Source organism: Panthera leo, chromosome D1, assembly GCF_018350215.1.
Source record: "Panthera leo isolate Ple1 chromosome D1, P.leo_Ple1_pat1.1, whole genome shotgun sequence".
In the NCBI taxonomy this organism is placed as follows: Eukaryota; Metazoa; Chordata; class Mammalia; order Carnivora; family Felidae; genus Panthera; species Panthera leo.
The window spans coordinates 75,232,115-75,808,830 of NC_056688.1; the positions used below are offsets into that span (position 1 = coordinate 75,232,115).

General features: G+C 46.5%; 2 protein-coding genes, 1 non-coding gene and 1 pseudogene across 4 annotated transcripts; 2 read left to right on the top strand and 2 right to left on the bottom strand.

Moving 5' to 3' along the window:
- Nucleotides 1-95,643: 95,643 nt before the first annotated feature.
- LOC122201533 lies at nucleotides 95,644-95,715 on the top strand. The gene has a single exon (XR_006194230.1). It is a non-coding gene; the product is annotated as a small nucleolar RNA SNORD45 (small nucleolar RNA).
- Nucleotides 95,716-112,301: 16,586 nt separating this feature from the next.
- NAV2 (neuron navigator 2) lies at nucleotides 112,302-436,350 on the top strand. Of its 2 annotated transcripts, XM_042904228.1 has the most exons (38): nucleotides 112,302-112,355; nucleotides 170,461-170,578; nucleotides 181,564-181,616; nucleotides 203,557-203,629; nucleotides 213,549-213,807; nucleotides 226,875-227,041; nucleotides 268,546-269,647; nucleotides 274,651-274,763; nucleotides 279,769-279,877; nucleotides 281,787-282,176; nucleotides 314,309-314,431; nucleotides 363,279-363,417; nucleotides 371,196-371,487; nucleotides 372,235-372,937; nucleotides 375,594-376,061; nucleotides 376,733-376,798; nucleotides 378,178-378,222; nucleotides 380,703-380,863; nucleotides 382,680-382,868; nucleotides 388,841-388,893; nucleotides 394,184-394,207; nucleotides 394,322-394,396; nucleotides 398,938-399,021; nucleotides 399,408-399,519; nucleotides 400,843-400,988; nucleotides 404,003-404,175; nucleotides 411,836-411,989; nucleotides 413,371-413,533; nucleotides 414,257-414,357; nucleotides 416,456-416,551; nucleotides 418,351-418,519; nucleotides 421,924-422,159; nucleotides 423,911-424,065; nucleotides 424,281-424,352; nucleotides 425,869-426,065; nucleotides 427,000-427,118; nucleotides 433,231-433,434; nucleotides 436,120-436,350. In XM_042904228.1, exons 1-38 carry the CDS (start codon nucleotides 112,305-112,307, stop codon nucleotides 436,243-436,245), a joined length of 7,080 nt encoding a protein of 2,359 aa, XP_042760162.1. In that variant the 5' UTR covers nucleotides 112,302-112,304; the 3' UTR covers nucleotides 436,246-436,350. The 2 variants fall into 2 exon arrangements, with proteins under 2 accessions (XP_042760162.1, XP_042760161.1); XM_042904227.1 differs by lacking the exons at nucleotides 376,733-376,798; nucleotides 378,178-378,222.
- A 26,675-nt stretch (nucleotides 436,351-463,025) lies between these two features.
- Nucleotides 463,026-463,753, bottom strand: LOC122201012 (annotated as a pseudogene).
- A 3,178-nt stretch (nucleotides 463,754-466,931) lies between these two features.
- Nucleotides 466,932-471,034, bottom strand: DBX1 (developing brain homeobox 1). The gene is made up of 4 exons (XM_042907242.1): nucleotides 470,668-471,034; nucleotides 469,900-470,001; nucleotides 467,752-467,954; nucleotides 466,932-467,291 (listed from the first exon to the last, which is right to left on the bottom strand). Exons 1-4 carry the CDS (start codon nucleotides 471,032-471,034, stop codon nucleotides 466,932-466,934), a joined length of 1,032 nt encoding a protein of 343 aa, XP_042763176.1.
- Between the last annotated feature and the right edge of the window lie 105,682 nt (nucleotides 471,035-576,716).

The window sequence follows — 576,716 nt, forward strand, 5'->3', positions numbered from 1 at the left end:
ACACTATGTTCTATATAAGTGCTACCTGTATAGAACCTACTAAATGCTGGGCAGCTCACAGCATTCCTCCTCTTCCTTCACTGGTGATATCCTGCCTCTGATGTAGTTCAGTACTTGTGAGCAGGGGCTTTGAGCCAGAAGCACCTGGCTGAGGGGTTTGAGCTTGGTTAGAGGGTCCTGCCCTACCCTCTTCCCGTTTCTCTGAGGAAATTCCAGATCATTTAACACCCCTCTTTTTTTTTTTTTTCTATTTCACTGGGCATTATACCCTCTGCGTCCATCCATGTTGTTTCAAATGGCGAGATCGCCTTCATTTTTATGGTTGAGTAATAGTCCATTATGTGGAATACATACACATCACATCTTTATCCATTTATGTATGGATGGACTTGAGTTGCTTCCATATCTTCGTATTGTAAACAATGCTGCAATAAGTTTGGGGTGTGTGTATCTTTTCAAATGAGTGTTTTGGTTTTCTCTGGGTAAATACCCAGTAGTGGAATTACTGAATCAGATTGTGATTCTATTCTTAATTTTTGAGGAAGCCCCATGCTGTTTTCCACATTGGCTGTACCAATTTCCACTCCCACCAACAATACATGAGGGGGGTTCCCTTTTCTCCACATCCTCTCCGACAACTTGTTATTTCTTGTGTTTTTGACTTTAGCCTTTCTGACAGGTGCAAAGTGATATCTCCTTGTGGTTTTCATTGGCACTTCCCTGATGATTAGTGTTGCAGAACATCTTTTCATGTGTCTGTTGGCCTTGTGTAAGTCTTCTTTGGAAAAATGTCTGTTCAGGTCCTCTGCACATTTTTTTAAGTAGGCTCTGTGCCCAACATGGGGCTCTAACTCACAACCCCAAGATCAAGAGTCACATGCTCTACCAACTAAGCAAGCTAGGTGCCCCTTATAATTGTAACTTTTTATGGTTGCATACCATTCTTTTTTTTCCTCTGCCCATTTTTAATCAGATTATTCATTGTTTTGGTCTTGAGTTGTATAAGTTCTTTGTGTAATTTTGATATTAACCCCTTATTAGATACATGATTTGCAAATATCTTCTCCCATTCAGTAGATTGCCTTTTTGTTTTGATGATGGTTTTCCTCACTGTGCAAAAGCTTTTATTTTGATGTAGTCCCCGTAGTGTAATTTTGTTTTTTATTTCTCTTGCCTGAGGAGATGTATCTAGAAAATTTTTTCTACACCTAATGTCAAAGAAATTATTGCCTTTCTTCTAGAGGTTTTATGGTTTGAGGTCTCACATTTAGGTCTTGTTTTATCCCTTTTGAGTTTATTTTTGTGTGTGGTGTTCAAAAATGATCCACTTTCATTCTTTTGCATGTAGCTGTCCAGTTTTCCCAGCACCATTCATCAAAGTGACTTTTTCCCATTGTATATTCTTGCCTCCTTTATTATAGATTAATTGACATATAAACATGGGTTTGTTTCTGGGCTCTTTGATCTATGTGCCTACTTTTGTGCCAGTACCATACTGTTTTCATTACTACAGCTTTATAGTATGTCTTTAAATCTGGGATTGTAATACTTCCAGCTTTGTTCTTCTTTCTCGAGATTGCTTTGTTTATTCAGGGCCTTTGTGGTTCCAAACAAATTTTAGGATTATCTGTTCTAGTTCTTTGAAAAATATTGTTGGTACTTTGACAAGGATTGCATTAAATCTGTAGATTTCTTTGGGTAGTATAGACATTTTAACAATATTATTTCCTCCAATCCACGAGCATGAAATTCCTTTCCATTTGTTTGTGTCACCTTCAATTTCTTTCATCAGTGTTTTATAGATTTTGGAGTACAGAGTCTTTTACCTCCTTGGTTAAGTTTATTCTTAAGTACTTTATTCTTTTTGGTGCATTTGTAAATTGAATTGTTTTCTTAATTTTTCTTTCTGCTACTTCATTATTAGCATATAGAAATACAACAGATTTCTGTATGTTAATTTTGTATCCTGTGACTTTGCTGAATTCATTTAGTTCTGGTAGGGGTTTTTGGTGGAGTTTTTAGAGTTTTCTATATATAGTATTATTTCATCTGCAAATAGTGGAAGTTTTACTTTTGTCTTACCAATTTGGATGGCTTTTATTTCTTTTCCTTGTCTGATTGCTGTGGCAAGGACTTCTAGTATGTTGAATAAAAGTGGTGAGAGTGAACATTTTTGTCTCTTTCCTGAATTTAGGGGGAAAAAGCTCTCAATTTTTACCATTGAGTATGATGTTGGCTATGAGTTTTTCATATATGGACTTTATTATATTGAGGTATTTTCCCTCTAAACCTACTTTGCTGAGAATTTTATCATGAATGGATGTTGTACTTTGTCAAAGGCTTTTTCTGTATCTATTAATATGATCATATGGTTTTTATCCTTTCTCTTATTTTTGTGATGTATCATGTTGATTGATTTGGGAATACTGAACCACTCTTGCATCCCCAGAATAAATCCCACTTGATTGTGATGAATGATTTTTTTAATGTATTGCTGGATTTGGTTTGCTAATATTTTGTTGAGGATATTTGCATCTATATACATCCGAGATAGTGGCCTGTAATTTTTCCTTGTTTGTTTGCTTGTTTATTTTTTGTAATGTCTTTATCTGGTTTTGATATCAGGGTAATGCTGGCCTTGTAGAAGGAATTTGGAAGCTTTCCTTCCTCTTCTATTTTTTGGAATAGTTTGAGAAGAGTAGATATTAACTCCTCTTTAAATGTTTGGTAGAAGTCACCTTTGAAGCTGTCTGGGTCCTGGACTTCTCTTTGTTGGGAGTTCTTTGATTACTGACTCAATTTCATTACTGTTCAGATTGGTCTGTCCAGATTTTCTATTTTTTCCTGATTCAGTTTTGAAACGTATATATTTCTAGGAAGCTATCCATTCCTCTAGTTTGTTCCATTTGGTGACATATTATTTTTCATGATATTCTCTTATAATCCTTTATATTTTTGTGGTGTTGGTTGTTATGTTTCCTACTTTATTTCTGATTTTATTTATTTAAGTACTCTCTCTGTTTTTCTTGATGAGTCTAACTAAAGATTTATCAATTTTTCTTGTCAAGCAACCAGCTCCTGGTTTTATTGATCTGTTCTATTGTTCTTTTGAGTCTATATGAACCTGGCTGAGTGCTTGGAGCTTGGTTAGAGGGTCCTATCACATCCTGTTCTTTTTGTTTTAGTGAATTCTAGGTCATTCAACATCCTGTTAAGGTCAAGTGCCCACAAGTGGACTTGGGCTGCCCATGATGGCCCACAGTGGGTGGGATTCCTTCCTCCCTTGTCCTGGATGATGCCCAGTGGGTCAGACATGGAATCCCACTTGGCATCCAGATTTTAAGTTCCTCTAAAATATTAATCTAATCACATCACTTCCCTGATGTGATTCACTGATCATATCACTGATACACTCAGGAAAAAGTCCTAATGCTATCAGCTTGCCACAAGGTTCCATGTGATTCAGCTCCCACCCATGTAGATTAGGGACTCCAGTTCCTCCTCATCATGCCCATGTTGCACTCGATGACCCAGTATCTCTGAACCTCAGCCCCTTAGATGTGCACACACGCTTTGTCTGGCTTTTGCTTACACGCATGCTCCCTCTGTCTGGAGTACCATACACCCACACCTCCATATTTACCACCAGTAACCTCCCTTGCTGTGCTATATGTCTGCTTGGGCCTCACCTCCTCCAGGAAGTCTCAACCCTCAAAGTCTGAGTGTGTTGCCTCCTTGCCTAACCCTGAACTCACTGGGCAGTCTCAGCCTTGCTGAGCTCCAAGAGGAAGGGCGCAGGCCTCTCCTCTTCATTGCTGTGTCCCTGGTGTCTCTCTTGGAACTCTATAGAGTGTAGGCTCAGTAAGTGCCCATAGAATGAGGTGCCCGCTTTTGCATTGCTCAGGGAGCTCTGCGGAGAGGGAACAGTGTGCACGCTTCCATGGCATTCTAAGGAGACAGCTGTAGCCATGCTGTGGCTCCTCACCCCATGCTGCCCACAGCCCCACACTCAGGATGTATGGAGTCCTCAGGGGCCAGGCCAGCAGAAAGGGGCTGCTGACCAAGCATCTCTCTGACTCACTGGGCAGAGAAGGGAGGAGGCGGGTGCTAATTGCCTGATCCCTCCACACCCAAAGAAAGGCCCAGCCTTTGAAGCTGCAGCTGGGCCATGGAGGGGGTGGAAGCAGCCAATGAGGAGATGCCTTGGCTGTGGGCACCTCTGAGCCCACAGGAAATTATTAATAAAGAAATAACAACCGCGGAGCACTTTGTGTGGATAAATAATGACACCCTGTCTTCCCTGACAGCCTGGCCTAAGCACTTTCCAGCCACAATCTGGTTCATCCGGCCCCCTTGGAATGCCAGGGCAGATAATGGAGGAGCCCTGCGCGTCCTCCCAGCCCCCCTCCACCCTAGTGTAGCCTACCTGGCTAGGCCAGCCCTCCTGACTCCTGTCCTCAAAGCCCTTGCTGGGCCAAGATCTGGGGACTCCATCTAGTCTAAAGATGGCAAGTAGGTTACATCTCGCGCCTCAACTCCAAATGGGAACGGGGGGCTGGAACTTGGGTTGCAAGGTGTTTTGAAGCTGCATGCAAGCCTATCATAAAAGAGGGTGGTGGTCAGTTAGCACCCTTCACTATGCGTCTCTGATCTCGTTCTTGCGACCTGCCTTGTTTGGCATCGTTTGCTCTGTTCTTGTTTCACCAACAGCTTGTATATGCTTTACAAACTCATTACACATACTGAACGATCTCTAGCCCACGTGCGCACACATGCGCAGATCCATCCCTCCATGGCTCTGACGGTGTGAGCCCTTGGGTATCGTGTCCTTCATACAGGGCCCCTTACTTCGTTTTGTCTTTATGTCCCGTCCTTCAGCTGGGGATACCTCTTATTCGTGGTGATTCTGGAAATTGTGTTCACCCTTTGAACTTAGCTCCTCCTTGAAATCTTCCTGACACTCTCTGCTCCAGCCTCGTGCTGGCATTGTTCACTCTCTGCTCTGTTCCTCCTTCTGCCTCCTGTCTTCTCCTGCGGCCAGATAAGCTCCTGGGGGTCGGACTGAACCCACTCATCCTAGTAGCTCCGTTGCCCCATCTGCCCCTCAACACTGAGTTTCAACAGTTTAGAGCAGGAGTTGGCAATTTTTTTTCCGTAAAGGGCCAGATAGTAAATATTTTGGGCTTTTGCAGGGCCACATGTGGTGTCTGTTGTATGTTTGCATTTTCGTTTGTTTACAGCCCTGTAAAAATGTAGAAATCGTTCTTAGCTCAGAGGTCATACAAAAACCGGCCAAAGGCCACGGGCCGTAGTTTGCCAACTACTGATTTAGGTCAACAAATTTTCAGGTGCCGCTGCTGTGTGCTTGGCATGATTCTGTGTGTGGGAAACCCAAGGATGTCCAAAGCACAGCCCGTGTCCGCAGGGAACGCCCTGACTGGAGGGAGAGACCCTCACCAATAGGCCACAGCGTGATGGTTGCCGCAAGACGACGGCGGGAATGCAGACTTTCCGGGGAGATTTTTGAGCTGAGCCTGAATGTCTAGGAATGAGATGGAACGCAGGAGGAATGAGACAAGGCAGAGGGACCAGCAGGGTGAGGGCACGGAGGGGTGAGCCAGCCTTGCGTGTTCTGGGAACTCCGAGTGGAGGTGCTGGCCCAGTACCTGGCACACATTAAGTGCCCACTGAGAGTGCAACGCGCCGAGCGGCTCTGTCACGTCAGCCAGCTCCACGCCAGGTCCTGAGCCTGTGCTCAAGGAACAGTCAGGATTTACGGGCGCCCGGGTGGCTCAGTCGGTTAAGTGTCTGACTCTGGACTTCAGCTCAGGTCACGATCTCACCGTTTGTAAGAATGAGCCTTGTGTGGGGCTCTGTGCTGACAGCATGGAGCCCGCCTGCGATGCTCTCTCTCCTTTCTCTGCCCCACCTCACTAGTGTACTTTCTCTCTCTCTCTCTCTCTCTCTCAAAATAAATAGATATTTTAAAAAAGAGAGAGATAGGATTTGGGTGGTTGCTTTTCTTCTCAGGATACTTTATTTTCATAAAGGCAGAGGGTGGGTCTACATCTGACCCTTGGCTGTGGGGCAGCCCACCGGGGTGCGAGTCAGTGCGAGTAAGAGGGGCACTGTCGGCCCTGGGTTCTATTCCCGGCTCTGTCACTAACTGACCTTGAGTGACCAAGCTATTCTGCTTCTCTAACTCCTGACCTTCTACCTGCAAAGCGGGCATGATGATGAGGCCTGCCTCTTGGCAGTGTTTTTGGGAATTAGTGAGTGTCTGGTAAATATCCTGCAAATGGTGACCAGCGTTTGGGACCAGCATTTGGGCAGGAGGGATGCACTGAGGATTATTGGCACAGACCGGGTAGGAGCACATGGGGAAGGAGCCTAACAGAAGCTCAGAGCTGGCATATCCCGCACGAGCCAGGCCCAGGAGGGGCCTGCAGCCCGGCAGAGTGCCCTCCGTCTCAGAGTCAGGGACCAGGGGACCATGTGGCTCTAGGCCAGCAGGCATCTTCCAAGCAAGAAGATGTGTCTTAGCAAGGCAGACGGAGAGACAGGAGAAGTTTCTTATGGTGCAGAATGTGGATTTGTGAGTGTTTATATGTTTATTTGCCCTTGGCCTTTCCCAAAAAGGAGTTTGAGACAGGTTGCGACAAACTACATGTCTACAATATGATTGATGGAGAAGTCAGAAGCAGCCATAGCCCAAGAGCTGGATTAAACATTGGATTTAGCTTGGAACCTGTGAGCAGTTGAGGCATTAGCGGAGACGAGGGAGAGAAAGAACAAGGGACGAATACTGAGGACATAGCGAGCACCATTATCGTGGAGGGCATTTGCACGCAGCAACCCCGTGGCGATAAATACTATGATCTCCATTTACAGGACGAAGAAGTTAGAGAGACTATGTTGTGTTTTAAAAATATATTCCCGTATGCCTGTGTTTTTATTAAGCATCTACTACATAGCGGGCAGTGTGCTAAATGTCTCACACACAGGATTCTAATTCTTTTAATAATTCTCAGAAGTAAATATTATCGTTATCATCACTTAACAGACAAGGAACCATCCAAGATCAGAGAGGCGAAGTGATTTCCTCAACATCACACAGCCAGTAAGTGCCCAAGCCAAGATTCACACCCAGAGGAGTTTGGTTCTAAACCTCTTTCTTTCACCACCTTGTTAACCCAGCTTCTCCGAGAATAGCTTCCTCGGCACTAAATTCTATAAGAAATTTCTCACATAGACTCTTAACTAGGGGGAGAAGGGGACATTGAGTGACACAATAGGCAACTTTCCAGAAATCTCAGAATTGGTTTTAGATGGCGGGTTGAAAGTGTTTGTTCTTTGTCTTCGGTTTTGATAAACAGCATATATGGACCAAAGCCCTTGGCCCATGTCTTTTTCCTCCTAGGAACTGTTACCTTCCTTCCATGAGCAGCTAGGCCTGGGCACAGCAGGGCTCAGGGACACGGACCCGGCATGCTTTCAGACAGGGGTGGGCAGCAGCTGTTCCAACAGTGCACCAGGACGATTTGAATTTACTAACCTGCCCTCCCCTTTCCCCTTCTTGGGCCTGTGTTTTTATGACCCTTCAGTTTGCTGCTTCTCGGGCCCCGGGTGCCTCCTCTGAGCGGACCCAGCCTTTTATGGCCATGGAGCTAATTAAGTAACAGCGACGCAGGAGTGCTTGGAGAGCAGCTCTGGTCCTCATCAGGCCTGGGCCAGGGAGCCAAGTGCCTCTGGCCTGGGCTGTGGAAGGAGCTCCCGGCTGAGTGTCCAGCTCTCCCTCGGCCCTGTCTCCTGCCGGTCCTGACTCACCTTCCCTGTTCCCTGTGATCAGGAACCCTTGAAGCCCCTTCTTCCGTGAGCTACCTAGAAACCTTCTGAGACTGGCTTGAGGATCACTGAGCCCCAAATGTCATTTCCTTTTCCATGCTGGAGTAATTTTGGCACAAGAGGGATGTGAGGACAGGATCTCAGGGGGAACACATGCACGTGTCTTCTTCCCAGGAAGACATCCCTTCTCAGGGCCAGCCTTTGGGCCAAGGGCTGCCCTTGACAGGCAGGAATGGTGCAGCCCCCAGCCAGCAGTTTTCCTCAGTGGAATGTTCTAAGCAACCAGCCCTGAAGGTGGAATTCCTCTGCTCCCTTCCTGCAGCTTTGGAGTGGCGAGTTTGTTCTCAGAGGTGTGGTCCCAGGCCAGGCTTACCTTCTCCAAGGGAAAAGTGGGGGCAGGCCCGGAAAGGAGCCTAAGTGGATATGTGGGGACAGCCGGAAGTTTCTGCTAGTGAGGTCACACAGACAAGCAGGCTTTCCTGAGTGTCAGGCTTCCTGGGTATTCCTTCAGTTCTCGGCCTGGAACCTCAGGCTTTCTACTCTCGGCCTCTGCCATCACCACGTCCCCCTCAGTCTCTCCTCTCCCAGCCCCAGGCCTACTGCCCTCCATCCGATGTCACACTTCTCTCCTGGCTTCTTTGAAATGTGCTCCCTGTCCATAGTAGGATGCAGAAGCCCCTATAAGGGGAAGAGCCAGCCTGCCGAGGTTCAAATCTGGTGTAGACATTTGCCAAGCCTCAGTTTCCTCATCTACAAAATAGGGAAATAGTTGGACCACCTTTGGAGGTGAGGATTAAGTAGGGAATCCTTGGAAAGAGCTCGGCAGGGTGCCTTGCAGAGAATAAGAACCTGAGATAAAGTGTGGCTCTTCCATTAGCCTCGGGCTTCTATCCCATCCCCCACGAGCCTGGCAGACCTCCCCATCACATCAGCACCCAGCTGCCTCCTTCCCTTGACTCAGCAGCAAAGCACAAAAGGCCCTATACCACTTGGCCATGGCCCTCTTTCACATTTCGTCTCTCACCCTTGCCACTCCTCTGGACTTCCCCAACTCTCTGCCATGCATATACACAGGAAACTGATCACTCGTTCCCCAAATGCCCTGATACCCTTGTAGGATATCTGTTCCTCCTTCCTGGTGTGCCCTCTCCTATTTCTTACTTGATAAACTCCTACAGATCTTGCAAGACTTACTTTAAATGCCCCCTTCTCAGAGAAGTCTTCCCTGCCCACCATTACACACACACACATACATTCCCTCACATTCCCTCACACACATATGCTCACATTCCCTGTAGGACATGCCTCCCCGTCTTTGGACCCCCACTGCACATCCCCCCTATATGAGGCATCACTGTAAATGAGTAGTCGGTGCGTGTGCCTTTTCTGTCTCTTGGAGAATGGGGCCATGCCCTATTCCTGTATTCCTCCTGGCACAGGATATGGCACATTCTAGGTGTTCCATAAATACCTGTGGGACTAATGCATGCGTCACCTTTCTCACTGAGGGATGCATGGTAGGAAGCTTTCTCCTATCCTCCAAATAAATATCATCCAGGGCCTCTCTGGATGGTCAGCATACCACCGGCGTGGCCATTCCCAGAATCCCTCCCCAAAGTTGCCCAAGACCCCCCTAAATTAATTGATGTTTGCACAGCAGTTCATAATTTATAAGTTTTTGCAAATAGTGTAATTAACAGTGGTAACAATACTCAGAATGCTAACATCTACCGAGTGCTTACTCTGTGCCATGCATTTGACATGCATTATTTCGCTTAATTCTTACCACCCTGTGAGGCAGATTGGGCTGTTACACCCATTTGACAGAGGTAGGAACTGAGACTCAGACTGAGAGTAGGGAAAATGGACCTTATCCTCAGGACCTTTGAGGCCAAACCCTGTGATCCTTCCATCTACCCTGAGGACCTGCTGCTAAGCCATCAGAGGCTACCAGGGTCCTCATTCCTCGGCTCACATTTCTGACTGAGCTCCTTTCCCGTGCTTTAGCTCCCCTATCCACTCCCTGCTCCAGGGCCTGGCCTCATGATAAGAACAATGTGGGTTGCAGGATCTCCTGAACCCCAGTATATGATTAGAAAGAGAGCAGGCACTGGAGTATGACAATATTGAGTTCACAACTGGCTCTGGCACCTTCCATCTGTATGTCTGTGAGCAGGTGTCTTAGCCTCTCTGTGCGTCTATATTTTCATTTGAAAAATGGGGAGAATATTACTAAGCCTAGTGGTTTGCTATAAAGATTTAGAACCTAGCCCAATGCCTGGCTTACTGTAAATACTGAAATAAATGTTTCCCTCCCCACCTCTCCCTGAAAAAAAGCAACAAAAATCTTAAAAAAAAATTTTTTTTTTGAAAGCAATTTCTATGGCATTACACTCAAGGAAACCATAGCAACCAGTTTCCTGCAGCTTGGTTTCCGGCCTTCCCCAGCTGTACAACAGTGCTGGGACATAGCCTTTGTTATCCCAGTACCCCAGGGAAGATATGGAAGTCATAGCCCAAGCTGATGCTGGTGTCATTGTTATTGGCACCTTGGCTCCCAGTTGAACTGAGGCTATCCCAGTCCTGTCCCTTAGCGATCAGGCCACAAGGATGACTTGTGGTCAGGCCCCACTGGTGACTCTATTCATCTTCTAAGGCCTGTTTCGTTGTGGGTCAGGCCAGAGCAGCTGGCTGGCTTTTTTTATGGGGATAAAAGCAGCATTTGGTTGGGTCTGGAGAGCTTCCTGACTCCTCTTAGATCTTTAAAACATAGGATGTAAAGACCACAAGATTACCCTGTGATCGTGTGTGTGTGTGTGTGTGTGTGTGTGTGTGTGTGTGAGTGTGTGAGCGTTGCATGCGTATTAACCAAGCCAGGAGTGAAGACATTGACTCTGAAGGGCACAACAAAGCCTGCCAGCGACAGAGGCACTAAGGTTGGCCTTGTAGAGCAGGAATCTCCACATCCCTGTAGCCACTGTGGTCCGGTCCAGGCCACGGTGGCACCGCACCCAGCCTGCCTACCACCTTGCTCTCCGCAGAGGAGTTGTCTCGGGTGCCTGGCATAATCAGATGTGAATCGTGGATGATTAGTCACTATCTATAGTAGAAATTGGCAGCATCAAAAGAGAAGAACAAGTAGGATGTTGGGGAAATCCAGGCATGTCATATTCTGGAATACCAAATAGCCACGTAAGTATTCAGGATCAGGGCCCTGAATGCCAATGCCTGGATCAGCCGGGCAGGTGATGTAAACAGAGAAGCCCATCTCATTTGTATAGGACAGCAAGGAAAGGCGGGGTCTGCGGAGAACTGGCTAGCACATTCCCCAATGGTAGGTGTTCACGTGCACGATTTTCCAGCACCCCCAGGGGCCAAACAAAACCTCCATCAGGCCAGATAAGTTGTGGCTAATATTTATTGACATGAAAAGTTTCCATAATATATTGTTAACTGTAAAAAGGAGGTTATGAAACAGTCACATTACTATATTCTGGGGTTTTCTTTTTAAATATATCTGTCTATACACATAAAACTATGCCAAGGAAGAAGGAATTACTCCAAAAATTTAAATAGGATTTCTGGGGGCTATTATTTTGCTTCTCTGTGTTTTCCTCCATTTTCCCCTTTTTTTGTACAATAAACATATTATTTGCCTATGTCTATTTCTTTCTTTCTTTCCTTCTTTCTTTCTTTCTTTCTTTCTTTCTCTTTCTTTCTTTCTTTTTTTTGAAAATGATTGTATTCTTTTCCAATCCACCATCTCTGAATTCCCACTCTTCAAGATTCAACTCAAACATCGCTCCTCCAGGGAACCTCACTGGTTCCTAGAGTAGCTTAGGGGCCCCCAGAAGGGCTCTGTGCTCCCTCCATCAGAGCCCTTCTTTGGGAGAGGTCATTGTCCAGTTACCTGTGGGTATCTGTTCCCTGCTCAAATGGACACTAGGGTGGGGACGGGGGCTAACCCATCTGTGTGTACCTCCAGCAGGTGCACTGAAATTAATACACGGGATGTGCTCCATAAACATTTGAGGAGTGGGGGACCGGATTTGGAGCTGAAGGCAGGAGGTAGGGCCCCTGTGGAGGCCCAAGGGTGGGGGGCTGAAGCACCTGGAACAAGGGGCAAGGACATTCCAGGAAGGAAAGAGAACCGGGATGCATCCCTGGCATAGTGGATCACCCCATCTCTCTGGATGGGGGTGTTTGAATGAGAATGGAGGGAAATGTGGTTGAAAAAGATGAGGGGGGCTATAGATGGGGGCTGGCCCGTCGAACATGGGAGTCGGATATTGTTTCAGGAACCAGGGTAAGCCTGACCCCTCACTTACAGAATCTACTCTGGCCCCAGTTCATCTTTCCTTTGATTTCCCTCCCCCCTCACCAGAGCTTGTTCCTGCCCTTTTGGCACTAAAAACAGTGCTGGCTTCAGTCCTGAGCAGCGTGGCCTCCTGCCCATGACTCAGGGGCTCAGCCATTCCTAAGTGACTAAGGCTATCACTTCCCGCCAGTTTCCCGTAACTGCCTGAGTAAAGACTCAGTCTGAATCACCGTTTATTGTTTTTAGGGTTTTTTTTTTTTCCCCTACCGTCCAGTTTTTAAATATCAACCACCTCAGCCAGGCCGGCAGAGCTGCTGGACGCACCCACACACACGAGGGACACAAAGCCCCGTTCTGTTCAGGGAAGCAAGCCAGCCATGGAGATGGGTCCAGATAGACTGACGTTCGAATCCTGCTTTTATACCTGCCTACTGTGCTCCCTTGAGCAAGTCACTACACCTCTCTGAACCCCGGCTTCCTTATCTGTAAAATGAGAAGAATGCCTATTTTGGAGGGTTATTATGAGGATTGGAGGCAGTCTGTCAAGCAACTGGCACTTGGCAAGCATTCTAGAAATGGTAATTATGATCCAAAAGGCGGACTCCTCTGCTGAGGAAGGAGCTCATGCAGGTGTGGGTCTCAGGCCTTCTGCTCACCTATCATTTCAGGAAGACAGAACAGTAATGAGCTTCGTGAAACTCATACTTTTGGAGTTTATTGCAGGCTGCTGGTAATTCATTGAGCTCTACTGGTAATAACAACCTTCACTGAGCACTTACGGTGGACCAGGTACTGTGCTCAGCATTTTATGTTGGGAAGTTAATCATCATAAGCCCGTTTGAAGTAGGTGTTTTTATTATCCCCAAGTACATATAGAGAAGCCGAGGCACAGAAAGGCTCACTCGCTTGCTAGAGAGAGACAGAGCCAGGGTTTGAATAGAAATGAGTGGGTTTTAGGAGACGATGCATGCATGGCAGGAAGAATCTCTCAGGGACGTCCCTGGCCTGGCTGTCCTTATACTTTGGCCTAACTGGGTCATCATTAATAAGGACAGTCTGTTGGGGCTCCTGGGTGGCTCAGTCCATTGAGTGTCTAACTTCGACTCAGGTCATGATCTCACAGTTCATGAGTTCAAGCCCCGCGTCGGGCTCTCTGCTGTCAGTGCAGAGCCTGCTTCGGATCCTCTCTCTCCCTCCTGCTCTCTGGCCCTCCCCCGCCTGCACTCTCTCAAAAAAAATTAACATTTTAAATAAAAAAATAAATGACAGTGTGGCAGGCAACGTCCTGAGCACCATCAACCTTCGGCTTAATTTTTGCAGCATTTATAAAAGACAGTTTCGATTGTCCTCCTTTTACAGATGAGAACGTTGAGGGTTTGAGTGGTGAAGAAACACCCAGCGTCACTTAGTGCCAGAGTCAGCCCCGAACCCAAGTGTGTCGAAAAGTCTGGCTTATTTCCGCCACTTTGTGTGAAGTGACTGGCCATGTGGAGAGCAGGTCCACTTGGTGTTTTTGAAGCTTACTGACCTGACCATTTGTCATCAGTGACCCACTGGGCTGCCTAAATCCCCCTGAACAGGAGACCAGTTTGATGGGATCCAGCAACAGCTTCCCCCCTTGCTCCTTCGGGCCAATGGTCTCAGAGGATCTGGCCAGTCTCTGGCAAGGGAGGGTGTGAGGTCCAGGGATACCCTTTGTGCAGCACATGTCTACAGTGTTCAGAGCCTCTCGCCAATGCCTAGTGAGCATTTCCTCCAGACCAGATGGTCAGGAAGCCACTTGGGGAATCTGCCGAGACACCAAGGGCACATGTGAATGGAATTTCGTGGAATGGAATGTGTCAGGTGGCTGACAGTCTTGGAGGCTGCCTCATGGTTCCACACAGGATTTAGGACACCGGACGGAATACGCTGACCTGGGAACTAGATGTCCAGATCCTTGAGGAAGCTAGTGTTGGCCACCTGACCCTGATTAAGCACCACAGGGAGGGACAAGCCAATGGAGTAGACTTCACCCTGTGGGGCTCCGGGCTGCTGACCACCGCCAGAGCCTCAGGCTGAACAGTAAACCCACCTGACAGCCCCTGGCTCACCATAGGATGTACTTACTCATGGTACACCTTACTTGTTGCGTTTTTCACTTATCTGCATCAAGGCGTGGAGGCGAGGGGGAAGAAAGGAAGAGACAAAGAAAGAGCTGATAATGATAATATGCTAATAATAGTTGTTTCCATGGGCTTCTTATATGCTGAGCACTGGGCTAAACCTTTTACATACATCCATTAGCTCCTATAATCCAATCATTATCCCCACTTAACAGGCAGGAATATTGAGCCTTAGAGATGTTAGCAAAGTGCCCAGAAGGAAGTATATACTGATTGCTGTGTGTGGGTCCACAATAGAAGTGTATCAAAATATCAACATTATTTTGATCGATTGTCTCTAGATTCTTGACATTAAAATATCCTTTCCTTTACCAACGAGTGATGATGAATATAAATATAGCAGTTTTGGGTTTTTTGTAATTTCTTAGGAAAATTACAGTCAGCAACCGATGTATACTCCACAGAGTTGTTTTTTTCTAAGTAGGCTCCACCCCCAGCGTAAAGTCCAACACAGGGCTTGAACTCACACCCCTGCAAGACCTGAGCTGAGATCAAGAGTCAGATGCTTAACTGACTGAACCACCCAGGTGCCCCTACTCCCCAAAGTTTTTTAACTTGCTCATTTGTGAACTCTAAAAACTGGAAATCACTGGGGCACCTGGGTGGCTTCCTTGGTTAAGCTTCTGACTCTTGATTTCAGCTCAGGTCATGATCTCACAGTTGTGATATGGAGCCCCACGTTGGACTCTGCACTGGGCGTGGAGCCTACTTTGGATGCTCTCTCTCCCTCTCTCTCTGCCCCTCCCCCTCAAAACAAACAAACAAACAAACAAACAAACTGGAAATCACTGACATAGCCTCTCTGAATACTAGCTTCTTTGTCTGTAAAATGGGGATAATAAGTGATGCCATTTCCTTTGAAAAGTGAGGTCATATATAATCTGTACGCTCCTGAATTCAGTTGAAGTGGAATTATACTTCCTTTTCATGCCCACAGTTGCAGCCCTTGTTGCCATGTTCCCCCCACCACCACCATTTTTGAGGAGTTTCCCAGGGCATTGGCTCACATGTGCTGCAGAGACAGTCCTGAGGCCTTTCTCTTCCATGGTATCCCTCTTGTCCCCACAGCACAGTCTGGGTTTTTAATGTCCATGTGGGGTCACCACTTGCCTGGCCCAGGTGTCACCACCCCTGGCTGTCTCTGAGACCGCAGAGGCGATCCAAGGGACAGTGGGGGCTGCTCTCTCCTCTCAGAAGAGGGGCAGGCACTCAGATATGCCCTGGAGCATTGCTGAAATGCTGATTATCACCAAAACACCAAAGAAGTGTTGCTTCTTTGAGCTGCTGCTGCTTCCACCGTGGTGAACAGTGGCGGAGGCCAGGGGCTGCCCGGCCCCTGGACGGCCTCCACGTAGCCACTTCCCACACCCCCCACTGCTCACGGCCTCTCCACACTTCAGGTCCCACAGGCACCCTAGTGAGGAGTTCCTGTCTCCCTCCTCCAGTCCCGAAAGTTCATCGCATTTCCTGCTCCTTTCAGGAAGAGCAAATATGGGAGCACCCATTCCCTTCTGGGGGAGAGCCCTCCCCTGCATTTCAGGGCTGCTCTTGCCAGGGCAGGCTGAAGAGCCACAATTTAGGTCATTATAACCCATGCACCACCCCCCAGCACAGTGCCTGGCACATCGCAGGTGTTGATGAGCCTTGATTTCCCATCCTGAGTCCGTCACTCCACAAGAGCACATCTTCAGGCGGGCCTGGGACCTGGAAGTCTCTCTGGGAAAGAGACAAAGATTCTACCTGTGGTTAACATGGATTTGGGGTGGAATGGGAGGAAAGCCCAAATGCTGACCCCAGTCCTGACCTTCAGAGGAGGGCCCGGTGGTGAAGCCCCTGCCCCGCCATGCCAGGCCCTGCCTCCACCACAACCCCAACACCTTCCTTCCAGAAAGCCCAGCCAGCTTCCAGCTTGGGGCGTTTGGATGACTTGTCCTACCCTCTCTGTTCAGAAGCTGTGCCACCTGGCTCTACATCACCTTAACCTGCAGCCTAGCAGATTTCCTCTTATTTCAAAGGTCCTTGATCTCATCTGTCAGTGGGGGCCCGTTGATGAAGAAGCCTTGGGAAATTCCAGATGCCAGCAGTGGGGTGGAGGGAAGCAGGCTTCGGGCAGCCGTCGACTAGGAAAGGTCTGCAGATGTGGCCAGGTGGGGGCATCAAGCTCTGCAGACTCCAGGATACTGTGAAGAAGAAGAGGATGGGAGAATGGAAGGCAGGGGAGAAGATCCAGGGTCCCCACTTACATTCCTTTATTCTGCAAAGATGTATTTAATGCCTCTAGACAAGCCGTGTTCCTGCCCATTAAGAGCCTATTGGTGTATTTGGGGCCGAAAGATTTTCACACAAACTAGTGAGGCAACCATGCAAGGCAGGTGCAGCAGGGACTGTGCCTGGAGACCTGGGGACCAGACCTAGCCCTGCCTGTCAGGTACTGAGTGATCCTGGGTAAGTCACCCTCCCTCGCCGGTCCTCAGTTTCCCTATCTGTCTAATGCAGATGCATCAGTCCCTCGGGGCCCCTACTGCTGTGGCCCTGGAAACTGTGTGCAGCTGTGGGACCCCTCTGACTTGCTGCACCAGCTGGTGTCTTTGGACCGGACTAGCTCTCAGGGCTCGGGGATTTGCTGAAAGGCAAATCTCATCAGGTCACTTCCCAACTTAAAACCCTGTGGAGGCTTCTCACAACCCACAGGATAAAGTCCAGAATTCCCAGGGTGGCTCTTGCACACCCCCTGGCTTCCTGAGCTCAGGCTCCAATTCTTCATGCCCACACCTGCCATGCCCAGTGCCTTCCCACACGTCCTCCTCTGCCCTCTTCATTTCTCTTAGGCACCCCACCCACGTGCTATGTTCCCCCTTGCTTTTCCCTTAAATAACCAGCCCATCTCTTGGCATCACCATGGTCTGACATCTCTCCACCCATGCCCTCCCATATTGTGAGCTCCAGGAGGGCAGGGCCCTTCTTGTCCTGCGTGTCATCCCCAGCACCTGGCCTGGCCACCATGCAGACCCTCCTTGTTTACTGGAAGAGTCTCTCTTTCCCGCCGAGCTGTCTTACTGCTTGGTCTCAGGTTGTGATTCACAGCAAAGCGCTCCTGCCATGGTGCTCACCGCCCATCCCCCCCCCACCCCCAACCTGGGGATCAGCCCACCAGCAAAACTGCACTCACCCCAGACCCTTGTCTAAAAGTTGCATGATCCACAATAGAAACCACACGGCTTGAATGAGTCAGGTATGGCAGCACGGTCATGCCCTGTGTCCCCAGTGTGGGGGAAGGGCAGCATACTGGTCCTTGTCATTGTAACATCCTGGCTCTGTGATCTTCACCAAGATAGTCCCTTCTCTGGGTCTTGGTTTCCTCATACAAACTGAGGGGGTTGCACTCGATTATAACATTTAGTCTTTAATGGCTACTTATATTTTTGCCAGGCCCTGGGCTAAACTCTTTATATGCAGTGCAGGTAATTCCCACAGCAACCATGTAAGACAGGCACTGTTATTAGCCCCATTTTACAGATGAGAAAGCTGAAGATTAGAAAGCTTCTATAACTTTCCCAAGGTCACATGGCTAGAAAGTGGCAGAGCCAGGGTTTGAACACAGGTTCACCTGCCAGACTCCAGCCGCTCATCTCTTGCCCATTTTGCCTCTCCTCTAACGACCTCCTGATTTGTTCTCCTAGGAGTATGAATCTGCCCAGAGCCTTAGAAAGGGCATTGTGAAACCTAAGACCAATATACTCTCTTTTTAAAATTTTTTTAAATGTTTTAAAATGTTTATTTATTTGAGAGAGAGAGAGAGAGAGAGAGAGAGAGAGAGAGCAAGTGTAGGGGAGGGGCCGAGAGCAAAGGAGAGAGGGATTCCCAAGCAGAGGGATCTCACAAACTGTGAGATCATGACCTGAGCAGAAATCAAGAGTCAGACCCTTAACTGACTGAGCCCCCCAGGCGACCCCCGTATGCTCTCCCTACAGCTTTCTCCCTGGAAGCAGGGAGACAGTGCCGGCCTTCAGCCCACATCTTCGAAACATGAGCGGCCCTGGTAGTGCTACAACAGTTGTGAGCTGCACAGAAAAGAGCTGGAAGTATTTCTTACCCAAACAGCAGGTCTCCCAGTTACAGCCTTCTTTCTCAGCCACAACCAGGTCCTGTCCTTGTTTTTCAATTTAAATTTTCATTGAGTATCACATGCATTCAGAAGAGCACATACTACACATATACAGCTGAATGAATCATCTTAAAACGAACACACCCGTGCCGCTACCACCCAGGTCAAGGCAGAGAACATTACCAGCAACCCAGAGTCTCCATCCTGCCCCCTCCTAATCATTACCTTCCAGCCCCTGTGTGTTTTGATCTGAGAATATTCTCTGGAGCTGTGGAGAAAGGCTGAAATAAGTGAATTTTCAAATTATCCTTTCATCTCCAGGGAACTTGTAAGTCTGCAGGAATGAGGTGGAGGAAGGGAGGAATTCAACCTAAGATGTACTAAACCTTCAGATATGGCAAAGGGCTGCAGGTGCCAGAAAAAAAGGAAGAAAGACTTGATGTTCTTGGACCGGACTCCGTGTGTGTGTGTGTGTGTGTGTGTGTGTGTGTGGTGTAGGACATTACTTGGTGGGAAGGGTGCACAGGGAGATTGTGATATCACAGAGGATGAGTACTTCATTCTATCTGCAGAGTTAGGTCAGGCCTCACAAAGGGGGGCACGCTTAGCTGAGTTTAGAAGATTTGACCTGGGCCTCTGTGCCCAGCCTGCCTTCCATCCTCCATCCAGAAGACATTGTTGCAGACTCCAGTAGGTATGCCTGCTGGGGGAATTGTCCTTGGGTTTCTTCAGAAACTGTGGAATGGGGTGAAGAAGGGATGGCGCCCCCAAAAACACCTCCCATTTGGAGAGGGTCTCCTACAGAGTTGGCCTGTTGTCAAGCTCAAGAATCTACATGAAGGATGAAGAATCCCATCTGGGGCCTTGAGTGCATGATCAGGAAGCCCCTTAAGACTCTTGAATGGGGGGCTGTTGGCCTTATATTTGCTGTACGTGGTGGAACAGAGACTCAGTAGAGGGGAAAGTCAAATGCTGAGGCAAGTCCAGACTCTGAGCTAGACCCTGAGCTGTGGGATTCTTATTCATTCCAACAAATGCTGCAGAAGTGGTGAGTGTGAGCTGTGTTTACCCCCCACCCACCCCCGTCTGGTGAGAGGCTGTTGTCATGTCGTGTTTTTCAGATGACAGCGTAGAGTCAGGAGGTACATACACAAAACCACGGGGAAGCCTCTTCCTGGACATCGATTTCACTTTAACTTTTGAGACCAAAAAAAAAAAAAAAAAAAAAAAAAAAAATGTAGTAGGTAGTTGTTTTAAGAAAGAAAACAAGAATATGTTATTAAGTAGAGTGACAAAATTCACATGTCCTTTTGAGACTTCAAAGAAAAGTTCTGCTGTCAAGAAGCTTTAGGTGTCCCTTTGTACTGTGAACCTGTCACCCGGGGGTACACACGTGAGCTCTCCTCTGCATTGGGGTACTTTGGCGGACCGGTCTGAGTGATACAAAACAGAATCGGTATGTATTATACAACAGAGGAGTACAGTTATTATCAGGCTTTATCGCTGAGAAGAAAGTTGGGCTGTTGAGTAAGGGTACTTTATACCCCAGTCAGCCTGGGGCAGTCTCAGTTTGTGCCTGTTGTCCAGACATCATTATTAAAAGCATCCTCTTCCACTGCCAAAAGAGCTCAATTTGAATGAAAAATCATATAGTCATTCTAGCTATGAAAACCCAGGATGATTAGGGGAGGAGGCCTGGACGCACATTCCCTGGCTGGAAGTAACTCAATAAAGGGAGAGCCTTGTATATCCCCCCCCCCCCACCCACCCAGAGAACTCTCAGAGACTTTGGGGATCTATAAGAAGGGAGAATCCTGATGTGGCCACTATCAGTGGTCCATTCTCGGCCCCCTTGGTCAAGGCAAACTTGCTGTGGGCCAGGGTCATGTGACAATGCCAGGACAGAGTCAAGGAGGGCAGCCTGACTCAGCCTCAGCCAGTCTCTGGAGCAGCCAAAGAGGCATAGTGTCCGGGAACAAGTCAGGGAGGTTGGCATTAAAGTCAAAATAATGGGTCAGTTCCAAGGGATAAGTACAAAGACATCATCAGATGAGGCAAGAAACCTGCAACCAGGAACGGGAGGAAAAGTTTGGGAAGAGGAGTACAGGGTGATGGGAAAAGGGAGTGTTGGGAACAGGGCTCAGACAAAGTTGGCCAAGGCTATGGCAACTTCAGTGGCTGGAGGCTGGCATCAGAATGGGTACACCAGGGCTGGGGAGGAGCCATCGACTGGCCAGGACAAGCCCACCCCCAAGTGCATTCACAGCCAGCCAACCAAATTGCCTTTTGATTTCTGGCTCTGGTGCATTGCTATGATTAACTTATATGTAGTTATTTTTATAGAAGAAATTATTCATGAGAGAAGAGAGGGAGCTTAAAAAAAGAAAGGGGCTATTTTAGCATGAACCCTTTTCAGATCATTTCCTTGGGGACAAGTTAATCAGCCTGGCCCGTCTATTAAAACCAACCTTGCCATAGTGTGTGTGTACTGGGTATTGATGTCAAGTGCAGCAACAGGACAGAGTGTCTTCCCCATGAGGCTTCTGTCTTGTGGGTGCTGAGTTGAAATAGAGAGATCACCATGGCTATCAGATGCACGATATTGACACTCGTATGACAATCCAACCAATTGTACAGAAAGAACCGAGGGTTTGTTCTTGTGCACTGATCTGATTCGTGAGTATCTATTTTAATACTGCCTTTTTTCATGCCTATTTTTGCCACCTCGGCCTGCCCATCTAGACCACTCCTCTCTTCACCAGTCATGACCACATAGCCAGAGGCTGGGAACCCTGGTCAGCAGTCAGGGTTTAGTGCTTGCTCCCTGGACAGAGGGATGGGCTTATCCAGTGATGGGCCAGGAGGCAGGGGACAACTAACAAAGGTGATGTTCTCTGGGGTTTCGATTTCAGCAATGTCAGGGGGAAATTTTGGATCCTGGAAACAAAAAGCAAATGTGGCAAGTTGAGAATAGGCATCCCTGGCAGATTGGGGGCTGAGAACACGTATAAGGAGTTTCAGAACAGCCCAGAGGGAGTTCCTTATTTTGGTCAAGAACAAAGAGTTGAGCTTACCTGGAATAAAATCCAGATTTGACCACCTACCAGCTGTGTGATCTTGGGCAACTTAATTGATCTCTCTGTTTTTTTAATTGCCTCAGATATAAAGAAGTTATACTGAGCGTTACTTCTTGAGGTCATTGCAAGTATTAAAGGAGATACTCCATGTCAAACATTTACATATAATCAGTCCTAACACACAGTAAGTGCTCAATATACTGTAATCAAAATATTAATTCATTAACTAAAGTTCTCAGGACCCAAAGAAGGACTTAGTAGAACATACATATTGGTTCCCCACCGTATGTGGCCACTCTGAATGGGATGGATACAAAGCCAAGGTGAAAACAAAACCATCCCAGGGATTTGTCTTGGATGCTTGGTAAAAGGAGGAAGTTCCAGTCACACCAGCTGATGTGAGGGAGAGCTCTTGCAGGAGCTTTGAAGGTCTTCGACTCCAGGTTCTACAATTGCAGCATGACTAACTGGCCCCTCAGGGGCAGTGACTCACCCAAAATCATATAGCAATTTCGAGGCAGACCCAAGAATAGAAGCAAGATCCCATGACTTCCAAACAAGTCCATAACACCGCGCAGACCAGATGTTTTTCTCTTGGGGTCTGTTCTGCCATAGCCCTCAAAGCTGGCCCAATCACCTACGGTGAGGTCAGATATCCAGGGAAAGACTTAAGCCAGGGCTTCTCAAACTTTAATGTGCAAATGAACCACCTGGGGCATTTTGTTAAAAATGTAAATTCTATTTCAGTAGGTGTAAGGTGCAGCCTGAAAACCTGCATTTCTGACAAGCTGGGGGGGGCGGGAAGGATACTGCTACTGCTCCCCAGAATCACTCTTAGAATTAACAAGGCTCTAGGGGCACGTGGCTGGCTCAGTCGGTAGAACATGCAACTCTCAATCTCTGGGGCGGGGGGTGGTGTTTAGGTTCAAGCCCTATGTTGGGTGTAGAGGTTACTTGAAAAAAAAATCTTGGGGCGCCTGAGTGGCTCAGTTGGTTAAGCATCTGACTCTTGGTTTTGGCTCAGGTCATGATCTCACAGTTCATGGGTTTGAGCCCCACGTCAGGTTCCACGCAGACAGCGTGGGGGTGTGGGGGGGTGGTGGTCTGCTTAGGATTCTCTCTCCTTTCTCTGCCCTTCCCCTGCTCATGCTCGCATTCTCGTGCACGCTCTCTGTCTCTCAAAATAAATAAATAAACTGAAAAAAAAGAGAGAGAAAGAAAGAAAGAAAGAAAATCTTAAAAAACAAGCAAACAAAAAAGAATAAGTGCTGTCCAGTAGAAATAGTGGAGGAGGCACATAGTTTAAAATTGCATGGTGCATAGTAGCGGGGCGCCTGGGTGGCTCAGTTGGTTAAGCGTCAGACTTCCGCCTAGGTCACCATCGCGCCGTTCCTGAGTTCCGCTCCTCATGGGCTCTGTGCTCATGGCTCAGAGCCTGGAGCCTGCTTCGGATTCTGTGTCTCCCTCTCTCTCTGCCCCTTGCCAACTCGTGCGCTCTCTCTCTCTCTCTCTCAAAAGTAAATAAACATTGAAAAAAATTAAAATTGTGCAGTAGCAACATGAAAAAAGAAACAGATGGCATTCACTTTAACGTACTTCATTTCATCCAATATATCTAAAATATTCTCATTTTGACATATAGCCAAGATAAAAATTATTAGTGAGATATTTTGCATTCTTTACTTTCGTACAAAAATCTGCAGAATTCAATGTGCATTTAACACTTAGAAGGCATCTCCATTCTGACTTGCCACGTTTCGGTTGTGAAGTTGCCACATGTGGCTAGTGGCTACAGGGCAGTTCTAGACAATCCCTGAGGGGATTCTAGCCCCACGCCCCATCCTCCGCACCAGTCACATGTGGCCTTCTTGGGTCGTCCTCTGGCTTTTCCCACCTTGGCAGACCCGCCTAGCCCACCCTTGCACCCTTGTCATGGGTGAGGTCTGCTCCAGCCCTCAGCCATGAGGAATAACAGCCCTGACTCCCACCCATCCCTGGCTTCCTGGGAATATAACAGCCTGGATAGGAAGGCCAAGACCCACCTTCCCTCCTTCATTTTTGGGTAACACTCAGTTTATCTGAGCCAAAAGGCCTCAGTCTGACTGGCTCCGTGGTGTTGGAATATACCATTAAATGCTGGAAGGCCTGTGCACTCTGCTCTCAATTGAAAAGGGGGACTGAGAACACTTTCCACATGACTCAGCCCCTGCCACTGTCGGGCCTGGTAATTTGAAGGGTTTTGCGTGGGGCCAACCACGATGGTGAGAGACGTAGGCCGTGATTCCGTGGCGGAGCGCCAGTGTGACATCCGCTGGCCCTCTGTGACTTCGGGTGAGGCTCTTCTCCTGCCGGAGAGGCATCAATGGGAACATCCCACAGCTCTAGCTGAGCTCGCAGACTCACCGGGAGAAATCCCCGCACCTACTCAGGGCCTCACCCTGGGGGTCTGGGTCCTCTGAGCCGGAAGGAAAGCTACAGGATTTTCCCCAGTCTGTGACTTGCGGGTAACTCACCAGGCACTTCTGTTCCCTTGTACCCCTCGAAACCCATGTCTGAGAAGCTGGTCATTTGTCTCCTCAATCAAATGTTTGCTTTTTGTCTAAGAAAACACGTAGCGTGGTGCTACCTGATGCTAAACATATGGATATCTGGAAACATCTAAATATGCTGCACGCTATAGACAAAACATCTACATAGCGGTGGTCTCATGAATGGCATTTTCTGCTAAAGCAGAAGCTGTTTCTCTTTCGCTGGCTATTGTTGCAAATCCTTCTAAACTTGGATGGAGTCTTTCCTGCCTTAATAAGTAGAGTATAATGAGCAAAATCAAATGTTATCTAATGCTTCAGTATCATTAGCTGCCTCCGCTGGCATTTTTGTATATTGACCGTATAGGCAATTATAGTTCGTTCATTCAATCAACAGATATGTATTGAGTACCTGTCATGTACCAGGTGTAGTTCTAGGCTCTGGGGAATGCATCAGAAAAAAAAAAAAAAAAAAAAAACCAAACCTGATCCTGAGGAGCTTATATGCAAATGTGCTCATGTGTGTCGCTATGGTGGGGGGGGGGGGACAGAGATGGACAAGAAACAAATGAGCAGCATACGGATTGTACCGGGGCGGGGGTGGGGGGAGTATTCTGTGCACCGTGTGCACTTGATAGGCTCCAAACGGAGGTCACAGGGCAGACAAGGCTCCCAGACAGCGGGCCGCACCCCCCCCCCCCGCCCCCACCAAACAGAACAGGTTTTGCTACCCTGCCAAGACCTTCTCTTCATGTTCAATAGCTCCCTGTTTATTAATGGCTGGGACGTGCCAATTAGGCAGGTCATTCGGTGCCCTCCTGCCCCCGTATTTTCAGATTCATGTTCTGTCTTTCACTTACGGGCCACCTGCCTGTCTCTGCCTGGCTCTCGGTTTCCTCTGTGTTTGAAGCCATGACTGAACATGACTCTCGCCTCCACAGAGTCCTCTCCTGATGGGAAGGGAGGGGACGCTGTGTTTGGGGTGAGATAGCAGATGGGTTGTTTGTGTGGCCGTAAACTTTCCCCAGCGTCATGAGGTTGGAGCAGTGATAGCGAGAGGAAATATAAACAACAACCTTCCATGCACTTTTTACGTCTCTGGCAGCCAGGAGTGCCATGCCCACGTGAACACAGTCTTCATTTGTCCAGTGTTGGGAGCTAAAATGGGCCACAAATACAAATGGCCCTTCAAAGCGTTGGTCCACGATGTTGGCTTGCTTTAAGAAGCCACCAAAGTCATCTTCTCAAGGAGATTAAATAAAAATATGCTTACAGAACACTGCCCTCGGGGGCAGTTGAAAACATTTTTCTTGTTTACGATCTGTTCTTTTCCACTTCACAAATATTGATCACTCTCCCCCACCCACACCCCTGCCCTTTCTCCTGTTTTGGCTGAATTAGGTGGGGCTCCAGTTCACATGGTCTTCTGATAAAATAACAAGTGCCTCTGTGCCCAGCCCCAGCCCAGTAAACCGGGGAGATAGTTGAGGCCAGCACCATTCTGGGAAGGATGGAACAGGTAGAGAACGCACTGACTTGGGAACCCACCAGGGCAGGCCCTGATCCTCGTCAGAAAAATATTCTCAGTGTAGCTGGTGGGAGACTGGATCATTAGGTTGATCCATATCAAATTACCATTTTTTTTTAATGTTTATTTATTTTTGAGACAGAGAGAGACACAGCATGAACGGGGGAGGGGCAGAGAGAGAGGGAGACACAGAATCGGAAGCAGGCATCCAGGCTCTGAGCCGTCAGCCCAGAGCCCGACGTGGGGCTCGAACTCACGGACCGCAAGATCGTGACCTGAGCCGAAGTCGGACGCTCAACCGACTGAGCCACCCAGGCGCCCCAAATTACCATTTTTTAATTACAAATTGTCCTTACTGGCAACTTCATCTGGTCCCATCTAAAACTAAAGGGCAGTGACCATTTATTGATTACTGTCTGTGGACCAGGCACTGAGCTGAGCACTTTACGGGAATTATATCATTTAATGTTCACAATGACCCAGAGGAATGGCATCTTAGGTTGAGTGCCCCAGAAGTGGACTGTAAGATGTGGATCCGTGATTTGTTAAAGAAATGCTCGGGGACAGAAGCAGGACAGGGACATTTCAGGCATGTTCTCAGCCTCAGCCTGATCCTGCCGGGGGATCTGGAGCTTCAGTGACACCTCCGCGTTTGTCCCACCTCGAGACAAGCAAGCCGGGCTCTCGTGTGCCCGCAGTCCCTCACTGGCTGTGAGCTGCCCCCAGGGAGTAAACACTGAGACGTGTGCACTGTCTGTACGCGTGGGTGAAGCGCTCTCGTAGCCCAAAGGCAGGCCTCTGAGCAACAGCACAGGCACTGGCCACGGGAGGCAAAGCACACAGCGGCTGTGGGAGGGAGGCCAGTGGCAATGCTAAGAGATGGCCATGGGCCTTGGCAGAGCATCTTTGGAGACCGCTGGAGACAGGTGTTCATTTTATCACCGTTTTTGCGTACAGAGCAACTGAGATTCAGAAAGGTCCAGGTAGCTCCGCTCTGATCACAAAGAGGCAGGGCCAGAACTGGCCACAGGCTTATACTCTCAATGTCACCTCCAGCGTCCTTGGTCACTGGGGTCCAGCTGGTGGTACCTGGCTCCTCCCTCCCTTAGAATGAGATTTTAGAACCAAGTTGGCTCGTGCAGATGGATTTGGAGGGGCCCAACCCAGCGGCCAGCAACCAGAGTTTGTCCGAGTCGATTTGACAACAAGCTCGTCACTAGCTTCTCCCTCGTACCTCTGTACTGGAAAGGGGATCTTCCCTGCTCCCCGCTCTGTGGGATCTGCTGTGTTCCTCTACTGTCCCTGGAGTCTGTCCTCCCACTCAAGGGTCCCCCTGCATAGGCAGCTGTGACCTACTGCTCTCCATGGCTGTGGCCAAAGAGCTATCCAATGCCGGTGCCTGAGAGGCCTCTTGCTTCTTGGGTGAGGAGCTCACTCCCGCCTGAACAAGACCAAGGGACACATGAATAGCAGAACACCTGGTGAGGGATCACCACCAACCGTGGCACTCCCCCGGCCAAGTGCCATCACTTGCCCTTATTTGGCAGAGAAGGTGGCCTTCCTGAGGGCGCTGAGTCAGAACTTGCTGGCTCAACACATACCACAGTGGGAAGGATAGAGACTCCAGAGGCTGGGATCTAAGTTCACAGCCCAGTTCAGCCATGTACCAACGGAGTTGGTGAATTTCTTTGTATCTCAACCTTGTTAGCTATGAACAGGAAAGAACAATACCCTACGAAGATTAAACGAGACGTTATCTGTAAGTGCCTACCGCAGAGTGAGCATTAGAAATGTTTGGTCCCAGCCTTTTTTTTCTAGGCTTTGCTGGCATTGTTTTCTGTCACATTACCTGTCTTAACCTTGGGTCGCTATGTGCATTTAATACAGCCTCGCTGCCCTGGTCTTGATTGGGTGCAGGGTGAAGGCTAGGGAAATGTGTCCTTTATTGTCATGTGTTTTAAAAGGTTTTGTCCCTTCTTGGTTACTGTTCTGTCAAAGAACACCGGATGGCCTGCTTCCCCGCCCCCCCGCCATCGATCTTGACTAATGCAAAGCTAGCACCTGGCCTTCTTCATTGAATTCCATTATACTCCGTATGCTAACAGCTCCTCACACGAGGCCCTCTTGGATGGCATACCACAAGAAAAGAAGCAAAATGGTACATGACACTGAGATGCTGGGTCATGCCCCGCTCCACCCATATCCCCCATACATAGAAATGCTGTCCCAGTTTCCAGCAGCCTAATTGAACATCAGTCGTATAAGAAAAGAACCTCGTTTGCCACCCACACCATTGTGCTAAGAATAACTTCTATCCCAGCAGCGGGGCTGGTCAGAACCACTTCCCCGTGTTTCCATCTGGAATCAGGTGTGAGGATTCAGAAAGCGTATTTGTCCAGTTTCGAGTCGGAGGCTGACACGGTCCCTAAAGCTTGGAAGCCTGTCACAAAAACAAGAAATATGCAGTAAATGTCCAAACGATGACTTACCTAGACTCTGTCTCATGTTGAAAGTCTTCTTTTTCTCTTTTGTGTGTTACATGCATCTCATTTAGTCTGTACTTCCTGATGTGTCCAGGACCCAGGTTTACATCTCTATTGACTCAGACGGGACCCAGTTCAGCTCAGCGTCTCATAGCAGAGCCCTCAACCAGAAGGACCTTTTCATGACCAGGATCATGGTCTGGTGGTTTCAGGCTGAAATTGGGTTTTGGTAGTGATTGGACGTCTGGCTTTGGGGCCAGGATCGTTTACCCTTTAATCTTCCAAATAAATAGAATCATCCATGCATTCAAAATTTATTTCCAGAATGCCAGCCTTGTGCCAGGCACTGTGCGCCGAAGCATGTCGGCCTTGAAGTACACACAGTAAGATGCCTTCTCCCCTCTCTTGGACATTAGTCTGATACCAGAGGTTCCCTGACCCTCGCTACACATTAGAATCATCCTGGAGCTTTTTAAAAGTACTCTTTACATGTATTTTTGTTTTAGTCCTCGCAATAATCCTACAAAATAGATGCTGCCATTGTACTCATTTTTTAGATGAGGAAACTGAGGCATGGATTGGTAGAGCGGCTTGCTCAAGGTTATACAGCATCACAGAAGCAGAACAGGACCATGGGCCGTCTGCCTTCCGAGAAATGTGCGTTCCTCTGAAACGTTCGGCCTCTTCATGTGTGGCAGCACAAGTGGGACAGCGTGTCTGGAAACGGCTGAGCATGTGGCAAAAGAAAAACTAGGAGAAACAGATGGAGAAGTGGGCAAGAGCAGGGCAGGGAGGGCCGTAGGAACCCACCCTCAAAGGCTGGGTTCTATCCAGTAGACATCGGGATAGCTCTGACCTCTATCAACTAGGGTAAGAAGGCAGTAGCTGGGGGACTCGGGATACATGTCTACACAAGAGAAAAGTAGGTCAGTGTCTTCGGAAGAGAGCTGTGAGGTGCAGGCTCTCTGTGATGGCAATTGGTTTTGACAGTGGCTTCGTGCTGAGGAGGGAGGGATACAAGAAAGGCCTCCCGCCCCTTGCCCCACTGAACTCTTGCTTCCACACATCACCAGGACCTCTGGGGGCAGCTCCAGAGCAGCTGGCCCGTGCCTTCCTTCTGCACAAGCTGCACTGCCTACCCAGCATCTGGGCCCGCACTGCTCATCAAGCCCACCAGAACCTTCCATGCCATTGTCCAGGACTGGCTCTTCACAGGGCACAGGCCTGAGTGCCGAGGGGGCGGCCGTGCAAAAGCCGGAAACCCACGTCCCTGCCCATGGTCTAAGCCAGGAGAGAGGCTACCCCCTTGGAAGCAGTAGGTGGTAATCATTTCACAAGTGAGCCAGGGTTCAAATTCCACTCTACTGCTCACGATGCAATTTTGCGCAAATCACTGACCTCTAGGAAGATCAGTTTTTTCACGTATAAAATGGGGTGGCCATTCCTACCTTACAGGTTTGTTTTAAGAATTGGGGGTATTCATAAAATATCTAATAAATGTCTCTGAGGCCCTCAACAAAGGCAGCTATTATTATGCCTGGTTAATTGCCATTGCCATATTCGAAGACCCTGCAGGTCCAAAGAGCCCAGATGGACCCCTTATTTGCAGCTGAGATGACTGAGGCCTGAAAGGGACCAGTGGCTTTTCCAAAATCACCTGGAATTTGAACAGCAGAACCAGGGACAAGAAGTACCTGTGAGAGGCCTCACTGAGCAGGGGTGAGAAGTTCAATTCCAGCTTGGCCGCAGCCACTGACAGCCTTTGCTCTGATTTCCTCCCTCCATGATGGCACAGATACAACCTTTCTGGAAGGGTTGTGTGGACGAATAAGCTGTCATTCCAGGGTGCTGAAAAGTACTCCGCAGGTGCCAAATCATGACTCTCTGTGGATTTCAACACCTCGGCTGGCATGCCTTCCTGTCAGATGCAACTGCCTAAGGACAGCATGCGCGTGCATGTGTGCGTGTGCATGTGTGTGCAAGAAGTAAGGAAAGGGAGGAGTAGGGAGAGGAGCACATAGAAGCCTCAGATTTTCCAGAGACTATTTCTGTACCTGAACTCACACCATGGCTTAGTCCCCTGCCCTATGATGCTTCTCGGGTCCTCTGCATCCCCATTCACCCCATGGTGAATCGGGGTCACATTGCTGAGGGGCAGTGATTTGCCTCAACTTGAGCAAACAAGGAGCAGAGTCGGGGACTCAGGGCAGGTTGCTAGTGTCAAACTGGGTGTCACGGAGAAAGCGTGGATTTGGAATTAGTTCAGGATTTGAATCCCAGTTCTACTGCTCCCGAGCTGTGTGATCATAGGAGAAGGACTCCTTTACCTGTCTGCACCTCTGTTCCTTCATCTGTAAAAGGAAGATCTATTACTTACTTCCAAGCACCATTTAGAGACAGAGATGGAGACTTGGACACGTAACTGTTTCATTCCCACTCCAAGCCCCGTCACCATCCCAGTGGCTTTCTGCATCGGGTTATCACAGTGCCCGGCCCATGATGTGTTGATATTGATGGCGGATTTGGATAAGTCCAAGAGAACACCAGGATGATGAGGAGGTTGTTGAAAACAAAGCCTGTCTCCCCAGGCATCTCCCCTGGAGATGATGGCCTCAGGCCGTTGGTGGTGATGGGGAGACGCCTGCATTTGGTACCCCATGGCAGAAGAACGGCACAGCACCCTGAAGAAATGTCTTAGAGGAAACAGACGTGCTCTTGGCCTGACCTTGTACCCCTTCACTGGGTCTGGCGGGAGGCCAGGTGAGGAGTGGGCAGGTGTGAGCTCAGGCTGCAAGGAGAGAGGCTAGGCCTTGCCGTGCATCTAGCGGCCTATAGAGCTGCAAGGAGACTGTTTACAGAGAGGTTCCAGCCCCTTCTCTCTAGCTCCTCGTTCCTGCCTGGCCCATTCTGGATGCTCAGGTCTGGGGATACAGATCCCTCTCCCAGAGCGCTGGGTGGTGCCTTAGCCCCTATCAGAGAGGCACTGCTCCCCATCGGGCTCATAGCCTCAGGTTCTGGGTCTTCACTTGACGTCTTAGCAACAGAAATTTCCACACACAGCTACACCCACCACAAGGGGTCATGTGGTGACTCCAGGGTGGGTGGGAAAGGAACTATGGCTTGAGCACTTACTGTATGCCAGGAAAAATGATAATCATAGTGGCGGTACCAGTGACCATGTATCAAGCACTGATTTAGTGCTTTGTACATATTAACTCATTTAATCCCTCCTTCAACCCTGTGAGGGAGGGACTGTCATGAACCCCATTTTACAGAGGAGAAACCTGAAGTACCGAGAGGTTGAGTAATGTGTCCAAGGTCACACTGCTAGTAAGTGGCAGAGCACAAGCCCATGTGGTCACATTCATGCAAACTCCAAAGTCACCATCCTTTTAACCGCTCTGTCCTACTTAACTGCCTCTCGTTTAATTTTCCCCGAAAGTCCCAGGAGGCAGGTCTCATTAATGACATAGGTGGGGAAACTGAGGCTCAGAGAGTTTAAATGACTCAGCCAAGACCACGCAACCAGTTAAGTGACTGTGGACATGTGTCAGACTCTTCCCACTGCACTAAGGGGCTTCCAAAGGAGCGACGGAAACCTTGACATTGTCTCTTACGAGGGTATGCCAAGGGTAAAAGGGAGGAGGTTGTTGGGGGGACCCAGTCCAAACCTCTACCCCAAGCACACTGGTGTAACCAAACTAATGTGAATTTGCTCCTTGGGGAGTCACAGATAGGTGAGCTGTAGCACAAAGGAAACTATTTGCAGCAAATAAGGAGATCCCAGGGGATAATTTGCAAACTTGTGACTCCCTGAACAAGGGTGAAAGGGTGTCTTTTACTTAGGGTTATGATGAATATTTAGATGGGGAGCCATGTCACCTGTATGTAGAGGCAAGTATAAGGTCACACACGCTCCTTAAGGAAACATGCCTATACGTACCTTGTATGTTATGTCAAGGAGGTTTGTGCTCCTCTGTGGGTGGAGATTTTAGTATTCTAATGAGGTAAAGGTAACTGTCCTAATCCCCTTCGTCACTCCTCGGTCCATCTGCATAGGCATGAGTCAGGGGTTAAGCTCAAACTGGTCTGGGCGACCTGGGCCAATAGAGCTCTTGTCCAGGCAGTTGTTACTGCTTGAGGGGTAGTTTCAGTTTCCATCACGAGATGTTATGCCCCTCGGGTCTTTTGCCTGAGTTAAGAAATAAACCGGGAAGAAGAGTTTGAGGAAAACTGTGGGACAAAATTTCAGTGGGTACAAGCAGGTGAGGAGTAAAGGTCAGCTCTTGGGGTCTAGCTGATGACACTGGCAGGTGGGCATGAAAACCCCATTGCCTGGCTGCCCTCTTTACCTTTCAGACCTCACCCCGACATCACCCCAAACATCACTTCTCCAGAGAAGCCTTGAAGCTTTGACAGTCTAAAGGGGTCTAAGTTCTTTATCTGAGAACGTAGCACTTGCCTCACTTAGTAATTACACATTCACTGATGTGAGTACGTAATTATTATCAATTTCCCTGATTACATTGTAAGCTCCATGAGAAATGAACTTTGGTTCTTACTAATATCACCGGTGATTAGCATGTTGTCTGGCATTCAGTAGCATTAAAATACTATTTCAATCAATGAATGAGTGTAACACCTGTAAGGTTCTAGACTCACACCAGGCCCTCTGCCTCCATTATCTCAAATCCTCCCAACAATCCTGTGAAATAGTTATGATCATGCCCATTTTACTGATGAACAAACTGAGAGTCAGAGAAGCAAAGTGATCCTGGCTCAGTCAATCTCAGGTGAAGTCAGGATTCACACTCAGGTCCGCCTGCCTGCACCCCCACTGTTTTCTTGCCTTTGCTCCACTCTGTCAAAAAGGAACCTGGAAACAAGGGGTATTGATAAAGGGGCTCTGCTCAAGTTCCTCCACTGGGGAGAACAGAAGAAAAGGGGTTGTGGAGGCCAGCCAGGATTGAAAGTCAAGAATAAAGGATCAAAGGCAAGGAAAGAGCTAAAATGGTCATGGGAGGGGATTCTAGAAACCTGTCTTTGATAACTCAGCAGGAAGTCAGCTTTGCAGGCCAGATGCCTTTGAACACTGGATTCTCCATCTTCAGCCCCAACCCCATCATGGTCCCCTCCCTCCCCCCCACAACGGGAGGGATAAAACCCTAACAAGCAAATGATTCTGAATGCGAGTTCATTCAACATCCCGAAGTTTGAAAAGATGGTTTTTGTGGAAACAAGGAAGCCAGGATGACAATTCTTGACAATCTCAGATGCAGTCTTTAGAGAGACTGATTTTGTCAGATTCACATTTGAAGCATGTCCAGACTGCCTTGAGGAGAACATTCTGATATATTTATCAGTGAATGTCTAAAATTCTTGCATAACGTGGAGTTTCAAGAAAGTTGTCAAGCCAAAAAAAAAAAAATGTTTTTAAGATTCAATGGTGTCTTGCCCCACTGTTTGTAAAACAACATCTTCCTAAGCCAGAAAATAAAAGAAAATCCCTGTATATTTTGCTGTTTTCCACCCATTTCGCTTTGAGGTTTTATTTGCCTCGGGTTTGGAGAGTGAGCGGAAATCAACACAGCTGTTTATGTTTAGTGGCTTCGAATGATCTCAGGGCGCAAAAGATCCTCATGGGTGTCTCTGCTTTGTTGATGGTTTTTAGACCAGCTTTAAGCTCAGCCAAGGGTAGCGTGAACTAGAATTCCCTTTTACAAGTGCCTGGCAGAGTTCATTTCAGCCATACGGGGGCCCGTTTTCTTCCTCTCTCTTTCTGCAGAAGGGTTGTCTGCAGCATTGTTGGTTATAGAAACAGCATGGTAGATCAGTCAAAAAAGAATTGATTTCCTAGCCCCTCTGCACAGGGGTGGTCTTGGCAGTTCTGTAGAGAATGATTCCGTTAGGAGCTGCTTCCTTGGAAGGAAGGGAAACTGGGCAGGTTCTCCGGAGTAACAGGTCCTGATTGTCTTATAAGGAGAGAACCCTATGTTCAGTGACTTTGTTACATATACATAGATAGCTTTTTCGTTAAGACTGGATCTTTAATCTTTGACAGCTAACAAAGTGTTTGTTTCCTGTTTGTTTGGGAGAAGGCTTATCTCTCCTGCCTGCAAAGACAGAGGGCAGAGTTGGAGATATGCTAGCTAACTTCCATATCATGGACATTTGGCACGGTTCTTGGTTCACCATAAGGCTTACTAAATGCTTCCTGAGTGGATAGAAGATTAAAACAAGTTCAGACATTTATTTGAAATATACAGAAAATGCCATGGAAAAGTAAGCTAAGATCACTCATAATTCCAACCCTTTAGAACAATGATATAAAATAAGAAGAAATTATCAGTCTCCTAACTTACCCCTCAGAAATAACTGCTGTTGGGGTGCCTGGGAGGCTTAGTTGGTTGAGCGTCCGACTTCGGCTCAGGTCGTGATCTCACGGTTCGTGAGTTTGAGCCCTGCATCGGGCTCTGTGCTGATGGCTCGGAGACTGGAGCCTGCTTCAGATTCTATGTCTCCCTCTCTCTCTGCCCCTCCACCGCTCACACTCTGACTCTCTCTCTCAAAAATAAATAAACGTTAAAAGAAATTTAAGCAATAACTGCTGTTGACATATGTTTCATATGATTCCTTCCTTCCTTTTCCTTCTTTGTAAACGTACTTATTTATACATACGTAAACACACAAATATATGAGTAAATTTTAATAGTAATGAAACATACATGTAAATAAGATAAATACCCCCGCTAAGAATACATTTAAATAAAGCAAAAAGAGTCACAAAATGGATACCGAAGCCCTAAGTGATTTATTTTTTAAGTTATCCACTGCCAGGATTTTTCACGCCGGCGCATTCTTTTATGAGCACACGACCTCCAAGAGTTAACTGTGCTCTAAGCTCTCCTTTGACAGCCCTGAACCCTGGGCACCACACGCCTTCCCTGTGGGTCAGACATTGGCCAGGAGCGCCTCTCCTAGCCTCTCCCAGCGGATGCTCACCAGGCTCTGTGCCTGGGGCAGAGTCAGAGGGTAGGCATGAAGGCTCCCAGGATGATCACAGTAACCAAAAGAGGAAATGCGGCCGAGGGAGCAGCGGGGAAGCATCGCCGCTCCTTCCCTGGAGGCCCACACCCAGCAACTGTCAGGCTGCTTGATGTCATCCGCAGAACGGACTGGAGGCAGCGTTTAGGCACTTACCCAGCTGTGTTCAGGCTACAGGGACAGCTGAGCTGGCTGAGGGTGTCTCTCAAAGAGAAAATCCTGCTCAGAAAGTAGTAGAAGGCCTGAGTTTTTCCAGATTGGCTGTTATTGATTGGAACTATCCAGGTTTTTGCCATAATAATCCTCCCCTCTAAAGCGTTGATTTGTAGTGTTTCTCAAAGCCCATGTTTTCCCATTTGCCTACACGCGGAGAGCTTTACTACCATGCAAGTGTCTGGGCCCCATTTCCAGAGAGTCTGCTTTAGCTGGTCCAGGGTTGGGCCTGGGCAGCCTTAGTTTATTAATTCCCCAGGTGACTGTCATGGACAGCCAAGGCTGCAAAGCAAAGAGTGAGGACTAGCTGATTCAGACTCCCCCTTTAAGATGCAGATTCACAGATTCAGCATTCTAGGGTGTTTTTGGAGGAAGAGGGTGCTTAGGGATCTGTTTCTTTAACCGGCACCCTTGGTGATGCTTAGGTTTCTTATCTGAGGCCACTGGTCCAGGCGTCTTTGCCTCCCGGTGGTCACCAGCAGGCAGCTCTGTCTCAGAACCTGAGCATCACCCAAAAAGACTCTCCATAACCTGTGTGGTGCTCATCCTTTGCCTCGCTATTAACACCACTATCATTCACAGCCTGGGCCGTTACCAAACCTTTTTCCTGTTTCTGCAACTGCAAAATGCAGTAATTGTGCCTCCCTACAGGGACGCTCTACTGTTATTGTTATGAAGACTAGTCTGTGGCTAGGAGTATTCAGAGTCCAGGCTCTTGAGTCTGAGTGCCTGGGTTCGAATCCAACTTTTCTGCTTAATTAGCTGTAGGGACTTAGGTAAAACACTGAGCCCTCTCTGGACCTCAGTTTTCTTTTCTGTGTAATGGAAATGACCATTAATGATCCACCTCGTGGGATTGTTGTGAGAATGCTTACCACAGACCCTGGCACACATTAAGAATAACTTCATGCGACGCCTAAGTGGCTCATTGGGTTAAGCGTCTGACTTCGGCTCAGGTTATGATCTCGCAGTTCGTGGGTTCAAGCCCCACGTCAGGCTCTGTGCTGATAGCTCAGAGCTGGAGCCTGCTTCAGATTCTGTGTCTCCCTCTCTCTCTGCCCCTCCCCCCCAATAAATAAACATTAAAAGCATTTTTTTAATTAAAAAAAAAAACAACAAGCAAACACAAGAGCTTGAAGGTAGGATCCAGCTATAATCTGGACATATTCAGCTCAGTCCCCTTAACCCTTACTACCTGCAGGTATAGTCCTAGGTGGTGCTCACTCTACAACATAGGAAGGTTTGAACGAAGCCACTCGTGCTGACTGGGTGATAGCCAAAGGCATGGACTAGAGAGTCCAGACATTTTATTTTCCTCTCCCCCTGCTTCCCCTTTTTGCCCACACCTATAACCTCAATATTCATGTTTTATTTACATTTTCCCTGGTACTGTCTATTGGTTGGGAGACATTCTTATTTAGATTTGCTTGGCAATCCCCCCCGCCCCAAGTGTTCTGCAAATCATGGAGTGGGGTAAGGATGTGAGGCAGGGAGGCAGTTTCCATTCCCTTGGCATTCCTGACTCTGAAATTTCTGCTTCAATTAAACTCAGAACCTCACTATTCTCTTTCTTCTGCTTTGAAAGGAACCCAGATTCAAAACTCAGCTCTTTTTAAAAATAATTCTCTCCCATCAAAAGAAAAATCTTGGCACTCAAGCGTTTCGTAGCACAGTGGGCTTTACTGCTATTTTGGGGAAAGGAAAGGGTTCTCCTATGCCACTATGCTCTGCTTTTTCGGTTCCTGTCATGGGTCTCTTTACAGTGCTCTGGCCACTCTGTTTTAGGGGGCCCTTTACATGAAACCCTCCCCAGGAAACTGAATCTCTCTTATTTGTCATAGACAACCGTATAGCTTGACTCCTGAGCTCTGGGCTGGCCTTCAGAGATCTCGGTGATCACTAATGTTATCTCTAAGACCACATACTCAGAGGCTCTTTCTTCAGTAGCCCTGCACTGGCTGATTTGGGATTCTAGACTTGTCTATTTAATACACTGTCTGAAGAGGGTGCCTGGATGGCTCAGTTGAGCGACTGACTTCAGCTCAGATCATGATCTCACGGTTTGTGAGTTCAAGCCCGCATCAACCTGGCTGCTGTCAGCATGGAGCCCCCTCTGGATCCTCTGTTCCCCTCTCTCCCTGCTCTCCCCCACTGGCACTCTCTCTCTCAAAACCAAATAAACATTTAAAATATATATTATATTATATATATATATATATATATATATATATATATATATATATATATATAATAAAAATATATATAATGTATATAGATAGATAGAGAGATAGTCTGAATATGGAAGGGATGTATGATTTGTATTCCCACTGCTATGGCTTATTTACACATCCTACCCCACCTTCAGAAGGCAAAAGTAATCACAGTCTACGTTTTAAATAAGAATGTTTCCTCTACCACATTTATCCTTTATTTTTTTAGTTGAAAAAATTGTATTCTTTTTCGAGAGAGAGAGAGACCATGAATTGTAGAGAGGGGAGAGAGAAGAGATAGAGAGATAGAGAGAGAGAGAATCTTAAGCATGCTCAGGGCAGAGCCCAATGTGGGGCTCCATCCCATGACCCTGGGATCGTGACCTGAGCTGAAATCAAGAGTTGGATGCTCAACTGACTGAGCCACCCAGGCGCCCATGTTGCATTTATTGCTACTAATATTTAGACATTATTTTATTGAATATAGGCTTTTCTCAAATCCTTTGTGGAATGAGGGAAGATGTCAACAGAAGAATATTTACTAGGGGCGCCTGGGTGGCTCAGTCGGTTAAGCGTCCGACTTTGGCTCAGGTCATGATCTTGCGGTTCGTGAGTTCGGGCACCGCATCGGGCTCTGTGCTGACAGCTCAGAACCTGGAGCCTGTTTCCGATTCTGTGTCTCCCTCTCTCTCTCTGACCCTCCCCCGTTCATGCTCTGTCTCTCTCTGTCTCAAAAATAAATGAACGTTAAAAAAAATTTTTTTTTAAAGAATATTTACTAGACTTAACTTACAAAGATGGGAGAATGGACCATTGTCACTTAGAGTTTCAACACTAATGGTGGAGAAAGGAGATTTCTCTCCATTACCCTTCAGTGTTTTATTGGTCAGAAAGTTGCTTTACAGCTACAGGAAAAAAAAAACCTAATTCCATTATTAGCAGATCAATGTTCTTTTATTTTTTTATTTTTATTTTTTAATGTTTATTTATTTTTGAGAGAAACAGAGACAGAATGCGAGTGGGTTAGGGGCAGAGAGAGAGGGAGACACAGAAGCAGAAGCAGGCTCCAGGCTTTGAGCTGTCCGCACAGAGCCCGACGTGGGGCTCGAACTTACAAGCTGTGAGATCATGACCTGAGCTGAAGTCGGACGCTCAACCGACTGAGCCACCCAGACGCCCCTCGATGTTCTTGAGAGTTTTCTGAAATTCTTAAGTATAAGGGGTCATAACAATTGTGAGGAATTGGCTGTGTATATTTTGTTTTATCAACATTTTCCTACAACTTTTAATAATAATGAATGGAATTCATTGGAAAAAAAAGAAAGTTTCATTAATCAATGTAGCTGCTAACCTCACAGAGAGTGGATTCTCCTTTGTGCCTCATTTATCGCAGTATATTTTGCACTACTCTAAAACTATTAGCGTATTAGTTTTCCTACTTGTCATTTATTTCCCGGTTTGCTCCCCTTCCTAAATTGCATAAACTAAGAGCCATCCTCACATCAGGATGCTCCAACTGCATTGCTCTCTGATCCTCAGTATCAGCCACTGGTGATTAGGTGGGTGTGAATTAGGCTTCAGAGCTGACCTGCATCGCTTTCAGATTTCCATTTTTTAATTGTGTAAAAGGGCAATCCTCTGACTGGGAAACAGCAGGTGCATCGTTCTTTGGACCTTGAAAGCAGGGAACAAGAGTTTACTCTTGCTTACTCTCTATCATAATGCCCAAAGTCTGGCACACAAATGACTCTCAACAATTTATTCATTGAATTAATGATTGAGCCCCTCCCTATTTGAGTGAACGCAAGCATACACGCATGCGCACGTGCACACACACAAACACACTCCCCACAATCCACCCTCCACAGGTAGGCAAACCCACAGTCTCCCAGAGGTCACCATTATGCATATTGCTCTGCACACAGAGCCATCTGGAAGAAGGTAGGTTAGAAGTGAGCGAGGAGCAGGGTGAGTGGGCTTTCTAAAGAGCTGGGCTAAGATTCTTAGCCTGGCTTCTCTGCAGTCTGAGATAGGTACGCTTTCGATTTGGGCCCTAGCAAAATGTGGGTATTTGTACCACCTCTGAGATATGTGTCATAAGTTGCCAACCCATGCCCATAGAAAATTAAGGAAAAGTGTGTTTTCAAAAATAAGCTGGTGTGACTTTTTTTTTACTCCCGTATAAACTCATGAATGCTTTTTATATTATTCCAGAGACGTGCAACCTTTCCCTTCATCATTTATAGTCAAGGGTTTCCAAGAGACTGCTGACTTTTTCTCAAGACCCTTCCATTTTTCTGTGACAGGCTGGGGTTTAGATGTCTCAGGTTCTTCGCAGGACTGTCTTCTTGGGAGGTCAGGCACAGCGAGGGGTCTTTCACTCAGATGAAGGATGGGTTGATGGGGCTGGTCAACTGCAGGTCAGCTCTGAAGCCTAATTCACACCCACCTAATCACCAGTGGCTGATATTGAGGATCAGAAAGCAATGCATTTGGAGCATCCGGATGTGAGGATGGCTCTTAGAACCTGGGAACTGTCGGAGCTCTTAGGATGATTCAGTGATCCTGAGAGCTTTGGTGGCAAGTTTCACATTAGGCCATCACTGACACGTGGGTGAGTTGGAAAGTTCAGAGTGAGAGAAAAGGAGACTTGTCAAAGTTGAGATTTAAAATGGTAGGCTATCCATAGTGAAAACAATTAAAAATATTTTTGGGGGGGCACCTGGGTGGCTCATTCACTTAGGCGTCCAACTTCAGCTCAGGTCATGGTCTTGCAGTTTGTGAGTTTGAGCCCCACATGGGGCTCTGTGCCGACAGCTCAGAGCCTGGAGCCTGCTTCAGATTCTGTGTCTCCCTCTCTCTCTGCCCCTCCCCCACTCACACTCTGTCTCTCCTTCAAAAATAAATAAATATTAAAAGAATTAAAAAATAGATAGATAGATAGATAGATAGATAGATAGTTTGTTCTTTCCAAAGCAGTTTGCTATTCTCTGAACCAGTACCTTCTTTAGCTGCCAATGTCAAACATATTGATTTAAAATGACTTCTTACGTGTTAACATAGCATACATATGAAAGGAGTAACTTTATAGGACATTTTTATAATTTGCAATGATCTTATTTAAGGAGGAATCTTGTAACTACCTTTTTTGCCCCAGGGGAAAAGTAGATTTACTCTCATTTTGTCTGGTTATGATGATAAATTATTTTGCTTTAAATAAGGAAAATGAAGGTTAATAGGAAAGATATAAAGGGAAATGAAAAATGTTCCGGGAAAGAGCAAATAACATTATTAAAGGATGAAGAGGTGGGCAAAGAAGTTGGAAATAGACTAAAAGATTCACTCAGCTTCTGTCAAGAAAGATGAGAAATTAGCAGTCTTTAGTTATAAACTCACAAAGGGTTAAGGTGCATGCTCAATGTTTACCAAATTCTAGAGGATTAGGAAGAAGTCCAAAAAGAATGTACTGTTTTTCATATTAGCATATAGTTGAGGGTCTAAGAACCCAAAAAATGACCTTGGCAGCAAATATGATTTAAACAGGAGATCAAAGATGGCAAATACTTAGCACGTCTGTCACTATTTCTATTTCTGCATCCATGACAGACATTATTAATTGATTAGGCTGCTGTTTCCAACTAAACTAGGTAGATGCACCCTCAATTCTTTTCAGCACAGTGTGACAGAAAGTCACTTAAGTACAGATGGTCCTTGAGATGAAACCCTTTTGTTAAATACAGTTTAGCCTTACTACTCAAAGTGTGATCTCCAAGCCACCAGTAGGGGCATCGCATGGGAGCATATTCTGAAAGCAGAACCTCAGCCCTATTCCAGAACTTCTGAATCAGAATCTGTATTTTAGCAAGATCTCCAGTACTTCCTATGTACATTAAGGTTTAGGCAGCCCTGGAAGAGCACTGAGTGCCTGGTATATTCATTAGGGTGTAAGCTGTCAAACTTTAATATGCATCAGAATCACTGACTTAAGCACTTGTTGAACCTAGATTGCTAGGCCCCACCTCCAGATCTTTTGGTTGAGTTGCTCAGGGGTGGGGTTTTCAAACAAGTTTTCAGGTGCTGCTGCTGCAGCTGGTCTGGTAACCATACTTTGAGAAGCACTGCCATGGAATTACTTTGGAATATCTCTGTGAACTTTATTGAAGACTGCAATATCTTCCCATGACTCTTGGTATATCTGTATGAAGCAGAATTCTGGGGAGAGAGTCCTAAGGTTTAATATAGTATAACGTGTCTTATGACATTATATACCTAAATCTAAAAGGCTCCCTTCCTGGAGAATTGCTGCTATCATCCCTTACTCATTTATTCGATCACACTCTGGGTAGCTGTTGGGTCCACCGCATACTTGATGCCGAGAGACTCTAATGAAAGTTCAAAACACAGTTCCTAACTTCATGAGGCTTACTCTCAAAGAAAATAAAAATGAAATGATAAATAACGGTGGCATCAGATGGCGAAGAGCTGAGGTTAAGTAAGTGGCACAGACCACGTATGATTTAATTTCAGAGAGAGGGGGAATACCTGAAACTATATACAAGACTATGTACTTCAGCCTAGCTAGAGTAGAAAGTCGCCGTATAGAATTTGTGGAAGATAAGGTTGGGGAGGGAGCAGGCCAGGGTGAGAAAGCACCTTCTCATTTCTTAATGCCTTTTCAAGAGGTTGTTTTAAAACTTTGAGGTTTCCTCTGGTCTGGATAATGATAAATCAATGCTATCAGCATTGTAAATCATGCTACAGGGTGGACATACTGGGAAAACCTGTATCTAGAGACAGAGAGAAAAGACAACTTATAAGCAGAGATGACTGGGGGGGGGGGGCGGCGGGAAGTAGCAGTAGTAATTTAATAACAGGGATAATAATGCCCAACTTGTACTGACCCCTTTACACTGCCAGGTACTTGTGCTTAACAACTGTCATGCACTATTCATTTAATCCAGACAACAGCGCATGATATAAATGTACTCAAACCTCCTTGCTCCAAGTGAAAACCGAAGCTTTTTAAGGATGCATTACGATTTAAGGTCTCGCCCAGTTTAAATCCAGGCAGTTCTCCAGGGTGTGGGGTCCCAGTCCATGAATCGAGAGGGCTCGGGCCTGTCTGGATCATACGTTCCAGTTCTCATAAACTCTGCGTCAGCGAGGAACCCAAAGAGCAATTGAGAGGAGAGAAATCCTCGGACGCATTAAAGTCGAGGAACCTGTGGGGCCAGTGCATCCAAGGCGCGGACAGGGAGGGGCTGCTACATGAAATGCAACAGGGGTTAGCCTGAGCCAGCCGGGGTCATGGAACCTCTCCTGGCTTCCTCCGGCCACTCTGATGACAGAATCTGTAGTAGGTTGCACGGGGGAGCTGACTCGGGGCGGGAGGCTTCCCTGGGTAGTGTATTTGCCTATGAATACTTCAAATAGTTAAGTGAAAACTGAAGGCTTTGAAAGCGGGAGAGGAAGCTCTTGGGAGGGCCCCCGGCCCGCCTGGAAGTGAGGCAGAAAGAGGAGAAATGGCTGGCGAGTCTTTAACGCCGGAGACGAGGAACAGCCCTGCCCAGTCCAGATGGGGGGCCGCAGGGCGGCGGGCGCGATTCCGGAAGATTCAAACCGTTAAGGTGACCAGAACAATTTGAAAAAGGAAACAAACTTCCCCCCGAGCCTCGCCCGCGGGGCCCCGAGGCGGGCCTTTGCATTCGAAAGGGCATTTTTCAAAAGAGGGTTTCAGGGACGCGGGAGTGTCGGCCCGCTGGGAAGCGCGCAGCAGGAGCAGTGCCGCAGAGCGGCCACCAGCCGGCTTTGTACTTGGCGGCCAAGCGCGGCCCGGGAGTTTCGGCCACGGCCCGGGAGTTGAGGCCACGCCCCCTTTGCAGAGCGAGCTGCAGTCGCTGATTGGCGCGCCACGGACCAATGGGCGCGCCGGGGCGGCCCGGGCTGTCAGCGCGCGCTGCAGCAGTGCCGGCCGCAGCCTGTCCTCCCCTGCTCGGAGCCCCGCAGCCAGCGCAGCCTTCCCGGGAAGCGGGACCGCCGCTCGCGAGCGCAGCCCTGCCCAGCCCGCCAGCCGCGCGTCCGGGTGCCCGCGCCCCACGGCCACAGCCTAGCTTCGCTATAGCTCACGGAGCATGTGCAGACCTACAGGCGCTAAGGTGCTATCCGTCCGGGGGACTTATGAGCAGTCGTGACTGTCACGCCTAGAGAGACCTTTCGGGGGCTGTCGCCGCGCCTCTGCGTCGCGGGTGACACTGCGGTGCTCGCGGTTAGGGCAGCAGCTGCCTCTTGGTGGAGGCGTCCTGGGCTCCGTGCGTCCTCCCTCTCCTTCCTCCTCTGCTCGCGCCTTCCTCCCCCCGCTGCTCGCTGCTTCCCTCACCCTCTCACACCCGCAGCCTCCCGGAGTGGGAAGCCGCGCGGCCCCGCCGTTCCTCTCCCTAAGGGGCCTCCTCACTTCAGAGATGCAGTGACAAGTTAATATGGGCGTCCAAGCCTCGGTTTCCCAGGAGGAGAATCGAAAGAGGGAACAGCCCCTGAGCGCCCAGATCCCTTGAACAGGCCGCCTAGGACGCGCGAGAAACCCGCCTTCAGCATCCGTCCAGGTGGAACCAGCTGAGCGCAGCGACCAGTCCTCTGCCCCATCCTACAACCCGAAGGCGCGCTCGCCGGTTTGCTCTGACTCCCAGACCCGGGGTTTTCTTTTCTTTTCTTTCTTTTTTTTTTTTTTTTCCTCCGCTGGTGGTGGGCGCCTCGCGGGCCGAGGCCCGGCGCCTGCTCTGCTGCCCGCGCTGCCTTTAGCGGTCGCCTCCGCCGCCGCTGCCAGGGACGTGCTGGGAAAGCCGAAGCCCCGGGAGAAGATGCCGGCCATCCTGGTCGCCTCCAAAATGAAGTCGGGACTGCCCAAACCCGTGCACAGCGCCGCGCCCATCCTGCACGTGCCCCCAGCCCGGGCCGGCCCCCAGCCCTGCTACCTCAAGCTGGGAAGCAAGGTGGAGGTGAGCAAGACTACCTACCCTAGCCAGATCCCCCTGAAATCCCAGGGGCTGCAGGAGCCGGCGGGGGAGGGGCTCCCGCTGCGGAAGAGCGGCTCGGTGGAAAACGGGTTCGATACCCAGGTGAGAGGCGATGTGTGCCGGGGCACTGTTCTGGGAGGGTGGGCGGGCGAATACTTCTTGGGGGGAAGGTGGCACGGCTGGAGGAGTGAAAGGGCTACCCGGTGGGCGGAGAAGGGAGCCGTTCTACTTAGGCTGGTAGATCTGGGGATGCGCTAGGAGAGTGGGCTGGCCGGTGGGTGTGGCCCGGGTGCCAGAGGTTTGCCTTCAGGAGCTTTGAGAGACCGGGGTGGGGGTATGCCAGCAGCTTCCTTCTGGGGGGTACGGGTGGTGTGTCCATACACACACACACGCACGCACACACACAACCGTGCGGCTCTGGAAATGTCAGTTCCTGCATGTTGAGAGCTTGGCCTCAAGAAGGCAGTGTCTTCTGCAGCGGCTGGTTGGCTGTCGGTTCTGCAGAGATTTTGTGTCTGCCAAGCAATGGTCTGAAAGTCTCTTGGGCTCGATGCCCCCTGGTCTGGCTGCAAGATCCAGGAAAAGGTGTCTGGGGGGTGCAATCAACCTGTTCCCCTCGGTTTGAAGATGACCGGCCCCTGCCCGTCCCTTGGGCCGACAGGATTCCAGGCACTGTGCTGGGATTGCCCTAGGAGTGCCCGCTGCACCAGCGGGAAGCAGGCAGCTGCAGACTCCTGGCGTCTTGACTGGCTGTTGCAGTGGGGGGTGAGGATGGCGGTGGGGGTGGGGGTGGCTGTTTCCAAATGGCTGCCTGAAGTTAAGCCCCTCCTTCCTGGGTAGTAAATCCTGGCGCTGGTAGCCTGGGTGACTGGGTGTGGGGATGGCTGGTGGCTTGGGCTTGAAGAGAATTGGTGACTTCTACCTTTCCAGACAGAGCCTGCATCACCCAGTCGGGCTGGGTGACAGGCCTTGGCCATGCAATCTCTTTTAAGGAAATCAGCAAGGGCCAATCAGTTTCTCTTGGCCTTCTGCCCTCCCTGCTCCCTTTTTTTTTTTTTTTTTTTTTTTTTTTTCCTCATCTGGTAGGAGGGAGCAGGGGCATGCTGTATTTTCTTGGCAGTCATTCAGCAGGGACTTTTGGGGACAGGCTGACCTGACGGATGTGACTGTCCCAGTCAGGAGAGGCAGGAAGCCAGAGGGGGAGGTGGTTTGGGGCTGGTGTCAGGGAAGTGGCAACAGACCAGCTGACCTTTTTGGCACTTTCTTTTCTGCTGACACTGTCTCCACCTTCTCCTGGAGCTTTCTCTGATCAGAGGCTAGAACTCAACACATTGCTAACCTTTTCGATGGAGGAACTGGAGCTGGGAGCTAATTGTAAGCAGACTTTTGGAACTCTGGGCTGGAGAAGGCTCTCGAAGCAGATTAAGCTCCCAGGCCAGGCTGATAAGCATGCCCCTTGCTGCTGCACTTGCTAAACATTTTTGGAAGCTGACAGGTTTGAGTGATGGCGTGTGGGAGGAAAACAAGATTTCACCCTGTGCTCCAGAGGGCCTGTCTCTGCTAGGAGTTTGTGCTGTGTTCTCTTTTTCTGCTGTTAGCCACAGGATTTGTCCAGTGGGCTCCCAAATGGGAATGAGCTCAGGGATTCACTCTTGGGAGGTTTTCCTATCCATCCTTGGAGACGGGGTTTATGAGGTATGGTGGGTGGTATGTGGGAGGCCAGAACAGTGACTCTGGGATGTGACACACACCCTCCAGCCTGATGAGAAGGAACTGAGGAATGAGAGGGAAAGTAGACACAGGGATTGTTTCCACCCAGGCAGCTGTTCTGCCTTTGCCCATTTGACCCTATATTTAACAAACATGGTTGGAGGACTTGCAGAGGGCAGGTTCTGGAAAGGTGATTCATCACCTTCTTTCCTGAAAAAATATTCTCCAGCTGTTCATGGAGGGGCTGGCAGGGGCCCGGTCCCTCGGCTTTGCTCTCCTCCCTCACTCTTGGCCCACCATACCCAAATGCCCCCATTGCACCTGTCTTGCCCTCAGGGGAGGAGGCCAATCCTTCTGATCATGAGGATGGTTTGGATGGACAATTTCCTTGGCAGGAAATTGACTCCTTCCTGGTGGGCTATCCGATTTTTTACCAGCCTGCTTTCCTTATCCATGTTTGGGCTTCCTGAGGGCTCTTCCCTGCGGCAAGCAGCAGATCCTTGTCCTTACTTACTGCCCCACACTGGCATCAAAGTGACTTTGGCAAAGGCAGTTTTGCCTTCTTTGGACAGGGCCTTCTTTCACTCTACCTAACATAGTAGCCCATTCGCCCTCCAGGAAAGCCTCTCTATTATAGCTTAAGGACTGTGTCTGGCTGGACTTCTGCGGTCTCGAATACAAAACCTGGTATTTATCACTAGAAGATACTCAGGAAATGTCGAGTTATAGGGCAGATGATATCTTGGGGCCTCTGACTCTCCCTTTTATTCAGGGAGTTTCTCTCAGGAGGATGAGTTGTGCAGGGGTCAGTACACAGATTTTAAAGTCAGGTGGATATCCGTGGTGTCCTGTTTCTGCCATGCACCAGCTGAGTGACCTGGTCAGTTAACCTCTCTGGGCCTCAGTGTTCCCCTCTGTACAAATGGGCAGAAACAACCACACAAATTGTAAGGACTGAGAAAAATAACCTAGGAAGTATTTAGCCCGGTGTCTGGCAAGTAAGCAACACTTAATATAATTAGCTATTTATATTGCCAAACCAAGAGATAAGGCTATTAGAACCTAGATCTAATAGCCTCTAAGTGAGAAAAGGCATAGCTTATCTCTCTAGCCCTTGAAAAGGTATTCATCATCAGTTCACAAGAATTTACAGAGCATCTCTCAGTACCGGGCATGGTGGGAAGGTGAGGGAAGGGCATGACTACTTGTTTAGTGCTCACGGTACCCGGCTTTTTATATATGATATCATTTCACCCATAGTAACATTTAAAGCAGTTGGGACCTTTTGTATAACAATAATGTTCTATAACAATAATAATACAATAATGGCAATCCGATAATATAATAATGGCAAGTCCAATGATATAATAATGACAAATCAATAATGATATAATAATGACAAATCAAACAGTACAATTACTTCCTACATGCCAGGAATTGTTCTAAAGACTGGTACGTAAAAGACCTCATTTGATTGTTATGACAATGCAATGACATAAATGTTAGTATTCTCATTTTACACACAAGGAAACTGAGGCAAAGACCGGGTTAGTAACCTGGGGAGTAGCAGAAGTAGAATTAAAACTTGGACGGTCTGGCTCTGGAGTCCATGCCCTTAACCACTATACACAGGTAAGCACAGAGACTTTCGGCTTACTGGCAGGCCCTAGTGAGACCACTGCTCTAACCCTTGAGCTAGAAGAGCGAGTGAGACTCTGCAAGTCTGGGGGAACTTGCTCCAAGTCATCGTGCTCCAGTGTGATGGAACAGAGAGTCCGACTCAGGTTGGTGTAGCTTCAACACTGGTGGTCCCGCACCCTTCATAGCTGCCTACCTCCATCATTTACCCTGGCGGGTGGATGGGGTACATAGACATGGCCTGGGCCTTGGGGATTTCCTAGTCTAGTTGGGAGATGTAACCGATGTGCCTAGCAACAGGACACAACACAGAGAGGGCTGGAAGGGATGCTTGGGGCTCAAAGGAAGGGAAGGGCCATGATGGCTGGAGAAATCCAGAGGGCCTCCTGGAGGAGACTGGGCTTCAGAGATGGGCAGCCCTGGTTGGGTGGGGAGAAGAGGAAGTGACACGCTCATGAGAGGGAAGGATGAGGAGCAGGGCCATGTGTTGGTGCAGAGCAGAAGATGATGTCACTGCAGAGAAGCCGCACTTTCATACAACAGGTAATTGTTCTGTATCTAGTATCTTCCTTTTTAAGAAAAAAATTTTTTTAACGTTTATTTATTTTTGAGACAGAGAGAGACAGAGCATGAACGGGGGAGGGGCAGAGAGAGAGGGAGACACAGAATCGGAAGCAGGCTCCAGGCTCTGAGCCATCAGCCACGGACCACAAGATCGTGACCTGAGCTGAAGTCGGACGCTTAACCGACTGAGCCACCCAGGCGCCCCTGGTATCTTCCTTTTAAAACATGGTGATGAGGGAACAACAAAAGCATCTGGCAGTTGAAGGATTGGCTCTTTCTAAAGTTTGTTTGTTTTGAGAAGGAGAGCACGCATGTGCGCGAGCAGGGGAGGCACAGAGAAAGAGAATCCCAAGCAGGCTCCGCACTATCAGTGCAGAGGCAGAGCCCGCCGTGGGGCTCGAACTCACGAACCGTGACATTATGACCTGAGTCGGACACTTAAGCAGACACTTAACCGACTGAGCCACCCAGGTGCCCCTGAAGGATGGGCTTTGCATGCTGGCTGGTGAATGAGAATTCTGCGCATGCAGGCTCCTTAGGAGAAGGTGGGAGGTGGTGTCCATAAAGACCTGGTTCATAATAGACCTTTGGGAAATGACAGTGATTATCGTTATTAGCTTGGGGTTCGGAATATTCAACATGGTAGTTACAGGGGAAGAGAGGCAGTTCTCATGGCTCCTTTTATTATGCAGCAACTCTCTTCGGCCAGTGACAGCCCTCTCCTCCCAAGCTGGCTCTCCATGTCCAATAAGTGTGAGAAGACCTAAGGTAGCCAGCAGACAGCCTTAGGTGCGGCCCCTCTGTCAACTGCCCAGGCCCCTCACCTTGAACCTCTCCCACAAACCTACAGCTCGGCTCCACCCCCACTGGGGGGAGGGGACTGCTGTGGAGCAGCACATCCCTCCCGAATTCTCCTCCTGGTGCTGGGATACCTGGGCCTTCCCCCAATAGTGAACATTTATAGCATCTGCTCTGTTAACGTGGTGTATAAATTATGACCATATGCAAAGAATTGTTTTAGAGGCATGCTCTGCGTTAGTTCAGAAACCCTGGCCGGCCGACCTTCAGATAAGGAATGCGCATGAGCTATTTGAGGAGAGGTTAGCTTATTTTTAAGAAGCAGCTGCAGGGAAAAAATTATATATATAATACTTTGATATTTCCTGTTTTTAGGAGCCTGGTGTTCAACTTGCAACTCATTTCTTTAAAAAAGTAATTAGAAGTGATTGAAATCCTCTGTGGGTGTTTTAGATGTTTAAAAAGAAAGAGCAGGCGAGGCCCCTGGGAGGAGAGCACAGCTCCAAGCTTACAACCTGTTGCAACTTTGTCCCATTGTGTTTTGATTAGACTCCTTACTCCATCATCAAAGTTGATTATGGATTTGATTAGTGCATTTTTCTGCCATTGTGTTATTCCCTTTCTTCTCCTTCTCAGTTCTTCGAGGGGAATGTATAGCATGGTTATCTGCCAACATGCAAGAATGTTTATATTTCACATATTATTGCTTATTCCGTGGGTTAATTTTCTGAAGACACTTTAAAGGTGGGACTGGTGGCTTATTTAGGATATCGTTATGTGTGTGTCTATATGCATGTAAATACATCTACTTCTGGCTATGCGTAATACACATGTATACACACACATATACAAACATATACACATGGAACAGCTTAAAGTAATGAGCACATGGAAGCAGGCACACACACATCAAAGGCCCGGCTGGAGGAGTTGCAGCCCGATTTCCAGCTTTCAGGATAGCTGGATTGACCTCCCCCCTCCTCGCACCGTCTTCCTCTGTGACCGAGGCTGAAGCAACCAAATCTTGGTGTCCTGTGTTATTGACTTATACGGCAAGAGATGGGGCCGTGAGAGAGGTGTTTTAATTAAGCCTTTGTGAAGTTCCCGAGGCTCGAGGCTCGTCTGAAAAAGACAAACTGCCCTGTGAGATTTTGGCTTGGGGTCAGAGATTTGATATCTTAGAATCAGCCTCGGCTGCAGGGAAGGGGGCATTTATGGAGTATCTGCTACGTGCCTGTTAGTCTCTGCTGCTTTAAAAAAATGTATATATGGTCGGCTTTAGCTCAAGCGGTTACTTCGCATGTGGTTATTAAACATATGTATACATATATTATATATATAAAACAAACATATATTTGTTTTGTAAATGTATTTTGTACATATATTGCTTTATACACCTATTTCTTAAATATATATTTGGGTGTATTTGTTTCTATACGACTCGAGACACAAGAAATGGGTAAAATGTAAAGAGGGCTATGCGTTTCATATGAGGAAGCTTAGAGCAAAGGAAATTTGCATTTCAAGGCAGTTTTACATGGTAGATTGGGCTTCACTGAGAGACACAGCAGGGTTTGAATCCAGGCTTGGGGCACATTACTTAACGTCTCTAATTGTCAGTGTCTTCACCTATGAAGTAGAAACGGGTACAGGTAGGTTATTGAGCACAGTGCCTGGCATATAGTAAGCATGGTTTTGCCTATTTTTATCACCTAAGGTCAGAGCCAAGTTCGGAAACCAGATCTGCCTCATTCCAAGCTCATGTTCTTTCCACCCTCCCTACCTCTCTCCCCAGCATACGGTTCATTACTTAGAAGGACAGATGTGAAAACAGAGAGCGTAGCAGGGCTTTGGTTAGATGAATGGGAAGCAAGAATAAATTAAGAACAATGGCCTCTAAATGAGTCATATCCAGAGTTGTGAAATGAAACCTCCACATTTTGGTTCCAGACATGCCGTCCCTCTAGCACCAACCAAGCTGAGGGATCTATTGCACACCAAACTTATGGAAAAGTCTTCTTTGTAACACTGTCTGAGCTAGCACTGTAGCCACTGGACAATATAACGGCCTTGCCCAGGACCAAGAATGGAACAGTCCCATTGATTGGGCTTCTGAATGGCTGCTTATTGTTTCGAGGGTAGAAGGAAAGCCCTCTTCCCTCGCGGCTGGCATGATTACGGTGGGAGCCGGACCTTGTGATCTGTTTGGTCATTGAGTTGCCCCAAGGCATGGCCGGCTGCTCAACGGTGTTTTACTAATTGCCTCGTGGCCAATTTGAATGGCTACTCTGTCTCCTGCTCACATTGTTCAAGGAGATGGACAATGTGTTCCTAGAATGTCTTGGTCAGGATGGGTCATGTGATTTGGGGAATAAAACTGGGTCAGGCTTTTTGTGTTTTCAGTCCACACCCGACAATAGTGAGTGACACAAAAGTTTTCTCAGGAACCTCAAGTCACCCACACAGAACCTAAAGTATGACTCATGATTTATGTCCCTTTCCCAAGAAAAACAGACCCTCTCTTGTGTTTTGCAAACAATGGCCCCACAGCCTCAGAATATTCTGTCTTTCCTTCCAAGCGAAACCTTCGTACCTTCAGTGAAGTTTAGGTTGTTCTAATCCCCACCCTGTCTTGGTGGGAGTCAGGATAATTAGGAGCCTCGTTCCCAGAGTTCTTGTGGGGCCTTTGAAACAAAAAATCCGTTGCTCACAGCAGTGTGACACCATAGAAATAATGATAATAAGGGTCACTGACACTGAACATAGCCTCTGTATGAGCATAATGCATAGCACCAGACATGTATCATGTCGATCAAGCCTCACAACATCCCATGAGGAAGATGCTACTTCCTGAGGAGAAGTGGAAATGACAGCTCTGGGAGTCAGCAACTTTGGTTCTAGTTCGATCGCGTTGGACACTTTGCTGCATGACCTTCGACAGGTCCCATTGTCTGTTGAGCTTCAGTTACCTCACCTGTGAAATGGAGAGGATCATTCTTGCTCTACCTTTTTTGAAGGGTTCTTGCAAAGCTTAACAGATGCAACGATTAGGACCGAGACACTGGCTTAAGCACCTTACACCATAAATATCCTTTAAGCAGACCAAGGCTGAGAGAGGTTAAACTACTTTTCCAAGTAGCACGGCTAGTAAGTGATAGACCCAGAATTTGAGCCCATATCTGTTTCACCCCAAAGCAAGGGTTCCTCAATAGCAAGGGTGAAAGCACTTTGAAAAAAATACCTGATCCTGGGTGGCTCAGTCAGTTAAGCCACTGACTCTTGTCCGACAATCAAGTGTCCGACTCTTGATTTCAGCTCACGTCATGATCTTACGGTCCATGAGCTCGAGCCCCGCATCAGGCTGTGTGCTGATAGCACGGACCCTGTTTTGGATTCTCTCTCTCCCTCTCTCTCTCTCTCTGCCTCTCCCCTGCTCACATGCATGCATGAACTCTCTCTCTCTCTCAAAATAAATAAACAAACATTTTTTAAAAATCTGAAAAGCAGAGCACCTACGTGGCTCAGTGGGTTAAGCGTCCGACTTTGGCTCAGGTCATGATCTTGCAGTTCATGAGTTCGAGCCCCGCGTCAGGCTCTGTGCTGACAGTGTGGAACCCGGAACCTGTTTCCGATTCTGTGTCTCCCTCTCTCTGCCCCTACCCCGCTCATGCTCTGTCTCCCTCTCTCTCTCTCAAAAATAAATAAGCATTAAAAATTCTTTAAAGAAATCTGAAAAGCCATTGTTAATACTGAATCAAAGTAAATCGCTGTAAAATTTCCTTTGGGTTGGCACATGTGACATTTGGCCCCTCCCCTCTGCCCCTAGAGTTTGGAAATATTGAAAATATTCTTTCAAAATTAAATAAATGTTAGTTTATTTAGTTATTAGTTAAATCCCTCTGGGATTTGTAAAATTCCAAGTACACTGAGGCCACAAGGTCCACTAAGTGTTTATCGTGGTGTAGCTGGCAGGGCTGGTCCTGGAGAGAAGGGAAAAATGAGGAATTTGATCAGAATCATTTGTTAGCATGAGGAAGCAATCAGGTAAATTCAGATTATGGATCATTCTTTAAAACAACAGGCCTGGTGTCTTCAAAATGAACAATGTCATGAAAGACAAAAAATTTTAAAAGGTAGATGGAGACCAAAGACCTATGATGACCAAATCCAGTGAGATTCTTGACTGCATCCTGGATGAGCAAAACCATAAATTCTAGAAAGTTCCTTTTGGAGACAATTGGAGATATTTGAATTCAGATGGTGTATTAGATAGTATTCTTCTATCAGTGTTAATGGTATTAGGGTTATGTAAGAAAATGTCCTTTTTCTTGGGAGATACATACTGAAATATCTAGAGATATCAGCAACTAATTCTCAGATCATCCAGGGGAAAAAAAAGGTTAGTATATCTGCAGAGAGGAGAAAGTAAATGTCATAAAATGTTAACAGCTGATAAATCTAGGTGAAGATACATGTGCAGTTCTTTCCACTTTTCTGTTTGAAATTTTTCAAAATAAAATGTTGAGAGACAAAGCAAAGCCCTGGCTAAAGAGTACACATTAGCAGTCCCCTTGACGTCTACAGTGTACCCAGGAGAACATAAATGAGATAGGAAGGGGTGAGTGAGTGAGTGTGAGTGTGTGTGTGTGTGTGTGTGTGTGTGTGTGTGTGTGTGCTCGCTGATAATAAATAGCCCAGCCAAGTTTATTTCACTGGGTTTAGGATCTGGACTCTTTATCTCTTTTCTGGTGCAGTGTGAGAATCTTGGCTTAATTCCTATTCTTTCATGAGAATAGTTGCTGACGGTTTATGGAATCACAAGATTCAGGTTGATTTGATAATCTTTTGTAAAAATCTAAGATGTTTCCAAAGTTGAAAGCATAAAAGAAATTGTTTTTAATGAGGGAACTTTTAAAAATATCAAAACCCCTGGTTGAGTCTTACTCATCTACCACTACGTAGGTCTCCTTTGACTGGCTAAATCCTCCTTGTCCTTCACCCATTCAAGCTCAGGCTTTGTGTCACCTCCTCCAGGAAGCCTTCCACCATCCCCAGGATAGTATCTCTCCTATATGGTCCCATAGCCTGCTCTGTAGCCCCTACAGCTTAGCCTGTGATTGCTTATTTAGCCAGACCATGGCTTCCCTGAGTCAGGGATGTGTGTCTTTTGATCTCTACTGATACAGGGTCAGCACATAGTAGATTCTTAGTTAATATTTGCAGAAGAAAAGAAGGATGGGAGGGGGAAGATGAAAGAAAGAATTGAAACACAGGAGTAAGTGGATATTGAGCACCAGCTGTGTTCATGAAGCTATGGCTAAGCCATGTGTTCTGCAGAACTCCCTCTTGGCTTGTGCACTGAGAAGATCATGTGATAGTGGGTGGCCAAGTGTAGGAGACACAGAGAGGGCAACCTGAACCTTGGCTGAGGCCAGCATCAAAGCTCTCCAACACCCGGTCTTAGAGAAACGCGGCTGGACTGGCTGGGTAGAAGAAGGAGGCAGATTCCCTTACGCAAGGCTGTTTCCAGTGTCTAAACTGTCCGGCTGATCCAATGGAAGACCTCTCAGGATGTCACAATGACTGTGCGGTAGACTGGAGGGGTGGACGGGGAGAGAACACTGTGGGCTCTGGAGGGCTTCGGCAGATACGTGCGCGCACACACTTTGGAAGGGGGACCTGAGAAAGGTTGTGAAGGATTTTAGCTGGTGAAGAAAAGGGGAGGGCTTCAAGAGTCCCAGGATGGGACAGCCTTCCAGGAATAATGATGACAGCAACCATTTACGTGCCATTTCCATACACTTAATCCTCACACGAATGTCCTGAGCCAATATTGATCCTGTTTTACCGGAAAGGAGAAAAATGAGGAGTCAGTAGGGAGACAAGCCTGAGAGGGGCCGTGGAACTTACTCAAGTCACACGGGTGGTATGGACGGGCGACAGAATTCATAGCTGGGTGTCTCCAATTCCCAAATCTCTTGACCTCTGCCTTCTTGTGCCAGTAACTGGAGGAGGCCTGAGCCCCGTACGGAGGTGCTGCTTTAGACAACCAAATGTCCAAACCCTCTTCTCCTTGGAGCCTGCCCCCCACTTCCCTGGCCTTGGCCTCCTGTTTCCTTCTTGCCGGGGCCTTCCGTGCCTGACCCAGCCCGTCTCCAGAGGCTCCGCGTTTACAGAATAAGGATCCCCATTGGCTTTTGCCCACATCCTGCCGCCATGCGGGCACGATCTCGTTCTCTCACTGCCGTGGCTGCCGCCCCCCAGGTCACCCCTGTGCTGCAGGGCCCAGCGGGGTCCATGTGCTTAACAGCTGGCAGGACCTCTCTTCCTGTCCTCTCGCCGCAGGCCGCTCGGCTGCAGCACTGCAGACAGTCCCCATTTCATGCTGATTTGCTTTGATTCTTTTCAGACCTGGGAGTGACGCATGTTTACGTCAAAATGTGTGGGCCACAAGTGTTCTAGAGCTGTCAGACCTTCCGGTGTGGGAACTTTGGTTGTTTACTGTCTCTGGACAGAAGAAGGCAGCTTTGGGGGGAAAAGTGCTATGTAGGTGACAAAACCAGATTCAGAATAACCAGGCTTATTGGGATGTCTGCTTAGCGATCGATCTGTGCCTCTCTGGACTAGACGCTTGGGACATCTGAGCCAGGGTGGGCCTTGGAGGCCTTAGAGGCCTATTTCCACAGCTCCATTGAGCAAGTGGGGACAGCATGGCCCAGAGAGGGGTAGGACTTGCCCACAGTCACCCAGCTATGAGAGCAGAACAAAACTGGAACTTAGGCCTCCCGTCTCCTGGCCCCAGGATTCTTTCCACCTCACGCATTGTAAGGAGAGGGTCTACTCTCCTGAGTGGAGGCCTGATGGTTTGAAGAAGTGGAACCAGCCCTAAGCTATGTTCCTTTCCCCCTCCTTCTACCAAGTAATTAAGTATTCTTAATCCCTTCGTATTAGAAAGCTTTTGCATTTGGTTCAGTGAATCAGAAAACCAGGATCCCTTTGTGGTTGGTGCAAGAGACTATCACTGAACACCTCCCATGGGCCAGACACTTTACACCCATCATCTCATTTAAGCCTTACAACAATGTGATAAGACGGGTGGCATTTCTTCTACGTTTTGTGTGAGGCTCAGAGGAAGTCAGTGGCTTGACCAAGACTACACGGAGTCAGTACTGAAACTCTGATTTCATGTCCCTGCTCTTTCTGTCCAGCCTCTTGGATCCCCTCCACCTCCCAAGCTGGAAGTGAGAGCGACCCGGCTTAAAATCTTACCTCCTCGTTTATTGCCCAGGTGTCTAACGTCCCCACTGCTGGTGTGGGGCCTGGGACACTGCAGGCTCAAGAAATAGTTGTTGAACTGCAGCTTAGGCAAGACAGTCCCACCAAGCCTCAGTTTCCTCAGGGAAAGTGTGGCATCTCAATGGGTAGTGCAGATTCAAGCAATTAGCGTGTATGTAAAAATGCCTGGTGTGGGGTAGATACTGTTATTTACTGAGGACTTACTATGTGCTGGATAGTCTGGGGTAGATACTGTTATTTACTGAGGACTTACTATGTGCTGGATAGTCTTCTAGGCATTTTATGTGGATTTTCTGACCTAATCATCACAAAAGCAATCGCCTCTGAGTTAGGCACTTCAGTCATTGTCTCCGCTCTGTAGGTGAAGTAAGGCAAGTAGAGAGAGCTCAGCGACTTGCCCAAGGTCCCCCACCTATAATTGCAAGAGCTGGGCTTGCAACTCAGACAGAACCTGCAGAGCCTGAATCTTTTACCCGTTGCGTGGTCCTCCGTCTGTGCTGCTTCTAATTAAACCCAAGGCTAGCTGAGGGTGGGGAGGAGAGAGACACATAGAGCTGAGGGCACAGAGAGGAGAAATGACTCGTTGAAGGCTGTCCAGCGAGAGAAGTAGTAAAACCCAACCGAGACTTGCCTTCCAAAGAAGCGTGGGGCTTAGTTCTTTAAAAGGCACTGTCTCTCCAATGGGAAGGGACAAACCGCTCAGCCCTGGGAAGCACTCCCAAACTGGACGTGGTCACCAAGAATCAGTGACTCCCAATTGCCTGGTGGACTGTGTGCCTTTCCCCTTTGGTCCCTCCTTCACACTCATTTGGAATTGTTCCTCCTCTGGATTGCAGAGCAGAAACCAATATAAATTTGACCTAGTCCCTAGAAATGTTTACCTGGCTAAAAATATGCCGGCTTTGTTATATTTTTAGCCAAATTTAGATTGAAATATATGAATTGCCCACACCCATGTATTAGGCATGAACTGTTGGTACATTTTGTAACAGGAAGCTGCTGGTTTTCCATTCCAGAGAACTGGAATTCGGTCAGAAATTTGTCATTTACAAATGCCAACTCTCACCACATTCCACTGCTGTTTTTAAGAGCGTCTCGTCACCTGGATTCAGAGGAAGCAGACCATGGGTGAGGCCAGGCTGGCCAGGCTGGCTTGGTGGCTTCTCCAGGTCTGGTGACTTCCAAGCGACCTCCATCTGGCTCTCCCCAGGCCCACACCATCTGCAGCGTGTTGCCTTTGGATTCGTGTATGGGCAGACAGGGTGCTTATTTTAGAACTGGAAGGAGAGGAGATGTATCAATAAAAAAAAAAGAAAGAAAGAAAGCGAGCAAGCAAGGAAGGAAAAATCCATTCAGTGGTTTTAAAATATCTCACCCTTAACAGGGCAGATTATTTTTGTTTCTTAAAAACAATTGGTCATTTGCTCCTCGAAACAGAGCTAGAAAGAGAGATGTACAGGACTATAAAAAAGGAAAGGACTGGCAAGGTGTCCTGTTGGTTGTACCACCCTGACCCACCCCCAACCTCCAAAGCCTCTCCGGCTCCTGCTGGGCAGACTTGGGAACCTTAGAGCTATATCACAAAGACCCTGTTTTCTTATCCTTTATTTTATAGATGAGAAAGCCAAGCCTCAGGGCCTTTGCACTTGTTCTTTCTGCCTGAAATGTATTCCCAGATATTGACGTGGTTCATTCCGTTACCTTTGGGCTCTGTTCAGATCTCACTCACTTTATTAAAGGTACCTTTTCTGACCACCCTGTATAAAATAGCAATCTGTCCTTTTATGTCTCCTTATCTTGCTTTATTTTTCTCCAGAACCAGAGCAGTCTCCTGGCGTGTTATGTGTTTGTTTATTATGTGCCTTCCTCTACTAGGCTTTCAGCTCCATGAGGACAAGGGATTTGTCCATTTTGTTCACAGCTCCATCCCCTGCACCTAGAACAGTGCCCAGCACATGGTAAGTGCTTACTAAGTATTTAGTGAGTAAGTGACAGGGGCTCATGCAGGATTTTAGGCAGAGCTGGGACTAGCATCCAGGTATGACTCCCAGTCGAGGGCTCGGACTCTGTTTCCTCACACCCTACTGAGAAATCTACAGTGTGTTCCTTAAGATGCTAATGGGCTGGGGCTCCTGGGTGGCTCAGTCGGTTAAGCATCCGACTTCGGCTCAGGTCATGATCTCGTGGTCTTTGAGTTCGAGCCCCGCGTTGGGCTCTGTGCTGACAGCTCAGAGCCTGGAGCCCACTTTGGATGCTGTGTCTTCTTCTCTCTCTGCCCCACCCCTGCTCACGCTCTGTCTCTCTCTCAAAAATAAACAAACTTAAAAAAAATTTTTTTAAAGATGCTAATGGGTCAAAATGTCATCCTTTTGGCAGTTTTATGTCTTTCATGGGGGCTCTTAGTGCAAAGAGTGGGTGGTTGTCTTAGCCCAAAAGTCAGTGTCTTCACACAGAGATGTGGGTGAGTTAGGTTTCTGGGAAAGGGTAATATTTTTGCTCAGGTTGGGGAATTCTTAACTTATGAGCAGACTCTTACTTTGTCCAAGTTTAGGGCTGGCTCTGAGATGTTCACAGTAGAATGTGGGGCTAAAAAAATTGGGTTTGCCAACAGGCACTGGCTCCATTTTGTCTTCAGTTTCCCTTCCTTCTCCCTTTCCTTCCTCCTTCCCTCCCTGCCTTCCTTCCTCCTCTCTCCCTGCCTGTCTTTTTTCAGGCCTCTTTTTGTGCTTTAACCTTTGTTAATAAGAGTATGGTCTGTGGACCAGCAGTAATGACATTACATGGAGGCTTGGTAGAAATGCAGAGTCTTGGGCCTAGTCCCAAGCCTTCTGAACCAGATTTGCATTTTAACAAGACCCCCCTACCCCAGTCATAGATGAATTAAAGTTTAGGAAGCAGAGGAGCATTTATGCCCTTACCCCTTCAGAACCAGGACTTATAAGAAGCCCCCTTACTATACTCAGTCACCACCTCTGTCTGGAGGCACAGGCCCCATTGCTTACAATTACTTTACCCTGTGATTAGGGATGGGAGGGATGGACAGGGCAGCCCTAGAGGGAGGGTATCATGAAAGAGACTCTAGAATCCATGCCCACTCGATTTCTTACATTGCTCTGTCTTATTGGCCTGTGTGCTGGGCTTTGCAGCTGATGTTTGGTCAGCATGATGGGCGTCTGTGATCTCTCTGGTAACTGCAGAAGGAGGGGAGAGCTAGTCTTTGATGCAAGAGCTCAGGATTAGAGTTGCAGCTCTCCACCCTGCCGGGTGTGCTCTGGGCTAGTTGAGATGGCATCTTCCAGAAGCTGGAGGCAGTTCCAGCTTCTCACAGATGGGCTGTGAGATCCTTTTTAGCCCCTTCAGCAAACGGAGGACAGCCATTCCCACTGCCTTACAGAGCCCAACTCCCACAATCCCTTGCTGTTTGGAAGTCTCCTTCCCATTCTCCTTGAATTGCAATTGGAAATTAGATTGCTTGATTTCAGCACGTGGTTGGGAAGGAGGCAGGATGCATCCTCTGAGTACCAGGGGGAGGGGCTCACTGCGGTGATTCTGGGCCTTCCTTCTCTGCCTAGGGAAGCCTTCTCAATGGGCAGGTGCCGTGCATATGCAATCTGCCTGCCTGCTGAGGCATATCTTTCAGTCATGCTGTGGTTATGTATTGATTTGGGGACAACCCATTGATAAGAGTGGAGCAGATTAACTGAGCCTCTGAATCAGGCTGTTTGGTGAAATTGTTGTCTAATGCTGACATTGGAGCTTTTTTGCTGCATTCTGTATAAATCGGGGCTATTTAAAAGCTGCTCATATGGTCACTGGTGCCATAGAAACGGCCTGTCCTTGTGCACACCCCTGTCTCAGTCAGGCATGGGCCATTGCAGGAGGAGAAAGAGGCTTGGTGTCCTCGTGGGAGTCTGCAGGAGGAAGAAAGTTAGTGGAGGGGGCAAAGGGGTGCTTTCTTCCCCACTCCCCAGCTCCTCTAGACTTGTCTCACATAACTCCATCCAAGTCACGTGGAGGAGACATCCCCAGCCACCCTCAAGTCCAGCCCTGGCCCTGAGTGGAGGCAGAGAAACTGCCCTGTGACAAGCCTGATACCGAGAAGGTATTTGTGTATGTGTATGCATACGTGCATGTATGCGTGTGAGCGCCTGTGTGTGCACAGGCACGTGTACGTGCGTGTGTGTGCACAAGCATGTGTGTGTGTGTGTGTGTGTGTGTGTGTGTTTCTGTCCAGATGCTCCTTGAGAGGCTGTAGAAAATCCATTTTGACCCCTAGCAGCACCATAGCAGCAAGGCAGTGTGGGGAGGCTGAAAGAGCACTGTTCTTGGAGTCAAGAGACTTGAGTTCTCTTTCTAGACCCTCCTTTAACAAACCGCGTGACCCAGGCACATAGTTCTTTGCCAGGAGCATGTGGAGTTATTCAGATAGTACACATGTCCAGACATCTCCCTTACAGAGGCAGGCCTGGGGTGAGGCTTCAGCATCTGTATTTCTTAGGGTTCTGCAGCAGATTCCAAGGTACACGTCGGGGTGCGATTTCTCAGACTTGAGACCAGCTCCGTCAGAGAAGGCAGGATAATGAAGTGGGTAAGAGCGAGTGGTCACGGCCACGCAGACCAGGGTTTGGATTCCGGCTCTCTCCACATAGGATACCAGCTTAGGTGGGTTGCTAAATTTGCCCCCGCCTCCTCATCTGCTCTAGGGGCGTGAGATGAATGACCTCACAGGGCCGCTCTGAGCATTACATGCCACAAAGTATATGAAGCATGTGGCAAGCACCTGGCATGTGATGAGTTCTCCATAAATGTTAGGTCTTGGGTATGTGTGTGTGTATTTTTTGCTGCACCCTAATATACGGATAGAAACCTCTCAAGTAAGTCCAAGGCAGAATGCAGTCGAGAAATGAGATGGCAGAGCTCAGTTATATGAGTGTTATTTGGCAATAAGGAAACCAGCTAATGCATTCTTTGTAATAGTTATTAACAGGAAAGGGAGTGTGCAAAGAGTGGTCCTATGGGAGTGTGCTCTCTTGCTCCACAATAGTGATTCTTCAACTTCAGTGTGCATCGGCATTGCCTCGGTGCTTGTTAAAGGGGGCAGAGCCCTGGGACCCCGGCCTCAGAGCCTCTGATTTTGCAGACCTGGGTGGGGCCCGTGAATTTGTATTTTGGTCTGTAGCCCCTGCTCTGACAAAGACTGGTCCAGAGTAAAAGATCAAATTGGATGATGAAGAGAAAGGGGAGCTAGGTGGGTCGGGCGGGCCAGAACGGGGTCCCAGACAAAGTGAGCGGAGCTGAGGCTTGAATGCATGCATCCGGGATCTAGAGACAATGGGGCAGCATGTTCTGGATTCGGTGTGACGAGCAGATGGCAGAGGGCTCTCGTGAACAGGGAGCCCTGGCCCTTCTCCCTGCTGCCAGCGGCTAGTGTTGCCATGTAGGATAGGCAGCACACGAGGATGTCAGCCAATGGGAAGGGTTAGGCAGGCGCCTGGTGAGGGGTGATGAACCCCGAGTGTGTGTCCCTTTGTCCTCTGTTGAAGGCCCGAGCCCAAACTGGCTGCCTTTAAGTTGCCCGACCGTGCCCGTAGAGTTCAGCATCCGTGGCTCTGTGTGCTCATTCGGAAATCAGGGCTTACGAGCAACCTGGGGTGGGAGATCTGGGTGTGCAGAGCAGAGGTGAGATACTGAGGACGCAGGAGTGGGGTGGCAGAAGGAGCCCCAGAGACAGGAGGAGGAGCTGTGGATTTGAATGCCAGTGGTCCTTGTTATAGGCAGTGTGAGCTGAGCGGGGCCGCCGCTGGAGTCCCCGGTCTGCGAAGGGCCGGTGTCCTCTTGATAACGTCTAAACCAAGATATCCCCGTCAGTGGCCTTTGGATCTGCTGGTCACAGGAGAGCACATTTTCTGGGGTCTCGAGTGGATCGGGAAAAGCTAGACATAAGAAGGGATAGAGGGAAGGGGGTGTTTATTCAGCACCTATGTGCCAGGATCCATGTTCCAGGCTAATGTGATTTATCTCCTTCCAGCTCCACCTGAGGAGGTAGGTATCGTTAGGCTCATTCTACAGATGGAGAAACAGAGGCCCAGAGAGGGGAAGCAACTTGCCTAATCGATCCACACAGCTAGGATTTGGTAAAGCCTGGGCTTGAACTTTCTCTACCTGCCTCCAGCGAATCACCTCAGCTTCTCAGTGAATGTAGGGGGGAGGCATTGCTGCTCTGTCCTCAGGTGTAGGCCACTCCGAGGCCCGGCTGCCTCTGGTGGGGTGAGGGGCACAGTGTGGGCAGAGCTCCCTGAAGTCCCGTGACGTGTGGGGCATTTCCATGCCCTCTGTCAACAATCCAGCCTCAGTAATGTTGCCCCGGCTGCCGGCCGCTCTCACCACAGCCAGACCCCCCACCCACACAGGCGAAGGCTGTGGCCAAGGGCACTCTAGAGGGGGAGGAGGAAGTGCCCTCCAGAGGGGCCTGTTTCGAAGCCCCTGAATGGCCCCATTGAGGCCGGGCAGGATGACAATGGGCCTGTTGGGGCCCTCAGTCAGGGTCCACTGAGGTGAGAGGGCTGGGGCTGGGCAGGCAGTGCCGGCTCAGAGGCCAGATGCTGACTTCCAGGGCTGGGAGCCAGCGCCTCTGACGTGCTCTGAAATGCCAACTCTGCTTAATGGGGAGCAGCTGGGGCGGGCTCCACATTCCTCCCCATGCCAGGAAGACCACGTGAACCCCGTCCCTGAGGCCATGGCCAGCCCTGGGCCTTTTCCCTGCTCATCTCTCTCTGGGCTAGGCCCTGCTCCCTGGCCCCCGGAGACTGTGGTTGGCCCTTTCCAGCGTCCCTTTGGTTCTCAGGAACATTGTCCTCAGCCCCTTTGGAGAAATAACACCCCTCCCAACAACTTAGGGCACCGACAGCTGGGGTTGCTAGATAAAATGCAGTTAAATCTGAATTTCAGATAACGTTTTAAGTATGTAACAAATATTAATGAATGATAAAGACTGAACCAAGTTATGGGCCCCTTGGTTATGTCATGGGTCATACCTAAACTAAAGAACTATTGGTTGTTGGGACACCTGGGTAGCTCAGTGGGTTAAGCGTCTGACTGCGACTCGGGCCATGATCTCATGGCTCGTCAATTTGAGCCCCAGATCGGGCTCTCTGCTCTCAGCATAGAGCCTGGTTCAGATTCTCTGTCTCCCTCTCTCTCTCTACCTCTCCCCTGTTGGTTCTCTCTTTTTCTCTCAAAAATACATGAATAAACTTTAAAATAAATAAGACTATTTTTTCTAAAAAAAAATAAAAGGGGGAAAAGAACTATTGGTTGTTTCTCTGAAATTTCAACTTAACTGGGTACCCTCAATTTTCAGTTGCTAAATCTGACAAACCGAGCCAAGGGAGCCATATGGGCTCATATTTGGGGGCACTAGCACTCAGCTAGGTTTTCTGGGATGCCACCAAGTGGGGCATGGGGAGACAAAGCTGTCCACCTCCTAATTCCCAGACATAAAATGCAGCCCCTTTCAACACAGCTCTTGTCCTGTTGTTACTCACCCCTACTTCCGGGAGCTGGGTCTCTGTCCCTCAACTCCCATGGCAAGAAGGGAAGCTTCGAGGTACATTTCCAGTTGGTGACTCTGTATTGAGCACCTGATTTCACACTGGCTGAATGCTGTCGATTTAATGATAGATGAGCCCGATATACCCTCTGTTCTCAAAGGAGCTCACAGGCCAGTAGGGGAGACAGCAGTGAACAAAGAGCGGCCATGATACAGCAAACCATAAACACCGTGGGTAGGTGGAGGGAGTCATGGGCTCTGAAATCCCAGGAGGACATCTCACCCACACCTGCAGGGCCAGATTAACAAAGAGAGTCGGGCCGTGGAGGTAGAGGATCCAAGTGGATATGCTGGGCCATGTCACAGGGCTGACCAGCTGTGTGGCCCTGGGCACATCATTCAACCTCTCCAAGCCTCGGTTTTCCTCATCTGTAAAGTGGAAACAATATGCCTTGCCTCTGGGGACCACTGTGAGGCTCCACGTATGATGAGTGTGAACTTGTACTACCTACAAGGTAGGGTTCTAAATGGAACATGTGTGTGTGTGCTGGGGAGTGGAAGTAAGAGTTAAAGGAGGGGAGAAATACAGGGGGTGGGCAGGAATGCATGAGTCCCATGCCTGCTCCATGCCCCTCCTTACCAACCGCCTACGGATGCTAGTTCTCTGTCTCTACTTGCATCTCGGGGCATCATTATCTCCCTTCTCTCTCAGGCAAATAGCAGTGATAACAGAGTTTGTATGGTGTTTTGCTGTTGGCACAGCACACTGATTAAGAGCATGGGCTGGGGATTCAGACTGGCCTGGGTTCAAGCCCTGTCTCCACTCTGTGATCTCAGGTAAGTACTTACCTTCTCTGTACCTTAGTTTCCTCATCTGTAAAAATGGAGCCTTCGTGGGGACCCTGGTCCATAGCAAATGCCCCACAAGTGGGACGCTGTTAAAAGGACCTTGTTTATCATGACAGCCTTGCGAGGTGGTCATTATCAGGTAGAGAATGAAGCTCGGAGAGGTTAGGTAACTAACCCGAAGAGGCATAGGCAGAAGGAATGGCTGTGGGAGAATAAACCCCAGGCTTCCCAGGAGGCCTTTGGTCAGCTAAGCCTTGAGGGGACTCTGCCTTCTAGCTTTCAGCCAGGAGCCTCTCCAGGGTCTGGCCGCTATTCGGCCCTCCTTGCATGGTGGCGGTCTGGTCTAGATAGCTGGGTGTCTCCTGGAGATCTTGGCATGCCTATTTGTGTTAAGTCGTGCCCTGCCCAGCCTCCTGGAGGCGGTCGGGGGCGGGGGGGGCGGAGAAAGAGCATCCTTTAGGCATCTGAGGATTTATGCGCCTCACATATCCACTCTTCCTTTGCTGGGCTTGAAGTGTGAGATGTGGGCGTTTTTATTACCCTCTTAAACCTTTCTGTTCACTGATGCCCGCACAGTTATGCTAGTTGGCGTGGATGCTAGTTTCATTGTCTTGAACACAAAAGCAGCTTTAAAAAGAGGGGGCATTTCTGGGGAGAGGCTGGAGGTGGGCCTCTCACAGAAGGCAAACTTCCCCTGACCACGTTCCTCTCCTGTGGGAGCAGGCGGATTAAATTGCTCCTTTAGGCCGTACTCTGGTTGGTAATAGAATAATAATCAACAACCCGTTATTGCTGGTGATTGTGCGTCGAAGGGAAGAAGGGAGCTAACCTTTCCCGGGTACTCCCTGTGTGCCGCGCTGCGGCGGGACCCCTTCCGCAGCATCAGGGTAGGTGCCCCAACTGCCCTCTGGGGTTAGGCCTTAGAGCCACTTTGCAGATGAGTAAAATGAGCCGGAGAGGCTGGCTGATTTGATCTAAGTCAAATGGCTGGTAAATGGTAGCACCAACTTCTGAGCTCCCGAGTGACTCCGGAGTCCCTGCCTTGCTATCACCCGTGTGCCCAGCTCCCCTTCAAGGTTTTAGCTAAGGAATAAGGTGCCCCACCTGCCACAGAGTGGACATTAAGCCACCTGGTGCCGGTACAACCCGACTTCAGAACAGAAGATGGGAGAGATGGGACAAGAGCTGTGTTCCGATCTCACCTCTTTTCTTAAAGAGGATAAAGGATTTTGGATCCATGGAGGGAGGAGAAAAGGTTTTCTTTTTTAAGTTTGTGTGTGTGTGTGTGTATATATATATATATATATATATATATATATATAGAGAGAGAGAGAGAGAGAGAGAGAGAGAGAGAGAGAGCAGGATGGGGCAGAGAGAGTTTGTGTGTATGTGTATATATATATATATATATATATATATATATATATATATAGAGAGAGAGAGAGAGAGAGAGAGAGAGAGCAGGATAGGGGCAGAGAGAGAGGGAGAGAAAGAGTCCCAAGCAGGCTCTATGCTGTCAGTGCCCAGCCAGATGTGGGGCTTGATCCCACAACCGTGAAATCATGACCTGAGCGGAAACCAAGAGTCAGACGCTTAACCGACTGAGCCACCCAGGCGCCCTTCTGAGGAAAGGAAGTGTTGTGCAGTGAGGGATGATGTGAGGAGACCGGCTCCGGACGGGGTACGTCAGGGAAGGCGATGGCGCGAGGCAGGCTGGAGGCTGAAGAATGAGGGCCTTAGAGATAGTCGGGGACATTTGGTCTCAGTCCCAGAAAGTGGGAACCGTGATGGGATTCTGAATAGGGGAAGGCAGGCTGAAAATACTGTATAAGGGATTCACCTCAGGACACTGAAAAGGATGGAGACTAGAGGCCTGACCAGGGATTGTTGCTAATCTTGGTGCTGCTGTTGACGGTGGTAATGACGGCCAACGTTTATCGAGGACGCACTGTGTGCTAGGTACTATTCTAAGAATTTTACAGGTGTTAGCTTATTTAATAATTGCAACTGCCTTTTAAGGAAGGAACTATATAATTAGCCCCATTTTACAGCTGGGGCAGCTGTGGCCCCGACAGGCAATAAAGGCCTGGAATCGGGGTGGGTATTGAGGCGGAAGAGGAATGAGTAGATCTAAGACTATCAGAGGAAGAATGAACACAGGACTTGGTGCCTCCTGTCGAGGAAGGGAGGAAGGCAGAGAGGCCCTGCAAGGATTCCCGCTGTAAGCTATTGCTTTTTTTATATGAGCCAGTTTCCTGGTGGGAGTTATGGTGGAATTGCCACCTGGCCAGCAGAAGCAAGGTAGCCATTTCCTAAATGTGATATGTTCAAGGAAGAATATGATAAACCAGTGCCAGACACAGACAGCTCAACGTGAGTAAGAGCATCAGCTTCAGCACGGGGAGGATGGCTTGAGAGGAGGGGACCCTGATGGGTCAGTTTTGAGACCTGTACCGGCCAGTGCCTTCCATTAGGGCTTGCGGCCTCAAAACATGACTGCCTTGGGTCTCTTTGTCTTGAACCTCTTGCCCTTCCTTCCTACCCACCCTCAGTCTGACCCAAAACAACCCACACGCAAGCACTTATGGCCAGTCCTGGGTTAGTAAGCATCCCTCCTTCCAGGTCACGCATTGGCATTTTTTAAACATTCATTCATTCATTCATTCATTCATTTAGAGACAGAGCCCACGAGTGGGGGAGGGGCAGAGAGAGGAAGAGAGGGAGAGAATCCCAAGCAGGCTCCTTGCTGTCAGCACAGAGCCGGACGTGAGGCTTGAACCCACAGACCATGAGATCGTGACCTAAGCTGAAGTCAATAGCCAGACACTTAATGACCTGAGCCACCCAGGCGCCCCCGCACCTTGGCATTTTAACAGACTGTCAGAAGTTTGGCTAGTGGAGGTGGGGCTATGGGCAATCCCTGTGAGCCGGGCAGGGACAGGAGAGACTTATGCATTCCCCAACCCCGCACCCCCGCAAAATGTACAGTAAGAGAGTTGGAGTCTTAGCTTGGGCTTCACGCAGACAGTGCCTGGAATCCAGAGGCCTTGGACCCAGATACCCACTAAGGTCATAAATCACACACGCAGCCAGATCTGCCATGGAAGGCGGGCTCAGGCCCACCATCCTCCTCTCAGGCCAGCAGTGTGGAAAGCAGCCCTCAGCCCTCCCGTCCCATCGCAGTGGTATGTATTATGTGGGCTCTCCAGTCAGCTGGGCCAGAGTTGGGCCCTGGCCTCGTGGGTACTTACTGTGTGACCTTAGTTTTCTCATTTGCAAAATGGGGATAATGGTATTACCTTCCTTGTAGTGTTGGGAGAACTGAATAGCGAAGTCCTGGAGTGTGCTAGTTCAAAGGCCTGCACGTAGTGAGTGTTCACTAAATGCAAGGTGTGCTCGCTGCCCTGGTCCCACTCTGAACCCCTCTAGGAGATCCAAGCCTTCTCCACGGGCGTTGTGACTAAGCCTGGTACCTAGCAGCTCAGTGCTACTGTTGCTGGGTGGCGGTGAGCTCAGCCTGGGCCCTTATCCACCCTCCCTGGCTCTCTCTGCTAGATACATGGGTTTCCGGGGTTAATGTTGCTCTGGGAGCAGCCCTCACCCCTGGAATCCTAGATGGGGCCTCGTAGAATTCTTTTCCAGCTCCACCAAGATTTACATCAGAGGTAATATTAGTTCTAGCCATTACTTACAGAGCACCAACTAAGTGCCAGGCACCGGCTTGATTAATTTAATCCTCGCGACCATCCCGTAAAATAAACGTTGTTGTTACTTTCATTTTGCACGGGAGGAAACAGAGGTGCAGCAAAGCCAGATCGCTTGCACGTGCTTGGAGTTGTATAGCCAAAATCAGAGGCACGATCAAGCTCCTAACCTCCCTGCCATTCTAGGCAAAGGAGTTTCAAGCCATTACTTCTGCACGATGCATGAAATTTTAATAACCTGCCAACAGCCCGGGAGGTTTGCTGTTTCTCTGAGCACAGGGGACCAGAGCCATCTGTTGGGTGCTTTTTCGAGGGAGCTGGTGTGACTTGTTTCAGGGTAAAATGCAGAGAAATAGCATCACTTTTTTTTCCCCCGTGGTAAAAATAACCTGCACGGATGGGAGAACAAATGGAGGCTGGGAGGCTGACATCGTGGCGGGGGGGGGGGGGTGGGGGGGGGGGGGGAGGAGGTTGAGTGCAGGGTGCCACCTGCCTATGCGATGCCATCTGCCCAGCCTGGGGACAACATCAGCCCGACCTGCCAGCACCTGTCCGACCACCAGCATCAGCCTTTGGGAACCCAGTGTCTTTCCAAAGAGACTTTGGCCCAAGGCAGCTCAAGGGACAGAGCGAGGTCCGCGGGGGGAGGGGAGGTGCCATTTAAAACAGGTTGTCCATTCGTAGGGTGCAGCAGTGACCACATAGCTCTCTCTCTTTATATCAACCAGCTCTAGACACAAACTGGGCATGGCTTTTGATCATGAAGCCTGTTTTTAAAAAATGAAAAACTGGAAGTAGTTGGTGAGGTTGAGATTATGTTAATATATGCAGTTTCCACTGCTGCTAGGATTAAAAATAGCTTCCTTTTAGGAAAACTGGAGCTACTCACTGTCAGTCTGCCTTCTAAGCCACCTCTCGTTGAGTTCCGGGACTGGTGGACACAGGGCACAATTAGGAGGACCTTCGGCCATGCCAGGCTCTGGAGCTTTGCTGAAGTGGAAGGTAAAAAGACAAGAGCAAAGCCTTCACTGAGCTTTACTGAGAACACTTATCAGCATTAAATACCCAGGGAAATATTCTAATCCCTCTCAGGGAGTATCTGCTCTTTAGGTCTGGATCTCCTGGGGCACCTAGCCAACTGTGTTAGGTGTGTGCTAAACAAAATCTTGATTGATTTGAAGGTCAGTTTCAAATCCAGTAACCATAATTTGTTTTTGTTTTTTGTGTTTTTTTTAATGTTTATTTATTCTGAGAGACAGAGACAGATAGTGTGAGCAGGGAAGGGGCACAAAGAAAGGAAGAGACAGAGAATTCCAAGCAGGCTCCACACAGCCAGCACAGAACCTGACACAGGGCTAGAACCCATGAACCGTGAGATCAGGACCTGAGCAGAAATTGAGAAAAGGACGCTTAGCTGACCGAGCCACCCAGGCGCCCCCAATAACCATAATTTGTTGAGTGCCTACCATGAGTTGATTTTTTAAAATAAGATTTCTCATGTCTTGTTCATAATAAGATTATAAGGAAATTACAATTATATCCATTTCGCAGAAGGGATAACTGAGAGTTACTCTGTATAATTTACTTGCTAAAAATCAGAGAACTAACTGGTGGCAGAGCCGAGGTTTGGACCAGGTGTCCACACTCATAATCACTTTGCCAGCCTGCCTTCCCAGCCATCTGGAGTCAGATCACAAAATGCGAGCACAGTGATCAATGTAGGGTTTAGGAGCACCCACACTCTGAACAGTTGAAAATCCACGTATAACTTGGAGTCCCCCAAAGACTTTACTAATAGCCTACTGTGACCAGAAGCCTTATCAATTACCTAAATAGTTGATTAGCACATACTTTGTATATCACATGTACTATATGCTGTATTCTTAAAGTAAGCCAAATAAAAGAAAATGTTACTAAGAAAATCGTCAGGAAGAGAAAATGTATTTACAGTATTGTATTTATCAAAAAAAAAAAAGTCCACGTGTTAAGTGGACTCACGCAGTTCAAACCCATGTTGTTTTTTAAGGGTCGACTGTAATTTGGAAAGATTTGGGACTTTTAGAAAAACCATCACAGGGCTGCCTAGGTGGCTTAGTTGGTTTGGGTGTCCTGCTCTTGATTGCGACTCAGGTCATGATCCCAGGGTCACGGGCTCAAGCCCCAAGTCACGCTCTGTGCTGAGCATGGATCCTGCTTGAGATTCTCTCTCTCCTTCTCCCCTTCCCCTGCTCTCACGCACTCTCTCTCTCTCTCTCTCTCTCTCTCCCTCTCAAATAAAATAAAATAAAATTTTCAAAAGCCTATCACAAAGCTCCTACGCCAAAGTGCTTACACTTGACTCCACAGGAAGGTAGGATGGAACTTGCCCGATGTCACTCAGCTGGCCAATGACAGAGCTGGGATTCGAACTTAATATCTGCCCCCTCCAAAGCCCAGACTCTCAAGACCTCTTGTCCCCCAACTCTGCCATTCTGGAGGTTGATTACAGCTTCCCTTCGTGTTCTTTTTCATCAGATTTCATCAATATAAACATATTGGTGTGGTCTTCCTGTGGGGAGAGCATAGACCCAGCTTTCCTAGGATATTTAGGGTCCCCGACAAGTATTTTTGAGGGATTCCTATCTATATGAAAAAAGTTTCTCACCAAAAGTCAATGTGCCAGCACCATTTGGACAGGCTGACCTTGCACAGTCACATGAAGGAACTGTAGTCCAGCCAGGAGGAGCAAACACTTACTCTTCTGGAATTGAGAGGCCCGGCCATAGAGCCCAAGGCAACAGCATTGGAGTAATTGCTGGAGCTCCTTGGGGCATCTGCTTGACACCACGAGCAGGTGGATGTTCAGTGGAGGTCCTGAAGGGAGAACTGGGGACAGGGCCCCCCACGATTCCAGGTCAGAGTGGGGGCACCCTAGCCACCCCCAGCCACTGGAAGGAGTCTGAAATTTCTAGGAAGGCAATCCAGAGCCTGATTTTAAGGTCAATAGTGAGCACAGAGACAAGACAATATGAAGGAAAGAAAGGAAGAAGGGAGTCATTCTGTTTATTAAACATCGTCTATGTGTTCAGTCCAGTGTTTGGAGGGAGAGGGAAGTACAGGGTGAACAAGAAGGACAGAATTCATGTTTTCATGGGCCTTACAGCCAGGTGGGGGGAAATATGCATGAATCATATCATTTCAAGGAGGAGGGGAGGGAAAAAAGAGGGAGGAATAGGGCCAGCTGTCCAGTAGATAATTCAAAGCAGGGTAGCATGGTGGAAAGTGGTATGTTATGATCACAGACTTTGGAGTCAGAGACTGGATTCGAGAACCCTCTTGCTCCTTCCTATGCAAGATGCTTAAACTCTACACTTGGTTTTCTTATCTGAAAATTGGGGATAAGAGTTTCTACCATGCAGCGTGCTTGGGAGGGTCCAGTGAAATTGCTTATGGAAAGAAAGCACTTAGCAAGAATGCTGTCCCCCATATAGTGCCCAGTGAGTTGTGGGTATTACTGGTGATAATCTGATTTCTCAGACCTAAGCAGACCCAAAGCAGCTGATTAGGAGGGCTAAGTAGGTGCTCTGACAGCCCATTCAATGTGCACAGCAAAACCTCCCACAACTTGATAGCAAAGGAAGAGGGGACCCAAAAATCCACAGTCTGATCAGTCCGTAGAGTGATTAATGATGGTTTTGATGCTTGTTGGGCCATGAAGAAAAGGTAAACTTCTGTTCGATGCACTCTGATGTTTGGGAAGGTCAGAATGTATAATACAGAACTTCATGGGGGATAAAAAGGGCTAAAAATGGTTTGGGTACCAGTTATGCTTCCCTTGCCGTGTGGTCTGGGCCCAGGCAGAGAACAGGGGCCCCTAGATGTTTGTCTGCTGAAGAGCCATCCAGAGCCTGTCAGCCTTGTCCGGGCTGGATTTCCAGTTTCAGAGATGTAGATCTTAAATGTGGGTGACAGATGTGGGAGAGGCCCATCTAGGAGATGAAAAGACAACCCCATCTACTTGGTCTGGAGGAAGTGTGGAGACCATGATAAGTGGACGATGGCTTTTCCTAATGGGGAACTTGTGGGTGAGTTTTCAAGCAGGGAGAAGGTGTTCACAGCTGACATGGACACCTAAACCTGATATCCTGCCTCTTGATGTGGTGGGTGAAGTTGGCAGATGGGGCTTGCTTGTTAGGGGACACCAGGGAGGGGATTCCTGGCCACTGTGGTGAGTCTCTTCCCCGCAGTGGAGGTCACATAGGTTTTAGTGTGTGGGCTTTACGACGGTTCTTTGAAGCTGTTTTAACCACCGCAGGTGGAAGGCTTCTGCTGCCGTAATGTCTGGCTGCCTATAGCAGTGCAGAGCCGTATTCTGGAGCCCAGAACCCCCTTAGAGCTTGGCCATTTAGGTTCCGTGCCCTGGACCACACATTGGTACCTGTCGGGAGAAGAGGCAATAGCTGGGGAGAACACACAGCTAATACCAGAAGGTACGGTGTACTTAGAAATGTACACAGATCTGGGGCTCCTGGGTGGCTCAGTCAGTTAAGCAGCCGACTCTTGATTTCATCTCAGGTCATGATCTCACGTTCATAAGATAGAGCCCTGGGTCAGGCTCTTGCACTGATAGCGTGGAGCCTGCTTGGGATTCTCTTTCTCTCTCTCTCTCTCTCTGCCCCTATCCCCACTCATTCTCCCCCTGCCTTTTTCTGTCAATAAATAAATAAACTTAAAAAACAGAGGGAAGAAGGTCTAAAGTCTTTCCAGACTTTAGAGGACTGAAGAACTTCTGGGGCCTTAGGTTTTGCTTTTGTGCTCAAAGTTCAGCTTACATGAATTCAAGGTTCATAGTACATCTGAAGGGGACAATGGAGAGGGAAATGCTTTATCCTGTCCTTAGGGAGGCAGAGGAAAGTTCTCTCATATTTATCAGGGCTCCAAGCAGGCAGGCCTTGCAGCCATTCAGCCCTTGGCAAGGTGTTATTTGCACTGTGCACTTTTGGGAGCACCTACTATGACCAATGTACTGTGGGAGATTCTGGGAGTGGTGCCTGAATGCATCTGGGGACAATACAACTCATTCATAAAGAACTAATTAAAGGCAGACTGTACTCATTTGTGGTGGGCCTTGAAGTTCGGAGGGGTTTATTCAAAAGAAGTAGGGGAAATGGCACTCCAGGTATAGAGAACATGATGGACAGAGGCACAGAGGTCGGAAAACACAGATGGCATTTGGGGAAGGAGAGTCACTGATGTTCTGGAAGATGTGGAGGGGAGGAGCATGACCAGAGAACCAAGCCATAGACAAAACTTGCTTTGTTAGACCAGTCATTAATAGGAGCAAGTGCTTATTGAGCACTTACTGTATATCTAGGGAGTGTTAAGAGCACGTTATATATCTCATCTCCTTTGAACTTTACAAAAAGCCTGCAGGGTGAACGTTCTTCCTATCATGATCACATTTGCAGATTAGGAAGCCGATGCAAAGAGCTCGGGGTCACGTTCAGGGTCACCTAGCTAGTAACCCAGGCAGTCTGGCCCAGAGCCCATGCTTCCTGACCTTGGCCCCGTGCTCTTTCCAACAGCGGCCTGCTGAGCTGGTACAAGGGATATCAGACTGTGGCAAGAGATCAGGAGAGGGTTAGATGCTGGTGGCACCATTTTCGAAGCTTGGAATCAAGGCCCTTTCCTGGATGGCATGCCCTCCCCTTAGTTTGTCTTCTCCCACGTACCCCACCCGAGCACCTTATAGTCCAGCCCAACCAAGAGCTCAGGAAGAGCATGAGCTCAGGAGTCATGTGGGCATAGGGTCAAATTCTGACTTACCCCTTCCTACCTCAGATGACTCTGGGCAGGTTACTTACTGTCTTTGAGCCTCTGTTCCTCATCTGTAAAACATGGGTCTTAGCAGTACCTGCCTCACAGATTTCTCGTGAGAAGTGAAGGAGGTAAGTGCAAGGCATTTAACACGGGGTTGGCACATAGGCATTGCCCAACAGACAGGTGCTCTGAACACAGAATTCATTTCCCAAGTGACCATCACACAGGTCTAGGATTGGCAAGTGTGTGTGTGGTGTGAGTGAGGGTCCATGAACTGCGTGCTATCCTCCATGTGAGGTGCACCAGGCAGGGCCTGATGGCTGACAGTTGACGCAGCCTTGCTCTGCTGGGTGCCTGTGCAGATAGTTGGGACACTGGGGCCTGGCCTGGTGTCAGCCCTGCGTGTCTCTCGAGAGTGAGAGAGCAGCCATCCTTCGGCCTTGGTGCCCAGACGGGCAGGAAATCAAGAAGCCGCCTCTGCTCTTGTCCAGATGCATCCATGTGTGGAGTAGAAGCTATAGCTCTGGAGCACTGAACCTTGTGGGTGGCCGACAAACCCAAGTTCCCCCGCACCCTGCCGGCTGCCCTGGGAAGCTGTGGCTGCTATTGCCACCTGGTGGCGTTTTGCAGCAACACATGCATAGGGACTTCTGCGGTATCATTACGGCGATTGAGCTCGCCACATCCTGGGAAGTAAAGCCTTATTCAACCTGCTCACAGTACGGAGGGACGAAGCTGAGATCCAGAGGGTCAAACAGTGAGGTTTAGGAGAAGGAGCCCTGTGAGAGGGGTCATGTGACCTAGGTTCGTCTTCCACTCCCCTAATTGGGATTTCAGACAAACGACTGAACTTTTAGGAGCCTGTTTCTTACCTAGAATGTGATAAAAATCCACATTTACGCACAAGGCCATTGTGAGGCTCCTGTGAAGGACTTCATAAACTTCCAAGAAGCTTACAAGTGGGAGAGGTGGGAGAGGTAGTGGTTACGAGATAGCTGCAAAGCGGTATCGTTGCTCCTGAACTAGCCTCTCCCCTGACCCTGTTGGGAGGGACCACGGACCGCCTAGGCCCAGCAGGGAGGCAGGAACAGGACTGGATGTGGGTCCTCCCTCTTTGCTGGCCCAGCATATCTTTAGGGTGAGAGGCACACTGAGGTCTCCAGGCCTGGCCGTGTGCCCAGGCCCTTTCTCCTCCTGGGCCTTGCCTGTAGCCTGCTTACCCAAAGGCAGCTTCAGGTGGAGAATGAGTAGTGCCTGCAGTTCTCGGCTCTGGGCCTGCAGCTTGTGCCTGGGTTTCCCCCAAGGACAAAATTCTGAGTCTGAATGAGGGACACAGCATTCCAAGATGAGGCCGTAGAGAAGGGCTGGTCTCAGCCCTGGGCTGCTTCTCCAGCCCCGGGAATGCAGTGGTATCTGGGCCTGGTCATGAAGTACTAGCTCATCCCTTCCTGCTGATAGGCAAAGGGCCCTGGGTCAGACAGGCATCCCAGAGGCTCCTCGCTGTCCTGCTAGGGCAGCTGTCTGGATTGACCCAGCCCGGGAAGCCTGGAGTGTGTGTTCGCCCCACTAGCAGTGGAGGGTTGAGGTCAGGTCCCCATCCTCAGCCCCTAAGGGTCCTCTTCCCATTGCGATATGCTCCCTTGCTCATAGCATCCCCTCCGTTCCACTGGCTTCAGAGGCAGTTGGTGTTTACTGAGTACCTACTATGTGCTAGACATTGTGCTGAATGTTTAGATATGTCTCATTTCTTCCTCAAAGCAGTGCTTTAAGGGTGAGGGCATTGTTTCCCTATTACAGATGAAGCAACTGAGGCTGCCACTAACCACTCAGTTAGTGAAGTCGGAGCTTGGTTTTCAGCTCAGACTTTTCCCTTGCTTATCTTTATGCCATCTGAGAATGCAGGACATTCCAGAAAGAGACCTGGAATGAAGGCCTAAACTAGGGGGTGAGTCCCAGGCTTCACTGAGCAGAGGAGAGGATCCCAATAACACACTTTGCCAGAGACCCCTTGGAATGTGTCTCTGCTGGGGCGCCTGAGTGGCTGAGTTGGTTAAGCATCTGACTTCAGCTCAGGTCATGATCTCACAGTCTGTGAGTTCAAGCCCCGTGTCGGGCTCTGTGCTGACAGCTCAGAGCCTGGAGCCTGCTTTGGATTCTTTGTCTCCTCTCTCTGCCCCTCCTCTGCTCATGCTCTGTCTCTGTCTCTCTCAAGAATAAATAAACGTTAAAAAATTAAAAACAAAATGCATCTCTGCCAGCCTCGTCCTGGCAAGGCCTGGCCGTCCCAGCCAACCTCATCCCTACTCTCTCCTAGCCGTCGCCTCTGTGATTAGTTACTTGTTCATCATTCCAGAAATTTTTGTACAAAAACAAGCATATTTGAATACGTCTTTCCTCCCCCACTTGGAATCTCTCCATATTCACATCCTACAGAGGTCTTTTTTCACTCTTCACCATCTCTTGACACAGTGATCACATGACCTCTTTTTAACTTCTGTATTACGGTCTCTTATATGGTTGTTGGCTATATGCAGTTTATTGGTTATTGCCCTCCTGGTGGACATTTTGGCTGCTCTGGGTTTTTACCGTCATGAACATCGTGTTCATTATACCTTTATCTTTGCACAGTTGCACAGGAAAAACTGTGAGATGGATTCCTGGAAGCAGAATTGTTGGGTCAAAGTACAGACTTCTCAGATGTTGCTAAATACTGCCAAATGGCTCTCCGGAAAGTTTGTACCAGGTTATACTCCCACCAACAGTGAGGGGAGAAAGTATCTCCACCTGGAAAATGAGTCAGTTCAGTAGTGAAGTTGGACACCGGTTTAGAAGGCATGATTCCAGAGGCACCGAGGGACCACTCCCCACTTCCCCCTTCAGGACTCTCCCCTTCCAACCTGCCAGGCTGTCAGGAATTTTCACCCATTCCTTGACCTGGAATTGGCATTGCCTCTTGGCATTCCTGGCGCTGTCTCCAGAGGACACAGATGTCTAGGAACAGACATCAGTCCCAGGGGAACAAATCTGGGCTCTGGGAATGGTAGCAAGGAAAGCCTGCTGCATTCATTAGCGATGGCCTTGGTCAGGGACACGTTATGACTTTCATGAGCCCTTGGCTCTTCTGCCTTCCCCTTCCTCCATTAAAAAAAAAAAAAAAAAAAAAAAAAAAAAAAATATATATATATATATATATATATATATATATATATATATATATATATACAAAAGTTTATTTAATGACTGCATTGGTATAAAACAAGTATAATCCAAGCTGGATTATATTCATTTTTTTCTTCTGATTATAAAAAAAATAAAAACATTTCCATGGGCTCTGTAAATATCATGGATCTTGTAGCCCTAGACTTGTTCCCCAGGTTAGCCCTCCATGCACCTGCCTCGCTACCTGTTGTCTTCCTCCTTCACCCTGGCTTTGACACTGGAAAGGTATGAAATTCAGGCCACCCGAATATAGCTGGCCACCACATAGAGCACCGGGCAACCTTTGGACCAGGTCAGGGCTGTTAATAACCACTAACAGCAGCAGAAAATTGCAGTTTCCAGAGTGTCTTACCAACATGGTTATCTTAAAATACAGCCCATTTTACAGATTAGGAAATGGAGACAGTGAGACAGAGAATAGAGAAGTGTTTTGTCCAAGACATAGGGTTGGTAAGAGATAGAATTACAGAAACCCCAGCCTTGGCCCGCTTCACACCCTCCCGCACGGCCAGCTCTCCTGGCCTCGTTTAGCCCAGAGACTGTGATACATCTTTGTCCTTTGAACATCCTCCAGCATGCAACTTTACAGAAGACAGTGCCACCTCCTGACAGGCACACAAGTGAAGCTCCACATATTTGGGTGACATATGGAAGCCAATTGCAGCCATGCCTCCCAAATCTCTCCCTAAATAACGAAACTTCAGTTTGCGTGTGTATGTTTTTTTAAAACTAGAGGAAAATTGATTGTCACACATGCCTGCAATCTTATTTTAATGTAAGTAGAGCATGATTTGAAATTCAGAATTAGATGGCTCAGCATTAATTACCTCTCGATTGCACTTTTTATTTATGGAGCGTGGTTGCTGTCGTTAACTAGGAGGTTGGTGGAAGGGCATGGAAGGATTAATCAAAAGAAGGTGGATTTAATAAGTAGTTGTGGATGGAGAAATTAGAAATGGATTTATTTCCTTGTTAGTCATATTTCATCAGATTCCCACATTCTTCTGGTTCATCTAACCCCTTTGCCACATGCCCCCTCCATTTCTCTTCTAGGAATCCTGCTTCCATTCCCATTCTGTTGCCCTATGCACAGTGTCAGTCATATCCACCTTCCAGGATGCTCCTCACAATCTGTACCCCTGACTGGCAGGGGCCGCAGGTTAAGCTCGGTAAAGCTGGGCTCTCATCATTGCATCCGCTCTTTAAAAAAAAGCCACTGTGATTATTATCATTATTGTCTACCTTGTATCGAACACTTACTGACATCACTCATGTTATTTTACCTTCCAGTAATGCTTTGGGGTAGGAATAATTATACCCAGTTTATAGATGTGAAACTTAAGGCTCAGAGAGGTTGAGTCCATAGTCTAAGGCCACACAGCACAGAGGACTCAAGTTAATCACCTTCTATCACACTGACTGTGCCATTCTGAGACAGGATGGCAGTCAGAAAGGGCTGAATAAAACAAACCCACTAAATAGCCAGAGGTGAACAGAACCTGGGGTAAGAACTGAACCTCCATGTTTGAACCATCTTGTGACAAAAGCGAGTCAACTTTTGTCCCATCCCCGGCCCCCTTTGTGTCTCCCTGAGTGTCTCCAGGCAGTGGTGTTGATCTGGTTTCAGGCTGTGTGTTTTCTTGAAACCAAATCAAGCCGAGCTGGTGTAGACGATTCACATAACACTTTCCCTGGGCAGTTATTTCCCTTCCAGGAAGGAGCCAGTGATCCTATCTGGAGACCAAGAACTCTCTGCTCAGATGGAGCCCTGGGAGCCCCCCAGGGCGCACTGACTGGGCACTGGGGAGGTTGTGCGTAGCCCAGGAAGCCTAAGCTCGTGGGCCGTTGCGTGCAGCACTTGTGGGATCTGTCAGGCAAGGAACGGAACCTTCTGGAGACTTTGTGGGGATGGCTCGGCTGTGGAGGAGGGAGCTCTCTGGCCCAGGCACTGCTGACCAGTGGAATGGTGGTACCAGGGAGATCGTGTTTCTTGTGGAGCACAGGGCGTCCAAGGTACATTTGCTTCCCCTGACTTGTTCAGAGGCCCCTCCAGATGCCCGTGTGTGCCCTGGGGTCTCACATCAGCCGCAGGGGACGGTGAGGCAGACCCACTTACCTGCATTTTACAGATGGCTAGCTAAGGGTTGCAGAGTTCAGTTAAGCCAGCCCCGGTTAGTGAGCATCCGTAAGAAAGACAGCCAAACACAAGAGACCCAGGCCCCATTTTTGAGGAGTCTGGGGGCAGGAAAAAGAAACATACCTGGACGGCTGGAACGAAACAACTCAGGCTGGGTTCGGGTCGCACCTCTGCTACTTCCCCCTAATTAGCCCTTTCTGAGCCTCAGTTTCCTCTCCTGTAAACTGGGTATAATGACGCTTATACTACAAGCTCCCGTAGGTCTGCCTGCTGTCTGGCATGGTGCCTGGCACAGGGTACATGCAAATAAACACCCAGTAAGTGAGGGAGCGTTTCTGCGAGTATTAAATTGATGATGTGGGTAAAACACGCAGTTCGGGGGTCTGTGGGAAATGCTTGTGGACAATGACTTTCATCCTCCCTGGAGGGCTGAGTACCACTTCTGCAGAGAGGTGCGGACCCAGGAGAAGCAGGATTGGCAGAGAGTGAAGGCGCCTCTCAGCCAGGCTTCCAAGGCAGATGGTGATGCTGAAAGACAAAGGTGTGTGTGAACAAGATCGAAGATATTGACGGGCCAAGACGGGGCAGAACCGGACCAAACTACAAGGCAGGCAAACGCCAGCATTGAAACCCAGAGACTCTAAACTCTCAGTGTCATTTCTGGACCATTCTGAGGTCTCTTTTTTTACTCACTTACATTTTACCAACAGATTGTGTAGCCATCCGCCTGTAAGATGCTCTTAGAATTTCAGATGGACTCTTATTTTTAGAAGCAACTTCACGCTGAGCCTGTGACAATGATTGATTCCTTTCTCGGCTTCTTTTTAATAAGCTTAAAGGCTATGGTTGATAATCGTTTATAGACAGAGTTAACACAGCATTTATGGCTCCTGACTCCACAGGGCTGGGACTCTTTGCGTCCTCATTAAAATGAAGACACCGAGATGGGAGAGTGGGTGGAGGCATCCCTGCCACAGTGTTGTCCCCACCTCTTGGAGCGTCTGGCTTTGCCACTACAGTCACCGGCTGCTGCGACTTGGTTCCCACTTTGACTAGAATGTCATTACATGTTATTATGACTTTATTCTTTCCGTCAGAAGCCGCTTGATTAGGAGCTGCAGGCAGGCAGTAATTAAGCTTACCTGTCAGAGTTTAGCTCCAGTCAGAATGAAATACGCGTTCCGACTTCCGCCTTTCATTTCCCTGGATGTCAAGGCATCGGAATTAAGCTCCTTATGGGAACAATGTCTGACCCAAAAATGTTAGAGCAGGGATTACCAAGATGGAAATTCAGTCAAGTTTACCTACTCGTCATGACGAGAAGAGCTGTGAGTTCTCAGGCTGCTTGAGAAAACTACTTATTTGGGAGGAAAAATTGAGTTCCAAGCCATAATAGCCAGTGAAAGCAATTGCTGGGATCACAGCATTCAAACTCGATATTCATTCGTCCCCCCTTCCCCCCCCGAGAGAAGAACTGTGGGCTAGTCCAGAGACTTTTATAAAGAAAAGTGCAAAGTCCACAGAATCTTTCAGGGCCATTTGTCATCGGCGGGCAGGCCTGCCTCATGTCTGTGGCTTTGAGGGAGCTGTGTCAGATACTTTGTTCCTACTGATGGTCCGAATGAGCCAAAGGCTACAGGGAGCTTTGTTCTTGACTCCTGAAAATTATAGTCTGATGTACTTCAAAGGGATTCTAATGAGGACATTGGAGGCACAAGGAACTGAGCTGTACAGATGTGGTGTACAAGTCCACGAGGTTGGCGTTACTTTGTTTCTCTAGCCAGCCTCTCGCTCCCCTGCCTGTGCCTGGTGACAGTGCTCTTAGAGCCGTATCGTCCTCACCTTCATTTTCCCCTGTGCCTCTGCGATGCTCCTCTCACCCAGCATCTTATTTGCAGCTCCTTCCCGAGTTCTTTTCTCTCTTTACATGCGAGGTTTGGCACACATAGCCCTCCTTCCTAAATTGCCTTTTAGGGGCGCCTGGGTGGCTCAGGTGGTTAAGCATCCGACTCCTGATTTCGGCCCAGGGCATGATCTCACAGTTTGTGAGTTCAAGCCCCACGTCAGGCTCTGTGCTGACAGCGTGGAGCCTGCTTAGGATTCTCTCTCTCCCTCGCTTTCTGCGTCTCCCCCGTTCGCTCGTGTGCACTTTCTCTCTCTCTCTCAAAATAAATAAACGTTAAAAAAAAAATAAATAAAATGCTTATTAAAGGCATTTTTCTGAGAACATATTAATCCTCAAACTACTCACTCAGATCTCTTTTTTCTCTCCCCACTGTCAGGTATCTCTCTCTGTCTCTCTTTCAGGTGTTTTCCTCTTGACCTTTTAAACAGTTCTTTGGTCTTTGTCAGGAAAGAACTCACTCAGGCTTGCCGTCCTAGACTCTGTACCCATTTGCCACCTCTGTTCAGGTAGCTTTGAATAGTGGTGAGAATCCAGGGAGCTCCATCCTACCCTTATGATGCCCTGGTAACCCGTAACCACCCACTCTTTCCAGTGGTGCTTCTAGAACAGTCCCTGAAGTAGGAAGTTGCAGAATGTCCAATCTGGAAGGAACTTTATAACTAGCTCTGTCCCTCACTTCAGATGGAGGAACTGAAGCACAGAGAGGAGAAGCAACCTGCCCAAGGTCACACAGGAAGCAGAGACAGGGCCAGAATAAGGCCCCACCCCTCCTGTTCACCCTCTGCTGTCCTTCCTTTGAGGATTCATTTCTACATACAAGAGCCAGACCAGGATTCAACATCCTTACTGAGTAAGAATTACAGCTCTCGGGGCACCTGGGTGGCTCAGGCGGTTAAGTGTCCGACTTCAGCTCAGGTCATGATGTCACGGTTTGTGAGTTCGAGCCCCACATCAGGCTCTGTGCTGAAGCTCCGAGCCTGGAGCCTGCTTCGGATTCTGTGTCTCCCTCTCTCTCTGCCCCCCGCCCCCATTCATGCGCGCTCTCTCTCTCTCTCTCTCTCTCTCTCTCTCTCTGTCTCTCAAAAATAAATAAACATTGAAAAATTAATAAAGAAGAATTATAGCTCCCACTTATAGAGTGTTAACTGTGTGTGATGCATGGTGCTAAGTGCTTTTTATATACACCTCATCTCATTCTCACCAACTACTCTATGAGATGAAATCCATTTTAAAGATGAGGAAACTGAGGCGATCACTGAGGTGATGTGAGCTGGCGGGTGCTGGCTCTTGAGAGCCAACTGTACCTGTCTCTTCCTAGTTCTGTAGTCAGCGAGTGCACGTCGCTCGCTGAAATCAGCCACCGTGGCTGTATTTATACCACAGAATTGGCGAATGCTGCAAATCGAGGCTTTCCTCCATCTCCTGCACCCTCTTCCCCAGAAGATCCACGTTATCAGCACACTCCTTGGCTTCGTATAAGCTAAGCAGCTTGCTCAGGGGCACACAGCAGGGATGTGAGAGAGCTTGGACGTATACCCACGGGCGTCTGACTTCAAAGCCTGAGCTCTTAGCCATCACCCTGTGCTGCCAGTCACCAAAGCCAGGTTTTCGGGGACTCATTCCCCCTGTGGATGGTGGTGGTGGTACAGAGAAAGCAGCTTCCTTGGGTCTGATTACGTAGGATGGTGGCAGGGTGTGAGACGCCCACGTGCCGAGAACCCACACCCGGTTGAGGGGGAAGGTGCCCCCAGGGCGTTTCCCAGACGTCACAGGACGTCTTGTGCTCTTAAGTCTTCCGAACACACTCAAACTCAGGGCCTTTGTGGCTGTGCCCACGGCCTTAAATGCTTTTCCACAGGGAAACACAGAGCTTGCTCCCTCACCTCCCTCTTGTCTGTGCTCTTCCTCGAGCAACCCATCCAAAATGGCAGAGCATCGGTCTCTATTCACACCCTGGCATTTATATTTGTAGTACTTATTGTTGCCTATCTTCGTGGCACACGTGCCTTTGCTTTTCAAAGTCTTCCTCTCCGGGGGGACGTAAGCTCCACGCAAGTTAGAACCGTGTCGGGCTCACGTTGTAGCTTCAGAGTGTAGACTAGGGCAGGCTCGGATGGATGAAGTGCTCAGTCTCAGCTGTTACTCAATCCTACCTGCTGCCTTTCTTAGATGTGCCTTAGGTGGTCGACTGCCAGCCTAGATATTCACTTGTGAAGGCAAAGGGCCTTCTCCTTGGCTCTCTGACTTCACTGGCCCTTCAAAGACTACAGCTGCCTTCTGTCTATCCTGGAGCTGCTTCTTTCATCTTCTTCTCCCCCCCCCACCCCCCCCGCCCCCCCCCCCCCCGACCTGCCCAATAGGCCAACAGTCACATCTATCATTGCTGATTTGCTGACAAATAATTATTACACATTTTTAAAAGGAACTTTTGACTCCAAGAACTAATGGCATTCCCACCTTAGAAGGTAAATGTGGCTATGCCATTGACACTGGCTATTTAAGGAGGATGGTTGGGGCTGATTGAACATGACCTTTGAGAAGAGAATGTGAAAGGACTCAGGTAACAGCCCACAATGGGAGTGGCTGCAGGGACCCTGGGCTGAGCGTCTTTTCACTCATTCTGACCTGCAGGGTCACAGTGAAGCTCTTTCTCACATTGCCTGGGTCACGTCTGGCAGTAAATACATAAACTCTCTCTCTCTCTGTCTCTCTCTCTCTCTCTCTCTCTCTCTCTCTCACACACACACACACACACACACACACCCATCCCTTCCTTTCTTATTTCAAAAATCTTACATGTTTACTGTAGAAAATTTAGAATATATGGACAGGGTAAAAGGATAGCTAAAAGTTACTTTTAATGATACCTCTGAGGTAAGCGTTGTGACTATTTTGGTCAGTTTTGCTTTTCTAGTCTTCTTTCCCAACTGATTAACATCTGTGTTTTTTCTGACCTACAGTTTAAACAACTTCATCCCTCGTGGACATCCCTCCAAGCTACACACCGTCGCTTTTACTAGCTAGAGAGTATTTAGTTGTACGCAGGTAATTTATTTCACCCATCCCCGACTGTTGGGCAGAGAGGCTGTTTCCAACTCTAGATTGTTAATACTGGGATAGACTTTCTCATTGGTATTTCTTGGAACAGATAGTGATTATTCTCATAGTCATTAATGTCAATTATTGCAAACTCAATCTATGGACTGAATGTGTGTGCCCCCCCCCCCGCCCCCTCCCCCCACCTCATGCGTTGAAGCCGTAATCCCCAACGTATTAGGAAGTGAGGCCTTTGGAGATGATTAGGTTCAGATAAGGTCATGAGGGGGGAGCCCCATGTTAGCATTAGTGTCCTTATAAGGGGATGGAGGGACCAGAGCTTGCTCTCTCCGCCATGTGAGGATTCAGTGAGAAAACAGCCATCCATCAACCAAGAGGAGAGCCCTCGCCAAGAACCCCACCGTGCTGGCACGCAGGCTCCAGAACTGTGGGAAATAAATGTCTGATATTTATGCTACCCAGCCTCTCCTGTTGTTATAGAAGCTGCTTCACTGAATCCTCCACATATCCTTACAACAGTGGTGTCTATATGGCAACCATGATTTTGCCTCTGGACCTTTGCATGTTCTGCTCCCTCTACTTGGCTAACCCTTTCCAAGCTTCTTCACCTGATTATCATAGGATCTTCCTGCTGCCCCAAGTCATACATTTCCTTACATTTGAATATTTAAAAAGATGATGAATCTAACAGCCAGCGTGTGGATTTGTGGTGGTAGTGAGTTGTAGACATAATCCCTCTTCACTCTTTAAGGCACAGCTTAGCCCAGGCAGTAATTCCTGGGTTGTCCCAACCCATGGGCTAATCTCTCTTTCTACTACTACTCACACTGCATTGCTGTTGCCCGCTTGTTTGTCTCCTCCTGATTCAGGACCTTCCTGAGAACAGCAAACATGTATTTTTTTGTTCCTGTATACCCAGCTCCTAGCAGCTCAGTAGCTGGGCCCCAGGACAGGTGCCGAGGGCAGGGGTAGGTGGGGAGCAGGTCTCATTGTCTCCTTTCTCCCCCGCTGAATAGGTAAATGGACTTATTTCCTCATTCCAGGCCCATGGAGAGCTCCTTCTCAGAGCTCTTTGTGGGTAGGTCAGAGCATTTCACCTGCCCCGCCTTTGAGGGGCCATTTCAGACCATGGTGGATGTATTTATTTGCTCTGAGCAAGAGTGGGGAGAAAGCTTGGCAGAGGGAAGTTTTGGTAATTTGTGTCCACATGGCTGTAGAGAGCTTCCAAGAAACCAGTTACCAGCACAGCAGCTGTTTTCACAGTGCCTCGCAATGACAGGGGAAATGCTTGAGTTTCGGCTTTACAAAAAGGCCTGCTGAAGATATCACCTTTCCCCTGCTGGACCTGCCACCAGCCCCAGACAGTGACTGTGAATGAAGTTGGCCATTTGAGCTTTTCAGTGTCCTCTCCTCCCACTTTCTCCCCTCCCCACTCTCCCTCCTGGGTCTTTCTCTTTGTTCTGAGGTCATCTTCCCTTAATCTGCCTCCGGGTGACTTTTTGTCTTGTTTTTTATTGCTTAACTCTAACTCCAGATAGAATATAGTACCTGTTGTATGGGAATATGCCCTGCCCACAGCTAAGAGATAGAGGATGTCCCTTTCCAGCTGGGAAGGTGGGAGAAGGCTTCAGGCAGGAGGCAGCTGATTCTTGAAGGATGGGTAGGATTCAAATAGCTAAAGAAGTGGTACAGGAAGGGGAAACGTCATTCCAAGCTCAGGCAGGAGTAAGTTATGGTCAGGAAGGTGAGGACCGAGGCTGAAGGAAGCATTCGTGTATAATGTTCACAAAGTGCATGTGTGGGTAAACCAGATGTCCCCCAAGTCCTTGGTTCTGCTCACGGATTGGTGTGGGCTCTCCTCACTTTACTCCTATGACAACCCAGCCTCTAAACTCAGTACCTCTCCAAACTCAAGCCTAAGGAATCCATGATCATAAAGCCATTGGTACCCAGTATAGAGTTCAATGCATATGTTGTAGAAGAGATGCGGGAATGGGCTTACATTTTAGACTTCACCACAAAGAACTGGAAATATCCATTAGATATTTCTGTTCCCCCCAAACTCCCTACTCACACCATGGTGTGGAGGGGTGTTGCTCCCTCCTTCCCCCAGTCTCCGTCTTACTGGCCCTTTTTATCTTCTCGATTCTTGCTTATGAACTTCACCTTTCTCACACTTCATCAGCCAACTCTTACCACCCAACTTATATACTACCGATGTATCCTGTTAGTCAACAGAGCCCCTCAGTTTCTTGATCTTAGCACTTGGAAGCCACCATCCTGCAAGGAGGTTTATTTGGCTCAATTTTCCAAGCAAATATAATGCCTTCAAGCCCCAGAGAAATTCTGTGGCTGATACAGTCTCCTTGTTACATGCACATTTTCTCCTTCAACCTCCTACAACTACCCTTCTGTTATCTTCATGGTATACATAAGACAACTGAAAAAAAAAGAGAAATTAATTGCTTTGCCCAAAGTCACACAGCAGCCAACAAGGCAAAGGTGAGACCTGAACACTGTCACTTTTTAAATGTATAACAGCTGCCTCTTCTACAGGGAATGTGAGGAAGGTGACTTGGATGGGAGCACAGGTAGATTGGGACCTGTGCTAGGTTCCAGGGTTGCCATTAAAAAAAAAAAAATACCACGCCAGGGTGTCTTCAAACAATAGATGCGTTCGCTCATCATTTTGGGGCTCGGAGTCCAAAATCAAGGCATTACTGAGGTTGGTTCCTTCTAGAGGGTTCCTCCAGGTTCCTTCCTTCTGAAGGAGAATCTGCTTTCTGCCTCTCTCCCGGCTACTGGTGGTTGCCAGCGATTCTTGGCATATAGACGCAGAGTTCTGATCTCTGTCCTCGTTTTCGCATGGCATTCTCTTCTCTGTGTGTCGCTGTGTCTTCACATGGCCTTGTTATGAGGACACCAGTCACTGGATTTAGAGCCCACCCTAGTCCATTGCGAACTCATGTCAACTAATTACACCTGCAAAGACCATATTTTCAAATAAGGTCACATTCTGAGATTTCAGGTGGATATGACCCTTTGATGAGACACCATTCAACCCAGTATAGGACTGGTTCATAAAGGTCCTGGAAGGTGATGCTGAGAAATGCAGATGGTGGGCAAGGAACAATCATGAAGGGTTTGTGAGGAGGAGGATGGCAGGATCCGACCGAAAATCCCTCGCCCGGTTCCGTGTGATTTCCTTATCGCCACAGCTCCTTGTGCCTTGTTGCTTTATTAAGGACTTGAACTGGGTGGGCTTCCGCCAGCAGGTGAATGCTTTCTGAGAGTGGCAGCCTTTCCTTTCTCTTGGAAACTTTGCACTTTTGGAGACGTTTTGCGCCTGCCTCCGTCGTGCCTTGGGCTAATCACTATGCCGCTTGAAACTATTTAAAGCCTGATGCATTAGTCACAACAAATCTGCTCCCGCTGGGAGTTGAAAAGACTGAACAGGGCGCCAGCTTCTTTTGGGTAAGTGCGGTTTGTTTTCCCCCTCACGTCATTTGCACCCAACCCCTTGGATTCCTTGGACTGATTCAGGCACAGAGTGCCTTTCCTGAGTTGTCCCTGATGCAGGGAGAGCTGCCAAAGGCTAGTCGGGGCACCTTGGAAAGGGCAGACGAGGGCCAGGGGCTGAGGCAGGGCAGGGAGTGAGAGCAGGAGGGGCCGCTAGGCTTGCCTGATCCGCGGGAAAGACCCTGACGCTCAGCGGACACACCGTGCCAGCTGGAAGCAGTTGAAAAAGCCTGGGGTGACCTTGTCAGTGCCCTGCTCTGACCCACCCCCAGAAATGCTGGGCTATGTTGATGTGCCTTGAAGCTGGGAGAGCACTAGAACTTTGGCCCTGCTCTAGTGGCAGAAGCCACAGTCCCCATCTGCCTTTGTGGCTTTGCCAAACCCTCAACCCGCCTGCAAGGGAGCCGGCTCGGGAGAGACACGGTTGGCCTCAGTGAGCACGCAGAGGCCCAGGGCTTCTATTTATGTTGAGCAAGAATATGCAAAGAGCATGGCAGGCTTTCCCCAGCCTGGGCCTGACCACGTGTTCAGATTCCAGGGCTGTAGGTCAGGCAAGGAAGCAAGCACGGCGTGGGGCTAGGAAGAGAGTTTTGGGGTCCTGAATCGGAGGCTTTCTGTCCTCTGCTCTGGCTAGCTGTATGATCTCGGGCAAGCTGTCCTGAGCCTCAGGTTTTTCAGCTGTAAAATAGAGCGGGTAGGTAATTCCTGGCCCTCGGAGGGTTTTAGAGGCATGAATGAGAGGATTTACATACGTGTGCTTTGCAGGCTGTATCGTGTGCAGTGGGAGAGTGGGACAGAGGGTATGCGTTCTTGTATCTGCTACGCAGTAATAGCTTACATTTATCGAGGGTGTGATACGTGCTACAGGTTCCTCTGAGTACTTCTCGTGGATCGTTTAATGTAATACGTACAATCGCCCTGGGAGTTAGTACTGTTATTATGTCTCTTTTACCGACGAGGAAACTGTGGCCGAGAGAAGTTAAATAATTTGCTGAAGGCCCAAAAGCTAATTAGCTGTGAGGGTCCAGTTCAGACTCTGGGGCCTGCAGGCCTCACCGCCAGTCTATACCGCCTCTCTCCCATGCCCAAAGAATGAATTTAAAGCTTCCAGTTAGTGGGACCTCGTCTTGACAAACCCTGAAAATATGTCATCTCTCACCCTCACAGAAGCCTTGTGAGACAAAATTATCTCCTCCACCTTATGAGTGAGGAATCTGTACACGTTAGTTCCCTCCATTTATTGGGCACCTACTACTCCATCCAAGGCGGTGGGGACACAACCGTGATCAAGATGAGGGGGTTCTTGCCTTCATAGACCTTATATTTTAGTGCCAGGGAGACAGGCAGTGAAAGGCATGAAGAAAATCATTTCAAACCATGGTGAGGGTGACGAAAATAAAACCGAGTGAAGCGACAGAGGGAAGGGAGGCCAGGGAAGGCCTCTCTGAGGGGGGGACGTTGGAGCTGAGACCAGAAAGGTAGTGAGATGTGTGAGGAGGGGCTTTCTCAGGTGGAGGAACAGTGGGGGTCTGAGGAATAGAGAGGGGGCTGGAGCAGCTGGAGGAGGGGAGCCCGGGGAGTGAGAGGAAGCATGGATCGGGCCACGGGAGCAGGAGGCAGTGGCCACGGCAGAAAGTGAGGTGACTATCAAAGGAGGCAGTGAGGGCCAGGGACCTTCTCTCACTGACGCCAGTTTCTTGGCATTGTCGGCCATGTGTCCAGTGAGGGATGATGGGATGATGGCTGAGGAAAGGCCCAGGCCCGGGCAGGTGGGCAGCATCCTTGGTGGATGGGCTGTGGCTTGCAGCCTGTGGAACCCTCTTCCATTTTGCTGCAGGGCAAACGGACAGCGGGTCTGAGGGCTTAGGGGTTCCCTCCACAGCTACACAGGCTGGTCGTCATAGTCCCATGCATCCAGGAATTGGCGTGGCTGTGACTAAACAGCTGGCTGCCGAACTGGGAGTGAGACCTTCCCAGCGGGGCAGAGCAGTTTCTTTCTTTCTTTTTTTTTTAAGTTTGAGAGAGAGAGCATGGGGGAGGGACAGAGAGAGAGAGAGAGAGAGAGAGAGAGAGAGAGAATGAATCCCAAGCAGGCTCTGTGCTGTCAGCGCAGAGCCCCACATGGGGCTTGAACCCACAAACCATGATATCATGACCTGAGCCGCAATTGGACACTTGACTGACTGGGCCACTCAGGCACCCTGGCAGAACAGCTTTCTTCCGCCCACCTTCTCACACTCTCCTGCCCAGGAGAGTGTTGATCTTATTTAATAACCTCCTCTGGGGATTCTGCAGGAACCTGTCTATGGAGAATTGCAGGTGTATGTTCTAAAGAGGCTAATAAGATTTTTTCCCCCCTTGAGAGGAAGGAGATGCTTTGTGTGATAGGTCAGAATGAGATCCTGAACTTTGGACCGGGAAGACACTCGAGACAGTCCTGCCCAGCACTCTCACTGATGACAAGAGACTAAGGCTCGGGTGGTACTTAACCCAGCGTTACAAAAAATAGTTGGTGAAAGGCTTTCTGGGAAAGAGAAAAAGCTGACCAAATACACTTTTCCTGGCTTAGTAAATGGAATGAATTGATCCTTCCACTGAACAGAGGCTAGCAGCAGATGAGAGTGGAGCTTCTGGCGTCCAGTGAGGGGCTGGTCCCCCATGCAGGACTCATGGGCGGGCGGTTCTTGGGCAAGTCCCTTAATGGCTGATTCTTCAGCTTCCTGGTCCGTAAAATAGAGACAATAATAGACAGTCACCTAAAGGGGTTTTTATGGGAACTGAATAAAATAACATAACCTATATCAAGGGCTCATCGCGCAGTGAGTGTTCAATAAAAGATTACTGCTATTACCATTTGGGGGTGCAGATCAGCAGTGATGGAGAGCATATGAAAATGCTCAGGAAGGGCAAGCCCACCTACAGATGACATTGCTGTGACCTTGAGCTGAGGCTGCCAAAACATCCCTCAGAGTGAATTTTTATCCATTCCCCCCCCAAAAGTTTATCTTTCCATTTGCCTCTATTTCCTGAAAGGCAACATCTAAGAGAAAAATATCCCCTAGTCTATCCCAGCATCTGAATTAGAGTTTTAGAACAGTTTGGTCTCTATTCCACAAGCCGCCCCAGCTCATCTGCCAGCGTGTGAGCCTAGACACTGTTGCTGTGACAGGCAGGTGGAAGAGAGGTACCTAGCCTCACCCAGCGGTTGTGGGATCCCATCTTTTGTCCCAACTCAACTCAACCCCAGGACAACACAGAAGATTTGTAGGATGACAGCTCATCTTCTCCTACAGGTACCATGTTATGATTTCAGGTGAAATCACCACTGGACAGTGATGTCTGTGATTAGTCATTTCCCTTCTGGCTTGGGGAGGAGACCGCAGGCATGTGGAAGGGACCAGAAGCCCCATGCGCACAGCCAGTGACTCACAGGCCCTGAGAACTGACCACTCATGGTGACTCGGCATTGACTCGACCCTCGCCATTGACTCTGCAGGGGCCTGCCTGGGCCTCACCACGTCCTGTTTCTTTCCCCTCTGCTGAATGCAGTCCCCATCTTCATGTTAGGAAACATCTTGTCAAAAACAAAATTAGAAGAACAAGAGAGAAGAATCAAGAGCCCTTTCCAAGAAGGAATTTAGCTGGGAGAACTGAATCCTTTAGCTGGGAGGACTGAATCCTGTCTAATACCCTGGGTTAAAAAGAACCAGCTATGAACTACAAATGCAGTTGACTTTGGCCCTGAGATCTGTAGGGAAAACCAGAAAAAGAAATAGTAACGAATCAGCAGCATAAGTGATATTTGCTTGTGAGCTCTTCTAGCCGTGTGCGTGAATAAGGAATTCTGTCCCAGGGTCCTATAGAGTTTGCTTTGTGCCCCAAAGTGTGGAGTTTGGAAAAATACCAGCCCTGGCAGTTCTTCTGCTTTGGGGAATAAAAGGAAACTCCCATGAGAATCCTGTTTCTTGGAAAACCGTTACTCACCTGAGCCCTGTGTTCAGACGGAGGTTCAGAGTGAGTCTGAAAGGGCTCGTGGGGAATCTGAGCACAGGGGCCGCTCAGTCTGTGCCCAGGCCCAGAGCCAAGGACGTCTATGTTGCCCAGGGAGAAGGCACTCGGGGGGACCTTGGGACTCTGGGGAGTCATTTACTCATTCATCTTCTTTTTACTGAGGACCTGCTGTGCACCAGGCACTGTGCTAGGCACAATAAAACAAGAATAGCAAGGTTTCTGTTGTCATGGAATTTACCTTCTCATGGGGAGATACAGACAAAACACAAGTAGGCAAGTGCATTAATATGTTTACTTCAGAGAGTGGCGAGTGCTGTGCAGACGGGAAAGCAGGGTGACATGTTCACGAGCAACCGGGGGTGATGTTAGACCATGTTAGAGCTGAACGACCAGCCGTGGGAAGACCAGGGGAGCCTGCCTGATCCAGGTAGTGGAAACACCAACACAGAGGCTCCGAGTGGGGACAGCTGTGGCTCCTGCAATGTGTATAACAATGGCCAGTGTCACTGGAGCCTCGAGAATCAGTGGCTCCTTTTCAGATTGATACGTGGCGTGCTAAATCATCCCACTGCAGTGTCCACTTGGATAGCCATCTCCTGGAGGCAGGGTGGGAAGGAGGGTCTAGAACTCCTTTGGAGACGAGCAGGAATGATTGGTTAGAGGACTAATCCTTCCCTCCTCCTCACCTCCACAGCTAACCCACCATCAAGTCTGTGGGCTCACGCTCCCCGTTTTCTCTTAGGAAGTCCACTTCTCATCATGCCCACCACTTTTACCCTGATTCAAACCACCCAGCATCTCTCCCCAGGTCTACTGGAAAGGCCTCTGAAACTGGTTTCTCATGCATGGTCTTGTCTGTCCCTGGTCTACTCTCCACACTGTGGTCAGAATGATCTTTTAAAACCTCAGATCTAGGGGCATCAGGCTGGGTCAGTCCGGGAGCATGCGACTCTTGATCTCGGGGTTGTGAGTTCAGGCCCCGCATTGGGTATAGAGATTACTTGAAAGTAAAATCTTTAAAAATAAATAAATAAAACAGTAAAAAGACCCTTTCAAGAGCTAATCATGCCCCATACACTTCACAGTACTTTTCCATGACTCCCCATTGCTGGGTCAGGATTCGGACCCAAGTCCCCACAATGACATGCAAGGCTTTGTCTATACAGAGCCCTTATTTCTTCTCTAGCCTGTTTCCAGCCATTTGTGGCTCCACTTTCTGTTCTGGCTACGCAGGCTTTCTTCCAGTTCCTCCAATACGCTGTACTAGTTTTGGCCTCAGGGCCTTTGCACAAGACTCAATGGCTCCTAATCTCTTCTCCTTCCATGCACCCTGGCCTTAGCAACTTCTACTCAGGCTTCAGCATATCTGTTACTTCAGCAGAGATGTCTTCCTTGCTCTTCACCATGGTGATATTACACTGGGTCTTTGCTTCCATGTTCCCAGTAGTGCTTCATAATTGTTGTCCTAACTCTCAACACACGTATATTTGCTTGCAATGGCTCTTTCCTGCCTTAGTCCATAAGCTCCAGAAGGGTGGGAACCATGCCTGTCTTGTCCATTACTGTGTCCTCAGCACTTAGAAAGCGTCTGGTGCACAGTAGACACTCGATCTGTATTTGCTGAGGCAGGGAAGGAATGAGTGCTCGCAAAGACCTTGACTCTTAAATGTTCCACTTGAATGTGCTACTTGCTTTCAACAAAATGAAATAACAGGAGACTGTCTGTATTTTCTGTTCCTTTTCTCTACCCTATAGAGATGGTGATTGATATCTGGAGTTCAAGAATAAGCATAGTGAGCAGGAATTCTGGCAGATGAACAACCTGCTTAGGAAGTCTGTTCTTGCCTTCGACTATCAGAACAGGGTTATTTTCTTTGGCCCCAAAAAGTCTAAGACTGTGTGTACTCAGGGAAACGGTATAGACCCACAGTGTGGAGCCAGGGCCAGGGGTGAGACTCAAATAATAATCAAGTGGAAGAGGGTTGTGTGAAGCCTGGTGGGGGACATTGCCTTTCTCAGCGGCCGAGGAATTGGAACATTCCCCCTTGTGTCAATGTGGAAGTGAATGAATTAAGTTCCGTTTTATGCCGTGCCTGGAAAAATACCAATGCTATACTCGCGTAGTTTCTGAAAGCAAACCCCAAATGCCACTCAGTCTCGGCTCTATGAGAGTCTGTTACAGAGGAAAAGAGTCAACATTCACTCACAGATTATGGGAAATACCACTGAAGTGGAAAAAGATTATGGCCGTGGATTTTTACTTTTTTGAGGTTATGTACCCCTTTGCAACTCTGACAGAAGCAATGGACCCTTGCTCCCCTTCATGTCCCTGACCCTCTGCAAAATATATGTCCATATAACAACATCCTCTCATCCATGGAGACCCCTGGAGGGCCATAGCCTCAGGTTAGAAATTCCAGTTACTGGGTCTGGTTGGAAAGTGAGCAGAAATAAGCTAGTAAGAAATGACGTGGGGGGCGCCTGGGTGGCTTGGTCGGTTAAGCGTCCGACTTCGGCTCAGGTCATGATCTCACGGTCCGTGAGTTCGAGCCCCGCGTCGGGCTCTGTGCTGACAGCTCAGAGCCTGGAGCCTGCTTCCAATTCTGTGTCTCCCTCTCTCTCTGACCCTCCCCCATTCACTCTCTGTCTCCAAAATAAATAAACGTTAAAAAAAAAAAAATTAAAAAAAAAAAAAATGACGTGGAAGGACAAGTTACACAATGTTTGGTCCAAAGAATAAAACAGAAGCACTGTGTAATTAGATAGTTCTTTGCAAGTTGGTTGGCACAGGGTGGCCATGTGCATCAGAGCAAAGTAAGGCAGACCTCTAGGGTCTGAGGGGAAGCTACTCCGAGTGTTTCCCCAGATTTAGCCAACCATGGTGATCCCTTGACCAAAATCCGCCATGAGGCCAGGATCTTAGTCTGTCACGTTCAGCACTGGTCCTCAGTGGCTCACTCCAGTGCTTGGCACTTAGTAGGGGCTCAATAGATACTTGTTGAGGGGCGCCTGGGTGGCTCAGTCGGTTAAGTGGCCGACTTCGGCTCAGGTCATGATCTCACGGTCCGTGAGTTCAAGCCCCGCGTCGGGCTCTGTGCTGACAGCTCAGAGCCTGGAGCCCGTTTCAGATTCTGTGTCTCCCTCTCTCTCTGACCCTCCCCTGCTCATGCTCTGTCTCTCTCTGTCTCAAAAATAAATAAACGTTAAAAAAAAAATTAAAAAAAAAATAGATACTTGTTGAATGAATGAATCCATGAGACTATCCTGGGTTGCCTCACTTCACTCTGCTTCCTCTCCTTAATTTTGTTCTGGATTTATCAGATTTTAGTTTTTCTTTAGTTGTTCAAGAAATGTTTGTTGAGGTCGGTGATGTGGTGGCATGTGTTAGTCGAATTCAAAGTTGAAGTCAATTCTAAAATTACACTAAACTCTTGGGTGGGGAAAAAAAAAGCGGTATTTGTTAGAGCCTTCTGGTGGGCCATACTTGTTCTCTAAGCACAGAGTGACATGAGATTGAAGAGCTTCTGCTCTGGGAGTGCTTGGGAGTGACAAGAGCCTCAGTTTCTCCAAATGTAAAATGGGACATAAAATTATGCGGTTAAAACGCTTAGCACAACTCTTAGCACACACCTACATATTGTCTTAATGAATGCCTGCCATTTTTATGATTACCTAACTCCTCTGCTGCACAGTTTATTGGTTCCTTTTGGGTTCTCTTCCCTTACTGAGCTCACAGCTCTGAACCCCAGAAACTGTTGCTAACTATACAGTGGGTCAAGTGCAGCCTTTTAAAAGTCCCAGAATCAGGGGCGCCTGGGTGGCTCAGTCAGACAAGTGTTTGGCTTTGGCTCAGGTCTTGATCTCATGGTTCGTGACTTTGTGCCCCGCGTCAGGCTCTCTGGTGTCAGCACGGAGCCCTCTTCAGATCCTCTGTCTTCTCCTCTCTCTCTCTGCCCCACCCCTACTTACACTCTGTCTCTATCTCAAAATAAATAAATAAACTTTGCGGGGCGCCTGGGTGGCTCAGTCGGTTAAGGGTCCGACTTCAGCTCAGGTCACGATCTCGCGGTCCGTGAGTTCGAGCCCCGCGTCGGGCTCTGGGCTGATGGCTCAGAGCCTGAAGCCTGCTTCCGATTCTGTGTCTCCCTCTCTCTGCCCCTCCCCCGTTCATGCTCTGTCTATCTCTGTCTCAAAAATAAATAAACGTTAAAAAAATTTTTTTTTAAATAAATAAATAAATAAATAAATAAATAAATAAACTTTGAAAGAAAAATGTTGAAAAAAGTCCCAGAATCAATCATGGCTACATTTAAGGGCTGTGAACATTACTACTTTCCTCCCTTCCTATTTTTCCACATTTTAAAATTTCAATTAATAAGCACGCGTTGCTTCATAATTTAAAAAGTACTGAATGAGAAAAAGGTAGTGTAATAAAAATGTGTTTATCCCATGTTGCTAAATTCAGAGGTAGAAAACAAGAACATTTTATCGTCTCTGGTCCGTAGAATCAATTCCAGGAAACCCGGGGGAACCCAACTTGTCCATTGTGTTGCCCACAGAAAAATGCCCAAACACAGGTGCCAAGAAAGGAAGGCTGCATGCCAGAGTAGACAGGGATGTGCTGCTCTGTTTAGTGGTCGTGGGGTTAAGCGCAGGGACCCCTGGCTTCATCTCCCGGCTCTCCCCACTACCCGGCTCTGCGTGCAACTTTGGAAAAACGGCTCAACCGTTTCAGCCTCACTTTCCTCATCAGTAAAGTGGGAGAGACAGATGGAGAGATTCTTGCTTATAGATTGTTGTGGGAATGAATATCAGATACTTCACGCAGCAGAGTAGCTGTTCCATACATTCTTGTTTCCTTTCTGTTTTTCTAATAGCGTCGGTGACATCGTCATCCTTTACGTTACGTGTGTACATTTTGCACACGCGCGTATATATAAATGAGTACATACGTGTCTGCACTGTGATGTTGAATCATCGTCTCAGCCTGATCATGGCCACACTAGAACTTTTGATTTCTCGAACCTGCCCCGCCAGCTGCTCCTCCCTTAGCCTTCTGCACCGACACTCCCCTAGTTGTCCCACCTCAAAACCCGAGTTGTCCTTTGCTTCTCTCCCTCCCTCACATCCCGTATCCAGTGTGGCAACTCTGCTGATGTGCCTCAGAATCAGCCCCTTCTTTCCGCAGCCACTGCCCCCATCCCAGACACAGCCACCGTCCTCGTCCTCTCACTCCCGCGTGAGTATAAAATCTCCTGCCTGCACCCAGTGCCAGACCCCACAGCTGCCTCCCCACGGGGAGCCAGAGTGAGCGCTGACCTGCGCCAGCCTTGGCTTGTGCCACTTCCTTGCTCAGAACTTCCTTGGCTTCCTGTGGTGCTGGAAATAAAACCCAGATGGCTTACTGTCCCTCAGATCTCTATATTGGGGAACAAGCAAACCTCTTCGGTACGGGGCCAGGTAGTTAATATTTTATTTTTTTATTTTTAGTTAAAAAAAATTTTTTTTTTAATGTTTATTTTTGACAGAGAGAGACAGAGCATGAGCGGGGGAGGGGCAGAGAGAGGGAGACACAGAATCGGAAGCAGGCTCCAGGCTCCGAGCTGTCAGCACAGAGCCCGATGTGGGGCTCAAACTCACAAACTGTGAGATCATGACCTGAGCCAAAGTCGGACGCTCAACCGACTGAGCCACCCAGGTGCCCCAAGTTAATATTTTAGATTCTGTGGGTCCCATAGGAGTCTGTTACATCGCCATCATCTTCTTATCCTTCTTTGTCTTCATCATTGTCTCCCTTTTTTCTCCACCTTTGTTTCCTTCTTCTTCTAACCCTTTCAAAGCGTAGTCACTGTTCTTAGCTCATTGGCTGACAGAGTCAGTTTGCAGTAGTTTGGAGACTCTTGTGCTGCGGGCACTGGCCTCAACTTTTCTCTCCAGCTCATCTGCTCTCACCCTCTGCCTTGCTCTCTCTGCTCCAGTCTCAGTGGCTTTCTTGCTGTCCTTGAGCATACTGACCACATTCTGCTCAGGGCTTGTGCGCTCCTGTCCCCCTGCCCCTGGCACTGTTCCCCCAGGTCTGCTACAGGGCTCACTTCCTTTGTTTGAGTCTCTGCTGGCAGGTGCCTCCTTGGAGAAGCCTCTCTGGGCTGCCTGTCTGCAGGGCACGCCTTTCCACCCCCAGGCACATTCTGTCCCTCACCTGGCTCTACCTCTTGTGGTACGTACTATACATTTACTTGCCTGTCAGTTCTGCTGCCCTTGTATGTAAATTCCTTGAGGGCAGGCTTTGTCTGTCTTGTTCAGCTGTGTGTCTCCCCAACACCCAGAAAAGAATGGGGGCGCTTGGTGGTCATTCAAGAACATCTGTTGCGTGCATGAATAAGTGTAAGGACAATTCTGCTCTGCAGCTAGTTTTCAACCCCTGCAATACCACTCATGTGCAACAAGGCGGCCCTCTTTATAAATTTTCAGCCGTGTTGGTTGTGTCTATTAACAGCACCAAGCTGGGCTCTGAGTGACGGTGAGGACAGTGAGAACCCAATTCCACGTGCTGTCGGGGTCTGCAGGCTGAAGCCAAGTGTGGACATGGGGAGGAGCAGGAGGAGGAGGGAGAGCAAAGCGGGGTCTTGAAGTGAGGGGAACTGTCCAGCTCTCAGGAAACTGATGTCATTAGAGCACCCCTGGATGATAAGTGCTCAGGGGAGCCAATGCCTGACATCTCTTGAGGAGGGAGAAAAGCATGTCTTAGAGCCAGAGGAGGAGCATTGAGATCAATTGTCCTTCCCAGGAACACACAGCCAAGACAGCCTGCAAACCACTTAGTGCGGACATTGAAGAGATGGTGCTTATTGGGCCCAGATGGGACACCGTGTAAAAATCTGGTATTTCTGGAGCCACTGAGTAGAGAACATGGCGTCTCCCAGCCCCAGGCACAAGTCTCCTAGAATCTCCTTCTAAGGAAGGGCTTTGGGATTTGCAAACTAGAGGGGTGCATCTGGAGCAGTCAGGTATACCCTTCTCCCACCCCGCACCCCCACCCTGCCTTGCTCCAGTCCAGAAACCTTAGGAGAAAGGGGTTTGGATCTGTGTCCTTGCAGAAGAGAGCCTGGGCCCCTTCCTGAGGACATTGTAGGCGGCTACTCAGGAGATGCGCGGCATGGGGCGTCTCATGGAGGTCTCCAGGACGACTGGGTACTGTGCACTTTCGAGTTCTGGCTCAGGGTCAGACAGTGAGCCTTGGGTTGGACGGCGAGCCTGGCTGTAAACTTGAACGCCGGTCAGGGACCAGATAAGTCCTGGCCTAGAAACCAGGTCAGGGAGTGAAATCTGTTCCTTGGATGCCCCTTAGGATAGAAACCGGGAGGCATGGGACAAGGGAGCCTGTGTGGTGTCCAGATTGGGGATTTTAGGTCCAAGATCACATGTCTAGCTCTTGATTTTAGAAAATAAGACAGCTGTAGAACATGAGGGAAAATGCAGTAATAGTATAAATCAAACTGTCCCTCATAGCCCCACCCCAGGAGCCCAAGGCAGGAGATCAGATGGTCTGGGATCTGGTGATGGGTCTGCTGTGTGACCTTGGACTAGTCACTTGACCTTTCTGGGCTTCAGTGTTTTCACATATACAATGGTAATGATAAATCTTAATGTTCTCGTCTCATGAGCTGTTAGGCTCGAACAAGAGAATGAAGTCTTTGTAAAGTTAGAAAGGCTCTCATCATGCATCACTTGCTCCCTAACCCAGTTGTATAAAGCAGTGTACCAAGAGGAACAATAAGCATCCAGTGAGCACGGACCGTGTGTCAGCTACCATGCCCGCTGTTCATATGCATGTTTCACGTGGGCCTCACCGTTGAGAGACAGGCACGGTTATCATTTCCACGAGCAGATGAGATCACAAGACACAAAAAAGTTAAACAACGTGCCCCAGGTCACACAGCAAGCCGAGGTAGACCAGACTCTGAATTCAAGCAGTTTGTCTCCAGAGTAGGCACTGGGAGCTTGCATTGGGAGCTTGAGGGCCTGTAGCCAGATCTCCAGGCTCCCAACCCAGCCCCCGCCTTGGCTTCCTCGGGGAAGATAACCACAAGTCCGTCCAGTGAAAACAGACCCATCACTATCTCTTCCCTGCAGACTGGTTGATCACTGCCAACCGCAGAGAGGCTGCGGGGCCTTGACATGGCCTGATGTTTACCACCTCCGAGAGCCAAGGGTTCCAATGGGGCTGGTGGACCCCTGCCAATCCTGGGAAGGAGGAGGAGATGCCAGGGAGCAGGGGCTCCTCCGGGTTACTCAGAGTGGGCACATAGGGGGGATCTTCCCCATCCAGGATGGGCCTCCCTCACTGCACATTGGGTGGGCTTGGGGGAGAACATTTCCTAGAGAAAGCAGAGGCAGGGAGGCAATCTCTGAAGGACAGGCTGCCATTTTCCATGCCTTGATCAGGTAGAAGAGAAGGAAAGGCGGTCAGCGCCCCCTCCTCGTGCCCTCTTTTGGGACAGCGTGGCCAGGCCGGCTGCTGTTGGCTCGGCTTGCCCGAAGAAACTATTCCATTAAGTGGAGTGTGCTGAGTTTGACCAACGGAAAGTGGCAGATGAGGGCTCGTGGGGATTCCTCTCTGAGAATACTTCAGGAGCCTTTTCGGATGGACTGGGACAGAGAAAGGACACGAAAACAGGTAGAAGAGGAAGTCTTGAAAGAGCCAAGGCCTTGGGCCTGGATAAGAGAAGATCGGACAAGCATGGGCCCTGTCAAATATCTGAAGGGCTGCCCTGAGGCAGTCTAGTTCAGACTGAGTTCGGTGGGGTGGGGGAAGGAATGGCAGGGAACAGTGCGAGGAAACATGCAGAAATCTCCACAGAAGGAAGAACTGCCCTGGGGGCAGTGAGCTGTCCATCACTGCAGGGGTTCGAGCAGAGGCAGGAGCCCCTGTTGGCAGGGGCCTTGCTGAGGTCAGGGTGTGCACACGGGTAGGAAGAGAACTCAGGGATCCTTAAGGCCTGCACAGCCCTCTATGACCCTGTGGCTGTGCGAACAAGTGGGGTGGGAATGGTGTCGCATATTCAATGCAGGCATGCCTTGTGCTGGCCTCAGGTCTCCCTCCCTGTTCTGTCTCGGTCCCTAGTGACCTGCGACCGCCAGCCCTCACTATTACTTTTTCTTCCTGGAATAACTCCCGGCCCTGCACCCTGCCCTTCTGTGCGCTGCTTGTTGCTGGGGGACGCTAGTAGACAACGGGCCAGATGACTCATTCTGGGGCTTTCTGAAGAGACAGCCTGAGTACAAAGCTCTTTCCTCTGGATCAGTGATTCTCCATCTTTCGCGGGCATCAGAATGAGCTGCAGGCCTTAGAAGACAACAACAACAACAACAACAGCAACGATGAAACACAGACTGCTGGGTCGCACTAGAGTTTCTCTTTCCGCAGGTCTATGGCGGGTGTGGTCTAAGACTTTGCATATGTAACAAATCCCTGGGTATTGCTGACGCCGTAAGTGCAGGGACCGCACTGTGCGAACCACTGCTCTAGAAGACCTACAAAGCCTATAACCATCGGTACAAGGCTATAGATTCAGACAAACCCACGTTGGACTCCCACCATGGAATTCTACCATTTATGAGCTGTGTGATGATAGGTAATTTACCTAACACCTTTGTGCTTCTATTACCTGTTCTGGATACTGGTGATGGTACTGCTTTCAGAGAGTTATTGCGAGGATGAAGATGGTGATGTCGATAAATAGCTTAGTGTCTGGGATGTGCTAAGTATGCAAATACTTGATAAATATTAGCAATTGTGTTATCAGAATAAGACAGTGGCTATTTCAGACACTCCGTGTCCACCTCTATAGGACAGTGGTATCGGAGCAAAGGCGCACATCCTCCTCCATCTGGGCACCGCCCCCCCCCCACCCCCGCTGATGTAGGACCAATCCCATTGTCATTCCTTACCATCTGCTCCATGCTGGAAGGATGGGGATTCATTATCAGTAAGGCCATCCTTCAAACCTTGGTTTTGTGTCGGGGGCCTGCCACATATTCCGAATGACTGACCTTCAGTGTGACTGCAGGAGCCCGCCTGATAGAAACCAGATTGTGTGTAGGACACAGGGGTGGGGTCATCTGAGTTCTCTGGTCATGTTTCTGTTGGAGCCCCAAGGCCCCCACGGTCCCATCGCTCATATCCTGTGGTCTTTGGACTGGTAGTTATAAGGATAGAAGTGCAGGCTTAAGTCTCCCGCCGCAGGGTCTCAAAATGGAGTGAGAAAAAAATCTAGGGGTGCCTTCAGATGGCCTCGGGCTGCTCTGAACGTTGCCGAAGAGGAGGGCCTGCTGGGAAAATATATGCCAGGTACAGCCTTGCGGGGTACCGATCCTGAAGTGTGTTCCTTGGAGCAGTAGCTTGAGAAGTGTTCCACCTGAAGGATTCTGCCGGCAAATACCTTTGGGCAGTGCTCCATTTCCAAATGGTTGGTTAGAGCTCTGGGCTGCTCACTAGCGTGTTTAAGCTTCCCAGAAGTCCTACAGTTAAGACACATAGGTGAGGTGGTTGAACAGACTGAAATGTTTCCCGTCAATTAGTTTTGGGAAACTAGTTCTAGGAACTTAGAGTTTTTCAGGGGCCTTCATATGTCATAGCTCCCCTGATTTTAAGTGGTCAGTACGATCATACCCATTTCCGTGAAGAAGAGGCTGAGATGTAGATATGTTTACAACTTGCCCCAGGTCACAGAGCTATTTAAAACACTGCCTACTGGGGCACCTGGGTGGCTCAGTCGGTTGAGCATCTGACTCTTGACTGAAGCTCAGGTCATGATCTCTGTCTGGTTCACGGGATCGTGCCCCAACTCAGGCTCTGCACGGAGCCTGCTTGGGATTCTCTCTCTCCGCCTTTCCCCTGCTCGCGTGCATCAAAATACAGAAATCTCTCTCTCCTCAAAATAAAGAAAATAACATTAGAAAAAATAATAAAATAGAATACTGCCTACCATTGCGCGATCTGAGGAAGAATTTGTGGATTCAATGGAAGTGTATTTGTAGTGACAGCAATCATTAAAGCCAAAGAAGGAGAAGCAAAAACCAAAACCAAAACCAAAACCTCCACTAACTGGGAATAGCACCTATTATTTGTAAAAACCCTTTCAGCGAAGTATTTATTTTACTTTTGATCTTAGGCTTACATTATGATTATGATGTCACCACACAGAGAGGTGGAACAGCACAGGTTAAGAACATAGATTCTGTAGCTACACGGTGTTTGAATCCAAGCAGTGTCACTTACTAGCTCTGTGACCTTGGGCAAGTTATTTGACTTTCCTGTGCCTGGTTTCCCCTCTGGGCAATGTAATTTTCACACCTATATCGTATGGTTACTATGATGATTCAATGAGATAGTACATGCAGACCTCTCAGAATGGTACGTAGCACATAGAAGATTCACTCCTGAAATCTATTTTATTATTAGCTCTTGGTTGCTGCTATTAATTCTGTTGAAAATAAGAATACGACGCAAAGTCCACTTGTCTTGAGAACCCAGGAAGAGGGTATTTAGAAGGAGCCCGTAGGTCTAAGACTTAATGTGGCCTGCTCATTAAGCAGCTGTGCAACTCTGGACAGCTCATTTAACCTCTCTGTGCCTCAGTGAGTTCTTCGGAAAACGGGATCAGGCCAGCCATCTAGCTTAGATTACAGAATGGTTCTAAGAATAACCACCTGGGTAACTGACAAGAAAGTGCTTTGACAAACATGAAATTAGGTCATCGTGAGTTCTCGAGGTCCACATTTGACCCTAGCATGACCAGGCAGGAAGCTGTGGAAGGGGGCTGGCTGGGAAGAACCCCGCTACTCACTGTGCTCTAGGAGCTGAGAAATGCCCATGAGTGTGGAGGCCATGTGATCAATAGCAGTGGTAATTTCACTGGCCGCACAGAAGCCAAAAGTGAGTCATTAGCAGTGCTGAAAGTTTTCCTTTGCTAAACAATGGTGCCCTCATTCTGGGATTTCCCAGGTTGTCCTTGTTGACTTTGGAATAGAGGGTGATTGTGTATACGCACACTGTCTTGGTAGGTGCATCTCAGACATCTGTTTCCTCCTGTTTACCCTCATCTCATGCCCTGCGTACCAGACCCACGGTGCCAGCCCCCTCGGCATTCATCACCGGTAGCCTCTCTTGGGCTGGGGGAAGGAGGAGGCCCTCAGCGGGGTGTGTGTGTGTGTGTGTGTGTGTGTGTGTGTGTGTGAGAAGCAATCTCCTGTGAAATCAGGATGCCTAACAAAAGTGGAATCAATTTACCTGCCGCTGCTTTTGTTCCAAAGGAAAAGCCTCCAGAGCCCCCACTGGGGAATAATATTTAACCCACTTCGAGGGTATCTGTGTCCCTTTCATATCTCTATCATGAAAAGCAATGGCATTTCCTACAACATAAGTATTACTGGGGAGCCGCTGAGTTCCTCAACGGTGCCCAGGAAGTGTGGACCACAGCCCCTTGGGAAAGAAGACTGCCTCGTAAATTGCTGACCTTAATCCCTGGTGACCAGAACCGGCCCAGAATGAAAGGGCTGATCCCACAGGGAAAATAAAATAAACAAAACCACACCACCCTCTCCCCCACCAAACCACAACCACCGAAAACAAAACAAACCAACACAACCCAGTGAGAGTTTGAGGACAACTCCATTCCAGACCGTTCATCTGAATCACTCAGTCGCAAAACCAGAACAGAGGACAAAAATTAGAAACCATTTAACTTTCTTAAGTGCTTTGACAATAGCTATCCATATTTCTGTGGCAGGATTTTTTAAGCTTTTTTTTTTTTTTGCTTGCTTTAAACAGTTCTATTTCACCTTACATGAACCCCTAGCTCAATGGAACGGGCTGGATAAGCCTAAAATGTCTTTAGGCTACCTCCAGAAATGTCTGCAGTCCCCATGCCCGGACATCTCACTGGGGTCAGAGCAGGAGATGTGGCTGCTCAGAGGGTGGGAGAGAGGGAGGAGGGAGGGCTGGCAGTGTGGAGGCCCTTCAAAGGGGGGTCAGAGGTCACCCAGAGATTGCACAATTTCCACCCTTATCTGCCTCATTGAAGGAGTGGGAGGGGAGGGGGCTGGAGGAGGAGCCCCTGGGCCTGGGATGTTGAATAGAGCAAATAAATACCAGGGGCACCTGGCAACCCTGGGATCTGAGGGAAAAGCATGCCTGCTCTTCGGAAGTGTGCTCTAAGTTGCTTGGGACCAGTTTGGCTGCTTTGGAGAAGTCAAAAGCCTCTTACCCCAGAGCTTTAAAGTTAGTCTTTAATTATTTGTCCATTCTTCCTGAAAATTATTTTTTACCCTAAGCTCCTTCTATGTTTGGCAGTGTTTGGGAGGCCATAGAGAAAAATAAGACATAATCCTCGCTCTCCAAAAGCTCTTCTAGCAATATTTAAAAGGAAATGTCCAGTATCCAGGTTCCCAGCAAGCAAGTGAATCTTTAGTGTGGCAAGGTCACCGCGGATTTCGGATTTCTTCCTGAGAGCCTTCCCGAGATGCCATCGTGTCCTGTGTCCAGCCTCCCACAATTCAGTTGGATTTCTTTTCAGTGCACTTCACACGGCACAGCGGAAGGCGTTCTATAGAGGTGACCTGGATTTTCCTGGACAATTATGGGGGAGGGGACTGGATGATCTTTAAGTCCCCTATAGTCCTGACCTTCTGAATGTATTAATTCTGTTTGGTGTAGTGCCAGTGACAAGCCAAACCCTATTCTGAGTGTTCAAAGGCGAGTGAGTTAGAGTACCTGTTCCTAAGCAATTTGTGAGCCGGTTCCCATCAGTACTAACACTTGCAACAGCTAATGAGATGTGCCCACCCCCAACTGCAGAAGGAGACAGACTGTTACAAAGGCTGTTGAGAAGATGGAAACAAAGAGCTGGGGACCACAGAAGAGAGGAGAGAGAGTTCTCCAAGGGGAGGGATCTAAGAGAAGTTCACCAACTGAGTTAACTTTGCTTTGGGTCCTCCCAGATCTACATGATATCATTTGGCAGAGAATGGAAGGAAAAGCACTTCCATGCAGAGGGAACAGCCCGAGCAAAGGTGTGGAGATGTGGCTGTACCCGGCCTCCTCCAGGAGAGTGAGCAGCGTGTTGGAGGGGCCATGGGAGACACTGTACCACTCAGACACTGATCCCCATCCCTGGAAGGAAGAAAGTGAATTGTGGGGGGACCCAGAAAGCCACACATTAAACACTGTTCAGGGAACAAACCGAAGGCAGTGGCATTTAGCATGTGCACTGGGAGATGCCTTTACATAATTCTTTATCTCAAGAAAAAAGTAAAGGGAGGAGGGAGGGAGAGAAATCCTTTGCTAGCCCAGCCCAGCCCAGCCCTTTCGAGGAGGGCCGTATTCATTCATTTGTGGGCTTGTCAGTGTGACATTGTATCTGCCTCCTGAAAGCCATACATCTTACTTTCAAACCCTCCAATCGCTGTGGACCCCCTGCAGACCCCAGTGTTCCCAGTGACCTTTTGGCAGGGGGCTCACTCCCCTCCAAAGCTGGTGGAGGGGAGATGGCATCTTCTGTGCTCGCCCTCCTTGTCCCAGCTTTCTTCCCCGAGAAGGATTAGTGCTTTGCTTAGATTTGACTCTCAGTTTCTAAAAAGACTGCCTGCTGTGTACTTCCCCAAATCTTTTATTTTCACTTTTATACATCTTCCTCCATATCCGAGATCTCCAGGCCCTCCCAGAAAGGGAAGGGGACTTAGAATAAGCCTTAAGGCCACTTGCAGAGACGTCTGCTCACAGACGGTCTTCATTTTCCCAGGGACGGCATTTCTGAGATTTCCTTTGTTGTACATAGTACGGCAATAGCGTGCACGCTACAGAGATAGGGGGCAGGCAGGCCGTCTCAAGTGATGTTCCTGTTTGGCAGTGTCTGAAGTGACTGGACGGAGCCAGTCACTTACCCTCTCGGAGCCTTTATCTGCAAAATGGGGAAGATGGCTTTTCTGAGCATTGCTGTCATGAGTAAGTGGAAATTGTCCTCTGCCACACTTATGAAACACCTGCTACTATGGCTAGGATTTTCACTGGACAGATGATGCTGAACTCTTCTGTGCTAATTTACTATTCGCTCCTGGTTATTTGGGGAAAAAATAACAGACTCCCTATGTTAAGCTATTAGCTTATTCCCTACCTCAGGGGGTGGCACGCTGCTTGTGGTCTTTCCTTTGCCATCACCATGCCACGTAAGAGCTGACATCTGTCCACAGTCAGCCTCGCGCGTGGGTGGAAAGGCATCAGCCCACATTCGGGGCAGCCTAGAGAGCTCGTTTTGTCTGATGTTCCCCGGGCTGGCCCCTGCAGTGTCTGAACATTTCCCCGTTAGTCACTGCTCTGGCTGAAAGAGTGGAAGATCCCCTGTTAAACTGGAGTGCGTTATCTGGGAAACACATTAAGCCATTAACAGCTGGACACAAATTAGTTTATCAGACAGGGGCTGGCCTTGCAGAATGTAGGAGGGAAAAGGAACTTTATAGTTCTTATAGGTGAGGGAAAGGAGGATTGCGAATGAGCAGGTCTTTGGGACGCCAGGCCTCAAACCGGGCTTTCTGGCCCAAATCTCTTCCCCTCTTCTTCCTGTCTTGAGGAACAAGATAGACACTCCAGCTTTCGTTCTGGAGATAGTTATCACGTGCCTCCCCCAGCTGGGGAGGTGCTAAGAATTCAGAGAAGTAGAAGAGTAGGGAAGACGGACGTGCAAGTAAGCAAATGCTGAGCCACATGGGGCACATCTCTTGGATGCTGAGGATGGAAAGGTCTGGAACAGGACACTGTCAGCAAAGGGCAGATCCAGCCTCTGGGGAGGGGAGGGGGTCAGTGCCACAAAGGGTTGCACAATACTAGGACCTAGGACTCTACCTTGTGGCTACCATGAGAGTACAAGAGAGGTCACGTTCAGGGACCTAGGCTAAGGTGGGGGTCACTGTCTGCAAGGGTGAATGCTGGACTGTCAGGTTCAGGGAATGGGTCGGAAATCCATGAGCTGAAAAAAGGGGCCAACGGTTAGGAGGAACAAGGACACACTGTAGGACCGACCTTCACAAGCATTCCCATTGCTTTGTCCCATGTGGTCAACACAGGCTGATGTCTTTCCCTTAAATCACCATCAAAGGACTTGGTGGAAGATCACAGAAATAGGAGGAAGGAGAAGAAAGGTGCCAGGAAAGGCAGCTTGGCGCATGATAAATAGCTCTCCAAGATGTAGGAGGTTTTAAGGAGCTGCTTCTGTTTCTGAAATTCTGCAGGGTCCTGACATCTGCTTGGATGAACTTAAAGCCATTACCCCTGTGAATCACCCATTGCATCAGCAGATTGCTGGTGATGTCAGCGTCCTTTTCTCTACACTTTGCCTTATTCAGGTCTTCATTCTCTATCCCCTGCGTGATTTCAGCAGCCTTCTAACTGGCCTCTCTCCCTCCAGCCTCCCCCTTTTCAAACTTGCCTTCTTGCTGTTACTAGAGAGGTCCTTCTAAAATGGGAAGTCAGTCAAATCATTCCCCTGGTTTATAAGGATTAGGGGTAGGATCCCCTTTACAGGGACTTGACCTGCTCCAGCCTTACAAATAGCCCCATTTCCTGCCCCTTGATCTCCACCTTTTGACCACACAGAACCTGCCATGCTTTTTCACCCCTCTATACCCTTGCACATGCCGTTCTACCTTCCTGGGATGCTTCCCTCCTCTTATTGAATTTGCCTTGATCCTTCCAGATGTAAGTCAGTGTCACCTCTGAGAAATTATTCCATGCTTCCCAGTCTTGTGCATAGCTTTTTTCCTTTATGGCCCAGCTACACACCATACAGCCCTCCTTTGTAGTACCTGTCACATTGTATTGCAACTGTAATTGTATGTGTTCATCTTTTAATAGACTGTATGTGTGGGTGGTAGGGACTCCTCTCTGATTCTCAATACGTAGCACAGAGCTGGGTAAATGCATTATGGTGGATGTTCAAGGAATGTTGGCTAAATGAGTCAGCATACCTATGGTCTGAAGTGTGTGAGATCTGAAAGGCAAGGCAACAGGATTTATTCTTTTTAATTAAAGCTGGGCATCCTCTCTACTGCCACCCCCTGATTCCTCCTTCCACCATAAGTGATATTTTCTATCTTTGACCCGCAGATATTTTTAAAATTTTTTTTAATGTTTATTTATTTTTGAAGGAGAGAGAGACAGGGTGTGAATGGGGGGGGGGGGGGGCAGAGAGAGAGGGAGACACAGAATCTGAAGCAGGCTCCAGGCTCTGAGCTGCCAGCACAGAGCCCGACGCGGGGCTCGAACTCACGGACCGTGAGATCATGACCTGAGCTGAAGTCGGACACTTAACAGACTGAGCCACCCAGGCGCCCCTGGCAAATGTTTTGATTGGGAACTAATGCTCATTCAATGACTCTCTGGGAATGTGTAGTTTTTTAAAAATGTTTTGGGTATCCTAGAGAATGTGAGAAACCTATAGATGCTTCCCCCCAAAATGCACAAATACCCAGTCTCATAGCATTTTCATACAACCAGAAGGTTTCTGGGCTGTACATCTTCCCACCCAGCTCCAAGAACCCCTGGCTTAACACAGCTGTGATAGAGAGCTTGTGTTTTGCTCTCTTGGCCAATATGATCTTGTCCAGTTTTATTTTCAGAGGAAAAAAAAATAGTTATTTTAAAATCTCATTTTCTAAATACTTAAGTATACTTTAATATGGAATATGCTTTCTCGAATGACATATGCTGTTTCCCCTCCTGTGTTTCGCTAGGATGTGCCCCTTCTCTTTAAGCAGCAAATGTCACTGCCTATGTTTCACTCTCCAGAAATATATGTGGTGGTGGACATAACAGGGTCTTTTGCAGTCACTCAGTTCAGGTCAGGGCCCAGGCTGGGTATGGGATGTGCTGCCCTGGTCTGGCTCTGTCCTTATTGCAGAGGAAGCTGCAGGAACTTAGGACATTGTCAACAGACTTTCATTTGGGAAACATCTACTGAGTTCCCACTATGTGCCACATACTGTTCCAGGAACTTAGGACATTGTCAACAGACTTTCATTTGGGAAACATCTACTGAGTTCCCACTATGTGCCACATACTGTTCCAGGCACTTGGGGATACCATGGGGTAACAAAACTGATGAGGCCCCTGCTCTCATGCAATTCATAGCCCAGTGGGACAGGGCAAAAAATAAACAAGAATACAAGTTAGCTAAAGTTCACACAGTGAACAGAACAAAGGGAAGACAATAGTAATAGAAGAATATGGTCACCACATTAAGTTAAAAGTCCCTTTGAGGAGGTGACATTAGAAATGAGACCACAGGCAGGTCTAGGGGGAACAGTGATCCAGGGAGAGGGACTGTCAGGTGCAAAGGTCCTGAGGTGGGATGGATTTCAATGTGTTTGAGAAAAAGAAAGACGACCACTGTGGTTGGAGCACAGTAGGTAAAAGGGAGAGGATGGGCATAAAGTTGTAGGCCATAGGAAAGAGTTGGGATTTTTCATCTGTGAAGGGAAACCAAATCCTGAAAGCTTCAGGCATAGCAACATTTTGATCTAATTGCTATGTTTGGAAGATCACTTTTAAAAGGTTAGGACCCATTTTATCACCTCCCCTCATTTTAAACAGTTTTGCCTATTGAAATGAATGTGTAATAAAGCAATTCCATGAATTCTCATCATAGCTCTCTATCAGCAGGGGCCAGCCAGGTATTCATCCTAAAATGTCACTGCCGCCCAAATCAGAGACACGTCCTGAGATCTGGGTAGCCGGTGCCATCTTGCCTCGAGGAGCTGCAGGGTTGCTGAGCCTTTTCAGGCTACTGAAAGTTGCCAGGGATCCCAACAAGGGCTGGACAGGAAGGTGAGGAGGTGGCCAGCGCCCCCCTCCCCCAATCTCAGAGGAAAGCACCAGGTAGAGGGTGCTTTCCTAGGCTCCCTAGAAAGAGCCTGTGGCAGGTGGGGCGAGCAGAAAAGGAAACAAAGGCCACACGGCCTTTCCCCTTGTCTGCCTCCCCTGTCATCGCCTGCCCCACCTCCTCCCCGAGGCCCACGGAAGTCCCATCTGTAGCAGCGGCCAGGTGTGTTTAAAAACACTGGAGCCCCGTCCTTCACGTAGCAGGAAACAAATGAGGCTGGGGAGCGGCGTGTGGCTGGGGCAGGGCCTGGGCGACTGTGTGTGTGCGCGCGCGGAGGGGTGGAGGTGCTCCAGCGGGTGCTGGTTCATCCATCCCACACTTACGATTCCAGCTGCTGGGGGGGCAGGGGATGATACCGGAGTGGTTACTGTCAGCCAACTTGAGTGAGTTCGGTGCCGAATGCAAACGCGCACAGAGCCGAGCAGCCACGGGGAGAGGCGCTGGCCGTGTCCGGAGTGAGGACCCGACAGCCACACACCGCGCCCCCCGCAGTCCTCCCCCGCTCCCCCCTCCGTGCCCCTCCGTTTGTGCCGAAGGCCGGCCCGCCTACCCGCGCCCTTCCCGAAAGAGTTAAGTACCTCCCCCTCCTACCGTCTTGCCCCTTCCCCCGTCTCCCCTCCCCCCCCCCCCCCCACGCACCGCGGGGGCGAACCGGCCCACCGGAGAAAGCCGGGGGCCACGCGGAGGGCCCGCGGACCGGCGAGGGGGCGGGGAGCCCGGCGGCCCCGACTCCCGCCCCCACCCCGTAGCGGCCCCAGCGGCCTCCGCGCTGCGAGGCGCGGGCGCTCGGACGCAGGGGGAGTTGTTTGATTTGGCGGAGGCGGGGAGGCCGGCAGGGAGAGAGCGGGGGAGGCACGCGAGCCGGGCAGCGCGGGCGCCGGGCTCCGGGCAAGGTCCCCGCGCGCTCAGCAGCGGCCGCCGGGGTGGGGGCGAGGAGGCCGCGGGCGGCGGGGATGCCCGGAGGGGCCGGGGCGGAGACCACGACGGGCCGGGCCGGCCCGACCTGCCGGGCGCGCGGGCAGGTGCTTCGGCCCCCTCCCCCTTTTTCTCCCGCTTCCTCCCCCCACTTCCCTCTTCGCCCTGAAGTAAGATGAGCGTGATGCTGTGGCGCTGGGAACAGAATAACACCACCATGAAGCTGGTAAGGTGGACCGCAGACCTCACTCCCGGGGGCGCCGTTCCACTTTTTATCCCCCACCCCGCTTCCCATCCCCGCTGGGAATCGTCTCCCGCGATGGAAAGCCCCTGAAACGCATTTCGTACTTGGTGTTTCCCGTATTATTTTGAAGATAGATTTCAGGCTTTTTTTTTTTTTTTTTTTTTTTAAGCCAGGAAAGTCGGGGTGTGTGTGTGTGTGTGTGTGTGTGTGCGTGCGCGCGCGGCTGAAAGGGGTGGAATGGACTGCAATTTCCCCCGGTCCCTTCCACCCACAAATTCCTGGGGTTGCACACGCGCGGGATTGTGTCCTGCGAGTGGGTCTGCTTCCTCACTGCTGTCCCGGGTCGGCATGGTCTGCATCCGCCCCGGCTCCCCGCCCCCATTGTGTTATGATACTTCGGGTTGCACGCGGGTGTTGATCTGTATTGCGGTTTGGCTTGTTTTGGGCGGGGGGCGGGTGGGGAGTGAGCCCAGCTTGAATAGCATCCAGTCCTGTTCTCCCGCCTCTCACAATGGCTTAGTTTTCTTTCTAGTATGCAAGAACCATCTAGGCTGCAGGTACTTTTTCCCTCCTTTTTCAAAAATAACTGCTCATCACTCCTGGGAGGGCTGAGGAGAGCAGCCTTTTCCTCTCTGCCCTAGGGAGCCTGACTTGTTTCTCCAGCCCAAGGAGAAACTGTAATCAGAAGGCTCTTCTCTGGGTTTTTCCTTTTGTGATTTATTTTTTATCAGATGGGTTTGAGGAGACCCTCATTCCCCACTGAAGTCAGCCAGTGCTGTGGCCAAGTTGGCTGCCCCTTTGGATGTCAGCTTCCTCCTGACTAAAATGGGGCAAGTTCTCACCTTGTATTGCTGGTGTGAGGGTAAGAAACCATATTTGAAAATTTCCTGGCACATAGTAAGAACCTATACCTAAAGAATAGGTGTCATTAATAAACTGGAATTCATGCTGATTGAGCTCTTTAAAGATGCTACCAAAAAAGTCACAGCTGCCACATTGGATAACAAGATGCTGAAACAACCTACATTGGTTCTTCATATAATGAACTTATTTGTTGGAAAAATGGCACCTTGCTTTTCATACTTCTTGTGTTATGGTTGGCCTGTCTAACTTTAAGCTACAATTTTACAACTTCTTTTAATGTGCTGTAACATTAGCAGACGTTATGCACCTTTGCTGCACTGTGTCAGGACTCCAGTTCCCTAATCCTTTCCTGGAATCTTTCTCCAACCAGACTGTCGTGGGAGAGCCCAGAGTTTCACACATTTTCTCTCCAAGCTCCACCTGAGATGTCACTCCAGGATATAGCACGGGAAAGTTGGGTCCTGGTGTGGACTAGATAGTGTCAGGCTGCCAGACCTAGAGGCTTCCAAGGAAGAGAGAAGCAACAGAATTACTTGGCATGCAGGGAAAACTTGGAGCATCCCAGGGGACACAGCTTGGTGGCAGGTGGCTGTGGTGAGGGCTGGGATGTCCTCAGTGCTTCACCATAGCTGCCTTTTTATCCTGTGGAGGGAGCTTTCCCCAGTGTTGGTCAAAGGTCAGCCTTTATTGGGTCTGTCTGAGTCTTTAGACCTGAGTCTCACTTTTCCAATTAACTGTGTGAGGACCACCCAACGATAGTTGTGGTCCACCATTGTACTCCCCTACTGGGTGGAGGAGGGACTGGAGGAGCTCCAAGAAACTGGAAGCACTGGGAGGGTAGCAGCTACTGCCCTTGTGCACCCCACTGCCCCCAGACTGCGTCCCCACATTCCCATAGCCTCGGCTATACTCAAGCATGGGCCTCAGCTTTTCTGCAGAATCCTGGAAACCATGGCTACGTCATTTGTTCACACATCATTAGCTTGCTTTTTGTTTTATCATTTACTGGCAGGTTGATCTACTAGTTATTTGTTATTTGTGTGCTCACTGTATGCAGAGCCCAGTGGTGGTGGAGGCTGTGTTCATTGTGAAGGGCTTTGCTCTCAGATGATTCTTGGTTTGAATTCCAGCCTGGTCACTTACTAATCTTGGAATCAGTTTTCCTCTTTATCCGGCAGAGTCTGAAACATGGGCGTCTATACATGGGAACAGCTGTTGTTGTTGTTGTTGTTGTTGTTGTTGTTATTTTCTCTCCATGGTGAATGGTTTGGTCTTCTAATGAGCTTGGGGAAAATAAACCTTTCTTACCTTTGAATCATGAGTAGCCCTCAGTAGGAAGGAGCTCTCTGGGAACATCTTGGAAGTCAATTGTGTGTGAATAACCATCCCCAAATGCGCCCTGGGGCCAGAGGTGAGTGTCTGAACTTTTATCACCCATGCGGTTCAGTAAACATGAAGTCAGTTAACCTGCAGGTTGAAAATTTGCTGTTCTGACTGATAAATGGAACCAAAGGTTTTACTTTATGTTCTATTTTAAGGCTAATTGGATCAAAATAAGGCCAAGAGTAATTAGAGGCAAAACTTGAATTTTAATGTGTTATCCCTGCAGGGGAATGTCAGAAATGCACCTGCCCACCTAGGGTAGAAGCCAGGAGCCGGCAAATCCTGCTTCTGTTCAAATCCTACCCGACAGGGTCACCAGGGCTTTTGGTGGAAGTGAGAGGGGCTGACTGCTCAGGCCTGAAACACCTACTGGGAAGGGTAAGCTCCGAGCACACCCCCCTGAGCATGACATGGGTGGTTCTGACATTCGTGTCACCCCTTGGTCCCTTCTTTTAGATTCTTCCAGCTTAGGCAGGGCAAGGAGAAGAATGAGACCCTTTCTGGAGCAGCTTAGATCTGAGAGCTAAGTGTTCCAGCCGGAGAGACTTGCAGTCACAGCTCTGTTCAGGAAGTGCTGGCTTGTGTGACCTGGGGGCATCGGCACGGCCTCTTCCAGCCTTGGTGTCCTCCTCTGTAAATGGGTCCCACAGCGTCTCACAGACTTACTGTGAGAATTAGAAGTGTGGTTGGTAGGCAGTGGATGGTTGCTCTTAGGATTAGAAAATGGTCCAGTAGTGTGTGTATGTCTCCATGTGTGGAGAAAAGACACAACAGAAACATTCCTGTATTAACAGTGCTGAGCTCTGGAGGGAGATTTTTTTTTTTTTTTTTTTTTTTTTGGTCCATGCTTTTTTTTATAGTCCAGATTTTGTCAATGACAATACATTATGCTTATCAAAAAAGACAAAAAATATTACTGCTAAAATACTCATATTAATAGCTAACGTATACTGAGCCTTTAAGCTTTACTCATTTCAACCTCTCCATAAGCCTGTGAAGTGGAAACTATTATTATCCCCATTATTCAGGTGAGGAAGTTAAGGCTCAGAGAAATAAGGGACTTCCCTAAGATTCCAGGACTGGAAACTTGTAGAACCTCTGCTTTGTCTGATGGCAAAGGCTGTGCTTGAAACCGCTCTAACTGTAATAGCTTGGGCATGTTCTGGAGAGCGGCAGGGCCCTCGGCTGTGCTCAGTATAGGACATATGAGTATGCCTGTGATACACAGGGCTAGGTGCTTCTGTGAGTTGCTACCCCCTGGATACCTGCTTTGCTCAGGGAGATGCTCTGATTGAAGTGGAGAGGAAGGGGAACATAGTGAGCAGGCCTGGGTTGGGTCATTGCCCTTCAGTGTCCTGGAAAACACTTAATGGGGCCCTTCCTCAAAATGAAGGAGAAAGTGGCTCAGAATGAAGAATAATTGAGAGTAATGATGACTGGGGAATGTGCCTCTGACCTTTGACCTTTCCCCCCAGAGTTTGGTCAGAGACCCCCTGGGCCTGTCCGAAGCCAGGCTAACAAGCAGATTAAAAGAGGTCAGTGGGTTAAAGGGCCCCAGCTGCCTTTCTGCAGTTCTGTTGCTCCCTCCCAAAGGCAGGGATGCTATGGCCCCTGCAGTTCCTGAGCTCCCAGGTTCCGTGTTGAAAATACTACGATCCTTCAGCTCTTCCTCCCCTTCCTGCACATAAACTGATTGCCCTCTTAACAACTTCTAGTTTTTGTTTTTTGTTTTTTCTGAATAAAGCTCGTTTACCGCTCATCTGGAGGTACTGCCCTCTTCTGCTGGAAAATATCAGTCATTTCCACTATTGGGGACTTCTAGAACTTTCTCCTGCTTTCCACTAATTGTGACTGGCCTAGATTTTACCATCTCCCAGGGTATTGAAATCATGTCCATTTTCTGTTAATTCCAAAAATCTCAAGGGAAGAAATTCCATCCTTTCCTGGAGAAACCAGGTTGAAATATACAGGAATGTTTCCATCTGCATTTCTGCTGCGGGTAATGAGCCATCATAACCTTGATACACTTTTTGGAACTGAAACCAAAGCATGGAAGGAAGGTTTGACTCAGGTTAATTATTGGGAAAATTAAGAAGAAAATATTGGGAAGAGAAGAAAGAAAAACCCTGAAAGTAGTAAGTGACTTCCTTTGGATGACATTTTGAGGTAACACATTTTCCTTCATTTTTATGTTAATAGAGACATAGAGATTTATAATCGGTCCCTTTGGTGATGCAGCATTCTTGTGTTACTTATGCAATTGTTTTTGAGTGGACTCAGCAAAAAAAAAAAAGGTTTTTTTTCTTTTTTTGGTTTCGTTTCTGGCTTCCATCATACTTTGCCAACCACCCAGAAGGCGTGTGTGGCTAAGCTTTTCTTTCTGTCTCCAGGGTTGTCCAGGATGTGTGGACCAGACTGCCTAAGGCTGGTGACACGTGGGCTATTCCCAAGGATTATTCTTCTTGACTCAGATGTTGCAGACGTGATGTCATAGGAGATGCAGCCAGGGAGGCTGAGAGGCCGTGAAACAAGACGAGGGGTTAAAATGAGTTGACAGAGGTTTAAACAGAGAAACAAGAAAGTGTGATGGAGATATTTAGGAAGACTGGGAAGTAGGAGAGGACTGTCCTTGCCACCAGAGATACTAACCACATGTGGTCATGATGCTGTGGTGTGGGAGAAGAGTAAACGCCTGCATTATACGTTCTCTTTGGCATAGTGAGAGAAGGGCTGCCCGTTCACAGGGACCATGAAGGGACCCTACGCACAAACAGATCTATAGGGAAACAGGTGCTTTAAACAGAGATTTTACCAATTGCAGTATATGCCTTGGCGGCAGAGGGTCCAGAGGTGAGCCTTGGTCCTCACCTGTAGCTCCTGTCAACTTCTCTGACGTTATTATGAGGCTTCCGGAATTGAAATTGCAGACTAAGTTGTTTCTGGTCCGAAACCTTTTGTGAGGAGTCCTGCTCACTAGTGAATGAAGTCCGATTCCTCCACGGTGTGCAAGGCCCTCTGGGTGACAGTACTGTTTTAAATCTTACTCTGCGGGGCAACTTCTGCAAGAATTTGTTCAATCCCAGCAGCATGGCCAGCCCTGTGATTTTCCGCGTTCACTACTACTTCCTGGGACTAAACGCTTCTTCTGTCTCCATGTACTATCCTGTCTTCCAAAGCTCAAATCAAGTCCCCTTTCTTCTGTGAAGCCCTGCCTGACCATACCGCCTCCTGGGATCTCTGAGAGGCAGTAATGCTAGCCTGTCTTCGATCCCATACTGCCCCAAATCCTGAGCTGCTGGTGTGCATTACCAGAGTAGAGGTTAGGAGTATAAAATGCCAGCCTCAGTACCCTCCCAGCTCAACTACCAAGTGCAGCGTGCCCTGGAGCAGGTACTGCCTCGTCTTTCTGAGGCTCAGTTTCTCCATGATGGTGGTAACTATTCCAAACTTGGGCTTGTTGGGGTTGTTTGATAAAATATATGTCTTTTGAGCGACACCCAGTGCATAGTAAATGCTCAATAAATGTTCGCTTTTGTTATGATGACGTCGGTACATTCATTCATTCATTCAACAGGTATTTATGTAATTATGAAACAGTTACTACATACTGGGGGATACACTCCTAACCAAAAGGAAATTTTTGCCACGTGGAATTTATACAGGCTCCCTGCTTCCGCTGAAAGTAGAGTGTTCCTATAAAACCTTTCTTAAGATGAAATCATGTAAAGTGAAGAAGCAATTGCCATTCATTTATATGGAAATTTTTTTGAGTGTTCTCCGACCCCAAAGACATCCTCTCTTAGGTTGTTCTGATACCTTAGGACACGTCTCGCTAACGGATACACAAAATAAGTCAAGATAAAGCACAGATGCTCACAGACACAGCTCAAAGCCCATGGCAGCTTGAGATGCTGAGTGTAGTTCCCTGGGAAGGAGCTTGGTGGTGCCACTCGCTGCTCGGGATAGGCGCTGCCTCGGTCAGGGCTGCCTGCAAAACAAATGCAGAATGCAATTTTTGCTTTTTGCTCTTTTTCGTAAAAGTGAAAATCCCCTCCGAATATTTTTTTGGTGAGAGAAAACAGGTACTAATGTAGGTGTTTCATAAAAGTACAGTGGCATAATGTGAACTTCCGAAAAGTAGGAGACATCTGTATTTTAGTGAAGGGATCAGGCAATAAATAAAATGCATATTCCTTTTTCATGGTGATGGGTGGTATGGAGAAAAATACAGCAGGATAAGAAGGATAGGGAGTCCAGGAGAGGTCACCGTTTAACATAGGGTGGTTAAGAAGGGCTTCACTGCAAATGTGACGTGACTGCGTAACAATCATTATTATCGCTCCTCAGGGAGGCATCGTGACTATGTGTATAATTTATTATCCAAGCTAGAGCACGTCTGAGAGCGAAAGGGGTGCTATCAATAATTGCAGTAGGATGTGGGTATAAACCAGGCCTGTCCTGGGCAAAGTGAGATGCTTTTATACTTAAACTTGCTTAGTCTGAGTGTGGTAAAACCTTGGATTGTAACTTGTTCTGCACGTGTTCCACAAGCTGAGCAAACATTTCTAATAAATTTTTACTTAAAAATTAACTTGTTGGGGCACCTGGGTGGCTCAGTCGGTTAAGCGGCCGACTTCAGCTCAGGTCATGATCTCGCGGTCCGTGAGTTCGAGCCCCGCGTCGGGCTCTGTGCTGATGGCTCAGAGCCTGGAGCCTGTTTCTGATTGTGTCTCCCTCTCTCTGCCCCTCCCCCGTTCGTGCTCTGTCTCTCTCTGTCTCAAAAATAAATAAATGTTAAAAAAAAAAGTTAAAAAAAAATTAACTTGTTAATAAACACGCAATGTCTGGCAATACAAGTAGCATATGATGCCAAATGTCACATGATCACAACTGAGCCAATGGTTCTTCTCTCTGTCTCAGCCTCTCTGTCTTACTGTGGGATTATGGGTGATTGTCAATGCAATGTCACGTTTCCGTGAAATCCTCAAAAGGAGGCAAAAGCAAGTGTTATTAGATAGGTTCCTTGTTAAAGTTGCGCGAGAAGAAAACGATTCCATCGAGCCAAGAGGTAGCAGCGATTCCGTTAGTGATAGCAAAAGACGTCCTACACGGTAACCCTCCTCTCTCTCGTCTCCCTCACACCAGCCATGAAGGTTTTCAAAGGTAAGTGCAGGTTAATGTTTATTTTCCTTTATGTTTTGTATTTTCTTTATTGTTTTGTATTATATTACGGGATTATAATAATTTTTATGTGAATATTTTTGCGTTGTGGAACGAATCGTCTGAGTTTCCGTGATTTCTTAAGGGGAAATTCGCTTTGATATACAAGTGCTTTGGATTACAAGCATGTTTCCAGAACGAATTGTGCTCGTAAACCAAGGTTTTACTGTATGGAGATTGGCTAAAAGATAAGACAGACCCAGATTCACATCTTGGATTCTGCTGCCTTCTAGCTGCGAGATCTTGGGTGAATCATTTAATCTCTTGATGTTTTAGTTCCCTCATCTATGATGTGTATGTAATAGGGATTTTGTGAGAATTAAATGGGATAATGCAAGTAAAACCTTCAGTGTAGAACCCAACACTTCATAAGCACTCAATAAAAATTCATTATCATCATCATAATCATCATCACCAAGGGCAAGCATTGTTCTTTTTTGTATCTCTCACTGTAGGGTAGGGATTAGCGAGATGCAAAGTGGATTCATTAGTGTTAGGGTTAGAAGTGTAGCCTAGCGGTACACTTGGGAGGTGAGCTGACTGGGTCTGCCAATAATTGCTTCCATCCATACTCATAGAAATTAAGACCCACAGTGCTTGAATGTTGGACTCAAAGCTCAGATGGGGGACTTCATGCCGGGGCAGCCAGAGGAAGAGTTAGACAGTTGAGTCCAAGACTGACAATTTTGGAAAGTGAGTTCAGGAAGGGGCCTATGACCAGTGCCCCCCAACAATCCACTTCACAATGGTGGAAGCAGGGACCCAGAGAGATGAAATGATCTGCCTAAGGTCTCCTGGCCTGTAACTGGTTTTAATGCATCTGCCATTACCCACCTTGCAAATTGGTATAACAAAGATTATACAGAGCAAGAAGGGAGCACTTAGAATTCCACCTGGAAAAGTTATGCTGCTTTGGAAATGGGCCACAGATGATGTAAGCCTGCCATATCCCATTACCCAGTACTTGGCTAATCTTTGTATGAAACTTGTTTTGGTGAAACTTGAGCCTGGAGAAGCCAACTAAAGTACACTACTTTCTCACTATTGAATGCCTTCTAGACTTGGGCTAACATTTAATCTAAAGAGTAAGGTGATATTTCCTGAGATAGCTGTGAGTTCATGTTTTGAAATTAAGTGAACTGAGTTTATTGCGTCGGTTGGCTTTTTTTTTTTTTTTTTTTTTAAGCACTAAGTATGGTAGTAAATGTTCTCTCTGCAGAGTAATGTCTGGCTGCTGTATGGGGAGGAGTGGGGAGCTGTAGACATGGGAGTTTTCAGTCCTCAGAAGTTGTCTCTCTGCCTCTCTGGTTAGGTACTTTTGCAGACTGAGCCATATTGTGGTTTAAGGGGACCCCTATTTGAATAAATCGATTTCTGACCCTGGCCAATTTGGGGACCACGGGGTTTGTTTTCCATTATATTTCCTGAATACATGCTATATACTTTCCACTCCCCCTTTTTTCCTAGATGCTTATCACTCAGTAAAGGATGGGTACCTTCCTACCTTATACCAGGTAAGGAGGAGAAAAGTTCTATTCGTGGATATTCTGGGAGAGTAAGTTGGTTAAAACGAGAAAGAGAGCATGTGTATAATCAGACAATGCTAGGAATTTGGTGCATTATCCTTTCACTTAACTCCTGGAGGTTTCCTATAGTATAACAATATGAAGATTGACGTATGACTGAAATACACTTCTTCAAGGAGACCGTTCGCGTTTCAAGGCCATGTATGGTGCGGTTCCAAGATGTTTTGGGAGCCAAACCCTGTTCATTACGTCTCCACAGTAGCTATTGTGGGTAAAGGATCCCATCCGCCATGCCATCCCTTTGCTTTCAGCTTACCTTGACTCTCTGCAGACACCTATTAAAGCATAAGCCTTGGTTGGGAGTTGGGAGAGTGGTGGGGCAGGGGTTGGGGGACAGCAGTTGAATCTCTGTCATCTTTGTATTCCCCGGACCCAACACAGCACCTGGCACACACTATGTGTTCAGTTAATGGGGCGACTCTGACATCACCATTCTGATTTTCAACATAATGCAAAGTCGAATCACCTAAAATGCAGGGTTGTTTATCGTAAGGTTAATGAAATAACTTGACTGAATCCGAGCAGTGGCTAGCCAAGATTCCTGGGTCTTGGTCCAGGGTGTAGTCTGGCTCCCTTGCAGTAGAGGTCCACTCCAGATCCAGTGTTGGTTGAGTGTTTCCAGGTTTGTAGCTGCTTGGGTTGTCTAAGTCATGGCAGTTAGTCTAGGAGTTTCCCAGTGTGGTGGCTCCTGGGTGGCTCCCCAGGTAAGAAGGGGCCTGGGGAATACAAGAGATGTGGGGATCCACCTTGTACCTTCCAAGGAGGAGGGGCTGCTCATCTCCCTATCTCCCCAATCCTTCCCTCCCCTCTCCTTCATGCATGCATGCACACAGATGCTCCCACACACGGAACACAAGAGAAGATCTTTACCTACTGTCATCTGAGATTGGGGTTCTGGATGGAGTTCCGGAGCAAATAACCAGGCCCTTTATATCGGAATTCAAGCTGTCGTGAGGCCCAGCTCTCTCGGGCTTTTACTGTGTGTCCCAAGCTAGTAGTTGTTGACCGAAGGTAGAGTTCACTCACCTTGTGCCCTCTGTGAGGTATGGCTGTGCTCTGGCAGCAGTGGAACGTGGGGGTCTGACCGATTCTGATCGTTGATGTCCCGTTTGGAAGAAGAAAAGCTGCAGCCCATGTCACCTGTCCCTCTTTGAATTTCATGGCTTAAGACTGACTGTGGGAAAGGTGGTTTTACAGCTGCTCCAGCTTGTGGACATTTGGTGTGTCCCAGTGCTGTGTTCATTTATGGGGAGTACAAAGGTGATGGAGAGGCCATAGCTCTCCTCCCAGGGTTTATGCTTTGGGGGGCTTCTGTAGATAGGGCCAGCCAAGCCTAAGGTGTTGGCATGGCAAAGGCATTCTTTTGGTAGGGATGCTGTTGTGGAGGCAGAATTGACAGAGCTGGCTGACCCGATCGTTACCGGCGTGCAAACGGGAAGGAGGATTGAGAGACTCCTGAGGTTTTTCAGCCTGGGAAATTTGGACTGCAGCACTGTCACTGAGAGAAGTCAGAGGGTCAGGAGGAGGAGCAGGTTGGAAGGACGGGAGAACGAGACATGATGGGTTGGTTTGGCAGGACCATGCTTGAGGTTATTTATATCACTTTCCAGGTTTTACTGAATGCTTGTCTACACTGTGGTGCAAGCTAGGTGGGGGGATGAGAATGCAACATAAATCAAGACTGTGCCCTCACCTCCTCTCCCTCCTGGGGACAAAGACAAGTGGGCTTTATTCACCTGGCAGAGCACCTTTTTGGTAATCACCTTGTAACTCCTCGACTCCGGGACTGCTGATGAATTCTAAAGAACACAACTCAGGCCTGAGTGCAAAGGGAGGCTTCCTGCCTTCGCTCCCCTGAATGGGTCACAGGGTCCAGCGAATGTAACCTGCCACCTAGACTCCCGGGTGGATACAAAACAGAGAGGAAAAGAGGGCCCAGGAGTGTCTGCATCCCAGAAGTAAAGGAAGACTGCTGGGAGCCTGATTCCTGCCTTTGAACCCCACCCCCACCCCATCCCACCTCCCCATCCCCCGCCGCCAGTAAGTCAGGGCCCTGTAAGAGTACTGATTTCTGCCAGGTCAGATTAGACACCGAATCTCCTGTGGGTGTGGAGAGGGAGGCCAGAAATAATGGTGGCACTTCCTTCTTCAGGGAATCCAAATGGGATCTTGGGAAAGAGGGAAGAGGGGAGAATTTCCTCAACATGCTCCCTGCCATCAAGCTCTTGACAGACCAGCTGGTGAGGCCAGACTAACACAGGGGGAACACGCATCTACAGGTTATTGAGCAAGAACTGTGTGCCAGCTACTCGCATGCACGGGTAAACCGTGTTCCGGGGAGCTGTGGTCTGAGGCAGGACCTAGTCGTCGTCCAAAGGGTGTAGGTGAAGCGCTGGGGGAGATCAGAGGGAGGCAGCCCGCATAGTGCATTGATCTCGGAAGCCAAAAGAACTTGGTCCAAATCATTACTTAACTTGTCTGGGCTTCAGTTTCTGTATCTGGAAGATTGGTGGAATCTTTTCCTGCCAAGGATGTCAGAAATCTTGAAGAGATATGTATGTGATAACGTGATGGCATACCTAGAGAGGGGCTGGCACACAGCAGGTGCTGAAGAAGTCAGACTTGTCTGAATTCAGACACAGCCAGGATGGGTGTCTTTAGGGAAGCCTCACAAATCTAGGACTTAGTGCTGGGCTTGTACACGGAGCAGAATTCGGAGCGTGAGAAAGGAAGGGTTGCAGATAGGGTGAATGGCAAGTGTAAAGACTCCTGTTGCCTTGATTTTATGAACTCTCTTTCACAAGTTAGCAGGTGAGAGGATTATGAGTAAGACCACTGGGTTCTCCTGGCTCAGAGAGAGAGAGGACTCGTTCTCTTCTCCTCAAGGGAACCAGGATATCAATCTTGCTTTTTTACTTTCTCCATTCTGAGCAGTGTGGTTCCAAGGACAATTTAACATGAATATTTCAGATTTAATATGTCCCAGATGTGGTACTAAGTAACCCCTCAGACCGTCTCCTCACCTCACTCTTTGCACTTCTGGAAGCCAGGCTTTCTCCGCCTTGGGGCTGTGGGCGTTTGGGGCCCACTAATTATTTGTTGTTGGGGGCTATCTTGGCATCGTGGGATGTTTAGCAGCATCTCTGGCTCCTACCCGTTATAGAATAGTCCGTAGCAACGCCAAGTGGCGATAATCCAAAGTGTCTCCGTGAATTCCCAGATGTCCCCTTAGGGAGCAGAATCACCGCTGGTCGAGAACCACTGCAGCAAAGCGTCCTGCCATTTACCAGCTGCTCAAGCCAGAGCCCAGTTCCTCACTAGAATCCTTGATTTCCTCCTTTTCCCGCAGACCTTCACTCCAACACGTAGTACTTCGGTTTGTACCTCCCCAGCAGGTCTAAAACCTGACCGTGTCTGGTTTTCTCTTAGGACACCATCGTCCTTCACTTGGAGAACTTCGGTGGTCTCCTGACCAGTCTTCATAGTTTCACTGTTGTCTGCTGTCAGTCCCTTCACCGTACAGCACCAGGGGAGGGTCAGAATAGAAGTAGCACCATTTCACTCTCCCGCGTCAAGTGCGTTAAGTGTGCTTCGCCTCCCACAAAGAATAAAACCCCAACTCCTTGCCGTGGCTTAGAAGACCCTGCACCATCTGCTCTGCCTCCTCTCCTCTCTCTCCTGCATCCTCTTTGGTTGCTCACCAGCCTTCAGCTGCAGCATCTTGCCTTGAACTCACCAAGTCTTTCCCACCTCGGGGAACGCACCTGTGCTATTCCCTTGACCCGTGTGCCCTTCCCACTTTTCACAGGACTGGCTCCTTCCCATCTGTTAGAACTCAACCCAGGGGAGATCCTTCAACAGAGGCCTTCCCTGGTCTGTCCATCATGTAGGCATCCTCTTCAAAATCTCAGGCCCTTGTTTTTGCCTTTATAACACAGTAATCAGCTGTCACCTTAATCAGGTTGTTAGCCTCCGAGATGGCAAGAACCATGCTTGACAGCTTTTAAACGTCAAGGTGCAGGATAGGTGCCCAATATATGTTGACTAAATAAATGAGTTAAGGAGAGATGCCATTAATCTAGTTTAAAATTGGTAGCAGCTTGGGGCACCTGGGTGGCTCAGTTGGCTAAGCATCCGACTTCAGCTCATGTCACGATCTCAAGGTTCACGAGTTTGAGCCCTGCACCAGGCTCTGTGCAGACAGCACAGAACCTGGAGCGTGCTTTGGATTCTGTGTCTCCCTTTCTCTCTGCCCTTCCCCTGCTTGTGTTCTGTCTCTCTCAAAAATAAATAAACATTAAAAAATAAAATAAAATTGGTAACAGCACATCTTTGGAATTAGACTTTCAATAAAAGAAGTAATATGCCAGTTTTCTTCTTTGAACCTCTCAGGACTGTCAGCAAGTGCCTGATAAGGAGTGGTTGCCAAAGAAGTAACGGTTGAATGAGCGAATCACTGGTTCTTATGTAGTAAGAATGTACGTGATAAGTATTATACGAATGCATAATGATTAAGACAGACAGACCTTAAGCAAGTAGTTGAAACCCCAGGATCCTTCTTTGACCTTTTCAAACCTTTATAGGGGAGGTTTGATCCCCCAACCTCATACCTAGCTCGAAGTCTAAGACGCTGATGCTATTTTCAGACATTATTGTAGCCAGAATGTACAAATGGGGTACTGCCTGGCCCATAGTATGTTAGTATGTGTTCAGTGCATGTTTATTGACTTGACTTGAATCAAGGCACTCAAGGAAAGGAGAGGAGGATTAGGCAGGTTGGTGTACAGGGAGGTATACTCATATCTCACCTTGGAAATGAATCAGGAGCTCGGCAGGTCTTGATTAGAGACAGACACATTTCATATCCTCTGAGAATTTACTGTCCGGTGGGAGACATGAAGTCTTTGGAGAACAGGATAGTATATAAGTATACTAAACAGCACGGTACTCTTTTGAATATCTTCTGAGTTGCTTTAAATTAGTGTTGGGGCTTTTTCCCCTCTTTCTGGACCAGACTCTTCGCTGTAAGAAGCATGGAGAAGTAATGAAGATTCTTTACATTCTCAGACTGCTTTCTGGGAATCCTGCAAAGTCCCGACTTCTTCTCTGATTACTCTTCTCATGGCTGAGTTCAAGAGCATTTTGCAAACCCGGACTTTGAATCTGGGAAAATGCTTTATGACCATTTTTACGACCTCAAAGCAACCCACTAAAGCAAGTTATTTCCCTGTCTTTGCCAAAGGGGAAAAACCAAGGGCCTGGTAAATTGCCCAGGACCTCCCAGCCTCAGATGCTCACTTGTGGGCCGGCCTTCATGCCCCTGGCCACATGCTGGCTCCTTCCATTAGACGTGCTTTGGCTGCTCTTGGAAGGGCCTGTCAGCAACCTCAGCCCACATTTCCATGGACTTCATGGTCTTCCTCAGGAAGGGGGAAGGCCCATTTCAGAGAACCATATACTGTTAGAGCTGTACATTTTCAGTGCAAAGTTCCAGTCCAAACCAACCCTTTTATCCTTGGGCCAACTGAAATCCAGAGAGGGAAAGTGATTTGCTTAAGGTCACAGCCCAGAGCCTCCTGACTTCCAGCCCAGCTCCTTTTTTATTCCAGCACAGTTGTCTCTTATTAGGAACGTGTCTTCCACTCCCATGAGGTTTCATTTCTGAGAGGCAGGATAGTGCAGTGAGCAGAACAAGGGTTTGGTTTGGGTTTTTTTTTTGTTTGTTTGTTTTTGGGGTTTTTTTTGAGAGGTACTTAGGGTTAAAGAAAGCCTCTGGAGCCAGCCTGCCTTGGTTCCCAGCTGTTCACTGCATGACTTTGCTTAATCTGTCTGGGCCTCAGTTTTCTCATCTGTGAAGTAGGGATAGTCACAGTACCTCCCTATCTAGAGTGTGCTGAGGAGTAAATGGATTAATATATGTAAAGGTCTCAGAACAACACCTGATGCAGTGTAAGGACTACAAAATGGTGATCTTGTTGTTGTGTGAATCCCAACCACGCACTAGCTGTGTGACTCTGGTCAAGTTACCTGACATCTCTGAGCCTCAGATTCCTCTATAGGAATAATTCTGCCTCAGCGGGATGGTTGACTAGATTCGAGGTCATGCCTATTGGAAGCACCTGCCTGGATAGGAGGTGCTGAGGCAATGGCCGGATCTTTTATTGCCTCTAAAGGGATGAGAATGTTGTGCTTCTGAGGCAGTCCACGCAGAGTCCGCCCCCAAGTGGGTTCTTAAGCTGTTCCTTTCGTTTTCGGTTTGCAAAAGGGAGGACTATGCGGATTGGATATTCTGCTGCTTCCAAGGAAGACCTTTCACCTCAGCGACGTGTGTTTAAAAAGTATGCATGTTTTCTACTAGTAACAGGCACTGAGCACTTGCTAGGTGGCAAGCGTTATTCTTTACACGCATCATCTCATTTCATCTACACATTAGCCCTATACTGTAAGTGCTGTTATTATCCCCATTTTATATATTAGGAAACGAAATCCCCGCAGATAGTAACTTCCCTGAGTCACAAAGTTAATGAGAAGGGGAGCCACGCTACTGAACCCAGATCAGTCCAGCTTGAAAAATTCATACTCTTAACCACTCACTGCCAGTAACTGTGCCAGGCCTGGTTGTAGACGAGGCCTGCAGGGGTTGACATCACTCACACCAAGGACACCAGAGGAGGATGGGGCATCCCTCCTGGGCTAACCACTGCCGCCTCACCAGCTGCCAGGTGAGGAGGGCACGGCAAAGGGACTCCTCCCCTTGCCTTCCCACCTCACCCCACACCACACCCGCCTACACCAATCTGCTGCAGCCCATGAGTGTGGCAAGCCGGCCAAGTTCCCTTCCTGGCCCAGGTGCAGAGCCATGGGAAGTAGATGTTGGCGTGGCAGGTCTCTGTGCCCAGTGCCGGGCAGGAAGAAGCTGTGCCTGGAGCTTTTCAAAGGACGATCTTACTCTACAGAGGTAAGAGACCCCATCCCATTGCTCTTGGTGAATACACATAGCAGAGCTGGGGTGCTGTGGAGATCTTTCCTTCCCTTAAAGTTTCCACATGAGAACCTCTGTGACTGAGCACCTTTCTTAAGCTAGGTAAGAGTTTGGGGCAAGCTGAGTGGTTGGATAGAACCCTGGTTCTATCCTGAGGGCAGTGCTTGGTAGGTGTGGAAAGCATGTGGGACTTGGGATCGATTCCTTCAGATTTCAGCTCTGTTGTGCACCAGTTACGTGACTCTGGGCCTCATTTACTCCCTCCCGGTATGGAGATGGTCAGTCCTTCCCACCTAAGAACATTTCTAGTGGGGTTATATAGAGGCCTTACGTCAGCAGAGATGCTAACACGGTGCTGAGCCCCTAGGAGATGCTTTGCAGATGTTCACCTTCTCCTGATGGCTCCGTACAGCCCTCCCACTGGGCCACCATGCGGGAAGGACTACCCTGGGTGTGGGGGCAGGGAGGGGTACCTGTTCTGCACACGCATGGCTAATTGATGAACCTAAATGGTAGTGGGAGGTGATTAAATTCACCTCGTTGCCTGCCGGTCTCTCTAACGCACACATACTTAGGTCCAGGTCACAGGCTGTCAGAACTATGTCGTGACATTCCTGCCTGCCATCAGCCCCTTAGCCTCTCCCTTTTCCTCCACAAGTTCTTCTGGAGGGCAGAACCGTCACTGCCAGGGGGGAGTTTCCCCTAAGCCGTGGAAAGCACGGTCCCTTCTTGGTGCCAGTCCCAACACTGTGGTCTGCTGCAGAGGACAGCACTCCTTTTAAACAAGAACCTGAGTTCTGCTGAAGGCTTGACTTCTGCTGTCTGGCATGCACGACAAACTTCCGGAGGGATGGAGAGAAACCTCCGCTCCTCCCTGCTCCTCCTCTCTGCTGCTCTTTGAGGAAGCTGGGAAGCAAAGGCCTTCTCTGCAAGCGTGTCAGCAGTTACGGAGCTCAGCCCCTGCCGGGATGCGGGCTCTAGTTTGTGTCTCCCTTTGGGACATCTCTTCTCGATTAAGGACTTCCGGCTTCATTAATAGGTACCTTTAATACTCTTATCTCCACGTGCCTTCTGGGTTTACCGAAGCATGATGCCAGAGCACATTGCTCCTTGGAAGTTACAGCTTGTTCTGGGGAGGTTTCGGGCTCTTAACTCTGAAACCACAAAGTTAGAATGGGCTCGGATTGTGGGGGGAGGGGAGAGGCAGAGGAACACAGGGTGCATCCAGCAGCTTATTGTTGGGGGGAGCCATTTGTCTTTAATAAGGATGGAGGTGCTGCCCTGAGCTTGTCTGAATGCACATTTTGTATGACAGTTGGCTGTCGTAGCATTCGAAGATGTTGTTTGTTGCCCATCTCTGCTCTAGAACCAGTGGCTGTATGTATAATCTGTTTCACTTTCAGGATGATTGAATTGAGGGAAGCCAATCAAATCAGGTAGAATTCCAGTCAAGTTATAATTTATTCATCTGAGAAGTATTGATTCAGTGATGCAGTGTGCCCAGTCTTCATTCGTTGCTTTTCCTCACGTTCGTTGGTCTCCACTCCCATCACCGGACCCAAGCCTCTTGCTCCTGGACTATTCCACTAGCCAGGCACCTGGGCTCCCTGCTTCCACTCCTGAGCCCGTGCCTCCATTGTTCCCACAGGTGGCCAGAGTGACCTTGTGAAAGCTTAGATTATGTTGCTCCCCACTTAAGCCTCCCTAGGACCGCCCGTTGTGACGAGGCTTGGGGGGGGGTCTCATGTCATCTACCCCCTGGTAGTACCCCACATTACCCTTTTCTCTTTGAGGGCAGGCACCAGGGACTCCTTTATGTTCTTTTCACAGTTTCTGGCTCTTTGCCACCTCTAAGCCTTTGTCTCTGCCGTTCCCTTGCCCTGATTATTCTCACCCGGCCCTTCTCATTTTATCCTCCGAGAACTCCCTCTGACTTTCATTCAGCCACTACCTCACGTCACTCTCTGTCCTTCCCTCATAACACACCGCAGGCACTGAAATTGTCGTTTATAAATGTATCAACTTGTTTAGCATCCATCTCACTCAACTTGTAGGTAAGTTTCATGACTTCAGGGACATGTCTGACATTCTGCTGAATTCCTGGTACCTAGTACAGCACCTGGTTCAAAGGTTCAAACTATTTGCCGAGTGAATGGATGCCCGAGCAGACAGGCAGACCACGCGAGCAGGGTCTTCTGAAGTGGAACCTGTATCTGGAGCTATGAGGAGGCATCCTTCTTTCCTCACCTAAGCCAGCAAGGTTTCCTCCCCCACCAGCTATTAGGATCCTACACCAAGCATGCTCTTGTTGCATTGGTTATACTGAATTGTGGGGTCTTTCTTTTTTCCTTTTTAACATGTTTTATTTATTGATTTTGAGAGGTAGGGGGGAGGGGCAGAGAGAGAGAGGGAGAGAGAGGATCTCAGGCAGGCTCTGCGCTGCCCCACCCCCCACCCCCGACGTGGGGCTTGATCTCATGAACTGCGATGTCACGACCTGCGCTAAAATCAAGAATCAGACGCCTAACTGAGCCACCCAGGTGCCCCCGCAGTGTCTTTCTTACACTGTGTTTCTTGCATGCTTCTCGAGATCCTGGTCTTGTGAGTAGACTTTGTGTCTGAAGAACCTGACTCAGTTGCTTTATGTAGCAGGTGTGCCCCACCCTCCAGAAAACATTGGGAGCTAATGTGTCGTTTGTAGTGAGTATAACAACTATTTCTCCAGAAGACTTTTTCCCTTACCAAGCACATTCCAGGCTACGATTTGTGACATCTCTGCTCAAAATGACTGCGGTAGATCCATAGGGAATTTGGTCTCATCCTGCACTGTTGGTAGTGAGTTCCTTCCTTGGCATTGTTTCCAGCCTTTTCTCGTATGCCCTCTTATGCTGAGTTTGGGGGGACCCTCAGTGCCAGCAGCATCCTTATGGGATGGCTAGAGAGAAGATCACCCACTTCCACTCCCTCTCGTAACTGTGACTCTGCACCCTGGAGTTCCCTTCGCTCTGCAGTCATGGCTCTGTGCCTAAGGAAGTCAGCCACAGCCTGGCGCTACTTACATTTGGGGCCACTGCATGCTAACACAGCTGTTGTTACCTGCCTTCTTTGGAAGCCGGATCCTGAGATGAGAGCTGGAGCATCTGCATCCCACTTAGGGCACCTGACCCTTTGTTCTGTCACATCTGGTTGGAACAGGAGAAGCCCATGCTTCTGAGGATTGCCCAGAAAGTTCTTATCCCCCTCTCTACACTGGAACAAAGGGGGGGTAGGCTGTTTATTCTAGCCTCAGTATCATTTGTGTTAATGAATATTCACGAGGACTCAAAATAAACAAGTATTTTTAAAAACAGACTAGCTCCAGATACTAACATTTTCCCCAGTTAACATTCATTTATTTGAATAATTTACTCCAAATCTTGATCTTCCCTCAACTCTAGGAATATACATATGTATATATGTGTAGATATGTATGTATGCGTATATATATGGCATTTAGATAAATAAGTTCAACTAAAAGCAACCATTGAAATTAATGACTTAATTTAGAAGATGTAGCCGTATCCTTGTGCTCTACTCAGTAGTGCCCTGTGGATCAAGAGGCGTGTGCACTGGCGTCTTTCCTCGGGCATGGGAGTGAAGCAAACAAGGTTGAATAACCTGCACAGTGCTGCAGTCTGCAAACGGCTCTTGAAATTCCTAACTCCATCTGACAGTCTTCCTTGAAGAGCCCCAAAGAGAAGTGGGACAGAACATTATTCAAAAGGAATTGGGAACATTCTTAGAGCTATCTCCTACTACCCCGATAAGCCAAGTAGATTAGATCTGTGAAATTCCCCAGAAAATATATTTGTAAGATTTAAGTCTGCGTCACCCAGACATCACTGTTCTTATATCATATTCATATTTATTTGGCTATATTTGTCTACCGCTCGTATTGCGTATGTATTTACTAGTTTCCTTCAGGTTGACCACTTAATTTTCAGAAATTCATTTAAAGAAGAAACTGTCTATTCCCGTCTCTAAAAGCAAAAGCAGAATCATTGGGCATAATAAAACGTAATCCTAGAAATAAATACATAGCTATTAAAATACCATGTTGGGGCGCCTGGGTGGCTCAGTCGGTTAAGCGTCTGACTTCGGCTCAGGTCATGATCTCGCAGTTTGTGAGTTCGTGCCCCGTGTCGGGCTCTGTGCTGACAGCTCAGAGCCTGGATCCTGCTTTGGATTCTGTGTCTCCTTCTCTCTCTTTTCCTCCCCTGCTCATGCTCTGTCTCTCTGTCTCTCTGTCTCTGTCTCTCAAAAATACATAAAGATTTAAAAAAAATTAAATACCATGTTTTCCAGAGCGCAATCCAAACTTTTGCAAAGTGTGCCACAGCAGTTTGTCTGCCATACTTTGTGACACAGGTTGATAAAGGAAATCGAACTCCTGTTGACTAGAGAGAAAGGAAGACAGACCAGGGAAAGGAGGAGGGACTATCAAAGGGCACAGAATGGTCAGAAAGATTTCATCTGAAAATTAAGTGCTGAGCTAGCCGCCTCATAAGTGTGGTAAAAATCTGTTCCTGTGACAGGTCTGGTTTTGTCATCCAGGTTTGCTCTGGGACAGATGTTGGTGGTTATTTCCTTTCCCAGAAGACAGTTCTGCAGATGTTCTGAGCCCTCCTTGGCTGTGGGAACTGTTGGGTGATACACAGCCTAGTCTGTCAGTCCCGCAGACCAGTGGCTTTCAGAGGGGCTGCGGTGCCTGTTTGGATTGAGCCAGCTTCCAAGGGTAATATAAATCTGGACCCTGGATGGACTCTTGTAGTGAGCAGCTCCTAACACCAGGGCCGAACCCTTAATTGCATAATAGATAATGTGATACATAGTTACTGAGCTGAAGGTGCTGAGCAAATTGGGGACTTACTTAGTTGGGGTCCATTGAGGAACTTGGAATCATTCTAGGCAACTCAAGCAGGAAGGGATTTAATACCGGATATTGATAGCATACAGAATTGATGGAAGGACAGAAGAGGATGCAGTCGTACTCTTGGTTTTGAGGCCGTACCACCACATCGGAGATCTAGAGGGCCTGGTGATGCCGGCCCTGTGCTGCTGCCCAGCTGCCGCCACCCACCCGCCTTTGACTCTCATGAAGCTGATGACTGCGTGTTGGAACCCGGAATCTGGCTTCCATGATCATTTCTGTCTGTGGCGGGTTGCTCGCCAGCTCCCTCTGCCTCGCTCCTGCCTTCCAGACCTCATTGGCAGAACCTAAATCACACCCGGAAGCCCAACTGCAAGGGAGTCTGGGATGTGCGTCCAGACTGCAGTGTGGAGATGGAGGAGAGTGTAGGAAGGGGTGGGAGTAAATGCTGTGTGCCAGTAGACAATATAACCATGGGGAGATACGGCAGACAGTTAACCAGGGGAAGCGTGCAAATCCCAGCTACGTGCTAACAAGCAGTGACTACCAGCGAGGTCACGAGAAGGGAAGAATCGTTTGGGCTTGATCCGGACCCTGCAGAATTCTGGTCAGGGTGTGTAGGGGGGATGTGGTAGAGAGGCTCTTGGTCAGGGGAAGTCAGAGATGGAGCAGTAAAATGCTACCAACCTGTCTTCTGGCATGAAGGCTTGAAACCTCCCATCTCCTTTTTCTTGGACACTCTCCGGGTTCCATGCATTATACTAAACATGTTTTACGTACAGTGTTTCAGTTCTCCACCCCGCCCCCCCCCCCCCGAAAGTGACTTCTTCCCATTTTAGCCTCAGCCTTAGTAACATACCCAAGGTCACACGTTGGTACTAAACCCTGGTAAGCCTGACACTGAGGCCGGTGTGCCCAGTGACAAAGCCACACTGCCTCTCTGAGGCGGGCAGGGAGGGTGAAGGTGAGACTGAGCCACGAGTGCCAGGCTAGGGATTCTGGACTTGATCTCAGATGATAAGGGGCATCTTTGGAGGTTTGAGAGCAGGGGAGTGAAATGATGGAGGCACGCAGATAGAGGAGCAGGAGAATGTAGGCTGGAGTGACATGGGAAAAGGCCAGGGGTGGAGAGAAGCTGAGCCAGCGGGTGGTAGATGAGATGTTCCTGCAGGTTCTTGCTCATCTTCCTCATTGGTTTTCCAAGAGGGTGAGCTCTTTGCCTGGGATTCCTGACTCCCAGGTGATTTTAGGCTTTCAGCTTGGTTGGTGAAGCAGATTCCTTCTCAAAAGCATTTTTCCTTTATTCACTGATAGTTTTCAGCTTAGACTATGGCCAAGGGTCAACTTTCCGACACAAATCATTCTTTTTTTCTTTTCTTTTTAGTGCCTTTTTTTTTTTTTAATGCTCTGACCATGACGTTCATGATTTATGTTCCTACCTGAGCTGCTCCGGTCCAGGTAGTCAGTGGAAGCGGGCCAGCCCCTGTGGAAACGGACCGTGAGATGTGGCAGTTCTGGTGGAAAGGAGCCAGTCCCCGGACAGTGGATGAGTTTTCCATCAGAAATACCGGGTTCAAATTCCTACTCTGCCACTTTGTGTTCGGAGCTTATAGGACTCAGAAGACTAGCTTAGCTTCTCGGAGCAGCGGTCTCCTCCTGTACAGAGTAGGGATGGCAGTGCTGACCCTCATGAGGTGGTTGTTAGGACTCAACGAAGTCATGTGTGGGCGTGCATATGATAGGAGTTTGGGAAATAATTGTCACCTTCCCTTTTGAGCTCTTTGGGATCTGTGGGAGGTAGTTCCAGCCAGCTGAAGCCATTTGCTGTGCACTTCGTCCTGATGATTTAGCTTCTAGGGCTTTTCTCTCCTAGTGGTCTTGATCTGATTCCCTCCCTCTGGTCCCTGCCACAGGTCTCAGGGGAGACAGACTCACATTCCAAACCTACCCAGGAGAAGGGCTGGCGAGCCAACCCGGGAGCATGGTGACCTACCAACGAATGAGAGCCCACCCCAAACGCCAGTCGATGGTGTTTGAGTTCATCTAGCAGGTGCAGCGTGCGCACTCGGTCCACTTAAAATGCGTCTCTTCTTTTCCGTTGTGGACAACGTGCACGCCCTTCTCAACTGAGTGAAACCCTCTGACGCGAGCTCCTTGACAACTCCCACTTCTTTGCCAGGGCACAGAGCTTGAGGCTTTTGCAATTCTCCAAGCATCTGGCCCGTCTTATCCAGATGACATTTGGAATTTTAATCTTCTAGTTATGGGTTTTCATAAATCTGGTTTGAAATCATCACTGCCAGTCTCATCTGCTGTGGGAAAATGGCTTGAAAGAGACACAGGGAGAGGCTGGCTTGTGCCTGCATGGGGATGCCTGGAGAGTGCGTGGGGCATGTTGGGAGGGAGGCTGTGGGTGGGGAGCGGCACTTGTTTCTGACTGTGGACCAAGCACTGCTTTACAGTGACTCCGCTTTGGAAGCCTGCGCGAGGGCTTTGGGATCCAGAACTTGCACTGTGCCGGGCACTGAGCTGGGTGCTTTATGTATGTCATCTCACTGCTCTCTTCACATGACACCCATTGTACAGATAGAGGAAAACTGAGGTTCAGATGTATTAAGTAACTTGCCTGAGGTCACCAAGCGGAAGCTGGAGAGGATTTTGAAGTCTGGGTTTAACTGACTTCAGAGCCCGTCTCTTTCCAGGATACCTGACAGCTCCCATTCATCTGTGGATTCTTGGAAGCAAAATCCCCAAATCCATAGATCAGAAACACTGGGACTGCCCTAGCTGGCATTCTTTTAACCCCTCAGCACCCATCCCCTCCGCTGCACTCAGGGGTGGGGCGGGGGGGTTAAGGCAGGAGAGGTGCACACAGGCTGGGCCCTGAAAGACTTTGCCAAGGGCTCGGGAATAGTTGGTGCTTCATCTCAAGGGTAGTGGGATGCTGTTGAAGGCTTTTGCGGGAGAGTGGCATGAATCCACGTCAGCGGTTACTCATGGTCTTTTCTGTGGGACACGTGCAAGTCCTTGTCCTCTTCCTGGTGGTTGACTGAAAGCATTCTCATGTGCCTGGGAACTCTCAGAGACTCGACTGCTCTACCTTCAAGGACCCCAAGGATCCTACGCCCCCTGGTGGGGAATCTGCCAATAGAGAACATTTTTGCGGGATCTAGAAAGGTGAGGAAGAGTAGAGAGGGCATTCTAGGTTACAGAGCTTCACCGGGGCAGTTCTGTAAGTGCTCAGACTGTTGTGTCCCTGCCACCAAAATTCTGCGATGCAGCAGCAACCCCAGGTGAATGGAGCAAACCACCCGATGGGTCTCGCGTGTGGGCAGGCAGCGTGTGATCGGGAGTCAGCGGCCCGCTGCTGTGAACCCAGTTTTCTGCCAAGTCTGCGCACCTTAGGTGCTGGGCTGCAGCTGGCCAGGGCATCTGCCGTGCTGGTGTGGGGACTGGGGACCAGGGGAATCCCTTGAGCCTCAGAAAGCCTGTTGCCTGCCTCTGCCAGGACAGTCCAGCGTTTGCTTGTTTCTCCCGCAGAGCTTTTGCGAACCCTTAAGGAAATAGAGGCCCCAGTGCAGCAGCAGCCCCAGCAGCAGGAAGAGAGCAGGTGTGTGGGTGCTCAATCCACGCTCCTTTCTTTGTCTTCTCCTTGCCTTACTCCGTGTATATTGGCGAGAGCACCTCAGGGCTCCACTTTGTGTGGGACTCCTGCGACTTTCAGCAGTCAAGAGGAGGCTGCATGCTCCTTTTCAGGAGAGCAATTTGATGGAGAAATTGTTTTAACTGACTGCTCCTGGGTTTCAGCCCAGGGCCTCAAACTTGGATAAAAGAGTCTATCTTGGCAGCTTTCCGGAGCCCAAGGGAGCCCCTCATCTTTTACTAAATTGACACACTTTGTTTGATTAATGCAGGTATGACATTAGTGATGGTTTTATAATGCTTCCCCCACCACCACCATTGCCCCTGCTGCACCTCCGTCCTCCCCCCAGCTAGACTGAAGTCCCCCGGCAACTCGAGCGTGCTGTCCTTGCTGGTAGGTCTGCACAGAGAGTGGCCCCGGGCCTGTTGCTGACAGGCCTGGGTGGTGTGTGTCCTCTGGCTGTTCCAGCGCTTGGGGGTGCCTCACGAAAGGGGAAGAGAGGACCCCATTGGTTTCCAGGCAAAGCTACCCCTTCCTAGGCACATCCGTACATTGTACAGATGTTAGCAAGTCCCCAGGGCTTGAGGAACAAGGGGAATTTCCATTTTCCCCATCATATCACAAGTAAAGTAATTCTTCCCATTTCTATGGAGACACCCGGAAACCTGTCCAGTAAAGTCCTCTCGTGACCAAATTGTTTTACTCTGAAGATCCAGACCCCGGACTGGTCTGAAACCCAGTTATCCTGAGGTGTAAGCTTTCTGTGGGTCTAGCTTGGTGGCCTGGAGATTCCTTGTCTTTCTCGAGAGAGTGAAAAGGAAGGAGAACAGATGTCTGTGTGTTTGTGTGTGTGTGCGTGCCTGTGTGTATGTGCGTCTGTGTAGGTGTGTATGTGCCCTTTGGAACCTTTTGTGGTTTCATTGCACCGTGATTAACACAAGAGGATGTGTGGGAGAAAAGTTGGGGTATCCAAACACCTGGGATCCCAACCTGATCTCTAGTGTTGGGTAAGCTCTTGCAGGTCACGGCTTCAGAAAATTTCCCCACCTTAGACAAAGCATGGGGCCAAGTGGACGTGAGGGTCTCATCTAGGACCCAAACATATTCCTTAATTAGTGTCTGTCTTTCCTCGTGGAGTTTTGGGGACTGAGAATTTCAGAAGCACAAAAGAGAACTTTATTTTTCAGGGAGTTGTTTTTTTTTTTTTTTTAACCCCTGAGGTAACCTTATCGTTTATTTTTCCTTGTCTGATTGCAATCTCCCTAGTTGCTGACAGTTCGCCTTTGAAATGAGTCTGCTTTGATCAGGGATATGGCAGCCAGACAGGTCATTTTTACTGTCTGTGACTTAGTCCAACCAGTTTGGCAACAGCAGGGTCCCGTCCGAGCGTGGGGAGTGAAAAATGGTGGGCACGGAGTCAGCCTGTCGTACGGCAGCCTGCCCCCTACAGCCAGCACACCGGCCCATTTCCCCCCTTGCCCCCATTGGGTCTCTTGTCTGCAGCTTTCTTGGTAGCCACAGGGATGAGCCTTCCGCTGTATCCACCGACACCTCTCCCTTTGCCGTGCCTTCTCTAGGCTCAACATCCCCCCGGACTGTTAAATGATACACACTTTGTCTCTACTGCCTCCCACTTTTGTTTTCTGGACCCTCTTTAATGCTCCTTCTACCCGGGTGGAGTGCTGCCTGTGCTTGTTCGAGATCTGTATCTGCCCAGTAGAAGGCAGTTTGGGGCTCCACTGGAGGGAGCACGTGTCAGGCCCACGGACTTCGGTAGCCCTGTGTACCATGAAGCAGACTGACCATATCAGGGGCCGTTTTAGCAGGATATGGCTGGATGGGAATAGGGCCCGAACAGAATGCTAGCCCTGAACTCCCAGGGTTGCTGTGACAGTTTAATTACAAGTGCCTATAAAGTGCACAACATAGTGCCGTACAGTACGTGCCTCATGAGTGAGAGCTAATATCGTTGCTTTTATTTTCATAATCATCGTCATTGTTATTCATCATCACCCTGTCTGGAGGAGAACCGCGAGGGACTGAGAACCAAAGCCTTGTTCCACGAAGAGTATTTATAGGAGAGCAAAACATTATGTGAGGTCTCATGAAGGAGACATGGTGCTCAAGGCCCAGAAGGATTAATCTCTGGGGTTCTCCCCACCAAATGAAGACCAAAATTCAACTTAGTGGGAGGAAGAGCTTTATTTATTTATTTATTTATTTATTTATTTATTTATTTATTTTTAAATTTTTAATTTTTTTTTTTAACGTTTATTTATTTTTGAGAGAGAGAGTCAGAGTGTGAGCGGTGGAGGGGCAGAGAGAGAGGGAGACATAGAGTCTGAAGCAGGCTCCAGTCTCCGAGCCATCAGCACAGAGCCCGACGTGGGGCTCGAACTCATGGACTGTGAGATCATGACTTGAGCTGAAGTCGGATGCTTAGCTGACTTAGCCACCCAGGCGCCCCGAGGAAGAACTTTTAAAGGTAGTGTCGGATGACTTCCTTGGGGGCTGGCGGGGGGGGGGGGGGTTAAATGTTTATTTATTTTTGAGAGGAGAGAGATAGAGTGTGAGCAGGCGAGGGGCAGAGAGAGTGGGAGACACAGAATCCAAAGCAGGCCCCGGGCTCTGAGCTGTCAGCACAGAGCCCAACACGGGGCTCAAACTCAGACCGCTAGATCATGACCTGAGCCGAAGTCAGACGCTCAACCACTGAGCCGCACCCAGGTGCCCCAAGGGCCGGGGGGGGGGGTCTTCATCCTTGGATTTTGGGGAAACGTGGCATGGGGTTTCATACAGAGGCTAAGTGCATCAGGGAGGAGCGAGATTGGGCAAGAAGACTTCCCGATTCCGGGTTCCAGGAGGCCCTGTGCTGTTTGTCTTTTAGGAAAAGCCACTTAGCACAAGATGCCACATTCCCTCCTTACTCGGTGATGTTTACTATGTGATTGCTGAGGCCTCCCCTGACCACCTGGGGTCTGGGAACTGGCTTCTTATTGTGACATCTTTTATGTGGGACAGTGTCCATGCTCTTAATTTTGGCTTGGCTGAATGATTACTTCAGGATGCTTAAAGCAATTAGACCTCATTGTGCTGGCCGGGCTCAAAGCAGTATGTCCATGTTTATTCATCCCGGAGAACGGTTTTGTGGGACAAGAGTCAGTGGGCACAGGCAGTTTGCAGGACTTTTGCTCTCCTGCACAAGTAAGCCTGCCAGCAGAGCCTGAGTTGCACAAACTCAGAATACGTCTTCATTTGCAAAAAGCCAGTGAGCCTAACTGGAGGACGTGGAGGTGAGGAGCCCTGTCCTCTCTGTTTGTTATAAACAGTCATTTTGATCACAGAGAAAGGCTTCCTTTCCATTCCTCTCCAGGTTTGTCACGTCCTTGTGCAAAGAAGGGCACGTGTTCCATGCTGGGGTTTATTTTTACCAGCGATACAGATGTTTCTGCTCTTGTGCAAGATTTCATTAAAGCTCAACCAGCGGTTTTCTGTGGCAGGAGACTGCCAAGGTTAATATTTCTGCAATACATTCCCTTCTGTTCATTCTTAGCACCAAAGAACTCCCAGGTGGGCATATCGTGCTTGGTGCCATATATCAAAACTGTACAAGGGAATCACCAGTGCATCTGTTTAAACTCAGACGGGGCCTCTGATTGCACAGAGTGTGGTGGCTTCGCGTCGGGAATCATGCCGGGCGACATTTCCTCTGGTTTCAGCTCACCTTTTAACGTTCCTCTCGAGCTGCGGAGGCTACCACAGCTATTCACTCGGGGACAGGGGCAGAGGACGAGAGCACGTGGCAGCATGGAATGTTACATCCTTCTGAGTTCTCTGCTGAAGTAGTGGGAACAGAGCTTAATGATGGCAGATGTGGGTTCAAATCCTGTGCGGCTGAAGTGAGTCACTTCACCCTGCAGAGTGGCAGTTTTCTCAACTGTACAGTGGGGTGGTAATTCATGCCTCAGAGGGTGTGAGGATTAATTGGGACACTGCCTATCATTGAGAAAAAGCAGGAAGGTGCTTGTGAGAGGGAACTGTCAGGAATCCCGGGAGCTCCCCAGTGGCAGAGGATAAGGTACCAGCCAGGGAAGCCCCTCGCAGTTCTCCGTGCTTTTGTGACACAGAGACTGTGTACGACAGAACCGGTTCTACCTGTGAGCGCTGAGGAACCAAGTTAAAAATAATAGCGGCCTGACTTGTCTGACGTGTGTTTCCTCTGCCTCACCCCATCTGTGGCTGGTGGGTTTGGGAAGTAGTCAGACAAACAGGGGCCATGTGTGTGGACGTTTGGCAGAGGTGAGGAGAGCTTGAAGGCAAGGGGGTGCTGGGATTAAGGACGAGACAAGAGTGTCATGTTATAATATGATCTCTGGCTGGTGTGCTTAATGACTTATACTACTGACTTTCTGAGCTCAGGTCTGCTCATTGGATCAGAATGGGAAGAGCTCGATCTCCTGCAGTTTGGAGAGTGTGTGTGTGTGTGTGTGTGTGTGTGTGTGTGTGTCCTTATCCCTCTGCTGATTTGTAGTGCCATCTAGTTAAAAGTATGTAATGTTCAGGGCACCTGGGTGGCTCAGTCAGTTAAGGGTGTGACTTCGGCTCAGGTCATGATCTCACAGTTTGTGAGTTCAAGCCCCGCATCGGCTTCTGTGCTGACAGCTCAAAGCCCGGAGCCTGCTTTGGATTCTGTGTCTCCCTCTCTCTGTGCTCCTCCTCTGCTCATGTTCTGTCTCTCTCTCAAAGATAAATAAACATTAAAAAAAATTTTTTTTAAGTGTGTAATGTTCATATGGGCTTTTTATAAGACTCCACTGAAGAAGGGAAAGTAGCAAAATTATGTGTTTTCAATTATGTTTTCACCAAACTTATGTCTAATTATCTCTGATGGTTTTTAAAAAATTTTAACTTATTTATTTTGAGAGAGAGTGAGAGAGAGAGAGAGAGCAAGCAGGGGAGGGGCAGAGAAAGAAGGAGAGAGAGAATCCCAAGCAGGCTCTGTGCTGTCAGCACTGAGTCTGATGTGGGGCTCAAACTCACAAACCATGAGATCATGACCTGAGCCGAAACCAAGAATCGAACTCTTAACCAACTGAGCCACCCAGGTGCCCCATCTGTGATGCTTTTAATCAGTACTCTGCAAACCCATCCTTCACCACAATATGGCAGCAATGGTGAGATTCCTAACCCTGAGTCTTGCAGGATATCCAAGTGCTTTGTGAATTGTCAACCAAAGACAGTCTTGTTTCCAGTCTTATGGTAGTTATCAGCGGCCAAATCTGTGAATGGTGTTGTGGGAGGAGCTCTGCCTTCATCAGACTGTTGTGATGGCCAGGACATGCCCTTTCCTGGCTGTACTAGATGACAGTGACATAGTGGATAATGTGTTCCCTGCTGTTGCCTTTGTAACCCATCAAATCCCTCCATTCTTCCTTCTGTCCCTCTTTCCATCCGTCCATCCGTCCAGCCAGCCAGCAAACACTTCTTGGCATAGCTGGCACTAAACTGCCAGAGAATATGGAGGTAATGATCATAGATCCTGCCCTCAGAGACCTTAAAATGGAAAATGGGAGTCAAGACATTTAACTTGACTTGACAAGACATTTAACTTGAAGATGAGATGAAAGCTCAAGGAAAATTTTGGTGAGGGAAAGAGTGGGCTTTGAACCGACTGCTCTTTGAGAAATACACAGGATCCCAGTGTGTGAAGACTGTCCATCCTCACCGTAGGCGTGAAGGCCCTGAGGCTGGAAACAGGTGGGTCTTTCTGAGGAATCACCAGCATTTGCGTTGGGCTGAAAGGAGTGTGCATTTAGGGGCACCTAGGTAAACAGCAGTTCCTAGAAGTCAAGTTAAGGATTGGGACTCGCCTCTGTAGGCATCAGAGAATGCTTTCACAGCAGGTGTGGCTAAGGGAAGACTTTCTGGCCCTCACTTAAACCTGAATGCATGCTAAGAGATTTTGAGAAGTCTTCTACCTGTTAAAGAGTAGGTATTAGCTGAGAGATGGGGCCGTCTCACTGATGGGTGGTGGCTGATTCAGCAGGCATATGTAGCACGACCTACATTTTCTTCTCCTTTCATGGCTTCTTTTCAAACCTCTCCTTACTTTTCGGTTTTTCTCACTTTTATTGACAGTTTTTCCCACCGTCTTCAGCCATTCCTGTAAGACCTGTTCTCCAGCCTCACCTCCCAGCCCTCCAGGAATTTGGGAATTTGGAGAAGGGAGTTCAGCCTCCATGACCTTTTCTATCTTTGGAATCTGTTCCTTGGCTATAAATAAGGCCGTTGCTTAGTGCCACCATCGATGGTATTCGCAGCTGTCCCCTGGGAGATGGGCTTAGATGAATAACCCATTTTCAAGAGGACCTGGCCATTAGGTGACAGCTATTTATGGTTCCTATTGACCAGGGCCAAACCTGAACTGCCAGTGACATTAAAATTTCATTTGCAGTGAAGCTGCCTTTCCCTATTGGGCTGTCTCTTTCCATTTATTTGAAATATGTAACCACATTGGTCTAAGTCCTTAAAAAAAGATGAGCAACAAAGTCTTGGGGGACTCCTGTGTTCTGGCTTCTGGGATTTTCCAAAGGCTAAGGGGCTTACCCAGAGTCACCAGGTCAGTTGGTAAGTCACAGAGCCAGAATTCAAACCGACTCCTGCCTGGAATCAAAGCCTAGATAATTTCCACGAAACCATGCGTGTCTGATTTCTGAACCTGGCATGTCACTACCGAGGGTTTTATTTATTTTGTCCTCTGATGTGTCACTCACTCGGAGCTCAGTAGTTGATCACACGTGCAATTGTTAAAAGCTCGTTCATGCCGAATTTGCCTCAGTAGTCACAGTGCGCCATCTCTCCAGAGTTTCTTTCCCACCCCCTTCTGGGAAAATAAACAAGGCCCTAAAATGTCAGGCAACATCCCTTCTGGCTTTCTAATCCGATGTACTTGGTAGATGGTTGAATTCTCTAGTATGCTTCTCATTGGAAAAGGTTCTCTTCCTGAATTCTGTTTCTCCATCAAAGGGATATCACATGGTGCGTGATCCTTATTTCTTAGTGGCCTTGACGTTGAAGCTCTTTCACCTGTACTGTCATCCGATTCCTTCTCAAGTACCTGCCCCTTCTTTAGCTTGAACTGTGGAATACGGTCAGGCCCAGGGCCAGGGGAGAGAATGTCTTGATCTCTACATTAGTGACAGTTGTTAGAAGGAAGGAGGTGCAGTGGTTTGGGAAAGCGGAAGGCCTGGGTTGAATGTCAACCCTGCTTCTTGTTCATTGCCAGACCTTAGGCAACTAACGTCTCTGAATCGGTTCTTTATAAAGTGAAGATTCCCCTCTGGAGAGAGGGTAGGGAATTGGCTTTTGATACTCTCATATGGTCTGTGTGTGCCACTGGAAGCTAATACTTTGAGATGAGAAAGAACAATGCTCAGGCCCTCCTTGTAGCACATACTTAGTAACCGTGCTGCCCTGTTCACCACGTGATACAGATTATCTAAATATTAAGAAGTAACAGGTGTGGATGAAATGCTCCCCCTTCCTCTTTCCAGAGATAATTACCCAGATTATCTATATGTAGAGCATGATCTGATCATTCTCAACCCTGCCTATGCATCAGAATTCTCTAGAAAACTTTGAAAAGAAAAAAAACCCAAAAAGGCAGATGTGTGGGTCATTCAGACGTACTGAATCACTCTTCAAAAGTGGGGCCTAGACATCTGTGTTTTTTAAAACTCCCCAGGGGGGCGCCTGGGTGGCTCAGTCGGTTAAGCGTCCGACTTCAGCTCAGGTCACGATCTCGTGGTCCATGGGTTCGAGCCCCGCGTTGGGCTCTGGGCTGATGGCTCGGAGCCTGGAGCCTGCTTCCAATTCTGTGTCTCCCTCTCTCTCTGCCCCTCCCCCGTTCATGCTCTGTCTCTCTCTGTCTCAAAAATAAATAAACGTTAAAAAAAAATAAAAAAATAAAACTCCCCAGGGACTCTTGACCAGCAGCTAGAATCGAGACTACTCGTATAACCAGCAAAGGGAGCAAGTGTGATGTGTGGATTATGGATAAAGTCCCTTGGGTTTTTTTTTTTTTTCTTCTTTTTCTTTTTTCCTGCCACAGGACTAAGGCTCTCACAGCTCGTGGCCTTTTCTGCTCGTTTATACAGAGGCCTGTGATCACCATAATTTGCAAAGATAGTCTCAAATGAGGAATTTGAATATCCCTGCCTGTAATACTAATCAAAAACTCCCAACTTGGATTCTGATCAGGACCCTGCAAAGGGAGGGTGAGAACAGTTGGCCTTCCCTCTCCACTCCCGGGGAGCTGTGCACAACCAAAGATGCCTACACAAAGGTGCCTTCCTAAGCTGGTTCCCTGCTCTGTTGAAAGCTGTGGTTTTCTTTTGTGGGGTGCTTCAAGGGCCCCTTTCTAGGACCCACGATGAACCCCAGTGTGCAATCTCTCCAAGGAGATACTCAATTTTCTTGCCCCAACAGCGTGGTCTACAGACCAATCCTAACCTGTCATGGTCCCTGGCTCCACCACTGGAACCATCAGCGATGCCCTCTCTCTCCCTCAAGATTCTCAGGGCAGAAAGCAGATTTCAGACCATGGCAGGAATGCTCATCTCAAGACCCCTCATGACCGCAGTGAAGCACCAGGTTTGAGCAGGTGGGTAAGAGGATGTGCTTAGAGTACAGAGTTCTCCAATGACACCCTCCTCTCAAAAAATCCTCTCTCACCACACTTCCCTCTCTTTTTATATCTGCCATCTGATGGAGCAGGAAACGACTTGAAACTGGCTTTTTGATATTCCCTTGAAATCCTACATTTTGCACATTTGTCTCACACTTACCTTGGTGCCTCTGTTGAAGCCCAGGCTTAGAAGCAGCTCAGTCTGTCGCGATGAGTTACCTGCATAGTGGCCAAAGGCTTAGGCTGGGGGTCAGACAGCATTGGTTTTGAGACCTTAAGCAAGTGGTTTAACCTTTGTGGATCTCTGATTTCTCAGTATTAAAATGGGACCAGTCATAGACACTAAGTTTGACATTGTAAGAATTAAATGTGACAAGTGTGTATAAAGGGCTTTGTGCTTGACACCCAAGAAAGTGGTACCCATTATCCAACCCAGTTCAGCTAAAGCTCTAGCCATCATAGCTGCCTTCTTTCAAACTTCATTCACGAATAGACAGCCAGCTGGAGAGAGGGACTGCTTCACGGCTGCTCTGGGGAGAAACACTCTGGCTCAGCAGGTTGCTTGTCTAGAAGTCACCAGGGGAAGGTCTCATGGAGCACTGGTCACAAAAGCAGGGTCGCAAGAGCTAACTGAATTAAGCAAGTTATCAGGCAGTGGAAAATCAGTTTGATTTGCATCTACGAAGCAGATGGCCAGGACAAGATGATGAAATTAGTTTTATTATGTTAGGGGAAATTAATTTGTCACTTTTTTTCTTTTGTTTTGTTTTTTTTTTTTCCTTAAAAGATGTGATTTTTGTCTCTGGTAAAAGCGATTTGTCGAGAAAGTTTATCCTTTAATGGAAAACCAGGGAGGTAGTAGGACCTTGAAAACCCTTATATTCTAATTGTCTGTTAATAGTAAATTATGTAGAATGTGGCCAAGAGAACAGAAATGCTGCCACCTATTGCTGGCAAAAGCTGGCTTATGTTTCCAAGCACATGGGGGATTTAAAAAATTATCCTTAAAAATCTTCAGACAGTGGGCCATTGATTCATTTTGGAGACATTTTTCCTCTGCTGACGTTCTCGGAATCTGGTGTTTTCTAACTTACCTTATGAATTACAGTGTCTCCCATCACTTTTGATCTGGTTAACCTGGGGGAGCCTCAGGGATTTTGATTCCTTCTCTTGAAGGTGAGGAAGACTCAAATGGAAAATCTTTCGGAACAAATAGGCTCTTTTGAGATTGGGCTCAGGGTTGTTAACTGGGAGATTCCCGACAGTTGTTCTTTGGGCACAAATAGTTCTTTTCATGGCTCTTTTGAAAGGATCAAAGCAAAACTTGGAGTTTTGAATGGCTTCTCTTTTAAGTCCTTTTATCGTTCAGAGTTACTAATGAGCATTCCAGGCAACTCACCCACACTGGAAGAGCTTCTGGTACATGGTAACTAACGTATAAACTTTATACGTATACCCATGTGTGGGGTGTGTGTGTGTGTGTGTGTGTGTGTGTGTGTGTATACAAGTGAATGCTGTTTGTGAAGTTTTGTGGTCTCAAACCTAACTTCAGGCAAGGCATTCTGCCCTTGAAATGGCCGAATCCACACACACTCATGGGGTATTTAAGAGTTCGGTTTTCAAACCTGGCTGCTCACTGTCATCAGTTGTGGAGCTTCATAGTTTGTCTTTTCAAGTAGACTTTTCATTTTACAATAGATTTGAATTTACAGGGAAGTTGTGAAGATAGTACAGAGAGCTTCCATTTACTCCACATCCAGTTTCGCCTCGTGTTAGCAACCCCTTTCACTATGGTATATTTGCCACGATGAATGAACCAGTATTTTTAAATTATCATGAGCCGAAGTCTATACTTTAGTCAGAGTTCCTTAGATTTTTAAAAAAATCTAATGACCTTTGTGTGTCCCCATCCAGGACGCCATGTTAGATTTAGTTGCCCTATCCGCTTAGGTTCCTCTTGGCTGCGACGGTTTCTCCAGCTTTCCTTGTTTGGATGACCTTGATGGTTTTGAGGATTACTGGTCAGGTGTTTTGTAGAATGGGCCCCTACCCCACCCCCAGTTGAGATTCGTCTTGTGCTTCTCTTATGATTGGACTGTGGGTTTTGGAGGGAAAAACCAGAAAGGCAAAGTGCCATTTTCATCACATCCTATCAAGGGTGCGTGCCATCAACATGACTTATTGATGGTGAGGTTGATCTCGACCGTCTGGCTGTGGTGGAGTTTGTCAGGTTTCACACCTGTAGAGCTACTCTTGTCCCCCTTTGTGTACTGTTCTCTGTGCAGCCCACACTTGAAGAGTGGCAGTTCACACTCCACTTCCTTGAGAACAGAATATCTACGTAAATTATTTGGCATTCTTTTTGCACAGAGGATTTTTTTACTCTCCCCATTTATTTATTTATTCGGTCCCCTAGTTATATCAGAATAGACTCATGGATATTTGTTTCATACTTTGAGTTTTAAGCCAGTACTGCTTCATTGCTCCAAACTGTTCCAGCTTTGGCCATCGGGAGCTCTTTCAGTTAGCTCCCGTGTTTCTGTGACATACCCCCGTCAGTGTGTTTTGGTGTGGGCACACATCATTACTCTCTGGCACTATGATTGCTCCAGACCCATCTTGAATATTTCCTGTCTCATTCCAAGAATCGGTGGTTTCTCTGAGGATCCCTGGTTCCTTATATTGGAGAATGGTGTTAGAAACCAAGATATGGGTACTGAGTGTGCTTGTTGTTACTAGGGTGTCACTGTTTTTAGATCTTTTCACTTGGCAGAGCAAGGAAATAAATGTGTGTATATTAACCCATGTATATATACATAACTACAAATATTAAGATTGAAGTAAACATTAGTTTGTAGTTATATAGTATATAGATCAGTATATAGTTTATGCCGATAAACTGTATTGTCATTTAGTTTATAAGCTTAGCTGATAATTTATATAGTATTTCCAACTCTGATCAATTACCACATGGATCATTCCTGCCTTCCCCCCCTTGCTTGCCTGTAACCCCGACTCCAACAGTGAGAAGCATCTGTGAGGTTTGTTAAACATGCATGTGCCAGGACCCACGTCCTAAGGTTGAGTGAGATGCCCACCTGGAGCCTGGGCATCTGTATTTTAAAAAGCTCTCGATAGGTTGAAAAATCCCACTGTAGGCTCATAGTACCATGTACCCATCTTTACAGCATTTGCCACAATTGTTCTCTGACATCTTCTTATATCTTTATTTGATATCCTTATATGATTAATGTTTGTCACTCTCTGAAGACAGTAAGCTCCTTGTCTGTTATGCTCATCACTCTATATCCCCCAGTAAGGGTGCACGGTGCATAAGCACTGTAAGTATTTGTTGGATCAGCGAATGCAATTACACATGGCAGTAATGAGGGAAGGGAAAATAAATATTTATACACCCCTTCCTACATTCCCAACACCTTTCTAGCTGCTTTTTGCAATATTGTCCAGTTTGGGGATTTGAATTGGGTCTGGCTGACAACAGAATCCAAGCCCTTTATGTTACGGAAATCCTACCATAGGAGGCCCCTTGTTTCCTGCTTTGCATGTCACTGGAGCTGCCACTGGCCCTGATGGAGCTGTGTGGGTGGCCCAGGAGGAGGCCAGAGGGGGAGAAATGGCAGCACCCATTTAGAGTCTCACCAAGGCCCCATTAGGAAATTGACTCCAATTTGGTTTGGGGAGAGCGGTGTTTTCTCCTTCCTTTTCATGCTCACAATGAAGGTGACATTGATTTACAATTCAGTGGGTTGGAGCAGGGAAAGGAGGCTTCTATGGGTGGAAAAGATCAATTAAATGATTATCCCAGCTGCCACACACTAATGCCTTTCTTACTGAGTTTCAGAATCAGGAAGCAGAAGGCCACCACATTTAGCCTTTTACAGGAAATCTAATTGCCAACTTTGTGGTGCCAAGTTTTATTAGATTGGCAAGAGTCAGTCTTAGCGGCTGCCAGTATCAGGCACTCCAGAAAGCTTCCCCCTGGCCACCTGGGTTCTAAATGACCTTCTCTGCTTCCTTTGTGAGTGCTTTTGCTGAAGTTTTATGAATGTAACATTTTTACAGTTTGTATCTTTTTGTGATTTTTGTCTGGCTTCTAGAGGCCGGGACTGAAAGCCTGGCCAGTAGTCAGAATTATTTATTGGTTTCCTACTATGTGGTAGGCACTGAGCTAGTGGCTGGGGATTTTAGCGGTGAGCAGAACCAAAGATTCCTGTTGTTTATACAGTCCTCCACCTAGAATGCTTTTCCCCTAGAACGGTGGGTCCCAAAGTGTAGTGTGTATGCGAATCACCCAGAGGGTTTGTTCAAACCCAGACTGCTGGGGCCCACCCTCAGAGTTTTGGATTCGAGAGGTCTGGAGCGAGCCCTGAGAATCTGCATTTCCAACAGATCCCCATGCGATGCTGATACTGCTCTGGGAGAACCACTGACCTTCATCGTTGCATGATTGTCTTCTTCTTATCAGTTAGGTCCCTATGTAAATGTCCCCTCCTTAGAGAGGCTATTCTTGATTTCCTTACCATAGTATCTCTCCACCCTTGCCATTCATTCTCTATTGCGTTTTCTCCATGGTATTTATCATTCTCTGGTATGAGCTTGCTTGTTAGGTTTATTGCCGTTTTGTCTCTCTCCCTCACCCCTCCTCCACAATAGAATAGAGGCACATGAGAGCGTGCCTTTTGACTCTGACTCCTCCAACGCTCAGACTAGTATCTGCTGCAGAGAACATGCTCAGTAAATACTTGAATGAATGAAATCCTCACAAGCATGAGTGTTATGAAGCATCCCCGGATGCCATGGGAGTGGAACTGGTAGACCTCAGGGAGGGCAAAGACATTCCATTGCATCCTACAGGGAGCAATGGTGTGGCCGTGACGCCTATTTCAGATACTGTACCCCAGCGTATTGCTTGCCAGGTCATAGGCCACATGGGATTTAATTGTTCCATAGCCTTTCCATGGTCCTTTCCACATTGAAAAAGGTCATCTCGAGAGCAGACCAGAATTCCCTCAGGCAGGCATCCGACCCTTGTACAGACGGGTTCGGCCAACTGCCGGGTCCCAGATTACCAAGCTTGGCAGGATGCAAGGAAGGCCTGCCTGCAATGCGCCTCTTCTAATGACCTTCCTCCTGGTATCCACACCCATCCACTCGCCGAGATCTGGAACCCGCAGCCATGTGGGGGCCTGGGTAGCCCTTTCCAAACCCCTGCAAGGTTGAGTGTGAGAGGGCTCACACTCTCTTCCTTTTGCAGGCGTGAGACTTTTGGGGTGGGAACAGGTGGATTCCTCTCCTTCATCAGCCCCTCAGAGAAACGGAAGGGCCTGTCGTTCCTCTCGGAGAGAGAGTGTGTCAGGCAAAAGATGAGACGCTTGTAGGCAACACACACAGAGGTTGTCAAAACCGCACTTCAGGAGATGCAGGCACGTCAGGCTTCTGCTCTTGTGCGGCCCCAGCAGCCACCGCCTCAGACGCGGCCTCAAGCTTCCTCGCTCGGCCTTTGCTAAGCGGGGAGCGAGCCCCCAGGTTTGTTCGCCTGGGACAGCCAAAGGAACCGCGATTTATTTCCCTTGAGTGTGTCATGAAAATGTCAGCACAGAGAGTCGGGTTATTTTGGAGGGCGAAGAGAATTTGGCCGGGGAGGTGGAGGGGGCCGCATCACAGCGCTCTGCAGCCAGGGCTGAGGGCCAGAGGGCCGCCCAGCGGGCCGGGGTAACATAAGCTGCCGCTATTCAGGAGGTGGCCCGTGTAAGAAAATCTGACCACAGCGGGAGCGTGACTTCAGCTAAAATTAACCTTCGAGGCTTCACACGCCTCCACAGTGCTTTGAACTAGACACCCCGAGAGGGTGCAGGCCGGTGGCTGCCCGCATCGCGCGGCTGTCAGGGACGAGCCATGCCTATAAGCATCAACTTGTGGGTTCCCGCCCGGGGCCAGAGTCGGGATTCCTGCGACCATTACAAAGTGGTAAGCAACGCTCAGGGACGCCGGCAGGGTCTCTGGGGAGGGTGATGAAGTTTGTTTGAATCAGGCTCCAGTGTAGACATGGTTCCAGGTGGTTTTCTATGCCGGCTGGGACCCCAAGGGCTCCACGGGGGGCCTTTCATCTGCCTAACACTTTGCTGGGCTGGCCGCCACCTCGTGAGGACCCAGCGGTGTATTTTTAGAGCAGGTAGAGAGGACTTGTCTGGAAGTTGTTGATGGCCTTAAAAAATACACTTGCGTAAGCCAACAGGTGTGGTGTGTTTTCTCAATTGTGGGCCTCAGCAGGTGCAAATAGGGAGAAAGATTGACCTCTGTTAAGGGTTTGAAGAGATATAAGGGGGGTGTTCTAGAGGGCTTTACCGTAGAAAGGATTTGTTCCGGGGCAAATTGAAGCGACTTGTCTTCCCGTGAAGCCCGGGAAGAAGCACGCTGCTGACCTCTCCCACCCCTGGCCGGGGTCACCCTCGTGGGATCTTTCAAGCGAGTTGGTAACTGCCTCTGTGACTTTCCACTTACTGTGGGGAATCCGTGTGGGAGCTTGCAACACAGGGCCAAAGGGGGAGATTTCTTTTTCTTTATGCCGCCTTAACCTTCAGCCCTGGGGCTAATGACGGTCCTGATGCTCCTGGTCCAGTGGCACTTTGGTGGCAGAATCAGAATGGTCACTTTGATGTGGTTTGCCTAGTTTGCAAAAAACGAGATCGTTTATTCCCTCCAGCCCCCATGCCAATGTCACAGGCCTCATTCATGTTATAAGGCTTGGGAAGGACTCCTTTTCCAGGGTGGCGTGTGTACCTCTCTTATTTGCTTAATGATGGCTGCGTATAAGTGACTTTGGAATGGTTCACTGTAAACTGTTTAAGCCTCCAAAACATTTCCTTAGGTGAGCAGGTCTGGATTGCCCTTATCTTCAAGAATAGGAATGGTGTTGGTATGAATGATGTAGGAAAACTCACTGTAAAAAGCTATCTCTTGATGTCGTTTTGAGGGCACTTTTCCACGTGAACCGCTCTGCTGAGCTCTCTGAATTATTTTCATCCTCTTGTTACCTCACTCCTCTGGGGCATTGGCTTATAAAAGCTGGCAGGCTGCTGGGATGCCGGAGCTGGTGTGTCTTTTGTGCTTTGTATGTCTGACACTGCCCAGGCTAAGCACAATTAATGGGGGCGTCTTTAGATTTTTTTCGTATTTTTTAGCTCCCAGATCTAGACTCGTTGCCCTGTGAAAGAGATTCCTTTCGAGGTAGGACGTTAAAAATAGACATTTCAGTAGAGGAAGCTATGGTATGTGGTTCCAAGCTTTGATGGACACCTCTCACAGGCTGCATGGGATCTCTGTCTCCTGCTGAACCTGGATAGACACTGACCTCCAATTTCTATTTTCTCCGGAAGAGAGGGCTCTCCAGTTTCGTCCTGGAACTTCCCCACCCGCCCCCCCCCCATCCTGGACGTCCACTGACCTGGCCTGGGTTTTATGACTGCCATGTGACCCCAAAATGGCTGGACTGAGTTTGAGTACCTGGGCTGCAGTGCTGATGCTAAATCTTGTCCAGCTGAGCTCTCCCTTTCCCCATCTGTTAAATGGGGAGAATGTGTGTGGCTCTGATTAGATTGTGTTTATGAAAGGGCCTTATTAATTGTAAGCACTGCGGATGGGAGGCCGAGGCCGTGCTGTTGTTATTAAGTCTTTATTCTTCTTGAGCTGAATCAATCGGGGCTTTCTTCAGGACCCAATAGAATAAATACTATCTTTGTGCTCTGGGCAGATTGTCTCCCGGGTAGGGGAGACGCCCCTTCTTTCCTGGGTGCCAGCTTGGTATCTGGTAGTCTTCCTAGTAAAAGCCTATTATAAAAATACAAAACATAAGAAACCTGAGATGCCCCAGGCCTGACATCTGGGCTTGGAGAAGGGCCCGGGGCACAACAGCCACTTCCACTGTGGCCAAGTCTCTTGGCCATGAAGTTCCTGAGAAGGGCAGCAGCAGGACAGCATTTCCTAGGGCGGGGAAACGCCAGCCCCTGCTGGGAACTGCTGGCCCACCAGAGATTTTAAAGCCTGTGCATCTTTCCCCCAAATGGCACAGAAGTGTCTTGGCCAGCACTGTGCCCAGTGGGATGTAGCTCCCTGAACACTTGTGAGGATGTCGGACCTTCTAAGGTCCCCCTGGGCCCAGTGACTTTGAGTACCTGGGCCTTCTTTACATTTCACTGAGTACCTGTGTGTGTGTGCGCGCGCTCACAGGTGCTCACATTTTTTTTTCCTCCTTTGATCCTTAGAAGTTTGTGCTAGGTGCTGTTATTTTCTCCGTTTTATGGATGAAACTGAGCTTGAGTTTCAGTGATTTACCTGGATTTGTGTAAGAGGTAAAGCCAGGGTATTAAAAGATCAACTGAGGCACACTAAATATTGTTTCCAAATGTTTATCTTAGAGCACGCACGCACACACACGTGTGTGCATGCAAGAGCAAGCATGGGGGACGGGCAGAGAGAGAGGGAGACAGAGGATCCGAAGCAGGCTCTGTGCTGACATCAGAGAGCCTGATGTGGGGCTCGAACCCACAAACCGTGAGATCATGACCCGATCCAAAGTCAGATACTTAACTGACTGGGCCACCCAGGTTCCCCCATATTAAACATTTTAAGAGCTTGTTTGAACAAAAAATCGATTAGAATCAGACTGTGTCCAGTCTAGCAGATGGAAAGGGTCCCAGAGAAGACTTTTATCGGCAAAATTGGGCAGATTACCTAGCTAGGGCTGAACAGGTGATTGACTGACAGTTTAAGATGATTTTCTGGGGGAGGCAAAACTGTCATTAAGTCTCAAGTTCAGTGATGTGGGACTTAATATAAGCAACTCCCCTTTAGGCCCATTTTCTTGTTTTCAGCAGAGGTCTGATCTGACTTCACACTTGTAACTAAGCAAACATTTTCTCCTTGTCACAAAATAGATGTTCACGGAAGTTACCCTTGATGTGCCAACCATAAACCTGCTTGGCAGTGGGGAGAATAAGGAGATCTGGGCCCCTACCTAAGGTCTTGTACCTCCTAATTTTTCTAGGTAGAACTAAAGAAGGACCCTACCACCTTGCCTTAAGTCACACCTTCTCCTGCTGGAAAGGGGAACTGTCCATACCCCACGCTTGGGACCCTCTCTGAGGGCTTCTCCCTGATAAATCAGGCTGCTCTATAATCTGTTCTGAGAAATCTGACCCAGGGTTAATCCTTTAACTAGCATCCACTACTCGGGCTTCCTGGGCAAGGGAGCATCCTTAAACAACAAGCATGCGCAAGGGTTTGCCTTGGGTGTTGTGAATTTTAATAAGCAATCTACAGGTTATATAGCCACTCACCTGCAGTGGTCTGGGATTGGCCCTAAGAAACCCAAACCACAAACCTTTTTACCATTTAAAAAAAAAAAAAAATCACTCCTAAGCCTGCCAGAGTGATTACATTTCCTCATCCGAATCTATGGCCTTTAAACCATTGATGATCCCATTTAGAGATGTAAATGTTAGCTGGGAACAGTGATTCTCACCAGGCCATCCCTGGAAAGCAGCAAGCCTGGGACCTAACAAGCCTGATGGAAAGAAATGAGTCAGGGGAGTTGGGAGCACCCTGGTCGGGGTGAGACAAGGTCAGGCCCCGTGGCTGGGAAGGTCCCCCGTGCAGGGAGACCACTGTAAGTAGGGCCAGTTGAGACACCTTCAGGGGCAGGGGGGAGTTGGTGTGGGGGGCCAGGAGGGGCCAGGAAGCTGTGCCCCATAAGGTTAGAGAGACCTTCACCAAAACCCAGGAGGCCTGTGCGGGAGGAGGAATGACGCAAGCCGAGAGAGAGTTTCAGCCAGTATTCCTGGAGCAAGTGCCCCCATGACAAATTCCCCATTGGGTGCTGCAAAGGGACACCATGAACTAACTCCCCGTCTACCCACTTGGCCCTGTGGGTAGACCCCCTGCACTCTCTTAGCCGGAAGTAACCTAACCTGGGTTCAGGCTCATTCTATCCAGTCCTGTCCCTTCGCTCGCCGGGAAGCAGGCCTTGGCACCTCTAGGCCCTCCTCAGAAGAAGTCCGCTTACCCTAGAAAGCACTGGTAGGAGTCCAGATTTTATTGAAGATTTCAGAGGGGAGCATTTAGATAGTGTACAACTTTATTAAATGCCTCACGATCTTGTCTCCAGGGTTTCTCCCTCCTCCCATCCCACAACCTCTCCGCTTCCCAGTCTCTGGAGTTCCAAACCTCCCCTCCCTCTTCTGAATTCACTTTTTCTCATGCAAAGCATTTAATCTCCGTCTCCACTCCCCTACATTTGCATCCCCTGGCTCCTTCTTCTGCATAACAAAGAAACCTCCTTGGGGAAGGTGGGGGTGGGAATAAGTGACATAATTTTTTCCCATTTCACCTTTTGTATCCTAGTGGCATTTAACAATCAGTTTTCCAAGGAAAAAAATCCTGATGAATAGCACTTGATGTTTTCCGTGGTAACTCTTTCTATCAAGGCTGACTTTACCAAAATGACCACTCTGCACAGGGTTGGGAAGAGATGTGCTCTGTTTCCTTCACACAGATCTAAGAGATGTAAATAACCCGAAGAGCCTAAACAATAGTCAAATGTCATAAAGTAGGAAACAAGGAGTTTTGAGTAGTACCACCTTTATGAAATTTAATTGTTTTATATAGTTTTTCAAAAATTATACTGTATGTAAATTAAACTGTTTATACAGTTCTAGAAAGGCCAAATGAACCTGTAATGACATAAAGCAGATCTGTGTTAGCTTTGCAACCTTAGTAGAGCTGAGGGATAGACTCTAAAGTGTTGCAAGGTATCCTGAGAAACTTAACAGAAACCCATGGGGGAGGGGAAGAAAAAAAAGAGGTTAGAGTGGGAGAGAGCCAAAGCATAAGAGACTCTTAAAAACTGAGAACAAACTGAGGGTTGATGGGGGGTCGGAGGAGGGGAGGGTGGGTGATGGGTATTGAGGAGGGCACCTTTTGGGATGAGCACTGGGTGTTGTATGGAAACCAATCTGACAATAAATTTCATATATTGAAAACAAAAAAATAAAGTGTTGCAAGGAAGTTCCTGGGGCTGGGAGAAACTTTGTTGTCTAGATTGTAGGGATGATTTCATGGGTCAGAACTCCTCAAATTGTACACTATCAGTATATTCAGGTTGTGGTAGGTCAATTAAATCTCAATAAGATTGGAAAAGGAATTTTAATGAGACAATTTTAAATATTTTTCAGACTGTTCAGTTTTTATTAATTTTTTTTTATTTTTATTTTTATTGTAGAGAGTGAGAACATGAGCAGGGGAGAGGGGCAGAGGGAGAAAGAGAATCTCAAGCAGGCTCCATGCTGAGTGTGGAGCCCAACGCGGGGCTTGATCCCACAACCCGGGGATCATGACCTGAGCCTGAAATCAAGAGTCAAACGCTCCATCAACTGAGCCCCCGCCAGGTCCCTGCAGACTGTTCACTTTTCTAAGTTAAGCTTGAGGATCCACAAGAACGACATTTTTGCTTCATGTATTTGTTTTTTTTAAGTTATGGCCTTATTTTTAGGAAAATGCAGTGCCATATATTTAGGGTTGGGGGTAATATAAAAATAATTCCATTTCAATGGGCTTTTTTTCCACTATAAATTCAGGGGTGTCTCAGATCACCACAGGTTCTTTTGTCACTGGTTCTGTAATCGTAATCGTGGATGAAGTGGCCTTTGGGGATTCAGAATCCCTCCAGAAAAACACTGGAGAGGGACCAGCAATATCTAATCGCAGAGATCATGTTAATCCCTTCAGAGAATATTTTGAATAATTTTAGATCAATTTGGTAATGCAAAGTTGGACAAGCAAAAAACTGCCCAAAGATGAAAACCCAGTCTTTGAATTAAAGAATAAAATATTAGACACTTTATTTAAAACCAGTTCACCCATTTCTCTCCTCCCACCCCTTCCCCCCCCCCCCCCCCCCCCCCCCCCCCCCCCCCCCCCGCTCCACTGGCAACCACCAATCTGTTCTTTTTATCCATGAGCTTGTTTTTTAAGATTCCACATACAGGAGAGATGATCCGGTGTTTGTCTTTCTCTGACTTCTTTTACTTCCCATAAATGACCTCGGGGTGCATCTGTGTTGAAACAAATGACAAGATTTCATTCCTTTTTGTTGCTGAATAATACTCCTGTAGGTGTATCACAATTGCTTTATCCATTTGTGGTGGCTCATTTCCATACCTTTGTTACTGTAAATAATGCTGCAGTGCACATGGGGTGAATGTATCATTTCAAGTCCGTGTGTTTTGTCTGTTTTGTCCGGGTAGATGCCCAGAAGTGGAGTTGCTGGATCATCTGGTATTTTTAGTCTTAATTTTTGGAGGAACCTCCACACTGCTTTCTGTAGTGGCTGCAGCACGTGACATTGCCACCAGCAGTGAAGGAGAGCTTCCTTCCCCCCCCCCCCCCCTTCCTTGTGCTTTGGAAAAAGCTCTTCTGACAGGTGTGAGGTGGTCTCTCCTTGAAGTTTTGATTTGCATTCCCCTGATGGTTACTGGTAAGCATCTTTGCCACCACCTGTTGGCCACCTGTAGGTCATTCTCGGAAAAGTGCCTGTTGAGACCTTTCTGGTTTTTCAGTCACATTCGGTTTTTTGTGATTGGATTTTAGAAGGTCTTAATAGATCCTGGATATTAGCCCCTTATGAGCTATATGATTTGTAAATATCTTCTCCCCTTCAGTAGGTTGCCTTCCTTTGTTGATGATTCTCTTTGTTGTGCAGGAGCCTTTTAGTTTCATGTAGCCCTGCTTGTTTGTTAATTATTGGGGTGTAAGTCACATACGCTATTAGTTTCAGATGTACAACATAGGAATTCAGTATTTGTATACACTGCAAGATGATCACCACAGTAAGGCTAGTTACCCGACACCATACAAAGTTAATACCGTACTATTCATTGTGTTCCTCATGCTGTACGTGAGCTCATGACTTTTTTAAGAGGACATTTGTATTTGATTCTCCTTCAACTGTTTACCCCCTTTTCCCTCACCTCTGGCAACCACCAGCCCGTTCTCTGTTATCTGTGAGTCTGCATTTGTTTGTTTTGTCTTTGCTTTCGGTGTCCGATTCAATGAATTGTTGCCAAGACCTATGGCAAGGAGCTTACCTCCTGTTCCTCCTGTCCCCCAGGACTTTTATGGTTTCAGGTCTTACATTCAAGTCTTTAATCCATTTTGAGGCACTTTTTGTGTATAGCATGACAGTGGTCCAGTTTCATTCTTTCTGCATGTGGCTGTCAAATGTCTGTTTTTATGCCAATAAAAACGGTTCGGATTACTCTAGCATTGTAATATAGTTTGAAATCAGACCATGTGATGCCTTCAGTTTTGTTCTTAAGATTGCTTTGGCTATTCAGGGTCTTGTGTGGTTCCATACATGCTTTAGGATTGTTCTATTTCTGTGGAAAATGTCACTGGAATTTTAATAGCAATTGCATTGAATGTGTATATTGATTTGGGTAGTATGAACATCTTAACAGTGTTTTTCCAATCCATGAACATGGACTATCTTTCCATGTGTGTCTTTTTCAATTTTATTAATGTTTTATAGCTTTCAATACACCTGGCTTTTCACCTTGGTGGTTAAATTTATTCCTAAGTATTTTATTCTTTTTGATGGTGTTTTTCTAATTTCTCTTTCTGAGGAATTCGAGCCATTATAAATAATGACTGTTTTTAACAACCAGCTCACAAAGGTTCATAAAACTTATCGACTCTCCTGACCCAGTATGAGCCCACTCTAGTAGACCATTGTATGTTTTGTGTGTGTATGTATCTCGTTACATAGCTTTTAAATGCCCGCTGTCAAGAGGGTCCTGCTACTATGCTCCTGGAAATGGTCTCAGCAAAACGTTACCTACCAGTTCCTGTTCTAGGCCTTGTGCACTGACTGGTCTGAAAGATAGGTGAAACACCATCCTGATTTCATTGACTTTCTAATCTAGGCAATGAAAAGGAACAGATTTACTCACCCATTCTATCTATCCATCTGTCTACTTCTCTCCCCATTTAATCATTCACCTATCTTTTCTCGTACCCACCCATCCATATGTCCACCCATCTGAACATTAACCAGTCTGTTCCTTCATTTTGCTTCCATTAACCCATCCATTTACCCTCCAGGAAGTCAGCGCGTGCTTGTTGATTAAGCCCCTGCAGTGAGTCCGGCATGGCGCCAATGTTTCAAAGATGTTACAACACTTGTGCTCTATTCCGGGGAAGCTCCTCACTGGAGAAAGGTGAATAGGTATAACAGCCATGATAAACACGTGCAAAGTGCTTTTGGATCCAAGAAGAAGGAACCAGTAACTCTGATGAGCGTGAGCAAGTGGGCTGGGAAGGGCTTTAGAGGGCTTGACCCTTGGCCCGGGTTTTAGGAGACCGAGTAGACATTTGCCAGGCAGTGGGGTAGTGATGGCACCGCTGGCAGAGAAGACCACGTGGGCAAGAGCGTAGGTTTTGGGGAGCCAGCACACAGGATGTTTGAAGCGTGAGGACCCCAGGATCTCAGAAAAAGGGAGAGAAGCCTGCAGTCGGGTTTGGTGTCTAGGAAAAGGGGCCATCCTGCTGAGTGGAGGGGATGAGGGAGGACACGCCAGACCAGAAACCGCCCCCCCTCCAGCGGCGACTGAAGGTTGGCATGGCACGGAGCCTGTGCTGTGAGTGGTGGGCCAGAGGGGTTGGTAGTCGGGGACCTGGAGACGAGGCAGGAAAGGAAACGGACATCTGAAGGTACCACCTGCGTGCCAGACGCTGTGCTAAGCATCTTGGAAACGTTATTTCCGTTCTCATGATGGACACCGTAGTCCTCATGATAACAGATGGATAGCCCATTTTCCAGGAGTGGAAGCTGAGGCCCAGAGAGAGGTCGTTTGCCCGTGGTGAAAAGGCCCTGGTGTGCTCTGTGTCCAAACACATGTGGGGTTCTTGAGCTGTGATATCCAGTCACTGTCGATTCAACAATCCTGCGAAGAGGAAACCGACTTGAGAGGTCAAGCAGCCTGTCAGAGGTCACGCGGGACTCCAAGGTCTTGGTTGGGCCTGGTGGGGCCCAAAGTCCTGGGGGTGCTGTGCCTGTCTAGCTGAGCTGAGCCCTTTGGGCTGGATGGAGTGGCCAAGAAGCACAATTGCTGGTATCCCCTCACCTGTGGTCTGCAGATGAGGGGACTGTGGCTTTTTGGAAGCCAGATGGAGGCTAATACATAAAAGGCACATTGATGAGCAGACTGGAGAGTGCCCGAATACTAGCTCAGGTGGTTGTCAGCCCCTCAGGTGTGGCTGCCCTGCCAGGCATCCCTGAAAAGCTCTTGAGTTTTGAGATGGTTGCTGTCAACAGAGTGTTTGCAGCGGCTGCCTCAGCTTCTGGGAAGGGCCTGATTTCCATCACAGCCACGGAGGAAGCCCTGGGAAGGAGGGCATGTGTATTCAGTAACTAATGAACCTAGGAAGGGAGAAAAAATACTCCCGACATTTCGAGTGGGCTAGGACACCTGGCTCTCTCAGAGCCACCAGATCTCGTGGTTGAATGTTGTTCCAATCCTGTGCCTAAGGTTGGAGGGGGTGGGAAGGAAGTCCTGCAGAGGGGGCCCTGATTTTGTTCTCAAGCAACCAGTAAGCATTCCAGTCTTGATCCTTGGGTGGCCTTATTTGGCTTTTAGGCAGGCCCAAGGGAGACTTGGATCCACATTTTGTTGTTGTGAGAGGTGGTGGCTGTGGGGCGAGGCTTTCTGGGTCAAGTGGAGGATCCCCTTTTATTAGCTGTGTGACCCTGGGCACATGTCTTAACCTTTTAGAGCTTCTGTTTTCCAGTATATAATATGGAGGTGATCATTCATTTATACAACAGGTATTTAGTGAGCACCTAATACACGCTGGGCATTCTACCAGATGTTTGGGGAAAATGCAATGAATAAAACAGCTAAGAATTCCTGTCCTCTGGGAGCTGGCACTCCTGTGGGGAGAGCCTATAGATGAGAGCACAGGTATAAGACACGTGACACACAGTAGGCCCTCCACAGAAGCGCACACCCCTCGCAGCAGGTAGTCGTGAGCAAGTGGGGAAAAGAAGGGAGAGTCCCACCTCTCCTGTGAGGTGCGGTGCGGTGCACCTCCTGTTCCAGGACGACAGCAGCAAGAGAGGGGGATCCCAGGCATTACTCCATGGTGTGGGATAAGCAGGAACCTATGTACTCATCCTGGAGAGTTCACCAGCCTGGTGTATTTATTTTTTTAAAGACCGTTTCAAAACCTCTGAAGCTGCTGTGCACACCCACCTGTGGCTTGTCATTGCTCCTGACAGACAATGCCATCATTGTACGGCTGTGGGGCTATTTCCAGGCATGGCCCCTAGATCTGCACAGGGTCCTAGGCCAGCCTTGCCCTGCTTCAGACTGGAAGAGCTGGAGCACCTGACTCCTGAGCATTTCCCGATTCAGGGGCAGCCCGACCATGGTAACTCGTGTTATATTGGCATTTCAGGTTTTACTATAGTGATGCTGCTGTGAATCATGTCGGCCTTGCGCTTTGGTGACATGGGAAAGTGTCCGTTCCACTCTTAGATCTGTTAGTCCTGAGTGACAAGCGGCCAGCTCTGTTCCCAGCGGCAGGAGAGGGTGACACTGTGGCTATTATGCAATAAGCCTTCCTCTCTTGTTGCTTTTCCCACACTGCCGTGACAGTTGACCTTCTGTGGATGGTGATTCCTTGGGTGGGCCTCTCAGTAGCAGTGGAAAGTTTCCGAGAGCCAGTCACTGCCTTTAAACCCTGCATACATTTCATGTGATCTTGGGAGAGTCCTTTCAGCTCTGAGCCTCAACTTTCTCATCTGTAGAATGGGGCAAATAGTATCTTCCTCACAAGTGAGCGGGGCACTAAAGGAGTCCATTGTTTGCAGGGTGTTCACCTTGTAGGTCATCATCTTCATGGTAATTAGAATCCTAGCTAACCTACCTACTATGTGCCAGGCATTGTTAGGTGATCTCTGCTCAATCTCAGAATAAACTGAATAGGTGGTTGACTCATTTTACAAATGAGGACACTTAGGCTTGGATAGTTGAAGTAACTTGCCCAGGATAAGTCTGCCGGGAAGCGGTCGAGGCATGGTCGGAACTAAAGTGGTCTGACTCTAGAAGGCGTTCTTTTACTCCATTCATCGCAGGCATCTGGCCGATGGGCGTTGCTGTCCTACACAAGACCACAGCAAGAGCAGAACCTGGCACAGGTCGTGCTCAGACTGTTGGCGTCAAGGCGTGCATGTGGCTCGAAGTGGTTTATATTGATTTGATACTCGGAGGTCAAGTAGGAGGAAGGATGGTGCCAGAATGTGGAGCAAGATGGAAACCCAGAGTAATGAAATCCGGCAGTGGGGTCCTCCCTTCCAATGCTCCTATCTTCTGGCTCCAGAGAAAGAGGTCTATTCCTTGGTATATATAAGTGCATGTTAGAAAATGTAGGTTGACAGTGGACAGTACTATTCTGCATGTGCCCAGGTAAGGGATCTAGAACCCAGTCAATGTCTCACTCAGTGCTCTTGGAGCCCAGCTTTCTCGCACTCTGACCTGACTGGAGACTGACCAAAAGCCTTCCCTATTGAACCTTGAGGCAGCCGAAAGGTGTGCCACAGAATCCTCTGCTTTCATATCTTCGTTGCTGGAGAAGTCTCTTCAGAGTTCTTGCTTGAACGTTAACTTTGTACCCAATTTTAAAGGACTATGGGTTCTTTAAGGAGGGCTCAGCAGGCCCTAAGGGCATCTGTGTGTGCATCAAAACGCTGTTACCTATGCTAATGTCTGTGGGCCATCAAGAAAAAAGTAAAATTAGGTTAATTTAAGAAGCAGGGATCATGATAATCCATTTGGGAAAGATTTCCAAATAGGTATGGCTCTCAGAAGGATCAACTCTGAGCAATCTAGAATGATTTATTCCCCCTAACTTAGTCAAGGGTTTATTGATTTGAATGTCAGTAACCCCCACTTACTTAATACTGTGTGCCAGACATTGTGTTAACCACTTACATACATGCTCTTCTTTAGTCCATAAAGCAACCCTGTGTATCACTGCCACACAAGTGAGGGACGCAGATGCTCAGTAGGGCCGTGACTCACCAAGGCCACCCAGCTGGTAAGACGCAGAGCCAGACCTCCGCCCTGGTCCGTGCCAGCTCCTGAGACTGCCCTTGTGTAGACACCCTGCCCTCGTGATGACTGTGGTTGATGGAAAGACCACAAACGACCTGAGTAATGCATCAGATGGCCGAGATGGGGATGGAAGGAGAGTCCTTGCCCTTCAGGGTGGGCATGTTGTGAGCACTGGGGACGCAGAACAGAACTGGATTCTTCTCTTGAGAAACCAGGGGGCGGGGCCACTGGTCCAGCCCAGCCTCTCCTGTGCCGTGTGATCTTGAACAAAGAGGTTGATTCCTCTGTGTGCCACCTCTTTCTCCAGTGTGTAGGGATACCATTTCACCGGAGTGTTTGTTTTGAGGCAGTGGTTTTATTTATTTATTTTAAATTTTTACCTCTTTAGAGAGCATGTGAGCCTGAGCCGGGGAGGGGCAGAGAGAGAGGGAGAGAGAGAATCCCAAGCAGGCTCCATGCTCTCAGCACTGTCCCATGAACCATGAGATCATGACCTGAGCCGAAATCCAAAATCGGGTGCTTAACCGACTCAGCCACCCTGGCACCCCTCGAGGCAGTGGTTTTAAACAAGGCAGAGGTCTATATTGAGAGGGGGGGTGTGGGGGAAAAGGTCAGCAGCTACTCCGATGCCCCTCACCCATCCCATGCAGTTAAAGGTCCTGTGGACATGTGGCTGCACCTGTGGGGTAGGTGCCATGGTCCTTGCTAGATGCCGGAGATGCAGCAGTCAATGTGTTTCCAGCTTTGCCCTTGATAACAGATGGTACGTTTTGATTTTCTTGAAACTGTTAGTCATTGAATAGTTATTCTTTGTGGTATTCAGGCACTAGGTGAGTGCTCTAGATGTTGTTGCAATATCGTTCTTCTACTTCAGAAACCGTCAGAACTAAGCCATTTAATCACATACTGCCTAGTCATGGAAATACTGGGTTGATGACGTGGCCAAAGTCTGGAGCCAGACCTCCACTGAACTGTAGCCAGACAGCAGCATTTCCTTTGCACCTGCTTGACTGGAAACCACCTCTGATGCTACATGACTGGTTGACTTTAATCTCTGCCTTGGCACTTCCTTCTGAAAGCTTGGTTCTGTTGTCTCTCTCCTGGAATGGCTGTCCTCCTGCCCACTGCCTTCTGGATCCATCGGGCTGTCTGGCATATTGGTCTGGGGATTTCTAGCTGAGTTGTAAATGGCCCCAACTTTTAGTGCAGTTCCTCAGTGGAATTGTTCTTGGGTTTCGCAGAGTGCTACCCCCGCCCCTTCACTGAGGGCTAATTGCCGTATAAATTTAGCAACATTATCCCCACTGATTGAACGCAGTGCAATTATTATCGGTTTTCTTGTTACAACTAATAATCAGGTTTTTGACTTCAATTGATCTGTCAAAATTTTCCTGCTTTGATTTCTGCCTCTGTGATACGGAATGATGTGGATACGGAATGATTGCTTATAAGCAAACAAATGACGCGCTCCTTGAAATTCTGTCAGGGGTAATAAGTGAGTCAAAACGAATTTGCTCTTCAGCTGTCATTGCCTGCTTTCCCCCTTTTATCTCTTCCAGCTTCTGACAGCAGCTTCTCTCCCTCGCTGAGTGCTTCTGGAGTACTGATTCTCCTGTTAGGAGGGGGTGGGGGAAGAGGCAGCTGGTGAGATGAAGGACCGAGTGAGAAAGACTCCTCAGGTACTAGTACAGAGTTATTCTGGAGCTTTGTTCTAGAATGATCTGATTTGGAGGTGGAGGTGGGAATGGTGGTTGCGCTCTTTCCTACCACGAGGTCCTTTTTTCTCCATTGCCACTGGAAGCTCGGAGAACGAGGATCGCTCGGGGTAGCAGCATCCGCAGCCCCCAAGTCTTTACACCCGTGGAGCTCTCCATCCGCGTTGCTCTGGAACAGCTGATTCTGGGACGCTGAGGCTTGGACAGGAAGCTCTGCGTGCTCTAGCCCTGGCTTAAAATCTTTGAAACACGCATCGCTGCAATTTTTGTGAGTTGCCAAAGCCGATGGAGTCCGATGACTAGGGATGTTGTGAGTTCATTTTCCAAGGGTGCCCCTTGAAAGAATGGTACTCCACGCACGTGCTACTGAAAGAGCAAGTGAGGGAGATGGGGCTGAATAATGTCTATGCTTAGCCTGGCCCCTAAAAATGGGTTCTTACAATGAATCTAGGTGTTTGCTTGTGACTTCTTTAAAAAGTTGAGAGCTGGGGAGAAAGGAGGGGAGGGGAAACTCCGGGTAATTAATGACTCTTATTGGATGGGTCCTGATTAATGAGCTTGAGCCACAGCATGATTTATTTTCTCTGTCCCTTCCTGTTTGAATCAATAAAGAGCTGTGAAATCCTGGTTTGAGGATTTGCTGAGGACTTACATTATTTATCTCAAATGTAATTGGTTTCCCGGAGATTTGCCCTCTTTCTCTGTGTTCAGCTCAGCTTGGCAACCACATACGGCCCCCTGCTGTGGGCCTGCACCTAGGGAGGCACTGCTGAGCAGCAAAGATGGGTAGGACATGGTCTCTGCCCACATCTGGTGGTGAAGGTGGGAAGATGGCACCGACGTACATGTTATCTACAGTCTCTGCATCGTGTGTAGCTCAGGATGCAGCCGGGAAATCCAGAGTGACTTCATGGAGGGACTGACCTAGAAATTGAGCCTTGCCAGGTGACCCTGGTGGAGGTACTCAGGCAGATAGGATGGCATGAATTCAGAGATGGGGAATTGTGGGGTCAAGTTTTCCTGAAGGTGATGGTAATCATGACCACTGAGCACTTGGTATGGTGGGCGTGGTCTCTCATTCGGTCCCTGTAACACTGGCAAATCTTTTCTGTAAAGAGCTGGAGAGTAAATATTTAAAGCTTTACGGGCCAAAAGTTCTCTGTCACAGCTGCTCAACTGTGCCACTGTGGCATGAAAGCATCCAAAGATGACAAGTGAGTGTGGCCATGTTCCAAATAGAGCTTTGTTTACAAAAAAACAGATGGTCAGCTGGGTTTGGCCTGGGTCACTGTTTGCCAGCTGTTTTACAATACCTTAGGTATAATCCCCATTTTATGGAGGGTAAAACTGAGATACAGAAAGGTTAATGGAAATTCATTTGCCCGGGGCTGAGGGCCAGCTGTACTTGGTCATTTCCAAAGCCTATCCTCTTAACTTCCACATACACCGCCTCCCCCGCAAGGGTTGAGCGCGGTCTGGGATAGAGTGGGTGGATCAGACTGCCTTGAATAGCAGTGTGAAAAGCCAGACTTGAATTCAGTGGGAAGTGGGGAGCGGTTGATGAGGTTTTTTTTTTTTTTGAGCAGGAGATAGGTTTAGAGCTGTGCCCCGGGAAGACAAAGTTGCAGTGGTGTGTGGTAGGTAAAGTGAAAGAAAGGCTCTTCTTTTACATAGTTTTGGGTAGAGAAGCTCACTTCTTCGGCAGAGCCATTTCTGACCACTGTAGAAGTTCTTCTTGGTATACCAGATACCCACATGGCCCCACCATGGCTCCAAGGTGAGTGTGTGTGTGTGTGTGTACACACATACACTTGTTGAAAGAAGTTTGCTTAACCTTGGTTTCTTGCTGGATTGTGTGGACACGCAGAAGACTGGTTTTGGAGAGTAGATCTATTTTAAAGTACCTTTAACTTCCAGGAAGAGAATGAGCAAAAGGGTACCAGCATCACCTCCCACTCAGCAGTATCCTTGTCCGTGACCCCTTCTCCCCTCAGCTGATGACCTTGGGGTGGATGGCTTTAAGCTTTGGAATGTTTCCACAGTCCTTCGAACGTAGCTTGTGGGATCCCTGTAGGGCTTGAGGGCATCTTGGGTGCATCTCCTAGCTGGGGAAGGGAGCTTGGCTCTAGGAACCAGCCTGGTCAATCTCTGACCTCCTTTTCTTTCAGTCCGTCATAGTTTGTGATTCCAGATGGTGGATGGTTCACTCCTGAAATTCTACCTTGTGAGGGAGAAGGAGAAGGAGTCCCTGAGTCGTCTGTGTCCTGGAGGTTCAGGGGAGAGGCTGGGCTGATTTTGCCCTGGCCCATTTCATAATGCTGGTAGCCACATTTCTAAATACTTTATTTACTGAACACTTAGCATGTGGCAGATGCTATGCCCTTTAGATGTAAAAGTCTTCGTAACTGCTTTCTGAAGTAGCCCATCTTACAGCTGAGTAAACTGAAGCTCAGACAAGTTGAGTAACTTGCCCCAGGGCATTCAGACAGCAAGGGATAGAACTAGGCTTTGGGTTTTTGTTTATTTATTGTTCAATTCTTTCAGCTGGAACATAACTGAATAGGGGAATGAGCCTAGAGTCCGTAGGAGGGTGTCATGGAGGAGGTAAAAGCTAGGAATAACATTTGTATTTGTATTCAGAGAAGCAGCATTGTTGAATGTCTAAGGGATTACAGAGCCAGTCAGCCTGGGTTCAAATCCTGACTCTGCCACTTGTTACCTCGGACAAGTTAGTTTACCTCTCTACGTTTCACATTTCTCTGGAAAAAAAAAAAAAAAATAGACCTAACAATGGTATCCACCTCCTAGAATAAGTATTAAATGAATTAATATGTGCAAAGTGTTTATACTGGTGTCTGGTATACAGTAGGCACTATAGGTCATTTATTAACCTCCTGTGCATGAATGCCTTTTTTTTAAAAAAAAAAAAATGTTTTATCACTCAGTCCTCATAATAACTGACAAGTAGATGGTGTTGATCCCATTTCATGGCTAAGAAAAACTAGCTTCATTGAGTTTAAAGAGCTTGCCTGAGGTCCTTCATCCATTCTTCACAGACACATATTGAGAACTATGTGCTAATGCTGTAAGCACCTTGGACACATCACTGGACAAAAGCGATGCAAATCCCTACCCCATGGAACCTCCAGAACTGGGACTTGAACCCGGGTCTGCCTCTTGTCCTTCTCATGTTTTTTCTCTCCCTCTTAACAATCTAATAATCATTGGCATTTAGGACTGGCCGTAAAATGACCAAGATGGCTCCCCATGTCCTTTGCTTTCTTGGTGATCACAGAATCGAAGATGATCTTGCTTTATTAGGCTTTTGATCTCTGACAACTTGAGAATCCTAGGGCAGGAAAGTAACATGGATTTAAGAATTAGATGCCTTGGACCTAGGTATGACACAGAATCATCCTGCGGTGTACCTCTTCAGCTCGTGGGTCTCTGTGGTGGAAGACCCAGCTCTGAGGTTGGGGGTGGGAATAGCCAGGGGGTGTCTGTCCCCTGCTCTTGATGAAGTAGGAAGTGCTTCTCTGCCTTGCCCCGTTTTAGAATGAGGCTCCCTAATGGGTCCCACTCTGCGAGTCCAGGCCCTGGCCTTGTTGTCCCCATTTTATGAGCCTCAAGGGGCAGTGCCCCATTGCTTGAGATTACTCTGGGCCCATTGGAAGAATAGAATGGAGGAGAGCCAGGGTGAGGGGAGGGCTCCCCCTGCTCTAGAAGTCACACACAAGATCTCCGAGCAGGCCTGCTGGAGATGCAGTGATCACCTCCGTTTGGGTGGAGACGTCATGGGAGTTAGTATGTGAACTTGTTACTAATAGATGGACCAGCAGGGGTACGGTATTCTCTTTTGAGCAGTCATTTGTTCGTATCCCCGTAGGGGAGAAGAAAGGGTGCCGATGTATAGGGCCTACATGTCCCTCCGTAGACTCACAAATCTGTGGAACCTAGCACTCAAAATTGACAAGGTGTCTAATTTTGTTTTTTGGCCTTTTTTTTTTTTTTTTTTTTTTTCCAGTTAGGGAGAAAGATCTCAGGTGAGTTTTCTTGTGCTGTTCTGCAAGAAAAGATTCTCTTGTAGTGACAGTTCTGTGACAGGAGTAGGTCTGTATGTCCCCAGAGGGGGTCTGTATGTCCCCGAAGGGGGTCTGCTTTCCTGATCCCACGGATGACCTAGCCTCTGCCTTTCAGGATGCTGTGTGCACCAGTGCTGTGTTTAAATATGTCAGAATTTGCTGGGTTTTTAAAATTCTTAGTCACAGAATCCCAACAGTGAAAATGATGCTGGGCTTTTAAATGAAACCGATTACATTCGAGGCGATCGTGAGGCCGTAAATAACGCCACTCACACACGAGTAATTGAGGGGCTCTGTGTTTGTGTACTTGGCTTCTTTACAAGGGACCCAGGCTCCTGAGAGCTCTGCTAACTCAATAGCCCTCCTTACCCTGAAATGGCCCATTAAAAGATGCCTGTTGGGTGGTAACCTCCCCATACGTTTTCTCAATAAAGAGAAAAAGATGGGCAGGGGCGGGGGGAAGGGGGGTGATGGCGGTGGGGCGGGGGAGGCTTCTCTTGCCTTTAGAGGCACTGCCTCTCAAAGCCGTCTGGAGCAGACTGTTGAGTTCTGTGTCCCCATCCCATTCAGGCCTTTGCATGCTTTGAAGCTTTCTTTAGCTTTTCCCTGCCTCTTGATGGCAGAGCTCTCAATAGGCGAAAGCCCGGCTATGGGTAGTTGAATGGCCCTCAGCACGAGGCTCTGCATGTTAATGGCACCGGCTGGCCCAGGGTAGCGAGCTGGTGGGACCCTGGCTGCTGCGCAGGCCCCAGCAGCTGCCTCTGACACGGGATAGGATCTGAGCGGGTTCCTAAAGTTGCCTCTTTGGTTTTTGTTTTTGTTTTTGCAGATCTACACGGACTGGGCCAATCATTATTTAGCCAAGTCGGGCCACAAACGTCTCATCAAGGACCTCCAGCAAGATGTGACAGACGGCGTCCTCCTGGCTCAGATTATCCAGGTTGTGGGTAAGAGTGGGTTTTACATCGGGGATTGAGGAGTTACGGTGGAGACCTAGAAGGGGTTGTTGAGCTGGGCAAGGGGCATGGCACACTGAAATCTCAGGAGAATACAGTGTTTCTGCCACGTGGGTTGACCATTTATTCGATTCTGTTTTGTGCTTGGGGGTCGTGGGTGCCAGCTTGCTTTTTCCAATAAGAGGACCCCCTTGATGCTCTGAGAAGGGCTGGAGGGAAGTGCTGGTGGTTTGGGGAGGGCTCTCTGTCCCTTTCTTGCCCCTGATCTGTCTGGCTCTCCATTCCCCCCTCTGATGGCATTTTTTTTTTAATGGGTTATGTTGGAAATAAATATTTCCAAATATTTGGTAAATACCAAAAACAAAAAAATGCACTACTCGACTGGTTTAGTCCTGCCAACTTTAATTGGGACTGAGAAATCAAAGGATTGAATTTTGCAGAAGCTTGGTTTTGGTTTTAATACTGGGGGAAGGGAGCTGGGGCCACATGCTTGGGAGACAGGGCTCTCCCTGGGAAGGCAGGCACAGGCTGGGCGCAGCTCTGCCTCAAGCCTTAAGACTTAAGGGAAGTGCCCCCTGCATCCCTGCTTGAGAGCTCAGACTCAGGAGGCAGGAGGTCAATTAGATGACATTAGGCTGATTGTTGTCGCTGGCAGCTTCTGTGGCTGCCTCATGCCCAGGGAAAAGGCATAAGGACAGAAGCCCCAGCCCCTTGGGCATGTGTTGTTTTGGAAGAGTTGCTTATCGTTCCAGTGTGAGAAAAGTGGCCTTTAATAGTTGTAGCCCTGCTCACATCTGTGGAGATTGTACCTAAAAACATAGGCAAGCTGGCCTTGGCTGATGACTTTTGGAGAACTGCTGCCACTCAGATACAAGGGTCCCTGATGTCCTAAGATGGGTTTCTTAAGATGAGCTTGAGCCTGGTTCCCCTTCTCTGTCTCCCCCCCCCCCCCCCCGCCCTTGTGTTAGCTGCCTCTTGCCATGGAACACATGGCCACACACTTTGCATGTACGTATCGTCTCGTGGTTTCTGGGGGTCGGAATGCAAGCATGGCTTGGCCAGTGCCTCTGCAAGGCTGCAGTCAAGATGTAGGCCTGGGCTGGGTCCTCACACGGAGGCTTGACTGGGGAGGGGACCAGGTTCACTCAGTGTTGGCAGGATTCACTTCCTTGCAGTTATAGGAGGTAAGTCTTGATTTCTTACTGTTGGCTGGAAGTCTTAGCTCTCAGAAATCCCTCTCGGCTCCTTGCCATGTGCATCTCTTAGTGTGGTTGTTTTATTTAATGTCTGTATATATTTTTGAGAGAGCACACATGTGTGAGTGAGCAGGGGAGGAGCAGAGAGACAGGGAGGCAGAGGATCTGAAGTGGGCTCTGAGCTGACAGTAGAGAGCCCAATGTGAGGCTTGGACTCAAAAACCATAAGATCATGATCTGAGCTGAAGTCAGTTGCTTAACCAACTGAGCCACCCAGGTGCCCACCCCCTCCTGCCACCAGTGTGGTCGCTTTCATTTTTTTCAACGCCAGAAAGGGAGAAAGTTTCTAGAGCAAGTTGGCTAGCAATTTGTCATCTACGATGTAACATGATCGTAGGAGTGACATCCCATGTCCTTTGCCATATTTTGTTAAAAGCAAATCGCAGGTCCTGTCCTACTCAATGCGAGGGGACGGTACAAGGGCTTGAAGCTGAGTGGGAGGAGAGTTGGGGGTCCTCTAGAAGTCTGTCCACTACACTTCTTCCTTTTCATCTCTTTCTCCTCCCACGCTTTTTCCCCCACAAGCTTTTCTGAGAATTGTTGACCCCGAATGTCACGTGCGTTTCAGGTGTACAACATAGTGACTCAACTCCATTGTTCTGTTATACTCACTGCAGGTGTAGCTACGATCTGTCCCCATACAATGCAATTATATTATTGATTATGTTCTCTATGCTGTGCCTTTTATCCCCATGACTCATTCATTCTGTAACTGGAGGCCTGTATCTCCCACTCCCTTTCACCCATTTTGCCTTTTCCACCCCCTCCCCTTCCCCCTTCCTCTGTGGCCATCTTGGACTGGAACCTATTTTTTTCTTCCTCACACTCTTCATCACTCATGCTAGTCTTTGACAAATTTCTTTCCGTTTCCTCAACATCCCTACAAAGTAGGCGAGATTCACCCCATTTTACAGTTGCAAAAACTGAGGCTCACTGAGTCTCAGCTCAATATTACCCAACTAGTCTGCAAGGGGATTCTAACCTGGGTTATTTTGCTTCTAAAGCTTCTGTTCCTTGTTCTGCTATATCCTATATCTCCCCTCTCAATCTAGAGACATGGAACCCCGTACAAGAATTTACCTCCCTTCACTTGGCGTTAGTAACTATTTCTGGAGTCCTGACTGTGTGCCAGCATTGTGCTCCAAGCTAGGAATAAAGAGACAAGTGTGCAAGGCCTGTAACCTTGGAAGAAAGAGCAGCATCTTCTTGGTGAGGTCCTCAGAGAAGAGAGGACTTGCACTTGAGCGGAGTTTTGATCTCCACATCAGCCGTGTCCTATTCGATACGTTAGCAGCATGACTGTGGCTGAATCTTGGGGCGGTGCAGGATTTCTGCCAGGACCTTCTCTGCTTCCAGCCCTGGGAGCAAGAGATAAAGGGGAAAGGGTGAAAGCAAGAGGCCTCACTCTCATCCCAGCTTCCTTGCTTCCAACCATGGGCCCTCAGAGCCCTTTTCCTCCGCTGCCTGTTTCTCTATCTTTAAAATAGGCATGGCCTGATTTTTGTAGCAGTCTTAGGAAGTGCAAGGTAAGTATCGAACATGAAACATGTTTGGAAACCAGTGTTCCTGGTAACCGCCCTCTAGAAAGGTAGGAGTACGAGGATGACAAGGCTTTGGTATCCGTGTTAGAGTGTGCATAATAGATGCGTTAGGTCTGTCAGGGCTCAGAAGAGGTGAACAGTAGCACGGGTGTCCAGAATTGACGAAGTATGGTGCTACGGAAATGTCTGCCAGCACAGTTTTTATCCTTGCTCATGGGGAGGCTTCCCTGAATGTATTGAGATGATATGAATTTGCCTAGACGGTGACCTTTCTAGGCCTAAGCCACTGGACCAGTTCCAGGGCCTCTAGTTAGTCCCAGCGGGCGGCTGCATGTGAGGCCCCCAGGTTGCTTTCCCTCGCCCCTCCAAGCGAGGCTCGGTTGTGCTGGGGACTCTATGAGTAAGGCAGGCATTAGCACCTCTGTCTCTGCCCTGGACTTTACTGGGCTTACACCCTGTCCTCTGTGTGTAGAGGACAGAGACCCAGAAAGTGAGGAGCTGAAAAGGTAGGTACACATAGGAGTTCTACGTGACTACTCTAGATTGTTTATCAGCCAGTTCAGAGCATTTAATCTTTGAGGGTCTTGTGAATACCCATCTCTTGGTGCAGGAGGGGAGTAGTGTTTTCTGACCAGGATGCTGAACTATTGACCAATTGTACTCTTTACTTTGAAGTCCATGCCTTCTCCCACACGTGTCCTTTAAAATAAAATGTAAAAAGGTACATACGTATGTGTGTATGTATTTAACATACACATATGTGCGTGTGTATCTCTGTTGGTCTAAGATTTTCCCAGAATTGGAGTCCGTTGTGTGCTGGACAGAATTTTGGTGTTGCAGTTGTTTTGGCTGATGAGCCCCCACTCATTCTGGAAAAGTCCCTATCTTTCCTAGCTCCCCCAGGCAGAGCTGGAGGGACTCTCCTCTATCATTCCATTGGTTTCTGTGTTGGGCCTGGGTCTGAGTGGTCTTTTTCGGCTCCTGGCATTTAACATGGCGGCTGGTGTGCAATGATGGTCAAGAAAAATCAAGAGGACTAGGGATTAGACTTTCACTCATCGCAGCTCCTGCTTCTACAAGCCTGGTTGGATTGTGTCCAACGGGTGGCTGGATGTTTTCCCTTGTCAGCAGTTAGTATTCTTCTGAATATGCCTCTAAACTAGATGTCCTGCTCTCTTCCTTTCCAGGATTCTGTCGCAGGTCTCAACTCAAAGGTTTGGAAGGGATCTCTAAAAGCCCCAACCTGATACATGGTTTTTTTTCTAGAAAGAGCAGTCAACAGACAGTTAAATACTTCCTGTGATGGGCAGCTTACTACTTCCCCAATCAGCTAGTTCTGTTGATGGCGATTTGGAATCCTTCTGAACCTTTTCTTTGACTAGGTCAAAATCCACCCTCCTTGGTAGTATCTCCCTGTAAGTGCTAGTTGTACCCTCTGTGGCTATGAAGAATGACCGTAATCTGAGCCAGGAGCCTCAAAATTGAGGACAGTTGTGGATTAGAACTGTGAAATAAACTAGGAATTCCTATATAATAGGGATAGGAATCTGTACTGACAGAAACATCTATCGGGAGAAGACCAGACTTCACTGTACTGGAGAACACTGACTAACAAATATAGAGGAAGTTGCAACCATGATGGTAAAGATTAGTTAAGGCAAGAATCCATGGATGCTGACATCTGGAGGAGAAAGTTTGAGGGTCAAGCTATTTGCGTGGTCTCAAAGTGTCTCTCCACTGATGGCTTATTAGTTGTAAGGGGAAGGTATCCACACAGGGGAGTATCCAGATGTCATGACCAGGAGATCAAAATTGTATCATTGGCAAGGGGTAGATGGATGTCCTGTGCTTGCTGATGTGATGCCCTGAGAAGAACATAACATCACTTATGTTGAATTCCAGTCAGGGATGGAAAGCCTGAAACTAATCATGAGGAATCTTAGACAAACTCCAATTGTAGAACTTTCTATTACCAAAAAAAAAAAAAAGGCCTATATTGTTCAAAACTATCACTTCTGTGAAAGCCAAAGGCTGAGAAATTGTTCCAATATAAAGGAGATTTAACAGCTGTGACAATTAAATGTGCTACTAGATCCTGATTAGGGGACTAAAATGCTATAAAGGACATTTTTAAGGCAGTTGGCACAATTGGAATGTTCTAATTGTACCATGAGATAGTATATATTTGCAAAGAACAAGGATGTTAGTTAAGTATAAGGAGCAAAGGACATGATCTATGTCGTCTAAACTAAAATGATTTCAGAAAAATAATACATACATACAGAGGAGAGGGAGGGAGGAGATGAGAATGGATGGTATATGTGGATTTTCTGTACTATTCCTGTGACTTTTCTGTCAGCATGAAGTTACTTCAAAGTAGAGAAAAGAACACATTGAAAAGAAGGCCCATCAGAGGCACCTGACTGGCTCTTGGTTTCGGCTCAGGTCATGATCTTGCGTTTCATGAGTTCGAGCCCCACATCGGTCTCCACATTGACAGTGCAGAGCCTGCTCAGGATTTTGTCTCTCCCTTTCCCCATGCCCCTCTCCTGCTTGTGCTCATGGGTTGCACATGAGCTCACTTGCTCGCTCTCTCTCTCTCTCTCTCTCTCTCAAAACAAATTTGAAAAATGATAGATAAATAAGAGCAGGCCCATCAAAACTTACAAGCAGAGAGATGGTCCCTTTGAGAGGACAACCCCTATCTAGGCCGGGGAGTATAATACATAATGATTGAGGACCAGTGGTGCTGTGAGACCTGACCCATGATAGAGTATAGGGGGTAGAATCAAGGAAAGGTTCCTTGAGGAATTTACCTTTAAGCCAAGACCTCAAACTTGGAGTTAGCTAGGTGGAGCAGTCAGGAGGGCATTCCTGGCAGATGAAGAGTGTGCAGAGATGCTTGGGGGGTAGAGAGCCAAAGGTCAACGAGGCAAAATCAGGCAGGCTGCCAGGCACAGGGCAGCGAATTCTGGGCTTCTGCCTTAGCACCGAGGCTAGTGGTTGAAGAGTTAATTTTTCACAGCGGGGAGTGCTATGATCAGATATGTGGCTTGAAGGGAACCCTGAAGTGTTAACCATAGACACTGCTCCTGAGTCTTCAGCTACCCTGGATAGATCAATTCTAGAGTCCGTCTACCTATCCCAGGAGTTGGGTTTCTCGGGTAGTGGGATGATTTGGAGCCCATGCTTTTATACCATCGCTTCTGCCCTTTAGGCAGAAATGGATCTTTCCCTCCTGCCTTTCGTGTCCTGCTTTCCGTGACCAAGGGTCCGGTCTCTGTTCAACCTCTTATTAGTGTGATTATCTTCTGGAGTCATGAGCTGCCCAAAGCCGGCAGTTGCCTGCCAGCCCATCACGGTGCCATCGCCATGAGTTATTAGAGAGGTTTACGAGGCCAGGATAAACAGCATGAATCAAGAGGGAGAGACAGGCCTCCCTCCTCCAGCTTACATTGCTGTCACTCAGGGAGAATGCCAGAAGGGGGTGGAAGGAGGGTAGGGGAAAAGGGGTGGGAGGCAGGGATGAAAGGAGAGAGAAGGAGGGAAATAGGATGAACAAAAGAGGATTGGAGAGAAGGAGGAAGCAAGGACAGAGGATAGGGGAAGAGATTTCCCATCAGAGGTGACGAGAGCTGATAGCAGCCCATTTTCCATCACCATTTGGGTGGCCTCTGAGCACAACCAGGAAATTCAGACAACACCTAGGATTGTGCCCTCTTTCTATTGATGACCTGCTACTGTTGTGTGTCTTTGGGTAAGTCCTCTGCCTTTCTGGGCAGCCAGTTTCTCTCTCTCCTGTTGGCCGGGCTGCCAGCTGCCCTGTGCATGGATGCATATGAAATGTTCTCATCCCTTCCAAAGAAGTCCGCTGGAAAGCAATGAGCTGATGCCACTCTCCTTACTTGAAAAGTGCACTGAAGCTTTCCAATTAATAACTTGTCACCTTGTGTGCAGGCAGGTTACCGCATTCATGGATTGAGAAGGTCTTGAACCTGCTAGAATACATAAATGGGCACTGGCACTTAGGGATGCCAGTTTGAATCGTAGTTGAAGACTTTGGGGACAAATGCCTTTGCTTCTTTGGTTATCTACTTTTGTGTTGCAGCCAAAGACCCCCTACCACAAGTTAACCAAGTTCTTCTTCCTTTTCGGCAGAATCAGAACTGCTGTTATTGCTCTGAGTATTTATGACAGTTATGGAAATTCTTGAGAATTTAAGCAAAGGAGAAATATTTAAATTACATGAAATTGGAAACTAGGAGGTTCAAGATATTTTTTTGCATTTTTATTAAGCTTTTTGAGTTTGGGCTTAGGCATTTAGTTGATCTCTTCCCGCATATTCTTTAGAGTGGTCATCCATAGGCTCCACTCCATTGGTTTATTTCTAATGTTGTAAAGTGGCATTAAGCTCCTAGGAGCTGCAGTATTTGAATTCAGGCAGCACCTGACTGTGGTTTAGGTGACAGACTACAAAAAGGAAGTAGAGTAACAATTAGACCAAGTCCTTTGGCATTTTTATCTAGATGGTATATAAAGAATCTTTAAAATGATTTCCTAAGATCGCAGTTATCCATCCTTTACTTGAATGAGCACTAATGACCTAATGCTGAACTGGGTATTGATCAGAATCTAATGACTTATGACTTTGGCCATCATGAATATCCAATTGGAAGATACCTTGAGAGGCCTGGATTCTCAGAAGCCACATATTTATTCTCTATTGTTGTATATCAAAACCCAGGGTCTGAGTGCAGGTCTGCCATAATTTCCCTTGTTTGAAGGCATGCCATTTGTCCAGGATCTTTTTTTTTTTTTTTTTCATCTTTAGTATGTGCCTCTGTATTGACAAGTGAAAAGACCATTGCCTCTGAATAGGCAGTAAAACTTTGATTCTTTGAAGCGTTCAGAATACTCATTCCTTAGCTCCTTTCAACAAATATTTGAGTTGGCTTCTGTGTGACCAGCACGGTCTTAAGCTCTGGGGTTATAATAGGAAGCAGATGATAAAGCTTGTTCTTCTGGAGCTGACATGCTAGCGACCTATTCTGACTGATTGGAATTCTGTCATTTTCTGGTGAACTAAAGAACAGATACCCATGAGTCATCCCATTCACTGGGCATTTCTCATGTGCTTTTTAAAGGCTTTATGGCACCCCTTTTGGGGGTAAGGGAAACGGGTAGAAAAGGCTTCCTAAAATGTCTATCCCAGTGTTCTTAAAGAGTTGGATCTCTGAAGATTGACATCTTCTAAGGTAGATCATAGAGTGGAATATCTGTTAACCTGAGCAAATTCTAAAGAAGGTGTAGATTAGGCTGAATGTATACTAACCAGACTATCTCCTAGGAATGAGATTTTTAAACAATCTTTTTTCTTTTAATAAAATTCATTGTCAAATTGGTTTCCATACAACACCCAGTGCTCATTCCAACAAGTGCCCTCCTCAGTGCCCATCCCCCATTTTCCCCTCTCCCCCACTTCTCCCTTAAACAATTTCTTGACACTAGCTTTATTTCTCCCTTCTTTCTTGACGTAGGGAACACCAGAGGGGTGGGGGGGGGGGAGTCCAATTGAGGTAATGCTGAGCTGTATTATGTATTAGATTCAGGAGTTCTAAAATTGGAGCTTGGGACACTTTAATTTGGTTATTCTTTTCAGATAGTTTTTAATATCTTTCTTCTTCATGGGGATTTTTGGCATCATATTCATTAAAATCTGACATGATTGTTTGTTTGTTTTTGAAATTTGATTTTGTAAGCACTTCTTGAGCCCTGAACACACAAATGTGAAAACCAAAATCTGTATGTCTGCCAGGCTTTCAACAGCATAGCTGGCAGAGACCAGAAAAGGAGTTACACCTTAAATGATTCAGACCAAAACAGAGGAAGGTACACAGTGCTGAGAGAACAGAGACTTGCATGTGCTTTCTTCTTCTAGGGATGGGGACCCTAAGTATAAGGACCAAGGGGACTGGGGAGGAAGCTTACAGGGGCTTCCCAGAGGCAGCAGAACCTCAGTGCTTGACTGTGGACTCCTAGCTGAGTTTGTGGGCTTAACTCAGATGGAGACCTCAGAAAGGAAATTCATATCTTATATACTTTACATAAGTGGTATGTATTATTGGGTAAATGATAGCTGCCATTTGTAGGATACTTACTGTGTGCTAGGCACTGCATGAAGTATTTTTCTGGCATCCTATAGTCTATCATAGCTCCTCCTCTAAAGCAGGTAGTATTAGCTCCATCCTATAGATGGGGAACCTGTGGCCCAGAGAGGTTGAGGGACATGGCTGAGATCACACAGCTAAGAAGCTATAGATCTGAGATTCAAACGTGGAGGTATCTTTGCCTCCCAAGGCTAGTGCCCCAACCTCTACATATGTCGCTTTTATGTAGTGCTGCTGTGGCAAACTGAAACCCCCCTGCACCCACCATAGATAGCTTGGGCTGTGTCTTATAGGGATTCCTCCTTACTTCACTGTGGGAATCTGGGCCTTTCTTCCTTGTCACTTGGATCGATTTCCAGTTAATTTAACACAACCTCTTTCTCCCACTTCTCTAAATAGCCAGGTGCTATGATGACTTTAGGAGCGTGTTTCAGATCTAACCTGGACTCACTATGTGGCCTGGGATGCATCCCTTTTAAGTCTCGCGCTCTTATTTTCTCTGTGTGCTACCACACAGAGGGAATAGGATTATTAGTAATCCTATTTGTATTAAGCAATATTAGCATTTCTGGCTAAAGATGAGGTGAGACGGCCAACAGACACATGAAAAGGTACTCAACTCGCCAGGGAAATGCAAATCAAAACCACAATGAGATCACCTCACACCTGTCAGAATGGTTAAAACCAACAACACCAGAAACAAGTGTTGGTGAGGATGTGGAGAAAAGGAACCCTTGTGCACTATTGGTGGGAATGCAAACTGGTGCAGCCCCACTGCAAGACAGGATGGAGGTTCTTCAAAAAAATAAAAATAGAGGGGCGCCTGGGTGGCGCAGTCGGTTAAGCGTCCGACTTCAGCCAGGTCACGATCTCGCGGTCCGTGAGTTCGAGCCCCGCGTCAGGCTCTGGGCTGACAGCTCGGAGCCTGGAGCCTCTTTCCGATTCTGTGTCTCCTTCTCTCTCTGCCCCTCCCCCGTTCATGCTCTGTCTCTCTCTGTCCCAAAAATAAAAATAAAAATAAAATAAAAATAAAAAAATAAAAATAGAATTACTATACGATCCAGCACTACTGGGTATTTACCCAAAGACTACAAAAACACTAATTCAAAGGGATACATGCCCCCTTATGTTTATGGCATCATTATTTACAATAGCCAAACCATGGAAACAGCCCAAATCTTTATTGACAGATGAATGGATAAAGATGGACAAACACACAGTGGAATATTATTCAGCCATAAAGAATGAAGTCTTGCCATTTGCGACATGGATGGGCTAGAGAATCTAATGCGAAGTGAAAAAAGTCAAAAAGACAAATCCCACATTATTCCACTCAGGTAGGATTTAGGAAACAAAAGGAAAAAAATGAGACAAAACCAAAAAAATGGACTCAACTACAGAGAACAACCTGATGATTATCAGATGGGAGGTGGGCGGGGGATGGGGATTAAGGAGTGCACTTGTTGTGATGAGCACTGAGTCATGTACAGAACCGTTGAATCACTATATTGTACCCTTGAAACTATAATGCTGTATGTTAACTACACTGGAATTAATTTTGTTTTAATTAAGTAAAAGGAAAGGATGAGGTAAGATACTTCATCTGTGCCTTTTGTCCCCAGGAGTGGAGTTCTAGCTGGACTGACCCACTCTGAACCATCCTATCTTCTGTGGGGAGGTCGTAGCTGTCTAAGAGCCGAAAGCATAATCAGAGCTCTGTTTCCCAGTATCCACACATTTCTGTGATGTCCCAGTGCTCCAAGACTGTCGTCAATGCAGTTGTCTCTGCTTTAGATGCCGACGACCTTGCCCCAGCTGTCCCTGGAGGACGGTGGCTGGATGAGTAAGTCCTGAAGCTTGCTAGCTGCGGCTCAGCGTTTCACATGCCTGCGCTGATTGGACAGACCCCAGGATGGGCCTTAGGACTTGGTTGGCCTCAAGCGTTCTGAACATCACTACTCAAGGTGTTGGGGATGATTGTTTATTTTTCTGACTTGTGTTTCCTTTTTCAGCCAATGAGAAGATTGAAGACATCAATGGCTGTCCCAAGAACAGATCACAAATGGTAAGTGGTACATGGCTGGTGAGTGTTTATATTAAGGAAGTAGCCCTTCCTCTCAATGATAGTGACCGTCTTGGAAACAGCCACACTGTAAGCTTTACTCTAAGGGATTATATTAATAAACTTAACAGCTATTTCCAAGCAGCCGTGTTCTGCTTCTCTCTGATATTTGTTGGCATTTACTAAAAAGTGGCCATGATTTTTACAGAGAGTCTTAGGTCAGCATTTCACGTTCCCTGTCTTTCTTGTAGAAACACATTATGCAGACCTGGTGCAAACCTACGCTTGTTGAGAATTTGGACTGTTGGGACTCAGTTCTGCTTTCTCAAAGACACACAGCGATTTCTGTTGGTGTATATGGTGCTAGGGCACAGATGAGGTCATGGCGTCTTGCTCAGAAATGGGGGCATGTGATCTGATTGCCTTCAAAGGTTGGAATGGTGTGAAATCAGAACGGTGGCAGGAAATGTGAAGTGTACGATACTATCCAGACCATTGTTAACGTGACCTTGACAAGGGATCTTCTCTCTGGTGTGATCTGCTTAAGCTCTGATATTAGAGCTGTTAAAAAAACAAAAACAAATGAATCTTTTAACATCTGTTCTTGTTATGTGTCCTCATAATCTTTGAATTAACATTCATGATCACTGTTGAGGTCAGAGCACGTTAAATTGCAGTGCTCTTAATACCTGGTTTTTCCCTTCATCGTGCTTTTCAGATGTGAATGTTGACACGAATTGTGTACATATCAGTTCGTTAAGATGATGGTCCTACCTGCTTGACATATGAAGGTGGCAATTTAAGGGCAACTTTTTTCTTTTTTTTTTTTTTTTTTTTTTTTTTTTTCAGGACCTTAATTTGCTTTCAGAAATCTAAAACTGAAAAAAGGCATAATCTGTTTTTTCTGACCTCCCCCTACTCCCTTTGAGTTGACACAATTTGATAGTCTCATTCCAAAGTATAGCAAAGTGATTGGCGATCCTTGGTTTTACTTCTTAACTTTCAGGGTTGTTAATGCCAATGAGTCGGCCAGACAGCCTTTTCGGTGACCTTTATTTTTTACTATAAAGAGGAGTGTGTGTGGTGTGATGGGAGTCATTTTTCAGTTTGTTTTGAAACAAGTTTTCTGTTTGTTTTGGGTTGGTTTTTTTTTTTTTTTTTTTTTTTTGTCCTTTCACTGGAGATTTTTTTCTGTTGGTTTGCTCCAGAGAGCAACCACTCCTTACATAGGAAAGTCCCCATGCAGATCTCCCCTGGCCGCTTTGACTTTTGGAAAAGCTTGGCTGCTATTTTTGTTAGAGCTACTGCAGCTGTCTAGTATATTAATAATTGGGAAAATGTGGAAGATAGAAGACTTAATTTAGGGTAAGCATTTTACACATGCAGGTCCTCTCTTCGCACGAAAGAGGGGCAGTACTTTCCCCTGGGAAAGATACCGATGCATTTGTCCCAGCCCATTATGATGCATGTGTAGACCTAGTATTTGAAGGCAATGAACCTTTTATTCTCTTTGGCACTTCTGTATTTTCTGCGCCTTCTGTGGGAGGTATTAAAGTCTACTTTCAAGATTATAAAATAATATTGCCACCTCAGATTCCGTGGTGCAAATTTAGCTCTCCATGCAAAATGTTATTTATAAATGCTACCATGGCACCGATGCAATTTTGTGGCTTCTCTAACTCTTTCAGCTGTGAAAGTATTGTTTTTTTATGGCCTGTGTTTTTTTTTCTGTTTTTTTTTTTTTTTTTTTTTTTTTTTTTTTTTTTTTTTTTGAACATAGGAATATAAAATCCTATAATTGTCGGTGATAATTAGTTCCAGCGTAAGGGCAGGGAGGCAGACACGGTCTGGTGGTGAACGAAGCAGAGAATATTTCATACAGGATGTGAGTCCAGGAAAATGTGAAAACCACCACCGCAGTCATTCTGTTCTATAGGAAATGAGAACGATGATAAAGACAACAGGGCTATTGTCATTTTCCCTACATCACGAACTGTGACAAATGCCTAAGGCAGAAGCTCCCCTAGAGCACGCAGGAAGTGCTCCTTAGACCAGCATGGGTGGTGTTCCATCTACGAGGACCCCTGTGTGTGTGTGTGTGTGTGTGTGTGTGCGCACGCGTGCGTGCATCCGTATGGGCAGATACAGAGTTAATGCATTTCTACTCATGGGAAGCATCCTTTGGGGATGTGGCACAGTGGTGAGCCACCACTTCTGGATTCCTAGAAGGTCAGACTCCAAAGGAGGCTTTATTTAGGGCAGCCAATGATAACAGATTTGGAGGAAACCGAGTGGGAAGCATGTGGGGAGCACCATGTTGGTAGAAGGGAGATGACCTACAGAGAGATGAGAACTTGGGCAGTGCACCTGCTCAGAGGATAACTGAAAATAATCAGCAGAGCTGATGTGCTCACTCCCTGAGAAAGTAGAGACTCTTCAGGGGCCTTGAGTAATGGAGCCAAAGAAAAACAATGATGTTTCAGAGCAGGAGGAATGGATGCTGTTCCAGTTTTTAAGGGGCAAGTTCAGTCCATCAGCTAATCTGGGGGTTGGGCCAAGAGCTTTGATTTTGGTGGGTAGGAGGCCCAGCCCCCTTGCTTCTGACCCACTAGGTTGCTGAGGAGCTCAGGTCTCAAACTCTTGCACTCCAGGCTCTGCTTCAAATGTCCTTTTCCAGGAGGATGGGGAAGTGAGAGCAGATGCCTGTGGCATATGGATGTGAAAATCCCAAGGGCACTGATGCACAGACATGATGGGTGTGGCACTGTCACTTGCAGCCTGCCAGTCAGCATTCACAGAGTGCCGACCAATGCCAGGCACTGGGGTGGGCCAAGTGAATGCTCAGGTGATCCCTGCCCTTAAGGAACCAGGAGACCAGAGAATAACAGTGCAACTGTTTCCATAGACCTCTGTGCACGGCACAGTGGGGCCCGTTCCATCTGAGGACAAGGGGAGGTTTAAGAATGACTTCTCGGGAGGGAGGCTGAAACGTAAGAGGGTGCACCACGGGGGAGTGATAGGTGGAAGAAGATTCACATCCCTGGGGCATCTCTTTACTAAAGGATGTCCAGGATCATCATTTGTTGATGATCCTGCTGCAGTGCCATAAGCTGTCTCTGGTGAGACTCCTCTTCTGAGGTGAGGAGTGGGGCACGGAAGAGACAGAGTACAACACACCCCATGGGCATGGAGGTCTTTGGGTCTGGGATGGGTCCGCATTCATCATCACTACCCGGATCACCGCGTTTTGGGAGGGCAATTCCTGTTGGGTCCTGGAGTGAAATTTAAAAAACCACAGCAACAAAAAGTTTATTTTTGAGAGGGAGCATGCAAGCAGAGGAGGGGCAGAGAGACAGGGGGACAGAGGATCCAAAGTGAGCACTGACAGCAGCAAGCCCGTTGCAGGCGTCCAACCCACGAACCGAACCATGAGATCGTGACCTGAGCTGAAGTCAGATGCTTAACTGACGTGAGCCACCCAGGTGCCCCCTGGAGTGAAGTTCTTTAAAGGGAAATACCCATGGTCATCCAGCCTTGTGGAGGGAAGTTCAATCATGGGATCTGGAGGTGAGAACCCTACCTGGTGGGAAATGGTCATCCATGATTTTACTATCAGAACTAACTTGTATCTGCACAGTGCTGTGAGGTTTGTGAGACCGTTCATACTTACGGGCACATTCTGTCCTCCCAACTCTGCTGTGGGCCTGCACAACATGCCCCCCTTTCTGGTGAAGAGAATGAAGTGCCAGGTGGTGAAAGGCTGTGCCCAGGAAGAGGCAGAGCCGGGACCGTCGGCATATACTGTCACTCTTTCCTAGGCCTCCTAGGACAAGACCGTGACTGTGACAAGACAGGCACGGCAGGGACTTCCTTTCCCTAGCAAGCTGGCCTCAGCTTGTGTTGAAGGAGTTCTTTGCCCGGTTTCAGGCTGACCTAGACACCGTGGGGGCCACATCCTTGGAGACGGAGCCGTGGAAACATTCCCACCCCCTTTCACCCACCAGTCCATCCATTTGGCCCTTAAATAAGTTTGTGTGTGTGCGTCAGAGCCGGGTAAAATGTTTTGTCTGTTGAGCATTGCCATGGCAACCCAGAGGCATCTTTTTGGCTTTCAAGCCGTGAGTTCAGCAGAGTTCTGCATAGTTTGGAAGGAGAAACCTTGCCTGGAGCCTGGCCCGAGGGCACTGCCTGCCTCCTCGAACCTGAACCCTGTACTCCAAGACAGGGCCTCACTTTAGAGCCTTGGAATGGCTGCCACAGGGAGTGGTTTTCCGTTTTAATCATTATCTTACATGGCTTGACTTTCTCTTGTCGGTTAGGAGAGGTGAAAGTTAGCAAGGCCTGCTGGCCCTTTCAGCGGAAAGCCCCAGGCCTGTTTACCCCTCTGGCTGCTGATCTCAGGCCCGGGGTCATCTGGGGGCTTCCAGCCCACAGCCTCCTCCTGAGCTGTCCGAGAGGGCTCTGCCTTCTTCACTTAATGCTTCTAGATTGAGGGCCTTTTGGGCTTGGGAACCAGACAGGCCAAGTTTGAGCTCCTTCTCTGCTATTCTGTGGCCTTGAGCTCACTAGTGAACCTTTTTGAAGGCTCTATTCCTGCTCTATAAAGTGGGGTTGATAATACGTCCCTCAAAACGTTTTTGTAGTACTAATGAGGTGGTAAAAGAGACGATAATGGAGAATACTGATCACCGTGATAAAATACAACTGGAGCCTGTAAAGTGTCGGCCTTGTGCCAGGTGCCTTGCTAAGTGCTGCCCAGCCGTCCTCTCCCTCCATCCTCCCAATAGCCCTTGCAGGTAGGTGATCTTACCCTCATGCTCCTCGCCTATGAGCAGCACTCAGAACATGGTAGTTTCTCTGGTGATGATTTGTGCATTGTAGTTCATGTGTTGGAAACATGGAGTCCTCTGGAAATCTGAGGAAAGCTAGGGCTCCCTCCTTCCCAGATTGTACACACCCCAGAATTTTGCATATGGCCTGAGCAGATTGTAGATCCCAGAGGCTGGCCTACGTGTCCCCTACGGCTCCACAGACCCAAACTTCAGTGCCCCTGCTGCTTTGGGCACAGCTCTGCACCCCGCCCTGTCCTTCAGGGGTCTCCATGGAAATGGTAGCCCTGAGTTCCCAAGACTGTAGGAGTTAGCACATAGACACAGAGAAGGACCGGGCAGTAGTTTTCAAACTTCCATTGCATGAGCAGAATTCCTTTTTTTCCCCTCCCCCCAAAAAATCGTACATGGGACTGAGGCTTTTCAAGGTCTTTTTGTTGTTGTTCTAGATTACTGACCTAGGAAGCAGAGTTGGAGCTTGAACCCAAGTCTGTCTAGTTATGGTGTTGACTTCTGTGGCAGAGAAGGGGTGTAATAAAAATAGTCTGCACCTCCCAATCCCTGCTCTTATTTTTCACGTGTGCATACAGCAGAATCAGCAGAAGGGAAGAGCTGGAGTATTTCTGGAAAGGGCCTGAGTTGACCTGTTGATGAATCCATAAGAGCTGAAAAAGGAGTAGGGGCCCCTAGTGAGAGGCAGCCTGTTAAGATGGCGTTGGGGAGCCCTGGCGCCAGGTACCTCCCGCTGCGTTCTCCACAGAGCTTCCTGGGCCACGGGAAGGCCATCTGCAACAGAATCGGGTTTCCAGGCCCAGTGACCTTGAGCCCTCCTAACAGCTGAGAGAAAGCAGGCCACATGCCTAGGGAGTGTCTGAGCTCCTTGGGCAGCTGAGTTGCCTCTTCCCCGGGCCCCGGGCCTATTTTTACACCACCCTAAGGGCACACACATGTTACAGAACCAAGAAGGAATGAAGAAAAGTCTACAGGCCACTTAAAATTTAAAGCAAAGTGGAAAGAGTCCAGGGCCAAGGTTAGTAGGTGGCATCCACCACTTCACTCAGTGGTACTGTTCTGGCCAGCAGTCTCTTTCAATGTGGAGGCAACTTCCAGGTCTCCCTCTCTGCCTCTCTGCCTCTCTGCCTCTCTGCCTCTCTGCCTCTCTGCCTCTCTGCCTCTCTGCCTCTCTGCCTCTCTGCCTCTCTGCCTCTCTGCCTCTCTGCCTCTTTGGTCACACCTCTGTTTAAACCCTCCTCGGCTACTCCTTTCCCCTTCCGTACTCTGAAGCACACATGGAAAATCTTTCACAGTCGAGTTACCAGCGTTTCTTGCCACTCGGCCACTCATCCTCTACGTCCCAGGCATACTGGAACTTGAGGTGCCCACAGAAGACTGTGCGCTCCTGTCTTTGTACTTACCACATGCTCTCCAGACTGCCTGGAAGATCTGATGACTGTCCCACCTGGATCATGTAACCTTTAACCTTCAGGTCAATCGTTATCTCAAGGAGTTGAGATCTATTAGATGCCTGATGGCTTGGGTGTCCCCAGGTACCTGCGTTTCTCATAACACTCCCTTGTGGTTGAATTTTCTTCTTGAAGGAGATGCCATGTCTTTCACCTGAGTATCCTAACTTAGGATGTACTTAGATGACTGGCGTCTAGTAGACGTTTAATAAACGTTAAATGGACGGACGGACGGATGGATGGAAAGACTAAGAAGGGAGCTGGCCTGGACTTGTCCATGTGACTGAAGGGTTGTAACATTCCACTCTTCATCCTTGTCTATGGCTGAGCAGCCATGTGGGTATTATAAGTTTTCCAGCATTACCCTAGAAGTATCTTTCCTTCTCAATTCCTTTTTTTTCCTCAGCTTATCCATAGGACATTGCAGTTAACTTTTAGTTTATTAAGTTCGTTTATGTTGCTTGAGGTAAGCATTTTTAGGTGTCCTTATGGCCAGAAATTAAAAAAAAAAAAAAAAAAAAGGTAAGTGCTTTACATATTTTAACTCCTTTTATTTTGCTAGAATGGGAAATAGATTTTGTCATTCCACTAAATGGCTTTGGAGAACTTAGACCCTGATGCTGCGCTCTGCCAGAAGCTAAGTGTGAGTCATGTTAAAGAACCTCTCCTTGGGGCGCCTGCGTGGCTCAGTCGGTTAAGCGTCTGACTTCGGCTCAGGTCATGATCTCACGGTTTGTGAGTTCGAGCCCTGTGTCGGGCTCTGTGCTGACAGCTCGAGCCTGGAGCCTGCTTCAGATTCTGTGTCTCCCTCTCTCTCTCTGCCCCTCCCCTGCTCATGCTCTGTCTCTGTCTCAAAAATAAATAAAAACATTAAAAAATATATATATATTTTTTAAAGAACGTCTCCTTCTTTTCCACTTGTGCTGTAGAGCCTGGGGTTATGGCCCTTGTCCTGGATTCTGTGTTCTTACGTGACTAGAATAGCAAACATCTATCCTATATACCTATGACTGGGCAATGTCTTAGACCTCTGCATTGATGGATTTTAGCTCCATAAAACCCTATGAGAGCAGTTACCTTTATTCTCACTTCACAGATAAAGAAACAGATTTAGTAGTGTGCATGAGGTCACATAACTAATAAGTGACAAGCTGGGGCTTGAACTCTAGAAGCCTGACTCTAGAGTCTGTTTCCTTAACTGTTAGTCTATTCTGCATATAAGGAAATTGAAGTAGAAAAAAGATGGAATGTGACACGGAGGTACAAAGATTACATTTGTAGTACTCGCACTTGTGTAGGTCTAGATGGAGCCTGGAGATGAGGCCTTCCATCTTGGGAAGGAGATTTGGTTTGAAGAAGAATAAGAAGACTGGAATCAGGCAGACTTGGGTCTCCCATCCCAAGGCATGTGTGCTGGGCAAGTTACTAAATCTGAACCTTTCTCATCTGTGAAAGGGGGGTTATGATGGAAGCTGCCCCCTAGGGTTGCTGCCAGGGATGGATGAGCGATGGGATGATAATCATCTGGCATTGTCCTGGTTCGTGGAGAGAGCACGTCTCATGTCCGTTCCCTTGCCTGCTTACAGGTCCTGTATATCCTAACTATTGTGCATTGAAAGGTTTTTTCATACTCCAAGTAGGCACCCAGTACGGTAGGGTGAACAGTGGACCCCCAAAGATGTCCACGTATTAATCTTCAGAACCTGTGAATATGCTAGGTTACATAACAAAAGGGACTTTGCAGGTGTGATTAAGTTAAGGGTTTTGAGACTGGAAAATCATCCTGGATCATCTGGGCAGGCCCGGTGTGGTCACCAGAATCCTTCTAAGAGGGTGGCAAGAAGGTGAGCGAGGACATTTAACTATGGGCGCAGAGGGAGAGTGGGGGACGAGAGATTGGAAGATGCTATTCTGTCTTTGAAGACAGAAGAAGGGGCTATGTATGAACCAAGGCCTAAAGGTCTCCTCTAGCAGCTAGAAAAGAGGACGAAATAGATTCTCCCCTAGAACCTCCAGAATGGATACAGCCAGCCGACTCCTTGATTTTCAAGCTCACGGAGAATGATTTTCCTCTGGAATTATAGTTTTAGGCTGCTTGAAGCCACTAAATTTTGGCCACCTGTTGAAGCACCAGTATGAAACCAATACTCTCTGGGAACCAACCAAAATATTTCTTGCTATATTGGACAGTAAGCTATTTGGGTTGCTAGCAGAGGCTCATTTTGCTACTGCAAGCTCCTTGGATTTCTGAGTTGGCTGGAAGTCGCTTCCATTGTTAGAACACTTCAGAATAGAGTTTTCCACATTTGTACTGAGTTTACATCAGGTCACTGTAGGGAAGTCTGGGGAGAACAGAGCCCCACATTTCATTTTCAGTACTGCACGTCCTTGTTGTGGGTCACTTCAGACACTAAGCTGTCATGGGAGCCACAAGTGCCAATTAGAAGTTGGGCTCCAGGTATTCCTGACCTCTTTGTGGACATATACTTATGTGTAGGTATTGTGTTCTTCAACTAATGCACGTTTGTCTTGTAACTAATAGCACATTTAAGTAAATTTTGAGGTCTTTGTCACATTTTGTTATTTAATGACATCAAAACTTTATAATACATATAGTGTTTTTCATCTTTTAGTTCAATAAAAATCTGCGTATTCTCGGCACCTGGCATGGTGCTAGGTGCATTGGAAGTGCTCAGCCCGTGTTTCTTAGATGAGTGAGCTCAACAAATAATGGCCCAACTGTCCAACAACTTCCCAGAGAGTGGGGGTGACGTTATACATCAAATTCTAATACGTCAAATATGCAATATGGATTTTGTATTTTTAAATGCTGTAAAGAAACTTGAGTTGTCCTAAGAAATTCTCTCAAATCTCTCACAGTTTTCTATTTTCACTTCATGATAAAGGTGTGTGGAAAAGACACCATTATCGCCGATGATTTTCATCAATAAGGGAAGTAGTGTTTGGTTTGGCAAAGCCTCCTAGGGCAGTGCTGCTCCAGCCTTAGTGTGCGTGAGAATCACCTGGAGTGCTTGTTAAAACAGTACGGGGTCCTACTCCCAGAGTTTCTGAATCAGGACTTCTGGGGTGGAGCTGGAGTATTTGCATTTTTAACAAGCTTCTTGGGTGATGCTGATGCTGCTTGCCTGGTGACCACACTTTGCCAACGCGGTCTTCAAGGCAAGTACAAAATGTCTCTTTTGGGCTCTGCCTGTGCAAACATGCATTTAAGCATAAATGAGTTTGCAGAGTTGTTTAAAATTTAAAAAATTAAGAGGATCTCTATAGGGTTTATTGAAATGTAAATATTTTGAATGAGCCAGTCAGTTGGCTTTTTTTGGAAAGGTTAAGCTGCTGTAGACATCCTCTTGTCTGAGCACTGTAGTAAGCTCTGCATGGATAAGATCAGAATCGTGCACGTGGCTGTGGTCTTGGAGCCTGCAAGTGCATTCTCTACTACCTCTTCTAGCTCACTTAACCCGTGTGACCCTTGGTTTCCTCTATTGCAAAATTGAAGCAATTTTGTACTTGAGCGCAGTACTCTACTGCCAATGTCCAAGTAGACATTAACTTCTTTGAGGGCACTGTTGCATCTGTCCACCTGTCCCCATCACCTGGCACTGGTAGTTGCTTTGTGAATATTTACTTAAGAAATTCTCAGCACAGCCTTAGGACTGAGGCACTATGAGTGGCAAACATGGTGCTCGGTAAGGTTGAAGAACTTAGCAAATATGAGGGTAAGTGAAGGAAGAATAGCTACACATCTTTTTGAGCTGAGAGGGAAATCGGATGGTAATTTATAACCATGTAGACTGTGGTTTATATAACAGCCATCTGGGCCTCATGCTTGGATCCACCTCCCTGCATATGTCTTTGTGGAGTTCTTCTCTTTCAGCATCATGTCAAAAGAGTGTTTTTGTATGTGTTTGTTTTTTGTTTTTTGTTTTTAAATTTTTCCATGAAGCAGAGCTTAGCAAAGAATTCCTGTTTGCATTCTGTTAAAGCACAGTTAGCCTATGACATTTGCATACTGGGAGCCGGTCAGTAGGTGTGCTCACTTCAGCAAAGGGAGGTGGATGGATGCCAATCTGAGGTCAGGCCCCAGAAGACCTTTTATTTATTTTGTAAATGTTTGTTTATTTTGAGAGAGAAAGCACAAACAGAGGTGGGACAGAGACAATCCCAAGCAGGCTCCATGCTCAGCCCAACACAGGGCTTAAATCCACAAACCGTGAGATCATGATCTAAACCAAAATCAAGAGATGCACGCTTAACCGAGTCACCCAGTGCCCCGAGAAGGCCTTTTGCAACAAAAATAAAAACCAAATAGATGCTATTAGTTGAAAATCCATCTACTTCATAAAAATTGATCTTCTAGCTTTTTCTTTTTCTTTTTTTCTTGTTTTTAAAGAAAAGGTAAGATCTGCCAGTGCTGGGTTGGCACTCCCTAGGCCCAAGTTGGCTAAAACTGGGTAGCAGCTGCCCCTTTTAGATGGTTATGGGCTGCATTTGTCCTACTCCCCACCATTCTCTATTGTCATAAAACCAGCTTTTGTTATTTGTTACCTGTTTGCCCCCTGCACACATTTGAGGTTTGTGACCCCCAAATTGTCCTGTTCTTACAAGTATCATGAACTTGCTCAGGGATCCTAAGCACTGGCATATGGTGGTTTGAAAGAGCCCTGTTGGGAGAGCATTTGTACTTCAAAATGATGCTCATAAATGCTATATTGTATTAATTTCTGCTCCTAAAGATTTCCATCAGTATAAAAACATAAATGTCTCCTGCAAAACATGTAGAAAAGAATATGGGAAAAGTCAGCTCCTTCCTCTGTGAATTGTCCTTCGTCCTTTTGATGTGAAGATGAGATTTCATTCAAAGGGATTGATTACCTGCCTGGTCTCCTGGTCAGCTGGAGTCCCAGGGTAGGGAAGGTGACTGGAGTGGTCAAGAGCGATAGTAAAGCTCCTGCCATTTGGTTGTTAATATTCCATGTTTGTAGAGGGCCTCTTAGATCCCTTTCCATTAAGTGTTCAAATTCTAACTCTGCCGTTTAATGACCGCAGTTTTAGGAAGGCACTTAAGCCCCTTGTGCCTCCATTTCCCCATCTGGAAAATGGCAATAGTAGCTACCTCATCTAGTGGTGAAAATGAACTGAAATAATAATGTATGGAAAAGAATTTATCCCAGTGTTTTGTGTTTTCTGAGTGTAAATATTAGTTTCTTGGCTTTCAAGAAAGGGATAATTATCCCCATTTTTCTGAAAAGAAAACTGGGACTCAGGGAAATCAAGGACCTTGCCCCAAAATAGCCAAGGAGCTGAGAAATCCAGACTTCCCCTCTGGTCCCATGAAATCCCTAATTCCTCTCTCGGAAGGTAAAACTTCCTCTTAGTAATGGCTCCAGATACCGTGTAGATGACATTTGGACAGGAGCTTTTCCTTTGGAGGGGATGGGGCAGGTGACAAAATCCCCTCATTCTCACACTTTGCCCTGAAGGAGCAGGAAGACAGAGAACATGCGATCAGGATTCTCTTCACTATTGTGAAGGATAACTAGTTACCTTTTCTGCGAGGTTTTGAGGGGAAACCAACTCGGAATTAAAGCCTTTCCTGGGGCCTATTCTGGTTCTCTGTGGGAATCCTACAGAGGAAGCCCTAACTAAAACAGAAGGCCTTTTAAGGGTTAGCCTGAGGATGGGGCATTTCTTTTGACTTGATTTTTCCCCGCTCTGTCTTGTGAGACCTCTTTCACAGAGACTTGCAGAGATTTCATTCTGAGTTTAAGATGTACTGATAGTTTATTTATGAATAGCTCTCAAGCGCTCCGTTTTTATGGCGACCCAACAGCTTAAGTTTCACCTTTAGGAGGAGGCTATCTTCCTAATAATATAGGTAAAATTATATTTTATTAAGTGGCCAATATTTAACCATTTTTACCTCCAAAAAATTGCAACCTTGCTCGACTGAATACTTGACAAGGACAGAAATAGTAACAGAGATTAGCATTATATGACACGTTAAAAATTGTCACTATTTCTTCCCAGGTGCATTAGATATCTTATAGCCTTGGAAAGCTCAAGGATATCCTGAAATAGAGACCTTCCTGGTCTAGCTTGTTCTCCTCTTCCAGTGGAATTCGTGCCTCCGACATGCTGCCTGTGGCAGGAAACAGAGTTGAGGATTATTTTCATTATTAATAATGTTCTTAATTACTTTTGATATCCTGTGTTTTCTGATGGGTTGTCATGCAGCTCTTTGCTCAGATCCGTCACATCTAGTTTCTTGGTATATTTTGCATACTACTTGCAAAATCTCCCAAGTTCTATATTAATCATCACCAGTGGTCTAGAATTCAGGCTCTGCTCCATAGCCATACCTGCTAACAGCTCTTTGAACTTAAAAAAAAAAAAAAATAGATTAACGTCCTGTATATGAACGGTGCTAATAGTGTGCCTGGCATATAATAATGACCCACTAATTGCTAGTAGCATCTGGAATTGGAGTGGAAAGGGAAGGGCAATTTTTGAATTCCATCTCCTGCAGAAATGAACACTGCAGGGTGATATGTACAGGCACAGGATGACAGCAGGTGCCTTCATGCCAGTCGCCACCAGTGAGAGGGCAGAGTCTTACAGGATTGAGTATTGAGGCATTCTGCTTGGCTTTGCTTTCCGGGTTAGTGATGCTGCCAGGGTGTCTTGCACTTGTGTGCTGGTTATCCTTGGAATTGCAGGGTTGACGTCCACAGACGGACCGTTCATGGGCAGCCTGGAAGGACCATAGCTGCAGATGATGGTAAATCGGCTGAAGCACAAAACTGCATTCAGAGGCTGCTATGAGGGAGCTGGCCACCAAACCGGGGAGCAAGTTTAACTCTTGGCCTTCATCTGCAAATGATTCCCGTTACCCTGTTCCTTTCTATGTATTTGCTTTGTGGGTAAAATGATCTGTTCTAGTGGTATTGCCGAAGTGGAGGGTTTGCTGCCCTTGTGGAGTATATCAGAGATCTGCTGTTTTGTTTTCTATTGCATTTATACTCTGTCTCTTGAAGACCTTGTGGTGGTTTATGGGTTTCAGGATGTAAATATGACAAAGCTACAGAAAGAACCAGGCTAAAAAGAGCACAGTGAGTCAGTGTCAGGCTTTTGAGTTGGTGAGCTGATAAGTGTAAGCTAACCCTTACCTCGTTGGCGACCTCTGTTGAGTAGGGAGTCTGCTCTTGTGTGCGCTGTTTGCTGCGTGAGGAAGGACCACGCTGGCTTGTCACTTCTGTTTCCCCTTCTTCTAGAGCAGAGGCTGCAAGAGAGTAAATAGTCGTTATTCATCAAGGAATGAATGAGGCGACCAAGTTTTAGTTAGCTCCTGGGTGGAATTCTCTAGCAAGTATCCACAGTACCACTCTTCTCTGTTGGTTCAAGAGGCAGCCACGCATTTGGGGTCCAGAAAGCACGATGTTCTTGTTTAGGTTGGCGTCTGGGTTTGTCCCCTTCTCTGTAGGAAAAGCCAGGGTTTTCTGTGAAAAGTACTTGCTCCTTCTTAACGGAACTGTTGGTCTGCTGTCTTAGGGTTTTTTATGTCACTTAGTAAAGGATAAAGGAGACTTTGACCAGAAATCTTTCGGGACGGGAAGTGCTAATTCTAACAGGGTCAAAATGGATTCTAGCTACAAGGAACCCACTCGTAGAGAGGCCATACTAGCATCATGCACTTTAGCAAGCTTCAGAGCATCTCACAACTCCAGAGTGATCCCTTACTTTTAGGAGATGGCCAGTGATATATGATATTCTGCCATTACGGAAGGGTATGAAGAAAGAGTCTTTTGAAGCTCTGGCTATATGAACTTCCAGACCCTTGGTCGAGGTCAGCCTATCTATGCCTCAGCATCTCTGTTGAGATAGTTACCCACCTTCCCATGTTCTCGAGGAGGAATTTGAAGCTTGAAGCAGTTAGTAATTTTGCTAGGGTCTTGTGGGTAGTCTGAGACAGCCAGAATCCAGCGGGGAGAAGCCCAGAGTCTGTATTCTTCCAACAGATTATGGTCCTCTAATAATTGTGATGGGATACAGGTACCCGTGGGAGACATAACCCATGGGAAGACGGCAGCAATCCCTCTGCCCTGTTGTGAATTAGTTTACCGCTGTCTTTTTAAGAGTGGGCTTGCTGAGACCTAGGCCCGACATCAGGTGATAGAGAGGACCCAGAGTCTCCGTCTGGGCTTGAGGGGAAAGTCAGGAGCAAATGGAAGGCAGCCCAGGTAATAAGCTTGTTGAACTCTCTGCTTTGCCAGGGGCCAGCTCTACACATAGCCACGGGCATGTCATAGTCTTAGAAGTATAGTACAGGGATGTCCTGTCAAAAATGACAACACTGTAACAAAAACTGCTAGTTATGGGGCACTTAGGAAGCACCACGTATATATCCTCCACCACCCTGTGCAATGGGTGTTATAATGCTCATTCCACAGATCAGGCCATGGAGGTAACTTAGTGGAGATCAGGGGCAGAATCAGGATTTGAGGCTAGGTTTGTCTGACTCTAAAACCTGGGATACATCCCTGAATGCCACTCCTTAGCCCTAATCACTTCCCTCTAGCATTTGGGTCCAGCTCCTAACTTGGAGGAGCTTAGGCTCCTCCCTTTGGGGAGTATTAGGAAGTTAGGCCACATTCCTCTGAAACCGGAGCAGGGAAAATGGTGTTGGCAATGGCGTGCTAGATAAACGCACCCAGGGGCATCTGTGCGCCTTTCTGACCATGCCGATGCCCAGAGGACTTTTCCTCCTCATCCCTACAGAGCTCAGGTGTAAGCGTTTTTTATGGGAGCCTCCAGAGTAAGGACTGCTTTCTAGAATTTGAGCTATACCTCCCTTTCCAGATTTCTCTTTGTCTCGAGGGAAAAATGGAGAAGTCAGAGTGTAATAGGAAAATGAAATAGTCTAAGCATTTGGAAGCAAAGTGGAAAAAGATAATCACTGGGGGGAATTTGAGATTCTTGTTTTCGATTGTTGTTTCTCCTTGAAAGGATTTTTTGTATCCATATGGACTTAGCCATGTGCCTTAACAGCAGAGAGACTCCTATAAAGTTTTTTTTTTTTTTTAAGGAATTCTTGACAACATCTCAGCTGAAGTTATAAATATCATATACGATAAGGTGGATAACATTGCCAAATTAAAGGAAGGAGCTGGGCAAAGCACTAGCAAGAACAGACCTAGGAACCGAAGCCCCATCCAGCCCCCAAGTCCCACATGCTTCAGCTGTTTGAAAGGCACCAAGAAAGCGAGAGCTGGTATGAATGGCCAAAGCTGGGACACAGGACTTGGAGCCCCTCGTGCTACTGGGCTAGGATGGCTTCTTGCATCAGCTAAGCTAGCCGCAGCTTGTGGCACTCACAAGGGGAGATGCTCTTGAATATCTCTCCACCTGAGGTAATTCGAAGTACCACCATACATGACTCCCATTTCTGCGGTCTCCTAAAATGAAAACTATAATGTCTAGGCCCTACCACCTCTGTCTCACGGGATTGTGTCTCCAGGACCACTTTGTGGCCCACGAGCCTCGTGTTCATGGGATGATGCTGGGCTCCAACACTGATGGAGGTGTCCAAAAAAAAAAAAAAAAAGTTCAGCTGGACAGATCCTGCATTAGGCCACGGCCTAGGAACACAGAGGCAAGAGACATCACAGATGAGATGGGCATTTAGGAAGAGTGTTTCCCCAAAGTTCATTTTGCTTTTTGATTTGGTTTCACGGTTGGATTTCTTTTTTTTTTTTTTTCTTCCTCTCTTCTATTTTTATTTTTGGAAAGGGGCAGAGGAGGGAGTGTCAGAAAGGCACAGAGGCCTGTTGGATAGGAAGCAGACCTTCCTAGTACATGTGACCACAGATGCTGACCTTCCCTTCCCATCCCTCCCTGTCTCTATGCCCAGCCCGGATGTCACTGGAGCCCCCACATCAAGGATGCTGCTTGAGCCATCCCTGACACAAAATAGCCCATCCTCAAGCTTTCAGATCAGAAGGGCTTGGTCTGGCTGCTGTTGCCCTGGTAATGGTTGGGGAGGTGACATGGTTCAAGGCTTCCCTAACACCTAGGAGGACCTCTGCCTTCTCTCTCCTGTCAGCTCTTGAATGTGGCCCCATGTGGCCAGCCCTCTGCTCTTGCTCAGTGTCCTGTCTTTTAGCTCTTGTCCTCTGCCACCTGGCTGCCAGCCATGTCAGCTCCCTTTTGGTTGCCAGAACGTGGTAAGCTGCATCCTGCCTGGAGGCTTTTGAGTCTTAGATTCACTAGGTGTAGTGTGGTTTTTCTCCCCGCTCTGTGTCCAGCTAACTCAGGTCTCTGCTCAAATTTCCCATCAGTCAACAAAATCGTCCTGAATATCTGCGATGGGGTCCTCACTGTTCTGGGTGCCTGGGGCGACATCAGTGAATAGACCAACAAAAAGTCCTGTCTCTGAACCTACATGCTGTCTCTTCCTTGAGAAATTTTTACCTACCTACCATGCCCCTGGCTAGATCCGGTCTTCTGTACATGATAGATGTTGTCTATACTTACTTGTGCATTGACTTAATGCCCAGTGCCCTACACTAAACTTTAGGTTCTTTTGAGGTCAGGGATTATTCACCACTGTATACCCAGTACCGCACATTGCCTGACATCCAGTAGGTGCTCAGTGAATATGGGTCAAGGAATGGATTAATGAATGACAAGTAGCCATGCCAGGTGTGAGGGTCACACTTCTGGAAGGAAGCTGTCTGAGTGGATGTATGGGGCTCATGAAGAAGCTGCACTGTGCTTTTAAAGTCCCCAGAACCTGAAGGTTCTTACTCAACCTTGTCTGCAGTCTGGATCTTCCATTGCCTAGGCTTTAGGTATTTCATGACTTCTAGAAAATGGCTGTAACCGTGCCTGACTTGAGTGCGGCTGCTGTTTGCCTCTCTTCCCAGGATGGAGATCTCTAAGGGGCCTGATGAGACACTCTTAACTCCTGAAAACTAGTGCCCCATTTACCTGTATGCCTGGAGCCCATCCTCCCCTTGGCCGTGGTGGTGCCCATAGAGATGGTCTTCGTTTGCATTAATCATTTTCATGCGCTTTGCACTCAGCTACACTGGTATTCAGAGAAAAATGCTGCCATGACAACTGCGACAACAGATGGTATTTGATCAGTCTCTAAGCTACCAAGAAGATCTACAGCAGTTCTTTCGAGCTTTGCATATTTTACTTTATCATGAGACCCAGTCCAGCCTTAATCATGGTTGAAATGCAAAGTTTTCCATTTGCCTTCTGTCCCTCCCCCTTGTCTTTCCAGTTGTTTGGCATTTGTTTTGACTTTCCTTGCTCTCTGGCTGGCCTGGGTGGAGATGTGCTCTTGGAAGTGGGAAACAAAGACCACAGCAGACACAGTGCATGGAAGTTGCCTTGCATGTCTCCAGTTCCAAGGTGGTTGAGAAACGATTCACCTTTGGGATGGAGATACCAGCTGAGATGGCAAGAGAGCCTCCATGGCAGCCTTTCTCTCCCAGATCTTCACAGATGCACATGGTGGAGGCCCTGTGTGGCCCCAAACAAAGGGAGGACTGGGAAATGCATCTTAGTCTTGTTTTTTCCCCTTACTCCACACGTGCCTTATCCAGCCCCTTTCTGCTCCCAGGGTCTCCAAGTTACATTGTGGTCCCACTTCTGGGCTTCCCCGCTCCACCCCAGCTGATGCTCCAAACTCCAGGGACTCCATCAAATGGCTCCTGGACCCATTTCTACGGTAGCAACTATGACAGCCTTCTCACCCGGTGTGAAGTGCAGCTTTCCACCCCTGCTCAGCAACATTGGAATGTCCGGCTTTGCAAAGATTTTTTTTTGGCTAATTTTGGAAAGTAGTTTATATTGGCTGCTATGTGTTAATGAACAACTTGGGTTGTATTTACATACTTTGCTGGTTAAGAGCCTTTCCCATCACTCTGTATCCCAACTTTAACCAGATCTGCCTCTCACACTGCAGGTCTGGATTGCACATGAGCCATGAGCCTCATTAAAGATGGGCATGTGGACACCCTTGTGCTATGAGTGCCCGGGACATGCCCCTTACCTGGTGTGGTGGCAGTTTGCAGTTTCAACAGGGCAGGAGAATGAATTGTTTACCTGTATGGTACTGGAAGAAAACCTTAAGGTGAATTTTAATCACAAGAGAGGCTGGATCAAAGAAACATTCTCCCCTTCTGATCTCCTTCCAAGTGAAGCCAGGAGGTTGGAATGCACATCTGACCCTATTCTGCTTCCCAGCCCTGCTCTCTTCCTGGGGTGCAGATGAAAAGAGCGTGGGTCTCAGCAGCCTTGTCAGGAGTGATTTTTAACCTTAACAGAACATTATTAAAGAGTGGATTTGAGGCTTGAGGAATGTTTTTTGAACTCCTTCTGTGAGCAGAGAAATCATAGTGGAGGGGGAACAAATTCAAGGCGCTTGATGAGCTTATGAATCGTCTTTTAAATGATGACCCGAGTTCTTATTTTTAGTTTTAACATATTCCAGGAGTGCAACTCAGCCATCCAAATATTGCTCCCTGTTTTATCTCCTCTTTAGGAGAAAGCATTCTTGATGACCTTAAGCCTTCTCTCTTCGCCTAATGAAGATCCTGGTGCTTCCTTTGTTCATATGCTCTGATTCTCCCGGAAATGGATGTGAGTTGGGGGGTGTGTCGGTTGGCCCTCTGGACCCTAAAGAGAAGGGTTATGTAAATGTGGGCTTCTGAACAGGGAGGAGGACTCTGCACCAACATGGTGAGAAGAATCAGGCACAGTGCCTGGAACAGAGCAGACATCTACACAATTAATTGTATTGATTGAATGACGAAAATCCTATAATGCAGGTTTCTCATCCCTAGCACTATTGACATTTTGGGTAGGATTTCCTGTTATGGGGGGACAGTCCTGTGCATTGTAGGATGTTTAGTAACCTCCTTGGCCTCAACCCGCTAGATACCAGTGGCACTCCCACATCGTGATAACAGAATGTAGGCAGATGCCGCCTGGGGATGGCCCCTTCTCTCCCACTCTCCCTGCCCTGTAGAGAACTGATCTAAATTATGAAATCTTTGAAAGCATGATAGGGATTTTCAAAAGCAACAGGAGGAAAAAGTAGCCTAGGTAACTTATTTAAACTTCTTCATTCCTTTACTAGAACTTAAATTAAAAGAAAGCCCAGTAGATGGCCAAATCGAAATGAACCAAGTGTTAGCCTTGCAGGAAGAAATGACCATGTACTTTAAGTGATAAATGTGTTGAATTGCTCCGTGAATGTGCCAAGTAAATGTGCTTCATGCCCTTTGGAAGGGAATTTCTATAGAATTACAGTGTTCTAGGAGAGCGGTGCTTTTCTTGAATATGTTGGTGGGTGTCTTTTTTTTCTTTTTAATCAATGTCACTGTGCTGCACTGTTCTTGAAAACCTTAACCTGCCCATGCCTGTGCACCTGTGCTTGCCAGGATAAATACCAAGTGTACTATTTTTGATTTTACATTAACAGATTCAGCAGTGGTCAGCTTTCTCTTTTTCTCGTTTTCTGTGGGGACCTAATTGCCAAAGCCTCACTAGTCCACCATGTGCAAGATCTACTGAAGAAAGTAGGGTAGGATTATTCAAAGAAAAAAGGGGTAGAAGAATTATATAGTTCTATCATGATTTAAATATCCGTGCCTCTTTGTGGGGGCAACGAATCCTCTTGTGTGGTTTTGGTAGATTACCTTTGTGCACACTTGAGGAATTAAGGACCGATGGTTATTTTTAGCAAAAGCAGGGGTTTGTAATGGGGAAAGAGCATTTAGAGAGAGAATTTTCATCAGTTACAAATGTAAGCAGATGCCTTCAGAACACCTTCCACGGGGCCCTCCTGGCCATTCTCTTCCTTCTTTCCCCTTCCCTCTAAGATGGTAGCACCTGGTTGTCACTGCCGTCACTCTGATGTGGAAGGAAGGAAGAGTTAAAAGCAATCCCCCTTTGCACTCGCCTTGATAAGAAATGGCTTTCTGCAGTGGCGGCAGGCCTTGCTCATAGCATCAGCGTTGACTTAGTTTGCAGGAAATTGCATTTTGCCCCTTTGCCTGGAGATAAAACACCTCCCAGATGAGGATCTTTGAGGGAGAGCTGGAGGCTGGGAGGGAGTTGGGAACCTGTGCGAAAAGCTGCAAGGTTGGGGGTGTGTGGGTGGCTCAGTCTGTTAACCATCCAATTCTTGATTTTGGCCCAGGCCATGATCTCCTCCTGGTTCGTGAGATTGAGCCCTGCATGGAGCTCTGTGCTGACAGTATGAAGCTGGCTTGGGATTTTCTTTCTCCTTCTCTCTCTCTGCCCCTCCCCTGCTTCACTCGCTCTCAAAATAAATAAACTTAAAAAAAAAAAAAAAAAAAAAAAAAAAAAAAGGATAGAGCAATCTCAGGCTCTGGGTGTATTGGAGTCTGTAAAACCAGGGCAGTTTTATTCAGGTGGCCCATAGCTTAATGGAGTGCTCGGAAGGTCTGCAGACGAGGAGCAGAGAAGGAAGATGTCAGACATGCATTTCGGGAAGACTGCCTTGGAGCCCTACTCTACTCATGAGATCTCTTACACTGTAGACGCTTAGCTCTGTGCCTGGTGAAATAGCCTTCGGAATACCACTTGGGGGTGGGGGGAGTGGTCACAGGTACACTGTGAAAGATGGTCATTTATCCGAGATCCACTTTATGGGTTAAACGCCTATTTGAGTTCATAAGAATGCTGATAGAGCCCAGGAAGTCGGGGGGCGGGCTGTGGTGAGGAGGCTCTCCATTGTGGATTGCAAACTGCAGTTAGTTCAAAGATCCTTGTGCCAAGTCAAAAGCAGTTTCTTTTATTTATGGTCACCATTGACGTTAATCGAGCCTGAACATTTTCCTGTAGACTAAAAAATCATTAGCCCTGACAACTGAAGTCAAATCAGACCTTTGGGAATGACCTAATTGTTCTTTCCCGAGGGCTCGATGTTAGCTTGCCCTTGGCCGTGGCATCAGCCCTGCCAGGCCTGGGAGGCCTCCCAGACTGTGGCAGGTGGGTTCCTTCTTGTCACAGAAAACACAAAGGACAGAGGGGCTCGTTCTGTCACAGCCCTCCCTCGTCATCTGCAGTGCCTGCCGTCCTGAGAGTTTTGTGAGTAAACACGGCCCAGGGCCCTCCAGAAACTCCCGTTCACTGTTTTCACATTTGACGGTGTGCCACCTCCATGCTGGAAATTCCTCCCAGCTGCTGGTGGACGGGTGGGTCCGGTATCCCCCTTCGTCCCCACTCCGTTTTTCTGGCAGCTGCTCAAATTTTCAGGATAGCTGTAGTGACAGTGGTGAACATAGGGACTCATTCCACCCTGGTTATTTTTGGCAGCCCTGAGCAAGCCAGGGCCTCGACTTCTGGAGCTGTGTGGTTGGGATATTAGGTAACTTTTTCCTGTGCAAGTACAGACAAGGAGTCCTGACCCGCACCCGTCCCTCCGTCCGTCCATTCATCTGCCGTTTCCGAGTCGTTTTTGCTTGTTGTGAATCTTTGCAAATGCACCATGAACCCTCTCTCTGACATAGCCCTTTGTTCCTGATAAAAGATGGCTCTGGAGAAGGCTGAACGTTGATTGAGTGTATGTCGTTTTTTTTCCCCCCCTAGATTGAAAACATAGATGCCTGCTTGAATTTCCTGGCAGCTAAGGGAATAAACATCCAGGGGCTGTCTGCAGAAGGTGAGTCAGAGCGCTGGTTCTAAAGCTGCCTTTTCATCGTTAGAAGCGCCCACCTGTTACTTACTGATGCCTTGAATACAGCTCAGCCCAGGGGTGCTTGTGGGCTCTTCTGCTTTTGTTTTCCTATTGGTTTTAAGGCAGCTCAATGCTTGTCTAGACCGGAGGATGCCAGCTTTTTGACACATCCCGAATCACTCCAGGAACGTAGAGCCCACCATGCCTGGCCGTGTCTGCCACACCGAGCGGGTACCAGCGGTGGAGCTGCTTCTCTGGAGAAGGGCTTAATCAAACAATACTGATCCGATTCACCCGGCTAGCAATTCAGTTAATTATCAAGCCAGGCCTTATCTGTGGGAGAGAGAACACTTAGCCACAGCACATATTTAAGTTGTACAGTTCCCAGGGAAAAACGCCCAATCCTTATCTCTGACTTTTATTAGAAGCAGCAGCAGCACTTTTCCTAGCTCAAAGAAAACCGAACCCCAAACACGTGATGCATTAATGAGATGCTACGTTTTGACATCCCGATTAGTTTTTAATTAACTCCAATTGGGTGGCTAATTAGCACATTAGCTTGTGCTGGTGGTTTGCTATTCAATTAGGTATCGGTCTGGAGATGGCTGGTCCGAATTCTCAGCCGCCTCAGGCAACATCTCGCCCTGGAATCTTTTGCTCTCTCCTGTTTGTAAATACAAGCAGCTGCCAGCTCAGAAGCTGCCACAGGCCCCGGCATCCTCCCAAACTCCTTAGGCTGCACCTGCCTCCAGTTTTCCCAGAACAGGTAAAGCAGTTTGGGCTTTAGATGACACCACCTTTTCCCTAGCAAGGTTGCTGTTTGAAAAGATGCCTGGTAGCATCGACTCCGGTGGTCAGGGTGGGGAGGGGGGCGGGCAGTGAGGAAGGAAGCAGCCCAGTGGAGCAGGTAAGTTTGCCAGCATAATCTGTTTGGGGCCCGTTCCTTGTCTTTGCCCTGCGGTGCAAGCTTGGTTTTCCCGGCTGTTGGAACGGTAGTCTCTTCCGGTATTGGGGCCGGGTGGCTACTCTCGGAGCCTCGTGGGCTCGTCGTTTCTGAACGCGACCTCTCCTATGCTGGGCCTGCCCCAGGTCAGGGATGGACACACTCCTTCCAGAGGTCTCCGTTGCTGCTGCTGGGTGGTCAGCCCCAATCCCAGCTCTGGCAGGGGTGGGGTGGTTGGAGGGTTCCTTCTCCCTGGGGAATGAGCTCTCCTCTGTGGGGAGGAGCTCCGGGCTGAATGAGTCTGGGCTTTGCGACACAAATTGCCGGGGCGTGGGGGTGTTGGTGTTGGTGTGGTGTTTCCATGGGTAAGTACAGAGATGCAAATTGCCTTTCCAAGGAATATCACTTCCTTCTGGTTCAGAGTTCTTGTGCTAGCTGGTGGGTGGCTGGCACACACTCTTCATAGTTTGTGGAAGGAGTTGGACCCCGGGCCTCTGCCCACCGGCAGAGCATCGGCAGGGAGTTTCAGAGTCCTGCTCGGCAGAAAGGGCTCGAGGCAGTGGGGGAGGGGGTGGACTCTGTCTCCCGTGGCCTGGAGGTGACAGCCGGCCATCTATCTCTGCCTTGTCCTGCTGCCTTGTTTGTCCCTCTGCACCATCCTCTTTATACCTTCAGGCATAGATTATCTATTTCACGTACTTGCTGAGTAAACAGGTACCCCCTGTGCTCCCAAGGCTTTTCGATGCAGCAGCTCCGGCATTCACAACTGAACTGGGAAACCTTGGGGAAACCTTGGCTTAAAAAGGTTGCAGGTGACAACCTCAAGGCCTGTAGCTAGTGAACGGAAGACAGGGTGTGAGCCCAGGTCTGTGTGATTTCAGAACTCCTATTCATGGTGTCCTTTGAGACAGCAGATGGGTAAAGTCTAGGCATGTTGTGTACAGGTGAAAGAAATCAGAAAAGATTTGGAGCTTTGTGGGCTGGAACGTCAGAAGATAATGTGCAGTCCACAGAGGCGTATCCTACAGATACTCTGCCCCAGCCTTGTCCACGTTAGGTTGTGACCTTAGGGGGGTTGTGACCCCCCCCCCTTGGGGGTCTCTGAGCCTAGAAGAGCACAGTGTAACCCGTGTGCTGAGGTATCAGTCATTGGGGCATACCTGTGAAGTGGGTTCATAGTGTTTTAGTAACCGCCCCCATCTTTCCTGCTGTCGAGACTCACTTGCTGATGTCTTGGCCAGAATACATAACTTGTCAGTCATGGTTAGTTATTAGAACAGTTTTATGTCAGTGCTTATGACTCTTTTGTTTGTTTCTAAACTTTAATTTCAGACTCAAAGCTCTTTTTTCACCCCTGTGCCCCAGGGCAAGTGGGTTTAGAAGATTGAAGAGTGATGAGGGCCTAATGACTTCTTTGCCTCCCCTCCTTCCTTCGCCTGAGCCTCCAGGATGGGACAGAGAGAGCAGGCAGAATTCTGCTGAAGTTGCTGCCATTTTCTTGGGTGGCCATAATTGCCACTGTCCCCACGTGGGAATCTCTGCATGCCCTACTAACCATGGACTTGATCCCCTGCTGCTCCCAGGACATTAGGGGCCTTTCTTGAGATTTTCCCGGCAATTCTGGCTCACTCTCAATGGGTAGCATTTATGTTCCATCCCCCTGATTCAGGCCTTCATTGTCCCCACCTAAGGTGGTCTCAGTGAGACCGTAGACCTCAGTCTCATCATCCCTGTATTCTGCACTGTAGAACCGGCAGGAAGGTGTGGACACCGTCTTCCACTTGCAGTAGGTGGAACCGTCTTTCTGTCACCTGGAAGCCCCCACCATACACTTTCTCTCCCAACTCTTTCATCCCCAACTTAGTGGCCAAGAGGCAGATCTGCCAAGTCTGTGCGGAGTAGATGTCCAATTGGGGACCGGAATGCAGCACCCGACTTGGAGTGATTTTCTTGGTGCCTCCTTTGTCTTCAAGGAGCACAGGGACCCCACCTTCTTGTTCTTCGGTGAGGGGAGGAAATGACCGGTCTCTGTGATCATCAGACATTACAACCCTCCCCCACTCTGTGATACTTTCTCATCTAGATCTTGAGGTTTTTGTTGTTTTTTTGTTTTTGTTTGTCCATCGAGGCATTTTATTTGCAAATATATATTACATCCTTAGAAAAAGAATCCCAGGATTTTCCCTCCTGTATTTTCATCTTGCTTCTTCCTGGTCCATGATGCCCGGTGAGATGGTCAGTATCATGAAACCAAACTGGTGGGACAGAAGCAGATTATTCTGCCATCTTTCTAGATCTTGAAGTTGCACATCCAATTTGGGGCCGATCACTCCACTCTTGTTTAACCTGCGTGTGAGGTTCACAGCCATTTCTCTGGCTCTGTGATCATCAACGATTTGAAATTGGCCAACGCAACCGTGCTTCATCATCAACCGTGTTTGTCAGCTGGACGATGACTTTGGAGCATGGCGCAATAAGAACCTGGCATTTGCCTGTCTCTTCAGCATTGTTAACGTTCCTGAGAACATCTGCCAGGACATTAATGCATGCCATGTGGCAGCACGGAAACATGGCAGGAGTCCTCGAGATCTTCTTACACTGACTCTTGGGGTTGGGCGATGATCATGGTGTTTGGTAGTAAGACTGATTCTGGACTCATGCAGTCTTGTGGGAAGGTAACTGGCCCCAACTTTTGTCAGCTCCTTAAACTTATAAAGCAAGGGTACTTAGAGACTTTTATCCTCAAATGGGCCTTATTTACAATTTGAGGGTTACAGGAAACCTCACTCGACATACTGTTAAATTATAGGAATAGAAGCCATTTGTGGAGAACCCACCATGTATCAGTCACTGAGCTAAGTGCTGTGTACATGTTGTATATCTTTTTTTAATTCCCTCAGCAACTTTTTGAAATCAGTAATCGTACTATCCCCATCGTCTACAGATGAGGAAACTAAGGCCCAGAGAGATTGAAGTTCCACGTGGGCAAAGGGAGGCCCACTTAGGAGTGACTAAGCTACTCACGTCAGTTTCAGAGACCTGGTATTTTCTGCTACTCCCCACTGCCCACACTTCTAACCACCTGCATAATTAACTAGAAAAGCATGATACTGTGTAAAGAAATAATGCAGTTGTAATGCTTTTTGTTTTCCTTTTGAAGACTATGGAGTGCCCCGAGGCTCCTCCTCTGATGAGAACCATCAGCGGTTGGAAAGCCCCATAGGTACTTCTCCGCCCTTTTCCAGTGACTGAAGCAGGGTTTGGAACCCCGGGAGGGTTTAGGTACCTGTCCTTGAAACAATCGCAGCAGACCATGCCCTGCCCCAGCCTGCCTGTTAGAGGACCACAGAGAGCTTGGTTCCAGAGTAGATCCCCATGGAGACACTGCTGGTTTGGGGCACTTCCCCTGGACTAGGCCCTCCTACCGCCTCTGTGTTCCAGAAGGTTGGGCCCATCTGTTTGCTCTTGGAAACCTGTTGGAATCCTGTGAGCTTGGGCCTCACCCTAAGCTGGGTGATGTTCAAGATCCCTTGAACCCCTCCCAGAACACACTCCACCTGTCATGACTGTCTGTAAACCCGTCCTGTGAGGAAGGATGGCCTTTATCCTTAGGAGTTTTGACAACACCTGGCCCCGAGCCCATCCTCCTATCACAGAGAAGGTCTGGGGATGAGGCATATCCAATTTAGTTCAGCAAACGTTTGCTGGGCACATCCTGTATGCTAGGCATAGCATCAGTCGTACAGAATGAACTTTAATTTCAATTAGTAGGAGAGTTGTGCTAACGGTACGTTCAAGAGCTGAGCAGTACGTGCACAGTAGTGCCCAAAGAAGGGCAGTGTTTAGCTCTCTGAGGCGGTCAGGGGGCTTTACAGAGGCAGTGGCATTAACCCCTGGGCTTTACAGGATAAATAGGCATTCACCAGGCAGGAAAGGCAGGTAGAGGGAAATCGAGACAGAAGACGAAGCCTGAGTGATATGACAGGAGCAAAGACTAGCTCTTTATCAACCTTGTGGAGTAGAGAGACGGAGGCAGGAAGATCCTTCCAGGCGCCTCCAGGAAGGAGTGTATGCTTTTGGAGTGAAATTGCTTGCTGACTTGATGAGCTCAGACCCGGTTTGGCCAGAAACCTAGACGCTGAGCTTGTCCCCCTTTTATTCTGAGCCAGAGAGCAGAAGGTCTTTCTGGACCGTTAGGAGAAAAGCAGCAGGTTGATTGTTTCCGTTTCCTCCTACCCACATCACCTGTTTGGCAGTGAGTGGGACCGATTGTGTCACTCACCCCCTTGTCCCACTTCCCCGGTCAGGAAGCCTGTGACTGGCTTGGTGAGCAGTACACAGGAGCGCTGCAGGAATCGGGTGGGAAGTTATGTGGTGAATGTCGGTTATGCAGATGGCCGCAGGATCCACGTCCCGAATCAGCTGGGTGAGCCTTAACAGCCCTGTGGTTTAAGGGAACTGGTTAGGAATTCTGACTCTGCGGTCTGGTCCAAGGTAGCCCTCCCTTTGGCTCCCAATCAGTCTCTTTTTCCAAAGCAGATTTCTTCATATTAAGAGTATTCCAGTGTTTGTGCCTTTGTAAACCAGGCCTGAGATTTCTCTTAAATAATGTTGCAAGCAGAGAACTCTGTTCTTCCTACCCTTTCCTGCCCAACATCTCCTACCACATCTGTGCAGATTCGTACCAGCCCCGGGGGAGCAAAGAAATCAGCCAGTGCCCAAGGGAATTAAGAGTCAAGGCGATACTGAATCCTAATGGAAATGGAAAAATGGTCTGTGCAGTTTATTCATTAGACATGGGCGTGGCCACAAGCAGAGAAATGCAGTCAGGGTTCTCATGCTGGTTTAGATACTAGCTAGCTAGTGTCAATTCTAGCTAGGTCTACGGTTTTTTTTTTCTTCTTTTCTTTCTTTCTCTAGAAATCAAGAGAGTAAGGATAGTTGATCAGACACAAAATGATACTCTTTTTCCAGACCTTGGGAAATGTCAGGAGGGAAACATTTTTGTGGGCTGATGGATTTTTTTTAAGACTGCCAGTGCAGCCGGCTTACTTAGGAGGCCTCCTAGAACACAGACACATGCCACTTGGAAATGTGGAAAGGATACAATTCTAGCTATTTTGGATACTGTCTGTTATAGACCACCCATGGCATAAACTGTGTGGCTTCCAACCCCAAACAGAGCATTTACCACTCTCTAGTTTCTGTGCTCTGAAAAGAAAATTACAGTGCAGACGTCCACCAACTGGTGAACGGATAAACACGGCGTGGTACATCCATACAATAGGGTGTTACTCAGCAATGCAAAGAAACAAGCCAGTGAGAACTGCTCTAACACGGAGCAACCTTCAAAACATGCTAAGTTGAAAGAAGCTGCGTGCAAAGGGCTACATGTCACATGGTTCCATTTATAGGGACTGTCTAAAAGAGCCCAACCTTGTAGAAACAGAAAGCAGATTCAACATCACCTGGGAATGGGTTTGGGAGTTGATTGCAGATAAGCATGAGGACCCTTTTCAGGGTGATGTAAATAGTGTAAGATTAGAATTTACGGAATTTACTGAAAATCATTCTACACTTTTATGGATGCAAATTACGCTTCAGGAAGGCCGTTTAAAGAACCGGAAGCTCACCATCGACTTTTCTCTAATAGGAGATTATTCACGATTAATTTCCTTCTTGAAGCCTGTCACTGCGGCGTAAAGGGGGGAGGAGCGCAGGGAGGATGGACAGCTTCGTAGGCTTCCTCCAGGTGCAGAGCCCGGTGGTGAGTTCTGAGGAGACTAGAGGTAGAGTGGCTACATTTTTGGAAAAGGAGAAGTAGAGTCAGGCACTGTCCTGGGTGTTTTTTGTTTTTTGTTTTTTTTTTTAATTTTTTTTTTCAACGTTTTTTATTTATTTTTGGGACAGAGAGAGACAGAGCATGAACGGGGGAGGGTCAGAGAGAGAGGGAGACACAGAATCGGAAACAGGCTCCAGGCTCCGAGCCATCAGCCCAGAGCCTGACGCGGGGCTCGAACTCACGGACCGCGAGATCGTGACCTGGCTGAAGTCGGACGCTTAACCGACTGCGCCACCCAGGCGCCCCTGTCCTGGGTGTTTTGTACTCATTTCCCCATTTAATGTTCACTTAATTCTCCTAACAACCCTGTGTAAAAGGTGCAGTGGGGCCTATGCCCATTTTAAAGATAAAGAGTGAGGCTCAGAGAGCTTAAGTCTTCCGAAAACTCAGTCTGTACATGAACCGTAGACATTCCAACCCAGGTTTTCCTGACTCTAGAAAGAAATCCGTGATCTTTGTGATAAAAATGCTCTCTCCTAAGAAGTATATTTGCAGGAGAACTGTGCGCTTTGACAGAACGTTTGAGGGAAAAATGCTGAGATATGAATAGGAAGTGACTTCGCAACCACAGTAGGTAGAGAATATGACAGAGCTGTCTCCGTTTGCCCTGGGTTGGGCTGGTCTGTTATGAGGTGCTCATGTGGACATGCCTGCCTCTTGCAAGGGACAAACTATCAGCCCCGGGGTGTGCTGAATTTTTAGTTCCTCCCTCCCTCCTTTGTTTTTTCTTCCATGGGTCAAAAAAAAAAAAAAAAAGTATTGTGGAATGTTTGGCACATTCCACAATAGAACACTTACAGAAGAATAAAGAATACTTAGATGCCCACCAGCTAGCTTAATAAATAAAACATTAGCCGGTGCACTTTTAAATTTACCACATATGATGGGTATACAAGTAAGCCAGGTTACACAGTGTTGGGAGACTGGGCTTTGTACTGAAAAAGCTAGATTCAAATCGCAAATCCCAGCTCCAGCGTTTATTCCCTTGGAGAGGTCATAAGGTTTTATGAGCCTCTGTTTCTCTTATAAAGGGGAACAATAATATTCACTCCCCAGGTTGTAGGGATTGAGTGAACTCATGTACATAAAGAGCTTAACCTGATACGTACTAATTAGTAGCAGTCCTTGTTATTACAGACCTAATAACGTGACAATTATGAAAGGCACTAAAAGCAAGTCTTACATAGATTTCACCAATCTCCATGATTAGCTCTACCTTACCCCTCCCTTGAATTTGATTTTGAGGGGAAATTATTTCCCAACTCTCATCAGTGCCCAGCTGGGTGACCACGGGAGTATCACTTCAACCTCCAGAGCCAACTGATTCATCCTATCCAAACCTCACATTCTGTGACCCTGATGTGTTTGTAGGAACATTTAGAAGCAGAAACCGAGCAAGCCACAGGGGTGTGTGTGCTGCTTTTTTTGGTTTCCTTAGGATGGAGAAGGAAGCAGCACAGAAGGGTTAAAGCTGAACTACTTTCAGAAACGGGGGATGCGGGGGGCGGGGGGGGGGGGCTCAGATCTATGGGGCTTTCTCCCCATATTGCATGTGATAGTTTATAAGCCTCCTCCTTGGCCAGATCAATCCTGGCTTACACCTGTGCTGACACAATTAAAAGCTTCCCCCTTTCACTCTCAAAAACTATCATGGATTGCATGGTAAGTTATAAGATGACCTTAGTAAAGCCATGTCTAAGGCATATGGATTGGGACCTGTATGGCAATCTCCTGTAGGATTCTGGGAGCTCCTGTTATTCATAACCAAGACCAGTGAAGGACTTCACTGTTCGCGGCTTGCTTTCACAGATACGCTCTTACTGGATTTGAGAGCAACCTTGTGTGATGGGGCAAGCTGCGTCCATAAGGCCAGTGAGGCCCAGGGATGAAGTGACTTCCCAGAGTTGCACAGCTAGTACGTACTGGAGTCCAGACTGGAACCCACGTGTTTGCATCGTCAGTCGCAATCTCTCTTTCTTCAGAGTCTGGCAGTCATTCAGCCTGGCCTCATCATCACGCCCAGGGCACCGGCAGGCGTGCAGGGAATGGGCTTGTTTCTGAAAGGACCCCATTCATACCCTCTGCCCAGCAACTGCTGCCGGAGGAAACCTGTGCTCCTTTATCAGCGGTCTCTTCCTCGCCTCGGGCTAACCTGGACATGTGCATTCCCCAAACAGGAGATACTCTTCTTCCTCCACCCCCCTGACCGGTTAAGAGAAGGAAATTGAGCCTTGGGTTGACACAAAGCAGAGGGAGCCCCTAAGATTCCTTCTTCCTGTTCCTCAGGCTGGGTGGCCCCATTACCTCACCCTCAGGACCAATTCAGACCCCAGCCATTGGATCTGGTGTTAAGAGAACATAAAAGGAGGGATTCCCCAAGGAGAAACACCCTCGATCCATAGCTTCTGCCTGTGAATAAATATTTTATTCCTTCTCTGCAGCTTTTTATGCATGCCTTGAGGCAAATACATTTTAACATCTAAAAAATCCTGTCTGGAATAAAAATGTTCTCACCCCCACTCTGCTTTCATTTTTTTTAATACGTTATTTTTTGTGTGCGTTCTCTGTGAAAGCAAGGCCTATCCCCTACCCATGCGAAATTAAAGTTAGTGATTCAGTGGATGAGAGGGACACAGAACCGTGTGTCCAGGGGCAGGGCGGTCGGGGAGAGCAGAGGGAGGATGGTGGAGGGGGGCAGGAGCCGCTTGGCACTCACACGTGGCTGACGGCACAGAGCACAGACTTGGCTGAGCTCTCGAGTGGAGACCCATGAATCTCCCCCAGCGCCCGAGAGCACCTCTGTCCCGGATTGGTTGCTTTGCCTGAGAACAAGCACAGTCTTGCTCGGGACTCGGACTTTTTTTGGCTGTGTCCTTGCTGAGAATTTCCTCCTGGCACTTGCCAGACATCCAGCTGAAACTTGCCTGGCGTATCCGCTCTAATCCCAGTGGGGGAGAGGGAGCTGATTTCTTTGTGGCTGAGGCCCGACTCTGATCGACGGTGATGGCGATGAAGTGTGCAGGAACTCGGTCCTATCCTCGAGAAGCTAAGCTCGTGAGCAAGAAAGGGCTCCCAGGATGGGACTCCTTCTCTAAAAGAATTTCTTTATTGTCTTGCAGAAATCAGGAATGGCAACCTCAAGGCCATCCTAGGCCTCTTCTTCAGCCTGTCCCGGTACAAACAGCAGCAGCAGCAGCCCCAGAAGCAGCACCTCCCTGCTCCACTGCCGCCTGCCGCGTCCCAGGCGGCCGGGGCCCCCTCCCAGTGCCAGGCTGGCACTCTTCAGCAACAGGTGCCGGCCACTCCCCAAGCCCCGGGCCAGCCTCTCCAGCCAGCGCCACATCAGCAGTCAAAAGCACAAGCTGAAATGCAGTCCAGGTGGGGGCTCCTCGCCAACGGATAATTCTGTTTCTCGTGGGTCATCCTCCACACTGGCCGAATGCTAGCCTAGGCGAATGCTTTTTCGTTTGGACCTCTTCAGGGCTGAGAACTACTGGTGGCGGGGGATTAGCATGACCTTGAAATAGATGCGGCGGGCTGCCTCCTGTGCCTGGCGGAGATGTGTGCTTTTATAGGTCACGATGGCCAGCGGCCAGAGCTAATTAGCTGCTCTGGCCTATTATGCACATGCTCCTGTGCAAGAAACAGCCCCGAAAATAGACTTCAGACTTGCTTTGCGTGTTTGCCTACAGGTTGGGTATTCGATGTCATATGTGTGAGTCGTTTTACTTAGCGGAGGCTAGAGTTCTGCAGCAGACGCCTCTGCTTCACCAGAGAAGAGATAGCAAGAACACAGAAGGAAGGGGGCAGCCGCCTTCCCCGAGAGGGCCCGCAACTGGGTTCTGCTAACCTTAAAGAGCTGGCAGCAACCTGAGGGGTGGTCTTCAGTGTTACAGGATTAGGGCTCAGGTTTGGTTGATGCTCCCAGGGGGACCGATGCTTGCTAGCGGGACTTGCCGTAGGGTGACGTGTAAGCAGAGCATCAGGGTACTTACGTCCACTGTGTTACAGGGGGCATAGGTGTATTCCTGAACAGCTCTGCAGAAGATCGCCTTGTAAAACCTGCGTTTTAATGGCAGGGGCGTGGGGGAAGGAGGGAATTAGGAACTAGAAAGATTTTTTTTTAATGTTTATGCATTTATTTTTAACTTTATTTTGAGAAGAGGGAGAGAAAGCCTGCATGTGTGAGGAGGGGAGGGGCAGAGAGAGAGAATCCCAAGCAGGCTCTGCCCTATCAGTGAAGTGCCCGATGTGGGGCTCAAACCCACAAACCGTGAGATCATGACCTGAGCTGAAGTGAAGAGTCAGATGCTTCACTGACTGAGCCACCCAGGCACCCCTATTTATTTATTTTTGGGAGAGAGGAAGCGGGGGAGGGGCAGAGAGAGGGGGAGAGAGAGAATCCCAACCAGGTTCTACACTGTAAGCTCAGAGCCCGATGTGGGACTTGAACTCAGGAGCTGTGAGATCTTGACCTGAGCTGAAATCAACAGTCCAGCGCTTAACCAGCTGAGCCACCAGCTGCCCCAGGAACTAGAAAGTTTTTGACTCCTAGTGAAACCTGTGTGGAGAAAAGCCCACAGTAATTGTCGTTTAAAGCTGTATACCTTTTGTTATCAAACCTGATGTCACTAATGAAGTTGATTGCTTGATTTCATTTGGTATGTGCTAAAGAGTAATGGCTTTTCCTTTCCAGGCCCCCAAAGCACCAGCGTTAATAATCACTAGGCTTAGCAGCCCATTGTAGTTGGGCAAAGCACAGAGTGGTTCACACAAGACAGGTGCCTTATAGATGGTTGCAGCACCTTCCTCCCCGCAAGAAGGGCTATTTCCCATTCATGATGGTGTTAAAACCAACATGATGGATGTGCTGTCCATCAGACCCCCTAATTAATTGTCTAATTATATCCAATTTACATTATGGAAATTTGTAGACTAGCAGAAATGCCTGGACTCGTGGTGAAGAACAGCCAGCCAGGCAGCAAGCCTTGGCACCCTTCCCCTGAAGAACCACCAGAGTGAGAGCCACTCTCTGATCAGAGGTCCCTGATGGCCCTGGGTGATTGAATGATCAGGATATCATTTCCCACACTATGTTCTACAGAGTGGTTATTCCCTTGATGGTAACTTGCTAGGGAAAGGGTTTCATAGGGGGAAAAGTTGGTAAATAATCTGGGTTGGGCTGTTAGAACTGTTCATACAGACAGGTCTACTCAGATCCTTGCATCTGCTATATGTATTCATTTATTTCGTGTCTGAATGCCTTCTGTGTGCCAGGCACTGTTTTAGGCACTTGGGGTTCACGACTGAATGAGATTACCAGTGTGCCAGCTCTCTGCCTTCTACTGGAGGAAGAAGGCAAATAAACAGGGAAGAGAAATCTCAGATAGTGGTATTACGATAAGATGATGGGATTCAGAAGGATTGGGTTGATAGGTTGGACTGATAGGAAATTCTCTCTGGGGATATGATACCAAAGTGAAGATAGGAATGACACTGAGCAAACCATGTAAAATTTAGGTGTAGAATAGATCAGCCAGAGGAAGCAGCTGGTGCAAAGACCCTGTGGTGTAAGAGTATGCTTGGAAGGTTGGAGGACCAGAAAGAAGGCTGGTGTGGCTGGAGTTTAGTAGGTGAGGGGAGGTGGGAAATGATAAGGTACCTGTAAGCAAAGCCTCTTGTTTCCATGGTAGACAGTGTGACCGATGGCTCCTGGAGTTGCATAGTGCTGTTGGCCATGAGGCCAAGTCACAGAGTGCTAGCTAAACTGGGTAAAGAGTCTGCATTTCATTTTATAGATAACAGGAAGCCACTGGGTTGGGGCGGGGGGGCAGTCTTGAGCAAGAGAGAAACTTGATTTAACTGACAGTTAAAAAAATAATAACTTCTTATCTCCTCTCTGGAGATTAAGACTATTAAGAGGCTTTTGTAGTCCTCGGGATGACAGTGGCTTGAACCAAGGGGTGGAGCTGACATGTTGATGGGCCACTTCAGGAGGTTGAGCCAAGGGGACCGAATAGATGGCCTGTCTGGAGTAAGGGAGAGGAATCACAGATACTGCTGGGTTTCCGGCGTGAGCAGCGGTAAATGGCGCTATTTATTGAGACGAGGGAGCCTGAGAGAGGAACACGTGTGCACTGTGACTCTTCAGAAGAGGCCGTAGAAAGCATTCCTCCAGCTCAGCCACGGAACTTGTTTCATAGAGCATCTCATTGCATATACGATTCCAAGGAGCATGTGTTGAGAAACCCTGGGTTGTGTCACTAAGCTGTGCTAGCCTGAGGCACCCATTTCCATGGTAAGTGTTTGTTTTCTTAAAAGAACCAGATGTCCCAGTCAGGACGCCCATCTCCCAGTTAAAAAAAAAAAAAAAAAAAAATCCTACTACTAATAAATGCTTTACCTAAAGAGCAGCCAAACTTACTTAAGGCGGGTTTTTATATCCACTTATTCCAGAGTGATTCCTCCCATCCTGGCCCCCTGACTCTGCACTGTGGTGACACGGACTGGGCTTCAGAGTTGCTCGGTGTCCTCACTCCTCCTTTGTCTGGCCCAGACTGGGTTACTTCTGCAGACAACTGGCTTCATCCATTATGCACTGATACTTTATCATTTCACTTCCAAAGGACAATCTTATTCTCAAATTCTAGGGGTCTAATATCTCCTGCTTACACTCTGGCTGTAGATTTAAGACTGGTAATATGGCATCACTGGCTTACTTCCACTGTATTTCTATCCCAGATTCTGTCTCTGATAATCACAATCCCAAGGGTAATGGTGTGGGCCCTTGATCATCAGTGTCAAGTGTTGATGGAAGCCCCAGACGCCAGGTTTGTTTTAGTCCTTTGTTAGAACTCTGCCAGATACAAATAGGCCTAAACACTGTACCTCATGGGGTAGCAAATATTAAAACTTGGCAGCTTTTCCATGAAATTTGTTTAAGAAAGGACTCATGGAAACTGGCAAAGGAAATTCGAGATGCTGGCATGAGGGAATCAGAGCGACTCCTTGATGATGGCCAAATGCAGGCTCACGTTTACCTCCTCTCTTCTCGTTAATCTGCGTGAGGCCGAGAACTTGATCCACGTTCTACCTCATGAAATTCCTCACCAGTCCCAGAGTCCAGGAGAGGAGCATACTTCCCAAGACTCGCTTCCTTCTTCCTCTGTGTCTACCTTACATATTATCAATATTTAGCTGTGTAGGAAAAATCCAGACAGTTGATTTTTTTTTCCTGCCGTCTCTCCTGTCTCTTCCTTTACTTTCAGAGTCTAGTGACACCAACGTTGTTTTTCCCGCCTCAGATCACTGCATTAGGGTTCCAGGGAACGTGTGTTGAGAAACACAGGTTGGTACAGGGTGAACCTGGTATACGGTGTGTGGATACAAGAAAGATAAATATTTCTCCTTTCACAAGACAGTAAATGAGCTTACCTTTTGATGAAGCCCAATCAAGATTCTTCATTACACCAGCTTATGGTCCAAAATCTAGAATATAACAAGCTCATAAGACTAAAAATGAACATTTCTAGATCACTGAGAGCAAATATTCCCAAGACCAGCAAAACTTGTACACATCCGTACCCTTGTTTTGGGTCAACATTTTATGACACGTTTTCCGAAAAGCACCCTGGTAAAAGAAGCATGTGAGATAGAAGCATCTAGATGCTCTGGGGAAGTTGTCAAGTTTGTTTACATGTCCAAGACCCTGCGCTTCAGTGTTTTTTTTTGCGGGAAGAAGGCGGCCTCATGTCACAGGTAGTAGAAAAGATACTTGGTCTTGAGAAAAACGAAAAAAAAAAAAAAAGAAATCAAATGTTCTTAGATAATCGTGATAGCAATTGCTTCACATTGGAATGTCACCAAATCAGAAAAGCCAGACTCAGAAGGAAAGCTGCCCATTACGGGAAAAGTGGGCAGAGGGCAACCCAGGCGCATCCCCGTTGTCACGGACTCCCGTTAGTGATGTGCGTGTCTAACGTATCTTCTCTCCCCTCACTCATCTCTCCCACTTTTTTCTTTCCTGTCATGCAGTGCATCATCCAAGGACTCCTCTCAAAGCAAAATCATCCGCTTCACTCTGGGTCAGAAAAAGATCTCTAGGTTAGACTTTCTCTGTGTCCTGCAAAGCATGGTTTCAACCCAACTCATTGATCCCTTTGTTCTGGCTAAGTTTCCTTTTGGTCCCTCTGCCCGTTTCATGTTTGCAGTTTGAGAAAACCAAACATGCTTTGGCTAATGACCCAATGTGGGAGAGTTTGGAGACTGCCTGTGGGGTCATTGAAAGGGGGAATGTGTGTATCAGTGTGTGTGTGGCTGGCGTTGAGGTGTATATAAATGTTTCAAATCAATGCATTTCATTGATTTGGGCTTTCATTGCTTCGTATCAAAATCCTTTCTGATTTAGGGAGAGGTAAGTTTCTAGGTGGTTTTTGTGGTGGTTTTATGATGAGTTTGGCTCCCTGCTCTGGCCTGGCCCTGATCCCACATCATCTGCACCTCCTTTATGTGTGTTGTGCTTTTTATCGTTGCTGTTATTGCTAAAATTACTAATGCGGGTTTGGTTTCTCTTGAGTTCTAAAGCACCCAAAGCATGAATCCAGTTGGTTGGAGGAGACAAAGCAGCAAGGTGGCTGTGTCTCCTTTTCGTTTCTGGATGTTCTTTGTACCTTGGAGAGATTGCCTCAGTTACCTAAAAATAAAAGTTAGTCTTGCTCACTAACTAATTCTCCTGACACAGAGTTTGACATTTACTGCATACTGTAAGGACCGATTCCAGGGTATGGAAAATGCCAGTCACGTCTTTGGGATCTACTCTTCTTTTAAAGGCAGCAAGAGCTGACATTTATTGAATGCTTGTTATGCATCAGTTTGAATGCCTTATCTTATTTAATCCTCACTTTAGTTTTCATGCGGCCACTCGTTATTATCCCCATTTTACAGATAAGAAAACTAAAGTCTAGGAAGTTAGTTAAGTTACTCAAGATGATACAGAAAGTGGAAAAGCCAGGATTTAGGCCCAGTTGACCTAACTCCAGAACCCTCACTTTAACCACTGTGTTTACACTCTTTCTCTCTTCCTCCCCCTTGAATTCTGGTGTTTATGGGGTTGTCAAGGCTGCTTTTAAAAAAATCTTACGTTTTAGCTGTTACTCTTGGCCTTTTGCCTCACTTTGCCCTTTGTAGCATCCTAATAGAACCTGATGCTGGTTCATTATTTTCATTGAATTCTCATTTAAAGCTAAAGGGATATCCACACTACACTTTTTTTTTTCAATGTTTATATTTGAGAGAGACAGAGTGCAAGCGGGGGAGGGACAGGGAGAGAGGGAGACACAGAATCCTAAGCAGGCTCCAGGCTCCGAGCTGTCGGCACAGAGCCCGACACGGGGCTTGGACCCACAGACCGCGAGATCGTGACCTGAGCTGAAGTTGGACGCTCAACCGACTGAGCCACCAGGCGCCCCCATGCCATACTACATTTCTATCTGTATTCGTGTAACAAATACATACTGAATGTCTGCTTGCTGCCCCACTCTGTCAAGTTCTCAGTGCCTTTTTCTAGCCAGAGTTTACTTTTTCTTTTCTAAAAAGTTACACATAGGGAGACCCAACTCAGGATCTGCCTGGCTGTTGGGGAGAAGCCGCGGGGCCATTGCTTCTCTGTAGAACAAGTCCATATGTTACCCAGACTTGGTTCTGGGAGACAGGAGGGAACCGACGTTCGTCAGTGCTTTTCATAATCATGTGCCTTTGTCAGTTTGGGCTGCTACAACAAATCACCATAAACTGGGTGACTTAAACTGTTTCCCTTATAGTTCTGGAGACTAGGAAGTCCAAGATCAGGGTGCCCGCACAGTCAGATTGTAATGAGGGCCCTGTTCCTGGTTTCTAGATGGCCATGTTCTTGCTGTGTCCTCACACGGAGAGCAGAGAGAGAGGAAGCAAGCCCTCTCCATTCTCTTCTTACAAGGCACCGAGCCCATCATGAGGTCTTCAGCCGCATGAAGTCCCTCCCCTAAGCCCCATTTCCAGATACCATCACGTGGGGATTAGGGTGAGGACACCTGAATTTGGCCAGGGTGGGGCTGGAGGACATAAACGTGCAGTTCACGACACCAGGCTAGAGAGTGCCTGCTTTCCCTGAAAAATCACACCAGGCCTCCCTCAGACACCCCCTGCACTGGCAAACTGGGTTCCCAGTTTTTGAGCGTCAACCTAAATAGAGACGTAAACTGAGGTGAGCTCAAATTACCAAACTCAAATCGAGTTTATTTGGGAAGAGCAGGGGAATTGCAGTTTGGGAAATGCAGCCATAGCAAGAAACAGGTGAGTCTGTTGAGGGTTCCAGGTGTGCTGTATTGATGGGCCAGGAGTACAAGAAGGGGGGATCTAGCCAGAGTCCAAGTGGTAAGTTCATTGGCTTGAGGATAGAGAGGGATTCTAGGCGGGTAGGTTTCTGTCTTCTGTAAGTCAGGCGTTTATGGGAAATGCGATTTTCAGTTTTTAAACTTGGGTCATCTGAGGGCACCTGTGTGGGATTCTCCATTTCCCATTCTCCAGTTCCATTGCAAATTGAAATCCTTTCACAGATAAAAGGAAAGGAAGTTAAGTGAGCTTGGAGGGAACCTGAAGTCTGGTGTTTGTTCCCACGATGTACTCAGTTCTAGAAGATAAGCAGGAGCTGGCTGGGAAAATATTTAATTGGAAGCACATGCCCATCCCGAGTGTGAGTGGTTATCAGTCCCAGATGATGGAAGGAGGCAGTGGGAAGAGCGGAAGAACCGAAGGAAGAGGCCGTGTCTGCCCCTGACCCCAGGGTGTGCTGGGCACAGGGCTTCCAAGTTGACTAAAAGCCAAGGTCTGGCTTTCTTTCAGGGTCACATCCCTCACCTAGAGTTTCTTTTGGATGCATCTTTGTCTCTGATGAGGCCAGTGAAGGGATGTTCTTTCATTATTTGCCTAATACTCCTCCTTGCCTTCCCTAACCCCCCTCCATTTCCCATCCCCAGCCTTGAGCACAATTCTGATAAGCGTTTTAGCTGATCTGGGCATCACCAAACGTAGCTGTAAAATTAGTTGTCAAAAGAAACCACCTTACCCCTGCTGGCTAAGCAAGACAACTCTCCCAGAGCTTTGGAAATAGAGTTCAAGTGCAAACTTTGAACACCTGCCAGAGTCAAACACCTTGTATAAGTACCAGGGATATTGAACAGGGTAAGAAGCCTCTCCATTGAATCTGGATGCTTATAGAGGGAATCCATACAGGGATGAAGGATTTTCATGAATTTCTGCCTTCGACTACAATTATCGTCCTTTGGCAACCCTGGTGAGCCCTGGGTTTGCAGGTGTGTTCTATCTGTGGAGGTAGAGAGGTACGTGGCTGGGAGTGCAGCTAGTCAAACCTAGTGAAAGCCCATCTTCATCACTTACCACGTAACCTGGGTAAAGTCTTTATTCTCCAGGAGCCTGTGTTTGCTTACCAGCAAAACAGGGTAGTGCTGCCTCACTCATAATGATATATGGATTAAATAAAGTCATTTCCAGTCCTTTGATATCTGGTCTATACACCATAACTAGCAGATACAGTGAGGTTGGTGTTTGGGATTGATCTGGGCCAGGGAGGGCCACCAGACCACCTGTCTCCAGCAAAACCCCACAGAGTTGATCACATGCCCATCTCGTGGAGAGGAAGCAATGGGACTGTTACTTCTGTCCTCTTTGTCCAGCTGCTGAAAAGCAGAGGCCATGGAGATGAGAGATTCAACATTTAATAATCTCCCATCACAATGCCTGCCACCTGAGGTCCCAAGCATGTGCACACAAGCTGCCATTCCCCCTGGGAGGGCCATCTTCTCCCGGCCTTTGAAGTGGTTTTGCAGGGGAAAAACAGCTTTCCTCCCATCAGCACACACAGCGCGTGGATGTGCTGTGAGGTCATGTGCCGAGAATGACAATTTACCACCCTGCCTGCTCGGCTCTACACATGTTGGAGAAATTGACCATGGCTTCAATAGCAGCAGGATTTCTCTTCTGCCTCTCTTTTATGCCACTTCCCTTAAACTTATTCTTTTGATACAACACGTGTATGTTTCAAAGAACCCATCTATGTCCTCTGTCATTTCGTAACTACATTTGGAACAAGGAATGGTCTTGAGAAGTGGAGTTGTGCTTGCACAGGAGCCTTGGAACTCTTCTGGCACCATAAATGATACAGGTTGACTTGATGTGCTCCCCTCTCCCTGCTTTGCTTCACTGAGGCAGGCACCTTGGGCAGCGTCTGTTTTACCCATGGCTGTTCCACATGAGCAAGACCCACCTCTTCTGCAAAGGATCCTAAAGTACAGACAGCAGCTGTTTCCAGGCTGGGACTTGATAGAAGTTCCTGTGATGCATCAGGATGTTAACAGTTATGAACTGGAGAACATGAGCTGGAGAGCCTGAGGTCTGCATTACTGTGAACTAGAAGATACTGCTCCCAGCCTCCCTAATTTATGACTCATTGCTGGAGAGCAGGAAAAAGTCCAGATTCATACTGCAACATACTAGGGCCTGTCTATTCTGGCCCTGTCTGCTTCTCCAGCCTCCTTTCCTCCCAGTCTGTCCCCCCACTCCCCAGCACACACCAGACCCTCCTTCTTCTGCACTTTTTTTTATAGGCTTCCCTCTGCCGGAGACCTCTGCGTCTCTCCATGACTCTGTACCTTCTTGTTCTCCACGCACATTTCCATTCCACATGGCACCTTGCTCTGGGGTCACGTCTATCTGGAACCTTCCCTGACCATCCCACCAACCTCCAAGGTTATCATTTTCCTTCTTTGAATTACTTCTGACCTTTGCATATTCTTTTATCAATACATGGGTAATTTAGATGTTTTCTAGGATCAATCAGCCTTACCCTAAGATCTAGATGAGATCGAACTAGAACCCTGTCTTTGTTTGGGCTGTCACAGTGAAATACCACAGACTCAGTGGCTGATACACAACAGAAATTTGTCACTCACGTTTCTGGAAGCTGGAAGTCCAAGATCAGGGTGCCAGCCTTGCCAGGTTCTGGTGAGTGCTGACTTCCAGGTTGCAGACTGCTGACTTCTCCATCCCTACCTGGGGCCAGCCAGCATTCTGGACTGTCTTTTATAAGGTCATTAATTTCATTCATGAGGGCTCTGTGTAATGACCTGATCACCTCCCAAAGTCCCCCACGTCCTAACACCACCACACTAGACATTAGGATTTCAACATGTGAATGTGAAGGGGGGCATAAACATTCACACCGTGGAAAACTCTTCTTCAACCTGCAGAAAGTCATGCCCCAATGATTGCTCATATACCTTAGGTCCTCAAGGTCAGCATTGTCTTTGAAGTGAAACATTTGAAATCCTATTCCTAAAATTCAGCCTGAATCAATTTGGTAGATTGACTCACAAAGAATATTTTGGTTCCCTCATGGGTGGATCCAAAGAAGCCTTTTTTCTTCCTACCCACCACACATTCATGGCCTTTGTGTCTCAGGCAGACTTTGTTGAAAATTTCAGAGGGATGGAGGGGGCTTGCTTTGGAGCAAGCAACTACTCAAGCCCATTCACAACTCACAGTGTAAAGCATTGTGTTGTTATAGACACCCACTGAAACTTGGAAGAAATTACTTGGTCTCCACCCCGTCTTCCCATTTGGTCAAGTTCAGGTTGCTGAGCTGACTACAGTGTAAAAGTGATGGGGGTAGAAGATGACATGAGTTGGCTTGAACTTTGTGGTGGCCCTTGCTAAGTATGTGCCAACAATTCTTTTCCTTGTCAGCTGCCCTCAAAGCCTTCAAGAAGTCCTTCTTGAAATCCTAGAAAACTTGGTTCAACCCTGTAGCCGCTTGATGGCTATGCCACTCTCATCCGAGGTGTACCTCTAGGTCCTGACCCAGTGAAGAGAATCTGATGATGACGACCCAGGAGAGACCAGAACTAGCTTATTGATCCAAGACCAGGAATGTTTCACTGTGGGGAATGGGGCCTACAGATGGCTCGGAGATGCCCTAAGTAGAAGGTCTTAGTCATAGATCTTCCTCTTCTGGAATGTTCCTCCATAGAGCAGTTCCTCTTCTGGAATGTTTCTTAGGGAAATAAGTACCATCTGCCAAAGCCTGGCTTACCTTTTTGAAAATGTAGATCTCTGTCTTGTGTATGTTGATTTTTGTCTGCTTTCTTCTGATACTTTCATCTAGATCCATCAATGTCCTTCATTATTTTGTCTGATTCTTTTTTGTACCAAAGCGTGTTTCCTTTATGACAATGCCCAACTCATTTATAAATTTATGCTCAACAGAGAGGATGAGAAGGGGAAACTAACAGGAATTGAATACTCACAACAGGCCCGACATTAAGCTCCATTTCAAACGAACAACTATCCCATTGGATAGTTTATTATTATTCCAAAGTTATCTGATCTGGAACATGAATCTTGGAGAAATTATAAGACTGGTCCAGTGTTCTGTGTGTGGGAAAAGTCCTTATTTTATCCATTACTCCATGCTGCCTCACAGAGGACCAGATTGCCTACCCAATTCAAGGTTGTACCCATCCCATCCTATGCTTTGATCGATCTTATTTCCATAGAGGCCCTGGAGACCCCTGAGTTGGGGCAGTGGGAGCTCTGCAGCAGCTTCAAAAGGAAGCCTGTTTTCCCTTCTTGTTGCTTTTTGCTTACCTACTTCTTGCAAATTCCCTACTGAAGTAGAATGCTATGGCCTGTTACCCTGTTCCACATAATACTATTGCTGTGACATCATCTTGAAAGAAGTCTATAATTCTTTCCCAGGCCTGTCTGTGGGCATTAAGGCTCTGCAGACTATAGCTGGGTTAAAGGAGTCCAGCCCAGAGGACCCCATGTCTGTATCTGCAGAAGCTCTGCCATTGGCTCTGAGTACTCAGCTAACACTGACCTGGAGGGCTCTTGGGATGCCATTTGTATTAAAGGCAGAACCAAGAGGTACCAAAATCCCCTTGCCGGGCCTCCTTGTTCAGTTGTGCTGGCCACATCTGGCACCCAAATATAGATGCTGGCTTTATACCCCACTCTTTGCCTGTCTATGTGGGGTGAATCTTTTCTCCAAAACAAGATGGGGTAAAAGGGGCAAATCGTCCTAGTGCAGTGGAAAGTGCACTTCCCTCTGCCTCTTGTTAGGGGAGAGAACTCAGCCCCTTCCTTCCCTCCTAGCTCCCCGTCAGGGAATTGGGCCACCTTCCTAACTGTATAAATTTTACAGTCTTCTCTCACCAGCTCATGTTCTCTGTTTATTCTACAACCATCTTTCTTGCTCAGCCAGCAAGAAAAAAGTTTAAAGTGATCGCCTGCTTATATCTAAAATGCTTCCAGACTGCAGACTTCTTTGGCGCTTACAGATTTGCAATGGGGAGAGAAAGTTGAAAGCTTTATGGGTTGAAAATTCAGACTTCTCACTAGATCTTTTGCTAGTCAGCGGAGGTTCCAGTGGCTTTTAAACAGCTAAGTGGGTTTTAGCTGAAAGATATAACTAAAGATTTCATTATTTGTTCCCCTTTCTGTTTTTAACGATTAGAAACAGCCTGCTTAGTACTCTCTGACCCAAAATTCTGAGGGAGTCTTACCCTTAACTCTTTGGGGAGGAGGCCGTAAGATCTGTAGACATATTACAAAAATGTCCACTAACTTTATTTCCCAAACCACTCTAAATGAGGTACTTTACTTAAGAGAAGGTGTATGTTTGTCCTTAGGTTAATAGATTCCTGCTTATTCTACAGAAAGAACGTATGATTTTTTTCTGTCTACTGTGCAGAGAAGCTGGGCTTCAGCCTCTAAATAATACCTACAGGGACAGGTTGTCAGGTGTTGAGGGAGAATGTATGTCTGAACACATGTTTTCATCCAGGCCGTAAGTTTTCTTGTTGCAGTTGTATTGGGTCCTGAGTGCTAATGGTTCTCTATTATAAATTACGTCATTTTCTTGATACTGCAACCCTGGATTATGGCATTATTATTAATATGGATTATGGCCATATTAATACCTACTAGAAGAGATGTACGCAGAAGGTAAAAAAGTTTAAAGTCTTAATAGGCCCTTATGTTCCACACTTAGAGTTGACATGGTTTGACCCTATTGAAAAATAAATTACTCATTCAAGAGAAAAAGGAAGATAAACTTCATATTTTTTAATCAGCAAACATGTTCATTTACTTTTCCTTCCGAATTTCTCTTTGCTCAAAGGAAAACTCATGTTTAGCTGTTGGACTTTGCTGGGGTCATTAGTAGCCTAGATGTTTGTGGTAGTTCCATTGAATTTTTTGACTGGCAAATCTCCACAGACCCAATGTCTTGAATGGTTTCCTCTACCTCCTGCATGGTTGCAGTTCCTTCTTCTGAGACACTGCTGTTCTCCTGAGACTGAATCCATTTTCCTGTTGCTTTTGCATTTTAGGCTTCCAGGTCCTACTGCAAGGGTATCCACTGCAGGCAGTGAAGCCAAAACGCGTGGAGGGTCAGCCACTGCCAACAACCGACGCAGCCAGAGCTTTAACAACTATGACAAGTCCAAACCGGTCACCTCCCCACTTCCACCACCACCGCCAAGCAGCCACGAGAAAGGTAAGTCAACTTCTTGAGGGTCCTTTTTGGCATTTTCCTGTATACAGATCCAGTTCCTTTGGGCGAGTTTGCTAGGGTTGGGAACAAGGTTGCAAATAGCATGGGCCACAGGACATACTTGGCTGGCAGGAACTTTGCTAGCAGAGGCATTAATAAAGTGGTGGAAATAGGTTCATGGTTGCCAGCAGGAATTAGGAGTATTTGTTTCAGTAGGGACCCGGAAGACACCTGGCTACAGAGAGAAGCAATATAGCATTTACAACTTGAAAGTAAACTGTCACAGAACGTGCTCTGTATGATAGATGGTTTTCCAGAAATGCAAGGTTCTCGGAGTGTGCGTTTTGTGACCTGATAAGCTTTCTACCCATTAAAAGTGATATGAGGGAAGTTAAGAACAAGCGAATTTTCACCCTTTGAAAAAGGCAGAAATGTGGGTTGTGTAAATGAATATCTTGGCTACATATGAGGAATATGCAACATTATTCTTAGTGTTCCGATGATGTAACTTTTACCAAAAATGACTTTTTGCTCTACATAGCCCTGAGATCTTAGGATGGGGGAAGAGGTGAGTAGCTGTGTGGGGGCTATTGCACAGAAGATGGTGAAACAAACATTTGCTTGCTTCAGTCTGTGTCTCGTGAGACCTTGGAGACATTTGTTTGCTTCAGTCTGTGTCTTGTGAGACCTTGGAGAAACTGAGCTTAGAAGATTGTACAGTCAGAAGCAGAGCCCTCCTTCATTCCTCCCAAGCTAAGTGGTCTAGACTTCTTGGTGGGGGTGATGTGCCCAGATCTCTTGGAAGCATTTTCTACAGTAAGAGTTGTCCTAGATGTGCCCCTCAACTCCCCCGAGACTCAGGAGAGCTGCCTCCCACTCTGAAAGTGTTCCAGGAGCCTGGGCAGCCTTCCCACTGTGAACGAGATCCGAGGCTCCTGGACCTACCCTCTAGCCCGGGATGGTTTCATTTAGTGGAGCTTGGTTTCTGCCCTACCCTCAGCTAGCATACTTGAGAAAATAGGAAGGGAGGTTTGGTATGGCTGACCTATATATGGCACAAAGTTTTGCATCAGGGCATTGGAAACTCTGCGGCCAGCAGTGGGAGGTCTCAACCAGACAAATTCTTTGTGATCCAGTCCTTGGCTCCTGCCTTAAGAAAATCATTTGTCGTCTTTTTCCCTCTTTCTACCTCCTTCCCCTCCCCTCCTTTTCTTCTCTTCAACCATAGCCAAACATGTTCCTTTCAAAAGTATGGTCTTCTTAAAAGTGTGTTTAAGAGGCACCTGGGTGGCTCAGTTGGTTAAGTGTCAGACTCTTGATTTTGGCTCAGGTCATGAGCCTAGGGTTGTGGGATCGAGCCCCACGTCGGGCTCTGCACTGAGTATGGAGCCTGCTAAAAATTCTGTTTCCCTCTCTGCCCCTAGTCTCCCCTCGCATGCGTGCGTGTGCGCTCTCTCTCTCTCTCTCTCTCTCTCTAAATAAAAAAAATAAATAAAAATAAGTATCATTTGCCAGGGACTTTGATTTTCACTGTGTTACTTGGTCTTCACAAACATTCTGTGTGGTAAATATCATTAACCCAATTTTACAGATAAAAGAACTGAGGCTAATTGGGATTTAGTAACTTGCCCTCTCTGGTAATTGAGCACTGGAATTCGGATCAAGGTTTGAGTCCTGGGTTTGAACTCGAGCTCTGTCCTGTCTCCTGGGAGGATCGAGCGAGGTAGTAAGTGTGAGAATATCTTGTGAGCTGGGACTCACAAAATCCCCTAAGGATTCCCTCCCAGAATGATAAAAATAACTGACCGGGGCTCCAGGTGCATGGGAGAGTGCATTTATGATCCCTCTCCTAGCCTGGAGAGCTTAGGTCAAGCAGGCTTCGGCAGACCCGGGTAGTTTTTATTCTAATACTTTCCCCACCATTCTGAGGTAAAGGGACAGCACAATTGTACCTAAAGAGGCTTTTGTATTTCCTCCTCCTTTCTCACAGTCCCTGTGTCCTCTGTTGAATCTGACCTTGATGGCAGCCTATGAGGTAGCCAGCTCCATGCAGCATGGACCATGTGGTGGGAGAAGTGGCTCCCCCACCTGGCCATCGAGAGGCACAGCAGGTTTTCGGGTGCTCAGGGTAGCATCCCTCATCTTGACAGGTCCTGGAGAGGTGCACACTAGTGAGCAGATACGTTGTAGCTCAGTGTGGTGGGTGCTGTAGTTGAGGTATGGACTGCTTTCAGATGAGTTAAAGTCCACAATATAATCTCATGACCTATCCTTCTCGAAGCTGTCTTATGAGTCGGACAGGCCTTGATCGCATTGCATGCTGGCATTTTCTCTCAGGTAACCCATTTCGTAGGCTTGTACATGTGACCCATTGGACCAGGGATTCTTCTAGGAGTTGATCTGATCCCACCAGAAAGGGGAACAAGAAATTCACTACTCTTCCAACATATGACAAAAATATTTCAACACTTAGTCTTGATTTTTTAAAAGGATAAAAAGGAATAAAAGGAAATTATAACAGGCAGCTTTTCCAAAGCCCTGGAGCACTTAATGCTTTGTGAGGAAATAACTGAAAGATTCCTCCGAAAATCACGTCCAAAGAAGTGAATGCCTTCCTGCCATCATCGCTGAATTTAGTTCTGATCAACTGAGATGTGAAACAGAAGAAGAGTAATAGATCTAGAAAATACTTATATTTTCAGTATTCAACTGAGCAATCAACTGAGATGTGAAACAGAAGAAGAAGAATAGATATATAAAATACTTCACAGTGGGGAAAAAGTCTAGGGACACATACACACACTGTATTGGCTTAGTCCATGAAGTGACCAAGTGCACGGTTGGTGTGTAAATCCCAGGAATTTGTGAGGTTTGGAGGAAAGTCTACAAATCCTTAGCCTGTAGGAAAAGCTGCTAGTTGGGCAGTTTTCACTAGCGTGGTTAGGTTCGTCTTTGGCTTCCCCCACTCACTCCTGCAGGGGGCAGCAGTGAGGCACCTTGCTTTGCCCGCGGGATGCTGTGAGCAGGTTCCCCTGCGGATCTGTTGAGGGATGGCCTGGAATAGGGCGGCTCCTCGCTTCCTCCCTTGGCTCTACGGCTCCAGACCAGAATCACAGCTTTTCAGGAAGAGGAAAGAGCTGTCATTTTCAACATTGGTGACATTATCTTTTCCTTCCATCCCCTCACTTACATCCTCTGGATGGGTTAGCACTGCCAGAAATCAAATACATTTCTAAAGTATTTGGTCCATCCTATGAATTTGAAATATTTACTATTCCTAAACTAAATTCTGTGCAAATGGAAGATGGTCTCTCCTGAATAATATGGTTTTCTTCATTTTAGAGAAAGTGTATGTTTATTATATTTTCATGATAAAAATCGTCATGTAAAAAATTTTTAAACAGCATAAATTTATTGAAAGAGAACCCTGCATAACCCCTGCTCTCAGAATTAGCCCCTGTTTATCACTTATATTCTTCTGTATTTTCTTTATGCATATACTATCACGTTTTGATAAATTTTTCCTACTGTTTAATATTTGCCAAGTACTGTTCTAAGGGCTTTGTAAGTAATAATTTAATTGTTACAGGAACTCTGTACACAGACACTCTGACATACATTGTATGTGACTTAAAGTCTTGTAAATGAAATCAACCAATCATGGACAACCTTTTTATAGTTTATTCTCTCTTTATAATAGTTGCATAGGACTCCATCGCATAAATTCACTTTAATATTCCTAACTACTTTCATTTTGGTTGCTTCCAATTCTTTTTTTTTAATTTAAAAAAACTTTTTAATGTTTGTTTATTCTTAGAGCATGAGCAGGGGAGGCGCAGAGAGAGGGAGATACAGAATCAGAAGTAGGCTCCAGGCTCTGAGCTGTCAGCACAGAGCCCGACGCAGGGCTCGAACTCATGAACTGTGAGATCATGACCTGAGCTAAAGTCAGACGCTTAACCGGCTGAGCCACCCCTAATTCTTTGGTATTATAAATAGTACTGAAATTAACATCCTCATGTCTTTTTTGCATGTGTATACCATTTCATTTAAGGGTATACACATTTTGCAGGTGTTTTAACATTGCCACATTTTGCTTCCAAAAGGTTATACCTACGTCTGTTCCCATCAGCAACGTGTGAGAGGTCAGTTTCCCTACGCACTTGTTTTCACTCTCTTGGACAAAAAATACTGCCTTTGAAATAAGGCGGGTTACAGTAAGCTGAAATAACAAGATCCTTTGCTAACAACTGGCCCTTTTAACTGCCGCCTTGCTATGAGTTATGACTAGTGACATGGACAGACTTTGGCATGTACAGAAAGCACTTGGGTTTGAGATCAAGCTGCCTGCCAACTAGTGTGGCCTCACTCAAGATGCTTAATTTCTCGGGGTGCCTGGGTGGCTCAATCGGTTGGGCATCCGACTTCAGCTCAGGCCATGATCTCACCGTCTGTGGGTTCGAGCCCCTCATCGGGCTCTGTGCTGACAGCTCAGAGCCTGGAGCCTGATTCGGATTCTGTGTCTCCCTCTCTCTCTCTCTGACCCTCTCCGCCCGAGCTCTGTCTCTGTCTCAAAAATAAATAAACATTAAAAAAAATTTTAAAAAAAGATGCTTAATTTCTCTGGGCCTCGGTTTCCCCTTCTGTAAAGTGAATCTGAGGTCATCCGTCCCTAAGCCACTGTGAGGTATGAATGCTTGTTTTCCCTGGCCCCTTGGCCTTGTCTAATGGGAGCCCTCTAAGTGCTCTCTCATAGGTTCCCTCCCCTGGACTTCATCCTATGTCATTTTCTCCCTCTTGTTCACTCTCTGCTGTCATGAGTAGAAAAGAAGAGCCAGACAGGGGTGGAGACAGAGTTTTATAGCCTTCAGCACTATATCTTGGCTGAGTAACACTGGAGCCATTGATTTAGAATCTCTGTAAACTTGTCACTTTATGGTTGGCAAAGTAAGTTATTTATCTGAGTTAATGATTGGGAGAGAGAACTGTGAAGAAGTTGCCCATGGCCTGCCATTAACCAGGATTCTGGCATAAAATTACAGGTTACATGGGATTAATTCAGTGGTCCACATCACACAGAAAAGCATACGGTTGGGTGTTCCCGTTTCAGGTTGTTTCTTTCATTTGTTCATCTTGTCACTGCTTATGTCCAGCCTTGGGCTTGTCATCATGACTGAAGGGACTGAGACACAGATTCAGAGTTTCCAGGGCTCACAACCCCAGGGGTGGGGGGGGGGGGGGTGCTCACAAGTCCTGTAAGAGAGATTCCTTCAAAGCCATGAGGAAAAAGAGGGGCTTAATCAGGAAGGCTCCAGGAGGACTTCCGAGGCGTGATAGCATGTGCAGTGATTTCTAGCTCCAGATTTTCACGGAAAGAGAGCGGGAGGCTGGGAAGGAGTGACTCATCCCCTGTTTGGGTCCAGGTGTTAATCCAACAGGACATCTGCTGGGGTCACTGTGTTAGTAAACTTTTGTCCTATGGAAGACCTGTAGAGGGAAATGTCTACAAGATCATTTCAGCGGTGGGGTGAGGCTTCCCTTGGCCATCAGGAGACCCCAGCAGTTGCAGGGCAGTCCTGGACCAGGGAGAGCTCGCGTGCCTGTCCATGCTCCGTCCTCTCTGGTTGGGAATCAACCGTGAGGTCGCCTTGACCCTCTGAGCAGAAGCCTTAATTGTCTGAGGGCTAAAAAAAAAAAAAAAAAAAAAAAAAAAAAGCCAGTTTAAAAAGATTTGAACTGAGGAGGTATCGCTGAATTTAAAGGAGTCTCAGGGGGGATCATCTGGAAATGGAATCAGTGAACTGTTAGATCAGCTGTTGAGGCTGGGCAAGCAGGATGAATTAAAAGTGACCAGCGAAAAGCGACCTCACACCTGGCACTGGGAGGAAAAAAAAGCCTAGCAAGTATTTGAGAAGCTGCGCCAGTCTCTTGGGCCAGAATATAGTTATCTTGGCGGGAGTTTGGGGGAAAGTAGGGGAAGGTTTAGAGCCTGCAAATAAACAGAGAAAGACTTTACACTGAAGCAGACAATTGAGTTTGAGCTCTGGCCTTCCAATACTTCCCAGAAGTGTGGCTTTTGGGGCAAGTGTAGTGCTCACCGGGACATCTGCTCAGGATCCCCCTTAGGACGACCATGAACCCCACATGGCACTGTCCTCCTCAGGATGTAGACAGGAATCACAGGTTGCTGGCAGGGAAAGTGTTTCTCTCCCATAGGCATGGTCCTGTACCAGGGGTTTGCTGCATAGCCACCCAGATGCTGTCGCTGCCTCCTCCCACCTATGGGACCACTCAGGTGTGAGGCTACAAGACTCCCGCAGGGCAGGTGCAAGAGTCACTCTAGCATAAGGGCCACATGCTCCGTGGGAGCCAAGATCTCTCGTAAATACACAGTATGCCCAGCTAACTTCTACGGTTCCTGCAAGGATGAGGTCTGATTAGTAGTCACAGTACGTAGAGAAACCTAAAATGATGGTGTCCCCCAAGAGGTGTTTACACTCCATTTATAGCCCTTCTCAGTCCAGATGTGGTTTAACTACCAAGGGTCATTTTTACCAGGAGGAGTGTTGCTTAGTAACATAGCTGGCATTCTATCTTTATCAAGTTTCCAGGGGAACAGAGTTACAAGGTAACCTGAAGGTTAAATTCTCATGCAGAAGGGGAAGAGATTTTGTCAATCCTTCTCCCACAGTAGGTCAGCTTACCTCTCAGAGATCCAGTTGATTTATCTGTGGAGTGGCATCAGTCTGCCCTAGCCCAAATGATGGTAGAAAGTCAGATGTGAAGCATTCTCTTTTTTTGCATGGCACAATCCACGTTTTGTCTTTGTTGCCTCTACCGATTGCAGACATCTAGCTATGAAGTATTATGACTTCTTGTTTCCCGATAGCTGGAGCTTATTGACCTTGTGGGTTTCGTTGCATGGTGTGAAAAAATTGCTGAGCTCTGAGTGTTCGAAACGTGGTAGAGTCCGTTCATTTGCTGTCTGTTAATGGTGCCCTTTCACAAGCAGGGCAGGTGAAGGTCAACCGCTCTTTGGCAAACGCAGGTTTCATTGTTTTAGTTTGTATTTCACACCAGTTTCCTTTTGTTCTAAACGAAGGATTGACATTGTCTAACTGAATAGATGAAAAGTCCTAAACACGTGGTACCAGTCTCCCAAATAACACCTTAAACAGTAATATTGTTCCACTCTGACACAGTGTATGTAAATTGCCCATATGCAAATCCAAGAAGGGACAGCGTGGTAGGTCTCTGTTAAGTCTAAAGGGCGCAGCTCAAGTCCCATGATCTGGTGGGACAGTACACTCAAGACTCTGAAGTGTTGTCTCTCAGGGCGTGATTAATGGATCGTGGATACCAGCATCCTTTGAGGTAATTGCTAGAAACACAAATCCCGAGGCTTTGCAAACCTAGTCCTTCTAAGTCAGATTTCTGAATGAGCCTGGAAATCCACGTTTTCTACCCCTGATATTCTTACAGCAGTGAAGTTTGAGAACCCCTCTCCTAGGGAGGACTTCTGGGTCACCTTTGAAAGGGCATGCCGCCCTCCAGCTGCCCTTCCATTCCCAGCAGCCTCTTTGTAGCGTGTTGTTGTAGGGCATAGAGATAATGTAGTGAGACACCCAGACTAATGCCTGGCGTGCAGCAGGAGCCCAGTAAATGGGAAACCATTCAAATTTGCATATACGTTTTGCTGTACATATATTTAAACTTATTCTCAGCGCCCGTAACTTATACTGGGTGAACTTACCTCCTTGTTTGGGTCTTCATACCTTCTTTTGGCTCCGTTCCATTGCCTCACTAATCTGTAGTGGAATTCTTATTGTAATTAAAAAAAAAATCTTCAGTATTACCTTGTGTCAGCTGAGCTAATAGAAAACAAAGGAAAAGGATTTTGATCCCATACTTAGCCTAGAAATATGAAAAAGGGAGCGTCACTGTGGGGGTCTCGGTACGGTTGCAGAGGTAGTGTGCTGCAAAGAAGTGTTTGGGGGGAAAGTCAGCCCACCCTTTCTCCGATTGGAGAATCATCTTCTGGTTCTTTCCCTACTTGGCGCTTGAAGAGCTTGATGTTACTTTACCAGGGTGCTGCCCTATTCAGAGGGAAGGATGAACACTAGTAAAGCTTCCTAGCCAAACTCCATCCTAGCTGCTGTTCTTAGCTGGAGCATCAAATTAAAGTCAGACATGAAGGTGAAAGAAATCGTTTCTGGTAGAGTCTCTCTGGCGACCTTTGGGAGCCATTTTCTTGATCTACTGTGTAATTCAGAAGGGCCGTCAGAGAAGGTGCATCAGTCCTTCTAATGTGGGAAATTAATAACCTTTAATGCTAAAGTCATCCTTTTTCACGGAGAAGACGACAGATATAACCATGTTTGCTTTCCTCTAAATATGGATGTGTTTTGAAGCCAATGTGTGAGCTTATGGCTCTCTGCTGTGTGTCCTGTTTCTAAAATACAATAAACCTGGCCTGTTGTAACAGGAAGAATGAGTAAAGGAGAGAGAAAATAAATCATTTCAGGAGATGAAGTATCTATTTGATTAGCTTGTGTCAGGAATGGAAGATGGCTCGTTGATGTGCTTCTGATCTTCAGATGATAAATCTCCGCATTTCTTTTGCTTCCATCTGCTATGTGGCAAGCGTCACACATACGTGAATTCAATTTAATTTCAAGGATCATGGTAGGGGAAAGTATTTATGTTTCTCAGTGCTCTCATCGTCATTTTTATCCAGGTCTCATCTGCAGCCAGGGCCTTGCTGTCATTCCTTTAAATGTTCTTTTAAAATATTTAAGTATTTGACAAAGTTGATGAGCGCGAGGAGATAAATACATTTTGGGACAAATGCGCTTAACTTTTCTCTGGGCACAAGTGGCCCGTGTTCACGACGCACAGAAGGAATACTGTTCTGATCAAACGGACAAGAATAGAAGGCTGGTCAGAACGAGGGGAGAGCTCCTGAACAATAAACTCGGCAGCTGGCGTAGCAACTCGACAGGGAGTCGCTTGTGCATGCATGTGTGGCTTCTCTCTGTGTTGAGGACTTGGCATTCTGGGGCTTAAATGAACCTCATGGATAAAATGCCCGTTTCTGCACCATAGCCTGCCTTCACAATTCTGCCAGTGTGTGTTTCGTTAGGATTCCGACACGTAGCACATACGCTAGGGAACTGTCTTCCCCTGATGAGAATGACAAATGGGGGTCACCTGGAGAACGTTTGTTTCCAAGTCAGCGGTCCCCATGCAGCCATATCGTGGTAGGCGTGACGCACAGGCCATCTGCAGGCGTCATGCCATGTTAGTGGTCATGCTGCAGAGTGGTTTATGCCAAGGCACTGTGGTCACAGTTTACGTGCTTAGTGTCCCAGGAGCTCCTGTCATGAATCTTTAGCTGCAGTCACGTTGATTCGTGCGGTGAGCAAGGCTGTCGGAACTTTGTGGATAGACACTAGCTGCTGCTGGAAATCCGCGGCCTGGCCTGCTTGCCTTGTGAGAACAAAGGTAAATAAGGAAGGCCCCTCAACACCTAATGCTCTCTTTGCTGTTTTCAAAATGAGAGAAGCACGGCATTTTTATGAAATATGAAATGGAGGTGGGAATCGGTGACTTGTAATAACTCACCATGGGTAAAGCAGTTTTACAAAAAAAGCTTGCCTCAGGGCAGTCCAGACACTGAGTCTCTGCTGCCCCCTACTGCCCAGGTTCTGTATCGTGTCTCCGGGTAGAGCCTTGTGTCCTGCCTGGCGCTCTCAGGGCACTCTGGGAGGATTATGACTTGACATTGTCTAGGTGTTTTCTTCCGGACAAGGCCTCCCCACATTTGCTTCCTCATTTGAGAGAACGCGTGGGAATGGAAGAAAAGCCACGTTCTGGACGCGACCAGGCTCATGCGGCACGGTCAGGAGCTGACAGCAGGCCCAAGCTAAAATCATCTTCGCAGGGCCATCCACCCCCTTCAGCAGCCACCAGCTGGTGGATTTAAGAATCCAATTTAGCCCTAAGAGTAAGGATCTATGAAGGCACTGGTTGATTTTTGCTACAGGAAAAGTTCTGCCAGATGTGGCTTTATTTTTAATCATGCCAACCCGAATGTACAGTGTGGAGTACATGAGTCTCCCTTCTTTTATGCACTCATGTACTTGAAACTCAGTTCAGCACATTATTGGGTGCCCTCTAGATATCCAGCCTCATGCTAAATACTCAAAAGCGAAAGAGTCGATAATGTCATCTTTGCCCTCGTGGAACTTAGGGTCTGGTGGAAGAGACCAATATTAAACCACGAATAATCTCATGACATTTTGTGTCAACTGCTTTTTTTTCCCAAAGACTAATAACATACGTTCCTCTCCACCAAGTCCTGTGTTAAGTGCTTTTAAGAAGAAGATAAGGTGTTAACAGGGAGAAAAAAGGAGAGATGAAGCCAATTCTGTGCGTTAGGTAGAGCCTCATTGGGGTGACACCCAGAGAAAGTCTGCAGGGGTCTACTTTGCACAGAGCAGCCACTCTCGTCCAGAGTTTAGAAATAAAGGATGTTTTAGTAAACAGTTTTGTGAAGAGAGGTCAGTTTCCTTTTAGAAATGAAAGTCTAAGGGTGCCTGGGTGGCTCAGTCGGTTAAGCGTTTGACTTCGGCTCAGGTCATGATCTTGTGATTCATGGGTTCATGCCCCACGTCGGGCTCTGTGCTGACAGCTCAGAGCCTGGAGCCTGTTTCGGATTCTGTGTCTCCCTCTCTCTCTGTTCCTCCCCCACTCATGCTCTGTCTCTCTCTCAAAAAATAATAAAGAAACATAAAAAACAATTTAAGGGGCACCTGGGTGGCTGGTGGGTCAAGTGTCTGACTTCAGCTCAGGTCATGGTCTCGAATCTCATGGGTTTGAGCCCCATGTGGGGCTCTGTGCTAACATCTCAGATCCTGGAGCCTACTTCAGATTCTGTATCTCTCTCTCTCTCTCTCTCTCTCTGCCCCTCCCCTGTTTGTGCTCGCTTGCTCTTTCTCTCAAAAACACTAAAAATAAATAAATAAATAAAAAATAAATGAAAGTCTATATCTTGGGCCAGCTTTTTTTTCTCTCTCTGGTCACAGGAGAAGTAAAAAATCACAGGGACTCAAACTTTTGGTGCAAAATTTCAAAAAGAACTTATTCACATTTTTCTTCTCACAGTTGAACAGAGGCTCATCATGGGAGTAGAGAGTTTCCTGACCTCATAGAAACAGAAGCAGAGGCTAGATCGTCCCTCACCGACATTACTAAAGGTGGGGTTTCCTGTATTAGCAAATGGACTGGGATAGATATTCTCTAAAATCCCTGGCCGATACAGGATTTGATTATCTTAGGCAAAGGGTAGAGTTGGTATGATTTTAGAGGTGATATGGTTCTGGAAAGGCCTAATAATGACACGTATCCATCGTGGTTGATCAGCGTTCACAAAGGCTCGCCTTTGGGTTGGTTCCTTTGAAGGTATTCATTCCTTCCAAAACAGCATTTTATTCTGGATGGTGCTGCTTCCATTCTGGGGTTCATTTCTGTGCTGAACAAAAGAAGTTGCGTTTTATGTAGGCAATGGCCTGTGTACAGTTTATGATGACTTCTTTCCCTCCATTCACCCAGTTGGGAAAGATCTCTCCTGTAACTTCAGATAAGTTGTCTAGAACTCGCAAAGCTCATACTGTGAGGCCATCGAAGAGGCCACAGGCCAGGATCTCTACCATGTAAAAGAAGTCGTGGCTACTGAGTGAGAAGTTGTTCAGGGGTGGTTTCGATCATTTAACACTTGGATTCATTTCCTTGTCCTCTTCTCAGAAGAGCCAGATACAAATATCTTCAGGGAGAGTTTTATATATATATACATATACATATACGTATACGTATACATCTATGTATGTATATATATATGTATATGTATATATATATTTAACGCACATGCTGTAGGGGGCAGCATTCATTAAGGAAAGTCAGAGGATAGCCCGCCAGAAAGAGGAATTATTTAGACCTTTTAGGGAAGAAACTGGGCCCCATTTGTAAAGATTTCTATGCACCAGAGACACTCATACTGTCCTGTTACTCATTTATGGACAAGGCTCTGGCCCTTCAGTAATAATATTCTTTAGGGCGCCAGTATCACCTTGTCTCCTATGAAATTTATCTGGTCTGGAGTCTATACCAGTGAGCACCTGTGCGGGAGAGTGACTTTTCCACAAAGGATGTATATGCTAGGGTGCAGATTCTCACCCTGATGGCTGATGCCAAGCTTGTGTTCTTTTAGCCATGTTCTGAGCCTTTGCAGTCTCCAGCCCTCCAATGAGAAACAGTGACTATTTGGGGCGCCCAGGTGACTCAGTTAAGCATCTGACTCTTGACTTCAGCTCAAGTCATGAGTTCAAGCCCTGCATTGGGCTCTGTGCCAACAGTGCAGAGCCTGCTTGGGAGTCTCTCTGTCCCTCTCTCTCTGCCCCTCCCCCACTCACACCATCTCCCGCTCTCTCTTTCTCAAAATAAACTTAAAAAAATTACAAAAAAAGAAGACATAGTGACTGTTTCCCATGGAACTGCTTCAATCCTGTTACTGCCCAGCAAATCATAAATATTAGTGAAACTTGTGGGGACTAACCTTTTTCTGGATCCTCCCGTCCTGAGAAAGTTGGTGAAGCAGGTTGTGACTTGTTGGTTGACCCCTATCTCCCCAGGCCCTAAAAATTAGGGCTTCGAATAATAGCCATGTATACGCCAGCCTACAGGTTGATGGGACGGCTCTGCTGAGGCGTGCCAGGCTTGGCTGATCTCACTTGGACTCGCTCATGCATCTGGGGTCGTCTGGGCGTCCACTGGATGCTGGCTAATCTGTACTGCCCTCATCAGAGATGCTTCCCTTTCTCCCCCTGGTCTTTGGTCCTCCAGCGGGCCAGTCCAGGCTGTCCTCGTGGTGGATGAGTTCCAAGACGGGCTAAGAGCACAGCCCTGTGAGACCTAAACCCTGGAAAGGAGTGGAACGTTGGTGCTCTTCTACAGCGCTCTGTTGGCCAGAGCAAGTCACATGACCTGACCAGGTGCATGGGATTGGGAATCCTGCACCAATCGAGGGAGGAGCTGCGGAGCCACACTGCAGAACGTCTGTGATATGGAGAGGGTGGAGACTTGGGCTGTTTTTGCAGTCAGTCTACCACAGTAAATAAGCAGGACACAATGCATGTATATTAGTGATGGATTGATTCCACTTGTCAGGGTAATAGACTGTTTTCATGGAATCCCATGAAAATGAGACTCCTGCTCTGAGCTCATAAAAGATAGGCTGGGGCGCCTGGGTGGCTCAGTCAGTTAAGCGTCGACTTCGGCTCAGGTCTTGATCTCGTGGTTCGTGGGTTTGAGCCCCGCGTCGGTCTCTGGGCTGACAGCTCGGAGCCTGGAGCCTGCTTTGGCATCTGTGTCCCTCTCTCTTGGCTCCTCCCCCTTGCGCTCTGTTTCTCTCTCTCTCAAACATAAATAATAAACATTAAAAATTTTTAATAAAAGGCTAAGACACATGTCGTTTCCTGCAAGTATGGGGGTATATCGCTCTGCCAGCTCTCAGTGGGGTGAGTGGCTGAAGGATCCTTTTACTCCAGCCCCACAGAAGGTCTCTGAATAGCAGACACAGCCCCCTTGCTGTCTGAAGCCCCCTCTGGCCACACCAGGAGCTGTCTGCGAGAGTAGCATCCTGCAGAACGGGACTGGCTCCGCGTCAGCCGTGTCAGGCCTCTGGAGTCCTTGGTCTTCAAATACCCATGCTGCTCTGCTTTTTCTTTTTCGTGCCAGCTGGTGCAAGTTGTGTGATGAAGGTGGTCTGAATGCCAGACTGGTGTTCAGGGCACCAGGGGTCTGTTCCCAGCGATCCCACTTGATGGCCACGTGACTTGAACATCTCTGAACTTGTGGTTCCTCAGCTCTGAAAATGGAATCAAGAGTAGCACCAACCTCATAGAGTTATGGTGAGGGTGACATGTGATGAAACATAAGGAAAAAAACAACACTGAATTATGTATGTCGTGATTGTCAAACGCGTGAATTAATTCATGAGTGTATACAGTCTAAAATGACTACAATGGGCAAAGTAACCACGGCAGCTGGACGCAGAACCCCTAGGAGCCAGCTCTCCACTCCCGGTATTTTGCTTCAGATCAGACGTCTAAAGTGCCCGTATTACAGCGTCTTAGCTACCTCTGTCATGGATGAACTATCGTGAAGGATGTTTTTGAAAACCAAAAGGACCAAGAAACCCAGAGTGACCTTCAGTAAACAAAACAGCTTCTAACAATTGAACACTTGTCATAGCTCAGTTATCTTACAAATGTGTAACCTATTGATTCTTGAAATCCCCCACTGCACTCGTCAGGGGAGGGGAGGTTCAGGATAAAAGTATTGATTTAGACAAGTGAACATATTGGAAGAAGCATTTGTTAGCCATTTGTATTTTTCATAATTTGGCTGCTAAAGTAGGAGAAAGAAGATACATCTTTCAACAGAGTCCTGAACAAAAGGATATTATTAAGCAAAAGGATATTAGCCAACTTAATTATACTCCTAAAACAACTTAAAAGGTCATGATTGATGGTATTTGCACAGTGTTTTGGAACAAAGGACCCTTTGACTAGTAAAGGAGTTTTTTCCTAAATGTGATTCTATTTTTCCTTTTGTTTGTCCATCATCCTTCAGTCTGCGTTCTCTGATCTTTTTTAATGCGTCCAAACCTACCGCCCCACTCCTAGGGGCTGGCGACTGGAGCATCTTTGGACAATGAAAGGAAAGACGTTGTAGCTGAACTAAAGAACGGTCCAAGGAAAGGGGAGGGGCGCCCACCCTGAGCATGGCGATTTCTGAGCTCCCTTCCATCTGTGCATGCCAAGATGCCATGGCTCTGGCCTCGGGGTGTTGGTCAGCCTTCGTGGTCATGTCTTGGCAAGCGAAGTAGCCACTGCTGGCCGGAAACTGACCAGGACTGTTCAGTCTCATTTTGGAGCCCCTCAGATCACCTTCTGGCATGAAACGCTTCAGAAACCATTAAACGGCCGAGGTCGAAGCTGGATTCCTTGAAGTGCTTCCAAAGGCTTTGGCGTGTCTGCCTTTTGGATGAGCTTAACTAAACAGAGAACTTTTCAGGTCTGGTGTCTGGGTGGCGGGAGCTCCCCCTGGGCACTGGAAGTCACCCCGAGGTTGGGGGAGTAGGAAGGATGGGAAGAAAGAGAGGTTTGGCTCTTGGTGGCTCGCTGCTTATTCTTTGTCTTCTCCTTTAAGCCGTTCTTGCTGTCGCTATCCACCTGAGAAGGTAACTGCCCAACGCCTGGAGGAACAGACATTTCCCAGAGAGCGAGTAGAGTGTGTGGCTGAGCGACAGACGCCTCTGATTCCTTCAGGGTAGTGCCATCCAGTAGACCTTTCTTCAGCTCCACCTGGTGGCGCCCCCCATCGGTGCCGCTAGGTGAGTCAGCTGGCTACGTGGGGCTATGAGGCCCTTGAAATGTGGCTGCTGAGAGGAGGAACTGACATTTTAATGTTTTCAATTTTAGTGAATTTAAATGGCCACACGTGGCTAGTGGCTCCAGTATTTGACAACATATCTCTGAATGAAGTCTATCATTTAGAAATGGCTTCCTCATCACTAAAGACCAAATACTGCTAGATTCCATTAAAAAAATTTTTTTAATGTTCATTTTTGGGAGAGAGAGTGCAAGCGGGGGGTGGGGGTGGGCACTGAGAGAGAGAGGGAGACAGAGAATCCAAAGCGGGCTCCAGGCTCTGAGCTGTCAGCACAGAGCCCGATGCGGGGCTCGAACCCACAGACTGCTAGATCATGACCTGAGCTGAAGTCAGACGCTTAACTAACAGAGCCACCCAGGCACCCTGTTAGATTCCATTTATATGAAAATGTGGAGAATAGGCAAATCTCTAGCAACAGATAGCAGTATTTGCCAGGGCTAGGGGTCAGGGTGGGCATGTAGAGAGAAGAGCCGTGGTGAATGACTGCTAATGGCTACAGAGTTTCTTTTTGCTATAATAAATTTTTTTTTTTAACATTTATTTATTTTTGAGAGGTAGAGACAGAGCGTGCGTGGGGGAGGGTCGAGAGAGAGGGAGACACAGAACCTGATGCAGGTTCCAGGCTCTAAGCCGTCAGCACAGAGCACAATGCAGGTCTCAAACCCATGAACCGTGAGATCATGACCTGAGCCGAAGTTGGACGCTTAACCGACTGAGCCACCCAGGCGCTCCTGTAACAAAATGTTTTAAAATTAGATTGTGGGGATAGTGGCCTAGCTTCATGAATATACTAAAAAGTATGGAATCATACCCTTGGTGAATGTTATGGTGAGTTATATCTCAGTGAAGTGGTTTTTAAAAATCGTTTGCTTTCTTTTTTTTTAATTTTTGTGAAGTTTGTTTATTTTGAGAGAGAGCAAAATAGTTTGCTTTCTTTTCTTTTAATTTTTTTTGAAGTTTATTTATTTGAGAGAGAGAGTGTTGGTAATGGAGAGAGAGAGCTCATGCGCGCAAGCACAGGGGAGGGGCAGAGAGCGAATCCCAAGCAGGCCCCACACTGTTGGTGTGGAGCCCAACGTGAGGCTTGGACTCCCAAATCGTGAGATCATGACCTGAGCCGAAACCAAGAGTTGGATGCTTAACCAACTGAGCCACTCAGGCGCCCCCAAAATAGTTTGCTTTCATGCCAGATCCAAGTAGATGTTCGGACCCTAGCTCTGCAGCTACCCAGTAGAGTGCGTGGTTAAATACCTGCCTTTCCCTGAGCTTCAGTTTCTCCTTGGTAAAATAAGGGTATTGCCTTTGCCTCAAGGGTAGCAAAGAAGAGAATTTCTGGTCCTCCGTTGCATCTTTATGACTTTAGTCCATTTCAGGTAGGATGGTCCTGGGTATAGAGCATGCACCCTCTTTTTCTGGGAACCTAGTTCCAGAAGCTGCCTGGTTCCAGGAGAGCCCCAGGCACTAAACAGAGCTTTGAGCCAGTAGTATCCGCCCTGTTCCGTCCATTCCCTCTGTTACTGCAGTATAGAGAGCCTTTGGTGCTGGTCTAGGAAGGTTAAGTAACAGCTAAGATAGTCATATGTTTTGCCTTTGATGCAGATAAAAACAGATTGTAACTTTGAGTTGTCAGTTGATCTAATGGACAGAAATGGCTTTCCATACCCTTAGCAAGCAAAGATTCCTAGGGGACAAGGAGGAGATTCCTGGTTGTAAAACATCCTGCAGTTTTTCATGGTTTGTGGTTTGTAGAATTTCTGGGAAGGACATTCTTCAGGAGCATGTCTGAGCGGGTCTTTTTCTTCTCCCGCTTCTCCTATGGGCTTTAGAGAACAAAGGCCTGCCAAAGCGTCACAAATCAGTGACTTCAGAGGAAGTAATTGTTACTGTTATCTTCCTCCTCCTCTTTGTTGCCATCATAAAGCCTATAGTCTGGCAACAAGCAGATGTTACAGATACCTGCCTTATAAGTAACTTTAGGGCCTGTATTTAATGTAGCTCAGGCAATGAACTGTAAACAGAAGGACTTGTAACAACGAAGTGATGATAATGGTACCTGATGGTTATTAGGTATTCCTGTATGCCTGGAGTTATTTTAGGTACTTTGCATGCTGGCCTCCTTTAATTTCTTATACTGGAGAGGGTCATAGTACCTTCTCCATTTTATGGATGCACAAACTGAGGCTCAGAGTTAAATAAGTTGCTAATATCAGGCAGCTGATAAGGCCGGAGCTGAGATCTGAACTAGGATCTACATGATTCCGAAGCTGGTATTTTGCTTTTAACCATCGTACGATCAGACAAGCTGGCTTCGACTAAATTCACTAATCATCGAGCCCCTTTTTTTGTGTCAGGTGCTGTACAAATTTCTCAAGATGCAGCAATGACTGAAGCCAGCAAATGTCAGACAGGTGTTGAATTAACTACACAGAAGAGGAAAGAGTGTTTTAGAAAGAGGGAATCACATGCTCCAAAACTAGGAAGAGCAGGGCCTCATCAAGGACATGAAAGTTAAGTGTGTGTGTGTCTTTCTGAAGCAGGCAAAATGACTTTTTCACTTCTACCCAGCAAATCAGGGCTAGATGGAGTTCTATGAGGGCAGGGAGCATGCGATCATGTTCAGTAAAATCTTGTCGAAAGAATAGCCAAAATGGGATTAGAACCCAGGTTCCCTGAATCTGTTTAGTGTTCTGCCCCGTCATATCACTCCGAGAACCCTTGGACAAATTCCAAACTGGCCTTGGACAGTGGATGTTTATAGTATTGTGATTTATAATAAGTCCCAAATTTGGTCTTCATCCCCATTTCTGGCACAGAGCTAATAGAATTCTTGGAATTTCCCAAGTGATGAGCACAATAAAGGTGTTTGTCTTTATGCTAATGAAGGGACTCCTACCACACCCAAGGATGGGGGCTGGTTGCTAGTGGAGGCAGCCAAGTGACTGAAGGACTGAAACTTTCAGTCCCACCCCCTGACCTCAGGAGAGGAAGGAGGGGCTAGTGATTGAGTTCACTTACCAGTGCCCAATGATTTCATCAATCATGCCTTAGTAATGAAGCCTCCATAAAAGCCCAGAAGGATGGGACTTGGATAGCTTCTAGATTGATGTACACGTGGAGATGTGGGGACAATGGTGTCACGGAAGCTCCATGCCCCCTTCCCCCTGCCTTTCCCTATGCACCTGTTGCATCTTGCTGTTCCTGAGTTATATCCTTATATAATGGTCTAGTAATCTAGTAAGTAAAATGTTTCTCTGAGTTCTCTGAGCTGCTTTAGCAAATTAAACCCAAGGAGGGGTTTGGGGCACCTCCAATCTACAGCCAGTTGTTTAGAAGCACAGAAGCATTAACTTGTGCTTTCGACTGGTGTCTGAAGTGTCAGGGGTTAGGGGACAGTCTTGTGGGACTGAGCCCTTAACCTATGGGATCTCATGCAAACTCTGGGTAGACCGTGTCAGAACTGAGTTGAAATGTAGGACACCCAGTTGGTGTAAGAGAATTGCTTGGGAGTGTGGGGAAACCAACTACCCCTGCCCACCCCTCCCCCAAATCCTTGTAATGACCTAGTGTGCCTACACAGGCCGGTCATGGCAGAAACCAATTTTCACAGTGCTGGAGTAAGAAACCCCAGCCTGGAGATAGGGCTGCAACAGAGGTGGAGAAAAGAAACTTAACGAAGTTCTGTCCAGAGGCTTCGTGGACCTGATGGGCTTACGGTAAAAAAAAAAAAAAAAATGGACAGGACATCAGATCCAGTGACAGGTTTATCTGTGGACCCAGGGAACCTGGCAGAGCTCTCAGTAATTTTCAGTGTCTGTTAGCAAAAGGCAGCCCTGCCTTTGTGAGCACACACGGTAACTTTTACAGCCAGTGTGGCAGTTCTAACAGGTGAGATGATAGACGGCAGGGATGTAGCTTCTTTTGGTGCTTACGTTCTAATTTTTAAGCAAAATGCCTGTGTTTGGTAGTAATGCTTTAACTTTATCTCATTAAATAAAGGTGAATGAACTATGAACAGCAAGATGTCTAGGGCCATTGTTACTCAAATTAAGAAAGTGGAGGGGTACCTGGGTGGCTCAGTTGGTTAAGTGTCTGACTTTGGCTCAGGTCACGATCTTGTGGTTTGTGAATTCGAGCCCCGTGCCGGGCTCTGCGCTGACAGCTCAGAGCCTGGAGCCTGCTTCGGATTCTGTGTCTCCCTGTCTCTCTGCCCTCCCATGCTCATGCTCTGTCTCTGTCTTTCAATAATAAATAAACGCTCAAAAAAAATTTTTTTAATGGAATTTTTATCTGGACTCTGGGATGCCTTTGCCTCTTCACTTGTAGAAAAGATGCACAAAAATGATTCTGCATTTTCTTTATCTCTTGAAAAAGCCTACTTTGCTTTCAAACACCTGCAGCTCTGAGCAGATGTTTATGTTCTACTTAAACACACTTGGACTTTAATGTCCTTGCTGTTGGTTCCTAAAATGTTAAGTAAAGGAAACAGGGAAAAGATTGTTTAAATGTAATATTTTAGGATGCCTGACTCCTCACCTGCCCCCCAAAACTGGTCGCTACTGATCTCTGTGTTGTCGGCACCTGGCACGGAATAGACCTTCATTCAATGAATGAACACATCTGCACAGTCCACATCAAACACCCATCTGCACGAAGACCATCCCATCAGTCTAACTGGAAATCCTCACCCTTGGGAACATGCCCCTGTGGGATGTCTCTTTCTAAGCCTTGAATGAGTTTCCTGGGGACCCAGACTGTGTCTTACTTTTCCAGGTACCCTACACACCCTTCCAAGGAGCGTCCCTTTTTTTCGACATTTGCTCACCCGGCATGTTTAGCTCTCTACTCATTTCTGTGAGCTGAAAACTTGCAGATGAGAGAGAAACCCGTTGAGGCTGACCCATCCAGTGTGCAGTTTTACTAAAGGCAGGGATGGGGCATGTAATCAGAGTTGTCCGAGGGAATGCATGCATTCCTGGCTGCTATTTTAAGACTCTCCTTCTAAACTGATATCCTTCAGGTTTATTTGGTTTAACTCCTGCTCTGGAAGCTGGCTTGTTTCCGCGCATCAGAAAGGTCATGAAAGCGGCTCCTCCAGGACTCGGGCTGGACAGCTGCAGAATAGCTGGCATTTTTCTGTCCTTCACTCTGTATTGACAGCAGGTTTGAATCACCCTGCCCTGTTTTCTGTAACATAACCAGGCCAGAAATCATTTGAAAAACATTTCAGATGCCTAATTTGATCTTTTCAATGAGAGGGAGGCATTGCCTGGTACATTTTGGGTTTGGAGATTTATTAAGAACATACAAGGACCTCCCTTTTCTGCCCCTCCTAGTTCCCGCTGATCAGCATGCGAGTGGGGGGATCCTTTCACACTTAGGAATATCCCATCAACCCACTGCTTCTACCCACTTGGGGTAGAATTCTTGGAGCAGTCTGCCCACTCACCCATTTGCTGCTGGCCACACCAGTTGGGCCTTCTCTGCCTTTCAGCTGGGTCTCTGGCTGGTTGTCTTAAGCTCCCCTGGATCTCTGACACAGCTCTTGTCCTTCATACAGAGGGATTCAGGTGTTCTGTAAATGGTAAGCCTGTGTATGCCCCCAGCCAGGTACAAGCAACACTCATGCCTGCCTTTCCCTGAGAAGGGAAGCTTTGAGACAAGAGGGAGGCTGGTAGCCCCCACTCAAGTTCCAGATCTATTGCTAATTCAAAGAGTGATCTTGAGCAGTAATCATACTCTCTGGGTCTCCAGTTTCTCCTCTTTCAGAATGGGCCTTGCACTAACTGACCTGGGCCTTTTTTTTTTTTTTTTTTTTTTTTAAAGAGTCTCCATGCCTAACATGGGCCTTGAACTCACAACCCTGAGATCGAAAGTCACATGCTCCACCCACTAAGTCAGGCACGTGCCCTCCCCACCCCCACCTGAGTGTTTCCTTTCAGCTGTAATGTATGTTGATCACTCAGTGGTGCCCACTTCTATGCCTTTCTCATCCCTTTGCCTTCCTTACTACCTTACAAGTATTGCCCAGTCTCTAAGAGCTAACATGACGCTGAATAAACCTTTTTCTTGTCAAAGCCAAAACGAGGACTTCATCCTTGGAAAGTGCCTTTAACCAATACCAGCTCTGTGGACTCCTGAGCCAGTGATAGGCTGAGCCGGCTGAGCCAGCTGAGCCAGCTGAGCCAGCTGGTACTGGCTCATGAGAGCCAATTTCAGAATTTTTAGGCGTTTTCTAAAACTGTTGATGCCATGTTGGTAGTTGGAAATCTTCCCTAGCGGAATATTTACACCAGAGAAATCGGCACACTCTGTACATTAGAGCGTTCCTTATTTTTCTCCAGAGAATCGCCTGTTAGATGTTCACCAGCCTGCCACTGAAATTCAGATGAAATTGATCTACCAGCTAACAGGTGGAAGAAGACCTAATGTCCTTTGCAATCTTTCTGGGAGTGGTTTTTTTTTTTTTTTTTGCTTATTTTGTTTGATTGGTGTGAGGACCCGGTTACAGTACCGTTGGTCAGTATCTTCCTAGTTACTGTTTTGCTGAAATACCTGAGCTTTAGGTCATGTATCTTACCATTCTATGTGCAATATCCTTCTCTCGCCTACTGGAACTGCCTCAACTCATTCTGTCTTCCAAAGAGTGACCTAAGGCCTTGGGCATAGATTTTTCCTGAAGGTTTAAGGCCATGGAGGGGTTATAGTGTTGCAATGAAAACAGCTTAAAACTGGATATTGGATGTTCCTGTTCTTTTCTTTCTTTCTTTTTTTTTTTTTTTTTTAAGTTTATTTGTTTTGAGAGAGAGCGTACATGAGTGGGGCTGAGGCCAAGAGAGAGAATTCCAAGCAGGCTCCACACAGTCAGCACAGAGCCCAACTCGGGGTTCAGCCTCATGAACCATGAGATCACGACCTGAGCCAAAATCAAGAGTCAGTTTTTTAACTGACTGAGCCACCCCGGCGCCCCTGGATGTTCTGATTCTTAAAAGTCCTTCCGCTTCCCTGTCACTGGGAATTTCTCAGGGACCAGCTTTTGTTTTTAAAATTCCTCCTCCTGCTGTACTCAGCTGTCCTTCTTACCCTCTCCCTTTCTTATACAGAGCAGTTTATCTCTGTTTTCTTATCTCCTTCCAGACCCTGCCCTCCAGAGCCTCTTCTTCCATACTTGGCGTGGCCTATATTCAAGGCATTTCTTTTAACCAGAGCTTCTAAGACCTCTGGTAGCAGCTGTTAAAATCATACTGTTTTTTCTCATTCCTCTCCAAATGGGTAGCTGACTGTCTCCAGTTAATAATTCATTTTAACTCATAGATGATACACAGCTCTGCTGCACCAATCCAACGTATCCATTTGATGCACATTTATTAAGTGTTTGCGCTAGCCATTAAGGTTTCATGGAGTCCATCAAGGGCTTAGTTTTTGGTGGGGTGGGGGGGAGGGTGAGTGGGGGCTGTGGAAATCCCAATCAGAAGTTACCTGTTTTTCATAAAGAAGAAAATTACTTTTACTGAGAAGAGGGAACTTAGGTAAACCTCTAGAACATGGACTTTGGAACACCTTAAGTACCATTTCTGCTCTCTGTTGGACCTTTCAGAGGGTGAAGGCACATCACCATTGCCTAGGAGATCCCATGAGCTGGCCTGCTTTCCCATGCAACTCCCTCTGGAGGGCATAGGAGCGGTTCTGTGCAGGGACCTGTTCTCTGTCTCATCCGGTCTGTCAGTGCTCTCTTTTGGAAATGTTCTCCATTCTCATCCTTCCTTGTTCTTCCCACCAGATGTCCAATTCATCTTTTGTATGTTTCAGGTTAGACTTTGTTTCCTCTAGAAAGCCTTTGCTGACCCCTGAGACTGAGTTTGAAGCCCCTTCTCCCTGTGTCCCCAGCACCCTGCCCTTACTCTCTGGTTGTCCTCATCATGCTGTATGGTTATCTTGCCAATCCTTCCCTAGCAGGCAGGCTCCTTGAGATTGGGGACTGAGCCTTATTCTCTTCTCTCTCCACTGCTGTCACAGAACTTGGTATACAGAGATTCTCAATAGATATTTGTTGGTAAGGTGAAAAAATGAATATGTGGATGAGCTACAGGGTAATTTATTTACAGCTCAGACACTGGACCCAGCAAATATGTACCTGTCATTTGATATTGGACAAGCTACTTAATCTTTCCAAGCCTCAATTTTCTCATCTGTAAAAGGGGCATGTATCAGTGTTTACTTCTTAGGGTTCTTGTGAGAGTTAAATTAGACAGTGCAAGTAAAGTACTTAACACAGTGATTTTTATACAGTACATATGCTCAATCAGTTATTAATGATTAATCATATTGAATGATTGAAATCAGAAAAGCAAATGATAAGGAAATAAGCTGATATTTTTGGTGTATGTACCAAAAAGCAATAACTTCCAGCGTTTAACTGGAAGACAAATTATCCTATTTCCAAATAACATCTAAAGCTGTATCTGTGATTTTCGGTGGTCGATACTAATATTGAGAGCTGCAGCCTGAAGCCATCACAGAGGGTTTCCAATTAGACTCAAGTTTACTGAAGAAGAGAAATGGAATCATGTGCTTTTGAGGAAAAAAAAAACAAATCAAATTCCTATTGCTGTTAACTGGCGTAACTACAATATAGTTAATCAGGGTATCTCTTTTTAGTTAAGGCATTTCTAAAATGTCTTTATTTTGCCTCTGTTTTTGAAGGACTTTTTTTTTTTAATTAAAAAAAATTTTTTTTGATGTTTATTTAGTTTTGACAGAGAGACAGAGCATGAGCAGGGGAGGGGAAGAGAGAGAGAGGGAGACACAGAATCTGAAGCAGGCTCCAGGCTATCAGCACAGAGCCCAATGCGGGGCTCGAATCACGACCCACGAGATCATGACCTGAGCCAAAGTTGGATGCTCAACCGACTGAGCCACCCAGGCACCCCTTAAGGCATTTCTAATTAGCATCTTTGTAGTAACTGCTCTATTAGGTTCCTGACTTCATGTTTATCCCTCATGCATGCATTCACCCACTTAATCTGGCAACATTTATCCTGTATCAGGTACTGGAGGGACAAGAAGATGAAACAGAGCCCCTGGCCTCAAGGAATTAATATTCTGAAACGAGGCCTAGCAAATTTTCCCTTATATGGCCAGATGGTAAATATTTTGTGTTTTGTGGGCCGTGGAGTCTCTGTTGCAGTTACTCAGTTCTGCCACTAGAGTGAGAAAGCAGCTATAGACAATATGTAAATGAATGAGCATGGCTGTGTTGCAATAAAACTTTATTTAACTTTATTTACAGAAGCAAATGGTGGGCCAGATTTGCTTTGCTGACCTCTCTGCTAGAGGAAGAGTGCTTAAAGTGGGCTCAGTCTGTACCAGACTGGCAGTCAGCACAAAGGGCTGTCCATCCATGAAGGACAGAGGATGGAGAGAAGAGGCTGAGTTGGGCTGTGACCCTCTCTGGGGGAATAGCTTAGGGAAATGGCAGTGCCGTGCGAGGCAGGGGAGAGCTAACTAAGGCCAAGAGGGAGCTGCAGGGCTGGGCCCTGATGTATAAACTGGTGTAGCCAAGAGAGCCGCTGTCCTGGAGCAGCACCAATCAGGCCGGATACTCACAAAGACCTTCCTGCTCTTGGGAGATCTGACTCAATAGCCTTGACCCCCTCCTCAGGATTTCCGCTTTCCTACAGCGCTCTGTGAAGGTTGTATCCAGTCCGCCCTGACAGCCTGCACACAGAAGCCTGCCTCCACAGCAAGCATTTCCTAATGTTTAGTAACTTTGATGACAGTTTATTGTGATGTCGCAGGGAGGGAAATGGTGCACATCATGTCCCCTAGCTTGCTTGGCCCGCCCACTTTTTACCTCTTTTCTCACTTTTTTTTTTTTTTTTAATGTTTACTTATTTTTGAGAGAGAGGGAGTGAGAGTGGGGTAGGGACAGAGAGAGAGTGGGACAGAGGACCTGAAGCAGGCTCTGTGCCAACTGCAGACAGCCCTATGTGGGTCTTGAACTCATGAACCCCGAGATCATGACCTGAGCCAAAGTTGGACACTTAACCGCCCCTCTTTTCTCTCTTTTTGATGTAACCAAGCAATTTGTTCCTTGTCTTCTGCCAGACAGGAGCTCAAGTTCCCCTCGGCTTGAGCTTCTGACCCAAAGTGGCTTATCAAGGAATTGTCCTACCAAAGATGGCTCTCCCACCCTAACAGAAAGTCTGGTGCCTTCATTACCCTCATGAACAGTGGCTTCCAGAAATCTTCTGCTACCCCCTTCTCATTCCACACACCCACTCTCATCCATGGCTTTGGTCCTGCAGGTGTATTAATTTTCACAGAGGAGAACGAGGCTGAAGCAACAAGTCGTAGTGCCCATGTGGACAGACCTCAGCTTGAACCCCACCTTTGCAGTTCCCTGTTGTGTGATATCAGGCTGGCGACTCAACCTCCCTGAACTTATTCTGTAAAATAGACTCGGTACCCTCCTCAGGGGTGTCGGTGAAGATTCAGGACAAGAACCCGGCTGCCATGTTCGGTCCTGGTTGATGGGAGGCTAATGCTTATTGTCTTTTCCTGCCTTCGTTTCCTCCTCTAGGTCTCAAATTGGGAATATAAAATTGCATTTGGGTCTTGGTCACTCATTTACGTTTTCATTATTGCGATATATAACTCTTGATGGAGGAAGTGTAGGCGTTTGCATCTACTCGTGGCATCTGGATTGACAACTGGGAGTGACTAGATCAGTGCTCCGTTTGATAGTATTTGAAACCGTCAACTTTGCTTTTGGCTTGTCAGCCCAATTTGGGAAAGAATGAAAGAGTCAAGTGTGCATGCCTATTTTTCCCAGCCCAGACTAGGAGGTGACTTGTAAGGGACCCTTCGTTGTGGGAATAAATTCAGTACATGCACTGAATGAAGAAGACGTGTGTGCGTGGTGAGCGGGGAAGGGGAACATTCTTGATGAAGCTCTACGTCCCATTTTCCATTATGCCTGGATGCAATGGATATGCCCCTGAGATTCCTGGTTATGATTAGTATCACAGATGCACTTGGCTGACCAGATACTACTCTGATCAAGTGGAGAATCTATATATATATATAAACTGTCCTTGTGAGTTTGATTTTAGTCACTAGGCTTGGGTACCTAAACACTTTACTTCCTTTTAATACTTTGTAAAGAATCAAGTTCTAAAAGCTCTAGGCAGAGGTGGTGAAACATGGCTGGAATGACTTCCTTGATTCCTTTCTTCCACCTTGCTCCCAGACCCGGTTGGATGACCCTCTTTGTTATCCACACTTCCTGACACGTTCCCAGCACCTGGAAAAGTACCTGGAACAGAAGTGTCAAAAATGTTGGAGGGATGGGATGGGATAGGATGGATGGAGGGGCAAACACTAAATGTCATGGTGGTTTTAGGGTTCCAGGGACAAACATCACCAAATAACTTTGAGCCCCAATCATATACCCTGGTTACTGTACTTCCAGAATTCATTATTGAAGATGACAGAGGTCCCCTGGAACAACATTTTAGTAAGCTTTGGCGTGTGTAAGTGTGCATTAAAACCTCCAAGCTGGTCTGTGAGCAGCCTGGTTTCCACATTATATCTCCTCGCCCTGCACACGGGCGAGAGGCTCCTTGAATTCCTTTTCACCGTCATTCATGGGAAGAGCCTTCTGAGTCTTACAGAAACAGAGCAGATGTTGCCAGGAGTGTCTGAGTCATCTCGCCAGACAGTGAGAATTGTGTGTTCACCAGGCTGCCTCCAGCAAGCCTGGTTAGGTGGACGAGGCCCACGGGCCAAAACCTGCTCCCCCCCCCCCCCCCCCCCCCCCGGTTTGGAGAGGAACTAGGATAGGAGGGGCTTGCCTCCAGTCTGTAGTCAGCCTGGGTGGGGCCATAGGGAGCTACCTGCAAAAGGTGGGAGCTTTAGAATGCACAGGGCCTCCAGGGGGCAGTCTCGCTTTCTCTATAGAGTCGGGTCAGCCGGCCCTTGTGCCGGGTCCCCGGGCCCACCCTGCCTCAGAAGACAACCCTTCCACCCATATTGGGTACGGCTACTATACCTCACTCTGAGAAAGCCCGGTATTCGTAGGGGGAATGAAGACAAATCTGTGTGCAGAGCTCTTTTGCAGGATGCTTTTTTCTGTCATTACTCCTTTGTTCCTCGTGGTGAAGAAGGCAAGCTGTGGTCAGCGTCCTCATTTAGTGGAGTCGGTGGATTAAGAAGAACACGGGCTTGAGTGTTTAAATCCTTGCTCTACCGTTCCCTAGCCATCATAACATCTCTGAGCTGCAGTAATCCACTTCACAAGATGCTTGTACGTGAACTAAGGAAATCCTTAAGTGGATTTGTTAAATGGAATTATTTAAATCACTTAGTACCATACCTGGCACACGGTTGGCACTCAGCAGATGGTAGTTATTGGTGTTGGTCTTATTTTTACTTACGAATACAAACCGGAGCTCAGCTAGACTAAGTAACTAACTCCAGGGTACCGAGCTATTAAGTTGGACTTGAGCCCATCCCCAAAGTCCTAAAGGTGGGGCTCTGAGCACAGAGCAGAGCAAGACCTTTACCTTGGCACTCCTTCCACATCGTCACGTTTATCCTGTTTCTCAAAGATGTCTCAGCCTTACAGAAGTTACTAGGATTCATCGGAATGAGCACTCTACCTACAAAACCTTCATCTACCCCCAACTTGTCACAGCCAGGGCTGTTGTATAAAACAAAACAGACACCTGGAGGAAATTGCTTCCTGATTTAGGTGAGTAAAGCCAGTGAGCAGTCTCCAGGGCCATTTTCTACCTCAGCATATTTCTTCTTTTTTTTTTTTTTTCTTTCCAGAAGAAAAATTCTGTCTTTTCATTAAGAAGACAACTGTCAGGTAAAAAGGCTCAGAAGTCTGTGTGGATCAGTGACATCCGTGAAGCCCTGAAATTATTTGATCTATCTGATACCAAGTGCCTGTATACTTGGCAGAATCAGGATGAATGACTGCTTTTTTTCCTTCTGTTTCTGCACATTTGGCATAATACAATCATAGGTAGTGAATAATAGCGCAATTCAGCTCTCGGTTTCTGCATTGATTCCCCCAGAGAAATACAATAAGCCAGTTCTTTGGTTGGCTTCTGATTTTGATTGGCAGAAAAAATAACAGCAGAAAGATTACATTTTGCTTGCATCCTAAATTTTGGAGAACAAAAACCATACTCAAATTATTGCTCAGTTGTTTGACGTTCCCATTTTTAAAAAGAACTTCTTGGAGGGAGAAATTCTCTTTGTCCTCGGGGAAGAAGTTATAGGTCAGAGGACTTTGCTGTAGGATCTCTGCAAGCTGTTGACAGAGACTCGATGAAAATACTGTATCTTGTACCAAGAAAGGAGCGTGGGCTTTGAAAGTTTACTGTCCCTTCTTGGGGGGAAGGGGGAGGACAGGAGGGTCACTAGGGTTGCAGCTGAAGTATGCGGACTTTGAGGTAAAGGAGCCTGGCAGTAATCTGTTTGATCTTGGGTGACCTACTAAAGCCCTGTGCCTCAGTTTCCTCATTGGTAAAGTGGAATCATTATTACCTACCTCACTGGATTTATCCTGCAAATGACAAAAGAAAAAAGTCAGTATAATAAAAATGCCTTCTGGCAGTGTCTGGCACAAAACGTAAGTAAGTTCCGTAAATGTTGGCTGTTACTAATATACGATTATTAATATGGTCAGAGGGTCCCCGCCCCCCAAAATGGAAACCTTTTGTCAAATAGAATCTTCCGTGTACAGAGAGCTGCTCTGGTCGAAGTGGAGCAGAGAATATATTAAAGCAGGTTGGCTTAACTCCCCTTTTCCACAGCTGCTGTCAACATCCCCCACCCGCTCTGGCTGTCCCCTAAGCTGCTCCATGGAACCCCGGGGCCTTGCACCCTCAGTGCCATAAAGGGTCCTTGGCTATTCACAAGAGCACACACTGAACAGACGTGAGTCCTGGGCCTGTCCTGACAGGTGTGGCTTTAGCCCGTTTTTGCTGCTGTTCAGTGTCAGTGGGCAGAAGGATCAAAGGGGAAAACCAGCCGCCGTAGAAGAGTTCTTCCACTTTTACTTTCTTCTAAGTCCTCTTTCTTCCACGTTGAATGTCTCCATCCTTTCTGGCCACTCTTTGTTGAGAGTGGTTTACGGTCATCCTCAGATTCTACCCCCATCCTGGGAAAACTGTGGTTTCTCTGTTCACGGTAGCAGTGTTCACATTCTTCAGTACCTGCTTTTCCAAGTTCAGTATGGATGACAGTCACCCGAGGAGCTAGTTAGAACTCTAACTCCCTGGGTCCATCCCCAGAGAGTCTGAGTGGCTAGGTTTGGGAGCAGGGCCAGCAAAGTTACCTTATTGAACAAGCTTCAGAGACTGAAGTCCAGTGCCACTCACTGATGGCGAGACCTTGGAGAAGTCATTACCTGCCCAGAGCTCTGTTCCTTCCCTTTTTGGGAAATGAGTGACTTAAAATAACAGATATCTAGGGCGCCAAATTCTGATGTCGTGTACCATCCTAGCTCTGGTCTGAGCTGGGCACCGCAGGGCAAGATCCTCACTTCCTTTGTTCTGAATGTCATTCTTGTATTAATACAGGTCAAGATCACATCCGTTTTTGTGGTTGCTGTGTCCCAGCCCTGAGTCACAGGGAGCCTAACTGTTGATGGAAATCTTTTTAGGCATGCCACCGAGCAGCCATCATTCCTGCTTCCTGTTATCATACTCGTTTGGCTTTAGTGCAGAGCGTTAGACTGATCTTATTGTAACAAAAGGGGACAGATACATGTTAAGGATACTTAGTGCTCAGAATGCATATCACGACAGCATTCTCCAGTCTACTAGATTATAACTTCACAGGAGGAAAGGGGGTACATCTTCTTCCTCTCCCTTGTATACCCTTCCTGGTTAGTGATGGTTACCTGTTGGACAGCTATCTTATCTGAGTTAGGTTACGTGCCATTTTCTACCCCCTCCGTGGAGACAGGGTTTACCAAAATGCATACCATGACAGGCTATTTCCTGAAACTGCCCCGTAAAATCAGTTTGTGGCAAAAATACATTTAGGAACCATACTATCCCATTATCATTTTGGATATTTCCCGGTGCAAGTAAGCCTAGTAAAGGCTCTGAGAAGTCCTGCAAGCAAGGAAACTGACCACCATTTAGCCCTCTATTTTCCCAACTTACCTAACCTTGGAACTCCTTCTCTCTATTAATGCCCATTTGCATTGTTCCTTGGAAAGCATTCTGGTGTAACGCTGGTGTGGAGCCTTGTATTTCGGAGTGTCCATCTTTTGCCCCGAGAGTAAGGGAGATTGGGCTGGTATCTTAGGGGAGAAAGCCTGCAGAATTCCTTAACTAATTCTGTCTTGGATGTATTTATAATAGCATACTGCCATTGCACTCTGCCAAAGAGCTGTTAGCTGTGGACAGTGACCTCTTGTAAGAATAAGATTTGCCCCCTTGTAAAGTGTTTATAATCTCTCTGTGAAATTTCATATGCCCTTGAAAGAAGGGAGAAAGTTTTCTGCGGCCAGTTTTGTGCTTTCTTATAGCCATATATGGTACAAGATAGAGAAATGGCTTGACCAATTAAAACAAAAGCTTTCTCCTGAAGCCTGTTGCGTGGGATTTCAAACAAATAGTTCAAGAGAGAGGAAGGGGGTGTTTTGAGGGTGATGTGCCTTCAAGAAATGAAAGATAAAGAATAGGAACCCTTTTTATTTTTAAAGGTATTTTCCTTCAGATGTCAGCAAATGATTCGTCTCCTTACCCAGCCGAGGTGGGAGGGTTTTAAAAATATGCATAGGACACCTTTTGATGTGTGACGTGTATGGGGGAGGGAGAGAGAGATTTTACGAACTCTCTTTTTAAGACGTTACTACGGGGGTGCCTGGGAGGCTCAGTCGGTTAAGCATCTGACTCTTAGTCTCGGCTCGGGTCAGCATCCCACGGTTCGTGCGTTCAAGCCCCGTGTCGTGCAGAGCCTGCTTGGGAGTCTCTCTCTCTCTCTCTCTCTCTCTCTCTCTCTCTCTCTCTGCCCCTCTGTGTGCAGGCGCGTTCACTTTCTCTCCCTCCCTCTCTCTCAAGTAAAACTTTTAAGTTGGTTTTTTTTTTTTTAAAGACCTTACTGAAAGTCCTTATGTCAATAAGGCCAACTGTATACTAATATTTCCAGTAAGCCAACCTTCGTGTAGCTTTACCAGTTTTTCATGGCCTTAAAGTGGGATTAGAAAACGTGTCTTGTAAAATTGCAGACCATGTAGTGAACACTGGGTAGGAAAGCGCACGTCGTGATTTTCCTTGACTGCTGTTTCACTGCCAGGAGAGAAACGGATGATCTCATTACCCATCTCTTCACTCCATTTTATCTGAAAGGAGCCACTGAAGAAAAAGAATTACCTTGTCATGTATTAAAAAGAAACACAACTGTACTTGCTGCAGCTGTCGAGGGCCCCTTTTTTCCAAAACTTCCTCTGGGGTGAAAAAGTCAGTGAGGAAGACCGGGAACCCCCGCAGCTCACACGGTGAGGAGCTGCCTTCAGCCTAATGGGAAATGCACTTGTACATTCCGTGCATTTCTTTCTGGCCACACCCTTCCAGGATACCGGAGTTTTTGGACATGACCCTTTCGGTGACCTGTTGCAGCAAAATTTCCACCACAAGTAGAAGGAAAAGCACTAAAAGCACCACCACAGCTTCTAGTCTTTTCGGTTCACTTAGCTTTAAAGGGAACTGGCATCATCAGCCGAGAGGCTGAAGCCTGGCACACCTGATTTTAATTTCGAGCCATGTGGAGGGATCGAGCGTGGGTAGTAGGTTTTATTTGTTTGTTGGTTTTTCCACCAGCCACACTGGGCACCTATCAGTGCATCAGCCATTCTTGTACGTAAGGGAAGTGCGGCTGCTATAACCCCAATACAGGCCGGGAAAGGTCAGGGACCCCAGAGAAGCCTCGAGTCAAAAGTCATGGCCTCTGTGTGGGGGTTCTGGAGGTTTCCTGGAGTGGAAGGTAAAATGGAAGGTCTGGAACATAAACGGGGGGATAATGTTGGGTATGGTGGGGGAGCAGGGAAGGGGGCAGTGAGGCACCCCGTTCAGAGCAAACAGCTTGGCCAGAGAGCTGCTGACAGCCAGTTGAGGGAGGAGGAATTCAAGTGATGTAGTTTGCTTGTCTACTAGGGTCTGTTAAAAGGATCGCTGTTCCTTTGACGCAGAAATTGTTTTCTCAGTCTGGAGTAAAATAATACTAATAAAGTAATATGCCGACTACATAATCTCATATGATTAGTTAACCATCACACTAACAGAAACTTTTTCTTTAATTTAGCAAATATTCATTGAGCCCTTTGGGGTGTGGCAGTCCTGTGGTAGGAGCTGGGAATAAGGTATAGGCCACGACGGTCAGAATTCTGTGTCACTCGCAGCCAAATACAATCTGATTTTTTTCATTGCGGTGAAATACGTCTCATATGATAATTACCATTTGAACCATTTTAAAACATACAATTCCATGACATTAAGTACATTCACCTTGCAGTTGCAGACGTTACCGCCGTCTCCAGACGGCATCTTCCTGAACTGAAACTGTCCTCGTTGTTGCCCCCTCCCCTCAGCTCCTGGCAGTCATCCTTCTGTGAATTTGCCCACTCTGGGGACCTCTTCTAAGTGGAACCGCACAGTCTTTGTCCTTTCATGGCTGGCTCATTCCACTCGGCATAATGTCTTCAAGGTTCATCCATGCTGTACTATGTGTCAGAATGTTATTCCCTTTGAAGACAGAAATGATATTTCATTGTATGTATATACCGTGTTTCGTTTATCCGTGTACTTATGCAAACAATATCCATTGTTTATCCACCGATAGACACTCAGCTTGCTTCTGCCTTTTGGCTATTGTTTTTTTGTTTTGTTTTTTTTTTTTTAATTTTTTTTTTTTTTTAACGTTCACTTATTTTTGAGACAGAGAGAGACAGAGCATGAACGGGGGAGGGTCAGAGAGAGGGAGACACAGAATCTGAAACAGGCTCCAGGCTCTGAGCTGTCAGCACAGAGCCCGACGCGGGGCTCGAACTCATGGTCTGCAAGATCATGACCTGAGCCGAAGTCAGCCGCTTAACCGACTGAGCCACCCAGGTGCCCCTGGCTATTGTGCATAAGACTGCTGTGAGCATAAGTGCACAAATATCTGCTCAAGTCTCTGCCTTCACTTCTTTTGGATATATACCTAGAAATGGAATTGCTGGATCATAGTTTATGTTTAAATTTTTTGAGGAACTCCCGTTTTGTTTTCCACAATGGCTCTATCTTACATTCTCATGGTAGTTTACAAGCGATCTAATTTCTCCACGTCTTCCACAAAGACTTATTTTCTGGGGGTTTTTTGTTTTTGTTTTGTTTTGTTTTGTTTTGTTTTTTGAGGGGGAGGGGGTTTGGTTTTTTTTTTAAATAATAGCTATCCTAGGGACACCTGGGTGGCTCAGTCGGTTAAGTGTCCAACTTCGGCTTAGATCATGATCTCCCAGTTTGTGGGATCGAGCCCCGCATCGGACTCTGCTGACAGCTCTGAGCCCGGAGCCTGCTACGGATTCTGTGTCTCCCTTCCTGTCTGCTTCTTCCCCGGTTGCACTTTGTCTCTTTCTGTCAAAAATAAATAAAAACACACAAAAAAAATTGATAATAGCTATCCTAATGGGTATGAAGTGGTATCTTATTGTAGTTTCAATCTGCATTCTCATGATTAATGATATTGAACATCTTTCCATGCGTGCATCGGCCATTTGTGTATCTTCTTTGGAGAATTGTCCATTTGCCCATTTTTCCATCGGATTGTTGTATTGCTGTTTGTAAGTTATAGGAGTGCTTTATATATTCTGGCCATCAATTCCTTATCAGATAGCTAACTTGCAAGTATTTTCTCCCTTTCTGTAGATTGCCTTTTCACTCTGTGAACAGTGTCCTTTGATGCACTAAAGTTTTTCATTTTGATGAAATCCAGCTTACCTGGCTTCTCTTTTTTTTTTTTTTTTTTTTTTTTTGCCTGTGCTTTTAGGGTCATATCCAAAAAGTCATTGCAAATCCAGTGTCCTTAAGCTTTCTTCTAAGAGTTATAATTTAGCTCTTGCATGTAGGTCTTTGAGCCATTTGGGGTTAATTTTTTATATGGTATAAGATAAGAATCCAACTTGATTTTTTTTTTTTTTTGGATGTGGATATTGTTTGCCCAGCACCATTTGTTGAAAAAGCCACCCTGACTTTATTGAACAGTATTAAAGACCATTTGACCATAGACACAAAGGTTTGTTTGTGGGCTCTCAAGTCTAATCCATTGGTCCATTTGTCCTTAGGCCAGTACCACACCAATTTGATTACTGTAGCTTTGTAATAAGTTTAGAAATCAGAAACTCTGAGACCTCAAACTTTGTTCTTTTGTAAGATTATTTCGGTCATTTGGAGTCCTTTAAGATTCTATATGAATTTTAGGATGTGTTGTTCTCTTTCTGCAAAAGTCATCATTGGGATTTTGATAGGGATTAACAGAGCAACTTTGTAAAAAATGTTTGTTTAGGTAGATCGTCATTCTTATTCTAACTTGGATGTTCTCAGAGCCTCTGAAATTGCAGACACAAGAAGGTTCTTAGAAAGTATGGGTCCCAAACCCAGCTCCATGCCCTGGCACTTTCCTGCCCACTTTCCTTGGTCGTTCTTATACCCCCTTCTCTCTCTTTCTATACCTGCAATGATCCTCCCTAAGAAGGATCAGAGAGAAAACTATGTTTAAGCCCACACTCTTAAGATTAGACATTGATCACAGCAGTGCTGAGAATGCTCCCTGGCCAGGTTTAAGGAATCCTCCAGAACTATTTAGCAGATCGAGCGAGGTTCCTGTGCCCCTCTGTGATGTGGTGGGTAACAGAGTTGTTGAGAAATTGACCTGAGCAACTCTGAAAACTGTCTCCAGCCTGTGTGGCTAGAGTCCATGTACTTTCAAACACACACACACACACACACACACACACACACACACGCACGCACGCACAAAACAGGTTTCAGTTATCCTAACAAATTTGAATGCTCAAGATTGACACCTTGACAAATTGTAGGAAATTGCAAACATTTTCCCAGACCCAATTATCAGGTCTTTTCCTGAAGACTACTGAGAGGATTTAGGCGGGGAAATGTCCCCAGGGCAGGTTTAAAATCACAATGGGGGTGACAGGAGCTGGGATCAGCCAGCCTAGAACATGCTCCCTGGGTGCCTGCTGGCATCAGGATCAGACCACCAATGTCCCCCTAACTGGGAGGCTGGGGACAGAAGGGACTGGTGGCCAGTGTTGGCCCTGTCGGAGGGAGAGAGGAAGAAATGCTTATTTATCTGCCTTAGACAGTATTTTCATTTAGAAAGTATTTTGGTTACTGTCAGGGAAGGTTAAGGCTGGTTGCCAGAAAAACCAAACTTTCCCCCTCCCTCCAGGAGGATTAATGTTCTCTGTAAACCCTGAAAAAAAAGCAAAAAAGCCTTTTCTCTTCTTCAAAGACATCCTGTCTGCACTGTTTCAAATGAGACTTTTCCTTCTTGTGGTGGTTTGTCAGTTGGTGGTGGGTGAACCTTGGAAGCTGTCTTTTAGAACTGAGCTGCTGAGGCTTCAGGGCACAGTGCCCTCGAGGGTCATAAAATCTGTTCAGGGGCTCAGTGATAGGCGTTTAAAAAATGGATTAGGGTAGAGTAGATCAGAGTCTATTGCATATAATAGTATGTCTTGATATTTTTCAGTTTTGCATATGGACATTTGGATATTTACGGGGGGTGATGTAATGTGTCATTCTTACTGGTCAGTAGTCCAGACTTGGAAAGCCGTTAGTTTTTAAATGGTCTTTGGCTAAACAAGGCCTGGTCATGGTGCCAGTGCTAGGCTAGCCATTCTCAGCAAAATTCTCTAAACGAATACACACAAAGAAATAAAACTCTAAAAGGTGGCCATTTCAGGTTAGCTTTAAACCTCGTCCTTATTTAGGCCTTCTGGTTTGATTTCTGTTTTGTTGATTACGTTTTCCAAAAGCATGGACTTAACACAGGTAGGTATTTATAAAATATTTATTACAGATTTTATATATAAAATAAGCATTTCTTGATTTAATGGAGAAGTGTCTCCCCAGCTTCAGTCTTCCACAGACCTGTGTGAGTTTTGCCAAATCTGTGTGTTTTTGTTTCTTGTTTTCCTTAAATCGGCTCCAGTTTTAAATGTATGTCTAATAATCATGAAACTGTTCATTTATATATGGGCTAGTTATCTGTTCTATTGCAATAAAATATATGACTTTTAAAATATAAAAATACTCATCCATGTGCCATTGAAAATAGGCTCACCTACTACAGTGGCCCGCATACCATTAATTGCCAGAGAAATACTGATGTTCAGAACATTCTTTTATGTTTTTCTCTTTCCTCCCTATTAGATTCCTTTACTCTAACAAAGGTGTGTATACATGAGAGCCGAAACTAGAGCTGTTCCTCATTAGGGAGCGAAGTGCTCTTAATTTTATAGACCTCTCCCCACCTTCCCTTCCCCAGGCTTGTTTTCATAGGATACCAGAATTTCTGAATTCACAAGTCCCTCATTCAAGGCTGACTGTCCCTTGACCCAGCCAGTTTTCACTGATGTCTACCAGTAAACATCGTAAGAGAGCTGTGGAGGGAGAATGTTTGAAGGTAAACACCTGTATGCCACAGCACAGAGTAGTGATGGAACTGAGGGCTGCATTCTCTGGCCTCAGCCTCACTGGGCCTCTCGGAGACTCACTGAGCTTTGAATGGAAGCAGAGTGGAAAAGACTCTAGAGAAATAGCTCATCCTTCTTACAAATGGGGCAACTGAGGCCCAGAGGGGCAAAATGGCACATCGTGGGTCACATTGTTGGTTGGTAACAAAGCTTAAAGCTTCACTCACCTACCCATATCTCTCTCATACTTACTTCACTGTCTCAGAAGCATGGTAAGGACAGTCTCATGCTGGGAATCACAGAATCCCGGCATTAGGAATGGCTGTTTTCCAAAGAAAGAAGAACAGGCCCTAAACAGCCAAGGTCACTGGTGTGAAACCTTCAGAATGATGGGAACATGGCAAAACCACTCGTGACCTGGAACCCCCTTCACTATTAAGGGGATTTCTAGCCATGACATAAGTGCAAAGTATAGATTGTCTTATCCTCAGGTAATCTGGTGCCCTGCAGCCCTACTCAGGAAACTCCTGTTCTAGAAACCAAATTCAGATCATCTCTACAGTTAACAGCTGCAGCGAATAGCCTTGAAATGTCCCCATGATTCCATAACCAGAGGAGCCCACACCACATGCTAAGTGGAAATTCTGGAACTCTGAGTCCTGATAGTGTTTTTTGGTTTTGCCGGAGTTTAGGCTAAAAACTTTTGACTCATGACTCATCAGAAGGCTGTGGCTCTGTTGCCTTAACTGTGAATTGCAAAAGTCAAAGCTACCAACCTGCAATCTGATAGCCACATACCAAGGGTTTCCTATGCTCTGGCAGGCTGTCGGACACAAAGATGAGTCAGGGAGTGTGGACCAGTGGGCTAGCCAGCCAACCTAGAGCAGAAACATGGTGTGACAAGTCAGAGGTCATTGGCTCTGTGAAGGTTTCCCAAATGGGAGAGTTAATGGATCCCAACCCTTAGGTATCATGGTACCCTACACAGCCCTCTGTAGTCCTTTACATTGTTCTCTGCTCTGCTTGAGGCCTGTTGCCTCTTTGGACAGTGAGTTCCTAGTGGGTAGACCTTATTTTGTACTCCTCTGTATTCCCAGTGGCTAGAATATGTAGGTGGGCCTCTAAAATCCTTTTATGGGGAGGTATGAGCAAAGTCCTCGGAAAATGCCATGTGACGCCAACCAAGTGGGTCAGTCAGCTTGAAGGTCTCAGCGTGACACGGAAGGCATTTGAGCAGGGGTTTAAAAGACACGTGGAAGTTTCTGGGAGCGAGCTGTTTTGGCCCAGGGTGGTATGCGTCCTACCTACATTGTGCGAGCCCTTCCCCAGCCTCCCTCTTTCCCCCGCCCCTGGCCTGGCACCTTGGATCTGAAGGAGACAACATCTTTAGCTTAGTCTGCCCATTTCACTTAGATGAGCCAGGTGTCTGTTTCACTCTCGGTTAGTCCTTGGCTAGTTAGTTGTTGGTTGATTTCTAGCTGTGTTTGTTAGTGTTAGAAATACACAGACCTGCTAGGTAGGAGCGTTTGTCAAACCATTGCAAGCAAGCTTTCTTGAGGTTCTAAGGAATGTGTGGGAGCAGAGAAGTCCTACTGATCTGTGCACTTACACTCAGTGGAATGTGCCTAAGACTTCTTTAGGAAAGAGGGGCACACCTCTGAATATGATGCAGTTCTTGTGAGGACATTGTTACAACCTGCCCCAAAAGACCCCCTTTTCTTTAGCTCATATTTTCTAACAAATGATAAAATTTATCAGCCATGTTAGTTATCCGTTCCTCTGCTGGACTGTAAATTCTAAGAAGGCAGGGACTTTTGTTTTGCATTGATGTATCCCAGGTGCCTAGAACAACGTCTGACATACACATTGAATGAGCGAATATTGACATGAATGAATATATTGAGTGAACAAATGAATCCTTTGGCCTCAGATCTGAACCCAGGTTAAGGGAAAGACCGTTGCCTTATGAGAAGTGGAACTTGGGATTGGAGGTCACCAGTATTTACTGCAGAGAGCCAGCCTCTGCACTATAGGCTGCCTCCTTTCCAGAGGCTGGGCTGGGCTGTGCCCCAAAAAGGATGGCATGAACATACCTTAGCAACAGAAAAGTTGATGCCTAAAAAGCACTCCTACCATTTAAGTGCCTCTTGTTTAAATATATCCTTCACCAAAGGAGGTAGCTGTGATACAGTCCCAAGAGCACTGTATCAGGAGACCTGGGTTCAAGTCCCAGCTATGTCCATGTCTAGCTCTGTGGTTTAGGGTCGGTTACTAGCGCTCCCATGAGCCGCGGTTTCCTCACTCATAAAAGGGGGATAGTGAGCCCCTCTTCACAATGTGCCTAGCTCCGTACCTCCTGATACCAGGAGACCTTCCATAAGCAGCGTCAGGCTGCTGGAGACCCTCTGAAAGGCCGGCAGTGTGGGTGGGTTCCCGAGCCTGTTTGCAAGCCGGTCTCCAGCTCTCCCCAGGAAAAGATCCAACAACGCCTCGTGAGTTTTGTTAGGGAGGATTGTGCAGCACCCCCCGCTCCAAACCCAAATCCCCAGTAAGTCAGGAAGATGTATGTGTTTTAAAACATTGGGAGGTCTGCTTTGGATCACCCTGGAGCTGTGGCTTCCCGGAGCAGCTGGGAGTGAGTGGAGGAAAGCCGTTCCTCTGTCGGGAGTTCTCCCGGCTCGGTGCTCATGTCCCACACGGGGGCTGCCTGCACTCGGCTTTGGCGGCCGTTGACTTTTAAATCATAAAAAGCCGCTCTATACACAGTTTACTCTGTTGCTAGAAGGCAGCGGAACATAGGTATTAAAAAAAAAAAAAAAAAAAAACGGGCAGAAGAAGCAGCCGTTAATCCCGCCAGGCTTCTGGGCACTGGAGCAGTTGCGGATGACAAAAGTTAATTAGAAACATGAGCAGTTTAACTGAAAACACTTGTGACAATTGGAAGGGCAGCCTCTCCGGTCAGAGAATTTTTCCTAGGGAACCGTTGTGGGAGAAAGTGGCTGCCGCTAGGTAAGTCGTGTTGTGGTGACTTTGCAGGCACGGACGTGCTCTTCGGGGGCTGAAGGGCCGCATCCTCTTCGTTCTGTGCACCGGGCTGTATGGGGTGTGGGTGGCACGGCGCCGGGCTCAGCCGTGACGTGCCTTCCCGGCCACTTTCTGTCTGACAGCTGCCCCTGTGTGGGCGATAGAGCTGCTTGGTTCTGAGTGCTCGTGGAGGAGGGCATCCCTGATCTCGTTTCCGTGGTACGGGCCGCCTCGGCCAGCAGAACTCCAGTTTGGAACCGGCCCTTCTTAGAATCATTCTGATTCCACTTTGCAAATATCTTGAGGCGTTTCTGAGAAGAGAGTCTGGCTGGGGAAATACACCCTAAGCGCCAAAGGGGAGACCTTGACTTTCAGATAACCTGTGTGTTTTCATGCCTACAGTAAATCGATGTGCATTTTATACTCTTAAGCTAAAAAATCTTTTTTAAGTCTTGCCTGAATCGTGCTGGTACCGCTTTCAAAATGTCAACATAGGAAAAAGCGTCTCTGCTTTGATAGGACTTAGCAACTTCCTTGGGTAATTATTCTTCTGTAAAGATTATGCTTGGTTTCTCTTTCTTTTTTGTTCCGTTTTAATGTCTCTCCTACATTTTCTTAAAGGCGGCTAATTTTCAATTATTTCGCATTAACCGGGAAATTGGGTTGTGGGTTGAATAATTCAAAACAATATGTGTTTCCTACATCTTTCGTGGTGTAGGTTTTTGGTTTTTTACCAGAAACGCATGCTTAATTGTGCTTTGCACATGTTGATATTAAGATCAGTGTGCATTTGCACAGCAGATACCAGGATAGGACGGGAAATGTGAACTGTGTGTGATGGAGAGGAGGAAGTCAAGGTGGGATTTAAAAACTTAACCACGGGTGGGGGGCGCCTGGGTGGCTCAGTCAGTTAAGCGTCTGACTTCAGCTCAGGTTACGATCTCACGATTCGTGAGTTCGAGCCCCATGCCGGGCTTTGCGCTGACAGCTCAGGGCCTGGAGCCTGCTTCGGATTCTGTGTCTCCCTCCCCTCAGCTCCTCCCCTGCTCAGACTCTGTCTCTGTCTCAAAATAAATAAAGATTAAAAAAACTTAAAACAGCTTAACCACGGGTAAGGCACGGGAGGGTGGTGGAGCTATCTGAGCGTTTGGGTTGAGAGTGAGGAGCTGTGGAACCATGGCCCACCCTCCCTGGCCGTCAGCGCAGGTCCACAGGTGTAATTCGGGTTTCCTTCTCTTCCCCGTCTCTGCAGAGCCGTTGGCGAGCCCAGCCTCCTCCCACCCCGGAATGAGTGAAAATGCACCTGTTCCTCTGGAAAGTGGCAGCAGCCCCTCCCCTGCTAACAGCGGCGCCTCCTCGGCCATCCCCCAGCCCGGTGCTGCCTCCAAGCCCTGGCGCAGCAAGTCGGTCAGCGTGAAGCACAGTGCCACGCCGTCCATGCTCTCGGTCAAGCAGCCCGTGCCCGAGGCCCCCAGGCCCAGCCCCGAAGCCATGAAGCCAGCCCCCAACAGTCAGAGGTCCATGCTGGAAAAACTAAAGCTTTTCAACAGCAAAGGGGGTTCCAAGGCAGGCGAGGGCCCGGGGTCACGGGACACGAGCTGTGAGCGGCTCGAGATTCTACCCAGCTTTGAAGAGAGCGAAGAGACGGAAGCCACCAGTCGCTCGCTGTCCATGGCGGGTCCCGCTTCCAACAGCCCCAAGATCGCCCTCAAGGGCATCGCCCAGAGAACTTTTAGCCGGGCGCTGACCACCAAGAAGAGTTCCCCGAAAGGCAACGAGAAGGAAAAGGAGAAACAACAGCGGGAGAAGGAAAAGGAGAAAAGCAAGGACCTCGCCAAGAGAGCCTCTGTGACAGAAAGGCCGGACCTCAAAGAGGGGCCGAAAGAAGACCCCAGCGGGGCGGCGGTGACCGAGATGCCAAAAAAGTCCTCCAAGATCGCCAGCTTCATCCCCAAGGGGGGGAAGCTCAACAGTGCCAAGAAGGAGGCCACAGCCCCTTCCCACAGTGGAATACCAAAACCAGGAATGAAGAGCATGCCCGGGAAGTCCCCAAGTGCCCCTGCCCCTTCCAAGGAGGGGGAGCGGAGCCGGGGTGGGAAGCCGAGCTCGGGGCTCCCCCAGCAGAAGCCCCAGCTGGACGGCAGACACTCCAGTTCCTCCTCCAGCCTGGCGTCCTCAGAAGGAAGAGGCCCTGGAGGGACCACCCTGAACCACAGCATCAGCAGCCAGACCGTCAGCGGGTCCGTCGGGACCACCCAGACCACAGGAAGCAATACCGTCAGTGTTCAGCTACCTCAGCCCCAGCAGCAATACAACCATCCCAACACTGCCACCGTCGCGCCTTTCCTGTACAGGTAGGTGCGGCCGCCTGTCCGCCCTTGCTGGGCCGTGGGCAGAGGAGCCTTTCTGGTAGGTCCCAGGTCTTTGAGGGCAGGAACCCGGCCTGCCCTCCAGGAACATGAAAGCTAACAGCTAACGTACGCCTTGATAAGCTCCCAGTAGAGCCATACACGTGTGCTTGAGGGAGCGACTAGTACAACACGGCTTGGGGGAGGGGGAGAGGAAGCAAAATTCGAGCTGACCCCAGGATGAGGAGGAGTTGGCCAGGCACGTGGGGACCCAGGGGCGTTTCAGAAGCAGCCGCAGCAGGAGCAGACGCGGTAAGTGTGGTTTGGTATCAGTGTGACCGGCCCCGACATCGGTCCTAACATTTTCTGAACGTACCTTAAAAAATGAGAAACACAGATGTCACCTTGCTGAATGGGTGAGACCTCTTCTCACAGAGGCGTTCGTCTTGAGCTTCCAGATCCTCACGGCTGCTTACACATGGCACGTGTTAAGTATTTTTTCAGTCCTTGCTAGAATCTTTCTTCAAGAGAGCAGCATGAAAGGGCAAGGTAGTGATAGGAAGGGATCAGTTTTTTTTTTTTTTTAAGTTTATTTTGGGGGAGGGAGGGGCAGAGAGAGAGAGAGAGAGAGAGAGAGAATCCCAAGCAGGCTTTGCACTGACAGTGCATTGGGGAGCCTGATGCAAGGCTTGAACTCATGAACCGTGAGATGGTGACCTGAGTTTAAATCAAGAGTCGGATGCTTCACTGACTAAGCCACCCAGGAGCCCCAGGGAGAGATCAGTTCTAGAAGAACAAAAGAATCAGGTTATATTGAGGAGACAAGCCTGGATGCTTGCTTGTCTGACTCCATTCTGTCCATTATCTGTCCCCCACACTCTCTCTCTCTAATGACACATCCATAGGACTGCGGGAGACCACGTGGAGCCAGGTGCCGCTTGCTCTGTGTGCTTGTGGCCTGTGAGAGCCTCTCATTGCCCAGCCCGCACCACGCACCTTTGCAGGATGGAGGACACGGGCTCTGGGTGGTCCTTGGCCCATGTGGACAAGTCCTCTCCAGCAGATGGCAGCTGTGGTTTAAGGGAATCCCAGAGCTTTGCTCCCAGTGCCCAGCTTAATCCTGTACTTGAGACATGGAGTACATTTGGCCATTCTGCACAGCAGAATGTTACTAATACCTCTGCATAGCAAAAGGGGCCTGATGAGTGAATGCCGTTATCTAGGCACTTACTTTACAGCTTCTGCCCTAAGTATGTATACATATACACTGCACACACACACACACACCCCCGGACGCCCATAGGCATGGACATACATTGACAGCCACGTCCAAGTATGGACACAAGTTCACATACATATATAAAATGCTAGTGTGCATATGCACACATATATTTTCACACCTGTTCGCATGCAGACTCGTGCCCATACTTTCAGCTTCCTGTGTTTGTATGGTTCCCCCGAAGAAATGGATATCCCCTGTCTCCCTGCCTGAGTTGTGTTCTCGTAGGCTTTGTTACCGTGCCTGCCAACAGCGAGTGGGAAGACTGGCCTGAGTGATTCAGAGTAAAGCCAGGGAGGCCCAGCCAGTGAGGCAAGGCCAGGCTTCTCTTTGTCCCATCCCTCCTTCTTTCTCTTCTGCTTACCCTCCCCCTCAGCAGGGGTCACACCCGGACTTTTTAATTGGGAGAAGGTCATCTTTTTATTACATCCAGTCATTAGCTCAGCTAACCATTGGAGAAGAGTGCCAGGGCTTTTAGATAATGACTCAGCATTCGTCTCCATGCAGGGCTTTTAATACAGTTGTTCTCTGAACCATGGAGGCAGCTGAATTGCTCCCCATGAAATTTTTATCATTCCAGTAACATTAATAGTCTTGAGGTAATACATATTCAAGCTACTGCTCCCAGAGTCTTGATTTGCATTTTCGAAATTAAAATATATGATGGTGTTTGGACACCATCCATTTCACTCCCTTTTTCTTTTTTTCTGGAATGATTTGAAGGATTGTAAAACATTTAACCTCTTTTAAAATTTCACGCTTCTCTGTGAGAGGAAAACTCTTAACGAAAGAACAAATGTCTGACAAATACGAGAAATGAGAAAATGTCACTCGTATCTGTCAAGCTGTACTTGAATGTCCATGTTCACCCTGTGTGATGTCCCTCTGGCCCCTCTGATGTGCTTTTCCTTCTCAGGTGAGCCAGGATGGGAGTCAGGATGCCTGGGCTCTGTCTTTTATTAGCTTACAAATCGCTGGGTGGTCTGGGACCCTTCCCTGTGGGGACAGCTATGGAGCACATGCTACGTATGTGCAGAGACCCTGCCAAGGCTTTTCATGCCTTCGCCCATCGAATCATCCCCGAGACTTCACAAGCTCGCTACTTTTGAGATCCCCATTCTGTAGGTGAGAAAACTGAGGCTCTGAGCGATTAAATAACTCACACCAAGTCCAGAGCTAATAGCTAGAAGAGCTAGTGTCTAAACCCAAGTCTGTCTAACTAGAGGGGCCAAGTTCTTAAGCGCCAAACAGTCTTGGCTCGCTGAGTCAGTGCAGCTCCCTGAACCTCATTGTCTTCATCTATAGAGCAAGGAGATGAGATGAGATGAGAAGATTTTTTTAAATGGGTTAGACTCCCCTCGTGCTCTAAAATTCTCTCGAGTTCATGGGTTACTTACCGTAGAGAACTTGCTGTCTTCCCCTCCCCAGAACCTGTCAACATTGGCGATGTTACCAAGGCGTAAAAGAAAGATAAGTCATCTTTTTGAATCACACTGAATGAATTATATTGAGAAGTGACATGGACATGTATCACTTTACACTTGACCGAATGCTTCTTGAGTCCTGTCACGTGATTTTTGTGGCAGCCAGGAGAGGTCACTGTGGCTAGCCCTGCTGTACACATGGGGGACCTGAGGGTCAGAGGTGTGAAGTGACTTCTCACATGTGCGTGGCTCCCTGCAGCCAGCGAAATGTTCAGACTCCAAGTCTAATGCTCCTTCTAGGACCCAGCATCTTTCTAGACTTAAACATTTCTCGTTTATACATTCAGTACACCCTGCTTAAGGGCCCGCTCTACATGTGAACTTGAACAGCTTGAATTCTTACACGTACATGTCCAAAGAGCCAGTCTCTGCTTTCAGAGAGCTCTCTAGTTGAGGCAAGATTTATTAATTAGCTCGCATTGTAATACATCGGCATCAGGAGAATAAGAAGGCTGTAGAAACGCACAGGTGGAGCGCTTAGCCAGCAGAGTCAGGGAAGGTTTCCCGGCCAAGATGACATGGGAACTGTGTGTTAAAGGCTGATTAGGAGCAAGAGAGGAATGAAGAGGAAAAGAGCCTTTAGGCACAGGTCACACTAACTACGAAGGCAAAACCCTTAAGGGCATGGTGTGCTCTAGGAATGAAGACACAGGTGGAAGAGAAGGCACGGCAGGGCTGTGTGTACAGGGCAGGGTGGCACAAGACAGGGCTGGAAATGAATACCCATGTGGGGCGTTGTCTACCACAGTTAGGACGTCAGACCTTACTCTGTGGGCCATGGAAACCATCGGAGGCCTTTGATCAGAGGGTGATGTGATCGTATCGGTGTCGCAAAAACCAGTGGAGGATGGTGTGGGGAGTAGACTGGACCTACAGGCAGTCTAGAATAGAGGCCACAGACTCAGATGCCTGATTCCGACCCAAAAGGTCATAGAAACGAGTGTCCGGGGATAATGGGACCGCGGCAGAGGGAGTGCTAGACTGTCTAGAGGGAGCAGCCATCACTTGGCACCAGCAGGTGGCGCCCTGCAAGAAAGGCCGTGTAGACTTTCTTGTTTTCACTGCAAGTGGAGAAACGGACGAGGCAGAAATCCAGATATTTCTTGTGAAATCTCCCAATTTTAAACCGTTGAAATGAATTCAAAAAGCTTCAAAATACTACACAGACCAATAAGAATCTACGGGCTGGTTCCGACACCTGGCTGCCGTTTGCAACCTCCAGGCTGGAAGCAGTGTTTACAAAGTGCTTACAGGTCAGAGATGATGAAAGCCTGGACTCCGGCCAGTGGGTCAAAAGGAGCAACAGGAATCCAAAAATCCTCAAGGGGTGGGGACTGCAGGAATTTGGAATTGACGGCTTCATTAGGAGGGCGAAGGTGGGGAAGGATGGGTGACTTGAGGTTTCTCGGTACGTCCCCCACGTTTAATTAAGACAGTCCACATTCCTGGCAAACACTTTTTTCACAGAGAGTGAAGTCTGGGTGAATGAGTTCAGGATGCTAATGAATTAATAACGCTACACCCAGGGTTACGCATCTGAGTGTAATTACACATTTGCACGCCTCGCCTAGGTCAGCCGAGGTAGTTGTGGCAAGAACGCATTGCATGAAGCAGTGGCCTTGATTTACTGGACAAATAAAGGCACAGAGAAGGTTTGGGGAAGTACAGATTTCAAAGTGTTGAAATAATGATCGATGAGACCTTTCATCTCCGAAGATCTGAGCTCTGAATCCGAGACGTAGAGGGCCAACACACCTGCTTGGCACCCACTCCTGACTGGTTTTGTAGTCACCTTTCCAGAGAGAGCCATGACAGGAGGATTTGGGGAGGGCCACGGGGCTGCCAGTGGAGTCATCTTTATGCTTGACTTTCTGGTATTGCTGAGTACTTAGAAGTTGCTCTTTGGCGGAGGTTAAGTGATCCAAACCACTCAGTACTCTCCAGCCTTTTTCTGGCCAGACCTAGCTCCCTGATAGGGATTCGGAGAAGCATTCCCCAGTGAGGGATTGCAGACCCTCCATTTGGGCAATGAATATTTCATCTTTTACAGTTCGGTGGCTCCCTCCGTTTCTAGGACATTGCTCCACATGTGCTGATGAATTATTTCGAGTCAGTCTGCTGGTCTGCTCTGTTCTAAAGCGTCTCGTTGAAGGGGGTGATGGCGTGTGCTGTGGTCAGACCACCGTGGTCCAGATGTGGTAGCTACTGCTCGTGACAAGTGTGTCTGCTTTGGTTTGTGTGTGAAGGTCCCAGACAGACACCGAAGGGAATGTTACTGCTGAATCCAGCTCCACGGGCGTGAGCATGGAATCCAGCCACTACACTAAGAGTGGACAGCCTGCTCTGGAGGAGCTCACTGGTGAGTATGGAGCCCCAGAAAGTCTGTGTCTGCTGCCGATGAGACCTCCCACATAACCACCCGGCCTGATAGGAGTCGCCTTACTGTTGCACTGACGGATAACCTAAACAAAGTTACTAGTGTTATTTTTTTTGTTTTCCGTCTTCTCTTTCTTCCCTGTCTTCTCTCGCACAATCTACTCCCTTGTCCCCAGAATTATAAGTAAATCTCTCGCTTACTGGCAAATCCTGTTTTAATACATGTTCCATTTCATTCGTGTAGCGGACCTGGGCTGCTCTGACACTTAACTTTGAATCTCCTTGTTCACTCTTCAGATAAAGTCACTTTTGAACAAGATCTGGAACTATCATATCTTGCCTTTTTTTTTTTTTTTCTTTCCTGTGTGGAAGCACTGGTTGAAAATGCATTCTTGTCATCCTGCATTAATCGGAAAGGAGAACACAGCATGCTTCTTCTACCAAAAATAAACATATCTAAATTTTATTTAAGTTTAACTTAGACGATGATGATTAAAGGGCTATTATGTTACATGAAAACATAAAATCCACGGTTGCCATGTAGTTAATTCCACGGGTATTGATTTATTAAGGTTATAAACCTGTCACATCCTCAAAGGAGAAAAGTTAGCGTATGAGTCAGGATTCCTACTGCGCTGCATTCGGGGTTTATCACCACCTCTGTCTGTCTGCCCCGTTCCCCACTTCTGTGTCCTATGTTCCAGCAACTTCTAATCAGGGAAGTGAGTGGTAAACCACACATTTAGCAGTGGTTGTGTTATTCTTTGCATTATCTTACCACTTCCAGGGTTGGCTTAAAAATCGAATCCATGTTTCAAGTCCATTTATTAGGCTAAATATCCACGACCACACCGTTTTAATAGCCACATCACAGCTGTGGAGTTGGTCTGCAGCCCACGTGAGGGGATCATACCCATCTCACCATTAGCTCTGAGTATTAATTTCAGAGGATCTGAGCTATTTAACTATTTCCTTCTGGTTCTGCTGGCCGGGCACAGTGATGAGGCAGAGTTTTCAAGCCATTTAGAAGTGATCCATCTTGCAGTGGTTCAGGACCCCACATTTGGGATTGATTTTGTGCTTCCTTCTCTCCAAGCTTTGTACCTCCTTGCATATGAGGACATGGCTAGCCCAGCAAAAGAGCCCGCTACGAGAAGGGTGTGGCGTTCAGTGACTACTCAGGTCTCCACACACATTCCAGACTGTATTCTTATGTGCACACATCAAAAGAGGCAGGCTAGTGCTCCGAGAGCCCGGCATATATCAGATGTGTGTCCCGTGGAGTAGTGTGGATTCATGTCAGACTCTGAGGCTCTGCAAAATTCACATTTGAAAAGCAGAAGCAGCGGCCAGAGAACATTCCACATCACACTTCCCTCCCTTTTTTCTTCCTTCCTTCCCTCCTTCCCTTTTTTTTTTTTTTTTTTTTTGCTAAGTGGAATTTCTTAGAGTGACTTGTCTTTACGTTCAAGCAGTAGACATCACATGTGTGACTATGCTGTGAATCATTTTGTGGACACAGCGGATAGTAGCATAAGGTCGAATTAACCTATCCACAGCTGATCCCTTGAAGTGACAATGAGTAGCGGGTATATTCAGAAATGGACATTTATGACACTGACCGATTGCTTAGTTCTGCCCCTCTTCAGGTGGTGAACTAGGTGGGTTTTCCCATGGTGCTTTGTCATTTGTATGACATTACAGTTGAGACCTTGTAACTTGGATCATAGAGTCAGAAGGGAGCACACACACCTGTTGATTATCCAGTCCACGAATCCCTCTGTCCTTCACTGACAAATTGTCTTTCAGTCTCTGCTTGAATGTTTGTGACAGGAAATTATTCCTTCGTAAGGCAGCCCTTCCACTTTTTTGTTGGCCTTCACTGGTAACAGAAATTCTTTATTCTTTCGTTTCTAGTCACTGGATATAATCCATCCTCTTATAGCCCACAGCTGATTTCCATTCTTTGTCGTACAACAGCTTCTCCCTTGAGCCTCCTCCCTCCAAGGGAAAATCCCGGGCTCCCTCCATGTTCCTCTTGTAACACCCTGACGTCCTCCAAGGTCAGCCCTGTTGGGTCACAGTGTGGTGTTCTGTCCATCGTGGCCGGTCGCCCAAGGGAGGGCTGACCTTGTGAATACAGAGGAGCTGCAGAGGGACAGGGAATACCTTAAGACCTCTGTATGCGAGCAGAAGGGCCTCCATTTCCACCGGAGCACAGTTGTGTGTTCATTCTGCTCAGGCTGTGAGCTGGTGCACATCCTTGCTCAGATCGTGCAGCATCTGAGGAGACAGAAACGGCAATTGAGAATGTGATCACCTGAGCAAGGTGGGTGGGTCCTAGTTTGCGCTTCTGCGCTGCTCTTGGAATCTGGTATGTGTCGTGCTCTGGGCTGGGGCTGGGGGCGTTGCAGGCGTTTCCCAGCACAAAGCCGCACGCCCCAACAAGGGAAACAGGAAACTCGAATTCAGCAAGCCCTCATTTTGTGCCAGGCGTATCATAAGCGTCTCATGCGATCCTCCTACTGCCCCTTTCAGGGAAGGTTTTTATCCCCATTTGACAGATGACATTCAGAAAGGATCAAATGACTCACTCGAAGTCAAGCGGCTAATAGATAGCATCGCCAGAGTTCAAACCTTTGTCGAAATGCAGGCAGTCTGTGCTTTTTCTTTCAGCCCTACGCTGACCAAACATTTTTGGACAATAAATATCTCTCGGGCAACTGCAGATTTGTGTGAGAGTTACTAAGAGTAAGGGTGAGATACCTTCCCATCTCAAAGGTCTTTTGAATTTCTGAAGGAGAGTTTACAGGTGAACATGCCAATTAGGAGAGACATGGGAAAATAGGTACAATTATGATGCTTTTATAGGTGATTAAGTTAACTAATTGGGAAATTTGTGCCTAGATTTAGCTTTCTTTATTATTAATTTATTTTAAGTTTGTTTATTTTTGAGAGAGAGAGTGCACATATGTGCATGGGAGAGGGACAGAGAAAGAGAGCAAATCCTGATGAGGGGCTCGATCGCACAGACTGTGAGATCATGACCTGAGCTGACATAGAGAGTCGGATGCTTAACCGACTGAGCCACCCAGGCGCCCCTAGGTTTAGCTTTGATAAATGTTTACTGCAGGGCCTAGAGCTGTCCCAAGGATCAGTACCTTTTTGGCCTTCTTATGATAGACAGAATATGGCCAAAGTGACAGCAAAAGATACTGGATAGGCCAGGAGATAGATGTAGTTACATTCTTCCAGTGCCATGCAGGAAGGGAAGTAAACTTTCATCACTGCTTTTGTTTGAAAACACACATATATATGTATGTTTAAAGAATTGGGTGGGAAATGCAAGCCTGGACCACTGTTCAGATAAGAGAAAAATGCCTTCCAACTTTCTCTTGGTTCAAAAGGAGGAGAAAATTGGAAACACTTGGTATTTTCAAGGACCAGAGAGTTTGCTAGAGCAAATTTCCTCCATAAAATCACACATGTGTCATTCAGTCCATCTCCCGGTCTCCAGGCACTACCGTGTCAAGAACAACTATAGAAGCTTTTCTGCCTCAGAAAGAAAGTTCCATAACATTTCTTAGCTGCCTGTTCCCTTATTTAAATTATTTTTAATGTTTATTTATTGTTAGGAGACAGAGACATAGTGTGAACGAGGGAGGGACAGAGAGAGAGGGAGACACAGAATCCGAAGCAGGCTCCAGGCTCTGAACTGTCAGCACAGAGCCCGATGCGGGGCTCGAAACCGTGAACTGCGAGATCATGACCTGAACTGAAGTCTGACGCCCAACTGACTGAGCCACGCAGGTGCCCCGTTAGCTGCCTGTTCCCTTATTAATGACAGCTGCTGAGAGTTCTATGTAGTTCCTGATGTCAATTCCACTCGCTGCTGCCCGTCCATGTGTCCCAGTTCTATGCGGACATGTCCTTAAAAATGTTGCTCAAAGCTTGAGATAGTCACAGGCTTTTAAGGAGCCTCGATTGTGGCTCTTCAGCAGGCTTCTCAGCCTTCCCTGGAATTACTCTGAGGGACAGGTGTTTGCTTCCTTCCATCATTCCCCATCTCCTCTGCCCCATGTAAGCCCATACGAAGCAGAAGAGCCAGAGAGCCCAGAGCAAGGCTTCTCTGGAGGGCATGTGGCTTCCTAGCTTGTGTAGGGCCCGTTTCTGCTGGTACCCTTATGCCAGCTTGACCTCTGACTGGCCGGGTGTTGTGTGGAAAATCTTGCCCAGAGAATGGAAGTTTCATCCCCCGAAGAGAAACCCTCGGTCCTCTTGATGGCTTCCTGCTCTGCAGCACCAGCTGGCATGACTTTGTGCCTGAGGTGGATGCTGTGCTCGGGAATCTCCAGGCCCTATCCCATTTACAGCTGTCCTACGTCGGTACTGTTACTGTCCTCTTTTGAGGACTGTGGAATCTGAGCGATAGAGAAGGTCAGCACCTTCCCCACGGTCACGCAGCCAGTGAGTTAGAAGAACCAGAATTTGAGGTGACATAAAAATCCAACAGAAAGAGGCAAACCTCTCTCTGTAGAAATATTTGTGATTAATAAGTGAAGATCTTTTAGGCGCTGCAAGTCGTGTTTACCAAATAGGGCTGGTAGAAAGCAGAGTGTTACCACCAATGGGTGAGAAAATAAAATGCTTCACCCACTTCTGCACGGGCAGAAAATGATTGGTGGGAGGTGCTTAGACCTAACTTGTGTTTGTCTTTATTGGAGACAGTTTGTAAATGTGTTTGCCCTTCAGGCCAGGTGCTTTGCTTCTCCTGCAAGGTAGACTTTACCTGTTTCAGAAGGGACCTGGAGGGAAAAGAAAGACTTCTCTCCTTGGATTTAGCGACTTCCTTTGGGTGTCCATCCATCCATTTGTTCTTAAATCCTTAAGCGCCCACAGTGAGCCAGGCCCTGAGCATCGAACATGGCGTGTTCCATGGAGCTCATGATCTATCAGAGGATTAAAAGTCTTACGCCTCATCTTTCCAGGGGAAGACCCTGAAGCTCGACGGCTGCGAACAGTGAAGAACATCGCTGACCTGCGGCAGAACTTGGAGGAGACCATGTCTAGTTTACGGGGAACTCAGGTCACACACAGGTGAATGAATGTCTTCACTGAATCACGGGCGACTTGATTTTCATGCAGCTTCTCCTATGTTTGTTCATGCCACCAGCAATGCAACTTGGTTAATAATGGAATAAATAATTTTGATCCCCAAATGTGCTGGAATTCACAGAGCAGGCCATACAATGTGCAGAAGAGAAATGTCAGGGGCAAAAATCAGTATAGACTGGTTCCTCCCCAAAGCAGAAGGTCGCTAAATCCATTTGTCAGTGGATATTGTGGACCAGTTCCATTTAAATTTCACTTGCATTTTCCAAGCCTGTACTGTGCTGTTAAAATGAGCAGGTGAACTATATTTGACCTGTGTGATAAAGTGAATAACTTGAATTCCTACCCAGTCTTCTGATACACAGTGCTCTGTAATGTTGTTAGTCATGCCCGCGTATGAAACACGTAAGGAAATATTTATAAAAACTTATGATCGTGTTTAAACTGTGATTGCGTTGGATGAGATCTAGGATTACATTGGAAACATGCATCAGGTTGTTTTCATTGTTGAGCGTGAAGTCGAAGAGGTTGCAACCCTCTGACACCCTTCGTGGATTTTGGCAGAACCAAAGTTGACGGTTTGCCTTTGGCCTTGATGATGAAGGCAAAGTGCTAGTTACCCTGGTAACTCCCAGGGAGTCTCCCTTGCTTCTCCAATTTCAGTTTCTTTGATAAATGAACATAGCACAGGGACAGCAGGGCTTCCCCAACTCCCGGCAGCTTTGGCAGAACGGGGCTGAGCGCTGTGGGTTCTATCTTAAATGAGACAGGAGCCTGAACCTTAGGGGTCCCCAGTATGAGGGTAGTAAGGCCGCTTCTAGGATGAAAGGGAAACAGAAAGAGTTGAGGCACCAAACTGGTTCTTCCCGAGGACAGTAAACTTGACGGGTCGTAGTGTGGTGCCCCCTTGCCAAAGCTTTACCTATTTGATGGCATGGAGCCAGCTGCTAGACCCCGTGACGCCGTGATCAAGTATGAAACATCCCTCTTTCCACCTTAATCACCGAAACTGACTTGCTGGGGGTTGTGGCAGTTTGGTGGCTTTCTTGGTTTGGGCTAGGACAGTCATGATGACAGCGGGGAGACCTTTGATGGCTTTTCTTCAGGGAAGGCTCTCTCAGCTCAGTTGGGAGACCCCAGTGCGCTCTGCAGAGGTACATTAACCAGCCTGCTTGTGCCACAAGATCTGCAGGGCTGGAAAGAGTGATGTGAGAGTCTTTCTAATGGCCAGGGATGCACGCAGTCTCCTGGCAGATTCAGGTCCTTGTAACTTAATTTATTATGGACCTTCAACCTGGGTAATTACCACTCTCCCAGCCTCTTGTCCCTGAAATTTAGTTGTCCTTTTGGACGAGATGTGGGAGAAGAAAAGTGTGGGGGGAAATAGAGCTTAGAGTTAGAAAATCAGGGCTCTCCCCACCTGCTTGGTGTAGAGGGAGCTGAGCATGTGACAGGTGACACTGGGAGCTCGGGAGTGGAAAAGGGGAGCTGTCACACAGCATCCTGGAATGTGTGGGTCAGAGGATATGTTATGTCCCCTCCCTGTCATTTTGGCATTTTTCCTTTCTTGGGTTGGAAAGAAGAGTCCAGTAGTTAAGATCATTTCATTGAAGTCAGGGGTAAGTGGGGATCTGGTACCATGTTTTAGGGGGAAGGTCTCTGCTGGGCTTCTCAGAGTGTTCTATTCACGTACAGCTTTGTCTTCTCATTTTTAACAGGAAATACGGTGGGTAGTGCATTGGTGGCTATTGCTTGATCCTGTTTCGTGTATGGGAAGTATTTCATAGTTTTAAAAAAAAATTACATAATTCTAAAAAAAAAAAAAAAAAAAAAAAAGCTACAAAGGATCCTGAGTTAATGAGGTTCTAAGCCAAGGCCGCTTTTATGTTTTCAGCACATTGGAAACCACATTTGACACCAACGTCACCACGGAGATAAGTGGGCGCAGTATCCTCAGCCTGACAGGCAGACCCACTCCTCTGTCCTGGAGACTCGGCCAGTCCAGCCCCCGGCTCCAAGCGGGAGATGCCCCCTCTATGGGCAACGGGTACCCGCCTCGAGCCAACGCCAGCCGGTTCATCAACACCGAGTCGGGCCGCTACGTGTACTCTGCCCCTCTGAGGAGGCAGCTGGCCTCCAGGGGAAGCAGCGTCTGCCACGTGGACGTCTCAGACAAGGCAGGAGACGAGATGGACCTGGAAGGCATCAGCATGGACGCCCCCGGCTACATGAGTGACGGGGACGTTCTGAGCAAGAACATCCGGACTGATGACATCACAAGCGGGTGAGTCCCTGGGGCTTCTCTCTTTCCACAGAGCGGGAGAAGGCTTGGCAGCTGGTTTCTCTCTGGTGGGGCCTTGTGTAAGTTCTCTGAGATCAGACTGTCTACTGCACTCTGCTGTCCCTGTCAAAGGTGGTGTGGTGTGAGGGGGAACTTTCTGGGCTGACAGTCACCAGACCTGAGGCCCCAGTCCAGACTTAGCCAGTAACTTGCTAGGGGAGGTCTAGCAAGGTTCCACCAGGAGTGGAAGGTTCCACCAGGAACAAGGAGTGACACTTGGCAACAGACTGATCGTGTTGGTCCTTTAAACCAAGACTCGCGCCTAAGATGGAATCCAGACTCCTTAGTTCGGCCGCCGCCTTCTTAGAGGTCCTCCTCCTCCATCCGTCTTGCTTCCTCTGCTTCCTGGCTTCCTTCTCTTCCTCATTCTCATCAAGCTTCTTCCTGCCTCATGGGCTGTGGGCTCTCCACCTGGATTCGGTTCCTGTGATCCTTGGCCAGCAGCTCTTTGGAGGAACCCTCCTCGACTACTCAGCTTGAAGTAGTTATGTGGCCTGCCCCGTGCCCTGATCATCTCCATCGCCGTCTTATGCTCCCCCGAAAACTTGTCCCTATTGGAAATTATCCTGACGACATGTTTATATTTTCTTGTCCCCCTGCCCCCTCCTGCTTGCCACAATAAAGCACCATGAAGGAGGGACATCGTCTGGCCTATTCGCCGCCTTATCCCCCATGCATGGTACACACAGAAGCTTGTATCATAAATATGGCTGACTTCATGAATGTGTGGATCGAGAGATGAAGGAAAAAACCCAGCCTCCCTGTTTCTCCATTTGTTCACATGGGAAGTTAAAGTGAGCGGTGGGATGATGTCTAAGTTGCCCTGTGGCCACGTATGGCACGAGGCAAGGCTTCCTGATATTAACTTCACTCCCAGATCTCTGTGAGAACTGAAGGAGCCCCTGTTTATTTCACTTGCCTGAGACTTCTTCATTTGAGAACTTGTGCACAAACTCTCCAAGATCTTTTCCTCCTCTCCCAAAATTAGCAGTCAGAATTGCAGCTAATAGAAATCAGGCATGGGGCACCTGGATGGCTCAGTTGGTTAAGCATCCGACTTTGGCTCAGGTCATGATCTTGCACCCCGTGGGTTCGAGTCCTGCCTCAGGCTCTGTGCTGACAGCTCAGAGCCTGGAGCCTGCTTCAGATTCTGTGTCTCCCTCTCTTTCTCTCTGCCCCTCCCCTGTTCTCACCCTGTCTCTCTCTCTCTCTCTCTCTCTCTCTCTCTCTCTCTCTCTCTGTCTCTTGCTCGCTTTCTCATTAAAACAAACAAACAAACAAACATACAGTCATAATAATCATCCTGCTCATTTCCATGAACAGAGTGATCAAGATCCCCATGGGTGAGTCAGTATTTAAATAATTTTAATAATAGCTAATGTTCCCACTACGTGCCAAGCACTGTGCTTCATATACGTTATCTTGTTCTGTGTCACAACAAGTAGGTGATATCATAATCCCCATTTTTATGAATGAGTAGGAAGGGTAAAGAACTTGCCTAAGGTCTCAAAGTGATGAGGAGACAGAGCCCAGGGTTCGGGGCTTCAGAACCTGAGCCTGTTATTAAACCATCTTCTCCAACATTTTATCACTACACTAAAATAGCACAACTACTGGAGTTTATTTCAAAATTAATTGACTTTTGCTCAGTTTTACTTGTCTTAGTAGAAATGTTCTTTCATTTCATGAAAACCTCAGCTATAGACATGCTTTGGCTTTCTGCCCGTCCCTTTTAGAACCATCTTGGTGAGCAAAATCTTGGGAGACAGGAGCCACCAAACCCTTACAGTGGGACAAATTTCTGCTTTCCAGAATGGCTGGGAACATTAATGGACTAGTAAAATCTGGTTAACCGAGAGCATAATCATATGTTGCTAGTTTTCCATAAGCACGAAAAACAATCACATATACCTATTACTAAAATTGCCTGTAATTTAACCTTTTTATTATTATTTAGAAGACTTTTGGTGTCCAGTGTGGCCTCAAGATTATCATTACCAATTCCCACTGGAATATGCTACGAAAATATTTTTTAGTGATTCTGAGATTTTTTGTGCGTGTGTCCTCTAATAGTTAATTTTATTGTCAAGCTAGTCTTTTAATCCTCAGTAGACGGTCAGTGTCTGGTTTTGAGGTAGTGTTTACAGTTTCCACAAGGTGGCGTCATTGGAACACTGTCCACTGAACCTGAGTGCTGTCCCAGTGAGATGGTCCTAGATTTTTAGCTCTTCAACCATAACCTTTATCCCTGCTAAGTAGCACAAATGTTTACATTTCAGTTCCTGCTTCGGGAAAGCTTACATTTTTAGCAAGTGAGATATGCTCAGAGCAAGTGCAGATAAAAGTGCGGAAATGTAAGCAAACCACCCAATTATTGACACTGGAGAACTCTGGTCTGGTTTCCTTCCCCATTTCTTTTAATGCAGAACTTTACCTTCAAAATGAGGAGAGGGAAGCCCGGATGGCATCTAATGCTCCGGAACACGAGTTAAGTAAGACTCCGCTCTATGGAGACGCGTGTTGAGTTTTCTGTTTTGAGGCCAAGTTACCTGTTTGCCTTCATATGCTGAGTTCAAGGCAGGTTTAAGGTTCTTGGTACTCTTTTCTTTTTCCCCTTATACACTTGACTATGTGTAGGTGTTGAAGGACTGAGCTATTGTTCCGTGCTTTGGAATCTGCTAAATAAGTCCTTGCTGAAGCAGTGGATGTAGTGGAAAGAAAACAGACCGAGTCGTGAGCCTGAGCTGGAACCCTGCTCGGCCCCCTTGCAAGCTCTGTGACGTTAGTACAACATTTAACGCCCCTAAGCCTTGCAGCACTACAATTAATATGGTCTTTACCCCTCTACAATTAGATAGTTCTCTTTGAGGTTGTGTCTGGTTAATGGCAAATATCTGATGAAGACACAGGGTTTCAGACAGGATCTAGGTGTCTTATCAACCTCAAACATCCAGACACTTGAAAACAGTGAGATGATTAAAGTGTTCATCCAGATGTTTGTTTGGCTTAATGGGAGCGGCCTTGATGTGTGAGTAATATATAAATCCGTGTGGAGGCTCTTAAAGTTTTTGTAAAAGTTTACACCAAGTTTATTTAGAATGCCTGATGTGGAACTAAGCTTGGTTTCTGAAAACCCATGACCTTGGGGTTTAAAATGACACACTGTACCCCCCAGCTTGGTCTAGCAGCTGTTTTTTGCTGTCTCTAGTTCATTGTCTCCACTGGATATGTATGCACATGCACCTGTGTGTATCATTCAAGTCTCCCTAAGGTGGGGCTGAAATTACTCTGTTTCCATTGAGTTTTGCTAAGAACCTAATAGCAAATGCCTTTTGTCTTTATGAGTGTGTATTTATTAAACTCTTCTATCGCACTTAGTATGCACCAGGCGTGACAAAGAACTTTATAGTTGTCACCTGACCTCACCACTTCCTTTTATTAGATTGATAAATTGAGCTTTGGCTGTACTTCATGGAAGAGAAATGAAAATAACAGACGAAGATGTTTCTTACTAAGTTTTGATCTGTGAAGTCAATCCATTTACTGATCTTCTAAAAATTCAAAGTGCCATATGGTATAGAATAAAATTAAAGGGACCGGCTTAGCGTCCATATGTTTGGAAAGATGATTTTTTTTTTTCCTTTCAGAGGAGGCACTCAGTTGTATCATGTTCCTTTTGCAAGAACCTTTGATGACTTCCCATTTCTTGTAGGAACAGATCTCACCTGAATGTGGGAAGCTCTTTATGGTCTTTTCGTCAGCTGCCCTCTCTTCCTTAGCCCTGGCCACAGCCCACCTCACATGCCCCACGGTCCCCACTGCTCTGGGTTACCTGCTATTCATTACCAAAGACTATGTGTCCTGTATGTGTAAAGCTTGGTGCCTCACGACATGGCTGTTTCTCCATGGCGTTCCTTTCCCTCAGGCCTATCTGACTGATTCGAAAAAATAAACATCCTCCGCCAAAGGTGGAGCTCCTGGAAGGCAGGCAGTACTCAGTATTTTTCTAAACTCAGAGACCACAAGTGGGTATTTAATGAATATCTGTGCATGACCTGTTCTCCATGCGTACCCTCCCAGGACCTTGAGCTTCTATAACTTGCCACCATCAGCTATAAAACCCAATGATGCTATCTACAGACCTGGGAGAAAATCAACTTCAGCTGCTTTGTCTTTTTGGTGCGATGCATAGCTCCATCTAGTGGCCAGTATGGGATGTGATGCTATGGTTTTGATTGCTTTTAATTCTGCCTTCTGTTGCTTTGGGACTCAGGGCTCAGGAAGTGGTAAGTCTAGTAGCTGGTTTGTCTTTCACATGTGGCCTGACCAGGAGTGTGGTGTGGGAGGGAAAGCAGGGTTGGGAGCAAGCTGGTCTTCCGGGCTGGCTCTGTGATAGCTGCAGTCTTCCCCGTTAGGTGTCAGGGATTTCTCCATCAACAGATAGTACATGTGTGCTGGTCCCTGCTGGGGGACTCTGATCTTCGGAAGTAGAGCAGCCCATGCCCCCTGAATTTCCTATAGCTCCGTAAATATGTCGGGGCGTGTCTTAGCTCAGGCGGCTCTAGCAAAATACCTTGAACTGGGGGCCTTAAATAACAGACACTTACTTCTACAGTTCTGGAGGCTGAAATCCAACATCAGAGTGCCAGCATGGTCAGGTTCTGGTGAGTGCCCCCTTCCTGGCTTGCTGTGTCCTCACATGGCAGAGAGAAGTGTTGTGCTATGTCTCCCTTTTCTTAGGAGGGCACTAATCCCATCATGGGGGCCCCACCCTCTTCATGACCTAATTGAACCCAGTTACCTCCCACAGCTAATTCAACATGTGAACAACATACAAACATACGAATTGGTGGGGGTGACGGAGACAAGCATTTAATCTATAACACAGGGTGTTTGATGCTTCTGTGTATCATTTGCATGTGCACCACCTGTGCCTAGATTGCTTTTTCCATCATTGCTGCCAGGTCACCTCCTCGCAGAAGCCTTCCGTGATTCTTTCCGAGTGGAGGTGGGGACTCTGGGCACCCGTGGTATTTGACTTGCCCATAATAGTAGCACTACATCAGAATTATTATAAAAATGTGTATGGGGGTGCCTGGATGGCTCAGTCAGTTGAGTGTCCTACTTGGGCTCAAGTTACGATCTCACAGTCCGTGAGTTTGAGCCCTGCATTGGGCTCTCTGCTGTGAGCACAGAGCCCTCTTCGGATCCTCCCTTTCTCTCTCTCTCTCTGCCCTTCTCGTGCTCTCTCTCAAAAATAAGCAAACATTTAAAATAAATAAATATGTGTGTGTATAAAATCAAACAAGGGACCCCCACAAAATAATTTTTAGACTATTTCAGTGTGTTAATTCTGAAGAAGGTACAAAGCCCACACCTGTTGCAGCCTCTTAAAGGTGAAAGTCACATCTGTCTTGGACGTTCCCGTGTCTTCATTGGTTGGCGCAGTTCCTGTTGCATAGTAAATAGCCAATAAATATTTGTTGAATGAATGCTGCTACTGACCGTGAGCGAAGCAAGACCAATCACACGCCCCTGAATGAATGTGTAGCTAAGTTAGAAGCCCCTTGAGTTTAATTCAGGCCCAGCTGCGTTGTCTGCCCTCTGCTTGGCCCTGTCTTTTGTCGGATTATTCCAGACCTTTGACCACCCCCATCACAGTAAGCTGGACACGGACAGTACAGGAAAAGCGAGACAGCCCAGAACATTAGGGCCGTGTGCCCTGGGGGTAGCGGAGATGGGGTGCCGCTGTTCTCTCCCTTCCTGCATTGACCATCATGGTCGGATGTGCGAGATATTTCTCACCAAGTCAGCATAGATCACGGCAGACAGCACTGAGAGTCGAAAAGAGGGCACCAATGGCATGAAAGGCTCTTTCTTATCTGGTGAATGTTTCTCATGGTCTTTCCAGGCCAGACCCGCAGTGACCTTGACAGGCTGTTGTTCCTGGCAGATTGGTAAGAGAGAAAGCCAACATAAATGATTTTAGGTGAGACTGTCCTGAAAGGCCCTGGGTCATGGCAGGGCATGGCAGACACCCCTGGCATTTGGGAAGGATGGGTTCTTGTTTCTCCAGGTTGGTCCCTCTGCAATGACCTTGCTTTGTTAGGGCTGTTAGGAGGCTTGGGAAGACCAAGTCGCCAGTCAGCCACTGGGCAGGTCCTGATGGAGTTAGAAAGGTTTCATTGTCATGGAAAGGTAAAGACTCAGCCCTGTAGGCAGACTGATGTGTAAGGCCTTGGGTAAGTCACTCGTCCCTAATGCACTGCACCCTTTTCACGTGCTCGTGTGCACGCACACACAATACACACACACACACACACACACACACACACACAAAGTATAATGTACGGGTGTCTGGGTGGCTGAGTCAGCTGAGCATCCGACTTGGGCTCACATTGTGATCTCACAGTTGGTGAGTTCCAGCCCCACGTCGGGCTCTATGCTGACAGTGCAGAGCCTGCTTTGGATCCTCTGTCCCCCTTGCTCTCTGCCCCTCCCTCACTCACTTTCTGTCTCTCAAAAATGACATTAAAAAAAGGAAGTAAAAACTGAAAAAAAATAAAAAGTACAGTGGAGCTCCAGCATGAAGCCACAGGCCCGGAGTAACTCCACAGGCCAGTGATGGGGCTGGGCCAGGCCCCAGTGCACAGCCTGTCTGTTCCTCTCTGCTTCCCTCAGTGTTTCCTCACTGACAGGTCTTAATGGTGTATGAATTCACAGAAACCATAAATGCTTTTCCCTGTCTAATATTTTCCTCAATGTTAAGTATCCCAGGCAAGTACAGTGACCCCTGTTTTCCTAAAAAGCTCGCTTTAGAGCAAGCAAGCACAGGGTGTCGTGCGGGGGGCACGATTCATTTCCCCAAGCGTTGCAGAACCAGGGACCGCTTTCCCCGTGTGGTTGTGGTGTCATGGGACGTGGTGGTTTGGCTGATCGATGACTCTGGCTACCAGTGTCCATGGTCCCTGATGCCCGCAGAGGTATGGGTTGCACACTTCTTCAACCCGCAGTCGACCCCCTTGATTTACTGAGTGTGGGAAATCTATCAGCCCTTATCGGCAGCTGGGTAGGCAGTTTTATCAGAGAAGAAAGAACAATCGAGCTGACAACGGGCTGAAAGTAGAGAAATTCCCCAGCATTCCCGAGCTGACTCCAGCCACCGTGGGTGACGATAGATTGAGTGGGCAGAGACCAGGATTAAAGAAAGATTTACTGGGAACAGCTCCATGAAATGACGTGTGGTCCGCTTTCGGCATGGGCAAGCTAGACTGCCGCTCATAACTAATAGCAAATGTTGGCCTAGTAATTTATGGGGAAGAGAGAAAAAAGGGGGTGTCTTGTCTTCTCAGGAAACCAGGCCCTGACTTCTTGAGAATTTCCTAGCTTGCTTTGGGATTTGAATCCCTTCCTACCTCCCTCTTTTCCCCAGCATCCTGCAGGAAAGGAGAGGGAAAGGGAACAAAAGTGGGTGCTTTGAGAAGAGAAAGCCATACCTCAGGCTGCCTTGAATGGTCCTTAAAGGGGCCTGACTGCCTGCTCTCCACCCTTACCAGTACGGGTTCCAGAGCTTCCCAAAGCATGGGCTCTCATGGATTTGGAATCTGGAAAACTTCTTTGGCCTGCCTTCTGGGGAGGCTCCAGGTAAAAGGCAGTAAAATTCCATATATTTTTTTTTTCAAATGTTTTATTTTTTTTGGGCGGGGTGGGGGGGAATGTGTGAGCCGGGGAGGGGCAGAGAGAGAGGGGGACAGAGGATTCAAAGCAGGCTCTGTGCTGACAGGAAAGAGCCCGATGCAGGGCTCGAACTCACGAGCCACAAGATCACGACCTAAGCCAAAGTCAAGAGTCGGATGCTTAACCAACTGAGCCCCCCTGGCGCCCCGGTAAAATTCCATTGAGACATGTTTATTGAGTTAGAGACTATGCTAAAGGCACTGAGGTCAAGAGAAATGAACAAGACCAGTCCTCTACATCCTGCTGTCACGGAGAGAAGCTTATGCCACAGGCAAGTGCATAAGTCAATATGGATGGTGTGCCCGGGAGACCAGTGGAGATGCAGTGAGCTCTGTGGGCACCACTGATGGGGAACACAGAGTGGACTGCAAGGTAGAGGCAGCAGGCAGAGTGTGGGCTGTGGAGTCCCTCCGGGGTTCCGGAGCTGGCTCCCCCACCCTTAGATGTGTGTCCTTGAGCAAGTTTCTCCATCCCTTCCCACGGCGTTCTCGTGTGGCTTCCCTGAGGTGGCACATGGGCACAGCACCCAGAGGATGCTCACTGCCACAGCATCCAGCAGCTGCAGCACCCTCAGGGCCTATGAGCTGGGCCTTGAAGGATAAACAAGCAGCCACACCAAGGTCAAGAGCAAGGGCATGAAGACATACGGGCACAGGCATGTTTTTATGGTGGGTTGGAGACTGAAGACTGGAGGGGGATGGGCACAGAAGCTGTGAGAGCCAGACAGCAGTGATCAGGCTCTGGGAAGGCCAAGGCTGTGGGAACACACGCGCACAAGGGTCAGAGAGACGTCACATTGAACACAGCCTGACGTGGGGGCCGGATGGACGAAGGGCATGAAGGCTCCAGGACGGCTCCCAGGTTTTGGCCTGTGCCGAAAGTGGCTGGGAAATAGTTGGCAGTTGTCCTCAGCACCCTCCGTCCTTTTCCAGATTTCCCTCTTGCGCGTGGGCACCCCCCTAGGGCCCACAGGTTGCGTCAGCCTCCAAGGAATCTCCAGACCAGGACTGGCTGAATGTTTAAGCAGAGTACGCGGCAGCCTACAGAATGTCCCTCTGGGGGCTTGAGGGAAACTCCAGTCCCACAACTTCCAGTCCTTGCCCTGAAATAGCTCTGGGCCCAGTGGCAAAGAGTGCCTTGTTGGTCAGCATTTAATTCTAACACAGGGCAGGTGGTGATCAATGCTAGCATTGAGAAGCAAAATGTGTGGGCTCCAAGTTGGGTCTGAGAATAGAGTGGGCCCTGGGAGGGGGGTGGGGGGTGATCTTTTATACTTTGTCTTTATGGGAAACCAGCTTTTCTCATCTGCAAATGAGAAAAACCATGCCTAGGGTTGCTGTGGATTGGATGAGATCACGCATGCAGAGTGCCGGTACGGTGTCTGGGCATTGTGGATCCTTCCAGAGCATACCTTTTTTTAAAAATTTTTTTTTAATGTTTATTTAATTTTAAGAGAGAGAGAGAGCATGAGCAGGGGGAGGGGCAGAGAGGGAGGGAGACACTCCGCGGCAGGCGCCAGGCTCCGCGCTGTCTGCACAGAGCCCAACGCGAGGCTTGAACTCAGCCGTGAGATGAGATGACCTGAGCCAAAGTTGGACACTTAAGCAGCCGAGCCCCCCAGGCACCCCCGGATCATCCTCTTAATCGTGATGGCGTTGCCCAGGCTCAGTGGGATGTGATGTCTGTACGTTACCTAGTTCAGTGCCTGGTGAGGGGTGAAGGTGCTCACTGTGTTTCCTTCTCTTCCACCCTTACACGTCCTCAGACCCCAGTGAGACATCTCGTGAGGCGTGGGGTTTGAGGTGAGGCCATAACTGATACTCACGTGGGAAGCGTGAATACCCCTTCCCATCATCTGGACTGTCCGCTGTCCTGTTGGAACAGACTCCCTGCCCCTCACGGGGCTCTTTGTCGGTAAGCGGCGCCCACAAAGCACATGGCAGCCTTTGGGCATCACTCAGATTGGCCCCAGGTGTTCAGCCAGGGGAGCTTCCATCTTGGGTCCATTCATCAGCGCTACAGGGAGACTGTATTCAAGTTCTCTCAAGTTGACAAACGTTTTTTACACTTCTCTTAAGTTTATGTACTTATTTAGAGGGAGAGTGCAGGTGCACAGGCAGGGGAGGGTCAGGGAGAGAAAGGAAGAGAATCCCACGCAGGGTCCACGCTGTCAGTGCAGAGTCCGACACGGGGCTCCATCACGTGAACCACGAGATCGTGACCCAAACTGAGGTCAAGAGTCAGACAGTTAATAGACTGAGCTACCCAGGTGCCCCGTCAAGGTGACAAATACTTAACAAGTATCTCCTCCTTCCCGGGCTGTGCTCTGGGGTATGACTGACAGAATTTATTCTCGGGGCTGGACCATTTGGTACTCTTTATTCTGGGGACTCACTTTTGATCATTGCAGGTCCTTCTCAGGGCAAACCTGGGACCCATGAGCTCACATGAACCAAGAGGTACTTACACATACAGGAAAAACACATTCCAACCCTGTAGCTCTCATGAGATGACAGGGAACAGGGGCTAACGTCGCACCCCTTCTGAGGGCTGAGTATCTTACACAGCCCCCAAACTCGGGCCTTATATGGTATTTCCATTTTCTCATTAAGGAAAACGAAGACCCAAGAGGATAATGTTTTCAACCAATAGAAGAGATGTTTTTTCCCTTTGTGGGCTGGAATTTCAGTGTGACTGTGGTGCCTTTGCTGCTTTGCTATAGTCAGATAATCGTGTATCCTTCACAGCCCCCTTCCTTGCTGAAGTGCTCCTGATGTCTGCAGGCTCCTAATGTACCTCAAATGGAGAGAACTGAGGTGTCCCTGATAGACCCCAAGGCCCCCTAGCGTGGCTATTAAGTTTTGGTGTAGCTCTCGTCTAGAAAACCCAGTCCAGATTTATTTTTATCTTAAGCATATAGATCACTGAAAATACCCTTCTCCATTAGTTCTCAAGGGGTCAGCAGCTACAGAATGGCTCAATAGATTTATGATGGTGAGGTTGCAGAATACTAAGTTCGAGTTGAGGTGAATATGAAAAGAAACATTTGGATGAGGTTAGGAGTATTTTGGCCCTGAGACAGTCAGTCCATGTTGAAAGACTCAAGAAAGAGAGAAAGAGAGAAGGAGAGGGGGAGAGGGAGGGAGGAAGGAAGAAAAATAGGCTGTATGTGCCTTTACTCAGATCAAGATAAGAAACTGTAGTTTTCATGGGAACTCATGACCCTCTCATTCGGCTGCTCTGGAGGCATGGTACAATGGCAGAAACTTCGGACTCTGCCCTCAGAGGACCTGACTTCATATTCGCTTGCCAGCTGTGTGACCTCAGGGAGGTTGCTTCCTTTTCTGAGCCTCTTCCCATCTGTTAGATGGTAGCCTACTTAGGTGTGTGGTGGGAAACAGCGTTTGTAAAGCGTTTGACACACAGAATGGTAGTTCCCTTTCGCCTTCTCAGACGAGTTGCATTTATTTGCCTTCCTTGTTTTCTATCCGCTTAGAATATGCGCTGAGATGATCTCCTGCCATTTCTTACTCTTGAGTGCAGTGTTCACATTTCTACTGGCTGCATCAGAGTGGATCTGTGTATTAGTGGCCTCCAGAAGAAAAGTGGATGTGTCAGTTCAAGTCCAAAGGCAACCTGGAGGCAGAAATTCCCTGCTCCTTGGGGAGCGGCAGCCTTTTTTCTCTTCTTTTTTCAACTGCTTAGATGAGGCACACTGCCATTTTGGAAGGTAATCTGCTTTACTCGAAGTCTACTGGCTTCCAGCAACGGCTAGTCTAATGTTTGCCCCAATATCTGGTATCACAGCCTAGTCAGGTTGACGCACAAATTAACCATCACAGTCTGCAAGCAGGCCTTACATGCGATCAGTGGGAATGAGTCATCTGGGGGCAGGAGGCAGCTACCTGTGGCCCAGAGACAAAGAGCGACGCGTCAGCTTGTGGAAACATCTGTGAGGATCCGGCTCGTGCGTCCTGCCTGGGGTACGATCACAAATCAAGGGTCTGTGCATGCCTTGGAAGAATCAGCGCATCCCTTCCAGAATCCCCAGGGTCCTGATAAGAAATCTCCCTGAGAAATGGAGGTTTTGACCTCTTCTCTTAATCCTGAAATAAATGTGGAATGAGACAGCTACCCTGGCACGGACACTTCTGGAGGGCTCATGATTTTTGAGACCCCAAAGTAAAATAAGATTCCAAGTCTAAAGAGAAGCTCAAGTCCGTCTCTAAGCGTCTTCCAGCTGTAAATCAAGCCCGCGTTCAACTCCTTGATCTTGCGACAAGTGGGAGAAAGGCGTCTGTGGTTCTCTGCTGCGTCGCGGAGTCCAGGTCCCAGTTCCCAGAGCTTTGAGCTTGTAATCGCTCAGTCATCTGTTTTGAAATGAGAAATCTCACATACTTGAGCAGTGAAGTTTAAAGGGTAAAGTCAACTGAAGTTGCCAGAAACATGGGACAGAATAAATGTAGTGTTGGCTCTTGCAGGGGAGGGGTAGGCTGGGGAAGTCGCCTCGCAGTGTCTGCCGGCACGGGTCTTTTCACCCATCCTGTGGCAGCGGTACAGGAATTCGTGAGGCCACACTGTTTTTGCGGCTCTTTCCTATGCTGGGCACTGTATCGAGGTCTTTCTGCACATTGCCGATTCTTTACACCAGCTCTTTGAGGGAGAGAGGCTGTTTTTCGTCCCCCTTTTAGAGTGGGGGAGACCAGGCTCAGAGAGGATACGTTTCTTGAACAGATCACGTGGGTGGTGACTACTGGAACCAAGTATTTGATCGGGCTGAATTCAAAGTGTTCCAAGAACTTTGAAGCGTGGCTCCCTCTGTTGCCAGATCCTGCGCTCTGAGTAGATGGAGAAAGCAAGACCAAAAAAGAAGAGTGGATACCCTCTGGGGCATTGGAAGCCCTGTGCCATTTTGGGAAGGAGAGAGAGAGACGGAAGGTGGTGTTCAAAAGGGTCAGGCTCAGAGGGCTGAGTTGAGTTGCATGGGAACTTGCACATACTTGGTGACTGCTTGAGCAAGAACCTTGGGGCCAGCTGGAGCAGGGATGAAGGCAGATACCTTTGCCTCCAGAGCATTCTTACGGGTTTCATTTCTATTAAATGTCACAGGCCTCTACTGAAGCATTGGAATCGCTTGTGGCGCCATGCCCTAGGCGCCTGTGTAGAAAGTGGATGGGGGCAACAGTGGAAAGGAGAACCGAGGAGGTGCTCGGGGGCAGGAAGGTTCAGATCTAGAGTCGTCTTACACAGTGATTTACCGGAGCGCCTCGCCAATGCATGGCTTCCTGCTGTTAGGTCTCAGGCAAGTAGGCATTTCAGTGACCTACAGTTTCCAGTCTTCTTCAGTGTGATACATGAACTCATCCAAGGGAATTCTCCTCCCTCCTGTAGCCCCCACCTGCTGTGAACCCAAACAAAACACACAATTACCAACTCCACGCCACCCCAAGCCCTCAGAACGGCGCAGAACAAGGCGGAGCTTTATTAATCGAGGGACTTTTGCCTTACTCTGTGGGAGTTGTTAATTAAAACCACTCAACCATTGAGTTGGGAGAGAGGGAGGGAGGCAAGGATGTGGGACAGCTCACACACTGGCTTTCCTCCTTTGCAGCCTGCGTACCTAGTTAAGAAGTTGACACGGACTTTACGGTTGAATGAACCATTCACCAGAGATGTGTATGCGGTTCCTTGGGAACAACTTTCATGTGCTGCCCTGCAGCCGGGCTCTGGGGACAAAAAGCCTGCCTCGCCTCTGACCAAGTATGCCTATGAGTTAATAATAATGATCGTGGCTGTAACGATAGCAGCTACCACTTACGGAGCGTTTCTGAATGCCAGGCGCTGTGTGCCCCACTTTGTATGCATTATCTCATTTCACCCTCGCTTGAATCCACATGCTCTTTTTCCCATCCCCGATGAGGATCATCAGTAATACACCCAAGGTCACAGAGCTGGTGAGTTAGGGAGCCCGGACTCAGAGCTGGAGCTCAGCCGTGGTGGTTCAGGCTTTTTTCACTGGAGCCAGGTAAACATGATGGAAATATAACTCCTCTTCTTCCCCCGCCCCCCACCCCCGCCAGCCCTGTTTCTCCTCCTGTGTTTCCATATCCATTTCCCTGCCACGGCCAGAACCTGGAAAGACTCTCAGACTCTTCAGTTCATTGTTCTTGGAACACCAGTCGCTAAGTGTGATGGGGTCGCTCTTTAGTATCTCACGCTGTGGTTCTCTCTGGCCTCGCCGCTCTTGTCTCTCCCTAGGCATCCCTCCGTCGCTTTCCTTACCTCTGATCTCAAGGCCCATCCAACAAGTCCACGTGACACTTCAGCTAGAAAAATCTGTCCAGAGCACATATTTGACTACACTGTCACCTGCTTACAATGGCTCCCCGTTGCCTGCTGAGGAGACCCTGTGTGTTGGTTCCTGTTGCTGTATGACCGATGCCTTCAAAGTCTAGCTGCTTGAAACCACCACTGTATCGTGCTTCCGGGGTCTCTGTGTCAGGAGCTGGGGCGAGGTGCAACGGGGATGGCTTGTCTCTGCTCCACCATGTCTGGAGCCAGCTGGACAGCGGGGATCCACACCATTCCAAAGCTGTTCACTCACGTGTCTGACGCTTGGGCTGAGGTGACTTCAGGGTTGGGATGAACGTGGCTTTTCCATGTGGCTTAGCTACCTCACAGCGTGAGGCCCCAGGATTGGCAGACTTTTTACCTGGATGCTTAGGGCTCCGAGGGCAAGTGTTACCGTGAAGCAAAGCAGAGCTGTGTCGCCTTTTATGAGCTACCCTTGGGAGTCACAGAGTGTCACTCATACCATACTGGATTGGTCAAAGCAGTCAGCCCTCCAGATTAAGAGGAGGGAAGGGAACACAGATGTCCTCTCTCAGGGGGAAGGTGGCAAGGTCACCTTGAAGAAGAGCCTGTGGGATGGGAGATATTGCTATGGTCGTCTCTGGAAGATGCAGTCTGCCACGTCGTACACCCTATTTTGCCCAGCACGGCATAAAAGGCCCTGCATGGCCCCCACGCTGAAGAGTCAGCTTTGTGGAGCCCTAGACCTTGTCTGTCTTACTAGCTAGCTGTTATGCCTAGCACAGAGCATGGTCCACAGGAGGCACTCTTTACATTTGGGCAGCTAATGAGTGTTCTGCTTGCCCAGCCTCATTTCTTACCATCTCCTCCTCCTCCTCCTCCTCACTGCCCGTCTCGCATGCTGATTCTGCCACTCTGGACCACTGACGTTGTCCTTGATGTAGGTCCCACACTCTTGTACCTCTGTGCCTTTGCCTGTGTCCGTTCTCTCTACGGATTCCTCCCCCCTCCATTCCCAGCTGCCTGCCATAGTCCTCTAAGAATCTGCTGAAGCTAGGTAGCCTTCCCTGGCCACCCTAGCCCCTGGTGACACCTTCCTCTCACTTCCTCTGGTTTGTCTGTGTGACTGTCCATCTCCTGGACCAGGATATCCTTGAGCAGAGGGATTATGTCTTTTTACTCCTGCATCTCTTAACAACTTCTGCCAGACCTTCCGTATATGCTTAGCGATGTGCATGGAGTAAAGGGAGAAAGGAAGAAGGTGGTGACAGCAGCACTGTCACCTCTGCTACCATTAATAGTAATAATGGCAGCCAGTGTTTGTGGGGTGCTTTCACATAGTGCGGGCACTTTCCAGGTATTATCTCTTTGAATTCTTAGAGAAATCCTAGAAGGCCTATATAACATGTTATTATCCCCGTTTCATGGATGTGCAAACAGAGAAGTCAGTGGGAGTATGGCCTTTGGCAAGGCTGGTTTTCCCAGTGGAAATGAGTGAAGTCACCTGTCCGGGCCATAAAGTTTGGGGGAAGCTTGAGGACTCACTCTGCTGTTGAGATTCTAGCCTCTTCCCTTTTGGTGCTGCCACCTGCTGGGCCTTAGGCTCTGAGACCCAAAGGTTTCTGTAGGTTTAACCTTCAACTGGATGAACAGAACAGTGATGTGGGAGGCAGCAGATAATCTGTTAGTTAGACAATGCCTGCTTTGTTCTCAGTGTCATGTTTTAAGGAGTTCAGAATCAGGCAGAGGTTTGTTTAGGGAAGGGGAACCAGGAAGGCCAAGGGTTCAAAACCCAAAGCATAATAGAAATGTTTGTAGAAACTAGATATTCTTGGCATGGAAAATACTTAGGGAAGCAGTAGTTTCCAGAGGACCAAACTTGAACTGTAGATGGAAGTTACACTTACAGTTTTCATTTCCTACACCCCAAGGTGACCGTTAATCAGTGTTAGGAAAAAAACATGCTGAAGATTAGATCTGCAAAAGAGTGGGTGGGTCCTCTTGCAAAGGCATGAGCCTCCTGTTCCTGAGAGTAATCAAGCAGAATGTGGGAAACTGGCCCCACATGTTGCAGAAGGGATTCCTGCATGAGGTGAGAAGCTGAGAGAGAAGACCTTTAAAAATTCTCCCAGGTATAAGGTCAAGGTGCCCAGGTTCCCATAGGAATCACCAAGGTTCTGTTACAGAGGGAGCAGAGCTGGGTGTTCCGGAGGAAGATGTCTCTTTGACCAGCCAGGTCTACATATGCCAGCCTGGGGATAACAGTACTCAAGTCGTTTCTTCTGAAAATCTTCTCCCCCATTTTCTCCCCTAATAAACACAAAAAGTGTGTTGCCTCCTTCCCTGGCCCCCAGCTCTGATCCGGATGATGTAGGGGTTTGGAGGCGGAGTGGACTGTGGCTGTTGAGAATCACTGTGAGCTCAGGGTCTGCACAGCAGGCGAGACGTTAGTGAACGTTGCCGTCTATAGTTTGTGTAATGAAAATGATAGGTTTTAAAAGCGTACACGTTATAATATCGGATATGCTCACTCTAACTAGACAGGCTCTAGGGAATTTGCCCCTGCCCCACTTGAGTAACTACTCGAGCTGGTCTGTCTCCCATCCTTGTGAAAGTGGAAGCCCTGGGACAAATTGGAGAGCGAGAAGAAGTCAGGGGCCCTGTTCTTTCGTCTTTGTGACACCAGACAGCTGTCCTCCTGCACCGATGGAAGGTAATTTGAGCATCCTGTGGGCAACAACTCCTGCTTGATTCCTGCTCTGGAGGTCACTGGCCTGTATTTCGGCTCCCTCTTAGCCTGCCCTTCCTGCTAGAGTGCTCCAGCTGCCGCGGAGGTGCCCCCACCACCCCCAGTTCATACCGCCCTGGGCTGCTCTTTGTCCGCAGGCTGGCCCGTTTGCCTGCGTGCTTGGCCGCTGGGCTGCCCGTGTCTCGTGCCTGAGCTCCCCCCGGGAGCCCTGGCAGCCGCCTTGCTACACAGAGAGACGTGCTTGTCAGCGGCGTGTGCTACACCTGTCCCTCCTCTGAACACGCCTGTGGCACCATCCAGGCCCACACATGTCAGAATTCTAGGGGGAAACTGTTTTTGCCTTTCAGACTGAACTCCCTGCTCTACTGGTTTTGCTTTTTACTTCTTTTTTAAAAATCACGGACAGTGGGGAATTTAGCCGTGGGCAAGGAGACGGCAGTCAGCTCAGATCTGGGATGCCGCCCGGTACAGCACTGACAGTGTTCACTAGGCTGTGGACTCTGCTCAAGCCATGCTGTCCCTTGAATGGGACCCATGACTCCTCCCTCCTCCATCTGTAGCCTCCTCTACCCGGAAGGCCCCTTCTTCCTCGGAGTCTTCCTTGGAGTCTTTAGGGTTACATAGCCGACTATTAGTAGGGTCTGGCTTATCTAAACAGATGCAAGGATGTCTTATTTTTCTTCCTATTCCCCAAATGCTTTACATACATTAGACATAAAAGCAATTAAATCCGTGGTTGTTATTTATTCTTGCATTCAGTACACCAAAAATGTTTTTAGGTACCTATCTCAAGAGTTCCTATTCCCCAAATGCTTTACATACATTAGACATAAAAGCAATTAAATCCGTGGTTGTTATTTATTCTTGCATTCAGTACACCAAAAATGTTTTTAGGTACCTATCTCAAGAGTTCTAGGGGCAGGGGATAGTGAAGCAAAAACACAGGTCCTAAAATAATAATAGTGACAACAACAGTCCTGCCTTTACTGAATTTGGTGGGTCAGAAGCTGGAGCACAAGAAGATAGATAAGCGGTTATCCCAAAATGTAGAATAAAGGAGCCAAGCTTCTATTTTATTATAAAAGACAGATTTGTTGGGGCGTCTAAGTGGCTCAGTCAGTTAAGCGTCCGACTTCGGCTCCATGGTCTCATGGTTCATGAGTTTGAGCCTCGCTATGGGCTCTGTGCTGTTGGCTCAGAGCCTGGAGCCTGCTTCGGATTCTGTGTCTCCCTCTCTTCTCTCTCAGCCCCTCCCCCACTCGCACTCTGTCTCTCCCTCTCTCTCAAAAATTAATAAATGTTAAACGTTAAAAAACACAGTGAATTTATTGAACACAACAACGTGTTAAAATGAAACCATATCAATGCCTGCTCTCTAGTTATGTGTCCCTGAGCACATCACTTAAACTCCGTGACTCTCAATCCTGCATCAGAAAACTCATTAGATCAAGTCATTAATCCTTGAGAACCACCTGCCCTTCCCCCAGATCTGATATTCTGTAGTTCTGTGAAACCGCGTATTATTGGTGTTTTACATAATGTTCAGTTGCATTTAAGGTGAAGTTTGAGAGGTAGGACCTCATCCTAAGTGGGAGATGGGGGCGTGGTCTGCAAAGGCCTTCTGTAGTTCAGCTCTGAGGAGCTGGATGAGGCAGAGTGTGTGGACTGAGACCACCCCATGTCAGGGGAGAGGAGCACCGTGTTTAGTCACTAAGGAGCGCATCATCTTGGGGTTTGTACCGTGTCAGTCCCCACAGGCACTTCTTGGAGTAGGACACGCTTTTACCGGCTGTGGTAGAAAAGGGCATTTTTCTCTGGTTCACCTGAGGACTCAGATGTTACACCAGATGTGCCCAGCTGGAGGCTGGGCTCAGTTTTCGCTTTTCACTTTAGGATTTTGTTGTAGTTTTAAGATTTTCGGACTTTCAGTGGGGGTGCCTGGATGGCTCAGTCAGTTAAGCCTCTAACTCTTTTTTTTTTTTTTTTTTTTAATTTATTTATTTTGAGAGAGAGAGACAGCCCAGCTAGGGAAGGGCAGAGAGAAGGAGAAATAGAATCTCAAGCAGGCCCCACACCATTAGCAGCAGCACACGGCCCAATATGGGGCTCGAACTCACAAACCGTGAGATCATGACCTGAGCCAAGATCAAGAGTCGGAAGCTTAACCAACTGCGCCACCCAGGCGCCCCAGCATCCGGCTCTTGATTTCTGCTCAGATCTCATGGTTTGTGAGTTGGAGCCTCATGCTGGGCTCTTCATTGACAGCACAGAACCTACTTGAGATTCTCTCTTTCCCTCTCTCTCTCTGCCCCTCCCCTGCTTGTGTGCTCGTGCTCTCTCTCTCAAAATAAATAAATAAATATTAACAAAAAAGATTTTCAAAATTTTGACCATGGCTTATCTTACCAGGATTATGCAGTGCAGCTTTTTTTGGGGGGGGCAGGTCGGGGGGGGGGTGTTGGGACCCCAAAGAGGCAGCTGTGAGATCAGCCGGAGCTGGCTGAGGCCTGAGTGAGCCTTTGTGCACTCACAGCCACAGCCTTCTCATGTCCACGGGAATAGAGCCTCTGCCCGTTTGTGGGCAACGGACATAATTTTTGGACAGTGTCTTAATATGGAGGCCTGCTGCTTCAGTAGTTCAGAATCTGACCTCTTGAAGGAAAAATGGCTGGCTCTCATGCTCACACATGTTAACTCACTGTTTTTCCAACTTTTTTGTTTTCATCCCTTCCTGATGAGCATAACGAGATCACACTCTGATTTTTGGAGAGCAGGCTGTGGCAAGGGCAAGAATAGGCGTGACTTTGGAGAACCATTGTGTCTTCAACAGTTCCGCACCAACCAAGATTGTGTCAAACTTTTATCTACAGAGTAGATTACAAAAAACATTGGGTGTTTTTATTTGTTTGCTGAAAATGGTAAATCTGGGGGGGCACCTGGGTGGCTCAGTCGGTTCGGTGTCTGACTTCAGCTCAGGTTGTGATCTCACAGTTCGTGAGTTCGAGCCCTACATCGGGCTCTGTTCTGACAGCCCGCAGCTTGGAGCCTGCTTCATATTCTGTGTCTCCCTCCCTCTCTGTCCCTCCGCCACTCGCACTCTGTCTCATTGTTCCTCTCAAAACTAAATAAACGTTAAAAAAACAATTAAAAGTAACAAAAAAAATAAAATGGTGAATCTGGTGTGTTCAGAGTCCTGCCCCACCCCCAGGTGGGTCCGCTTCCACCCACGACCAGTGTGCCTGGCTGCCTGGGTGCTTTTTCTGAAGGTGACCCAGTGCACTTGGACGCATGGAAAAATGAATGGGCTCAGGCATCTGTGTGTCAGCTGTTGTGTCTACGGGTCTTGCTGGGTTTAGTGGCAGGTAATTTGAGCATCCTGCAGTCACCCAGTTTGGGCTTAATCCCTACCCTTGAAGGCCAGAGGCCCTGCGTATCTGTTTCTTTGAATTGGAATACATTTACTGAATCCCATTTAGAATGAGCGCTCAGAATGATGATTTTTTTTTTTTTTTAATGAAAATGCTACCTGGTGGAACGTTAGCATCTAAGGCCACACAGTGAATTCATTGTACATCTTTAGGTCCTTTGGATTTGCACATCTGTATCTCTGTGAAGTACCTAATTTTCCTGCCCCTCCCCAAGGCTGCCTGGCAAATACCTTCTCACCCTTCAGGATGCTGCTTGCATGTTTTTTTGCTGTAAGAAGGCTTTTCAGCCCCTCTCTGTGGTCTGGCCTTTGCTGAATCCCATGCAAACATCTGCATGTCTACCTTAAGCCCCTCAGGGCCTAGGACTAAGTCTGATTCTCCTCTGCCCAGCACCCAGGCCAGTGCCTGCCTTATAGTAGGGGCTGCGCAAATGTGTCTTGCAAATGACAGCACCTCAAAATGGGGGCCACCTCTAGAGCAACAGCCTAGACTCTAGTGCCCTGCTTCCTGCAACCCTTAGGTGCTTCCAGAAACCAGGTTGTTTGTGGGCGTTGGATGATGTTCCCCAGGCCTGCTTTCCTGCTTCGATCTACAGAAGGGGTCTTTCTTGCACTGAAAAGTTAGTTACAGTCTGTCTCTGTCTATCCTCAGTGCATACTGACATTGCTTTCAGCTGCAGTCTAGAGAAGACAGGGCGAAACTTGCATGAACCTGAACCAGAGCACCATCTGGACTCTCCCCAGTCCGGTAGTGACTGTGATTATTACCTAGGGGTGTCTCCGTGAGATCCGAAGAGAAAGAGACACTGGAAGTCTGATTCCACCCTGAGGTTCTAGTCATCTCCGGAAGAGATCTCACAGTCCTGAATGCCAACATAAAAGTCCTCTGACCTCCTGTGAAATGTATCAGAAGTCACAAGAATGAGGGGCGCCTGGGTAGCTCAGTCGGGTCAGTGTCCGACTCTTGATTTCAGATCAGGTCACGATCTCACAGTTTCGTGGGTTTGAGCCATGCATCGGGCTCTGTGCTGACAGCGCAGAGCCTGCTTGAGATTCTCTCTCCTTCCCTCTCTCTCTGCCCCTCCCTTACTCATGCGTGCTCTCTCTCTCTCTAAATATACTTAAAAAACTAAAAAAAAATTCGCAAGAATTATCAGATGTAGCGGCATCCAGGGGATTGGCAGGCATGCCTCCGTGTAGAAGTGCCTGGGAGGAAGGATTCTTCAGGCAAAGCGGAAGGCTTTTCCAGGGTAGGGGGGCATCAACTTATGGCACCCTCACTGAACCACCCACATGTTGCCCATGATCCTCGCTATTCAGCACGCCTGGTGTTGCCTCCTCACATTCCCTCTTGGCCTGGGCTTCCACACTGACATGGTTCTGAGGTCTGCAGGTCTGTAAGTCCAAGGTTATGAATTAATTGGTATTTTAGTAAAGCCTTGGAGTTCTAACAACTCTTACTGACCTTTGATCTGAGATGGAGCGGCCATCAGGGATCAGGTACTCATAATATCGAGGTCCAAGACTAGTTACTATGAGGATTTGAGATTTAAATTACCATTATACTGTAGTCACATTGTGGCGAATATTTACCTCTTAGGGAAACTGAGGCCAGTCTAGCTCCCAGTTCCTCCATCCAAGCCTCAAGATTTAAGGCAGCATTTCTCAGAGTCTGGCCCTGACCGCTTGCAGGAGAATCACTTATGTATCTGTTAAAAATGTGGGTTTGGGGGGAAGGGATGAATAGGGGGGAACACAGGGCATTGGGGGGGGGCAGTAAAACTACTCTGTATGACACTATAATGGAGGATACATGACATTATGCATTTGTCAAAACCTGTGCCACACAAAAACAGCTGGACCACACAGAGTGGACCCTAAGGTGAACTATGGAGTTTGGTTAATGCAACTCTGTCAGCATTGGTTGCATCAGAGTGCAGCACACTGATACCAAGTATTAACAATAGGGAAGCTGGTGGAAGGGGAGAGGGGCTACGTGGGAAGTCTGCTTTCTGTGCAAATTCTCTGTAAACCTCAAACCGTTCTTTTAAAAAAAATTTGTTGTTGTTGTGGTTTTAATGCACAGTTTGGGCCCCACCAGTGATGTTCTGCATCTGCAAAGCCGGGGCCACGGAATCTGCATTTTCTTCGGTTCTCCCACTGACTCAGGTGTATTTTAAGGTTTGAGGATTCCTGGAGATAAGTCAGTCAGCTCTCACCATCTGTTTCATTCCAAGGAAGAGCTTAAAGGGGCTTTGTCTAGAGAATTGTCTCCTGCGTGTGAGAGTGTGTTTCATCTTTCAGTAGGTGGACAGAAAGCTTCCTGCCAGTGCTAGAAATACTATAACATCACACTGACAGTTGAACCACAGTAGAGAGAATTCAGGCCAGACCAGATTCCAGACATGGGGACTGTCAGAGCTCCAAAGTGTGCAGCCCTTCTTCAGAAAGATGCCCCACCAGCCCCCATTTTAAACAAGCAGAGTTGTGGAGTATCATGAAAATTTTACATGCGTGTATTTATTTAAATAGGGGGGACAAATCCACTGTCATCATAATCCCTGGCTGGCTGTGTGATTGAACGTATTCTGGAGTTTTTTGCATTCAGATGCTCGTTCGAGTTTCTGTGTGCCTAGATCCTAGGTACTAAGCTAAACCAGAACACTCTGGATAGTCCTGCCAAGTGGAATTTGGTTGAACCTGTGAATATTCACATTGCATGTTGCAAATACACAAGGACCTTCGCAGCAAGAATTTTCCCGCTTGATCAAGTCACTCCAGCTAGGAGTTTGAGGAAAAAGCAAAAGCAAGCCCAAGGCCGTGGTGAGATCGAGTCTGTGTGCTAAAACTCAGGGTGACGTGTGAGTTACAGCCATGCCATGTGCCACTGCTGAGTCAGTTTATAGCAAACAGACGCAAAAATCCTGTGCGGAAATTTGCAGAATATGCCGAAGGGACCCACTCAGCCGGGATCCACTTCTGCCCAAACTCAGAGGCCCTGGCAGGGGCGTTTGGGCTGACTCCAACTGGGTGCACATTTTACACATATGTGAGATGGGGTCCATAACTTAAGAAAATTTAGCAATTTCTGCTTTAGATAATGGTCTCTGAACGTTTTGATTGTGTTAAAAAAAATCTGTTGCTGCTTTAGACATTGTGTTTTCAAATACAGTATATGTACCACCTTACGCAAATATGGCGCACAGTATAAAACCTGCACAAAACTTAGGAAGGAAGTGGGGGGTGTTAAGAAACACATGCAAATAGAAATACTTTAGTTTTCTAAAGTATTAGAAAATATGGGTCGTCTCATCTTCCTCATCGCAGAGACCACTGCCTGAAACCCGTGCTTCCCACTCTTTAATGTGTATTAGAACCGCATGGGGGGTCTTCCTGCACCGGAGTCTGATTCGGGAGGTCTGCAATATTGCCAGTGACACTAGAGCTGCTGGTGCGTGGCCCCCGTTATGAGCGGCAGGTGGGGTGAGGCACGTACGTGTTGAGTTCTGTTGCAGGAACCTCTACGGTGTGCCTTCAGTTCACTTCAAGCAGCTTTGCAGCACCTAGTTTTAGAAAATGAAGTCTGTGGCACCAGTTTGCCCCATTGAGGCTTAAAGGGGGCCCCTGGGACCCTTTGACTCCTCCTCTATCCAGGCCTGCCTTTTCCTGCCACACCCTCTGTCCCTGTGGCCTCCTGAAGCTGAGCTCTTGTCTGACTAGCTTAGCAACGTCTTTGTAGTGCTCCCCAGAGAGGCATGCTCTGGTGACGAGGCTCGGCCAGAGCAGCCTCCAGGCCTCCTGCTCCCTGCTCACTTCTGCAGAGGCTTTACCTCCTGCCACAAGCAGGATCAGAGAACTGGGCCAGGTTTGCCTGGTCATCCGGCCTACCTTGCAGCCAGGACTCGGTGAGATGGAAGGGAAATGCGGACAAGCCAGGGAAGGGGCCGGTGCCCGTTGAGCAGTGGGTATTCCCACTTGGTGGCTCATGGTTGTGTTCTGTGCTCTGAGCCGAGGTGGCTCATCGCGTGGCCTCGGGTGGCTGCTCCAGACTTGAATGAAAGGAGAAGGGAAGATTTTGCTGGAGATGAGAAGTGAACTCCCACATCCTCCTAAAAAGAGCCATATACCATCCTAGTGATGTCCTGAAGAGCTGGCAGTTACACAGCACAGTGGGAAACAGGGCTCAAAGGTACCCCAGCTCTGCCTCAAGGAGGAAGGTAGGAAACTGCTTGGATCTCTGGGTCCATGTCTCCCCTCTGCCTTTGCCAGCAGAGTCTTTGGAAGGGCCCCCCAAAGACACGGAAACCAAAGAAATGCTTCTTGATGACTTGCGTCTTCTAGTCCAGGTTAGAGTCCTGTTGTCACAGGGAAACCTACTGAGAAGGACGTTCAGACCTGAGACTTTCCCCAAAGGCAGCTGCTGATTCTGTGTCATTGGTGTCCGTTTGAGATGACCCGTAATAGGGAAGCAGCAGCACCAGGGTGTTCGATTAGAGCTCAAAGTTCGAGCCCCAGGTTGGGTGTAGAGATGACCTAAAAATTAAAAACTCATTTTGAAGAGCCTGGGTGGCTTAGTTGAACATCCAACTCTTTATTTCAGCTCGGGTCATGATCCCACAGTTGTGGGATTGAGCCCTGTGGTGTGCTTTGCCCTGAGCAATGGAGCCTGCTTAATATTCTCTCTGTCCCCTGCTCACAGTCTTTCTCTCTAAAACAAAAATAAATAAATAATTTAAAAAAATTAAAAATCTTAAAAACAAAAACCATTAAAGATATGCCACGACGAGGGTATTAGAGTCACTCAGTGACGTATCTGTGTAGTTGTCATTTGGGGTGAAGGATGGGAGTGGGTTGGCCTTGGATAAAAGAAACTTGCTGCATTTGCCTCAGCTTTGGTGCCAAAAAACTTTGAGAACAAAGTGGTTTCCAAATGCCTCCTTAGTAGAAACTTAAGTCTTTGCTTAAATTTTAGTACTACATACAGTTTTAAAATTAGCACGGAAAAATTAAACCCCCTTTTTCCCCCCGACCCTATTTTTGCATTGCCAGTGCCTTCTCCTCTCCCCTTAATTAAGTCAAGGGGAACAACTTCCTTTCTGTCGTAGAGATCAGCTCTCTTCAAAAGGGTGTAGGCAGTTTTGTTGGACTGGCTTGTCCGATTGTCCTTCTGTGACCCGGAGTGAAGTTTCTTCGTCTGACTTCTAAGAGGCCCGAAACTAAAGGCATCCTTTTCCAGGTTTGTCCAGAAACTCCGTTAACATCCTCATAAACCTAGAGCGTACATGCGTCCTGCCACATTGCGGGAGAGCAGCGGGCACTATGAAAGCACATATTGTTTAGGGTCTTGGACGCTGGTGAAATGCTCCACTGCAGGGACTTTTCATCAGCCCACATCGTTTTCTTTAACGGTAGACGACAAAGTATGTGTTGACATACATGCTTATATAGTTATATTGATATTGGCAAGGAATTGTGTATGTGCGTGTGTATTTATTTCTTTTATTCCATTTTCTTTGCTATCTTCACATTTAAATCAAAAGTGCATCCAGAACATATAGACAGGTTGACACGTCTTTGAAGAAAAAATAATCACCTCGGCCTGATTTTTTTTTCCCCTTCTGTTTTGTACTACTTTAATTTCTTGCCTCTGAGTATTTTTGTTGTTCTTTTGTTTTGTCTTTTAATGTCATGCTCCATTAGAAACGCACTGAGCCAGATCAGGTCAGTACAGATTTCTTCCCCTTCCTGTCCACCCCTCCTCCCCCAGCCCTTGACAGAAGGTGATTTCTTCTGCACCCAGTGGAAGTCAGTTTGTGTTACTTACGCAGGTCACATTGAACTGTGAACTTTGGGAATGGGGAGCCACCTTCCCCCTCCTTCCGAAGGCAAGTCACAAAGCCAGTTTCATTTATTCCACATCGTTGTCTCATGTTTAAAGAAGGAATCTCTTAACTAAGCACTGGATTCAAAATCTGGTGTATCTGTTCTAACAGGTCCTATTAGATTCCATAAGTATTTTGTAACCGGTGTCAGTTACATAGGATGCACTCTTCTTGTCTAGAATGTTCCTCTTAAGAGGCATTTGGCCCTCACATGTCTCTCCTGGCCTGAGCGATGGTGAGGCCACCCTACAAGTCTGGTCATCCTGCAAAGGTCTGAGACAACTCAGATGGGATTCAGACAATGTGTATTCTGAAAAGTCTGTATACAGAAGGAATTATTGATGAGAAGATGCTCCCCCAAACTGGAGTATTGAATGATGGAAGTTTTGACAAGTCAGTGCTCTCTTTGGCACGAAAGCCAGAGCCTGCTAGTCATTTGCTTTGTACCTTCATAGCTCTCCTGGCTCACAGCCAGTGGTCTCAAACCATCTGGCTCCCACACCCTCCCTGACTGAGCCCCGGTCCCCACGCTGCCCGGCTCCTATCTATTCCTGATGCTCCAGCAACAGTGAACTACTTGCCGTTCTCCTAACTTACCCTCTTCTCTGTTTCTCTCTGCTTTTGTATGTGATACCAATGTGCCTAGATGGATCCTCCTCCTTTGGCTGGCAAACTCCTATGCACCCTTCAAGGGCCAGCTTAAATAGCTCCTCTTTGTCTCCTCCCCATGTGCTCTGAGCCTGTCCTGCACCCATCTGTAATACTGCTCTTCATCTGTTCAATGTCTGGGTCCCCTGTAGCTTTTGAGCTTTACCAGGACAGGAAGTAGGTTTTTCCTCCTCTGTAACCCCAGCCTGGTACAGAGCCTGGTACCTAACAATTGTGGTATTGAAAAATGAGAAGAGGGTACACAGTTACTACCCTGTGGTATGGGCAGTCGCTGCCGTTGATAATCACAGCAGCTAATAAATTTGAAGTGCCCCCAACACACCAGGCCCTGGGCTTTGCATGCGCTGGCGTATTTAACCCACTGCAGCCTTGTGAGATTAATCTGTAGTTCTACCCATCTGGTAGCTGAGGGAATGAAACTCCTAAGAATTATACCAAAAAGCGTGACAATGCTGGGATTTGAACTCCCCTACTTGCGCTGTGATCCTGACCACAATTTCATTTTCCTCGTCTGAAAAACAGATAATACACTTAACGAGAGTCTTGAAGGTACAGTGTCATGGCTTATGGGAAGCACTTAGCACAGTACCCAAACAGCCTCCATATCCATGAGTTGTTTTGTTTTGTTGTTTTTATTTTTGAGACAGAGAGCGACAGAGCATGAACGGGGGAGGGGCAGAGAGAGAGGGAGACACAGAATCGGAAGCAGGCTCCAGGCTCCGAGCCATCAGCCCAGAGCCCGACACGGGGCTCGAACTCATGGACCGCGAGATCATGACCTGAGCTGAAGTCGGCCGCTTAACCGACTGAGCCACCCAGGCGCCCCCATATCCATGAGTTTTTATCAGTAATGATGCATCCAACATCTCCCAGCTGGCAAGGGACAGAGGAGACATTTGAACCCAGATCTTTCTGACAACAGAGACTTGTTCCTAACTCTTATACTCATGGGCCAGTCCAGGGTGCCCCAGCCTTGAATGGAAGATACCTCCCACACACCTTGGGTCTTTAGCAGGGGCTCCATTCGGGGGCCTCTGGGGAAGCTGTGGAAGGTGGAGGCAGAGCCCCTGCACCCATCACTGCAGAACTCGAGAGGATAATGAGTAAATTGTTGAGTTACTTGGTGACCTAGGACCTCACCAAGCAAACATTAGGATGTTACCAGCACATCATTAGGCTCCAGCACTAATTATTTATTTCCCCAAAGAGAAGGAACGTTACAGTGTTGGTGCTGGGAGATTCAGTCCCTAGATCAACTGCTTCCTTTCCTTGTGACCTCAGGCAAGCCCTTTCATCTGTACCAAGGGTGAGCCTTGCTAAGGCTTCCAAAGACGGGGCATGGCTATCACTTCCTGCCCCCCCACCCCTCAGCCTTCAAGCCTTCCTGAACAAGGGCTGCTGATTCAGATGGGTACAGCAGCGATTGCTTCACCTGCAAACTATGCTTTCTTAAGGGATTAACCTGATGAAGGCAGTTTATATTAATACGTTCAGTAGCCAATTCCTACACAAATTTGGGTCAAACCAAAATTATATTTTTCATTGAGAGTAGAAGAGTTATTTAAATATCTATATGGAGCTCTTTGTAAATGAAGCTATTGGAATCAGAGTGTAATATTTTAGAAATAAATGTTTTATTATATATTTTTTTAATGTTTATTTTTGAGAGGGAGCATGAGCTGGGGAGGGGCAGGGAGAGAGGGAGACAGAAGGGCAGAGGATCCAAAGGGGACTGCACTGTCAGCACAGAGCCCGACGCGGGGCTCGAACTCGTGAACCACAAGATCATGACCTGAGCTGAAGTCGGACACTCAACCGACAGAGCCACCCAAGTGCCCCAAGAAATATTTTAAGTTAGATTCTTGAGTGTGAGCCTCGTTGTAGTGACATGCTATGCTGTCTCCTAGTGAGAGAACATATAACAGAATTAATTTTTAAGAATATCTTAAAAGATACATGGTTGAATACATGTTTTCACAAACGCCTGGGAAAAGAGGTAAACTCCCCATTTCCTCATTTCCACCACCCAACTTCCGCACACAGTGAATGAGATAGATTCACAGCAAAGCTGGATCATGGTCAGATTACTTGCATTCAAAGCACTTTAGTTCCCTGTGCATTGGAGAAGGCAGAAAATCCGATGGATCCTTGCCTTTCCCCTCCTCTCTGCCTAAACAAAATCAGAATTCCCCGCAGCAGTGGACAGGCCAAGGTCGCCATCTCTCCAGGGTCCTTCCACCTTTCTAGGTTGTCATTTTCAACAAAACCACGCTGCTCTGCTGGGGTGTTGCTGGGTTGAGGGCCATGGCACGTCTCAGCATGGTCTCTGGAATGCTCTCTGGGCCCTGCTCTGCGCCTCCACGGAAAGCCAGGGGTGTGTACGTGTGGGCCTTGTCTGCACGCCTGGGTGCATGTCATTGCCCATCCGTATGTGTTGTTTCACCAGGGATGAAAATCCAGCAGGGAAATGAACGCTAAAATTTGTTTGTCCTTTGATAAGATCCCTGCAGTTAAAAAGTTTTCATTTCCATGGCTGAGTGGGCTTTGCTAAAATCAAAATTAACTGCCTTGCTTTATGGTGCAACAGATTGTGTTCTGAAGAGCTTCCCCTGAATTCTCCTTGAAAGGACATTTGATCTGGGAAGTCTAGCTTCTGGCAAAGTCGCTGCATTTTGACGTAGGTGGGTTTTTCTCGTTGTGCTAGTGTAGAATGTGTGCAGAGAGCCTACCACTGGACCCTGGGTCACATTGAATGGGTGGGTGGATGGATGGACGGATGGATGGGTACACAGACAGGTAAATGGTTTAATTTGCATTTCTATGTGTCTTAGATGTCATGTTCCCTGACATTTAAGAGGAAGGTAAACCTGGGCTTCATCGGCAGAACATGCGGCTCTTGATCTCGGGGTTATGAGTTTGAGACCCGTGTTGGGGGTAGAGATTACTAAAAAAAAGTAAACTTTCCAAAGGAAAAAAAATTATTTAAAAAAAAGGAAGGGCTGCTGGCTGGCTCAGTTGGAAGGGCATGTGACTCTTGATGTCGGGGTTTGAGCCCCACGGGTGTACGGACTACTTAAAAAATAAAATCTTAAGAAATAAATAAAATAAAAAGAGGAAAGAAAACCTGTAATTGGTGTCCTCCCAAAAAGTTTTTGCTAGACCCCATTCTGGTCTTCATTCAACAAAACCCGTTTGTCTTAAGCACTCAACACGTGTTAGGTACGTGGGATACAGATTTAAACAACATTGTAACAGTCCCTGTCTTCAGGGAGCTCACTGTGTAGTGTAGGAGATAAGCGTGAAAGGTGATTACACAAATAATTGTTTAACTATAGCTGTTGTCACTATGTTTTTTGTTTTTGTTTTGTTGAGATACAATTCATAAAATTCACCCTTTAAAGGCATATAATTTAGTGGTCTTTGGTGTATTTACAAAATGTTTTTTTGCTTTTAAAACGATACGGTTGAGGGGCTCCCGGGTGGCTCAGTCAGTTAAACGTCCAACTTCAGCTCAGGTCATGATCTCACGGTTCATGGGTTCGAGCCCCACGTCAGGCTCTGTGCTGACAGCTTGGAGCCTGGCGCCTCCTTCAGATTCTGTGTCTCCCTCTCTCTCTGCCTGCCTCAACTCATGCTCTGTCTCTGTCTCTCAAAAATAAATAAATGTTAAAAAAAAAATTAAAATGATACAATTGAGTGAAAAATGGATTCTAATCTGTTGTTGTTTTGTTGGCACAACCACAAATAATTGGTTTGACTGCTCCGACAGACTTTACATTATGTGGTCATTGCATTGTCTGTGATCTTTAACGTCATAAAGGAGGGGTGGGAGGGGACATGGGAGAAGTTCAAGTTAGACATGGTGTCCTCGGAGCTGCTCTAAGGAAGAATTCTTTTGACACACGTGGAAGCTGCTTCTTACCCCAGATGCTCCAGTGAGAACTTTCTTCTCTGCCCCCAACTTGAACTTAACTGGTTCTGGGCTGCCTCCCATAGTATCCTCTAATTCCATTTTTCTGAGAGTATATCCCAAGAAGGTCCCAAACGAGAAGTAGAAGAAAGTCAGGAATTGACAGCCCTCAGGATCTACCCCATATATTCTAAAGTTCAAATTCCAAAGGCAGTACAACTTTCCGTGATGCAGCTCAGCTGACTGTTTCAGGAAAATCGCCACTCGTTGGTCTTCTTCGTACATGTCATTTTACTTGAAACGTAAGGCGTCTGCATTTTCAGACACCTTGCAGGTTTACCTGCTGGGGGCCGTGTGGGAATTAAAGGGATCTGAGTTTGGTTTCTTGCTCTTTGGTTTGTCTTCCTGTTCTCTGAAGATGCAAGCAGTCTCCCTTATGGGGTATTGTGAAGGAGACAGTGTAGGAGCGCTAAAGCTGCTTTGTACCTGAACTACCTCCTACTGGTGGCTAAGCTCTCGGGAACTGGTCTGGTTGGCAGACAGCCATCTGTGCAGAAGTTCCAGGGGCTACGCTTTCCCCCGATAACACTGACTTCCTCGGAAGATAGCTTTGTGGCCTCACCAAGAGATCTGGAAAGGGGTAAGTTAGGGTGAGTGTTATTCAGAGAGTTTTGTGACAGCCCTCTTAAGACATTGGTATCAAAGGTGAAATTCACCATTGTAGGTAGATACTTCAGGATGATGACAACCATAATAATGTCTCCCACGTGTATGGTCTTATACACATTGCAGAGCACTCTCATATGCCTTATCTGGCTAATTCTCATGTCTGCCTTGGGAAGCAGGAAAGCTGTGGTATTCCCATGGTTTAGATGAAAGGCTCAGAGCCCAGAGAAGTAACTTGCCCACGATGACAAAGGTGGCTCATCTGTCTTCGGTCTTTTCTTTCCACTCTTAAAAGCTTGCCTACTTTCTCCACTGCGCTGTTCTGTAATTTTTCCCCCCTATGATTCGCTAATGATTGTCAGTCCCATTCGCATTACTTAGGTAAAACACCTGCTTGTATAAATGCTGACATTAAAAAGAATGTCACGAATACATCTGACAGTTAATTTTATTCACTAGTTCCCTTCTGCTCTATAGATTCCTGTTGAGTTTGGGTTAATTAAGCTGTGTTCTATTTTTGCTATCAAGTGGGTGATCTTTTGTGTTGAATCAACAGCTGAGTTATCCCTGGGCTGTGATTAGTGACAGAGCCTCGGGAAAGCCTCCGTTCCTTCCCCCCTTAGAGCACAGGGTGGCCATGGAGAGCTTCTGGATGTGAACAACGGGACTGTACACACATTGCTTTTGACCATACATTTGCATCATCCTGTGCTCCTATTAAAGGTACATGACCGATGGTGGACTTGGCCTCTATACTCGTCGCCTGAACCGGCTCCCTGATGGGATGGCTGTGGTGCGGGAGACCCTACAGAGAAATACCTCCCTGGGCCTCGGAGATGCCGACAGGTAAGTTTGTCGGTACCCGGGAATGACCGGGTGCAGAGATCCTTCCAGAGTGGGCTGAGGAACGAGGGTGTGATATTGAGAGCGAGCCGATGGGCACTGCTTTAATCCACGTGGGGGGTTGGGAGGCCTTGAAGCCGTGCCTGGGGTCAGGAGCTGGCACAGCAGGTAGGAGGCGGCTGCTGAAAGGGGTTCTTGAGTCCTGCTTCTGGCTAGGGTGGTGCTCCTGATAGCAATAATAGAGGGAGTTCAGGCTTGGGTACTTTTTGTTTTGTTTAGACCGTTGCTACTGCATCTTTAATTCAGCAGGCCCCAGGGATCTGCTTTACTTCTTCTATTAGCAAGCTTTCTAGGTATTATGTCTTGGAACAGAGTCCCCAATGATACACAGAAGGTCTGTGTGCAGAAGGGAGTGCTCTTGGCCGTGGCTGATCAGGCTTCACTGTAGGTCTGCTGTGGCCTGGCGACAGGAAGCAAGGCCTAAGGATGTAGTTTATGGTGAGTAGCTGACATTATAGGGCTTGGCCAGTCTTCGCTGCAGCCACCATCCGAGATGAAAAGAGCTTCAGAGACCATTACAATATAGAGGACTATTTGGTAATCCTTAGTCTGACACAGATGCATTCTATGGCCTTGAGCAATCTATTAAAGTAGGGGTTTGGACCTTATGATTTCCAAAATCCCTTGCAGCTCTGATGTGCTGTATTTGATTTCAATACCTTTTGGTGATCTGACTGTTGAAGGATTTTACTGGCTTGCTTGACATCTTTCATGTGGGGTGAGGAGACAGAACATGGAATTTAGATGTGTGGGCTTGGAGTCACCTTACACTTTTGGGCGTGAATCCTCATGTGCCAGAAAGCCACATATTCGTAGCACAGACCTGGTTTCTTGCTGTTCTCTTTGCCGGACATACTTTTTACAAAGAGCTAAGTGACGTCTGTGATTCTCTGGCTTCAGAGAAATAGGGCAGCACAGTAAGGAAACAGAGGCTGAAGTTACCCCCAGGAATGGCATTTGCACAAGAGGAATCTTCATCTTCTCTCCGGGAAGGCTCAGAAGCCTGGGCTGCGGTAGAGAACACTGAATTCGTTGTCAGGAACTTGGGATCTGGCCCAGGCTCTGCCACTAATTTGAATGTGTCCTTCTCAGAGTCCTCCCCAGTGTCCAGGCTGGTGATTTATACCCACATGACAAAGGCTTTTCACCACAGTGCCAGTTCAGGTCAGCTTTGTTCCTGTAATTAATTCATTTAAAAGTATTGGTTTGAAAATTCCATAGAAAGGTGGACCTTTTGAGAACTGCTCTTTCTAAGGCTAAAATGCTCTGTAACTAAAATCTTTGGAGGAAATACTATCAGGGAGAAAATCAGCTGCTGTAACACCCACACTGGAGATTTCACAATTTACCCAGTTATTTTGGTGATTGGTCTTTTCCTGTAAACATGTATCTGGTTAGTAAATCTATGAGAGTGAAATTCAGGCTTTACAAGGTACATTTTCCCTTGTAGCAAAAGAAGAATCTGTGCCTAGGCAGTTTAATTTAATGCTTCATTGCAGGGTTAATAGAATTATTATAGATCACAGCTGAGCTCTTTTCTGCTTTTGGAGGTAGAGGATTGCAGTGGGGGCTAGAAAGCTGGATGGTGTTTGTCATGTTGTTCTAGTTTAGCCTGTGTGATGGGACCAGTTGGACCACAGTGTCTTCTGGTTCTCCCCAGACTGGACTGCTCAGATGTGATCACTTAAGACCAAATGGATAACTGGCCAACTTTTAAAGAAAGATTTCAGGGGCGCCTGGGTGGCCCAGTTGGTTAAGTGTCCGACTTTGGCTCTGGTCATCATCTCACAGTTTGTGAGTTCGAGCCCCACGTCGGGCTCTCTGCTGTCGGGGCAGAGCCCACTGTAGATCCTCTGTCCTCCTCTCTCTCTCCCCCTTCCCTGCTCGCGTGCGCTCTCTCTCTCTCTCTTTTTCTCTCTCAAAAATAAACGTTAAAAAAAGAAAGAAAGAATGAATTCAGATGGATTTTTTTTAAAGTAGGATTTAATAGGGGCGCCTGGGTGGCTCAGTCGGTTAAGCGTCCGACTTCGGCTCAGGTCATGATCTCACGGTCCGTGAATTTGAGCCCCGTGTCGGGCTCTGTGCTGACAGCTCAGAGCCTGGAGCCCATTTCAGATTCTGTGTCTCCCTCTCTCTCTGACCCTCCCCCATTCATGCTCTGTCTCTCTCTGTCTCAAAAGTAAATAAACGTTAAAAAAAAAAAACCTTAAAAAAAAAAAGTAGCATTTAATAATGCTTCTAAATTTCCTATTTCATGTAAGTTTGGACCTGGAGGCAGTGAGATACTTTAGGTTGTTCTCAAATATGTTAAATTTCTTTGATTCTGAAGTTGACCACGTAAATGCTTCAGTTTGGCTAAGTTGAAATAATAGATTTGTTGCTCTAAAGTTCTTCATGTACGTCTCTTCCAAAAACTATATCCTACCTGAGTGTTTCCCAAAGTGGGAGGCTAACATTAGTGTTACAGGAAGTAATTTTAGATAGTAGACAGGGAGATATTTATTTTCAACAATTACACTTTAATTGTAATGTTTAAAAAAATTATAACTAGTGCATCAAACCCAAGATTTTACAAATCTTGTTTAGGGTAAAGAATAGTGTAGGTGTGAGACAACTGAATGTGAAATATCAAGGAAGAGATCACAGATGGTGTGCAGATTTTTTTTAAAGTAGTATGCAAATGACTGCAGACTAGGTAGTCCTTTAAATAAGAAATATGTTCTTTACATTATTTAAATTAGACAAGTGAAAAAATATAGACAAAAAAGGCAACACCTTTCCAGAATTCTTCCCTTTTAACCTGAAAAAAGAAGTTCCCAGATCAGAGGTATTCCCAGGAAGTTCTTTTTAAAAGAGACAGCTCAGGGGCACCTGGGTGGCTCAGTCAGTTAAGCATCCAACTCTTGATCTCAGCTCAGGTCTTGATCTCAGGGTTGTGGGTTCAAGCCCCACTTTGGGCTCCACGCTGGGCATGAAGCCTACTAAAAAAAAAAAAAAAGGAAAAAAGAAGCCCACTTCTTAAGGATTCATGCATAGGTAGCAGACTACACGAGTTCCACAAAGGAAATAGGAAAGTACTGAGCAATCAGACCTCAGCCAAGGGAAGAAGTGCCCAAGACGGACAGATCCCCTCACCGCACCAGTAGGAAAATCATTAACCACAGCAGCTTGGCTGTGGAGAACAGCTATTCCAGGGTAAGGCCCTAAAAGATGCTGACCTACCAGACAGACCATGGCTGTTTGCAACAGGATGTGGCTTGGGTATCTTCAGGGCTATTAAAAGTAACCGATAGGAATGTGTACCTTCGGAGCCTGGGAGATAGGGGCCATGTCGGTCTGTGAGTCTTGTATGTCAGCAGCCGGCTTCTGAGTAATAATAAATGATGATAATAAATCCACAGTGCCACGTCTGCCCTTGATCTCCTGTCAGTCTTTGGGGTTACCACCCCTGGGCTCCAGCTTTTACCTGATAGTCATCAGTAGCTACTTCCAGCAAAACTAGAGCCAGCCGGCTGAGGGAGCAGGATCAAAAGGGACAAATGGAGGCAGCTTGTTACAAGTCACGGGCCCCAGATAGCAGACAAATAAAGAAAAGCTGGGCATGGAGGCCCCTGGGTTGGCAGCCTGGGAGGAAGAAGAAATACAACACGGAGAGCCCAGAGACCAGTCTCGCAGACAGTCAGATGGTTTGTTGAACTCCCCGCCGGTTCCTGCATGCTGTCCCCTCAGAACCCATCAAAAGTTCTTACACTCCCGCAAGTTGAGTGCTTTCATAGCTTAAAGCTCAGCTCTGGAAAGTTTCCATCCCCAAGAACATTTCTTCGTCCCTCCGAAACATTGCTGTGCTCGTGGCCTTTTCTGTCATCACTGTCATGCCGTTGTGTGCAGTGGCTGACGCAGCTAGAGGCTTCTAAATGGCATCCCCCAGTCATACAAGTGTCACTGAGGGCTTAAGGACAGAAATCAGGCTCTTTGTGCACATTTAGATCGGGGGGGGGGGGGGCTACGGAATTACTTGGTAACTTTCTTCTAAACCGTTAGAATGTTTATTGAACTCCACTGGTTTTTATTAACGAGTAATAAAAATAGCAAAACACGAATGCTTGCGTGGTAACATGTCTGCCTGAGACTTGCACAAAATGACAATTGCCCTCTGATGTCACGCCAAGAAACCGAGCAGGAAGAAAAAGCCATTTTTATTCCTCCTTTACAAGGTTTTCATTCCCCTCCAAATTCTGAATGTTTTCGCTATTGAGATTGCACTTTCCGTTAGGAGTCACAGGCATCATACAGACTTGACCGTCTGCATTTAGGGCCCTGACCTTGGTGCTCAGAGCTGTCCCAGTTTCAGCTTGAATTGAGAGTCCCACGGTGTGAGGATGTAACTATGCAACCTGGTATTTGACCAGCCTGCCAAGCCGAGCCTTCCTTCTCACCGGTTATGTCACAAGATCTCCAAGAGCCCTAGGGCACCGCTGAGCTTTGTGATTTGTGTAGAACAGGGCGGCCTCCTGGAACCAAATCATGTATTCACAGATTCAGGCCTGACCTGCAGAGAGGAGTTTAACCCAGGCCAAAGGTCCCCAGCCAGCTGATGGAATCGGTGGGACCCCTTATCAGGTGGTAGGCCCCAACTCAGGTATTTCTTAGTTACAGCCCCTGCTGGGGTATGCAGATGAGAGGAAGCCCAGTGGGAACCACTCCCTTGCCTTCCCTTCCAAGCCCACGTAGACCGGGTAGTGGTCCCATGGTGTCCACAGCCTAGTCCCCAGAACCTGTGGATATGTTACACTGCACGACCAGGAGGAGTTACAGTTTATCAGCAGATGTTTAGATAAAGGGATTACTCTGAATTATCCTAGCAGGCCCAGCGTGATCACAGGTCCTTAAAAGTGGAAGAGGTGGGCGGAGAGGAGGCAGAGCAGGGAGATGTAAGAGGGACCCCACTTGTCCTTGCTGGCTCTGAAGACCGCCGAAGGGGCCACAGCCAAGGAGTGCCCGTGGCGTCTCTAAAGGGGCAAAGGCAAGGAACAGATATTCTCCCAGAGCCTCTCAAGTGAGTGCAGCCCTACCAACACCCATTGCTTTCGGTCCACAGGACTCCACTTGGACTCCTGCCTTACAAAATTGTAAGATAGTACGTTTTTGTTGTGTGGTTTTTTTAAATTGTTTTTAAAGTTTATTTATTTTGAGAGAGATAGAGACAGCACGAGCAGGGGAGGGGCAGGGAAAGAGGGAGAGAGAAAGAGACTCTCAAGCAGGGTCTGCACGGCTTGAACCCATGAAAGCATGAGGTCATGACCTGAGCTGAAACCGAGAGTCAGACGCTTAACCAACTGAGCCACTCAGGTGCCCCCATTTTTGTTGTTTTTGACACCATGTTTATAATAATTTTTTATGGCAGCAATACAAAACTAATACAGTCCCTTACCGGGTGACAATAAAAACAGTAATAGTCGCCATTTCCCGATGGATCCCTGTATGAAGCACCTGACATGCATGATGTCCTTTCCTCCTAACTCTGAGCCTTTGAGGGGCGGTATGATCCCGGTTTCATAGACTTGAAGCAGTGGTGCTCTGAGAGCGTCAGTAAACGTGCTGAAGGTCATATACACCCCTAACAGGTGTCCAGGCTGGGTGGAAAGCCAGGCCCTCCAGACCCTCCCAGGTGCTCTAACCACTTAACATTACTGCCTCTTCAGGGAGCCCTTGGTGCAGAGATTCTTGGATTCCCTTGTTCCGGGCCCTTATCCTGGTGTCTTCTCTTTATTTATTTACTTATTTTTCATGTTTGTTTATGTTGAAAGGGAGGAGGGAGGGGCAGAGAGAGAGGGAGAGAGAAAGAGAATCCCAAGCAGGCTCTGCGCTGTCAGCACAGAGCCCAGCATGGGGCTCGAACTCATGAAACAAGATCATGACCTGAGCGGAAACCAAGAGTCTTGACAGTTAACCGGCTGAGCCACCCAGGCGCCCCCTGGTATCATATCTTTTTTTTTTTTTTTTTAATGTTTATTTATTTTTGAGACAGAGAGACACAGAGCATGAATGGGGGAGGGTCAGAGAGAGAGAGAGACAGAATCTGAAGCAGGTTCCAGTCTCTGAGCCATCAGCCCAGAGCCTGACACGGGGCTCGAACTCACGGACCGTGAGATCGTGACCTGAGCTGAAGTCGGACGCTTAACCGACTGCGCCACCCAGGCGCCCCTGGCATCATATCTTTAAATGAGCCCCTAGTCACTGAAAATGCAAGCACCTGGACCTCCTCGAGGAAGGGTGCAAAACAATTTGCCTTAAGAGGGACAGGGGGATATTTTATGACTCCTCTCCCCTCCCCCCATCCCAGACTGTTGGCACCTGGACACTGCAGGTGGGCTTGCCCTCACCCCCTTTTCCATCACTGCTCTCAGACCTCAAGGAAAAGGCTCTTTCTTACACAGAATGAGCCCGTTACTCTGTGGCCTCCTGTGGGTTTAGACTAGTGGTGCTCATTTTTTAAATCTGACCTCTTGCAGACTTGTATGGTTGGCTAGGGGAGGAACCTCCCCAAGTGAGGGCTGGTGCTTCCCTTTCGTGATCCAGGACATCCAGGCCCCCCCCTCCCCCCCCCGCCAGAGTCTACAGAGAGCCTGCAGTCATCTGAAAAATTCTCTTTCCCGGTCCCGACTAACCACTCAGTGGTCCCTGAACCACTGCTGGAGTCTCTCTGCCCAGAGCGTAGAGGGAAGTGGGCCTCCGTGGCCGGGCCATGATTTAAGGAGCTCCCCCACCCCTTCCTCCCTCCTCACTCACTGCCCCCTTCTGGGTCTGCCCTGCGCTGCGAGTTCCTCGCCAACACCAGGAAAGGCACAGGGGAGTTTTCCTTCTCTTACTGTTAATCCCACCTCATGCCATCTCTAGGTGTCAGTAGTTGAACCCCGTTTCCCTTACAGTCATGTGGTGGGAGTGAGAGAATATAGATCGTCACTGCCCAGTAGAAGAGCCACTAATGAAATGTGGCCATCAGAACGTAAAATTAACAGAAATTGAAAGGTGGGTTTCTTAGTCGCACTAGCCATGCATTCCAGGTGCTCGCAAGTCCCATGTGGTTCCTGGCTTCCCTACTGGACAATGTAGACGGAACATTTCCATCACTGTAGAAGGTATTTTTGGACAGCACTCAGATAAACCACCTAGTCATATTTCAGAAGGCAGCCATGGGGGCGTCTGGGTGGCTCGGTTGGTTGAGCGTCCGACTCTTGATTTTGGCTCAGGTCACGGTCTCATGGTTTGTGGGTTCAAGCCCCATGTCGGACTTCTCACTGACAGCGTGGAGCCCGCTTGGGATTCTCCCTCTCCCTCTCTCTCTTCCCCTGCCCACTCACGTGTGCACACATACTCTCTCTGTCAAATAAATAAACACTTTTTTAAGAAGGCAGCTGTGGAGGGGCGCCTGGGTGGCTCAGTCGGTTAGGCGCCCGACTTCGGCTCAGGTCGTGATCTCACGGTCCGTGAGTTTGAGCCCCGCGTCGGGCTCTGTGCTGACAGCTCAGAACCTGGAGCCTGCTTCTGATTCTGTGTCTCCCTCTCTCTCTGACCCTCCCCCCATTCACGCTCTGTCTCTCTCTGCCTCAAAAATAAATAAACGTTAAAAAAAAAAAAAAGTTTTAAGAAGGCAGCTGTGGAGTGAAGGGAAGAGGCGCAGGGTTGGCTATAAGGAGACCCAGGTTCCAGTCTTCACTTTCAGGCAAGTTCCTTAACTCTCTGTCTTTTGGGGGTTTGTCTCTAACATGAGGACAGCGCTCATACATGTCTCCCAGGACCGTTGTCCTGAGTACACGAGATGGAGGTGGTAAAAGCGTTTTGTAAAGTACTGAGCAAAGATAAATACTCGGATACTCCTCAGTCCTACAAGCCGTTCGGAGCACTCTGGGCTCTGCCTCTTTGTGATTCTCTTTTCTTTATATTAATTAACATAATTAAGCCCTCTTCTTTCCACAACAGCTTAGAATAACTACATGAAATAGAAGGGTTGTAAATTAAGGCAGTGAAGCATGAGGACCGTGGGCTGGGGATGTAAGTTAGAGTAGGGCATGTAGAAGAGGGAGAGAATTGAGAATACAGATAAACTCACCAGAAGATCCTACGTGGTGGCACATTTTAGCGGTACCTCAGCACTGAGCCTCCTACCAGCTTAAGTGAAGTGAACTTCGACTTGCTTTCTCCTCTCTTGTGACTTTGCCCATCCTAGTCTGCGTTGATCTCTCCTTGCTTGGGTCCATCAGCTGATCTCTCCCTCTCTCCCTCTCTCTCTTTCTCTCTTTCTCCCTCTCCCCTTCTCCATCTCCCACCCCCTTTCTTCCCTCTCTCATTCTCCTTGCTTTCCCCTTTTGACTGCCTGTTAACACCTACTAGTGCCCCTGGGCATTTTCTTAGTTCTGCATTCAAGGCTTATGCTCCTATTTTGGGGACAAGAAGATGCCTCTAGCACAGCACCCAGCATCCATGATCCTTTCAGTCCCTCTCCCCCTTCTCTCCTGCTTGTGGACAGCAAGGGAGACAAAGTGGGAGAGAGTGAGAGTCGCATTCATCTTCAAGCTCATAAAAGGAGCCTTAGAGGCAAATCGCTATTTCCGTGGTAACAGGGTAGTAATTACTGCATTGGCTTTTCCCAAGGGCCTCTTTGCTGCTGGTACCACTGGCTTCCTTTTCAAGGAAGTGCTGCTTCTTGTGGAATGGGTGGGCAGGGGCCACCTGTGCTGAACAGGAGGGTGGTGCTGACAGGAAGCAAACCATCTGCACTTTAAGCCACAAAGGAATTCTCCCAGAGGGGTTGTGCAGAGAAGAGAATGAATAGTCTGTGGAGTATCATTGCATGTGCTTGCCGTGTTTTCACTTAACAAAAAAAAAAAGAAAAGAATAAGGCAGCATCGTGGCCCCAGGAGAATCTTTCAGTCGTCACTGCTGCCCGACTTCATAACTGTGTCCCAGGTCACACGCGAGCAGAAGCACAGCTGAGTGTGTGTGCGCGTGGGGGTGGGGCGCGCAACCACTCCTCCAAAGTACATTTCCCAAAGCTAGTGCCTTTTCAGTAGTTGTGTACGGGTAGTTTTTAGACTTGATGGTGGTTCAGAGTTTGAGAAGACATCTAGCAATATGAACGCAGGCACGCGAGGTCAAAGAGAGAAGCCAAAATGGGGCACCTTTTTCTGTGCTTACTCCCTTAGCAACCCAAAGCTTAGCCCCCAACCCCAAGTCCAAAATCTGACTACATCTGTGCCCTGCAGCAGAAAATGGCATCGTGTGTTTTAATGCAGGTACCTGGGCAAGTCTTTGCATCAGTCAGGATGGGATCGTCTGTGCTGTGTGACAAACGACTCCAAAACACCCAGTTCACTGCAGCTCAGTAAGAGGCTGTGTTGTACATCATTTTCACTCAGGACGCAGGGTGCCAGAGTCCTGACCATTTAAAGCACTGGCAAACCATGGCCAGGAGGAGGAGAGTGTGGTGAGCCATGTGCCGTCTCTTAAACTTCTGCCCAGACATGGCCCATATGACTTCCACTGATTGGTTGTTGGCTGAAGGAAGTCACGTGGCTACAGTTCAAACGTGAATGCGAGTACAATTCTACCACATGCCTGTGAGAATGGAAAATATATCATGACCCGTACTAGTGACTGTCACTGTTTTATTACCTACAGGTGACTGCCCTGGCTTCCTACCACCCCCTCCCCATTATTTAACCAATTCTGTATCATGCAGTCCATCACCTATTTATTTGGTACCTCTGCATCGTCAGGCACTGTGCCACCAGTCTGACTGATGGTCTTTGGTAGCTCCTCTGGGCTGGGAAGAGGGAGGAAATGGCTGAGGAGTACGATAACTGAGTTAGAAAAGGCATCGTAACCAATGCTATGGGTCAGCTGCGTTTCAACAAAGTATTTGGACCGTGTTTTGATATGTGACAGCTTATGGGAAATGCTTATGGGGTTATTTAATATTTACTGAGTACCTACTATGTACTAGGCCCTGGGGATCCAGGGATGAGTAGGACATAGTCCCTGCTCCCTGCTGTCAGGAAGCTTGCAGTCCGGGGCGCCTGGGTGGCTCAGTGTCCTGAGCTGTTGGGTGTCCAACTTCGGCTCAGGTCATGGTCTTCTGCCTCATGAGTTCGAGCCCCGCGTTGGGCTCTGTGCTGACAGCTCAGCCTGGAGCCTGTTTCGGATTTTGTGTCTCCCTCTGTCTCTGCCCCTCCCCTGCTCATGCTCTGTCTCTCTCTCTCGAAAATAAATAAACATTTTTTTTTTAAAAAAGCTTGCAATCAAATAGAGGGGTTAGAAGCCAAATAAGCCATCATAATGCACTTTGCCCAGGGCCATAGAGATTTCCACCATGTGGCACGGGAGCAGAAAGGACCAGGAGTATCCCTGGGGGTTAAATGTTGTTCTAAACTTGTTATCATAGTAAAACGTAGGGGAAGGTTCTTTTCCTGCCGGTGATGATTTGAAAGATCCTGCAGAAACATTACCCAAGTGTCAAAATAGGCCTGCTTATCTCATCTGTTTGAGATTTTCTTTTTATTTCCTTTAATGTCCTTGGTCATTTTTTAAGAGCACCCTAGCCTTGACTTCTGTTACTGAAATGGAAGAGCTGATTGAAATAAGCCCTGTGGATAAGGCAGCCCTTACACTGGCCTGTGAAATGTCCCTGGTTACAGTGTAACCTTTAGACTTGTGTCACGCCGGACAGCTGTGCCAGCCCAGGGTTTTTATTCAAGGTTACCTTGCACGTAAATGTGTTTTCCCCAGACTGCCTCTCCCAGGCCAGTCCATATGGAATAGAAGGTTACAGAGCAAAGCTGTTGGGGAAGGAGACCTTTGGAGTCACCAGTTGCAGCCCTCTCCCTTTGCCAAGGGAAACTGAGGCCCAGGGAGACTGTTAGTGGCCCAGTGACCAGTCTGTCTTCCAGGCTTTAGCAAACAGGGTGACATCTCAGTGTGAATTTGGAAAGGATGAACTCAAGAGTAACTCTTGGGGCGCCCGGGTGGCTCAGTCAGCTGTGTCTGACTTCGGCTCAGGTCATGATCTCGCCATTCATGAGTTCAAGCCCTGTGTCAGGCCCTTGCTAACAGCTGGCAGCCTAGAGCCTGCTTCAGATTTTGTGTCTCCCTCTCTTTCTCTCCCCTCCCCTGCTCACTTGCTTGCTCTCTCTCTCTCAGAAATAAATATTAGGGGTGCCTGGGTGGCTCGGTCGGTTGGGCGTCTTACTTCAGCTCAGGTCATGATCTCACGGTCTGTAGGTTCGAGCTCCACGTCGGGCTCTGTGCTGACAGCTCTGAGCCTGGAGCCTGTTTCGGATTCTGTGTCTCCCTCTCTCTCTGCCCCTCCCCTGTTCACACACTGTCTCTCTCTGTCTCAAAAATGAATAAACGTTAAAAAAAAAAAAAATTAAAAAAAAAAAAGAAAAGAAATAAATATTAAAAATTGAGAGAACGCACAGGAGGGGCAGAGAGAGGGAGAGAGAGGGGATCCCAGTCCCACATTGTGACCGTGCAGAGCCCAATGTGGGTCTCAAATTCACAAACGGTGAGATCATGATCTAAGCCAAAATCAAAGAGTCGGTTGGTTAACCGACTGAGCCACCCAGGCGCCTTGTGTCCTCCAGTTTTTCATGTGCACTCAGGCTGATTCCAAGGTCCCCAAGCTCCTGAGTCATTGTTCGTGTTTGTCACTTAAGGGCCGAGTTCGCAGAATGACTCATGAGTGTAGCTCATCCGCACAGGGCGGGGACCCCAGGACCTTTTCATCTCCGATAGTCATGATGACAGGTGTCATTGTGTGATGGTGTGTCAGTTCAGAGCGTGGTTCTTTCCCAAGGCCTCTGGTGTATGCAGATCCAGTGGGCTGAGCACCGCCCTCTTCTGCTAGCAGACCCCTTCCAGAAGAGAGAAAGCCTCTGTCCTCACTGCTCTTCAAAGCCAAGCCTGTTCTAAGCTACTGCTGATGGTGAATGCAGGGGAAGGCCCCCAGATAGAAGGCCCAGGATGAAATCGTGCAAAGGGGAATGGTGGGATGGACAGAGCTGTGGATGAGTCATGGCACCGTGGACCTTCCTGATGCTTTGGAGGGATTCTGCAGTCATACATTGCAGTGGATTTTGCTCTAACTTGGAGCTTCACCAAAATTACATTAGGAGTTGCAGCTCATGGGACTATAGTCTTATTTTCATCAAGATAAAATTCCAAGTGACGGATAAGCAGCGAATTGTGTTTATTTGGGTGGGTGTTTTGACTCAGGATTTAGTTAGACTTGGATGTACATTGCTCCCTAAATCAGCACAAAGAGTGGGAGCTGCCTATGCAGAGAGGGGACAGCCCGCCTTGGGAACAGGCGTTGTCAGGAATTTGGAAGGACTTCCCTATGCTGTGACTTTTCATCCAGTTGTCAGGCTTTGCAAGATACACCGGAGTCCTGAAGGGCAGAACAGCATGGGGAGTGGGTTCACACAAGAAGACCGTGGGTTTTCCGTATGAGCAATCAGGCTCCGAAAGGTGACATTCCTTCGCCAAAGCCACAGTGCTGTGCAAGGCCAAGTCAGGATTCGAACTCAGGACTCTCTGGGCACAAAACCATTGTGTTTACCTCTTCCTTTGTTCAACAGCTCAGTTTCCAGCCCTCCTGAAGGTGAAATTTACGTGGGGCTGCATGGGTACTTGCTGGGCGTCTTCCTGGTGCCTAGCACCAATTTAGAGACTCGCAAGGGGGACAGCCTCTGGACTGCTGACCTTTAAGACGGTCCTTTCCCCAGGTCTCATTGTGCCCATCTGGAGGCTCCGTGAAAGGAGAGCCCAGGGGGTAGCTCAGCGTCATGCCAGCCTCTGCTCTTGCTGAGGGAACTCTGTCCCTTACTTGGGAGGATTTTAGGGATGCCTGAAGCCGTGAGCGTATCGTTTTCCTCTGAAAAACATTGAACGACTTCGGTGTCTGAACCTCCAGCCGTCTTCAGAGTTGCCTTTGTCATAGTGGACCCCTGGACCTTTGGGTCTGCCGTCCACCGCCTTCTCCCAGGCACAGACCCCCGGGTCTCAGTGCTACAGGGAGAGGGGGCCGGCTGTGTCTGCTCCCCCGCGGCCCTGTTTCCCCTTGTCCACGGTGCACTTTGATTTATCTCCCTCATTAATCTGTGATGCTTGGCCCTGTCACATTGCCTGAAATGAGAGGTGAAGAGAGACTCTGACATGTTGAGGGATGTCGCGGGAGTGTGTGGAGGAGATTAAACGGGGACTGAGGGAAATGAGGTGGTTTCATGGCTCGGTGGGCTCAAAGCCGCACCTCTCCCTCAGCTTAACCCTGAGATTTGGGGACAGGGACTCACAACACTACCAGGGGCAACATGAGGCTTGAAAAAAACTTGCTGGCTGCTGCTTTGGGCTGTCGTGACGTGCATTGGGGGTAACCCACGAGCACGTAGTAGATGCAGATGTGCAGCGGACCCACAGGGCATGGGATGAATCTGCCGTGTCACCTTTTGCAGGGTGCTCAGGTAGACTGGAGGCGAGAACAGGAGCCACTTGGGGTGTCCTCCAGTCAGCCAGAGCTTGCTTTGCTGGCTGAGTACCGTGTGGACAGAGGAGGGTGGGCTCTGGGACCTTTTGCCTCGGACCACAGGAGTTCCTGTGGGGAGAAGGGATCCATTTCTCCACTGTCAGGGTGGAAGCAACTCACGAGGCTCTGGGAGCGCTAGGGACAGAGGTTCCTTGGGAGGCTGCCTAAATGCACGCATAGGGCTCAGCAGTTTGCAGTCTGTGCTCTGAGTCTCGTTAGCAGCAACAGCTCTCACTTCTTGAGCACCCAGCGTGTTCCAGGTATACTCTCAGATGGTGTGCATATTTGCTTGAATGTGCCAAAGGACCCCACAGGACAGGCGTCATCCCCGTTTCACAGATGAGGAGTCCTGGGTCAGTGAGTCGAAGTGACTGGCCCAGGGGCACACAGCCAGTGAGTGGCCCCCGTCTGTCTGACTTCAAAGCTAATATTCTCTTCAGGACATCATGATGCCTGTCTCTGAAAGGGTGGGTGGGTGTGGGGTGTGCCAATGACAGTTGGTCCATGTGTCCAGCTCTCTCTTTGAATAATCAAGAATAACCTCCCGGCTTCCTACCAAGTAACCTTCCGCTCATGCTTCAGGACTGGCTCCAGCCTTCCTTGGGAAGCCTCCCTGCCCTCTCTGCTTCTCCCATAAACCCAGACAGGGTCCTCTAGGCATCTCTCATCCACCCAGGGTCTCCCTGTCACCTATGCTTTGCTCTCTGGTAGTAACATGCATTTGGAACATGGTCTCCTTTGGGGTGCCTGGCTGGCTCAGTCAGTACAGCATGCGACTCTACATCCTGGGGTCATGAGTTCGAGCCCCATGTTGGGCATAGAACCTACTTAAAAATACTTATATGGTATGTGGATTGTGGTGCCTCCTGCTAAACTAAGAGAGAGGAACCAGAAGACTATGTTACTCTCCCTGGCATTCCCAGGCTTTGCAGAGCCTCCATATATCATAGCAGGTGTTTGCTGTATATTTAGTTAATTAATATTATCCTAAGAATGATTAGTAAGACTTAACTGAAAATTTAGATTCCCTCTCCTTTTCCATCCCATCCATTGGCAAGTGTTGGGCACACCCCTCCAAATGATCTCTCAAATTTCTCTACTCCCTTCTCTCTCTTTCGTTCTCTCTTTTTCTCTCTCTCTCCCCCCTCCCCATATCTGCCATCACATGGATCCAGGCTGCCCTCATCTCTCACCAGCTCCTACTGTGGCCTCCTGCCTGGGCTCATTGTGTTCTCTGAAAGCTTCATGTACATTGTCTAGCCACTGTGATCTTCTGAACACATCAGATCCCCTCTGCCCCCTGCCTAGAACTTTACCTTAGTGGCTTCCCACTACACATAGAATAAAACCCAGACTCCTTACTATGGCCTCCAAGGACATGTTCTAGCCCCTGCCCATCTCTCTGGCCTCACCTCATCCCCCTTTCCCCTCCGTGACTCATGTCTTCATCCAGTCCCTTGAGCTTTCTCTTCCCTCTGCCTGGCATGTGCTTCCTACCCCTCTCCCGTTCCATTTACAAGGCCGACTCACCCTGTCCTTCAGGTCTCAACTCACACATCAACGTCCTCTCAGAGACACTGCCCCTGACCATTCGATCTAACAAAGGTCTCAGCTGTTAGTGTCTTTTAGAGGATCCAGTCTATATCACATCCTTGATTTTTTTATTTGTATGTTATGTCTCTCCATTTAACTGTAAGCGTCAGTAAAACAGTAACTAGGTCACTTCTGTTTGCAGCTTATTCTCCTTCCTAGCACAGTGCCTGGCTCAGAGGGGTGTTCATTACCTGGACCATGAATGGACGAATGACTGTGCAGCTCTGTGATGCAGGGCTAATGTGCAAAATATTTAAAACCATGTGATATAGGCACCACCCAACCAGATCAAGGCACTGGCCAATCAGAACATGACACTGACCAAACAGAACAAGGCACTGGCCAATCAGGCATTAGCAGCTGTAAACAACTCATGGCCTCATAAAATTAATCTGATGCTCAGGCTTATAGTGAACCAACCAACCAACCCACTAAGTCCTCATCTAGTCTGCAATAAGTTAACCATGGCCCCAACCTGCCTTCAAAAAAATGGGTTTGTTGGTGTCCAGGAGCTTCTCCTATGGAAGACTGAATGGTTTGAGTCAGTCTACTATCTTATTTGGAAAAATGATTTCAAACCTTTGACCCTCCGACGTGTTCAGACCCCAACTGTGCCACTTTTCAGCTGTGTGATTTCTCAGCTATATAAGAGGTCAGTTAATTTAACCATCCTGAGCTCCCGTGTCCTCATCTGAAAAATAAAATTAATGAGCCCACTTCATAGAGCTGCTGAAGGACGAGTGAGGGTCGTGCCGGGATGGTGTCAGCACAGTGGCTGAGCCCAGCCCACACCCTCAGCACCTGGCAGCAGGTTTCACGTAGCAAAGGACTGGCATGCCAATGGCATAGGTGAGGAAAGGGAGGCACAGAAAAGTTCTAGTAGCTAAACTGGGGAACCAGGAACGAGACATGGGTCCTTTCAGCCTCAGGTCCAGCACTGTGGCCACCTGCCGGCAGCCCCTCCATCCCTCAATATACCCTTCTCTTTGATTCTGCTCACCCAGCCCTGGTCCCCCTGCTTCTCCTGGCCTTGGGGCACTCTGTCGGGAGAAAGGCAGATGACGCCATTGAAGGCCTGAGACCCCAGTGGGTAACTGGCAAAAGCCAAAGCATTACACACTCCACGTCCCGGCAGGAGGTCCTGCTCTTTGGAACCAGCAGACTAACCACCATGTAACAACATCAGAGGTGCAAACCTGTGAAAATCCCTAGCAAAGGTCTTAAAACAGAACTTGAAAGGGTTTATGACCCTGTGGATTTGAACGTCTCTCTGCGCCAAGCTATAATTCCCGCTCGCTTTTGGAAGTAGAGATCAGAGCCATAATTTGAAGAGGGCCTTGGATCGTGCTCTGATTATGTTTCAAGACACACGCTGTGGGACGGGGTGAAGCTGCCGTGGGAGGGTCTGGGGTGCTGAACGGGCAGGGGGTATGGCGGGGAGGGGAGAGGAGAGTCAAGCAGGGTGTCTAGCTGAGGCAATTAAATGTCCTTGCTTCTCACTTTAAACAGAGGCCCGAGGTAGTCTCCCAGAGGGCTGCGCTCTTAATGATCTGGAATAAAGGGGTAGAGAGCAAAGCCAGCAAGCCTGTGTGGCTAATACAGCCCTGGCCTTGAATGGCCCTGCAGGAAGTCTGTAGGGGAGCTGCTCTGTCCACAAGCAGCACTTGTCATGTTAATGACTCAGCCACTCTGGTGCCACTGAGGTCAGCTCCCAGATTTCAGATTTGAGCTCTGCTAAAGCTGGAGCCAGAGAGCTGCCTCTCTGTCTCTGTCTCTCTGTCTCTCCTCCCCACCCCACCCCCCTTCCTGGCATGTTCTGTGGTTCCTGGCACAGTCCCTCTGCTGTATTGCCACTGTCCTCTTACTCATAACACCATCCCCAGCACAGACACAGCGATCTGTGTGCATCACTCACCTGCTTAAAATCCTTTGTGGCCCCCACATCACAGACAAGATAGAGTGCCAGCCTCCAGAGGTCCCCCAGCCTTGGCCTTTGCTGCCACACCAGCCTCACTGTCCATGTCCTAATCCACAGCACCAAACTCTTAGCTGTCTCCAGCATACTGCACGGTGTTCTGAGTCGCTGTGCCCCTGCCCATAGAATCCCCTCTCCTGAGCCTGCTTTGCCAGGCTGACACGCATGCTTCTGTCAACATTCAATTCCAGTGTCACCTTGCTGGGCATCTCAGACTTAGTAAGTTTCCCTCCTTGCACTCCCAAAGGACCCCATGCGATCCTTTAATTTCTAACAAAATCTTGTCCTTCCCCCCACCATTTTCTCTGAAGCTTAAAAGCAGGGATTATCTTATTTATCACAGGGTTTTTAGGACCTAATAATATAGTGTCTGACACGTAGTAGGTCCACAGTCAATACTTGTTGAACTGAACTCCAATTCTAGCCAGATGAGTCCTGTCTCCCCAGGTTTTTCATTATGAACACCCTTGTTTTTCTCACTCTCAGCACCGATTCAGCCCTTAGCAGAGTGGCTGGCACAGAGTAGGTCTTCAGTGAGGATCAGATGCAAGTCTGATGGAGATGACTGGGTGTGGCCGGCCCACCCATCTGGCTCGGCACTGCCAGAAGCTTACCGTGTATGAGGTGTTGTGCTAGTCCTGTGGGGACACAGGGATCTGGAGTGGAGCCTTCTTTACAGATACCAAAGCCCAAAGCCCTCTCCCTTATCTCAAAGACCTGGTCATGGGCAACTGAGGGGAAGGGCAGTGCAGACAGGGGAATGTCACTGCTTTCCAGTTCAGAGGTCAAAATGAGAGCACTGTAGCCTCAGTAGACTGAGAAGGATTCCTGGAAGAGGGGACTTTTAGGTGGGTCTTTGTAAGACTGGGCTTTGTAAGTGGTGAGGAGGAAAAAGAGCAATCCAGGTTTGGCAGGGAGGGAAATGGGACAGAAGGAAAGAGGAAAGCCTAGGGATTCCATCTCTGGGAGAGGAAGTCCCTTCTCCGAAAGCTGACTGTACTTTCCAGGCTGGTGGGTGCTTCAGTCTGGCACTTAAAGCCTCGCCTCTGGTAGCCACGTCCCACCGTGCCCTTTGGAAGTAACCTCCCCACCTCTAAGCTACTTCCCAGGTTATCCCCGTGTCCTTCAAGAGAAGCCTCCTGAAAACAGACACTTAGAGACTGAGGCAAATAGCTGACTTATTTGTAGATGTGCTGGGGCTCATGGTGTTAGAGCCGGTCACCTCCTAATGATTAAACACTATACAAACACCCGGGTGTCCCACTGTCAATGAATTGTAAACCGGGAGTTGGTGGCGGGGGGGGGGGGGGGAGCAGCTGTCCTCTGAGCTGGGAGGAAGTGAGGCTGGAGAAATGCTTTCTGCCCTAAGCAACAGATCCATTTATGCAACCAGGAGGGAGGTCAGAGAGGAGAGAGCTAGGGTTCTGAGGTCACTGAGAGTGGAAAATAACAACTGCCCTCCTCCTCTCCCCTGTGCTAGGTGCTCTAAACGGGCTGTGCATTAGTATGCATTACGGCCTGGCAGATTCGATATTGTAGTTGTGGAAATAGAGGTAGTAATTGATGGGCCTGCACTCAAACAAGATCTGCATTGATATCCCATTTCATCTGCATGCCCATCTATGAGGGGAAAACTATCACTGCCATCCTCTAGTTAGATGATGTAACTGACTCAGAGAGACTAGGTCATTTGTCTGGAGTCACAGAGCAAGCAGGACTAGAACCCAGTTTTCTGACTCTCTAATATAAGCTTCTCCAATATCTCAAATGATTACACTTTGCCCCCAGCCATTCCCGGGGTAGAGTGACTCCAAGTACAAGATGCAGGACATTGTCTCTCCTATTCTGTCTGTACCCACTGTCACCATCTTTATGTTAACTGCACTTGAGTCCAACAGATGAAAGAAACACACCTGCTCCTGTCTGTTGCCTCCCAAGAAGGAGGCCACCAGGCCCTACCAGTAGGAAAGGTTCATGCCCACCTACCTGTACATACTCTCTTCCTGGTGGTGTAGAAGGGCTAGACCCGGGCTGTGGATGGGAAGCCGACACTCACTAGCATCTGAGGGCCAAGAATGAGAGCAAAGCCCTCACTTGCCACCGGCCATCTTGAATTGTAGGATCCAGGGCTCCCATTCTTCAGTGAGGAAGACAACCATTCCATTAGCTTCTGGTTTGGGCATATTGTTAATAATATCTGGTGGCCACTGGAGAGCATGGAGGGCTTGTGTGGCATTAAGGAAATTTTGAGAAAAGAACATCTAGAACTCCATCTAGTCTGAGTGAGCTGAAAAAACTTGCTTGTTGGCAAACCCCAGCAATCGTTGAGAATTGGTTCGGAAACACCCGAGCTCTTGGAACTGCGGTGGTGGAGACACCTGTAGGCCATCCAGAAGCTCACCTGGTATTCCCAGCAGCTGTTGTACCTACACTGGCCCTACATTCCCCTCCATGGCATCTGGAAAGGCTGAACTTGTTCCGTCTGTGTCTGTATTGCGTGTCAAAGAGTGAGCCTACCCAGCTGAAATGTTCTGAAGAAGAACCTTGAGTTTTAGGATCCACGTTTCTAGTGTAATCCACGCCACCTTTGTGTTTCGGCTTCTCCTTCTGTGAAATGGGCACAGAAGTTCTGGCCTTTCCCTTCCTGTGGAGTTTGCTGCCTCCCTAGGAGCTTGGCCATATTGCAAATGGCCGGGCCCTGGCTAGAGCAGCCGGGACTCTCCCTGCTGCCACCGAGGAAATGGTGGAGCATAATGGAACATAAAGCTTTGGGCTTGAATGCTGGGCCCTTTTGATGTCCTAATCAGGTTACAGTTAATTCTTTCAGAACCGCCCTCCCTGAGAGTCTAGACCTTGCTTTTCTCACAAATTCCCTCTCCCTGCCTGTGCCTTTGTGTAACATAAGGCAGTACTGAAAGAAGATCCATCTAGATCCGCTGGGTTGCTTTTCAGATTACAAGCGCTAGCCCCCATCCTGGCCGGCACTGGCCACGGCCCTTGTTCCAGAAACCACCAAATGGGCTTTTGGGGAGTCAGAGTTTCTCGTCCGCCTTTCTTTTCCTTTTCATGCTGCTTTTGATGCAAGACCTTGAACCTGAGGCAATATAATGCAGTGGCTAAGAACAGAGGCCCTGGAATAGCCTCTTACCTAAATAATTTGGCGGGGATAACAAAATCTCAGCTCAGCCACTTACAAACCAAATGACTGAAGAGTCAGTTAATGCAGATAATAAAGGCCCTTCTTGGTGGAGTTGGTGTTGAGGCCCGCCTGTGATAAGCCCAATAAATGGTAGCTATTATTCCGAAGAAAGATTCAGCTCCAGGGCAGGGCAGGAACAGAAATGTCTACTGATTTATTCTCACTAGACTCTCTGAGCTCTCTGACAATAGAGACCCTCTCTGTCTGTCCTGGCATAACCTTAAGAGCCAGGACCTGGGAAGTCCTCATCACCTACCAGAAACTGAATAAATGTTTGTGGATGATTTCAATCCCAAGTGGTTCCGCCTATTTTTAAGTCATTCTCGAACAACAGAACAAGGGGAAATGGTTCCCATCTGGAACAAGAGAGGTTTTCTGACATTTTTGAGCTCTTCCTGTGTGCCTGGCAGTGGGCGAGATGCTCCAAGGATTTGACCTCATTTCATCCTGTAAGACTTCCTCCTGCAAAGTCAGTGTGACCTTTACTGTTCAGGTCAGGAAACTACAGTGAGGCTCAGGGAGGTGAGCTTGCCTGAGGTCAGACAGCTGGGGAAACTGAGGAACAGCAACAACAGAAGCAGTGGTCCTAGCAGTAGTAACAGCAGCTGACATGTATGGAGTACTTAGGACAAGCCAGGCACTTCACGGAAATCTGCTCACTTGGCCCTCTTGATAACCAATGAGGTACTCTCATTTTACAGATGAGAGGACCGAGGTACAAAGAGGTTTGATAATTTGGAGGTGCGGCTGAGGCTGGAGGCTTGGTCTCCGAAGATCATTTTCTTCTCGTCTCCCAGAAAGCATCAGTAAGGACTCTGTAGCGATGAGCTTTCTGAAACAGAAGAATTAGGTTCCTACGTAAAAGGGTGGCACTTCCTTTCCTACAAGTCTTTAAAATGAGGCTCACCGCCCTGTCCGTGTACACACGGTGTGTGGCAGGAATTGTTCCTGGAGGTGTAGGGCCAAGAAGAGAGAATCCAGGAGTTCCCCTGGGGTCTGGCTTCATCTCCCCCCATTGCTTGGGGTGGCAGTATTATTGTCACGGGAGAAACATGATCTGGGAAGGGCACGTTGATCTGCCCTTGTCTGGAGTGAAATGAGAGGTTCGAAAATGCTCACATCATCTAAATTTAGCCGGCAGTGTATCCGTGGTCATCGGGAGAAAGATAGGTTTGACAGGTTGGCTACAGGACAAAAGCCAGCCCTTAAAGAAATCAGTTCTCCTTTGAAAGGTAGGGCAGAGTCCGTATTTCTGTTGAGCCTGGAGTGGGAGCCCAACGTACAGCAGCTGCAACAGGAGCATGGAGTGGTGGGCACCAGGAGGCGGAACTGTCACTAGCGGGCACTTGTGCTGGGGCCATCTCCCCAGATCAGCCGGCATCAGCTGTAACCGGCCACTACACCCAGCCCCGCACCTTGGATCGTTTGTTTCACGGTGCTGTTTAGAATTTGTCAAAATACTTTATGTCCTCAAAATGGGAGAAGAACATCGTTATGCTTAACACCTTGTGCACGTCTTATGAGACTGTTGAACGCAGGAGCCCTGTTTTGTGGAGGCAAGGGAGCAGAACGCAAGGGTTTCAGAATTCTCAGCTCCTGTATATTAAGCTTAAGTCAATCACTCTGCTTTTCCCCTACTAGACCTTTTTATTTAAATTTATATTGAAATGTTCTTTGGGTGAAGTTTCATTTTCAGTAAAATGTCTGTCTTCATCTGTATCTGTCTTTTCTCTCTCTCTTTCTCTCTCACCTTTCTTATCCTTTCCTCAGCTACTTCTTGAGGTCCAAAAACTTCCAGAGCTTTCTCTGCCACTTCCCCCCCCCCCCCCCCCCCCCACCGACAGCCAACAGATATTTCAGGGACACAAGCAAAGCATGCTTGCAATCAGCACCTTCAGCTTGACCCTTTGGACTCGGCTCAGGCAAAGATAGAGAGAGGCTCAGTTGAAGTTCATTCACACCATGGCCATGGCCATGCAACAGCCAACAGACCTGGAAAAGAAATTATCCAGTGTGGGGGACGACTAAATTTAGTATTTCTTTTTCTGTTGCTTGTCTTTGATCCACTTGGCCTTTGAAAATTGAAGTTCCTCAGATGTGTTCTTCCCCCTGGTTATTTTGCTAGATAAACCATTTGCACAGAATAACGTGTATGCCTGCACATGCTTAATTTCCCTGGCATCTGATAAATGTTTTGAAATAGGGTAATGCTGGAAGCACTTTTCATTACCTTAAAGCGCTTGGTGTAAATGGAATTGATTCTTTTCCTCAACTGCTGTGATGTTACTGCTTTTTTTCTAGTGGATAAGATCGCTCTAACTAGCTTCCCTTCTTATCATTTCCATCCTGTTCAACCATCTTTCCCGTTCCTTCCCGGGTGTTTCCTGGCAAATGAGACTTCATGTGCCCGCATGGCTGCACAGGTGTGTGAGAGACCTCTGTGACTTTGGGATGGGAATTTGGTGTCCCCGGTCTCAGTGGAGAGAGATGGGGGGGGGGGGGCAGGAGGTAGAACAAAAGCATGAGTCGGGTTGGAGATGTGAGGTCTAACTTTGAATCTACCACTAAAACCCAAGACTTCATGCAAAGTACTTGCTCTCCTCCTCAACTCAGCCTTGAAATGAGGGAACGGAGGCAAGTGGCTCCTCAGCTTTCTTTTCAGATCTGCGCGTCTGGGGTGACCTCAGTTTACCAGATAGCCAACGCTGCTTAAGATGTGGGGGTTGATGATTGAAAGTAAATTACATGGAGGTAGGTGCTTGTTGAGATCGGTAGTGTCTGCACGGAGACTGTGGGACCTGCCACAGATGGGCTCTGAGATAGTGGTGTGGTTCAGAGGTTTCCATGGGGTAGACCGCATAATTTGAAAAATGCTGAGGTTGTCAAAGGAATGAGGTAAAATGAACACAGTAGAGGGAGATTTCTGAACTGGGAAACAAACCTGGGGTAATTTTCCTTTGGTAGGTCTGCATCCCTGCTTCCCGAGGCTTTTCCAGAAGCGGTGAATGCATCAGAGCTCCCCAGTCTCCCTCGGGGGGGAGTTCAAACTCTGTTACTAGGCTTTACTGTGAGATCTGGCCCCATTATTTCTTGGCCCTTCTCCCCCCCTCTCCAACCACACTGAACTATTTGCCATTCCCCGAAAAGTGCCTTTTGTCTCCTTTCATAGCCTTTGCAAAGGCCATTCCCTCTAAGTGCAGTGTTTTCTCCACCTTTACCCCATCGCACCCACAGCTTGGCTCTTACTCTTCAGAGCTCACATTACATGTTACCTCCTCCGGGAAGCCTTCCCTAACCACCCCAATCCCCAAGACCAGATTGGGTGACCCTCCTGTTTGCTTACGTAGTCTCCCGAACTTTTCCTTACCATAGCACCAAACACATCATATTTTAAATGTCTGTTGCTCTTCTGCCACTTCATCTATACGCCAAGCATCTTGAGGGCAAGGACCTGGCTTATCACCATTGTATTGTCAGTACTCAGGCCAAATGAGGAGCCTGCTCAGACAGGTGGGTGAGCTCGAGTTCACATAGCTCAGCTTGTTCACGGAGCCAGAATTCACCCCTCAGAATTCACGTTTCCAAGCCCCACCCCTTTTCTACTCTGTAAAACTTCTCACCTTCACCTGACCTTCTTCTAATTGTGATGGAGTCTTCTCTCTCTCTTGCTACCTCCTATGATCTGGTAAGAAATGGTGAGGGAAAATGGAATTTCTCTGGGACACGGGATTCAGAGCCTCATCGACAAGACTGTCTGCTCCACAGATGTAAGACTGAGGCCTTACATCTACTGGCTTAAGAGGGAGTGCCTTGCTGATGGGGGCTCAGTAAGCGAATCTCTCTTTATTTTCTTCCTAGCATTTGTCACAACATTCCCATGCCAGACGCATTTGTGAGATAAGTGCATTGGCCCCTTTTTCCAAAAAAAAAAAAAAAAAAAAAAAAAAAAAAAAAAAAAAAAAAAAATTGTGAATTTTGAAATCTGAACACGCTTTCCGCCTCTTGGATTCCAGCAGCCTTAAATGTCCTTGGATTTTGTAAGAAGGGACCCAAGTCTATAATATGTGTACAGCCGTGGCTCTTATCAGAATGCAGACATGCCTCTCATTACCGTTAATTGCAGCTCTACCCCTGGGTGATCTGGGCTCAAACCTCCTCGTTCTGTGACGGGTAACCTGTTTTATAGCTTGGCTACATAGGATCCATTACAGTATCTTCGAGACAGCTGCTCTTTAGGTAAATTAATACCTGGGGGTCTTTTTCCTTCTCTAGGAAACTTTAAGTACTGTAACAGGCTTTCATTTAAGGCTGTGCAAGGCTTATTTCACCAGATTGCTATTTGGAAGTTCTAACAAAACACCTTTATGAATAGCGGCCGTAATACCCTTAATCCACTAAACTTCCTGACATTTTTAACTAAGTGGATTGCTACAAATGAAATCAGGCTTTCCCAGCTCTCTGCTCTCTTCCTCTCCACAGTCCTGCCTATGCATATTTAGAGCCAAGGTGCTAGGGTGCAAATTCTTTCTTGCTCTTAGGGCACCAAACTAGAAAGGACCGGGAAACACCACTCCAGGATTTGTATTACCTGGCCTGACCCACAGTTTTTTTAAAACACGAGTTTTGGTCAAGTTTCTGTTTCTCATTAAAAGTTTAGGATTTAAAAAAAAAAAAAGCGGTCTTCTTTCGTATTAAAGAAAAAAAAAAGCTTATGTTTTATTATGGAAAAATAGAGAATACAGATAAGCAAACGGGAAACGGTAAAAGGTCTTAAGATCATATGATGCAGTGATATGCTGTGACCACTGGTAGCACCTTGGTGCCTTGCAGACAATTTTCTATTCATGTAAGCACTTACACATTTTATTTTCTAAAGGATCAAAATTCCTTGAGTACTTGCTGTGAGCCAGGCACCGTTCTAAGCTCTTGACATATACTGATTCCACTTTTTCAGTAACTCTAAGAACCCACTCTATGGAGGATGAAACAGTTGGACACTGCTTAAGCCACATGTCCAAAGTCAGGCAGCCAGAAGTGGCAGACCCAGGGAGCCTGACTCCCCAGTCCTTGATTGTAACTGCTACACTCTACAGGCTCTAAAAGATAAGACGTGTTTTATAGTCTACTTTTGTAATTCGATACTGCAGCGTGGGCATCGTTTTGTATCCAGACTTATCAGCATCATTTTTAATGGCCACACAGTATTCTGTTCCATAGAGGAGCTACAGTTTGCTTAACTCTTTCCCTACTGATGGATGCTCCCGACGTTCCACTCCTTTTGTTCTCAAGAGACAACAGCGCAAAGCCCATTCTTGGAGCTGAATGTAGGCCCACTAGCTTGGGCTGTGAATAAAGGCCGTATTCTATATTTTCCTAATAATTCTGACATTTGTGTGGCCAGATGATGCTCTTGAGGCCCCGTGGAAGAACATAGTCTCAAGTATGTTGTGGCCATGGTGATGGGGCTGCCGTGAACCATTCACACCCTTTGTGTATCCATACTCCATTGTTCCCGCTGCCTCCGCCGCGTATGGGAGAAGGTTGGCCAAAGAATGGCGTTTCTGTGGAAGTCCAGCTAGCTGCCTCCAGCTGAACCTACAAATGCAACATTGGATTACACTATGCTGTGAATTGAATGAGAGTTTTTCTCTTTCTCGCTGAACTTAAATGAAAGCACAGAACTAGGAATAACTGCGTTGTTAACCTAGCCGTGGGGTCACCTGCTCCTGTCGGGATGGAAAGAGGAAGGGAAGGAGAAAAAGGGCCGCATGGATAAAAGTTGTCAATGCATTCTTAATGTGCCACCAGTGTAGTGGCTTTTGGTGACACCATGAAAATTGTCCCCCCATGTGCCAGATACTTGGCTCAAGGCAAAATTCAGAGATAATTAAGGTGATCTCAATCATGGACTCTGCCTAGTGGGTTCTTATCAGTGATGTTGGCCTTGGGCAAGTTATTTAGCTCACTGCTTCTTAATATCTTCATGTTGCTGGGGATGATAATACCTACTCCATAGGGAATGGCAGAAGGATTAAATAAAACCAGAGAATTTAGTGTAGTAACCTCCATGATGAGACCTCAGTGAAAATGAAAGCTTAAAAAAAAAAATCCAAGGATACTGATTTATGAATCAGGCAGACGTGTGCTTTAGCCTTTATTAACTGTGTGACCTTGAACAATTTACCTAACCTCTCAGAGTAGATTATCTGTGAGTTGGAGATAATAAAATCTATCTTACTCTAGGGTATAGTGAGTTTTAATAGCAACACTGTACCTCCCTGGCACACATGTGGTTTTCAATACCCATAGCAAAATTTGTAAGCAGTTACTATGTGTTACTGTGTTTTATTTCCCTTCCCTCATTCAGAGCAGTTTTTCTCTTAGAGAATAGTGGTCAAATAGAAGGAGTGTAGTTCTTCTAGGGCGCCGGGGTGGCTCGGTTGGGTGTCTGACTTCGGCTCAGGTTGTGATCTCGCGGTTCTTGGGGTTTGAGCCCCGCGTCGGGCTCTGTGCTGACCTCTCAGAGCCTGGAGCCTGCTTCGGATTCTGTGTCTCCCTCTCTCTCTGTCCCCCTCCCCCACTTGTGCCCTGTCTCTCTCTATCTCTCAAGAATAAATAAACGTTAAAAAGATTTTTTTTGGAAAAAAAGAAAAAGGAGTTTAATTCTCAGCCAGTCTGTAACTTTTCAGCTAGCCTCACGACTAGGCAAATACCTAGAATGAGTTGGGCTCTTTGCCAACCTAACTTTTTTTCTTTTGACTGAGACAAGATTGTGGTTTAGAGATTGTGGAAGGTTTTGTGAACCTATTTTATAGCCCCTATAAACTCACAAAGGAAACAATGAAATACCAAAGCTAAAGTACAGAACAGGTTTTCTTACAAGAGACTGCTATCTCATCGTGTTGCCAGAAGGGTTCTGTGGGATGAGATATTTGCCTCATTTTATACAACACCTGACACCTAGAAGGTCTGCAGTAAGTTTAGGGCTGTCGTCCCCAGCAGGGGACAGATGGAACATCAGTCAGATTCACAAGGCAAATCAGTTTTCTCTCGAAAAGGGATTTCCGGGGGAGATGGAGGCGTCTTCAAGAACCTCGGGGTGGGCTCGGGGAGGCCGTCGGCGCCTTGAACAGGCGAGCGATCTGAGAGCTCCAGCCAGGACACGATCTGGCCAAACTCAGCTCCCGTTTGGTGGTTTCTCCACTGCTCTGCAGTGGCCTCCACAGTGTGAGAGCTGCTGGCTTACATCACAGTCAGCTCCAGGCGGACCCTGACTAGTACTTTCCAGGTTTCCTTCCCAGTTCGGCCCTCCCCCTCCCTCGTTATCTCACCCTGCTGTGGGGCACGCTTAAAGATGTCCTTGTAGGGGCGCCTGGGTGGCTCAGTCGGTTGGGCGTCTGACTTCGGCTCGGGTCATGATCTCGCGGTCCGTGAGTTCGAGCCCCGCGTCGGGCTCTGTGCTGACAGCTCAGAGCCTGGACCCTGTTTCAGATTCTGTGTCTCCCTCTCTCTCTGACCTTCCCCCATTCATGCTCTGTCTCTCTCTGTCTCAAAAATGAATAAACGTTAAGAAAAAAAAAATTAAAAAAAAAAATGTCCTTGTAGCTGGAGCCACGTTAGAAAAAGCCAAAGGGTCGCTTTGAAATATCTTATTCATGACCCACCCATTCTAATAGAGATCATCTTGCAGCTGCAAAAATAAGCATTTGAACTCTTAGGACTTGCCCTGGGCACCTGTACCACCATGATATAAATACAATTCCTTATAGTCAGTGGTATGATTTTAAATTTCCTTTAATTTTTCTGTTTATTAAAAGAGCAGATTGCCGCATGGATTTGCCACTTTGGGGCTTTTTTTTTTTCATATTTACTTCTAAATAATCACATTTATTACCAAAGATGCAGGAAGAACTTAGCTCTAAATTGTTTCATAAATACCAGAGGAACTTTTTTTTTTTTTAATTTTTTTAATGTTTATTCATTTTTGAGGGAGAGAGAGAGACAGAGTACAAGCAGGGGAGGGGCAGAGAGAGAGAGGGAGACACAGAATCCGAAGCAGGCTCCAGGCTCTGAGCACAGAGCCCCACATGAGGCTCGAACCCACGAACCATGAGATCATGACCTGCGCTGAAGTCGGCCGATTAACCGACTGAGCCACCCAGGCGCTGCCCCCCTTTCTAAATGCTTATTTTTGAGAGAGAGACAGAGCCTGAGCAGGGGAAGGGCAGGGAGAGAGGGAGACACAGAATCCGAAGCAGGCTCCAGGCTCTGAGCTGTCAGCACAGAGCCCAACATGGAGCTTGAACCCACAAACCACTAGATCATGACCTGAGCCAAAGTTGGCCACTTAACCGACTGAGCCACCCAGGCGCCCCCAGATGAACTGACTTGTGATGTGCTCTTACTGCTGTTGGCCTTGGACACAATGACACCAGAATCTTTGTGGCTGCCATTGTTAGCCAAGGGTGTTTGGATGGGATTTTATGGGATAAGCTAGGCCCAAATTTGGACATTTTCACCAAATTGCCAACTTTCAGCATTACACAGCATTCTTAGGCAGCCTAGCAACACATTTTTCTGATGTTTATGGACAGTAATCTTCTCTTTTCCCCTATAATATGCTCTCACAGCTTGCTGTTCTTTCATGGCACGTCTAATGGTTTGCAATGAAATGTATGTTTTTTACTCCCGTACATCAGACTATAAGCTTCATGAGGATAAAGCCTTTTGCATACCACTGGTGCCCCAGCACAATGTCTGGCACATAAAAGTCAACATCCAGCCAGTACCTTAAAGAGAACAGTCAACTGGGAGTATAGCAGCAGCCGTGATATCATGGAATTTGGTAAAAGAGTAGACCTAGACGGGACCAAGCCCAAAAGTGTGAGAAGCGGCTAAAGGACTTGGGGATAACCTGTTAATGTCCCACTAAATGTGTTCGTGGCATCTGTGGGCATATGTTGGAGGTGTTCGCTGCTCTGTTCAGTGTGGTGGCAGAAACCAAACGGGATTTATAGCATTTGACGGTGTGGTCTTCAGTCTGTCTCTTAGCAGTTGTAGGACGATGAGTAAATTTTCTGAGTTCAAGTTTGTTTTTCTCTAATAATGCATATTAGCATAGTTGTGGCAATTAGATGAGATTTATAGGCGGTGAAGTCTGTAAATCTGAATTCTTTTTGTCATTGAAAAGAACTCGGGCCTCACGCGTCCTTTGGTGGAAAAGAGGCTGTTTAGGAATGGATTTGTAGTTGACCAGCACCCTGTTAAAAAAAGGCATCTCTGATGTTGGATTAAGGATGGAATGTCTGCATTTTGATTTGATTGAGGCAGAAGATGCTGGCACTCAATGGTCGCTTTTCCAGGCTTCTCCGTCCAATGTTTCTTAAGGAGCATCAGGTTTCAGATTCAGAATGGGAAGGGAGTAAACATGGATCACAGATCGAAGATCCTCTTCCTGACGAAGAAAGCCTTTTGTTTAGAGACAGAGGAGGAATATGTTTGCTTTTAGGTCTGAAGACCCACAAGTGTGGGCTCCAGACGATCCTGACACAACCAGTTGAAGGGAACAGAAACCTGCAAGTCCACAAGATAAGAGATTTGAAGCCGAAATGCAGCCTGTCGTCTTTGTAATAAAATTGGAGGACAGGACCTCTCCCCCTCACTGGAGAAGTAGGGCAGGATCCACAATGTGTGTAAATGCAAAGAATAAGCTGGGCCAGGACAGGTGCAAGCAGAGATTCTGCACAAGCACCTCAACAGGAAAGGGGGATTTCTCATTTATGCTACAGATCCTGTGGCCCCGAAAAGAATTGAGGAAATGGAGAAAGAAGGCTGGAGGGGCAGCCTTCTCCGGGTATCTCCGGAGTTCCTTATTGACGCCTCACTGGGATCACTTGTTACTAATGGGCTTGGAGTTCTCCAGGGGACGAACTTCCTTTTCCATTAACACCTCCCCACCCATGCTCTAAATACGGTAGCCACCCTTGGGTTTCTCAAACACACAGCTCTTGCTTCTCTTTGGCCTTTGCACTTGACGTCCCCTCCTCCTGGAACACCTGACTTCCCTCCTTTGGATGGCCGGCTAACTCCCCCTCACCTTTCACATCTAGCTTCAGTACCACTTCCTGAGATGCCCTTCCCGACCACTTTATTTCAAAAGGTGCCTCCTGTGACTCTGTCTCCCGGCACCCTGTTTGTTTCCATCATCGCTTTTGCGGTAACACGCAGAATGATTTTCCTTTCCTTCTTTGTCTCTTTCAAGTAAGTAGTCCCATCAGAGCTGGGGCATTTTCTCTCACTCGCCCTCTGTTTCCCAGTGTCTGGTCTGGCACAGGTTAGACACTCCGTGGCTATTTGTTGAATGTTCATTTTCTAGGCCTAATCTACCTAGTTTCTTATGATTTCTGTTACAATCACAAAGTCCCTAATGTTGACTCCTGTACTTTGAAAGCTTTGCTAAAGCCCTCTGGAGTATTTCTCTGCTTTCCACCATCTAGTGCAGATCACATTCAGTAAAATTCCACAGCAGAAGAGCAATGCTTCTTGTTTGCACAGATCTTTGAACCTCTTCCCATTCTTTTTTGTCCATTCAGGAGAGCCTGCCTTCCTTCTCTTTTTTTTTTTTTTTTTTTTTGTGTGTGTGTGTGTGTGTGTGTGTGTGTGTGTTATTAGCAAGTCCGACGAAAGCAAATGAATCTAAGACTGGCTTGTGAATGAAGGAAACAATCGTAGTGTAAAAGTGGGACTGGACCTTGTATGAAGTCAGTGCCATAAAACTCAGAAGCAACTGCCCTTAACCTGGGGTTGATGGACAGGCTTCAGGCGGTCAGCTAATCCCTGAAATTGTGTGCAAGATGTTGTCTGTATGCATTTTCCTTATGGGCAGGCAGACCTGAGCTTCCATCTGATTCTTTTTTTTTTTTTTTAACTTTTATTTATTTTTGAGAGACAGAGCATGAGCAGGGGAGGAGCAGAGAGAGGGAGGCACAGAATCTGAAGCAGGCTCCAGGCTCTGAGTTGTCAGCACAGAGCCCGACATAGGGCTCAAACCCACGGACCGCGAGATCATGACCTGAGCCGAAGTCGGAGGCTTAACCGACTGAGCTGACCGACTGAGGCATCCCTCCATCAGATTCTTAAATGGGTCTTTGACCAAATATACGATTAAAAACCATTGAGCTAAAGTCCTTGGAAGTACCAAGAGTCCCAGAGACTACATGGAATGTTCAGTTCCCTCTTTTGTATTCCTGTGCCCATTTGGTTCAGGACCACATCAGTGGTACCATTGGCACTGGGAGGAGATCACTCAGAACAAGAGAAGGTATCACACCTATCCTCAAGGAGCTTACTTATTTTTTGGAAAATACAAACACCCCTCCCCAACAAAAAGGGGTAATGTGCTGACTGGCAAGTGCCAGGAAGTATCATGGGGTAGAAAGTAACTGGGCCAGAGTCTAGGGAGCTATCCCTGAGGAGGTGACATCCCAACCAAGACCTGAACCATGAGAAGGAAGGCAGCCACAGTCAGAGGTGGAGACGGGCATTCCAGGAGGAACCCTAGCAAAGGGCCTATGAAATGGGGAGAGGCTGGTACATTGGAGGGCCCAGGCCCTGTAGTTGAACATAATGAAGGAGAGGGGCAGAGTGGCAGAGAGAGTGGGCAGGAGCCAGATGATATAGAACCTTCTAGGCGAATTTGGATTTTATTCCAAGTCCCTGGTAAGCTCTTAGAGAGTTTGGGGCAGAAGGTAACTCAACCTGATGTACATTTGAAAACAAGAACTGTCATTGCCGTGTGGAGGCTGGAGCCTCGCAGGGCAAGAGGGAAGCTGAATGACCAGGGAGGTGGCTGTTGAAGGAGAGATGGTGGTGGCTTAGACCAAGGCTGTCTTACCGTAGACACTGAGTAATGACCAGTTCACAGTATACTGGGGAGATGTAGCCAAAAGGACTTGTTAACGGATCATATAGGAGGCAGTAAGGGAAGACAGAACCAAGGGTGGATAAGGACGGTCGTACATTCGCTGAGACGGAAGACTGGGAGAGGAGAGTGCAGAGAAGCTGGAAGTTGGAAGCAAGAGTTTCGTATAAGGTGCAATAGGTTTGAGATGCATCAAGCACCCAAATAGGATTGTCTGTCTGTGTCTCATGTTTGAAGCCCTGGGTAAGAACCCCAAGGAAAAGACGAGGTAGAGAAGATAGGGGATGAGGTCTGGAACCCTCGAGGTCTAGAGAGGAGGGGAGGAGGGCCAGCTAAAGAGACTTAGGCACAGGCAGTGAGGGAGGAAGAAACCAGGCATGGAAGCTAGACAGGAGACCCAGTCAAGAAGGAAGGCCGCTCTCATCATGCTACAAGCTTCTAAAAACCCAGGTAGGATAAAGGCCATTGGCTGTAGCAGAAACTAAGCTATGGATGCGCTTAGGAGAAACAAAGCATTTTTTCCTTGAAGTGGTGGGGACTCAAGTTGGAATGAAGAGAGAACAGGTCAGAGGAGTTGGAATGCTGTCAGCTCCTTCAAGGTGTTTTTGGTTTTTTTTGTTTTTTATTTTTTTTTATTTTTGGGAGAGAAAGCATGAGTGGGGGAGGGACAGAGAGCATGAGAAGGACAGATGATCCTGAAGTGGGCTCTATGCTGACAACAGTGAGCCTGATGCGGGGCTCGAACTCACAAAACCTGAGATCATGACCTGAGCCCAAGTCAGACACTTAACCGACTGATCCGCCAGGTGCCCCTCAAGGTGTTTTGCTGTAACATGGAACAAAGACTGGCGTGGTTGCAGAGGAGAATACAGACATGGGGGTTAAAGAAAATTCGTTTTATTTTGGTGGAATGGCCAGTGGGAAAGAGTCCGTAAAAAGGGAGAAACTAACGACGTTGGAGGAAGCAGCAAAGTATCTTTATTACTATTGTTTTAATAAAGCACTCATTAGATATCACTTCAGTGGTTTTTTGTTTTCTCTAATTACATACTGTAGCCCAAGAATAATGTTTCTTTCCTGCTACTCTTTGGTACCTGGGCAGTTTATTGGCTCCTTTTTGGTTTACAAAATGGCTCTGTGAATTCACCTGGGAGCCTTAACATGATTGATAACACTGTTTCTATGGAGAAGAATGCTCTGAGTTCTAGAAGGTCTTTGAAATTTGGCCTGTTTAGAAGTCAGGTTCAGAAATGACAGGGGAAGATTGGCTCTTTGAAAACAGCCAAAGGTCATCAGTTCTGATAGAGTTGGTTGACCTACCTTGCTTCCCCTCCCCACCCCCCCCACCCCCGGTTAGATCTCTTAGCCACATTGATGGTTATCTTTCATAGCATGAAAACGCCCTGCCTAAATTTGAACCTCTAGCTACAAATTCAGTATTTCATGTTAAAGATGTGATTCTTTTTTTTTTTTTAATGTTTATTTATTTTGGGGGGCGGTGAGAGGCAGAGGTGGGGGGCACAGAGGAACCACAGTGGGCTCTGTGCTGACAGCTGACAGCTTGATGCAGGGCTCAAACTCACGAACCATGACACTATGACCTGAGCTGAAGTCAGGTGCTTAACTGACTGAGCCACCCAGGTGCCCCTAAGGATGTGATTGTTTTAACCACAGAAAAAGGACTGAGACCCCCCCTTCACGCACATTGTCTTGTGCAATAAATTTGCCCTTGTAAAATTTTTGAATAATTAAAATATATTTAGTGTTGTAGGAGATTTAAACAAACTTTTATTCAAGGAGAAATTCCATTGATTCACCTTCCCGTGCACCCTCTGTGAGAGGAAAAGCCAAGATACAGCAATTTGTCAGGCTCTCCTTAAGTATCTTCCCTCCTCCCTTTCTCCCTTGCCCCTTGGACCTGACCTACTCCTGGGTTTCCCTTGCTTCACTGTTTTCTCTGCTCTAGCCACAGTGGTTCTTGGAATGAATGTGTAAGTTGTATCCTGCCGCAGGACCTTTGCACTGACCAGTTCCTCTCTTGGAAGGCTCTTTACCCCCAGATATTCACATAACCAAATTCTACAATTCATTCAGGTCTATAGTAACAATCATCCCCTCAGCAGGCCTTCCCTAACCACCTTATGAAAAAATTTCAGACACCACGCTCCCCCAAAAATCACAACCTCTTCCCTGTGTTACTTTTCTTCCTTAACATTTATCACTGATATATTATATAATTTACATTTTATGTCATTTATTTTATAGTTCCACCTTTAAAAGGTAGGTTCCATTAGTATAGGGAATTTTCGGTCTATTTTGTGTCCTCAGCAGTTAGAACAATGTGATTTGGCATATACCAAGTGCTCAATAAATAGCAGTTAGTTGAATGAATGACTAAATGCATGGATAGACAGCCCTTAATTTCTGTTGGCAGTTAATCTGGATTTTTACACATTTGCCTAAAACAAGGAACAGTATAGCAAACAGTGGAAATTTTTTGCATGTGTATGTGCGTGTGTATACATATGTCTGTATGTGTTCATGCATATATAGTCACTGCCTCATTCTACCCAAATTAACACAGAAGTCAACCAGATTATCAAGTCTTGTTATAAAGATGAATTCAGTTCCCAGGACAGTGTAGAAAGTACACAGAATGGTTTACAGCCTCTTTGTCAGCCAGAGCTTGGATCCATCCTGACTTTTTGTCTCAAATCTGAGCTACACGTCTCCCCAAATCCACCCCTCTCCCACCCCTTGGCCTCTGTCTTCCCCCCACCCCACCCCCCTGCTACAGATGATGGCAGCATTTTTTTTTCTAGTGGGGGAGGGCCCGAGGGATGAGATGCGAATGATTAACCTCGGTTGGGACTCCTTCAAGATTACAATCTCTGCTCCTGGACACGTTTGCCTTTTGCATTCACCTGGGAAGCCCTACTAGACCCTGTTTCCCTTTTGAGCTGACCTTTTATTCCCTCCCTCTTGGTTGGGGGAGGAATGGCTCTTCATTCGCCTTTGAAAGGCTTCTGTTTGCTGAGCAAAGGCTGACCACACAAGACCCTGTACTTCTCCCTGACCCCACCCCACCCCCAACACACACACACACACACACACACACACTCACACACACACAACCCCCTACTCCCCCATCCTTCTAGAGAGGCGGCCAACCAAGGGGGGGGGTGGGTAGGGAGGGGGCAGCGGGTAGCTTTTCTCAGAGAAAGTCTTTGAAAGCTGCCAGGAGCCAACTGTTAGGATTTTTTGGAGAGCGAGTTGGGAGTTTTGGAGAGCATCTTAATCCTTCTTCGTTTTAAAATAAAAGCTTGTGGCTATAACATAATTTTGCTTTTGAATTTTCAATAGTAAAACAGTTGTTCATTGTTCACAGCATCTGTTTACATAGTTCCTTCTGAATTCCTTGATTACAGGTTTTAATAGGGATTAGCCGGTGCAACCCCTTCCCATCCCAGAACTGGGACTCTCTGCCATCCCACCTCCCCTCCCAGCCTTTGTACCGTAATGTTTAAAGTAGCCATGCATAAACTGAGCCTCCTTTAAAAAAAAAAAAATAGCATCAGGAATTAATGCCTATTTTTGTTGGCACCGCATCAAAACTGACATCACCGGAAATTATGTACATCATTGTTCACTATACAAATAGGTATCTTCCCCTTTAGGTTCAGAAGTTACTTGTGTAGGCTAATCATTTCAATCAAATACTTTGTTTCCAGTGGTCTATGGAATGAGCTGAGAAATGTTATCACGAGTGGTTTTTTTGTGTCGTTGTTAATAGCACTTTTGGCTGAAAGGACTTTTCCCAACATTTTGGCACAGTCCAGGGGGACTAAAAATATTTTTTCACGTTTAGGTTTTATTCAACTTGACCCACTGTTGCAGATTCCCCCGGGACCATAGCGAGAGCCCTCCCACTAGGTGCTTTACGGTAATGGTTTCAGAGTTTGGTGTTAGCTTTTGCCTGGCTGAAACTTTTCACAGCTGACTTGATGCTAGCACTCAGGCCTGACCTCTCGCTCCTTCAGCACTTAAGGGGTTAATTTTGTTGGTGGATCAGATTTCTTTTCTGGGCTGGGGCATAGTGATCCCCGTCTGACTGGTCCTTCAGTAGGAGAGTTGCTGGGTGCCCGGGATTCCCTGGCCCAACGTGGGCCAGCTCGGCTGGCTGGCTGGCTGAGTTGCCATCGTGAGACTCATTCGGCTTCTTTGTCCGCTTTCTCTAAGGACCACAATGTAGTGAAATGCTCTGGCCCGGGAACCTTACCAGGTAGGATGATTTCCTCAAATTTCTGGGGCCTGGGGCGGGGTGTGCCGCGTGTCCTGCCTTGTCGTTCCTTGGGTGATATTGGAAAGCCCTGCAGAGCAGCCAGTGGTACAGCTGCCAAAATCCCCGTGGGCTCTGCGATGGGGGTAAGCGGCTGGTCCGGAATTCAGCATCCTTTTCCCTGCCACCCCCAACTCCTTTCGTGCCAGCCTTGATAATCCTGGAGGAAGCCGGAGCCTTCCCCAAATGTCCTTGGTCCACCTGGACATTTGGGGAATGTCAGGCTTTTACAGACCAACTTAGCAAAGGAGGCTCTTAAAACTGAAAAACTGGGTGTTGACCTCCCAACTGTCTTAGATCCTTATTCCAGGGGTTTTTTGTTTTTCGTTTTTTTTTTGAGGGGGGGGCTTTCCAATCTGGGGGGAGGAGAGAGCTCGAGAGAGGCCATGTGGGCCCCAGCAAGGGTTGCTAGTGGTTTGGAGGGCCCTGATGAAAATGACTTGCAGTTGGAGGTTTTGTTTGGAATCTAAGAAGCCGGGTGAGTTTGCGGTTATGTTTACTAATACTGCAAATTACTGGGTGGCTTTTTTTTTTTTTTTTTTTTTTTTCTGGAAACTGGGCTCCAAGAGAGATAGCATGGGAGATTTAAATATGAGTACTTTTCTTATTCGCTGGGGCTGCTATAATGCTGCCCGAAGAGAAGCGTTTCTATTTTAAGCCAGACAAGGGGGAAGAGAAAAAAAGATGTTCATTATCACCTACTGCTCTCCAAGCATCTAACAGACACAGTCTCATGTAATTTTCTTTGCAGAGCCAGCAATATTATCCTCAATTTCGAGGTGCGGCAATGGGAACCAAGAGAGGTTAAGGAATTGCTCAAGGTCACACAGCTAGTAAGAGGCCAAGCTGGCATGGGAACCTGGGTCTAGACACCGCTCTGCCTTCTTTGTTGGGCTTGGCAGATGGCTCGGGATGGTTTTAGCTACAGGTTTAAATGTGGATTCAGCTGGACGAAGGGCACTTTTTGTTGCAGAGGACTCACCAAAGCGCACATGAGACGGGCAAGCGTGGCCTGCCTGGGCTTCTCAGATTCTGCTTATTTCAGAGAGGGCGGGGGTGGGATATTAAAAAGCAACTCTGCTTTGCAGCAGGACCTGCCTGGGAGTTCTCTCATCCCTTTGAGGCTTCTGGGCCGGTGACTGGGTTTGTGCTTGTACCAGGTTCAGCGGGGCAGGAGCCCAAGTGGAAGTCAAATCTGGGACAGCCAGTGGCCTTGGAGCTGGCCTTGGGCTCCTGGGACTGTGCCCTGGAACTCTGGGGCTGCCTCCTGGGAAGCTGGATTTATTGAGTCCTGGAAGGAGAGGTTGTACGCCCGGCATGTTAATGCTGACCCAAGCTTGGCACTAGCTGCTCACATGTGTGCTAGGCTTGGCTAATTAGCTAGAGCTGAAGTGTTTTGGGGCTGCAGAGCTGATTTTGAGTGGTTGTTTCTGGACCTGAGTTCTCTTTCCTTCCCTGTTGCCCCAGAAGGGATAACTTGTAAGGTCAGGCCCCCGACAAGACAACACTGCAAAACGAGGCCGGGGAGATTGGTTTGGGGGGACACTCCCCTCTCTCAGCTTCCCTGAGGCAGTTGTGGTTCTGTTTTGTGCGTTCAGGTTGGGAATTAGAGGTCCCAGACCTCTAAAGAGGTATTGGGAATTGAAAGTGAGTGAGTGCGTGGGTGTGGCAGGGTAGGTGATAGAAATGTTGGGACTCCGCATCCCCCTTCACCTACTCTAGACCTAAGGCAGCCAGCCAAGGCTCTGTGTGGGATTTGCCCGTCCCCCCTTTCATTTACCTCCTTGGAGATGTTTTAAGAACAACTTCATTGCATGAAAAAGTGTCCTGGGCTTTTTGGATAACATGTGGGAGTTGTAAGTTCTTATATGACTGGGATCTAGTTAAAAGAATCCTTCCTTCTGCTCTTAAGTTGAATGAATGTGGTTAAGAGCTTGGGTTTAGCATCGGCAGATCTAGGTTCCAGTTCAGCTCCGTTTATTAGGTCTGGCGTCTTGGGCAGATGGCCTGGGCTCTGGAAGCCTCAGTTTCCACATTTATGTAAAGGAAATGTTAATAGTCTGTGTCTCATAGGGTAATAGAAAGGAGTGTGTGGAATAATGTGTGTAAAGTACGCACCAGCGGGCCTAGATCCCACCTTTAAAGTTTGTCACCTTGTTGTAGGCGTTTGCTATTATTTGCCTTAGCTGTGTATAACGTGCTGAATCCCGTTGATGTTTAGGGTACACATATCTCCTGGTAAACAGAACACCAGGATGAGTTTGTTGAGATCTTTGGCAAAAGCTGACCGGCATCGGACCAAGTGTCAGCAGCCCTCTCTGGAGGAGCCTTGGACGGGAGACGGCTTTGTGTAGCTGAGGTCAGCAGACACGCTGGTGCCTATTGTAACAATGAGGCCAGAAGGCATCCCTCTGGGGTTTCTAGCCCCACCAAGGCCCTGGAGCCAAAGGGAGGAATTTCACGCTTACTCAGGGGACCACCTACTTGTTAAAGGAATGAGTTACCAAAATGGGACAAAGGTGCTGTGGGGTGAAACTCAACCCCTGGCATTCTGAATGCTGCTAAATCCCCTTGGAGCCCTCTTTATGGGGCTCTTGTTTCTCTCCACCCCGAGTGATTGGCCTTGCACCTGGCACCGTCTGTAGAGGCTGCTTCTCCCCTGGGACACCACCGAAACCGCGAGAAGCAAGTTCCTGCCCTGGTACTTTATCATCTCTTTTGTAGCGTGGGCCTGCATTTCCTTCCTGCGGTCCTTTCAGGCTCCCCGGATTCTGTACTGCAGCTGACGTGAGCTGGTTATCTCCTGAGCGCCTGCAGGTCTGATCTGGTCTCCACAAGAGGCTCATGGGGCCTGGTGTTAGCACCGTATCACACAAAGGGAAGCCTGGGTCTCCTGCGCAGGGGTAGGGGGCTAGCGGGGAGTGGGAGGAGGTGCCTCTGACAAAGTAAATGGTGGAGCCAGGCTTCAAATAAATCTATTTTACTTTTCTCTCTGGGGCTGTGTGCTGCCTCCATCTGGAGCCTCCAGGGCTTAGTGGTCCCCTGGCCCACTGCTAGAGGAGACTAAATTCACTGGGGTTCGTGTCTGCCCTTACTTTCATTCAAGCTCAAGTTCTAGGACATTTTGCAAACCATGTAGGCTGATCTCAGAAGGTGAACTCTAGAGACAGGAGGCTTGCTTATGGCTTTTTTTCGAGTAACTGTCTCTTTTTTTGGTGTGGAAAATTTTGAAGTCCTTGTTGTTTACATGATAGGCATGGAATAAAGGATGCCAAATGAATAAATAAACGGGGGTGGTTGAACACTCTTGGATCTGTGTTTGAATCCCAGCTTCAGCATTTCTTAGCTGTATGACCTTTGGGCCTTTCTTTCCAAGCCTCAATTGTCTCATCTCTAAAATGGGTATAGTGTTAGTACCCAGAGAAAATGTAAGTGACAGGAAGGACCTGGCACAGAAGCAAGCCCCCAGTAAGAGTTGTTATTTGTACCATGGAGTTGTGGGGATGAAAGGAAATAATGCGTGTAATTAGCATGAGGTCTGGCACAACTTTGAACTTCATTTAAAGTTGGCTATTACACTATTATCATTCCCAGATAGCCAATGAAAGGTGGGATTCTGAGGAAGTGCTCTTGCTTTCTGTGAAGGTAGGTTTTCTAAATAGACTGCCAGCAGTGGGTGGAGGAGGTGATGCCCTGGAGAATACCTCCTGGGAAGGAAATAGTTAACATACCTGTCTGGTGGGAAGTGAAGGTAGCCAAACCCTTTCCCTTCCCCAGGGGTTACTACTCAGCCTACAGTTGGGCTTGCTCACTCATCCACACCAAAAGATCTCATTCCGCCCGGGCCCTGGGGTTTCACAGGAACAATTGCCTTGAACAATAGCCAGAAAACAAGTTCCACCAGTCTGGGCTTTTGCAACTGAATACAGCTGTCTGGCGGGGGGCACAGGGCCGTGAAAATGAGCTCTGCTGTGATTCTAGGGCAGAACTGGAAAAGTAAGCAGGTAAGGCCTGGGCCCAGCCCTTGGTGTCTCTGAATCGAGCACTCAGCCACCAGGAGAGAGGCAGAAAGTGGGGCAGGGGCTGCCCCCGACTGCTCCTGAGGACGCGCTAAGGGCCTTCTGGAAGTGGACCCAGTCTTTGGGGTTTGGGGGGTTGGGTGTGAGGAGCTGCTGCTTTGTGACGACTGCTTTCGAGAACCATAGTTAGAGTCCTTCCTCTCTGCATGGTGATTTTTCAGTGAACAGACAACAAGTATGTATCTGCAATCTGATTGATTTTTTTTTTTTTTTTTTTTTTTTTTTTTTTTTTTTAACAACTTGGGTTAACATGTCTTTCCCTTGAGTAAACAACATTATCTCACAGGGAGTCCATTTGAAGAGTGTAATGACCCTCTGGACCCTTCAGTAAACTCCTCAGAGTTGGAGTCTTTAGCTGAAACCCAGGATTCCTCACACATGGGTGTGTAAATCCTAGTGGAGAAATCTGTTTAATCATTCCTCTTTGCTTTTTTGCTTTATGGGAGATGAAGTTACAAATATAAAATCGCATTAATTCAGGACCATTACCAATTCCTGCTGCATTTGGAAACTCCCCGGAAGAGCTTGATATTAAAAATGTGTCCAGATTAAAGGTGGTTCTTCAGGGAAGGGGGGAGGGGGTACACTGGTGAAGGCAGGTTTCTCTCCTCGGTTGTGTGGAATGCTCACTCCCCACAACAGGGAGGAAAACAGGGAATGTGAGGAGCTAAAATAATTTATGATGCTTTCACCTGCGTTCTTCATAGCAGATAGCTTGTTTGGCTGTTAAAATTGTGCTTTAAGCCTTCTGAGTGGCATTTGAATTCCTGACACAGTGATGTCAGCATCTCTTATAAGACTGAAATAGGATCCTCCTGGCTTTATGGGTCTTTCCATTTTTGAGTGGATTTTCTGATCACTTTTGGCGAATCATTTCCCATCCGTATTTCAAGAGATAGTAGACAAACAGTTGAGGCCATGGTTCTGGTCAAAATGCTGTGTCTTGTCCAAAATGGGGTCCCTTTTTGATACACTTGGTTGCTATCAGCTGGTGGAGGTTCTTTTGTGATTAGGCTGGTTAGCAGACAGATTTCCAAGCTGATCAGTATGTGGTTGATTTCAGACGAGCTGGAAGGGTGCATGGAGTCTGGTTTGAATCCCATTCCTCTGATGAGCTCTGGGCCCTAAGCCTCTGTTTCATCCAGTGGAAAATGGGAACGGAATAATATATATAATGTGCCTAGTGGGGTACCTGACATTTAGTAAACATCTTCAATGTTGCCTATAGATATTAGTTAAGATCGCATTCTGTTCCTTTGTGGATAAATAGTGTGGTCTAACGCAGACTCTATGTTGTGACTTGGGTTGTTGCCTCTCTAGGAAAGTTTGCAAACTCAAATTGCAGGGTGAGTGAAGAGGCTTAGCTAGGGGTTGTGTCAAATGGGAAAGTGCGTCTCTGTCTAAAAAGGGCAGTTACTACTCAGGGCTAGCTAATTGTCTCCTATGTACAAGATATTGGCATCTATTCCAAGTATTTAAAAGATTGTGTGGGCTTAGGGGCGCCTGGGTGGCTCAGTCAGTTAAGCATCATACTCTTGACTTCAGGTCATGGTCTCACGGTTCATGAGTTCCAGCCCCGCGTGCTGACAGTGTAACTCCTGCTTGGGGTTCTCTCTCTCCCTCTGTCTCTGCCCCTCCCCTGCTTGCTATCTCCCTCTCAAAAATCAGGTGAAAACAGAGGAAAGCAAACCATAAGAGACTCTTAAATACAGTAAACAAACTGAGGGTTGCTGGAGGAGAGGTGGGTGGGGGTGTGGGGTAAATGGGTGATGGGCATTAAGGAGGGCACATTTCAGGATGAGCACTGGGCATCATATATAAGAGGTGAATCACTGCGTCCTACTCCTGAAGCCAAGATTACGTTGTATGTTAACTAACTTGAATGTAAATAAGTAAATAAAAATAAACTAAAAAGAGAAAAAAGATTGTGTGGGCTTAAAAAAAATCAGCTGAGGGGTGAAATTAGCGATGAAGTAACAAACCCAAAGACTAGAAGGTGCAGTTACCTGTTGGGCAGTTTTCACTGAAGGAGAGGAGATGCTCTGAGATCCGTGGGGACCTTCCATGTGCCCATTTGTCTCTGTACCAACTTTTCTCTGAGTTTAAACTCCTAGGATGTCAGTTAGAAAGCAGCCTTTGAGGGGCGCCTGTGTGGCTCCGTCGGTCAAGCGGCCGACTTTGGCTCAGGTCATGATCTCTCGGTTCATGAGTTCAAGCCCCGTGTCTGAGTTAAAGCCCCGTGTCGGGCTCTGTGCTGACAGCTCAGAGCCTGGAGCCTGCTTCACATTCTGTGTCCCGCCCCCCTCTCTCCACCCACCCTTACCTGTGCTCTGTCTCTGTCTTTCAAAAATGAATAAACATTAAAAAAAATTAAAAAAAGAAAAGAAAAGAAAGCAGCCTTTGGGATGGCTGCATTCAGCTCCCTCCTGATTTGGAAGTCTGGGGCGTAGAGAGAAAATGAGTAACAAGGAGTAGTTCTAGGGATGGCTGAGGACAGGGCCTGGCTCTCCCGGCCCCTTTGCCACTTCCATGCCTTGAAGGAGACCGCCGTATAGCAGCGGGTGTCGGTGGACCTGGGATCGGGCACGCTGCAGGCTATTCCTGTTACCGTGTGCTGGTACCCGGCTGGTGGCTTGAGACATCAAACGCTGTAGAAATGTCTGGAACCAGTGCAGTTTCTACTTGGTACCCTTTGCTCATCTTCCCGATTTACATGTTCATTTGTGTCTGGGCTAAGTATTCTTGTCTGTCACATCCACTGGCCTTGCTGTCGGGGGTAAGGACAACTGGGAGTCATCACTGTGTCTCCACTGCCTTGTACGGTGTCTGGCACAGAGAGGGTGCTGACTGGACTGGGTAAGATGAACAGATGAATTCAAAGCCCTTGTATCAGGATCCAAAAGTGTTGAGTTTAGGAGTCTTAAAGAACAATAGCAAATGTTTGATGGAGTTCCTTCCACCCACCCATTGGCTCCAAATGGTGGAAGGTTGTTTTCAAATCGGATCACTGATCACTCCCAGGCGCCATTGTATGACTCCACCAATGGGGGACACTTCACTGAGTAGTGAAAAAGGTACATGCCTGTGATCTGGCTGGGAAACGATGTGTTGGCATTAATGGTTCTTGAGGAATCAGTGGAAGCATCTTCCTGCCATTTGTCTGTGTCTCTGCCAAAGAATTTATAGGGCATAAACATGATATGCTGTCTTGAAATTTTTTGAAAAAGACAGGGAAACCAGCCAAGCTCTGCGTCCCACATTCCTCTGAATTTCCTATAATACAGGCTGTGAGGCAGGAGGAGGCCCTGGGATTCAGCTCTCTTCCCAAGGATGTCAAACACAGTGTCGTTTCCACCAAGATTTGGGGAGCAGTTTTGGAATGGCTTTGGAAGTCTTGCAACGTAGAGCGAAGATGAACTGGAGAGGAGGGGTGCTCTCTTGGGTTCATTTGTTCTTCTGGTCGTTCATATAGAAATCATTCGAGAATGAAATCTGCCTTAATAGTTTGCTAATGTTTAAGGAGCGCTTTTGTGCCCAAAAAGAACGTCTTAGAATTTATTAGGTTTTACTATTCAGTTTATTAAAGATTTAAGTTTTTTGATTTTTTTTTTTTTTTTTTTTTTTTTTTTTTTTTTTTTTTTTTTTTTTTTTTTTTTTTGAGAAAGAATAGAGCACGAGCAGGGTAGGGGCAGAGAGAGAGGGAGACAGAGGATCTGAAGCAGGCTTTGTGCTGACAGCAGAGAGTCTGATGCGGTGCTCGAACTCATGAACAGTGAGATCATGACCTGAGCCCAAGTTGGATGCCTAATCAACTGAGGCACCCAGGCGCCCCAAAAGCTTTAATTTTTAAACCTAGGTTTTCTTATAGATCTCATCTATACAACAAGTATTTTTGTATAAATTAAGCTGATTTCCATTTGTTATTTGGTTAGTACTTTATAAATTTAGACTGAACAAATTGAATTTTAATGATTAGTACTGTTTGGAAACTTGGATAATTAAGCTTCCTTAAACATCTTAGATGGCATTCATAAGTTTAACACGCATGGTTTCCTCGAGCTCTTCAAATGTCTGACAGTGGGGACTTACCGGCCTAACAAGCAAAATCTTTCTAAGCGCATAACTCTTGCAAGTCAAATAAACTAAAGTTATACGTGTCATAAATTAAGTTTTCTCAAGTACTGTAACTCTTTTTACAGCCTGACTCCCAGTCCTTAAACCTTTCATCTTAAAAATCTCAAGTCAGAAATGAGTACTCATTCAAAATTGAAATCACAAGACCCTTTTTCTTTAGATTGTTTAATATGCCCCCCTGTTCTTTTAAGTGTTATACATATACAGAGATTATCCCAGTGATGACAAAGATTTCATCCTATATTTAAGCATTAATATTATGATTTACTTCATATCTCTTTTCATCTTTTGAAACCTTCATCATCTCCGGCAGGCTCCGGGGCCATTGTATGGTGTTTCACAGTCAGATTCAAGAGCAGAATGCAGGGATGGCCACATCATATTCCAGAGTGATTGTTCCAGAGCCGTTGCTGAATACACTGCAGTTCTTTCTGCTGTGTCACCCGGGTCCCTTGAGCCTCGTAGCTGAAATTTCGTCTCGCCACATAGCAAACACAGATCCTCTGTGTTTCTTTCACATTTCTGTTGTAATCAGTTTCTGTAGTCCCTTTCACCATCTCTCCCCTGACCTGGGTCAGTGGACTTTCGTACCCCTGGTGCAGGTCGTACGCAGTTTCCTCTGCCACTCGCTTGGACGCGACTCCTCTTGTTAACCGCATGAATGAATTCCAAACGCTTTTCTGCGCCTTTCCTGTCAGACTCTCAGCCACATGCCTGGAGTCCTTTTGCAAACACATCGCAGTTCCCCATTCGGTAGCGCGAGGATACCAGCTGACACAAACCTGAGCAAACTCGTTTGGAGCAAAAGAATGGATTTATCCTCACATTCAGTCTCCCAGGGGTGCTTCTGTCTCTTCGGAGCCTCAGGTATGGCTCCATACGGGCGCTCACACGACATCACTCCCCCCGACTCTGCTGCCTTCTTGGGCAGGTGACGATGGAGTGGCCGCTGGCAGTTCAGGCTCTACCTTCATCTCCTCCCGAGTTGTGCTTTGTTCTTCTCAGCATCTCCTGTGTGGTCACGCAAGTTGGGGGACTGTGTTTTAGGCCAAGTGAAAGAGATCATCCCAGCACTTCACAGCTGTGAAGACGTGTACAGAGAACGTGAATGTCTAAGAGGGGCCCAGAAGAGCCAGCAGGTAGCCCACATTCCCTTGTGAGGGTGGCACTGTTATCGCAGGGCGTCTCCTGGAAGTATTTGGAGTCCGTCTTGGAACTCACCGACTCTGATCTTGGTGGCTCATGGCCACTTCCACCCTGAATTTGGGGGAAAGGGCAAGTTCCAAGTAGCCGATTTTACATCTAGCTAGCGTTGCCAGTATCCCGAAGGATCCAGAAGTGAAGGAGGCGTGACTGGTTCTCCAGGCGCAGGGACAGCTGGTTTCTGGCAGAAAGAATGCTCTTGCTCAGCCGGGGCTTCCCTCGGGGTCCCTGCCCCTTCATCCTTGTCATTGGTTTCCCCACTCCCACCTACCCTGGCTTCTCCCCATCTGGGCCGGCTCAGCCAGGGTAACCCCATGATGCTCCGGGCACCAGCGTGAGAACAATCTTGTGTACAGTCAGTGCCACACTCGCCTCCAGAATAACAGCTTGGCGTTGAAAGGCCATACGTGAGGAGCGAGTCCAAATTCAGAGCAGAATCTCTGGGGCTTGGATTTATGGGCATCTGTTCCTAACTTCCCTCCTTCCTCCTTGCCAGCCACCCTACCCTCCTCAATCCTCCTCCTTCCCTGGATTATAAGAAATCTTAGATATATTACATCGGTAACTCCAGAGAACAGGTGCAATTAAAGACTCATGTGATTTTTCACCCCCCTCCCCCCCCCCACACACACACTTGTGAGAGTAGATTTGGGTCCTTTTCCATCTGTTAGGTCACGCTTTCTGCCACAGAGCTTCACATAGGTAGCCAGCCTAGTGGTATCATCCACGTGTCACCCATAAGGAAACTGAGGCACAGGAGTTGTGACTTGTCTAAGAATGAGCTGGGGGAGGGGGCTGAACTCAGAGCCCCTAGCTGGTGGCAACTTTTCGTCAGAGCTTGTCCTGTCTCACTGAACATGAGTTCAGTCTAGAGGGGTTAATCATGTACCATGTGCCCGGAGGTGGAGGGGACAGACTCACCCTGCAGGCGGAGGCAGGGAGTGAGGAGGCCTTTGCGGTGAGGCCCTCCAAGCCCGGGCTTCCTCCTGAGAAAGTGAGCCATGCCACACTCCGACGTGCACTGAAAGTTGACGTAATGGAAAGCCATTTGGCGTCCCAGTAAAGAGGTAGCTCTGGAGTCACAAACGTCTGGATCCAGGTTCTGTTCCTCCTTTTACTGGCTAGCTGGTCGGTCTAGGGCAGCGTTGCCTTTCTTACCTTTCTTTCTTTTTTTTTTTTTAACGTTTTTATTTATTTTTGAGACAGAGAGAGACAGAGCATGAGCGGGGGAGGGGCAGAGAGAGAGGGAGACACAGAATCGGAAGCAGGCTCCAGGCTCTGAGCCATCAGCCCAGAGCCCGACGCGGGGCTTGAACTCACGGACCGCAAGATCGTGACCTGAGCTGAAGTCGGACGCTTAACCGACTGAGCCACCCAGGCGCCCCCGCCTTTCTTACCTTTCTAAGCCTCGGTCTCTCCACCTGTGCGATAGAAAAACAGTAATAGTTACCTTGTTCCACTAGATCGAGTAGATGGGGTTTCATTTCTGTCGGAAGCTTACTTTGTGGAGCACTCGACTTTTCACTCCCGTGAGTTTAAATCCACAAGTGTTTACCGAGCACCTGCTGTGTGCCTGCCACCCTGCAAGCAAACAGAGGAGAAGGTGCAGCAGGCTTGGTTGGGAGGGAGGTGGGCCTTGTAGATGCAAGGACTAGGGGAGGCCTTTCTGAGGAGGTAACACGCGAGATGAGAAGGAGGCAGGAGCCAGTGTCCAGAAAGAGGGAAAACAAATGTAGGGTCTTGAACACAAGAACCCTGTTGGCCTAGAAGGAACAGGAACCCACGAGGCCGGACTGGAGAGGGAGGCCGGATCAGAGGGTCTTCAGCAGCAGAGTAAGGAGTTGGGGCTTTCAGTGCCTGAGAAGCCCCTGCTCAAGTATTATTAGGCAGTGGAGCCATAGGATATGTTCCTGTTTCGGAAGGATCGTCCTGCCTGTCTGTTTTCTGAGGAAAACAGATTGTTAGGGAGAAGCGGGCCTGGCGGCCTCTTTGCAGTAACCCAGGGGGTGCTGAGAGCCGCCAGAAGGGCACAGCGGCAGGAGAGGTGGAGGGCTGTGCGCACGGGGATACATTTTGCAGGGAGATGTGGCAGGACCAGGTGATGGGGTGGGAGACGGTGATGAGGAGGAGGAAGAACAGTTGCTTGGAGACTTGATTTGAGCAGTAGGCGTGGTCTCAATGGATTTGTGGGTTGGGAAGTGAACTCTTTAAGATATATCCTGGGATGCTTTTAGAGGTACAACTGCTAATGGAGTTGACAGGCTTCTGCCGACTGCCGTGGCTTTCCTTCCCTTGGCATTTCACTTCAGGAGTGGAGTCCAGAGAATTCGGACTGCAGCCTGTCTTCCCACTGTCACCCCAGGGAGCATGCTGCTCTTGACTCTCCCTGTCCTGCTTCCAGCAATAGTCCCCACACCCGTCACTCTTCCTCCGCTGCCAGGTCTGGGAAGTAACCATCGGCTTCTACAGAGTTCCCGAGATAAAGTTGAGGGGGGTGGGAGGTGGGTGGGTCAGCCACCTCTGCTCCGGAGAGCGTTCTCCTTTGGCGGGAAGGTTTGTTTCAGCCATTTCACCCATCTGCCCATCCAGAAGAGCAAGGGTAAAAAAGGTGGTGCCCTTGAGATGAGCCACATTAGGGGTGCAAGAACTTTGCCTGGGGTCTTAGGACACAGGGACCCTTCGGGGACGGTATGCACTTGTCCACATTGTTGGCTTGAGCTGACGCAACGTGAGGTTTTTGTGCTCAAGATGTGTTTGTCTCGGCAGCTGGGATGACAGCAGCTCCGTCAGCAGTGGCATCAGCGACACCATAGACAACCTCAGCACCGATGACATCAACACCAGCTCCTCCATCAGTTCCTATGCCAACACACCTGCCTCCTCTCGCAAAAACCTCGATGTGCAGGTAAGGAACAGGCTCCCCCAAAGGCCCCTGCCAGCAGGGAGCCTTGCGCTTGTGGACCAAGGGGGCCATGTGGGGTGAGGAGAATCCCCAGGTCCATGAGATGAGGCCTGGTCCGCTCAGTGCCCGTGCACTCATTTCTCCACCTGCGAGAGAAAGGGAGTCAGGTAATGGGGCACCAGAAACAGGAGTGGAGACGCCTCACCGTTGTCTCTGAAGGCCTTGATAAAACCATATTTCCTCCCTGAACCTTAGTTTCAGAATCGTCTTTTTGTTGTTGTTGTTGTTGTTGTTGTTGTTGTTTTAAAGAGGACGCTGTACTCAGTTGGTCATTCTGAACCTGGAGTGTGTCCCCTCCTGGGCCCCAGGAGCCACTGCCGTCCAGGGCACATGCTGGTCTCTGTAGAGTAATGAGGTGGGAGCAGACACTGACAGTCCTGGGCTGGAAGACCAGCCTGTCCTGCCCAGAGGTTGGCAACCGTCAATCTGTAGGTCACACCCTCCTGCTGATGGGTTTTCTTTGCTTTATGCTATGCTTCTCTTTTTAAAATTGCATCATTTCACCTGAAAAATGAGATTCTGGCTTCTCCTCAAAAATCAGAAGCTCTTGCTCTCTTGAACCTGTGTTCTCCGCATGGCAACAGTCAACAGGTGTCCAAGTGTCCCCACCCTTCAGACACATGTCCCTGTGTGCCACAGTTGCCACTGGCCAGCTGCGCCCTTCAGTGTACCTGCCAGACGCCCAGGTGGTTAGTTTTCAACCCCTCCTTGGAAACTCTGAGATTGTATTCCCCGGGTACTGTACCACCTTATATTTGCTTCCAAAGTAGCTTCATGTGGGCACGTTCACTTCCTTCACAGCGCTCCTTGGTGGTCAGGGGGACTGGTTCTAGCAAGCCTGTTTTACTAGTGGAAAACTGAGGGGCCCTCCTCATGACCAGCCTCCAAGTTGGGACTGACCAGCGCAAGGACTGGTCGACTGTGGTGGCACTGGGACTGGGAACTTTCATGGTGGGTCCCTCCCACCAGTGGGGGCCACTACCTCCAGTGAAACCACGTGAAGGTCTGATTGGGCCAGTCTCCCAGAAGGCTCTCGGGGAGGGCAAAAATGACCCTGCCCCCCTGCCTTCACTCCCTTCCACACTCATCTCCTTTCTCAGCTCTTTCTCTGCAAGATAGGACCTGCTTTGGAAATTTCTGTGCTTTCAAAGGTATCTTTTTTTTTTTTTTTTTTTTTTTGAGGACAGGGCTAAATAAAGAACATGTCAGAATGTGGGAGTACTTCTGTCCCACAGAAATGTGGACACTGACTGCCTGAGGAAATATATTAGGTGTTAGCTCTGGGATTGCCTGTGACTTTTTGAATTTGCACTTTTGCCAGAATTTCTAATTATTGTTGAGTGAGAGGTGAATTGTGGTGGTTATTAAGGGGAAAAAAACGTGGGTAGGCACAGAGATGTTGGAGGTGCTGATAATATTCTAGATCTTGATCTCAGTGGTAGTTATAGAAGTATGTTAATTTTATAAAATGCATTCAAGCCATGTACTTAAGATTGTGAGTTTAGTATATGGATGTTATACTTCTATTTAAAAAGGTGATCTAAATCACCTGAGATTTAAATCACTGCCTAAGAAGCATCACTGATCAGTGATTAGACACAAGTTAGAAACACCCAGCCAGCCTGTGTCCCTGCCGCCTACCCCTTGCCAACTGTCACGGTATCTACCTGTTTTCCTTTCCTCATGGACGCTTTTTTTTTTCTGAGACTCTTTCTAATTTCAGGGTAACAATAACAACCAAGCTTTTAGACTCTCCTTAGATACTGAGGTGGGGAACCAAGAGAGGAGAGAGAGGGAGAGACAGAGAGGGACGGCCGGGGGTGGAGAAAGAGAGGGAAAGGGGGGAGGGAGGGAGAGATGAGTAAATCATTAGGTTTCTCTTTTGTTTACTTTTGAGGTAGGATGAGTCTTGCTTTTAAGATGACGTTGAACCAACAAAACCCTGTGTTGGAAGAATCTCCTTGTCCTTTGTTTCCCTCCCGCAGAGCCAAAATTGGTATCTGTTTCCCACGTTGATACAGAGTAAGCCTCTGGGATCTGCAAATGATTTCCTATTTGATATACTCAGGTCTGGTTTATGCCAGGACCTCCTCCTCTTTGACCATCTTTGGCTTTCATCCAGAAAATGTCACCTCAAAAAAGGTTCAAATATTACACAAACATGTCTTTTGATCAGGCTTAGAAAGTTAATTTCAAGGGATGCAAGGGGTTATATTCGTCGTTTTCTTTTCTTTGCTATAAAACTACCTGAGTTTAAAATATTTAAAGAAAAATTAAGCAGGTAGGTCTTGGAATAAAATAAAGGCAGACTTGCACCCATGGTTACTAGGATTCCTGCAGAGGTGGTTTCTCTGGCATCTCTTTGTTCCTGTCCAGGGAGCATCTCCAAATATTTGAATCAGCGTAAATTGCAGCCTCCCCCACTCCTCCCCTCTTACCACTCTGAGGAAAGCTAAGGGCCATTACTCCTCTCTGAGCAGCATCAGGCAACGGGAAGATGCGCACTGCCATCATTCCCCAGGGCTCGTTCAGGTTTCTGTCGCAGACTGGTTTCCCCTGATCAAACGGGGAGCACACAGTGTCCCAGGCAAGGCATGGAGAGGCGGGAAGCAGCAGCGGGTCAGTGCGTCCAGCGGGAAAGCAGGCTGAGGACAGGTTGCCCGGCTGGGTTTTCGAATTTGGAAAGCCTCTGAGGAACAGCTAAAAGGAAATACATCCAAGGATCGGGAAGGTTGTTCGGAAGCCTAAGGAGCAGCCTCGTTAGCGGAGTGGATAACAGAGGAGCTGTCCCTGGGAGATGAAAGTCCCCTTTGTCTCTGAGTGACTGTTCTCCTCGAGGATGTTGAGGGGCACGGAGGGTGCCCTCAGCGGGACGCGTATGCCCAGGTGTCCAGCACTGGGCCTCCGGTCACTGCTGCGCGGCTGGGCAGAGGATCTCCCTGCTTGAGGTTTGACAGCCTCTTGGTAGACGTTCCCCATTTGCACTGGTGAGTCTGCTTGAGCAGCCAAACCAATTGCGGTGTCAGGGAGGAGGAGAAGACTCTGAAGTCAGGGTTGAGCTCCTGCTTCTGTGGCATCCTTGGATAAGCTGATCAGACTCTTCAAGCCTCTGCCTCCTGGTCCATAGCATCACGGTAATTAGACTTGTCTTGAAGGACGAGTGTGGTGGTGGCATGGAAATACTTATCTCAACATGCTCTCTCGGTGTCTAATTCTTGGTAGGTACTCAAGTTTCTTCTTCCTTTTTCTCTTTCTTCTTTCTTTCCTTTCTTCCTTCCTCTGGGTTACCTGTCCCTCTGCCTCCCTCCTCCATTCATGTCAGTAACCAAAATTTGACTGTGTTCTTAATATATTTTGCAATTCATCTTCTGTTGTGCCGCGTTTTACTTTTAGGACGATGTGTTGGTGGCAGATGGCTTTAACAAACAGCCACGCATCTCTCCCCCACGTAATCGTCTATCCATTCACACCCTTGGTCACTCAGTGTTTCCTCTCGGTCTGTGGAATGTTTCATCCCAGGTGCCAAGGTCCAAAGAGGCCTATGGCACACCGCCTTACATTTTCACTTCCTGTGAAGTTTTTAGTAAAATATGCAAGGCGGGGGATATAATTCCGTGTGAGTTTAGTTTTTGCTACTCCAGGAAATAAAGTTCTGAATTCCGTGGCAGGGATTCCTGTCCTGTGTGGCCTCCAATGAGCCTGGAGCTCTCTGGATGTTCTCTGGATGTTAGACTGGATTCAGGGATAGGGTTTGGCGAGGAGGAGGGGCGCCCCTTCTGCTCACCTGCTAGGTGCTGCTGTTTGTGACTTTAGGCGGGTTACTTCCCTTCTTCACCCCTGTACTTTCCTGGTCTGTGAAATGTGATAATAGTACAAGGTCAGAGGATTAGATGAACTAATAACGTAGGCAGAGGGACGCGGTGCCTACCTGGCAAGAGAAGTGGCCAGGGATAATGCTGACGTTGCTGATGTTTTCTGTAATTATGATAGTTGAAGCTCTGAGTTTCTTGATCTGCAGGGGATGTAGGCATGAAGAGGGCAGGGTCCTGGCTTCTAGAGGCTTGTGGCCCCAAAGCCAGGAAGACGAGTACCCTGTTCACCCTAATGCAACACAGAAACGGGAGAAATGCTAAAGAAGGACAACCAAGTGCTAGGGATTTTCAGAGGTGGGAGAGTTGCTGACAAAAGAGCCACTGTTTGAGTTCCTCCACACTTAGCTCATCAGGTCTCTAAGACTCCCGTCTGTCGTATCTCCATTTTATACACAGGTCAGAGCCCCAGAGGAGGTAAGCCATGCTCTCAGGGTCACACACAACAGAGGACTGGCAGCACCCAGTATGTGAGCTCACGCCATGCCCGTGTTCTCCCCCCCCACATCGGGCCATGTGGCCCCCACCTCGCTTCTCAGGCCCACCTGGCTTCCACCCTCTCACTTTCCCCCCTGTGATCCCGGAGCGACCTGGGCCCTCAGGGGTGAGCCCTCCAGAATTTCGGGCCTCCTCCCCACCTATGTATGGTTGTTTCCCCGCCTTCCCTCTGGGATGTTGAAGGAGTGAGTGGACTTCCAGGTAGGGGCAGTAGGGAAATCTTCTCAAAATTAGGCGCCATTTGAAATGAGAACAACTGATGAGGGCATTGAGAGCCAAGAGAAGGGAGCGGCTCTTTGTACGTCCCCCTGCAGCTGGCTTGCCGCCCTTTGCTTCTCAGCTCTGGGAACAGAGACACTGGGCCTTCTTCGTTGTATCCCTAGTGGTGCCCCCATACGAGCCAAGAGAGTGTCCCAGGACAGATGCCCGCTATACAGAGTAGAGCGGGGAAGGCTACCCGCCCTGGACCGAGTTGGGGCTGTGATGGTTGGACGATTGTTCTTTCTAGAGGGGGATTCACACCACAGTCCTGGGTCAAGACCACGCACGCGCTCTCTGCCTCTGGTTACGTCAGCGTTCTGGGGGGTCGCACCCAAGGCTAGGCTGGAGCTTCTCCACGGCTGGAGTTGGGGAACAGCCAACCAGCCAGTACGGAAGGAGAATCTACTGGGCGTAGGTATTGTGTTAGGTGTTGCTAGGCATGCGGAAATGTCTCATGTCCTTGGACCTCTTTTCCGGGAAGGCCGTGTGGCAGAGTGGTTAAGAGATGGGCTCTGCGTTTCAGATTCCCTAGAATCCTCGTGTCTCCGCTTTTTCACTGTGTGGTCTTGGGCAATTTTCTTTTCTACTCTGTGCCTCAGCTTTCTTATGTAAAATTGAGAACATGAACTGTAACTTCCTCAGAGATTTTTTTTTTTTAGCCCAGTGCCCAGCGCATAGTAAGTACTTAATAAATGTTAGTTGTTACTGCTACTGCTTTTGGTATTGCTACAATTTGATCAGGGAAAATAAGGTACGAGAGCATGAAAACAATAATACAGTAACCCAGACTGTGGTATGTGCTACATTCTCGGTACTTCCTAGAGTGCATTAGAATGGGTCCGGGGGCGTCTGGGTGGCTCAGTCGGTTGGGCGTCCGACTTCGGCTCAGGTCATGATCTCGCGGTCCGTGGGTTCGAGCCCCGCGTCGGGCTCTGTGCTGACAGCTCGGAGCCTGGAGCCTCCTTCGGATTCTGTGTCTCCCTTTCTCTCTGCTCCTCCCCTACTCATGCCTGTCTCTCTCTGTCTGTAAGAGATAAATAAATGTTTAAAAAAAAAAAAAAAAGAATGGGTCAGAATGTACTTGAACATAAACTCCAGGAAATCAAGGACTTGGACTTGTTCTTATTCATTGTAGTATTCCTAGTCCCTGTAAGTTTGCCTGGCATCTAGTGGCACCCGGTAAATATTTGTGGATTGAATCCTTCCAGAGCCAGTCTCTTTCCTGCCTCGGGGCCTTTGCATGTACTCTTTCCTCTGCCTGGCATCCTCCTCCCTAAACTCTTCTCAGTAAGTTTCTTGTCACTCTTGAGGGCACTTCTTCCAAAAGGCCTTACCTGACTGCCATCCCCCACCCTCATCATCATCGTCTAAATTACATCAACGTACTTCACTCGCATACTCCGTGTCCTTTTTCATGTAAGATTCTTCATAATTCACGACAACTCATTTATTTGTATTTATCCAACCTTTACCTCTTTCACTGGATTGCAAATGCCAGAAGGGCTAGAGATTAGTTTTACCCACAGATCCTCAGACCGTCCATGGTGCCTAGCAGACAGCTGAGGATATTCTGGTTGAATTAACAAACTGAAGTGTTGACAGGAAGGAACACGGGCTGTGGTAGTTGGGACTAGGACTGGGAGTGGGTAGCTTTGGTCTCAGCTCGTCTGTAAAACTGAGGGGTGCTGTCCTTACCTTCCTTGACCAGAGAGTGGTCAGGATCAGAGATCATTCTGTTGAAGTGTGAAGTACCTTGAAAAGCTTGTGTTCCTTGGTCCCCTGGTTGAGCTCCTGCTCTGTGTTCGGATGTGGGAACACCCTGTCTTGTGTCCCTCGCCACAGGTGAATGGGGAGTTTCCCACAGTCAGGGAGTGAGCGTCCTGTCCCCCTCCTATTTCTGGCACCTAGTACCCAGAAGGAACTCAGTATATGTTTGAGGAATGGCGAAACAAGCGAAGCCACACACAGGGTGGCCGTGATGGATGAGAGGAATTTATAAGGGGTGCGGGGTTGGGTGGGGGTGGTAGAGAGGCCACGGTGCTGACAGGCGATTTAACTGGGGCTGCTTGTCTGTAGTTAGCTTTGTCTCATTCGGCAGTGTGTCTGCAGAGGAAGGCATGGGTACTACTCTGGGAGGAAAGGCATTAGGCCAGATTCTTGCCAGGTAATCATTCTCATTTCCTACCCTGCTGGCATTGCCCACCGTTGGTATTTGAGTATAGCACACACAGGAGGTGTAACTCAGGGTGGCCACCTTAAAGTGTTGCTAACTCCCATCCCCATTCTCTGCACTGTTTCTCCCCCCTGGCATCCCCCCCAACTGGCCCCAGCCCCCTAGGGAGGCCCCCAAAGCATTCTGGTTAGCTTTGCGCTTTTTCACGCAGTGAATCATTAACATCACACTTCTGTCCCCTCCTGGGTTCCATGGCCAGCAGGTCAGGGCTCTTCCAAAGAAAGCTGGCTAATTATATCCCTTGTCTGAACAAAATCCCACAAGAGGAGGAAAGCGGTGGCATATAAATGGAGCCGGGTGGGAGTGGGCACCTCTGACTAGCACGGGCAGGGGGGTGGGGGGAGTGGCTTTTGAGGATTTGTTTCCTCCCAGCCCCTCTCTCTCCCTGATCCGTGTGGAACTTGCAGCCACCCTCGCTTGCTCGGGCTGTGTGTTAGACTGTGGTGCTGTGCTGTATTCAAAGACTGCTGCCAGTGGAGTGATAGGAAGACGGCAGAACAAAGGGAAACAGGGCAGGAGGCTGGATGCTGGATGAAGATTGGTCTCCGGAGTTAGAAGCCAGGTGGCAGAGAGTTGGCTGAATTCTCCCCACGTCTCCATCTGCTCATGGTTCTCCTCCGTGGGGCTCTGTCCCCCTTAATCCCCTGGCCCCTCCTACTCTCCCTCCGTACTCCCTTCTTGGACATAGTTATATCCTCTACTTTCCTTGAACCAAAACAGGCTTTCTAGCAAGATAACCAGACTGCAGAGGCCCAAACATTTTCAAGTATTTACCTCTCATCGTATTGGCATTTTTACTCTGGGCTGAGGGGCTCCTGGCCTGGCATTTGGGAAGGACTGATTCAGAGTCTCATCCACAGACCGACGCTGAGAAGCACTCACAGGTGGAGAGGGGTTCCCTGTGGTCGGGCGATGATGTCAAGAAGTCAGACGGAGGGTCAGACAGCGGCATAAAGATGGAGCCAGGGTCTAAGTGGAGGCGGAATCCCTCGGATGTGTCTGACGAGTCTGACAAAAGCACGTCGGGCAAGAAGAATTCTGTCATCTCCCAGACGGGCTCGTGGCGACGAGGCATGACGGCTCAGGTGGGCATCACCATGCCCAGGACGAAGGCGGCTGCCCCGGCAGGCACGCTCAAGACCCCAGGCACTGGTGAGTAAGAGGTTGTGCTGTCTCACCTCTGCACTTGTCGGTCTGAAAACCAAAACTGCAGTTTCTCTAGCGAGAACTTGACCTTGTTTGTAAGTCCCCATAAATGCTCAGGTATTTCTTCTTAGAGTTTAGACTCTGCTATTAACCAGCTTTCAGAAAGGTTCACATCTCTACCTTTTTCTAAGCGGAAATACATAAGTGTGCAAGCCTCAAACTCCAAAGGTGGTCCTGCTGCTGAGACGTGTTGATTTGGTTTCACCATGTGCTAGGGAAGAGCCAACATGCCCCAGTGCAGGCTTTTCAAGGGCACGTGTTGACGAGCTGTCTTCATGTCGAGTTAATGTTGTCTGTGATTTAGGGATGTGTGTAAACAAAGCTGGTGTTTTTGCAGGAAGGCAGAGGGTGCTGTTAGGGACAGCATCTTAATGGACAGAGAAGGAGAGGTCAGGAAAGGGCAGGATCTCTTTCCCAGACATATCAGTGATTGGCTGGCTTTGCTTTGTCCTGGGTAAATTTAGACTGCTTTTGCAAAGGAACGAAACCATTGACATCTCCGAGAAGGCTCACGGTGACAGTGGTAGGCTCGATTATCTTTATAAAAAGCTCTTTCCTTTGCCTCCCAAGGCTACTGCTTTCCCCAAGGAAAAAGTGAACCAGTTCTTTGGAGGAGGGGAGGGTTTTTAACAAAAGGAGTCGTACAAGCTGGCTTCTCGGTTTGCAAGCTAACCTTGCTGCTCTCTCTCTCAGGAAAGACAGACGATGCAAAGGTGTCTGAGAAAGGAAGGCTGTCTCCCAAAGCCTCCCAGGTGAAGCGGTCCCCGTCCGACGCAGGCCGCAGCAGTGGTGATGAGTCCAAGAAGTCCCTCTCGGGCAGCTCCAGGACGCCCACTGCCAATGCCAACAGCTTTGGGTTCAAGAAGCAGAGCGGCTCGGCCGCTGGTCTGGCCATGATCACAGCCAGTGGTGCTACCGTCACCAGCAGGTCGGCCACGCTGGGCAAGATCCCAAAGTCGTCTGCGCTCGTCGGTCGGTCTACCGGCCGGAAGACGAGCATGGATGGGGCTCAGAATCAGGACGATGGGTATCTGGCTCTCAGCTCCCGGACGAACTTGCAGTACCGGAGTTTGCCCAGGCCCAGTAAGTCCGCCAGCCGGAACGGGGCTGGGAACAGGTCTAGCACCAGCAGCATAGATTCCAACATCAGCAGCAAGTCCGCAGGCCTGCCGGTGCCCAAGCTGAGGGAGCCTTCCAAAACGGCCCTGGGCAGTTCTCTGCCGGGTCTGGTCAACCAGACGGATAAGGAGAAAGGCATCTCGTCCGACAACGAGAGTGTGGCTTCCTGTAACTCTGTGAAAGTGAACCCAGCATCCCAGCCTATGTCCAGTGCGGCTCAGGCTGCTCTCCAGCCAGGGGCCAAGTACCCCGATGTGGCCTCTCCCACGCTCCGCAGGTAAGGGGGTAGACGGCACTGAGCAGAACTAGTACATGGAATGGCCTCCTGAATGAATAATTTTTTTTGTGCCTTGGTGAAAAGAGCTTCTGTTTTTCTCCACTTCTGTTTGGTTGGATCCTGCCAGTGGTTTTGCAGTCAGTTGATTATTTATATTTTCCCATATTGGGATGAAAAACCTGAGTCAGCATCCTGGGTTTGAATCCTGGGTCCACCTTAAGTAGCCACCATGTATCCTTTCTTAACCATTTGCTTCAGTTTGCTCATCTGTAAAATGGAACACCTACCCAAGAGTGCTTGCGAAGATTAACCTGTGTAGCCATATCTGGCCCATGGGAAGTACGCAGTCAAAGCTGGCTACTGTCCGAGATGAGATCTTAATATACCCCTAGACGCGGGTGGGTACAGAGGGAAAGGCAGAGGGCTTTTTTACCCCCCTTGTCTTACTAGTTCTCTGGGTGAGATTCTTCATCATTATGCCAGACTGTGATCTCAGCCAGATCCTTCTCTCAAATAGCCCAGTATATCCCCCACCTACTTTTTTTCATACTGCATGCTTGATTCCAAATTTGTCTCTGAAATTTGAGCTTCCTTTAAAAAAAAAAAAAGAAAGAAAGAAAAAACCTTTTAAAGCAGAAGTGTTTCTGAAAAAGAGAAATTAATTTCTTATTACCTCAAAAAGACATTCTCCCTAATTTCCACACCGAATGGAAATTCTCATGTGAAAATACTATTATTTTTTAAACAGGTCCTTTTAAATTTAGACAAATTCTATTTGTTTATATTGCCTCGTTATAATGGCTACCGGACCGTCCTCAAACTGCAGCCGCATAGGGCAGAACTCATCTTCCCTGGAAATGTCTTATCACAGGAAAGAGTAGAAGTCCCAAGAATAAAAAATTAAGTCGCGAAAAATAAAAACTACGTGCACGTGTATGTATTTGAGGGCGAATAGGAATGTTTGAAAAGACTTCAGAAGAAGCCTGCCATGTGAAAGGTATAATGAAGCAGTTCACTGGTCTTTGTCTGGACTTGATTATTAGAATTTCAGTAATGATTAATTTTTCAGGGGAAGGTCCTCTTGAGCTGCTCTTTGTTGTTTTAGCAGATTGCCTTGTAAATGAAAGTTTTCTCTGTTTCTTGCCTCAAGTATTATATGTAATATTCACTCTTTGGTATTATAGATTTCCTTTAGTAACTACAAAGGTATTTTACTAGACCCTTAGGCTACTGTAATAGAATACTGGAAAATGCATGCAGATTCTTAGGCTCTAGATCGACTAACTTTCAGCCAATGCCTGTTAATTACATTTTTCCTAAATCATTAAGAAGTGTTCTCAATTCTCTCTTTGTGCATTAGTATGGAGAGGAGAAATCTTAGATGAAGCGATAAGCTCTCTTCAAATGATTTGAAGGACTAGCAGACAAAAAGTTGGGCTTCCTCTGTGTAGTGGAGAATTAGGGACAATGAGTAAAAGCGAAAAAGGTAGATCAGATTTCGGTTTTCTAGTGGTTGGGAAGTGCTTGACAATGGAGGGTGTTACCCTTTGAAGTAGTGAGGTTCCTGTTACTGGAAGTATGTAAGCATTCTAAAGCCAAGATTCCTTGAGCAAGAGGCTATTTCATTCTCTGATTGTCATCAGGCAAAAGTGTTTTCTAATCTGTTACCAGATACCCAAGTGAGGACTGATTATGTGTGTGGATGTTTGTTTTTACAATAACTGGGATTTCTAAGGACTCTTCTGGAGAGAACAGAGATCGGGATCATACCATTGAGTAGCTGGCTGAAAGGCAACCTGCCCATCATAACACATAGTAGTTTCATCCCTTTGCAGAGATGCACATTCCACAAGGATTTTGGTGGACAGAATTATTTGTGTTACTAGAGTACATACCCGCCCTTTGACTTGAAGACAGTTCTTCCACTCTTACTGGAGAGCCCCGTTGCCAAAGGGAGAGACATACGTGCCGTTTCCTGTTTTTGGACAGCACATTTTTGGTCACGGGCGGGGGGATGACTTGGAATGACATTTCTGTCACAAAGACCCAATGTGTCTGGTCTAACATCTTGTGACCCCAGCAAGATCTCTCTCTAGATCCCTGGGTAGGACTAGCCACCCAGCTTTCAGACCGGGTGTTCACGTGAGCGTAAATCTCTGAAGGGCCCATCCAGACCTAGACTCGTGTTCTTGACTGTTCATGTTGTCCTTAGACGCCAAAGCACCCGAGTCCCTTGGAACAGAGCTGTCATAAACTGAGCACCTGCTTTGTCCCTGGAGTCTCGGATACAAAGATGATTTTGGTAGCTCTTTTCCCTCTAGATGTTTCCTGGGCCAGGCAGTTTCCCAGCTACTCCGTTTATGGAAATAGAGGGAAGTAAGATCCGGGGCCACCATGGCTAGGCCTTAGAAATTATTCTGCATTGCCCTTGGGGTCTCGGCTGCAGCTTAGCACTTGAAGCTGGAGCCTTGTGATGGCCGGTGTCCAGGCCCGCTGCGTGGCGGCTTTTCCCAACGGAGCACCGTTTCAGTGGCGATGACCGTGCCCCTCCCCAGGATTCCCACCGCTCCCGTACCTGTGCCCCACCCTCCTTTAACTGCTCGACGCCCCCTTGGTGCTGGGTGTCCGACCCGCACAACCCTTTGTCTCTTCACAGACTCTTTGGTGGGAAGCCGACCAAGCAAGTGCCCATTGCCACAGCTGAAACCATGAAAAACTCGGTGGTGATCTCCAATCCTCATGCCCCCTCCACCCAGCAAGGTAACTTAGAGTCCCCCTCAGGCAGCGGCGCCCTGAGCAGCGGGAGCAGCAGCCCTCTCTACAGTAAGAATGTGGATAGCAACCAGTCTCCTCTAGCCTCCAGCCCCAGCTCAGGCCACTCGGGCCCCTCCAACAGCCTCACCTGGGGCACCAATGCCAGCAGCTCCTCGGCGGTCAGCAAGGACGGCCCGGGCTTCCAGTCCGTCAGCAGCCTCCACACCAGCTGCGAGTCCATTGACGTCTCCCTGGGCAGCGGAGGGGGCCTGAGTCACAATTCCTCCACGGGTCTCATCGCCCCCTCTAAAGACGACTCCCTGACCCCCTTCGTCAGAACCAACAGTGTAAAGACCACACTGTCGGAAAGGTGAGTGCCATGCACCTGTGTCTCTCAGAAGGACACCCTTCCAGCAGTCCACGGGTTATGTTAGGAGTCCCGAGCGTTCATTCCCCTTTGCCTGGAAGGCTGCGCTCTTTCTAACCGCTGCTGTCTTTCCACGGGGAAGCCCGTTTGGGATGGAAATAAGCTCGGCTCTGCTTCCTGTCATCTTTTCCCGCGTGATTATCCTCCGTGCTTGGAGGTGCTGGAAGTCTCTTGGGGGCAGGTCTCACGCTTCCGTCTGAAACGGCATTCCGCCTTTGAGGTCCTTCCTTTTTATTCTGTTCGCTCATCAGCTGCTTGTTTGCACCCCCCCGCCCCCCGCCCCATGATCATGCAGGCAGAGTAGGTGGCCGGCTGGCCGTGGCGTGGGTGGCAGAAAACTCGAGGCAGCTGGGTGGATTCGGTGGTCATCACGGCAAACACCCTCCTACCAAAGGGTTGCCAGCCCGAGCAGCAGGGCATCAAGAGGCTAAAAGCATCCTCAGCGCTCTGGGTTCTGCTGCAGTGTGGTGTGTGTTAGTCTCTCCACATAGGCAAGAACGCCGGGAACAGCACTGGGAATGAGAAGAATGTTCTAATCGTTGTGTGTGACCACACCTCCCCTTTCTTCCCGTCTAACGTTCCTTCTCTTATTTTCCACCTGCCTGGACTTCTAGCCCTCTCTCTTCCCCTGCCGCTAGCCCTAAGTTCTGCAGAAGTACTCTGCCCAGGAAACAGGACAGGTAATGACATTGTAGGCCGGGGACCGCACTGAGCCTCCGGGTCCCTCTGCCCGTCTGTGTCGAGCCAGACGTCTTGTGTGAGGCTGTTGGCCTGAGGCTTCCGCTTGTGTTTGTGGCTCTGGTGCACTCTGTGACCCCAGACATGCCAGTGAGGGTCTGTTCCGCTGTCCACTGAAGCCCCGGAGGCAGTGGGGTCGGGCTGGCCCCTCTCCCTACCCAGCTTGGGACCTTGGGACCGGGACGGCAGAAGCTCTCACCTGCATCTCAGCCTTCCCGTGGCATGTTCCTGCTTCCCGGCTTCCCACCCTTTCTCCCTCATCTCTCCCCTCTCCCTCCCAGCCCAGAACCGATCTACCACCCACCGTGCGTGCCACTCGACCCTCACCTTTGTCTCCCCCACCCCTACTCCCCACACAGCTGGCCCTTTTCCCTGGAAAAGTCCTTTGCTGCCCTTTGGCTGTTGCGTCTTGCAGGCTGTTGTGTTCTGTGTGCCCATTTCCCGTAATGATAACGAAAAAGAATCCGTGGAGTGTTGAGGCTTTACAAACTAAGCGGCTTGTGTGCCCCCAACTGCCCTGTGGGTGGGCCTCAGAGATGGATACGGACCTTCAATTTGTGGGGGAGCCACAGCTTGGCCAAGCATAATAACCAGATGTTGTTTTATGCTAGGGAAAAAAAAAATAATGAAAACCCTCTTTACCCCGTCAACGGCAAAAACTTTGCTTTTCGTTGGACTCCCAGACCAAGCTTTTACACCCTTGTTCTTTGGAAATGCAAATGCCTTGACTTTATCAGCCAGCAAGTTGTAACCTGCCCCAGCTCGGCCAGGGGGGGCTCAGCTCCCAGATACGCCAAGCTAAGAGGGACCTGGAATTCACTCTGTTACAGATGAATTCCAAATATGCAGACCGCTGGCCTCTTGAAAGCCTCCAGCAAGTCCCTTCTCTCGCTTGGAATCATTGTCAGTGGCATTTAAGGCTGGGCCAGGGTTAGGGGTGCAGGGAAGCTGGCATCTCTCTCCCCGAGAAGCAGTGGTGGTAGGACAAAGGTGGGTGACTGGGCAGCAGGAGGTGTGGGCTCTGCTTCGACGTGGGGCGGCCCCTGAGTTGTGCTGTGAGCCTGTGGAAAAGGAGGAGGAGTCGGAGTTGAGTGGATGCCTCGGGCCTCCTGGTGACTTGGGGGAAGGTACGGACTAGGGTCAGCCAGCCCCAGGATTAGGCTTCTCTTGTTTCCTGTGGATGTGTTGCATGTGCAGCTGGATGAGGGAAAACTCCCTGGTGACGTGAGTCTCTTGCTCCGTATCTTCGGCCCCTCCTCACCTTGCCTGCTTTTCCCTGCGCTTCTCTGAAGTTCTCATTTTTGTTTTAACTCTCCTACAGTGACCCGCACCTTGATAGGAACACTTTGCCTAAAAAAGGACTCAGGTATCTGTGTTTCCTCCTTGCATCCATGCCATCCGGTGTGGCTTTGGGGCTTGGCTGTGTGACTCTCATGGCTGGCGGGGGTTCGGGCTGGGCTGGGGTCCCTGCTTTGGCCACCGCAGCGGGGCCTTCTGAACGATGGCTCCCCTGGCACCTCTCATTCCCCTCTCTCCATTTGTTGGCTTTTTTTTTTTTTTTTTTTTTTTTTTTTTTTTTTTTTTTTTTTTTTTTTTTGCTTGAGCAGAGGCTGTGCTTTTTCAGGCTTCCTGTGGTAAAAAACCATCTCACGAAGGACATCCCTGGGCAAGCCCAGAGAGCAGTTACTGCTACTTCTGGGGCCAGTGGGTTTAATCGATGAGCTCTTCACCATGATCATTCTGTTCACGGCTGTCTTCCAAAAGAAAGGACATGACTTACAGCATGTTGGTTTGTTAGCCAGGACAAGGGCAGAGGAGATAACGATTTCCCTCGAGTTTGAAAATACTTAACTTTTCGGCCCGCAGAAGATTGCCAAAGACAGAGCCTTTGCGCTTCCTAAATGTTCTGATCAAAAGGTGTGTCAGTTTTCAGTGCCCAACAAGAAAGCATGGCTGTGATTGGCTTTGGTGTAAAGAAAGAAAAGACTGCCAGGAAGGAATGTCCTTCCATTCTTTCTAAGACATGGCTCACTTTTGGGTGGGTGTCCTGGTTAAACAAGATGCTGTAAGTTCCCCATTGCTCACACCATCTCCTTCACTGTGCCGACCAGCGGGACCCCAGTTCTAATGCCTGTCCCGTGGTCTTATGGTCGCAGCTGTCACTTCTCCTGCTCCTTAAACATCTTGTTCTCTGTAGCATTTGCTGCACCCTGCACTAAGCATTAAGTGCTTTCGCAAAAAAAAATGGAACTTGGAATGAAATGTTTCATTGCTGTCATGTATGTCTGTAGTTAATAACCTGCCGCTCTTAAGGCCGAGAGCTTTTTGAACAGTAATGCGAGGTAGGTATCAATGCTGCCTTTCAGTAGGAGCTCAAGGAAAGCCAATTCTGAGAATCTTAAGAATAAAAGTATTGAAAATTTCCCAAAGGACGTCCTGTGGGAGGAAGTTCAGCACCGTGGCCATAGAGAGGGGGGAGTTGGCAAGGCCTTTTGTGCTTAGCAGTTTTCTTCATGCCTATGAGGGCTGCTTGTGAGTGCTTCCATGATGGCCACTCTTCATAGGAGTCTGACACTGATGCCCCACTGTTGCCCTAAGAGGAAGCTAACCCCTCTAAATATGAATATTTTGAAATGATATATGTGTATATACGTTTCTGCAGCAGATCTAATCTATCAAAGTGATGCAGCTCTGGGTTTTTTTTAATTATTTAAAAAATTTTCAGGGCTACGTGAATAGGGCTACGTGCTAGGCTATCTTCATGCAACGATGTGACCTAGAAAGTTGAATGTCCGTCAACCATAGCCAAAACATTAAGGGAGAAACTTTTTTTTTTTTGTCCCCTCCCACTCTGCCTCCCCCTCCTAGCTCCCTCCTCCTCACACATTCATGTCCGATGCCAAAACACCAACAACTCTTTTTCTTGAGTCAAGTGAAACCCCTCTGTTGACCTAATCAGTAGTGACCCCATGGTAATCTGTATATAAGTCCAAAGGCACACTGGCCACTGTGCATTTCAGAAATTTGAGATGCTGCCCGCGGGCATAATGCGAACAGCATGGATTTTGGAATCAGACATACGATGGATTGGAATCTCAGCACGTGATTCGAGGCAGGCCCTCCCCTTCAATGAATATAAATGGGAATGACAGCATCTGCCTTGCCGGCTGGGTTGGAGGCGTTGGCAAGATAATGTCTGTGAAGGCCCCCAGCACATCAGAGGCTTTCAGTAGGCCATGACCAGATACATTTCCTAATAAAGGAGGAGGTGGGCCCGTGACTTCTGTGAAACCCAGTGATTTGGGGTTCCTTTTATGGAGACTTCTCTGATAATCGATTGCATCAAGGACTGTAAGCTGGTGTCCTCACGCCTTCCATGACGTGTCTGGTTTCTGATACACGGGGATTCATGGCTACTTGGCTTGCGCTCTAGAATGCAGATGCCATGAGCTATCTAATTAAAACGTCCTCGAAGCTCTGACAGCAGCTCATTTTGTTGCTTCAGTCCTGTCAAGGTGGGGGCTTTGAAATGACACTATCATGAATCAACATGCTGCAGATACGCCCAGTGACGGCTCCTTTGAGCATTTACCGGTCTTGCTTTCTTGATGTATTCCCTCCAAACTGAAAGGAATTACAGTTTTCCCCAAAGGCAGCCAAGTAGCAAAAAGGGTTTGGAGAAACTTCATAAGTTTCAGGATGTGGAGTGATGTGGGTTTTTTGTTTTTTTTTTAACATCATCTTTGGATCTGTATTTCTTTTTTGTATGTTTATCATCGGCTCCACAGTGTTCATTTTCATAAGCGCTGTTCATAGTTAATCCCAGCCTAACTTCGGTCTGTCCAGGTATACTCCCACCTCCCAGCTTCGCACACAAGAAGACGCAAAAGAATGGTTACGGTCCCACTCTGCGGGAGGCCTACAGGACACCGCTGCCAGTTCCCCTTTTTCCTCTGGCTCCAGTGTAACTTCTCCCTCCGGAACAAGATTCAACTTTTCCCAGCTTGGTGAGTAGCCTCTGATCATTAGCTACGTTGATCAGTTCCATGGGGCAGAGGTTACTCTTCTGTTGTGAAAGAGGCGTGTGGTCACATCTTTCTCCGTGTCTGATCAGCCCTCAGCAATGTGGTTTCATTATAGGAGATTGGTGGCAAAAGAAAGAGGAAAAAATAGAAGAGATTTTGGTACTCTAGTCAGTAATTCATTTACGTGTTTGTTGTAAGTAGGGTAGTAGCAAAGAGCAAATCATTCCATTTTTGAGAAGAATGTATTCCATTTCTAAGACCTCTGAAGATGTAAGTTTCTATCTGAAGAAATAGTAGCATACCCCATGTTTGGTCATCTGTATTGCTCTGTTAAGCTGGAAAATAAAGATCAGGTTTTGAGTGAACAACTATTCTTGGAAATGCCTACTACTGACATAATGCTTTGACTGGCACAGTGGGGAGAGGAAAAGAATTTGTAACACAGTCCCTGATGACATGTTAATGGATTCTTTTTCAGAGGAACAAACACACCCACACAGACTCATAAATAGGGTAAAAGAGAACAACCCAAAGCTTTGTATGAAACCATGTAATAAAAACCGAATATGATCAGGTAGCAAGTATTAGAAAAAGAGAAGATCAGTCCTGGCTAGAATCACTGGGAAGGGGGGCCCCTGGGTGGCTCAGTTGGTTAAGCGTCCAACTCTTGCTTTCGGTTCAGGTTATGATCTCGTGGTTCACGGGACCAAGCCCTGTGTCAGGCTCTGCGATGACAGCACGGAGTCAGCTTCGGATTTGCTCTCTCCCCCTCTCTCTCTGCCCCTCCCCCACCCAAAATAAATCAGTAAACATTCCTTAAAAAATGATTGGAAGGATGGGAGCTCACTCTTCAAAGACCGATGGGGGGAATCATCTTGCTCAATCTCCTCTCACTCTTCAGAGGGCAGCCTTTTCTGAATATTGTGAATAATAAACACGGAATCTTTTTTTAATATTTATTTATTTTGGGGAGAACAAAAGTGGGGGAGGGGCAGAAAGAGAGGGGGACAGAGGATCCGAAGCAGGCTCTGCGTTGACAGGCTGACAGCAGGAGTCCTGTGTGGAGCTTGAACTCCCGAAATGCGAGATCATGACCTGAGCCAAAGTCAGATGCTCACCTGACTGAGCCACCCAGGTGCCCCAAAACACAGAATCTTTAAAGGACAGGTGTGGCTTGTAATCAAGTGAGGCTTGACTTTTCATTTTTAATTAACTGTGAATGGATACTTTGGAAATACTGTACTGTACTGAAATGGAAAGGACTTTTAATTTTAAAAGCTCGTTTGAGCCAAGGTGGATGTACCCCTTCGCACTGAAGCTCTTTGGGGCACCCTTACCAAGTGGGCCCCATTGGAGGCAGCGAGACCTGTGTTCATATTGTTCCTTCCCGGAGTAACTCTTTGAGGCAAGAGTTTCTTGTCATGCACAAATGCTTCCCGTCTGATCAAAAGCCTGGTTGGACTATTTTGGGCTTTGGCTGTAGAGGGAGTTGTTCCAGATGAGACCAGGGAGTAATTAGCTCATGCCTGGAAGGTGACACCAGCTTGTCCGAACGTGCCAAATTGGAAAGCTGAAGCCCAGAGCCTTGCTTTGGAACTGACCCACCTTTCCTCCCTTATTTTTAGCTCTCAGTTTGTTATTCAAATGCTGGTGTGACTACCTTCTAGAAAACAGACAAGGGAGGGAAGTTGGCATGGACAGATGTGGCTGATACCAATCAGTCCCCTCGCCGTCCCCTTCCAGGATTTGCACAGAGACGTGAACTTCCAACCTTTCGGTTCCTTTCCTTTTATTCCAGCAAGTCCCACCACTGTTACCCAGATGAGCTTGTCCAACCCAACCATGCTGAGGACCCACAGCCTCTCCAATGCCGATGGGCAGTATGACCCGTACACTGACAGCCGATTCCGGAATAGCTCCATGTCCCTGGATGAGAAGAGCAGAACCATGAGCCGCTCGGGTTCATTCCGGGATGGCTTTGAAGAAGGTAAGCAAGGAGGTTTACCATTTGAGGTTATGCAGTGTGGTTAATTGGCCCTCCACACCAAGTTCATGACCTGAGAGCCCACCTCTAAGGGTTTCCAGCCAGCTGTCTCACTCACTCTGGGGGTTGGGGCTGGGGAGCTCTGCATAGCAGGGTCTGGCTCGTCATTGACCTCGCAGACTTCAGGGAAGAGGCTTCTGAAGAAACATGAGTGAACTTGGAGCTGACCAAGTTCCACTCTGGGCTTCTCCCTCTTGGACTCGGGCCACAGCTTCTTGGCATGTGCCTCCATCTTGAGGTTCCGCTGCTGGCTCACCATGTTGGCAGAGTGAGTTTCTGGAGAGTTAGTGCATTTCCCTGTGCTGACGCACCCTTGTGGCTCTGGGGGCCTGTGGGCAGCTCCAGAAGTTTCTGTCTCTCAGTTTATTAAGTTTATTCGGTTAAACCCTTTCCCTTCAGGTATGCCCTTTTTCTTCTTTGCTCACAAATTGTGAATACGTTGGGTCGGATCTTTATGTTTTGTTCATTTTAATCAGAATTTTGGGAGAACATAGCTGTGGGCTTCTTTGCCAGCTGTCTTCCTAACTCGGTTCATCTCTCTGTCCCTTTGTTCTTTCACTTAAGGTGGGAGCTAGGGAAGCAAGCAGTCAAAATGCTGTGGAGGGGCATCAGCCCCACCCCTGAAAAGCTTCCTGAAGGTGGGAATGACAGGACATTAGAATCAGTCCTCATTTGACTAGTGGTTAAAAAGATGGAGGAAGACTTCGAAGGTCTGAATCTAGTGCCCCAACTTGGGTGTATGATCTTGGACGGGTTGCTTCGTGTCTCTGTACTTCCTTTTTTTGTTTTTTGTTTTTGAGAGTGGTAATAGAAACCAGCTCATGAAATTATGAGAATTCAATAACATATACAAATGTTAACCCAGTAACGTTATTATACGTCCTAGGCTGTAGACTCAGTGTCAGCCGAGATGTCTTGGCAGCTAGGCAACTAGGAGTCCCTAGCTAGGGGATGGGGACTCCCAGAGCAATTGAAGCCCAGGCTAAGGCCATAGCTCTAGTTGTGCCTTGTGCGTGCGTGCGTGCGTGTGTGTGTGTGTGTGTGTGTCAGTGGCAGAAGAGAATGTGGAGGAGGGGAGGGTGTTATGGGTGTTTCCCCCTACTCCCAGCCCCTGTAAGAGTGGGAAAGTATATGCCCAGCATCCTTCTGGGAGGAGACAACAAACTTGTCTTAAGAAATCCCTGAACAAATCAAGAGGGAAAGAAACCGAATAAAAGCTTCTGCTTTTGCCCAGTATACTTGTTTACAAAAATTGTAAGAGTTTAGTTACAGGGCAGTAGCCCCCTGGTTCATCTTCCTAGAGACTTCAGTCCCTTCCTTTACCCTGATTTATGTGTCACTTGCATCCAGTGACATCCAGTGAGTGACAGGGAGCAAGTCTGTAAATCCATATTTGGGAGCCTGCTGGGACAGAGGATTAAGGAAGGGTGGAGCCTGAGTTCCCGAAGAGTGTTTTGCTCGATTGAAGAGCTAGAAATGAGCTCTCTAACCACTCAGGGCAGTAGTAATAGTGGATATGTTGACCCTAAGGTGAAGGAGTAGGCGGTTTGTCTTGAACTTTTTTCTAGTCAGTGTGCTGGCCAAAGCATGGCCACAGAGCATCCCCCAGCCCTCCCGGTGACGACTCCCATAGGGAGTGGGTCCTGTGCTCTATTCATCTTCCCTGTCGTGTGTGTACCTGAGTGAACCGTGTTCAGAACTGAAACTTGTCCAAACAAGCAGACTTCGCCTCATAAAGATCCAGAACCATTACAGTATCATCATCAGAGAGCTTTTATTTATTCCATCTGGAATCAAGCTGTCAGGCAGCACAACCGTTGAATATCTGGGATGTCAAAGTGACATTGATAAAAAATGCTTGCCCACAAGCAGTGTCTAGACTTTTGTAAACCCTAATGATTCATGGTGATGTGGAACTGAAGGGCAGAGGTAAAACTCAAATTTGAGAGGTAGAAGGTAGGGACTGCGGTCGATATACTATGAACATGTAACAATTTCATCTTTTGGGAAATTTTGCATCAAATTGATTTTCTTTCTTCCAGGGATATTACATTACAAAAACAAAATAGAGCTTGTGCAATTAGGTGTTTTCAATTCCGCTGGGTAAAGAGTCCCGCCCCCCTTTTGAATTTTTAAATCCCCGTGTTGTGGAAACAGTTGGGGGAAATTTTTACATCTCATGTTTGGGCCAAATGGAACCTCCTTACAAGAGTCCATTAGGTATATCATCTGCCAGAAAGCAGGATAGAAATTTAAAAAGAATTAGCACAAGTACTTGTGTGAGGTTTTTGTGGGATTTAATTAGCACTTTCCATTTTGAAGGAAGTTGGAATCATAAATATGTAGATTAGGTGCAGGCATGGCCCAGATGCAACCTTTCAAAGTTATTTCAGGTAAATTAATTTCCATCAGATGCATTATGCACTCAGAGTCAACTTTAATAGCGCACGTTTAGGGAGATGCTTGAGGCATTTTTAAAATGTATGTCTTTGGATGAAAAAAAAATCCAGGGACTTTACCAATCATCCCTAATTGCTAATGCAATCTAAATCGGTTCTTATGGAATCCATAGGAACAGAACAGCTTGTTAATAAATCCTTTTTTTTTTTTTTTTTTTTTTTTTTTTTTTTGCAATTTACTTGTGTTTCTAGCCCCTGAGTCGTATTTGTGATTTAAATCCTGTCATGTCTGTTGTTAACCATGAATGAGACCTTGGGTAAGGGACTTGGCCCCGCTCAGCCTATTTCCTGTTCTCTAAAAGGTAGAAAATAATTGTACCTGCTTCAGAGGATTGAAGGGAAGATTAGGTGAGATAAATCCCGGAAAGCATTTAATGCAAAATGACTTCGAAAGAGGTTTATAGCAAGTATTCAGTCAGTGGTGGCTATTGTTAAAATTGTCATGTTTGGTTTTATCCTCCTCCCCAAAGGCCATTTCATTGCTGTTTTATTTATGGCAAAATCCAGGCAGAAGAAGTAGCCTGGGGGCTAAGGTCCTAAGCTCTCGATTCTCAGCCTTCTGTGTCTCTATTCAGTCCTACCTTGACATTTGGCTCTGCCTTGGTCACAACTGGGCTTTTTTTTTTTTTTTTTTTTTTTACCTGATCCTTCATCAGTGTGTTCTCTGTTTTCACTTATGCTCATCTTCCAGAGGGTGGTCCATTTGCCATCTGAACGGTGTCTACAAATTCTCTGTGGTGATGGGGATCACTTCAAACAATAGTGTAAATGAGAAAGCGCTTTGATTAATATGAAGCTGAATATATATATGTATATATACATGAGATGCCAGGTGTAGCAGCAGGGGCATTTGATTGCTTTTTTGGCTAGAATATGCCCTGTTGTTTCACTGTGTCTATACACACACACACACACACACACACCTGTGCTTAAAGAGGGGGTGAAACCATGTTTTTCTCAAATATGCATTTTTCGCTTGTTTGGTTGCAGCTTGTGTCTGTGTACATTGGATGAGGGGCTGGGGAAACCATTCTAAAACATACCAGAAGGCTTTAACAAAAAAAGCCTTTCAGAAACCAGTAAATCCAGTAGAACCAGTAAATCAAGGGCAAAAGTATCTCCAGACTTCTGATCAGCAATCCCGTTCCTGAATGCTGTGTGACCTTAAGCAGACCATTTAACCTCTCTGGATTTCAGATTACTCAGGGGCAGAGATGGCCCACACAAGCCTCTGCTGGGCCTCGTAGCTTCAGAGTTTTAGAGCTATGGGTATAGGGTGGGAAATGCATGGCGTGCTTTTGCTGTTCTGGCTTTGTAGGTCTTGTGTGCATTTTGCTGTCCAAAAGTATCCAAGCCACATAACCCAGGCTCTGATTCGGTTCAGTTCACTTGAAACAAGGCCAACTGTAATGGTTCAGGCAAGCCACATTCAGTTTGGGGTTGACTCTGGAAATCAAGAAATCTTCTTTTGGATTGCTATTCTTTTGGCCTTGCTATTGCTATTTACCAAGTGAGAGGAGTTAATTGCAGAGAAAAATAATTACCTCCACTGAAGCCTGCCAGATATGCTGTTCTCTGCCTGCGGCCCTAAGCTTGCACTAGGATATTGCTGAAGGCAGTGTCAGTAAGTCTGTGTGTACAAGCTAGAGAGAAGAAAAAAAGTTCCATTTTCCAGCAGCCCAGTTCCACACTGCAGCCCCATGCTGGCTGAGCAGGGAGTGTGACCAAAGGGTGGCTACGTATTACCCACGTCTCTTCCCCCAACTTGGCCTCCAGTATAATCTGCCCCTACTACCCGTGTCATGGGACTAAAGTTACTTACCCCTTTAGAACATTAGGCCACTAGGTTGGAGCATGAGAGGTGTCTGCTAACATCTGAACGTATTAACACTGAAAGCCGTTATTGGCCATGAACACCATAAACTGATTTCTTATGGGCCATGGGCCAGAGAAGTCGTGGGTGGAGAAGATCTGTAACCCTAAGCATTGCTAAGGAAGGTGGATGTGAGTGATGGTATAAGGATAGCCTCAGAAAAGCAGGCTCCTTCTAAGAGAGAAGAGGGCTGGACAGGCAAGCAAGGAACTGTGTGGGTTCAGAGGAGGGAGGAGGTGCATCCAGTGGCAGCAGGCAGGGAAACGAGGAAAAGGTCCATGGAGAGACATTGTCTGAGCTGATCCTGGCGATGTGGGTAGGCAGAAATGAGAAGCGTCCTAAACAAAGGGAACTGCGTGGGCAGAGACTCTGAGGCAGATGAGTGCAATGAAGGGCATGCTCGAGAGAGAAGTGCGGGATTCAGAATGTGATAGGAGCACATAAAGGAAGAGCTGGAGGTCGGGAGGTTTATGGGAACACAGTGTGGAGACATCTGGGTGGCGGGCTGAACTGTTGGTCGGATATCTTGTGGGCAGGTAGCTTCTGCCGACTGCTGATCTAAGTTGAGCTCGCTTCTTGGGTGGTAAGTGCAAGCCGTTTAGTGCACGTGGAAAGTTAACTCCCCAGCCTCCCACTCTCAGACCACAGGGGACAGCGAGTGTGGGGGTAGAACATTCCACTCGTGGTCAGGAAAGCTGTGCCCAATTAAAGGTCTCTGATGTCTCCACGGGCATATTTACATCTTTCACAAAGTTGTCGAGAGATTCCTAAGAAAATGTCATTAAAGAATCTAGTTCCCAGAAAGAGAAGTCAGCTGGGATACTTAGTCCAAGAAAAGACCATGTTTTAAAGTTGTATGAAAACAATAAAATGTCTCCCCTGGCTGGGGACAGGAAGGGGCGCGAAGAGGGTGTGAAGATGGTTCTAAGTCAAAGGTACCAGTCAGGAACGAAAAAGAGGACACCGCTTGCTTGTCATTTTGTACACATGGTAGAAATCGAAAGAAGAATCTCTGTTTCAGTAGATGTATCTTCTAGACAAGTGCTCTACTACAAGTACATCTAGAATGAATTTGCTATGGTCAGCAGCCAGCCTCCTGTGTTGATAACAATCGGCTCATCTTTGTGCATACACAAGTAAGAGTTGCTAGCAGGGTACAGAATAGATGTGCAACACAATCTCAACCCTGAAGGAATATGTTAGAAAAAAAGAAAGGAGTAAAATGTGCTGAAATGGAACAGGTAGCAGGTTGCCTCTGGGTAATAGAATTATGAGTCACGTAGATAATGGCAGTGAGTATGTTTTTTTAACACTTCTCTGTACTTGAAAACTTTTATTTAGTAATCATGGGTTATTTTCATAGGGGAGAAAGGTATTTAGAGGTTGTAGGAAAAAAATGTGCTAAAAGAGAAAGAGACTCCCTTAGCAAATTATTTTATTTGACTCTGTCACCAAATGAGGAAAAGTTGGGTCCAGGCGAGATTAAGCTGCCTATAATGTTGAGTTTCTCTTCCTCTCTCCTTCTTAGACTCCATAGTAGCCGGTTGTGCAGTTCACCTTTTTTTTTTTTTCTTTCTAAACAGTTCACGGATCCTCGCTCTCCTTGGTTTCCAGCACGTCTTCAATTTATTCTACGGTGAGTATAAATCAATGCTGTATGCATTGCTATGATCATGAGAACTGGGGCTCCTTTATCAAGTATATCAAGAATAAAATATAAAGTCATTTCTCCTAGAGAAAGCATTTCCATTATAAGGGAATCGTTTAATAGGGAACAAGATTTGAAATTCACAAACAGCTGTTGATCATAATGTATCAACCAGTAAGTCAGGAGCTCACTTTGTTAAAGTGGCATTGTGCTTTGGGTGGTAACTAGTTAGAATGTGTGAAAAGCCTTGGCCACCTGCTGGTAGCCTTAGAAAAGAAAGGCCTTAAATAACTTAGTCTTCTGTCTGCCTCAGTTTCTTTATCTGTGAAGTGGAAAGAATAGCAGCCCCTACTGTGAGGGAGATGGCCTTTCACGACAGTATAAATTCCTTCAGGGCAAGGACTTTTTTTGTTTTCATTCCTAGTGCCTAGAACAAAGCCTAGCATATAGTAGGTGTTCAGAAAATAGGCTTGAATGAAATAAGAAAATGCATGGGAAGCACTAAATACAGTGTGCACAGCACAGAGTAAGCTCTCGAAGGTTGGCTATCATCATTGAGTGGTCTACTGAACAAAAGCCAAATGGAATCGAAAGATGGTACTGGATTTGTTCAGAGGTTTTTACTTTTTATAGCTCTGTGCATGGCTATTTATCTTAAAAATTTTAACTTGGGAATTCCTATAGGAAAAAAATCATTTTACTAATTCAGAATTGGAAATCCTTTAGCCCTTAGTTCCATGGAGGACAGATATTTTAATAAGTCAGTTTTTGGTAACGCCAGGCTCCTGGGCTAGAGACCTCGCGGGACAAACTGTCTATGGCCCCTTATAAGTTTAAAGGCCATGCTGGAGTCAAGTTAAAGAGACCAGAGCCTAACTGCTCTTTCTTAGGCCGATAGCAAGCACAAACAGACTTCAGTGAGCGCTGACATGCTCTGATTTGAAGGACCTAGAGAGGATCTTTTCTGCTCCACCCACCTTGCCACCTCCAAACACCTCGTTCCTCAGCCAGTCACCTTGTCCGAAATTTCATCACAGAGTCCTCACTTTCATTAGTAAGAAGGATTGCTGAAGCCACTACCTACTAAGAAAGCCATAGACATGACCTTCTAAATCTCAACTAGTACATACATGAAGTCCTGTCTTCTAGAGGGCAACTCTGCGACATGGGTGCCAAGATAGTACTTTCAAACCTAGATTTACTGCTTTGACAGGATTTACTGGCCCTGTGTGGATGTGAGGCTCTGGGCTACACCCCAAGGATGTGGTGCGGGTGGGCAGAGGAGCCTGCTGCTGAAGGAGGAAGCCAGACGCACCCAAGGACACCTCGGGACCTGGGACCCTAGTTCCATAGGGCGGGTGCAGAGTGGCTACCACAGGCATCGCCATCCCCAAGCCCCTTGTTTTCCCAGTGGAGTGCCCGGGGTTTTCCGTCAGCGCGGAGCAGGAAGGTTCTTCTCAGAAGAGTGAGAAATGGGGGCCGGCCTGCACCGGCCAGCCTTGGAGGGAAAGAGCATGAATCCGCCCCCCCCCCCTCCCCCGCTGTGAGAATTCGGACCTAGGAAGCCATCACTTGCGTTTCCTGGCTGCACTGCCTTTGTGCAGCCCGCTGGAGGCTCTTAGCATCCAAGGCCTTTCAGTCGCTCTTGCTCTGGGTGTGTGGACAGGAAGCTGATGTTTTCATGAAATTTCAAATTATGCTGAGTTGATAAAAATTCACACGTTACAAAGACCTAATAATAAGTTTCCACTTCATGTGTAACTAGGCAAGAGCCCCGAGGCCTAATCTTTGTTTTTTTCCTCACTATATGACTTTGTACAAATTATGTCATCATTCCGGGTAGTTGTCAGTTTGTCCTTGCTGTCAGGAAGCCAGTGGTCTCAGAGGTAGGTGCCCACAACTTCTGACATTCCACCAAGTCATTGATCAAAGGTTCCCCTATACTGTCCTCTACATGTGCCTTCTCTGAGCATATAGGTTACTTTTGCAGACTTAAAAAAAAAAAAAAGTCTAACATTTGCCTGTTTCCACGCCAGAGTAGTCTGCGAATTCCAAACTGTATCTGACTACGTTGCTGCCACCAAGCGTGGACATGTGGTCCCTCATCTGTTATCAGCCACTTGGTAATAATAGAATTCTGAGACTCAGACACCTTGGCAAATGTTAAAGCGAACAAGTTCTCGTTCTAAAAAGAGATTGTTGGAGTTTCGTAAGTTGCCACCAACCCAGACCAAAGAGTCTGTTTAAGAGCTGAGTGCTGTTGAAGGCTCTTATTGGATGATAATAGGTTTTTCCCTGAAATCTCTGTAATTCTTGGATATTCAAGAATGCTCATTCTGGCTGAAAATTGCCTGTGATTTTAATTATAAAGGAAAGAAAAGGCAACAGTTGCTGAGCGACTGCCATGAAGAAGTCATGGAGTAGACTTTGCCTTGCAGTGGAGAAAATGGAAGGTGCCACATCGGGCATTAGACCGGCTTTCTTGGCCGGTAGAGGGCAGGAACTGCTAAATGGAGGGAGGCTCCTAGCTTCACTTAAGAGCTCCCAGAGCAGCAGCCGGGGGTAAGATTAAGAACAGGGGTCCAACCCTGAGACAGTGGGCAAAGTGACAGTGGCAGAGGTACGGGGAAGGGGGGGAGTATTAGGCCCGTGGATAGGAGTGTTTATTTATTTTTTTTTTAAATATTTCTTTCTTTTTTTAATTTTTTTTTAACGTTTTATTTATTTTTGAGACAGAGAGAGACAGAGCATGAGCAGGGGAGGGGCAGAGAGAGAGGGAGACACAGAATCAGAAGCAGGCTCCAGGCTCCGAGCCATCAGCCCAGAGCCCGACGCGGGGCTCAAACTCACGGACCGCGAGATCGTGACCTGAGCCGAAGTCGGATGCTTAACTGACTGAGCCACCCAGGCGCCCCTAGGAGTGTTTAGAAGTAGGGCTCATCCCATATGGATGGTTCACCCTGCTGACCGACCTCCGTCAGCCGCCCAAATGTTAGATAGCTGTGACATTGTCACTGTTAACTTTGTCCTTTGGGTCAGACTCAAAAGTCAGGGACCTTATTTCTGGAAGGCCTCCATAAGAATGTAGCCGTAGTAAAAGAGCAGGAGAATGTGCTTGTTAAGATCCTAGACTCGAAAGCCAGACTACCTTGGGTCCAGTCCCACCTCTCCCTCTTAATAGCTGTGACCATGGGCAAATTATTCAACCTCCCTGTGCCTCAGTTTCCTCATTTGCGAAATGTAAGTGAATAATGTTAGTACCTACCCAAAGGGTTGTTATGAAGACTAAAAAGTAGAAAGGGCTTAGAACAGTCTCTGGCACGCGATAAGCATTCCGTAAATGCTACTTATTACCAGACTGTAAGCAACATGCGGTGAGGGACTTTGTCATGCTCACAGCTGTATCCCAGGTTCTTCAAACAGTGCCTGGCACACAGTAGGATATCAGCAAATATTTGATAGGTGGTGGTAGTGGGCATGAATGGATGAACAGGTAAACAAAGAGGGACGGGTGAATATTCCCAGAGAGGGAAGAGGAAGTCCTGAGGACACCTCCCAGCATTTTCCTGAAAGTGTTTCTTAGATGAGAGTGTCCAGCTGTGTGACTTCAGGCAAGATAACCTAACCTCTCTGTGCCTCATAAGGAATACGGACCTATTCTGTGGGGTTACTGCCAGAATTAAACGATTTGGCCCCCGTGTTCCTAAAACCCAGCTGCTGCTGTTCGAAGCCAGCTGGAGGAAGGACCCTCCTGGAGAGGATCAGGAGTCAGGGCAATGGGGTGAGGAACAGGGCGAAGGGAGACCAGACAGGAAACAGCCCCCACCTGCCCCAGCCGATGGGTGTAGGGTCTGCAGGGTCTAATGAATCATACCGGTAGTTCTGCATTCTGAACTAATAACAAAAGTAGACACCAGAGTCAGATGCTGATATTTTAATAATGGGTTTATCACTGGTGAAATTGGCTTAAGACACACATCTAGCACCCAAGGACAAAACAGTCCTTACTGATTTTTCACTTGCCTACCTGGCTCCCAAGTCACTGCTCCAACCCTGGGGAAGTGCAAATGGAGGGGTGGAGAGAAGGTGGGAACACTTCCAACATTGCCCAGAATTGGAGGGGGAGTTTCTTCCTTTCTGGGCCCCTGTGAGAACCCAAGGAGAGTGAAAGAAAGGTTCCCCCTGCTGCAGGTTCCCCCTATAGGAGGAGAGAGGTAGTCTTATGGTCCCTGGCTAGCAGGTGGCTGTGTCACCACAGACACAGGGCCCTGGATGGAAGATTCTGCCAGTCAAGGGCCCACGGGCTTCACCTTTACTTCCCAGAGTAGCAGGAAACTGGGGGACTTGAGTTGGGGCAGCAGGAAGGTGAAGGCCCATTCTTCCTCACAACCTGGGGAATCAGCAGACAGGCTGATGGGGCTCCCACCTTCCCTCACTTCGGAGGCAGTGCCCCGGAAACAGGAGAGGGAGGAATGACATGGGCAGTTACCCCGTGAACAGTCCTTTTCCCCCAGCTAGGATTGCCAGATTAAATACAGAACGCCCAGTTAAATTAGAAATTCAGATTGACAACAAATAATTTCGGGGGCGCCTGGGTGGCTCAGTGGGTTAAGCGTCCAACTTCAGCTCAGGTCATGATCTCACGACTCGTGAGTTGAAGCCCTACATCGGGCTCTGTGCTGACAGCTCAGAGCCTGGAGCCTGCTTTGGATTCTGTGTCTCCCTCTCTCTGCCCCTCCCTCCCCCCTCCCTCCCCCCTCCCTCCTCCTCCTCCTCCTCCTCCTCCTCCTCCTCCTCCTCCTCCTCCTCCTCCTCCTTCTTTTTCTTCTTCTCCTCCTCCTCCTCCTCTCTCAAAAATAAACATTAAAAAAAAACCAAAAACCAAATAACCTTTTAATATAAATTGTCCCCAGTGTAGCATGGGATATACTTATTTTTATTTGCTAAATCTGGCATCCCTACCCTGGCTCATCCCCTTCTCATCACACCTTCTCCTGAGCACCCAAACTTATTATCTCCACACGGGAGCAGAGGGGCTCCTCACAACCAAAATCACAACCAAAAGTCTTCCTAATTTCTTAAAATAATATGCCGTCTGTACTTGGCCGTTCTGATTGGTCAAATTAACTGAACCAGTTTATCCAAAAAAATAACACCAGGAACAAAACTCATAACTTCGGGACTCCCGTAAGCATCCAAATGTGCTATTCGCCACAGGCTGCATTGCGCTGTTCTTTGTTCCTCAACTGGTCTAATTTCCCTTATGATTTCTTTACAGCCAGAAGAAAAATGCCAGTCAGAGGTAAGGAACAGTTTGCCGGCTGGATTTCCTCTGTCACTATTATCAGTTACTTCACCCAGCGCCAGCTGGGAATGGACGCTTTGAGCAAGTAACTCTGTCCCTTGCCGTCTTTAGATTCGCAAGCTGCGGCGGGAGCTGGATGCCTCACAGGAAAAGGTTTCAGCTTTGACCACCCAGCTGACAGCAAATGTGAGTACAGATACAGGGCGGTAGCTATGGGAGGGGGGCAGCCACTGCTCCCTTCCGACATTTCCTCACGGCCGCCTGGCCCCGAGCACCATGGAAGCAGTACGGTGTGAAGGGCAGGAACTTTGAGCATCGTGGGTGTAAATGTCTGCTCCGGCACTTTCCGGCTCTGTGTTTCGGGCAGCTTCTTTCACCTCTGAGCCTGCACGTGCCCCTCTGTGCAGTGGTGGATGGTGATACTTAGCTCTCTGGGTCGTCAGGTGATCAGTTCTGGAATCCATTAAGTGGTCAGAAAAGTTCATTTCCCTTTTCTTCCTCTTTCTGAAAATGTTCATCTTCAGGAGAAAAAAAAAAAAAAAGCGAAGGCTCCAGATAAATAGCTGACTGTTCTGTAATTATAATATGCACAATTACGTGTTCAGGAAGGGCTGCCAACCAGCATTCAATTCAACAACTGTTTATGTGCCAACTATGCCCCGGGCACTGTGGGTTCAACAGCAGAGCAGACACCGTCACTGTCATCTTCGTGTTCTTTGGTACGGCAGAGAGACAAAACACTTTTCTATAATAGGCTAACTGTTAAGAGAGAGAGGCAGAAGGTTGTGGGAACATGCAGGAGGCACGCAGAACTCAGTCTGGTGGTGCGGGGGGGAGGTCAGGAAGGGCTTCTTGGAGGAGGTGACCTGAGGGATGCTGTATAGGGGAGGATGCATGGGGAGGGCAGCGTTCTACCCAGTGTACACATACATGTATTTGTGCAGACGCCCAAGGGGAAGTCTTGGTGCATTTAGAAAGTATAAGTAAGCTCATTGTAATTAGAATCTATGGCTTGGATATGGGACAGTGGCACGGGTGGAGGGGAGAAGGAAGTCAGGAAGAGGCAGCAAAGAAAAGCAAGGGGCAGGTCACATCACACTGGCTCCCGGCTGTTAGGGGGAGAGTTTGGGTTTCCTACTGAATCTGTGTGTTTCAAGCAGAGCAGTGTGGTGGTTCAATTTGCTCCTCATGAAGCTTCCTGACTATGGCATGGTTATGGAATTAAGGGGTCCGAGTGGAGGCAGAGACCTCTGGTCTGCAAAGGAGCCCTGCTGAAGAGCTATGAGCCAGGGAGGGCTGAAGTTTAGCAGGCAGAACCTGCAGTTTTAGGAGGCACTGAGATGTTCCTGAAGCAAGGCTTCCTGCGGGAGCGCGTGGGCCAATCTGAGACCACAGATACATGTGTGGGAGCCTGTCCCAAAGCAGCCTGCACAACCCCATAGTATGCTGGTAAGATGAAAAGCAACTTCAAAAGGTTGTCTTCCTTGGACCAGGAAGCTGAGTCAGTACTCCAAGCAATCATTTGCCTGGGGTTTTTGCCCAGGTAATGCCTGGCTTGAGCCTGAGTCAACTGGAGGAAACTATTTCTCTTAAAATCTGCACATGAAATGCTTCATGTGGTACTTGACCTTAATTAAAAGCTCAGTAACTGGTAACTTCTGTCACCATTGTTCACTCTCCTGAGTTCTCTCACATTTCTGGGAGTGTTTGAATTTTTTTAAACCCTCATGTACCAGGCCACTGTGTGTTTCGTTATCCTCCTTTGTTTTCTGCTTCCACCGTCAGTAACGCTATCAAAAGAACATCAAAGATTGAGATCTGAATTTTGTAGCTTAGAACTTATTTAAAAGAAAAAAACAACGCAGAGATGTTCCGTGGGTTAGTCTTCATGTGGGTACCATTCGAATCCAAAACCAAACCCCAAACTCAGCGAGGCAATCTGGATATAATCCGAATGTGAGACTTAATAGCAAGCCCCATCTCAGGTGATTTTTGGAGCTACTCCCCTGGTTAAGGATTACTGCTCTCAATTGGTGCCCCCTACATATCAAAAAATTGATGAATTGACTTATCAGAAAACTTGGGTTAATTCCTCCAGTGGCCTTGTGCTGCCCAAAGGGCATTACGCTGGGCCATTTGGAACTCTACCCTCTGCTCCAGAAGACTCAGGGTGAGGTCTCTTACATCATCGTTATTATTCCAAAAGTGTGTTCTGCTCCTCACAAAAGCCATTGAAATCCAGTATTGTTTCAAAGTAAATATTTAGTCTTACCACACACCACCGGCAGCCCTAACGTGTTTTATTGTCTGCCGTCTTTCTCACAGGCCAAGCTGTATTTGTTTTTCTAGGCCAAACTACTCAAAGCCACCTTCTCTGGGTGTTTTTATACCACTCGTGTTTGTTTTCCTGGGAATGTGAGAATGGCACTTGGTAAGAAGGCTGTTGTGTGGCTTTAAACCAGGCTCGGAACGGCCTCTCGGCCTGTGTTTTCACAGTTGCTCGTGACCTAAAGTCAGTCCTTTCTCTCGACAGCAAAATGCAAACCTCTAGCTCTTCAGAGCAAACACGGCTTCTTCTTGAGTTTGCAAAAACACTTCTCAATAGCTAGTCTTCTTGGGTTAGGTTTTTGTCTTTAACTGAACGGAAAGTACGAGTGCCTACAAGTAGAGGCCTGGGTGGCAATCAAAGAATTAAGATAAATGGAAATTCAGTCCTTTAAATTTAACCTTGGCGTTCCTTTGAAATGGCAAGGTTAACAGTCATTTCTTTTCACCGTCTTTGCCCTGGCCCTGTTTCCTTCATCCACTGTGTAAACTGTCTTAAATTGATTGGCTTTGCCATATTCTCCCCGCAAGCTGAAGCGTATCTCTTGATTTCAAACTGCATCGACGTTTTCTCAATTTTTAATGATGAGAGGGCAATGCAATCAGAAAGAAACTGACTAATCCACTTAATATTTTTATTATAAGCGGTCCTGCTCCCTGATAACTCCTACAGCTGTTAGAGAAAAGACCCAACAGTTTATGCTGGATATGTCTTCTCCTCACCTGTCCCTGCTTGATGAAGTCTAGTGACCAAGGGCTCTGACTTCTCCCACCTCTCCTCTTTAAAGTGACATGTCTGCTGACCCTCTCCACAACCCAGGACAGTGTCCCACCCCTCCCCTGGTTGTTACCTCACTTTTATTCTTCACTGAGTACCTCGGTCCTATGTTCCTCTAGAATGTTACATATGTGGTCAGATCTTACTTCTCCCTCCTCCCCAGACTCCCACTTCCTCTGCCTCCTGTATCTTCCCACCCCTCTCCTAGAGCCCTTTCTTGATCTCTCCCCACCTGTGTTCTCATCCTATTTTTTATTGTTTTCCCAGCCCCAAACCTCTTCCTTCCCCCCAAAGTGCCCATTCATTCCTGTGTTTTGCAATTCCATAACAGTACAGACCATTTTTGCCTGTGTTGTTTCACTTGAGGCTCACCATAACCCTGGGAAGAAAACAGACATCGCCCCCATTTTATAGATGGAGAAACAACAGTCAGTAGGATCAGCTCACTTGTCCATTCTTTATTCTTGGTTTTAACCATATTATCAGGATCCTCAGTCAACCAACCGATATTTCACCTGCTGCTGTACAGAGGAAGGAAGAGGCTTCATGTTAGGACACAGGCTTGCATCTTACTCTTGAAGAAGGTTGCGGAGAAAGGGGCAGATAGAAAAACATTGCATTTCTCAATTCTAAGATACATGTTTTTTTCCCTACATTTTTAACATGTCTGAAAGTGGGATACGTATTTTTCAAGATGTCCTAGCACTATAGAGAATAGTGGTGTGTCTGATGTCGTGTTCTAACAGAAGCGTATAAAAGTAGAGAGGGGCCTTGGGGGAAAGTCCTACCTCCCTGGAGGAACAGGGGAAGGTTTCTCCAAGGAGGTAGCAGATGGGCCTTTCGGTGACTTTTTATTAACCAGGATTATAACAAGCAAAATAATGCCAACCGCTTTGTTCATCCATTTGTTTGTTTTTTTTTTAATTTTTTTTTAACGTTTTATTTATTTTTGAGACAGAGAAAGACAGAGCATGAACGGGGGAGGGTCAGAGAGAGAGGGAGACACAGACAGGCTCCAGACTCTGAGCTGTCAGCACAGAGCCCGACGCGGGGCTCGAACTCACGGACCGTGAGATCATGACCTGAGCCGAAGTCGGACGCTTAACCGACTGAGCCACCCAGGCGCCCCTTTGTTCCTCCATTTGTACAAACATGCTTGATATGAGCCTCTCCTGTGAGCTTGGCATTTAGTGAACAAAAGTGCCGTAGAGCAGAGGAGATAGAAATGAAGCAGCAGTCACAGGAGTGCATGTGTCTCTGACGGTGACACCATAATGCACATAGGTCAGCAGTCCACGTGCTTTTGAGGGTGAACGTGAGAGAGCCGTCATGAAGGCGTGAGCTTACATCTCTTGAGAAGGTTGTGTAAAAATTAGGGAGACAGCAGGGAAAGCACATCTGAAGGCCCTGAGGTGGGAAGCAGCATGGGATTTTTGAGGATGTGAAAAGCTGGAGTGACTGGATCCCAAAGAGAGATGGAGACTGGGGCTCCAAGGGCTGAAGAATTAGGCGGGGGCTAACTCACATGGCCTCCGTGAGGATTGCAGTCCTTAAGACCCAGCACCCAATAGGCTCTCTTGCCTTGCAAGGTGATCTAACTGAGGTGGTGTCTTTTCTCCTCCAGGCTCACCTGGTGGCAGCCTTTGAACAGAGTCTTGGAAACATGACAATCAGGCTCCAGAGTTTGACCATGACGGCTGAGCAAAAGGTAAAGCAAGAAAGGGTGCTTCTCTCCTCCCTGCTTGGGATGAACAGCACACCTAAGAATAATACTCTCTTTGGTTCCAGAGAGTAGTAGAGATTTTAGTGCACTTGAACTATGGGAATTGAATCGTAAAGAGTAGGTCTGTTGAGTGCAAAAGTGACCTAAACGAAGGGGCGGCCCCAGCATCTGTGACCCATCTCACAGTCCTATTTCTACGGCTTCTGTGTGCTTATGTGCCCGTTGAAGATTGATGCAACCTAAATACATGGGACAGAGGTTTTGTGGAACTCCTTCGTTCCCTCCCCGCCCGTGCTGAAACCGAGTCGCACTTCTTTTGAGCTCGGTCCAGAATGATGGTAGGGTGACTGGTATTTTTTTCTGTCCCCCAGGATTCAGAACTGAATGAGTTAAGAAAAACCATCGAGCTGCTAAAGAAACAGAACGCAGCTGCTCAGGCTGCCATTAATGGAGTAATTAACACACCAGAGCTCAACTGCAAAGGTAAAGGAAGGAGAGCAGCCTTCTAGACCAACCACCTGCCTGCCCTTAGGAGCCCTCCCCTGACAACACGCGCTGCAGTCTCCCTGCCCCAGGGTGTGTGTCCACGTCAGTCACTCGGGTCCTGGGAGGCAAACACTTTGAATCCAGTAACTCCAGGCCTCCGGGAAGGTAGCTCTTCTGGCTCAGCCTCTTCCCTGCTGTGTCTCAAAAATGGAAGAAAATACGTTTCATCGGCAAAGTGGCGAAGTGTTTCGCTTCGCCTGTGTCCTTATGCCTGAAGCCCTTAACCTCAGTCATGCTCTGGTATTTCCATACTGACTTGGGCTACCCTGAAGTAGGCATCTCTTATTTGTCCAGGAAAATCTTCCCGAGCGAATCGCTTCATCCGCGTGTGTCTTACTTGCGGGGAGAAATGGAGCTGTGAGGCGGAGTTGCCCTCCCCCTCCCACAACGGTGGCCTTAGTGGTCATGGTAGAAGTAACGGTGATAGCTAGCATTTATGGAACACGCGCTGTGTTCTAAGCCCCTCCGCTCAGTGTTTTCAATTATTAGTTATCTCGTTCGTTTCCGCAACAACCTTATGAGCGCAGTGCTGGTCCTTTGCATCGGGCTGCTTGAGTCACTTCCAGAGTATAAGATGCCGAAGTGGGACTGGAACCCAGGTCTCTCTGACTCTGACACCAGTGCTCTTAGATTTCGTTCTGTGCTTGTGCAGAAAACTGGCTGCAGATTTTATTTCGGTGTCACTGCTCTTTCAGACAGTGTGATTTCTGGCGTCACCGTTATTTCAGCTGTCAGGCCTCCTGAAGAGTAATGACAGGATCGAAATGGGAGGGATTGGCAAGAGCCGGCCAGCCCAAGGAAGCGCAAGGGGCATTCCAGGAAGAGGGAATAGCACACGTTAGGACCCCGAGATGAGATGGGCTCGGCATCTCCAAGGAGACAAAAGAAGGCTCGTGAAGCAGGAGCGTACAGAGCAGAATGGGGCTCGGGGTGGCCTGATAATACAGGTGACTTGTCACGGTTCAGAAACAGGATTGGGTGCCTGTCTCAAGCTTGAGAGAGCTGGTGTTGGGGGGGATTGTCTTGAAGCCTCCGCTGACTTCTGTTTGGTGAAGCGGATAGAATGGGCCCTCATTGAATTGACTAAAGGGGGCGTAGCTTCCACCTGCTCACGGATCTTCAAACCAGCTGCTGAGAGCAGAAGGTGGTGTCTAATGGGAAATACTCGGGTGTGTGTGGATTCAGGTATAAAAGCCATTCCCTGGGACAAAGGACTGGGCTCCAGGCAGCAGCTGCTGATCTCCTGCCTTGGGTCTCCAGGAAATGGTACCTCCCAGTCTGCAGACCTCCGCATCCGCAGACAGCACTCCTCTGACAGCGTCTCCAGCATCAACAGTGCCACCAGCCACTCCAGTGTGGGCAGCAACATAGAGAGTGACTCGAAGAAGAAGAAGAGGAAGAATTGGGTGAGTGTGCATCCCAAGACTTCCGTGGGTCCTAGCAGACCAGTGCCCCACCCCCACCCCAGAAAGAGCCCAGGCTCGCTCTTAACTTCAGAGCATAGGCCTTTGAGACCGGGTCCAAAGAAGCCTATGGATAGGTTTCTACCAAATTCAGTGCTGTGCTCAGCCAAACACCAGGACTTACGAAACCACCACCACCTTGTAGTTTTTCTGTTTCATGAGACTTTATGTGGCATACTCATCTTCCATTTCATATACATGTTGTGTCGTCATCATCACATGCTATAGCCACAGAGTTCCAGGCACTAGAGCAAGGGTACTCTGCAGTGGTTTCTCCTTAGCTATTCTGGGGTGGAGGGTGTGTGTTACCAGTTATCCCGTCATCATTGATAATCCTTATCTGCTTACTGACACAATTGACTGCTGTGACAGCGTTAAACCAACTTTTCTCTAAACAGTTTTTGACCGCGTCCTTTAAGTAAAAGTGTCATGGTGTAGGGGCGCCCGGGTGTCTCAGTCCGTTAAGCATCCACTCTTGGTTTTGGCTCAGATCACGATCTCACAGTTAGTGAGTTGGAGCCCCGTGTCAGGCTCTGCACTGACAGTGAGGAGCCTGCTTGAGATATTCTCTCTCTCTCTCCAAGAAAGAAAGAAACATTAAAAAAAAAAAAAAGTGTCACAATTTAGATGTTAGGAGTTAGGACAAGGTTTTAAACTGGAGAGTTGTACTTCAAAACAGCGAGTTTGATAGACCCAGTTTCCAATACATTGTTTCTCCCTGTTTCCATAATCCCAATGAACTGCTTGAATTTCTGTGCTGTGGTGTCTGGAGCAGTTTTTTTCCCATTCTCCTGGAAATATTTCACACGCCCGCCATTTTTTTTAAGTAAGCTCTACCCCCACCATGGGGCTTGAACTCACCATCCTGAGATCAAGAGTTGCACAGTCCACGGACTGAGCCAGCCAGGAGCCCCCTACCCACCCAGTTTTAGTTGTGTGGAGGCTGTGGAGTTCTGAGACATTTGCTGCCCCCTGTCTTCAGCACAGGGATACCCCAGATTGACCTGGAGGGGGCTAGTGCTCAAAGGGCCCCATCTGTCAGTGCTGACCGCATCTTGTGTTCAGAGTAGCTTCAACGTCCTCATTCATCCCACATACTTCTCCCTCATTTCGTGTTATCTTGGATGGGTGGCGAGGTCTACCAATAGAGGAGTTGAGGTTTGAGTGATTTCGGTTGTTGATCGCTTGCGCTGGAAGACTGTAAGGCCGGTTCAGTGCAACCCTCTCCTAATGATTAAATTTTTTCTTTGTTACTAATGGCTTTCAGTCAGCTCCTTCGCCGTGCCTTTTAGAGGATTAACGTATGTTGCTGTTTCTAATATATTGTTGGTAACTATGGTCTGACTTGATTGTCAAGGTGATGAGAGAGAATTCTTTTCTATGAAAAACAGTGTATATCCATTTTCTCCAATTCAAAAAATAAAACATATTTATTTGCTGTAAGACAGTTCTAGGTTATCAGTAGAATTGGGGAGGATGGATAATTGACACTCTCAGATCATCCCAAAGCTTAATTCTGTCTGATCTTTGCAATCTCCTCTTCCACCTGGCCTTTGACCACAGGGAGAGGCAAGGATTTAGGTTGATGGCTTGTGTACTAGATCCTTCTGTTTCTATAACTGGAAATACGGTGAAAAGCAGGAAATGGGAACTTGATCAGCCACACGCTGGACATGCCATTCGTTATGGATGAAATCCTGATGGGTAAAAAAAATCCCATTAATTATTTCAGAATGGCCTGTTTCTGAATTCTTTAATGGCTAAGAAAACCTCCAGGATGTTTTCAGAAGGAAAGAAGGATTTTAGGAAAAAGGAAATCCCTTTTTTAAAAGACCTTTTTTTTAAGACAAAACTTAACTTTTTGGCTCTAGAAAATACGTGCTTGTGGCTTTCAGAGAAGACCCTGCACTTTAACTCTTGATTCTCACTAGAATAAATACTCTCATTGGACTTTTCAGATCCGTCGCATGATGTGGGGAATTTGTGAGGTACCAGTTCCCTGTACCCAATATGGCTAATGAATTTCTCACAAACACCCACTGTTTGAGTAGTAAGCCAGGTGGCTAGTTCCCTGCTTGTTCTTATGCGTATGCCAGGATAGCAGGAACTCCTGAGGAGATCTTCCAAAGGGCTGCGATGGGGCCTAGTGCAGCAGTGAAGCCCTTCTTGCTGAGAGAAGAAGACACAGACATGCCAAAAACAAGTTAAGGCGCAGAGAGATGGCTGATAAAAGACACAGGGTGAGAAGCACAGGAAGGTGGGGGCCGTCATTTCAACTAGACAAAGAAGCTGGAAGAACTCGGACTATAGGGCCTTCCAGAAGCACTAGTCCTTGCCTTTCCTCACGGAGGAAGATGCCCCTAATGCCCTGAAAGATTCACGTTCTTACCGGAAACCTCCTGTGTGTGTGGTGTTTATCATTAGCCATGTCGTGTCTGAGAAGTCCGAAGCTTTCCCTGTCACTGGCTTTCTCTGTTAAAAATTGTCTTTTTTCCTTCCCCTCCCCCATTTTTGCTTGCGTTTTCCCTGGCAGGTCAATGAGGTAAGCAAGACCACCGTTAATATCAGATACCAAGCTAACCCATCCATTGATATGACTAATCTCACCCGCATCCGCCACCATGTCTGAGCATCCTGCTTTGTTGCTGTGTAACCTCATCCTCCCGACATCCATCTGCTGAGCCAGGCTCTGTCTTGCTGTTGGCATCTAGCCTCGAAGCAGGAGTAGGCATGGAATGTTACCCACAGGTCCAGTCCTTTGAGCTGTCAGCACCAGATAACTCTTCTTCCCTTACTGCACTGATTCAAGAGAGCTGTTGGGAACCTCTGTCATTGGTTGGGGGGTTGGGGGGGAGTCGTGGGAGAATTAAGTGCTCTTTTGTCTGCATGTCTCTGTGTTGCCGAGGCCTGGGTGTTGGGTGGCAGCCCGTGCCAGGCTGACAGTCTCGGATATTCAGTTACGCAGCTCCTTCAAGCAAGCCTTCGGGAAAAAGAAGTCCCCCAAGTCTGCATCCTCTCATTCAGACATCGAGGAGATGACAGATTCTTCGTTGCCTTCCTCGCCAAAGTTACCACACAATGGCTCCACGGGTTCCACTCCGCTGCTGAGGGGCTCTCACTCCAACTCCCTGTAAGTCTGTCTGTCAGGGACACACGCTGGGCTGATGATGCCTTTGGCCTCTAGGAACTCCCTCAAACAGGAAGGGCTAGGTGTCCTGTTAGGATACGTCTGCCCCTTGGGGTCTTGTATGTCATGTTTCATAGGACTGGGCATTTTCCACCAATGTTTCAGGACTGGAGAGGTTGAAAGAGAAAGGAATCTTCTGTTGTCCCAGTGGCGTTGCTGTAGCAGCCATGAGCAAGTTGCTTGACCTCTCTGTTTACATTGTTTTATTAGCCAAAGTAGGATAATGGTTCTTGGCTATTTATCCTGTCCTAAGGATTGAACTAGATAAATGAATGGGAAAGAACTACAACCATCTTACTGGGAGGAAAGATGGTGTTATGCGTGTTCACAGATTTTGCTGAAGTTCCAGTTCATTTTCGTGACAGAGCGTAAAGAGATGATGCCATTCTTCTGTGATCAAAATTTGGTGTTGACTCTTTTCTCCAAGGTCAACACTCAGCATTTGGAAGTTAAAAAAATGGAGAAGACTCGGTGACAATTGTCTTTACCAAAGGGTTCTATCTTTGGTAAAATGATTCATCTCCATGAGCTCGCCTAGTGAATTAACATACAGTGCAGTATTGGTTTCAGGAGTAGAATTCAGCGATTCATCATTCACATACAACACCCAGTGCTCATCATAGCAAGTGCCCCCCTTAATACCCATCACCCATCTAGCCCATCTCCCATCCACCTACCCCTGTTGACCCTCTGTTCTCTATCGTCAAGAGTCTCTTGTGGTTTGTTTCCATCTCTTCTCTCCCTCCCTTCCCATATGGTCATCTGTTTTGTTTCTTAAATCCCACCGCGTATGAGTGAAATCATAGGGTATTTGCCTCTCACTGATTGATTTATTTCACTTAGCATAATCCATTCTAGCTCTATCCACGTCATTACAAATGGCAAGATTTCATTCTTTTTGATGGCTGAATGGTTTACTGATTAACTGAAATCTACGGATAGTAAATTTTAGATGACTCAGTTTGTACAGAGCTCCTTGGGAGCGCCGCTGCTCCTGTTAAGTGAGATAGGCCTTTGCTCACGTGACCTTGGCTTCTCTGCTATTCCCCTTGGCAACTAGGTAGGTAGAAGAGAAGAGTCGCCAACTTCCCGTGATTTCCACTGAGCACCCACTGATCATTGCTCCATCAGAGGTATAGGGAGACAGTCCTGTGCCCCATCTAATAACAGAAGGCCCAGACTCCACAGACAGAAGTGTGTCAGGAATGGCTTGGGATGGACAAGTGGGGACCCAGGTGTCAGCTCCTGGAATAGTGAGAAAGATTACCCTTGCCCCATAGGACTGCATTCCCTTAGAGACCATGAGTATACCAGGCCAAGAGTGAAAGACCTGGAGCTCGTGTGGTTTGCGGTACCGTTAGTAAGATGAGCCAGTACCCAGGAGAAGAGAGCTGCTGTGGCTGGGGTCCAAACAGCCACTGAGCTAGGGTTGGACAAGGGAGTGGGTCATTGTAGACACCTCAGTTTCCTCATTGGTAAAAAGGAGATTAATTACATCTTCCCTGGATCCTCGTGAGGGCCTAGTCAGACACTGTGCATAAAGGGCCTCCTTCCTCTTCTCCTTCAGTCTCAGGAAGCCAGGTATGTGGTGCTGAGTCTAAGTCCGCTTAGCCATCCAGCCGCTGGAGCTGAAGACAGCAGCACCTGCTGATGACAGCAGCCTGCATAAGTGTCCGAAGGCCAGCTTACCAGATGGGTGCATGCCCTGTGAGCAGGGGGCTCGGCCAGGTCTTTGCAGCACACCAGCCACGTGGTCACCATGGAAGACAGAAAGTGGAAGACAGGAAAACAGCCTAAGGCCTTGAGTTTTCAGCAATCCCACCCACCCATGAAGTATGGCTCTGTTGGGGGGTCTCCGTTTTACTTAGATTAGCAGCTCCACTGAGGACAGGGCCACAGTGCGTCTAGGCCCGTGTTCTTGTGTAAAGAATTAGGTAAATGCCCAAGAGTGTGAGTCCTATTTGACCCGCTAGGTGCCTCAGAAGTTAATAAGAGGCCAGTTGCCTGTGACACACATGCCATCATCCCAGAGCACCTCAGTTTGACCAGGAGAAAAAGGAACTCGCCTGTTCCTTATTTGTGGATTTAAACATTGTATGTATCAACCCATGTAAGCGGGGCACAACTCTAGATGTTCTGAAGAGGCCTAAGGTGATGCTCACCAGAGTCCCACCCCTAGGGATTAGGGACCAGCGGGGACACCACCCAGTGTAGCTATTTTACTTCTGAGCTTCTGCTCTGGCTCTATGCCAGTCACCGGTTACAAGGGCGTACAAGACGGATAAAGTTCAGTTCTGGTAGACCAGGGCGAAAAGCAGACATCAAACAAGTAAATCTGAATAAACGAGAAAACAGCTCAGGGTTAGGTTAATGCTAGAAATTAAGATAGGGTGTTGGGATACGGAGTACTACAGCAACTGTAGACAGAATGGTCCAGAAAGGAGGCAACATTGCAGCTGAGATCTTCAAGACAAGAGGGACCGCTGGTTAGTTCTGGTCAGTGACCCTAGCTGCTGTAATACACGGAGTCCCAAAGCTCAGAACCCAGTTCTGAGTCGGGCAGCCTGCGTGGAAGACCCCTTCCATCTGGATCCAGCCATCCCACTGGATCTGAGTCCTTCGCTGAATGCTCTGTGTCCAGCCAGCAGGTGAGGTGGGGGAGGGGAGAGAGTGCAGGGGTTTCTAAGAGGGGTTTCTCTTAGAGAGTTTTATGGGCCAGACCTGGAGGAGACACATGTCCTCTCTGTCCACAGTCCACGGAACAGGGTCATCCCACCCACAAGGGAAGAAATGAAATCTCCACACCCAGGAGGGAAAGGAAATAGATTGTGGGGAGCAGGGCAGCCTTTGCCCCAGATAGTGCAAGGAGCCTCAGGTGGAGACTGGGAACAAGGGATGGCCAGTGTGTGGCCAGTGTGGCTGCGGTATGGTTAGGAAGTAGGAAAGTGGTAAGAAAGGAGGCCATGGAGATTAGGCAGGGCCAGACCACAGGAGACTTTGAAGTCAAAGTAAATTTGCATCTGCTTCTATGTGTGATGGGTTATCAACCGTTGGAGAGGTTTCTTTTGTTTGTTTGTTCTTGAAGTTTATTTAAGTAATCTGTACACACAATGTGGGGGTTGAACTCACGACCCCGACTTCAAGAGCCACTTGCTCTAGTGACCAAGCCAGCCAGACAGCCCATTCACTGGAGAGTTTTAAGCAGGAATGTAAGATCATCTGAATTCATGTTTCACAAAGATCAGTCTCCTTTCTGTAGATAAGGAATAGAGAGGAAGGGCAACCACATAAGAGGCCAATAGCACTCTCCTCCTCATCCTCCCCACTCTGGCCTGGTTCGTGTCCTTTGAGCACTCTAATCACACCACCCCCTTGCCCTTTCTTTGTTCTCTGCCTGGTACACTCTTCCTCTAGATATTCTCTTCCTTCACGTCTCTGTTCAGTGTTACCTTTTCAGTAATGCCTTGTCTGTGCACCTTGTGTAAAATAACGCCCCCATGACCGCCAGCACTCCCCATCACCTCCCTTTCCCCTGTTTTATTTTTTACCATGGCACATACCACCACCTGACGTGTAGATTGCCCCAGGTTATTTGTTTTTTGTACCCCCCCCCCCGCCAACACACACACCGCCACCCAAAAATCTACAGTGTAAGCTGCATGGAGGTAGATACCATTGGATTTGTAGACGTTCGGATCGTAGGTGAAACAAATGGTAATTCATAGCACTGGTGAGTTTAAGATGTGTTCAAGAAGAAAGTTGACAGCACGTGGTGATGTAGAGTGTGAGGGGAAAGAGAAGAATAATCCTTGAATATTCCTAGATTTGCAACTTGAGTACCTGGGTATGTGAAGGTATTGTTTCTTGAATCGGTAAGAGGTGCAGAAGGGGCAGAGTGGGGGAGCATCAGGAGCTCTGGTTTGGCTATTTGAAGTCAGAGCTGCTCAGGAGGCATCCACATGGACATGCCAACCAGCCTGGGACTCCTGGAGGCGTAGATCTGGTGGACATGGGCTCATAGGTGGTATTGAAAGCTGGAATCTGGAGGGTTCTCTACGGGGTTGAATGGAGATGGAAAAGAGCCAGAGGGCCAAGGACTGAACTTTGGGTGCTCTGAAGAGAAAGGAGAGCAGCCAGCGAGATGAGAGGAGGTGGGAGGAAAACAGAAGCAGAGAGAAGAAACTTCTGGTAGTAGGGTCAAGTGCTGCTGGGCGGCCAGGGAGGATGAGGAAGAGAAAGAGAGGATGCCGCACTGGGCTGTGCAGCGCTCCCAGCGGCCACTGCGAGAAGGCTCCCTCCAAACCACTTTCCCCGGAGGGATCGGGTGGGGCAGACTCTGGGCACTGCTGACCTTCTCTGACATTCCACAGCATCCATGCACACTGGAGATGTTTGTTTTGGGTCTGGTTTTCCAAAGGGTGGGCAGAGAGCAAATGCTTCTTTCCAACCTTGAAGGGTTTGTAAGAATGTGCAAATCTAGATGTGAGAGGAAGTTCAAAGAAGAAACCCGAGGCAGAGAAGTGGAGGGTGGGGTAGGGGGCTCAAAAAAGTTCCTACCCTGTGGGCGAAAGGAATGGTAACGTGGGAAGGCAGTGTTTCCCATACTGGAGGCATTTAAAATTAGGTATGCCACCAACCCTGCCTTTGGGCCAAGACAGTGGAAATATGGGAGTATCATGTTAGGGACTGAGTAGGAGAAAATCTACATCAGGTTGCTTCAGGAAGTAGTCCATGAAGTGGATGAGCATGTATTGAGTGCCTGCTGGATATAATTCAGGAGCATGGGCTCTAGAGTTACATAGACCCACCAGACTTGATCCTGATTTTTTCATTTTGGGGAGCGGGGAGGCTTGTTGTTGTTTTTTAATGTTTATTTATTTTTGAGGGAGAAAGATCATGAGCAGGGGAGGGGCAGAGAGAGATGGGGACAGGGGATCCAAAGCGACCTCTGTGCTGACAGCAGAGAGCCCAATGCAGCACTCACACTCACGAACTGTGAGATCATGACCTGAGCCAAAACCAAGAGCCAGGCACTTAAACAACGGAGCCACCCAGCTGCCCATGATTCTGTCATTTTTAATGGGCCTGTTAATATCTCTAGGACTCCTCCCCCCCCCCCTTTTAAAAGGAGATCATGGCAATACCTCTTCAAGGAGTTGTTAGTAGATGTAGTAAATTAAATAATACGCTTCACATGCCTGGCATTGTCGTTTGTGTATTCCATATGAATTTACTGAGCACCTCTTACATTTGATCAGTGTGATCAGACACCAGAAATGATGCAGAGAACCCTGGTCCTGGAGCAGTCAGCCATGTAGGGGGTAACCTGTTGAGTGCAACCAAATTATCAGAGATGTACAAAGGTCTAGCGTGGAAGGAACCAAGGGAAAAAGTGCTGTCCTGGGCAAGAGGGATAGATAGAGACTAAAACCTAGCTGGGGCTGCTGCAGAAGAACTTAATTTTCAGGGCACATAGCTGACTCAGTCAGTGGAGCATGACGCTCTTGATCTTGGGGTTGTGGGTTCAAGTCCCACGTTGTTGGGTGTAGAGATTGCTTGAAAACAAAATCTTTAAAAAAAAAAAAAACCCTTAATTTTCAACATCTCTGTGCTAAGTAGGAGGACATCCCCTCTCATTGGCCAAGCTTTGCGAAGTAGCTCATGTGATACAGCCCACAGAGGTGGGTGCTGAAGAAGTCTTGTCTGTCTTGTTGAGGAAGCTTCTGGGGAAAATGTACAGATCATGTGAAGGAGACTGGGGCAAAATGCCTTGCCCTGGAGCGCCAGATGCACCCGACTGATGGTGTGAATGGAGGCTTACTGTTCTCTGCAGTGAATTGGAGCCTTCCAAGTCTGTGCAGGGCATGGTTTAGCGAAGCCTGGAGTGTCACAATGGAATTTTGCTCAGACTTTACTCTCCATTTAAACCAGGAACCCGTACTCCTCTCTCAAGAAGAAACTAGTGTTTGCAAGCTCCCATTGCAAACCTTGCAAACCGGAAAGGCATGCCAATTTAGTTAAACCTTACAAACTATAGCCTACTCACAGCACAGAGAGGGGTGAGGGTTGGGGGAGGGGCAAGATCTGATTTCTAGAGACATTTTCTAGCCCTCTTAGTCCCAGATCTGTTGGCCTCAGTTTGTCATGGGTATAGAATGGGAATGATCCTAATATTTTCAGGAGTCAGAGTTTTTAGAAGATTTTTAAAGCCAAGAAACTCCCTTGGCTACTGACAACTTTTAAAAATAGGAGGTGGTTTTCCTCTCTTTGTATCCCTCAAATGAAAACCATTCAGGTGTAGGTCAAGAAAATAACAACAGAACAGTTTGGCTATTCAGGTGTTAAATTTTTCTTCTAGTCCTTTCTGCCCCCCAAATACAATTACACTTCTTTCAACGATTATAAATGGTTTCCCCCTGGCAATGAACACTTCCACACCCTCAACCCGTTTTACAGGTCAGGCTTTTTTTGGCCTCAGATCCAGAATTTGGTCTTGGAGAGCAGGCTGCACAGTTATTTCTGCAGAGACCACATGTTCATCATATCTTTCAGAGATAATCAGCTTCAGCTTTGTAACTTTAGGAACATGTCCTTTTTTTTTTTTTTTTTTTTTCCAGTCTTCAGTCCAAGAAATGTCAAAGCTTCTTATTCTGGATCACCCCTCACCCCAGAACCAATGATCTTTGAAATCACCATCCTTTTTTTTTTTTTTTTTTTTTTCTTATAGAGCCACCTTTTCTAACATGGAGATTTGGTCTTCCACTTAGTGCTGACCTGCCAGGTATCTGAATAGCAAACCTGACTAATCACATAGGGAACCCAGCCTAGAAGGACCACCTTTGAAGACAGAAAGACTCCATGGTGTCCCCTGATAATGGCGTATGGGTGGAAAGGACGACACTGAAAAACGCTGTTGCTCAATTTTCACCTAAAACTGGCTTCTGTATCCTATCACCCTGTCTGCTGACTCTGCACGATGTTTCCCTTCCTTGTTGAGAGCTTATGAAGCAGTGTGGATGGGTGGGGGAAGGAAGGAATGTTGTTCTCTCAAGACACTTTCAAAAGACTGAGTTTCAGAATGTGACCAAAAATAGACTAACTCCCTCCACAGGAATCTTTAGGTTACTTTCATTTTGGGGCAAATAAAAATCACTCCTCAGCTTTCTGACCTTAGAATGTCTAATCTTTAAAACAGACAGTTGACCTTCCTTCTCCGAGTGGGTTCAGATCTCAAGGAGCATGTGGTGTCATTAAAGGGGCCCAGCTGGGTACACATTGGAGCGGGGGGTGGTTTCAAGCCCCAAAGGTTACTACTCCCTTTGGCCAGCTCCTGCTTATCCCAGATTATTGGAACTTTGTCGAAAGGCACACCAAAGCCATTCTGAGTGCCAGAGCTCTGCAAGGGAAGATGGTAGAACAGTAATACAATCTGTGAATTTCAGGCGCTTTGATCTTATTGCCCCCAGGAAGCACTGGGAAGATGGTTAGACAGGGTCACTGCTGCACAGACCTGCTGATGGACGTGGACCAGTGGTCAGTGGAGGACTGGAGGGAGATGAACTCAGAGCTGTTCTCATCAGTAACACCCACCCCCCTTCCCTAGAATTTCAGAGTGCATGGATAGTGAAGCCGAGACAGTCATGCAGCTCCGAAATGAGCTGAGAGACAAGGAGATGAAGCTGACAGACATCCGCCTAGAAGCCCTCAGCTCCGCACACCAGCTCGACCAGCTCCGGGAGGCCATGAACAGGATGCAGGTGAGCCCGGGAGCATGGGCTGGGCCCAAGGCTGTCTGGGGAGGGAGTGGCAGGAGGCTGCTCTCCGCCAAGCTAGGGCTGCAGACCATTGCAGCCCTCTGCTTTCCTAGCCTCTTTCTCTCTTTTCTCTTTCTTTTCCAAAGCAGCAAGGCTCCTCCTCTTTTCATGTCCTCCCAGATATTGCCCAAAGATGAGTCTTTTCAAGGTGTAGGAGGAACCATGCGTCTCCCCTTTGTGTAACTTTCAGTGGCTCTGCTATTGGCTCTTGCAAGTTTGTTTATTTATTTTTGAGAGAGAGCGAGCTGGGGAGGGGCAGAGAGAGGAAGAGAAAGGATCCCAAGCAGGCTCCGCACTGCCAGCACAGAGCCTGACATGGGGCTCGAACTCACAAACCGTGAGATCATGACCTGAGCCAAAACCAAGAGCCAGATGCTCAGTCTACTGAGCCACCCAGGCGCCCCCCTTTTTGCTCATAATCTACTACCCACCTATTCACAGTTCCACTTTCCAGACTCAACTCAATGGCCAGAGGGAGCCCCTGCTCCCTTTGGCTGCCCAGGGATTTCTGTTTCATCTAGTTCCCTCCACAAGGATCTCTTTCTGCACATCTGAATTGGACCCTTTCCTCAAAGTTGAGCCTCTTACTCTGCAAAGTTTTCCCAGGCCCTGCATTCTGGAAGCGTTAGTGCCCTCGTCTGAATTCCTCTAGATTTGTTCTTACAACCCCTTGCCTTCCATCATGGATTGGAAGGCATTTGGGTCTTTTAGCTATTTTTTTTTTTTTGCATCCCTTTCTCAGGCTGTAGCACCCATGCTTTGCACATAGTAGGGTTTTCTCTAAATATTCATAAAAATGAAAGAGCCCTGTGGGCTCTGCCGAATGGGACCTCACTGGAGGACAGCATTTTCCAAAGGGGGTTCCATGGAACACTCATTCCAGGAGAGGCTCAGCGAAAGGAGAACTCCTTGATCAACTGTGTTGAGGGTTGCTACACATTGTGTGCCCCTCTGAGCTCCCCAGTGCAGAGGAGTTCATAAAGCCTCTGAGTCCTGCAGGAAAGACACCTGTCAAGCCCAGAGTCACTCAAACCTCTTAGATTGTAGGCCCCTTGTTCACTTAGGACTCGGGCAGCAGACTCTGGGAAACATTTGAGTTCTTTTCAGAGGCCATCTCTCCGAAAGGATGGCTCTTGCCCTGCCAGACAGGTCTTGTATATATGCAAACAGCAACCACAGCCGAATCTCTCTGGCGGTGTGACTGACGTCCTCGGCTGGGATACCCACTTGATCCCTGCAGGGAACCTTCCGATTCCTCCTCCAGAATAAGGCTCGTCCGCGTTACCTCCACCTAGTAAGTGAACCTCACCCTTACTCTTCGCAGAGTGAGATAGAGAAGCTGAAAGCTGAGAACGACCGGCTAAAGTCGGAGTCTCAAGGCAGCGGGTGCAGCCGGGCGCCCTCCCAGGTGTCGCTCTCCGCCTCCCCTAGGCAGTCCATGGGCCTCTCCCAGCACAGCTTGAACCTCACCGAGTCAACCAGCCTGGGTGAGTGGCATCACGGGACTGGGGGCAGGTCGGGGCCTGCAGCTGGCACTCCACTCTCCAAGCAAGAGCCCCGAGATAAGCAGGTGAACAGATTAAATGGAGAGGCAACAGGCGTGTGTGCACTTGGGGTGTGTGTGTGTGTCTGGGTGTGCGTCTGCTACCAACATGAGCCCAGCCGTTAGACTGCTGTCATGCTTTGCTCCAGTGCCCCGAATTCTCCAAGCCACATGCTTGGATCCTCTCGTCCACCATGTTGAGTTCTGTTTGATCCATTTGAAGAGGCTGTGACCTGCAAGCCGAATGCTGCATAGAAATCCCATGGTAGCAGGTCCCAGTTGGGGCAATGGCTTGGTGTACGTACGGTCTTCCCGCCTTCAGGATGGATTCCAGGCCGGCACCGTAACTAGCCAACACGATCTAGGTTTTCTTTGTAAGCATATTGAGGCTGACGCTTTGATTTCTTACCCATGATGCTGCGTTGCTGTCGTTTTGGTTGAGCCTCTGCCTCGCACTTCCATTTGGCAAGGTACATCGTCAGCCTGCTGGCTCCTCGGTCGGTCCACCATTGGTTTCTGTGGTTGCATTCTCCATTCCGCCCTCCCCCCTTCCCCGCACCCCGACACCTGGTTTGTCCCGCTGCCGTGCGGACAAGCAGCGGGGGTGTCAGGAAGCCGGCTTTGCTGTCCCCATGTGCCTAAGGCTGTTGATGTTTTCCATTCGCAGACATGTTGCTGGATGACACTGGTGAATGCTCGGCTCGGAAGGAAGGAGGCAGGCATGTTAAGATAGTTGTCAGCTTTCAGGAGGAAATGAAGTGGAAGGAGGTTAGTTGGATCCCTTTCCCTGCTCTGCTTGTCCCTTCCCCCAGGTAGAACTACCTAGCTTAGTGATGTCATCGTCAAACCGGATCACCTCAGCACCTGAGGTGATCTGGAAATACTACTAACCCCTTCCTTCACTAACCATAATCCCCAGCAGCATCTTGACACAATTAAAGGGAGCAAACAGCTCTTCCCTCCCTCTCGTGTTTGCAAAGTCTAATAAAGGGTACTAAAAATATTCCCCTGCTGCCTTTCCACGGAACCAACTAAACGCTGCCGTCAGTCAGAAATGGCCTTTCTGGGGTCATGTGTTCCTAAAGCACTTCTGAGGCAGCTAAGCACCGTGAGCACAGAAGGCACAGAAGCAAACTGACCAATCCCAGCTGACCCGAGAGCACCAGTTTTGCCCGGTGTTCAGAGACTGCGGAGAACATGGGAGACTGAGGTGGCCCGGTGACACACGTGGCTAAAAGTGAAGCCAGTGGGGCGTCCTGACTCCCCGAAGCTGAGGAATCTCAGTTTTCTGAGGAGTTTCTGTTCTCTTCCAGAGTCTGAGGAGGCCACACCCGTACTAGGGACTATTTTGGGGTAGGGGTGGGGGTTGACAAAGTTCATTTTTAGTCACTGATTAAATCCAAATGACCACCTCATATAAGTGGAGAAAGACTTCACAAGTTGCTATTTCAAGTCCTCTTCAGTATTTTGTTGGATGTTTCTTAGCATTCTCGCCAACACACTATTTGTACTCTCGAGTGCTAGGGAACCCACAGTGCCCACCGAAACAAAGCGTGTGCGGCCAGACTTTCTTTGCCAGAGGATTCCACTGTGTGCCTGGCCCTTGAGTCTTACGGGAGGGGATAGCCCCAGAGTTTGGAGCTGCCAGTGATTTTCTCATCATCTAGCCTAAAAAAGATCCAATACATATAAAGAGCTCCATTTTCAGAGCTTGACTAGTGATAGGACTATCAGGGGAAAATCCATTCTTGGAACATTCTTATAAAAAAAAAAAAAATCAGGGGATACCTGTGGATTTGCATCATTCTCGTGGTCCTCAACATGAACAGGTAAATTGTACATTTCACAAAAGCTTGAGTCCCTCTTAAAAATTGGATCACCACAGCATCCAGATGAAGTTGGTTGACCAGATGATGTCACCTCAGTTTACAACTGAGAAACATAATGCCTGAGCATCACTTACTTAAGATTACAAGGGAGCTGGGGAGGCCAGATCTTCTCACTGCAAGGCCGGTGCTCTTTTCTCTGCTGATTTTGCTTAATTGCCCCATGTGCCACTGTCCCCACCCCCTGCTGCCACCCTCATATTTCTGTATCCTTATGAGCATGTCAGATCTAAGATTTTAAAATCCAACCAAACGGAATGTTCTATTAGTTTTTGTTATTGTTGTGATTAGCCCTCACCATGCAGAGCCCTGTGCACACAAATTCAAAAGAAATAGAAAAAGAGTATTTTTTTATGAACTTCCCAGAGTTTTGTTTTCTGAATCGAGTATGTTTTAATTAGCAGAAAAGCAATACACGTTCTTAAAAAGAAGACAAAAATTGAACATACTCTATCCTGAGGGAGTTTAAGATTTGGCAAGGAGACAAACTTGACTTACAAATAAGACATAGATACCTAAAAATAAACAAGTATAGAAGATATCAATATATAAGTTACGTACGGAACCACTGAAGCATGTCAGCTCTGAGCCTGGTGGATTAATCATTGAAGGCTTCTTAGAAGAGGTGAGTTTGCAAGCAAAGTTTGGAAAGGGAGAGATGGCAGATAGGAGAGGGGAAAGCATTCCAGGCAAGGGATGTGATCTACGCACCTATACAAGGTATACCTTTGGTAGAAGGTCCTAGATTCCAGAGAGGAGATCCTCTTTTCCTGACCCACGGATTGGTATTTTTGCAGTGGTGCGGGGAAAGATTTAAGACCATGGCATTCGATCTAAGTTGTAATCTGGTGTTAAAACAAATAGGACTTTTATTTCCCTCTCAAACCATTGGTGGAGTTCTAAGGCAATCTGAGTCCTTGCTAACGTGTGTCAAAAAAGATTCACCTGTTTTTCCCCTGCATACATTTCCTTACCCTTAGGATTCCAGACCACACCTCTTTCTTATTGGCTGCATTGGAGTTAGTGGCAAGACGAAGTGGGATGTGCTCGATGGGGTGGTTAGACGACTCTTCAAAGTAAGTGTCTAAGAAGACAGCTGCAGTAGTCTGCCTGAAGTGGGTGCCCGGGCTCAGGGAGGGAAGGGGCGGTTTGTGTCCTGAACCTGGCCACTTCTTGGGCCTGCTCCCCACCCCATCCTTGTGTTGCTGGGACTTGTCCCCTGGCACTCAAGTAATAGGAAAATGGTAAGTACAGACTGATGATTGACCACACTGTTCTCAGATACCCTTGGCAGTGATTGGCCGGCCAGCGAGGGTCATCTCCCCAGCCTTGATCAAGTATTTGAGCCTCTTGTGGTGAGCTGCTTATGTTCAAATTCTCCCTTCACCTTAGAAGCGTGTCCTGTTGAATACGCTTTGGAGTGAGTGCCCTGTGACCAAAGCTAAAACGTCAAATTTCCATTCTTCATTTCGGGAGGATTTGACCTGACTTGCCCAGTATCCTTGCCAACACTGCAGAGTCTGTGATCTGTGCTTCATGTAACATTAACATCTCATCAGTGGCCAGAGTCAAAGATGTTGGCATAGTTATTTTTGTAGTTGTTCTACTGGAGTGGGTGGGTGTTTGTCACAGGAGAGATAACTAATGAGTCCTGAAGTGAACCTTCAATCACAAGGTGGTTTTGGAAGAAGCTTTTCATACATGTTTTTTCTATCGTTCTGAAGTGAGTCAGCAATCCTATGTGTTCATTAATCATATCCCCTGAGCAATAATGGTAACCTATATTTTTGGTGCTAGAGGTCATGCTAACATAACCCCAATTTATCTTCAGGCCTGTGAGGAAGGTCCTATTAGTTTCCCACTTAAAGAGGAGGAAAGTGAGGGTCAGATCACGTTACTTGCCCAAGGTCGTGGACCTAGAAGTCAGCCATGTTGGTCTAATTGAGCTGGTCTGACTTCAAAACCTGACTTAACTAGTATACTCCAGTCTTTTTCTAGCATCTGGTTTCAGGTGGTTTCACACATAGGAACTTCTGTTCTCTGACCAGAGATCATTCCCCATCTTGGCAGGCTGCAGAAATGTGACTGGGCAAGAGATGTGAATGGCTGAGGGCAACCCACTCCTGCTGCCTAGAGCCAAAACCTTAATTCTGCTGATGGGCAGTCGGGACATCCTTGGATCAAAATGACCAACAGTTTGGGCTGAAAAGAGCCTGTTGGGGCATCATATGTGAGGAAATGAGACCATTAAAGGTAGAGAGGCCTGTTACCAGTATTTCACATCAAGTCATTGTCCAGCCACCACCTAGCCCACGGACCTTTGGTCCAAGTTCACTGACCTAAAACCTTTTGGTCACTCACCTCAGAGGGAACACCTTCCAAATTAAACCCAACTTTTCCTGTTTAAAGATCAGGAGCTGTTTTTTTTCTTGCAGCCCCGGGGCGTGTTCCCTTTGTCATCGGTGTAGTCTTTGCTCTTAGCCAAGGAAAGGGGCCAGTGGAGGGATTTCTTGTCAGAATTACTTTCTCGTGCATTTTCCAGCACTATTCACAGGCCCTGGCACCTTAAGGACTTCAGCTGAACTGACACAACGCAGCCTAAGTTTTCCTTGCTTGGTTCATCCAGACTAAACGTTCACGATTGTGTTAGGGCTCCCCCCACATCACTAACCAAATAAATCTGTACTTTAAGAGGCCTGTGATACTTGGGAATCATCCCCATGGAAAGCCAGCTCTTCTCACCTCGTTCCACAGCTCGATTTCAACCCAGGCGTCAACTGAGAAAGAAAATGACCATAAATCACCCAAGGAAAACATGAGTCATGGGCAGATTCTAGCCACATCTTTGATAGGGTCTTGATTTTATTCTTCCCAGGAGTACATCATTCACGTCGACCCCGTGAGTCAGCTGGGGCTGAATTCAGATAGCGTTCTGGGCTACAGCATTGGGGAAATCAAGCGCAGCCACACCTCGGAGACCCCCGAGCTTCTTCCCTGTGGCTATCTGGTCGGAGAGAACACGACCATCTCCGTGACTGTCAAAGGTAACTCGGCCGATTGTGGAGGTCGGAGTTTTCAAGAATTGAGCTTTTGTCTTGTGACTTGGCAAAACATGGTTGGAAACCATGGCCACAGTTTTGTTTGCACATGTGTGTTGGGGGGGGGGGGCGGTTGGTTTCTCCTCCCCCACCCCCGCCCCACTGCAACCGCAGTCATTCTTACCTAAGCAAGTTGAACGGTTTTTAGCTTTTTCAACCACCACCGGAAACAAACACTTTTAGTTTATTGCCGAAATTATATAACAAAACGTCCCATTAGCCTTCTGACTCTAAGATGATGGAATCTTAATAACCCTGCTGAAGTGGGGCTCCACCAATACCAGTGGACTCCTCTTGCCAGCTAGCCTTGGACATGGTCCCATTCTATGGATGGGAGCCACAATCTGTTCTAGAGGTATTGCTCAGAGCACTCTGATGAAATTTCTGAAGCTCTTGCCCACACACAGTGCTGCTGGTGCTTCCGATTGCCTCATCACCTGGGGATGTTAAGCCCCAGGCCAAAGTGTATTCCATGGAACTCTAGGCCCACAAAGTATCTTGTGGGGGGAAAAAACAGTGTCATGGCCAAATAAGTCTAGAATACTACATCATTATACCCATTTGGATGTAGGGGCAGAAAGAGAAGAATGTGCTGGTGCACTGACTCTATAACTTAATACACTAACTCTTGCCATTAAAAAGGCTGTTTGATCCAGTCTGACACAAATGTATTTGAGTGCAACCCCCTTTTTTCCCTGTATTTTATGAACCCACAAAGAATAGATTAATAAACAGTATATGAGGCTCAGCATTCAGGTTGTCCCATTTCTTAATTCCCTGGAAGGCACAGCTCTTGACTGGAGTTTTAACAGTGCACTTTTGGGGTGGTTTGATGCAAGCTTTGTTTCCTGGTTGCAAGGTTTTCCAGAAGCACCTCACCATTCCTTATCAGCAAAAATCTATATGCTTGCTCTGACGATGGCGAGCTGTCTGTTACCACTCCTTGAGCCTCACCCACAACCTTCTTATCTGGCTAGTGAGCAAAATTGCACAAATGTGGTCTCAGGCTGTAAGTGACAGAAACCTACCCCAAACTAGCTTTATCAAAAAAGGAAACGCACCTGGAAAATCCTGGAATACGCTTCAAACACTGCTTGATCCAGGTATCCCAAGAGTGCCATCAGAACCAGACCCACCTCAGCCTTGCGTATTATCTGAGTTCTCTGCATGTGGCTGCTAAAATGGCCCTGGTAGCCCTGATAAATCCTTCTGGCTTGGGATTCACCAAGAAAGAGAATGTCCTTCTGGAAAGGTATGACAGAAAATCCTTACAGGTGATTCTGGCCCACCTGGGTCAAATGGCCATCACTGAGCCAGTTATTATGACCAGGGAGATGGTTTGGCCCAGCCTGGCCCCACATTCGCCCCTTGGTGGCTGAAGGTGCTGGGTCGGCCCCTCTTGAACCACCTTGAACAAGCCCCCCATGAGAAAGACGAGTCCTGCTATAAGGGGCAGGAGGAGGGGGGACCAGGCACACCGAAACAACGCTTCAAGGAAAGCCTCTTATGTCACCGGTTCAAGCCGTGTCTCATCCACGCTGGTGAGCACACGTCGTCACTTGTAGGCGACAGCTACAGGCATTGAGGGGTGAAAGAAGTGATCCACTGCAGAGACCAGACCTCTGCACAGACAGTGACAAGGCGGTCTGCCGCAGTGGAACGTGCCACCCCACCACGGAGCCCAGTCTGCCACTGTCAGCACACCAGGTTGTTCAGCATCTCGAGGCATCAGCTCAGGTTTATTTATTTAATTTACTTTTATTTTTTAGAGAGAGAGTATGAACAAAGGAGAGAGGCAGAAGGAGAGAGAGAGAGAGAGAGAGAGAGAATATCAAGCAGGCTTCATGCTCAGAGCAGAGCCCAATGTGGGGCCCAATCCTACAACCCTGGGATCATGACCTGAGCCAAAATCAAGAGTCAGACGTTCACCCGACTGAGCCACCCAGGTGCCCCAGCTCAGGTTCATTTTTAAGTGACACCTGACTCTTCTGTTTTCTGGTGGTGCTTGAAACTTACGCCTTCAAGGCATGATAAACCACGCAAGGGTTTGAGCCAAGAGGTCCGTGGGCTGTGGATGCTCCACCTAAGTGGTACCAGAGGCAGGGATGTGACTGAGCATGCCTGAAGTGAGTTCATCTGCAGAACAGTCACTCCCAGGGGGTTTTAGGGCAAAAGACCAAAAGAGCAGCCTATATGTAGAGAGAGTTGTTTTTGTGGGTTTTTTCCTCCCTTACTATTAAGTTTAGACGAGAGACCTTACACTCTGCACTTCGCATCAAGTTTGAGCCAGTATAGACTACACTGAACTCAGTACCAGGAAAGTCTCGGGCCTATACCCAGAAGCCAAGTCATTCAGGAACCTCTACCTTGGTCATTCTGGAATAGTCTCTTGCATTTAGTGACTGTTCTCGGTTAGGGGAGGATTAGAGACAAGCATATAAATGCATTTGAGGGGCCTGTTTGCAGTGAATTATTATGTGGAAGGAAGATGCTATTATAAAATCGAGTAAATGGGGGAACCTGCCTGGCTCAGTCGGTAGAGCATGTAATTCTTGTCACAGGTTGTGAGTTCAAGCCCCACACTGAGTGTAGAGATTACTTAAAAATAAAATCTTTAAAAAATAAAATAAGAAAGAATAAATGCTCTTCTTTTTTTTTTCACATACGTATACTGGTTTTCTTGAGGTGAGTTTTAACAGAATTACCTTAGGTTTCAGACAGGTAACCTTGGATGGACCTTCTTTTGAGAATGGTATCAAGACAATAACTCTTTTTAAAAAGCCAACAGCCCTGATTGGTGGAGATGTCTCAGGTGGGAGAAGGGAAGAATGCATTTCCTCTTGACTTTGAGACTCAGAGGTCTTAGCATTTAGCCTTTGCCTGCCGATCATCATATCCCCGAATCAAATTGCATTTCTTTGTTTTAAAGATGAAAGTGTTGCTGCCTTTGTGGCGTATGTGAGTGTGGGCAGCAGTGGCACGCGGGAACAAACAGGGTGACAGGGCAACCCCTGGGGTCCTGGCAGACACGGGAGACCCAGGTTTGGTTTGGGCAAACCCCAGTGGGTAAATCCAGACAGGCAAGCAGAGCCCAGTCTTAGGAACTCTGCAGAGGACAGACGGGGGCCCAAGGGCCCGGGTGTTAAAGCTGAGTCTGCGTCCAGCCAGGGGCTGGAGCACGTGGTACTCGTGATCAGGGAGCAACGGCCACTTGTGCCCAGCCTGCCACGTACCTGGGTGGGCAGCGGTCTCCAGACGAGTGGCCGCCACGGAAAAAGATAGGCTGTCCCAGGTGGCAAGTGCAGAGCTTCCCCGGGGCTTCAGATGCTTCCCGTCCCTCTCCAACGCAGGGCTCGCGGAGAACAGCCTGGACTCGCTGGTGTTCGAATCCCTGATCCCCAAGCCCATCCTGCAGCGCTACGTCTCCCTGCTGGTGGAGCACCGGCGGATCATCCTCTCCGGCCCCAGCGGCACCGGGAAAACCTACCTGGCCAACCGGCTGTCCGAGTACCTGGTGCTTCGGGAGGGACGGGAGCTGACAGACGGCGTCATCGCCACCTTCAACGTGGACCACAAGTCCAGCAAGGTGAGAAGGTCATCCAGAGGCTGCTGTTTGGCCCTTTCAGAAATGTTGATGCAGAGTGCCTAGATGGCTCAGTCGGTTAGGCGTCCGACTTCGGCTCAGGTCGTGATCTCGCGGGTCGAGCCCCGCATCGGGCTCTGTGCTGACAGGAGCCTAGAGCCTGCTTCTGATTCTCATTCTCTCTCTCTCTCTCTCTCTCTCTCTCTCTCTCTCTCTCTCTCTCTGCTCCTCTCCTGCTTATGCTCTGTCTCTCTCAAAACGAAATAAACATTAAAAAAAAAAAAAAAGAACTGTTAATGCCACTGCCACCCTGATGGGAAAGCAGCATTTCCTCTGTGTTCTCCCTTGGTGGTTATGAAAGCCTGGTGAAGGAAGTCACGGTGGGGGAGCAGAAAGGAAGGCTTTCATCCACAACTTCAGTGAAGAGCGTCATCTGTAAGGCGAGCTGGCTCATTCCTCACTCATCCGCTATGAGCCGCGTTTGAAGCTCAGTGTTAATAGGTCTTTAGGTTCGCCCCCAATGCATCTATTGTAGTTTACCAAGAACTTGTCACTTGCCATCTCGGTGCTGTCGTTTCTCCCAAATGTAGCCTCTTCAGGAACAGCAATGACACTAATAATAACAACAGCTCACATCACACACTGCTTGCCATGACCAACAAACTGACTGCCTTACAGCAGTATCCTCACAGGAGAAGTTGTTGTTACCTTGGTATCACAGAAGAGGAACCTGAGGCTTGAGGCAGGTGGCCATGTGCCTAGGACCCCTTGAATGGTACAGGGCAGTGGACTAGGGCTCAAGTCGGAGTCTTAGACTCTAGAGCTAGTAGATGGGCTCAATCCTGCTTCATGGGGACCAGTGGAGATGTTTAGACCTAGGCCCGGGTGAGGGTTGGGAAATGTTTTCTCAAACTTGATCACTGTTCAACACAGTGGGAGGTGATGGATGGTTCGCTCTGGCTGGCCCTGAGTCAAAGGTGATTGGGAAATGACTCTTCTGCCTTGAATCACCTGGCATGCTCAAAGATGTAGATTCCTAGACCTCATTCCCAGATGATTGCTTTCGGTAGGTTGAATGGGAACCAACTGGCCAGGAGATTGTGCCAGCTCAGTCTCTTCCTCCTCCTCTTCCTCCCCTGACACACATCCCTAACCCTAGCTGTGCTGGGCTGTATACCAGCTCCAGATCAAGCCAGTCCCCCTTGTGTTCTCCACAGTTCAGTTCAGAGCTTACCCTTTCCACCAGATATCCCGGGGCTTCCCGTACATGTAGACCCCCTGCCCCTGCACTGTTGGTTTTCTGTCTGTGATGGCACCAGTCAGCAGTGCTTACTTCTGTGGGGATGGCTCCTTTGCTATATTGATTCATCGAGGGCTTCTATGTAAACAGCTCTCAAGCAAGTGCAAGCTTACTGGAGGGTGGGCATGATAAGCAATATCAAGAAGAATGACAATACTTCTAGGAAAGTGTCAGAGCAGAGACAAAACTATGCCTGGGCACCCCATGGTGCTGTGCTCCTGCCCCAGGCGGAAGGAATTCTGTTACCTGGTGAATTCCAGGAGTCTGGACCCAGGCCTTCCCCACCCCCTGCCCAGCCCAGTGCTGTGCAGTAGATGGGCACGCAACACTTGTTCACCGCACGGCCTCCTGAAAGGCCTTTGCAACTGCGTTGACCTGGGCAAAGTGAAGGCTCCGAGTATGTGCATCTTTCCAGGATGCGTTCACCCACTTATTCTTTACCTGGCTTCCACAGGAATTGCGCCAGTACCTGTCCAACCTTGCTGACCAATGCACCAGCGAGAACAACGCTGCGGACATGCCCCTCGTCATCATCCTGGACAACCTGCATCACGTCAGCTCCCTGGGCGAGATCTTCAATGGGCTGCTCAACTGCAAGGACCATAAATGGTAAAGGCCAGTTCTGGGCCTCCTGGCCCCCAGGAAGCCGGTGGCCACATGATGTGTGCTGCGTGGGCACCGTGCTCACGTGGGGGTTGGGGGGGGGTTTGGGGGGGGGCAACCAGCCACCTGCCTGGACACTCGGACAACACGGGCTTCTGTGAGCACCTGCTCTGGCTTGGCTTCGAGTCACAGAGCCTTCTTTTCCTTCCTGTCCCCCGCAGCCCTTACATAATTGGCACAATGAACCAGGCTACCTCTTCTACCCCCAACCTGCAGCTTCACCACAACTTCAGGTAAGGGATCGCTTTTCGAGGGCCAGCACTGGGTTGGGCGTCGTGCTGGGGATCCTCCCCAGCCTCACTCATTTAATTCTCATGGTAGCCTCACTAGTTTATCTTGCTGGTGGGGAGACTGGGGCTGAGAGAATTGATTAGTGTGAGGTCACACAGCTGGCCTGTGGAAGAGCGGAGACAGGAGCCCAGGTCTCCCCGACTCTCCTCCCCGGGGGTGGCAGTGTCATGATGGCAGCTCTGGGCTTGCGTCCCCTGTGCGTTTCTTGCGACGCGTCTCTCCATCCCTAGTGAACTTGAGCAACGGAAGCTCTTGCTTATGAATGTCCCCTCGTCGCTGGGTCTGTGGGCCTGTGAGTCCCCCGTGAGTCCCTCTGCCCCAGCGCTGTAGTAGGGGGCCGTCCCTGTGGGGGTGCAGGAGGGGCTGTCCAGATCAGTCGTGCAAGGTTGTGTTGCTGCTTGCCTGGGCCCTTATGTGCGGCTGAGAAGCCGCTCTGGCGCGACCCCCCGCCTCCCTTACACTGGCGGCACTGCACGCATCCTAGAGGGCGATCTGTTGGAAGTGGACCTGCATCGTAACCGTCAGAAATGGCGATGCCCCCGGGCCTGACATCATGGCCACCTTTGCACCCAGGCTGTCCTGTCCCGTCCACGCTTTCTCCTCCTGCCCCCGGCACCACCCCGTCTCCCAATACACCGCTGCGATCATTTTGTGGCCAGTGGGCCTGCCTGCAGCTTGGCTCCCTGCAGGCAATCTCCTGTGCCAGCGGCATCCGAGTGAGCATTCTAGAATTCAAATCTGAACATAAAGCCCTTGTGCTTAAAGTCCTTCAGGGGCTCCCCATTGGCTCCAGAATGGAATCAGACTCCTTAGGTGGGCTGGTCAAGTCTAAACACTGAATTACACTGGTTGCTCTGAATCTCTGGCAGTTTCCCACACACCCCACGTACGTGTGCAGATGGTGCAGCATGGCCTGCGGCCCCCACCCCAGCCCCCTTCTGGTCTCAGACATCCCCTCCTCTGAGAAGCCTTTCCTAATTCTCCAGGTTTCATTATGTCTCATTCCTCTGTTTGCTTCTCTGCTTCCTCCGCTGGGCTGTGTGCTTCTAGGGAACAGGGACTTAGTTTCTTAGTCTTGGTTATAGTTCCAGAGGCTGACACAGGGCCTGACTTCCAACACAAGAGGCAGCAGCCTTGGTGGTTAGAGCCCAGACACTGGGGCAGGACTGTCCTAGTTCTAATCTTAGCCCTTCTATTAACTAGCTGTTTGATCTCGGACAAGTTGTGCAACCTGTCTATGCCTCAGCATATCTGTCTGTGAAATGGGGATGGCAGTCATAGGGCTGCTGTAATGAATTGGGAGTTCATGTGTGTCCAGCATTAGAGCAGTGTTTGTTGTATAGTGAGGCCTGTCCTATTAACATAGACACTCTCCAGATCTAATGAGCTTTGACTGGGGAGGCTGGTGTCGTTTTTATCAGTCATCATCATTGAAAATTATCACTGACTTTCCTCCAGGTGGGTGCTTTGTGCCAACCACACAGAGCCCGTGAAGGGCTTCCTTGGCCGGTTCCTAAGGCGGAAGCTCATGGAAACAGAGATCAGTGGGCGGGTACGGAATGTGGAGCTGGTAAAAATCATTGACTGGATTCCCAAGGTCTGGCATCACCTCAACCGCTTCCTGGAGGCTCACAGCTCCTCGGATGTTACCATAGGTAGGTGGGAGGCTGGTCAGGGGCAGGTGGGTGGCCTGGCTGGGGGACAGGCACTGCTCCTGGAGCTCTGGTGTTCTCAGATGAGCGTACTCAGGACCTTGGCCAGGAGAGCACTTTGCAGGCACAAGTCAGCTGGACATTGCACTGTCCATATGGATGAGAAGGGGACAGAGGGACAGTCACAGCCCGAGGCAGACCCTAGACTGGTAGTCATCTGCGTCCGGTGCTATGTCTCCACCGCCCCGCCAACTCGGCCCAGTGCACTAGGGCTGATCAGCAGCAGAGAGGGGCATCCAGCCTTGGCCATTGCCAAAACTCCTGGCTCAGCCAAGAGCCCCCACGACAAGGCTCCCGCAGGAGCAAACCACCCTGCAACACTGGCTTTGCTTTAACAATAAAGTGTTACCAACATTCCTGAAGCTTAGGGTTCAGAGAAAAAAAGGCCACCGATCATTCCCACATCCTGACGTGATCATCTTAATTTGAGCTTCTGTTTTCTGTGTCTACACAGACGTGCTTCATGTAGTTACGATCCTAGTGTGCACACAGGATGCTCTTTTCACTTTGTCCTAAGAGCAGTCTCCGTTTTTACAGTCCTTTTCAAAGGCTGCAAAATAGGCAAATGTAGGTGTACCTCTGTTTGCTTAACCGTGTCTCTTGGACATTTCATCCGCTTCTGTTTCAAAGGTCAGGATTAATAATACTGCAGTGAACATCTTTCTCTGTAAAGCCTCTCCTCTCTTCGCGATTTTTCTGGGGGAGAGAGATCCCAGGGTGGGGTTAGGGATCCCGAGTGTAATGCCCTGTGCCCACCACCCGGCAGTTGGCATTTCTGCTGTCATTCAGAAAGATCACAGGAGCCCTCTGTGGGGTTTGTTCGGAACGTGGCTTAACACCCCAATTTCAGCTCTTGATTTTTCCCTCTCGTCCCCAGGCCCCCGGCTCTTCCTGTCCTGCCCCATCGATGTGGATGGCTCGAGGGTGTGGTTCACTGACTTGTGGAACTACTCAATTATCCCCTATCTCCTCGAAGCCGTCAGAGAAGGACTCCAGGTGAGGAACATACTTGCCACTGGCCTCAAAATCGGGGGTCATTTGGGTGACCAGATGAGTTGTTTTCATCTCCTCCTCTAGGGGTCTGACGTGGGGTGCCAACGCCTCACCGGCGAGGCCATCAGTCCAGCACAGAGTGGGACACACACTGAGCTGTAAATCTGGGCCCTGCCACTGTTATGTGGGACCCCAGGCAAGTTGTTCAGCCTCTGTGCCACAGTGCCCTCACTGATGGAAGAGGAGAATGATAATCCTCTGCCACGAAGGGTTATTGTGAGCGCTAAATGCGGTCATGGCCGGGAAGTGCTCAGCACAGTGCACAAGAAATGGAAGCATACCTGTGTGTAGCACTTCACAGTTTGCAAAGTATTCTCCTGTCTGCTGTTTGATTCAAGCCCTGCATTAGTCACGGGACTTGAGCAGAAAACATTTTTGGGTCTTCATTTTTCAGAAGAGGATAGTCGAGGCTCAAAGGGAATAAACGACTCACCCAAGAATATAAAAGTGAAACTTGAGGAATCTGGGATTGGAGTCCAGGCCTCTGGCTCGAATTCCAGGTTCTGAGGCCTCGACCCCGTGCACTTATACCTGTCCCAGGACCCCTCCCGGGTGACCCTGGGGCCCACAAGGCTGCAAGTCCTGGCCCTGCCGCGGCAGGAAGGCAACACCCTTTACTGCTCATTCAGCCCAGCATTGAATGCCAGGGGCTGAGCAGTAACTTGAAGCTTGCAGTGGTGCCCCTGTTGAGCCTGGAGGCCCCTGCAGCTTTCTTGCTGAGTTAACAGCAGGCATCAGGCACAACTGAACCAGCCGTGTCCCCAGGGGCTCCTCGGTGTCCTCCATACTGGGCAACGGGAGACACAAGGTGCTGTCGTGAGCCTGTGGGGGGTGTGGGAGGGGCACGCCCACATGCACGTATGGGGTAAAGCCCATTAACGGCTGCGGTCTGTGCTCGTCCCTTCTGTATGTTTGGCTGAGCCTGGCTGCTTTATGACGTGCAGCAGCACCTATGGTTTCAGAGGCGTTCAGGATGACGCCTTTATTCCCATGATCTGTTAGCACCACACACCCAAGCAGCCACGCAGTCACTCCTATTTTGTGGGGACCGTAGAAGCATCTTCCTACGTGCTGGATTCCTGATGCCTGTTTCGTTTCAGAAGCCCCTCTCTGTTCTCCATCAGGGGCCTCCGGGGGCTGTGGTGTCCCCTGCACCTCTGGGAGACCCACACTGCTCAAAAGCAGCAGGGGAGTTAGAAGTGGAGGAAGTGTACCGTTTCCTCTTATTCTTGCCTCACCTGTCAGTTGTCCATTTGCTGCTTCTTTGCTCCAAATCTGTCTTGTGATGAGGGATGGGGAGTAACTTCAGAGTGTGCTTGGAAGAACCCATGGGCTCTGTTGGGTAAGGGCCTCCTTTGCCCAAGGAGGCACAAACCAGCAGTGGGAAGGCCGTGCTGCAGCCCCGGACCACATACACATCAGCTGGCCCTTTGTCCTCACCAAGGATGGATATGCCAAGACGCCGCTCCCTTGGACCTGAATTTCAGAGAAGGCCTTCTGGGCATGGCTGTAAAGGTGGAGTCTGAACTCCCTTCCCTTCCTGGAGCTCACTGTGAAGGCACACTTGGCCTCTTTCCCACCGAGAGTGAGGAGGCAACAGGTTGAAAGAATTTGGGGACGGCTATAGAACAGTCCATTGGGGCAGGGAACAGAGACCTGCCACCATCTGATGGGACTCACCAGTTCAGTATGAGGCAAGAAAAGTCGCAGCTTCTCTGTGCTGTGAGGTCATTTATTTTTTTATTTTTTATTTTTTTAATTTTTTTTTAACGTTTATTTATTTTCGAGACAGAGACAGAGCATGAATGGGGGGAGGGTCAGAGAGAGAGGGAGACACAGAATCGGAAGCAGGCTCCAGGCTCCGAGCTGTCAGCACAGAGCCCGACGCAGGGCTCGAACTCGTGAACCACAAGACCTGAGCCAAAGTCGGGCACTCAACCGACTGAGCCACCCAGGCGCCCCTGTGAGGTCATTTAAAAGACAATCTTTTAAGAGTGTGGGAGCTACCAGGGGGAGGCAGCCAGAGTTAGCATTTTCATTTTACCAAATTGCTCAAAAGTGAGCCATCTTGCCTGTGACCTCATCCTGAGGAGCCAAAGGAAAACCCACAGAATCTGCTGGTTCATGAGGAAACCTGGTGTGTTCTTCATGCCTCTGGTTTTGAAGGAAAAGGCTGCTGACGTTTATTGAGGGCCTGCTACTTGCTGGGCACCGTGCGAGGGGCCTGATGTGCACGCTCTCATTTAGTTCTAACAGCTCAGCGAGTATACCTCATAAACGAGACCAGGCTCACAAGAGTTTTTGACTGTTACCCAGGTTCACACAGTGGGGTATGATGCACCAGCATTAGAGCCAGGTCTGGCTGACCCCTCCATTACTTCTCTGATTTGCAGGCTGTCTCGAGGACCCCCATAACTCCCAGAAGCCTCAGGTGGCTCAGGGAACAAAGTGTTGTGTTTTATACAATGGTTTTCTACGTGAGATGGCATGTGACAAAAGGGTTCCTCGATCTTTTTTTTTTTTTAATTTTTTTTAATGTTTATTTTTGAGAGAGAACACAAGCAGGGGAAGGGCAGAGAGAGAGAAGACGACACAGAATCTAAAGCAGGCTCCAGGCTCTGAGCTGTCCGCACAGAGCCCGATGCGGAGCTCAAACTCATGGGCTGCAAGATCCTGACCTGAACCAAAGTTGGACACTTAACCGACTGAGCCGCCCAGATGCCCCAAGGATTCCTCTATCTTAGAAAAAGTTTGATTCCCTACTGTCCTTCGTGTTACCTTGAGTCCACGCTTACTGTGTGCTGGGCGCCGTGTGGGGTCATCGGCTCCTCACCTGCCCCTGCAGAGTGAGTGTCATGGCCATGAGGGGAGTGCGCTGCAGAGTCAGAAGGCTCACAGAGGCCCAGCTTTTAGTTCCCAGTGTCTCGGCCCACAGTTCCTGAGCCAGTGGGCACGGCAGGCTCCTCCCTGCCTTGGGGCAAGTGCATGGCCCATCTGTCTGTCTCTCTTTCCATCTGTCTCTGCTGCTTCCCAGAGCTGCCTCGGGGCTCTGCAGTGGGGCCGAGGAGCTTTTATGATAATTCCTGTGCTTGCCACGCTACTTACCCAACCATTCATCACCTGGTCTTGAACATGTCTAGTGGCAAGTGTGGAGGCTTGTAAAAATATTTTCTGTTCTCGCAGATGATGTTCACATGCGCCTGATGTACGTTTGTCTTATGACTCAGTTCCCAGTCCTGTTACCCTTTGGAGCTGTCACTGTTAACATTTGCCAAAGTGTCCCAAGTCTACAGAGCAGCTCAGAAGACCTGCGTCCCTCTGGTGGCCCCGGGGGGGAGAGCTTTGGGCCATTTATCAGATAGCCCAATCTGCTCTGAGACCCTGGGCAAGTCTCCTGTCTGTAAGCCTCAGGTTCCCTGTCTGTGATCTGAAAAGCTTAGACTAGAAGTATTTTCTCGTATTTTCTCCAGCGGTCTTCTGTGGAGCCCAGAAGGTGCTCAGATTCCTCGGTGGTGGGGAAGAGTAAATATTTGAAAAACCACTGGGCCATATTATGTCTAAGGGCTTGATGAGCTCCACATCCCGGCCTCTGTTGCTCTGCAGCCCGGAGCCTCTCCTCCTCCAGACTGGCTCCAGAAGTAAGGGTCTGGTTCAGCCTCACCCAGGAGGTCTGGCTTGGGAAAGCTGGTCCAATCCTCCCTTTGGAGGGGGAAGCTTCTAAACATTGCAGGAATGTTTCTAATCGAGACCAACCTTCTTCAGTTCTGAATACCCCCCACACGCGGGTGTGTTCCCTCCCTCCCCAGCATGCACGCACGTGTACACACGCACTTTCCTTCAAGTGATCCCTTCTCACTCAGACTATGAGTTGCCTTTAGAACACCAGACTGAATGCTCAGGCCCGAGACTCACCATTGCCCCAGGGTTAAGGAAGGTTGAGTGACAGGGTCAGAGCGCTAGACGGGAGGGGTGCTAGCGTCTGAGAAAGCAGTGAGGTCACAGGAGGCTGTGTATGTGTGTGCTGAGTGCAGAAGGAGCCAGTGGCTGACGGGGAGAGATGGGTAAGCGCCTCTGCCCTGCACGCAGGGCGGGCGGCTTCCCGGCAAATCATACGTAAAGGTCACAGGTGCCTTAGGCAATGGTGAGTCAGCCAAGTTGACACGTCCTTGTCTGGTGGACAGTCTGGTCTGCATCTCTCTGCTCCGGGTTTGGCTGAGTCACGTGGCTCTCGCTGATACCGAGGGGTTCAGAGTGGAGTCATTCAGGAGGGCTGGAGAGGGGAAAGGCCCAGACAAGGAAACTGAGGTCCTAGGTCTAATCCAGCTCCGCCCCATAACCTTCCACAGCTGGTGCTTCTGTCTAGTCCCCGACTTCCCCATCCGGTCAGTGAGGCTAGGTGACCCCAGTTCCTTCCAGCCGGGGCAACCTATGACTTGTAAAGATGTGGTTTTGTCAGAGCTCGGCTCTGTTCTGTTAGCCAGTCCTCTCTCCCCTCTCCACTGGGAGAGCAGAGGGAGCAGACAGGCTGGGGGCTGGGGGCAGTTTCACTCCAGTGCCCCCTGCACCATTGTGGTTCAGGAGTCTTCGGTCTTTATACCCGTGGTCCCCTGGAGAAGGGGGCGTCTTCCAGAGCCATAGCCGGCACCACGCTGGGCGAGCACATCTACCCCATCTCCTTAGACTCAGTGCTGCGTGGAGGCGGACAGACTTGGACTCCAGTTCTGCTGTCTTTCCTCCCTGGGCCTGTCCCGTCATCTGGGAGACTCGGGTCGTAGGGTCGTCCCTGGAAACCACATGGTAGTTAAACAAGATATTCGTAAAGCGCCGCTGGCACACCGTAACCTATGAGATGTGGCCGCGGTGCCGGCGTTACAGAGAAAGGATGGAGACAACACCTAGCCTTGCCACATTCAGAGCCCGGCCTTGGGAGGTGCTGCAGCCTGGGCTTCTGTCCTTGAAAGAGTATATGTGTCTCTTGACATTGCTCGTAGAAGTCACTGGAAGGGGCACCTGCCTGGGCAGCTCAGCCTGTTAAGCGTCCAACACGCGATTTTGGCTCGGGTCATGATCTCACAGTTCGTGGGATCGAGCCCCACGTCAGGCTCGGCACTGACAGCACGAGGCCTGCTTGGGATTCTCTGCCCCTCCCCTGCTCACATGCTTGCTGACACCCACACCCACTCACTCTCCCTAAATAAATAAATAAACAAACAAATAAATATTTTTGAAAGTCACTAGAATAGTTGTATCAGTATTTAAAGCTTAAGAAAAGGCCTTGAATTGCTCATGTAGTTTTCTGTTTTAAGAGCAAATTAGTTATTAGTTTGGAAGGATACATGAGAGAGAGATTTAAAATTCCAACGCCTATGTGTAACCTCTGTTAACAGTCTGCTGTTTTGAAAGTGACCAGCGCTGCTATAGAGGGCCTCGGAGAGTCCGACCTGCTTCAGGAAATGGGGTTTTCTCAAACCAGGGCTGTTTGCGACCCCTCCTGTGGTGTTGATGCCCAGCACTCGATCTGTGTGGGAGGTCATCTTTGCAGAGGGGTGTACCGAATGGGATACTAGAACCGGCCTGTGTGAGCTGATGGTCAACACCTCCTTCCAACTCCAGGTTCAGTGATACCATACTGGTAGTTTGAAATTGGCCGTAGTAGGTCTATTTATACCACAGAAATTGGCAAACGCTTCAAATTACATGGTGGTCGTTCCCCCACCCCGGTGGCTACTTTTCGGATTAGGTCAGCAAAGCTTAAAGCTTAGGGTGACACGGTGAGGCAGTGGCAGAGCTAAGAGGTGAACCCAGGTCAGCCAAACTCCAAAGTTGGCGCCTTTGACCCCCAACCCCCCCCCCAGGTCATGTTGCCTTCAGTCTTAGTACATCGAACTGTGTGTGCCTTGGGTGACCTCCTTAAGGTAGAATTCTGGAAGTGGAATTGTGCCATCAGGGAAGGCATAACGCTGGGCTTGAGGAGTTTTTCAGATGACTGCTACACCAGGCCTGCAGAAGAGGTCTCCAGCCACACCCAGACTATTCCTTCTTTGCCTGTTTTCAGCTCTACGGAAGGCGGGCCCCCTGGGAGGATCCTGCCAAGTGGGTGATGGAGACCTACCCCTGGGCAGCCAGCCCACAGCAACACGAGTGGCCCCCCCTGCTGCAGCTCCGGCCTGAGGACGTCGGCTTTGATGGCTACTCCATACCTCGGGAAGGGTCTGCGAGCAAGCAGGTGCCCCCCAGTGACGCTGAAGGAGACCCGCTGGTGAGTCCTCCGCTCCCGGAGCACTACTGTGTATCCATCATCATGCAAGGCATGCTGGGAATACAGACATGACCGAGCCCGGGTCTTGCTTTGGAAGGCCAGACCCATCCCAAGATTAGTCACATTTTTGCCAATATTTTCTTCTATGGTGTCAGTTTTTCACTGTCCTTTAACCCTCTGAAATGTGTTCTGGTATAAGGTAAAAGGTTAAGAATTTGATCCCCCTCCCCCCAAACATCCCCGTACCACTCTTTGCCTTCTGATCTGAGTGCCATCTTTATCAAGTACTGTCCTTCTCCATTTATCTCTCCCCCTAGTAACGGAGCAGAGGCAGGGAAGATTCCTAAGGAGCAGAAGCCCAAGCCAACTGATCAGGAGCACAGGCAGGGAGAGGTTTGAGGGCAGGAAGGACTCGCAAAGGACAGGGAGGTCTGAATACGGGTCCCAAGGCCAGTGATATGAGTTAAGCCTTTAACACCGCCTAAGTTTCTTATTTACCCCCACCACTGCTAAAGCAAATAAAGGTCCTTTGAGAAGAACCTGGACCAGAGACGATAACACTATAATTACAGTGTTCCCTGCCTATGAGACCCGTACATAGTCCTACTGCGAAATTACATCTAATAAATCAAAAGCTCCATAAAAGAAGGTGGAAGCACATATCCCAGAGCCTCCCATACTTAAATGACCATTATCATGCCTTCAGTTTACCCTTAAGCTACCTTGGCAGCTAAGGCAAAAGGAAAAACACAGCAGAGAATATTACTTGCATTACTTAATGAAAGAACATATTCATAAGGGATGCAGCAGGATTAAAAGGCAGCTAACGTGTTGTTTTATGCCTGATGACTAACTGATTTGCTAGATAAAAATAACAATAGCTGCTTTGGCTTGTCTGCCATCCTCCCGACTGGCAGCAAGGAGCTGTGGTCCTGTGGAGACTTTTTAAACAGGATCTCTGTTCTAAATGGTGTTATTATTTGTTATATGCACGACCTCATTTACAGCGTTGACAAACAACAGTGTTGCAGAAGAAAGGATTCGGCTTGAAGAAGCCGTTTCTAACATTAACGATGGCTGAAAGCCAGAGTCATGGCGAGCTTTTTGTGGCTGCAGGCTCATGAGATCTTCCCTCAGGAATAAAAGAGAACTTAGGAGATATCTAGAGGGAGGAATGGCTCCCTCATCCCCAGACCCTCTTTTCTTACCCAGGAATATTTGTGTCCCTGATTAAACCTGAGGGGACTTAGGTAAAACCCAGAGCTCTTGGAACAGTTACCCAGAATTCTCCCTCCAACCCCGGGCCCTCAGAAGGGAGTTGTGCCAGCTCCATTCCCCCCACTTTATAGTTGCTGTTTCTCCCTGCCCAGCGCCAGAGATCTCTGTTAGAATAGCTCTCTTGTGTCCTGGTCTGTCTCCCTCATGAGACTGAGACCTCCAAGAGAACAGGACTGACTGGTTTTTGCTCCAGAACACCTGCTGTAAGTGCCGGGGGTGGGGGTGGGGGGGTTGATGAGTGAGGAATCACGGCCGCGAAGGATCGTCCATGGTGCCACAGCTCCATCTCTTCCCCCCTCGCGGCTTTGCGGGTAGGCACCAGCAGATGGTGTTCCCGTGCCCTGGCTCACCCTAGGATGCCGCACAGCATCCTGAGGGCCAGCTGGCGAGGAAGCAGCTGGATTTCCTGCCCAGCTGCATCACGTCCTGGCCTTAGCTCAGAGAGACCCTACTTTCCAACTTACTTGCTACATAGAACATAAAATACCCAATTGGCGGTTGCAAGTAAGTTCCCAGTTCCCCCCTTCACTCCTAAACAAATGACCAATAGAGTATAGACCAGGGAAGGTTGGAGGAACACCCTTCAAGCTCTTTAAGGCAAAGGATGGCACTTGCAGATCTCGTGTATTGAGCACTTAACCAGGCGCCGGGCCCTATTCTGAGGGTCTGATGCACATCACGTCATCTTGTTCCCTATTTCAACCCTCTGAGACATGGGCGCTATTGTTCTCTCCACTCTATCGATGAGGAACTGGTGGCTCAGGTATCTTAGGTAATTGTTCGGAGTTCTCTGACTTGGAATCCAGGTTTCTGTGTGCCTCGTGGCTCTGCTTGTAACCGGTGCAGACCTTTCTCTCCCGTGGCGGCCTTGACAGGAGTGGGCACACGGCCGGCTCCGGGCTGCCCTCTGGCCAGAGCCAGATGCACCCGTGGGCTGGATGCTCCCTGAATGGGGAGCCGTGTGCGTCATATGTCAGCAGCAGGGACGCTGGACTGGCCTCTTTATCCAGTTTGAGGCCCGTGTTTGAGTAAGGTGTGTCCCTTCCAAATAAAAAATAAATCCTGTGTTCATAGACGACTTCCTATTTTGTTTTCTGTGCTCTACATATGTGAACTTAATCCACACCATAATGTTGTGGGACAGGTACGATTATTGTTCGCCTGTGGCCAGTGAAGAAACTAAGGCACAAAAAGGCTGAGTAACTTACCCATGCTTATGCAACTAGTAAGTGGTAAAGACAGGATTTGAACCCTGGAAGCGTGGCCCATAGCCCACACCTGTGTCCACAGCCCCCACTATGGGCGGCAACCCGGAGCAAGTGTGGAGGAGGTAACGTGAGCTTGGAAAAGGCCAGAGGTGGGCAGCTGCCAGACTGAAAGCTGCTCATGCTCTCCCTCTCTCCCCAGATGAACATGCTGATGAGGCTGCAGGAGGCGGCCAACTACTCCAGCCCCCAGAGCTATGACAGCGACTCCAACAGCAACAGCCATCACGATGATATCCTGGACTCGTCCCTAGAGTCTACTCTGTGACAGGGGCCAGCCATGGAGCCCGCCCACCTCCCCCCGTCCTTGCCCTGCTCCACCTGCGTCCCCTGCACCATCCTGAACATGCCCTCCTGAGCCAGCCCCACCCCCCCCCCCCCCCCCCCCGGCCGCAGCGTGAGAGCTGCAGGGATACCCAGACCCCTCATCCTCCAGCCTTGGCCCCGGGTGCAGGCCTCCCGGGCCGGCCGCCTTGGGACCGCTTCCTTCCACAGTGAGAACTGCACTATCTTCCGTTTATTTTAATTATCGTTTGCCTTGTTGCTGTGACCTCCCTAAGACACTGAAGATACTTCTCGGGAAAGGATCGTCACCGTTGAAATGAAAATATTATAAAAGAAAAAAAAAAAAAAAGGAAACCAAGAACCCACTAGAAGCTCTGAAACCAAACAGCATCCTGCCAAGGAGCTGCCCTGGGCAGAAGAGGCCGGAACCAAGCTGGAAATGTGGACTCCCTAGCTTCCACTCAGCACAGAAACCGCAACCGGGTGGTGTCGCCAGCACCCCCGCATCTGCCTCCCCGCCTTCGACCCCGCCGACCCCGGAAGAGAACTGTGTTAACTAGGGCACTACAGAGCTACAACACAGGGAAACCTTAGGGAAAAGCAAAGCGCGCTTGCTGTTTTGTTTTGCTTTTTTAAATGGTGCTCTCCTTACCCGAGAGGTATTTTGCCTGTTCCAGTTCAACCACACCTTTCAGATCCGTCAGCCTCCAGTCGATCCCTACGCGTGAGCGGTGCGTGCACGAGCCGATGTGGCCGCGACGCAGACAGCACGTGTCTACTTCCTCCTCCTCTAGAAATGAATCAGGTTTTTCTTTCTGCAAACACTGTGTACAGTGAGAATTGGTCTATTTTGGAGAACTGGTTACCCCTTTGCCAGTGAGGTTGAGTTTCCCCCTTTCTGACTCTTTGATTTTGAAGATTTCCCCCCACCCCCCAACCCCAGCCCCCCCCCCCCCCCCCCTTTGGTCAGAATCAGTCCTTTGGTGAAAGAAAGAACCGCAGGAGTTGAGTTTCGGTTTGGTCCTGCTGAGTTCTGGTTTTTCAGTTGTCCATCCTCACGGTTTTACACCTCGCCGCCTCCTGCTGTGGCCGGGGGGTGGTTGTGTCCTTCCTGGTGGACCAGGACCCCATCCTCCACGCGTGGGTGAGCCGGGACCTTGCCTTTCCTTCTCGTCCTTGAGGCTTCAGAACGCACATTGACACCTCAGGCGTGCCAGCCCCAGCCTCAGGTGGGGGTGCTGAGGTCACCTCGCAAAAGACTTGCACTTTCCTCAGAACCAACGCGACGCAACTCAGCAAGGGGCCGGCGGCCGCTCCTTTCCAGAAGCCCCGGCCTCTGTCCGGACGAGTCTTGCCTGACCTCTTCGGTGCTGACCTTCCCAAAGCGATGCCTTACTGGTTTTGTACTAACCGTGTTCATTTACAAGTGTTGTGCCTGCCTGGGGTCCATTTTTTGTTTTCCCCATCAGCAAACAGGGCTAAAAAGTCATCTACCCATTAGGAGGACTCAAGTTGCTGTGACTTTTCTCATCCAAAAGACTCATTTGTGTGGATGTGTGACCATGAGAAAAAGAAGAAAAAAAAAAAAAAGAAAAGCATTTTTTTTTTTTTTTTTTTTTAGGTTCTTCTCAGTCTCCAGCTAACACTCTGACTGGACAATGATCTGTCTTGTGCAGGAAAAGGCAAAAGTTCCTACAAGTTCACATGACATTGCTGATACATACCCTGCTAGTATGCGTCTTCAACATACTGGTATTTTCTTTACGGAGAGTGGTAAATCTTTAAGTTGTTTGTTTCTGCTTTATAAAAAGAATCTTTATTGGACCCCAGTGGGGTGTCTCTGTTAATGATCAGGGTTTTTATTCCATCTTTCCCATTCCTATTTCTGAAGGCCCATCTCTATACACTTTCATTTTCTTATCACAAGAACTTGACCTGAAACTGCTCACATGATATTGGACGACACCATTTTCTTCCTCCTTAAAGGAAAAGGAGAATGTGTCCCACTAGCTGGTGAACGGAAAACCTCTCCGTGCCGACCTTGCTTTAGTCACCGTAAACTCAGACTCTCTTGTGCGCAGGCTTCATTAGCTATCTGGGTGTGTGTGTCTTGTTCTGTTGGGTTTTTTTTGTTTTTTTTTTTCCATAAAAATTTGAAACCATGAATTTAGCCTGTGACCACGGGCCACACCCTGAGCCTTCTGGTAAACCTGAAGAGTGGTCCTTCTCAATCTGTTTCCCAACGATGACCTTACACGCTCATACTGTGAATTTGGGAGGAGGTAAAATGGACTTCTCCTTGGGGGCAGTTTTCCCAGTCACCTTGTGAGTAGACACCTGTCAATATTGTTTGAAAGTTTTTAACTTTTTTTTTTTTTTTTTCTTTTTTAGTGATACCTTCTCTTTCTCTTCTCCCCTCTCCTACAGACTTCCCTCCCACTGGGTCCAGGCTCAGAACCAAGATCTCTGTCCCTGGTGCTGCCTGACTAGTGACTGGTGATTTCAAGTAGCGTAGCCCTTGTGTGATTCACAACTCGGTGTCCTTCCTAAAGTTTCGGGAAGCAGGGTTGTCTGATATGCACAATTCTTATTTTGGCCATATTTTACTTTAGTGTCACTCACCTTTGACAAAGTGGCTTTGTACTCATTTAGGGCTCTGTCCAAAATGCTTCCATTTTGCCTTTTTCTACAGTTAGGCTAATCTTGAAATGTATGAAATTCTATGCAACATTTATGTTGAGTTACCAATGGAAGCCAAAAGTCTTCTTCCCAAACTGCCAAGAATTATACAGGCCATAAATGAGAGGGGAATATCTTTTAATTTAAATTTGGGGGTGGGGTAAGGGTGGGACAAGGAACGAGACTTACCTAGACCTTTGTTGTGTCTTGGGGACATTTTTTATTTTACTGTTGATGCTTCAACTTCAAAATTCTGTGTATTCAAATTTGATCGTGGCGAATCTACTTCAAAAGGAAAAACTAATCCAACTTTGTGGATATTAAATGGAAGGTTTGCTGTTTTAATCTAGTTTCCAGTGGAGCAGTTTATGAAATATGTCCTATAAGATGTACATTTTTTCATTGTAACATAGAAATTGTAAATAATTGATTAAAGTGCTGCATTTTGATGAATTTTTTCTAGCCATTTTTAAAGAGAAAACTAGGAATTGAGTATTTTGTGTACGGTATGTTTCCTTCCTCCTTCCCTCCCTCCCTCCCTATTTAATTTTCATTTGTCATGAGGTTTTTGGATTTGCCAATGATCTACTGGAGATCATGCCCCACGTCATAGAGAATAAAGCTGATGATTGTACCAGTCTTAAATTATTCATGATTCAATAAAATTGATGCTTATTTATTCAGATTCGTGGTTTGGCTTTTCTGTGCTGGAGCAAGTCCTTGTCAGAGTTCAATTTCATTCCAACAGGAAGCCATTCTTCCTTGGGTACAGCAAACAGGGAGAGCCCAAAACACTTGCAAAACTAGCTTTGCCGCTATGTCATCAACACCCTACCTCTTCTCAGTTTCTCATCTAAGTGACTACTTGTGTGGCGCTTTTTGGAAATGTAAAGCTCCAGACTCCTCTCCACCTTTATGAATCATTGAGGATCTTGTGGAAATGAAGATTCCGATTTGGTGGGTCCAGAGTGGGGCCAGGTTCTTAATTTCTAACCTCCTTCTAGGCAGCGCCAGTGCTGTGGGCCCTACACCACACCTCGAGCAGCAAGCTATATCAGTCTCCAGCTGGACCCCCGGTCAACTCCTTGGCACAAGAAAGATTTTTTTTTTTTTTAATGTATTGAGAACCTATTAATGGTCAACTTGCTTTCCCAAGTGCCCCAATATAACCTGCAAAATGACCCCGAGGAGGTAAATATTCTTCCATTTTACAAATGAAAAAAAAACAGGCTCAGAGAAAACAACTTGCCAAGGATCCTGTCGGCTAAGAGGTGTGGGAGTTGGGAGTTTCAGCCGCATCTTCCAAATCCATATCCTGCCTCTCTGGGCCGCCTCTGAGGGGCCCCATTCCACGCAGCAGCTGGCGTGCATTGCAGAGCACAGGCGGTGGGAGATGATATCACGCCTTAGCATTCACGTTTAATAGCAACAACAAAAATTTTAAAGGCTTGAAGTGAGGCCTTTGGTTTTGCTCTGAACCCGATTCTACACAGCTAGCTCAACTGCTAGCCATGTGAGGTGTCCAACTCCTAAGGCACCGCTCCTATAATGCACCGCAGTGGCCCAGCCAGGGAGAGAGAATCCAGATGTTTAGCAGAGGCAGTTTTAAATGCCGGTCGAAAAAAACGAAGGGGAGCTGGTACAGTGGTCTGGCAACTAGATATCCTGGTTTCTAAGCGTTTCCACATCAAATATTCTACCCGTGGCTACACAATCGTTTCTGATGTTCTCTAGGAAATGGGGTCGGCATATATAAAGGACGTGATTAGCTGGAGGACTTCAAAAAGGAAGAAGGAACGGAGCTGTGCATTGAAGTCTTTCCTGTGTGCTGGACGCCGTACCAAGAACCTCACTTCATCACGCACAGTCATAGCACTTCCAAGAGGTGGGCGCTCTAGACTCCGTTTCACAGGGAGAAATCCGAGGCTGAGTAACGTTACAGGACTTACCGTATTGTAGAAATGGAGTTCTCGGTGTGTCTGGTTCTAAAACCCCCGCCCTTTGTGCCACATGATGCTAGTCTCTTAGGTTGGACTTTGAGGGGGAGGTTTACACATCCTTTCCGCGCCTGTTACTTATTGCTGTGTAACAAATCACCCTCAGAATTTAGCAGCTTCAGGCAATGAACATCTTCTCTCAGTTTGTGTGAAGCAGATGTGGCGTGGCTGGGTCATCTGATTCGGAGTTTCTCACAAGGCTGCCATCAGCACGTCTTAAATATTTACAAGGAATATTCAAAAGCAGGAACTATAGACAGCATCGTTTATTTTAATTTTTAAGTAATCCCTACTCCCAACATGGGGCTCGCATTGACACCCCCAAGATTGAGAGTCACATGCTCCACCCACTAAGCTAGCCAGGCACCCCAGAAATCGTATTTAATTATAAAATGTCAAATGTTTTCCTGTGTAGGAGGCAGATCAAGTGCCTGTCACCACTTAATATCACAGTAGAGACCGTAATCAGTGGAGTGAAGCAAAAGGAATAGAAAGGAAAAAAATTACCCTTTTTGTTCACAGATGACACTATGCAGTTAGATAATCTGAAAGAATTCACAGATTATTAGAAATAATGAGTTGACTACATTTGCTGGATACAAAGTCAGTACACAAAAATCAACTGAACAGGGGTGCCTGGCTGGCTCAGTTAGTAGAACAGGTGACTCTTGATCTTGGGGTTGTGAGTTCAAGCCCCACATCGAGGGTAGAGCCTACTTGGAAAAAAAAATTTTTTTTTTAATTTTTTTTTTTTAACGTTTATTTATATTTGAGACAGAGAGAGACAGAGCATGAACGGGGGAGGGTCAGAGAGAGGGAGACACAGAATCTGAAACAGGCTCCAGGCTCTGAGCTGTCAGCACAGAGCCCGACACGGGGCTCGAACTCACGGACCGCGAGATGGTGACCTGAGCCAAAGTCAGCCGCTTAACCGACTGAGCCACCCAGGCGCCCCGAAAAAAAAAATTTTTTTAAATCAACATCTATATGCAGCCCGAGTTTAAAAACTGAAAAGGTACCAGTTTCAGAGCATCGAAAATATCTGATACCTTGGAAAAGAATGTAAGATGTGAAAGACTTCTCTACAGAAATATATAAAACATTGTTGGGAGAAATGGAGGAAGACCCAAAGAAATGTGGAGATACCTATTATGTGTGCGGATTAGAAGAGTTAATGTAAAGAGGTCAGTTTTTCCAAAATGGACTATAGTTTGATGAGGTCCCACTCAAAAGCTCAACACAGTCTTACAGAATTGACAAGATGATTTTAAATGTATTTTGAAATGCAAATGGTGAAGCGTAGCCAACGAAGAAGAAAACTGAGAGATCTCTCTACCAGATATCAAGACTGACTATAAAGCTGACAATAGTTCAAGAAGATAGAATAGACGTTCCCCAAATAAGCCCAACGCATGCTTGCTTTCCTACTTGGAGTTGTGAACAACATCTCAGACCAAAGGACCTATTTCATGGAGAAGGGAACTTGACCAAGGACTCATGACGGTAGGATCTACTGATCCCTACCGTAAAGCTGGAGGTTGAACTATCCTCTTAAAGACTCAGGACACCAGCTTGGGAAAGGCATTCTGTGTTAGAGCATTGTTTTCCAGGAAATAGTACATTTACAACCATTGTCCACTATCTGTTGCTGGCACCCAATACATGAGTTTGGTGGGGCGGGGCGCCTGGGTGGCTCAGGTTAAGTCCGTTAAGCATCCGACTTCGGCTCAGGTCATGATCTCACCGCTCACGAGTTTGAGCCCCGCGATGGGCCCTGGGCTGACAGCTTAGAGCCTGGAGCCTGCTTCAGATTCTGTGTCTCCCCCTCTCTCCGCTCCTCCCCTGCTCACACTCTGTCTCTCTCCCTCAAAATAATAAACATTAAAAATTTTAAAAATAGAATACATGAGTTTGGGGAATGAGGAGTGGAAGTGGGAGTGGCCCCTCCAGCAACCCGCTTAGGGAATTTTTTGCTTCCTGTCCTACAACTTTAGGCTCTGCAAAATTAGAGGTGCCTGTCCCTGGTGTGTGTGGGCAGACAGGGGAAGGTGGGAGGAGGGATACTTCTCTTCTACCACTGCATTTAAAACTACCTCTGCTACCGGACCACTTGGGACCTCCGGTGCTAAGTGACTGGAGGTACTGTGCTGGCAGGGTAACTGACCCTGATTATCACGAAGAGCTAGGGCCGCATAATGGGAGCAGGGGCAAGTATGTCCCTGCCTGGTGATAACTGTGAATGGGCATTTGCAGCCAGCGTAGCCCAGCAAGGCCAAGTTAGTTGCTCAGACCCTTCAGGAAGGAAGCGCTGGCTGAGGGTAACACAGAAAGCAGGACTGAGAAAAGAGATGCTGAGTATCAGTGATGGCCCAAGGACCAGCTGTTAGCATGTTCCACTAACTCTCCCACCGGAAGTGTTCTCTTTAGAGATTGTGACGAGCAATGACCTTGGACTGTCAGCAACAGAATAGGCTCGATGCACCGAGTGAAACATGCAAGAGAACATTGCAACGTTCTCTTGCAAGAACGTTGTTCTCTTTGTGAGAACATTGCAAGGCATGAGCTGTAGCAGACACTGCTGATGCCTCAATCCATACCCCTGAGTTCATCCGAGCCTGCAGTGGACAACTGGCGTGCTGACGGCATCCCACCACAAGCCCCCAAGTGTCCCCGCTCCCCTGACACCCTTCTCCAGTGCCGCTGAAGCTTCTTCAGCCCAAGTGCAGAGCAGCCCACGGGAGATTTAATGCCCTGCGGAACAACCTGCAACCAACAAGGTATAGGAGTTGGTGGAAGAACACCCAGCATTCCCATCCTTCTGTGGGATAAGTGGGAGGCACGGTCTCCAGGGCTGTTTTGAAGCTCCCAATGGGACTGAGTCCCAATTGCCCACAGTGGCAGTTAAGGGGCTCTTTATTGGCTTTCCCTCTTCCTTGTCACATCTGTCTCCTCCTTCCCTCGGGGCTGCTTGAGGATGACGGAGCGAGGGCATACCCTTGAGAGTGCGTCTGCCTTAAACTCTGTACCCCGGACAGCTCACTTACCTCACCTTGGTCCCAGCCCTACCCTCATTTGTGCTTCCTGACACCACAGGACAATTCAGCTATCTACACTTGCGTCCTTTCTCAGAATCGGATGAGCCAATGCAGCAATTCCACTCTTACTTGCTATTATGGTTTGAATTGTGCCCCATGAAAGGATATGTTGAAGTCCTCACCCCCAGAACCTCCAAATGTGACCTTATTTAGAACTAGCGTCTTTGTAGATGTGATTAATTAAGATGAGGTCCTACTGGAGTAGGGTGAGCCCTTAAGGCAGTATGACTGGCGTCCTCATAAGAAGATCGTGTAAAGATACAAGGGAAGAATGCCATGTGGAAATGGAGGCAGAGACAGGAGTGGTGTAGCTGTAAGCCGAGGAGCACTAAGGACTGATGGAAGCAAGATTCTACCTGGAGTCTCAAAGGGAACTTGACCCTGCTGACACCTTAGTTTTGGACTTTCAGCTTTCCAAAATAGAAGAGAATACATTTCCGTTGCTTTCAGCCAGTTTGTGGTACTTCATTATGGCAACTCTCGCTGATCGATATAGTTATATGCCGAACAGCAATGCACACACATGTATTTACGTATAAAGAAATATACACACAATTGTTAATAGCAGTTCTAATATTTACCATAACAAACCATGGGAACAATCCACACACGTCCACTGGCCATAGAAGACAAATAAAATCGCGATAGGTCTGTGTCACACAGCAGTGAAAATATTTGTAGATAACTGTTGAGTGAATGTTGAGTGAAAGCAGCCAGACGCAGAAGGATGCCAAAAGTATGATTCAGTTTATATGAAGTGCACACTACCATTCAGGGGTGGGTGCGTGTGTAGATGGTAAAACTATACAGAGAGCAGGGGCAGGGGTCGGCAGAGGTAAAGGGCCTCAGGGCTGCTGGCATCATCCTACTTCTTGACTTGGATGGTGATCCCACAGGCAGTTGCTTTGTGAGAGTTCACTGGGCTGCGTGTCTTTATTTTTTGTGACCTTCTTTTCTGCGAGTGTTATACTTCAAAATGAGGTTTTGAGGAAGTAAACACTACTCTACTCCAGGTGGCCCGCCTGGCCACCACATTCAGTGAGCGCTGCAGGGAAGCCAGAATGCGGCTCTTGACAATGAACAGAGGAAGGTTTTGACCCTGATCCCACCGCTGGCTCATGGTTTGAATTCTCAGAAGTTGGTTCCTGAATCCATAAATTGAGGGCACGGTTTTCCTACACCTTTGACACTGATGGACGTGGGAACTTGGACAGGTTAATGCCACTTCACGAGGCCTCAGCCCCCCTTGAGTGAAAGGGGACTAACCACACGTGTCTTGCAGGAGCCAGCGGGGTGATGTGTGCAGACCGCGCCAATGCCGTGAAGCACTTCCTCCATTTTCCTTGTCCTCCGGGCTCGGCCTTTTCTGGCCTTGCGATCTCTGCAGTGTCAGAGGCTGGAGCTGTGGGGCCTCAGAGCCTGGAACTGGGTGCAGAAGGGGAGGATGCAGAGAGGCGTGCGGGGCTCCGGACAAGTGGAGACGTCCTACTGTCACAAACAGGGAAGAGGCTGCTTTTTAAGACAGTGGGTGCACCATCCTCATGGGAGTCCAAGCGAAAGCTGGAGGGCCACCTGACACGGTAGCAGCAGAGGGATCCCCACCCTGGTTGGCAGGTGAGTCCAGGGTTTAGCTTGCCTGGCAGGATTGCTTCAGGCAGGACACAGTGGAAAGAGTGTCGGGGTGGAGAGACCTGAGTCTTTGGCTCCTACGCTGGCTGTCTGCCTTAGAGATGTCCCACCGACTCTCAGGGCCATGGTTTTCTCATTTGTCTAATGGAAGGATTAGACTAGCTCAGTGGTTTCCTAGTGTGGCTCATCACCACTAGCCCAGGAAGCAGGACAGAAACAGACTGTGGCCTCCCCTTGGTACTGGGGAATTAGAATGTGCCTGGGACAGCTGACCTCTCCCAGCTCCTGCATTGCAGGCTGCGGTTATGGGCGGCTTATTACCCTTCACAGTGGCCACGAGGGGGCAGCAAAGCCCAGGCAATGCCAATCTTCCGTCCGGCTGGCTTGCCTTTCTTGCCAAAACTCTCTAAGGAAAGGGCATAGAAACACTGATATTATCGTACAACTAAGCACACTTAGCAGCCAGATCTTGATTTCTAAATACCATCCTCTACTAAGAAAAAATAAACCTGAGCTTCTTGGAGAAGTGGCTGATTTCAGGCATGGCGCAGAAAAATTACAAGGTAAGCCCGGTGCTCAAGAACCGTTGGAGACATATCTAAGGGGCACAGGAGCCAGCTTCAAGGGGCTCCTTTTGGCTAAGTCCAGAAAAAAACTGCGCATCAGAAGAAATACTAGTGGTGATATATTATGACATAATGGAAAGAAACGAAAATCTGCAAGTCCATTTCGATAACAAAAGGCTGAGAGTGTCATTACTCAGACACATACAACTCAGCCATGAGCCTCTTTCTTTGCCAGGCAGGCATAAAAGGGACCATTTTAAAGAAGCTGGGGGAAAGTAGAGGAAGTGTCCACGGTCCTGTATACGCGATGTCATAGAGACTTCTAGGTAGAGACGTAGACAAGGTCTCCAAACCCAGTGGCTTAAAATCCTGCAATCACCCACAGATATGTGTCCTCACCAGTTTTTTTTTTTTTAATTAGGAACATGCACTTAAATTCTAGATTTCCAGCTTCTCTTAAAAACCAGGCAAGCTGACCTACATTCCCACATGGAAACAATCAGCTAGAGCAAACAGGACTTAACCTGTTCAGTGTGCTCCACATTCTGCGACTCACCAGGGTCCCCACCAGAGCCCTCTGCACTGACTTCTGTCACCTGCCTGACCCCCAGAGGCATTAGAATTCAGGTTTCTACTGGACTGCCTCTGAGAGGTCGTGTCTGTCATTAGGAGACAAGTGCGTGCGTGACAGTATTTGATTCAACATTGCTTAACAGAACAATTGGGAGAATGAAGAGGTGAACTCCCCCTTATAAAGCTTAGATTTGAAAAGATTCTTCCTGGACTTGAGAAAAATGAGAGCATCAAAGTTCTCTTTCCTAGTCCTGGAGCACCCCACCTGCCCCATTTGTCCTACAGATGCCTCTTTACCTCCTTCAGGGTTGAGGGAAGGGATGGTCATGTAAAACAGAAGGAGAAAAGGCTAGAACTGACGTAAGACTTTTCCCTAGGGGTAAGGAGTTTTCCAAAAAGTCAATGGAAAGCTTTCTGATTAGTGTGTGAAGAGGGAAGTTTTTTGAAGAGAGACCAAATGCAATGATGAGGTAGAGTTGAAGGGCAAAGTTAGGAACAGAAAGAAGGACTTAAGTTCTTAGCTGCTGCAGAAGACCCTGGTGGTTGTCTGCCCAATCCTTCTCCCACCCTTTTTGACTAACAGCGTTCCAATTTTCTTCAGGCAACAATGTGCCCAAACACAGAAATTGATCATAATTGGCCAAAGCCAAACTGACAGCTGCTTTGCCTATGATGCACAAGGGTCCAGTTCTGTCCAATGAGACGTCAGATGTCGGCTGGAGGCTTCTGGGAAGGATTTTCCTCCAAGGTAAAAGAGATTTGTGTGTGAAAAAAAGTTCCCTTTGCCATTGTCCCTCTTACTTTCTATTATGAATGCTGTCATGTGAAGTGATGCTTAGAACTGCAACAGCCATTTTGCCACCATAAAAAAAAAAAAAAATTAAACCCACGCTTATATGGTCAGCTAATCTGTGACAAAGGGGATAAGAATACGCAACAGCCTGGGTGGCTCAGTCAGCTAAGCATCTGACTCTTGATTTCAGCTCAGGTCATGATCTCACATTTCCCAGTTGGTGAGTTCAAGCCCCGCATCGGCTCCGTGCTGACAGTGCAGAGCCTGCTTGTAATTCTCTTTCTCTCCCTCTCTCTCTGCCCCTTCTCTGCTTTCTCTATATATAGTAATTATTTAATTAAGTAATTAATTAATACTTTAATTAAGTAATTAATTAATTAATTACAAAAATAATATACAATAGGGAAAAGACAGTCTCTTCAACAAATGCAAAAGAATGAAACTGGACCACTTTCTTACACCATATACAAAAGTAGACTCAACATGGATTTAAAAACCAAATGTAAGACTCAGAACAATAAAATTCCTAAAATAAAATACAGGCAATAATCTCTTAGAATTGACCATAGCGACATTTTCCAGATATATCTCCTGAGGCAAGGGAAACACGCATAATTGAACAACTGGGACTACGCCAAAATAAAAAAAGTTTCTGCACAGTGAAGGAAACCATCAGCAAAACAAAAAAGCAATCTACTGAATGGGAGAAAATACTTGCAAATGATATATCTGATAAAGGGTTAGTATCCGAAGTATATAAAGAATTTACACAACTGGGGCACCTGGGTGGCTCAGTTGGTTGGGCGTCCGACTTCGGCTCAGGTCATGATCTCACAGCTCGTGAGTTCGAGCCCCGCGTCGGGCTCTGTGCCAACAACTCAGAGCCTGGAACCTGCTTCAGATTCTGTGTCTCCCTCTCTCTCTGCCCCTCCCCTGCTCATGCTCTGTCTCTCTCTGTCTCAGAAATAAATAAAAACATCAAAAAAATTAAAAAAAAAAAAAGAATTTACACAACTGAACACACACACACGCACACACACACACACACACACACACACACACAAATCCCACAAATAATCCAATTAAAAAATGGGCAGAGGACCTGAACAGACATTTGTCCAAAGAAGACATACAGATGGCCAACAGATACCTGAAAAGATGTTCAACATCACTAATTATCACAGAAATGCATACCAAAACCATGAGTTATCACCTCACACCAGTCAGAATGGCTAGTACCAAAAAGATGAGAAATAGCAAGTGTTGCTAAGGATGCAGAAAAAGGAACGCTTGTACACTCTTGGTGGAAATGTAAATTAGTATAGCCACTGTGAGGAACAGTATAGAGGTTCTTCAAAAAACTAAAAGGTGAAATACCATATGATCCAGCAATTCCACTTCTGGATATTTTCCTGAAGCAGATGAAAACACTAATTCAGATATATCCCTATATTTATTGTTGCATTATTTACAATAGCCAAATATGGAAGCAGCCCAAATGTCCATCGATGGATGAATGGATAAAGAAGATGTGGGATATATACACAATGGAGTATTACTCAGACATAAAAGGAATGGGTTCGTGCCATTCACGACAACATGGATAGACCCAGAGAGAATTACGCTAAGTGCATTAAGTCAGAGAAATGCAAATAGCACATGATTTTCACTTATATGCGGAACTTGAAAAACAAAACAGACAACAACAAAAGAGAAGTAGAATCAAAGAGAACAAGCTAGTGGTTGTCAGAGGGGAGGTAGGTGGGGGGATGCGTGAAATAGGGAAGGGGATTAAAAGGTACAATTTTCCAGTTATAAAATAAGTTCTAAAATAAATGAGGCGTAGGGATGAAATGAGCCAGCTATGGGCATATGGTCAATATTGTAGTAACTTTGTATGGCGACAGATGGTAACTACACTTAACCGTGCTGAGCGTAGCATAACGTGTATGATTGGTGAATCACTATGTTGTACACCTGAAACTAATACTTCGACTATTTTTCAATTAAAAAAAAGCACCTCAAAAGCCCACATGCCGAGGAAGGTTGAGTAGAGGATGAAGGATGAACAGAAAATGGGCCTCAGTGGGGCGCCTGGGTGGCTCAGTCGGTTGAGTGTCCGACTTCGGCTCAGGTCATGATCTCACAGTTTGTGAGTTCGAGCCCCGCATCGGGCTCTGGGCTGACAGCTCAGAGCCTGGAGCCTGCTTCAGATTCTGTGTCTCCCTCTCCCTCTGCCCCTCCCCTGCTCATGCTCTGTCTCTCTCTGTCTCAAAAATAAATAAAACATTAAAAAAAAAAAGATTTAAAAAAGAAAAAGAAAAAAAAAGAAAATGGGCCTCGATGATAATGTTGACTCAACTCTAGGATGCCCTACATCTGATTTTCTTATGAAAGGACATAATAAATGCTCCTACCATTTAAGCCACTGTTAGTGAGATTTGCATCCGAAACACTCCTAACTAGTACACCTGCTTTTTTCAAGGATTAAGGGAGCATCGTGTTTGCTATTCAGCTGGAAGCTTTCCCCCTTTAGTGACTCTGCCCTTCAGAAAGCATGAGTAGGGGGGTGTAGAACCTAGGGACACAGCAGTAAGGGGAGCATGGCTTGGTCCACATTCACTCCTTCATCAGTGCCCATGGGGACGTGGCAGGATCTTAGAAGAGGAGTCCGAGTGTCTTAAATGGTGGTGAGCCAAGAAATGAGTGATGGCCCTTGGAAAGCTCTACGTGGCAAGAAGGCTATTGTGGATGCACTACCAAGCAAAAACTGGAAAGAATTTAAGAGGAAAACCTCCTTTTTCCCAACGAGTAGCTTAACATATGAGGGAGGTTGATGATGCTAAATGGTAAGAAAGCATAAAACAATTGTTAGTATGCAATATTCTACCTACAGAGCATGAAAACCATGCCAGAGAACTCCAGCTTCAGTTTCTTTTCTGCTAAAGAAATGTGGCATTTGATCACAGACCTCCACACCCTCTGTGAGCTGCTTGGTGACTTGTTGGTCTGTATTCATTTCTTTTCTTATTTCAACAAAGATGTGTGATCTTATCCAACGTTAATTGGTAGATCAAAACATGGTCATTTAGAGCCAATTCCTTTCTCATTCTCCTTGGCCCCTGCCAGTATTCTGCCATTTTAATTATGGAAACACTAAACACTTGAGTGTCTTAGCCAAGGTACAGCAATCCATGGCAGACTTAGCCAAGATACACGCGGCAATAAATGGCAGAGATAAGACGTGAGCCAAGATCTCTGTCTTCTCATAGATCATATTGCCTCTCTGATGATACATTTTACCTTAAAAGTTAGTTCAAGATCAAAGAAGTCTTGCTACTCTTCTCAGTCAGGCCACACAAGTATGCTTAGCAGAGGTTTTATGGGCAGTGCCTTAACCAATTTCAGTAGCATGCCTAGCACACAGCACATGCTCAGCAAATGACTTGTGGGTGTAATTCAGACCAAATAGCAAGTTTGAGGCACAAGAGGACAGACACCGAGTGGGGAGGGGGTTCTTCCATTATTTTCCTAATAATGCCCTTCCTCTTGTGATCCAGTCATGTCTGGAATAACTGTGTGCCATCTACCATAAAGTAGCTAACTATTGGAGGTGGTATAGACTAGTAATGATTAGGAGCATGGCCTCCGGGGGCAGGATTGCTTAGATCTGAAGCTCTGCTTTGCCACTTGCTAGTTGTGTGACCTCCAGCACACAAGTGTCTTAACACTTTGTACCTCGGGTTCACTATCTGTAAACGTGAAACAAGTTTATTCAACAAAACCGACCATCTAGGGTTGTTATGATGAGTAAGTTAGGAAATAAATGTATGATTTGTAGACTAGTACCCAGGAAACAGTAAGAGGTATTTAGATGTTATTACTCTGTCTACCTGTAACTTGGCCTTGAGTATGAGAGTGCCAGCTTGGCCTCCCCGGTCCCCATGTCTGGACTGGAATTTAAAGCCCTGTGCCTGTCTCTCCTCTGTTCCCCTTTATCAAAACCCACTTCTTTCTCCCCAGTCCCCCTCTGCAGGAAACCCAGATTCCCCAATGTACCTTTGCTACTTGCCCTATTCAACGTCTATCCCTGAGTCTACCCCAAGGTACGCGACCCCTGAGAAAGTTCACCTCCTAGATCACTTTCTCTGTTTCCGGGGCATCTGTTATTCAGTTCACTTCCCTTTGGCTTACACCCCCAAGTCTCAAGCAAAACTGATCCTCCCAGGGTCCCCGGTGATTTCTATATAGTCAAGCAGCTTCTACTTTTGTCTTTATTGCTGTTTTAGAAATTTTGGGTACAAAGACATGCCCCTACTTCTTGAAATGTCTTTGCCTCTACGACAACATATTCTCCTGGTTTTTCTCCCACCTCTACGGCTGCCTCCCTTCTATCTCCTTTGGTGGTGCCTTCTACTCTACCCAGTCCTGGCACAAGCTCCTTCTCCTTCTCCAATCCTTCTTTGGCTTAAAAAAAAAAAAAGTACACAAATAATGCATGCATGCATTCCCAAAGTAGACAAATGAAGCAAAGCCTGACCATAAGGGGAAATGTGAAATGTCCTTCCATCAGTGCTTACCACCTGCTTCCCCAACAGAGGCACTGTCGACAGCTGGGTGCACAGAGCAGAGAACGAGAGTTGCCCACAATATCGAATCTCCCCTTCGCCTTCTGTCATAGAAGCTCCCAGGAGTTAGATTACACTTCCCTCCCTTGCAGTTCTGTTCATTTCTGTGATGGAGTTGTGGCTCACGGCAGCAAAGTGGAATTAGCACGTTCAACTGCAGGGACTCTTCTTCTGAGGAAAGGACGGGCCCTTCTCCTTCTCTTTTGTCCCTTCTACTGTTTGATAGCCACAGCCAGAGCAGCCTGCCGGGACCCTCCACTATATGGAGTTTTTCCCCAAACCAAGCAATCTGTGATGCCAGCTGGTTGTCCTACAGTACGACTCAATTCTGACATTCTCTACCCAGAGACAGCGTCAGATCCCACAGGTAAAGGACTCAGTCCCACGAGACTATGCCCACTTCAGATACCAGCTGCCAGACCCGGTTGTTAGCTGTGCTGCTGATCAACTGGCTATAAGGTGGAGGTTCCCACAGTCCCTTCCTTGGCTTCCATTAATTTGCTAGAGGGGCTCACAGAACTCAAGAGACCAGTTTACTTACTAGATTACTGGTTTATTACAAAGGGATAGAACTCAGGTGGGACAGACAGGTGGAGAAGATGCATAAGGCAAAGTCATTGGGGGTGCTCCCTCTGTGTTCACCACTGTCCCCAAATCTCCACATGTCCACCAACCCACTAACTCTCCAAACCCCATCCTTTGGGGTTTTATGGAGGCTTCATTAGGTAAACAGAACTGATTAAATCATTGGCCATTGGGCATTGAAGTCAATCTCCAGCCTTTCGCCCCTCCCCAGGCGGGGGTGGCACTGAAAGTTCCAAACCTGTAATCACATGGTTGGCTCCATGGGCAACCAGCCCTCATCCTTAGGTGCTTTCCAGAATTCACCTCATGTCATTAACATGACTTTATCATCCTAATAATCACTTACAAAATCGCAAGGATTTTAGAAGCTCTGTGCCAGAAACAGGGGCGACAACCAAATACAAATTTCTTATTATAAATCACAATATCAGAGACCCCAAAATGGGAGCTGTGTACTGAGGAAAACAGAGAAAGTTCCAGAAGGTCTGAGATGCTGATGAACTTGGAGCCACCATTCCAGCCCCATATGTGTATATAGAAAAAGAATGTGTATATTTTTGTAAACTGTTGTCATTTGGGATTCTCTCTCTCTCTTACACCCAAAATTGACTTACCAGCTCTGACTATATATTCTTTAGAATATTTATTAATAAATGCACCTCTTCTTTTTCATAAATGAATCCACTTATGGTCTGTGGCTGATTTCTTTACTGAACAATACATTCCTCTGACTCTCTCCCCTCCCCCATTTAATCGATTCCTACAACCTGTTGATTCTCCTTTTAGCCCCTGATCTCTTTTCACCCTCACTGCACTCGCCTAGTCCAGGCCACCATAATTCCTAACTAATGCCAACTGATTATCCTGCTTCCACTCTTGCCTGAGATAGAACTAGACCAGTCTTCAATCCATTCTTCATCTATGTTCAGGACAGTTTTTTAAAAACACATATCAAATCATGTCAATCCATACTTAAAGCCCTTCTGTACTTTCCTGACCTGCATGAAATGAACCTTAAGCCCCTTAATGGGCCCACCAAGCTCTGAGGGATTCCCTCTTTGCCCACCTCTGACTCCATCTTGGTCCAGGCTAGCCTTCTCTTTGACCACATCCCATCTCTTAGTTCCTTGGAAGCATCTTCCACCTCATCATGCCCTTTGCAGCCTCCATAATAAGTCTGGAACATCCTTCCCACAATACATGTCCCACTGGTCCTTCTGATCGCTTGCTGCTAAAATGGCATCTTTTTTAAAAAATTTTTTTATGTTTATTTTTTTATTTTTGAGAGAGAGAGATAGAGACAGAGCGTGAGCAGGGGAGGAGCAGAGAGAGACACACACACAGAATCCGAAGCAGGCTCCAGGCTCTGAGCTGTCAGCACAGAGCCCGATGCGGGGCTCAAACCCACAAACCGTGAGATCATGGCCTGAGCTGAAGTCAGACGCTCAACCGACTGAGCCACCCAGGTGCCCCTAAAATATCATCTTAAAGAGGCTTTCCCAGCTAACTTTGCCACCTGTTTCCCTGATGGCCCTCAGGATAATCTGTAATTGTCATTGCCTTCACCAACTTGGTTATTCTTTTCCTCTTCCACTGGACTATAAGCTCCCTGAAACCAAGGTCTGTGTTTATTTCAGGTACCCCAGGAACAACCAGAGATCTAGCCATAGAGGAGGCATTCAATAAATATACTTGTCAAATGAAAGATCCCTGACTTACAGTTAAGAAACCTTGGTTTAAGCACCTTTACTATTTACAAGCTGTGCCAACTTGGGGAAATCAATCAACCTTTCTGAGCCTGTGTGGAACATGGAAAAAATTAATCCTGCCCTGATTATCAGAGGGTTTGCTGCAAAAACCAAAGGAGATGATGTGAGGTAAAAATGTGAAACTCTGAACACATATGAGGGGTAATTTACTATTGGGGCAAGGAGCCCTTGGGTGAACTTCGTATGACAGCCTACTTTCTCAAATACTTGTACATAAAATAGGTCTCTGTAAACTAGTCAGTCCAGTGCCTTGTCAGTAATTAATTAGTGTTCATTCCTGGTCATCTCCCCTTATAACTACAGCTTCCAAATGGGGAGTTTTCTTGGAATACAAACCTTAGCACTACTTAATCATCAATCCCAGTGGGAAAAAAAAAAGTCCTTTTGACTTGAGAATGAGGAGTTTAGTGACAGCTGTTAGTTGGAATGAAACTTTTCCCTAAGAACAATAAAAACTCAGCTCTCTCACCCCTTGATCTGCTTTGCTTAGTTGGTTAGTGATTGCTGGGGTGTGGTATTGACAGAAAAGTTTAGGAAAGTGTAGGGGGTGGCCTGTCCTTTCACGTAGGGATGCCTATGTGGTGTAAATAATCCTCTTTCCATCCCAGTCTACACATGGTCCTAAAACAAGATGTTTGTGCCAAAAGGAATTCCAGGAGGCATTATCCTGGTGGTGGGAGGTGGGGGTGGGGAGTAAGGATGAGTGGGTTAAATAATAGAATCATCAGCCCCACGGAGTTCGGGCAGGGGGTGGAGTGCACACTTTTGTTGCTTTGGATTACCAAAGAATGCATTGAAACTTCGCTTTTCCTCCTCGTAAGCACCGCGGTCGGGCAGTATTTTTGCCATTTAAACTAGACAGAATGTAGTCACGTTTTCTCCTGATCACATCTATGCAAACAGATTTGGATTCAAATTTTTTTTTTTTAATTTTACAAGTTTTACTTGGGGATAATTTTAGGTTTACAGAAAGAGCTGCACAAATAGTACAGATGTTGGGTGCTCATCTTCCCCAGTGTTGACACCTTACCTTTCTGTGGTACGCTTGGCACAATTAATAAGCCAATAATGATACATTTTTGTTAACTGAAGCCAATGCTTTATTCCGATTGTCTCAGTTTTTACCTAATGTCCTTTTTCTGTTCCGGGATCCCATCTGGGATTCCAAATAAATCTGCATTTAATTAGGTTTGGTTTTACACTAGCACCGAATAGTCTGTTTTCTTTCTTTCTTTCTTTTAAAATCTTTTTTTAAATGTTTATTTTTGAGAGAGAGAGAGAGAGAGAGAGAGAGACAGAGCATGAGCAGGGGAGAGGCAGAGAGAGAGGGAGACACAGAAGTGGAAGCAGAGAGGGAGCACAGAGCCTGACACGGGGCTTGAACTAATGAACTGTGAGATCAAGACCTGAGCTGAAGTCAGAGGCTTAACCGACTGAGTCATCCAGGCACCCCCTTTTTTGGCGGGCCCCTTTTTTTCTTTTAAAGTTAAGCCATCAACTTAACATCAGGGAAATGTTTTTCTTTCTGAAGAGTGTAAAGTCAGAGACTGAGGCAGGTCTTTGCCAGGAAAACCATTTCCACAGTTAGTTAATACTGTCTTTCCAAATTCAGATGGTGAGGCTCCAGCTAAAGACACTTTTCAAAGGGTGTAAATATTCACCGAAAGAACCCGGGTTGAGGCTGAAGTTGGTAGTGGGGTAGGGAAGGGGGTGGAGGTTTGGGTTCTGTGGCGCCTCTGCCCTTTTCAAAAAGCAAGTGTGCTTGAATCTCTGTCATCTGGATAGCTGGGGGGATAACTCAGCCTCAGTTTCCCATACTGTCACCTGCAGATGCTGAGAACTCCCAAGCAGGGTTGTAGCAAAGGTTCCATGCAAAGTAAATGAAAGCTTTAGCATTCTACCCGGCCCACCAGGGCTGAGTAGTCATTGTGGTTATTCTTTTATATTAAAGAAAAGGAAAGAGGCATTTTTGGAAACGTTTTGCTCAGCGGTTGCTTGTTTTAACTCATTGCCTCCAAGTAGAAACATCTCCTCATAACATCAATGTCCTCAAACACATTCCAAAAACATTCCGCCCTCTGCTCTCTTTCTTTTAAGTCTTTCTTGAACTGGTCTGGTATATGGTTGTCTCTTCCTACCCCCTGAAAAAAACATACCATCCCTCAAGGCCCTGGTCCCGTTTCTCCATGAAGCTTTCCCTGATGCTCTCAGTGCTGGGGAAAGGGGATAATCAGGAAAATCTCTGAGTCTGTTTCCTCATCTGTAAAATGGAATTAAAAAATCATCATGTAGGGGTGCCTGGGTGGCTCAGTTGGTTAAGCATTCGACTCTTAATTTCAACTCAGGCCATGATCTCACAGTTTGTGAGTTCAAACCCCAAGTCAGGCTAAGCACTGACAAAGCAGAGCTTGCTTGAGATTTTTTTTCTCTCTCTCTTTCTCTCTGCCCCTCCTCTGTTCTCTCTCTCTCTCCCTTTCAAAATAAACAAACTCAAAAAAAAAAAAAGTAGTGTAGATTAAAGGAAATAATATATATATAATGTCAGTCTGCATCTAGCCTATAAAAATAATAATAAAATAGCTTTTCTTTTAGATAGCAGCAATAAGAATGAAAAGAAGAATAGAAAATCTCTTAAGGACTTAATAAGGGACAGGCCTTAGTGGTTGATTCCTTGTACAGAGTGGATGAGAGGGGAAGCGATGTCAGGAACAGCACTTGGGTTTTTGAGCAAATTTTTTGAGCAAGGGAGATAAAAGCATTTGTGGAGTTAGGGGCAAGAGTATTTTGTTTTGCTTTCCTTTGTTTGAATGGAGTGTTGCAACTGGAAAACACGGCACTTAGTCCTGGGCATGTGGAATTTAACAAGTTCTTGGGACACTCAAGGCCAAATATCCAAATCCTGTTGATTATCTAGGTCTGGAATTCAAGAGAGAGATCTCTGAGATTGGGACTCATCAGACAGATGTTAGCTGGAACCAGAGAGGAGAAATCACTGACGTTGCTTGTACGGGACGAGGCAGCGAGCGTTAAGGATAGAACCTTTGAGGAACATCGACAGTTAAGGGAAATACAGAGGGTGAGGAGACCCAGAATGAGGCTCAGGCAGCTCTGGGGGCTGAGAGACATCTCTCTGGCAGTAGCTAGAGGGAAACAGCAGAAAGAGATGCTTTAGGGTGTGTTCCGGGAAAGGGATAGACTTGATCGCATTTAAATGCTCATAGGAAGGTCCCAGGTGAGAAAGATGGGCTGAATGTGGATGGAGAAGGGGTTACTCCAGGAAAGACAAGAGCTGACAGAGGAGGGGGTGAAATACGGATGTGTGGAAGGCACATATGGTTGCAGCTAAGTTTTGTACATGGGGCAGTAGGAACTTGGCCTGCTCGTTTTCTGCCATCTCTCCTCTCGCAAATCTCTTTATGGTTTTAAATAAGTGGTTCTCAAAGTGTGACCTGGGGGACCCCAGGAGTCTCCCCAAGTCCCCTCCAGTGGGATTTTCCAGAGGTGGCATGTGTCATGGTGTCTTCTTCTGACAGCTATCAGAATACGTGATTACAGACTCTGTGTTTCTTAGAATTTTCTAAGATAGTACACTTAGACTGATGTGCGTTTTTAGTGTTTAACTCAGTTTCTTCTCTCAGTACTTCTACTGTGCTCTTACTCTTTTCAGTTATATCTGCTATAACATCAGTAACCTCATAATCTTCCATTAAATTATTGTTTTGAAATCCCAAGATTTCCTTGAGTCTACGCCAAAACACAAGAAGTAAGTACACTTTATTGTCTTGTTTAGCAACAAATATTTTAAAACTTCTTGAAAATGTTCTGTACTGTAAGATTTCCCCCAAAAGTGCTATTATTGTAGAGTCCTAGATTTTATTGTAAAGTAAAAGAAAATGTGTCATATGAGTTCTTATATTTAAGGATAAATTGTTGGCTTTTGAAAGGGGTGCTAGAACTCTCCTTTTCTTAATCCATGGCTGCACGGTCTACTTCCAAAGATACCAAAACAGATGACAGTAATACATCAGGGATCTCTGACTGCAGAAGGGAGGAATATACCCACTCCAAAAAAAAAAAATGGATGCAACTGTAAATAAGAAAGAAAATATGTTGGGGCACCTGGGTGGCTCAGTCATTTAAGTGTCTGACTTTGGCTCAGATCATGATCTCACTGCTTGTGAGTCTGAGCCCCACGTTGGACTCTGCTGACAGTTCAGAGCCCAGAGCCTGGTTTGCATTCTGTGTGTGTGTGTGTGTGTGTGTGTGTGTGTGTGTGTGTCTGCCTCTCCCTCGCTCATGCTCTGTCTCTCTCTGTCTCAAAAGTAAATAAACATTTTAAAAATTTTTTTTAAAGAAAGAAAATGTGTCCAAAGTTATCTCTCCCATCAGCTTCAAGGATGTCAGTAACTTACCTTTATTGTCTTACACAACAGACAATTTTTGGACAGTATCATTGTTCTAATGAAATTGTGCTATCCTTTCGAAACCAACTGTTTTTTTTTAAACAATATTTTTTAACATTTATTTATTTTTGAGACAGAGAGAGACAGAGCATGAACGGGGGAGGGCCAGAGAGAGAGGGAGACACAGAATCTGAAGCAGGCTCCAGGCTCTGAGCTGTCAGCACAGAGCCCGACGCGGGGCTGGAACTCACAGAGCGCGAGATCATGACCTGAGCCGAAGTCGGACGCTTAACCGACTGAGCCACCCAGGTGCCCCTCGAAACCAACTGTTGAAGTTTAAAGAAAGGAATTGAATTTTTAAGACCTGGATGTGAGACACTCTTTAAGAACCAGAAATTGTTACAACCTTTCAGACTAGAGATGAAAAGGCCACTAAAGCATCTTACAGAGTAAGTTGGCATATTGCATTATCTAAGGAAGAATACTCAGTAGCTGACAGTAGAGACTAATTAAGTAATAGAGACTAATTAAACCCTGTACACTTGGCATTGCTGGATGAAAAGTCAGTAAGAGAAATCACAACACAATGAAAAGAAAAGTCAGTAAGAGAAAGTAAGTGCCACATTCCAATAAGAGGGTAACTTGTCAAGGACCGAGTTAACAAATCATCTGCAAAATTGTGCTTTTGCTTAGAAAATGGACAAATCTACAGAAGCGCCTGGACTTCCTTTTCTGCTTGTGTTTGCTTAGCATTCGCAACACCTAATCATCAAAGAAGTTACATGCATTCTTGACAACAAGCGCAAGGGTGGCTGAAATATTCAAAGTGTCGAATGCCTTTTTGAATCTCATGCTCTATCCTGGAACAACTCTATTGACATTTTTATTGGTAGTGCAAAAGCCACCGTCAGTAAGACTGCTGGCACCATAGCACAAATCAAGGAAATGCTGTAAGTGACTAGTGGTCACTGCATTCTCTACTGTCTCATCTTACAGACAGCCAGCTTCCCCTAAGGATGTGCCTGATGGCAGGAGGTGGGTGGGGGGTGGGCGGAATGGGTGATGGGAATTAAGGAGGACACTTGTGATGAGCACTGGGTGTTGTATATAAGTGATGAATCATCAAATTCTACCTGAAACCAATTTTACTATAAGAGTTAACTAAAGAGAATTTAAATAAAAACTTGAAGAAGCAAAAAAAAAAAAAAGAATGTGCCTGATGGGCCAGTAACAATTATTGTCATTAAATTTCAACACTTAAGGATAGAGTATATAATCTTTTTTTTAAAGTATGTTTATTTTTGAGACAGAGAGAGCGTGAGCAGAGGAGGGGCAGAGAGAGACGGTGACAGAGGATCCAAATTTGTTCCTCACTGACAGCAGAGAGCCTTATGGGAGCTTGAACTCCCTAATGGTGAGATGACAGTATGAGCTGGAGTCGGTCTCTCAACCAACTGAGCCACCCAGGTGCCCCTAAAATATACGATTTTTGGATAGTATGCACAATGAAATGAGAAGTGTGAATAAAGCACTTCTGCTACGCACTGAAGTGTGATTTTTTTTTCAAAGACTAGGACTTGTGCAGCTGTTTGAACTAACACATTTTTTGTGGTACTTCATCTTGAAAGAATGACCGACAGTAGTATCTCATAAACATTTTCTCAAAAATGAATGAAGTGAGCCTTTTGTTTGAAAAACAAAAAAGAACTTGTCTCAATAATAAAAACTGAGATTTCAAATACAGATATAAAGTTTGGAAAACTTGTATCTACCACCATGAACTTAACAGTTTCTCAGTACTTAAAGACTTTTATGATGAGATGGGTGGTGATATGAACAAATGTGTTATTTGATAATACATGAAAGTGTCAACATTTAGCATAGCTGCATGACTCAATGAACCAATATTTTCCAAATGACCGATGCATGATGTTACAAAACCATGCATGGGTAAAATATCCATTCAACATGCAAGATAGACCAATAGATGACAGAGTATCACAGTTGGAAAGTTCACTGATAGGATTTTAGATTCCAAATTGTGACTACCCTTTAAAAAAAAAGACCTACCACTTGTCAAGTTTTGCCATTGTATCAAAGAATAGCCACAATTATCTAAGATAGCTGTACAAATACGCCTCCCTTTCTAATTACATATCTGTGTGAAGACAAATTTTCTTCATATCATGATAGAGTGAAGAAATAATTAAGAGAGGGGGCCTGGGTAGCTCAGTTGGTTAAGCGTCCAACTTCAGCTCAGATCATGTTCTCACAGTTCACGAGTTTGAGCCCCCCATTGGGCTCTGTGCTGACAGCTCAGAGCCTGGAGCCTGCTTCAGATTCTATGTCTCCCTCTCTCTCTGCCTCTCTCCTGCTTGCACTCTCTCTCAAAACTAAGTAAACATTTTTTAAATTAAAAAAAAAAAGAAATAGATAAGAGAATCCAGTTGTCTTCTCTTAAGCCAACCATGAAAGAGATTTGCAAAAATGTAAAAACAATACTCCTTTATTTTTTTGTTTTATAATATGTATTTATTTTTCAAAAATATGGTATTTATATTGATATTTGATGAAATTGTTTTAACAGGAAGCGATGAATAAATATTTTATTTTCCTCGATCTCAATCTCTTCTACCAAAAATGTAGATAGATAAAGCTCACGGTTACAAAACATCTTTTAGATATTCAATGATTTTTAAAAGCATCGGGGCGCCCTGGTGGCTCAGTCGGTTAAGCGGCCGACTTCGGCTCAGGTCATGATCTCACGGTCTGTGAGTTCGAGCCCCGCGTCGGGCTCTGTGCTGACAGCTCAGAGCCTGGAGCCTGTGTCAGATTCTGTGTCGCCCTCTCTCTGAAACCTCCCCTGTTCATGCTCTGTCTCTCTCTGTCTCAAAAAATAAATAAACGTTAAAAAATAAAAAATAAAAAAAATAAAAGCATAAAAGAGTTTTAACACCAGTTTGAGTATCACTGATTTAGGCCACAGAGAGGCAGGCTGGTGATACAGTAGGAGATTTAGGAGCATAATAAAGGTTTTAAATAACCATTGATTTTTTTTTTCCCGGTAACTTCAGAATATTAAAATGCATAAAGCTCTAATAGAGAGTTCTTACTGGTTGGAGTTTGGTTAGGTGGAGTTTTACCAGTTTAGTCAAGGGAGCAGGATGGCGTCGTAGAGTTAAATGAAACTGAGTTTGAATTCTGGCTGAGGTACCCATGGGAAATCACTCAAACTCCCAGCCTCAGTTTTTGCATCTATATATGGGGATAATAGTATCCACCTTAGATGACGTACCACAAGGATAAAACTCATGTGAGTATCAAGTCGTTGCTACTTAAAGTGTGTTCTGAAAACCAACAGGGGTTAGCCATGTTGCACACCCAGAGCTCTGAATCCTGATCTACATTTCGATGAGATCTCCACTCAGCAGAATGCACCCAGTGGAATGCCTGCCTGCCACACATTTTAGTATTTTTTTTTTCCTTCAGCGGAGAGATACAACTATTTCAGTCTTTTGGATTAAGCTAATTGGCTTGACTTTGAAAAACACATTTGACCAGGTTATTTAGTCTCATTGTCTTAATTATTGACCTAAGTTATCCTTCAACTCATTTGAAAGATTTATAACTTCCAGATTTATGGTCTAGGCTCTTGAGTGTCTCACCTTGTAATTTATTTATTCGCTCAACAGAACTCAAACACTCAGTATGTGTCAGGGGCTATGCATATCACCAGGAAACAGTGTGCAAAACGGGCATGGTCCTTCATCCTTTGGTTCAGCTAAAAGAGACACTAAAAAGCCAAAACATGGCATTTGTAGTTCTGAAGATGTAGACCTTTGTGATTATAAGGGAGTAGCATACACATTTTAAAAAGTTTAGGGTGGTTTTTCTTTCTTTTTCTGAGTTTTCTTAACTTCTCTCTTTTTCTCTCTCTTTCTTTTTCTCTCTCATTTCCCTTTTCTTCTTTTCTTTTCTTTTTTTTCAAATTTGAACATAGTCCTTTATTAACTGACCAGAATACAAAAATAATCATGGTGGATACCTTAGTTCATCCTTCTAAGAAGTCTATTGATCTGATTTTCTCTGTTGCCAGCATCCACAAAATGGGTAGTCTTTTTCTTCATTGCTTCTTGTGGAGAAGATAATTTGAAGGGCCATAGGAAGTTGTTTGCTTCTTTGAAACATTCTCCAACAGTATAGATGTCAAGAATCAGATCCTCCATGCAGACGATGCCATATTTACCAGGAGATAGAGCGATCAATGTGCTCTCTGTCGGGGCAATTCGCTTCTTGTTGATTTTTCTCTAACCACGCTTGTAGATCAGTTCATTCACTGACTTCTGGTTTGGGTACCCCCATGCTATAGATGGTTCCACAGTCCTCAGCAAGTTATCTGAAGCCTTGTTGAGCTTTACAAAGGTGCTGTTGAGTATCTGACAAAGGCAAAGGAGCTGCAACACCTTTCAAACCTTTGGGCTCACACTATTGATACCTCTGATCCTGATGACAAAAGTCAATTTGGGTTCCTCAGGTTTGTAGAAGTTGCCAGCTTTTCTGGCAACAGAATCGCATTTTTGTCCATCTGCCTATATTCCTTGTGGTAATGCTTAGCTTTTTCATAGATAAGCTTCCTCCTTGCCTTTCGAAGCATCTTTTGGGCAAACTTCTTTCTCAGATGGTTGATTTTCAACTCTGCAAAATTCCTTTGCTATTTTTAAAGGGTTTCTGCCACAGCAGGAACCTTCTTTTTCTTCTCTTGTGCACCCTCCATGAGTCCATCTGGAAAAGAGGAAATTCTGTCTCTTCTTTTCTTGCGTAAACCCTACTGCCAACCTGGGGCTTGAACTCACGACCTGGAAATCAAGAGTTGCATGCTCTACTGACTGAGCTAGCCAGGTGCCCCGTTAACTTTTCCTAATATAGAAAAACTTTTACACCATATATTGCTTCTTACATTATATTATGCAATACATTCACATTGTGTTATGATAATATTGCTTACCATGAATTTTTTCATTTGGTCATAATTTTGACCATTACTGGACTTTTAATTCTTCTAACATGTGAGTTATTTTTCCAGTTTATTTAAATTTTTTTAATGTTTTAATTGAAATTAAAAATCACACATTTTCCATCTTAATCGTTTTTAAATTACATTTCAGTAATGTTAGTCGTATTCACATCGTTGCACAACAAATCTCTAGAACTTTTTCATCTTGTAAAACTGAAAGTCTGTACCCATTGAACAACTGTTTCCCCAACTGACCCCAACCCTTGGCAACCATAATTCTACTCTCCGTTTCTGAGTTTGAATGTGTTGGATACCTCATATAGGTGGAATCGTATAGTCCTTGTCTTTTTTTTTACCAGCTTATTTCACTTAGCATAATGTCCTCAAGGTTCATTCTTGTTTGGCATGTGACAAGATTTCTTTCCTTAAGCTGAATAATAATCCGTTGTGTGTATATACCACATTTTCTTTATTTATGCATCCATCGGTGGACATTTAGGTTGCAGAAGCTATTGTGAATGATGAGATGTGAATATCTCTTGGCTATTGTGAACAATGCCACTTTGGGCTGCCCCCAAAGTACTTTGAATGTAGACACTAATCTATCCCCATGCCTGAAAATAGTTCTTGACGGTAAGTAAGAACTGTGGACTCGAGCTAGCAGGGAGGGTAAAGTGGGCCACTCTGGTCAGGATCCCATCTATGGATGTCCAGACAACAGTGGAGGGAAGGAGAAAAAATAGCCTGAATCACTCAGAGCAGAATTTCTTATCTAAAAGATTATATGCCTACCATGGGCAGAACACCATGCTAGGTGCTTTCGTATGTGTTGGGGCGGGGGGGGGGGGGATGTGGAGGGTTTCTTGGATTAAGATAATTAGGACAATAAGATTTTTTTTCCAAGTTCTCAGGATCATTTCTAAATAATAATGAAAATAGTGATCGCCAGTGTCAGGAACAGGCCCAGCACAGGAAGATATCAGAACCTTACATGGAGAGAGGGCTCGTGTTATTTGGAAAGAGAATTAAACTGAGAATAGAAAAATTCAGATTTCAGATAGGATACAAACTATTGAAATTTAAGTTTAACAACTTCCTCCCCCCCCCCCCCCCGACTATTGGGGTATGGGTTAGGATAATTAAGTGTGGGTCTGTGTGGCTGAGGCAGCAAATACCAATCTCTGAAAGCCCACAGAAGCCTTTACCAGGGTTCTACCTGATGTTTTTTGTTCCTACGTTGCTGTTGAAATTGTTTCTGTTGAAAGCTAGTTTTAAAGAAATTTAGTTTCACTTGTGAGCCCCAGAGTCTGTATCTGGGCCCACAAGTCATGGCTATGGATGACATTCCTGAGAAAATCAGCTTACACACAAAAGATAAGACCAATTTTGAGCTTCGCTGGGGAATAGAAATTGTATAAACTTTCAAGAAGGGAAAGTAAAGCCATCATAAACTTGAACAGCTTAAACTGACTTTCAATGATTTCAGGCCTTAGAGAAGAAGGATTACTGCAGACTCAACCTGTTGGTACCACTTTACTGGAGCTCCTTTCCTCGGCACCATAGCAAATGTGGTTATCGATGGTACAGGGAAGCAGAAAAGACACTGGCCTGAGAGTCAGAGATGGGTTCTAGTTCCAGCTCGGCCACTAGACAGCTGGATGGCTTTAGACATGTGCCATTCTCTCTCGAGTGTCAGCTTCCCTTCCTGAAATCCCAGTAGCACTTGGATGAGAAGCTCACCATCCCTTTCAGCTCTGACATTCTGTGAATTAATGATATACTTGACCACTATGTCCATTCTACTGTTTATTTGGCATTTGTTCATTTGATACATATATACATATATAAAAATCTGTACAAGGTAAAAATACAAAATAAGTATTTCTTTATAAGTTATGCAATTAAACAGCTACCTTTTTAAAGTTTAAAAGCCATTGCAGAGAGAGACAGAGAGAAAAGTCTAGTCAATCCTTTATAGTCATTCACAATAACATTGGTATAAAATATCATACATGTGTACAAAATAGTGTACAGTTCATAAAAGCTGTGCAAAGACAGCAAAGTTCTGTAAAAAAAAAAAAAATCAAAATCAAAGAGGCTGTGGGTTCTCTCTCTGCTTATGTCATGCCCAGTGCTCGAGTCTTGCAGGTCTGTGTAATCTCCCTAGAAATAATAAAAGGGCACAAGGTAGAGTGCTTGGTGCATATACTATGGATGCAGAAATTAAAAAGAAAAAGCTCTGAAAGACACATACAGAAATAGAGACTGACTCTTCCTTCAATAACTCACTTCTTTGCCCAGAGAGCATTTGGAATACAACAGGAAGGACTCGGTATTTATGTTGTGCCTTAGACCAGAAGGTGTATATGTGTATAAAATTTTAAAAAAAAATTTTTTAATTCAGATATCTAAGGGAGCTGCTATGGAAAGACTGGGTTACCAGAGTCGACATGGGTAGGAGACCGTTCCACCAAAGACAGGGGGGTGGATCTAGGAAGTCAGAGGTCTTAGAGTTATATGCTTGATGTTGTGACTCCTAACTTCGTTTCCTTCTCCATAAAGAGTTTCCTGTCTTACAGAGTTGTGGCTTCTAAAGACCAGCAGGGCCTGGCTCACAGCAAGACCCAGGCTATAGGAGTGAACACCCCACTGTGTTTTAAATAGCTGGCAATAAGCAAGATAGGAGCTCCGGTGGGAAGTTAAGGCTGGGACCAAGACCTAAACTTCACTTACGTGGAGAGAGCTGCTGGGAGGTGTGTGGGGCAAGGAAACGCCATTTTGGGCAATGGAAGGGGCTGCGGCGCCCTTGACCAGGCTGAGGTTCTGCAAAGGGAAGCGGCAGCGTCTGGACAGCGGGGACTAAGCGGACAAGCAGACTGAATCACACCTCTTCAATTTCAAAGTACTTTGAAACAGTACGCAGGGCACGGGAGGGCTTCTAAGACACGGTGATCTCCTCCTCTTCGCCCTCCTCATCGTCCTCGGAGTCGGAGAAGTCCGAAGGCTTGCCGGGGCTGCTGGAGTGAGCCGGTGAGGCAGGCAGCGGCCCTTCCAGCCGCGGGTCCCGCAGGTGCCGAGGGTCGGGGGACGCGTGATAGACCAGGCGGTGGCGGGGGCTGCCCGGGCCGTCGTCTTCCTCCTCGTCATCCCCTGGGCCCTTCTGGCCCACGTCGCTGAGGTCCGGGTGCGGATTGAGTTTCGTGGGAAGGGTCTGCTCTCGGCAGCCCCCGCTAGACAGAAGCTCGCGCTCCTTGGAGTTCCGCCACTTCATGCGTCGGTTCTGGAACCAGATTTTCACCTGGAGCGGGGAGGAGAGAGAGCGGGGGACAAGCAGCGGTTATCGCAGCTGCTCCCCACCAAGGGCGTGGGGGAGGGGCTCCGGCAGGACCGTCGGGGAGGTAAGAGGCTCTGTCCTTCTCCCCCTCCTTGCCCGCTGCCCGGTGAGTTCAGATGGTCAAGGACTCACCCTACCCTCACCCCCTCCTCAGCTTCTCGCTCCTCTAGCCCCATCCTCACGCACCTGACCCGGCTGGGCGCAGGTGGGCGGGGGGGGGGGGGGGGGCGCTGAGCCGGGGAGAGAAGCAAGCTGTCCCGAGTGGCCTCAAGGAAGCTGGCTCGTGCGCTCATTCCCTCTCTAGACTTTACTTTCCCCATCCGTAGGAGGGGACCTAACGGGTTTCAGAGGACCCTCCCAATTGCACGATGCGTGGGGGAGGGGTGAAGCGGGGAGGGTGGGGCTGTGGGGAGACCGCCCTCACTTGTGAGTCTTTCAAGCCCAACTTGGCCGCCAGCTTCTTGCGGTCGGGCTTGCTGATGTACTTCTGCTTCTGGAACATCTTCTCCAGCGCCTTGCGCTGCACGTCGGAGAACACGGCTCGTCGCAGCATGCCTCGGCGAGGCTTGCCGCGGGCAGCAAGCGGCCAGGAGAAGGTCCCCGGGATGGGCACGACGCTCGAGGACGCTGCGGAGGGGTGGGGTGGGGGGTTGCGAGTGAGTGGGCGGCGTCCCGCCGCGGCAGTAGCTTCTGCCCCTCCCTCGTGGCCTCCCTCGGTTTTTCTCTCTGATCCCTTCATCTCTTTAAAGCTCTCCTTTTTCTCCCCTTGGAGAATAGACCAGGAACCTACAAACCTGCGAGACTGAAAGGCGCTTTCCGCCCAAATAACTTTCCCTTTCAACCAGGCAAACCCGGATTAGGTAAAACCACGGAAACACAGAAAACAGCCTCCACAATAGCCTGTTTCGTTTTTCCATTCAACAGTCTCAGGGGAACAGTGTCAAGGGAACAAACCTGCGTATATCGGCTAAAATAGCAAAAGAAAAAATTTACAAAAATAAAAACAAAAATACCCAGCTGAGGCCGCTGGGTTTCCCCCTTATGCTCTTATCACCTTGGTGGCTTTTGCATTCTTTAGATGAAAATGAGGTGCCTTACTTATTTGACAGAAGAAAATCCGCTTTGGATTTTTTTTTTTTTTGAAAAATCCAATCAGCATTCATCTTTTTCATATTAATCTTTCTTCCCTTCCCCCACAAAACGTAAAGAATTCGGCCCGAATACATGAAAAGTGGCAGCTAATTAGCACATTGACCGCTCCCCAATGGGTATTGGCATGATAAAAAGGGGGAGAGTTTTCCTTTAAGGGAGGGAAAAAAAAAAACCAAAAAGAAACAGAGACTCTAATGAAGCGTGAATGGTAATTGTGTAGTAATGAACTAACAGAAAAAGACTGAGGACAAGCAGCGAAAGCCATATATTACTGGGACAAAAGAGATTTACACTTTCAAACTAAACACAACTGCAGGCCAAGACCATTGGGAGAATACTGATGGCAGAGGCTTCTCTTCCCGGAATCATTTTCATTAAATGGACATGAAAAGCTATTTATAAAGCTCGGGTTGTTTTTGTTGGAGCATTGAGATGAGGGAGAAAGGCAGCAAATTCCATTATCAGCAGCAGCATGAATGGTGGTGGGGGGCTGTTGGTGAATTCTCTCTCCCCCTTTTAAAAATCAATTGCTTATTTCTTTCTCTGATATTTGGGAGTGTTGTGGTTCTACCCATCCCCCACCAACCGTGCCCAGTCTCCCTTCTCTTTATAGGCTCTCCTCTGTCTCCTGAGTCTTGACCGGTTGCTGAGTTTTCAGCTATACTTTGAGGCACCACTGGGATTCCAGGATGGATAAAAACCTCGTGTAAACTGTTGAAGGTGTTTCTCCTCCAGACTAGGACCCCATTACGGGCTTCCCTCAGACTTATTTTAGAAGTTGATGGTCTTTAAAAAAGATAAGGCGGTGGGGGGAAGGGTACGAGAAGAGGTTGGGAAATCAGGTTGGAAATAGAAGGTTGGGGTTGTGGGAGGATCTAGTCCCCCTCCCCGTGGGCGACCCCAGGCATCCCACACAAGAGGGCACCCCATGTGGTCTTGTGAAAAGCCCGAAACCCTGAATGAGTCTTAAAGAGAAATTAGCCCCGGCTGGTAGGTGTCTCTCGGCGGCGTGGAGGGGCGAGGGCCGGTCTGTGTGTGGCTGCCCGGAGGAGCTGACCAATTGGTCATGGTGCTGAAACCTTTGTGGCGGAATCGTGGCCAAGTGCACTGACTCTGTGGGAAAACGGCGGCGTGAAGGGATGCCAACAGCTCCTCGCCGGGAAGGGAACCGCCTCAAATTGGGACCATGACAATTCCTACTAATTTGTAGAGCAGGGAATTGGTGCAAAGTGTCAAGCAGTCACTGCTTGTGCTAAATAGGGCATCAAATTGGCGCGACGGATTCGTGAATGTTGTACGCCTCGCAACCTCTGAACCAGAGCATAACCCCGAGGGGTGGACGGAGAAATATGGCTTTCGGAGCAGGGAGCGACGGGCTGGGGCTGGGGCGCCGCCCCCCAGGAAGGGGAATGAGACCTACCTGGGAAATAAGAAGATCTGATGAAAGGCTGGAAGGAGCCTTCAAAGTAGGGAAAGGCGAAGGTCTTGGGAGGGACGCTCTGGAGTAAGGCAGGGGATGTTTCTGGCAGAGAGTAAAGGAGAAAGGAAAAGAGAGAGAGAGAGAGAGACAGAAAGGGAATTTGATTAGGTACTTGATTATTGTACAGAACATTGAATATATGATATGATTAACCCTTCAGCTGGCTTCAAAGGCATCTTTCTCAATGTTTTGACAAAGTAGAAGAAACCTTTTCCTAACATCATGTCATCTGTGGAGTCCTTCCACCACCACCACCACCCCCCCCCCCCCCCCCCCCCCCCCCCCCCCCCCCACGCACCTCAGAGTTGGCTCCCTGTCCCGATTCTCATCCTAGGTACTAACGAGATATGCAGTGTTAGGGCGGGTAGGAAAAGAATTGTAGATCCATTATACTAGCTAAGCTAGTAAATATAATTGTCTTGGGTTTATAAAAACTGGCTTCCAAAAGTTTGAGGGCAGAAACACAACACGCCTAGGGGCGGGCGCTCTCTCCGACTGCAGGTAATCAAGTTCGTTCTGAGGGTGGGGCGAACCTGGAGGCTTTTCTTCCGGGAATTGGCTGGACCGGAGTCTCACATTGCGCGAGTGGGGTCCCGGGGATCCTGCGTAAGTGTATGTGCGCAGATGTGTGAGTGGGCGAGGAAACAGGAAACCGGGGCAAGAAGGACTCGCACCTGGACCGGCCCTCAGTGTCCTGCGCTCACTTACCGGTTCTGGGAGCAGAGGAGAGGATGGCGTTAACCCCAAACTTCAGAAACGTTGGCTCGCTGGCAGGGGCGGCGGCCGTCTGAGGTGAACCGTCCGGTCGGCTGCCTGGACCCGGGGAGCCCAGGTCCGAGGTCCCGGTGTCTGTGAGAGTCGCGGGGGCCCCCTGCCTAGGGGGCGACATGCTGGCCGTGGGTAAGCTGCGGGGCAGGTAAGCCGGAGGCCGGCTGATGCGGATCAGATCCTCCACCAGGAAGCTCGAGTGGCCGGAAAATGCCGACTGCAGGGACTGGGGCAGCGTTAAGGTGGGCGTGGGGCGCAAGAGGCTCGGGTACCCGGCGGGGGGCGCGAGGAGGCCAGGGAACATCATGTTAGGCGCGGGGCGGGCGGAATAACCCTTCTTCCAGTGGCCTGAGGGTAAATGCCTCGCTTCCCGCCCCTCCCGCCCCCGCGATGCCCTCTCTCTTGGGCTTAGCAAACGTCTCCAAGTAATGATCCCACTTGGGCGTCTGCGAGTCCTCCGTGGTCCTCCCGTCGAGGTGATGGTTTTATAGTGGCCCGCCCGTTAAAGCGCTTTGAAAAGTGACAGCTCTGACAATGAAGTTCAACAAAGTTCTCCACTCGAGCTTCATTCGCCGGAGGCTCTGGGCGCTCTGATTGGCGCAGGGGTGCAATTTATGATTGGATTAGTCTTCATAAGCATGGCCCGCACAATGGGCCGGCAACAAAGGCTGGCGCGCATCAATTCTGCATATCGACCGCCTCTTTGCAATACAGTGCGCCCCCAAAGCTCTCGCCGGGAGTTTTTGTTCCGAAGCAACACCCGGGCTAATTAAATGCCTATTTAGAAGTTTCAGATGACATCTTGCCTCATAGAAAAGGAATTATTTAAAGAACGCACTAAATTTATTTGCAGCTCCCCTGCCGAGTCTGGAAAATAAATCAATAAATATTCATAGAAATTCGTCTCCAGGCAATCAGTAAAATAGCCCTCCCCCTTGTGGGGAGGGCAACGGAAGATTTCAAGTCAGTGAACACGAAAATATACTCCCTCTTCAGTCTCTAGCTGTATAGGTTACTCCAGCTGAGGCATAAAGCAGATGTGAGGGGTGGGTAAAATCAGTGTTTGTGGGGTGCCATTCTGACAACACAGGGAGATTGGGAATTAATGCTTTGGGGTTATTGGGTGGAGTCCATAAGGATGGAGGGGGAGGTCTGGATTTGAGTTTTTTCGGGTCGGGAAACTAAGAGTTTGAGAGAGTTGGTAGATACCTGAATAGTAAAATGTGTCTCCTGCAAACTCCCAGAAACTTGGAAAACGATTTCAGCGAGATTTCTTTAGAAGTGTCAGCAAGGAGCACTCCGCAGCTTGCCTGGGGGAGGATCAGAGGGGAGCAACGCACAGGGTCCAGGCTGCTGGATTCCACTTGAGCAGCCTCAGGCCAGGTGACCTGAATGCTAGAACTGCTATGCCGGCCCTTTTCCCACCTCAAGGAGCCCTCAGAAATTTCATTTGAAACTTACGGCCTGAACTTTTGAAGCCATAGCAGCAAAAGTTGAGATTCCTCGAGAGAGCCCTACCCATTGCCGGGTGCTTAACTTTGGCCAAAGTTTTGCAGCTTCTTAATTAACTGCAGTATACAAATGCCTGAAAACAGCCTGGGAAGAACGCAGTTCTCAAGAATGCTGGTCCCACGTCAGGAGACCCAATGCTTAATCGGGGACCTCAAACGAGAGTCTTCCCGGAGACAGTCTTTCTCTTCACTGGGGGGTTGGGGCTGAGGGAACGCTGAACCTCAATCCCCCCGTTTCTCTGTTCTGCGAGATAACAGATGTGTTAAACGTCCCATTCATTTCTCTGGTGTGGCTGAACCTCCCCAAAGAGAAGTGTGCAGCCCAGCCAGGCCGCCCTGATCCTATTAACCATGAACTAACTGTCACCTTCAGCTGGTTTTCCTTTTTGCTTTTTAACACAAAGCTTTCTCAAAAATCTTATTAACCAGCTTTATTTCTCTCGATGGTTTTGTTCAGGGCGTTTTGTGTTGATGATCTCCATGTCGCTGCTTTAACCATTCAATAAAAGTGCATCTGCGATTTATATCACATTAAACCAGAAACGGAGTCCGCTAAAGCTCTCCCTTGATTCAAATTAAAAAGTTATTTAGGGCCAGGCTCTGGAGCCGAATTATAATGCTTTACGATGACGCAAGTATGGAGTTTCTGAGCGAGACTCTTATGGAGGCGTACTGGCCAGGCAGGCTGTCAAAAACCTCTAAGGAAAGGAATGACTTCTAAATAAGTGGGTATTTAAATATGGGAAATGCATCGCTCCAGTTAATTGGAGACCTCTGGAAACGGACGAGGGACGAGAACTTCCAAAGTTTCTCTTTTTGAAGTCTTGCAATAAAATAGGGGAGAAAAGTCTAAACTGTTTGAACACCTGCGCTTTCATCTTGCCACAAGACGAAGTTTTCCATCGCAGTCCATTTCCCGATACCCCCGTCCCCAACTGCTTTGTGGAAGCTGGAAGATCGGCTCTGTTTTTTGCATTCTCTCCCTCCAACTCTTCTCATCTCTAATTCTCCATCGCCAACGCCTCCTTCTCTTCCTCCTCCTTCCACCTTCCTCCACTTCTCCCTCCCTCCCTCGTTCCTTTCCTCCCCGCCTGGAGCTGCTGCTTGTTCCAGGGGTGGAGAAGAGCGGTAACTACCGGTGTTGAATTACCCATCAGAGAAGGGCTTGCCCAGGTCTTCCGGAAGATCGGAATAGAGCCTCGGTTTGCAGGGGTTTTGGCAAGGAGGAGGGGAGTGCTCAGAACTCAAAGCTAGTCTGGGGCCTTCCTAGTGCCATCCTCTTCCCCAGGCCTCCTCTCCTACTGGGGTATTTCGCTGGGTGTAGTTTTTAGTTATTATCCTGTAGATTGACACGCTCCATTGGCCCTTTACTATCACGCGCGCGCGCGGGCGCGCGCGTACACATGCCTCCCCCGCTCCCGGGTCATTCTGCCTTACTATAGACTAACTGCTGCTAACTTCGCCGCTTGTAAAAGGGGCCCTGACATTTTTGGAAGGTGGGTCAACCCCTTGCTGAGATCCACGTGGACCTTGCCTCCAGCGGTCCGTCTGCAGAGTCCCCTAAGGAATTCCTAAGGCGAAAAGAGGAAAAGTGAGGGCGGGGGCGAGGGCTGGCTGCCCGTGAAAAGGCAGAATAAATCCTAAGGAAGCAAGAAATCGGACGAAAGGATCTTACTTTAAGTGATCTCCTTGAACGCGTCTTTTCAAACTCCGCGATAGCCTAAGGGGCTGCGCGGCGCGGCGTCTGTGGCTAAGACCTGTGACTAATGCCGTTTGACCTGAGCCCATGGGGTTTTGTGTGTCCTGCCATTCATTGTAATGTCGTTATCTTCAAGTTTATTTCAAAGAAGTCGCTCACGTCCTCTCTCCCAGAGCTGCGTTGTTTATTTCTCTTTCAAAGGAAAAAGCGCAAGAGGCAAAGAGAGAATCGGAGGCCCTGGCTGCCTTCAAGGTCCTTGCCTGTGCCGCGGGCGCTACTGCTTGCTGCGGGAGGCTGCAGCAAAGCTGGCCGGACTCCTGGGGCCTACAAAGCCAAAGCTGCCAGAGCCTCCCTGGGACCGCAGGGTGGGCTCTCAGAACCCGCTATGGGGAATTTCTTTCCTCTCCGGCAGTGGAGAGCGGGCGGGTCCCAGCCCCACGCGCCAAGCTCTTGCAGTTGTGGGGCCCCCTGCAATATGGGCGGAGCCGGGAGCACCTCGGTAACCGCAGGCCGCAGAGGGAGAAGGGCCTGCAAAGTAGAGTGACTTAAGATTCCCGGCCGTCAGAAAACATAACCAGTTAGGGAAGTTAGGGAAGGTTGGGACCTCAAGGTAGCACTTTGCAAGGGTTTGAACCCCCTGGCCGTGGCTCTCTGGGGCTGGGGCTGCAGACAGTTGGAGCACGCCTCGGAAGTTAGGACGCAGAAAGGCGGCAACGGGGAAAGGGCCCCGCTGCCTGGTTTCTCCGGTCTTGGGGGAAAAGAGGGAGCTGACCCCCTGGGCAAAGGAGGAGGGCGACGAGGCTCGGGCTGCAAGCGCTTTCCAGTCGTCCCACCCTCTAGGCAAGCCGCTCTATTAAGACACCTCTAAGGGGTTCACCTTCAGAATAGGCCACTAGGAACTACCGGCCTCCCCAGCCCTTTCTGTCGTCTCTCCCCACCCCTCATCCTTTCACACTCACTCCCCCCCCCTTTTCCTTGAAAATCCTTCTATTGTGCCAATCAAGCAGATGGTTTGCAGGAAATATAGCTTGGCCTCGCTGACCGAAACTAATTTTAACTAGCTTTCCAAGCCTGAAACGTTTGTTTTGCTCTTACAAAATAGCCCCCAAAACAGCTGGCAAGGGTGAATTAAACCCATTAAAGACACATTTATAAGAAATTATATTCACATAGATTGCCTGAACCCCCCTGTGCAGCCTAAGAGGGGAGATGAGCGCATTTAAATGAAAATGTCGCCCAACGCTCCCCTCCTTAACGTAGCCTGAAAGTCTCAAAACATTTTACTAAATAGATTAACTTGACTATTGTCTTGCATCACATTTATCAGCTTCATTAAGTGAATAGCTGAACAAATATATTACGCATGCATGAAAAGCTCTTTTTCGAGGAGCCTCATTGTATCCTCAGCCCTGACAGGTGGTTAACTGTGTGTTGTGTTTTTTTGTGGGTTTTTTGTGTTTTCTTTTTCTTCTTCTTCTTCTTTTTGAACCCGAAGAAAGAGGATCTGTGTAGAGCAGCTCGGCGAGCAGTGCCTGCCTGGCGGGAGTTTACTTTAACCCGGGGCTTGGACGCCGAGGCCCAACGATATTAACACGGTGAGGCGTCGGCACAGGCGATCTCGGCCCATTCAAAACGATCAAAATTAAATTTAGATGAGTTGGGCCTTGACTACTTTTTCTCTCCATCACACCACACCATCCCCCCCCCCTTGTCTGGGAAATCACTTTCGTATTGTTTCTTCTCAAAGCTAATGTTTCTCGCGCGCGCCTTAAAAATAAGTTGCCTTCGCTTTTCCTTGCTTGACCAGCTCTCCCTCAGACTGCCGAGTTAAATATCCTTTTAACTCACATTTGGATCCATTTCACTTCACTGGGGGGTCCTTAGTGACAGCCCTCGTCTCCCGGGCCTCAGTGTCCCTGTGTGTGAAAGGAGGGACTCCCCTAGCGAGCTCTCTATAGGCCCTTCCTTCCAGATCTGACCTTCTAAAGTTTAAAAACGCTCAGCTCTTTGTCGCCCCACCGCGGGCCCCATCAGCTCCCAGAGCCTCGTCCCATCAGGCCCCTGGAAAGACAGCATTTCCGGGTGCCCAGGGCGCGCCGGGCGTGGAGAGATCGAGCGCCCAGTGCGCTGGGGGCTTCGGGGCAGAGCGGCCAGCCCGGGAGGACTGCGCCGGCGCGGTTCCTGCGTCTAGGGTCTCGTGATCCCCTCGGTGCGGAGAGCAAAGCCCCGGGGCCCCTGGGCCCTCGGGTCCAGCCCCGCGTCCTACCATGCATCGCCCTCTGAGCGCTCTCCTCTTCCGTCTTGGTCCCGCCACGAAGTGTGGCCCGACGCCAGGGGTAAAACAGGTGATCCCCCCCCCCCCCCCCCCCGCACGCTCCCCTGGTCCTGGAAACGCCTTTCAGCCGCTTTAATTACCCGTAGAGGCCCCACAATGAACCGCTTCCTCACCGCCTCGCCACCTCCCCACCAACCTGTCCCAGCTTCCCTTTTCTCCCCGCCCTTTCCCCTCGCCTCGAGCTGCAACTATTGATTTCCTGTCCCAGAGTCCTTCTGGATAAAGAGGCTTGGATGAAGGTGAAGTTGGCTGACCTGACGGGGCGCTGGGTGGGAAAGGGTATAGGACCTTTCCCTGGGCCTGAAAGGGCCGCGTTTGTCGACGGCTGGAGGGAGAAGAGAGAGTATGGAATCTATTCCGCCTTCTTTCCAGGCCCCAGGCCCCAGGCCCCCGGGATCCGGAGCAGAGGCCTCTTAGCGAGTCTGGTTTCGTGTTGGGGTGGAGCTGCCCCCTAGGGTGCAGGGGGGGAATTCGGTCTAGTGAGTTGGGTGACAGGTCCTGGAGAAATGAACTGGCCCACTCCCACCGCCCCCACCCCCACACAGGAACAGGGGACCCCAGAGGAGACTGGTCTTGTTTCCTTTGAGTGGGTGTGAGAAGTCGGTGTTGTGAGGTTCACACCAATGTTAAAACTACCTCTGGGTTTGTTGTCTTGATATTAAACCCACTCGTGTCCAACACTTAAGAGCCCACAAGGGAAAAAGATGTTTGCCTATATACTGAGACACTCTTTTCCAAAACAGAATCTTGTTTCACCTTCTCCTTTTTCTTCCTCTGTTTGTTAAACAACAACAAAAACAGATGGTATGTTCTAAAACATAAAGGAAAAGGAGTCATTGTTAGATTTAGGGTCAGTTGATTGGAGGGGGTAGCGGGGGAAATATCCTTGTCTAAACATCCCAAATTCTTAAACTCATTTTCTCTGAAATTTAGAGATTGCTTTTTTGGGACAAAGAGGTATTTTTCCAGTGCAGATACCCATGGGAGGATTAGAGGTAAGACTACTAGTTCTTTATAATGTGGTGAAAATTAGCTGTAAGAAATATTTTTCTTCTAACAGGTAGGGAGTCTTGATTTGGTTAGAGGAGGAACCTATCAGATAGAAAGACTTAAAAAAAAAGTTTGTTTATTCTAAACCCAACATGTGGCTCGAACTCACAACCCCAAGATCAAGAGTTGCATGCTCTTATGACTGAGCCAGCCAGGTGTCCCTAGAGAGGCTGTTTTGAATCATGAATCCGTATTTCAGAGGTAAGTATTCTGAAGTGTGTGGGCCTCTAAGTTGCTGGAGGTTTGTTGGCAGAGGCTGAGGTGGTTCTAGAGGTAATTTCAGGAAAGAGGGAAAGGAAAAATCCTCCCAAGACTTTTACCTGCTATGTGGTTCTGTTTAATGTAGGGAAAGGAGAAGGAGACTTGGGAAATGTGACATCTCTTGCATTGAGAAGGCGTGTGGAAAATAGCCTTCCTTATCTTAGGGTATTACCTATACTGTACAATGGCCTTAAGTCAACCGCCATCTACAGGCGTTAAACCAAAACATTCCCTTGCCTGCTTACCTCATCCACTATCAACCTTCCCCTCTAACTGCAGAGAGCAAAAGAGATGGTTATTCGACATAAATGCCTCCCATTTCCTTCCTGCCAACTTCCTTCCCATTGTATTCACATTTCCACTTAGTTAAGTCATCTTCTGCCTTCTTGGGGACAGTATTAATTATTTATTCTTTGTTTGCCCTTCCAAATTTACTTGCAACCTTTCTTTCCCTGCTTTTACCTGAAGAGGCTGGCCTCTAGGGAATGCACTGCCCCCGGGATACTTTGCTGGCTGGTTTCTTCTAGTTGGTTTCAGTCCATGGCAGGCAATTGCACCAAGTCAAGGGCTGGAGGAGAGGAAGGCTGAGGTATGTATTCCTCTTGCTTTCTTCTTGATTTGTTGAATTTCTGGGAGTGACTGCAGCTGCAGATCCCAAGCTCCCTAGGCTCTGGCAATATTATCTCGACAACCTACTGCACTTACAGGCCTAGGGATATAATGGGATATAATGGCTTCTCACTGTTGCTCGTCTTTGGTGCATTGACATCCCTTCTTTAGTTCCTTAACCCTGTCCCCATTTCTGTAATTGGTTTCTGTTTTGGAAATATTTGCTGCTGAACTCCTCACTGATATGGGGACCTAGTTTCTCTATCTGTAGCTTCAATATCCCCTTTACCACAGATTTGTCCAAACGATGCTTATTTTGGGGGCACCTGGCTGGCTCCGTCAGTAGAGCATGTGACTCTTGATCTCAGGGTTGTGAGTTCAACCCCCCACACTGGGCGTAAAGTTTACTTAAAAGTAAAACAAAACATCAAATAGTGCTAATTTTCAAAAGCACCCTCTCTTGGCCTCATTCCATCACCAATAATTCCTTCTTACACATTTCCTCTAAGTTTTCTGAGGCCTGAGATAAGACTGTAGGTGGAAGCCTATTGCACGCCCTACTTCACTTCCCATGCTGACTCCATCCTACATCATGAATGGTCATGCATCCAAGAGTGCAGACGCCTGGTCAACATGTCCAAGATCCATCCACACCCTTCTACCCCTAACAGTCATCCGTGATCTGTGCCTCAGGTTTAGAAATGAGCATGCGAGGGGCTGAGTTAACTCATGGAAAGAGAGACCTAGGAAGAGGCTTGTGTAATCTTGGAAAGTAGACTTGGTTCCAACTGAGTAAAGAATTCCAAGGCCTAAAAGGGAGTGTACAGGCTCTAGGTGAGCATGTCCCCTTAGCCACATGGACATGGGTGGAGCTGGAGGGGAGCCAGACTGGGGGCTCTCCTTAAAGTTCAGGGCCCAGGCAAGTTCCCTGATGGTTCAGGTCTAAGCATGATGCTTTTTTTAACAATCATACTTTTTGAAAACAATGTCTACCCTTGGGTTCTCTTATTTTTTCCACTTCCATGACCTTTCTCAACCTGCTGCCGTCACATTCCATTGAAATGGCTGTTGTCAGTGTCACTGATGTCCCTGTTAGGATTGTCAGTGAACTCACTTTACTTGGACCACCTGCAGCCTTCATCACTGCGCATTTCTCCCTCCATCTTGGCCTCACGGTTTTCTTTTTTTCCTTGTCGGACTGCTTCTTACTCTTTTTATGAACTCGCTTTTCTCTGTTCATCCCTTAGCTTGTGGTGTTATCTTGGATTCTGACTTGGGCTTTTCTCCTACTTATTGAGATTATAACCTATTAGTTACTCTATTCCTGTTGAGCTACCTGCTCTTCCTCAAGTGTGCCCTGCTCTCTCAAACCCCAGTGCCTTTGTGCACATCACTCCTTCCGTACTCTCTTTGCCTGGTGAACTTCTGCTGGTTGGGAAAGATTTGGCCTAAGCCTTGCCTCCTCTGTAACCTTTCTCTGACATGTACTCTGTGGTCTGCATTCCCTTGGAGTACCTAATATCCCCTTTGATCATTGCATTTTTTGACCTTGTATTTAGAATTGCCAGATAGAATTCTAAATGCACAGTTACATTTGAATTTCAAACAAATATTATTTTTTGTATAAGTATGTCCCAAATATTATGTGGGATATACCTATACTAAAAAAGTTATCTATTATTTATCAGAAAATTAAATTTAATGGGATGGTCTGTATTTTTATTTGCTAAATCTGGCGGCTGTACCTAGAATGTTAGAATAATTTACATGTTTGTTTCCCTCGTAGACCATAAACTCATTGAGGGCAGGCACCATATCCTTTGTCTCTGTGTCCTGGTGCCTGGCATGTGGCATGCATTAAGAGAAATGTGTGCAGAGTGACAAGTTCTTTAAGTTCTGGGAGCACTCTCCTGTCTCATCTAAAAGGACCTTTCCTGCCTTAAAGTTCAGTGTATTTCATTCACTGATCTCTCTTCTAGCCTCTTATAAAGTCTTGTCGTTCACAGTTCTTCATTTATACAGTTTGGTTCTCTAGATGATAGTCAGATTGGGAAGCTTCAGATTTTGTCAAAAGGCTGTCTAATTTTCATCTGTATGCCCTAGGCGAGTCCTCTTTGCTGATTGAATGATTAGGTGATGACTTTAGTTAGTACTGTTGGCCATTAGCAGACATTATCAGTGAATATGCTTAGTTGACAAAACATGTGTAATAAAGAGTCACATCCCATAGCACAGGAACCACACTCAGGGTAACACATATGTACTAACTCACAGCATTAAATGGAGTAAATACTTAATTTTTATAGTGTAATTAATGGATGTACTGGCAGATCCTTAACCAGCCTCATTTAGGTTCTTAGACAGAAACTATGTGTATAAATATGTGTCTGAATGAACTCATCTCTGAGAGAAATTATGTGACCCGGAAAGCCAAAAGCTGCTATTCTGATAACTGGCATTTGCCAAAGAAAGGGGTTCCAGCTAATCTTTGTGCCCTGGGTGCTAAATTAGCTGACATGAGTCAGAAGCCCAGCACAGGGTACAGAGTAGCAAAATTGGTTAATTCTGGTGGAAAGGAAGGTAAATAAAATGGGAAGCCAGAGGTGGGTAAATAAAATGGGAAGATTCAGAGAAGTCTATTATCTGAAAGAGTCAGAGTGGAGAGCTAGTGCCATACTGTCCAATTCAGTAGCCAATAGACACAAGGGACTATTCAAATTCAAACTAAATAAATAAAATGTAAATAATTTAAATGTAAATAAAATTTAAAATATAGTTCCCCAGTCACATTAGCCACAATTCAAATACTCAAGAGCCACACATGACTCAATAGCCACATAAGGCCACCATATTGGATGGGACAGATATAAAACATTTCCATCATTGCAGAAGTTTCTTGGACAGTATTGACTAGAGTTCCTGAATATGGGAAACTGATGCCAAGAAGCTGAGGCTGTCGGTCTAAGGACGTGGAGACTGCGGGGACATGACTGCCATATTCAAGTATTTGAAGGGTTGCCGAGAGAAAGAAAATAAGTAGCCAGTTCTGTGTTAGTAGGAGGAACCAAAGAGAGGGAGGAGGTATACTTTACAGCAACTAGAGATTTTGATATATAAATTATATCTTATCACCCCATCCTTTCCTTCAACCAACAAACGTTTATTGAGATTCTACAGTGTACCAGCAGGCACTATTCAAGGTCTGGGAATACTGGAGTGAACAAGCCAGACACAGCTTGTGCCATGCTGGATCTTCCCATTCCACTTAGGACCAAGTAGAAGGAATGAGCCCCGCACAGTTGCTGTCCCCGCCCATCCTCTACCACAGTTCTGCCTCCTCATTCTCTTCCCTCCTCTAAGGTGCCAGGCTCTTTCTAATCAGTATACCTTTACCTATATTATTCTCTCTGCTTGATTCATTTGGTTAGCTCATGCTCATCCTTCAAATTACAGTTTCTTTTTTAATTTTTTATTTTTAAAATTCTTTACATCAATAAATGTGTATTTATTTTGAGAGAAAGGGAGATGGAGTGAGCGAGCATGTGTGCACACGTGAGCAGGGCAGGGGCAGAGAGAGAGAGGGAGAGAGAGAATCCCAAGCATGCTTCCCACTGTCATCACAGAGCCTGACTTGGGCCTCGATCTTACAAACCATGAGATCATGACCTGAGCCCAACTCAAGAGTAGGATGCTCAACCCACTGAGCCACCCAGGCGCCCCCAAACTGCAGTTTAAATGCTACTTTTTCATCACTCAGTTTTGATCACCCTGTAATTTTTTCTTCTTGGCCTTCTGTGGACAGAGAGAGAGAGAGAGAGAGAGAGAGCGAGCATCCATTGCTACTTTACTAGCTTGGGTCCAGTTACTTAACCTTTCTGTTCCTTAGTTTTTTCAAATGTTTCATCTAAGATGGGTGTAATAATACCTTAAAAGACTGTGACAAATGTTTTTGTTTAGAACAGTGACTGGCCAGTAAGAAACTTAGTTCCCTTTCTTCTCAGGAGACTAAACATCCTAATGCCTGATTTTCTTTTAAATGTCAGTGAAGGACATTTAACCAAATAACATTGACAACAACATAATTATAAAGATAATGATAGGTATTAAGTATTTTCCATATATTATTTAAAATAATCTTCAAAACAGCCTCGTGAGGTAGATCCTATTATTATCCTCACTGATCTACAGAAGAAGACACAAAAACTTAGATTTAAAAACGTAACTATGTTGGCTTTGCACTGTGTCAGCCTGGCTAGGCTAAAGTCCATTTTTCAGAGTTGTCTTTCCCGTGGAATCCTAGTTAGGTTGGGCCACAAAACAGTCTTGAGCGACTGGGAGGGTGGAAAGAGCAGTAGCCACCTTGTAGGCAATCAGCTGGCTCACCTCACTGATAGGAGGCAGTCTCGAGGCAGCACGTGTCCCACCTTCCCCAGCTTGTTTGATTCCTGAGCCAGGTGTGTGTGTGTGTGTGTGTGTGTGTGTGTGTGTGTACCTCCCTGGAGAAGGGCTCTGGATTTTGCAGGGCAGCCACACCCACAAGGTCAGATGCAGCAGGGACTGACCTAGATTCCAGTCCGTTCTTGTAGAGTTCCAGCCTATGTTTGTGGATTTCAGCCTGCTCGTGATACATATAGGATATAGATGGTATATTGCCTATTGGTTCTGCTTCTCTGATTGAATCCTGACACGCAGTTAATCCCAGAGCTGAGGTTTGGAGCTCGGTCTCACGCGGGGACCTATGTTCATAGCCATTATTCTGTACTGACTCAGAACCAACCTCTGAAGAAAGTTTTGGGATTTAAACTAACTTGTGGTGTGGTCCAGAGCCCCTTCCTTCTGCTTTTAAGTACAGTGGGATTAAGAAGTCCTTATACTCATAGGCCAATCAGAGGACATTTCGCAACTGATAAAATTTACCTTAGTTTATAAAAATCGAAAATTCTACTTCTACTAGTAGTAATGACATAAGTATGTATTTAGCATTTACTGAATTTCAGGTACTGTTCTAAGTGCTTCTGTATCAAGTCAATCTTCACAAACTTCTTAAGAAATAGAAGCAGTATTTCAAACACTTGTTTTATTCATAAAAGTAAGCATTAGATTTATAAACAGTGAACTTTGTGTGGGCAAGGGACCCAGAGTTAGGAGAGCTCTTAGTTCCCTGCTCTGATAAAGGGAGGCAGATATATATGAACCACAGGTCTCCGTTGGCTCTATTTTGGAGAGCATTTATCTAAAGTGCTTAGTGCATATCTGTCTGTCAGCTGTGGTACTTCTGGCTGCGTTAGCAAAACACCTATTCAAAAATAGCAGAAACTGTAAAGAACAGTTATTATGTCATAAAGCAAGAGTTCCAGAAGCACAACAGGTTCAGAGTTCATTAACTCATTGTCTCATTGATAACATTAAAAATCAAGATTCATTCTGTCTGTCTTCTCTGCTGTCCTTCACATGTTGGCTTGTCCTCTTTGGCCAGCTCCCTCATGGTCTCTGACGGCTGCCCCAGCTCTAGCATCACATGCAAGTGACAACATTCAGCAGGAGAGTCAGTTTGTCTTCTCTTTCCTTTTATCAGCAGGAAAAAAGCCCACCTGGAAGATGCCTCCTCCTGTCTCATTGGCCAGAGTAGTGTCAGTTGCTCACATCTAAGCCAGTCATTGGTAAGGAAAATGGAATTAACGTTTTTAAAAAAATGTTTATTTATTTTGAGAAAGAGAGAGAGAGAGCGCGCGCGCACACACATGCAAGGAGGGGAGGGGCAGCGAGGGAGAGAGAGAATCCCAGTCTCTGGGCTGACAGCTCAGGGCTCGATACTATGAACCTGTGAGACCATGACTTGAGCAGAAATCAAGAGTTGGATGCTTAAACGACCGAGCCACCCAGGATCCCTGGAATTAGCATTTTGGGGGTATTTATTTATTTGTTATTTTTTAAAAATACAATTATTGTCAAATTGGTTAACATACAGCGTATACAGTGTGCTCTTGGTTTGGGGGGTAGATTCCCATGGTTCATTGCTTGCATACACACCCAGTGCTCATCCCAACAAGTGCCCTCCTCAGTGCCCATCTAGTGTTTTTAATTAAATAGATCAAGGGTCACTTTCCTAGAGATACATAGGTATTAGATTTCTGAACAGACAGGATCCCTATTAAGAAAGGTAAAGGGGTATGGTTTTATATATGCAACAGACAGGGTCTGTTATGACATCTTGAAACACAGTGCATGAAGTGTGCCTTACCCAAAGTTAGACTCACGGCTGAGTCCTGGTAGCTGTTCTTTACTACTATCTGACTCCTGTTTTATAAAAAATTTTAATGATTATCACAGATATTCATTGCTAATGCCCACCAGTAGTCATTTTTCTCCTCCTTATGGACACACAGACAGCATTTCCTAGCTTTCCTCACAGTTAGATGGAGCCATACACTCAGCTCTGGGCAACAGAATGTGGGCAGAAGTAATGTGCATCATTTCCAGGCTTGGCATATAAAATCTCTTATACACAATCCTTTTTCTCTTTCCTTCCATTAGGGCAAGGAGGCCCCATGATGGAGTGGAAGAGGTACAGCATGTAATGAGAGCGCAGATCCCTGAGTCATGGCTTGGAGGTGAGCGACCCATCTTGTATTGGTCTGGGACATAGACAAGAAAAAAGCTTCTATTATAAGATTTTGGAGTTATCAGAGAATGTATCCCGTTTTGACTAATGGACCCACCCAAATCATCTTCCTCATGCCCAGTGAGCATATGGGTTGCACATGTGGTGTGCGTGTCTTGTACCACCAAGATGGTTATCCTAATATGCATGAAGTCCCATGCATATTAAAAATAAAATCCCTTTCATGTTAGCCTTACTTAAACACTTCCAGCGATAGGGAACACAGTATTTCTAGGAAGAAATAACCTCTAGTTAATAAGAGATAACATGGATTATAGATGGCAAATAGACTTTAGTTCCTGTGCTGAATCTCACTGATTGGAAGTGGCATCTAAAGTACTATGTAGAGAAGGATTCTAAGACCAACTCTGGGTAATTAACAATGCCTCCAGGACTCTGGAGGCAGGAATGGTAGACCCACGCCTCCGTATAGCTTCTGTGCTCTGAAAACTATCAGCAGTGGGGAGAAAGCTTATAGGAAGTAACAGAACTCAGGGGGGTTGGATCTTGGGGTACATTTCTAGGGATGATAATATAGTTGCAATGAGAATTATGGCTTCATTTAGTGAGTGCTGTGCTGGTGCTTCATAGATGTATTATTTCCTTGTCTCATAACAAGTCCATTTTATAGACAAAGAAACTGAGACTCAAAAAGCATAAAGTAGCTTACAGGGCATCCTGTACTTAATTCAGTGGCAGAGGTAGATTTGACTCCGTGTTCCTACTCGGTAGCCTACGCAGCCTGTGAGATTGGGGAGGGGACTGATTATAGCCAGTTTTCTTAACTTCAGTTTTTGTTTGGGGTGCTATGTGGTACACTGTAGGATGTTTAGCAGCATTGCTGACTTCTGCCCATTAGATGCCAGGGGTACCCCCCTAGTCATAGGAGGGAGCCCAAATTGCCCCTGGTTGAGGACCACTGGGTTAGAGGAAGGCCAGCTCTATATTTGAAGCAATTCTCGTTCTGGGCAGGCAGGTGATCTGGGAAGGGACTGAAGAACAAGAAGACAAAGGGTCAGTGCGGGAACTTAAGGGCCAAGGGGTCAATCTGGGTAGCCTGGGAGCCTTTGTCACCTGCTGAGGGCAACAACATGGAAGGTGACTGACTGCTGAGTCCCCTAAGTTCATGAACTACGTCTCCTCGATGTTTCTTATTAGGGGGCAGGACTGAGTAGGGCTGAGCTTGCCGCAGAAGACTCCTGTGGCCTCAAATTGAAGGTAAAGGAAGGATGTGGAGTGAGGATTTTAACCACACTGTTCATCCTAAGTACAAGAGAGCCTGCTGCTGTGGCACATCTAGGAACCATTCATTGTTGAATGAATAGTGAACAACCAGGCCAAGGGAAGGGAATAAAGCAGTTGTGCCTATTTTTGACTAAAAATATGGTATGTAACAATGTTCTTGAATAGCCACTAAACCTGCATCTGGCAGATCCCAGGCAACAAATTTTAAATGTTTGGGCAAGGCACCAGTACTAGGATGAAAGGAAAGAGAGTGTCACTTTTAGTGATAATTTATCACCAAAATCTAATAAATTCACTAAGGGCCTCTTTTTCTTTTAAACAGAAGCTTACTTTATATGAAAACAGAGATGTTCTCCTCTGGCATAGCAGAAAGCAAGTTGCTTTGGAAAAATATGAAAGGTATTTGGTAAAGCCATAACTTTCCTTGTAGGTAGCTGAGTGAGTGTTCATGTGTTTCAATTCATATACTTATTTTTCTTTCTCTTATTTCTAAAAAGTGAATGGCTTCTTAATATACATATTTAGGGGGGCGCCTGGGTGGCTCAGTTGGGCATCTGACTTCGAGCTCAGGTCATGATCTTGCGGTTTGTGATTGGAGCCCCAGGTCAGGCTCTGTGCTGATAGCTCAGAGCCTAAGGCCTGCTTCAGATCCTGTGTCTCTCCCTCTTTCCGGTCCCTCCCCTGCTCATGTTCTCTCTCTGTCTCTCAAGAATAAAATAAAATGTTAAAAAAAAAAAAAGATATTAAAAAATATGTACATATTTAGTTAGAACACGTTTCAAAGGGTTTCTCAAAATTCAAAGCCTATTGTGGGACTGTGGTTACAGAAGGTATTTGGCCTTCATTGATTCAGAAAGAAAAGCATTGCCTCTAGGGTCACTGTCCTCTATTTTAGACGGTGCTAAAAGGAGGCACCGAAATGTTTAAACTAATTAACTACAAAGCTAACAAACATTGTTGATGAGCATATATAACTTCTGCCCTTTTCTCAAAAAAACAAGTATTACGATTACTTGCAGTTTTTTTTTTAACACAAAGCTTGCTTTGTTTTCTTCCTCTCTCATTTCCACGTTCAGCATAGAGCACTTCACAAATCCATATTTTTTTCTGCCACCGTTCAAGATATTTTGCGATGAGTTTCGTGCTTAAATGGCATAAAGAATGAAGAGAGTGGGGACTGTTTTGGTTGCCGCTGTTCACGTTTGCCTGTTAATCTAATTACCAAGGTAGGGGCTCCAGAAACTGAGCTGCCCACATAGAAAAGCTTTCCCCCCACCTGGTGGATTATTTAGCCAAGCTTTTTAAATGGGCAGAGTTTGGGGGGTGGGGATCGAAATGAATCTTTTTTTTTTTTTTTTTTTTTAAGTTTCTATGCAGAGCAACGGAAAGAATTTAGTGGTTGTCAACATGAGTTTAGTACAAAGGTATGGTTTAAAATGTAGGTTCATTTTGACTGAGCTTCAGGTCACGCAAGCCAAGGGAGACCTGTGCTGCTGTTTGTTTTTTGTGTGTTTTAAAAAGAGTCCTTAAGACGTAATGGAGGGAGATGAAATGGGTTTGGGCGGGAGGGGAGGGGTAGGGAGCGTCCCAAGGGAATGACGTCCATTAAAGGGTGGATACTTCAGGGGTGTTATTTCCAGAGGCTCTTAGTGACTGATTGTGTGAAAAGGGCAGCTTTGAATGAACAGCCCCAGCCAGGCCTGATTTCGAACTGTTTTTCAGTCCTTGATTCCTACAAACAAAATAAAATACCTTGTCGAATGGAGCCCATTGAGTGAGGATGATGGGTTAAGAGTGGGGGTACGAGGTGGCAGCGTGGGCACTTGTTTATCAAGGAGGAGTTGTCTGTTGTTCCTGGAGCCGGTGAAAGGAAAGACGCCAGAATCTGATGGCTAGGGTAGCATTGATGTGAAGTTACGGGGTAATCGGATTGAAAGGGGGCCATAGTATTTATGTCAGTTCACATTTCGTCAAAGGAATAATATGAGGTGCTACCTAGCTGAGGCTTTGGCCTGGGGGTTCAGTTAGCAAGCATCCAGGCCTCATTGGATTCAAATATAAATTAATTCTCACAGGAGCATTGCCTGATTAATTTATTTGCATAATAGTAGAAAAACTACAGAGTGGTTACTTTTTTTTTTTTTTTTCCTTCTGTAGGGATTTGGACAAGAAAAGGTTTAAATTCATTTGAAAGAAGAGTGTGTGAGAAGTCAGAGCAGCTAAAGCCCCCTCTGGGGCTCCCAGAGCTGTTTTCTGGAGTGAGCACGGTTGGAGCTGAAGGAAGGCCTGCTCTGTGCAAGAAGTTTAACTCTTCCTGGGATGAAGCAACTCCTTCTGAGGCCCTTTCTCGGTACTTGCTCTGGGGGACTTAGCTCTTGGCTCAGACGGTGGTGTCAGCTTCAGAGAAGGGACAGGCTGTCTGGCCCAAGCGAAATATCCCGTGGGTTCAGGTTCTGGTCCAAGGACATCCATAGTTTCAGAAAACAGATAGGTTCAGTTTTGACTTACTCAGCTTCACTGGTATTTCTGAAAAGCTTTTCAGGTCTGTTTGCCATCCCAGAGAGAAACAAAGTAATTTGGTTTACAAAACTTCATGCCATTCATGACCTGTTTTGACTCAGCATGTTTATTTAATAAGTACTTGCCTAGCACAGCCTGGTTCAGTATGTGATGGTGGGTGTGCCAGTGGGATCAGTGTTATTTTTTTAAAGAAACTTACATTACAAAAACAGAATGGAAGAAAGGGGGCTGAAGATTCATGAGTTTCAGATTTTCAATATCAAAGTGATTTTTCCTACATACATTTCAAAAATAGAAAAGAAACTTTAAGTATTGCTATAAACATTGCTTAGCAAATCCAGCTTTGATTACTTCCAGCCTTTGCTCAAGAATAAAGAGCTCTCTTTTCATAGGACTACAGATACTATCTTTAGTATTTCTTACTCATTCTTATTACTTTTATTCCCTCATCATCCATTGTTGTGGCAAATAAAGCACCAAAGCCATTCAAATGAAGCTGCCATGTTGGCTCAAGTTCTATTTCTACAAGTTCCAGATGGAGATACTTTAAAAACAATAGCAGGGCAAATCCTATTTTCTAATTGATTGCATGATTAATTCCAAATTTTATTATGAGAACTTCCTACTATCAAAGAAATGCCTATGGTAGATGCTCCATTAATGTTACTTTCACTTTCTCTTTGCTTAAATGCATCCAGGATGACAATTAGCAAATGCCTTTGTTACTTAGGAATATCAAGGAACAAGAGCCTAATAAAGTAGAGGGAAAGGCTGTTCTACACAATTCCACTCAGCCTACTACCCCCCTTTCTTTGGAATCTGTACTCCCCCATCTCCTATGAACACGGGTAAGCCTCTAACGGCTTTTTAAAAAAGACACTTGTTTTTTTATTAGAGCAATTCTAGATTTACAACAGAATTGAGAAGAAAGTATAGAGATTTCCCACATACCCCTGCTTCACATGTGCGTAGCCTCCCCCATTATCAACCTCCAGAACTGTACGCTTTTTACCAGGGATGAACCCACATTGACATGTTATATTTACCCCAAGTCCACAGTTTACCTTAGGGTTCACTGCTGGTGTTGCAGTCTATAGGCCCGGACAAGTGTATGATGACATCAATCCATCATTGTAATGTCATCCAGAGGATTTTCACTGCCCTAAAAATCCTCTCCCTACTTATTTCTCTCCCCCACACATCCTTGGCTACCACTGATCTTATTGTCTCCATAGTTTTGCCTTTTCAAGAATGTCATGTAGTTGGATTCATACAGATTGGCTTCTTTCACTTAGTAATATGCATTTAAATTTCCTCCATGTCTTTTCATGGCTTTGGTGGCTCACCTCTTTTTGGTACTGAATAATATTCCATCGTTTGGATGTCCCACAGTTTCTTTACCCATTTACCTACTGAAGGACATCTTAGTTGTTTCCACGTCCATGCAATTTTGAATAGAGCTGCTATACACATCTGTGTGCAGGTTTTTGTGGACATAAGTTTTCAAGTCAGTCCTTTGGGGGTAAATTATGAGGAATACAATTGCTGGATTTTGTAGTAAGGGTAGGTTTAGTTTGTAAGAAACCTCCAAATTGCCTTCCTAGGCACTCGTGTCATTTGGCATTCCCACCAGCAATGTATGAGAGCTCCTATCGGTCCAGATTCTTGCCAGTGTTCAGTGCTATCAGTGTTTCAGATTTTGCTCATTCTAATGGGTGTGTGGTGGTATCTCATTGTTGTTTTAATTTTTATTTTAGAAAGAGTGTGAGTGAGGGAGAGGGACGGAGGGGGAGAAAGAGAGAGAGGGGGGAGGAAGAGAGAGAGAGAGAGAGAGAGAGAGAGAAAGAGAAAGAGAGATCCTTAAGCAGGATCCACACAGTCTGCATGGAGTCCGACGCAGGGCTGGATCCCACAACGCTGGAATCATGACCCAGGCCAAAATCACGAGTGGGAGGCTCAACCGACTGAGCCACCCAGGTGCCCCTCAATGTTGTTAATTTGCATTTTCCTGATACAAATCAAAGAGTATACTTACGCCTAAAGAGAATTAGCGATTTATATACATAAAATTAGGCTGGCTACTAAGAGAGAGGGAGAAGTTAACCAATTCTCATTCCCTTCAACATCTTCTTATATATCAGGGACACAAACACATTCCCTCCTACATACGTGGATTCTGACCAGTTGAGCATTTGTGGGAAGCCATTAGGACTGAGGGCCAAAATGATCGTGGTGCTCGCTTTGTGCAGCCCATCACAGATATGGAGAAGTCACTGAGGCCAGTCAGGGCATGTAGCCTTGTGAGCAGCGTGTGGAGGCTCATCCTGGCTGCTACTAATGGTAAGCAATGGATCTCAGGTTCCAGGCACGGAATCTGGTTTTGTCCCGGGTGGGTCTCAGCTGTGATACTGCACTCAGTCCTGGGTAACTGCTTGTGGGAGGCACTGAAGAAAGCGGAGGGGTTCTGAGGACTGCAGTGAGTCTCGGAGAAGGAAATCAGGCCCATTCCACATGGCCCCAAGCAAATAGAACTGGGACTAGTGGAGGCACCCATATTTGGCTGAATATAAATAAGACTTTATTTTAATAGTTCCCTCTCCAATCCATTTAGTCTCAACCTAGCAGTGACAGCAACCTTCTAAATTGCTTGGAAGATAATATTGAGGAAGGCTCCAACGTGCTTGGTAAATGTTCTGCCTTTTAATTTGGGAGGCACTTACATAATTGGGATTAATTTGTGAGTATTTAATGACCTGTACACTTACACATGCATTTTTCTGTATGTATGATATACCTCAATAAATAGTTCAGAGATTTACAAAAAAAAAACAAACCCATAACAAAAAAAATAATAATAAATTGCATCAAGTTATGCCCCTGCTCAGATCCCGTTCAAGACTTCCCATTGTCCAGACCCCTCCCCATGGCCTCCTGTGCTCTGCCTCAATGGCCCCTGCCCATGTCACTAGCCTCCTCTTACTATGTTCCCTCTGTGTTCACTAAGTTCCAGCTCCTTTGGCTTTAGGTCCCTGGAAGTAGCCATGCTCTTCTGTGCTTTTAGGGCCTGTGTGGAGGTTATTCTCAATCCTGGCTGATTCCTATCCATCCTGGGATAGAGTAGCCATCCTGGTGGCTCTTTGAACTTGACAGGTGTATTCTCAATTTAAGGCCTTTGCCTGGATGTTCCCTCTGAATGCTCACCTTCCAGCTACTCACATGGCTCATCCCTCACCTCCCTCCTCCAATCTCACCTTAATTTAGCTAGTGAGTCTCTTCCTGAACCCCCTATTTTAAGGAGAACATCCCCACCCCTTACAGTCCCAAAAGTAGAGGCTTGGAAAGAGCTTGACTCATTCAGGGGCTTATGGTGGTTTTCGTATGGCTGGAGCCTAGGAATGAGATTGTGGGGAGTAGATAATCACTTTGGATAAAGTGACTACTGTCAAATTGTGAGACGTATTCAAAGCCAGACCAAATACTCTGGTAGGAAGTGAAGAACCCTTGGGAACTTTTAAGTAGAAAAAGTCTTGGTGAAGCCATTGTTTCAGGCAAGTTGGTAAGTTGGTGGGGAATTTACCAGGCAAATGGGATGTTACTGATGAACACGAGCTAAGCGCAGGATCCTGTGAAAAGCACTTCAGATATTCTACATCGCTGAAATCTGTTTAATTCACTACAAGCAGGTTGTGCATATATTACATAAAAACTACACTTGGGGCATATAAAGAAAGAGACAATGAGGCCTCTGCCTTTACAGAGATTACAACACAGCCAGGCCTCTGACAAATGGGGCATCTTGGCCTGACAACGGGGTTTTACATTTCAGGGAAACATTCTTCCGGAGTTTCTGAGTTTCCCTTTGTGCTGGGAACTACCGTCACTGTAACTGCACCTACATCCTCCCAGAGTGTGCTCCTGCACACCATGTTGAAGAAGAAAATCTTCAATGACTGTAGTTTCCAAAGTAAAATCATTAGTTCTTACTATGCATTATTAGTAGAGGTGAATTTGGGTCTGCAGAGCCAGGTTGATTACCGATTTCCTTCCAGACATACAGTTTTCTCTGATTTGTATCCTGCCTCCAGGAGACCAGGGGTTAGGTCATGGCTCCAGCTGTTCTTTTAACTCACTGTGACCTTGGGCAATCACTTAACCCTGGCCTCCTGATTTTTTTATTTTTATTTTTAATTTTTTATTTACATTCAAGTTGGTTAACCTATCGGGTAGTGTTGGTTTTACTGTCTCCTGATTTCTTTAGAAAGTAGAGACATTTTTTTTTTTTTTACTTTTTACTTTTTTTTTTTAAATATGAAATTTCTTGTCCTAAAGTAGAGAAATGAATATGTAACTTCCTCAAAGGGATATCGTTGGGGGGAAATCAGTGAATTTTTAAAGGACCTAAAACATATACTATACGTAAATGGCAGTTATCATTGGTGTGATGTCACCACCCCTACAACAACTACTAAAATAACTGGTAGTGTACTACCATTGGGGATATTCTTATTCTATAGGTGTCTTTCTACTTCTTTCTCTTTCTACAACCAGAACTGAAAAGCGGAGAAATACCAGATCATGCCCACATCCCTGGCAACCAATTTTCTTTTCCTTTGTGATCACAGCCCAGAACCTGGAGCCTGCTTTGGATTCTGTGTCTCCCTCTTTCCCCTCCCCCACTCATGCGCTCTCTCTCTCTCTCTCTCTCTCTCTCTCAAAAATAAGTAAACGTTAAAAACAATTTTTAAGATGTCAAATCTAGGGCATGGTAGTTGATAGTTAGATCAGAGATGATTAGACCCCAGGGGCCAGAGAGCTAGACCACAAGAGTGAGGCTTGAGAGATAGGAAGCACAAGTGCCATGCAAAGAGAAACAAGCAGGTAGCGGGCATCAGAGAGATCTTGCAGCCAAGAGCTGACAGAGATGCTGTAAGATGACAGAGATGCTGTAAGAGATGACAGAGATACTGTAAGGAGAGAAACGAAGAAGTGCCAATGGCAGGGAGCAGGGCCCTGGAGGTAGAAATGTGGGTCAAGTTGCTGAATGAAGGCTACTGGCAGACAGGAAGGAAGACATGTTGAGAGCTTGGTCAGGGGGAGTGTATGCATTTCCTAGGGCTGCCACAACAAATTAACCACAAATGTGGTGGCTTAAAATGACACAATGTCTTCCCTCACAGTTCTGGAGCCCAGAAGTCCAAACCCAAGGTACTGGACAGCTACGCTCTCTCTAGAAGCTCAAAGGGGAAGACACATTCTTTGCTTCTTCCAACTTCCAGCAGCTGTCAGCATTCCTTGGCCTCATGGCTTGTGGCCACATGCCTCCAATCTCTGCCTCTTTCTTCATACTGCCTCCTTCCCTTCTTGACTTTTTCCTCAGTGTGTTTCCTACGAGGAGACTTGTCATTGGACTTAGGGCTCACTCAGATAACTCAAAATGACCTCATTTCAAGGTTCATAACTTAATTACATCCCTGGAGACCCTTTTACCAAGTAAAGTAACATTCACTGATTCCAAGCGTTTGACATGGATATTTGGTGTGGGGGCAGGTGCATTTTTCAGCTTACCGTGGGGAGTCAAGTTGAGTGAGAAGTTTCTGGAGCTGGGCTGTGAAGTCAGAGGGGGCCCACTGCAGGTGGTTGGGATTAGTTCCAGGCAATGAAGGACATTAACATTTATTGAGCATCTGGTACTGACAGGCACACTGCTAAGTGCTTCATTATCAGATTTCTTTAATTCTAACAAAGATCCTCTGAGATAGCTATGCCGTTTTTCCCCCTCTCAACTTTGTATTTTGAAAAATGTAAAATGCAGAGAAAAGTTGAAAGAAAAGTACAGTGAACACCTGTATATCCTTTACCTGTGTTACCATTTTGCCACATCTATTCTCTGTGTGTGTGTGTGTGTGTGTGTGTGTGTGTGTGTGTGTGTATTTGGGGAGGAGGAAGCTGAACCATTTGAAAGTAAGTTATAGATATCATATTTCAACCCTAAATACATCATTATCCTTATTGATTTGACAAATGAAAAGTAGTTACTTTTATTTGACAAATGGGAAAATGGAATCTCAGCAACGTTAAGTAAATTTCTTAGTCTCAGAACTAAAGTACAAAGCTAGTAGTTGAGTACAAGTCTGTCTAGCTCTCAAACTCATGCTCCTTCTGCACATTTTTATTCATTTATGTATTTATTCATTCAGCGGTTTGGGTGGGTGGGCAGCTACCATGCACTAAGGATACATTGATTGAATAAGGTATGTAAGGCAGAAAGATGAGCGATTAATGAACAGATAAATGACCAAGATAAGTCAGGGTTCTGTGGTGAGTAATGACTAACGGGGGAAAGGTGCTGGATGGCCTGGGAGATTAAAAGAAAAATAGCCCATGACCCCTGCCTTAAAGGAGATTGCAATGGAGCAGGATTCTCAGAAATGAGGAGTGGGATTCTTAGCAGTGAGAAGACCTTCCTTCCACCTTTTCTCAAGAAGCTTCAGAAGGAGACGCTTTACCACATCCAAGGAAGAAGACTTGGGGTCCTAGAAATAAGGGATCCAAGCCAGGAGAGAAGCAAAGGGAAGTCTGGGGCAGCAGGACTAGAGGCTACAGAGAAAAGCAGGTGGATGGAATGGCCCAGGAGAAGCCAGAGAGCTAATGATCATCTGATTCATTTGACAACGTGGAAAAGAGGACAGTATTTAGAGCTGTGCTATAATTCTGAGGGAGAGTTTTGGAAGAACATAATGATAGCTATGTAGAGAGCTATGTAAATAAAGAAGAAAACTACAGTGGGAATATTTTCCCCCAAGAGTATCTCTTTTCCTGAGCGCCGCCTTATTTCTAGCCTATTCTCATCTCAGGGGCTATTTGGACGGTTGCTGAGCTAAGAATCATTTCACCAAATTTGATCTCTGTTGAGAAATTTGTAGTGCAGTTAGGGGTGCCTCGGTGGCTCAGTCGTTAAGCATCCAACTGCAGCTCAGGTCATGATCTTGAATTCAGGTTCATGAATTCAGGTCCTGCGTTAGGCTCTGTGCTGACAGCTCGGAGCCTGGAGCCTGCTTCGGATTCTGTGTTTCCCTCTCTCTCTGCCCCTCCCCACCTCATGCTCTGTCTGTCTGTTTCTCTCTCAGAAATAAATAAACATTAAAAAAAATTTTTTTTTAAAATTCGTAGTGAGGTTATAATAATCCTCATGAGTGCATGGCAGTTCCAGGTGTAGCTCATCCAATAATAGCTGCTTAAGATGAAAACAGTTATGGTCTTGTTCCCAGAAGAATGACCGAGTTACTATGAAACTGTCACTTGCAGAAATGGATCTGGGAAGAGGTGGCCTTTCTTTTTACCTCTGTGATGCTTTATCAGGCTTTGGTGAGTAATTCTAAACTTGTCTTTTGAGGTTTTTTAGAATTATGAATAAACATGTGGTAAGAGATTTATGTAGAGGATCATGATCTAATCACTATATTACTTGATATCACAATAAAACAGACCTGATCATTGTGAATGACAGTGTGAAACAGAATATTTTGTACATAATGCCCATCTCCAAAATTACCCCCATTTTGTCCCAGTGTCTGAGTGCCCAGTAATGAATCTTTTACTACAGAGAGAGAGAAAAAAATTTTTAATTGCAAGCCTCCAGTACCCTAAACAGTTGCCAGGAGAGAAACCAGGCTGTTTTCTTTCAAAAGCCTAAACCGAACCTTGGAAAGAGTTCCAGCCTCTGGGCAAGAGATCCAGAGGGCTGCTGTGAAGCCTCCTCTGTGAAAACATTTTTCTATCTGTAAACATTCTTTTCTGACTATCCAACTCAGCACTGAGATTCTCTCTCCTTGGAGTCCTGCCATGCTACCCTCCTCACCTTACTGATTCTTCTGCAGAAACAGCAGGGAATAGTGTCCCTGTGTGTGTGTGGGGGGAGGGGGCATAACTGAGTTGATAATTTTAGATTTAGTGCAATTAATTTTTAATAAATTGGACAGGGAGTAATTGAGTAGAATCTCCCCCATTTCACAAAAGGGCCAATTGAGGCTTGAAACCATCCTGCTTTCTCATTTCCACACAGTAAAGTGCCATCCAGATTCCAGGGAGCTTCCTTGTTCTTAGAGCAGTGTCTGGGTATCTGCATTTTGGGGGTTTGATATGAGGGAGTTTGCACTTTTCATTGTCATGCTGAGAATAGTGAGCTGAGTAACAAGCTCTTAGTGCCTGCTAAGGCCCCGCACTTCAATCCTGTACAGAGATTAATCATAGAGGGAGATCGTGTAGCCCTTCAAAACCTGTCATCTGAGTGGGAAAACATGTGGCCTACCCTAACCTGTGTAATAATCTGTTGGAGATGGCAGGAAAGTGGCTGTCTGCCTAATGCAATGCAGGCAGTTGTCCTGTATAGAGAGAGCCCTGTGTGGGTGCCCAGAAGCTCTAAGTTCAGGACCTGACTCTGCAGATTTTGGCTCATGGCTGGCCAAGGCTTGGCATGTTGTTGTGGTTTTTTGTTGGTTGGTTGGTTCGGTTTGGTTTGGTGTTTTTTCCTGTTTACCCCTCTGGCTGCGTGTCAAAGCAAGCTCATCCTTCCTCACTTTACTCCAGCTATAACCCTTTCCCTCCACCACAGGGCCTTTGCACGGGCTGTCCCCCCTGCCTGCAATGCTCTCCTGCACTCCCACCCCTATCTCATTGCCACTCATTCTTCAGGTGTTATTTAAAATGTTATTTTTGGGGCACCTGGGTGGCTCAGGTGGTTAAATGATCTTGCGGTTTGTGGCTTTGAGCCCCACATTGGGCTCTGTGCTGAAACAGAGAGCCCGCTTGGATCCTCTCTCTTTCTGCCCCTTCCCTGCTCACATTCTCTCTCTCAAAAATAACTAAACATTTTTTTAAAAAATAAAGTGTTATTTTTTCGGGAAGCCTTCCCTCATTGCCAGTCTACATGGGGTCTTACCACCACAGTGTTGATCACAATGATAATTAACTTATTTTATGATTATTTGGTTTTTTTTTTTTTTCTCCTCCAGTAGATGGGACAGGGATCATGCCTGTTTTGTTTATTGTTATTTCCCTTTGAGCATATTGCCTGACAGAAAGTAGAAGTTTAGTATGTATTTACTGAGTGAGTGAATAAAAGTTGTCACTTAAATGCCCTGAGCCTCAGGCTCATATATCCTACTTCTCATGCTCGTTATATGGGTGAAATGAGGTCCTGCACTTGAAAGCATCTTGGACAGTGTCTGCGTCTAGTAGACATTGATAGATCTTAGGCAAATAACGAGCTTAATAATAATAATACTTCTTAAATATGTGGAACAGCACTTAAGGGGAAGGCCTGAGTATTAGCAACACCGTTCATCTGCTGCTTTATACTTAACAAAGCTGTTTCCTCTATACAAAGTGGCAGATTGTATTTTCCAAAGATGGCCCTATGAATATCCCATCTCACATCACCTTCTTACAAGTTCACTGACACTCTACCTCTGGAGAGGTGGGGTCTATGTTCCCTCTTTTGGAATCATAGTAGGAGTTGCAACTGTTGTAACTAATGGGAAGATGGCGGATGTGATGCTATGTGACTTCCAAGGCTAGGTCACAGAACAATATGGCTTTGGCCTGGTGCTCTGCCTATCTCGGGCACTTTCCCTTTAACCTGCTGCCATGTCATGAGTAAGCACTGAGATAGTCAACAGTCAGCACTGATTGCCAGGCATGTGAGTGCATGAGCCTTCTGAGTTTCCAGCCCCAGCCATGGAATGCCCTAGCTGATAGAACCAAGTGGAGCAGAGACAAGCTATCTCTACCAAGCCCTGTCCAGATGGCAGATTCATTAGCAAGGTCAAGGGCAGTGTTGTGGTTTTAAGACACTATATTTTGGGGGTGCCTGGGTGGCTCAGTCAGTTGAATGTCCAATTTCAGCTCAGGTCATGGTCTCATGGGTCATGAGTTCTAGCCCCGCATAGGGCCATTGGACTCTGTGCTGACAGCTTGGAGCCTGCTTCGGATACTGTGTCTCCCTCTCTCTCTGCCCCTCCTCCACTCACGCTGTCTGTCTGTCTGTCTGTCTCTCTCTCTCTCAGAAATTAGAAAAAAGGACACTATATTTTGGAGTAATTGTTACGCAGCGATATATAACCTGAACAGAGACCTTGCTGCACTATTCAGTCAGCAGAGTGTGAGTATCGCCATGTATTTCCATTTTTTAGATCAGGGAGCTGAAGCTCACAGGAGTTAAGTGACATCCCCAAGGTCACATAGCTGGTGAGTGATAGATAAAGCCCAAGCATCTGGATTTCTAGGATTTGTTTTCCCAGTACCCAAAAAGTCTTGACTTTCCTTACATGGGCCTTGGAACTAAGGGGTGGTATTAACCCTCTGAGAAAATTTATATTCTGTTTAATTGGGCTTGAGAGGCTTAGAGCCCCCTTCTCTTGGGGCATGGGCTCCTTTAGATATGCAAGTGTCCTGGTCACACACTCGGGAGACAGGAAGGAGAAATTGGAGCAGATGGTAGCCTTAGATAGCACAGAGTTTTTCAAGGTGCTAGCAATCTCTGATGCCATAAAAGTTCTATATTGAAGCTTGGCAGATGTCACTGACACACACAGCAGAGAGAGAAAGGTTCAGAGAGATAAAGAAACCAATTGGAGGTGGGTCCATGCCTCTTGACCCCAGACATGGATAGAATTTTTCAAAAGGGTTATCTGAAACCCCCTCCCCCCACACCCGGACACAAACTTGATTCACTGTTTTCATCACAAGGAACTAAGTGGAAAATAAACTCCCACGGAGACATCAGCTTTGATTTCCGCTGACTAGACAAAGGGTACCACAGTGATTGAGCACAGCACATGGTACATTGTAATGCTCAACAAGAGCAGGCGTGTGTCCAAGGCCCCTTGCAATTACAGGATAAAAACTGAACTCCTGCACTGGGCACGCACAAAACTCTTTACGACTTGGTCCTCTCCCTGCCCAGCCTAGTCAGAATTCTGCCACATGCTTCTTTTACATCATACTCCAGCAACAAGAAGAGTGTTATTACCTACCCCTCTTGCCTTCGTGTCTGCCTGGGTTGTCTCCTTTCTGCCAATCTGCTTGACAAACTTCTCTTCTTTCTTTTTGTTTTTTAAGTTGATTTACTTATTTTGAGGGAGAGAGAGCGTACGAGCAGGGGATGGGCACAGAGAGAGGAAGAGAGAGAGAATCCCAAGCAGGGCCCTGGTTGTCAGCACAGAGCCTGATGCAGGGCTCAAACTCATGAGCTGTGAGATCATGACCTGAGTGGAAACCAAGCGTTGGATGCTTAACCGGCTGTCACCCAGGCACCCCTCTTCTTTCAAATCTCAAGAGCTATCTTCTCTGAGCTCTCTCTCATTCTTCCAAGCCAACTCGGAGTCGCATCTTATGTCAAAGCAATTTTATTTTCCATGCACTAAAATCAAAGATAGAGACATCCCCTCTCAAATATTTTCATTTCCCAGCCCTAAATCCTGTGTCTAATGCCAAGAAGGAACTTAGCAAAGTTTATGGAAAATGAATGATCTCATTTAATCCTTACGACCACCCCATAGAGTGGGTACCTTTATAATCCCGTTTTGTAGGTGGTGAAACTGTGCTCAGAAAGGTTAAGGGGCTTAGGTTTCCATGGCTAAGCAGTGGGGGCAGGTATCAAATCCAGGAATGTCTACTGCCAAAACCCTTGCTCTTTCTGCCATGTTGCACCTGCAGCCATCTCTCCATCCGGAGATCATTGGTTTCACAGCTGGGGAAGCAACAAGAAAATCCTCTGTAGACCAAGGCCACCCTGGAGCTGTTTGCACTGCTCTCAGGAACTTTCCCACCTGCTCTGTGAGTCAGCACAGCTTAGAATGCACCTTTCAAATTAGCTGGTGTGATTAAGGAGGATTCTCTGCCCTTTGTCATTCTTGTGATTTTTTTTTAAGTAGAGCTATTTCCCTGTTTATTATGCCTATGCCCCAAACTCTCCAGAATAGCTTTAGGACTTGGGCTGCACCTGATTCTGAAGTTTTTATGTTCTTACTGACCCCCTGTCTCCACTTCCAGATTAACCTGTGTTTGAAGTTTTGATTCATTTTATTCTGTATTGATGGGGGATTCTGAACTCTCTGCTTCTGTGAAATAAGCCCTACTGGGTCTGTCAGCTGTATGGTTGCAGAGGAAATGATCTTCTGTCACATAGCTATAGAAAGCCGAGTGGCAGAAGTAAATTAGCCTACAATTTCCACAAAAGGATATGCTGAGAATTGCCAACAATATTTATGTGGGCATTGTGCTCCCAGATACACTTGGATGGCAGTGAATTGTCAGTTACTATGACAAAATGACTGAAGAAATCAATCTGCCAAGTATGAATGGCTCTCAATGGGCTTCAAGGTTCTCAGGTTAAGGGACCCGCAAAACTGACAGAGGTTGGGTCTCATATTGATATGACCTCCATTGGAGAGCATGTAAATTAGCCAAGATGTAGGCAAAGAGGTCTGGTCCCCCTGCCCACACTCCCCACCCCTACGAAGGGCATTTTCCAATCCTCACATGGAAATGAAAGACCATTTTAGAAAGCCTGGAAGTCCAGCCATGTTAATGACATTCAAATCAGGCCTTTTCTCTAGAAGAAGGTTGAAGGCCTTTTTAAAACACATACCTGCCCAATTCCAGACGGGAGGCATGAATTTCACCTTTTCAAATGGCCTTTTTTTTTTTTCTCCTTACTCATCCTCACTCCAGCTAAGTTGTATTGGATTGTACAAAAATAATGCATTGTGTGTAAATCAACTATGATCCTTTCTTTCTTTCTCTCTCTATTTCTTCTCCATCCCCAATAAAAAGTCATTTTTCAGATTCCTTTCCAGATTCTAAGCCATCCCTAGAATCTTCTTCACTTCAGAAAGAGTGATTTTTATTTTCTTTTTTAATTTTTATTCTTTTACAATTTAAATTCCAGTGTAGTTAGTATGCAGTGTTTTATTAGTTGCAGGTACAAAATATAGTGATTCAACAATTCCATGCATTACTCAGTGCTCAGCATGATAAGTATACTCTTAACCCCCTATACCTATCTCACTCATCCCCTCACCCACCTCCCCTCTGGTGACCATCATTTTGTTCTGTATAGTTAAGAGTCTGTTTTTTGGTCTGTCTCTTTTTTCCTTTGTTTGTTTTGTTTTTTAAATCCCACATTTAAACGAAATCGTATGGTATTTGTCTTTCTCTAACTGACTTACTTCACTTAGCATTATACTCTCTAGCTCCATTCGTGTTGTTGCAAATGGCAAGATCTCATTCCTTTTTATGGCTGAGTAGTATTTCATTGTGTGTGTGTGTGTGTGTGTGTGACTTCTTTATCCATTCATCTGTTGATGGACACTTGAGCTTCTTCCATAATTTGGCTATTGTAAATACAGAGAGAGTGATTTTTAAATGCAAGTGTTTTCTGAGTGAGTACTGGGTAGGTTCCCATTCTAATAAAAAGAAAGATAAAGCCATTCATTCAGAACATCTAAATGATTTGTAAAGACTTCTGGAGCAAGATTTGGGAGGAACCAAATGTTGAAAGCCATTGGGTGACTCATGTAAGTCCTTTATATATAAACAGCCCATAAAATCAGGTTCTGGGGAAATTTCGTATTCTTTAAAGGCAAAGAAAGTATCATAAAGTAATTATGATCAGGAAAAAAAACAAAGAGAATTCAGTATTCTTTACAAAAAATCCAAAAGACTTTGTTCTGTTTCTTATCAACTAAGTCTCCTTTGTGAGCTCTTTGAATTGTGTCTCATATATTTAAAATGTTCTCTCATATATAAGAGAAAATGTGAAAATAAGGTTAGGATTTTATCTCAGTTTAAACACCCTAATGTGAGAATTGGGAGGTGCATTGTGGGAAGAGTCAGAAAGCTGGTCAAGTCCTTAGGGTGAACATGTAGTAGCTGATGGTATGGGCTGAACTCCCAGTCCCATCATCTGTTAAATTACAACACTGTCATAGCTAATGACACTGAGAACTCAGAGATGTCAAGTTGGTCATCTTTGTAGTTGTTAAAAGACATAAACTCTCTTCTGGAAAGTTATTATGGAGGACAAAAGAAAGAGCTCCAAAGGCTTGTTAAAAGTGTATAATTCCATATTGAATATTGTATCAGGGTTTTAGCAGCAGGAGACTGGAGTTAGGGTTAGAGTCAGGAAAGGCACAATGAAAGATGCATAATTTGGTCTGGGCCTTGAAAAATAGGTCAAAGTGTAGTTTTATGCAACTACTTAATATTCTTTTTTTTTTTTTGGAATTATTTAATATTCTCAATATGCAAAGAGCTCTTTAAAATCAACAAGTCAAACAGACCAATAACAGAAAAGGCAAAGGACTTAGAGATTATGCATAAAAGACAAAAATATCAAGAAACATGTTAAAATATTCAGCCTAATAATGAAGGAACTTCAAGTAATAATATATTCTCTCCTTTACATTCAGTTGGTTGACTTTTTTTTTTTTAGTCGTAAAAAGATTCTGTATTTTGTTCATGGAGGGCAAATGAACACAATCATTTTGGAAGTGTTGATGAAATCATCAGAGATATCCACAAAATACAAAATACTTGTACAACATGAAGCAACTTATAGTAGCAAAAACTAGAGTTACTAGGTTCTCAACTATAGGGAATTGGTTTAATAAATTATGATATACAATATTAATAAGAATGTTTCCAAAGACTGACTTCTTAATGGCATGGGAGAATGCATCTGACATAAAATTAGTGATGAAAAAGAAAATTACATATAAGAGGAGCACCTGGGTGACTCAAGTGGGTTAAGCATCTGACTTTGGCTCAGGTCATGATCTCATGGTTGGTGAGTTCAAGCCCTGTTTTGGGCTCTGTGCTGACAACTCAGAGCCTGGAGCCTGTTTTGGATTTTGTGTCTCCCTCTCTCTCTGCCCCTCCCTGCTAGCTAGCTCTCTCTCTCTCTCTCTCTCTCTAATTACATATAAGATATACTATTTAAAGTATACCTATACATGTATACTATATATGTAGCTATATATGTATGTTTACAAAACAAAAAAGAAAGAAAGAAAAGAAAATAGTGACTATCTCTGAGTATTGGGACTGGATTACTTTTATTTTCAATTTATAATTTTTGAATGTTTTCTAACTTTTCCGAGTGTTATTTGTTCCTTTGTATGTGTTGTGGCTTTCCACTTATTCTTAATTTAACAGGGAAGTACTAATGCTATTGTTTTGCTTTGTAGGAAATCAATCCCAGTTTTTTGGAAGTCTCCATCTTTGTTGCTTTTGTCACATTGGGTCAATGATTTATTCTTGCTACTCTAGAATCTTGTTTCCATGCCATATTTCCCATTGAGTTAGGAAGCACACATCCTCTTGCCAGATTAACTTTATACAACGTCCTCTCCTTCTTTGGCCAGATCACTTGTTTTGCAGGACTACAGTAGTAGCCGTCAGGAACGATGCTTACTTAAGGGCACGGACTCTAGACTGCCTGGGTTCTGTGAAACCTTACACAAGGCATATAACCTTCACCAAAAACCTTTGGGGAGTGGTGGAAAGTAAAAGATGCTTAATGAATATTTGAACTTGTTGAAATGAATGATGCAAGAACAGATAATAGAAAAAGACAGGGGCCTCAATACCTACATCTCTGTGTACCACTTCCTGTGAACATTTAACATGTGCCTTCTGAGTCTTGAGTAGAGTGGCAGCATGTTATTTTAGGAGAGCCTTGAATCAGAATTTCTGCCTCACCAAGTAGTTGCTGTCCTTCTTGTGCAAGAAACTTGAACTTTCCAAACTCATTTTACTCATCTGTAAAAATGGGGATCAGAGAGAAATCTTGTGACCAATACCCATCTAGTAGGACTCTTCAATAAATATTACTGTACACCTCTATCCCCAAACCCTTTTCTCCCTTTCCCAAACAAATGAAGTGTACCTTTCCAGGCACTTGATCTCTAACCCAAAAATTAAGGACACTCAAGAATGACTGTTCACTGTAGCTTCTGAAGTACCTTCTACGGAGCTTGATTAACTCAATGGTAATGGCAAACCCCCTTCTGATTGCTCCTATATACAAATAGTTCCCTTCTAGTCATTCACTTTCAAAGTTCTTTACCTGCTTTTACGCTTAAATATTTCCCATGTGAACTTAATCTACAGAATCAGCTTCTATCAATCATTAAGCTTTCTTGTTCACGAGAATGTCTTTTTCTATACAGTTTTGGGAAAACTAGGCAAATTCATTCTTTTTAGGGGAGTGATTATTTGATAAGTGGTTGCCCCTTTACCCTAAATGTGGTCATATTTAGTTTTTTTTTCTTTCTCATGTCTTCCTAAAAAAGGGAGTAAAACGAAGCCCTCTTTCATTGAACTTGACAGATGATTATGAGTGCCTTCAGAAGTAAATCCCAATAGCCTATGAGACAAATGATTTTGAGCCCACCCTGTGTGACCCAAGATCTTTATAGTTTTTAAGAATATGGGAGATCTGGGTTGGGAAGTAATTATAAGAGCCAGATCATTGCAGCAAAAGAAAGTGAGAAAGAAATCAATGGCACTGAATCCTAAAAGTCTGCCAAGCAAGAAGCCAGGGTAGGAGATATGTAGTTCAGAAAAGGGTTCAACTTCTTTTGAACCTTTATATTCTCTAATCCTTAAAACAGGTTTGCTCTCTTGTTCAAATTCACTAAAGATCCAAAACAGCTGGGTAAAATCTGGAATAATATAGGGTTACTGTTAACATGTTTAGATTGAGATCAAATCTTAATCTTTTTCTTTTTCTTTTCTTTTCTGTTTATTTGCTTCAAAGGGTTTCAGGGGCAATGATGTGAATTATTCTGCATGTGCTTGCTAGATTTCAGGCTTTATGAGAGGCAAGATGCCTGCTGACTTTGTGAGCATGAAAAGGCCACTCTGGGGTTTTCAGATTCAGTTAGTCTGAAAGTAATGACTCATGTGGGTAATTATTCCCACAAAGGCAAAAGACTTGTCTAATTGGACTAGCTAGGTAGCATAACAGGTGACTTATACCAGCTTGGCTTTTCATTTAAGGCAAGCAGAACATGTTTAGATGAGAAATATTATTCCAATTTGTAACAAGGTTCACAAATTAATTTTCAAATTGCCGAGTTCTCATAAAGCTTGGATATCACCATACCCTACCACTTTACTCTTCTTCTGTCTTGCCTTAACTGAAATTTATAAGCAATTACAGTCATTATTTTTCCTTTTCTCCCTTTCTAAAACTTCTGGAGAAAGTATCAAAATCAAATGAAAACTTTTCCTCAAAGAGCCACATTAAATTGACTAATGTGAAAGGTACATTACTCATAATTCAGCTACAACATAGGATACTTAAATTTGATGATCTTATGTCCTCTTCATAAAGATGTAAATTTGACACTATTAGTTAGTGAAGGAGTTAAAAATAGCTTCATCTTCTCTAAATGACTTTTTTTTTTTTTCCACTGCTCAAGATATACCCCTGGAGAGGTATCCCTAGGTTTTATATATCTCTTATCATTTTCCCTAATGAGAGAAAATATCAAGTGTCCTTAAAATCATATGATTTTAAATCTATGACATAATTATAAAAGTGACATTTAGGCCCCCTTTTTTCTTGCTGACAAAAAAGAAATGCCACCCAACCTATTTAGTTTGTATTTGGTTCTGGAGAACTCTTAATTTGAGGACATTATGTGTGTATAAAACCGCTCTGCTGGTTTAAGAAATATCAGATATACCAAACAGATCAATAGAGGGGTGTTTAGTCACATTAGAAAAGTCTTCTTCACTTCACAGAATAATTTGCACCCATGTTCCTTTAAATGCAGTTTTTGTACATTTGTAGTATTATCTTGTGTACACAGAATTTTTCAGAAGTATGTGCTTATTGGTGTTCAAACTAGTACTTCTGTTTTATTCCATTGGTCTAATTATCCAGATAGTTATGGCTTAAAAAAAAAAAAGATACACTTTCACTTGAATCACTCAAAGTGAAATGTTATTTATAGATTAGAACTGGAAGGGAATTTAGAAACGTTTAATGAGGCATGTATCCATTTAGTTCTTTAATGTTGACCTTACTGTAGTTGGAGAGAAGCTGATAGGCATTTTCAACTTAAACCTGCTCTCAGTTTGATAGTGTTTGTATGTGTGCTTGTGTTTGGTGTAAGAAACTGGCTAAAATTTAACAGCCGGAAAATGATGAAAAGCACATTTTCTACAACCTTTTATTTGGCAAGTGGCCAAGGAAATGGAAGGAATCTTAAAGTCACTGTATGTGCTTTTCATCTTAATACATGCCATACATGCCATTCAGCACAGATATATGTAATAATGTTAACTGCTATTTGGCCTTTGTTCACCTCCACCCCACCCCTTCTCAATGCTTTTTTCAAACTTGCGAATTTGAGGTATCTTTTGAAACTACCCCCCCCCCCCCCCCCGCCGCCGCAGGCCTGTAGACTGAAGATTACACACACTCTGAGTCACTCACGCCAAAAAGAACTGGTCAGAGAGGGAAGCAGGAGGATCTATGCACACAGAGTTTTTAAAGAAAACTATCAAATGCAGTTGGTGCAGTTTTGCCAGGGACAGTGACAGTCTCTGGACCTGCCAGGCCGTCTTATGACCGTTCAGTAAAAATCATGTTCAGAAATGGCGGAAAGGTTAGGCGAGGCAGATCGCGAACCAAGAAGAGGCAGAAACGCGGAGGAAAGGGGTGCGTCCACCGTTTTGTAGACTTAATGGAGCGACCCGCAGGGGCTGCTTTGGAACGGGCTCCGGCCGCCCCTGCACGCAGCTCGGGCGGAGAGCTGGGCGCGCCCTTAGGACCTTTTGAACTCTGGCCGCTCGACAAAAACACCCTTTTGAAAAAGTGGCGTCCACTGAGCTTTCAGAATCAAGCGACACCAAATTAAGGCTCTAACATAAACGTGTCAGGCTTCGAACTGTGAGTTTGGTTTGATTCTCGACGTTTTGGATTCCTATCAGGTGCGAATTTCAAACATCCGGGGCAGCTCTTTGGAGGAAATAAGGAAACGTCATACTTTTTAAACTTTTTTTTTTAATGCTAGAAGAGCTGGTGGGAGGGTTGCATTTCTTGTCACCAACACCCCAGTAGCATTAATTACATGCAAAGGGAGTGACTGTGAAGGCAGGAAAAACCATCGCTCTGCCTTTCTCCAGGTCCTGCTGGGAACTGAGGGCCCGCCGGGGAGGCACGATTTGCACGCAAAGGGGCTGTGCACAGGGCGGGAGCCCGCGCTAACCCGGGGAGGGGGTGGGGGCTGCGCCCGAAGGTAGGCATGTAGAGGCAGCCAGATCTGCTTCCTACAATCATCAAGGGTCCTGTGGACACCGGGCCCGAGGTCCTCCCCAAGGCTGGCTGGGAGAGCACTGATCCTGGAGTGCAGTTGTTCTTTCTCCTTTTGAGTGTGAAAACAAAGGACCTGATTGGGCCTCCTGGTCTGCGGGTGTTCCCATCTGGTAAATCATCCACACTTGCGCTCCCATCCCATACTCCTCGGTTTTGAGAGCAGTGGAGCCCACGGCGCGATCACACTTGTCCCGGTAGTCCGGTCGGTGGAGAGCCCAGAGCCGGGCGTGTGCAGAGGCGCGGGCCACCATGGGTTGCTGCTTTCGCGCGCGTTGCCTCCTCCGGCCGGCGGGCCCTTCTTATTTCAGCACAAAGAGTTTGAGGTGCATTGCTTTCTTTGGCGTAAAGCCCTCGCCGGGTCAGAGTGAAATCTCCGCTTTTTTCAGGAGCATTGTAACACAAAAGGTTTAAGGGGGGAAAATGTTAAAAGGAAGCCCTTTTCTCTTTAGGCTGAATGCAGTGAGGAGATTAAAACTTTCATTTGAGATTTTGCCGTATTCATGGTGGTGGGGCGGTGAATAGGACTGAGTCAAAGCCCCCAGCGCTGCTGTGTGCCCTTTTATCTCGGGCACATCTTCAGACACAGGTTGTTTTGCACTTGAAAGAGGGGAGAGAGGGGAATGTGGGATTTTGACAGCTGATATTGGCCTCTGAACTCTTGATGGGGATTTTCTAATTAACCCCAAGTACCCATCAGGTGGCCAACATGGAATGATTTCTGTCAGAGAGGGCAAAAAGTTTCCCATTTTGATCAAACGGATGGGGACAGTTTTTAACGTTCAGAGTAAGGAAATTTAGGAAGGGTCTCTGCTCACAGAATTTGAAAAGCCAGTTGGAGCATGTGGGGTTGGGAGCCACAGCGCGAGGACGCCAGTAACAGGAGTTGTGTAAGTATCATCTTGACATGGCCAGCATCAGAACATCGGGGAAAGGTAAATGTGGTTCCTGAGACTCAGAAACTAACACCGTTTGCTTCTCAGAGCTAAACCAGCTCAGAAATTTGAGTGGAGAGCTCTAACCTGCGGTTTACTCTTAGGTCTGGACTTGGGGATTCCCTGTAAGTTGGTTTTAATTCTAGTTCAAACCTCTGACTCTTGGCCAGGACCTGGACATACCACGCATATGCTAAAATAAATTCCACGTTGTTTTCCTGAATGCATCTCTAGTTTCAGAGATTTAGGTGGAAACGGTGTATCAGTCTTTGTAAATGAAGAGAGGACTGCTGATTCATTGGTTCAAGAGCAAAAGTGTGAGTTGTTTTAAAATAAGTCCCAGGAAGAAATAATGAGTTTGGACGATGAACTTCCAAATTCGAAGTCCCTTGGAGATTCAGATTAAGTGTATTTGGGGGTGAGGTCCCTGGAAAGTATATGCTTGAAAAGGGCCCCAGGCAGGTGATTCTTCTGAGAGGGCTGAGCTCTAGGGTAATGTTTCCTAGGCTTCTCTGATGGTAACAAGACTAGGAGTACTTGCTTAAAACACACACACACACACACACACACAATTTTGGTGCCTGTCTTCATACTGTAAACACCAATGGATATTTCTGAAAAAATGTATATTTCTAACAAGCTTCCCAGAGAGCTTCCAAGGCCCCCATATCTCCTGGCTTTTCCCCCTGTGCCTCTGGCCGCTGCTTCTCACTCTCCCTTACAGGTTGCTTTCCCTTTCCCTTTCCCTGACCTTTAAACGTTGAGAGAACACCATGGGACAATCTTTTTTTTTTTTTTTTTTTTTTTTAAGATTTATTTTAATTCCAGGGGCGCCTGGGTGGTTCAGTTGGTTAAGCGTCTGACTTTGGCTCAGGTCATGGTCTCACAGTTCATGGGTTCAAGCCCCTCTTTGAGCTCTGTGCTGACAGCTCGGAGCCTGGAGCCTGGAGCCTGCTTCAGATTCTAGGTCTCCTTCTCTTTGCCCCTCCCCTGCTCATACTCTGTCTCTGTCTTTCTTTCTGTCTCAAGAATAAACATTAAAAAAAATTTTTTTTAAGATTTATTTTCATTCCAGTTAGTTAGCATACACTGTTCTATTAGTCCAGGTGTACAATATACTGATAAAACAATTCTATACTTTACTCAGTGCTCAGCATGGTAAGTGTACTCTTTTTTTTTTTTAATTTTTTTTTTTTTAACGTTTATTCATTTTTGAGACAGAGAGAGACAGAGCATGAACAGGGGAGGAGCAGAGAGAGAGGGAGACACAGAATCTGAAACAGCTCCAGGCTCTGAGCTGTCAGCACAGAGCCCGACGCGGGGCTCCAACTCACGGACCGTGAGATCATGACCTGAGCCGAAGTCGGATGCTTAACCGACCAAGCCACCCAGGCGCCCCTCTTAATCCCCATTACATATTTCACTCATGCCGTCACCCAGCTCCCCTCTGGTGACCATCAGTTTGTTCTCTATAGTTAAGACTCTTGTTTCTTGGCTTGTCTCTCTCTTTTTCCCTTGTTTTCTTTCTGAAATTCCACATATGAATGCAATCATATGATATTTGTCTTTATCTGACTTATTTCACTTAGCATTATACTCTCTAGCTCCATCCATGTCATTGCAAATGGATTTCATTCTTTTTTGATGGCTGAATAATACACCATTATATATATTATGTATACATGTTATATATATATGAAACATATATATGTTCACTGTGTATACATGTATACATACATATATATACATATATATGAAACATATATATATGTTCACTATGTGTACATGTATACATACACTATGTATACATACATTCACTATGTAACATGTATATATAATATATATAATGAAACATAATATGTTATATATGAAACATTTATATATATATATATAACATGTATATATAAATATATATAATGATGTCTTATTCAGCCATCAAAAAAGAATGAAATCCATTTGGAATGACATGGATGGAGCTATATATACATGTTATATATATATATGTATATATATATATATATGTTTCATATATATAATATATAACATCTATATACACATATATATATACATTGCATACATTATGTGTTATATAATATATGTTATATATTAACATGAATATTATATATACATTACATACATTATATATCACATCTTCTTTATCCATTCATCTATCAATGGACTCTTGGGTTCCTTCCATAATTTGGCTATTTTAAATAATGGCTGCTATAAGCATAGGGGTGCATGTATCCCTTTGAATTAGTGATTTTGTATTCTTTGGGTAAATACCAAGCAGTTTGATTGCTGGATTGTAGAGTGGTTCTATTTTTAACTTTTTGAGGAACCTCCAAAGTGTTTTCCAGAGTGGCTGCGCCAGTTTGCATTCCCACCAACAGTGCATGAGGGTTCGTCTCCGTATCCTCGTAGACACCTGTTGTTTCTTGTATTGTTGATTTTAGCCATTCTGACAGGTGTCAGGTGATATCTCGTAGTTTTGATTGGCATCTCCCTGATGGTAAGTGATGATGAACATCTTTTCATGTGTCTGTTGATCATCTGTATGTCTTCTTTGGAGAAATGTCTGTTTGTGTCTTCTGGCCATTTTTAATTGAGTTATTTGTTTTTTGGGTGTTGAGCTTTATAAGATCTTTATATATTGTGGATACTAAGCCTTTATTGGATATGTCATTTCAAATGTGTTCTGCCATTCCGTGGGTTGCCTTTTAGTTTTGTTGATTGTTTCCTTCACTGTGCAGAAGCTTTTTATTTTGATGTAGTCCCAAAAGTTTATTTTTGCTTTTGTCTCTCTTGCCTCAGGGGACCTATCTAGAAAAAAATTGCAGTGTCTGATGTCAAAGAAGTTACTGCCTCGGCTCTCTTCTAGGATTTTTATGGTTTTAGGTCTCACATTTAGATCTTTAATCCATTTTGAATTTAATTTGTGTATGGTGTTAAGACAGTGGCCCAGTTTCATTCTCTTACATGTAGCTGTCAAATTTTCCCAGCACCACTTGTTGAAGACACTGTCTTTTTCCTATTGCATATTCTTTCCTGTTTTGTGGAAGATTAATTGGCCATATAATCATGGGTTCACTTCTGCGTTTTCTATTCTGTTCTATTGATTTATGTGTCTATTTTTGTGCCAGTACCATACTGTTTTCATAACTATAGCTTTGTAATATAACTTGAAGTCTGGAATTATAATGCCTCCAACTTTGCTTTTCTTTTTCTTAAAAAAAAATTTTTTTAACGTTTACTTAGTTTTGAGAGACAGAGCATGAGTGGGGGAGGGGCAGAGAGTTAGAGGGAGACACAGAACCCAAAGCGGGCTCCAGGCTCCCAGCTGTCAGCACGGAGCCCAACACAGGGCTCGACCCACAAACTGTTAGATCATGACCTGAGTCAAAGTTGGATGCTTAACTGCCAGAGCCACCCAGGTGCCTCTGCTTTTCTTTTTCAAGATTTCTATAGTTATTTGGAGTCTTCTGTGGTTCCATACAAATTTCAGGATTGTTCTACTTCTGTGAAAAATGCCATTGGTATCTTGATAGAGATTATATAAAATGTGTGGATTGCTTTGGGTAGTATAGACATTTTAACAATATTTGCTCTTCCGATCCACGAGTATAGAATGCCTTTCCATGTGTTTTGTCATCTTCAATTTCTTTCATGTTTTATAGTTTTCATAGCACAGATCTTTTACCTCTTTGGTTAGGTTTATTCCTAAGTGTCTTATTTTTCATGCAATTATAAATGGGATTGTTTTCTTAATTTCTCTTTATGCTTCTTTGTCATGGGTATATAGAAATGCAACAGATACCTGTATGTCGATTTTGTATCCTGCGACTTTACTGAATTCATTTATCAGTTCTAGCAGTTTTTTGGTAGAGTCTTTTGGGTTTTCTTTTCAAGTTTACTTACTTATTTTGAGAGAGAGAGAGAGAGAGGGAACACAAGTGGGGGAGGGGCAGAGAAAGAGAGAGAGAGAGCATCCCAAGCAGGCCCCACACTCTCAGTGTAAGCCCAACGTGGGTCTTGTACTCATGAACTGTGAGATCATGACCTGGGCCAAAGTCAGATACTTAACTAACTGAGCCACCCAGGTGCCCCTTTTTAGGTTTTCTATATGTAGTATCATGTCATCTGCAAATAGTGACAGTCTTCCATCTTCCTTACTGATTTGGATGCCTTTTATCTCTTTTGTTGTCTGATTGCTGCGGCTAGGACCCAGTCTTTAGCTTTCTCTTTTTCTAAATTCACCTTCTTGGTGACCTCATCTACCTTGTGGCTTCCTACCTTGTGGCCAGACTGCTGAAGTTACAGCTCCAGCTCAGATTTTCCCAAAATTCTAGACTCTTCATCTATCCAATTGCCTGCGTGGATCTCCCCTTGGCCTTGACTTTTAGCCTAGGATATTCTCTCCCCACCTATGAGAGAGAAGGCTAGTGTGGCTGGAGCATATCATGCAAGAGTGGGAGGGCACTAGAGATGTAGTTGGAGAGAAAGGCAAAGGCCAGATAATTAGAGCCTTGAGGCCATAGGAAGGAGTCTAGTCTACCTGATCTAATTGAGATATTAAAAGAACACTCTAGCTGCCGTGTAGAGAAGGAATTGGAGAAGGGCAAGAAATACAGAAAACAGAAGCTCAGTTAAGAGTCTTGTGCAATAATCCAGACAAGAGATGATGGTGACTTAGTCCAAGTAGAAGCATTGGAGATGCAGAGAAATGGACAAAGAAGGCATAATTTTGAAAGTAGCCACAGTTGGACTGGTTGGAGGACTTGATTTAGAACACGAGGGAAAAAGAGAAGTCAGGATAACTTCCAGGTGTTAGACTTAATACTTTCGATGATGGTACCATTTATTGATAGAAGTAGAAGGCAGTAGCTCCTTACTTTTTTCATGTTATGACACACACACAAAAATAACATTCGAAAGATACAGTAGTAAACTTGAGGGGGATTTGCAGATGTCTACATGAGGTCTGGTGAAGTTTTTTCCTTATATTTTCTTTATATGTCATGTAATGATGATAAAAATAAAATACAAAGTACTAAGGAGCATATATCAAATATGTTTAAAAAATACCTGTCCAATGGAATCTTTTAAAAAATGTAATGCTGAATTTGCTTTGGAACACTGCTTGGAATCAGTGAGCTACGTTGCCTTAGTGAACATGACTTTTTAGTCTTTTAATATCAGGTTTCAAACTTGAAGTAGCTACACCCAATCATGATCAAGACTGTTTAACGATAAGCTCTTCAAATTCTTAAAAAACTCAACAATAAAACCTTTGTCACTGTACACAGGAGACAGAATTTGAAATAGTTTTCCAACCATTCAAAAATTTCAAGAATTAAAATGAAACTTAAGGACTTTTAAGGTGTGTATAGAAATCTTTTGTAATATTTCTGATGGATTTCAAACCCAGCCGAATATTTCCACTTATCTATTTGTTTATTCAACGATTATTCATTGAGGCTTGCTAAGTGCCAGGTACTATTCTAGGCACCTAAATAGCAAGTGCATCGAAATAACAATGAAGCTCTAAGATGCAGAATCTGCTTGCTTGCCACTAGCTCATCTGTTACAGTCTGTCATCTGATCTCTGTGAAGGGAGAGGGTGGAAGCCACCACCTGGAGCCTCACCTGTGTGGCCTCTGGCCCCTCTTTGTCCCGTACTCTGTGTTCCTCGGGCACCTGGAACTCCTCCAGTAGCTCCTTGGTGCTCTGCGGCTGTCTGCCAAAGAGATTCTTGGCCAGGCTCAACCCATCAGTCAGAAAAGTGAGGGCCAGACATGGCTCATTTTACTGGCTGGTTTTGGGGTTCATGAGATTGCTGGCATGGCGTCTGGTCCTGCCCGGTGGCGCTGCTTTCAGAGGATGCTTGGGTAGCTGCATGGCACCCCTGACGGCCCCAGAATTCAATCGGCCACCCTCCTAAGCTGACATCCCATGGCACACACCCGGGTGCTGTGGCACTTTGTGTAAGGTGCTCTCTCTTAACCAGTTCTAGTCGGTGAGCAGAATTGTTAGGGACAGAAATGTGTCCTTCATCTCCCCGAGTTCATGTGCAAAGTCCTACCTTCCAACATGACTGTGTTTGGAGACAGGGCCTTTACGGAGGTGATGAAGGTTATGTGAGATCATAAGGGTGGAGCTGGTTAGAAGAGAGACAGACACACGGACATCAGGGAAACACAGGTACGGAAGAAAGGCCACGTGAGGACACTGAGAACACAGTGAGAAGATGGCCATCTGCAAGCTTAGGAGAGAGGCCGATACCTTGGTCTTAGACTTCCAGGTTCTGTGCTTATGAGAAAATTAATTTCTGTTGTTTAAGCCACCTGGTCTGCAGCATTTGATTGTGGCAGCCCTAGCGAATATAGGAACGGGGCCAAATGCAGGGGTTATCGAACTTGGCTTCCAGGTGGGACCACCTGAGGCACTGTAGGCAATATTCATCAGCCTGGGTTTGACGCTCAGAAATTCTGATTTGACCGGCCAGGTGTAGTTCCACAGGTAAGCCTAAATGTCAGCCGAAGTGCGAACTGCTGAGGGAACGGATGTGAAATTTAAAGGAAACGGATTCACTTCCACCAGAAAAACAAACTTTTGTTTTGGGTCTGCCTAACAAAATGGTGAAACCCCCTTCACGGAAAGCATCTGAGCAGATGTCGGAGAGAGTGAGCCTGATCACCAGAGGACCATTCCTGCTGGCAGATGGAACATCTGTCCTGTCACCCCCAGGAACCATCTTCACCTTTGCCTGACCCCACACACTGTGGGCAGTTTACGAGGGCACCCTCAGTCTGGAGTTTCTTGTCCCACCTCTCATTCCATGCCATGTCTTACATGGCTCTTTCTCTGTGCCCTTCCAGGTCCTACCACTAACGGAGAGGCTAAACTTGATGTATTCTACGGTTTTTTCCAGATCTCAGATTTCTTCACTTTAATCAAGTAAAAATACAGCTTCCTGATTGTAACAGGAGATGAGAATTAAGTTAGCAACTTCAAGCCCTATCAAGTTCCTCTCCAAGAGAAAAGCAGATTTAGTCCATGAGCTATGCCTATTTCGACACAAATTGAATTAGTGGAAAATGAAAGGGTCACCTGCTGAAGATGTCCCTTTGGCCCTGAGCAATAACTGCTTTCTTAGCCTGACTGCCTGGGAAAGCTTAAATTCGTTGTGGGGACACCTGTCAGCTTCATTGGTAGGTTTTTTTGTTTGTTTGTTTTTTGTTTTGTTTTCTGTAAGACGCTTATTATCCTGCAAGTCAGGGCAGTAAATCAGCGCAGAAAAGAGAGGCAGTATCAGACATTCAGATGATATCTGTACACCCCCTAACCAGCGCTGGAAATCGTGGACTTTTGTGGAAGGGGGGACATCAGAGGCCCTTCTCCCCTTAAGCCTTAGAACCTGGCTTTGGTTTGCCTTCCTGTGTGCTTTGTTCTTGTCATGGATTTTGGGACCCAGCCTACTCTCGTGACTTTAGGTCCTCCTCCCCAACTTTCCTCTTTGGGATTCTCTCCTTGATAAATATAGCTAGAGACTAGAGTGCACCCTGCTTTGCTGCCCTTTTATGCCACATCAGAAACTAGCTGTGACATTTTGGCATTGAACTGTTTTATGACTAATAATGTGGGAAACAGGCAGGAAATAACAAAAGTAGCCAACCTGAAGATATTACAGTGATTTTAAAGAATCATATTATATATTTTTAAAGTGTATTTATTTTGAGATAGAGAAAGAGTGTGTGTGTGTGGGGAAGGGGCAGAGAGGGGGAGAGAGAGAGAGAGAGAGAGAGAGAGAGAATGAGAATGAGAGAGTCCCAAGCAGTCTCCACACTGTCAGCTTGGAGCCCAATGTGGGGCTCAAACTCAAAAACTGTGAGATCATGATCTGAGCTGAAACCAAGAGTTGGATGCTTAACTGACTGAGCCTAGGTGCTCCACTTTTAAAGAATTTTAGAATTTAGAGTCAAAGCCCCTGGCCTACTTTTCTTGCTTCTTTCTGAGATGGAAACTAAAAGCCTATAATGAGAATGGACATTATCAAATTCTTCCTATTCTGTGCTAACTTCATAGGCACTCTCAAGGGTTTCCTAGGAAACAGACCCATAGGATACACACGCACACGCACACATGCACAAACATGTACACATATGGATAGACATATATATAGAGAGAGGTATTTATTTTAAAGAATTTTGGAGGCTAGCAAATCTGAAATCTGTAGGGCAGGCTGGCAGACTGAAAACTCAAACAGAATTGATGCTGCAGTTTTGAGGCAGAATTCCTTCTTTGGGGAACCGTTTTTTCTCTTAGGACCTTCAACTGATTGAATGAGACCCACCCATATTCTCAAAGGTAATCTCCTTTCCTTAAGGTCAGCCATTTTAGGTATTAACTACTTATTGCCCTTAATTACTTACTTTCTTTCTTTCTTTCTTTCTTTCTCTTTCTTTCCTTCTTTCTTAAAAATTTCTTAACGTTTATTTTTGAAAGACAGAGTGCAAGCGGGGTAGGGGTAGAGAGAGAGGGAGACAGAATTTGAACCAGGCTCCAGACTCTGAGCTGTCAGTGTAGAGCCTCATATGGGGCTCGAACCCACGAACTGTGAGATCGTGACCTGAGCCGAAGTCGGACGCCCAACCGACTGAGCCACCAGGGCGCCCCTTAATTACTCTTTCTTCAATAATCTAGTCTCTCTGTGGAGATTGCCCCCATTAAAAAATTAGTTTTGAAGGTCAAAGTCAAAGAGGGTGATAGAATGATGTTGATGGAAAGGACCTTTACAGAAGCTCTCTTAAACAATTTTCACTTCACTAATTCAGATAAAACACTGCTTTCCATTCTCTTTATACAGACCCAGGCTTGAGGCCCCATGAATACTCTTGGCTTGTTGAGCACTCTGTAGCATATTTATGTGTGTCTGCCCTCAGAGGTTGAGCTGTATGCTTACCAAGAGTGAGTTGTCTGTTCCCAAACTTGTTTATGCCAGTTGCTCTTGCTATTCTCTCCTTATTTGTAAATCAAGGGCCTTGACCAGATTATCTTTCTGCCCCTCTTCTCATCATCCTCCCCTGATTTCCTTCCTCTCGAAACCTCAACCAATCAAAGGCAGAAGAGAAGTGGGCACACTCTAGGACTTGTCAAAAATATACCTCTTTGTCGAAGATATACCACTGGAATTGAAAAACATTTCAAAGGGCAAAACTACTCTTTGGTAGGTCTCCTTAATCAATCATAATGGTACTGCTGTGTAGTGTTTGGATTGTACAGGTGTATATAGAGCCTAATGAAGCTGGTAAGAGGGCAAGATGGGCAGGGTGGTCATGTCAGAAGGCGGCATATTTGGCCAGGCTGTCAGCTTGCGTGGCCTTCAGGTTCTGCCTGATTATTTATCCCTAACCCGTGCTATAAGAAGAAGGCACAGTCAACATGGTTCTGATGAGTGCTGGAGCCTATAATAGTAAGTCTAATCAATCTCGCTAACACTTCCTGTTTCACCTGGTGCTATGACAAATTGTTCCTTTGCTAAAGTTCATCCCACATATCAGTGGTGTGTGTGTGTGTGTGTGTGTATTTTGGGGATTGTTTAAGGAAGTGTCTAAATTTTAGGAAACTGTAGAATGCCTGGTGGAAGTCACAAAAGTAACTACTTCTCAGTTTATCTTATATGAGTCTTCTCATTTAATTTTAATCCCAAATGCAGAAAGTGGCTTTTAATTATAGTCTGTGAACATTTCTAGTTTATGTGTTGGAATGTTTTATCTCCAAATGACTACATGAAAAGTTCCTTTATTGAATTATTGTATATAATTAAAAAAATTTTTTTTACATTTATTTATTTTTAAGAAACAGAGTGAGACAAAGCATGAGTGGGAGAGGGGCAGAGAGAGAAGGAGACACAGAAGCAGGCTCCAGGCTCTGAGCAAGCAGTCAGCACAGAGCCTGATGCGGGGCTCGAACCCACAAACCGTGAGATCATGACCTGAGCCGAAGTCGGACACTCAACCGACTGAGCCACCTAGGCACCGCATATATATATGCGTATATAATTTAAATCCCTTCTTTGGGAGCCTAGACATGCTGACATTTCTATAAAATAATTCCTATCCAAGGCAGGAAGGTTCCCATTGGGAAAAGATTTAATAACAGAAACCAAATTCCTTTGTCTGTCTGTATCCATTGGTAAAATCCACAGGTTTTACTCTCTCCATGTGTCTGTCTCCGCTTTGTATCAGTGATTTTGAGTTTCCGACGTAGAACTTCATACATTTGAGGATTGGAGGAAAATTTGGGGGGAAAGTATCTTGTAACAATGACAGATGGTCTTTTATGGTCTCTTATGGTCTTTTGAGTTACAGCATTTCTTGTACTATGTTTTCGTACATTTTAAGCTATTTACTTAGAATTTCATTCAAGTGTCGCACTAGCACCTTAAAGCCAATATGTGATAATCATGTTATTTCCTGGCCTACATATTTTTCTATTCTCTTTTTCTATTCTCTACACTAGTAATTAGAACCATGAAGCTCAGAGCTGCCTAAGCTACATCCCAAAGGGAATCCTAGACTTTTCTCTCTCTTTTGTGCTCTACACCTAGGGAAAACATATAATTTGTCCCTCAAATCAGGACCCTTTTGTAAATCCAAGGGGGTACTGTTAATGATTAGGCCAGAACAGATGTAAATTGAAATTGTCTTGGGCAAACTGGGACCTAAGGTCTCCAAATTATTTCCACTGTACTCCTTAAATGTCACTCAACATATCTCCTCCTTTAACTTGCCTTTGCCATTGCTTTGGTTTAGGCCCTCATCAGCCCTGACCTGGACCATTATACCAACTTCCTAACTAGTCTCCCTGCTTCCAGGCCTGGCCTTCTTCAATTCGTCCACCCCATGTAGGTCACTCTCTGGCTTAAATCCCCTCAGTGGCTCTATGGACTAGAGGATAAAGACCAGACTCCTTAGTATAGAACACAAGTCCCTTCTTGATGGCTTCTTTCCTTTCTGGCATCATTCCTGCCCATTTCTTCTCTGCATGCACTCTAGTTTTTATGACTTGCTTACACTACCTGACACAAACCATCATGTGTCATGTTTTTGTACATGATATTCCTTTGCTTAAAATGCTTAGCCCTCTTGCTGCCTGCCTGAAATAATTCAAGATTTGGCTCAAAGGACCGTTACTGGGGATGACTTTTGTAATTAACAATGTGTGGATTTAGCGTAAGAGTACCTGGAGGGTGAGATACTTTCAAGAAGTTTTGGGCTTCAGGACCCCTACTGATCTTTGTGTGAACTTTAAACAGGGGACCCTCTGGCCAGTTACAGCTCCCATAAACTCACAGTTGGAAAGCAGAGCTTCGCCTAGATTTTGGACCACTAATCCTACCCACTTTTTGTTCAGTGCACAGACTGTATTCCAAACCAAAGATGCAGGTCATGCCAGTACTCTGCACATAGCAGAGCCTGGGTGAATATCTGATGGCTGAATGTCTTCTAGGCTGTGAAATCACCTAGTTTCATCATTGTTACACCAAGTCTACCAAAGGGCATGTGCTATAACACCACCCTCCCTGTTGGCTACTCTCTTCTCCCTGAGGATGCCTTCTTATTTGCTGCCACCATCCTCCTGCCCCATCACACTGGACTCTTCCCAGTGAGTCCTTTGGTCCTTTATTTCATTTTCTTGCCATCTTTTTTGGCTGGTAATGCCAGTTCAGATTGTCAATGTCTTTTTTTCAGAATGACATTGACTTATGTCCATTTATGTAACCTTACCTTCTTGACCTACTCATTTGATGAACACAGCAATTTATAGCCATCGTTTATTCATGTGATTTCTTGATGAGAAAAGTATGCTTTAATGGTATTTCTAAGGTTGCCAATGAGAGCAACTTAATCTGAATAAACTTAAGCAAAAGGGGTCTTTAGTATGTGGATTCTGCTATATCTAGTGGACACCAAGGACGGGGCTGCAGTGGCCTCAGAGCACCTGGGACTAGGCACAAGAATGCCATCAGGATCCCTCTGTCTCTTGCATTTCTTGCCCTATGCATGCCTGCTTTATTTGTCTCTCTGCTAAGTTGTTGTCTCTGTTTTTCTGGCTACACAATAAAAAAAAAACAAAGTCATTGAGAGGCCCTAGGTTTTTGTGGTGCAACTTTATCTACCTGAGAGAGATTGAATGACTCTCTTAATGCCACTTCCAAAATTCCGACGCAGAGTGTTGGTGTTTCAGTGTGAGCCAGATGTACTGTCCTGGCCCAGTGGGGAACGTCACATAAGAGCATGGTAGCTTCTACAGCAATCATATACAGACAGAGCAGGAAGGGAGAGTTCATTAATTCACTCTCAACAAGGGTTTACTATGTACCCGATGTGTGTCCACACTGTGCTAGACACTGGAGAGATAGTGGTGAGAAAGCAGACCTGCTCTCTTGGAGCTTATATTATAACAAGGGAGATAAACCATTAGCTAAGAGCCAAATGAACAAGGATAAGTTGATAATGGGTATAAATAAGATCAAAGAAGGCTGCTCTGAAGAAGTGACACTTAAACTATAAGTTGAAGGATGACAGTGAGCCCTTGTAAGAGCTGGGGTAAAAACCTCCCGGGCTTCTCAGGGACAAGGAGAGAGCAAGTGCAAAGGCTCTGAGTTGGAGGGAAGGTATGGGGGTCTGGGAATCAGAGGCAAGCCCTCTAAAATAACAGAGTGAGTTGAGGATGCACGTGTTCTGAGATGATGTTGGACAGGAAACACTTGCAGGCCACCATAGTGACACTCAGCAGTGGAAAGGTTTTGAGAGGCATCAGCATTGCTGGGTCCAGAGGCTGTATGGGAGGCATGGATATTGGACAGGTGGGTGCAAATGTTGGGAGACTGGGGAGCTTTGGGCACTACAGACGATCCCCAGCTTACGGTGGTTCAATTTACAATTTTTCAACTTTGCCATTGTTTGAAGGCAATATGCCTTTTGTAGAAACTGTACTTGGAAGTGTGAATTTTGATCTTTTCCTGGGCTAGTGATATGCAATAGGATCCTCTCATGTCACGCTTGGCAGGAGCAATGAGCCACAGCTCTAGGTCATCCGTGCAATCACATGGTGGAACAACCAATACACTTAAAATCATTCTGTTTTTCACTTTCAGTAAGTATTCAATAAATTGCATGAGATATCCCATGCTTTACTATAAAATAGGCTTTGCATTAGAAGCTTTGGCCCAACTGTAGGCGAATGTGAGTGTTCTGAGAATGTTTAAGGTAGGCAAGACTAAACTCTTTTGTTCAGTAGCTTAGGTGTATTAGACGCATTTTTGATTTATGGTATTTTCAACTTACAGTGGATTTATCCGGACATAAATTGAGAACGATCTGTAGATGATTTAACCTCTGATGATACTAGCAGAAATCCATTGGGCATTACTTGGATAGGGAAATGAGGAAAAGAGAGGAATCCACAATGTCCCCTGCGATTTGGCTTGAATAGTTGGGTGGGTCATTGTGGTATCATTTACTAAAAAGCCTGGAAGGAGTTATAGCCTGGGGTGGTGGGATGGGATAAAATCACTAGGTCCATTTAGATGACTAATTCTGAAGTGTCTGTAGGCTATCCAAGTAGAGTCATCAAGCAGTCACTCGGACACATTAATTTGGAGCTGTTAAGAGAGATGGAGGCTAGACACTGAAATTTGGAAGTGCACACATAAATCAGGATTTCAAGTGGGAACACAAATAACGTGCTTGATAACCAACATGGGTCATTTAACACTCCCTCCTTTACATAACAAAATATTTTTCATAATAGTCATGTAACAGTTGGTAATACTCAAATTTTCTTGATTTATTCTTTAGTTTTAAAATAAAAAATTAATTAAAATTAAAAGAATGCATTTTCATTTCAAAGATGTTCTTCAAATTTAGTAAAATATTTATGAATTATATTTTATACTTACCAACAAAAATATTACCCTTTGCCATTCACACTCAGCTTCACTGTTTTAAATGTTGAAGACAAATACTCTGAATGCTCACATAGCATGACAGGATTGAAATAACTTTGATCTTGTCATTTTTATAGTCACTGTGCTGTCGTTCATTTTGAATCAACTGCCTAATGCCACAGGAATATGTGGTACTCCAGGGGTTAGAGACATGAACAGTATCTGACACAAAATTGAATAACTTCAAAGTATTGTGAACCTCTCTTGAAAGGAATGCGTGTAGCTGAGTATGCAGGTGTTCTGTGGGAGAAGGGAAGGGCTGACTGAATAAATGGTTTTTTCCAAATTCCCTGTAGAATATAACACTTGCTAAAGAAAAGTATTAAAAATATGACAATTTGAAGCATTCGTATGTTTATTAAAACTCAACAATTAAACCATTGTTCAGAACATAAATCAATAAAAGAAAGCTTTCCCTCTAAAAAGAGTATTTTATGACTGATGGTGCCTAGAATTGATGATACTAAAATTCAGACCCATACATAATTGATCTTATTGTTTTGAAAATCTCTATAGACCATGCACTCTCTTATTGCTGGTACCAGGGATGAGCAGTACCCTCTGCTCTGCCCTTGGTATGCTTCCAATTTTAAGCCTGGGAAGAACGTACATCTGGAGAAAAAAGACTAGGACCACACCTTGCCACATTCTTATATGCGGGGAGTTAGAGAAAGAAGGGCGAACCAGCAAAGGAGGCATAGAAAGAGCAGCCAGTGAAGTAGGAGGAAAATCAGGAGTCTAGTTTCATAGAAGCAAGGACAGAAATGTGTTTCACGGAGAGTGCAGTTGGTGGGGTCCAGTGCTGCTCAAAGATCATGTGAGATGATGACTAAAACATGACCTTTGAATTCTGCAGCCAAGGTCTGGTTGCTGACTTTAACAGGGTCACTTTCAGGGTAGTGATGGGAGCGGAAGCCAGGTAGAGAAGCCAGCTAGAGAAGAAGCTGATCATGGAGGGACCATGCATCTGGATAGCTGATGTGAAAAGTTTTGTCAAAAAGGAGACAAAAAAATAAAGAGCAGCTGGCGGAGAATCTGGATCAAGGAACGTTTAAGATTGCATATGCTGGAGTGTACTTGTATCCTAACAGGAAAGATTTAACAGAGGAAGGTTCAGATGATGCAAGAGAAAGAGGGAATAACTGAAGGGGTACATACAGTCCTGGAGGAAGTGAGAGGGAAGAGAATCTGGAGCAGTATTTCTCAAACAGTGATTCCCCAGTGATACTAATGCTGGTGGTCTGTGGACCACATTTTGAGTAATGAAGATCTAAGACATGGGTCAGAAAATTGCATTTGGTAAAAATTAGGGAAAACTTTGGTGCATTTGAGTATGAGCTTTAAAATTCTGTAAAACAAAACCCCCCATAAATGTGAGAGAGGGGAAAATATTTGCAATTTATGTGACAAATGGTTAATTATATTCATGTTGAAAGAATATACAAAGCCCTAGGAAAGAACAACACAATAATAAATCGACAAGAGAGATGAACAGGTAATTCACAAATGAAGAGCTCAATAAACAAAAAAATTCTATCTCCATAGTAATGAAGGTAATTAAAATAACTGAGATACACTACCATACTCATGGCAAAACATGAAAAACTGACAATGCTAGAGGTGAATTAGAATCAACTCCCAAACACAGCTGGTGGAAGTAATTTGGTAATATTTAATAGAGTTGAAGATGCTCATACACTAAAATATAGAAATTCCACTTCTAGACATATATGCCAGAGTAATTCTTGTAGATATTACACAAAAATATGCACACGAATAGTAATTAAAATACTGTTTATAATAGAGAAAATGACAAGCAACTTAATGTCCATCAATAGGAGATTGGAAAAATATATCTGGTCTAACCATGCAATTGAAAACTCTTCAACACTGAAAATTAGTAAACTAGTGTTGTACATCAACATAGAAAAATCTTTTTTTTTTTATGTTTATTTTTGAGAGAGAGAGAGCAGGGGAGGGACAGTTGAGGACAGAGTATCAGAAGCTGACTCCGTGCTGACAGCAGAGATCATGACCTGAGCTGAAGTTGGGTGCCCAACTGACTGAGCCACTCAGGTGCCCTGGCGTAGAGAAACCTTTTTAAGATGTTGAGTGAGAGGCACCTGGCGGGCTCAGTCAGCAGAGCATGCAACTCTTGATCTTGGGGTCATGAGTTTGAGCCCCATGTTGGATGTAGAGATTACTTAAAGAAATAAATTTAAAATGTTTTTAAAAATTAAAATATTGAGTAAAAAAGTAAGGCATGGATTTGTAGGTACAATATGATAGCAATTTATATAAAGTTTAAAACCTATGAGACAAAGCTATATATTGTTTATGAATACACACAGGGAGAAGTATAAAATATTCATGGGTCTGATAAATGATTATACAATTGAGGTTGGTGGCTACTTCTGAGGAAGAAGGAGGGAGAGACAGAGAATCAGGGAGGGAAATACAGGGACAACCGCGTCAGTAAGGCTTTATTTCTTTGTAAGAAATATGAAGCAAACGTGACCACGATTTTAGGATTGTGTAGAGCTGAAGAGTAGATACAAGAGTGTTTGCTTGGGATTCTCTGTATTTTTCCCTGCGTTTGAAACCTAAAAAATAAATTTCAAGAAAAGGAATAAACAACATTAAGTTCCGATCACTTGAAAGTGAACAGTAGTTCTTTTCAGGGTCATCACAAAAAATCTTCATTGGACTCAAGGCCTCTAGCCTAAACATTATTCTAGTTGACTGCATTTCCCACTAGTAAGTACAAGAATGGGATTGGAGTGGAGTGGGGGATGGAACCGAAACTACTACTGTCTGGTGGGTAGGACACAGAGAGGGTAGTAGATGGTGAAGAAGCGCTTGGAGACTGGGCACTCATTTTCTCACAGGTCCGTTACTATCTCAGTGGTTCAAAATATCTGTATAGGCACCCTCCTCTGACAAAACTTGCTTTCCTAAGGCACCTTTCTAGAAGCAATAAAAAGCAATTTCTGGTTTCATGCTAATTTCTTCTTTATTAGTTTACTAGAAACTATATTATTTATTTTTAGAGTACATTAGCAACGCGTACTTGTTTCTTCACCCTTATGTACTGATAGACTCGTTAATTAACTTGGGAACCTAACAACACTTGTTATCTTAGGAATATGTGTCCCAAGAGTCAAATAATAGAGTACAATGTACTTTTGGATTCCAATCTATTTGTAAATTTGGGGCAACCCTTTTCCAAAGAGATCATTATGGTGGCTTCCATTCTTCCCCTTGGCAGTGTTATTTTGCAGTTCCTCACATCCAGAGATGGACTCTGTTTCCCTGCCTTTGAATCTCCACTAACAATGTCTTATTTGGAGCTAACAGAAGGTGGTAAAAAGACTTTGTGTCAGTTCTGAGGCCAGAGGTCAAGAGGCCTTGATTGCTTTTATTCTCTCAGAACTTTGCCATTGCCGTAAAAATAAATTTGGACTAGTCTGCTGGAAGACACCTCACCATGTGAGGGCAGAGCAAAGTCATACCAGAGCAGCCAAAGCCATCAATCGACCAGTCAACCCCCAATGAGCATTATGAGCAAGACTGAGATCAGCCGTATCTCATCCACATCAGCGAACTCCTGAGAACTTAAAGTAGTTAAGTCACGTTTTGGGTTGACTTGGTTATGGCTAAACAGCCATAACTAGCTGACACAATTATGTAGCCTTGAGCCTTGGGAAATCGTACTAAAGATGGAAGCTGAGTGCTCTGTGATTACATAGAGCAACACTTACCAATTGCTTGAGAATTCAGTATCGCACATGCCAGAAATGCATTGCTCTGAACATTGCGTTGTGGCTGTTATTAGTTCATAACGGAGTGATGAGTTTTTGATGTATTCTGTTGAAAAGCATTCATGGGAAAAGGCCAGGTTAATTTTACTTAGATTCTTTAACCCTGACTTTCTTCATGCCTGTCATATGACCGTCTCGAATCTCAATGTTATGGCAACATAATCACATTCTTTTGCTCATTAAGTAAGTAGTAGGATAGAATTTCAATTTGGCTACTTCTTTGAGAGCAGAAAATTGCTGAAATGATACTAATGAAATGCTCACTGACTTACATGCCCATAAAAATATCTCAATTATTTGTGTCATTTTCTTTTTTCTGGCCTTTTTCCATAAGCATCCACTTGGCATATTGCACAAAGGGATGTTTTCCAGCAGAGGGGGAAGAAAATGTTCACCTGTTTGAAAAAGCTGCCACCAGGATTCTGACACAGGCAAAGATTTTTTTTTTCTCTCATCCCCATATTACTTCTCTGAACAGACTGTAATTTCATCAATTTTCCATGCTTATGGTCATGAATGCTTGGCATTACCATATCTTAGTGTTAACAAAACGGGAATTTCATGGCTCCAGTCTTCACTTGAAGACAAGGAAGGCGTGAAGACCCCATCAGAAATATGGTGTGTCTCATATTGGCTTGAACATGCCTCTGGGTGTAGGCTTTCCTTTGCTTTCTCTTTCTTTTGTGTTGATGTCAGTGGCAGACCTTACTCCCCACCCTCCGGGCTCCACCCACCCATCCCCTTGCCCAGTCTCCTCAGGTGACAAGAAAGCCAAAATCGTTTCCAAAAGTCACTTGTTTTTGAGCCCTACAATATTGGTGCTTAAAAAGTCTGGCTCTTCTTTTCTTCCCGAATCAAAGTAAAAGCCATGTATGGGGGAAACTTGGGTACCATTTATAATAACAAATTTACTTCTCTTTGCGTTTCCTACACCACTCATATGGCTTTAAAATGAGAATAAATGCATTTATTCTTTTAAAATGTATTGTTGTAAATTATGATAAAACCTACTGAATGTTGAAAGAACTATGACATGTGGGGGGAACTCATTGCTGCTTGAAATTATTTCTCACTGTCCTAATTGTTGGCTATATGACTCTGGGCAAGTTTTGTAGTTTTTCTGTGCCTCAGTTCTCTCACACGTCAAATGATAATAGTAATACCTGCTTCAGAAGATTGTTATGAGGGGCGCCTGGGTGGCTCAGTCAGTTAAGTGCCCAACTCCTGATTTTGGCTGAGGTCATGATCTCATGGTTTCATGAGTTCAAGCCCTCCATTGGGCTCTGTGCACTAACCACCCAGAGTCTGTTTAGGATTCTCCCTCTCTCCCTTGCTTTCTGCCCCTCCCGCGCTCAAGCCCTGTCTTTCTTGAAATAAATAAATAAATAAACTTAAAAAAAAGAAAAAGATTGTTATGAGACTTAAGTTTGTTAATACCTCTAAAATGCTTAGATCAGTGCTTGGCACATACAAACACTCAATAAATGTTAGTTTTAGTTATTCTTAATTTTTATTGAAACTGTTCATACAAGGGCACCTGGGCAGCTGGGTGGGCTAAGCGTCTGACTTGGACTCAGGTCATGATCTCCCGGTTTGTGAGTTCGAGCCCCACGTCCGGCTCTGTGCTGACAGCTTAGAGCCTGGAACCTAGTTTGGATCCTGTGTCTCCCTTTCTCTCTGCCCCTTCCCCTGCTTGTGCTCTGTCTCTCAAAAATGAATAAATGTTTAAAAAATTTTTTTTTTAAACTGTTCATACATATTTTATTTTTAGGATTATACTCTTCCTCATAAATACCTTCTCATACTCTCTTACATGAATTTGATGTTTTGTTTTAATGTTCATTTACTTATTTTGAGAGCAAGAGTGCGTGCACGCAGGTGAGGGGCATAGAAAGAGGAAGAGAGAGAATCCCAAGCAGGCTCTGCGCTGTCAGCACAGAGCAGAACATGGTGTGCTGTCTCACGAACTGGGAGATCATGACCTGAGCTGAAATTGAGAGTCGGATGCTTAACTGACTGAGCCACCCAGGCGCCCCAATCTTTGCTTATTTTTAAAGTAGGTTCTCTTCTTATTATTGAGTTGTAAGTGCTCTTTGTATTTATTCTGGACACAAGTCCATTGTCGGATATATGTGTCATGGTTATTTTTTTTTTTCCCAGCATGAAAATTGATCTTTTGGGACGCCTGGGTGGCTCAGTCGGTTAAGCGTCCGACTTCAGCTCAGGTCATGATCTCATGGTCCGTGAGTTCGAGCCCCGCGTCGGGCTCTGTGCTGATGGCTCAGAGCCTGGAACCTGCTTCAGATTCTGTCTCCCTCTCTCTCTGACCCTCCCCCGTTCATGCTCTGTCTCTCTCTGTCTCAAAAATAAATAAACATTAAAAAAAATTTTTTAAAAAAGAGAAAATTGATCTTTCTTTTTTTAAAAAAAGATGTGTATTTATTTATTTTGAGAGAGAGGGAAAGAGAGCTAGTGAGCAAGCAGAGGAGGGGCAGAGAGAGAGGAGAAAGAGAATCCCAAGCAGGCTCTGTGTTGTCAGCTGAAATCAAGAGCTGGACCCTTAACCAATTGAACCACCCAGGTGCCTCTAAGATTGACCTTTTTTGTGTGTGTTTTTTGAAAATAAGACTTTTAAATTTTGGTAAAATCCAATTTGTCAATATTTTTCTCTTATTGCTAGTGTATTTGTATTATGTTTAAGAAATCTTTGCCTATCACAAAGATGAGGGTTTTCTTCTTTCTTCTAGACATTTTGTGGTTTCAGGTTTTACGTTTAGACCTACGACCCATTTTGAGTTTATTTTTGTAGAGGTGGGAGGCAGTGGTTAGTTTATCTTCTCCCACAGGGGTAACCAGTCGTTCCAGTGCCATTAACCATTAGTTGAAATGAATTCCTTTCTTTTACCATTGAATTATGTTATTGATACGATTTTTGAAAATTAAGTGAACTCTCCTTCTCTCTTCATCTCTCTGTCTCTCCTCTTCTGCTCTTTTCTCTTCTCTTCCATTTATCTTTATGTTTATCCTTACTGTAATCGCATACTGCCTTGATTGCTGTAACTTTATCAGTCTTAAAATCAGGCATCAAAAGCCCTCTAAACTAACTCTTCCTTTTCAAAATTGCCTTAATATTTCTAGTTATTTTGCATTTCCACATTTACCGGCTTGAATTTTCATTTGAACACTTGGAATATATAGATCAATTTATGGAAAATAGACACTTAAGTGATAATGAGTCTTCTTATCCATGAACATTTGGAACTTCTTTAATTTTTATCAGTACGGGGGTTTTTGGTTTTAATGTACTGATCCTAACGATATTTTGTTAAACCTATCCCTAGGTTTTCATGTTTTTTGATGCTTTTATAAGTCATTTTTAAAGTCATTGTACAGGGGCACCTGGGTGGCTTGGTCGGTTAAGCGGCCGACTTCGGCTCAGGTCATGATCTCACGGTCTGTGAGTTCGAGCCCCGCGTCGGGCTCTGTGCTGACAGCTCAGAGCCTGGAGCCTGTTTCAGATTCTGTGTCTCCCTCTCTCTCTGCCCCCTCCCCTGTTCTATGCTCTGTCTCTCTCTGTCTCAAAAATAAATAAACGTTAAAAAAAAAAAATTAAAAAAAAAGTCATTGTACAGATTTAAAGTCATTTTTTTCTTTCCTTCCAACATTAAAAAAAAAATGTCATTCCATTATCTTTTGGTTTGCATTATTTATTGTGAAATCAAGGATTATCCTTCTCCTCATTCCTTTATATGTATTGTCTTTTCTTCCCCTCTCTGATTGATTTTTATTTTTAATTTTTTTTTTTTTACATTTATTTAGTTTTTGAGAGGCATAGAGAGACAGAGCACAAGTTGGGGAGGGAAGGAGACACAGAATCCGAAGCAGGCTCTAGGCTCTGAGCTGTCAGTACAGAGCCCGACACGGGGCTCGAACTCACAAACCGTGAGATCATGACCTGAGCTGAAGTCGGACGCTTAACCGACTGAGCCACCCAGACACCCCTCTGATTGCTTTTAAGATTGTCTTTTTATAACTGGTTTTTAGCAATTTGATTAAGATCTACCTTGTTGTAAGTTTTTGTGTTTATTATTTTTAGAATTCATTGTGCTTTGTGTATCTGCAGATTAATATTTTTTATTAAATCTGGAAAATTTCCAGCCACAATTCATCAAATTTTGTCCTTTCCCATCACTCCATCTTCTCTTTTCTGGGAGTCAAATGACCACTTCACATTATCCCACAGTTCACTGAGGCACTGTTAAATTTCTGAACCTTTTTTTCTCTATTGCTATAGTTTGGATCACTTATGATGCATGGTAAATTCACTAATATTTTCTTCTGTAGTACCTAATCTTCTATTAAATCCATCCAGTGAGTTTTTTTCATTTCAGAAATTGTCTTTTAAAGAAAAAAGAAATTGTCTTTTTAAAATCTAGCATTTCCTTTTACTTAATTTTTATAGTTTACATCTGCCTCCTTATTGTATTTATGTTTTCCTTTAAGTCCTTGAGCATATTTATAATAGATGTTTTAAAATCTTTTTTCACTTCTTCCATATTTTCTTCTGGGTCTGTTCTAGTGATTTATTATTTTTTTTTGTAAGTCATGAATAATAATTTCCTATCTCTTCATAGGCTCTGATTTTATTTATTTTTATTTATTTTTTTAATGTTTATTTATTTTTGAGACAGAGAAAGAGCATGAACGAGGGAGGGTCAGAGAGAGGGAGACACAGAATCTGAAGCAGGGTCCAGGCTCCGAGCTGTCAGCACAGAGCCCGACACGGGGCTCGAACTCACGAGCTGTGAGATCATGACCTAAGCCGAAGTCAGATGCTTAACCGACTGAGCCACTCAGGTCCCTGAGGCTCTGATTTTAAAATTATACTCTGGATATTGCGGATGCTAAATCTTTGAGAGTCTGGATCTTGTGGTCTTCCTTTAAAGTGTGTTAAATTTTATTTTTTTCAAGTAGCTATTTTTCTGGAAGATCAGATTTATCTTATAAAGGCTTTTTAAAAAATACCTTATTAGGGGGAGACTAGAAAAACTTTTTCCCTTAGGCTAATTTAACCCTACCTTTAAGTTGTGATCTTTCTGGAATCTCTATTACATGTCCTTGATATTCTGTCAGGTCTCACCACTCTAGAAAATTCAAATGTTCTCAGCCCTGTGCACGCTCCTGTTGCTTTCCAGCAACTAGCACTCCAGCACTTATTCTCTGCCTGGACCGTGGTGCCTCGCCCTGTGCATGTGCAGCTTAGTATTTAGCCAAAGACTCATGGGACCTCATATAGATTTATAGGGATCTTCTACTATGTACTTTCCCCCACCCCAAATTCTGGCTGTCTCAGCCTGTCTGAAATCTGACCTCTGTCTCCTCTATTCAGTGAGACTACTGTGCTCTGCTTGGATTCTTTGTATCTGCAGTGAAGTTTAGAAAATGACTATGGAAAGAAATCTGGGACAATCATATGACTTACCTCATAGCCCTGAGCTGACTGTTGTCCAGTGTATGAAAGTACTTATTTCATATTTTTTGTCCAGTTTTCATGGAAGTTTCGTGGAAGTTTATGATAGGACGTTAATATTCTCCTTCCAGTTTTTAATTTCAAAGACGATGGGAAATTTTCTTTATCCCCAGGATTTATTGGTAGGGTGGGTGTATAATTTATTACCCAAACCTTCACTGTTTTGAAGGTGAAAGAGAGTGCTCTTAAAAATTAATTCCATGGACACCAAGAAGGTCATATTCTGTCGTAGGTACCATAGACTCCTGAGATTCTGAACATAGATACAACAAACATTCTCTTCAATGGTTTCTGTCAAAATGAACTCAAGTTGCCTCTGGATACATAACAGAAATTCAGGGCCAAATATTTATCATAGAAACAAATATCCACCACGCTGCTTTGATTTAATTCTCTAAAGAATCTTGAAAACTTCGAATAATTTTATTTTGCAAGGATCTTATTTTTCCTACTAGATTTCAAAAAATATGAGTCTTAGAAGGGATATAAAGTTACAGATTGAGTGAAGTGCCCATCAGGTGATAGATATTATATTCAATTTTTCACAGTAAAATTCAGGATTGCTCCATACAACAATCCCAAAGGACAAAGACAAACAAAAATCTTTTAATGACATAGTTGTTAGTCACACAGTGAGAAGAATGCTGGATTTAACTTGAAGAATTAGGCTTTGCCAGTTATTTGAAATAAGGCTGTCAGCAAGTTATGGTACCTATTTCAACTTCAAAGGTTTTATCTGTAAATACCCACCTATTGGTTTCGTGTGAGCTAATTACATAGTATTTGCAAGATAGGTAGGCATTCAAACAAAGTAGCTATTATTGTTTGTAAAGTAAGCATCAAATCTACAGCAGGCATTCTGTTGATAGCTGTAGTTAATATTACTGTATTCTCATAAATATAAATTATATTTCATCTTAAATTTAATCAATAGTAACAATAATAATAACCACATATCAAGTGTTTACTATATGCCAGGTTTGTGTTAAGTATGTGACTTGCATTATTTCATTTAACCCTTAAAACAACCCTTTGAGGTGGGAACTATCTCTATTCCTACTTAACAAATGAGGAAACTGAGGCTAAGAGTGGGATGAGGGAGGATGAAGTCACACAGGTCATGTAACTATTAAAAACAGGAGGCAGGGGGTGTCCATCTGTACAATTACTTGGGCAAGAACCAGCTTATCCGTTTTGTGTCCTACTTCCTTTTCTTAATGTTTGTTTATTTTTGAGAGAGAGAGAAAGAGAAAGAGACAGAGCATGAGCAGGGAAGGGACAGAGAGAGAGGGACGCAGGATCCCAAAAGCAGGCTCCAGGCTCTGAGCTGTCAGCACAGAGCCTGACGCAGGACTCAAATCCCATGAACCGTGAGATGATGACCTGAGCTGAAGTTGGATGCTTAACCCACTGAGCCACCCAGGCACCCCTGTGTCCTACTTCCTAAGGAGAGTGTTGCCTCTATAGCACAAATGTTAACCCGCAAGAGGAACATGAATGAGAAAGATGCTGAGGGGTACCTTTCTTCCTGGAGAGAAGCACTAGCTTAAGATGCTGTCCTGCAACGAACACGTTGCTCAGTCTCCCTGGACATCAGTTTCTTAATATGCCAAGTGACTGCACTGGATTAGATGAGCCTGCTAAAATTATTTTCCATGTCCCAGTGTTTTCATCTTTCCATAAAGTCGTAGCCTAAAAACTTCTCAACATGTCTGGATCCTAAAAACTCAGGACAGCCTAAATCACAACTCTTACCTGCCACCAGGGGGCTCTAATGCAGGCAAGACAAGCCAGGTTTTCATTTGGGACCAAAAACCCTGCTAGGATTTTTCTGTTAAAATTCTTAGGAAAACTTGAGGCTTTCCTCAGACTTGAGAAGCACACTTTCTATGGAATAGCTGTTCAGTAAGTATTTTTTGATGATAAATAAGAGGAGACCAGGTGATGAAGTAGAGGGAGAATCAGAAGACCTGTGTTCTGGGTGCTCACTCCTCTACCAGGTGGCTGTGAGGTCTGAGGGAAAGCCACACAACCTCTCTGGGCTTCTGTGACTCTCTGTAAAATGAACATAATGGGGTTATTGGGGAAATGAAATAATACCATTAAACATTTTTTTTCAAATCTATATTTATTTCTGAGAGATAGAGACAGAATGTGAGCAGGGGAGGAACAGAGGGAAAGGGAGACGCAGGATCCGAAGCAGACTCCATGCCCTGAGCCGTCAGCGCAGAGCCTGACGCAGGGCTCAAACTCACACAGCAACCGTGAGATCCTGACCTGAGCTGAAGTGGGATGCTTAACCAACTGAGCCACTCAGGCACTCTGAATAATATCACGTTTAAAAGTCATTTTGAAAAGTATAAATATAAAGAAGTGTAAAATATATGACAGATAAATGCCCCTATGAAAACAAACCCAATTTTTTTTTTTTTTTTTTTTTTTTGTGCTCACCGGTACACTATCTTTTTTTGTAAACCCTAACCCACATAGCCTTTAAATATGTTTGCTGACAGGGTGAGGCCTGCTCCCTTTCCCCAAAGTTCATGAGGTCTTTGTCCTGGTTAGCACACTTGTGGGTGCAGGGGCAGCTCATATATTGGCTGCTCCGATAAGGAATTACAGATACCCTCAGGGGTGATTCTTATCTTTTCAGTCCCTGGCATTGGACAAGCAGCCCAGATCTTGCCTCGCTCTCTGGGGGAACCAGTAGATTTGGGCACCAGGCGCGCCCACGGTTCTCTGATAAACTGCGTATTCCTCAGGAACACCTCTTATTGCTTTTCCAATTAGCAAGAAATGGCAGTCTTGAAATTTACAAACCCTAACTCATCAATATGCTTTTGGCACTTTCTAGCCCAAGGACACAAACCTCTACATTTTTGCTGTCCTGAAATATAGTCTGCTGAGATTATGTTTCCTCCTTCCTTTTCTAGGCTGCCCCACACAGGTTAGCACCTTCAGCATCTTACCCTTCCCGGGATTCAAAACCTCCAATGGTTTCCCACTTTCCAGAGAATTAAGTCAAACTCCTGCAGGTCCCATGATGTCTACACGTCTCCCTTTCCAGCCCACCCTCTCCTGTGTAGGTAGACCCCACTACCAGTCAGCCTGAAGTGGTTTCTGACTTCTGTAGTACTCCAGGCTTTCCCACCTGCCTATGGCCAAGCCCCGCCCAACCTTCCAGGCATAGTTTAAATGCCATCCCTTTTATGGAGTGATTTCTCCCACCTCTCCACCCTCACTTAGTACTTTCTGCTACGCATTTTAGGGGGCTATGACTTTCTTCCTGTGGTGTCCAGGGGGCTATGACTTTCTTCCTGTGGTGTCCAATTTATTTTTGCATTCCCACAATATCAGTACACGATAGCCCCCCCCCCCCCATAAATACGTGTTAGACAACATGAATGAGTGCAATTTAATCCAAAACATCTTTCGATGGTATTCCATTCAAATACATGTTTATCCAAAGTTAAAGATTCCCTTTTATTTAGACATGGCTATTCGGGGCCATTTCTACTCTTCCAGTTCCCTGGCTGACCCTTTACTGAGGCCTGTGCCTGCTCTTGCTAATTTTCTGCTTTTCTCCATATTAAATTTACAGCTTATATCGAGCCTGCTTGTTTAAATTTTTTTTTTCTGTTCCCACTGTTCTCATGTCCCTTTACAATGTATGCAATTACATGAGCTGCCTTTGAAAGCAAGATTAGATTTTAAATCTTGTGATTAACCTTTCACATTGCGAGATTGCCAGCCCCAAGTTTCTTGTGCGGTTCTCTTGTTTTGCTTTAGATTAATTTCTCTATTTCATCTCTTCTGTTTTGTGTTATTTTGCAACTCGTTTCTTGGCTACATAGGCCCAGCTTGGGAGAATTTCTTGCCTTGCTACATTTTATAGAGTGACTCTTCTGCACAAAATCAAACAAATCTATACATGTTGGAAAGCACTCACCCTAAGTCTGCCGGTTAAGAGTGTCAGTGTAGCTGCTAAAATTGCAAAGTTCTTGTTATTTTGATACTTTGAACACAAGGTCTTTGAGAGAGAAGTTTTGAAAATTTACTGAAAATACGAATTATATATATTTACACATGGACAAATTTTCCTGAAGAGAAAACTACTTAGCTTTAAACTGGAACATCAGATTGGAAGTCTTTTTGAACTGATGAAATACTGAGTTTTTGTCTGTATTTTTGAAACTTTACTTTTATCTGTCTTGTTATTGAAAGAAGAGAAACTGTTTTGAGCTTAGTAGAAGAACACTTGAACTTTTTAGAGCTCAATGGAAAAGTATTTTGCCATTCACCCAACAAAAATGAGAAAAGTGTGTATTTTTTAAAATGCAGCGTTTTCCTTCTGGAAATAACCAATGGCTGGTCTTAAAAGTGAGGATTGATATTTTTAAAGTATTTTTTCTTAAGATAATTGCAACAACTTTCAATTATACTCGATTTCCTGGCAGTCAAAATAAAACTAACATGAATAAACAATCAGTATTTAGACCTATAAAAGAGACTCATTTATAGTAATTGGTTATAGTCAACATCCTAGGCATGAAATTAATTCAAGCCCAATCTGAAAACCCTGATAGTGTTAAAATGGATGTTTAATGTGTTATTAGTTAATGATATTTCATCTGAGGACCTTATCAAGTTGCACACTGCAAAGCTCTTGTCATTATTTTTTACTCTCCCAAAGTGACACTTTAATGAAATGTGTCAGCACACCAGTGTTAGGATACGTTTCATTAATGCCCAGCACTTTTGTTCTATGCTTTACATTTGGAAACAGATTTAAGTATTAAGTGCCTCTAATGTCTGCAGCCAGGGAATCCTTTCCGAATTTGTAACAGTGACCAGAACAGACCGCATTACACTCTCCAAATGGTGCAGTTTTGCATTTGAATGTCTGAATTATCCCGGTTTCTTAGAGACGACCACAACACCAACATCTTAAATCCTCAAAATACTGTCCGCTTCATTGAATGCTCGTGATCTAAGCATATGTGTAATTATTCTGTAATTCTCCCCAAAATGTGATTCCTTGGAAATGCATACTAGGTTTCCCCTATTGTAAATCCAATGACTATTTCTTTGTGGCCACTTCTTTAAATACGGTAACAAGCAAGTCTGTGTGTCTGGGTGAACCGCCTTGATAATGATGATTTCTTCCCAAGCTCTCCTTGGGACACCCATCAGGGAAAATATGCCCTGCATTTGTTTAAGGGTAGAGACCATGATCACAAAAAGACCATTTAAGATGGTCTACATTATAACTAGAGGATTTCTTGCCAGAAACGGGCCTGATGTCACTCACAATAGCCTTAGAAATAGTCTTAGATAGTAAGTTAGAATTTGCAAGTGTTACCAGAGCCAGCTGTGGCAATGTGCGGCTGCATATAGATTTTAGAGAAGAATAGAATCCCATGCCCCTTAAAACAGCTTTGGATGTGGTCAACCGTGGAAAATTAAAACATACACTTTAAAAACTGACAGCTGGAAAGAAAGGTGGGGGGGGGGCGGTGGGATGAAATAGAAGGGTATCTTGGGGTTATAGTTTAACCTTACTTTTAATTTTATAGTTTTGCACATTCTTTGGGGAAACTCATTGGTAGTGACTTTCCCAGGGCACAGTCTTAGTGTGGCAGTGATTTCAAGCCACAAGTGAGATCCCGTGTGTGGAAGTCCTGAGCAAATTGTTAATGCCTCGTTCAGATGTTGCCGGGCTGGTGTTATTACAACCCCTCATTAACTCCTGTGTGAGTTGCTTAATTTGGCCTTTTGGTTTAGCAGAGTGCGGGATTTGTGGGTGTTTACTGGTAAATACAAAAGACCGTGGAGGGGGTGGGGGTGGGGGGGGAAGGAAAGTCAACTTGCAGGGTCATAGTTACGCTGTGGATAATTTGATAATCGCTCCGTAGCAGGTGTTTGCATTGAGTAATTCCTCGTCCTGGCATACGTTTGCAAATCGCTTGGCTTTTACAGCTCATGCCGCTCCCACAGCACCATTCCTAATGGTAGCTTTAAAAATGATTTCAGCATCACGTGAGCTTGGACGTTAGCTGTTTACTAGTCCATTTCGCGTACTTGTTTATTCTTGGTGAGGTTTTGGTTTATTCCTAGAAGTCTAGAATCTGGGAGAAAACATTGTGACAGAGTAGGAAAATCAGTCTTACTGATCATTGAAAAGAATTGTGGAGTTTGGAAGAAGGGACATTTGTTTTAATCTTTCCAAAAATACACAAGCAACAAGTGAAGAAGTGACAATGTTGGCAACTTTTGTACTTCCGAGGGGGGGTTGCAGCTGCCGGGCAAAAGCAGCCCTGAGACAGGAGACTGTCCCCTCCACTTGCCAGGCCCTCACAAGTGGAACCACGGCCATATTTCTGTTTGTTCTCCTTTAGGGAGGACCAATTTTATGTTGGAAAGTGATTTTATTTTATTTTATTTTATTTTATTTTATTTTATTTTATTTTATTTTATTTATTTTATTTATTTTTTCAAAGGTTTATTTATTTTTGAGAAAGAGTGAGCAGGGGAGGGGCAGAGAGAGAGGGAGACACAGAATCGGAAGCAGGCTCTGCGCTGACAGCAGTGAGCCCGGTGCAGGGCTTAAACTCACAAACCGTGAGATCGTGACCTTAGCTGAAGTCAGACACTCAATTGACTAAGCCACCCATGTGCCCCTGGAAAGTGATTTTAGAAATTAAAAAAAAATTGAAAGCAGTAACTTAAGAACCCAGAATCCACTCTTGCTTAGAGATTTAGATGTCTTCTCAAGAAAAGGCTGATGTGCATAAATGAGCAAGAGATCTCTGAATTCTTCATGTCTGTTTATATCTACTTTATTAAAGTACTGTGCTGTATCATTTATTCAGGCATTATTTATTTGCCAATCTAAAGAGAAAGCAAAATTAAAAAGGCTTTTGAGCAATCAAAATAAATGTCCATAAGTCTGCTCACTAACTTTATGACTGAGAGCCCCTTAGTACTCACTCAGAGCCTATTTACTCTTATATTACAAATACTTCTAACAAACATGGATATCTGCTGCCCAGCACACAATAGATTAAAAACAGCATAGCAGATGGGAAACAAATGAGGAGAGGGTCTCAGACATATTGGGAACAGCAAGAAATAATAGCTGACAGCTTGATTGTGAAGGAGGAGACAGAAAATCCATATAAAGCAAACATAAAACTATGAAAGCTTAGCAGTCTGGAGCCATTCAGGGTTTTACAATTACCAACCCCAGAAGGTCTCACTGTATTACAGCACAGACTAGAAACTGATGCTCATAATTATGACTTTGAGTCAAGACAAGATTAAGTGTGATTAAATGTGCCTGTATTTAAAAAGGCACATTTAAGATAATTTCCACTGAAATTGGTTAAAATTAAACTAAAAGTCTTTGTGCTTAAAAAGCTGGCTCTTAGTAGTTTGGAAATTTGTATTTATGTGATTCTTTGTCCGTAACGCCAAATAATTAGTACATAAAAAGCCCTTGTACTTTGAGTTCTGGCATAGCCAAATGTTCTTACTCAAATTGAATTTTATTAGTATAATTCTTTCTATAATGAGACAACTGGTATAGTGATAGGAAAAAAACACTAAAATGAGAACCAGAAGATGGTTTTCTTGGTCCCTGTTCTCCGTCTGAGATGTCAGATGTTATGGGGAAGGCAGTCACTCTCTGGTGCTTGGTTTTCTCACCTATTCAGTGGGTTCTCAGACTCCATCCAACTTGACAAACTAAGATTTCCTGGAAACAGTAGCTCAAGAAATTATTGGCAATTCTTTTTGTGCTTGACACAGCGCTGAACTGCCTTCCATCTTGCAGGGATTAGAGGGACCAACCTCCACGTCTGTACTCACCAACATCCTGTCATGGTATTTAAAAATGACTGTAGGGGCGCCTGGGTGGCTCAGTCAGTTAACCGTCTGACTTCGGCTCAGGTCATGATCTCACGGTCTGTGAGTTCGAGCCCTGCGTCGGGTTCTGGGCTGACAGCTCAGAGCCTGGAGCCTGTTTCGGATTCTGTATCTCCCTGTCTCTCTGCCCCTCCCCTGCTCATACTCTCTCTCTCTCTCAAAAATAAATAAGTATGTAAATTTTTTTTTAAAAAATGACTGTAAAAGGACATGGAACACTAATCATAATCATAATCATAAGTAAAAGGACTTGGAGCCTAAAATGTTAATGACCTCTATCTCTTAGAGGTGAGACTATAGATTTTTATTTCCTTATTTATGTTTCTCTTTTAACATTTCTAAATATACATATTACTTTTTATAAGAAAAAAAGCATAAAAGCTCTTTTTACAATACAGACACAAAAGAGAAAAGCTCGAGACTCGAGGCTTTCCGAATACTGAGAGAAACTCATTGTTTGAGGCAGAGCACATTTGAAATAGAGGATTGATCATGTTGCGTCCCAGAAGCAGAACACCCACTTTGAGAGACATCTTTGCAACTATTATCCCTGTCACATCCATCTCTCAAAATCAGTGGCAATTTCTCAGATTTGGGAAGTCAAAGTAGCATCTGGCAAACCAGAGCTTTAAACCGTTAAAAGCAAAACCCCCAGACAAACAGCTTCTTTTAACCCTGGGCTCCCAACGGCTCCCTGTCTTCTGGAGTATTATGGCAAAATGTCCTCTCTGCCAGGAACAATCTCATTATGATTTGTCAGATGCTGACTGATAAGGAAGGAGTATTGTTCTAGACTCTGAATCTCTGGCTGTGTTCCCTAGGATCATCTCCTTATACAATTGTTAGAAAATCTGCAGCCGACCAGAAACCTGCATAAAAAATATCGGAGAAATAGAGAAGGATCCAGGAGGCTGAGGAGGCTGTGAATGTTTAATGTCCCAGGAAACTGGCTGCCAGGACACTGCCAGCAACTTGGGAACGAGTCGACTGTGGCTCAGGAAAATGGGCCTGGCCTGGACAGCCCCGACCTGGCAACAGCTTGTGGAGAGTAAATCCTCTCACTGAAGGTTTTGCTTAATCTGAATAAATTCAATTTCAAAATCTGCCCTTGATCTAAGCCCCTTAAGCTTCTGGGGAGGACTGAGGGCCTTCAGGGTCAATGCCAATAACAAAAGATAGGAAAAAATCCATCTTTCCTCATATCTCATTGCTGCATTCTATAAGCTGTTAACTCACTGCAGAAAATGTTCCTTTCAATAAAGTTGTCTTTGGAGAACCCTCCTCCCTTTGTTACCGAACGAGGCTGGAACACTGGCGGAAAAACCAAGCCGCACTCGGAGATCTTGGTGGATCGGAGATTTATTTAACACCGATGGGCTCAGAGGAGACCGTTTCTCCAAAGCTCTGAGCTCCGAATGAAGGGGGAAGTGTAATTTATAGTTGTCAGCTTCCCTATCTGTGGTGGGTTTTCGCGCGCGTGGCAAACAGGGCAAGAAGAACCTGGAAGAGGGGTCTCCAAGCTAGAGACCAGAGCTTGTTTTAGCCCCGTCGGCCATCTTATGGTGTAAAACTTTATTCATTTTCCCAACGCCTTGATTTTAAAGATGACATTCAGTGCTTTATTTTTAGATGTTCAACATGTCTTATAGAAGGAATACTGGACAGAATGTGAGGAGGCCTGGGTTTTAACACTGAACGTGCCACTGTAGGCAGTGGGATTTTGGCAGAGCAACTGGTCTGGACTTCAGTGTTACCATCAGGGCCCTGAGGTGGTTGGGCTAGACATTTTCCTTCTAACTGTAGTCTTTTCAGTACTTGTCCTTAGAAGTGTATTTCCTGGAGGGGGGCTAGGGGTATGGAATGATTACAATCAAACAAGCTTGGTAAAGACCACATCCTGCTTGGAGATTCACAGTGTCCATTAGCATATTAAAGGCTCTGAGAGGTCCTGTAGTAAAGAAACTTCACGAAAATACAGTATGTTGAGTTCAAGCCTCATGTTGGGAGCTAACAGCTTGGAGCCTGCTTGGGATTCTCTCTCTTCCTCTCTCTCTGCCCCTCTCCCTGCAAAATACATAAATAAACTTAAAAAAACTATATTCAACTCAGTATTTCCCAAACTTCCTTACTAAACCACAAAGTCCTTTGTCTGGTAATTGCTTTTGTGGAACAAGAGTCCCACTCTGACAATGACATCAATGAATCCTGTGTTTGGTCTTCATTTTAGCAGTTACATGATTATATATGCAGAGGGTGTGATTTTTTTTTTTTTTTTTTTTTTTTTTTCATTGCTGCAAGCTTAAGGTTGGGAGAATAATTTAATCATTGGTAGAGGGAGTTAGGATCCAAAATGACTCAGCAGTTGCATTAGCTTCCTGTGGCCACTGTAACAAATTACCACAAATTTGGTGGTTTTAAACAGTAGAAAAGTGTTTCTTCATAGATATTGTATTGGTATTGTGTAACTATCTGTACAAATGTAATATGATGCAGAGTTATAACCCACGTTCCTATGTGCTGTATAAGGCCCCTTGCCACAGGCCATATAAGCAGTATTATGTAGTGGTGAATGTAGTATGAATTCAATTCTTGTAAGCCTCCATTTTCCCATCTGTAAAATGGAGATAATTAAAGTACCTGTCTTGTAGAGGGTTGTTGTGAGGATTAAATGAGATAAAGCTTAAATGAGATAAAGCTTGTGGCAAGAATTTAGCACAATGCCTGGCTAATAGTAAATACTTAATCTCTCTTGGCCATTATGGTTATGATTATAATTAACAGCGTGGGAGTGTATTTGGTGAGACCTCCAGAGGAGTCCGAACACTGATAGAGGCTCTGGAAAAGGCTGTCTCTGAGGGAAAAGAGATCTGTCTTCAGGTATCTGAAGCATCGCATAAGGAAGAGCAAGCGGGCTTGTTCTGTGTGGCTGCAGCGGACTGACTCAGTCTATTTGTAGAAGGTGCAGAGGGAGAGATTTCAGCTCAGCAGGAATGTCTGACGAGGATAGTTCCAGAAGTGAGTTTCCCATCATAGGAAGAGTTCAAACAGCCTGGGCAGCTGATTGTCAGGAATACTGTAGAGACTGCTCAGCCCCAAATGAGCTTCTACGAGGACATGGCTCAAGGCGAGGTTCTGTGACTCTTCTTTCTTAGCATCTGTTCTCAAGTTTCTTAAGTAAAAAGGTGACTTTTTTTTGTTAATGTCTTGATATTAGCCAGGATTGTCACTGTTGTTTTCCACAAGATAGAAATCCAGTTTATATTGGATTAAGCGGGGGGAGGGGGAAGAAATTACTAGTTTATCACCCCTAACTAAAAAACTTAGAGCAATACTAGCTTTGGGTCACTGGACACAGGAATTTAAACATTGTCCTTAGGATTCATCTCTTTCTTTCCCATTCTCTGTTCTGCCTTTCCTCTGTGTTAACTCCATTCTTGGCCCGGCTTTGCAATGACACCAGGCTTCCGCTTAACTTCTCAGCGGTTCAGCCAGGTTCCAGAATATTTTGGAATTGATTTTCAAGGTTGTCTGGCATCCTTGTAGCACAGAATTTTTTTTTCAAATGTGGACAATCCAGTGTTGAACTATAATTGGCCGGGCTTAGGTCACATGCCTATCCCTGAACCAAACCCTGTGACCAAGGATTTGAAATGCTGCAACTGACCAGCCTGGGGCACATGTTTATGCCCAAGGCCCTGTGGCTTAACAGTAACAGGAGTGAGTTTTCCTAAGCACAGTGAGGAGCATTTCCAGAAGGTGTGGGAATGAACGACAGATAGATAAAAGCAATAAGTGTCCACTTGTTATGCCCAGAATTCGTGATCCCCAAATACCGCCAGGGAGCCGAGTCCGATGTAAAAGCAAAAGAGCCTTTATTCGAGCTAGCTCGAGCTCAATCCCCTACCTGCACCGACCCAGCAGTGAGATACCGGGGAGAGAGAGCGAGTTTCAAAAGGACAAAGGTTTTATTGGGGCCTAGGGGCAGTTGGTGAGGTAATGGCTATGGCCTCAGCCGATTGGCTGGGGAAGGGTCCTGGGGAAGGGTCCGAGTCCTGTTAGGCTGGTGAGGGGGTGGTTACTCAAGGGGAGGAAGTGTGGTCAAGGTGAAAGACACAGAACAAGATGGAGTCGGCCGGTGTAGGCCCGCCCTTTCACACTAAGGCCACATATAGGACCTAGTGGCAAATAATGAATAGAACCTTTCTTCCACCTGGCTGATTGCTGGTTTGTTGTTCTGGCTGGCTCACTGTCCCCTAAGCAGAGTCTAGTTAGAAAGAGGCGGAGATTCAACCAGAGACCATCTTAACATTGCCTGGGGCTGCCCTGCTTCTATGGTCCATGGGCCCTAGAGCTCCTGAGCATACAATGTATTATCCAACCTGGGGCAGTGTGAGAGTAAAAAGGCTGCTATGAATAATTATGCCAGGACAATAGGCAGAAGCCAGACTGTCCTAATTATCCTATTGTGAATAAACCCAGTGCAATTCCACTCAATTCAGCCGGTATTGACAGAGCCCTTACTGTGCTGTCTCTGGGGCAGTGAGATGAAATGACAGCAATTTGGAGTGCTCTGATGTCCATGCCCGCCTTAGCAGCTCCACACTCCCTCTCTCCTTCCCCAGCTCATCAAAGCCTGTTTGCTGGCAGAAGTATACCGGTCTATCTTGTTCCTCAGCATTAGAATGAGCAACCTCTGTGCTAACGCCCTCAGAGACATAAATTTAAAGCCTGTTCTTTTGTTCTGGAAAGCTGGTTCAGGCTAAGGAATTCAAAGCATGAGTGAGTAGTTGGGTGTGGTAAGTTTGAGACAGTGTCCTTCCCTGGCCCTTAAGATCACACCCCAGTTTCCCCAATCATTTATTAAAGAGACCGTCCTGGGTGTCTGGGTGACTCAGTCAGTTGAGCGTCCAACTTTGGCTTAGGTCATGATCTCATGGTTCATGGGTTCAAGCCCTGCATCAGGCTCTGTGCTGACAGCTCAGAGTCTGGAGCCTGCCTCGGATTCTGTGTCCCCTTCTCTCTCTCTGCCCCTGCCCTGCTCTCTCTCCCTCAAAAATAAAATAAACATTAAATCATCTTTAAAAAATACAGAGACCATCCTTTCCCCAGTGAGTGTTCTTGGCTCCCTCGTCAAATATTAGTTGGCCATGTATGCAAGGGTTTATTTCTGGGCTCTCTGTTCTGTTCTGTTGGTCTGTGTGTCTGTTTCTGTGCCAGTCCCATACTGTGTTGATTACTATAGCTTTTTAATATAGTTTGAAACCAGGAAGTGTGATGCCTCCATCTTTTTCTTTCTTGAGATTGCTTTGGCTTTTGAGTTCCATAGGGATTTTAGGATTGTTTTTTTCTTTTTCTATGAAAAATGCCATAGGAGTTTGGATAAGGATTACATTGAATCTGTAAATCACTTTGAGTAGTATGGACATTTAATAATATTAATTTTTCTAATTCACGAACACAGGGCCTTTCCATTTCTTCAAGTCTTCTTCAATTTCTTTCATCAAAGTCTTATACATAGTTTTCAATGTTTATATCTTTTACCACTTTGGTTCAATTAATTCCTAAGTATTTTATTCTTTTGATGCAATCATAAGTGGGATTTTTTTTTTCTTAATTTCTTTGTTGGTTAGTTTATTGTTAGTGTCTAGAAATACAACTGATTTTTATATGTTGATTTTGTATTCTGCAACTTCATCTAATTTGTTTATTCTAACAAATTTTTAGTGGAATCTTTAGGACTTTCTATATGAAAGAGCATGTTATCTGCAAACAGAGGCAACTTCCTTTCCAAATTTTATGCCTTTTATTTCTTTTTCTTGCCTAAGTGCTCTGGATAACACTGCTAATACTGCACTGAATAGAATTGGTAAGGGTGGGCACCCTTGTCTTTTTCCTGATCTTAGAAGAAAAGCTTTCTTTCAATCTTTCACTGTTAAATAAGATGTTAGCTGTGGACTTGTCATATATAACCTTTATTATGTTGAGGTACATTTCTTCTACACTTAAATGTTGAGAGTTTTTATCATGAACGGATATTGAATTTTATCAAATGCTTTTTCTGCATCAATTGAGATAATAATAATATGATTTTTATCCCTCATTCTGTTAATGTGATGTATCACATTTATTGCTTTGCATATGTTGAACCATCCTTGCATCCATCCCAGGGATCTACATACAAGTGAATAAAATTGGACCCTTATCTTACACCATACACAACACTTAACTTAAAATTAATTAAAGATTTAAATGTAATACCTGAAATCATAAAACTCTTAGAAGAAACCATAGGGAAAAAGCTCCTTGACATTAGTCTTGGCAGTGATTTTTTGGATATGACACCAAAAGCACAAGCATCAAAAGCAAAAATAAACATCAAACCAAAAAGCTTCTGTATAGCAAAAGAACTAATCAACAAAATAAGAGGCAACCTAGAGAATAGGAGAAAATATTTATAAACTGCAGATCTGATAAGGGTTATTATATAAAATATATAAAAATTCATACAGTTCAATAACAAAAAACAAATGATTCAATTAAAAAGCGGGCAGGGGTGCTTGGGTGGCTTAGTCAGTTAAGCATCCGACTTCAACTCAGGTCATGATCTCACAGTTCATAGCTTTGAGCCCCACATTGGGTTCTGTGCTGACAGCTCAGAGACTGGAACCTACTTTGGATTCTGTGTCTCCCTCTCTGTCCCTCCCCTGATCATGCTCTGTCTCTCTGTCTCTCTCTCTCTCTCTCAAAAATAAATATACGTTTAAAAAAATTTTTTAAATAAAAAATAGAATAAAATAAAATACAACAAAAAGTGGGCAAAGGGCCTGAATAGCCATTTTTCCAAAAGAAAAACATATAGATGGCCAATAGGTACATGAAAAGATGCTCACCATTACTAATTATCAGGAAAATGCAAATTACAACCACAATGAGATGTCACTTCACACTGGTTAGGATGACTGTTATCAAAAAGACAAAAGGTAATAACAAGTGTTGGTGAGGATATGAAGAAAAGGGAACCCATTATACATTATTTGTTGGGAAGCAAATTGGTACAGCCAGTTTGGAAAACAGTATAGAGTATCTTCAAGAAATTAAAAATAGAATTACCATACGATCCAGCAATTTCACTTCTGGTTATATATTCAAGGGAGATGAAATCAGTCTCACGAAGAGATATTTTTATTCCCATGTTCATTGCAGCATTATTCACAGTAGCCAAGATATGGAAACAACCTGTGTTTGTTAGCAGATGAATGCATAAAGAAAATGTGATACATAACACTCAAAAAACAAATAATCCAATGAAGAAATATGCAGAAGACATGAAGAGACATTTCTCCAAAGAAGACATCCAGACGGCCAACAGACACATGAAACAATGCTCAACGTCACTCATCATCAGGGAAATACAGATCAAAGCCACACTGAGATACCATCTCACACTGGTCAGAGTGGCTAAAATGAACAAATCAGGAGACTATAAATGCTGGTGAGGTTGTGGAGAAATGGGAACCCTCTTGCACTGTTGGTGGGAATGCAAACTGGTGCAGCCGCTCTGGAAAACAGTGTGGAGGAGATTTCTCAAAAAATTAAAAATAGAACTACCTTATGGCCCTGCAATAGCACTGCTAGGAATTTACCCAAGGGATACAGGAATGCTTATGCCTAAGGGCACTTGTACCCCAATGTTTATAGCAGCACTTTCAACAATAGCCAAATTATGGGAAAGAGCTTAAATGTCCATCAACTGATGAATGGATAAAGAAGATGTGGTTTATATATACAATGGAATACTACTTGGCAATGAGAAGCCATGAAATCTGGCCATTTGCAGCAATGTGGATGAAACTGGAGGGTGTTATGCTGAGTGAAGTAAGTCAGTCAGAGAAAGACAGATACCATGTTTTCACTCATATGTGGATCTTGAGAAACTTAACAGAAGACCATGGGGGAGGGGAAGGGGGAAAAAAGTTACAGAGAGGGAGGGAGGCAAACCATTAGAGACTCTTAAATACAGAGAACAAACTGAGGGTTAATGGGGGGTGGGGGAGAGGGGAAAGTGGGTGATGGGCATTGAGAAGAGCACTTGTTGGGATGAGCAGTAGGTGTTGTCTGGAAACCAATTTGACAATAGATTATATTTAAAGAAAGAAGAAAATGTGATATATACATAATGAAATATTGTTCAATCATAGAAAAGAAGGAAATTTTTCCATTTAGGACAACATGGATGAAACTGGAGAGTAGTATTCTAAGTGAAATAAGCCAGACACAGAAAGAGAAATACTGTATGATCTCATTTATATGTGGAATTAAAAAAAAAAATGAACTCAGAACCAGAGGATGGAGTAGTTAGTCGCCAGTGGTTGAGTGGTGGGGGAAATGGGGAGGTATTTGTCAAAGGATGTAAACTTCCAGTTATAAGATGAATAAGTTCTAGGGATCCAATGTACCTCATGGTGACAATAGTTAATAATAATGTATCGCTAAGAGAGTAAATCTTAAGTGTTCCCATCACACATACACATGCACACACATGCATACACATTCAAATGGTACTATGAGAGGTGATGGATGTGTTAATTAACTTAGTTGTGGAAATCATTCATCATGTATACATATTAAATCATATTGTACACCTTAAATATACACAATTTTATTTGTCAACTATACCTCAATAAACCTGGGAGAAAAATTATATCCCAGGAAGCCCTGAGTATATAACCTTTGGAAAATAGTTCCTTTCTACATGGACTCAAATCTGGGAGTGCTCCTGATGGTCAGCTGTGAGCACTCTTTTTCTGTCCACAGTTTCAGAAGACTTCAGCAGGCCAACCACTCAGGTGACTTTTAGAATGTATCTAACCAAGAAGAGGTGAGTATTGCACAGGAGAGTAAATTAAAGCCAGCCATTACTTGGGTTACATCTTATTTCTGCTAATGAGCTCTGTCATCTTGGGTTAGATGATCTCTGAATCTCTAAGTTACCATCTGTAAAACAGGGATACTCATACCTCCTTTAGAGTATCATGGTGATGATTAGATAATGCAGTATACTTTTATAAGATAACACATTTAAAAAAGCATACATAAAGTACTTGCACGGTAAGTTTTATTTAGAGAGATGTTATGTAAATGGAGGATAGGAAACAATATCAGTGATGGGTGAAACACCATGCCTAAGAAGGGTACAAAACTGAGAGATCAAGTTCTCTGCCAGTGATTTGTTTTATGACCTTACTTTGACTCTGAGTCTTGGTTTCCCCATTTATAGCATGATTGCTAATATACTATTAAGAATTTAAAATTTGTTTTTCAATTTGTTTTTATGTCCAGCAGATTCCATGGCGAACAAGGCCAAGGGAAGCAGGGTTAGATTTCTGTCCTCAACTACACCAAACTTGTTTCCAAGATTGTTGTGATTTCTCTCATCATTTACATTCCTCTGGTTAAGGCTTATGCTCTGCCTGACTCTCTGGTCACATGGGGCTATCTCTCAGCTTCTCTTTATTCTAGGTTCCTCATTGAGGAGGAATCATTTCCAGGAACAGATACTAGAATTGGTGGGGAAACTAATGGCTTTTATCCGGAACCATGAATAATGGGCTGATAGATACACTTCTCCCTGTGCCTTTCTGCACAGGGCACAGATTGGCTACAGGATGGAGAGGCAAATCTAGCCTACAGATGTAAAATTTTTGGTCTGGCATGGTGCTTTTTATATTTTAAATAGTATGGCATTAGGTGAAGCACATACTCTCCCAATTTATTGTGGCACTGCCGTATCAGTGTTTTGTATCAGTCCAGTCCACACATCTCTATACCTGCTTGGCCACTGTAGGCAATGGAAGTTCATGACCCATCGTGCTTTAGACGTAGATGTGCTCATCTATTCTAGTGCTCATCTAGAATATTGGAATATTCTAACTCCAGTCTAATCACAAATAAAATATGATGCTGCAGAAGATGGATGGTAGGACAGCTCTGTGGATCATTTGTGTTTCTACTATGGTTCCAGTGTCACAGGCTCCAACTATATTTTATTTATTTTCTCCCTTAGGTAGAGGATCCTGGACTGGATAGAAAGTGTTCTTTTTTTCCTTACATTAGCTCCTGCCTATTTAGAGTTGTATTCCTGAGTTTAGGGGACTCTGAGAGTAACTAGATGAATCCAGGTGCCCTCGTATGATTTTGGTGGTCTCGTGCTATTTGAAGTCTCTTCAGATTCTTTCTTGGGTTATCTCACCTCTAAACAGTGGATTGCTAAGAAGTTAAATTTTATCATTCTTTAGGCAAATATGGGCTGGGGCTTAATTTGACAAGTGCATTAGAGTAAATAAAAACTAAGCTGAAATACTCTCTATTTCCTGATGAGAAGAAATAGTCTATGAAGCCTCTATTCAGATTAAAATGTTCCTATGAACTGCGTATCACCTCAGTAACAGTTCTTGTAGGATTTAATAAACAGTTTACCTGTTACATCTTCAGAGAAACTTCCTCTCTTAATTTCTATGACAAAGCATTTGTATATTCTTTTTTTTTTTTTTTTTTTGACATTTATTTATTTTTGAGACAGAGAGAGACAGAGCATGAACGGGGGAGGGGCAGAGAGAGAGGGAGACAGAATCGGAAGCAGGCTCCAGGCTCTGAGCCATCAGCCCAGAGCCCGACGCGGGGCTCGAACTCACAGACCGCGAGATCGTGACCTGAGCTGAAGTCGGACGCTCAACCGACGGAGCCACCCAGGCGCCCCAGCATTTGTATATTCTAAGACCCATTTCTCATTACTGTTTTTCTCTGTATAAGAACCAATTTCTCCTTCTAGACTATTAGCTCCTTAATTAAAGCCTAATACCATGCTATCATGTCCAACAGAGGGCAAAGACACACAGGAGGCACTCAATAACTGTTTGGTGGATGACTGAACATATAATTTGAAACTTGGGAGGGGAGGATTGTGTTGCAGTTTTAAAAAATAATACATTTTTTACAAAAAAGGCTTAGAAAACACAGAGACGAATAGAAAACATAAATTGTCTATACTCCCATTGTTGACATTGTAAATACTTCAATATATCTTTTTTTGTTGTTTAAGACATATTTAGACAACATATTGCACCATGACATTGAAATAATACTGGAATCCAAGTGTGCATCATGCTTTATTTTTCTCCTTGTTATGTATTGTGAGCATTTTCCCAGTCATTAAGTACTATTCCAAAATACTATTTTGATTGGCTACAGAGTATCTCAGTGATGACTAGAAATAATGTACTCATGGGCATTGGACTGGTGTTGATAATGGACTACTGCAAACACTACTTTGATGGACTTCCTTTTACAAAAGATAGGATATATATTTTGATACATTCTTAGAAGTAAAATTATTATGCCAAAAGTTATGAATGTTTTTGAGGCTTTTGATACACATGTCTACAATACTCTTTTATTTTCTCCATATTTGTCCCAAGCAATAATTTTTCAGATAGCACTGTATTTACGATAGTGGTAAAAGAAAGGACCAATTTATGAGCAGCAGTAGCAGCAGCAATAATAATTACAAGAAAGATAGTAATAATGGCATCTCTGTAAGTTACAGTTTAGAAAGCACTTCTCACTTGTCTCCTTTTGTACTTAAGACTTATTTCCTTTTGTACTCAAGGAGATATTATTTCCATTTTACAAACGAAAGAACTAAAGCTTGAGAAGATTAAATGGTTTGTTCAAGGTCTTACACCTCAGCAGGAGTGTTACACGTCCTTTTGACCACAGCAAGAGGGCTAGATACAAAAATGAACAGCAGGGTAAATTTTGAAGGTTCTCATCACAAGACAAAATTTTGTCTCTGACTGTGGGTAACCATGGATGTTAACTATATTTATTGTGGTGATCATTTCACAGTATATGCAAAATAGTGAGTCATTATGCTTATACGTGTGAAATTACTACAATGTTATAATAACATGTCAATTCTATCTCAATTAAAAAAGAATAGGAGACGGTGAAATGGAAGGACAAATACAGTGCATGTGATAAAAACAAGCCTTGAAGATTGGAAATATAACCTCAAAGGAGAGAGTGGAATATTTTGTGAGAAAAAAACTATTGGAGCTGGAGGTATAAATGAAAATTTCAGGAACATTTCATAAAGAGTGGTTCCTTAAGCTCTTATACTTCAGAAATACTTTCCTAAAATACTCTGATCAGCTTGTACTTCTATGGGCCCCCAAATGTTTATGGTTGGAGATAATGAATATTCTGGGCTGGAGATGATTTTATCAGAGAGGGAAGGATATTTAGAACTTGTTTAAAAAATTTTTTTTTTTTTAACGTTTTATTTATTTTTGAGACAGAGGGAGACAGAGCATGAACAGGGGAGGGGCAGAGAGAGAGGGAGACACAGAATCTGAAACAGGCTCCAGGCTCTGAGCTGTCAGCACAGAGCCCGACGCGGGGCTCGAACTCATGGACCGCGAGATCATGACCTGAGCCGAAGTCGGCCGCCCAACCGACTGAGCCACCCAGGCGCCCCTAGAGCTTGTTTTAAATGCCCAGACAATGTCGGTGCTGGAAGGGACTTCAGAGATCATCTTCCCTAACTCTGTCATACAAACCACATCTCATAGAGGAGAATTAACTCATTCAAGATCCCACAGAGCTTCCATGTCATGCTTGAGGCCAAACCTGAGAAATGCAGTAGGATCTGAACAGAGTACAGAGAAGAAACCAGTTTAAAATAAAGCAAAACAAATTTAAAGTTCTGGACCAAAGGAGGTCTTAATTCATTTAGCATAGTGTGCGTATCCCTGTTGTTTCACATTTAAATGCAGTTCCAGTTCACACATAAAGCAAAGAAACATTGATGTAACTCAGTCAAGTAAGCTTTTCTGTTTTCTTTATTTGTGTTCTTACATTTTGTCTGTTTGTTTGTTTGTTTTTACCTTTCGCTAAGTACTTTTATTTAATAGGATCATATGAGTCATACAAGTAAGAAAGTAGAATCATGCAGTATAAGGCACCTTAGTAAAGTGTAACTAACCAGACCTGTTGATTTGCAAAATCACTTGGGGGACTTTTGAATATGCAGATTCACGGAGCCTCTTCCCAGAGAGTCTATTCAGTAGATCAGATGAACTTCACTACATCCTTCCAAACTTGCTTAAAAACAAGGAGTATGCAAGCATTTTCATTTTTAACTGAATCCCGGCAAGTAAGACTGAATTCTCAAGAAGTCTTAAGATACAACACAGAAAGATTTTTTTGACATGTCAAAGCCAAGTGATCATTCCTGCTTAAAAACTAAATTGGGGCAGTAACTTCTCAATGTCTGTTCAAAATGACCCTATACTGAGAAATGCCTGAAAAAGTAAGTAAGGGAGGCAGTAATAGTCAATAAATGGATTTTCTGTTGTGTAAATGTTTATACAGATGTTGTAAGTGAGACTTTTCAAAAAAAACCCCATAGGTTGCTGACAGGGGCCAACTTTGCATATGTGTGTTAACAGGAGAATGTGCTGTGTTTCAAATGAATGGGGAAGCGGGTCTAAATGACTTTCAGATTAGCTGGAACAGATGGAAGGGTCACAGTTGAACAACTTGACACACCAGCATAAAGGCAACGTTGAAGTGGAGTTCATTGCCTCTGACAGATACTGTCAATCAACCCAGGCGCTCTCAGTTAACCAACAGCCTGGATCTTCAAAGATTTAAAAAAGAATTTCTTAAAAAAAAAGTATTTTGAGGCAAGAACTGGAGTTGATCTGATTTTTGTGGGCTTTTTGTGTGCGTGTGTGTGTGTCTTTTTTAAGAAACAGAATAACAGATTATGTATAGACATTTTTGAAACGAATGGGCTATTAACTTGGCATTTAGGAGCTTTCACTAATAAATCGTTTTGTAAATTTAGTCTACATTATGACTTCTGAGGGTTCTATCATCACACTAATTAGAACACAGTATAGAATACCAGAATAAAAGAAATGTAATTTTTAAAAACTATTCAACTTCAGTCTTGATCACCTTTTATCAGAACAATATATGCAAGCAAGGATTAGAATGTATTATATTTAGGTCATTCTTTTTCTAGGTCTAACTTTGTAACTTAATATGTGTTCTTTTGCATGTGGCCCAAAGAGTAAAAAATAATTAACCGGATGGTCTTTGTTGTGAGCTACTCCCCAAGACTAAGGTGGAGCATGGGTGGTAGCCTTGCCCCCTTCAGGCCACTAGGGGACCCTCGCGGAGTCGAAGGCCCTTCCAGACCATCAGCCTTACGTGGGTATTCTGCAGATAGCTACCATTCTCTTTTCTGCCTCAACACAGCAGATTAATCCAAATAAACACACTGGTCCCTACATGCTTCTGTGCATGTTGTTAGAAGGTTGGGGTCCTAGAAAGTTCAGCAAGGAATTGCACTTCTCCCTCAGGGAGGGACTCTGATCTTGATCACTGGCTGACTGTAGGCCCTAATAGTCTGAGAGTACCCATGGGTAGTATAGAGGTGATGCCAATTATTAGAAGATTGCTGATGGTATTTCAATGGAAATGGTGGTGTTTTATATCCTAAAGACATTTTCGTAGGACCGTGGACTGTGGCCCAAAGCTTTGAAGGTTGGAAAACCATGCCCTTAACTCTGTGTTTACCCATGTCACAGCATCACCATTTCCCCCATCTTAGAAAACCTAGCTCCCTCACAGTTTATAAGAGGAAGCCCAAAGAACTGTGTGAATCCAGCCTGGTCACAAGTACTTAGACTGATGTAGATACCTGGCCTAAGATTAGCCACTTAGGGTTTCTCTCCTGCAAGTTTGAAATTTAGGTGGAGATTGAGCCAGTAGTCAGTGCTGGTCATTGGAGCTGCAGGCACATGGGATTTGGGGAGAATATAAACTAAAAGCTTGACAGAGGAAACTAATGTATAGAGAAAGAGTAGATGAGATATGGACAAAGAAGCCAAGGTAGAAATCCACATGGCTTCAGGTAAGGGGAAAGAGTGGATATTTTTTCTGTTCTCATAAGACCCTGCTATACTTCAGCAGCTTGGTTATGGGAAACTCCCCTTTATCCTCACACTAAACTCACTTTTACTTAAACTAATTTGGTGGTGTTTCTGTTCTTTACAAGCAAATCCTGTGGCTAGAGCACTATGAAATTTCCGTGTTTTAATTTAATTTAAAACATTTATTGAGCACCTACTATGTAACTGGCATTGTGGATACAATAATGAATGAAAAAGGCAGGGGAGACCCTCTGTAGGGGTTTACAGTTCATGTCCACGTCTTGTATTTCCCTTCGCTGCCTCCTTCACCTCCTCCAAGCCACTCATGGAGCATCTGCTGATGAGCACAGGGAAATAAGCTCCAGTCTCCCTCTTCTCCAATCTTTCTTCCCTTTTCCCTTTGTTTCTTTGGTAAATTGCCCTTTAGGTGTCAACATGCACTTGATGTGAGCCACTATAAGGTGGACTTTTTTCTCTTTGTTCTCTGCCTTCCCATCTTACAACCTCCTTCTCCATGTCTAGTTTTCTAGGTCCCTGCTGAGGAATAACTGTGCATTAAGAGGAGGGAAAAATGAGGCACCTGGGTGGCTCAGTCAGTTGAGCGTCTGACTTGGGCTCAGGTCATGATCTCATGGTCCCTGAGTTCGAGCCCCATGTCGGGCTCTGTGCTGACAGCTCAGAACCTGGAGCCTGCTTTAGACTCTGTCTCCATCTCTCTCTGCCCCTCCCCTACTTGTGCTCTGTCTCTCTCTCAAAAATAAATAAACATTAAAAAAAAAAAAAAAGAATCTGCAATTAGGGCAGGTCCTCGTAGAACAGCTCTGTCTATGATTCATGTGGTATCAGTGGGGGTAACTTAGCTCAGAACTGGAAGATTCCTTTTCAAATGGCTCGTTTGCTTGGCTGGCAAGTTGATGCTGGTTGTCAAGTGGGAGTGCATCTGGGGCTATAGGCTGGAGCCGTCCGTGTTCCTCGGCATGGGCCTGTCTGCTAACTGCTTCAACTTCCTTACAACATGGAGTTGGGTTCCAAGAGCAAGTATCCCAAGAGGACAAGACACTTTTACGACCTAGCCTTGGAATTCACGTAGTGTCATTTCCATAGTACAGTATTGGTAAGAGCAGTCACCAAGACCCACCCATACTGAGGGGGAGAGGACATAGATTTCACCTTTCAACTGAAAATAGCAAGGTTCTAGAAGAGTATATGGTATAGGAGATGTTACCATGTCCCTCTTTGGAAAATACAGTCTCAGTATCTCAGCCACTATATCTCACCTAGATAAATATGCATCTAATTGGGCCCCATTTTAAGCAGAGCTCATCCAAGAAAACAGAAGGCCCCCCAAACTAGTGCAAGTTAAAGGGAGATTATAAGAAGGAGGCAAAGAAATCTCACAGTAACAAAATATAGGAAGTACAGCTCAGCCCCAGAGGAACTGGAAATTGATCAGATAGCTGTCTTTCTATCTCCTTCTCCTTTAGGAGATACATGATCTCTGACACAACTTCTCCCTGGGCATTTGGTTCAAAATCCCACAGACTGCATTGTCAGCATTCATGTGGTTGGAGATGGATGCCCAGCAAACTCTGTGTAAACTTGTCACACAAGCCCACAATTCTCTAATGTCTCTGTGTCTCTTGGTCAAAATATAGAAATGATTCAGCCTAATCTATGGATTGATGCCCTGGTTCAGATGTCAAGCCAGCCCCATTCCCATCAGCTGTGGCATGGGAGGGATGTCACATTATATATGAACTTGACTTCCCGGCAGGGGTGTGGAAAGAGACACTGCCAAAGAAAGAAACATGGTGGTGAGGTGTGAAGAGTTAGGGAATGAAGTGGTTAAGAACGCCATATTTTGTGAGGATTATGTTATCTGATATAAGTAGGGTTTTTGTGAGAGCAGTCATATAATAATGGCATATTTTAGGGGTAGATAATGCTCAGTAAATATTTGGTATTTTTGGTTTGTATTAGGGAACCATTGTCCAAACATTGTCACTCCACTATCTTTTCCTCGAAGAATAAATACATCTGTGTTTTAGACACTCTGACTGAGACAGTACATGCAATATTTTGGGACAAAATTATACTTGGAATCAATGCTGAATGATTGCCATAAAAAACAGTTTGGTATTCGTACTGAAAACAACTGCAAAGGTAGAAAAGATAATTAATAAAGGCATGCACACTCTCTTGTCTGGAGTATGCTCATGGTAAAAGAAAATCCTTAATAAAGTAAATAGTAGAAGTTATATTGATAAGAAGTTTAATTCACAGGAGAGAATCAATAGAACTTTTATGGGTCAACTAATGAAGTATCAAAAATATGCAAAGCCAAAATTGTGTGAAATATAAAGAGAAATCGACAGAGACAAAATTATTGTGAAAGATGATATCATTATCCAATATCAAGTAGACAAAAAGGACAGTTTGCAGAATGTAATTAGAAAAATGTATATAACAGAGCTTTTTAAGCAGTCATGGATCACTCATATAAAATATTGAAAATATGTTAGTCCACAAAGAAAGCCTCAGCATGTTCTAAGAACATTAAATGCCCTCTGTAATTGAAACAAAATTTAAGTATACAATTTAAAATGCTCTTCTGAGGGTGCATGGGTGGCTCAGTTGTTAAGCATCCGGCTTCGGCTCAGGTCATGATCACGCTGTTCATGGGTTCGAGCTCTGTGTCAAGCTCTGTGCTGACAACTCAGAGCCTGGAGCCTGCTTCAGATACAGTGTCTCCCCCTCTCTCTGTCCCTCTCCCACTCACGCTCTCTGTCTGTCTCTCTCTCTCTTTCTCTTTCTCTCTCTCAAAAATAAATAAACATAAAAAATAAAATAAAATAAAATACTCTTCTAAACAACCAGTGGGTGAAAGAAAAAAAAAATCAAAACTTTAACAATTGTTTAGGAAGTGGCATAAGTGAAAACACTGAATATCAGACACTATCAGATGCAGAAAAGCTATATCTGCAGCAACACTGATGAGCGTAGAGGTATCAGCTTTTAAATATAACTAATAATTAAATGGAACATTGTGTTTAAGAATAAATGAAAGATTGGGGCACCTGGCTGTCTCAGTTGGTTAAGAATCTGACTTCGGGGGCGCCTGGGTGGCTTGGTCGGTTAAGCGTCCGACTTGGGCTCAGGTCACGATCTCGCGGTATATGAGTTCGAGCCCCGTGTCGGGCTCTGTGCTGACAGCTCAGAGCCTGGAGCCTGTTTCAGATTCTGTGTCTCCCTCTCTCTCTGCCCCTCCCCTGTTCATGATCTGTCTCTCTCTGTCTCAAAAATAAACGTTAAAAAAAAAAAAAATTAAAAAAAAAAAAAAAAAGAATCTGACTTCGGCTCAGGTCATGATCTCACAGTTCATGGGTTCGAACCCTGCATCAGGTTCTGTGCTAGCAACTCAAAGCCTGGAGACTTCTTTGGATTCTGTGTCTCCCTCTCTCTCTGCCCCTTCCCAACTCACACTCTGTCTCTCTCTGTCTCTCAAAAATAAATAAACATTTAAAAAATTATATTAAGAAAATAAGTGAAAGATTATATACACAACAGAATTGCTCTCACAAAAACTTGTATGTGAATATTCATAGTAGCAATATTCATAATTGCTTAAAAAATGGTAACAATCCAAAAGTCCATCAATTGATGTATGAATAAATAAAATGTGGTATATTCACATAATGGAATATTACTTGGTCAGGAAAAGAATGAAGTACTAAATACATGTTACAATGTGGATGAGCCTTGAAAACATTATGCTGAGTGAAAGACGCAAGACACAAAGGGTCATATGTTGGATGATTCCATTTATAGGAAATGTACAAAAAGATAAGCCTATAGAGACGGATAGTATAGTAATGGTTGCCAGGGGCTGGGGCAGTGAGGAATGCAGAGTGACTAATAGGTATGAGGTTTCTTTTGGGAATGATAAAAAATTTCTAGAATTAGATAGAAGTGATGGTTGCACAGCATCATGAATATAGTAAAAATCACTGAATTGTTCACTTTAAAAGGGTAAATTTTCAGAGTACAGGTCTTCTACTTTCTTTGTTAAGTTTATTCCTAGGTATTTTATTCTTTCTGATGCAGTCGTAATTAGGATTGTTTTCTTAATTTCTCTTTCTGCTAGTTTATTATTAGTATATAAAAATGCAACAGCTTTCTATATATGGATTTTGTATCCTGCGACCTTACTGAATTCATTTATCGGTTCTAGCAGTTTTTTGGTAGAGTTTTGGGTTTTCTGTATACAGTATCATGTGATTTGCAAATAATGAAAGTTTTATCTCTTCCTTACCGATTTGAATGCCTTTTATTTCTCCTCCTCCTCCTTGTCTGATTGCTGTGGCTAGGATTTCCAGTACTATGTTGAATAAGAGTGGTAAGAGGGGACATCCTTATCTTGGTCCTTATCTCGGAGGAAAAACTTTCAGTTTTTCCCGATTGAGCATGATGTTGGCAGCAGGTTTTTCAGATATGGCCTTTATTATGTTGAGGACGTTTCCTCTAAACGTACTCTGTTGAGAGTTTTTATCATGAATGGATGTTGTACGTTGTCAAATGCTTTTTCTGACTCTATTGTGATAACCATATGGTTTTTATCCTGTTTCTTGTTAATATGGTGTATCACTTTGATTGATTTGTGAATATTGAACCACCCTTACAACCCTGGAATAAATTGCACTTGGTCACGGTGAGTGATTTTTAAATGTATTGTTGGATTCAGCTTCCTAATATTTTGTTGAGGATTTCTCTATCTATGTTCATCAGTGATATTGACCTGTAGTTTTCTTTTTTTGTAGTGTCTTTATCTTATCTGGTTTTGGTATAAGGGTAATTCTAGCCTTGTAGAATGAATTTGGAAGCTGTCATTCATCTTTTTTTTTGTTTTTGGAATAGTTTGAGAAGAAAATATAAAACTATATAAAGAACTATCACTTCTCAGCCTTTTGGCTAAGATCAAGTGTAAAACTATATAAAGAACTTACACAACTTAACACCAAAAAAATAAGCCATCCGATTAAAAACTGGGCAGGGAACCCGAATAGACATTTTTTCAAAGAAGACATACAAATGACCAAAAGACACATGAAAAGATGCTCAACATCACTAATAATCAGGGAAATGCAAATCAAAAGCTCAATGAGATAGCACTTTACAGCTGTCAGAATAGCTAGACTCAAAAGACAAGAAATAACAAGTGTTGGCAAAGATGTAGAGAAAAAGGAACCGTTATGCATTGCTGGTGGGAATGCAAACTGAGGCAGCCACTATGGAAAACAGTATGGAGCTTCCTCAAAAAATTAAAAAAGAATTACAATGTGATTCAGTAATTCCACTACTGGGTATTTATCCAAAGGAAACAAAAACACTAATTTGAAAAGATATATGCATTCCTATGTTTATTGCAACATTATTTACAATCATGAAGATATGGAAGCAACCCAAATATTTATCATTAGATGAATGGATAAAGAAGATGTGGTGTATGTGTATAAATATAATAGAATATTATTCAGCCATAAAAAAAGAACGAGATCTTGCCATTTGCAAGAACATGGATGGACCTAAGGCGTGTTATGCTAAGTGAAATAACTCAGAGAAAGACAAACACCATATGATTTCACTCATATGTAGAATTTACGAAACAAAACAAAGGAACAAAGGAAAAAGAGACAGACTCTTAAATACCAAGAGTGAACTGGTGGTTGCCAGAGGGGAGATGAGTGGTGGAAAAAAGCAGGGAGGTGAATTTCATGGCATGTGAATTATATCTCAGTAACAAAATATGCAGAGAAGGAGAAGAAGAGAAGGAGGAGGAGAAAAGGAAGCAGCATTCAGACATGAGAGCAAAGGAAGGCACACTGGCCGTCAAGCTCCCATCTCTCAGCTCCACACTCATCCTGCTATTCCCTGCTCTGTGATGCTGGGCCTGGATTCTGGAAACCACATTCCTCTTCTGCTAGTGGATACCTCGTAGGAGGAATTGGAGAGAGATTGGAAAGCTGGAGGAGGAGGAAGTGATGTGCTTCTGCTGTTGCCTGCTGCTTCTCTATCGTCTCACAATGTTTCTTCAGCATGGAGGCTACATTGGGTCCCGTTTCCTGCTTCTGTCCACCCTCCCAGAGCCAGCCTCATCATGACGCCTCAAAGATCCTTGTAGCCGCAGATAACTGCCCCTCCTCAGAGACCAGCTCCCAACTTTCCAGGGTTCTCTCCTCTAAGACTCCAGGTTCTAAAACCTCAAACTCTGCCTTTGCTCCCTTGGGGACTGGCAGCTGTTGTTTGTATTTACTGGCTCTGTGCCACCTCAGAGACCCCTCTACCTTGTAAGTCTGTGCATACTTATTTAACTGATTCCTTATGATCCATATTCTCTGTTCACATATTGTTGTGGTTTCTATTTTCCTGATAGGATACTAGATGATACAGAAGGAAATAATGCAGATAAGAAAAGAAGTCACTGAATTAGAGAAGAGAGAGACTGAATTTACAGTTATCATGCAGTAGTTCTCAGATAAAATCAATAAAGAAGGCAAGCCTCAGGAAAATCATGAGAGAGAGAGTAAAAATACATATGTTTCAAAGCACAGGAAAATATAAAGTGGTGTCCAATTTTAGTTTTTGAAGCAAACAAAGTGTTAATATATACAAATTTATCCCACAAGAAAAATACAGCCGGAATTTCCCAATGGTATTATAGGCAACACACTTCCACATTATGAACACTGTTCCAGTAATACGTGTGACCTGAAAAATGTGTCCTGTGGTCAGATAAATGTGGGAAATTCTCAGATCTTTGCCTTGGAGATTCACAATGCATGTTTGCATATTAAAGGCTCTGGGATTCCTGCTGTAAAGACACCCTGCTAAAGGCCTTTCCCCAAATGTTTTCCAAATGTATTTGATGTTCTGCAGATATTCCAAGGCACCAGCATGGAAACGCTGCTATGGATCTTCTCATTTATGAATATGGATGGGAAAAAATGCTGTTACGCTGAATTCAGTAGTACCTTTTGACCAAGTAAGATGTATAACAGGAATCAAGAACAGTCTGCTCTAATATATAAGTAGAAGTTATTATGGCAAAACAAAAAATATCATTATCTCGATCAATGAATGTTGAAAAGGCGCTTGATAAAATTCAGGACTAATTTCTGATTAAAATTTCTGGTCAGAATACTAAGAATAGATTAATACTTTAATCTAATTTTTAAAATGTATATCAAGCCAACTGTCATTTATCACATTCTGAGTCAGATTAATGATAAAATAACTTTATTTTAATATTGAGTTAAAAGCAAAACTTAAAATAACTCAAATATTGTACAATAAAAGAATCAGTAAATAAATTATGGCATGGCCACACAATGTAATTTTTTGCAATTATCATTTTTATAAATTGTGGTAAAATATATATAACCTTAAAATGGACTATTTTAACCATTTTAAGATGTATAATTCAATGCCACTTATTACGTTCACAGTGTTGTGCCATCATTTCCATCATCTAGTTCTGGAGTATTTTCATTATCCTGAAAGGAAACTCCCTACCTGTTAAACATATCACCCCAGCCCTTCTTCCCCAAGCCTCTGGCAACCACTAATTTACTTTCTTCTCTATGGATTTCCCTATTCTGGGCATTTCATATATATAGAATCATACAATACGTGGCTTTTGTGCCTGGCTTCTTTCTTTCACGTAATATAATGTTTTCAAGATTTATTAATGTATCATGTATATGCATTTCATTCCTTTTTATGGATGAATAATATTCCATTGTGTGGCTATAACACATTTTGTTTATTGATTCATCAGTTGATGGATATTTGAGTTATTTATACTTTTAGCTGTGTGAGTAGTGCTGCCATGAACATTTGTGTACAAGTTTTTGTTTAAATAAATATGTTTTTGGACTAAATAAGATGATATAGAAAAATTACAAAGTATCACATAAAGTGATAAAAGGCCTATAACACTATAATTACAGTAGAATTCAATTTTATATTCTACTATATAAAGACTAGATGCATATCGGGGTGCCTGGGTAGCTCAGTCGGTTAAGCGGCCGACTTCAGCTCAGGTCATGATCTCGCGGTCCGTGAGGGCTGTGAGTTCGAGCCCCGCGTCGGGCTCTGTGCTGACAGCCCAGAGCCTGGAGCCTGTTTCGGATTCTGTGTCTCCCTCTCTCTGACCCTCCCCTGTTCATGCTCTATCTCTGTGTCTCAAAAATAAATAAATGTTAAAAAAAAAAATTAAAAAAAAAAAAAAAAGACTAGATGCATAGAAAAATCTCCAAAATAGTCACAGTAATTGTCACTGAATCACAAATCTATGGATGATTTTTATTTGATGTATCTTTTTACATTTTTCAAATTTTCTACAATAAATATTTTACTACAGGGAAAACCAATTCACTTAACAGCTGGTTTAAGCAACTTATTTAAGGAACAGTGCTTGGGAAATGAGAAAATGGAGGTAGTGTCACCTATTCTTTTGGGCACCATGTCTGGGACAGGAGATGATAGGTGATGTGGCACTAGTGAAGGGTAAAGAATTGCAGGATTTTTAAAAAGATGGGTGATTTGAACACATTTGTAATCTGCACAGAAGGACTCGGCAAAGAATGAAAGGGTAATGATGTAGGAGACAGAGGAAGAAAGAAGTCCTGATCTTAGGCAAATCAGAAAAGTGGGGGGGGATCAAGGTTAGAGATGAAAAGACCGGCATTAAAACAGGAAAATTAACATTTTCCTCTTAGATTCGAAGATTTTTAGGTGAGAGGGCAGGTAGGTAGGAATTGGGTGTATGTGTACAGAGAAAAGTTGGAGAGATTTCACACCTAATAGACTTAACTATTCATGAAAATGGTGATGTCAGATGCTGGAAAGAGTGGGACAGACTGTGCTGTAAGCTTGAGGAAGAAAAATAAAAGCTTGGAATGTGCAACGTGGGCAACCAGGGACGCCCAGGTTTCTGCAGTATTCAGTCTGTTGTTTATTGCCTTCGCTGCATTCTGAAGTTCATTAGTCATACTTTCTTCATTTGAGAAAACTTTCCTGTACATACATTCTTTTCTTTTCGTTGCAGGTTTCATCCTGTATTATAGATGCAGTAGCTTCTAGAGCTTACTGACAGTACAAGCTGGAGTGGTTTCTGTAGTTCTCCTTTGTTTCTTAGGGCTCCACATTTTCTCATCCCTTTATTGGCCCTTTCTTTTGAATTGCTGAATATTCCTGTGTATGCAAGGAAGTCTCTCCTTTTGCTCATGTTTTTAGTGGAAAGTATTTGTCCAGTATTGAACATTCTGTGATGAATTATGTGTGACCTTTATGTAACTCTTTAAGCTCAGATGAAGGGGAAAGTGCACACTTCAGAGTTAACTATAGTTTTACTCTTTGAATCAGTTAGAATTAGGTTGGGCTGTATTAGAGATATGAAATAGCAGTATTTTAAATGAGATAGAAATTTGTTTCTGTCTTATATAAAAATTCGGACATAATCAGTCTAGGGGTGGAAAGGCAGCTCTCTCCAAGTCCTCAGGGATACAGGCTCCTTGTAGCTCCCTGTAGCACCATAAAGGTGTGTTCCTTATTTTCATGGCCCAACATAAATTTGCAGCTGTCACACCCACATTCCCAGTAGCAGATAGAAGAAAGGAGAAAAAAGAGACTGGCAGAGGTTTATGGAAGCTGCCATGTGATACTCCCACTTACACCCCATTGACCAGACCTTAGCCACATGACTAAATTCTAACTGCAAGGAAGGCTGGGAAATGCTCTTTTTATTCTAAACAGCCATCCATCCCAGTAAACATGTCATTACTTAGGAAGAGGAGGAGAATGGCTGTGAAGGGCAACCCATTGGTCTCTGTCCATCTTTCACTGATTAGAGACACCGTCACCTGATGGGGCAGAAGGAAGTAGCCAGACACCAGAGGTGTCAAAGCAGGGATATATAATTGTGTGTGTGAGTTGCTTTTTTCCTTGGATGTAGTTGTCTGAATTTACCTCACCACATTCTTTTCTCTTCCTTACAGGACCACTCTTGCTAGGAGCCACCTAGGGTGGGTTCTTCTGGGTGTTCTGACAGACCATCCATCCATGTCAGGTATGGTCTCCTGCAGCAGGGCTCCTGATTCTTTTGGATGATAGTACTCTCTCCTTCTGCAGCTTAAAAAGCTTGAAATTTGTCCCTTCACTGATTTCCCCAAGAAATGATGCAAGTTAGGGACTGTTGTCTGGGTCCATAGAGGTTTCTTCCTTTATAACTCAGGCAGTCTTTTTTCCCACATGGCATATTGTTAGTCCCTCCAGAAATATGGTACTGCTTACACTGCAATCTGCAGAAATTCTTTAAAATTGTTGACATGTGAGTGGCACCATTCCCTAGTTTCCACGGAGAAAATGGATTTTTCCTCATAACAGTTGATTTTCTTTGATAATTTTAGTAGAAATTTTGTCGTGAGAAGGGAAGTTAAACATAAGGCTTACTATCACATTCTTGGATCAGAATCCAGTCTTTGTCTTTCTTATGGTTTCCTGGATTGTAACTTGGCATATCCCCTCTACAACTAGACTGCATCCAAAGTTGAGATATTGATGTGCATCAAGACTTTGTTCAAAGGATTGGAATCACTTTTTCCGGGAACTTCCAGGGGAGAGAAACACTACCATGCTTAGAGATGTTTGGTTATGTAGGATCATAAATCCACTCAACTAACCTTAAGGAAAGGGGGGTTTTTGTAAGGATGCACATAAACTGAATCTGGAACCAGAAAACTACCTGTATCATGGGTATCTGTTCTCTATGTCTCTCTCATGGGCCATGTGGTTTCTCATAATGAAGTTGCTATTCCTGTTTATGTCTAATCCAGTCTCCCAGCTGTCTGTCAACTGGCTTCCTCCTAACTTCAGTGTGCCCATGGTCCCAAGTGGATACCCCGGCCCCTGGTCTGCCTTGAGATTTCTCTGCTCAGCTCTAGCCGTTAGTGTCTTGTTCTTTTCAAATTCCCCAAAGAAGAATCTGATTAGCTCAGCTTAATTTTGATTCAGGCTGTTAAAGCATAAATCACAGGTTATGGACAGGCTGCCCTCAAACCCAAACTGACTTCAGTTCATGTCAGCTGAGGTGTAGAGAGCAGTGTGAGAAGCACATGATACAGAACATGCCTGTTTAGAGAAGACCTTGCCTGCTATTGGCTCTAACCTCAGTTGTATCTAGGACTGTTCCACGTTCATTGACTACTCTCTTCACCAACAAGAACAAATGACAACCTTCTTAGCCAAGCATCCAAGGCTTCACACTCCTGAATGTGTCCACCCTGCCAATCATGCCACCCACTGTCACCCTCTTTGCCAGCCTAACTGAAGTATTTGCTTTGCACCCAAATACCCACCATGCATATTCCTGCCTCCAGGTCTCTGCTCATACTGTGCCTACCTTCCCTTCCCCCACTCCTGCCGTCCTTCAAAGACAGGCTGAACTTACTTTCTTTATAACCAATGACGGTTAATATTTATTGGGCATCAGCCACAAACTAGGTATTCTCTTGATACTTTATATATGTATATATGTGTGTGTGGTGTGTGTGTGTGTGTGTGTGTGTGTATGTGTGTGTGTATATAATTTAATTATTTCTCCATATCTTTCAAAGTAGGTGTTGTTACTCTCACTCTCATTCTATAGGTAGACAAAAGAAAACTTGGAGAAGTTAAATTACCTACCCAAATGCACTCAAGGAATAAGCGTCAAAGTTGGGATTCTGAACCCAGGGCCTATCTGACTTCAAAGTCTATGCTTCTTCTGAAACTATACTTAGTTATGAAGAACTTCCTGGGGACTTGAACCCATGGTTTTCTTGCCCTCTTTTGAATAGCATCTGATGTCTATTCTGAATGACTGATTTGACACTGAGTAGATGATACTGTTGATTGTTTTTTGGGGTGTGAACTTACGCCCCTCAACTGAACTCTAAGTTAGTGGTTTTCAACGGATGTGGCTCTGTCCCGAGGAGGCATTTTGGAAATGTATGCATGTGGGGATTGATCATCACATTAGCTGGAGAGGAGCATTATTATTTACTGTGCAGGGCAGTGCACAGGACAGTCCCAGGCAATGATGAAGAATTATCCCATAGCCCGTAAGACTTTCCTATGTTCTATTAGACATCCAAAGTTAAAGACTTGTTTATAATTATCCATAAGGCTCAAACCTAACTCTGCTTTAAATATAGACTTTAAGTAATTTCTGTGCAGTTTTAACATATAGAAATTTTCCAGGAGTGCAGGGACCATTTTGGGGGGGGGGGGCGGGGAGAGGATGATTATACTTTGTTTAGCTTGGCCTTTGGCCAAGAATTTTTCACCATTTCAGAAAACTACATTTACTGATGGCAACACTGCTTGTGGTATTTGAGTCTCCAACAAAATACAGCTATTACATTACAGTCAGCTTTTATAGCTATTCCATTTACAGCGATTCTATATGTGGATGAAAACTTCTGACCTCTCTAAATGACTAGCATAACCTACTTCAAGTATTCACATATTAAAATACATGTTGTCCCATTACAAATTCTTTTCTTTTTATTTCTCCTTTATATTACTGATAGGGCATACATTGCTTTTTCTGAGATGATATATGCCGGTAGATTATATCATATGTGATAATATCTATATTTCAATACAGTAAAGGGGATGTTAACATTATAGTGTTGGGAGAGGAGAGGACCAAGAAGCAGGGCCATGACTCCTGGGAGGACAAGGACCAAGTTTCATGCCGGTTTGACTTCCTAGAAATCCTGGTAGTGCTTTGCCTCAGGGAACTTTGCACTAATCCGAAAGGGGGAGTAACTAGAATCATGCACGAATATGTTGATTCTTATTAGAGAAAAAAATCCTAATGTGCTCAGTGGGGCAGCCTCCTCTCTAGCCTCCGACCCTACTGGTTTTTTGAAGATCCACATACCAATCAGCATGGGGATTAAATCCTTTCTGGTTTCATCAAGGAAGTGCTTGCTTGGTATTTCAGAATTGAGATCTCATAGATGGATCTCCTTGAAGTCTGCACATTGTATCAGTGATGTTCCAGGGACATGCTGGGGGAAAGGGAAGGGCGAGGTGCCACTACCATGCTTAGACTCATTTGCCTCTTTCTGGCTAAAAGGATCTTTCAAAGGATCTTTCAGTCTTTGTGGAAGAGGAGAACAGAGCATTCATTTTGTTTATTTCACCCAATGAAATCAAAGGAGAGCAAGGAGTACAGAATAAAAAGAACAATAATAAAAATCTCAGATGATTTCCTTCCTAGATATTCTTATGCCTGTTGCCTCGGTGACCTTAAAACAATCCTTTGGGGTCCCAGGGATTTCTACTCTAATTATTTGGATGGGGAAGTATATCCATGTGCATCTACCTAGGACATTTTAAAGAGTTGGGTTGTAAGCGTTACGGACGGGGTATTGTCTCCTTTACTGAGAAGCCAGATTAGAGAGATCTGAATAGCAGGTGGGTGAATATCCTTCAGAAGCCAAAGACTGGTTTAAAGGGGCTCCTAAGAGTCTGATCAATCCAAAAAAGACCGTAAGAAGAACAGAGTAATAATTAGTAATGAAATCTACCTTTTTACTGAGCTCTCTCTCGTACTGAGCATCTTACTAAATGCTTCACATAGATGATCTATTTTACCCTTTGAAAAGAGAGAGGGGTTAACTGTATTTTATAGTTGAGAAAGCCATGGCTCTGAAAGTCAGATGACTTGCCCAAGGCCCAGGGAGAGGTAGAGCTTGTATTCAAATCCAGCTTGGTGCAGCTCTAAAGCTCACGCTCTTCTAGGACTCTCTGAACAAACATGCCCCCAGAGACTCTAGGCCCTATAGGGATGCCCTTCTTTCTCAAAACCAAAAGAGACAGGGCTCAGACAACAGACAGAGGCTTTTTCCCTTTACAGAAAAAAAAAAGTCTCCTACAACTCAAATAAATAAACCCATAAGAAGAACAGGAAGAAGGTCTGAGCCACTGGGAGTTGGCCTTCACCTGCAGAAGAAAGCACAGATTCCTCCTGGGGACTGACGGCCCAGTTTTTTTTTTTCTCTTGTTTTGGAAAGAGGCTTGGCTGTCAGGCTTTGATTCAGAACAGGAGTGCATTCAGAAGCATCCTCCGGCGAGGCTGGGAAGCTGCTCACATCCCCGGAAAATTCAGTGGGAGAAAAAGTTTATGGAAGCGAGTAGGAGTTTATTCAACAGTGTCTGAGCCCTTTCAGAACCATGAGTGAGTGTCTATAAAGGGGCAGTCAAGCATAGGCTGGGAATTATCCCTGTTGGGTGCCTACCTGTGACAGGCCCTCATGAGCTGCTAAGAGGCTCATTCAGTGCTCAGGGGACAATGGCCAGTGGGGACAAACAATTCGGAGGAGTCTATCATTCTGGTGGTGTTATCTTTAGCACTGAATAAAACCGGAGTTCCCCCTTTCTGCCTCCTAGTCAGCACTATTTTTAGGAGCCAGTGGTACTTTTCAACTCTCTTTCACTATTTTTCAACAGGTTCACAAGGGCACGAAGTGCAGTATATAAAAAGAGGATAATGACTTGACTTGAGTGCAGGAAAAGGCCCAATGAACAGAGCAGCCAAGCTTGCCCGGACGAGAATAGATGAAAGTTTGGAGAAGAGTCAAGAAGAAATGGCATTGTCTGCATGGTGAGACTCCCCATTTTCCATACAGTACTTCTGAGATGCCAAAGTAGACTTTCTCAAGTTCAAAGTTTAGACAAGAAAGAGTCAACTCTGAACAGTTAGCAGTGAGAAGGTGGAATAATGCTGGGCGGCCTTCTCTGTTCACAGTGGTCTAGTGTGTGCCTTTACTACACAGTCCTGATGCAGTAGCTCTCTTTGCGTGGCTGGCTTAATGGGTTTGTGACCTGTGCAGTTATACAGGACCCTGTGCTTGGAAGGGCCCTGCACTTGGTCTAATGCCCTGCTCTAGCTATCTTGAAATTCATAATATTTAAACAAAGGCCCCACATTTTTATCTTGCCCTGGGCCCAGCAAATTATGCAGCTGGTCCTGGATTAGAGAGACAAAGAGCTGTCACATTACACAGTCCCAGACACCAGGCCTTGCTGTGTCAGAATTATATGGGGAGTTAAAAATATAATTTATGTTTTATAAATCCCTGACTGGCATAGCCAGTCCTGTTTTTTTCCATTTTATGTGTTGTTCCTGTTACAGGGAGAAAATCGGTGCTGGATTTTCTTTTTTAATGCATGTTGTTTTAAATTCCCCAAAGAAGTGGTCGTCTTTGTCCAAACCTGTGTCTGCGTTCTCTGGCTAATTCTTACCCCATATTCCATATGGGATTCTGCATTCAAGATTCTCTCATGTGGTTCCATGGCCAGAGGCTCAGGAGGAAATGAGGTCCTTACTGAAGTCTAGGGGGAGCTGGATTCATCCTGGGGAGACTTTTTCTTGGTCTGCTAGGTACGGAGAGGAACAAAAGGAAAGTCAGCCAGCCTTCCTGTCTCTCACAGAACAAAGATCATAATACCTGCTGTTTCATAAGCCCAATCACAGCCCCGCAGTTGGTGATAGCCAGAAATAAGACGATATTCACAGAAAACAAAGGAGGAATACAGATTAACTCTGTGGGACAGTGTCTCCCTGGACTGAGATTGGAAACCTCTCCCATTAAACTTCGAGCAGGACCAAGGGCACACCCTGGGCAGGGGTGAAGAGAGATATCATGCCAAACTATATGTGATCTGTAAACTTTCTACCCTTTAAAAACTTTCTAATTTTAAGAGCAAATTTATAAACAGTAAAATAATGACAACAAACATCAGAGACATACCGGAATAACGATTATAGATGTGGCTTCCAATCTTGATTTCTGCATTTCTAACTCGGACGATGGGCAATTTCCTATCGGTTGCTTCACCTTAAAAAGCTGGAGGTAATAAGGCCTATCCTGTACCCTACACAAGGTTTTTGTGAACCTCAGACGTGGTTAACGTGTGCCTTAAGCCACTTGAAAGTGGATAACATTGTCATAAATGGGTACAGGCAATGCTCAGCATTCCAGACTCTCTTATTTGGACAGAGTCCTTCCCATCTCTACCCCCTCCCGCCTTCTCTTCCTACTTCAGCTTCTCAGTCTTACTGTGCTCAGGGAGCGTGTCTGGGCCCCACATCTGGAATGTCCAGGCTGCCTGCGGGAACCGGAATCTTTGTCTAGGGAGAGTTCTGGAGGCCCCACTCCCAACCCCAACACGCAGTCATCTTTGTGGGGTTACCATCCCGATGGCCATCGTTCCCTCGCCACCGGAGTGTTACCTCACAGATGGAGGACCTAGTCTGTGGGAAAGAAGAGACCATGACTTATCGGAACATATGGTTTCTTAATTCAAGTTAAAATGTCTGAACCCTGTTGCATCTGGTGCCATTTTAGTTTGTTAAAAATGCCACACAAGGCTGTGACTAAAGGGGAAGAAATGGAGAAAAATACAGTTATTACACACTCAAGAGCCAGGTTTTGCGGCTCATTACCCAGTGGCCTCCGTGACTAATTAGGTTTTGTCACTGTTGCTGGGTCATTATGCCTTAATTTTTTTGCATAGTTATTCAGCCGTCACTTGAGGAAAAATGAAGTAGAGAAATACCCTTCTCTGTCTCTCCTGCTCTGAATCACTCAGGCTAAAAACTCTCGGAGCAGAGAGTACCCAAAACTGATGAAATGATCATTTTGCCACAAAGGGACAAAGAAGTGTTAGTGGATTAAAGAAGCGCTTCTTTATCTGATGGCATAGACCTCATTGAGGAGTGGAGGGCGCAATTCAGTGGGGAAGATCATTAACTTTGAAGTCAGTCATCCAAAGATAATGTTTGTCCCTTTGCTTCCTTTGTTGCCCAACTGGCCTTAGCAACCTCTATTTTTTAACTCATCCTTGAAAAACTGGGGGAAAATGCATAATAAAATAAAGGCCTTAGGTTTTCTACAGGCCGGAGACCTAGGTTAATTTTTGCTGGCAGCAGAGGAAATTGAAGACACCATGGTATTAGCACAGTGGGGCTTGTGTTGGGTCCGGGATAGTAAAAGGACCCATGGTGAGAGGGGAGACATTGGTGTCAATCATGGGGTGGGACGCCACAATGGCTGGTAATTGGCGTGGGTCCACCTTCTACGTCTGTCCCGCTGAGCCTGCAGCCCCCGGCCCACTCTTGAGCCCCATCGCTAACAAGTAAACAATTTATCAGGGTTAGGTCTCCTGCGGGTTGCCCCATCACACGCTCCATTCAGCCCCGGTACCCCCCCCAACCCCCGTGCCAGGCCCGCCACACACACAAAAATTTACGTACACCGTGCAATTTGGGGCAGACGCAGCATGTAACAACAAATTTACAACAGGCCTACCATGAAAATGGCTGTGTCAATATAGCTTCAAACTGGGGTAGCAGAGCAGCTGTGTCGGGCCAGAACTGGTGGCCCCCAGAGGATGTCAGTGGAAGAGGGTCGCAGGCATTGGATCATATCAGAGCTAATTATGACCCCTGCATTTTTGACACAATAACTCACACAGATGTTCACTAGAATCAGTCAATGTCTTATAAGTACCCTAGCCCATTTTGATGTTGTTCTCTGGATTTGTTTATTCTGAGCTATGTCCTTTCAATGGGTTGTGGCTCTTCAGGACCCAGAGTGTGGGGCTTGGGGCCTGTGATGAGTATTTTGATGGAGTTGGCTGTTGTATAGAAAGTAGGGCACTAGACTGGAAACCCCAGCTATGTCTCTTTCACCAGGTGTGTGACCTTGCTCAGATTACCAGTTCCTTACCTGAGGGGCAAGTTTTGCAGATTGAATGAGTTTTATTTATCTTTGTTTAGCTATCTGTCCAGTATAACATATAATTCTATATAAAAAGAGAAATAGCATTTATTGAGCATCTCCTATGTGCCATGCTTTATCTCATTTAACCCCACAACTTCTGGGAAGGAAATGTTGTAATCTACCTTTTACAGATCAGGTAAGTGAGGCTTCAAAACAGAAAGCAAGAGATGCTTGGGCAGCTCAGTCAGTTAAGCATCCAACTCTTTTTTTTTTTTTTTTATGAATATAATTTATTGTCAAATTGGCTTACATACAACACCCAGTGCTCATCCCGACAAGTGCCCTCCTCCATGCCCATCACCCATTTTCCCCTCTTTCCTACCCCCCATCCACCCTCAGTTTGTTCTCTGTATTTAAGAGTCTCTTGTGGTTTGCCTCCCTCCCTCTCTGTTTGTAACTTTTTCCCTTCCCTTCTCTCATGGTCTTCTGTTAAGTTTCTTAAGATCCACATATGAGTGAAAACATATGATCTGTCCTTCTCTGACTGGCTTATTTCACTCAGCATAATACCTTCCAGTTCCATCCACATTGCTGCAAATGGCATGATTTCATTCTTTCTCATTAAGCATCCAACTCTTGATCTCAGGTCATGTCTTGATTTCAGGATCGTGGGTTCAAGCCCCACACTGGGCTCCATACTGGTCATGAAGCCTACTTTCAAAACAACAACAACAGCAACAACAACAACAAACCCAGAAAGTGGATAGTAAATATTACAAATACAATTTAGAACCAAGTCTGTCTGCCCAAAGTTGAGTCTGTTTCCATACTGTTTGGCTAGGAGCCAGGTACTCTCATATTCAGATTGTGAACTAGTACACAATCTCATATTCAGACTGATAAAACAAAATCCACCTCCCGGAAGATATTTCTTTGGGTTGGGATGGGGAGGGAAATGCCTTTAAGATGAGCAGAGTTTGCCAATACAAGAGGTTTTTTTCTTTGTTTATCAATTTCAAACATTTTGTCATTGACTTTCACTGGGAATTTTTTTGCCAATCCAAGTTACCCTCAATTGTTATCTACACCATTATTTTATATACCACCAAGAAAGAAAATATCCTGCCATTTATAAGTGGCTTACCCCTATTGGAACAATATTAAATGTAGAAAATTATGCGTCTTGGAAATCAAGTATATGTATTTGGATCTCAGTATCATGGGGCTGGTGAATTGTTCCAAGTTCTTCTTCAAAAAACAATTTGCTGTTTCCCATCTCTTTCTCAGAGTCCAGGGTTCTGGAAAAATCAGTACTTAGCAAATGTCCAGAACATAGTAGCCAGTGCATAAATAGCAAAAGAATAAATGAGTAAATGAAGTGTCTCCGGTCTTAACTTTCTACTCTTGAACAAGAGTAGAAATTGCACTTTAGGGAGGAGTATTTTCTGTCCTGTCCAGGTGTCCAGCCTGTTTCATACTTAAACATGTCCTGTTTCATACTTAAACCCAGCCATAAAGGAGGTTGGGGCCAGAACGCTCTCCCCTTGGTGTTTACAGTTCGAAGTCTGCCTGATCCTGGTTCCCTGGGGTCCTTGTGTGGCCTGGCCTGTTGTGCTCAGGGCAGAGGAAGGGAGAAGGAGAATCTCTCCAGGCAGGAGTCTCCGTGCCCTTGTCCTTTCTCGCAGCTGAGACAAAGGAGCAATTTTATGCTAATCAGTGTACATGAAATGAGCATTTTTTACAAATTTTACTTCTTTCACTTGGAAACCTGATAAATGAGCAGAGGCTGTGCAGCCGCATTCTTCAGCAGAGGCGCACAGCTGGTGGGGCCTTGGTCAGGAATGTGTGCAGGCAGTGGAGAACGTGACAGAACCCTCCTGGCCTGGCCTGGCAATCTCTTTAGTTCGTTCTCCAGCTTGGGGTCTATGGATTTGTGGGCAGTGTCACAGTGGAAATGAAACTAATATACTCACCTTTTTGAGGAGAGGCTAATCTGTATTGCAGTTAGAGGGGAACTATCTCCAATGTCAGAGGCAAAGGAGAGTAGAAAAAAGGCTGCATTAGCCAGACCTACAAGAGGCAACTATATAGGGAAGGCTTCTAGAATAAGGCCAGTCCTTTGAAAAAGCGAAACACTTACACATACTCTGGTGGGCACTTTCTGTCCTTCACAATGTGGCCCCAACCTCCTAGATGCCCTACAAGCCTCCTATGCCCTCATGTTCCTGCTGAGCAGTCTACGAACTCATCGGATTTCATGCTTTGCCCTTGACCGTGCTGCTCTCCTACCTCTGTGGTTGCCTTCTGTTCATCTACCTTATCTACCTCATCTGCCACAATCATACTCATTTTCTTCATGTTCTGAGTCAACTCCCATCCCCACCAGTTTTTCCTCTTTGTTTTGTTTGTTTGGTTGGTTGGTTTTTGTTTAAAGAGGCAGAGAGGGGGGAGAGAATCCCAAGCAACCCCACACTGTCAGCACAGAACCCGACATGGGGCTCCATCCCACGCACTGGGAGGTCATGACCTGAGCAGAAACCAAGAGTCGGACGCTTAACCAGCTGAGCCATCCAGGTTCCCCTTTCCTGATTTCTTATCTCAGAAAGGATGTGGTCTTTCCGTCCTGTTTAAAGATAAACTGAGGCTTACAGGGTGCCTGGGTGGCTCAGCTGGTTGGGCAGCAGACTTTGGCAGATCATGATCTCACAGCTCGTGAGTTTGAGCCCCATGTCAGGCTCTGTGCCGACAGCTCAGAGCCTGGAGCCTGCTTCAGATTCTGTGTCTCCCTCTCTCTCTGCCCCTTCCCTGCTCATGCTCTCTGTCTCTCTTTCTCTGAAAAATAAATAAACATGTTTAAAAACTTGAAAAAAAGATAAACTGAGGCTTATTAAAATTTTTAAGAGTTTATCTGAGAAAACAGTGACTCTAGTTGGACTACACTAGACCAGAAGTGGTTAGGAGTGCTCTACCATAGGAGCTAAGGGAAAGACTTTTACAGAGAAGAGTTACAAGCGAAGCCAGGAAATTATTTGATCGGCTGTAGTTCAAAGCCCAGGTGGCTGTTGGTGATTGATGGTCCTTAGGTTTTGATGCCAGAACCGTAAGTCGTTAATAGGGTTAGATTTTGGTTTGTATAGGGGATCCTGGGAAGATGGCGGCGTAGGAGGACGCTGGGCTCACCGCGCGTCCTGCTGATCACTTAGATTTTGGTTTGTATATATACACTCCCATTGCATTAGACCCCACCAGAATCTAATGGTCCCCTTGTTTAATTAACTTACACTTCAATTAACTTACACTCCTTTAACCCCAGTGGCACTGTCTTAGAGCTCTCATTGTGCCTATGTGATTGATTATCATTTGTGTTGTTTCATGGATATAGCTTAAGACTACCCAATACTTGCAGTTGCCATGATCTGCAAAGGAATTGTCTGGGAAAAAGACCCTCTAGCGGGCAAAGTATGACACTAAGACAGACACAGATATAGACACTCACAAGTACCGTTCACCAGGCTGAACACAGAGCAACTTTTATAACTTTCTTAAGAATAAAAATAGAACATCTTTAATGTTAAAAAATACAGAATACTAAAAAGAAATTTTAAGCAGTTGCTGATCTGACTCTCAAACACCACCTTGCCTT

What these genes read in the sequence shown, in the direction of transcription:
- DBX1 (XM_042907242.1), bottom strand. Translation starts at nt 471,034, where the DNA reads ATGATGTTCCCTGGCCTCCTCGCGCCCCCCGCCGGGTACCCGAGCCTC. An exon ending in CAGATCTTCTTATTTCCCAG is followed by an intron (nt 467,955 to 469,899) that starts GTAGGTCTCATT and finishes ACCCCTCCGCAG; the next exon opens with CGTCCTCGAGCGTCGTGCCC. An exon ending in TGGGCTTGAAAGACTCACAA is followed by an intron (nt 467,292 to 467,751) that starts GTGAGGGCGGTC and finishes TCCCCGCTCCAG; the next exon opens with GTGAAAATCTGGTTCCAGAA.
- NAV2 (XM_042904228.1), top strand. Translation starts at nt 112,305, where the DNA reads ATGAGCGTGATGCTGTGGCGCTGGGAACAGAATAACACCACCATGAAG. An exon ending in GGAACTCAGGTCACACACAG is followed by an intron (nt 279,878 to 281,786) that starts GTGAATGAATGT and finishes TTATGTTTTCAG; the next exon opens with CACATTGGAAACCACATTTG. An exon ending in TGGACCACAAGTCCAGCAAG is followed by an intron (nt 422,160 to 423,910) that starts GTGAGAAGGTCA and finishes TGGCTTCCACAG; the next exon opens with GAATTGCGCCAGTACCTGTC.